General features: G+C 38.3%; 2 protein-coding genes across 3 annotated transcripts; one reads left to right on the top strand and one right to left on the bottom strand.

Annotated features, from left to right (window-relative positions):
• Nucleotides 1-29,921: 29,921 nt before the first annotated feature.
• Nucleotides 29,922-421,739, top strand: USH2A (usherin). Its single transcript, XM_072858355.1, has 71 exons — nucleotides 29,922-30,406; nucleotides 35,709-35,874; nucleotides 64,909-65,044; nucleotides 66,219-66,282; nucleotides 68,666-68,960; nucleotides 69,561-69,745; nucleotides 72,928-73,149; nucleotides 74,466-74,559; nucleotides 83,955-84,150; nucleotides 84,952-85,082; nucleotides 96,750-96,945; nucleotides 100,236-100,877; nucleotides 106,559-106,742; nucleotides 111,912-112,075; nucleotides 116,193-116,351; nucleotides 120,696-121,190; nucleotides 122,893-123,165; nucleotides 124,660-124,817; nucleotides 126,105-126,249; nucleotides 136,495-136,725; nucleotides 169,825-169,955; nucleotides 175,977-176,103; nucleotides 176,508-176,605; nucleotides 178,097-178,277; nucleotides 178,787-178,917; nucleotides 184,787-185,060; nucleotides 188,151-188,354; nucleotides 188,481-188,561; nucleotides 190,841-191,026; nucleotides 202,807-202,920; nucleotides 205,889-206,050; nucleotides 227,131-227,290; nucleotides 227,777-227,948; nucleotides 232,204-232,351; nucleotides 239,847-239,998; nucleotides 244,069-244,231; nucleotides 262,236-262,415; nucleotides 282,441-282,591; nucleotides 282,764-282,906; nucleotides 291,349-291,977; nucleotides 302,072-302,406; nucleotides 305,707-305,829; nucleotides 308,554-308,717; nucleotides 310,859-311,068; nucleotides 312,419-312,621; nucleotides 314,442-314,554; nucleotides 321,321-321,519; nucleotides 329,699-329,867; nucleotides 332,869-333,090; nucleotides 338,394-338,617; nucleotides 341,035-341,245; nucleotides 341,645-341,842; nucleotides 342,441-342,595; nucleotides 344,400-344,598; nucleotides 351,361-351,468; nucleotides 352,008-352,191; nucleotides 352,876-353,033; nucleotides 360,279-360,437; nucleotides 361,075-361,237; nucleotides 367,171-367,525; nucleotides 392,199-392,426; nucleotides 393,277-394,793; nucleotides 395,798-396,119; nucleotides 408,690-408,899; nucleotides 410,723-410,961; nucleotides 411,557-411,774; nucleotides 413,646-413,822; nucleotides 414,814-414,897; nucleotides 416,592-416,836; nucleotides 419,041-419,274; nucleotides 421,650-421,739. Exons 1-71 carry the CDS (start codon nucleotides 29,922-29,924, stop codon nucleotides 421,737-421,739), a joined length of 15,624 nt encoding a protein of 5,207 aa, XP_072714456.1.
• Nucleotides 421,740-422,730: 991 nt separating this feature from the next.
• On the bottom strand, nucleotides 422,731-451,622 carry KCTD3 (potassium channel tetramerization domain containing 3). 2 transcript variants are annotated; one of them, XM_072856939.1, is made up of 18 exons: nucleotides 451,005-451,622; nucleotides 446,757-446,810; nucleotides 445,288-445,333; nucleotides 443,847-443,920; nucleotides 443,305-443,363; nucleotides 443,027-443,107; nucleotides 442,182-442,307; nucleotides 440,788-440,878; nucleotides 438,127-438,317; nucleotides 434,060-434,175; nucleotides 430,036-430,123; nucleotides 429,783-429,899; nucleotides 428,569-428,739; nucleotides 427,232-427,387; nucleotides 426,131-426,227; nucleotides 424,502-424,686; nucleotides 424,261-424,399; nucleotides 422,731-423,904 (listed from the first exon to the last, which is right to left on the bottom strand). In XM_072856939.1, the coding sequence occupies exons 1-18, from the start codon at nucleotides 451,076-451,078 to the stop codon at nucleotides 423,322-423,324; spliced, it is 2,448 nt and encodes an 815-aa protein (XP_072713040.1). In that variant the 5' UTR covers nucleotides 451,079-451,622; the 3' UTR covers nucleotides 422,731-423,321. The 2 variants fall into 2 exon arrangements, with proteins under 2 accessions (XP_072713040.1, XP_072713039.1); XM_072856938.1 differs by having other exon boundaries at nucleotides 442,167-442,307; nucleotides 451,005-451,619.
• Nucleotides 451,623-488,651: the final 37,029 nt, after the last annotated feature.

Raw genomic sequence — 488,651 nt, 5'->3', positions numbered from 1 at the left:
CTGGCAGTCAGTGGCCTCTCAGCCTTGTACCTCGGAAGGGCCGCAGCCCCCTCGCGCGGGGTCAGCCCCTCTTTCCTGTGGACCCTTCTGGAACCGTCACAGAAGTGCTAATGTGTGCTTTTCTTGCTTTTTAGCCTATCTCGATAGTATTTTGTCCTTGTGGTTGCCAACATATTTCTCACCTTCGCTGCTGGCCGTTCTCTGGAGATGCTGGCTGATGGCACAAAGGCTGCTGAACAGAACGATGATGCTCGGGGATGGGAATTGTTTCAGCCAAGCTACCGGGGGCTTTTTGTGCCTTGCACTCTTTCAGTAGCAATGTGCCTTAAACGGGGGGCACCTCTTCCCTGCTACCAGGGCAGGGCCTTCTGTATTTTAACTGTCCTAGGAAATGGGGGGGGGGGGGGGGGGGGAATAGAAGGAGCAGCAGCACAATAGAAAGGGGAACCCTGCATGGACTCTTCCAAAGAGGTCAAAACTGGTTTTTAGCGTTGACGCTGCTGTGCATGCAGGCATACGTACATACACGCGTACAGACGCGTGCACAGAACTACTTTCACTCCCCTCTTTAGTGTTCTGGTTTTGAATTATTGCAAGGGATCTCTTCAAAGGAAAGCGTAATGCTGCACCATAGCTTAAAAGTGAAAAAAGTAGTGTTACAAATTTTCACACACGAAGGGGAAAAAAAAAATGTAAGCAGCGGTACTCCTAGTCTTCCTCAACATGTGACTGGCTCTAATCATTGGTTAAAGTTTTCACATACAATTAAAAAATGGTAATTCATATTTCTGTACCATTTTTCATGAGAGGATCACGAAGCACCATACAAGCACAAATTTCACATCCCAGAAGAGAAAATACAGGGAACCCTGAGATGAAGCCACTTCTAGGGGCCCAGCTCTGCAGAGTTGTTTTCGGTTTTTTCTTTCTGTCTTCTCCCTACACTGTCTCTGCGGTAAAGCCAGGACGGGCGCAGAAATCCATTGGAAACATTTTGGTAGGCAGAAATGTTTCAGTAGATATCTGTGGGGAATTTGGCTCGGAACACAAACCTCTAAACTATGAAAATAGCTACTAAATCTTTAAAGAAAATTAAAAAAGGGCTTGGGTGCTGGCATTCATAGCTCGCCCAACACATCCCGCTACAGCTCGCAACTGCTGCAGCCCCAACCTTGTGGCTGCAGCAACACCGCTTCGCTCAAATACGATCAGCAAACTGGCAGAGTCTTCTCGTCGTGGATTTGGCTTAGCTCAGCAAAACTAGATGTCATCGCCCTTCCCCTCCCTTGCTCCCCCCCCCAGTAAAAGAAGCCATCCCAGTGTAAGAGCGTGGTTTTGCCACCGTAGGTGCTTGTTTGACAGCCCTCTACCCCTGCCACCGCGCCAGCCTGGCCGTGGAGCGCTCCGCTCCTCCCACGCTGTTACGCTGGCACCCGTGCCCGCTCGCAAGCTGGCCGATGCCGTCAGTATTGATGCAAAAGGAAAATGCGCCGCTTGCTGAGCTGGCTACTGAATGGCGTGGGGTTTCTGACGGGCTCCGAGTGTTCTTTGGAGCTTTGCATCCAAGCAATCGTCTAACTCGATGTCGTTTGGGCTTTTTGTTTGGTTGGCGGGTTTTTTTGACCTTGTGAGTTCACAGTGTGAAAAGGTCTGGCAAACACCAATGAAAGTAGTCTGGTGTGGTCCCTCCAGCTGATCCTTTCTTAGAGAAAGAAATGCCATGGAAATCATGCACCACTCAGTGCTATTACACATGCAGGTATGTGTGCTTCCTAATGCACAATGCCAGTGCTGCTGAAATACTCATAGAGGTTAAATATGTAAAAAAAACAAACCCCAAACCACCAAAACCAAACCAAAAGATGGATTCTGAAAGCTACCAGGGAGGGAAATATTGTCCTTAGTAGGACAAGCCCCCATGCTGTGCATCTTTCAGTGTCCTCCTGCAGCATCACCTGGTAATACCCTACTGGAAAAAAACCACCCCTAAGCACAAAAACACCTGAGATTTTTTGTGTACAGGCTTTGGCAGCAGAAAACATCTCTGGTTTTTTGTTTTTTTGGTTTTTTTTGAACATTACCTGTCCTGGCTCCTGCACTAAACTCAAGAACGGGACAGCTTCCATCTGTTTTCTGAATTTTTTTCTACAGCCTTTGTTTATTTTCCTTAACAGCTTTTTTCACTTGCACCTTTCCTTTACTTTGCATTTCATCTCTCTTGTGTAATGTAGGTCTCTGATTTCACATGGCACTTTGCTAATTACTATATCCTTCGTTATCCAGCCTGCCTGCTGTAGCTGCCTCACAAGGAGTGTGTTTTCCCTGTCTGATAAGATGCTGAGTCTCTGTGTATAGGTTGTCTCCAATATATAGATCATAAACTTCCTCCTTGTGGTTGCTATTACAGAAGGTTAAAAAAAGTATAGAAAAGAATATGGGTGCATTTCTTGGCTTTTAACATTTTTATTCACAAGTGTTCAAAAGTGTTTGCGTTGCCACAGCCCGGCCATGCTAATCGTTAGTATTTTGTTAAGATTAAGGGCCGCTCTTTCTTAGTGTTCGGATTCCCAAGCCTAGTTCCTTACAATCTCCGTTAATATAAAAAAGCAAGTGGCGGTAGATTGATTACACGCAGGCTCTTATTATTAAGCAGAACGGAAAAGAAAGGAATTTCAAAATATAATCCTCCGTTCCCAGGAGTATTTGTCTTGTTCTCCATGAAGTTAAAGGTCTGAAATAATGTGCCCATCAGGAGCTCAATGTTGCATGTCCATGCCAGTTGGTCCAAGGGCTTGTTATGATGGTAATGACCTGCTGAAACGTGAGCTTTGATGGCAACAATACAATTGCTACCAGCTCACCCGCTGGGAGAAATATTTTATTATTGTCAAATGCCCTCCGCAGAGATTTGTTTTGCCTGTTCCTGTTTAAATTAAATTCAGAGCAGAACTGCATTATTATTTCTCTAGAGTATATTTGAAATAAACAACTAGTCTCCAAATTTAGGATTCCTGGTTAGTTTAAATTTTCTTATTAGCAGAAAAATTACAATAGGTGACAACATAGCTGCAGGAATATTATTATGGCAGCCGTACAAGAGATTTACACACTGAGAGCATGGCCTAAAAGCACAAGAACTCCCTTCTACTTTACAGATGCCAGCCAAATTAATAATTAACTGCGCCATAAATTCTCCAGCCTTCAAGAATGATGTCAATGCTCTTCTGTGTCACACTAGAGGAACTTTGTCATAAGACTAAGTGGTGTTCTTTATGAAGAGCGTTACTTAGATGCAGAAAGCGGCCCAAGAAAACAGCCCGTGCCGCTCCATATTACAGCAGCTCAGCGAATGAGTGACAGCAGGACTTCAGTCATTTACTGCTGCTTTCTCAAGGCAAAACTATCTCCTTACGCCTGTGAAACAGAGCAAATTTTGTTCCACATTAAATGGGCCAGATTATCTCTTCCACAAGCTAAAGAGACAACACTAAATCCCAGCTCATGTAATTTCCTTCAAAATTGTTCTGCTCGGGCTGGGTGTTCCCAGGAGCGCCACCAGCAGAATTATCCAGCGATTCAGCTGTACTTAAATTGGCAGATGTCGGAGATTTAAGACAGTCCCGAAGCCTTAACACAAATCCTCGACTTCTGTACTGCCTCGTGGCCTCTCCTCGCTCGTCAGCCGATGCCACCGTTGCTGCCCGCTGCCGAGCAGCTGATCCCGTGGACCAACGAGCTGCCGGGCAGTGCCGTGACGGCCTTGTTCAATGCAGCACTGAGAGCCAGGAGGGGGGCAGACGATGCGCTGCGGCTTCCCCTCTCTGTCTTGCTAAACACAGGCTGTAACCCTGCGTTTCTCATTCACGGGGCCTGGTTGTCCGCTTGCAGTTTGCCTTTTTCCCTGTTTCCTTAGTGCTCGCACCAGTGAAAAGCTGCTCCATCTCAAGACTGGGTGATTTTCGTACCCTGCTTTGCTGAAAGATGCTTTGCCCGGGGAGGCACGTGACTAGTGCAGGGCAAGCATCTCGGCGTGGGCAAGGTGATACCTGTAAGCTAAGGGGGCGAGGGCAGGTTATCTGCCCCACATCAAAATGTCAGACATCTCTTGGAGGAGCTACCACACTCCCGAAGAGGGAGGGACATTTGCAGGGGAGGGGAGGACTGCCGGGGACACTTCCCCTCCAGTGATCCCCCTGCGCCTGCACTGCCCAGCCCCTTGCACAGGCTGCCAGCCACTCACACCAGCCGTGGTCTGACCGGCAGAGAGCGGGGGCCGCTGCGGCCAAAGCCCTGAGCCGGCGTGGTTGAGGATGGCTGGCTCTACAGGCTCTCCTCGCAGGCAACACAGGCAAGGTTTGCAAACTGCGGACGTTTGCCTGGCTGGGCGCCGGGGGACCGGCTGCGGTAGCCCCTCAGCACGCTTTTTAGACAGAGAGTTAGAGGGTAAATGGCGAGTGAAAGGGGTTAAAAGGAAAAAATATTTTAAACTCGCAAGTGCTTTACGAATCGCACTCCTAACGCTCTCCAGTTCAATCTACCATGCTCTATCTAATTTCACAGCTTCATTGGGAATGTCCACAAGGTGAGGGACTGGCAGTAAGAGGAAGTCAATAAGGGCACAATTCTCATACCAGGCTGTGAAGGAGTCGCAGAAGTGCCAGTATTACTTGCTAACTTGGGCTTAACTTGGGGTCTATAGGGCTCCTCGATGGTACTGAATGGAAAAACTCCATAACATCCTCAGCAGTTTCCTTCTTCACTGATATCCCGATTTAAATTAAAAAAATAATACCTGGGTCTGAATCCCAGCAAGCATCCCTCTATTCTCACACAGAAGTGCTTCAGCCTTCCCTAGCGCCTGCAAGCTTACTGCCCCACGGACTTGCCGGGTACACAGGTCTCTCTCCTTACCCACAGCTGAACCTTCACCGAATATTTTGTCCTTTCCCATGTAACAAAAACTTCTTAATGAATCAGATGTCTACAGCCCATCGAGGCTGAGCCGTACAGCTTAGTTGCAGATACAGAATAACCTCCTCAAGCAGGGGTTGAATCCCAGATCGTGCCCGTGGTTTCCACCTCAGTTAATTTGCGGCAGGTTATTCCCACTCTGCCATGAAACCTTAGCATAATCGTACAGCAGTTTTCCATGATCACAAACGAAGTGGTAAGAAAGAAAATCCTCCCCCCACCCAGCCTTTTCACCTCTCCTTCCTCCCCTCCAGGCTCCTCCTCTCTGTAGGACCAGCACTGTGTTACCAATGCTGGCCTGAAACACTGGATCTAAGGCGGGGGGCAAGGGGGGGAGGAAATTATAATTTCCTTCCAGAAAGTGTGCTTTCCCCACCCTGCTGGCCAGCACAGCTCTTGGCTCGCAGCTCTGTGCTCAGGGCCCCAGCCCACGCTGTTATTTTAATCTGAAAGACGTACCTCCAGTAGCAGCATAAAGTTTATCGGGGCTGGCCCTGGGGATGCGGAGGAACAGGGGTTACCTGTGTCCCCAAGATCCGTGCGAGTGGTACTTAGTGGACACTACAGACGCTCTGATCTCAGGCTTGAGACCAGGCATTACCATCTAGAGCAGCCTCTCTAGAAATGCAGAAAGCAGTCCTGCTTGTTAATAAAGAAAAAGGCAGGGGTCTGATACAACCTGATTCTCATACTATGGAAAAACCTACAGGCTGCATTACCAAATTCTCCCTCCCCTTCCTGGGAAACCAAAAAAAAAAAAAAAAGAAGAAAAAAAAAAGAACAGTGTAATATAGTCTGACTAGACACGTGTTTTTATCCTTTCCGTCCGGCTGTCACTGCAGTCTCCGTGTGATCTCCGTGCCGTCAGTTTTCCCTGAAAGGGCTCTCTCCCGACAAGGGTGGCACTCTCCCATCTCCCCATGCTGTGCTGCTGTGGTTTAAAGACACTTTTGGTTTTTCCCAGGTGCCTGGCTCAGTGTCAGCCTGCCCCGGGCAGTCATATATTGCTCCAGAAGATTAAGAGCAGCCATATTCTGGAGCATCCTGAGTTGGTTCCTTTTCTCTGCTCAAGGTACCCTAAAGCTGCGGCACGAGCCTTGTACAACGGTGGCTGCTTCTGCGGAGTTTAAATCTGCAGAGTGCAACACGAATAGCTTACAGCAGCGCCAGCAACCTGGCCATGAGTGGTTTCTGATGAGTAGCAATGGGGCGAAGGAATACAAACCCATAATAACAAGTTTCTGTCCTGCTCTAGTTTGGTTATGTGAACTTGGACATCCATTTACTGGCTCTTTTCCAGCTTCCATGTCCCCCTAAGACTGTGGGGAATAATGAATCAGTCCATGTATGTAGGCAAGGACTGATATTGTCTATGTATTCAACTCCTTACAGATGGATAAAATAAACTGTTGTAGGAGGGACTAGGTCACTTCTTGAGGCCAATTCCGCACGTTGTAAGGCAACAACAAAGGATGCAGACAATTACAGCACTGCGCTGGTTTTGCTTTGCATCTCAGATTGGAGTAAAATGAACAAGTTCTTCCATTTCTTTCCATGACTCTTCGTCCTCTCCCATTTATATCTTATCCTCCGACTACAGCAACAAAAAAAATTTGTCTTTGATATATTTGAGATTGTGGTACGTTGATGGATTTCGGGCAAATTGTTAAGATGGGCTTTGATAATGCTGTAAGATGTAAACGTGCCTATACTTGCAATAGATGAGGTTTTACATAGTTCCTACATTGATTCCCTTGCTCCTTTGTCACCTCGACACAGAGACCCCCTCACAAGGTGACCATGACAAAAGTGTACAATGGAGAGGGGGATCCCTTCCCCCTCCTTCCCTTGCTCCTTTACATTGACCAAATGTCTTTCTAAATGACTTGCTGAGCCAGGCTATTCTTATATCTTACATATAAATGGACTCTGTCTTACAACTAGAAGATTCGGGGGGGGGGGGAATTTCAGCTCCCAATGTGAAAAGATTAAGGTCAGTCACTTTACACTACAAAACCTTTTCACAAGAGCAGCATAACAAAAGCATCCGCAAGCCTATCCGCAACATGGCTTACAGCTCCAAGAAAAACAAGAGAGTCTACGACATCCTTTCCTTTTAGGACTGTACCACTTCTTTATAGACTTACAACAGAAAGAGTTAGGGAGAGGAAGGTGATATTAAACACGAAGAAAAGCTAACTTGTCTCCCTGCTTCCATTTACTTCCTGGTATTTTTTTAATGGGGAGAACATCTGGTAGTTGAGCATGCGTGATTCATAGAGAATGTATCACATTTGGATCACATTGGGTCACGCTGCAGTGAATGCAACGGTACATGGTAACCAAATCACTACAACGGGTGGCTCTGGGGCTTTATTCCTCTTTGTTTACTCCATCAGTGTCTAAAAGCAGGTGACAGAAGCTGTGTGACTCACTACCTGTGAAGCACAACACGCTCCTTGGACTGAAGCAGTTTAGAAGTGCCATTCATGAAGTCAAATGATCTTAACAGATGTTCCAGCTTAAAGATAAATTATTTGTATTTGGCACTGTGGCCCAGCCAAATTGCACTTCTTTCAGTAGACTTCATTTTGGCAAAGCAATGAGTATCAGAAAGGACTTACCAAATGCATAAAAAATCTATTTAAAATGTACGGACCGTGCCAACAGCAAGGGGGGTCTGGAGCAGAGGTTGGTTAATATAAACAGATTTACGGTGGCCAGAAGGGGTAGCAAACAGTAGTCATCAAGCATGCCCATGCATTTGGAAGAATCTGAAGATGAGAAGGTCATGCCCATGTTAGAAGAGGGAAGCAAAATCTGCAGAAAGGAAAAGACACCTACAAATGAAAGAAAATGCAGCTGGGGCAGAGAGCGAGCCAAATGTGGACAGCAAGAAAGAATATCTGTAGCAACGGAGTACCCAACAGGGAGGAGGATAAAGACTCCAGCTTGCCTTTTTGTTATGCCCATTTTATAACAGCCTACCCCTCTCACAGTCGATAGAGTTATATTCATTTATTATTATTATTATTTTTAAGTCCGTGCAGAATATGCATTGGGCCCAGAAGGCTAAGGAGGTAACCGGCAGATACTGGGATAAAGAGGCATCTTAACAGAACAATCAGAACCTTGCGCTTTGATTTTGTGGTAGAGGGTGATAGGTCTACCCTACGTTTTGTTTAAGCAGCAGGACAATTCAGGGGGGTGGGGAGAGCCGTAGTGTCCTGGCCCTCTTTCGCCCTTTGCCGCTGCCCTGACCAAAGGGTGGTCTGAGCTGGGCTCTCCTCTGGAGCTGATGGGGCTGTCTGGGTCTTCGCTTACACCTGCGCACAGCACAAGGCTTCCAGGTGCTTTACCCTAATTTGCTCTCAGCTGGCATGAGTTTTAAGTGATGCCCTGGGACAATTAAGCCTGAGGAACAGGAGGTCCTAATCCCTCTGTGTGTAAGGCAGAAAGAGACAAGCCAATCTTTTGCTAGATTGAGTCAGATTTGAGTGCAGATGAGCCAGAAAGACTGGGTACAAGCTCTAGTCTGGGGTGAAAGAGCTTTTTCCCTGTCCTGCCTTGCCAGGTGCTATCCAAGAGGGATGTTGGTGTTAATAGGAGCCACTTCAAATACATCAGGTTGGTGGCTTGTTTTAACTACGATGAAAAGCCTGGGCATCCTGAAGCCTGTGTGGATTATTGCTGTTTGGGCTGAGTGGGTGATGAAGCACTTTATAAGCATGGACAATGAAAGCATCTCTGACCTGAAGGCCTTAGAAACTAGAGTGCAGAAGGTAACACATAATTAAGAAGAAAATGGTGGGTGAGTACAAGTAACAGTGAGAGGATCCTGATCAGGTCACTATGTACCAAGTGCTTAATCAAGTGTGAGGGCTTTCCTATAAGCTGAGAGCGATAAAGTTTCATCCTGGTCAGTATGCAAACTGTTCTGCGCACTTTGGCAGCTGAAGTTGAACGATGTGAAGGCAAGCTGAACGTCTGTGTTCCACCTTCTATATAAGCAGCTATTTTTGGAAGCTAATTACCCCTGTTTAGGGAGTCAGGTTTATATATATTTGTGGGACACTGGATTAGAAAGCAGAAGGCCTCAGCTTGTTGGAAATCAATTTTAATATCCCTATGGCTCTGGGAGCATAAGTGTCAATATACCATATACATGTCTTACAGAGGCTTCTCTTTTACAATTAAGCCACTTGATTTACTGCAAGCATGACACGTGAACTGAAAGAGCTAGGGAGGAGTTTTATTCTCAGGGAAAAAGGAAGAACCAAGGATACCATTCATAAACTACTCCTAAGCATAACTGTTTATTTCTCTTAAGTTATCGTAGGAATTCTTATCAGATTGTAAGTATATGTTTGTGCCTGAAAGATGCTTATTTGGAAGGGAGCATACTTTTGCCAGTTCGGACTTTTCTCCACACTTTACACTTGCAGTGTTATCGCAGTGCAAAGCTTGCTGACTTCTCTTCTGACCCATTAGAACATCAGCCCTCAAACTGGAGGGATGAATCTTTGTACTGGGATGAGGCATGTAGCTTCAGGTGGACACGAAGACCTTAAAAATAAGAAAACAAAAATCTACCTCCATGTCTCTCTCCTGCAAAAAGCTCCCTCCTATTTGCCAAGCATATGAAAGAATAAAATTGCCGTGCTTTATCCAATGGACCAAAATTTGTCTTGACTGAAGTATGTCCTGCACACAAATCAGTAGCATGTAACACCTCTTCTATCTCTCTTAAACCCTGAGTAAGGACAAACTTCTATACCCAGTAACAACCAGAAAACAAACGACTTCATGTTACGTGAAGGAAGAGCACAACACTTGCAGCTCCCTCTAAGGAGAGCCCAAGGTCACCCATGAGGAGAGATGCCTGTGTGAGTGGGGACAGGATGCTCTCCGAGCAGCCTTGGGCTGGGGAGCTGGGGTATCGAGGGTGGATGTGCCCCGTGCCACGAGTCCTTCACGCCCTTTTTGTGGCGGAGAATTCTGGCTACGGAAAGGTGACCTGCTGGGGAATGGACAGAATAATTAATTGCATTTAATAGGTTACGTTGGGCAGAACTGGTGTTGCTAGAGCCTGAATTGTAATTATTCTGTGGAGGGCAGAAGAGGGAAGGCAGTGCAGTGAAGGGGGGAAGAGGAGAAGACAGTGTGTGTCTCCAAGGAGCTGAGGAAGGCCAGGTTATGGAAGGTGTGTGTGTTTATGGGTGGGTGGGGGGGGTCCAGCTATCACAGAAAACAAGCAGCATTTCATCTGAAAACTATCAAATAGGGACCATGGTGAGAATAAAGGCACTGGGATCGGGTGCTCCCACTGCTGTTTCTAGCTGCTGGAACGGCTGCGGCCCAAGCCAGAGGAGGAAGGGAAACCCGTGTGCAGGCAGGCAGGGCAGTCCGGGCTTTGGGCAGCGGCAGGCAGGAATGCTGCCGCTGCTGGGGATCGTTTATGTGGGGACAAAGTTTCACTCTACGTCTTCTAGCCACTGCGTTGGGTGTGCTGTCCTTCGGCCTCCAGCTTTCCCTGGAGACTGCAACACGGGTATTCATTCTGTTTTTAATTTCTTCTAAACTGATCCGCACTAGCTCCTGCTCAGAATACAGGATTTTCTTAACAAGCACATATGCCATTTTAACACTGACTAAATGAGGAAAAATCTTGTGTAAAACATCTTCCAGTTTGGTTTTTTTTTTAGAAATATATTCAACTGAAGTAATATTGAAACAGTCTTAGCAAACAAACCAAACTAGGTAGAACTAATCTGCACAGATTAATTTTGTTCTCTAGCCCCTGTCTATGGGGCAGCAATCTTGCCATGCTTATTGATTATCAGACAAGACTACTAATCCCCTTAAGGTCATTAAGTGTACTTAATTAAAGAGCAGTTAGAAAGCTTCTCTTTACCAAGTTAATAGTGGCTGTTAAAAGTGATTTGTACATTACCAATATGGTAGCCATTACTCTAAAAGTCAATTTGTCATTTATATTTTCCCAAACAAATAGATTCAGTAGGCTGCAAAGAAGGCTAGAAAGCATTCAGCATCTGTTCCTGCAGTTTGTGTTAGGAAGAACTCTGCTTTCCTGAACTGTAAGGCTTAGGCAGCAGCAATTTCCCCCTACTCTCTTCTATAACCCACTGTCCTATTCCATCCTGAATTGGCAGGGGGATGAGGAGAGGACAAAAATCTTGGAAATATTCAGTTATGACAAGTTTCATGAAAGGTAACAGCAAGATGGTGAAGCTCAAATTAAAGTCTTCTCTGACAGAAAGTTTGAAGCTCAGTGTAACTTTCTTTGGCCTTTTGACTGGCAATTGGCATGCAAGAAGTTTCAGAGAAGCTTCTCATTGAAGTCAAGGAAGGAGGTTGAAGGTATGGTCAGGGTGACTTAAAAGATATGGAAGGGGAAACCAGGGATATTGATGATGAGAAAGGAGGGTAGGGGAACGCGATTCTATGGAAATCTGGATTTCATTGTTCTATGAATATCAGAATTAATTTTTTCATTACTCTATGCAAATGCAAATGCATATAAGTTTTAATATGATATATATTTCAAGATTAAATGTATAATGAAATACAGAATGTTTTCTGGTTCTTATTGCGTACATAATTTGTTTTGAGACAGATGTATATAGGTTGAATCTTCAATATAGAAGCTGTTTCACTAGCAGAAACCTATTGCTACAATTAAAGCAAAAATTCTTTAGCAAAATACCATGCGTCTGTCGTGTACTCTGTTCTACAGACAAATATGTAATTTAAGACGAAAAGCAAATGTATCTAGAAAATGGTGAACCTCAACTGAGCTCCTTTTAGGGTGCCGGGTAGGATGAGCGTTGCTCTGGGGATGGGGGTGTCGGGGTGGTGGTCACTTGCAACCGAATAGCTGCTTCTGAGCGTCCCCAGCTGAGCTCTGCCAGCAGGTACCGCTCAGCAGTGCTTGGTGGTGCTCTTCTTTCAGAGAATCACCGGCTGGTGAGGAAAGCGGTCGCTTTCCCTGTTTGACCTGAGTAGGCAGCTTTCCAAGAGTGGAAATTCAAGTTCAGGGGACTGGAGAAAATATCAAGGTAGAGGACTCGCCTGTAGAGTATTTTAGACTTGGGAAACTTGCAAGGATAAAATGTCAGTCACAAAAGTATTCTTTTAACCCATATTAAGGCTCATTTATTTGCCTCCAATATTTTATTTTTCTGCTGTATCTGAGACATGTATGTATATAAATCTTTTACAAAGATAGACCCCATGTTGTAACTTTCTTTTCCCATTAAAAAATGGATTCTATACGTGCCAATGGGATAAAATTCTCATTTTGATCTCTAGATGCAAATATATCCATAAGCCAGGATAAAACATTATCTGTCCTGATCACACAGCCAGTGTCATTCTGGGATAACACCTGCATTTGAGAACTTCTTTATAATATATTATTTTTGCTTTACTAATCAAGCCTGTTTAGAAAGTTAGCAGGCACCTTGACTTACAGTGAAGGTCTGTCTTTGGCAGAAGTACTGATTTAAATCTTTTGCCTGCTCCGGTATGTCATCGGAGCTTTCTGTGATGATGCTGGAAACAAGACTAGGGAACTGATCTTGCTTTAAAAAAAAAAAGACAACCAAAAAACAAACAACCAAATAAAACACCCCCCACCCCCTCACCCCCCAAACATGGCAAAAAAATTCTGCTCTAAGTGAACCGGTTCTCCAATGAAGTTCAAGGTTTGGCTGCACAAAAAGCTAAGAAAACGAAGGGTGGAAACAAAGAGGGAAGAAAACTGGTGGAAAGGAGGAGCTGTGATTTCTTTCATGCTGGTACTATTGCTGAGAAAATGTGTATGGGACTGTTCAGGCAAGGTGGAACAAATTGTGTGAAGTAGTGCAGGGTCCACCTGGGAACAGAAACTTGTTACCTGTGTTTAATACAAGTTAAAAGCACAACTTAGATATATATATATATTTTTTATTCCTAAGGTCAAGCACATTAGAAAACTATGTAACAACTATTATTTGTGTATAACAGAAAAGAAAGAGAATACCGTTTAGTTATGAGGCTTTTTCAGGTTTTATCAAAAGAGAAAGTTAACTTGCATGACTAAGGGACAAACCAGCATCTCTCCTGAAAAATCCTTTGGTTCCCACTAGGGTGCCAAGGAGAGGTTTTTCACAGCAACAGGCTTGGGGCTCAGCTGGAGCACCTGCGCAGTCATCTTAATTTTGAAAATGTATATACTGTTAAATGACAGAGCTCCCTCCCCCCAAATACATTTAATTTGGAAATTTACAAGCAGCTTATCTGCTAACAATCTTTTAATATTCTATTTATTTATTTAATATTGCTGCTTGGGCTGCTCATATAATCAGATAAAGGTCATTAAACCAAATTTATGATTAAATAGGATAAAACTATTTATTCTCTTTACTCAGCCTATTAATGTTATAGCTTATGCTGACTAGATGTCGATATTTCAAATGAAGTTACTACATTTTTCAAATATCATAATTATATGAAAAAGCTATATTATCTCATTGTGAGGATTACTTTCCACTGCCTTATCTGCCATAATGTCTGCACATATTGGCCTTCAGATTTCCTCGTGCTGCTAACTGCAGACATTTCTCTAAGTCTCCCATCTGGTATCTGCATTGACCTCCACATAGGTTTATTTTGTTATTTTATTCCTTAAGTCACTGCTAAGGATTTAAGAGACTGTTTCATGCATTAGTCAGGCTTTGTGTTTTCTGGTTGGCTCGCAAACCAAAGTATCAAGTGTTTTCTCCTTTAATTGCAGCCAAATTGCTTGTGCTATGAGAATGTCACTGTGTAAAGCAACTGCCTTGTGATTCTGGGGTGCATTAACGGAAGAGTATTCTTTCAAAGATATATTCACTAAAATGGAATAGATTTGAGCACCCATCTCAAAGCTATAAACTCTTGCAAGCTTTCTGTTTTGGGAGGAAGGGCCCTTGAGTTGTGTATTTTCTATGCCAAGCTGGAAGAGATCACCCTAAGGCACAGCGCATCTTGCATCTCCTTTTGTTTTAAAAGCTCTGTGGTGTTTGAGGGTTTTCAAAAGCAAAGTTCCCGTAGTTTGAGCAGTTACTCTTTTGCGAACCTTTTTTCTCCTTTTAATTGTCTGTGACCTTGTCTTCAGAGAGGTTTAATTAGAAGCTCATAATGGCCACAGCCAATTTGATGGGTTTTGTGTAAATGCAGAGTGCAAAACCGTAAAGCTGACTTCCTCAGACAGTCCCTAGTGTTGCAGATAGCTGGCCAGTTAACTCCAATTTTTAAGATGCCTGGTGGATCTGAACCCATCCATGTGTGGTAGAGTCCTAGGTCGTCTAGAAGAGAAGTGATGGTGTGACCAGCCTACGTGCAAATGACATCCTCCTAGTGTGGATGCAGAGACTGGTCTCCTTACGACAGACTGGTGACCACACAGCAGCAGAGTAGGTCTGGCTCCAGCAGCAAATTAAAAACACGGCAGAAAAAATAAATTTTACCCAGAAAATATTTTGTGATAGTCTATTTTGAAAGGTTCCCAAGTAGTTATAAAGCAGAAGCATAAGCTAGATTTTAAAAATAATTTATTCACACTTTTTATGCTGAAAATTTTAATAATTTACAGTTCTTCACAAGAATTAGTGTGTTAGTTCACCTCCACGTTGTCTGCTTTCTTGACTCTTTCCCTATAAAAACTGGACAATTTTCTCCTCGTTGCTGACTCCTGTCTTCACTCTCATATTCTTCCAGGTTTTTCTGAGTTTCCTGTTCTCTCAACAGCTGGCCTCAATTTCATCATCCAAAACTTCATTTCTCTAGGCAATCAGGCAAATGAATTGTCTTCATCCATGTTTAAAACAAATTCATTCTAAATTAGTCTGTGCCCCTTCAGCGTTAATTTTCCATGACTATTATAGTCATTGAGCTTTATAGCATGAACACAAGCAAATATTAAGTTTGAAGGCTTAAATGTTTTTCAGTGAATTTTAAATTGTGCGCTACATCTTCAGCTGTGATTTGAGTCAGTAGGAGTCTTCAAAGCCAAGGGATATGGTTTACATGGTGTGGTGACAACAGTAGCATTATGTTGTCTTCATGCTAGTTGAAGAGCTGGCCTGTAACTTGTCAAAAGAAGTTGTTTCAAATTATGAATATTAACAACTTTTAATAAAAATTACTTAATTACTCAACTATGAAACTAAAAATGTTGAACGTATCTAAGTATCACTTCAGCATAGTCCAAAGTCGACATAAATGAGCTGCTTGCTATTTTGATCTGGGATAGTTGACCGAAAACTATTTAATATTTATTACAGTAGTAAATATTTAAATATGAAATGCACTGAAGAATTTTGCAGTTGATTCAGAGAACAGGGAAATCTCATACAGCCATGAGGTTTTAGAACATTTCTTATATCTAGGGAAGATATACCTCTGACATATTAGTATTCATATGAGGAATCAAGATACCAATCTTGGAGAGTCAGTCAGGACCAGAAGCAGTGGTTTGGCTCCTCCTTTGAACTATTCTCCAAAGGAACCTAATTTAGGTGGACTAAATTACCCCTCAGAAAAAGCCTCTCTATCTGCACTCAGTACAAAAGGCATATAAACCTATTCGTCATGTATTTAAAACTCTTATTACCTTATTCTACGTGCAATCGCTTACTTGAGGCTTATTCCACAGTTCTTAACATTCTCCCCTCATGAATTAGGGTACTGGTAAATATTATCAAGTTATTTAACATTTAAAGCAAGGCTCAACTGGAAAAGTAATGCATAAGAGTATTACTTCAGTCCTATGTATGTATTTTTGGAATTTAATACTAGATGATGCAAATACTTCATTCCTTGTCTGCTGGTTCAACTTGATCCAGTTTGATTTGGTGACAATAAAAGTTATTGTGTGGTGCTTGTATGAAGGTAAATTTGACTCAGTCAAGGTATGTCAGGAAGAGAGGCAATGTAAGTATCCAAATAAAGTAATTTCCACTGAGCAGATCTACTCACAGAACTTGCTATTACTTGTTCCCCATGTTGGCTTTCTAAAGAGAGAAGTTAAAGGTCAAGAAAACATGGACCGAGTTACTTCTACAGAAATTGGTCCTCCACATCCAGGCTAAAGTATGTTGGCAACCTGTCCATTAATATTTTATTTCTATATTAGTCAGCAATACAGTCAAATAAGCCCTCTCCACTTGGGGAGGGGGGGCAATTTCTATAATAAAAAGCTAGTGTTCAGTCTGGCAGCTTCAAAAGGAAGGTTTTCAGCATCTTTGAAGCTCCCTATCACTGCTGTCCAGCCGTCATTGTGGACTAACATATCTAACAGGTTCCAGATTATTTCAGTGATGCTCCGTGTTTTATTTAAATTTGCAAAAATGTGTCCTACTTATCAGACTAGTAGTGTTTCGCATATGCTTTTTATAGCCAGGAGTATTTGGCTTCATGGCGTCATGTGAAACAAACACCCTCGAGTCCCTGCTCCTCATGCTATTTCTGCTCTCTTTTTATGTGTTGCTGTTGGTGGTTTAGCTCAGGCTTCCCCAGTGTATCAGTGGACACCCTCGGGAGCTTTACGTGGCAGGGAGAAGAATCCCAGTTCTTGATTATAAGAGACTGACATATTGGTCACGAATGCTGAAGACTAGCAGGCACTTTCTACACAAAAGCCTTTATAGAAAATGCTCAAAATAAAAAGACTGGGAGCTGGGGAATGGAACAGGGGGAACACAAGACACTGTATCTTCTCAGCTCCCTTTTTATTCTATTTGCCCACAAGGAGATTTCATCTCATTCGAGTAGGAAGGGGCACTGGCAATGGGAAATGTCTGTCTGCAGAGGCAAAGGGAAGAGAGGCCAAGCCTGATACTGGAAGATGATGTGTATGACAATGCATGGGTTATGGGGAGCAAACACTTCACCCCAGTTCAGTTTTAGTTATCCTTTCCTTGAACAGATGACTAGGAAAGATAATGAATCGGCTTTATAGAAGCAGGCTCCACTTCAGCATTATAGAGCAGGAATAAATTTCAAATTGCAGATTTCTCTTTTCTTCCTCTTCTTGTTAATTTCTGGACTTATTTGTGATTAATTTTTTTCCTGGGAGTAAAGCCTTGGAAGACTGTCCTTTGTATTTTTATTGCTTTAATTGTCCCACAAATTGAGTATGATCTTTACAAAGGGTAAAGTATCAAAAAAACATCTTGGAAGCAAGGAAGATGAGAACAATTCCTAAAACTCCATTTAAATATCCTAAGAGGAACAATGCCTCCTGTAAGTCAGCACATGGTGGGTGGAAAGAATCTCACATTCTGCAAGCTGGAACTTCTGTCAGCAGCTGACTGCGGTCTTGGTCGCCTGGCCAGTTTGGCTGCCAGGGGCTGGGTCACACTAATTTGTGAATCTGTCAAAAGAGAAATAATACATCTTCCAGATTGCACATGTAATTTTACTTTGACACTGAACATTTCAGTTCAGCAGTTGAAATGAAAAAACACAACAGAGAAGCAAGACTTAAGCTGGGTAGCCTGAGCTGTCTTGTTTTGAGTCACGCTGGAGGTCCTGAGTCAATACCCTGGGCTACCTCCAAACACCTTGAAGGCTCAAGTCAGCTTCAGAGTTTCCCAGATTCCACTTCTGTTGTATGACTGCTCTGAGTTCAACCATATCTTCCTGGATCATGACTTCCAAATTAAAATTTCTATAGAGCTGGTACAGATATTCATCTCAATTTTATGTCCCCCAGCTCTTCTGAGTAAGTTTTCTCACAGATTTCAATCAAGTTATTCATATAAGGCCAAAAGATGGGACACACTTCTGTAATACTGAATTGTGAAGGACAAAACTGTTTCAGTCTCAAATTTCATTTTTTGGATATCCAGGCAAACAATGCCCTATTGTGTAAAATAAACTGAGAAGGATGAATCCTAACTATGAACTTTCTTTTAATATGCTAAAGTATAATGAATTGATAGGATATCTCCTTCAACCTGTGCAGCAGGTTAAGGACACATTTTTATGATGGAAAAATTTGATTTCAAAGTGCACTTGCCATAACTACACATGGGGTGGCCTTAGTCTGTCCCACAGAGAGCAAATACCATTAGAAGTGCAATCTAATGCTCTGCTCGCGATGATAGTGAGGTCCTAGTTTGCTGGGCCTCAGAGAAACTGTAGTAGTTACCACTGCTTTCACCAATATGACTAAATATCAATCTTTTTGTAGTTCCAAAACATTCTTGTCCTTTGCATTCACTAAAATAGAGGAAAAAATAACTTAAAGTTGTTTTATATCTTGTTTTTAGGTAAAACAGACTTGGAAATTGTACATAGAACCCAAAAGGTACAAGAGGATTAAAAGCCAGCAACAAATTTTGATGGCTTTAGAAACTTTTAAAGCATTTTCCTTAAACAGAGATTTTGGTTGCAAGAATAATCATGGAGACTTCTGTCTGTTCTGAAATCACTTATGTTTCTCCTTTTTATTTAAAGAGAAAAATTTCCCAGCAGAATAGAAATGATGTGGTGTAGGTGACCCACTCTCTGCCCACAAATAATGAACTGTCAAAGGTAAAAGAACCACCAACCTGTCATCTTTTCATCTGAACTCTGATGCCATTACTAGCTCTCCCGAAAAGTTAATAAGCCTCAACAGAAGATCAAAGTTCAGTCCTTACAGGATGGCTGGCAAGATCAGAGCTACAGCTGGGGCAGATCTTTGTGAACAAGCTTATAAGCTGAAATGTATCTGAAAATTTTACAGAATATCAAATTCTATTCTTTGAAGAATCTATTATCTCTAATTAACTGAAACTAGGAAGGCATATCACTAGTCATTTGTCATTCATAACAGATTTATTTCTAGGGTGGACTACTGAATTCAGTAGGTTTTCCTTTCTTCTAAATACAGTGCTTTATGCATGAAACTTTCAAACACTTGTTAATTTTTCCAGCTGTAGGAACACTAGATTGCTACGGAGATAACTAGATAAATTTCAAAATTAAAAATAATTTTAAAACTGTAAATAATTTCAATTGTTGAAAACTTCTGGAGTAGACAACAGAAGTGTCAAAAGGCTGGATGTACAGTGAAATGCTTAGACTACAAACCATGAATGCTTAGACTACAACCATATTTATATGACTGAGTTAATTTTTAGTAAGTTTTTAAAAGGTTTAAAGTGAATGTTTCTGGGTTTTTTGGTAGACAACTACTTGAATAATTTGTAAAGATTAATTGAAAAATAATTGCATTCTTCTGGAAATTAGTTTCAACAAAAGGTGTGTGTATTCGAAGGACTTCTGGAATCTATTTTAGTGACTAGGAAGTAAATTGTACCTTTTAAATATGCAAATAAGATGATTTATTAATCGTCATCTTGCCCCTGAAAACTGGACTGTAATATGAGGCCACTTTCTCATTTATACTCATGTTACGCTGATATAATGCTGGTATCTCTAGTGTTACTTGGTAAAATTTATATAATAAATTAACATCAAGTGTGTGGAAGATGATGGTAATTATTTCTCTTTATCCCAAACATCCAAATGCTGAAAGGCATAAATATAGACGTTTGTGTGATTTTTTTTTGTCAAGGTGTCCTTGAATGAGAGGATTTAAACCTCACCACTGTTGCTTGGGCCCAAGCCAAGTCATGTGTCCTCATTGGTCTTGAGGCTTTTCCTGTGAATGCAGCTGTCACTCGCCTTTGCAGTGTATCCTAATGGGATGAGACTTCTCTGTCCAGTCCCTGTCTAAGACTATGGATGTGCAGCTTAGGCTATAGGAACCCCTAGCTATTTAGCACCTCTCATGTGAGCTCGATGGTTTTTCATTGCAAGAAACTCTGCAAGAAAAATCTCTTAATTATGAGATTTATAAAATATGTATTAAGCAAATGAGCTTGATTAAAAATATATACATACATCATATTTAATATAAATTATGTGCAAAGTGCAAGGGGATCATTGCCTGCTATTTAAACCTTCTCTATATGCATAGGCTGCATTGTTTTAGCAATATTGATAAAGCTAAAGCAGTGCATTCCCCAGTCTTCAGCTATATCAGTATAAGCATATTGATGCACATACATTTATTTCTCTTCCCGTAGGGAAACTGGGATATTAGGATTTACCTCTCCTCAGAGATTTCAAAGAGGAGTCAATTGGACTGTGGCTGTACCAAATTGTTTGCATTTTTTGCATACTCCTGATGAAAATTGCCCTGACATTTGTGCATATTCATTAGGATGGTCATGAAAATGCAATGATAATGGCGTAAAGTAGTTCTGCCTCTCACAAAACAAATGGAACACATTTTCCTACGGTTTTGCCTATTTAGTAATGTCCTATTTCTCTTATGCACACACTCTGTCCCTCTTCCTCTGTTTTCTGATGTATCTGTTAAGATCCTGGGCATCATGTGCTGTGCCTTGTCAAGGAGATATGTGTAATTACAGGTGGGCTGAGTACAGCCAAGGAGAATGTATTATGGTGGAGTTCTGCCTTCTTTTCCATCAGCGGTATAACTAATTTAGATATCCCTGTTTGACTTAGCCAGTAGTTTTTGAGTGCCCTGTGGGCACTTAAAATTCTCTGGGCCCTCTTCCCCTCTAAATCTCCTGGAAAGACACTAGGAAACATAATGTCCTAGAAAATTATGCCTCAGTCTACATAACTGGTTCAAAAACTGCCACTAATCCTAGCCTTGGAAGGAGACTTTAAGGATCAAATAAATACACAACTTGGGATATGTTTCCTCGAAGCAGACGGACACCATCTAAAAGCTTTCTGCATTTAGAATGGGTGATCCTGTTCTTGCCGATACCCTTGTACCCAATTTTGGCACTCACTTGACTCCTTGGTGAGTGGATTCAATCTGTTAAATCCTCTGGCCAGAGTGGGACTGCCCATTTGGGCAGCAGTCAGCTGTTAGATTGGTTCTGCTGCACCCTCTAGCAGCACCCTTTCCCTCTGATTGTCCTGACATACTTCCTGTGCTGTGTCCTGATCTCCCACCGGACTTGCTTATCATGCTTTCTAGACTGTGTTTATTATTAAACTAGAATGAGGTTAAATCAACCTTTCTTAGAATCATAGAATAGTTTGGGTTGGAAGGGAGCTTTAAAGGTCATCTAGTCCAACCCCCCTGCAATGAGCAGGGACATCTTTCACTAGATCAGGTTGCTCAGAGCCCCATCCAACCTGACCTTGAATGTTTCCAGGGATGGGGCATCTACCACCTCTCTGGGCAACCTGCTCCAGTGTTTCACCACCCTCATTGTAAAAAATTTCTTCCTTATCTCTAGTCTGAATCTACCCTCTTTTAGTTTAAAACCATTACCCCTTGTCCTATTGCAACAGGCCCTCCTAAAAAGTTTGTCCCCATCTTTCTTATAAGCCCCCTTTAAGTATTGAAAGGCTGCAATGAGATCTCCCTGGAGCCTTCTCTTCTCCAGGCTGAATAACCCCAACTCTCTCAGCCTGTCCTCACAGGAGAGGTGTTCCATCCCTCTGATCATTTTTGTGGCCCTCCTCTGGACCTGCTCCAACAGCTCCATGTCCTTCTTGTGCTGAGGGCTCCAGAGCTGGATGCAGTACTCCAGGTGGGCTCTCACCAGAGTGGAGCAGAGGGGCAGAATCACCTCCCTCGACCTGCTGGCCACACATCTTTTGATGCAGCCCAGGATACAGTTGGCCTTCTGGGCTGCAAGCGCACATTGCCAGGTCGTGTCCAGCTTTTCATCCACCAGTATGCCCAAGTCCTTTGGCAAAGAGCTACTCCACTGGGATTTTTGTGGAGAAAAACAAAGGGGCTGTTTCGTCTACAGTCACTTCTCCTACTGTGTGCTGTTGCCCAGCACTCTGAAAGACTTTCTGGTCTTTCTCCTTTTAGAACATCTTCACCAGTAGAGATGCAAATCCATGATTCCTTGCTGTGAGTATTAGATTGTATTTTCATGTTATTGATCCTATTTCTATTTTAGCTGATCATATAGGAACGATTTATAAAGATGCAGGTCCTACTATCAATTTTCCTTTGCCATGGGATGTTAATTATTGACTGCCCTCTAGCACTTCACAGGACTGGTCTGTTGGAGCATTTAGCCATCATATGAAACTTCCATTTTTTTGGCTTTTAATAGTAGGTCTTTTTGTTAGTAACTGAAACTAGATTTACTGCTAAGTTAGGCACTTTCTTGAACTTCAGAAAAAGGGTTTGTTTTGACATTTGACAGTTAAACTCAGAAATTTTACTGCACTTGGTAATTCTTTGGTATTTTGTTCCTTCCTGCACATCTCATAGTGCTTTGCTAAAGTGACTATCAATCTTCTCGATTTGTTGATAAGGAAACTAAGACACAGACATGCACAGTTACTCATTTCTGAGCTCTGATTAGAATTTGGATTTTCTGACTGTTTTGTTTCCTCTTCAGATAGCTTCCCTTAATCTAGCATCTGAATGTTATTACGAGAAGGATGTCCATTTATTTTATTTAAACTAGCCTATACTTATCCTACAATTCTACAAAAGTACAAAATCCTACAGTGTATGCTAATGCTCCTCAGAATTTACAGTACAGAACAAGGTGCACAAAATGACTTTATGCAAAATGTGTATGCAGTTACAGCAGATATAATACTTGTTGAAGATAACTGGGAATAATGAACATCTCAAAGTTAGGATGATGAATAATGTTAATGTGTTTCACTCACAGGTGGAAGTGTAACGAGCTTAACTCAGTGGCTCTAGGGAGACTCTTTAAATGCAACACACTTTTTAAATGATTCTTGAAGAAAAGTGGTGCCAGGAGCAGAGGAATCGCTACATTAAAGAAAAGCATGTGGCTTCTACAGGCACTGCATGCATTTGAAAGATGGCACATAATGGCACAGGGGAACTTTGGAGCAAAATAGTACTGACAGTAAAATTCTTGCTCTGTATCAGTCTGAAGTAGAGAGAGGACCTGAAGTCAACTGCACTATGCTCCCAAGGCAGCCGTGTCCTTTCAGGGCTGGGGGAGTAAATCAGTCCTGGTTGCTGGAAGTTATTTGAAGAGATAACTGTTACTTGAGAAGGCAACACTGCACTGTGCTGGCACAGGTGAGCTGTAAAGGGGTGGGAAGAAGGGAAGAAAACAGGCCTACGCCCAACGTGGTTTCTTCTTAGTTCCTCGGGAAGAAAGCAGCAGCTCCTCCCCTATGTCTTGCTCTTGCTGCTCATCAAAGATCTCTTTGGTGCAGCAGGAAGTGTTTAATTGCTCCTCCTGGCATGGGGAGACCTTGAATGTGTCCTGTACAGGAAAGAAGGGCGGTGTGACTCTGCTCTGGAGATGATGAAGGTCCTACCTCGCCATTACTGGGTCTACTACCCTAGCAGCCAGGCAAAGCACAGCAATAACAGTTTCATGGCTCTGGAGTTTTTCCTCTAGCTCTCTCCTTTAGGACATATAGAGGACAGAGAGCCCTTGAGAAGAAAAGGGATTTACGACAAACTTTGGAGAACTTCGGACTGAGGCGAGTTCAATGTGGAAACTTTCAGAGGGAAGGGAAGCTGGATAGGAAGAGAGAGAGGAAAACTAAAGGTGGGAGAATTAGTGAGGATTGTGTGCTGTGAAGGAGAGGGATATGTTGAAAAGCAGAAGAAACAACTGGTGGCAAATAAGGATTCTGAGGGCAGAAGATAAAGGTTTGAAGGACCTGATGCTGGTTGAAGAGTTGGTCTGAACAGAAAGTGATAAGATCCTTACAGGAGCAAATAGGAGGAAGATGTTTGGGGAAGGAGCATGTCCTTGGGAATGATGAATATGAGTGATTTTACTGTAGTGATTTGCAAGAAGCAACAGGAGGGTTTGTGAAATAAAAGTGAATTTAGAAGCTGAAGGAGAAGGATATAAAGGTAGGGGTTTTGGCAAAAGAGATGATAAAGATAGGTGAAGTATTTTGAGAACTGTGAAATAGGAATTTTCAGGAAGAAAAAGCAGAAGTTGAACATTTATAGGAGGAAATGATTATGCTCATGTTGTATGGTGCAGTCCTCAATTGAATACCCAGTTTATCTGTCTTCAAAAATTGCCTAATTATATTAAACTTGGACAAATGGTAATGTAACTTTCCAGTTTGTCGACACGTATATGTCAAGTCAAAGTCCACCTCCTCTGCTGTTACCTGAGGACTGTGCTGAAGACACTGACTGTAACTGAACCCAAACAGAGAAGAGGAGGCAGCTGCAGAGCTGGAAGATCCTCCTTTGGGATGGAACGAAAAGTTGGAAGAAGATGTGGAATCATGTTTTGCTGAAAGAAGGCTTGGGGCAAGGAAGGTGAGATCAGCTTGAATGCTCAAGGTTGAGCAGGATGCTTGTTGCTTAATGATGATAAAGCAGAAGAGGATGGAAGGGGGTGCCTGGTAAAGCAGCTATGGATTAAGCAGCCATGAAATAGGGGATTAAAGGAGAAGGCCTAAAGGAAAATGAAGAACAGGGGCAGGGATTTGACTGAGAGTCTGGAGAAGGTGTTGATAATCAGTTGATGAAAACAGAGAATCGATTAATTAGGTACAGAAAATGTATTGAAAGGGCTGAAGGCCAGAGGATGGATTAGAGAATGTTTTGTGGAGAATGGGCCAATAGAGGACAAGAGAAGCTGTGAATTGGACACGTCCTGTGCTGGGAACTGGCAGGAAAGCATATGATGGATTGGGGTGGGGGAGGTGTGGAGGAAATAACAGATGCTGTGGGGAGAGAAAAGGTCAATTATTAGACCCCAAGTGCTTCAGCTGTAGAGGATAGCCCTTCCTGCTTGGACAGGCCATTATTACAGCCTACCATGGTCGTGCGAAAGAAAATATGTGTAAAGAAGTCCTTGCAGAGGTTTTCTTTCACTGGATTTACCATGTGGATATGTACAGCCTAGCTCAGTATTTTCAAGTGAAGGAAACCTGTATAACTTGTTGCCTAAAAGAGTCTTTCATTTCTGCCTTTCTAGTAACAAAGAAAGTTTTTGGTGCTAAAATAAGCGATGTGATGTACTGTACTTCTAAAGCTGTTAAAAGGCTCTTAACAGCTCTATAAAATACTTGCCGCCTCCTCCTGTGCTTTCAGAAAATTTTACTCTAATATTTATTTCACTGGCTTATACAGAATTTCCTCCCCTTTAAAACATAAGTTGTTAATTATTTCTGGGTTGTCAAGATCAACTCCCCTCCAGCTATTAAAATGTACTTGCATTGTAGTTTTATTATTACTTGCAAAAAATTGGAAAAAATAATTTTGCTAGGCAGTTAAATTTGAAATAAATATTGACTCAGCTATGCAAATGGATCTTTTATGTTAATTTCCTGCAAATATTCAAATGGTGTAGTTTTACGAGAAAAAGCACTCATAAAAACAAGTCTTTATGAATATTCACTGAAAGTGAATTTTGAATTGTACACTTGAGCCTCATCTTTGAAAGTCATGCTGCGTGGGTTGGTCTACATAGGTCACTTCACACAATAGCAAAAATAGTAGCGTGCAACTAGTCAACACTGCACAAATACAAGCTAATATTGGTATAAGGTGTTTGCAGAACATGATACAAATGGAAGCTTTCAATACACTGCAAAATTCTTGTTTTTTCAGAACGCTATGAACAGAAGACAAGGCAAAATTGATGAACAAATTAGTTGTCAAGAGTTTGCTCACCACTAATTAAAATATTATTTAAAAGCAATTGTGACAGTGCAGAACACCCATGGTGTTTTGGGGAGAGAAATGGATTACCTGCAATTCTACGTCAATATTTCCAGGGATTATGATTCTAAGGAATTATTTTAAGTTGGTATTGTGCAGTATAAGTATAAAACATGTGCAATTGTATACTGTTTGTGCAGCCTAGTTTTGTATCATTGGAGTTTTGAGTAAGTGTATTGCTGCATTCCCTGTCTCCCTTCACCCTTTTTTTTCTCCTACCAGATTATCATTGTTACAAATTTTAGCACATTAAAGTTTGGAAATGGTGGTGTTAAGTTTGCCCTGTATGCAAACTTAATTAGTCCTTGTGGTTTTACCATCTCCAACAAGATGCTCCACTGACCTCCACTGAGCATGTGCAAATTGGTATTTTTGAGGGCTTATAACTTGATTATAGAAAGATGACTTCTCATATCAAATCCCTGCTTCAGAGCATATAAATTTTAGACATGGTCTTCAAAATTTTCCAGTCAAGGCACAGACTGCTGTATAACAAACGAGGCTTTACGGTTTCTTTTCCTTAAGCAACCTGCCCCAACCTTCTAGAGCAGTCAATGGGTCCTGAGACTCTGCTCACCATGTATTAAGAAAACAGCTGGTATGGAAAGCTTTTTTGGATGATGCTATCTGCCATGGATAAGGTGTGGAATCATTAGGATCAGGCTCCCAGTTGTGTCACAACTTTCTGATGCAGGTCAGATTCTCCGATGGCATCTGTGTTGCTCAGAGCACCCCAGTGGCTATTGAAGGCTTTCTGTTCTGATGAGAGGAACAGTTGTAATTAAAAGCTTGAAGCATTCAAATTAGGTCATTTTCCTTGTGTCGCAATTCTAATTCTGTTAAATGGGCATAATGAATTCTTCATGAGAATTCATTGCATAATACTAGCACACTTTCTTGCCTGGTAGGATTCCCTGTTTTCATATATGTATATTAAAGAGCCTTCAAAACACTCCTGTGAACAGGATCCATAATATTTCCTGCAAAATCACTCTGAAGTTTTTTGTATGTGGTACAGTTTATATTGCATGCCTATTAAAGGCCCTTGGATGCGTTCTCATCTATTTAATCTCCTGTAGGTAGTTTATTCATTTTACTCCTGATGAACACTGGTGTCCTTGACAAAAATGTAGTGATCCTTGACCTGGGTCACTGTGCTGTTGGCCTGCAATGTGGTTTTGCAAGGTTTGTACTACTGTCTTGTGTATTTGGATTAAATATGTAAAGGGAAAAACCGTGATCTCTGCTGAGCTGGTTATCTTTGGGGATTGAGGGTGTAACACGAGTCAGGGCCATTCTCCTAAGCTGAGCACTGACTATGAAAGATGCTATGGGAGGTGGTACTTGGGAGGTGGTGGGGCTGTCAAGTATTTGCAGAATATAACAGCAAGTGCATTTTGTGGTGCACGTGCTCTGAATTTCCTTTCAGATACCTTGTTAGACCTGCAAGGATTCTGGGAGCAGGCCTTGCTGTTTGCTAGAAAGAGGTAGGACAGAGCAAAATGTGATTTTTGTATTTCAGGAATACCAAGAAGTACACACAAGTCACAGTCTGGTATCTTTGGTCACTTGGTAAGCTCCCATTTTTGTCAGGTGCATGTTCCATGACTCATAGCTGTTCCCATCTTGTTTGATGACCTGAGATGGTAGCTAAGGTCTGAGGTTTTATTACTGCAGTGTTTTCTGTCTGTTCTCTTTCCATCGTGTTCTAAAAGACCTGGTTTGCTCTTGATGTGCAAACGCTGTCACTGTTGCATTATTGATGGCACTGTGGTAGCCTATGGTCTAACTGTATTTATCTAGAAATGCTCTATGTGCTGAGGTGTTGCACCACGCCTCAGACCAATGTTTTCCCCCCATCCCTTCTGTGGTAAACAAAGTTCTTTACATTTGAATACTTTTGGTAAGGTAATTCTGACAACAGAACTACAATGTTTAATGACTACCAGAACATGAAAACACTGCAAAGTGACTGATAACACGTTAGCAGGAATTACTGTTTATCTTTTATGACCTTAGGAAAAAGATCTGTAGTAAAGCAGAGATGTTCCAGGAACAGTCGAGGAGCTTCTTTGATGCAGGATGAAGGGCTTGTTAAAATGCATTAAGAGTTATGATAGAGGATGATTTCTTAGCAATTGTGTACGTTGCCAAAGAATTTGGTCACTATGTAGCTAGTAAAAGTCCAGACATGCTAAGGTGATAAGTTACTGGAGGCTATTTCAACAAAATTGTCAGGAAAGATACCAGCCACGTTGCAGCTCATGCAACTTCCATAATAAAGATAAAATTTATAGATACTTTATATATCCTCAGGGGAGGTATTAATTGGTGCTTCTCTGTCCAGAAATACATATAAACAACCTATTGTAGCTCACTGACAACAACTTTGCAGCTTGTGTTTGCTTTGCATAGCTGTACCAAAGAGAGAAATGAGGTTCTCGTCAAAAATGTCTGAAGGTCCTGACAATGTTTCTTCTCTGCTCTTTTTTGTGTGGAAAGCGTACCTATGGCACTCATCTGCTCTGGTTCGTGCTCCTCCGTCGCTCCTCTGACTTCGAACTCCCACCCTAGTTTCAGCGTGTAAAAGAAATTCATTCCCCTTTCTCTAACCAGTGAAAGTCTGACCCTAAAACTTGAGAAAATCGGACCCACCAACAACTAACTCGTTCCTTCCAAAACTTTACAAGGCAGACCTTGACAAACGCGCCCTGCAGAAGGCCTCGCGCCCCCCAAAAAAGGCGGGCTGACCCCGCCGACGTTGACCCACGGAGGGCCGCCCCACAGAACCGCAGCCTGAAGCGCGGGCCCGAGGAGAGCCGCGGCCGGCCTGCCTGCCTGCCGCAGGCCGCCGCTCCTCCTGAGGCGACGGGCGGCTGCCCAGCGCTGCGTTAAACATTTCCTACCGCGCACCGAGCGGCAGCGAAATGGCTTCCCGCGGGCCGCCCTTCTAATCCCGGGGGAGGGGTGGGTGCGTGTGGGATGAAGAAGGAAGGAGCCGTGCGCTCCGGACCGCCGCCTGCTGCTGCTGCCGCTTTAAAGCGCGGCAGGTGCCGGGCGGGCGGGGGCCGGCGGGCCCGCGGCGGGCCCGGGCCGCGGGGGCGGGGAGGAGACCGCGGCGTTGCCGAGCGACCGCGGGCGGCGTTGGCGAGGGAGCCGCCGGGCGCCGCGCCGGTCTCCTCGCTCTGCTCTGCTCTGCTCTGCTCCGCTCTGCTCCGCTCTGCTCCGCTCCCGGGCGGAGAAAATAACGGTAAATCAACTTATTTATCGGCTGCCATCGCGCGGTTCGCCGCCTGCCCCTACCCAGCCTGCCGGGGAGCCCCAGCGCGGGCGTTCGCTATTAGAAAGATCCACACGGGACAGATGGGCAACGTGGTTTTAATCAGCTTTGCCGAGCGCTGAAAGGAGCAGCGTGAGGCAGGCAGCGGGGTAAGGCACGAAGCGGGCTGTCAACTTGAGGGAACCATAGATACATGGCTGGGGGCTTAGGCCACCGTTCCCGCTCGCTGGTGCCCAGGATGCCTCAGGAGCGGAACAGGGGGGTGTCCCTCAGCGTACCCTGAAATAGCGTGGTGGGGACGGTGCCGAGCAGCTCCCAGAGAGCGGTGTAAAGCTGAGGGAAGCGCCGGGGGATTGTAAATGTGAGATTCAACTAGCTTGAAACCCTCAGGAAAGATGTTCGGATGCTGAAGTCGCATGCCCTGGTTTGCTACCTTATTCTGTACTCGTTACCTTAAAACGTAAAGCTGAGCGTCGGCCTCGCGTGATGCGAGAGATCTGGGATAAACTCTGCTCGGCTGTGAGCGTGTGTGGGCTTGAGTCGGCCTAGTCCCATTGCCCTTACTTAGAGAGACGTCTTGGCCGTAGCCGGCGAAGGTACAAGTGGGCCTGCTGGTGGAAATTTGGAAGAAGAATTCAGACCCTTAAAATCCCTAGCAGGGCATTGCCTCTGTTGGTGCAAAAGGGCATGTTCCTTCCACAGACTGTGTCTGTTTTTTATGGTTTGCAGATACCGGCTGTCACCCACGTGCATTTTGCTGGCCAGAAGACATAGGTGTCCCCTGCGACTGAGTCCTTGCATGGGTGTTTCGAAGATGAAATGCTACATGAACTCTTAAAGCATACCACCTGAGGACATTGCTACTGACATGGACATCATTATTTATTTACAGATGCTTTAATCAGGAGGAGCTTTTTTGTAAACATGAATTGCTGGGCTCTTTCCTTGAGGTGTCGTTTCTTGTTTCATGCTATTGAAACATTAATCTTAACTTATTATGACTCCTTTGTGTTGGTCAGCTCTCAGGGACATTTCCCTAGGCTTGAAAATGTGGGAGCTTTCAAGAATGTGTCAATCGTGCCAACTCAAGCCACTTGTGGGCTGCCGGACCGAAGTACTTTCTGTCATAGCTCAGTAGCCGTTGAAAGTATTATGTCCTGCACCCAGAGGTTTTGTGTTCAGGAATGTCCGTACAGGTCGTCGCCTTCTTCCTACAAACTGCTTCTTTCAGAAGGCCTTGGTACCTGTATCACAGAGGACAAAAGGGACTTGCATCCAGGGTCCTTCAGCAATGCTTCCAGTTATATTTTTTATAATCACAAGGATTGCTTCTCTACTCCCCATTCTCCGAGGCTTGCAGCTTCATTTACGTTAACTGTATGGTTGAAACCTGAGCAAGAAGGTGTAATGTAAGTAGTATTGAAGGTGTTTACTTTCCTGGTGCTCTTAAAAAAATTGATCATTGCAGTCACGGTCATTATTAGCAAGTTATTTAAAATTTTAAAAAGGTACAGTGAGAAACTGACATTTTAAAGCCGTATTTAGGTTAGGGTCTTTGCAAATGTTAAGACAAGTAGGTTCAGTTTCAGTGGCGTTGACTCAGATGGTAGTCCAATTGCTTTCAGTGGGAACTATTCATACATAATGTGCGTGTCTATTCTTAAAAAAAATCTAAATTTGTATTTCTAATTCACATTTCTTCTAAAAGCTGCTAGAAAAACATGTTGTCAGGGGTTTGTGCTGTTGCTGCTTTCATGATGGAAAAAAAATAATCTAAAATTTTAGGAATCCCCAACACAAGTTTACTCCTTAAAAACAAACAAGGAAAACCCCCAGATCTTCCAAAATGAATATTTCAGAGCTACAGAACAGTGGTCATAGTTTTTCTGGAAGATCTGGGGAATGTTGACTGAACAAGAGATCATGTTGCTACTTTAACGAAAGATTTCACTATTCAAACTGCTAGTGAAGTTTCACTAGGTGTTCACAAAATAGACATGGCTAAGCATGCTCTGTCTCTTATTTGGCTACGTATCATGTTTTTAGCAAATATTGCTGTTATAAGTGGCCCTGCTGCTTGACTGGGCCTTACTATAATGAAAAACTTGCTTTGTGAAAAATGCATCGAAAATCCTGCAAAAAAATTTCCCTTCATCTATCACAAAATGCAGAGCCTCCTACTCTTTCTTACCCTGGTTGTGCAGACCCTCTTTAAAGTGAAGCACACAAAAAGTGTAGTACATTCCTTCAGCGTATATGTCACAAATGTTTTTGTACTTGTACTCATAACTTACTGTTAGAACGAAAATAATGATCTGCTCTGTTGTCGCATTCTTGATACTTATTTTGCATGCTGCTGTGAAATAGTATGTTGTCTAGGGGTGTGAAAAGCATCAGAAACGATAGAAATGTCTAAAATTGTAATGATATATTTAAAATTATAGTCTGCTTTATGCAGGATAATTACCTTTAAAAAATCAACGTAACTACAGAAATTGTGGTTATGGAGGAGAAATAAACAAGATCTGCAGAGCAAAAGTGACTTTAGTTTAAGCTTCAGTTAAATCAGCTCAGCTGAAGGTATGTGTAAAGGTGTCTCTGGAGCTTTGACCTAGTGTCTTTTATAGACAGCATTTTCTATATAATGTTTGAATCTTGAATGCCAGAGAGTCTATTCCTGGGGTTGTCCAATGCCATGAGTTCATCTCCATGCATATGCGGGCATATCAGAGTCTTGTTCAGCAAAGCACATGCCTAACTTGAAGCAGAAATGTCCTGCTAATTTCCAAGCAAGCTGTTGCAATGATGTGTTGAGTGAGATCCATGAAACTCTTTTGTCAATGGGACAGGCTTTGCTTGCATGGAGCCTAAAACAATGAAAGGTATGTCCTTAGTTTCAAATGATTAAGTGCTGTGCAGAAACCAGACTCTACCAATGTCTGATTATCCACGGACTAGTGTAAAACATTAGCCTCCAATTGCTGCTGTGTTAATAACTACACAATGTACATATTCCTGTTCAGTGGGTTTTATAGATCACTTTAAAATCTAAATGTTTTTATTCAATTTTTGTAATAGATCACTTCATTCTTCTGCCTTGTGAGATTGTTGCTACTTAACATGTAGAAACGACAATGGTAGAGCCCAGTCCTGAAAATTGAAGTTGGATAACAGTTATTCCAGTGGTCAGGATGATATGCCACTGTCCAGACTCTTTTTTCCACTGTTCACAGAAAGAAGCATGTTAATTTTTCTTTCTTCATAAAAGCAATGCAGAACTCCAGTTGTGGTGAAACAGTAATTGCACACTGAAGCCACTGAAGCTCGACTCAGAAGGCATCCTACAACAGAGAAATAGTTTAACAGCAAACTAAGATGTTTTTCCTTTTATTGTATTGGTTTAGTGAATCCTTCAGGTTGGCAGAAGGAGTTTGACTTGCTAGATGTCCTACATTTTGCAGTCCCTCATGGGGAATTGTCCCTGTTAGATGTCATTTGTGAGACCTTTAAAACCCCATTATCACAGCAGAGGGACTTCATGGAACTGGGACTCATTCTAACAAAGTCTTTGTGCTGCCACCAAAACACTAGGAAGATGAGCCAGAACCAGACGCTCATTTTACCAATAGAATAATTGAAAGTTTAACAAGGTATTTTGTTCACTGGTGAAGTGCTCTTACATCAAGTACAGCAGACCCATGGTTTTTGGATATGCCATACTAATGTGTTTCTTCATGCTGAATGTTATATGGTCTGGCTGCTAGAGAGCGCTTAGGAAAGAAGCTAGGAGTGTTGCTGTATAGTATCCCGTTGCATCCTTGTAAAGACTGTGACATTTCTCTGTTAGGCATGTGCCCATGTAAGAGAATAGCAGAATTTTTCTGCTAGAAGTTACTGTGCTGGCTGAAGTGAGAGATACTGATGTGAGGACTCAAAGTCTGAAGGCCCTTTAAAGATTGTGACATTCTGGGGGAGCAAATATATGTGGATAATCAAAGACACCAAGAATTTTCTTCATCAATTTCATATACCAAGTTTTCTTATGTGAATCTGGAAAAGAATACACTTTCATACAAAGAGAGAGGAAAGTCAGGTCATGTTATGGATTTATTTGAAGCCCTAATGTTCTTTTAAGATTTATAGTATAGATATGTGTAGGTATGCTTTTAAGTCACTCCATGTTGGAAATCTTGAAGAAAAGCAAGAGAATAGTGAGAAAACACTGATATTTGTACTCCAGTCTTTAAATTTACTTTCCCTTTAGGCAGTAAGTGCAGTAAGTGAGCAGAGCTCTTGTCTCTGAATTTTATTCTTTCCCCATGCTTCCTCTCTTACTGCATGTACTCATCAGTTAATATAAATGCTTTCAGAAAGCCTGTGCGTGGCCTGTAAGTAAGCCTTAGCACAATATAGGAAATTGTATGTGATGATAACCATTCGCAATGGAATAGGATAAGAATACGGATAGAAGCTTAGTATATATGAGTAATCATTACAGGCAGTTTGTATCAATTTAGTGTGAACTGGGCTAACTGGAAGTTAGATGACCAGAAGACATGGGCGATGGAAGAGAAATGAGCTGGGGCCTTTTACACACAAAAGGATCAGGGGGAATGGCCTGATTGTGAAATGGGCAGTAGATGTATTTTTTAAATTTTATTTATCTAAAGGACTAAAATAATATCCTATTACTTCATATCTATTCAGATGTTTTACATTAGGGGGAGTTGCCTTAAGATACCATATGTCTGATTTTTGAACCTGTGCAGATGTTCCCATTTGCAAGTGCTCCAGTTAATGTGTGGGGATCACCAGTACAGCTGTGTTAGGTTCTCTAGAATATTTTTCTCTTTGAAAGCTGACTAAGCAGATTCGTGTTGTTTGCTTTTCCTCCCTCTAACCCCACCATAGAGAATTATGTAGTCAGGAATTGGCTCTGTGGGACTGGAGGTTACCAGAACTTGGAAACTTCACAAAGAACAGTGGTTTCTCTCTGTAATCATGGTTGGAATGGAAAATCGTGCTCAGAGTCAGAAGTAATGCTTATGCCTATTTCACCTGTGTTAGCACTAGTTTGAGTTTTTTTCTTTTTTCTCCCTCCTCCCCCCCCCCCCATTTTCTGTCTCATGATTTTTTTCTTTTGGTAGTGAGTCACAATTCACATTTGTTCTTTCCAGTTTTCAAAGTGATGTACATCAAGGTCGCTTCCCTTCTTAAAGTCATGACACCTTTGGGGATAAAAACAATGTGGGGATGTTTGTTTTAGATAACTAAAATAAACAAAAAACTGGATTATCCAATTATTGTTTATCCAGGAACTGGGTAAATCCAGTTCCTAAATATTTTGCTACTTAGCTGAGCCTTCCCTCACATTTATTATCTAGCAAAACTAGCATGTTTACAAGCAAACAAAATATTGCAAAGACCAGTCGACAATATATTAAGAAATGTGTTTTTAGTAAGGCTTGGAAAACAGTAGTCTGCAGTTTGCAAGTTGTTTTATTGACAACATTCCAGCAGGCTAAAATGGTAACAGTTAAAATAAATTAATTTTTCTCTTGGATTTAAAGGTGAATTAGTGAATAATGGCAGTATCAAGGAACAGCCATTTTGATACTTTTCTTTTATAAATGCATAGTAAGTGAAGATGCTTATCGGTAGATAAGGTGGTTTTTTTGGTTGTTTTTTTTTTTTTTCTGAAATACGTCTAAGTAAATCCTGGTCTCATACAAATTTTATATGCTTCTCTCTTGTGACTTAGTGCACTAATTTAGTCTGGTGTAACTTAAAATATTTGGCTTTTCATGGGTCAGTAAATTGGGCACTGGATTTCTTAAGCAGCTGAAATGGGAATGCAGAACTTTATAATTTTTGTTATACAGATGATTACCGTAATAAAATACATAGCTGTTTCACAAGCATATACAGCCTATGCTTTCTCAGGACCCTTGACATCATGGTGATTGGATTGGCAAAAATATTTCAGCAGCTAGATATGCAATGTGGGTTGTTGCTATGGATGGTATTCTTTGTACCTTATATATACAGTGTTGCATTTGATATTGATGTGAAATCTTTGTGAGAAAAAAACTAACAAGTGGCTGGATAGCCTTCTTGCCTTGCTCTGGTTTTCTTAGGTTAAAGAAGGGCTGTATCAAAGGGAGAATGTAGGGGAAGCTGGTGTTGTTGCTACCTTACCTGGACAGATTTGGTGGAAAGATGGAAGACTTATTTCCAGAGCATGTCATTCACACTGCTTTTTGCGGTTATATTACATTTGCCTTGTTAGACTAAGAAAAATGTAAGTGCCTCCACAGGATGTACTATGTTGCACAGCTTTGCACGAAAAGTGCAGCAGACACCTGCACAGTGGTGGCCAGCCACTGTGGTTTCTATCATGGAACCCTGAAGAGAGGAGGCAAAATGGACCCCTCTTCCACCCCCAAGTGAACTGGCATTGCATGCACTAAATTAAAAAAGTATATATATATGTGTCACAGATTAAGACAGAAAATATCATTGTTAAAGTTCTTTTACGCTTAGTACATCCTGTGACTTTCACTGTCACTGAGCATCTTCTCAAGAGCTGTACTTTTAACGTTTATTTGAATGCATTCTGGTTAGCATCACTTTACAGGATAGCACCTTGGCAAGAATGTGTATATGTGTGTGCCTCTGACCTTATGTTGTTTTTCTTGGTTATTTCCAAAGGTGTGTGATAGAAAAGGCTATTGATGGGCAGACTGTGTTCAAACTCACAATCTCTGAGAAAGAGACCATGTTTTTTTATCGCACAGTAAATGGTTTGCAGCCACCAATAAAAGTAATGACACTGGGGAGAATTCTTGTGAAGAAATGGATTCATCTTAGTGTGCAGGTGAGTAAAATAAAAACCATTTAATATTTGTTGAAATACAACATTTGTGTGAGAATGGTATAACTGTATAAATATAAAAGGATAAATTGGGGGATGTAAATTATGAGTCCTGGGTCTTGTAGGCAAGGATCTTAATTTGGGAGCTCATTTTGAGGCGATTGCTAATTTCACGCTGGAAAGAAATGCTGTGCCTGCTCTTCTGAACAAACAAGACTGAAAATTCTCACCCTTAAGAACACGAGTATTTGGGGTGAAGAAAAGCTACTTATTTCTAACATTATGAATAAGTCTTGGGTCTCTGAGATTATTTCCTAAAAAAGAGAATGTCATCCTCATCTGTACATGCTAATGTACTTATCTTACAGAGGTGTGTCCCATTTAATTTTAAAAACTTCTTACAATGCACATAAGTAAACATGTATGAGTTTGTACAGGATCAATCAAGCTAGTAAGTTACAGAGCTATTACCTCTTATTTTAAAAATATGATTCAGAATTGTTAAAACACAGTCCTTGTGTTCTAAAAGTCTTCTGTTGACATAACTTTTTAATAAGTGTACAAATATCCACTGAGGATAAAGCAAAATTGAGTTTGTTAAAATTTAAACTGTATGTACAAAAATCAGTAAACAAACACAGAAGAAATTAAAATTCAGTTATTTGCATGTCTTGTAATTCCCAACAGACGCTCTAGTAAATTCTATTTGTAAGCCAAGTTCAACTAATAATTATAAAACACAATTATCAGGTATTGAATTGTTTATCTTCTCCTTCCTTCATTTCCTTTATCCGTTCTATTAAATTTCATTTGGTTTACAGCATAATCAAGAATAGTTTTGCTGCTTTCTTGAAACTTGCTAAAAGGTATTGACTGTGATTTGGATTTTTAGTGCTGATCTTGTCACTTGTAAGAAGTATCTAAGCTGACGTCTTGATTTTTTTGCAGTTTTCTTTTTTTGCAGGATAACAGCATGGTAGTGCGAATAAGATTTTGGCTGTTGGATTAAAAGAGTGACCTTAAGGTAGAACTAATGAACTTTACACTTCAACCACTCCAAGGGTGCTATATTACTGCTGCTGCTGTCAGCCACATTTTGTACTAGCCTCAGAAACTGCTAAAGCCTGGGATAGCAAAGTGAAGAGTGAAAGGGCTGGATTTAAATACAGACACATATCTTAAACTGTATTACAAAGAACCCTCAAGCACTCTGTAGAATTTGGTCCTTTGTTTCTTTGGGGAAAGTTGTTCAATGCATAGCAGGAGTAAAGAAGTGTGGCTTCTAGACCCTTAAAGGGACTGCAGGCTTAATACTTTTTCCAAATTTCTGAGCTCAGGGTAGAACCTTACATTCTGTGATTTGTGATATTGTAGGATTCAGCTTTCCACTAAAGATGGTAGTGGCTGCAGCATGATCCATTTAGCTCTAGGTCTGCCTATGAAACTTGAGGTAAAGTTCTGTGGTTTCGGTTTTTTTGGCTTTGTTTTTGGTTTTTTTTAGCAGCTGTCCAAAAGCATTTTTTTCTATAAATGGAGAAATAAATGGAAAATGAGAATATGAGAGAGACCATACAAAAACATGCAAAAGTAACATTCATGTAGAAGTGTCTGTGTCTTCAGACAGTATTTGATGATGATATATATTTATAAATCATTATGACATATATTTGAATGTAGGTGTTTTCTTAAGCTGATGAAAAGGTCTGCTGAAGATAAAGCACTATGTAGTTTTATAGGCATTAGTAATCTTTACACCTAAAAGTACAAATCACCTGATCTTACCGCAAGTGTGACTTTTGACTTCTCTGACTAGCCAGCCTTCTCCTCAGGCGATGCCCGTGCAGTAGGTATGGGCACTGCAGTGTGGAGAAGAGACAGACCCTTCTGTGGGCTGTAGGGTGAGCTACCTGGGGTAGAGGCAGCACAGGGGGCTGAGTGCAATAATGGCCTACTACTACTTCGAGCTTTTCCAAGTACGTCAGACCGTGTAGACTTCCGTGCTGTCTTGTTGAGGTGAAACTGCCTCTAATACCTGTAAAGGATTAGCAGTCTCAGTTCTGTGTGACTGTTGTAGGCATAGCCTTTATTTTCTAGCAAAGACAGGCTCTAGGACTGAGCTCCATGGCTAGTAAATTAGGAAAGTTTGCAGTCACCCTACAGCTATGCTGGTTTTGAAGTAGGTATGGTGTTATCAGTGTTGTTGCTATATAACCTCCTTCTACAGAAACAAAAAGGATATTGTTGTTCGATGTGAAATGTCATGTATATGGCTGTGATGTTTAGCCACAAGCTATTAGGTTTAACTAAACTAACAGTAGATTCAGCACCTTTTTAGGTACTTTGCAGAATTTGGAACATTGTTTGGCATTCTTTTTATTGGGGATCTAGCTGGAGCTGGGTGACATGTCCTGATGTAAAAAAAAAAAAAAAAAAAATCTCTTCAGACTTGTTTGACAGCTTGCTTGATATGTTTTTTGGACTAAAAGAAAATAAAGTTTGTGAATGTTCTTTTATGAGGCAACTAAGTACAGTTCCTGATAAGACAGTTGAAAACGTGGAATGGATTTTTTCGTGCACGTAACAAAACTTGTATATGTGGAAAAAGTGTATTTAAAAAAAATAAAGGAGGACATAGCAGCATTGCCGTATTTGGAGTTGTAGGACCCCTAAAAACCGCATCTGTGAATTTAAGATGGAGAGGGTTAGGATGTGATGCTGCTATGCTAAACAGAATTTTACATAAAGAAATTATATTCTCTATGCATGAAGCATAGTAGGCACAAGCTATTCAGATTCTTTTTTAAAAAGGTATGTAATTTTACAATTTTTAGGTAGTATAATTCAGATACCAGTGGTAACTGAAGATGTATGTGGTAACAGCTCTTTTGTTTATTATGAAAATGCTTTAACTTTGTGCCAGAGGTGTGGGCATCTAACCTATTGACAGTTGGTTTGGTTTCCCAAAAATTTAAGTTAGAAGCATTAAGTGCTGCAATTAATATCCCTGGCCTTCAATATGCATGACTTTTCTGGTACATGAAGCATATTTGGTCCTTGTTTTCCCAGAGACTACAAAACTTTTTAACAGTGTAGCTTTTCTCTTAAATTCTGTGGTGGTTTAGGTTTGTGTAGGAAACGCAGGTGACAACAGTGGGTCAAAATAGTTACCTTGTAAATTGTATTGGATATAAAGTTGACCAGATATTCTCCACACCATATTGCAAAGTATTGTTCAAAGCCATGCACAGTATTGCATGTTTGTCTGGTAGACAGGGAGGGAAAAAAGTTTTTTGGCGTGATGCCTTGTTGCTCAGTGACTACAGACCAAATTACAGACATGTCTAATTTGGGGTGCGTCTGACTCAGGACAGAAGTGTTTTACTGAATGCTAGCACTTACTAATACAGTTAGCAAATAGAGGTGTCTAATGGGTCCTGCCCCTGAGAAAGAAGCAATACTTGTTAGTTGGCTCACAGGGAATTTATGCATCTTGTTTGTGACAGTGCATGGGCGAAGGACAGGGGCAGACTGGCTGGCACACCCAGTGGCTGCAACCAAAGAATCGGGGATTGAGGCACAAGGCTTTGCATGCCAAGTTGGTGACAGGAATAACAGCTAAGGGAGACTGTGGGATTTGGTTTTGATAAGTGTTCACGGCAGATTGGTGAAGTTTTGTGTTTGTTTTTTAGCAGGTTGGTTGTAGTTTGTGAAGGGTGTGTGTGTGAGTGATGTAGCTGACCATGAGAGAGACTGCTCTGCCAAGGAGCTAGGGTCCAAGTCCGACTCCGAACACAGGTACGCCTAATATGAGACTGATTCAGGCCAAAGGTCTCCAAAGCCAATCAGTCAGTAGGAGCTGGGAGCCTGCAAATAGGGGAGTTGCTGTGGTCAGTAGGAGAAACTGAAATATTTGTGCATAAATGCTAGGCAACAGACACCATGACAGAGGAGTGTGAAGTACTAGTTGCAGATGTAAAACTGAGTTTAGAGAGAGCAGAAATGTGGTAGGATGACAGATATGTTTGGAATTCAGGTATAGGAGCATATGCCTATTCAGGAATTATAAAAATGAAAGCTAAATGGTGGAATAGCACCAAATAGTAATTAAATGATAAGAGGGAAGGAAAGAAGAAAGGACAGCACAGATTGCAAATAATTTATCTGGAATAAAATAATTCTAGGGGAAGAAAAGGCTAGTAAATGAATTCTACTGAGGTAATCTAGGAATTTCAATCCTTATGTTTGGATTTAGATGTGTAATTCGTTAGAGAGTACTTATTCTCTCTAACATCCCTGCAGAGACTTATTCTCTGGTTTATAGGTGGGAAATTAAAGTTCTACTAACAAGAGCAGGGCCCAAACATGTTCTGCATGAAATGTTCTGCATGAAAGGTTTCTTCATCAACTAGTCACTGGAGCAGAAAGTCTGGATACCAGTTCGTTAAGTGATGAGGGCATTATTAGAGATGTGGGTGTAAAAAATAATGTTGTGTATTCCTAACTAGATTCAGATGAAACAGAAGAATAAACAGTTCTTTGGTTCTGTAGGTACACTTTTGGGTTTCAAAGAGAACAAACAAATAGGACTATTTTAATAAATCAAGGTGAACTGCGGAGTCCAGAGATTGAATGGAAAAAAGGCCTGGAAGTTATTAAAAATAAAAATAATAGAATTAAGAGGAATTTCTGCCCTTAACAAAGAAAAAAATTGGATATGTAGTGCCCAGGCTTATCTGAGTGAATAAGCACCTTTGCAATTAGAGATGGCAGAATCTGCAAGCACTGGGGAATGGGGAAGCAAATTCACAGAGAATGCTATGTAGGAATAGAAATAAAACTGTAAAGGTGTCAAGCTGAATTAGACTTTGCAATGACTGTTAAATGGTAAAAAGTTCTTAAGATTTTTTTGTGTAAGAAGGCAAGACCTGTGTACAGTGAAGGTGTGCTTAAGATGAAAGATGATTTGAGTAAGGTCCCCAAACTAAATAAATACTTTGCTTCTGTTTTCAATAAGGATAATAATAACAGTCACAGAGCAAAACCAGGCTGGGTAATGGAAATGAATGTATGGAAACAGAAGTGATCATAAAGAGGTAGAAACATGAATTTGCAAGCTTGTTGTGTACATGCTGATGCAATCAGATGGTCTTTGTCCAAAAATTCTGAAAGAACCGGTACATAAAATCCTTTGACAAAGAGATATTTTATGCAAATCTACGAAGTCAGAGGTGGAGCTATTATGCTTACATTTAGGAAGGAGAGTGTCATGCATTGATGCTGGCCAGCAGCCAAGCACCCCCTCATCCCCGCCAGTGGAACAGGGGAGAGAATAGCAATAGCAAAAGTGAGAAAAGTCATGGGTCGAAATGGAGACAGTTTAACAGCTGAAGCAAAGGGGATGAGAGGGGAACAAATGATGGAAAGGCAATCACTCGCCACCTCCCACAAGCAGACCACTGCCCAGCCAGTCTCTGAGCAGCAGCCACCTTGGAAGTAAAACCCCTGTCTCCCCAAAGTCCGTCTTCTACCCCGGTTTTTATTGCTAAGCATGAGGTTATACAGTACGGAATATTCCTTTGGTCAGTTTGGATCAGCTATCCTGGCTGTGTCCCCTCCTAACTTCTTGGCCCAACCTTAGCTTACTGCTGAGGTGGGATGAGGGGCAGAGTGGGAAAAGAGAAAGGCTTGACACTGTTCTAGCACTCTTCAGCAATAGCCAAAATATAAGTGTGTTATCAATGCTCTTTTAGCCACAAATTCAGAACACAGAAAGATTCAGATTCAGAAGAAAGTTAATTCCATCCCAGACAGAGCCTGTATAAAGAGGAAGGAAAAGGATCTTGGCAATGCAGACCTATATGTCTTGACACAGTGGCATATGAGGATTTAGAAAAGATCTTTGAAGGAATAAATAAAGATGTGGAGCTAAATGAAAAAGGGGGTAAAATGCAGCATGGATTTACTAAAGATAGCTCATCACTGTCTAACCTCTTAGCTTTTTTTGATGAGAAAACTGATTTTCAGGCAAAGTAAGTGTATCAGATTTCCTCTATCTGGAGTTCAGTTTAGCATTGATGTGACAGCCCATGAGAAATTGTAGGGTCAAAGGGAATGCTCATGGGGAGGGTTGGCAATAGATACTGCTCAAAGGGACTTGCTTGTAATCCCCGGGGTGGGGGAGGAGGGAGGCAAAAAAGCAATTGAATTCCTTGAGAATTAGTCTTTGGACCAGCCTTGTGTTATATTTTCATTAATGATCTTGGTAGAAATATTAAGAGTGTACTGATAATACTAGCTGGTAACGTAATGTGGAGAGGCATCATCAGGAAGAGGAACAGTAAGATGTTATACAGGAAGAATGGCACGACCAAAAGGACTGGGGTAACTGGCATGAAATAAAATTTGGTATTACAAAATGCAAAGTAATGAACTTGAAATCCCTCACAAAATCTTTTGCTAAGTAGTTAATCATTAGAAAATCGCTGAAATAGTAGTCCCAGGTAGTGATGATGAGTTACTGGCATGATGTGGCTACAAAAAAGGCATGTGTTGGGGAAATGTATCAGGAGAGGCATTCCCGGTAGTGAGAGAAAAACAGCATTGCTGCTGCTCCAGACTCTGGTGAGATTTCGTGCAAAGTGTTACGTACAATTTCCGTCATTCATATTTAAGGAATATAATTCAGAACAGAGCTACTAAGCCTATGATGACAGTGAAAGGCTCTATGTAGGCCTTATGGAAGACGATTTGGAGAACCTTCTTTTGGGAATTAACTATAGTGAAGAGTAGGAGGTCATACAGTTTTCTGCTCTAAATCTGTTGGAGTGTAAACACCAGGCAGAAAAAGGCACTATTTAAGTTGGAAACGGAGTCCGTTATATTGCAGCAGAGTGTTTCTGAAAAAGCATTCTGATCACAATAGTGGGGATACGAAAATGTTTGGGTCTTTTCTTTTTTGTTTTAATTTAAATTCAGTAACTTTCATAAAAAGAGTAATGTCCCATCCAACAGGAAACGATGGGAATTCATATCAATGAGTTGTTATGTAGGTGGACTGTGGGATTTTTTTTTTTTTTTTTCCCCTTTTCCTGTGATATTGCTGTAACAACTGCTGCCAGCAGGATGTTGGACATGAGTCACTAATAGTCTTGGAATAGACTGTTGAAAAAGCTACTTGATACTAGAAGGCATCAGTCTAAGAGTAACTTTATACTTTTTAATAGTTTATGCAGGCTTCTTAATATGCATATTTTGCTGTCAGACTTATTGGCTATCCATTTCTTTGCTCTTTATACCCAATAAACATTCGAGAAAAGTCATCCTTGAAAAGTTCTGCCGAGGTAAGTTGAAGTGGATTTGCAACAAAAGTGAATTTTGACCATTTTTTTCTGCTCTCCAATTAATATGACTTATTTTTCTCTAATGATGTCTGCCTTTATTTTCCACTGCTTATGATTTGTAAAGGAACTTATCTTTTCGTTTTGCAATTTCATTTTTGTTTGTTTGTTTTTTTTTTTAAGGCCATACATTGTGGATCCTGTTTCCTTGAAACTACTGCCACTATTCTAGTTGATTTCAATTGGTGAGGATCAAGTCCTTCAGGCTTCTGAAAGTTTGAGTCCTCCTATGTATTTGATCTCGATTTAATGATATTTATCACTGTATCTTTTTAGGTATATATTAGCAAAAACTCTGATTGAAGTTACTCAGTGGAGTAAAGGATATATAGCCTTTTACTTAAAAGAATCTGATACGCACTGAAGTGAAACCTCAAGAAAAATGGTGTTTTAAAAAATTAACTTTTAAAGAAATAAAAAATTTGAAAGCATAGCAGTGCATAATTAAGGCCAATTGTGTACCTCATTATCTCTGCATAGTGATACCAATATCAGATTTGTGCCACTTAGTAACAGCAGCTCCATTATGTATTTTCTTTTTCAGATTCACTGTTAAAGGTCCCTCACTTTCCCTTTGATACTTCAGAATTTATTTAACCAATTAAGAAGAGTGGAATTTAAACATGAATTTTCAGATACAGCCAAGGCTGCTGAACCAGGAGATTTTGAGAACATGTCAGATTGATGTATTTGTTTCATATTTAGTGTCTGCAATTATAAAAATAATCTTTTTAGTAGCCTTTATTTTGCCTGATCATATCTGTGTAACTCTGCCATGTTTTGGCAGACTATAGCACATTAAAAGCTTTAGAAAGTAAGTTTAAGATCTAAATGCAGAGAGGTAACCATGACTGAATTACTCTCCTGGGAGGAAAATGCTCTTAGAGTGCCTATTGAAATCAGCATTATCATTTCAATACATGTCAAATATGAGTCATTTCCTAGTTTAGGCAAAATTTCTTTATAAATCTTTAAATCTTCCAGTTCTTTCAAGAAAAGGTTAAAGTACTTATGATTTAATGAGACCGCTTTACATCATAACTGTTTGACTATCAAGAGAAAACTTGTCCTTTCCAATTTGTGAAATCCTTTTATTTTCTGCACAAGTTTTTGAATACTTTAAAATTTATATTAAAAGCAAAGAACCTGAGACTTAAAAGCAGGGAGGAAAACATTTACTCTGTACACTCTCTGTGTATGTATTACTAAATATGAGTTGTTTTAGACTGTATATTTCCTAAGTTTAGTAAGGACATGGAAAGCAAGGAAGCATTTTAATTTAACAAATCACTTTTATCTCCTGTTTGAAGTCATCACTTACTAACTATTAGGAGTAGTTTGTCAGTCCCAAGAAGGGAGGGGAGAGCTTGCATCAATTCTACATATTAGAGCTTCTTGTCTATTAATTGCAATTGTGTGTTGAAAATATTGAGGAGGATGCAGTCTGTCCATATGGTTGGTGCTATGCTCCAAACAGACAGCAGAAATAAAAAAAGTTACAGTCTGTATAATGTATTTGAGTGTCTGTTTAGAGAACTGTTCATAGAAGCAATGAGCATAGCTCTCTTGGTAACTGGTTCATCATTTAATCTACTATGGTTGCAGGCCATTCAGATACTGCTGCTGAACTTGCAGCCTTGGGGTTCTTTGATATTAGTAACTTGCTGTGCTGCACCCAGAAGTCCTACTGTGGTGCTTGCCTCTTCTCCTGGTTATTGGGTAGTAGGATGTTGACTGTTTATGTTGATTTGAAAGCTCTTTGTTATAACTTCAGCTCCTTGGGAAACTGGGATATTTCCTAGATGCCTCTATCTTCTCTTCACTTACACTGTCTCTTAAGCTACTTCCTTTCTTGCCTGAATATGAGTTCAGGCAAGTTCTTGCATATTTGCAGATGTCGATTTACAGTCTAACAGCTGCCTCGGAACACAAGACAAGGAACTTCATCTGGGCCAAGACTTTAATTTCAAATGCCAAATATCAGAATGCCAAAACCACAGGTTTTGTCAATGCTGTTTTGACTACGCTTCTGGAAATTGTGACTGTTATTTTTTCGATTTCAAATGCAAATCCCACTGGAGTCTGCCCAGAGTCTATATTATATACGGTAGGAATGGAATTAAGCCTTTGCATGACCAATGCTGGGAGGAGGTAGTAATGAATGGTTTGCAGAAGCTATGCCTGATTTGTCTGGAGAGTTTCAGATGAGATTTGAAATCCATCAAGTTTCAATTTGTTTTACAAGCAGTTTGTTTCCTTATACAAAAATATGTGGCAGCCAATTAAATTGTATTTTTAATAATGGAAACACTATGTTAAGAATAATTTGCCTTCTTTTCTTCCCCTAGTCTCAAATCTTTAAATGTCCTGCAATACTTAAGGTTGCATTTTTGGCATCTGGTGTGTTTTTGCTTTTCTATTTAGCTTTTATTTTTTAGATAAAAATGAGTAAAGTAGAGGTGAATAATGATCTGTGCTACTCTAGAATTGTGGGGGGTGGGATTTTTTTTTTTTTTTAATTAGAAAATAACTTTCAGTCTTCCTAAGCATACCATAATTTTTTTAGGATAATTAATAGCTGTGAACCAAACTTCTAGTGGCCATTGTAATAGGCAATACATCTATTTCTGTCATGTAGTTACAGTACATAAAGTATCATTTGTAAGCGTATTTTTTGTTGGAAAAAAATTGTTGTTTAATGTTGTGGTGACATATGAATCTAAAAGGTATGTCATACCATACAGAAGTAGCTTGCCTACTTCTTAGAGGAGAATGTTTTGAAAGGTAAAGAAAAAAAGATGTCCTTCAAATGTTCAAATTCAATATTAAGAATAATAGTAAAAATTGCATTGCTGGAGTTAGAAGAACTGAGAGAAAGAGATGTGTGCTGTTTAACAGCATCCTGTGAATTAAACTGTGGTCATTGGAATCAACTATTTTCAGGTTGCTAGAAATGTAGAGTCCTACTGGGAGAAACATAAGCAAAAGAATTGTTTAAACTAGATAGCCCTTGATTCTGAACTAATCTCTTAAATACATCTTTATGTACACCACTTATAAGTGGGTTCCCAGATATGTATCACTTGGCGTAACCTTAGGTGCGCTTCTGCAGCTGTATGACTGCTCTTCTGTTTGTATGTTTGTGTGCCCTTGAGTTGTGTAGGGAGCAAACTTTGAGAGACTGGAAGTAGCTGTGTGTACTTGATATGGCTGTTGGTGTAAAACATTAAGATGACACTCACAGGGTACATCTACATTATCAGTTTTGTGTGCGGGAAGAGTTCTTTTTGATACAGGTTTGCCTTCTGTTTATTTGGAGTCCTGTGTTGCAGAAGAGCACTGCTGATATGCTTGAATTTGATTCCTTTCTGGGGAGACCAAGCTTGAAGTTGTACGGTGTAGTATCACCATTTAGAGCGCACTATTTGCAATGTGGGCCGAAGGTCCCCCAGCAAGTAGTTCTTGGCATGCACAGTGTGTGAGCAGAAAACTGGCAACTGGTTTGAACTTCTTTGCTGGTAAAGATGGATCACGGATGTTGAACCATTGTCCTTCCCTCCTTATTCTGTGCCAGTTGCTAAGTAGATGTTTTCACAAGATACTTGAAACTTTTTTGATAAGAGTCTAAAACCTTCATGAGTACAGCCAAATAGAGCAGCTTCTGCTTTTCCTGGTTATTTAAAAAAGAAGTAATTAGTACATTTGGTTCAGGCTTCTGTAGCTTAGAGACTTAAGTCAGAAGTCTGATCAAGAAATGGAAGATGCAACTTTCAGATTGTCCTTTATGCAACCTCCATTATTTATGTGTGAACTCTCTCATGTACATCTTGCATTATCACCTGTGCATGCAGCAAACCTGTGCATGCAGCAAATGGAAGGTGACATAAATTACATGTGTAGATCCTGTACAATGCAAAATCTATATGTGCTGGTTCCAGTCCACAGGAGGAATCTTCTGGTAAGTCTTCATGTATCATTTTCTCATGGAAGCAAAGAATATTTCCTGGCACTGAACAACTTCTCAGCTTGGCTGGAAAGTAGTAAGTTCTGGGATGCAAGAAGGGGAAGAACTCCTCCTGTCCGTGTATCTCGTTCCAATACCTCAGCTCAATAACGCTGTAATTTTTGCATCATTTAAGAACTACTGTGTTGGTTCGACAGTCTGTCTAGATAATCTGTCTTTGAGTATGAAAGAAGAGTGGATGCACAGAAACAGTGTTCTTTTAGACACATCACTGACCTGTTTTCTGACAACCAGTGTTTTTGAAGCTTCTTAAGCTAGACTGTATTGAATAGCCACTGACTGACCTATTTTTAGTTTAATAGTCTAGTTCTTTTTTATAATTTATATTTTGGTATTGCTAGTATCTTGTGGCACTGAGTTCCTCATATGCAATTATGGCTGTATGAAATTGTTCTTTATTTTAAATCTGCTGTCTGCTAATTTCTTTTTGCCAATTTCTTTTGTCAGTTGCTTTCTATTTATCATTTTCATGCTATCTGATATTTTGGTTATAGAACTTGATTTCATATTATAATTGTTTATAAACTGGATCTCTCCTTATATTGAAGCCATTCTGCAGTTTGGTCACCCTCCTTGATCTTTTCTGAAACTTTTGGGATTATACTATTATAATTTTGGGGATGCAAGCATCAGAACTCCACTTACTATTACAGATACTTTGCACCATAAATTTCTAAACAATGAAGTTTTGTGGTTTTGTTCTTAATTTCTTTCCCAATAAGGAATGTGTTTCCTCTTTGCCATTGAGCATTTTGCTCATTAGTGGATGACTATCTACAGTAACCCCAAGACCACTTTTTCTGAGTAGTGACGTTTCAGAACTTAATGTTATGTTTACATAGTTAAGAATATTTTTCTCATGTCTGTTACTTTGTGGTTAACACATTTAGTCTCCTACTTTATTGCCTGTTCCTTGAGATCCTTTTGTAACTTTAAAGTAAGCTTTGACTTTTACTGTCTGGATGTATTAACTACATCCTTTTTCACCTCACTAACCACTGTTTTCAAGCCTATATAAAATGTTAAATAGCAAAGATTTTTGGAGTACCTACTGATAAACTTCTGCCTGTGTGAAATATGGACATTTAATCTCTACCGAGTTTGAAACCTTTCTGGAAAGCCAGCATATTATATCGGTCAGTTCTTCCTTATCCACATGCATCTTAACTACTTCAAAGACCTCAAAGTTGTATCTTGATTTCCTTCCACAAAAGCCACGTTGCCTTTTCCAGTATACAATATTTAACCATGTGTTTTTCCAACCAATTCACCCTATGTAGACTTGATTTGATGGATTATCAGAACAATTGCTCCAAGACCTGGTCACGCATGATGTCTGTAATTTTAATTTCTGCATTGTTCTTTGATCTGTGCAGGGCTAATTGAAAACTATATTTTCTGTTTCTACTGCTTTTCTGATCTCCCATTGAATCTGAAGGTGCTGTTTTTTTCTTTTTTCTTTTTAAAAATGGGCTGGAATACCAGCTTCTGTAGTATGTTTTAATACAGTTAGCTCATTTACTTTATCAAAATTTGAACTTTCTTTAAGGTATAGCAACACTTTTTCAGTGGTATGATCTATGTAATTCCTGACATTCAGGTTCAAACATCTTAGGCTTTAGATTTCAAAGACAGGCATATTTTGTCACTGTCTACAGTCTACATATACTTAGTAGGATTTTTTTTTTTTTTTATTTTGATACTTTTAAGTTATTTTTTCCCTAAACTTGATTGGTTTCTTTCCTAATTTGATAAAGAAGTAGACTGGCCCTATTCGGGTGTAGGAGAAGCTTACCCTTCTTTGATTCTGTCTATTCCAGAAAAGTGTCTCAATTCCGAATTGACCTAAATCTTTTTTTCCACTCACTGTTTGCTCGGTTGTGTGTAGAATCATGCAACCTTGCTTGTCTGACCCTTTGTGATATTGGCAGCATTTCAAAGAATGGCACTGGCTTTGATCTTCTGCCTCCTGAATTAAAGCCAAAATATTTTCCTCTTGAAGCTCTCCTCTCTCCTTTCCAGTGGTACTTAGGTGTACCATTGCTATTGCCTCTTATTGTAGATGGCCTATATATCTTGTGAGGTTCACCATCGTTGCACCTGTAGGCAAATCAGCATGTGATATTCAGTGGCTGCATAGATTAAAATATCCATATTGCTCCTAATCTGACATTTCAGAACTGCAAGCTTCTCTTTCTTTCCACTGAAATTCTTACCCTGAAGATTTATCCTCAGTACTCGGAGATATGTGCTTTTCTCTTTCTAGCTTGATGACCATGTCCCATGGGACTTTTGTGGTTCTTGGAGTCAGGACTGGTCAACAGAAAAAGTCTCTCATCTCTCTGAGCTTCTCTAGGTGGCCTGCTTGAGTCTTGATAGTAGATATTCTGTCTCTTCAAGTTGTGCCTTATGCATGTACCTCTTGTCTGTAAGCCAGGTAATTATGTATGTAACAGGTCAGTAAACTAGATTACCACTCTTCCGTTGGACTTCTAAGTGCATTGTATTATATTTGAAGGGCCTTTATTCTTTTCCTTAAATTGTCTTTATTGGTATCCACATCTTTGCTGTTGATCAGTAATCTCCATGGCGTTCCCATGCCTTAGCTTGAGGCCTGTCTACTGAAACACAGGAAACCACTATGAACTTTCTGAGCAGCCTCTCCTGGTCCTCTCCTGGCCCATCTCCAACAAAATGTGGTTGAGGGTGCTGCTGCATAAACTTTTTCCTTTAGCTTTTTCCAAAAATGAGCTACCAACAATAAGCTACCAAAACACAGCCCTCCTAAGTCAGGTTTGGTCTATGTTCAGTTAACAGCACAGTTTGCATCTGCTGCAAAGCTTTGCTGGTAAGATGCTTAGTAACTCTGGAGAAAAGCAGTTATTATTAAAAAATGAAAATTGACGCTTACAGTGAATTGTTGTCAAAAAGACTTACAGTACAAAGGAATAGTTGAAGGACCATTTCTAAAGCAGTTTGTGATGGAAGGAAGAAAGCAGGGCACAGAGGAGGAGGGAAAGGCCTGAAGTTGGGAGGAACATGAAAGGAAACAAAGGCAGAATTTTGTGGATCCTTGACCATGAAGAGAAATTAAGCCTTGAAAGAAAAGATGAGACTTTATTTGCAAAAATCCCTCAACAGGATACATGGAACTTTTGTGGCAAGGCGTTCAGAGGGCAAGAATAATTGCTTTCTTCTTATGTAAATCATCACAAAAAGAGACAGAGGGATGGATTTTCAACCTTCTAGTCCCAGCAGAGCTGTTCAGCTGTTGTAGAACCGATGTATTCTTGCACTAAATTTGGGAATGACTTAGAAGTCCCAGTACTGAGCAGTGCAAAGTGGTGCAAAATTCTTCACATATAATAAATTCAAAAGACTAGAATTTAATCTACAGCTGATGGTGTAATACAGGGTTAATAATTGTACATTAGTAACAGCTCCCTTCATTTGTGTGGGTGTCTGCTTATTTTTTGACTAGTGAAGCACAGAGACTTTATTCAGAAGGGACGTTTTTCATTTGACATCTACATCTCATCCCTAATTTACATGATTACAAGTAGTTCAGGAAAATTCAGAATCAGTGGTTGTGCTGTATTTTAAACGGAGGGGGCAGAGAGAAAATGTGCATTGTTATGAGATTATCTAAAATGTACTTTCAGACTTTTTGTTTCAATTAATTTTGGCAAGTCTGTTTTATGTAACTGTTTTAGCTGCTAAAAAGCAGCTTGTTGAATCCTTGTCTCCTTTCATGTTACTATAGTGATCATTGGATCTTGGATCTGATTTGTTCTGTGACTTGGGGAAAATAGAGTCATTATGCAGCAGGAAAGCAATTGTTCTCCATGTATTTTCAGATCTGATGACTAGGATCCTCTTACTATGTTTTATTGTTTGGAACTCATTTGCAGCACAAGAGTCACTCATTAAACCTTTCCATGTAAAAAGAACAGAGATTGATCAATGGTTAAAATAGTAGTCAGAATAAAGCTTATTTGTTAATTACTTTAGTTTTTAACAGAATCTGTATTTGCAATCTTGAGCCCTTGGGTTCTCTCTGCCATTCCCCTGCCCAGATATGTTTATTCTGTCCTGAGGCATCAGTAATAGATTGATAGAGCTCTACTGATACAATAAAGACAATAAAGAATACTTTTCATTGGTCCAGTGCTGGTTGGGGTAGAAAGTGGCAGAGCTGTAGTTAACCATTTTAATATTACTTCATAGTACTGAAATACTGGTGAAGTACTCACCAACAAAAGATTAAATGAAAATTGCCAATGCATAATTGAAATGCATACTCTGTGGCAGAAGGATCACTAATCTCCAATTCAACTGTTTATTTTAAAACAATGTTTACATATTTAAATACTAATTCTTTAAAAATACAAACCATTTCAAAAGCTGTCTCTTTTCGCATCGATCTTTCTTTGTCTTTGGCCTTGTTTATCAGATAAGTGACAGTGTGTGTTATATCACTCAGTTTTTAACACAGTACTAAAATTACCCTTGTCCAAAAAATTAATGACATACATGATTCTTATTTTGGATCCTTCTGCTTGCTGTTAACTTGCATTTTTGCATCTTAAAAGCTTTATTCATGAAATAGCTATTTGTTTGTCTTAAGCCTGTAAACCACCTTATGGATTGGTCTGCATTCTAGTTGCTTTCAGATTTCACTGTTTGGGGTCAAATTTGTATTAATACATAGCTTGTTCTTGAACAGAGAGTTAATTGCTTCAGGAGCACTCCAGGGTTCCATCTTTTTTTTCCCCTTCCCCCCTCCCCACCTTTTTTTTTTTTTTTTTTTTTAAATTTATGTTGTTCTTCAGGGAATTCAAGATGAACTAGTGGATCTATGCACAAAAATAAAGACTTGGATTGAAGGAAAACCATTTCCTGTAGAGAAGGGCTTAACATTGTAGGAGATAGTGAAAAAGAAAAGTAAAGGAGGGCAAAAAGAAAAGCTAAATATCTTTTATACAAATGCTAGGAGCATATGTAATAAGACTGCTGAATTGGAGTGACATGTTTTCAAGGATAAGAAAGATATTATTGGAATAAGAGAGACAACCAGGAAAATGAAGGGGGATTTAAAATGCCAAGATACACAGTTTTAGTGAAGGGAGAGCTAATATAAAGCTGGAAGAGATGTAACAATATTGCTGAGGGATGATACTCAATCTGCAGTAGAAAACACCCCTGCTTCCCTCCCCCCCACCCCCCCCCCCCCTTTTTTTTTCCTTCTTTTTAAACTAAGTTCAGTGGTTTGCATACAGGGTAAGGACAATTTAATGTAGTTGTGATTCTTGGCTGTTGCACTGGACTTGCAGGTGGTCAGAAAAAAAGCCCAAGCAATAAAAATATTTAAGACATAAAACACGTCCCTAAGAAAACCAGAACTTTGATTTGAAGAATGCTGGGCTATTGAGGAGGAGACAGTAGGAAGAGAGATTGTTAGAGATCCGTTAGGATATTGACTGTGTTAAAACTACAAATGAGAGCATGTTTCCACTGTTGCTGTAAGGTTGTTGCATTTATGCTGTATTGAAACAGTGTAGAATATTGTCACTGTTATCATGGAAAGATTGTAAATATAAATCTGTATATGGAGGTAAGAAATAAAATCAAATGATCATAAAATCATGGAATTTGAAATGGTCGTGGGGTGGGGGTATGTGCTAGATGGAGGAAGCAGCCCTAAAGTTATTGATTTTAGCAAAGCTAACTTTGAAGGAAAGCAAAATGCTCCCGGGATTTTTGCCTGCAATCCTGTGATGAATGGGAAATCCACTCCACACAAGTAGAGAGTACATAGTGTATAAAACACGTAGAGAGGCTGCAATTAAAATTCATCCCAGTTAAGTCAAGAAAAGGAAAGGCCGATATGGGCCTGAGGCAAAAGAAGGAAAGGCAAAGAGACAACTTGCCCCTCCCGACCTTATGCTTTTTCCTTCCCCTTCGCTGTTCTTTACCATTTCTTCTACTGTCCCTTTATCCTCTCCAGCCCTTCTGTTTTAAGACAGTTCTGTCGCTGTGGTCCCCTGATGAGGTTTCTTCCTCAAGTCTCTGTTTTTTGTACACTGGATTTCTCAGAGCATGGGCATAACTGTTCATAGTGCTCATAACATGGGCGTGAGTCTCTCTCCCCCTTACCCCCAAAAATACTTACGTTGTGCATCCCCTTAAACATGGTTGCAAGCTGTATGTAGTCAACATATTTCCTCTTCCCCAACTTCCTTTATCTGTTTGTGGCTCTGGGATGATTTCAATTCACTGTATGGGGAGGGAAGGAATGAGGCAGCAGGAGCTGGGGAGGGCAAGCAAGTGGGTACGTAACAACTCATGTAGACAGTGGGGCTATATGAAAATTTTTAGAAAAAGACACTGTGCTGCGCTGGAGCATCTACCACTGAAATGGCAGGAGTTCTCTGAGAGAGAAGGGTCAAACAAGCACATAGATGGTTGCAGGTGGTATTTGTTTCTTTTGTGCAAAGTTAGGACACAAATCGGGTCTTCTTTTGGGACCCAGTATGCCAGATGCTTTACTGTCCAACATCCCACATACACACATTATCAGGCATCTTGTTTCAAGGTGTAAAGAACAGCTGTGAGGAAGAAAGTAAATTTAACATATTTGAGGTCTGAGTCTCAGCAGGTGTCAGATGGCATCGCTGAAGCTGAAGGCAGTTTATAGTAGCTGAAGATCTGGCCCTTAACTAAAGCAAACAGTTTGAACAATTTTTCATCTGGCATTTTATTTTTAAAAGGCGAACAAAGATGATAATGGCAAAAGTGGATTTCAGAGAGAGATTTAATGGGACAGTGATGAAAGATCAAATGGTCTTTTTCTGTCAGTCAATCTGTGTTATTTTTCTTTAAGTCACAGTGATTTGTTAACTGTAGAAATTGGCAACAGGCAGAGAGGATGACCATGTGGTCTTATGGCATCCAGCTGATGACCAGTTTCTGAAGATGGTATGAGGGATCATAAAGTTTAGTTCCATGTGTATTGTGATGATAGTTGCATCTATATTTAAAGCTTTCTGTCACTGAAGCACTCTTGGTGTTGTCAGATGTCTATTGGACTGGATGAGCTGCAACTTCTTGCAATTGAATGTCAATAAGACCAAAGCAATTTTGGTTGATTCATAGCACCAGCTTAAGCATATTCACTTGCACGGATTACATTTGACAGATAGTTACCTTCAGCTGAACTCTGTGGTTAGAAGCCTTGGTATACTCTTGACAGTGAGCTTAGAGCTGATGCCTTATGTTTATTTCATATCCTGTTTTTGCCTTCCTAATACTGCATGTGTATGTCTACATTTAAATAAATTCACAGCTGAAGTACTAGTCAGTCCACTTGTTATCTCTGGATGGAATGTTGTGATGAGTCAATTTCAGTATTTAAATAAAGGTGTTTTTTCACATTTAGGAAGTTTTAATTTCAAAAGCCATCTAATCGAGGATTTTTTTTATCAGGAACTCCTGGAAAAGTGTCTGTCAAAGTCTAACAACAAGAGTAAAAGAAAGAAAAAAGTAGAGGATAAAACCAAGGATGAAAAAGTATTATTCCTTTTAGAATGTTTTCCTGGTATTCTACCAGTTTGCTGGCCTGCAGGAAAATATATTCAACACAGGTGTTCTTACCCTGTTATACTAGTGAAAGCTAAAATCCTCTGGAGTCTGCAACAAGATTGTGCACAGTGTCATCAAATACTGATGTGTGTGTGCATTCCCTATAAGTCTTGTAAAGAAAGGCATCTTTCCAGGTCTTTTCTTGTAATGGTCCTAAAATAGTCTGGGTTAAAATACAGTTTAATTCAGTTAGTTGATCCTGCTTATGGTGAACTTATGTGTATTGAAACTTCACTTGGAGCATACTGAAGACGAATTAAAGTTTTGAATTATTTCAGATTATTTCCCTGTGCAGGCTCCTAGTCAGCTTAAAGCAGCATCCTGATTTTGAAGAAAAATTCAGTGATTTAATGCCAAGTAGCTTGTGCGTATACTGTTTCCACTCACAACTTTAGCTCTTCTTTTTAAAGGCCTAAGGTGATTTTTCTATAGAGCTTAAGGAGGTGCTAAAAGGTGAGATTTTGGAGTTTTTACTTCCTTCTCTCAGTGGAGAATAGGAATGCAGCATCCTTGAATTTTTATATGAATGAACTAATAATAAAATACTTAAGAAATTAAAACATTTATAGTTGCATATTTTGGCTAGACTGGCACGCTCTGGTGAGAGGGCAGAGCTGACTTCATATTTTTGGCTATGGTTAGATAATGAATCTCAGCCTAGAACTACATTGGCAGGGCTGCCTTCTAAAAATGACAGAATGGTTGGAAGTAAAGGAATCTCCCCTAACCATGAATGCTAGCTTAAGCACTTTCTTTTTTAAAAATCATCATAATAAAGTCCCTGACCATGCTCTTACTTAAGTCAGTGGTTGCAATGGCCCCAAGCCCTCTTTGTTTTCTTCCTGTAAAATGCTCTTTGGCCTGAGAACCAAAGAGGTGTGAAAAGCATCACACTGAAATCTACATAGATGCCAGGGTTGCAGCTTGCCTCTATCTTCTTGTGCTCTTTTCCTTCAAGCTTGCAGCCAGATTTGATTCAAAGGCTTGAAATAGAGGAGTGGGTAGTAGGTTTGGGTTTGCTCAGAGATGCAGAACTCTTATAGCTTAAAATCTTCATTTTTTGCCATGTGAGGGTAGTATAGGATTTGAATATGGAAACACAGGAATTTAGAAATGTGAATGAAGTCATTTAATAATAGCAGGTAAAATAAATTTTATTACGTGCGTATCTTTTGCATTTATAAGATAATGGGCAAACAATCTAAAAACAGCACTGAAGATTTTAAATAACTGTAATGGCTATATAAGGTAGTACTCCTTTTCTCCTGTACTTGGTAAGAAAGAGAAATGCATTTGAAATTGAGGCAGGGTTCTAGCTGAAGCAGCACCAAGCTCACTGGCAAACTCATCAGGAAGTTCTTTTACTGGTATAGAAGGTGCCATTCGTCTGTCAAGTGTTATGCAGATAAATTATCTGAGCTGGCTTGTCCTCCTGGATATTATTCTTTAATTTCCATATCCCTACCTCCCCCCATCCCCTTGTCCCTGTTAACATGGTTATTAGCATCTTTTTTTGGTCTGTTTGAGAACAAGATCCCAGACAAATTCCTCCTGACATATTCTTGTTCTCATACGTTTGCTACATAAATTCATTACCTCTTGCCAAGCTTTAGATCTGCCAAGTTCCCTCTGTGTTGTCTCAATTTTCATTCCAAATAAAAAAATTAAAATGTGAAGAGCAAAAGACTAAAAGTGAGCTCTTTTTATCTTAGGGTTGTAAGCTATGTCTCTGAGCGGGGGGGGAAATAAAATTAAAAAAAGAGCACAGGGGATTTTGATGTATGTAAGACATCTGCCCAAACATCCCTAGCAATAATGTCATCACTGCCAAAATGTACTTACACTACAAAAATCTATGATAGTGCTTATTCCTGAATTATCCATTCAGCTAAGGTTTTAAATTTGCGTTAGGCTGCATGTGGTATGTTGTAAGGAGAGATAAGCAATATAAGGCTGTATGAGCCGGCTGTGCACCAGTGCCGGTGAGTAATGTGTGGAGTAGGAGGTGGTTGAGTGTGGTGTGGAATCCTGGTGCATTTGCAGAGGTTAAGCTGTGGAAACTACCGCACCTCTTTATTTTCTAAAGCAGTCATAAGGTGACTGACAGAGAGATTACGTGAAGGCTTGGGAGGAGTAGGGATTTTGGGATAAACCGTTTATTTTGTTCCCTGTTTGTATTAATGTTTGAGAAAAATAGTCCTTGGGGGCATGGAATCTGCTCCCACCTGTATTCACTACATTTTTTGTGTTTTAAAAAAAAATGCTAAATGTAAATGTAGTAGATTAAAAAGGAGAAATAAAAATTAGTAGAATAATGCAAAATAAGAAGGATAAGGCAGAACTGGGGGTAGGAAAGGGGTCTTTGAGAAAGATGTTCAAGATGTGTAAATTCTGCAATTTATTCATTGAAGGAAGGTGTTGAATTGTGGCAGAAAGTCATCTGCTGTTTCTGATGCATCAATTCAGGGGCACGTAGATGCCCAGATTTTTAAAAATACGTAAAATGCAGCATTGTGGTTTTTGGTTGCTAGCTCTGCTTAAAGCACAGCTGAAAGTAAGCTTGGATTCATGCTAATGGTTTAATCCTATTTTTTTCCTCAAAATTCCTTTCGTCCACTTTGCGTTGCTTAAGTCCATATCGCTGACCTTTCCTCTTTACAGAAATTCACTTACGAAATATTAAAGCTGTGTGGAAGCCTTTGTAACTGCAGGTTCAGCGAGATTTGCAATTATGCAAGAAAATACCGAAATACATACCTGTGTGCATCTCATCTCTTTGATATGCAAAAACCCTTTACTGTATCTTTCATTAACTGTTACGCTTCTGTTTCACACCTGCTTTCGCAGAGTAGAGATGCGAACCCACATGTCCCCCAGTGGTAGAATATGCCGTATATCTTTATATGAGCAGGCAAAAAGAGCATATTTAGACAGGTTGAAGGTGAAAAAGATTTTTATGCTCAAGTTTCTGATTAGACCATTATAGCAGCATCACTAATTCCCCTCCTTCCATCTATTGTCTTCCCTCATCTGTTGTCATCAGTGACCACTGTTGATTTGTTGACTCTATTAAAGTATTCAAGGAAGCCACAGGCCTGTCATTTTGGTCATAACCTTAATCTGTTTTCTCACCTTGGGAGAAAATGTGTTAATACACTGTCTGTTTCTATAGAATGAACTCATTGAAAAAGTTTCTGATGCAAGAAATCTGCAATACGTTTAGAAGAAAAAAAAGGTTTTCTGAATCTTGGTTATTTTAACAGCTAGCAAGCTGTGTTTAGGTAGGAACTTTTATAAGAACCATACCAAATTAAGTGGCAGTAAGCAATTGTAACGGTACGTTGTGTAGTAATTTTTGAGCTGGATGAGTCGCAACTTCTCCTGGTTTCTCATAATCGCTGATTCCTCGTTATTTCTGAATGATTAAGCAAATCATTTATGCTAACTTCTGCTTTCATTTACATCTCTGTAAAGCCTGTGTAACTTTATTGATTCTGGAGTTGTTTTAGCTTTTATAGCAAGCAAGGGGAGGGGTCATTTCTGCCAGTTTGCTGATCTGGAAAATAAATGGAACATCTTTTTTTTTTTAATGCCTTACAGGTAAATTGTATAGCTACCTAATTGCTCTTCATAAAGCACTTTAAAATTGTTAATATTGTGTATCACCCTCTTTATAATAATAAAATTATTTCTATCTCTGAGAAACTTCTTGCTGTGCAAATAGAGCTTATTTAAAGCATAAACTAATACGGACTTGTTTGAGTTTTCTTACAGTTTATTTTTTGTTCACTTATTTGGAGGAGAATTTGCTTGTTTTCTCATATTTGAGAAACAGGCTTTATGTTTTAGTTTGTATTTAATTTTTAAATTTAGCTTGCATTTGCAGCTAGCTAAATTTGCATTTTAACTTAAAAATTAGCTTGTCCTTTTTTTTTTTTTTTTTTTTTTTAAATTTAGTTTGCAGATACCTGATATTTGGAAGAATCTTGTTCACTGTCTGGTACATATCATAGATCCCTGAACTGCTTCTTATTCACCTTATTTAAAAACAGTGTTGTCAATTACACGTACTGGAATGTATTCCATTTCCTAGTATTTATCTGAAGATGAATTTTTGGTCCTTGCCCTTGTTTTATATGTGTTGGTCATTCCTGCCCCTGCCATCTGAGACTTTCCTTGATGGTATAAATAGCCTTAAGAGCTGAAGTTACAGCTGAAGTGTTTGCCACCACTGAGTTGGCTGGATAACTAAATAGGCCAGGGTTGGTATAATTTGGCTTGAATGACTGGAAAAGATCTTTTTCTTTCACTTTTGGTGCCAGAGTTCTCTCTATTGTGGAACTCCTCATTTATGGCCTGCAAATCTGGGAAGAAATCCATCTGGTTTCTTCCTCTGTCTTGCCAGACACTGTGATCTAGTTATTAGAACAATAGATGATGAGAAGAAACTTTAAGATTAAATTGTATTTTATGGTTACTAGAAGCTATGATGAATAAGAGTAAAAAGAATGTATATTTAACCAGTAGAAGAGATTAATGTTGTCTTGAAATAACTCCCCTTAATTTATCTGTAATATTTTAATAAATCTTTCCCATGCTATTAAATATTGGGATAGGAAAGATAACCTAAAGGGAAAGAATGTACTTACTAAAAAACAGGTATGTCTTTGAAACATATAATAATTGTAAATTCTAAAACATTTGGGGAAGAGACTACTGCATCTGTTGGTTGTATCTCATTTAGTGCAGTGGAGTTTTGATCTCTGGCTAGTGATCTTGAGCTCTGCTATGATCTGTTTAGGTTTTCTTTATTACTTTTTAATGGAACATAAAGGATTCTTTTCCATGTCTCTCCGTCCGATCTTATTTATTAGAAATAATTTTGCACGAGGTATGTGGATACTATTAATATTAGGACTTATTTTTAATGGAAAAATCTTACTGATGCAAAAAGATCATAGCATCCACTGAAGAATAATTCATTTCATTTATTTTGGCTGAAGTGATGCAATTCAGTTCTACATGGAAGAGACTAAAGTTGTCTCAGTTGCCTTTATGTATATGTAACAGGACATTTTGGCAGGATGATTAATGTCTGTGAAGAAAAGTGTGTGTTGCTTAAATGTGCCACATATCACACATGTATGTTGTGATGTAATATATGTGCGTGTTATTACCTGAAAGCCAAAACTTTGTGGATTGGGGTCTCAGAATTCCCCCAAATTGGTTTTGGCTTGGAAAGTGCCATTGTAGCTCAAAATAGGGCAATCAATACAACTGTGCCTTTTCCTTGATACCCAAAATGTGTTCTGCCTCTGTGCAAATGAAGAGGAATATTAGGCTTTTTTTGAAAAGCATATTGATAATTTTTGTTGAAATATTAAATATTTTTATTATACCTATATAAAAATAAGTTTATTTATACCTATTATTTATTTATTTATTTATTTATTATACCATTATACATTATACCTGTAAATAACACTACAGTTCAAGGTTTAAAAAAAATAAAAGAGAGAAAGAAAATCCATGTTATTCTTGAATCAGTCTATACAGTGGGTGCCTTTGAGGGAAGTACAAGTTTTGTGCATTCAAGGAGCAGCTATAAAAAATCATGCAAAAGAAATCCATGGAAAGGTACTAAATGTATAGAACCATGGCTGGCTGATGAACTCTCTGAGCTGCTGGTGGTTGGAGGCTCAAAGAGTATTCAGGAGCAGCATCATACGTGCTTACCATGCTTCTATATGCTCCCCTGCTTCTGCTTTTTGCTATAGTTAGTCCCTCAGTCCTAGCCAGTACAACTGCTCTGAAGTGCAGTATTTGGTTGTGATGCTGCTTTTTTGCCACATCGGTTACTGCAATATAGTGGAAGTTTCTGTTAGAAGTTAATACATAAAAATACTGGCTTTTGTTTATATGACAGCTCTGCCTGATCCAAACCAAGTGGCAAAATTCATGTTAAATTTTGTTGTTATGTTTTCATGGTTAGGGTCTGAGTAGCACAGATCTTTAGGTGAGAAAATGAGCAGTTGTAATGCCTTTTCTGTCCCTATCTCATTTTATAAGCGGTAGCTTGTCCTTCAGTGTGTCCTCGTTCGTTCTGCACTACAATGACCCATAGGGTAGGGAATTTTTCCTAGGTAGGAAGTGGTTGGATTTGGTATTGCTGGCTCTGATGGGCAATTTGCTTGTGACTGAGGACCATAAGACCTTCATTCGGGATCCACTGAAGGAACTTGCCTGTCAGCTCATTGGCCCAGCACCTCTCATCTTTGAAACTCTTCTGGATCATAACAAGAATGCTATTAGAGGAAAGATTGTGGATATCTTTCACCATCTCAGTCCACCATCAAATGGATTTTCCATTGCTTGGAATTGGTATTGGCAGAGGCTAATGTAGTTGCAGAGTGAATTTATCTTAGTAACTAATCCCTGCCACCTCCCTGTGAGGTGATTTGCTAAGTATTTGACAGATGGGGAAGCACGGGAGGGAGAGATGGCTTCAGAGCTGGGATTAGAGTGCTGATGTCCCAGGCTTCTTGTCCTGTGCTCTGCACAGCCATGAGGCCAGCCTTTCCTACCCATCTCCTGTTACTCTCTTGGAGCAAATTCCCATAGAATGTTATTAACAAAGACAACAGGGGAATAAACCTAGTGTCCTAGTCAGGAGTGAAATTCATCTTTTATTTCTGTGGTATCGTATGCAATGTAATGTTAACGGTCAGGAGACCTTAAATAACCACATCAAACAGCCTATTCGGTGCCAGCCTTCCTTCGTATTTAGCTTAGTCTAAACTGACACCAAACTTTGAGACATTCCTCTCCTCCCACAGTGGAGAGCCGCTGGGATTTTTTTATACCACACATGGTTTTCCTCCTACATTTTCCTCCCATGTCAGATATTCATACCCCCTTTAATAACCAGCAGGGGGATCATTACATTGAGCTACTGCCAAATGCATAATGACTGCTGCCTTTGCCTTACACAGTCACTGCACTACTGATATCCAATTCAGCATTGTAAAGTGCTTAGGGCTACCTTGGGGATGTGCTATATTAAACCCAACTATTCTAAATCCTATTTAATACAAAGAGATTGGTGGGGGGGAGGGGGGAGGGAGATGTAAAATTGTCATTAGTCACCTATTTTCAACAGGTAAAAACACCTGGTCCTTTAGGGCCCAGTTCTGTCACTCAAGTCATAAATAGTCCCACTGATTTTAGTAGGGGTGCATGAAGGCGAGCATTCTGCTTACCACTGGGGGAGGCAGAATCGGGTCCGATAGAAGCTGCAGCTGAGACAGTAAGTTTGCCAGGAGCTGATGGGGGTGAGCACGCCCATTTCTGAATTCCACTTACAAATGTTTTACAGTGAAAACAGGGAAGCGGAAACATGCTTCATATCTGACTAAAAATAAAGGTACTCTTAAACTTGTAAAAGACAACATTTTTATTTGAATGATATGACAGAGCTGCCACAGGAGTGTTACCTGCTATAAAGAAAGCTTAAGAATTATTACCTTTATTAGACCAGTGACACTGAGCTTTAGCCATACATTTCTAACTTCTGTCCCTCTACAGAGACAATTTTCTTTTCTTAAATAAACTGTCATGCTAGTGTTAATATATTGTTGGCTCCCTCATACTCTGAGAATACTGCTGATATAAAACATGTATATGTTAGATTGGTAATAGTATCTTTAGTGTAGCTGACTAGAACAAATGTGTTTCCCTCATGGCTGTGCTAATGTGATAAAGGAAAATTGGCTGTTCATCAGCTTTTGGCTGGGTAAAGACAGTAGAGATGGAACCACATTCTTTTTTTTATGCATTAATACCACTGAGAACTTTTCACTAGTTATATTTCATGTGCGGGCATGTTGTGCAAAGATGTTGTAAAACATGAGATAATGCTACAAATAACAAAGTAGAAAAGCCTGTATCTTTTATGATGATAACAGTCAAACACCAAATGACAGTAACAGGCTGTAAAAAATGTGATGCAGAAAAAAAATGCAGTGTAACCACCGTATACACATATACTTAGGCTCTTGCAAATAGGGCATCAGATGTTATAGAGAGCTTTGAATTAAAATTAAATAAAAAACTATTGTATTTAGGTCATTGATGTGTCAACACAAAAGATAATTTAAAATGGAGAGATGTATTTTGAGTGGTGAAACTCATATGCAATAACTTTTTGAACAAATCTCAAGGCTTAGTAATTATGATAATAGCCTTCAAATTTCCATCAGTGGAAGGGCAATAAATATTCCTGTCTAAATTTGGGAAATATTGACTGAATCTGGAAATGGCAATAAAGCTCAGCATGCATCTGTATGTTTGAAAGCGCAGTTTAAGGAGAAGAATTCATCTGTACAATTTTGTGTGAAGCCTAAAAAAAAAAAAAAAAAAAAATCCAAACAAAAATCTCCATCTCATTTCGTATTTTCTTTCGTAAAATACTGATAGACTCATGTTGCCTGAGGCACTGATGCTGATCATCTGAGCTCAGATTTATAGATAATTGTGTCTGTTTATCTTGGTCTGAAATTTGAAAGACTTTATTGGTGGAATAGCACTGTGAGTGCTTATATTGTGGTTTTCAAACTGATATTTTTTCAGGTTCTGGCTTTCCTCTTTGCAACAAATTATTCTGGCTTGTAAACCTCCTGTTTGTCCTCACATATATATTGTTCTGGAAGCAATTAGTCCAGGTTTATTTTGTTTTGATTAACATGGGTATCAAGACAGGATAAAGCACTCTAGTTTTATTTGGCCTCTGTAGACACGATTCACCAGGCATCCATATCTGCAAAATGGAAATAACGCTCTGTAAATTGGCAACAACAAAACAATGTTTCAAAATCTGAAGGCTACCAAGCTCTTATGTGAAATAAGCCTTATGCAAGCTAAATATTGCTAAAAATCAAGTAATTTCAGTTTTGCAACTAAATCACTTTCTGAAATAAAGGAGATTAAGTTTATTCAGTAAACAATTCAACAGAGTTCAAAAGTTTTGAATAAGTTGAACTTAATTTCTATAATTAACTTCATTAATGGGAAGCTGACTATAGCCACGATGCCTCTAGTTTTCATTTGTATGTGCCTGTAGTTTTTAAATGAGTATTGAATTTCATAAAATGTAAGGCTGAAAGGCACTCCCATGTTATTAAACTTCTAATTTTATGTAACCTAAACATGAGGATTTTTAATGCAAAAAAGTACTTTATAAAAGCTCAGCATCTTGTGACTTTGTGGAGCTGGGAGAATGCCATAAAGTATTTCTATGAACGTTAGCTCAAATTTAAAATGAATTGGCAGGGAAGGGAACACTTGCAGAAAACAGTACCCTGGGGTGCTGGCTGAGTGCATATTCCTAGCCAAGGGTTCCCTTGATGTAAGGGAATTACCCACTGGGTGTAAAGCAGATGTAGCCAGTTCCTATGCTGTTCCCTTCAGCCCTTGTAGAAAGAAACATGCTGGGCTTAGGGAGGCGTTTTGGAGGGGTGTTAGAGGCCTGGCTGAAACGTGCTGCATTTGGTTATCCTGAGTATGGTAGATAGCCCCTTGAGGCCTGCATGAGCTGATGTGTATGAGAAGAGCTCTGACAGCTATAACATGTGCCCATGGCCTGAAGTGGTGAAGTAGCTGTAACCAGCCTTGTACCTTGTGAAACAGACCCTTCTCCTTTTTCTCTCTTTCTCCTCCCCACCAGATCACTGTACCGTAGATTATTCTTTGATTTAACCACTGTAGAAATGTTATACTCTGCATCTGAGTGATGATCTTATTAACTGGATTGTGAACGGATGGATGGAAAAGACATATCTACTTTCAGTGGGCACCAAAAATAAAGACATGCAGCAAGTTGGTTGAAGTTAATGGTTAATCAGTGATAGATGCAACATATAGAGAAATCAGTGATTGCATAACGAAGCATGTGTTTGCCCATTTGCATTGATTCTGTAGGTGCATCACAGCAGAATTAGTTTCTTCTTGAATGGCTGGGAAGATGACAACACACCTTTTGATTCAAGGATTCTTGTGGGAACAGTTGCAGATACTGATGCTGATGGTACACTGCAAATCGGACAAAGTTTCACAGGTAAATCTTGAAGTATTTTAGTGGAATGCACTGGAATATTGAAAATAAGATGTGCACAATGTTAAAAAACGTGCGTGAGTCATTTTAAGTTATCTATATGCTGAGAAGTAATATCTTCCTGCAGGAGAAAATTCCTTTTGTACAATTAGCTTTCTCAAAAGATTGGCTGAAAGATAGACGTTTGGTAGGCGATACTGTAGGTTCATAACTTATTCTGTGTGGTACTGCATACAGGTAGGTTTTCCTGCATTCTCCAAAACGTAGGTCTGTAAATTGACACATTCCATTCATTTACAATCATAGTTTTTCTGAATAAATATATGAAACTATTTCAGAATGGGATTGTGCATGGCTGCTAGACTACACTCCTCTCCAGAGTCAGGAATAGATTTCTGGCTGTTCATGTTCTTCAGTTCTATCAATACTCACGTAAACCACTAGCAGAATGAGAACCCCTCAGCCTCTAGTAATGCCCGATAGTGTTACTCTTCATCTACATCTAGAATTTTATATGTACTACAGCATGACATGATCATTGCAGAACAGCTGGGGGATGTTTTGTTGCTCTCCACAAATTCTTGGCTCTGCAGATGTAGGAACACTGACTATTGCTCTTCAGGAACATGCAGAATTTGAAGCTAACTCCTAAATATAACTATATGTCACTTAAACAACTTTATTGTGCTCTTGGGCAAGAAAGTCATTCTGTGCCCCATTTCTTAAAGCTTGTATTTGGAAATGTGTTTTGCTGTGATTTTGATTCTGAATACTGGATAACTAATAAATGTATAAAAGAAAGGAATATTTTTTAATGCTTTTTATCTTTATTGTATAAATTGATAGGTACAGTTGTACCTACTGTATCTCTTCTCTAATTAGAGGTGGCACATGGACTGGCTCATTACTTCTGTCTAATGAGCCGATCCTTGTGCCACCTCTATAATCAGAAAAGAGATAGGTACAAAATGTTCTTATAAAGTTATTATAAATCATTCTTTTTTATAAAAAAAATTAAGTCACTGCCCTGTATAGTTTTGTCCAGGTCCAAGATGGTTTCATTCAGGAGGGGTAATTGTGCAAGAGAGATCTCTAAGCACTGAATTAAAGGTGCTCTCATGCAGTGCAAAGCTGCCTTCTGCTCAATAGATTACTTACTTACAGCATATTTTCTTAGGTTTAGAGCAATTTATTGGAAGAATGCAAGATTTTCGATTTTACCCAGTGGCACTTACAAACAGGTAAAGAAACTTTATTTTTCTAAAAAAAAAAGGAGTGTGGTGAGAAGAAAGAATAAATAACAATATGCTTATTTCCCAAAGTGTAGTGCTTTTCTGATGTCTCCCTTAGATGATTGCTTATGATGATGTAGTTTACTGAACCTAATTTCAAAGATGACTTTTAATCTAAAAAATCTCGAGCTAAAATAAAAAATTCAACCACTTAATATTTTGCTTTTAAACTGTTGCTTAAATATAGCTAGTATATGTAATGTATGTACTATATATGTAGTGAAACTCAACACTCAATAATAAATGTGTGCTTTCCTTGTTATTGTTGTCCCTGTTAGAACCTTAGTAAGTGTTCTTGCAGAGAGCAGATCCAGTTGCTAGATTTCAATGCTTATAAACTATCTAAGTGTTATCAACTCATCATAATTCTGACATATTAGTGTGTGCTGATAAGCTTAGTCCTGCTGGATGAGACTTGCCAAGCTTTCCCAGATCTCCATGTAAACTGTGGGGAGAGGAAGGGAGCATAGTGGACCAGTCCAGTTCAGACCACTTTAATACTAGTGATCCAAGTGAAGAGGACAGGCACTCCAACTGGTCAGCATGCTGGCTTCGTGGCTGTGAGCTTGGCTCCTGTGCTTAGCAGTTCCGTTCGTCTGGTTTCAGCTTCGCCATGGTATCAGACGTCCACGTTGGGTATTCTTGATGCTCCCCCCACTCCATGCACACACCCCTATCCCGAGGTGCTATTGCCTTAACTGTTCATTGCTTTCTATATTAGATTGTCACCATAAGCTGCCAGTGACTTTGCTAGCTTAACCCACATAGCCCTGGGCAATTGCTTTGACTTCCTCCATCCCTGAGGCCAAATTACGGTTGCCACTGCAATTTCTGTTGCCCTCCAGCCTCCCTTCCTAGCGCATTACAAAGACATGTTACCTTTGTTATCCAGCTCATGCTGGATTAATCTAGTCAATTCAAGCTGACCAGAAGTAGTCAGGTCCTATTTGTCTGTGTGGTGCTTCTGGGTAGGCTACACGCAATGACACTCGTGACTGCAGACCTTAAGGCTACTTAATGATAGTCTTTCAATAAGATGTAGAGCAGTTTCCTAGGAGCACAGCTGTCTGCAGGACATTACGATGAATTGAGCTCCTGTGAATTTAATATTCATTTAATATGAATCTGAATTCCAAGTTATATGAAAATCATGTTGGTTGTATTCTTTTGGAGCAATGCTTGTCAAATCCTTTGAACTACAATTTAAGTCAGTGAAATGAATAAAGTTTAAAAATGGAAAGATAAGGTATTTTACAAGGTGTTGTGTCCTAATGATGTCTTTGTGGATGTAGTTTTATATCCACAAATAACTTGGTCCAAAATGATTATCTGGAATAAACTGCGAGGGAAAGTCTTGCCTGCGTATCAATTAATTTAAGTCTATGGCTATCTAAAAGGTCCTGTAACTTTGAGTTCTGTGGAATCTGTAGTGGCAGCTTGCAAGTATTTATTTGTTTAATAAGTATACAAAAATTATGTTCTTACTGATAGAGTAGGAAAATGGGAAAAGTAAGAGTTTTTTAATTTAAAAATTCAGTATTTTCTAGGCTCACAAAATCCTTCTTTTACACTAGAGATGAGCAGATAAAGGTTTAGGTAACCTGCCCATGTCATTCATATATCTATCTGCTTGCCTATCTACCTACCTATCTATGTATCTATTTCAGTTGCTGATGTCAGAGGGAACTAAAATGACTCAATGGTCTTGACATGGGCTGTAAGAAGCAACTAGAATGATCACAGACTGGGGCAGCTAAAAAAGTGGGCATTTGTATTAAACTTAGTTAAAAGTGAAAATATTTCTATCCAGGTTTTCTAAGATGCAATGTGATATTGCTCAAGCTGCTCTTTTTGGAGGATTTGAGTGCAAATATTCAATTCATCTGTGGTTGCAGGCAATATGCCAATGCTATAGTATGCTTAAGAACAGTGTCCAGATCACTGATTGGAGTCAGACATGATGCGTTAATAGAATGTTAAGAGTTCTTCATCTTGCATCTAGGGCTGGATTCATCCTACCTAGCTTTAGACGCCCCAACAAGGAGCTCATTTCCCTTGACTCCATGTATGTCTGTGGAGCAATGAAGGCAACTCCAGAGTGCTTCTTCACAGAAACCTTCTGAAGGTGCCTGCTACTTACCATTGATTAAGTAGGAATCCTGGGTGGCCTGATTCCTAGCTGATTGCCCTGTTTATGTGAGATGAAACCAGGCCTTTAGGGCTTCTACTATAATCTAAGCTGAATTTTGTTTAATCTATGAGCCTAGAGGCACAAAGTGGCACTTGTCCTTTTTTATCATGTATGTAATTACTTTTTTATATACTGTGACAGAGACATTTTGGAAGTATTCTCTGGAAAATTTCCTCATCTGCATACCCAGTCTGAGTGCCGCTGTCCTGGAAGTCATCCTCGGGTACACCCATTGATACAGAGGTACTGCATCCCTAATGGTGCAGATGATACCACTAACGACAGAGTGCTGAGGTTGGATGCAGAAGCTCATCCTCTGTATTACATCAATGATGATGACATTGGGACCACCTGGATTTCATCTGTGTTTGCTAATACTGCAGGTCTGGATCATGGTGTTTCTATCACAATAGATTTACAAAATGGACAGTATCAGGTAATGAGAAGATTACATTTATATTTATTAAATCAAAACTATGAAAGGATTTTTGTAGACATTTCATTATAGTTTTGAGAAAATTCAAACCTTTATGCTTTAAGACATTATCCTTAGAGGACCAGGAAGAAAACTTCCTTTATCAGCATGAAACAATACAAAAGGCAACAGAATGCATTATGTTTTTTGTCATTCTCTTTTGATGTGCCTTGGCTGTTGTAACAAGCAGTAATATAGAATAGATATACCAGAGTGGATATCCTGTGTGAAGACACCAATATTTAGAAACTGGTTGCTCCCTTTTAACTCCACTTTTGTAAATTTCAACTTCATTTTCAAATGGTCATCAAGAAAAAGTGGAGTTCCAGTGCAACAGTTCAGTTGTTGTGTAATAATGTCTGAGAGAACAAAGAGCTTGTTTAATGAAAAAAGTTATCTTTGTTTTTAATTGGGAATATGTGGACTGAAATATTGGTTCTTTTTCTGTCTGTGAGTGGTAAAGCAGACTATATTGTCACATTGCAATAAAAAAGTTTATATTCTCATTGTTTTACAACTTAGCCATTAATATCAGTTTATAAATTTGTTATCCTCTTGTAGGTATTCTATATTATACTGCAGTTCTTTAGCCCACACCCTGAAGCAATAAGAATTGAAAGGAAAAAAAGAGATGATCTAAACTGGGAAGACTGGCAGTATTTTGCTAAAAATTGCAGCATTTTTGGGATGGATAACAATGGATCTCTGGAAAAACCAGACTCTGTCAACTGTCTCCAGCTTCCTAGGTATGAGTGGGTATTATCTGCATAATACAGATGCTTTGAACAGGTAACATCCCGACACAATTCATTTCTATGTCCAATGAGATAGAATCTTTTAATTTGGTATACTCATTTATTATGAGCTGCTGAGTATATAAAAGATCCCAAATCTGACCTTTCGCTTGAAGATTGCCAAAAGGTCATCTGTCAGTTTTATCAGATTTCAGACATTGAGGATTATGACACAATTGATTCCTCTATTATTTTTGAGCTAGACTTTTGAACTTTTACATGCTTGTGTTTTGGGGGGCTATTGTCAGTAGAATTACAGAGCATTGACATGAAGACTGGAAGAAGGTACTGATATAACACATTGTTTTAAACTATCTAGTGAATGTGAAAGAATTCTTTATGATCTCCTAGAGTGCAACTTGTTCTGAAGCTTAGAAGAGAGGCCAAACTTAAGTACAAAAGCCAATCATTCAGCCTTACTACTAATCATGCAAAACATGTAAGAAATGGGTTGAAAATTGTATCTTGAAGCTTTCTAATCTAAGCAAGAACCAAAATAAAACTGGGGGGGGCAAGAAGGATCATTACCTTTTAGAAACATGTTGCAAGCCTTTTTCCTAGACAGTTAGCATGTGCGAATTAAAAAATATATCATATATACAATATATATAATACAAAATATATACATTTCATCAATACAGAGTATAACATATATAATGTATAGTTACTATATATTATAATTTTACACACACACATGTATGTATGTACGTATATATATATAGTTTTTAATCCATACTGCTACATATATTCAAATGCACCATCTTTTGCCTGATTTCAGATGCCAGTCAGTATTAGGCTTGTTTAGTACTTGGCTGGAAATCAGTCAGAAAATACAGTACCAGGTGCTGTAGGCATTTTGCTTTTTTTGTTGTTTCACTTTTGCTACCTTCCTAAGACTTTTAAAGCGTCAGCATCTTTGTCTATTCTGCAGGAGTTCAGTATTCTGAGGAGAGGAGCATAAGGTCATCTGAGTTACACCAGTTTTCAGCAAAGGACTTTGAGCTTTATTGCTGATCCTTGGAGCAGAGGGTAGAGGAGAAGGGAAATCTCTTAAGCAAGCCAAATATTTTTGGATAAATAACCCAAATGAGGTGTAATGCCCTTTTCAACCCAGAAATGTGTATTTGTATATTTTCTAAAAAGAACTGAGGAGTTAAGTATGAACTGTTTCCATAAATGTTTTGTAAGTAGTAGTGTTTCTCCCCTTCGACTATGACGTAAATGAAGTTAGGAAGTGATACGAATGAATGATTTTGGGTACAGCTGATGTTCAGAAAGCTGTGTTTAAAAGATAAGAAATATACCCTGTAATGGTGAGTATTCTGTGTACTCAAAGAGAAATTACTGTTGGAACAATGCTCCAAATTTGTGTCAGCAGTGTAGCAGAGCTCCCTGCTGAGACTTTTATAGGAGGGGAAGGTGATTTTATTGTAAAACAAAACTGGTTTCTTTCTCTCTCTCTGTCTCTCATACTTACATACTTGTAAGTGTCAAGATGTGTCTAAATTGCCTGTCCAGGATTTAGACACTAGTGTGCTTGTATCCTGGTGGCCCAGCCAGGGCTCCCTGGGTTGACATGGAAGGCAAGTGGCATTGGCTTTGAAATCCTTACCATGGCTTGAGGGTTCTTGGTTTGGTGGCCATGTGCTAGTACTGAATGGATTCTTTTGTGTCCTTTAGGAGATGAAAGTGATTAAAGTTTTTGTTTCTCCATCCTGTACCACCTCTGTAAGTTAGGAACTTCTCACTGTCCTTTATCCCCCCTATCAGAGGCTTGAGTCTTTGCTTAGTCTGAATATTGGCTGACCCTTGTTTTAGGATCTGCTTTGTTTTCCTGGTTTCCTGAGAAGCTGCGTGTACATGTCCTAAGATCTTGATGACCTGCTTATCTAGGTGCCATCAGCACCTAGAAGGTGCTTACAGTCCTTCTGCTGTTCTTTCTGGTGCTTCCATACCAAGATGGTGTCATTCATCTGCCATTCGTACCCATCTTAACATTTCCATTACAGCTCTATGTGTCATGGAAGAAAAATACTTTAACTTTCTTCGGAGGGGAAGAGAGGACAGTATTCCCCAGAGAAAGAGACAGATATATTCCACTGAGATTTTTGTGAAGCACTGACCTGGATAGGGGCACAGTAAATTCAAAGATCCTTCATGAAGACAGAGGAGTATGACTCAGCAGACCTAGTCTAACTATGAATCTCATCTTTCGAAAGCTCAGAGATATTTTGAAATGATGAGAATTAAGTTCTTTGAATGTTGTATGTCAGGTTCTAGGTGATACCATGGGATTTTGGGTGATACCTATTTTTAATGAGCCCATGTAGGTGTGCAAATAAGCAGGCATTCTTGCCTCTTGCGGAGGCAAGTTCTACTCGTAGCTAAACTCTGGATAGTAAATACACCAACATGAGATATGATTCATACCAAATTGCGCAAGCGTGCAGTTTATATATACTTGTTTACGCAGCCTTTTCTTGAATTCTCAGGACTGTCCTTCCCCTTCTTGGGCTTAAATATACAGTTTTACTCTCAATCCTGCTGCATTCCATTAAATTCTCTTGCACTTCACTCACTGGAAGGTGGCGTGTGTTTCTAACTCTGCTCAGTCATCGAATGAGATGATACAGTCCAGTGACTCTGGAATTCAGAATATAATTGGCTCTGCATGTTTTTTATGTGTGTTTAGCAGGTATATAATTAACAATATGGGCATGTTAATTATCATGTTAGTCATCTGAATGATTTCCTTATGTAGTTCAAGCATAGTTCATGTTTCGCAAAGACATTGTGTTAAACTTTTTGAAAACTTAGTGCAGATGACACTGTATCAGTCACACTATTCATATTTTGAAGTTGCCCTTTAGAGGCTTTACTTTTAATTGGAAACTTAGGGTCTGGAGAAGAGCATGGCAGTTTGGGGAAAAACAGACAGATAGAGGACATTTCTTTTCCCCTGCTTGAATTCTGGTGACTGGGAATCCACTGACATAAGCATTTTCCCCAGAAACCACAAAAAACCTATGTACAGTTAAGTGGAGACCCTCTCTGAGGAAAACGATATTAGGAGATAGCATCTGTAAAATATGTGATATTTTGATTTTAATTTGTCTTCCTCTCTATTTAAACAGCTTTACACCGTATTCCCGTGGTAATCTAACTTTTAGTGTTCTTACCCCGGAACCAAATCACCGACCTGGTTACAATGATTTTTACAATACTCCATCTCTCCAAGAATTTGTAAAAGCTACACAAGTGAGGATTCATCTCCACGGCCAGTATCATACTAATGAGTCTTGGGTAAATTTTAGGCATAGATACTATGGAGTTAATGAAGTTACAGTCAGCGGAAGGTAGGTGTTATGGAACTCTTCCCCCAACCATCACTGCCTCCAACTATTACAGCTGTGAAAAGTATATAATGCCTAAAATTTAATGAAGTTGTTCTGCTTTTACATTTATGAATGAGAAGGGAATTTGGTCTGAAGCAGTGCATCAAGTTTGAAATGATTAGTGTACTGTTTTTTTAAAACATTTGCTCACATGTTATTTTAAAATTAATTATACTTATTACACAAATCTGTCAAAAGCAGTCCTTTCCTTGGAATTACCAATGCCTCTAAGCAAAGGCTTATGATTGAAACCATGGGTTGTGCTTTACTTCAGTAGCTCTTCCAAGTTTCATTATAGATTCCCAGACATGGCAATTTTAACAGTCTTAATGCAGAGCTCATTCTTTGTTTTAGCTGTAGTTTTCCTTTTAAAACTGGGCAGCTGTCAGTAAAAGTGTTACATTATCTGTGACTGACAACTTTATTGTATATGGTAAGCGTGCTGTCTTGTGAAAGGACTAATTATGCCCTGTAAATAACATGCAAATTTGGCAATGAAATAGTTTCCAAGAAGCATATGGTGCAGATTTTTGTTAATAAGTATTATTCCTGAAATGATTTTGGTAGTTCTCTTTTTGAGAGAAAGCACCCCATTAGAGGTCACATTTACCTTAAAATTTTCTGCACTACTAATATGTTTTGATTATTGATTTAGGTGTGTTATGATAATGCTTTTACTAAAACAGTTGCAGTCTTGGTGACTATGTAACAGTAAAATAATTTCAGCTGTAGTTTGCAAAGATATGCCATGCCTCCGGAAGAGCAGCCCTTCAGGTAGAGTGGGATGGTTATTGCCTATTAACTAATACTCTATAAAGATTTTATTTTAGTAAGAAAAGGACATTTTAAGTGAGATCAAAATGGGTTAAACTGGAAAATTATGCTTGCTATGGTTAAGATTTCTTGAAAAACTGTAGCCACAGTGTAAGGCTTAATATTGATGAATAATTGCCATTTATTTAATAAAATTTTACATATTAATATTATATACTGAAATATAGTTTTCATTACATAGTATATAAGGTAACAGTAGCTCTACTACATGCTGGTTTTTATTTTCTTGGAAAGCAATTGCTGATACTTAAAAATATGTTGAGTGAAGTAGTCTTTTGTAGGTTAATGCACTTAAGAAAATTCTCTTTGGTGGTGTTTATTTGTTCTTAATAAAGAACCAGGCTATGTTATACAAAAAATTGTCTTTGTGACCATGTTATATATTGTTGGACAGATGTGTTTCCATGTTTTAATTTTTTCTTCACAACCTATTGTTCTTTCAGGTGTAATTGTCATGGCCATGCTGATAGTTGCGATGTAGCTATGGAACCATATAGGTGCCTGTGCGTCAAGGAAAGCTATACAGAAGGAAATAATGTTAGTATCTCCTTTGTCTATGTACGTCCCCTATGAACAGCCTCAAAATTGGGATTTTAGTCCTGGGAAAGAGTATGTGTATGTGTGTTAGTGTTGTCCTAGCTTTTATAGGGAAACTTTCTTTAGCAAGGTTTGTATTAAATAAGGACACAAAAAACTTCTCCCCCCACCCCTGCTGCCAAAAGCCATTCCACCACAGACCATTAGGAGTGCTGTGTTCAGGGATTTGATTTCTTGTTAGAGGATTATGCCACTTTCAAACACTAGATGCAAACTTGAATTTAGACTGTCAGCATCTGATGAAGATTATGGCTCTACCTGCTGTAGCAACTAGCAAATGATCTGTAGAGTAAAAAGGTAATGAAGACCCAATGTTCACAGCAGGTATGCTTCAGGGATTTTTTGTTTGTTTGTTTTTTGTTCCCCACTCTCTCTACAGTAGTTTTAGTCTGGTCCTATGGACTGCAGACCCACTCAGTAGATGGAGCGCAGTAGGCACAGTCCTGGAGTTCAGCTTCCAATTTAATTTCATTTGAAAGGGAACAGTTCAAATGGTCCAAGACAGTTCCATGATGCAAACCAAAGCACAGTAAATGCAGAAAACTGCATGCCTAATCCAAGGTAAAACACTAACATAGATTTACCTTCTGATACTTGGAACATCTATAGATACTTGGGACATCTGTAGATTGCAGTCTCTGACTTCAGCTAAGAATGAGAACTTTTAATGCAGTTGTTTTACAAAATATGTCTAACACAGGAAGAGTTAAAACATTTTGGACTTAATTTTAAATGTCTCTTGCATAGTTGCGCACAGTTAAGAAAATACTGAGACGTGCTTGTACATGTTTATTTGGAAGTTATTTTCTTGGGGGTCTTATTCATTATTTTGATCTAACCAGTGATTTGGGTAGGGGCTTTTTAAAATATTAAAAATTGAGCTTTGAACTTATTTATTTATTTAAGGACAGCCTGGAAATGTCAATTTCTCATACTTTTTACAGTCATAGATGACATTTAGTTATCCTTAATCTGTAGTAGCAACATGACTGTTCTAATAAAAGAACAAACTTAATATTCCTTTTTACTGCTCTGTGTTTTCAGATAGTCGATATTAAGGCTAAGTTTCTTGGAATTAATTAAAAGGCCATATTAAAAAAATCTAGATACAATCTAGAAAATACATTCTTACCATTGCTTTGCTCTGCTCTTAATAACAGCATTTCTCAATAAAGAGAGATTTTTTGAAGTGTAGTGTGTAGTTGAAACTTACCAAGTTGCAAAATTACAATTTTCCTACTAGTTTTATAATTTTCGGCCATGGGAGAACCAAAATAGGGATGTTTGGTATAAGTCATTGTCTTCTAGAGAAATATGTAGAGGAGAGCTTAGAATAATGGAAAAGATTCTGTCCCTAAATTCATTATTTATCTCAAAAACACCCCAAAAAACCCAAGAAAGAAAAAGAAAAGAAGTAGTTGAAGTTAAGAAAGAATAAGTTACATCAAAGCAATGAATCCCACAATCCCACTGAATGTTAGATTTCCATCATAAGTACGTGTTGTATTCCTTGCTACATTTATGCCTTTTGGAAATAGGCTTTCTAAAAATTAAGAAGGGGTTACGGAATAGCAATAGCAGTAGCAAAGGGGAGACTAATCTCACATCAAAAAGACCCCAAGCAGTCTGGTTGCTAGAACAGAGCAAGAAGTGTTAACCTGAGTACATTTGATATTGTGCTTACGATCATGTGAAAGATCTTTGTAAAGTTTCATAGGGGATCTAAGTTTTCTAGTTTTTTAAACAGAAGTGTAGGATCTACAGTCTAAATGGGATTTGAACAGAAATTTGAAGTTTTTAGACGGGTCAAATTAGAAAAAAAATTCAAACTGACAATGTCCCTTTAATTAGAACACACATTGTGAAATGTTACTTTGTAGGGATTAATTATAAATATTTAATAAGATCTGGAAGTTCACCAAGCACTCTTGCAAGACTTATGCTACCTTGTGAAAACAAACCAAATACATTTTAATGATGTATCTGCCTTATCAGATATTTTCTGTCAATGCTAATGGGTTGTTCCAGTGAGTGTCACATTTTTGATTTGGCATATATGCATTGTAACTATAATTGAAATGCTTGAATTAACTATATTCATTCAGAGTAGAATAAGGATGTTGTTTAATTATTTTCCTCATTCTTTAATGACCATGTCACTATCTACTAAATATGAAATGAAATAGAAGTCATAATAAAATCAAATTAATATTTGCAAATATATCACTAACTACTCTGAATTTTATCAAGGATTTACATGAAATCCAAACAGCTTAAAGGTTTTGATTTATTTGTAAGGCAAACATGTAAAAGCAAAACAAAAATCCATCCTGATTTTTGACTGTCATTGGCATTGATAAAACCCTGTCTTATGAACTTACACCTATGTTTCTCAGGCTTCCACCCCAGTGAATTAGGCGTTTTTATTATTATTCTTTTGGATTCAGTTAAGCATTTGCTGAAGGAACTTTCCAAATATGAACTTTTTTTGGGGGAAGGAGGCAAATTTTTTTGAGAGGAAATTGCACTGTCAGCAGTCTTTTTTTAACTTCTGTCTTGTGCTTAGCAGTAAGTCACCAGAATTGAGGGTGTATAAGAACGTTTCTGGTTTTCGGGGTTTTTTTAGTATCATGGAGCAGAAATCAGAGATCCCTTGACAAGCTCTTAACATATGGCAGAGTATGTCCTTGTCACATTTACACTTAATAAAACTAAAATTACCATCTTGAATTTATCTGGCGTATACATCTGGATAGCTGTTGCGCAGCAAAGCAATACCAGAAACTAAAAATTTGCATAATTCATTACAAATAGAAATCTCAGTTTAGTTATTTGCATCACCAGGTTATGAAATTTGACATACCAAATTCCATTTCTTTTTTTTTTTTTCTGAGTTCTGTTTTGATGAAGAAATATGTTGCTATGAAATTTGAGATGATGGGAAGAAGGGAATGCTTAAGAAGGACTTGCAGATGTTGAGGGGCCAGATTAAGAAAGAAGAGGAAATAAATCCTCACAGAGTTTGTCTCTTATCTTATGAAAAAGATGTTCAGCGTCATTTACAAATTGTTCTGTAAATGCCTTGTGTCCTGCTTTGGGAAATAGCTCTGCCTTTTACAAATGGAAACTGAGGCACCAAGAGTAGAGTCCAGATTTTGGGAACATTTATATGCAAAGACTAACCTATAGACATGAGTAATAGTATGTTCAAAAACTTTGCATGATGTCACATGAAAAACTGGAAACAGCCCATGAAAAAAGAAGACAGTCATACAAGGTCAGCCTTACCTTACAACCTCAGAGCCTCCTTTAAATCGGTCATACAGAACTTAATAGAGAAAGGTAATGGCAAAATATACGGGAATAATTGTAGAAATAATAATAGAAAATAGAATTTAAAATAAATAAAGCAACTCTGATAAATGCTTGAGAGAGTACAAATGGAAGTGAGAGAGTGACTGGATACAGTAAAGGCTTCAGGTCTTCAGAGTTTTCTGTGCAAATAGTTAATGGTCTTAAACATCTGCTGTCTGAAAACTGGATATGGCATTGTTGATTTACCAAGAATTGGATAAATAAGGCTTTTTATGTTGTTACAGAAGAATCTATCTAAATCTTAGTTAAAGGTCAATCTCTATCATCATGTTATATGTTGGAATTAATGATACATAGTACCTGAGGAGCTGTAAATATTAACTGTCATAAGTGGTCACTCACTTAGTAACAAAGACTTCTAGCTTGCAGAAGCAAGCAAGCTAGCAAAAAATGCACTTTTTGGTAAGTTCTGTGCCATAATTTGTGTATCCAGAGGATAGGCCTGGGAGGAAGCTGGTTATATCAGAATAAAAAGGAAGGAAATCAAGCAGGCAGATGGTTGACTGGAGTTTTAGGAAACAGCAAGCAGAAAGGCACCTAGTTCAGTAGTCTTACCTGCCTGAAAATTTTAGACAACTTTTGACATGTCTGTGGAAATTACAGGTTTGTCCATGAATCCATCCCTGGAAAACTGGTGTAATTTCAGAGTTCAAAGACCCAGGCTTCTAAAACAATTTGTGTACAAGCATTGCTGAAATACTGAAAGAACTTAGTGCTGTCTGAGATACCTCGTGATTTGTTGCACAGGTGATGCCATGCCGAAGGAATTGTGAAGTGGTCATTATCCCTCATACATTTTGATCTGACGTTTGTGAGGTTTACTTAAGAGGTAGGCAGATGGCAAATGGCAACTAGCATTATGGGTGTCATTTTTACCTATCAGAAATTAAGAAGGCTGTTCCAGTCTGATATTTATTTCATTTAATGTGAAAGAAAACTGAGACACAACTGGGCTAGTGCTTCACTGTTGTTGGAAGTAGCTGTTGTAAATCATAGTGCTGCATATATTTATTGAATTTCTATGATTTTTCACATATTCCATATAAGTGCCCAAGTGATTAGCCCATCTGTTTTTTTTTTCCTTTTACCCCACTAAAACTATTATTAAAAAAAAATTAAAAATCCCATGCAATAGCTTCCTCAAAAGAGTGAAATTAACCCTAGAATACCTAACAATTGTGGCTACAGCACTCTCTAATGTTACAGGAGAATGGAATTCACAGACTTATTCCAAAGAGACAAGGTAGAAAGAGGGAAAAATAAACACAAGATCTCTTACAATTTAATATCCTGAGCAAGTCAGAGCTTTGGTAAAACAGAACACATGCCGAACTCATCAGGTGCAAAATATACCTTCTCCCTCTCTTATTTTACAGAAGTCCTACAGAGTTGGAGTCTAAATGAGAGTTAGATGGAGTGGATGCCTGATTTGAAAATAGCTTTGAAATTTAATCCTGGAGAATTTAAGTGTGAATTAATTTACTGAGCAGCCTGATTGTCAGAATTAGTGTGGTTGCATATGCTTTGATTTTGTAGGACTTAGTGTGCCTTCAAGTAACTTCACTAAAAAAAAGCATAAATGAAAGAGGAGTTGAGCAGAAATATATCTTATGCTGCCTGACAACATCTGTGCCAGTGTTTGAGATCTCAGTTGTGTCCTGTTATTGGAATCTGGCATTCAGAATGGTAGATCTTATGTTCTTTGCTAGTCAGGTTCTTTGTCAGTCACTTTGCCATTGCAAAGCAGCAGTAGTATCTTTTCTTAGAATGCTATTTGGCATGCGGTATTTGTAAACCATCTGTTACGTCTGTGCTTAGTTTCTAAAATTATGTTGCATCCTTTTAAGGTATGCGGAGTGTTACAATGGAACCCCATAAGACACTCTTCATTTCTGTTCTGTCGTCCTTAGTCACTTGGAGTCCCTTAGAGTGTTCTAGCTTTTTTTTTCTTTTTCCTAATAAAACCTGGGGTTTGAGTTTAAAAGCTCTTTGGTCTTTAGGGAGTTCACAAGAGACAGATATGGTTCAAAGCTCTGCTAACATGTGGTCTTGATAGATAGTCAAATGCTGTAGTGAGGGTACTGAGGAAAAGCCACGGTGAAATTAAAACGACTGTCTTCAGAGCAAGGCTAAGCTATACTGGAATAGATATTGCCTAGAAGCCATATTTATTTGTCTAATGAAGCTAAGTGGAGTGAAAGCATACTGTCCATTTGGGTACAGACTGGGATCTTGTAGGAAGGAAAAGATAGTATGTGATTAATTATCCTGTTATAGTCAACACTTACAGGGCAGCATAAATAAACATGGTTGGGTGATACACATAATGGAGTATTTCAAAATGCCTGAGAAGGTGGCATTCTAATCTCGATATCACTTCAGCAGATTTTTAAATCTGTGTACTGTTAATGACATATGTATATTATAGAAGCATATGTATAATATAAGTATTATAGGTGTGTATGTACACTGGTTATTGCAACTGAACTTTGACTGACGGGTGTGGGATGGGAACTCCTACACAGGTTAGGAAAAGAAAGAAAAGAATAAATTCTACATAACATTAAAAAAAAAAGTATGCCACCTAGAGGCAAGCAGCAGGATATTTTAAAAGTGTTGGAGTAGAAGGTTCTAGTTGATCATGACTTATTGCAAGTCTACCGTTGCCTTCTGAAGTGTTTCTTTTAATATTTGTTGACTGTTCCTTCAGAGGCACTGTCCTCAGCATTCTTAGTGATTAATAAGGAACTTGGTACATAAAGGCTTAGGCTGAAGTCACTGGTGATCTTTCCATAAGTGTGCTGGATTCAGGAATTTTGAGAAGGTGAGTGTTTAATAATAATTTTAGTAAAAAAATTCCTGAACTCATTATTGGAAATAAGTTTTTAATCATAATTTTAGACTAATGAAGTGGGCCAAGATGAGCTACGTATTTTGACCATCTGGCTCCATGTAATGTTTTCTCAGAAAACTGTTTTCACAGAAGGTGAGCGGTTCAGGTACTATATATCAAGAGGACATGTTTGTTATTGTCCATAGGGAAAGCCATATATTTAACATGTTTTCTGAAGGGCCTAGATGTAACTGAGAATAAGGACATCTGCATGTTTGTGAGTTTTACAGTTATGAGAAAGGCTTGTTTTGTCAAGAATTAACATTCTTTGTAAATCTACTGCTAGACCTTGTTCAGATTTGTCAAAGGCATTTTGGGAATTTACCTATTCATTTTACACATGGTAGCCAAGAATCAAAACCTGAATCTCTCAATACCTTTGAAAATCTCAACAACTATGCTTTGGACAAATGCAGACTTTACTTTTGGTGAATGAAGACCTGAAGATTGCCATATGTGCATCATCATGCTACCGAATATGAAAGTTAAACACAGCAGGTCTGGAAGTTAAATGCAATTCTTAACCTAATAAAGGTGTGACAAACTCAGCAGGATGAGGTGGGGGTCCTCCAGTGCACATCTTTAATGCACACAGGTGTGACAACTGCTAGAACAGCAATTGTTTCACAGTCATTGCCAACTTTTGAATGACTACTTTTTTGCCAAGGCTTTTCAAAAGTTATGTCAAAGTTTTGAAAGTCACAGAACAAGAGACATGGTAGTTCAAAGAGGCTCCATGCTATGTAATCAAATGCCATCTTTTTCTCTCTTATGCCTTAGTGCTTGTGTGTCATTTAACGATAGGTGCAAGCACAGGTGTGCATAAGTGACTGATCTGAGATTAAATCTGAAATGAAATGACGAATGCTCTCAGCCGCTATGTGGCTGGTCATGCACAAATGGAAGTTCAGGGCTGGCAGATTGGTAGCTATTCCTGTACTGCTTTCCTTTCAAGGAGGACGTATTTCCGTAGACGTGCTGCGTGGAGGAAGCTGCATCAGCGGGATGGTTTGGCTGGGAGCTCGGGTCTCTCTTGCGCTTCTCAAGTTGTGCAATGCCTGAATGAACACTCTTGTCTCATGTTGCTGGTGCTGTGTAATGCTGATTTTCCTCAACATAGGGACAAAGGGACTGACTAGAGATAGGAAAGATGGATGTGAATGAGGGAAGGACTTGAATAAGTTTAAGCTGTGTAACTTGTGTAACAGTTATGGTCAAGGCGTTCCCCTCGGTGTACTTAAACTGGGCTGATCACGATTAGGCAGTAATTCGTCTGATAAACAAAGATCAGAGTTCAAGGTCTCAAGTGAAGCCCTGCTGATTTCCATCCTGAAACCTCCTTTTTCTCTCACTGTGGTGATGATGTGGTTTTTTTGTTGTTTTAACAAAACAACATTTTAACAGATGGCAACAAGGTGCAGTGGCTATTGTTATCTTACCTCTTACTGTTAATTTTATTAAAACTAAATTTCAGCAGATAAATTCTTGTGCTTTCGTTTTCTCTCCCAAGTTGCTTTTGTTATGATTTGTGACTGCTCTGCAATTCTTGGTCTATCTTAATGTTATGTTTTCTAATTCAGTTTCTCATTTTACCCACAGTTGATGCTTTCCCAGCATCAGCTGTCAGTGAAACAGTTTAGAAACTTCAGTATAGTTTCCTAATGATCAGTATATAGGTGATGTAGGCACACTGGGGCTAAATAATTATAATAGTGCTTGGAATAGTAGACAAGAAGAAAGATGAGCACACTTCTGGAGCTTAAGAAGAAAGAAGTTGCCCAAATACAGAAGCAACTTATTTTGAAGCATTTAAATTCCTTCGGAAAGATGGAAATTATAATTGTGATATATTTTGTTTCTGAGATCCAGCAAGGCACCAGTATTTTGGGAATGGACTTTCAGTAATCCCAGTTAAATTAAAAAAAATTCTTCTAAACAAACATCTTCCCAGTGCCAACGTGTACCATTCTTTGAGCCAATTTCGTAAAAACGGCTTGGATTGTTCACCATAAAGAGAATGTAATTGTCCAAAATGCTATCCGTTCATTAACTTCAAGAAATCCAATTTGGTTTTAGTTCTTGATGAACCAGTAGGCACAATAAATTTTCTCCTTGAAGTTTTGTAGAGTCTATTATGAACTGAAGATTATTCCAACTTCACATTCTTCACAAAGCTCTACTTAGAAAGTAATATTGTGAGTTCATCCAAATAAAAAATGAGCTTCTGAGGTGCTCCTGAACTACTTAAAAATATTTTTACTGGTTTGGATTTAAGCTAATTAAGAACTTGAATATCATTAGTCTTTGTATGTAATAAATTTAAAAAGAATTGAAGAAAACAAGATAGTTTGTTTAGGTGTTTACAATATACCTAGTATACTAGTATTGCATTGGTGTCATATTTAAAATATAACTTGACAGAGATGAACATGTGTCAAGATTTGTGTTTTGTTTTTTTTTTTTTAATTTCTTTCTTGAAAATTTCATGAGATAAATGCACATTAAGAAGTGCTGATATTTCAGATACTCTGTACAACATCACATAGTTGGCCATAGGAGGGCTTTTTTTTCACTCGTAAGGTCAAACAGTAGCTGTACAAACTACAGTTTCTACAATACTACAAACTACAATAACAGACATTGTTTAAAATGCATCCAAATGGATGCGTTAGGTGAACGTGCCTTCTGTGCCTCAAACACAGTAGGCACCATTTTGCATCTTTAGAGGTTTAACTAAATCTGAATCTCAGGACGTTAGCCTGTGTTGAGTATCTGAATACTTAAAATTTTATTCTTCTGCCCACTTTCCTTGATTTTAATCTGTTGTTAAAGTAACTTAAAAAGATTAAAAAAAAAAAAAAGATGGTTTTGGTTTTTTTGATATGCTTTCTCACTTCTTGTCTAAAACCAATATTACTTCTTGTCTAAAACCAATATTTTTAATATTTAGGTGGGGGAAAACACACAGAACGAAACATGAATATAGAGAGTATAATAGTGTTCTTGTAAGGTAAAGAAATAGTATATTTTCTCTCTCCCTTTTTTTTTCTTTTTTTTTTTATTTCAGTGTGATCGCTGTTTCCCATTGTACAACGACAAGCCTTTTCGTCCAGGTGACCAAGTTCATGCCTATAATTGCAAACCTTGTCAATGTTACAGCCATGCAGTAAGCTGCCACTATGACTTAGCAATGGACCCTTTTCCTCAGGAACACTACAGAGGCAGCGGTGGAGTGTGTGATAACTGTCAACACAACACAGCCGGTAAATCACACAAAAGAGAATGGACTGTTTGTTTTACAGTCACTTTTTGGCTAAGTCTTGTGTCAGCTGAAATTAGTAATGCTCAATGGCTGACATTCCGACAAACTCTCATGTATATGTATTTTTAAACTATTCAGATAGTGCTGTAATTACAATTGTGTCAATACTTAAGCTACAGGAAAATACTGCTGAAGTTTGATCCAATTTTGTATCAAATCTTCCGTGCAAAACATGTTCTAATAAGTAATTAGAACATATAGTTTCAAAGCTGTTTCCATTACATGTGCTAGAGCATTTAAATTCAGAATATCATCTTTCTAATTGAACCAGTTTAACAGATAACATACTAAAAATGTTGTCAAATTTTGCTCTCATGTAAGTTTCTTGCTTATTGAGTGAAGGTTTCTATTCTGTGTAAGTAGTATATTTGAATACTTTTTTTTTAACATTCTCTTCTATTTTAGTTTTCTTGGCTTTGTCTAGTAAAGGGAAAAAAGAAAAGTTTCAGGTTCAATGATAATTTTTCCAAAAAATGTATAGGCATTTGCATGGCACAGCTCTTATATAAGTGTGGTATTATATAACAGATGGAAGTTTAATGGAGTAAAACATAGTTTGTAACAGGTTCATTGTTTCATATGCTCTGGATCACTAAATTGGCAGGTAGAGATGAAAGGTGCATTAAAATGGACGTCCTGAAAATTATAGAATTCTCTCAAAGGAATAGAGTCTTTAATTTTGAATTATACAGCTAATTTTAATGAATTGGAAGCCATAATGCATAACCTTTCTTTCATGCAGGAAGGAACTGTGAGCTGTGCAAGGATTTCCATTACAGACAAGCAGGTGCAGATCTTTCAGCCATCGATGTTTGCAAACCCTGTGACTGTTATGCAACAGGCACCAAAAATAAGAGCCTCCTGTGTGATAATGTAAGTAGCCTCCATACAGAAAAATGACAAAACATTTTAATCAGCTGGGTAGACAGTAGTGAGATTTTACAAAGTGTATTTAGATGGTAACTACTTCATAAAAAATGCTTAAGTTCAGCCTTTTCAAAATCATAATTGACTTACATCAGAGACTGGAAGCTGAGAAAACACAGAAAGCAATTTGAGACGTACTGTTCAAGAGTTCTTCTAGATCAGCAACAGACATAAAAGATGCTGTATGAATTTTCAGAAGTGAATAGTAGTATGGAATACTAACAGGTACCTGTGCCCTCACTGATGTTAAAACATCCAGGTTTGGAGTGTTTTTGAAGGTCTTGATACTATCTTAAAATTACTAACAGATTTTGAAAATTCAGGCAATAAGCTGAGCCTGAAACTGAACTAAAATTAAGCTAGTTTTCCTTGTAATAAGACAAGGATGATCTCCCTTTTAATTCATAAAGTCCATTTAAAAAACAAACAAACAAATAAATCCACAAGGTGATGTTAAAAGAGAACACCATGCTTTTTAAGCCTATGGACCTCATTGACATGCAAGACGTAGTCCGACAATAAATCTATCTAACTTTCAAAACATGCATGTTGAAAAAAAGCAGGAAAAGTGACTGAAGACTTGAACATATATTAAAGATATATTGTGGTTCATGTTCTATTCACATATTTCCTGTCCCTTGCCAAAATCCAAATTTTGTTAGGAATAGGGAAGAAATAGCTTCTTTGTCTGAATGTATTTTAAAAACATTTTAAAGGTAGAACTTGTTCTACAGGGAATTGAGATAGAACTTCTTCAGCTTGTTGCCACATTTCCCATCTCTTCTTTTTTCTGAACTTTTTTCATAATGCAATCTCTAGCATTTTTCAGATGATGTCTCTTATTATTGCATTTTATTTAACAGTAAGCTCTTTTGGATCCTGTTGTATTTTCATCCTTGGTTCTATAGTGGTACAAATACATGCCCAGTTTGACTCAGTGTACCTTCACAGGACTCGTGCATCAGTGCATATGCTGAGCGATATGCAAATATAGCACAATGTGTTTTTTAAAATAATCTCCTGTAGTACAAATAAAAATTAATTAATAATTTTCTCTCTTCTGAAGATGATACTTTTTTCCAGCATCACAGAAATGAAAAAAACTTGAAAAACACAGATATCGTGTTAGGACTATTTTTTAAGGTATAGGAAAAATGAAAGCAAATACTGATTTGCATGTCCATGGTTTGTGGTGAAATGTTAACCTAAACCAACTTTAGCTGTGATTAATAATCAGAGGAAGAGTAGTTTACAGATTCACTGCTTTATAGTGAAATATACAAGAATGTTGGTGAAGCCTGACTATGAAAGTATGAACGGGGAGATAAAATGGGAAAAATGGGGGAGACTGTATTGCTCAATAAAGCATCAGTTGACTGCTGCAGTAGAAGCAGAGCAGGGAGAGATGATTAAGAGGCATTAAAGAATAGATTAATAAGGCTGGGGACTAAAGGCTGAAATGAATTACATGAAATAGGAAGGCATCATTGAAGGAAGTGTTTCCAAATTTGACCTGTGGAAGATGGAATTGTAAGGAATAAGGACTCTACTCATGAAAATTAATTGTCACGTCACAACGATACTTTTCAAGGAAATATGCCAAAAATGGGGCAGTATACACTTCTACTGCATAACTTACCATTTTCTGCAGTTCATCAAGATTTTTTTCTTTCCGCAAAGTGCCAGTTGTGTCACTAAGTTCCAGGAGGTACAGAGTTCCAAAATTAATCCATTGAATCACAAATCAATCTATTGAATCACACAGAAAGAATATTTACTCATCAAATGAAGTATTATTAATGTAGATAGTTTACAGGATGGGTAGAAGAGCTTACTGTAACATGGTTACTCCCATCTCAGTTCTTTGGACTGATCATGAAAACTTTATGCCTGTTCTGTTCACCTATTTCACTCTGCCCTTGGTGAGAAACGCGTGTAGGTGTGTAGCGTTTCTGCCTTGCATAGGTTTGCAGTTCTCATACATCTGTAGATCATGCCCACTTACAGATCAGTGTGTAACTTCATTTGTATTTTAAAGTGCAAACTAACCTATTAAAAACTTCAAAATTATAACTTTATGGCTTATAGTAATGAATGAGATTTTAGAAGAGTGGTGTAGCAGCACATCCATGAGCAGTTCATTAAACCTTTTTTGCAGAGAGAGGTCTTGCCTTGAGACTGGTGGGTACAAGAAAGAGAATTGCTACAGCCTAATAAAATTTGTCCACTTCTGTGCTGGTTATTGACATCTAATCAGTGTAGAAAAGATAGGCGTTGATAGCATCCTCTTTGTGAACGTTTGTCACAAAATATTTCAAACAATCAGGAAGTCCAGATGAATTATTTCAGGTGCCTGAGTTTTATGAGAGTGAAAGAAGAATTGGCTGCCTTCTTCCCTTCTCCCTAACCATTCACACATGAGGAAATTCTGCCAGAATATTGCTGATGTGATCATTCTTGCTCTGTATGGAGAGCTGGAGATTAATTTCTTCTGGCCCTTATACTACAATCCTTGACTCATTTTCCTGTGCTGCTTTTTACCCAGACTGCTCTACAAATGCTTACATATTCAATCAGGCACAGCACTTTGTAGTCCTTTCATGATTCTGTTATAATATGCCATATATAATGGTGTGAAAAAAAGCACGCTTTTCCAGGGCATTTGTTTCTAGACAAAGCTGAAAGTGCTGCTATTGCTTTTACCTGGACTTTGGAAGTACCATTCTGGTCTCAGTGAAGTTAGGCATCTTTCTTTACTCAGCTTTTGCTGATTTTTAAAAATTTACTCTTAACATGCAAATAAATATGTATAATATACTTACTGGTGCAAAGAAGCTGTACTTTACTGCAGAGGATATTGTTCAGAGTTGCAAAGACTTAATTGCCTTCTGTCAAGGTGGCAGCTATATTGTCTTGTGTTGCAAGAAAACTCTTTCTAAGGCATGAAGGTAAACAAAATGTTAGTTGCTGTTTTCTCTGAGGAGTCAAATGAAAACAGATTCCAGTGCTACCAAGTAAGCTTTTGAACAGGCTTCAGATTTCACCTTTCTGTACACTACCTAAATATTGCTCTTTTGAATGTCTTAATTTTTTCCCTCAGAATTTTGAATGTTTGATTTCATTTTTTTATACATAATGGAAAAGCTAGCTAATAGCTGTGTATGTATATGTATTTTAAACTAAAGCAGAATCTCTGTTTCTGATAATTTTACTTCTGTGTTGATAAATTCTTTGATCTAAAATTAGAATGAGCATTCCTCTCTTCTCATTTTTCCACCTATACAGTTTTCAACCTATTTATTGTGATTGACAATAAATAAATAACTGGAATGTATGTTACAAGGGAAAGAACATAGGTAAAGCAGTTAATTAAGGGCATTTCAGTCAACAGATATATCAAATAGAATAAGGAATATAAAGGATGTAAATGTGTCAATGAAAAGCTCATGTGCATAGCAGAGTCCATAAAAAATCAAGTTATAAAACACTGTGTGTATTCTGAATCCTGGATTTCCCTTCATGGAAGGCCTTTAATCTTATTGCTAAAATGAAGGAAAATGAGCTTTTTATGTTAAATAATTCCATGGCTTCGTTTCTGATGGGTTTTGTACCATGGAAATGCTGGTTTTCTGTGATAGCTGTCAAGTTATTTTGGGGGTTTGGTCCACTCCCACCCTTTGGAATGTCATGGGCAGAGGGTAGGCGCCTCATTTTACATTTTGAGCAGAAGTAGTAGAAAGCTACTGACTTTTGAAAGTCATCATATGTGATGACAAGAAGAGATAGCAGGGGAGTGAAAAGGAATTTCATTATTGCTGCTTATTCAATTTTCAATTCCCAAAGCTGACATACCGAGAATACTCTCAGGTATTTGGTGGTCAGACCATTAACCTATGCATGTGAGCCAGCACACCTTACAGTTCTCATTTCCTAAACGGAAGAAAAGGAAAAGAAAAGAAAAGTCCTCAACCCCCTTGCTCCCCCCTCCCACTTCCTCACATTGCAGTCAACTAGATGCTGGGGTCCTTGCCAGGTTTGCATCAAGTAAGAAGGTAGTGAGAAGTATATGATTAGCATTTATATCAAAAAGGCAGACCATGAAGATTGGTACCAATCAATTGCAAAGCCAGCAATGGCAGGATGAACAGAAAGGATTGCATGCAGGAACTAAATATACCTGTGGGTCTTAAAATGTAAGTTTTAGGGCATTGCCAGCTGGTCAAGGGAAGGTGCTTCTGTCCTGGTAGAGAGTAAGTAATAGAAATCAATAATGACTCAGCCAGTCACAAAAGGTTTTTTTTGTCATGCGTTTTGGGCCTCAAAACTGGAAGTTAACTTTGGTAAAAGAAACTTAGAAAGTGTCAGCTTTGGTTTTTCATTTAATAACATCAATCCACTTCTCATATTCATTCTCCAGAATTGGAGAGACTTTCTAGCAGTATGTTTCTTCTATTACAGAGACCAAACGATAGCTATTTGAAATTATAGGGATATCCAAGGGAAAAAGATGGTTTTAACTTTCAGAAAGGCTTAGGCCAGCTGTTTTTTTTTCCAGCGAATTCCATTTTATACTTTATGAATACATATGGTCAACAAGATTTTAAGTAGTCAGAAGATATATTTCTGAGACCATGATATGTACGTGTTGAATCTCTACTAGATGAGCTCTATGGCTAAATAGTTTGCTGTACACTAAGTAATAATTAAGACAATTCTTTGGAATATGTCACCCTTTGTCCTAGGAGCTTAAATCTCTTCTTAAGTCCTTATATCAGTTTAGTAACTGGACATTGGGAGGGTTCCTGAACAGGCTCCTCTTTGAATTTGTAATTCTAGGTGTGATGAGTTAGATTAAAGTGTCCCCCACTTAAAGAGGGGTATCACTACAGTCTAAAGCAGTGTGAACTGCTTGGTATATCTAAAATTCAGAAATCTTGAGTAGTCTGCTTCCTGATTAAGGACAATGCTGCTGTAGCTGTGATTTGTGCAGGAGGAAATTGCTTGCATACTTTTATAACTGTTTACATTCAAGGATATGGGACTAATGTGTATTTCATACGTAAATTATAAATGACACAAGGGATATATGCCAACTCAGCATCAGTGATTTTCTGTATCAAATAACAATTGTAATTATGAGGTCCCAAGATACACCACCACTTGGTAGTAATGCTTGGCTAGACTCATTTTCGTCGTGAACAATCTAGAGAGATATTTTCCGTAAGTGATTTAGTACCAAGTTGGTCATGTTAATAGACAGGCTGTTTCTGTCTGCTTACTGTTTGGGTCAGAACCAGGCCTCTTAGGCATAAGCAACAGGAGAACAGATTGCTTTCTGCTCTTCTATAACCAGCATAATTAAAGTCTATTTCTTTAAATGACAGATAGCATTTGGATCGGGGGGAGGAGGGGAAGGTTCAGTAATATCTCCAGTGCACAACTGGTGAAATCCTGGTTAACAAAATCTTTAAATATTAATTGCTACCAGTATTCTCAATGATACCATTGTTTCCAGAGTAAGCTAGATTTACAGAAATAATAATAGTAATAACAACAACCACCACTTTGCTTCATAATTCACTTAGATTTTTATGTAGTTATAGAAATGGTTTCTTCTACCCATTTTGATGTAGATTTCCATATTATAACCTGTGGTACACCTATTTCTGCAGCATTATGAACATTTGTCAGCTTGTACAACTTCTTTGTAACAGTATCTATTGCCAAGCATTTCACAGTGCTTCTGGTTTATTTTGGTGCTTCTCGGTCTGCACAGGGAAATGAAAGATATTCTTTATTTCCCATTTTTAAAGCCAATTTTTCCCCAAATTAAGCCAAATTATTAGTTTCTTTCTTAAATTCAAAAGTAACCAATTTTCATATGAATGTGAGAGTGCATATGTACCTTAATTTTGCTTTTCCCTTTTAACTAAAATTCTAGTTCTTTAACGCTATTTTTTAATTGCTTTTTACTGTATTTTTTCTAATTTGTGTGTTGTACCCTTCAACTATTTGAGCTGAAGCCTTACCTTTCCTTCTCATGTCTTAAATACGAGATTCCTTTTTAGTACATCACAGAATGACATTTACCTTTTCTGGAGCAGTATCATATTGTCATATTTAATCTGTGGAAGCCCAGTATCACTTCCAGGTTATTTTCCGCATTACTGTTTCTTCACAGTTTTTCTTTATTTCACGTTTGATGTCTCCTTGCTATGTGTTGTGTTTTGAACTTCTGCATTTACTTCACCTTTACTGATTGTAGAATATTTGTGCAAAGAGTAAAAGTGGTGTTGAAAATCAACCTGCTGAGGGTGATCCCAGCACAGCAGTGCCCACCCCGACCAGGGCAGAGTCCCACAGCATTGAAACATGGCCAAGTGCTCATAACAGGGTCCGTTGACAACCCCAGGCAAGGCAAAGTGATAAATCAGGTCCAGGATCCATCCAGGGAGTCCAGTCTGGAGCCAGCAGGAGATGAGGCCGAAGACATGGCTGTAGCCTAAGTCCAAGGGATCCCTCCAGGAGGCAGGGGACAGGCACAACTGCAGCATAGCCCAAGCAAGGTGCGGAAGCCCAGACTGGAGCTTATCTGGAGCTCCTGGGCTGCGGGCAGAGGGTGTGAGTGGAGGCCCCAGGTGAGGCTGCTCAGGGCCATTAAGGCTGGTTGGTGCCCTCAGGGTCATGATGGTGCTGGCTGTGCATTCTGAGCTGGGGTGATCTGTGAGGCTTGTAAGCATATTCTCTCTTCTGTCTTCAGAGTCTGCTACTGAAAATGTGGAAGAGCTTAGCATCCAGGGCTGGCACTTATAGAACCCTACAAACCTCCTCAGTTTTACAAGTACTTTTAACTACTTTTTTCCCCCTTCCATCTACTGTTTTTATCTGGAACGTATTTCTCAACTTTTTGTGTAAAATTCTGCACAGCTACTTGAAGTGTATGCAGTATATGAAGGATAAAAACTGTGTAATATAGGGTGCATTACAGTGGCTATTTCCCTTATCCGATATTCATGTCTCTTATAATGCCATGCTTACTACAGAAGGCAGGGTTAAAGTGGAGTTCTATAATTGAATTTGTTATTCTGTGTTTTGGAGGCTAAACTTCAATAGATATCTTTCATCTTGATATCCTATATTGACAGAAAATGGCTGAAGAAGCAGAATGGAAGGGTTTCTAGTCACTTATAGCTAAGACAAAACCAAAATAGTCATTTGAATACAATCAGAGGCTCCTTTTTGTCTTGTCTATAGAACGTCTTTTTTCTGCTTGACTTTTTTTCACAAGACTTTGAAATCAGTGTTATGGAAGAATGTCTGTGGATTATTTACAGATCCTCTAATCTGGTACATAGAAACCCATTTTCAGATCTATTAAGAAGCAATCTGATAAGCCTCCCTCTCTAACAAAACCTTCAGTTTCCTATACCTTCCTCTAACTGCCATGAAAGACTTTCACTCTTTTTAGAACCAGGAAACCAGTTGCCACTTGTATTGAGTACAGATGGAAAACTTTTCTACTTGACAGCAAGGTAGGAGGAAATTTCTATAGGGAGATCGCCAAATGGTTTCATTGGCTGGTTCCTGGAGAAAATATGAATCGTATTCTTCAGTTGGCCAGATATTTCTCCCTCATTCTGAAGAGTTATATTTATTCTTCTGGCATAACTTTTTACCCTATTAAAAGAAAGTTTGGGGACATACATCTTCTGCAACTGAATGGGATGGAAATTACTGCTTCTTGGAATAGCTTGACACTTAAAATTATGCTGAAGATGTTGGTGCTCTTTGCTTCTTTTAGCACTCAGTAATCTACACATTTCACTTGTTGCATCAGGAAATGGTTACCATCTGCTCACAATTAGACTTGGGTTTCCATGTATTTATGATAAGAACAGCCATACTGCATGAAATGAGACTTTGATCTAGCATAGTATCCTCTCTGATAGTTACCAGAAGCTGGTGTTAACAAGCATGATCTTTCTGTGATATACTTTTCTAGATTCCAGTTATTTATGGTTTTGGGACTACCTGAGCCAAACTCAGGGACTTCATCTGAGTTGTCATGTTTGGGGTCCACATATAGAATTAATCTAACTCATTTTTTAATGCACTTCAAAAAAAGGTATTTTTCTATACACTTGAAGTGTATAGGAAAAGTACTTTTTCATTCTTTTAAGTTTGCTTTCTGATAATTTCCTGGGTGTTCTCTCCTTCTTCTATTGTGAGAAATAATGAATATTCATTCTGTAAGCCGTTCATGATTTTATAGACTTTATTCTCTTCATCTTAGTCATCTCTTTCCAAACTGAAAAGTCTTTTTTTTAGTCTCTTTTCATTCGTATCTTTGCTTATTCTACTCACTTGGCGACCTCTTTTATTTTAGAGAGGGTAACCAGATTCACAAATTGTGCAAAATGTTGATACACAATGGATTTTTATGACAGAAAGACATTTTCTGTATAGTTTTCAGTTCTTTTCCTAATAATTCCAGTATTCCTATTGCCTTTTTGACTGCCTCAGAGCTTTCAAATGATTTTTAGGGGGAATGGAGCAGCTTTAACAGCTCCTTTCTTGAGTGATAATAGCTAATTTTGGACTCATCACTGTCTACCTGTAGTCAGCATTGGTTTTCCCCAGGCGTTAAGTTTTGTACTTCTTGAAGTAGAAATTAATTTGACTTTCTGATCATCCATTTGGTTCAGTGTATGTGATATTTCCAGATGTTGCTGACTTAAAGAAATGCAGTAGAATTGTGAAGCATTATTTTTCTTTGCAAAAAATGTACCAGTCTTTTCCAATATATCAAGCTCATGTTTTCGTTTCTATTAATTCACTCTGTACAGAAGAAGGCACTAGTCTGTAGATCTCAGAAGTTTCCTTACAGGCTTTTAAGGAGATTGATGTAACTTTTATAATTTTATTCCTCTTTTACTGAGGTTGATTTAAGCAATTAATAACTCAGTAATTTTATATTTCAGTTCATCTAGAACTCGACTCATGTGTAATCACTTTTCAACAGATGAGATTTTGCTAAAAATCTTTTCCTTCTGACATTTTGGTTTGAAACCAGCCTTGAAAATCATTCCTAATATAGAATGGTAACACCTCTTTCACAGTGAACAGCTGTGATACTTTCTTTGCAATCTCTGTTGTGGTTCTATCTTTCCTGAATGCTACACAGAATTATAGAAGCATTAGTTGGTCATCTGCTCCATCTCAAAGCAGGATTGTTGTCAGTGCTAGGTCCAGTCAGTCATTATTTTGTCTGGATGAGTCTTGATACCTCGGGGGATGGAGATTCCATGTGCCCTCTGGGCAACCTGTTACTGATGGTGCAATGCCTCTTACTGAAAAGTTCTGATGTCCAATCTGAATCTGCTAATCATACCACTTAATTATTTATTGCCCTCACTGATTCTCTGGTAGTCTTCCTTTGTTTCTGACATTCAAAAAATTTTTTTTTTCCTTCATGCCTTAAGCATGTTGCTCGTTAAAAGCTGATTTTTTTATTGCCTTATGCTGGTTTTAAAATTCGGTGGTGGTTATCCTCTCTTATTTAACTTCCTTATTTTGATCCGATTTCCACTTTTTGAAGACAACTTTTTGCATGTAATGCTTTCCTTCCTGTGGTAGCTTTTGCAGTAACTTTAAAGTCTTTTTTGGGTATGAGTTATATGTTTGTTGAGTGCTAATGAGGTATCTTTATATAATACTTGCTATAGTGTAATTTGAGTATGCTATGATCACTAACACAAAATGTTCTTTTAGAGTTATGTATTATAGTAGGTATTTTTCTTCATTTAGGATTAAACTCAGAGTTGTTTTTCACATGTGAGTTCTCTGATGAATGGCTGTGATGCATGACTGGGTCTCTCATAATAAACTAAATATCGAGATCAAATCCAGTCTAAAAGGGAATAACTTGAAAATCCTTGTTGCTGTTTTTCTGCCATTGTGGTATCTTAACTCTTACCTTTTTGTACCTTGTGTTGTCTTGCCTTTTGTTTATAAAATATTGTTTTCTTGCCTTTTTAATATCTTCATCTTCCTGAAAAATGTAGCTGATACATCAGTAATAGATCTCTATCATGAAAGCATATTGAAGAGGTTTTATTGGACTACAGAATCCTTTTATGAGGAAGGGGTAGGAATACATGCTTCTCTCACTTTCATTCAGTGTTTTCTGCGCTGAGAATTTACTATTGGATGTTGAAATACTCTATTTTATCTTGTATTAATAAAGCTTAGAGCTTCATTGTAGATTGGAGAGTGTGATAATAACATTTATTTTAAGTGGAACTTCCAAGTAGCTTTGTCTCTAATGCCACAGGACTCTCCTGTTGTTTCAGCTTTGCCTGGCTCATAGGTTTAAGATGAAAAAGACAACTATTAAGAGACATTTTTGTTCTGGTAGTTAATTAAAAGCAAAGTACATTGAACTACAGCTGTTGATGTTGTAGATGAATAACTAGTTTTGAATCGCTGTACTTTTTCATACGTGTAAATATTTGCACTGAAAAAAATACACTGACCCAAAGAAAATTACTTATAACACTGTTTGCTGCCATCTCTGCATTCCCTAGAACACTTGAGTTAGAAAAGTTAGTTTTTGTTCCTTGATTATGAATCCTAAACCCTTTGCCAATTCACATCTGCATCTCTGTGTTGTTTTGACTCCCTGTTCTCATCTATGTTGTGTATTGACTGGTGTCTTCCATTCATTTCCCCGTCCCTATGCCATTGACCTTTCCCTGTGGTCAGTTTTCCCACCATATTGGAAAGTGATGAATATAGAGATATTTTTTTTTTTTTTTTTCTGGTTTTCAGAGGTTTGAAATTGAGATAGCTTTCCAGGAGCCCTTTAATCTTGCACAAGATGTGAGGCAAATACTCTCAGATCATGGCCCAGGCATAAAAAAAGATGCCTCAGCTCCTTCCAAATAGCAGTGCTACCCATTTAGAGAGTAGGAGAGGGCCTTTATATCCCACCACTGAAGTGGAATGCTTGGATGCCAGCTGAACCAACAAAAGAGGGAGAGGGTTTCAGATACTGAGCTATTGGGTCACATCCTTCTGTAAAGGAAGAGAAAATTTATCTTGGATGAGTAATCACAAAGGAAATCTTTCAACTTTGCTTTGTTCTTATTTAACTAACATTTTCACTAAAATAAATAAGCATATGGATGGAATAAAAAAATGCAAAGCTTGACCTTTGAAAATGATAGCGTTTTGCAGTAACTGTGATTCAAAAAAAGTACTTGTTTGTTTTAATAGAAGTCACCGTTTATACAATGCAATTTTGTAATTATTCTTTGCAGTTTTCTCTGTCCAGATGCTAAATATTGCCACATTGTTTACTCAATTCTTTTCTCCTTCTGTTTTGAAAGAACAGGACTTTTAAACACTATTTAAAAATGTAATAGTTACACTCTGTTTAATATTTCTCTTTTTTTCTCTCTCTCAACAAATTAAAAAAGTATGTGTTCACAGGCTTATTTTTTTCTGTTCCATTTAAAGTTTTCTCCTCCTGGACTCATACTCCCATTCTTGTTAATGTATCATCTAAAAATAGATATGTTCATCATTCTATAATATTTTGTATCTTTCTAGATTGGAGGCCAGTGTAATTGTAAGAGACATGTGTCTGGCAGACAATGCAATCAGTGCCAGGAAGGATTCTACAATCTACAACAGTCAAACTCTGATGGCTGCAGTCCCTGCAACTGTAATACCTCTGGGACAGTCAATGGAGATATTACCTGTCACCAAAATTCAGGCCAGTGCAAGTGCAAAGCAAATGTTATTGGTAAGTGTAATGCAAGAGTTTGGAGCCATTTTTCTTGTTATCTCTGGAAATGAAACACACTTGATTTCTAAATGAAAAGTGTGGTAAACTTCTTTGCTGAAGGCAGATTATAAAAATGAATGAAATTAACTGTTGAAAAATTATTAATTTAATAATTCTATCAAACTACAGCTTGAAGCTTAGTTTAATCAACCCTTTAGAAGTTTCTTTACGGCATAGCTACATTAGCTTACATAGCTTCATACTAATAAGTCACAGAAATAATGTAATTTGCTTACTGCATAGATGTTTCTTTTAGGAAATTAACACTTTTTCAAAATGTTTTATACTTAATGAGTTCTAAGCAAATCGTTTCCATGCTAGTTTCCTTAATAGACCAAAATAAATGGATTTTTTTCTCAAAATATTCTGTGCTACAGGGTCCTTTGTGATAAATCTATCCATTTTTTTCTATTATATTTCTTTGAACTGTTCCTATGAAATGCAAAATAAGTCAACATAATTCCACAGATCATGTACATAGCTAGGGTTAGTTATCAAGGGCCACATAATTTTAATTTTGTAATTCAATGCCAAGCTGATTATAATAAACTGCTACCTTCTGTGTTATTTATCATTTTTTTAACAAGACGTGCTTTTTTGTTTGTTACTCCCACAGGTATTTTTCAGAAATTAGATTTGATTATAGCAATTTATTACTTCCAGCATATTTGAGGGGAGCCACAGCCACATAAGGACAAAATTTATCAAGTGCCCAAAATACACAGTATATATAATACACTTTGAAATGTTGATGTATGGGAATATTATGCAAGGAGAATTTCCTGATAAAGTGAGCCTTGCATGGTAACTGTACATGTCTCAGACTATACATATGTCTCAAAAAAAAAAGAAAAAAAAAAAAGAGAGGTCCTTTTCTGGTTTGTTATTAACACAATTAGTAATCTATTTTTTCTTTAGCTAACCATGGTTGTGGGTTGTATTAACAATATCCGAGTATATGTTAATTTATAAGTCTCACTGACTTGTGAATATTGACTTATTTGTAATATTGTGAGTCTTTGCTTCTTCTTTCTTCTAATTTCCAAAAGCAAATACAAAATAACACAAATAATGAAAATAACTCTAAACAGACATAAGCCTGAACAGTTTCTGTCCTCTTTCCTATCGAATGCCAAGTACCTATGTTTTCCATGTGATAAAAAGGGTGCTAAGAGTAAAAAATAACCTCTGTGCATCTTAAACTCACTCTCTACATTCGATAAAAAGGACTTCAGAGCATTCTTAATTATATATTCTTTGCCTACATTTCATGTTTGCATCTGTGAAAACCTTTCTTAACTCACTGGGAGTTTGGTATACAAGAAACGCACAGTTGGCTTCTCACGTATTTGATTGTCTGCATATTTTTTAAAGTATTTTCTCCCCTTGATGAAAACAATAATTCTTATTTTTATTTCCACTGAAATAGTAATACAAAAAATGTGTAAATCTCTGATTTCTGTAAATTTATCTGTAACTATGGTGGGGGGCTGTGGTTATGCAAGTGTTTGTTTGCAGGCTAAAGACCTGATTCTTTCCAGACTGGATTATCTTTTTTGTTTTCCAAACCAATTGTAAATAAGCTTCTGTATATTGGAACGTGTGCAGCAAACTTTAACAAAGAGCTTTCCTCTTTGGATTTCGAAATTGGTTTTTAGAGCAATCTGTCTATTGCCATTTTATCTATTTAAGCAAACACAGTAACAGAAAAATGCAACTATGGACTGCGGTGTTATGAAACATGAACTGTTAGAGTTAACACAACTGTTAAATCTTACTAATGATTCTATCACCAGTAAAATACATTAGCACCAATAATTTTATTAAAGTAGGTCATTCATCTAGAATAAAAAGGTAGAAGAATGTGAATTAAATGCCAAGCGTGCTAACTCCCCTGTACTTGTTAACATTGAATGTGATGCCCTGTAGGCCTTCCTCAGTATCGTTAGGAATAGATTACCTGTCAGGAATATGTATGGCATATTCAAATAAGCACTGCGCATATTTTTAAAACTGATATGATATGAATCCATGTAGACCAATTTTAATAGTTCAAAATGAGTCATAATTCTTGTTAACAATACAGTTATTTTTAAAATTTGCAGCAATAGTGGTCCTTTTTTATTTTCCTTATTGAAATTAAATGATATGCCTTAGGTGAGTCATTCATCACTGTTAAAGGAACTTGCCTTCTGTTGGAGTTTTTGAGTTTTTATCCATATGTATAATGCATTTCCTACCATTTTTAGTTTTATTTTTCTACATGTAAGTTGCTAGATGTATTTTTGTATGGTTTTGTATTTTTTAAATTATGACAGTATTTTGCTAGAACGTTGTATTTATATTTTTCTGTATGCAACAATTAAGTGATGGCTTCATAGTGAAGGATTTTCCCGTTGCAAGGGAAAATACATAACTGTGAATTTGCATTTTTCATATAATAATCTAGTTTGCTTTCTTGTAATGTACATTTTATAAACTAAAATACAAATGCCATCCCTTGGGGCAGGGATAAAGCAAGCGATGACTTTGAAAACAAAGCTAATAAAACTACAGGATGAAGTATGAACAAAACAGTTTAGATTTTATTGTACTGCAGGAGTTAACTAAATCATACATTTAGATAAAAATATTTCATTTTGGATTATGGAAAACATTTTCTGCTTTCCGTAAGGGCTAACAATAAACACTAACATAAATGTAATCAATGTTAAAACTAGCGTAGTGAAGTGAAGTACAGTGTTAAGTAAATCATTCATCGTAATTAGTCTAACTTGTGTTGTCCTAGAGTATATTTAATGTTTTTAGTATAATATATACATCTGTTATCAGAACAGATTGAGAGCCCAGTGCAATTCCCTGTATATTGCATTTCTACAATATAGGGTGAGGAGTTCACGTAAGCAATGATTGTGCAACAGGTGCTGTTCTGGGGGACAGAATTAATTCTGGGTTGTCTTAGAAATGTTACGAAGAATCTCTTGCAGAAATATCTTAAATTGTATTGAGAAGCCAGCAGAAATGCATCGCTTCTGAAACAAATTGGAAAAGTAAACAGATTTTTGGGATGCCACTGTTATTCAATTGATTTGTGCAGCCCTGTCATTCCTGTTAATTACGCTGGTGAAGAATATTAGTCCTTTCCTTTATCTCCCCCCCCCCCCCCAGTCTAGTATACTTACCCTTTTTAAAAATTGAAACTAATAGCTTTTCAGCTTTTTTAAAGTTAATATCTTTTCTCTTTCCAGGTCTTAGGTGTGATAGTTGCAATTTTGGATTTAAAGCTCTCAGATATTCTAATGAAGATGGATGTGAGCCTTGTTGGTGCAACAGCCACGGCTCAGTGAACCAATTCTGCAACCCTCTCTCCGGGCAGTGCAATTGTAAAGAACGAGTGAAAGGGCTTCACTGTGACACCTGCATGGACAACTTTTATGGGCTGGATGTAACTGGTTGTAAGGCTTGTGAATGTAATGTTGCAGGGTCGTTTTCTGGAACTGTGTGCAATGCAAAGACAGGGCAATGTGCATGTAAACCGAATATTGGAGGAAGACAATGCGATGAATGCCTAGATGGCTACCACAAAGTACAGGAAAATCATTCCTTTGTTTGTCTGCCATGTAACTGTGACAAGGCAGGTACAGTAAATGGCTCTCTGCTTTGTGACAAATCAACAGGACAGTGTCCTTGCAAAGCTGGTGTAACTGGCCTTCAATGCAGTCAGTGCATGCTTCATACGTACAACCTCAGCAAGAGCAGCCTCCTCGGCTGCCAGCATTGTGACTGTGACGCTCTGGGCACGTTGGCAGGAACAGTTTGTGACCACATTTCTGGACAGTGTGTCTGCTTGCCTCAGCGTCAGGGGAGAAGGTGTAATGAGTGTAAACCAGGTAAGAAAATTGGAAGACAATCTATTTGATGTAGTAAGTTTTGCTTTGTTGGGTAGCATCATAGTTCCTGCAGTTTTTAATATGTGTTTGGACAGCTTCATGGCTGACATCTCTGACTTATGTTATTCATTATTTTTCCATTTTTTCCTAACTGTGGGAGTCAGAAGGAAGTATTCATGTCCTGATCACCATCAAATATTTATTCTATTGCGAGAGATTGTATAATTTGTGTTATTACTGCAGTTTCAACATGTCCAAAATAAGGTTAGGCCTAGTTCTTCTAGATATTGAGAAGATATACAAATGGTCACAGCCCATTCACTGAATAAGAGGTAAACTAGCATAGTTTGATGAACAGCAGCTATCCTTGTAGTTAAAAACGTGGATTTGGAAGGCAGAGTGCAAGCTCTTCAGGAAGGGCACTTCATGCATAAAGCTGAGCATGGCAGGAGGTACAGAGATGGTTGCTTAAACTCTGAGGCTGGCAAACATGCCACTTAAAAAGCATTCACCTGCCTTGCTGTGTTGAGGATGTGCTGGCTTTCACAAGAACTGCTTGCAGGCCCTACAAGTAGGTGATACTGCAGTTGCTACGTATCAGTTCAAGATTTTGTACCGTATTACTGTAAGCAGACTTTAAATGTTCATTATAAGTGGGAAGCTCTGTAGTTATATTTTAATGTTTTTGTTTTACAAAGCAGGTGGGTAAAGTGAAACTACAGATAATGTTAACCTACCTTTAGTAATAATATTAAACAGATAGGTTTAGTTCAAGTTAAATACATATGCAATTTATTAAAGTAGCAGGTCACATTAAAAGGTACATTATAGCTCCATTGGTTTTAATATGCCATTCAACAATTTGAACAGAGGTTAAAAAAACTGCTTAACCTCCATTAAGTATTTTTAAAAATACTTTCATTCATTTAAATTATTTTAGGTACATATACTAATAAATAAGGCAGTGTTCTGTTTTTCTTAGTTCCTCCTCCAGTGCTATTTGACCTGCTAACCCTCTACAGCAGCCACTTAATCAGAGATCGGCAGAGGAGTGATGTCAAGGCTTCCCGAGTCAGTGACCACCCTTGTCCTTGAAAAAGAAAGGCCAGGGTTTATGCAGAACTAAATGGTTTAAAAAGGTTTAATTGATAGTATGAACAGACTGGTTTGTAGAAAAGCTTACATGGCACTCAAAGGAATAATTCCACAATAGTTCCTGTTTAAAAAAAAATAAAAAAATATTGCTGTAAGAATTATTTTTAAAATTTTCTCTGTAATAAGTATAAGCACGTATGTGCTGAACACTGAGCTCTCTTCTGCAGGTGAAAATGTAAGTCCTTATCATTGTAACAGCATTGTATTGCTCTTAGTGTAGCACAGTGTACTATGGTATTTTCACTGACATTTTAGTGTTGATCCCAGTGTGAGCTCATTTAGACACATAATATAGCTAACTTTTATATAAATATTCTTTGTTAGTATGTTCCAAAGGAGAATCTTCTATAAAACACGGATGAGCATAACCTGCTAGTGATACTGGTATTAAGTTGTAGAAGCATGGAAGTTTTTAATTGGTTTCAAGTACTCTAAACATGTCCTATGGCTTTGCCTTGGGACAAAGATAAGAAAATGTATTCCAAGTGTATATGTAGCCAACACAGCCTAATGAGAGGCACACAGTTAATTCGTTAAAACTGGCAGCCCTAAAAACATACTGAGGACTTCTTAGGCTGTTGGGACATTTAAACTCTGTGGTCCGAGTTTCCTTAGTGGAATACTGGTCATATGTCTTTTTTTTCTTTTTATTCTGTGCAATTATAAGTCTGTTATAGTCAGTGGTATTTAAAATAATGTCCCCTTGTAGCACGGTTTCTGTATGCTTTGATAAAATTTTAGAGGATTCCAAAAGTTACCAAAATCTTAATGCAGGAGGAGTTGCTAATGGAGAACAACTCAAACTGGATGTGACTTTATTATTTTATCATTAGATTTTTTTTTTTTTTAAACAACTCTTTCTGGAGCATTCATTCAGCCATGTGTTTCATCTATTAGGCTGTATCCATGACCTGCTGTCCTCTAGTTTGTTCTCATACAAGTAACACTTCTGGTAGATTTCTGTACATTTGATTTTTTTAAAAAATAGTGGTGTATGCAAAGAGAGAAACACTTGATTTTAAAATGAAACCAAATGAAAGAGCAGTTTTACCTTTTATATAAACTTGCTTTTGAGATGTCCTAGGTTGCAGTGGTAGAAAATGGACCTTTCCAGCCCCCAAATAGTTGTGAACGGTTTGTCCCTGCCTCATTCCGGGACTGTGGTGCCACACCAACTGGGATTTGTGCTATACAAATCCTGTTCAACACAGGTCTTCGATCCTGTTATGAAGAGCATTTTGTAAGTTCTTTACTCAGTGACCACAGTTTTTGATGGAGCAGTACGTAGTATGGAAAAGATGTGAGCCAGAATGTAGGATGTGTGGCTGGGCACCAATACTGAATTTTTGTGTACTTACTACCTCTCTTCATGGCCAGAAAAATGTGAAGTATGTTGTGGCAACGTTGTCAGTGTTGTTAATTGTGCATTTTGAAGCACAGACTGTGGTTGAGAAATGAGCATTACGGCCATAGTTGGTAAGCATGTACCAAGTGCTAAGGAATTGTTCAGGTGTTCCTTTTCCATGAGATATACAGTGGGAGAAATAATAAGAGTATGATTTAAAAAGGAAGCTGAATACTTTGCTATGACTTTCATTCTTCCTTTTGAAGAGTATGTTTGATTGACAAATGTGATCAGTTATGGATGAATTGGAAAAAAATCTGAAAAAGAATAAGCATAATACTAGTTATATACTTAGATCTTGTAGAGATTTGCAGTCGCTGTCTTAAAATTGGAAATTGGCTCTATTATACAACAGTGGATCCTTCATAAAGCAAGTTTTATGAGCCCTTCTAACCTTGCTGTAAATTAAGCTTGCATTAAGTTGTTTCTTACTCTTTCCTGCCAAATTCTAGGTGGTGGAAGTAAATAATAATAATGGTTATGACAAACGGTATGAATTTTTAATCCAGTGTCTCTTCTTGTTTTGTCTACATTTAATCACATTAATTAATTTACTTATGAATTAGGTGAGAGAAGGACTTTCTCCCATCTTCCCATCTCTCACTTTTACTTTTAAAAAATGTTTACTTTTGCTTACTACTTTTGAAAAGAAATATTGTGGTAGTATCCAGAAACTTAGTTAAACTTTTAGAGCATTTCTAAAAGATTATTATCAAAAAATATCATACCAAATCCGTCACTGCTCTACAGTGGTATAGGTGATATGACATTAGGAGAGCCTGGGTGTTTAACATTAATGTATAGATTCTTTGTAATTATGAATTTCTCTGACAAAAACAATATATTCTATAGTGATCAATCGTGCTCAGCAGAAGTTAATTTCTTTACTAGAGATGTGCTTATTTACTCACTATAGCCTTTTCTTAGACATTAGCTTCATGCAAAATTTCTGGTGGACGAGGATGTGTTGTAGCCTGAGTGCTTATCATTTACTGCAACTATAAACTGGGTCCTGAAGAAGTGCTTTGACCTTCTGCAGGAGTCCAGGCTTAAACTTGTTTCCTATCTTCCTGTTACGTTCTTTGAGTGGAGTCGTTCATTGTGCTCAAGAGTGACATTGCTGGGAAATGGTCTCCTCTATTTATGCACAGGATGGGCACTGTACTGCGCAGACAACTGCAGTATGAGATAATACATGCTGCCTCACTAATAACTTCAAGCTATTCAGTCTCTGTGGTGGCTCAGTTCGGAGCCTCTCTGGAATAAAGTGCCAACAGCAGGGTTTTTTATGATGCGAATGTATGTTAAGTGGAGACTGATATCACTTCACTGTCCACTTGAGATTTATCTCACTGAGGACCAGAGGCTAAACTTGAACAAAGATTTGAGCAGTAAAATTCTAATGTTTTCAATTTGTTTAGTTCCTCTGCTATTTGGATATGAGCTCACAGCGCAACACTGCTGTGGAGGCAGAGAATACCACCCTGGGGGTGTATATATAAAGCTATCTCTTGTAAGACAAAATAAATAATAAGGCCTTGGGTGATATGACATGTTACAATACAATTTTGGGCTCTTTATTATAAAGCAGGACATCAGAAAGTTGTTGGACAGCAAAAAAGATTCAGTAACTGAGAACATGACTAAGAAGAAACTGATTGAACTGGAGAGAGAGGGAAAGTGTCTGAGGAGTCTGTGCAAATACTGCCTATCTGAGTAAAGGTTGAAATTCTTCTATTGAAGTTGTGCAATAATACCTAATAGTAACCAGCTGACAGAGACAGAAACTCCTATCAATGGCCCTGTCTTAGGATTGATGTTCAAAGATAGGTACTTGCAGTTGACAAGTGCCAGTTAATACTGTGTTACCATCATCGTTTGCAGAACTCATACACGTCGCTACATTTTTAATCAACTGTACCACTCCAAAAAAAAAAAAAAAAAAAAAAAGCAGTGCAATTTGTGTGAAAAACCAAGTAAAATGTCTGTTAATAATCAGGTAAAAATAGAAAATAATTTTGGAAAATTATGTAATTATATGTCTTACTGGTATTCTGTTACTTGAATTGTCTTCTGATCAGACATATAGAAAAGAAATTAGTAAGAATAGAAGAAGTCCATAGTTAGCAAAATAGATTATGCAAGTGGTACAGCATCATTAAAAAAATGTACTTAAAAGCTCTTTTGTTGAAATTTCAGGTGAGGCTATGAATAATGGGTAGGTTCTTCAGTGACCAGATTAGAAGTGTATAAACTCTGTCGAACTGTATTTATCAGTAATGTGTTAGAGACTTGCATAGATAAAGATTGCTTATGAGGGCAATAGAATGAAAGATAGTGTAGTAGAAGCATACCAAATATACTGTGGGGAAGGTGAGATTAATGCTCCAGTTCATAATTGGAAATAATACAGGAACAGAAGGATGGGATTCAGAATGAAAGCTTTTTTATAGCAGATAAGTAAATTTTTTTTCATCAGTTTATTAGTTTCTGTAAAAGTATTTGTGTAGGATACAAGCTATATATTGAGGAGGAGCAAAATATAAATTTTACATAGAGCTGGAAATGCTCATCAAATGTAGGTTTTTCTAAGAAACATCCTCATGTTTCAAGGGTTAAGCCAACCACTGGTTGAGAAAGATTAAGAGACTTTCTTAAGAAAATACATGCATTTCTTATGTTTTGCAACTGGCTGTTGTCAGAGATGAGATCCCAGACTAGAATGGATAAATGTCTGATCTTTTATGTTATTTTTTATGTTTCTACTGCTTGTGGTGCATTCATTAGTACCTCTCACGTCCTTAGGTCTTTATTTTCCCCATGGACATGTTAATGTACTCCCCCTATTTTGCATTTGCTCTGTCCAAAATAAAGTCTGAAGAGAGAGAATAAAAAATCAGCGTTGGCAACTGGAGGATGAACAATAGCTTTACAAAGTGCCAACGAGAAGATTTAGAAGCTCAGCTCTGCAGGAGGACTGTATTGCTTTATTGGAGTTGATGTGTGTGTTACCTAAGCTTTAGTTCTGTTGTTTCATCCCCGATTATACACTAGTTAATAACAATCTTACTGTGTTCACTTTTTGTATATTGTCTATTCTCAAAATCCCTTTCTTTTCCAGGTTTTTATTCTTCTCCATCCAGTGTCACTGGCTGTCTGCCATGCCTGTGCCACTTAGCTGGTTCAGTGAATCAGACCTGTGATAAACTAACTGGCCAATGTATTTGCCAGGATGCCTCTGTAACAGGACAGACATGTGAACGTTGCAAAGAACTTTATTTTGGATTTGATTCTGTCACAGGGAGGTGAGTGTTTCTTTTTTACACGTCACTTATAACCTCCTTGTTACGTTTTTCTCATAGTAGCTCATTCAAAGGTTTAGTGACAATGAAAAGATGTGCTCTAGTTACATTAATCCTTCTTTGAATTCATGTGTGCACTCTGATTTATGTGTGGTACGTTATACAACCCCCTGTGCTCCCAGGAGCTAAGGAAATAGAAGTTTTGCCAGACTTAAGTGGAAACAAAATGAAAACTGTATAAAGCTAATGCTATCTAATGTTATGGCTTATTTGGTAACTGTTTCTCTACATTTCCTCTGCATCTTCAGTAAGATGTGTTGGTTTCTGAGATGTTAATCATCGACTATTAAGATACAGGTAATGTGCCATTCTTATAACCAGTGAATGCTTTTGAAGATTTCAGGAAGACATTTTAATGGGGAAAAAAAGAGTAAAAAATTAGATATCCCTGTCTTTCCAAATTTGTTTTAGCAGCAGCAGTTGAAATACTCACAGCACCTTTCCTCTTGAAAATCTGTTTTTCTGAAGCAGTGTATTCCTTTTCAGCATTTAGTTATGTGCCACAGGGTAAATTGTTTATCTAATGTAGCCTGGGGCCTCTAGGTACACTGAAAGTATATGGATATATTCCCTGGAATGTAAGGGGAAAACGTATCTATAGGTAGTGTATTGTTATTCCAACTATTGCTCTATCTTTCTTTTCCAGGATCATCTTTCTTGCTTAATCCCCGCAACCTCAATTTCCTTTTGAATATTGTCCAGAACGATTGCACAGGTCTAATGCTATCATATTTTCATGCAGACTGATGGTGTTAAATTGTTTTGTTATATTTAGTATTTTTGCCTTTAAAAAAAAACGCAGGCAGAAGCAAAATCTGTACAACATTCCCCTCCCCGTGTTCCTTTCCCCCAGCTGGTGTGGGGTAGACATGCTTTTAGGCAGTGATTATCAGTGTCGCCTTGCATATACTTGACATTATCCTGCAGATTTTTCACTTTAATTTTTATGTTACTGTCACTCATTAGGAGATTTTTAAAATTATTTTTTACTGTTGCGGGTCACAGAGGCATCTGCTAATGGCCATAAAGTAATCTGTAGGAATAAGGACTTCCTATTTTCACTTCCTGTCATTTCTAATGGTAAGGAATAAAATCTGTGTAATATTAAAGTTCCTTTTTAAATATATTTTCCTTACTATTAATGATATTTTTTTTTTTGTTACTTGGAATAGATTTTTTCCTCCCCTCAGTTTTAGCAGATGATGTAGAGGTTTGTCTGTGTTATGCAACAGCTCTTCTGAACTAGATATTGGCCTCCAATTACTTGCATTTTCAGCTTTCTTCTGAAATTCAAAGTGTGACAATATCTAGAATTATCTAGATCCAGATCTTGTAAAGGTGGAAAGTTTTTACAGTTCTGGAATTTGAATCAGAGTTGGCTTTAATGCCTTAATACTACTTAATCCTCATGACAGTATTGAAGACTGCTCCAGTAGTACATTAACATGATTAACTTGTGTTGCGTATGCTTGGCTTCCTTTTGGTTAGCATATACTCGGGCAACGTACCTCTGTTCCTCAGGCAGAAATGTTTATCCACTGAAGATGACAATCCAGGTCTTTATTTGTTAATCCATATTATATTATATTATTTATATTATAATCCATATCTTTACCCGTTAATATCTTCTTAAAAAGAGTAATGTGCTTTTTCTTTCTTTGTAAAGTTGCAAAGTCGTTTAAACCATCCTTGGTCCAAGTGTCTTTTAAGGACTCTGTGGTCACCGAATGAAAAGGTTATGAACTATCTGTAGTGGCAAAGACTTATCTGTCTTGGCACAATAGCAGAAAAGAAGCAAAAATTGTGACACACAGAGACTGTGAGGCTTTGAATTCTCCCAGTCTCGGAGGAATGTATATGTGAGCTGATTTACTTCCTGATGTTTTTGAGATAAAACAGGAACTCCATATTTTTTAATGCATTTCAGCTTATGAAGCAGGAAAATTTCCTCGGCAATTAAAGAATTAGAGATACTGGATGTTTGCAGTGGTCTGAACAGATCTGTAATGGTTGTGGGCATTGGTACATGTTTGAAATGCTTTACCTCTGTATTGTTTACTATAATGAACTGGTCAATGAACATCACAAATTGTTTATCTATATATATATATCTTGACAGATTACTGTTTATGAAATCCATTTAGCAAGTGAGGTTTTCCCATAAGGATGAAAAATGAAGATTTTAAACAGATTGCTGGAGAGGCTCTAACTGCACCTAGAGAGTCAATGTAATAAAGGTTTCTCTATATTAATATTACAAAAACCATTTATCCTCACAAAATCAATATTGCAATTCATCTTGGCCTGACATTTCTCTTTCCATGTTTTAAAAGTCTGTTTTCCTTGATTATATATAGTTCTGCTTTAATAAAACTCAAATATATTTGACTCCGAGTATCTTGAAGAAGTAGCATTAAACAAGAACGCTGAAAATATTTTACATGATTAAAAGTTTCAAAGAATTAGTTATTTTTTAAAAAATCCTTAATTGACTGAATCCTTAATCTTGACTGAAAAGCATGAACTATGCATAACAACAAAGCCAGTTCTAGTGTTCTGCAGTTTAAGAAAATGTTGCATGTGATTACACAAATATAACGTGTAATCCTGGGGAATGGAATATGATAACTTGTATGCTGTTATTTGCAGGATCTGGAGCCTAATTCAGTATAGGTGGAGGTAGGGAGACTACAGTTTTCCTAGAAGAAAATGCAACTATTTCAAGCAGAAAGAAGCAGCCCCACCCTGCCAGGCACTGAAAACTGTTACTGTGACTGTACGTGTATGTGAGTTTCATTGTCTCATGTGTGAATGATAATGAAAACTGGAATACTCAGGGGGCCCTTATTCATAAGAGGTGCAGTAATACACAGGAGCAGTAAGAGAAGCTTGCCTTTTACTGTTTACCTATTGAGACAGTTTTGTTAACACCCCCCTCCCCCTCCCAAACTATATGTACTAAATGTCATCATGTAATGAAATTATGAAATAATAAAGTACTGTCTTACTGAGCAAATAATTCTGTCTTCATTTTTTTTTCTCTAACTAAACCATTTTTTTTCAGTCACGATATTTAAATAGTCTAAACAAAACCTCTATTTGAAGGGGGATTTGGATGCACTGTCTACAGATGAAAAGACTTAATACAGTTTGAAAAAATTGCCCTTTTCTCTTGACTATAAAAGAGAGCAAACTACAGTATAGTGGTTTCCAAGAGAGAATGTATTTTATTTATTCCCAAAAGGATATTAGTCCATAAAACAAATTTGCAGCTTATTTTGCAGCTTTAGCTTTTATCAGCCTTTTTAAGGGTGTTGAATGATTACCCAGGAGATCACACAGCACGAGCTGCTGTGGAGTAAAGAAACTCTAATACAGAGAGCTCTGTGATGGGCAGAAAACGTATGTGAAGAGTTTTCCTAAACTTGTTTAAAAATCTGTCACATTTAATGTCTATTTCACTGATTATTGACCTGAATTTTAGTGTCCTACTGTGAAAACAGTTTCCACCCTCCCCTCCTCTCTCCCTTGCCTTAAAAATCCGATGCCTAAAACATAACTGAACTCACTTTTATTTCTGCCTTCATATGGATAGAAAGAGATAGACCAAGGTGATGGTGATGACTGAAAAAGTGGTGAAGTAACTTGTGTAAAGGCACCACCACCTATTTCCTCGGGTCTGGTGAAACTGGCCAAGGAAAGCTCAGCCAAATATAAATCAACAACTCTTGTCTAGTTGTAGGGTTAGCAGAGCAAAGGGGACATGGCATGACTGTGTCTCCCTTGAACTTCTCCAAGGTCTTTTTGCTGCTTCATCATCTTGGGACTTGGCATCTGGAGCAATTTAAGATTCCCTCTAGGCTGATGTTGGTTATGCCTGAGAATGGGACTTTTCCAGCTCAGAGCAAGGGAAGTGATGTGTAGATTTCCCAGTATGTTTTAGCTGCACTGTACAGTCCCACATTTCTCCATGTTTTTTCAAAACTCTTTTAGTCTGCAGCAATTAAAATATAGTGTAATTAGAATCTAAGGTACAAAGTTTTATCTGCCATTGTTGACTTTCTGTTATGACTAATAATGTCAGTCTGTATTGCAATGGGTAGCGTAACAGTATTTGCAGTAAGGAAAAAATTGCTTTGCTTAACTTCTGAGATGTCCCGAGTCTTTGAATATTTGCATAATCTGACATTGGTATCCCTGCTATAAATGAATGCCAGTGGGGAAATAGTATATCCAGTGAAAAACAATCGTGAGATCGCGAGAGTTTTCACATGCAAAAGCAAAAGCATAAATTAATCCTGAAAGTACTCTACTGATGCCAGAGAGATTTACAGAATTGAAATGTGGCATTTGTGTGATACCAATGCTTTTAATTTTTTTGTTCTTTTTAATTAACAAATAATTTAATTTACACATTTAATTAAATATTCTTTTTGGTTATTTTCAATTTTGTCCATCAGGCTGCAAAGAAAATGTGCTTTCTGTTATAATATTCATATTTCTGCTAGTTTGTTTCCTTTCACTGTTGTAATCTGAGGGGTTTTTCTCCCAATTTTTGTCTACATTCATTCTCCTTTATTCGCAGCGTGTTATTTTTTTCAACTTCAAGTTGCCTTTGTGAACAAGAAATTATTAATTGATTTCTTTTTCAACAAAAGCCTAGTTTCCTCTAAGTTGGAAGGTTGCATATTTTGAGCAAAAACCTATGAAACCGGTTACACGTGTATCACTGCACTCTACAGCTCTGCAAGAAAGGTTGTGTGAGTAAACGTTGCAGGACTGAGTGCATAATGTGGTTATTACCAAACATTATTATCCTTTTTGTGTAGGAATCAATATATATAAAAGCTCTTTAATTCTAAGCAGGTTTTATCTAAATTAGAATATTATTCTGGCATTGAAATGTTAATGTTTATTTTTATCATGGGCACCTTTTTTGTAAGTTACTTTTTTAAATCAGGCTAATAGATTTTTCTGCGGTGTCTCAGGCTACTGAACTGTTTTATGATTTTTTAATTATGTTACCCAAGAATCTTTTAAACAAAACCCTACTGTGCTTAACTGGAGTGTTAATGTGTTTTGATCACTTCCTTGATTTGTTTTTGTTTATAGATGTCAGCACTGTAATTGTCATCCTGCAGGAGCCATTAATGGGACTTGTCATCTTGTTACTGGACAGTGTGTTTGTAAACAATTTGTAACTGGCTTGAAATGTGACAACTGTGTTCCTGATGCTAGTAATTTGGATGTCCACAACCTATTTGGCTGCAGTAAAAGTAAGTGGATGTTAGGTCTTAAAAGCATGTCTTTTAGATTAATGTGGTTTTTTATTGATTTAGTGAGTATTAAATTAGGTCAGCAGTACTAAAACTGGGTTTTACTCCCCCCCCCTTTCTGGTCCCAGAAGTTTGGGTGATTTTCACTGTGAGTATCTTAGGAGGGTTTTCCAGAGAGATGTACAGAATGCTTCGTGTCATACACACAGCTTATGCTTGCAGTCTAACCCAGGGGAGAAGTCATGGCCCATAGTTCCCTTGCGCTTCCCGTCATGTTCTTTGTAGTGACCAATGCAGAGTTCACCTTTTAGTCACGTGAATACAACAGTATTGTACAACTTACAGCTTAGCCCCCTTTACTGCCATTGACAGGAGGCAGGAGACCTGCCTTCAGAAGGTCTGAAGAACAGCAGGTCTGTTGAAGACCTCCTCCTGGTGATTAACTCAAAATCTGCTCCTCAGTGCAATGTAGCTTTGCCTTTCTCCTCCTGGGGCTTTTTTTCAGTCAGCTCGGGGAAATATGTGATGTGGTGTAACGGAGCATCATAAATCGGCATGTGTGAGGTGGGGCTAATGCTATGTTGATGGTCAGATCATGAATTGTAATGAAACACATTGCAGTGGAACATCTGCGCTTCTGCCCTTGCAATAAGTCTGAATATGAAGCACAATTTCAGCCTTTGTTTGTGTGATAAGTAGTCAAAATTAAATGTTCAGATTTGCTCACCAGTGCACAGTCTCTAAGCTGGCAGGGAATTTAAAGAAGAAGAGGAAAAATATTATATGTAATAAGAAAATTAAATTTCTAAGTTGCCTTCAGTTCAACATTCAGAAACGGGCTTTGAGGACATCATACCATGCAACGCCAAACTCTGTGGGTAGGACCTCAGCTAATTCTGAAGAAGTTGTGTTACATTTTTTGTGACACGCCTTGCTGCCATACACAGTTAACAGCCCAGTCTTGGAAGTCATGTAACCAGTTACTGAGGTACTCTGCAGATGCTAATTGGTCATTTCTGTCAGCAGGCCTAATTAATAATGGCCAGACTGGTCCTACGGTGAGAGTTAGCTCAGGTAGCCATGTGTAATGCAACAACAGGCTTAGACATTCCCAGGTGATCTCTGGAGTATGTTTCTGGATCCTCCTTCAACAAAGTATTTCTTTGTATTTTTTGCATAAATTTTTATATGACATTCATCATTGTGATATGCCCACACTGTAGATTTGGAAGCAGAGATGTACATGCACAAAGAGTTCGTTTACAAGGACAGACAGCTCTGACTTTGATTCCAGTCTATATTTCATTGTAAATCAGTTTAAATTTCAAATAATATGCATTGCAGAATGCACAGAGCTATAAATGGGATAGAACGAAGAGACTGATTTGTTTCCAAAGAGAATTCTTTTTCTCCAAGTTTGGAAGTGCTTAGATACAGTTTTGTTTTGTTTTTTCCCCATACTCTTCTGTAGAAGGCATAGTATCTATTCATTGTGCAGATAGTTGATTGGCTTGTTGTTTCTTTAAAAAATGTAAGATGTTTCAACTGAATGTATAATAATAATAATACATGGCACTTTTATGATGCTGTTCATCTTCAAAGTGCTTTACAAACATAAACCAACCTACTTATTTATGTTGGGATATACATTGGATAAAGGTCAATGGCAATTCAACTATAAAATTGATTAATAATAAGATGACATAGATAAATAATATCATAGATTTTAGTTAGAAAAAATACATCAGGCAGTATTCTAAATGACAAGCGGTGTCCTCTTCTGGACATAAATGATATAGCAATTGCAGTCTTTTGGTTATTCATACCAAAATATTTTAACTTGTTGCACAGATATGGAGCTTTGCCTAGCTTGATAGTTGTGGTTATTTTCGTTGCAGAACAGTATTTTGTTGACACATACCATTACTGGTTATAAGTCTTTGTCAAGGGAAGCAAACGTAAGTTGCTGTCACTGTCCAACTAACATTCTTTAAGGAAAAGACCTATTTTTCAATTTTTCTGCCCAACAATATCTCAGATGCTCCATAAAAAATCTGAAATACAGTACTTTGCTTACACATGTAAAATGCAAAACAGCAAACACGTGGGAGCAATACACAATAGTATGAGACTGAGAATGGAGAATGAAGGTTACACTGGTAAATTTCTATGATTGCTCAGGTCTTGTAAGCATGTATTACATGGAGAGAAACTTTCAAAATGCCAAAGGGATTTAGGAGCCCTTATTTCCTTTGATTCTCCAACTGTAGTCCTGTAGACACTTTAGCATATATTCACTTCCGAACTCAGCTGAACTCAAAACCTCTAGATTGGCAGCAAAACAACCTATGCTTTCTAATGGGAGATGATGATTATGGGTTCTGTTCAATGAAATCTAGAAATATTTTCTGCTTTTTCTTGGCTGGGAGACTGCAGTAGGAGCAGGGCTTTTCATTATCTTACTCTAAATAAAGAGCTTCAACTCACGTTTTAGATTTCTATTAAAAACCCGTATGTAAGGTGACCCACTGACATTGGCGTAAGTCTCTACATCTATCACTTTTGCGGCTTGAGGTCCTCATGTCGCTTTCTGTCTGCAACTTCACTCTTTGCTTCTTGTGTCCTGTTACCTTGGCTGAACAGATTTTGATAATTAACTTTTGGTGAATTGTGTATATTGAGCAAATATCCATGTAACGGAGATGATGATAGTTTCTAAACAGAAGGAGAAAAAAATAATGAAAAGCCACGTGTTTCTAATGTTGATATTTTCCTATAATGCTTAATATAAGGGAGAAAAGCTTATTGGGTGGTTCTGGATCCAGCTCCTGGGTGCTTACTCCATATGCTGGTTTCTGTACTGCCCTCAGCTATTCTCATTCCTGGAGCAAAATGTTTTCGTCTAGATCCATGCTCTCCTGGGTTTTCCCTGCCTCGGTAAAGAGGGTAGGGAATGGCACAGTCTGCCTTTAAGTCAAGCTATAGCAAGTACTAGCTGCCAAAACAGACCAGTCTTGTTCTGTGCTAATGCACGGTATACTGGGGGTCAGGCAGTAGTGCTTTCCTTAGTATAACAGGCTGGCTGGAGATCTCATAGCAGGATATGGACTCATGCTCTGACTTGAATAGTAACATAAATATAGAATCATAGAATCATTTAGGTTGGAAAAGACCTTTAAGATTGTCGAGTCCAACCATAAAACTGTATGTTTATGTGCACATGTGTGTATATATGTATATGTGCTTATCTATGCATATAAAGTTCAATTTCTGAGTAATAGCCATTATCTTAGAAAGGACCATGATCATACAGTTGGATTACAAAAGAGACATAGGAGGGACTTTGACTGCTCTTTCTGAAAATGTGAGACTTTTGGCTTGTGAACTTCAGGTTTGTTTTTCTCTTTACTGATACTAGTGCAATTAAGTAGCACATTTTCCAGAGTTAATGGAGGTGATAGCAGAGTAGTATTTTGGTAAATAAGAATCTCAAGCTGGTTTCTTAAAATGTTAGACACCTCGCTCTCATTGATTTAAATTTCATTGGAAACAAATGGAAGTGAATTGCCTAAATAACCTTCAAAATTTGCCCCTTCATTTTTTTTGTCATTTAATTACGTAGGCTTATTGTAACACTTCAGTAAAATTTGTAGTTAGTTGGACTTTCCATTTCTATTCTAATAGAGGAAGTTATGCCTGGCCTATGCTAAAATGGAATGAATCCTCTGGAAAAAATAATTTGTAATTGAACTATAGACTTCAATAATGTGACCAGATAAACATTTTCCCATTTTATAGAGGTCTTGAAATACATTTAAAAAAAAAAAAGTGTTTGGAAAACTGTGGTGTACTTGCTTTAATTTGGGGAGGAAGGGGGGATTAAGTTTATTTGTCATTTGTGTAAATGTATAAATTTGGTTCATGTACTTGGATAAAAAGCTTTATTGGAGAGCATTTGGATGGATCAGTTTAGTCCATTAATGTCTTGCCTGAGTGACTGTATGTTTACTTGATGGTTTTTCTTTGAAGAAAACTTAACAGTTTCTTTGCATTTTTAAACTTGTGTGATTATTGATTACCTTCATTTTTACATCCTCTGTTTTTGTGTACGTTTTAGCTCCATTCCAGCAACCTCCTCCTACAGGAGAAGTTCTCGGTTCGTCTGTTATCAGTCTTTCGTGGAGTTCCCCTGACTCTCCAAATTCTAACAGGCTTACTTACCAGCTGTATAGGGATGAGGCTGAAGTTTATACAGCCGAAGACTACTACCCTTATAGTAAGCGTTTATATGAAGATGACATCAAAGTTTTTTGTGCTTATGTGTGTGTGTACATATCTATATATATGTGCATTTTTTCTGAATTATTTCTCATTTCTGTCATTATCATTTGCTGTGATTTTGCATATATTATTCTGTTTTCCTTTAGTGAGTTACTGTTCTGTGTTATTAATTTTGTTTGAAAGAAATGAATACTCCAGTCTAAAATCTGGCAAAATGAGTCACCAAAAATGGCTGATAATTTTTTAGTTTTTAATCTGAAAAACTTTAATTGACTCACCAAAAGCATTGCCTGCAAATATACACAGGCTCCAAAATCTAAAAGAGACAAAGTCCCAGAGAAAGAATTAGGGTGAATGGAAGAGACCATAATGTGCTCAGACTTGCTTTTTTCATCCTCCCGGTTTTAAACTGTTAACAGATTAGGAAAGCTTTTTGTGGTCTCTAACTTTTAGCACCTTCTGTTAAGCTATCAGTGTAGCTCCTGATTCGCCTTTAGCAGCACCACCTCTCTCATGTTGAGGCTTGCAAAGGGATCCTCAGAAGGCAGTCCTCAAGGATTCGACACTCTGTCCTAGCTGGAAAGGCCATTTTGGGCTACTACTGATCCTCTTATCAAAGAAAAGGAGATGGATTTGGGTACTGTTTTTATGTATATATGGCATGCAAGTGTTTTTTTAAGACGGGTGTGGTTTAATGCCACTAAGGTTTGATTTCTGTTCTAGCAGCTTCTTTAGTTTGCTGCATTTTCATACCAATGCAGCATTAATATTTTGCAGAAGTTGAATCTTTCTAATTATTGGCATGTACCCTGGAGAAAAAAAAAGACTATTATTCAGTGGAAGCACAGAGCCTTTGGAATGCACCTAACATTTTTATGTTCTGGTGCATGCTGCTGTGTTACAGTTGATTGATTACTCTGTGGCTTATGCTGTGAATTTGGACACTTTGCAGTACATACCATGAGGAAAGGTATGCGACCCCATGTAAGCACGGGATTAAGTGATTGAGAGGAGAGAAAGAAACATTACAAAAAAGTGTAGAGAGCTAATAGAAAATATTCCAATTCCTTAATTTAGTTTAAAAGCCTAACTTTAGTAAAAATATGAATTAATGTCAAAAGAAAAGCTATTATACTTTGTTGTCATAAATTTATGCTCTGTAATGCACTTGAAACTGAGTGCATTGTTGAGGATGTTATTTCATGACTGTACCTACATAGTTCGTAGAGTGAAAAATTCTGAATGTATTTAGCTGTATAATGAGACATTAGCATGTTTCTATTTAACAAAACATTATTTTGTAAAAACAGATTTGGTTTCAAAAGACATTTTTGACATTTTCTGCAATCCCCCTAATTAATGATGTGAAATCATCTGCTGGTGTTTGAATATCAAGAATATGTTGTTAATGCTGTCAGAACTTTTGATAATGTTACTTTTTTCTCAGTATAGTGTGGAAATTGTAATGCTTATGAAATGCCCCAGAGTGCAACTGGATGAATATTGTCTTATGACTAAATGAGAGTTTTATAGAAACATTGAACTTCCCAAGGAAAATTAAGAATAATCTTCTAAATCGGCCTGGTGATCTGGCTGATAGTATTGCAGAATGCCCAATTAAAACAACGTTTTTCTAACTGCTCTGGGAAACTGGAGGCTCAGGAGATACCGATCCTTGTCTTGAGGATAAAATGAAATACTTGCTTTAAAATGTGAAAAAAACCCCAAAATTACTTACAATTCTAACTCCAAATCACTTTGGTTCTAATTATTTATAAATGTAGCTAAATACATGGTGGAGTTGTTCACCTGAGGAATGTAGAATCTTCTACCTTTTGGCTTTATCCAATTTGATCTAGCCTATATTCCTATTGAAATAAAGTTACCATCTGGTGATCAAGGTTTCATCAACACTGAATTAACTTTCTCATAATGTTGAGATGGTGCTGGTTACTTTTCCTGGCAGACAATATCAGCATTCTGGGTGATCTGCCTCTTTCAATCCCTGTACTTGAAAAGGGGAAAGTAATGTGCTTGCTGTCAACATTAGACCTGCAGCCCTGGAGTCTGGGTTGGCCCTAGAGTCCAGGTCCATTCCAGAGGCTGGGTTTTGTGGGTTGATTGGTTGTGGAGCTAGGGAGGTGTTGGTGCAGTTGTTTCTAGAGCAGGTATGAATTCTAGAGTTGGCGTTTTGGTAGGGAGGCGGTTCTAGCTCATGTTCTAGCTGGCTTGTTGGTTCTGGAGCAGGTTCTAGCTTTCTTGTTGGGTCTAGGTCACATTCTAGCTCACTTGCGTCTAGATCAGGTTCCAGTTTGGTTGTGTGTTTTAGATCAGGTTCCACTTCACTTGCTGGTTCTGGAGCAGGATCATAGTTTTGCTGGCTTGTTGGTTCAGGACCATGGTCTAACGCCAGCTCGCTCGTTGGTTCAGGACTGCTGGTTGGTTCAGGGCTGCTTCTTCATTCTGGAGCAGGTTCTAGCATGCTTGTTGAATGTGGAGCAGGTGTTACCTTGCTTGATGGTTCCAGATTGATTTCAAGGTCAGCATATGGTTCTAGAGCAGGGTTGGGTTCTGAGTGTGGGAGGTTCAGGGGGTACTCCTGTTTTGTCATCTCATGAGGATTTGTGGTACTTGCTGCTGATGATAGCAGTCTGGCTGGGTTTTTTTCTTTCTCTTTTTTTTTTTTTTTTCTTGCATGCTTTTTTTCTTCTTTGTGGCTCTTTTGAATTGAAGGCCAATAGGGTGGGGATCCTATAATCTCATAAAGTGCAGCTCTCCCAAGTTTCTAGCACGCTGCCTTGCGCTGCCTCTGGCCATTCTTTGGAGACAAAATTGGAAACTGGACACATGGCAAGCACCTACTTGGCAGTGTCCTTCACAGCAACTGGTTGCCATGCTCCTGCTCTGAGGATTCTTGCCAGCCTGTCCAAGAGTCTTGTCTAACACTTGTTGAATTGGCTTTGGTACCCCACTCTTGCACCCAGAAACACTTCAGCCAGGGAAGGTGTGTCCGTGCAGCTCAGAACGGGCTCAACAATTCTAGAGTACACTCAAGTACTTGCACCCGCAGTTGCGAATTGCATGCTAACCCAAAAGTTGAAAAAGAAACAGCTGAATCTTGCTGGCAAGACTGAAATCTGCTGCATCACTTGCCTGCTCACTATTAATGCACAAGGATGTCGCAATAACCATTGCGGCTGCTGGCAGGGCTGTTCTGCAACCTTGCCTGAAGTACCAGGGTTTGAAAGGCATGAAGATGAGATTACCTGGTCTCCTTAGTGCTGGACTCCAGTGATAAGTTTGTGATTGCTATAGGTAGTTGAAGCGCTGTAAGCAGTTACTGGGCTGACACCGCTGCTTTTGTACTACAATGTCAAGGGTCGAATATCTAGCAATACTCATAATTTTGTGGTTCTCTTCTTTAAGTTGTACTCAGGGCTGGCTTGCCAGTGCAGACATACAGAAAGGACTTAGAAATAGCTGCGTCCTCTCCATTTGCTTTGAAAAAGTTTAAGAGTATCCATGCTCTGGCATGTAATATATTACTCAATGTTCACTATTTCTTAAGGCAAAACAATGTATGGTGGTATGGTTGTACGTAAATTCATATTGTGCTGTGATGACTAAGATGTGTAACTGCTTCTGGGATATACCCAGGAGCTATTAATGGTCATGGCTGCTAAAAGGCTGCTAAAAAGCTGCTAAAAAGCTATCTAGAGAAATGGAAAGTAGGGGGTGAGGAAGGTAAATATAGGCTTTGGATATACCTTTTAAATAATTATTTGCACTTCTGTTTCACTTTTCATCCAAGAACAAATGCTTTACAAATGAACTATTAAGCACTATTTTAGAAGTGAGGAAGTGAAAGCACAGAAAGGTGAAATATTTGGTCTTATGCTATGAAATGAATCACAAACAAAGGTGTGAAAATTTACAGAATGGTTTGGGTTTTTTTCTAAATCAGATACACTAATATCGATGCTGATTTACATTTGAAATAATTATTTCCAAGCAAAGGAGGAATAAGAAGATAATTTTATTACTCTTGTTCATGATTAAAGCAGGAACTAGGAGAAATTCGGTGGAAAAATGATTTCTCTAGCGATGCCAATGTGCAGTGGAAGATAATAAAGGGAAAAGGGGAGAGGTTTTTTTCCCTGTTAGAAAAAAAAAAAAAGTTGAGAAGTTACAGTGTTCATAATGATCTCAAGAGGAGGATGCAAATGGGCATAAAAATCTTGTGTCTTGGATTAGGGCTGGAAAGACTTTAAGTATGCAAATTAAGATTACTTTTAATGTGTTAGACTGATACAATTTTATTCTCACCTGTTTGTTTTAGGTGTTCAGACCTTCACTGATACCATGTTATCTCCATATACCTTTTATTCCTATTACATCCAAGCCAGCAATGTTCATGGTTTTACAAGAAGTGCCTCAGTGACATACAGAACAAAATCTGGGACGCCTACAGGAAGCTTGCATTTAAATCCCATCTTTCCTGTTAGTCACCACTCCGTTCTACTTTACTGGACAAGCCTCTCCAATGACTCTGGGCCCATAGAGAAATACGTTTTGACATGTACTAGCTTGGTTGATCTTCAGCCTTGTGGTCAGTATGAAGGCTTAAAAACTTCAGCAATTATTTGGAATCTCATTCCATTTACAAAGTATGTTTTTTCTGTGCAAGCTTGTACTAGTGGAGGTTGCTTAAAGAGCCAGCCAGTAACAGTAATTACTGCACAAGCTCCTCCAGAAGGGCTACACCCACCGATGATAGAAACCATCAGCTCTACAGAACTGGCTGTGGAATGGTCACCACCTGAGAAACCAAATGGTAGGACATTGTATTTACTTTTGTAAGTCAAAGATTTTGCAAAGAAAAGGCAGCATTTTCTCAAATCTGGTTAGATTATCCTTATCCATGTGACACAAACTGAAAATGAAATAAGGCATTGTCTTAATTTGCCTGTCTGCCACTAAACATATCCTCAGAGTCTGTGTTTTATTCTTTTGGAGTCCAGAACTCCAACTGAATGAATGTGTTTGGCCCAGGATTTAGCCTTTAGTGGCATCTGCAGCAGCAAAAATTACATTTATAATTAAACATTTACAGTAAAATTAATTTTTTCCTAATTTGCCAGATCGCCTAGTTCAGACAGATGTGGTGATATTGCCTTACAAAGAATAAATAAGCAGATAACTGTTATGGAAAAAAAATCTAAGAATTAACAGAGAAGTCTGTTTTTAAAACCATCCGTCATGTGTAGTAACTAATTCTATTACCAGTATAACTTTGTTAGGGATTAGGTGATTGCCAAGAGTTGCTGGTCTAACTTCCGTAATAATATTTTAGGTTTTTGAAACTGAGAACGCAGCTGTTGTAAGATACTTTTGTGATGCCACAGATTTTACTGGTAAACACTTTATCTTTTAATATATGTGCAATGGAGCTTTGTGAACTTGCACTTACATGCACAAATATTTGTGCATGCAAAAACAAGCGTTTTGATCTGTTCACAAAATGGGCATATGCATATGGAGAGCTCAGCTTTCTCTTCGAACATCTTATTTGCTAGCTATTACCAGATTAGACAGGAAGAGTGCCAGCACAAGAATGCCTGTATGTATTTAGAGGGGCAGTTCATGGTACTTGCTGTCAGTGCTTGTCCCTCAACCTGCAGCATATATTCTTCATAGTTTACTTCGTAGCCATTACAAGCATGTAATTGCCAGCACAGGCAGATTTAAGCGATGCTCTTATATTTCTTTTGATGTCTGGTCAGATTTCCTGGTCTTTCCAAGACAAAGAGAGAAGCTTTTTCTCCCAAGCCACCTCTCCAGTTCTGTGCATGAGTACAGCCCCAAATATACACATTATAGGGTAATTAACTATCTCCTGGCTTTGCTATGTCCCTCATCTTTTCCATTTGGGAAATCTCCAGTCAGCTTTCTTACACTCTGTTCCTACAGTTAAACTGCTTCCACGATGCAACCTAGATCATGTATCACTTCATACCACATTACTGAAGTGGGGTTTTTTTTCCAAAGTGGTGAGACCTTTCTGCGTATGTAATAGGTTTACATTGACGGAAAATTGACAGACACATATCTGCTATCCAGTAGTATGTTCTAGAAGGTTAGCATTAAGCTGTCCCTCAAAAATTCCCTACCCATTGTATAAATAAATAAATAAAATATCCCTTTGAAAATCAGAGGCCTGAAGTAATTTCCGGTAACATTTGATCACAACTTTAGGATATCATCTTCCAGTGAGGACAGAAGAACTCATACTGTAATCCAGCTGTTTGTTCTCAAATCCCAAAATTGCATGGAGGGGAAAATAAACAGTGTAATGCAAGAAATGCCAAAGTGAGCATTTGGATGAAAATAGCAGAAATGAGGAAAACTTATGCTGTATTTTCTATGATGTTGATTGATTGATTGTTAGCTCATTAAATATATTGGTCTTAGTATTGTAGTAGAACCCTAGAAATCGTCTAAATGCACTAATTTTTTTGGCTCACTTTTTTCTCTAGGCATAATTATAAGATATGAACTTTACATGAGAAAAAAATTAAAACCGGCTGGGAACTTTCTTCCTCCCGAAATTCGTATTTTCCAAAGCAGTGGATGGCTCAGTCCTCAACCAGTTATGCAGTCTCCTAATGAAAATGCCCTGGCTCCACCGCAGACCAGTACCACAGTCACTGATCTGGAGCCATTCACAGAGTATGAATTTTATGTGCTAGCAGTAAACATGGCGGGTAGCATATCTTCAGACTGGATGTCAGGACGAACAGGAGAGGCTGGTAAGTATTAGTTTGAATTTTTTTGATACAAATGAAAGGAAAAATTAAATTAGAATGCATTCTTTTTTTAAAAATGTGTCTAGAGATGAATCAAACAGGGACAAATTCTCATTTTTTAACTAATTAAAGACAGATCAGATTATTTCAGGACTTAGCATGTTAAGCAAAAACATTTTCTTCACCATAAAATCATATTGTTGAAGAAAACAATGACTGTCAATTAAACCAACATTTCAAAACTACAAGACTGCAAAATCTACTAAGTAGTGTTTGAATTCTCCACTATTTTCCCAGTTGTTATTTAAATATTCTTTAAAGGGAGAAAACATGAAAAAAGATTGGCTTTATCACAAATGTATTAACAGTTGGTGTGAGTCAGGAATGTTGTCCAAGAAGGTACATATATTCAGAAAGGAGGTTCAAACGAGTTTTCCTGAACTGAGGCTTTGATTGTTTAGAAAGCAATTGTTTTGAAGAACTTGAGAGGGTTACCTTTTCAGGAGCATAGTGCTTGAAACTTTTCATATGCTTTTATGGAGGCCAAATGTCGTAATATGGACCATTTTTGCCAGAAGTTTAACCAATTCACAACGGCTCTTATTATGACCCTTCTGTTCTGATTTTCAAAAGGGCTTGCCACTTGACATATTATTTGAAATAACAGCTATTTATTTCAATGCTTTCATTAGAAATCTAAGTTTTTAAGGCTGATAGAGCCTATGTTTTGCTATTAAACATCTCCATTACATCACTGATGCTTTTGTTTACTGTTAGCTTGAAAATCATGTCCTCAGTCGTTTGCTCCTGCAAAACAGCAGGTTAAACTAATTCCCCTTTCAAAATGAGTCTTTGTGGTTATCTGTTCTTAAATAGTATATGTTATAAAAGTGTTAAATTATATTTGGGAAGAGGTCCATTAGAGTGGTTGTTTGTACATAGCAGAAGTGCTATGAGTTGGTATCCTATTATTACAGAGTAATCAGGTGGGGATTTAACTGCAGTGCAAACAATCCTTTTACAGATTTACTATGGAAGACAGGGGAACTGTTTTGTAAGAAGTGAGAGACATGTTAATTTCAAACTGGCTTAGCAAACAAAATTGCTTTTAAGATGCTGAAGTATTGAACACTTTTTGCTTTTATCAGTTTTTTCCCAGGTTGCATGAAGTTGTTCTTCAAGACTTTTTCATTTGTATGTACTTTCCTACCTGCTACAGGGGTTAGGACTTTAGTGCTGATTAGTATTTCTTTGAAGACATAGGCAGAGTTTTATTCTGCATTCACGGCCAGAGTAGAAAACAGGAGAATGATGGGTGAGGTACTTTTTATGTGCTATCAAAACAGTCTGAAAATTCCAGTTAGACTTGAAAATAAGGTTAAAAAAGAAAAAGAAAAGCCTGTCTGAAATGGTGTTTTACAAATACAGTGAGAAAGCTCGCATTACACACATTGCTCACTTATTTTATGAATGTTATTGTATTAATTTGATTTTTAGCCCCAGTGTTCATGCCACCTCCATCAGTATTCCCTCTTTCACCATATTCCCTCAATGTGTCATGGGAAAAACCTGACGATAATTTAGCAAGAGGAGAAGTGATGGGATACAGCATCAGTTTGATAACGGAACAAAGGTTCTTGCCACCATTTTCCCAGGTATTATTGTTAGTTACATTAAGTTTTTCCTAACTGGTAATAATAAAATTGATGAAGTCTGGTGTCCTCCTTGACATTGTGATGAATTGTTTCCCTGATTTGCTGTATATCCTCTGATCTAACTTTTTCACCTATCAGTTTGAATGTTCTGTAACGTTATACACTACTTTCAGGTTTTAAGTTGTATTCCTGAGCTAACTTGTGTCCAGTAGTGGGTGAGATTCAAAATCAGGAGGGATGAGATTGAGCAACAACATTTAAATTGCCTTGATCTTTGCATGTTCTGATTCTGTATTATTGCTATATTTCCTGACATGTTTAAAGCCATGTTGTTTTGTAGGAATCTGTATTTTCATTAAGAAAGTACCTGTCTGGCTTCCGGGGTAATGGACAAATCTTTGAAGTGGGGAAACCTAAAATAGCAGAAAACCAACTTTATAAAGTCTAAATATGTGATTTTAAAATACCATTGTAATTTTTGAGTGACTAGGTTTGGCAAACAAATACCATGGCAGTAGTAGTAGGCTAAAAGCTTAGGAATGAGCAGAGAAACATGATGGGTAATCAGAATGTGGGAGTAGATCTGGTGCTCTGAACATTGTATTTCTTGTTTCAGAGCTGATTTTGTCTTTCAGTGGTACCACAGATGGGCCTCACTTTATTTGTCTGTGGAGTGGGGATACTATTGCTCCTGGGGCTGTTGTAACAATACATAAATGTAAATTGCTTCTTGTCACAGGCTTGCAAGATTTTTCATCTAAATAAACATCTGATAAAGAAGTTATCTAAAATACAACAGTTTATTCAGTTCCACTCTCTCTCATAGCTTAAAGTAATGTTAAAGTAAAGCAGAGTCAAATATCTGTAGGTATTAGTTATTTCCCTCCCTCCTAATGCCTGCTGATCATGCCACTCATTCAATGGTGGTCAGATTTCACCACTTAATAGTGTCATCTTCGTCATCTGGATTGTAGCGGCACTGTTTGTAGTGATAACTGCACCACCACACGGTTTTATGAGGCAATAACTTTGTTTTCTCATTTATCCACTCAGGAACTGGCTTATTACCTCATAAAACAGTATGATGGGAAGTATTATCACCTAAATCCTAGCTTGTTCAGATTCTCCAAAATAATCCTCTCCCTCAGTTGGTCTTTGCAGGCTTTTCCACATCTAAATGAAGGAATCTGCAAATTCAGAGACAAGTTTCTTATTAGTGAACATGTCATCAATTAATAGGAATGAAAATATTATTAACTAACTGTCATCTTCTGATCTGCTTTGCAGGTTTTGCATATAGCTGAGGCTCATGAGCTATCCTATGTAGCGACGGGATTAAAACCTTACAGGACGTACAACTTTACTGTTACTCTCTGCAATCAAATTGGTTGTGTAACCAGTGAGCCAGGCAAGGGGCAAACCTTGGCAGCTGGTAAGGAAACAATCTGTATCAAAGTGCAAAGCTGACACACAGTTTACTAATGAACACTGTTAAGATGATCGTAGTTTGATGCACAGTGACAGGGGTAGGTGTTGTATTAATACAAAGTGACTTGCTTAATTATTATTTGTTTATCTTGACAGATTAAAACCAAAATGTTTTCAGTGAAGGTTTAAGGCACACTATTATGGCAATAGGATTTGTGTACTGCGCTCTCAATTGCAATTTATGGATATGTATATTTTTGTTCCTGTTTATTGAAATGGTAACTGTACATAAATGTAGCTGAACCCGTTCATTCATTTACGATGCTAAGAAGTTGTTAATTTGTTGGGGTTTTTTAGTGTGTGTGTCATGTTTGCATGACAGGGCATGTAAAATGCACATGCTGTGCCAATGCCTCGCTTAACCCATGAAGGAGGAGTTGCATGGTTTTTGTATTAAACTCTAACATATGTACATAGTGTATTGGTGTGTCTAAATTGGAAGCAACATCCATGCTTTGGGTCTGCTCTTTTGAAAATGTTTGTTTATTTAGCTCCTGAGATTTATGAGATTTTGCTTTGTAGATATGTATACTCACGCTTTCCTACAGAAGCAATGCTTAAAAAACTGCATATATGTGCCTGTGCACCTTAATACATTTTCAGTCTTTGAGTTAATTTCAACCACATATGTCAGGGACTTCAAAGGTACCAGCTTTGTACAAATTTAGGAGAAAGTAAGCATCAGTACAGAACAGAGATGGAGAAAGCCTGTATTTACTTTGAAGAAAAGACTGGCATGAACTCACTTCTTAGACATCAGAGGATCAAGAGGGTTTTGAGAGAGAAATTGTTAGGAAAATCAGCTTCACAAGTCTCTTTATTCATGGAACGAGGTAGTCAGTACAGCTCTTTTACACTATAAACATAAGCTCAAAATCCATGCTATGTCACACAGTGGTGGTCACCTGCAGAGAGCTGACTACTTAACGTTGTGGTTTCCTTTCATACAGGAATTTAAAACACATTAATTACTTTCACAATATTAACATTTTCAGTTAAACAATTAGTGGTGTTGTCATATGGATGTTGTGATGATCATCTTTGAAATTACCTCTCTTATGTAATTTGGTCTCCCATAGGAAAAAACTTGAAAATTTCTGCTGTGCAGAATGTTTTTCTATGCTCCCTGGGCCATATTTGAGTTGCCTGAATTCCATCAAAGCTCCTCTGTGTAATCACCAAAAAGATATAGGAGCTTCCAGACAGGGAATAAGGAGTTGCCCAGAGCCAATCAATGAATAGATATAGGAGCTTCCGGATGGGGAATAAGGAGTTGCCCAGAGCCAGTAAATAGGAAGCTTTATATACATGAAGTGAAGTGGAATTTAAGCTGTTGGGATATTACCTCTGCTTTGTCCTCTGTTCTTCATCTATTTATTTAATTGCCTTTCCATTTGTTCTCAAGTGGAAGATAGATGATTTGTTCCTTGATTCACCATATCGTCTTTGTGTTTCAGTGGAGAAAGATTGTTCTGTCAGTCTTCTCTCTTGCTGAATTGCTGATTTCAAAATTTATTTTGTTTCCTTATACTGCCACCTCTTAAAGTTTCAACTGGCCATCTACAAAGCCTTCTAATTGTATGAGTATTACTTTATCCCATACCACACAACCATGCAAGCAGTAGTGTTCCAGTCTGTGCTGATAACCATGGAAACAAATATGGCCTAAATGGCATACCTTATTACTACAAATGATCCAACTTTGTATTTATACATTTATTAAAAGATTCAGAAACAATAGCTTAGTTATGCTTGACAGCTTGTTTATGTCTATTTCCTCCCTGGTTGTGTTAATACTTACAGACCTATCACATTAGAGAAGACAGGAGAATACAAAATAAAATAACAGACATGTCCCCGTTTATTAGCTGTTTTGCAGTGTAGCCTTTTCCTGCTTACTGTTGTAAACCTTGAAAGCAATGTCCTGTATTGGGTTCCTTTTATGTTTTTAAAGCATGTTAATGCAAGGTCTTAAATTTTGACAAACTAAAGAGTAAAACACTTAAATGTTGCATGCAATTTTATCTTCCACCATTCGCATTTTCATTTCTGGAGAAAATTGTTTAATAATCTCCAACCTGCGTTTTTTTGTGCATGTTCCATTTTGTGAAGTTCTGTAAAACTGTGTTTCCAAAGAAAATTTAAAAGAAATACTACTTACGTGATGACTTTTAGATCAAAGCAAGTTCAAACTTGGAACAAAGTTAGAAGAACCCAGTCCCCGTCATTTGTAAAAATAGATGATCAAGACTTAGTCCATTAATATCCTTTTGTGTCATTGAACGGTGCAAAATGAAATTAAAATTGCCTTTCTAGGACTCTTGAGGAGCTCTGTTTCATGAAGGAGTGTCTCCCTGGCACAGAGACAGCCTCCCTGGCTGCATGCTAGTCCCCCTCCATGACCTGGCGAAGGGAGCTTTTTGGAGGAAGTCTCAACTGAAATGTGCTCCAGCACAATGGTCCCCTTGCATCGTAACACAATCCAGGAGCTTTGAATTGTGTTCCAAGTTGGGCTAGAGGTTATACTAAATTAGACTAATTCTTCTCCTCTGATCCTGAGGAGGATAATGGAAAACCATCTCTACTCCTTCCGTGTGTGGAGTATACTGATTTATTACGTGGAGCATTTAAATCAATGGGTACCTTCATGACTGTGATTTTGGCGTGTCCAACTGATATATATTAGCAAAAGGCTTGCTTTTGGAATTGCCAATGCCTTCTAAAATTTGCCACTAGAAGTCTCAAGTAATTTTTAAGCTTTGCTCATATCCATTAGGTTAATTTGAAGACTAGCTACAAAAAAGGATACTCTTCAAAATCTATCATTCTTTTTCTCTGGCAACATGTTTTTTTTTTTTTACATGGCTTAACACAGCAAATAAAAACAAGGGCAGAAACAAGGGCGTGAAATCATTAGAAACAAAAATGCTGAGGAGGAAAAGTAAGAGGTTTTCAGAGAGGATTTAAAAGACAAAGAAAAGAAACTTCTGCAGTCAGGGGCAGAATTTAGGAGTAAGACCTAAGGGAGCAGAAACAGTCTGCTGATGTTTCAATAAGTCTTTTGGAGTATAACTTAAAATTGGTTAAAATAATCCAGAAGCAAACATAACAAGTAGATCCCTTCTAACCTGGTTCAGTATAGGCATCCGTACTGAGGATATCTCATAAGTAGCTTTGCAGGAGGAGAGTGAAAGAAAACTAAAATCAGCCATATGTCCTCGCGCCTGTCAGACTGGCAAAAAATCTCCTCCTCACCAATATGTGCACCCACAATATTGGTAAATGGTAATAAAAAAAGACAAATGAGCCAGAAGAATGTGAGAGGAGAGAGTGAGGAAGCAAACAAAATAGAATTAATAAGAACTTAGTTATTTTATAAAAAAGCTGAGTGGAAGCTGTCAAAAATGCATATGAAACCAGGACGAAGAATAGGTGTGATAAATAAAAGAACTTGCACAGGTGAGCCTGATGCATGACCAGCTCTGAGAATGGTAAGAAGTGTTGGAAGATCAATGTTGCATGGTAATGCAGTATTGGGATGGAAGATCAAAGCAAGCATGTCAAGGTAATGGCAGAAGAGAATTAACCCATGTCTGTTACTCAACAAGAAGGTGACTGGACAGAAATAGAACCTCAATTTGGTATGTTCGGATACAAATACACAGATAGTTGGCTTTTAAAGACTCAAATAATTACAAAGTGTTTCATGCTTTCTCGATCAGTGTTTTAAACGTCAGACTAAGGATGGGCATTCCACAATCCACGTGGTATTTTAAATACTCTTTATGCACTGCAATATTGTGCACATGCTATTGAAAGCCTTGCCTGATAGATGAGGAAAGTTAATTTTTAATACTTTGAAACTTTGAAATCCAGTTTGAGCTTCTTTTTTATCTTTGCTACCCCAAGATCATCAAGTGGAACTGCATGTATCTAACTGAAAGCAATACTGGACAGTAATCACACATTTTTCATTTCAACACCTAGAGCCACATTTTACTTTATTCCTTTCTCCAGGTTCTGCTGAGTTAAAATTCCTGTTTATTTTTGAGAATGGCATTCAGCCTGTTATTGTTACCAGTTCTTAGGCTCTTTTTTTTTATTTTCAGAAGTGCTTTTTGCTGTGTGGTTTTATCTGGTGTAGGATTCTGAGCTGGTACCTTGGAATCTATAGAACTGTACTAGCTGGTACCAGTGAAAAACTTGGTCCCTTAAAAGTCATTTTTTGACAATGTGTTTGCATAAAATTATTAATTACTTGCGTTACTCTTTGCAGCATCTACCAAGACAAAACATGCATGTTTTCCAAATTTTTCAGTCAGGCAGAGAAGCATCTTTTTTTTCTCCAGCAATTTCTGATATTTCAACAGGATGGAATTAGCCATGTGAGTGCTTGGACTAGTACATTTGCTTATTCTACACCCCTCCAACCAGAGAGTCAAAGGGTGCCTTAAACAATCTATACAGCTATGTTTCATTAACTACTGTGTGACTGAGCTTATTTCTTGTCACTAAGTTTGTCTTTCTTTTGCCCTTCTTTTTTTTTAAACTTAATTTAAGAAGCATTTTTTAAGAGGCACCAAAGTATGACTTTGTGATTGCTGACATTTACCCCCAGCACATTGTATTCCTGATCCTTTGCTTTTGATGGCAATTACAGGGTTCAGAAGCTAATTTGTAGAAGATATTCTTCTAGCACCAGCTGCATCTGGCTTCTTGGCAGACTTTTCAAGCACTTGTATTGGTGGCGTTGGAGTTGCTTCTGGGTTTGCTGGGGTAATGATGCTGATGGGCTTTCTGGGCTGTCTTACACTCCTTGATGTCGTTTTCTTTTTGGTTACCCTTTTAATCTGAGTAATTTGTCCATTTTTTCCATTCATGAATAAGGTCCGGTGCAAGCCCTTTTCAAAAGCCTCCACCCATTTGTCATGGCAATACAGCATTTGTTTATGCCTGTCATAGACTGCTTTTCTACAAAATGCTATGCCTCAATTTTAAAGTCACAAATACCCATTAAACAGGTAATAAGTAACGTATATTTTCCTTTGTTACAGAAGAGAAATATGAGGGCCATTCGCTGCTGGTCTGAAAACACAGATTGTTTTGCATGCATGTACATAAGTCTCTTCATTGTGAATAGGACCCAAAGTGATTAAACAAGCACTCTTAATATGTTAATTTATAATTTTAATTACAACAATCTTGTATATATAGTCATTAGTGAATACTAATATAAATATTTTTCTACCTTTTTATTCATAATGCATAAACCAATCATCCAGTTACTTCTCGGCAGTTGCCTGTTTCCGTTTCATAATACAATCTTTGTTCTTAGTTATGAATGCATTTTGTTCATTCCTGTCTTGAATAATCCCTCATTAAGCTAGTCACTTTCTGCTCCATGCTAAAAAGGAAAAATTATCATGCAAATGTGGCATGCCATATTAAAAAGCACATTACCAAACACTTTTGTTGCTGTCCTTCAATTAGTTTCCCTTCTTTGAATTTAATTTCATTTGTTGTTAAACTACTGACTTGATGTATGGACTCATGAATTTGAGGCTGCTGCCAAGAATGTAGCAGGAAAAAAAATCAAAGCCTCTTCAGAAAGCTGCAGAGGCAAAGCTGAAATGAATTTGCTTCACCTTTGACAAGAACACTTGAGCAGCATTGGAATCCTCTGATGATTCAGCTTGGCTAATTATCCAATTATTTATTTCAAGAATAAAGACACTGTTTTACAATTAGAAAAGTGTAAAGTAATCTGAGAAATTTCGTAATGACAGATGACTTAAGTAACTTCTGAGATAAATAGTATCTACTCAAACTTGTCCTGCCAAGTGTTCAAGCTGTAGTTAAACTGCTCTTTGAGTTTCAGGAAATTACTAGGGACTCAAAAGTTATTTGTTTCTTCTCCCCTACGAACCACATATTACACTTCAGAAAATAGGTCAATTTGTTCTTGTCCCTCTGTGTCAAATTTGCAAGGTTTTTAAGCTGTGTTTAAGTTGCATTCCTCTTGATTAAAAGCTTTTGGTTCAAGGCAATACTTTTTAATTGCCTAATGATATAAGTCCATTCTTAGGAAAGAACCGTGCATTTAGGAGTTCATTTGCAATATAACTGAAAAATTCATTGCATGGCAGTAAAACAATTTACTGTTAATTACAAGGAGAAGAATTTGCTGTACCATGCTCACAGATTGCCATGAATCATGCAGCACTCCTAGAGATTTATAACAGATGTGTAAGTGGGATGAATTAGCAGGGTTTAATAACAGAGACACAAATCATGCAGACTTCAAGGAGCTTTAATTGATATACTAGAATGTGACGGGCATGAATCACTCAGCCATTCAACAGCACTGTAACATATGGTCAGCTCAATATGCTGCATCTTAAATCGGTTGGTGAGTCGTTGGTTGTCCCATATGGTGGAAGCAATATATTTTTCATGATTTTTTAAAAATACTGTGTATTACATCTATTTTTAAAGAAATATGATTGTAACATACCCGTGTTATTAAATTTTCTTTTGATGTCCATTATGGCTGGTTTTTATTCTTTTTGGGGGAAGAGTCCAAAATGGACTCTAAAGAATCTTCTAAAAAAACCAAAATACTGTCAGAAGATATAAGTATTATTTCTTGATTCATTTACTGTTGCAATGACTGATGCTATTGTGAAGTGCAGAGAAAGAAAGGATCATACCAGAAATGCTATGTCAATGTCAGGGTCCTCTGGACTAATAACTTGTGGCAAAAATGAAATGGATGACCAATAGCGAGGGAGGTAATTTTACCTGCAAGGTAATCTTCAAGATGAAAAAAAAAAACCCCGTAGATTTTCTTTAAGGTTTTGTCCTCAAATTTGCTGAACATTTCTGTTTTAATTTCTATGGATGCATTTTGAATTCAACTGAACAATAATAAAAAACTGTATACTTTTTGTTGCTGTTACCTTCCCAAACTATTCAGAGTGGCTAATTGAAGGCTTCTGTGGAAGGGTACACAAATATCTACCTACAGTATGCTGAGCAGTAGTTATTCAAACGTATGTAAGCCTGTTAAATTTAGCCACAGTGTAAATATGTTATTCCTGGGACAAGAATCTGGCAGAGTATGGAAAAGCTTTAACAGTTGTATTAGTAAACCTGACAGACTTGAGAAAGGAGTATTGTATCCTTAGAACCGTGGCTGCCAGAATTTAATGTCAACAATTAAAATTTATTTTGATCCTTACCTAGTGTTTATTACTGTTTGTATACACAACAGACCTTACTAATACAGAGATGCACTATTAGATGGAATTACCATCTGTTCAGAGCAAAATGCTGGCATCTGTCTTTGAGTCTAAAACTAAAATGATATTATTTCAAACAAAACAAAATTAACTGCTCTTTACTTACCAACTTCATTTTTGTGTACATGTGTGTGCATAGACACATGGGAAAGGCTTATTTGTAATGACCTGTGTAGCAACATCTATATTTAGATATATGACTTCAACAGAAGCTGTATGGACCATCTGTCTTTATTGGTCTTTTTTGTGCCCTCTGCTACACAATGGCATGCAGCAATCATGGGCTTTTAAATACTGTTTTAGCTTTATAATATATTAAATATGTATTATATAGCAAGACATTAAAACTACATAATTAAAATACACAAAATGTGACTTTGGATCCACTAAAATGTAGTACGCTCATTATTTTGACAGATGTGTCTTAACAGAACGTGACTAAAAAAAATTAAATAGGTAAAATTATAGTCGATTCATCTTTCAGAAAGTAGCTACAGGTACCACAGTGACACCTTTAGGAAAATATATTCTGTATCTTTTAGTCTTGAATATTTTTAGTTTCAGCACTTAGTACCCTGCTGGGCTAGTGCTACAGATTTATTTTCAGTCCTGTCTGTTCCTGTGCAGAGTTTGGTTTTCTGTTTTGGGTTTGTTTGTTTGTTTTAACTTATGTAACCTATTACGTACAGTCTTCTACTGTCTTGATGCACAAGAATTCTCAAGCATCAATGAGACTGTAGTTTAAATACTGATGTTATAGCATGGATGTTACTTTCTGAAAGGGTAGGCTTCTGTTCCATATATCACAAAATAATAAATTGTGTCATGCCAGTGTTTAATGCGTGTACACAGTGCATTAACTGTAACTGTAGTACATTTATTTGTGCTAGAGGAGACTTGAAAATGATTAAAAAATCAATACTTCCCTGTCAGAGAAGCAAGTGTTACGATGCATTTAAGTAGTTAATTGCATAAGCCCCATAAAAGCTTCAGGTTTGGGTATCAGAGATGCCATAATTATGGTCCAAGTAACTGCCGTTTATTAATACTAGACTTTAAAGGAAGATATGGTTATTGTCATGAGGGTTAGTTAGCTGTATGTGTTTTAGAAATAATGAATTTTAGCATTTCTCTTTTACCATCAGTAAGCTGAACTGGAGGGCTCAACCTCTTATGTTCGCATTTAAAATGCTGACGTACACTAGTTCCCTCCAAAGGTGAAGTTTTGATTGTTAAGCCGTGTTTTCTATTTAAACTTGTGCATTAATACCACAATTCATTAGTGCTGTGCCCTACTTATGCAGGAAAGCTTATGACCTCATGCTGCATTACTTCAATTTTGACATTGTAAATTTCTACCATAGCGTGAGATACTAATTAGATTGTGAAGTCATAAATGATGCCTAAGCAGGAATTTACAGCACATAGTGTCGTTGGCAGTTTCCCAGTTCCCCCACTCCCTGCTTTCTCCAAGAAGAGTATTTATCAAGTTAGAGGGGGGGGCAAAGAGAAAGAAAGAAGGAAAGAAAGAAGGAAAGAAAGAAGGAGCAACATGCTACAGGCAAATAGAAAAATGAAAAATATGTTAATGATCTTGGAAATGCACGAATGTTTAAAAGGATGTTATTAATTCATTCTAAATGAAGCAATCTCTCCTTCTTTAAAGAACTCACACTATGTACAATGCTGTGCTGTGAAGTAATATGTCAGATTTCGAAGGCCCATATTTTAATTCAGGTTTTATTGTTCTTGAAACGCGTTTATTGCTCTTTACTATGTCATTATGGGAACAAGTAATTTTTACAAGTTGTCATTGTATTTCACTTCCTTGGTACAAATGAAGTTTCTGTTGTTAAATCCTTTTCTTTATCAGGGAAAGAAAGGGAAGGAAAAAAAGGCAAGATAAGATGGATATAGATTCTATAGGTGGTATAGTGTTCTTGTACTTCTCCAGATGACATTGTTTATTGTTTCAGTGATGGTCCATTTCTTTCCCACCTGTATGGCCATCATGCCATTATCCAAACAGGTCATGCTGCCCTCCAGTGGCTTACTGTACAGTATTTTAAAAAAAAAAATAAAAAATTTGTTCATAACTCAGCTATAGAGTGACCAACGCTATCAGAATGTTTAAAAGAATATCAGACTATGGGTTTTAATGGTAGGAGGATCATTGTAATAACATAAAACTGTCTTATGCTGATACCTTTGTGGAAACAATCTTGTATGGAGTCTTACTGTGCACCAGTGTTGGTGGAGAAAAGTTAGAGAGGATCATTTTCTTGAAATGAATACTTATCTCAACATATTCTAATGTCTTGTGTGTGCACCATGAGGAAAACAATCTGATGGGCCTTCAGTATTGTGGATGGATAGCTGTTCCGCTCCTGTTGATGAGGCTAAGTTCACTGATGAAAGACTGGTGTTGTCACATTCCATACTGCTGAGATGTAACAAGAGTTAATTAACTGGTCAGATTCTCCTTTGGTCTTTCACTCAAATCCAATGCTGAAAGTCATACAGATACATGCTTACAATGAGTATGGCATGAGAGGCTAATCAAGGAAGGAGTACAAATATACTTTTTATGAAGACGTTGATTCAGATTCTTAAAGATTATGAAAAAAAAATATATTTTGGATATAATACCAGAGACATTTATCCAAAGCCTGAATAAACAAAAAAGGTATTTTTTGTGGAATTGAAAGTAATTCCTATAAAGATTAAGAATTTTTTTTTTTAATTAAGCTTCTATGGATATCTGTGTTTATTCTTAAGATGATCAGAAACTGAAGCAGGATGTTTTGCAAAAATTGTTATGTGCAATAAATAAGTTCCCAGGTATTATGGACAATGATGCCTAGATATTTTTTTTTTTTTATGCACAGCTCCAAGAAAACTCAGTGCCCCTCATATTGAAGGAATAAACAGCACAACGGTAAAGATAAATTGGAATGAACCTGAAGAACTTAATGGGCCTTCTCCCATCTACCAGGTGGAAAGGATGGATTCATCTTTAGCTACACTGAGTACAGAAGTAATGAAAGGGATCCGTTTCCCAGGAAATGGATATTACAGATTCGCTAGTTCCACTCTCCCCGTCAATACTTACTTTACAGGTAAATGAGTTTAAATGACTTACGAAATGTACCAATTGCACTCTGCATTTGTTTTACCATTTATTATCATCTCTATATAATTTTCATGGTAAAATCTGTAGTTTTTAATTTACGAGCATAATGTGATTGTTAGCGTTGTATGGGCTATTTCGATTCTCACATAAAAAGCCTATAGAAAACGTTATTGGACATGTAGGGTTTGTATTCCCTTGCCTTTGGACGTAGAGATGTACATGATGGTGAATGTTGCTGCATATTTGACTCATTTCCTACTGGTAAATATAACATGGATTTTATTTATTCTTCTGGGATAAAAACTTTTCAACGAATTTGCTGGGAATACTAAGGCATATTTTCTTTGGTATCTTTTTGAGGATTCCCAAGGTTGCATGAGCACTCAAAAAGCTCTTTCTTCCGTGTTCAGAACATTTGTGTTGTGGTCCTGTTTGTTTTGTCAAGGAAAGAAAAAAGGCTGCCAATCTGACAGAAGTCTGCTGTTTCTGGGCCGCTGGGTATTATCTCCTCTTTTTTGATTAGTCATTTATTTTGGAACTAGGCATTTTTCAGATCGAAGCAGACCAATTATCCTATGTTCTGTGATTCTCATCATTTGCTGATGTCTTCACTTCTTGGATAAAGCAAAGATATAGACAGTGTGTTTTTTGGGAAAATACCTAGATGAACCTGGTTGTGTGTTTGAGATGTTGTAGTAGCCTGTAAGTGAAATACTACATTGGTGTGCGTAGAATCATAGAATGGTTTGGGTTGGAAGGGATCTTTTAAAGGTCATCTAGTCCAACCTCCCTGCAATGAGCAGGGACATCTTCAACTAGACCAGGTTGCTCAGAGCCCTGTCCAGTCTGACTTTGAATGTTTTCAAGGATGGGGCATCTACCACCTCTCTGGGCAACCTGTTCCAGCGTTTCACCACCCTCAGTGTAAAAAATTTCTTCCTTATCTCTAGTCTGAATCTACCCTCTTTTAGTTTAAAACCATTACCCCTTGTCCTATTGCAACAGGCCCTCCTAAAAAGTTTGTCTCCATCTTATAAGCCCCCTTTAAGTATTGAAAGGCTGCAATGAGGTCTCCCTGGAGCCTTCTCTTCTCCAGGCTGAATAACCCCAACTCTCTCAGCCTTTCCTCATAGGAGAGGTGTTCCATCCTGCTGATCATTTTTGTGGCCCTCCTCTGGACACGCTGCAACAGCTCCATGTCTTTCCTGTGCTCAGGGCTCCAGAGCTGAACACAGTACTCCAGGTGGGGTCTCACCAGAGTGAAGTAGTATTAGTTTTCAAAAGTACAAGAAGAAATGGTGGAGCTGAAGGTTTAAAAAAAAAATTTGAAAAGGTGTATGAAGGGGTGTGTGTGTGTGTGTGTCTATATGTATGTATATATATATATGTATATATATATAAAGTCATGAGACTGATAGCAGCAAGGGGAAATCCAAAAGGAATCTAGGTAACAGTGAGAGCAAACGTTAGATGGCATGCCGATAGCATGAAGGCCACATCATAGTGTGGTACAACTTAACCTGGTACTGAGCCTTGTTTGTTAAGACAGGTAAAGGCTGCAAAAAACACGCAGCATTGTTGACACCCAGAAGAATGCCAAAAATTTGAAGAGGACTGGGTAGCTGACATCCCTTGTCTTCTGGGTCACCAGAGGTAATTCTGGCAAGAATATGTGAGCACAGATATCTTGGTACTTGCAAGTATGTGTGTGTGCAAATTCAGTTTTTGTTTAAAACAAAAATCACCTTCTTATGTCCCTAAGATCATCCAGTGAATCTAATTAAAAAAAAAAAAAGTTGAAGATCACTTCCTTTTTTTTTTTCCTTGCTAGGTGCTTACTTGACTGATAGTCAAATAATAATAAGTGATAATGTGTTAGTTAAATACTGACACCATGTTGACTTGCAAAACCTGGCTCTGTGCAGGAATCTGTAGGAACAGCTGTTGGACTCCTTTCCTCATCCAAATTGCTCAATGCTTTTCCTGATATCAGAGTTTGCACCCTTTACTGTCTATTTAGTAAAAAAATCTTTGGTGTATTTTTCTGTTGTCGGTTGTGATGATCTAAGCACCAAAGGAATTGTGAGCTGCAGTTTTTCTCACTGGAGCTTCAGTCAGCCCCATCACTGCAGTTTAGTTAAACAGTTTAATCAGACAGGTAAAGAATTATGAGTATCACTGAATTTCCTTCTTCTCATCAGAAGTCGCTGAGAGTGTTGGGGAAGAGGGTGTTGCATTACTGGGATTGTTAATGTGCCTGTCTGTCTGTAACCAGGCAAGCCCAGCCCTAATCTACCCAAGCGCCGATTCAGTCTGGGGTTCAGTTATGCTCCACAAGCTGAGACTGAAGCCTTGCATAAGATTTATTGAGATGGCTGAGGTGATTTGAGAGAGTTTGGACAGACAGGTTCAGAGAAGATGTTAAAATAAAGCTCTCTTCATACTGGCACCTGATGGCTGATAATGCTGTGTGGATAAATATAATTTATTATTGCTTTGGATTGTGTTCTTTCTTTTCAACCAGCTATTAGTCTGAGTATCTGGAGATGACCTAGAACCAAAATATGTTACACAATTTGTCCAGACATCTGCTGGTAATGACTGACAATCAGGTTAAATCAGCCTGTTTTGGTATGTAAAAATGTGTAATTCAGGTACTTGGCAACTCAATATAAGTCTTTGAGAAATATAAATCTGGGTTTTTCCAAGTAGATTATGAGCCCTTCTTCCAAACCATGATGGAGGGAAAATTATAGCAAATCCAGGAGAGCTTAGAAAGAAAGACACTTAAGGGAATGAAAAATATTTTTTAATTGTACTCTGCACTTGTTTTGTTGTTGAGACCCTCTCTTATTACCCATCTCTGAAGACAAGCAGTTGGCAATTGTGCATTATAGATGGAATGGCTTTAGTGTGCATGCAGCTGTGTACATTTTTGACACAAAAGTGTGCCAGCTTGTATGTCAGTCAGCAGACAGATACTTCTTAGTGCGTCTGGGATCTCCCACTGCTAATCCAGAAAAAGATAGATCAGTTTATTCATTGCTAATAAATGCAGTTGTCCTCACTACCTCCCCAGCTGGTCTTACACTCTGAGGTGCAAGTAATAGGGGCAGATGTATTATCTGGGAAATTTTCCAAATTCATCTTTAAAAAAAAAAAAAAAGTTAGGCAATAAACACTGGCTACACTAAGCAGCGTCCTTCTGTCTGTAACAAAGCCTCCAGCTGCACAGGAAGATGTGCTCTGAGTACACATTAGATGAGAGGAAGTCAGGTAAAGAAAAGGATTGTTTCTGCCAGAACTGCCCACATGCAACTTCTCAGCTCTTCAAACTGTGAAGAAGTGCTTTAGGCATCTGTAATATCATTTCCCAAAAGATGCAGACTTGATTTTTAGTACTTATTCGTATCCCTTGAAGTTCTTAGATACAACAGCATTCATTATATCTACCAAAACACCACCAAAGGAACTTCTAGTGTTCTTGTTTTAGCTAAGGAACTCATCCATCTCGCATCACTCTGAAGATTGGCGTGTTCAGGTGTTTATCTTCATATCTTCCCCATGAGACAGCAAAGTGCTATCATTCTGATTTAATAGATGGGGAGCTGAAGTTCAGATTCTACTTAATGCAGGAGTTTATACTTAAGAGGCCCTCTAGAAATGGCTAGAAGGTTTTACAAATCAGTTATTTCATGTGGTTTGCTTTATCAGTACAGCTTGTGTGATGCGGCTGTTGGTCTGGAGTCAGAATGCTGCAGTAACACCGTTGTGTTTGTCTTTCTGGTTCTCTAGTAGTCAAGAGAGGTACTGTCTATTTTATACAGGGTGTATGAAATGACTCTTTAATGACTGAGTCTAATAGCTAGGTCCAAAAAAAGCCAAAGGATGAAGGTAATGAGCATGATGTCATGTTAACCTGGCTTTCACTGCTAGCAAATGGGTGCGAATAGTTTGCTCTGCAGGGAAGTTAGGGTCTTCATGTACTTTCTAGCAGAGGCATACCAAGGCTTACAAGTAAGTTCCTTCGAGGTCATTGAATAAAATCCATGGAAAATAGCATGCTGAACTGCTGAAGTGTGTGTGTGTGTGTGAATATCAACAACAAGCCAATAGGTACATTTATGAAAAGAGCTTTTCCTCAATTTCTTTTTGCTCCTTGGTTGAGGGTTAGGACTTGAGGTGCCTGAATAGATGAAATAAAAACTGATGTATGAATTTTCTTCTGTGTAAACGAGCCCTGCCTGGTATCAAGTTTGATTCTAATTTGAGGCCACTACCTTCTGTTCAGGATTCATAACTTATAAATATCTCCTGAGGGTTAGGCAGCTTTAACTTTTTGTTTTACAGAGAGTACGGGATCACATTTTTCTTTGAAAACATGACTCCCTGAGAAAGCACATGTGCACCCTGTTGAGTATATTGGTGGATACTATGCCTTCAGATAGAAACAGTGCCACTGTTTAAACTTTGTAGAAAGTCCTGTCAAAAAGCTGTGCAAGTATACTGGATTAAACTCCTAAGGACAGATAAAGGGAAATTTAGTTTTCAGGTTTTATTGGGCAAATAGATGCCAAACTACTGAGTTCTTTCAAAAAGGAACTTCTGGGCCCAAAGAGCAACTGGCTGAAAAGTGAACCCTGAATGTCTCTGGGATACAATGACATCTGAGCTAGGCGTTTCAGGACTGCAATTTAGTTCGCTAAAGTATAGTCATGGATTACACAAATCACTTTTTGAATCTTTCCTCTGATTGATCCATTGCCAGACAGAATGTCTGGCAGAGCAGATGGGATAGGGCCTATTATAGTTAGAAAGGATAGAAGTTGCAATCAGTTGGACACATGAATGAACGAGAAAGCTCCTTGACTCCATGCTATGGAGATATAGTTGGGCTCCATGAAAAGAAACTCAGTGTATCTGTAGGGGTATGTAAGAACTGTTCACTGTGTAAAGAGTGACTCAATTGCTACAAAAGAAAGAAATCACAGAGTAGCAAGGTGGTTGTGCGGAAGGTTACATTCCTCCTGACCTCTCAAAATAAGACTACTTTTCAAATATAACATTGCACATAAATTGACAATTCGGTGGCATTGTAGTGGGTTTTGTAAATAATATACACATTCTTTCTATGAAATGGAGGAAAACAAATCCTCCAAGCATGCTTTATACATTGCTTAAAATACAATTTGAGCTTGATGTCAGGAGTTATAATTACACATCCACGTGAGAAGGGAGGTCTTTACTTTTTTAGTGATAAAATAATTCATTTTTTCAGGTGGATGAAGATTCTTTGTGATATTTTAAAAGCAGTTGAACTAGCTATTACTATTTTATTGTGATTCCTCTTGGATGCTACTTGTTTAAAAAGAAAATTATTAATGTAATATTGATCAAAATGCAGTCCACTCTGAAGAAACTTTTGTATTTGGCCTTGCTTTGAATCCAAGTTTTCTGAAATGGCATTCTACACTTAAAAAGAAGTGGGTCTTGCCTGGAATATGTACTCTTTGCCAACCTCTACCTGATGCGAATTCAGCTCTGTAATAATTAGGAAATAACTGTATGAGGTAAGATGTTCATATATTCAGCATTACAAGTAGAGCTTTTTTACAATGACATTTTTAGTGTCGTGAAGTGGTCTTAAAAACGTGTATTTTTTTAAAAAAATATGTGCTAGTGTTTTTACTGCCAAATTCTGACTCAGATACACACACATTTCTCAGAGTGGAGAATCTTTCCAGTAATGATGTTTCTTAATGAGTTTGCCATGGAACACTGCACAAGCGTCGTTTACATTTGTTCTGAGCAGAAGTGCTGAGAATGGCTGTGGTCATTCAACATTTGATCTCCCCATAGCTCTTCATCACAGTGAGCTCTCTTTGCAGTAATGTAAAACAAATTCCACTCCATATAATCTCGAGCAAACATTTCATAGTTAGCAGAAGACACAAATATTTTCATTAGCGTATGGAGCCAAATAAACAGGCCTTTTCCAGCATCCCAAAAGAAATTTATGGATGCATTATGACTGAATACCAAGAAAATGAACACAATTGGAGGTCTAAAAACCATGTAAGAGGAAAGGCTGAAGAAAATGACGTAGTTTAGAAAAATGAAGACTAAAAGGAGACATGGTAATGGTGTTAAAGTATATAAAAATGTGTAGTTTAAAAGAAGAGAATGAACTTTCCTCCATGTCTGGTGTGAGTAAAGCAACAATGCACTCATAATAAGGTTAAAATATAGCAAGGTAGATTGTCTTCTCACAAGAAATTTTTTCTAAAAGATTCAGGCTAATTGAGCAAAGGAATACGTTGTTGTGAGAAAAAAATGAAAGCTCTGACACTGCAGATTTTAAAGAATAGTTGGATGAGCATTTGTCAGGAATAACCTAGGTAGAATTGATTCTGCCTTGGAGTAAGTGGACTGATTCTGTGACCTCTAAGAATGTTTTCCAAACGTATACCCTATTATAAACTCAGATTAACCCGATGAAACTGCGAAAGATGTTCATTTCACCAAATACCTTTCAGAAGGAAACAGCTGCCTTTTTTCCTTTTTTTTTTTTTTTTTGTTTGTTTGGTTTTTTTTTTTAGGATCTTTGCAGAGAGTTCTGATTGACAATTTTCTGTAGAGAGGGAATTTTGCATGAGTTGGACAGTCAGTTTTGCTTCTATTTTATTTTTTCTCCTCTAGATATTTTCCAGCATTTCTTTTTATGACTACTGATAAGGTTTGAGATGGTTAGAAATTAATTTTAATTACTAAATCAGAATAATAGAATAATTTAGGTTGGAAGGCAAGTCATCTAGTCCAACCTCCTGCTCATAGTGAGTCCAGCTAGACCTGTATAGGCCTTTGTCTAGTTGAGTTTTATCTCCAAGTATATTTCCAAGTACTGTTCTGGTTTTCAATGTGAACAGCCTTTTGGTAATCTTTTCCCCCTTACACCTATACAGAATTTTCTGTATTTGAACTTGCATCCATTGCCTCTTTGTTCTGTCACTATACAGCTCTGAGAAAGCGTGGCTCCGTCTCCTTTATATCCTTCTGTGTGGTAATTGAAGAAGGCAAGATCATCTCCTCCATCCCTCCATTCTTAAGACTGAACAAACCCTGTTCTGTCGGCCTCTTCTCGTATGTCACGTACTTTGGCCCTCTGACTATCTTGGTGCCCCTCCCCTGGATTCATTCCAGTGTGCCAGTATCTTTTTTTTATGCCAGAGTACCCAAAACTGCATTGCAGGACTTGGTTTGCCTTTGAATTTCACAAGGTTCCTGTCAGCCCATTTCTCCAGCCTGTCAAGATTCCTCTGAGTTGCAGTGTGTCCACTGCAGACCTCAATCTTTTCTTATTGCCTGCAAACTTTTTGGTAGTACACTCCATCCCATTGCCTGGAATTCATTTTAATGAATAAAACTGTTAAACAGAATTGGTCCCAGTACCAGTTCCTTGTAAATGCTGCCCATCGGGCTTTGTGCCACGCGTCACAAGCCTTTGAGTCCTGCTGTTCAGCCAGTTTTTTACCCACTTTTATAGTCCACCTGTGGTCCATCTATTTCTCCAGCCTGATGGCAAAGATCCTATGGGAAACCATGCTGAAGCCCTTGCTAAAGCCAAGGTACACTACACCCGTCTCTTTCCCCTTTGGCTGCTGAGCCAGTCCTGTCATCATAGAAGGCAATCAGGTTGGTTGGGCACAATTTGCCCGTAATAAGTCCATGTTGGCTGTTCCAAATCATCTTGTCCTTGTCTGTCTGAATATGGCCTCCTGCATAGTGTCCCTGGGGACAAAGGTTAGGCTGGCCAGCCTGTAGTTTCCCTAATCTATAGACACAACTATACAGCAAATGCTTTTAAATTTGTTTGCTTCAGCCCTACCCTAAAAAGATGAAGAGAACTGGAACAGAAGGAGAGAAATCTGATCTTTTGCTTAGTTTGGCTTTATGTACTTTTTCCTTTTGCTGGCATTTTTTTCCTTACATAGCTTTTTAAGAACCATCCCTTTTTATTTCATTACATTGAACTGAAGAAGGTAAACAAGATTTTCTGAGGGAAAAACTATTACAAAAGAAATTCTTACACCAAGCTTTCTAATACTGAGAGAGGAAGGAAGAGAGAGCATTTGTTAAGCTGACTTGGAGAACACACTTGATATCTCAGGGAACTTTTGATAGTGCCACTCATTTTTCAGACTTTTTTATTAAATCATACACTAGAGAGCTCTTGGAGAGCTCTTATTTTATTGTGTCCTTTCTGCCTAGGCTGTTGCCACAGGACTTCTCCTTAGAAATTCTTATAATTTTTATGCCAACTTCTTACATTTTCTCCTCTTGTCTTCACAAAAGAACAATTTGAACCCACGTCTTCATCTGTGAAAGAAAGATAAAGATCTTCTATATCACCGTCAAATGGCTGGCTTCAGTAAGAAGGGGAACCATCCCTTTTTCTGCCTGAGAACTGTTTGCACAGACATTTTAGTTAGAATTTTGTCCTAGTACTTAAAATGAATTCACGGTTTCATCTTGAAAAACACATTCCTTTCTTCCCTCCTTCCGAATCCCAAGAAGCCTAAAGATAGGGAGCGAGAGAGGAGCTGCGCCTAGAGAGAAAGGAGTGATCCAGCACAACAAAGTGAACTGTGCTGCTTTATGAACAAAACAACTTAAAACATTTTCGAACATGCACAACAGGGACTTAGGCAGCAAATAAGCCAAGCTGATGCTGACCTTGCCAGTGTTACAGGGGTAATATTTTCACTAAGATGAGCTGGTTTTGTTAGGCACAGACATACTTTCTATCAGTATCAAGTATCTGCTTTTTTCCATCTTTGTAGAAAAGATTTATCGTAGCCACTACAGGCGAGGAAAAAAAAAAAAGATTCTCCCCTTCAGTATTATTTCTCATATTTACTTCTTGCACTTTAAAAGATCAACTATGCAGCACAAGTGTTGGCATGCAATTGCAATTTTTTTTTTTTGCATCTTCTTGGCTTTAGTGCCAAACTACATTTTTGCCAGTGTTCTGTGACATTCTGTACTGCATGGTGAAAACCAATTTTTTCTGCTTCTGCATGGAAACTTTCAGAGGATGTAGTAGTCGCACTGTGGAAGTTGTAAAAGCAGTAGCTTTCCTATTGTTATATCAAGCTGCCAGTGGAAAAGCCCTTTCCCAGACTAGATGGTAGGTAGTTTCAGCTGTCTGCTTGTGCAAAACCAGTTACAGAATTGGGTCTTTTGATTATCAGAAATATACCACATGACCTGTACTCTGTAAAACAGCGGTTCCTTCCCCTTTTGTCACAACTCTAGTTGTGCTTCTGTTAATTTTGTGCAAACATGGTTCACTGTTTTGAAATGTAGGGACATTATCTCTGTAGGTGACAAACCTAAGAATTAGCAGAACAAAAGGTTTTTATCAATTATTTCAAAGCACATGTGTTTAGTCAAGGGTAATAAAAGTAGTTACTCTTCTACCAAGTTTGTATTTTTTATAAGCTAATCTGAGAGTGAAACCACTTATGTACCAAGCTATTTTATACAAGATTAATTTCCACCAGTAAAACATACCTATATATTTGGTGTTTCTTTTTCTTGCTTGTCTCCAAACAAAATGCTGATAGGATTTGATGTAGGAACTCTGTATAGGAGTCTGCACAAAGAATGCTCATTGAATTTAATGAGAGTGACTGTGGAAAAAAATATTTTTTGTTTTAGTGTCTGGTCTGGCCTTTGTTCAGTAAGAATGGAGTTCTCATGTATTAGTTCAGCTCACTGAAGAAGCCAAAGGTAGGATTATATTCTGTGTTTACAAGGGTGAAGAAGGGGAAGAGAGAGTTCAGGGAGACTTTCTGTTCTTTGTGCCTCTTCTGTGTGCAGAAAGGACAGTGGTACCCTCATATATATCTCTGAAAATAAAGTTACGGAAGTGCTGTGTTTTGCTTCAGGCAGGACATCATCTGGGATTCCTTTTGTGCTTGTGCGCCGCTAAAAAAAGGTGTGAGATGGAGGGAGTTGTTGGGAGGGAGATTAAGGGAATAAAAGTTGCTGAAAATAACAAACATAAAAAAACCCCTAGAAGGTAGAAACTGCACAAATGCATGAAGTTTAATAAAAAAAGAAAATAACAAGTGGTGGGGGAAGGTGCCAAGCATCTCTTGGAAGTTTTGCATGTGAGAGATCCATGTACTGTGTGTTAAAGGGAGGCTCATTTCATTTAACTATGACTATATACTTAAAGAAAGGACTGCAATGGTACAGGTCAAAGAAAGAACTTGAAGCAGGTTTGAGCATAGAAAATGGTAGTTCAATGGATGTTCATCTTTTAGAGTGAATGTATGAATGCTTCTGGAAATTCTCAGACTCAAACACCTGATGGCACAGAGAGAGGTGAAAGACAACTGACTATTTCCAATGCTTTTCATTTGCTAGTGCAATTGTGGGTCTTCCACTTCAGTACTTTGTAAAAGTTTTGTAGGATTCTTATGTGCTGGTATAATTGAACTTGTAACCCAAAGTAGTTTTAAAGAGAGGGATTTGATGAGAAGTAATAGCCAAAAAGGAACATTCCTGTAGCTTTGACTTTAATAAATGTCAAATTTCTGATGTCTTTTATTTCTAAACTCTTATATTTTTAGTTTGTGCTAGAGCCAGAAGGCAGTAACAATGACTCTTGGTCAAGATTTTCTTCTAGACTGATCATGCGAAATCCTCTTGTGTTTTTAGCAGCGCAGTTGTATTGCATCTGCTTGGAAAGTTGGCTAGTCCAAGGCAGGATGGCAGGAATTCTAGTATTTTTGATGCTGCTTCTCTCTTCAAAGTTCTTCCTTAATTCCAAATGATACATAAATCTTGTCCAATTTTTTCCTCACCCTTTAAAGTGCTATTACACTGAAGAAAAGCCTGTTTCTTAACCCTCTTAAGAAAGGTTCATATGGACAAAAGGACCCTAGTGTACAAGAGGATACTCGGACTGAGGTGAAGGGATGCGGCATGACAAGCTTTTGTATGTATTAGATTATTTATTTATTTATTTTGAGAAGCAGGTTGTGGACAGGCACAAGAAGAATGTTATCTGTTCCTCCTGTTCTTGGATTCTATGAAGAGTTTTCAGCAAGGATGAAGCAAAGAGAGGTGTAGTTCTGTATTGGCTGGTGAGATACTTCATGTGAAATTAATGCTTTCTGGCTCATGTTTGGCCCTTATTTAGATTATTTCTATAAAGGGTTATTTAGTCTGATGACTTGAGGGAGACATTGCATTTGACTAATACTGAGCCTTTAAATTATGCCTGCTTTTACCATACAAATCCCTTCCAATATCGTATTTTTAAATAGTGAAGATGTAACTACTGAATTATGTATTGGCTGCAAGTGTGTTAAGAGTCATGCATTGATTATGATTGCATTGTGAATCTGATCAGGAAATTTTCATAATCATAATATAAGGAAGCTTTTCACCTTCTAATTGATTTTCAGGGCGATTAAATTAAGACCTTGTCTAAGTACAGCTGTCCTTATCAATTACTGGCAGAATAGAGAAATTAAAGGATTAAAAATTTACGTGTGTTAAGATTCAGTATTTAAGGTCTAAAATCAATCAGATCATAGACTGAATAATTCCATTATGACAAAACTATCATTCAGGATTAGACTGTGGTAATTTGGAGAAAAAAAGGCTGTCTGCACTAGTACATATGGGAAAAATTAAGGTTGCAAAATTAAGCACCTAGAACTTAGGAAATGGAGTTAAAATAAGCAGCATGAACTTAATCCAACCTTGTTATTTTTATGTGTTGTGATGGCATGTAATCAATTGCTTAAAAACTAGCTTTTAGAATCCATAGGTTCTGTGTATGGTATGGACCAGCTGTTGGCCTTTTAAAAATTCTTACTGTTCTGTATATGGCTTGATGTCTGTCTTACTGTATGTGTCTAATTCTTAAGTAAATGCAGATTTTAATTTTTTTTTTCCTGTGCTATTTGCACTGGAGTATCTGAGTACTTTGTAATCATTGATACTCACTTTTACAACACACATATTATTAGTTTTGTTTTATGAATGGGGACTTTGGGTAAAGAAAAAAGAGGACTGAATGCTAATTTTGAGTGCTCAGTTTTACATAGGTAGGACCTGAGTTTTCAGAGTAGTTCATGTGTTTAAAGTAGTTTCCACTGACCTCTGTTCAATTAGGAACACTTAACACTTCCACAGATCTCTGTGGGGTGTTTAAATGCAAGCACTCAAGAAAATGAAGAGTGCATAACAAGTGAATAACTCTGAAAAGTTTGACTTAAGTGATTTGCCTCGCATTGCATAAGAACTTTGTAGCAGAGGTAGGGACAGATTTCTCCAGAGTGACATTGAACTGCGCTAGCTATGAAACTGTCCGTTCACTTTTCATACTCCCCTTCCTCTTTCATTAAACATCCACAGAGCACTACATCAAATAAGACAAGCTTCTGTGCACAAAATCCTTATTTGCTACATGAATTCTGTTTTAGTTGCTGAACATCATAAAATCCTTGAGGCAGATATCTTATGGGAAATGTGTGTTTGTATAATTGTAGACTGTATCATTATTCATCCTCTATTTGTGTACGCTTTAATTTTTTGCAGACAATTTTGGTTTTGCATTTCCTAAATTTTGAGAGTTTACTTTTACAGACCTAATGTGGTCTATATAGTTATTGTGAATAATAATTAAAAAAAAATCTCAATGTCATAGGAGAATCCCAGACGTATCCATCATGTGGAACATTGCTGACTAATACAGATGTCAATGGGTAAAAATCTTTAATATTCATGAAATCTCTTTCTGATCTGAACTATTAGAGACACTGACTGCTGCACTAGATGATCATCTGTATGTGAAGGATAGAATGCGTGCTTTTCCACTGTATTCCATGTTTACTAGCAACATATATTTTCAGCTGGATTTGTAAGGAGAGTTTTTACTAGTGGTTATAGATTCTCCTGTTTTTCTATTTAATTTCCTTTTTTTTTTCCATTTCTGTTGCTTTTTCATCCTTTTCCTGCTTTGACACTATCCATGATTTGTTTCTTGCTCCCTTCCCCCTCTCTGTTTGTTTTTTTGTTGTTGTTTTGTTTTTTTGTTTTTTTTTCCTCCCGGTTTGCCCATTATAATGTCCTTGATCATCTTCCTTGCATGTTCTTCAAAGCGTCATCTTTTTCTTCATACTGCCAGGCACCAAGTGGTAGAAAATTAAGAGGCCAAGAGAAAGGCTCTTCGCCTTCCTTTCTAGTGTCTAGCCCACCATCAGAATTTGGTGGCCAATTTCATGAAAGAGCCTTCTCAGCCCCTACATTTCTAAGATGCAAAGTCTCAATGCAAATGTAATTTTGCTTTGAGAATTTTGCTACCATCTTCTAGCTAACCATCCTGCAAAGAGCTATTTCCTGACATTGGTAAATTTAGACTTCCATGTTTTTAACCTCAGGATAACCGTACTACAACAAATTCGTATCTCTGATCCACAGAAAAAAGGAACCAAAACACTTTTGTGTAAAAGTGTGTAAAAGAGTGATTTAAATTACTTCTTCAAAGTAATAATGAAAAAGTATTTGGCGTGAAGCAAATATGGTTATAAAAGATTTTCTTTTCTTAAGAGAGAATATTTTAGAAAAGTTCTATGCAACAATGGTGTCAAGGACCTGGGAGGTAAATTTAGCAGTAAGTGCTGCTGCCATCCCAATTTGCAGACCTTGGGGAGGAAGTACCTTCTGTATGTGAGTGTTAGTGATTTGTTTAATCTATACACTGACTTAAAAAGCACATTGAAGTTGCAGCATTTTAATTTGACTAAATCTTTGTTGGTTGTTTTATGTACAGAGTTTCCAAAAATTGTAGTAAGCTTTGTCACTGGATAGGATCCTCAGGAAACAACACAACGCTTTTGACACTAGAATGACATGCTTTCTCACAAGTTACTTGCTAGTGTTTTTCTTCAGTAAGTGCATATTTTAAAAAAATTGAACTAAAGAGTATAACATATATTTGATTAAATACTGGTTATATGTAGTTTGTTATTTTGACTTGTGAAGTGTAATCCCCTTCTTTGTTTTTTGGGCTATACAATGCTGCCTTTTTCAACTACAAAAAAAAATACTTCTAAACTAAATTATTTTTCAAGATACATCCCCAGAATGAGATGGGATTACACATTTATTTTCTAGTGTTCCTATCTTTTCCTCAAGCTGTTCATACTTTCCATGAAATGCATTGGACTTGATGATCCCTAAAGCAAACATAGATGGACAAAATTGTGACCTTAAATAACAGTGTGGTATAGCAACTGAGAATTCAGAAAGCAACTGTTAGCCTAACTATTAGAATGAAAATGCAAACCTGCCAAGTAATGTTGTTCTGGTATACGGACCATTTAATATGGTGACAGAAATGTCATATACTAAATTACTGGAGGATTCATTGAGCTCGATGGTGAATTGTTGCATGGCTCTTTTTTTTTTTTTTTAATTTAAAGGCATTCTAGAGAATGATATACTGTGGTGTAGAAAAATCTCAAAAAGTAACTATACTCTCTCTCTGTATATACCCAAAATGAGATTTGATCGAAAGTAGTTAGATCTGTGCTTACTGACTTAAGATCTATAATACCTTAAGATTAATTGGGAGCATAAATGGAGAAGCTGACAACCTGGAACCTTGACTTCTTAAAATTGCTGACCCAATTACTGCTAAGCCCTTTGCTGACATGTTAATATGTCTCTTTAAACTGGTAAATCACCACCATTTCGGTGTATGCTAGAGTTGGTCCATCGGATGAAGGAAGATATAAGTGTAATTTAAATAATTATTGACCTATTATGACCTTTTCATTTCACTTGTACTGCTCCTCTCAAGGTAAGCAATTATATTTTTATAGTGTTGGATGGTAATCAATGTACAGGAGCTATCTTTATTGATTTAAGTAAGGCCTTTGATCTGGTAATCACCAACTATTGCTATCTAGGCTGGCCTTAACTATATTGGATATTACTACAGTTATTTGGTTTAAAATATGCAGAATTTAGAATTTTATTAAGATGTTGCAAGCAAAGTAAAAGAATTTTTGGAAATCCATAAGATTCCACTTCATAATCTTTGTTAGAAATTGCAAACAGGTTATTTTATACAATACAATACATGACATTTTTTAACTTATAATTATTTTTAGGTCAGCAACTTTTTTTTTTATATCAAGCAGATGATCCTTTGGGGTCAGTTTTACTTAGTGGGGAAAGCCTGGCTTTTCTTTCTTTACTTTTTTTTTTTTAATTTGCTACCCATAAGGGAGGAAGGTTTAGTTCATTGGTTGTTTTTTTAAGTCTGTTTTATACTGTGAAATTAGGGTTGCAAACTTCTGCTCTTCTATTTGGGGGTTGAAACTGATCTGAAATTCTTATTCTTCTATTGTTTTTTAACCAACGTGCACTTTTTGCACATGCATTTTGTGCAATTTTTTTAACCAATATTCCTATCAATGTATTAGGTAAGAATAGTAATTGAAATATTGGACCGTTGTCATAGTTTGTAAGTGGTACTTGAATATCTTCCAAAGTATAGTCATACTCACAGCTAATTAGTTCTCATCTTTTTCCTTACTCCTCATGCACCTACTTCTTTTTTACCTCTTCCCTAACGTTATTAGCTGGACATGTTTTTCTCTCCCCCCTCTCCTCCCCCTGCGCCCTTGTTTTAATGTATGACTTTGGAAATCCTGAGTAGATGTGGGTTTAAATTGTCTTTAGAAAGCTGTGAAATCTGTGATCATTTTGATCTGCTCCTCTAATGAGTTCCAGAGCCTCGATCCTTCTTGCAAAGGGAGTTCAGTCTTGCTCTGGTGAGCCTTGAAACTAACAGCAGTTGTTCAGAGGTCACCAACGTAATGAAAAGGGCACTCTTGAGATATCTTGAACCACTTCCATGGATGGCCATGAAGATTAATACTGGGACCTTACATTTGACCTAATATTCTATGGAGAGTCCATGTAGCGAGCAGAGCAAGTGGGATGATGTGCTCGTGGCAGAGAGTGTAAATAAAGCGACTGCATTCTGGATTTTTTTTTTTTTTTAAATTTCTTCCTTTTTTTTTTTAATGTGAGTTAAAATATTGCATCTCGTTCTTGCTTTAAGGTCATGAAGGTGTGAGTAGTTATGACCAGGTGCATGCCTGAGAAGCAGTGACATAAGCCCTTGACAGAAGCACCTCTCCTTGCTAGCCAGAGGTGGAAGAATGCTGCTGTCTCTGCCAGCCTGTGCTGAAATGACTGGAACTTGGCACTTTGAACTGTGTTCATGAACAAGTTGATAATACAGTAGAACTGCTGATTAAGCACAGCAATGTTCTTTCCAGTCTCCACATTTTGTGATTTCATTACCTGTAAGAACTGTAAAACGGTTATTTTGAAATAGTTTGTCTATTGATAAGGCATTTTATCCTTTCATATTTGCTCTGTCTTGTATTTACAACCCACTCTTTGTAATTTCAGAATTCTTCTGTCAGTGTTCTATATTTTTATCTTGTTTCATATTGCTAATAGGTTTAATTGTGCAAGCACAAAGTACTGCCCTTAGCTTAATCCCAGCCTTGCTGTTCAGTCACGCACACTATTTTTTTTTCAGTCTGTTGGGCAAAGGCTAAATGAGATGGTACGTAAAGGCTGGGACTGATCAGTAGGCTTGAAAGTTTTACCTTAAGCCTTACCATTATTCCATTTTAGGACTGCAGGAGTTCAGAGTGGAGTGACAGATATACGCATGGGTGAATCTTTTTATCTCTAGATGCCTATAGCAGGAGTGTATTCCAATATAGCATTTGATTTTAAAATAATGTAAATAGAATCCCTGTCTGCTCCCATGGCTAAGAAATAAATAAATAAAAAATGTCTCAACACTGGCACAGGTAATCTTATATTGGGTAAAATTATATATTTTTCTCCTCTTTGGGGGGGAAAAAAAGTTAAATTCTTTGAAACTATGGTAAGCCTTGAAGTCATAAAGGACATTTACTTGTCTTTTTGCTGCTACTAAGGTTTTTTTTTCCCCTCTCTGTCTGGGGAACCTGCCAGACAGGGGTCTCTTTCCCAATCAGGAGAATTTTTTGTCCTGCTCAACGTCGCTCTATACTATTCCACCTTCTTTGGGAGTACTCTGCTTAAGCTAAAAGACAATATATAAAAGCTTTAAATATTTTCCTTATAGCAGTAACTTCACACTGGTGTTTCATACGGCTGTAAATCTTGCATCTGATTATTTCTTAAATTTTTTTGTATTAAATAACTATATCAGCAAAATATTAATTAATTTCACCCAATTATGCTATAAATATATACCGATATAAAACAACATGTTCTCCTGAACAACCTTAAACCCGACCCCTTGCCCCCCCATTGTACCATGTGGTGTTTGATAGATTGCAGGAGGGGGCTGAGATAAAAGCCGTGACATCTTCTGATTTTGGTACAGTGCTGGGTATATGATGGGTATTTAATATTGATGATAAGAAAAACATGTTGCCACATTTCAAATTAAAACTATTGAACCAGGTCATATCCTGGATATATATGCTCTTAGGAGTATACTTGCTGATCTGAATTTCTGTCTTCCCACAAAAGTTCATCCAACTCTCATAGAGTACCAGTTTATTAACCATTCCCTAGTACACATTGTAGCTGGCAGGTTCTAGAGTCTTTGTCATTGTGCCCCAAGGCTAAGGCACTCTGCCTGAAGATATTAGATCAGCCATTTTTATCTGTGTTTATAAAACTGGCATTTTTATTTTCTCAAGTCTTCCAGGTAGCCAGAGTGAGCTCTGTAATTCTTTTTTCTTTGTCTTTTTTTTTTTTTTTCCAGACACTCATGGGATATTAATCATATGAAGTTATTTTAGACGTTTATATTACGTTGCAAATATTTTTAAACTGATCATACACAGTGTGCAGGGAAAAGGGGAAGCACAAGCAAAAAAAATATCTCTTGGTCCATTGGGTAAATTTTCAGTACAATATACAAGCATTTAGCCATACAAGTCCCATTAATGTTAATGGTCCCAAGCTTTCTTTTATTCATCACAGTACTGATTGCACTTGGTCAGCTCTTTATCAGTTTGAAATATTGACAGTAGGAGGAGGCGTTCCCTTAGCCAGGCCTGACTGTTGCAGTGCTCTATTAACTTAGTCATCCTGCAATTGCTCCTATAAATGGATTTATTTCAGCAGATCCAAAATACATCAACCGGATCATCTTACCCTGCTGCTAGCCCCTTTGCATTGGCTCCAATTTGCAAGAGCATTGATTTTAAACATTAATCATTACTTATAAAGCACTCTATAGTTTTGCACTATCTTATTTATTAAACTAACTTGTTACCTGAGCTGCTGCTAAAGTCCTATCTTTATCTTGTTAAGAAGTGATTATTTGCTCTCTGTGGTTCTGATTACTATTTAGATTATAAAACAAGGCTATTCCCTGAAAATATTTTGGCTGCAATAATTCAAGATTTCTAAAATTTCTGCTGTACAGCTCCACTTTTCCTTTAGTGGTCTACAAGTCTACTTCAAAATTCTTTCAGTGCTTTCTGCAAATGGTATTGTCCTTACTATAGTTATTGCAGAAAAGATTTTTCTTTTTTGGTCATATTCTTATGGAGTACTTTGTTTTATTTGTTGGAAAAACAGGCTTTACTTTGTTTTAATTGTGGGAAAAACAGGCTTTTGGGGATCGTGCCTTCTGCTTTCTGAATATTTTTTAAGATGTCTTTCTCTGCTGTCCTATAAAATCCATGCAACGTTGTAGCATAAAATATTTCCTTATACTAAGCAAGGTGGGGGGGAACTACAGAAATATATTGCTGTTCTATTCTTTAATTCAGAGAGTCATTGTTACTTATACTGATGGCACTCCTCGGTGCGGTATAGAATTATATTCTTGGGGAGTTCAGAAAGGAACACACTATCTACTTCAGGGAGGGAAAAAAAAAAAGAAGAAAAAAAGAGGAAATAATCCAAATTTGACCTAATACTTTGTATCTAAGCCTGTCTGTTTAAAATTCTTTGTTCTGACCATGCTTACATGGACATAAATTGGGATTAGTGTTGTTATTCTAGGGTAGTTAGAGTTATAACAACTGATGCTTAGAATGGAGTGTGTCTTCATATTTTCTCCTTAGTAAAGAAAAAAATTGGTAAAATAGCAGATAGTGTCACATTTTTATATAGACCGTTTTTTCAGGCTTGATAATTCATAGTGCTCTTTTATTCTGGTTTACTTCCAAAGTTTCTTGATTTACTAAAAATGAAACTTTGCCAGCAGAGGTGCCACCACTAACAGAATGAATTCACTTTCTTCTGTAGTAAATAGTGGGAATTTTGGTGTAGTGGAGTTTTAGCCCTTGGGGGATTTTATTTTATGCATTTTCAAGTCGTTCAGTGACTTGCTGCAGAGGCAGGGAGGGAGGAGGGGGAATCTATTTACACAAATTACAGTCTTTGTTCCCATCAACCTTCATAATTGGATGAACAAAACGAAGGCTAGACTGGCAGGTACAACTATCCCAGGTAATATCTTTTGAGTCAGAAACAAATTATTAAGTGAGTTGTGGAACTAGAGCAAAACCTTGTTGGGAAGATTCAAGGAGGGGGTGAGGGATAAGTGTTTTTGAGAATGTCTACCCTTGGGAAGACTTACTGCATTGTAGAAGGAAAAGAGAGAGTTTTATCTTGGGATGAAAGTCATCCCTACCATGAAAGTTTGGGCACTATTCAGAGTGAGCTCCTTCACAAACAATTTGCACATTTAATTATTAGGTTTTGGAGGTTTCGTTCAGTATTTCTAAAAGATGAAATGTATTATAAAGACACTGCCTCTGCACTCTAGCTTTCAAATTCAGGTGTTTCTCCCATTTATTTTCCTCCTTTAGGATTCTTTAATCTTTCTTCTGTCTTTTATATTTTTCACTCCCAAATTGTTCCAATACAGTGATCGAAATATGCCAGTTTGAGCTACTTATTCCAAACCCATGTTAGATTGTCACATTAGCATCACTAATTTTCAAAAAATTAGGATATTCCTGTGTCAACTTGGTTATGCTACTGAGCTGCATGCGCTAAGGGGGGAAAACAAGCTGAATGGGAATCCTGGGTGAAGCAAAGACTGCATAATTGGTTTTATGCCAGACCTTCTGCCTTTCACATAGGCAGGAAAGGGCCAGGGAAATGTCAGAGGTGGAAATCAGGGCAACGCAGTACTCCTGCGGAATTGCAAAGTGCCCGCCAACTGCAGCCAGCCGGAGAAATGGCCAGTGCTCAAGGTTGCTTTAAGACAGAAATGCCCGGTTCTCCTGGCTTTATAAGCCACTGGCTGAAATCTTCCTACACTTCAGAGCCTCAGCATGCCTACTGCATGTTATGGGAGGAAATATGTTAATAGTTCACAAGCAGTCCCTCCCCAGAGCCCTTACTATGCGACAGGGCTGAGCTGGGTATGAGATTTCAGAGTACTCTGGAGTCAGCCTTGATAGTCCAATACTTCCTTTCTACAGCAGTTTGGGATCCGGATTAACGGGCAGTCCCTGCGCCTGGAAGCCCTGCTGTCAGCAGCTTGATGCAGCGGCAGCATTCCTGCACCGACATAGCTGAGAGCCAAATCCTGTTCAAGAGCTGTTGGCCAGCTTTCCTCTAAGGCTATGCCATTTTATGCTAGACATGCCTTGCTGCTACAATTACACAGTTCACCCTTTTAGTAGCAAAACACAGTTTAGATTGAATATTTTGTAGAGGCTTTTTCATTTAGTGTTTTTAAGGGCATCTATAAATAAGGTTTGTGCATTGTTAAGGATCAGGTGAGTAATTTTTTCCTCTTTCCCTTACCCTGCCCTAGCATTGCAAGCAAAACTTTAAAATAATCAGTGGGAGTTAAATAAGCTGGCTGTCATTTGAATCCTCAGGCAACACAGGAGACAGGGAAAAAAAGGTGACTTGGAGCCATTATTACAGCACATGGGCAAGGATTGTTGCTTTTTTTTTTGGTTTTGTTTTGAATATGGGTGTCTTTTTGTGAGGCACTACAAGTGGTAAAGGTACAAAAATGGTCACACTGGAAACAAAAGAATATAGAGTCTCATACTTCTTAGTAATGTTGTAAGTCCAATCACTCATTTTTTGATTGAATCTATTACAATATTGTAATCAATCATGATCTCCTGTGTTGCAGAAAGTCTCATACTTTGAGAGAAAGGGAGAGGAAGAAAGAAAAAATTATCAGTGAATTTTGCAGAAGAATTTTCCTTATTACCATCATTCAGAATTAGTCATGTATTCTGTAATCACTCATGTTTTAAGCAATAATGATAAAATCAACACAAAGGCAGGCTACAGCAAAGTGGTCTTTCATGCAAGAATCCCATAAGGAATTAAAATTCTGAAAAGATGACATAGGATCAATCAATAACTGCCTGAAAATATCACAATATATGGAGGCTAAATGACATCATGCTATGTGAAAGAAATTGTTAAGGAAAGTATTTTCAGTATTGTCCTTATCTCTTTTTATTTAGATTCATAAAATTGGTTGAATTTTAAATCTTTACATGTATCTCGTATTAGGAACAAAAAGTTGACAGCATCTGCCCTAAAGAATTTACAGTCCAAGTGTAAGACAGGATCAACTACACATACATAGAAGGCACCAAAGGGAAATTTTATGCAAGTTATTGTTTTAATCCTTGTGCCTTGGCAGTTTAATTTATTCCTTGTTTAGTGTTGCAATTTAACTTACATTGGGCAAACAGAATTATGATAGTATTTAGTAAATGTTACGTGCTATATCAATTTCCTGTCTTTATGGTTTTCTGTATTCCTCACTTTCTCATTTGCCTCAAGTTGAACCTTTGTGTAAATTGTGCCCTTTATTTAAGCCCTTACAGCTTGAGTTACATGGCTATTCATACCATTGAAATGTCTCTATTCATGCTTATTTCTGGATCGCCTTTTCTACTGATTGTACCAACGGATGTAATTCAGAATTGAGAGATATACTTAGTTTCCGCCAAGTATTGCTTAGAGTCATTAGAAAATCATGAACGCCTTACCATACATGGAAACACACTGAAACACCAACAGGTATCACTGCTGGTGCTGCTTTGTGTGTCAGTTGTCTTATTACTTTTTCATTTGCATCCTGACACATAGTGAAAAATCTCAGCTCAAATCCTCAGCTGAGGAGCAGCTAGGCCACCTGGGTAGGAGAAGACGTTACCTCTGTGTTCCTCTACTGCCAACATTATTATGTACCATCCCGGTTGCCCAGGTAGGTGACTGCACACAGGATTTAGCATAATATCTGGCCATATCTGTCCCCTGTGAGTTGTATTTATCACATTAGTTGTATTAATGGATGTAGTACTGGAGTTTTTCCGTGTCCACCACATACCACTGTATTGCTTTCCTAAAAAGCAGAGGAGGGGGAGGGTTCGAGTTGTATTTATCACTCTGAAAGTTTTTCATAGTGTGTGATTATTCGGCTCATAGATAAATGCTATTTCATTACCATGCTAGTTTTGGTTTATGCTTCTGTATGTGCTTAACTCTTACAGGGAGTGCAGGGGTTTGATTCTTGGGAATAAGCCAGACTACAAATTGATGATAAAACCTCCACAGCTGGCTTACTGCACTGGGTCATGTTTTCTGTGGCACATTCTTTACAGAAGCTGGCCAGAGCAGAGAAGGTTGGTGAATTTGGTGAATGTAGCCTTAACGTGTGATAAATAGCATGAAATCCCGTTTGATTATTGGGCCATATACTTAGGGGGACGCATCATGAAAGGAAAAGGAAATAACAGCAGCTGATGCTGACCAACTGCTACAGGTGGTTCTCCCCTCCCTCCCCAGCTCTGTTTTCAAAAGCAGTCCAGGGACTGTGACTGCTGTATGCATGATAAATTCTTCCTTCTGTGTATTTGGAAATACTAGTGAGAGTAAAGAGGGGTCATACACATGCTAAAGTAATTTCTAAGAGAAAATCGCAAGATTTCTTAGCTTCCTATGCAGACTTGCCTCTGTTTTCTGCATATTGTAGACTGGGCGTAGTAGTTTACTTTTACAGTAACAGACCCAGCATGTTAGCTTTATCCTGTTGACTTTCATGCCTCTAATCACATGGTCATTTAAAGGCAGCAGGGCCAAGGCCGTCTTTCAGGATTACAGCTAAGCCTACATGTCCAGTGCAAGAGAGGTTGAACTCTTCTATTTCCATTCTGTCCTGATCTGTAAGGGTGATGCTTTCACTGAAACTGAACTTGAGGTGTTGAAGCCAGTGTTTCGGTAGCTGTGGATCATATTCTAAGTAAAATATTCTGTGTAAGTGCTACAAAGTGTTTGGATATGTTTTCAGTGAACATTTCATGCCAAACCCCATAAAGCACTTAATTTACAGAGTGTGCAGTTCCTAGGTACAGAGGCACATGGATAAGAGAACAAAGTGTAATGGAATATTATTAACTCTTTCAAAGCAGGACCTGCTGCACTTTCAAGGCACAGTTCCGTTAGGTGGCAAATATCTTAGAAGGCAATGAGTGAACCTTTACAACCACCTAAACTGGTGGAGGTTGAGGAAATTATTGTTCACTGTCAGCAGGTATGTCATGCTATATCTAGCACGCTCTCCTGTAAACGTGAGAAAAGTGAGTTTGCTATCTATATATAAAACTTGCACCTGATCATTCCATTGAAATCCTCTTGTGAGCTTAGTTCTTGCAAACAAAACCAGTTTTAGGCTTCGTCTGGAAAAGGCCATTATGTCAATCATAGTCAGGGGAAATAATGTCACAAATATTACTAGATGGAAACATTATATATTGCATTATATATTGCATATTATATGTTGCAGTTTATTGGTCTGCCTTAAAACTCGGCATTAACTTGGGTATGTTGTTAGCTTTTTTGCAGTTCTACCATGAGTGGCTTTTGTTGCTGAGTTTGTAACTTGAAACTATGCTTTTTGCTGAGTGTTTGCTCTGTGGTGTTATATTTCCTTCTAAAAGGTTTTGTCTTCCTCCTTGTTACATTTCCATTTTTGTCCAGTAGTATTCCTCAAGATGCTCATTAGCTTATTGTAGTTATGCTTCTGGTCCGTATGTACGTTGCCTAATCAAGAATCTTCTTCACTTGCTGCAGGATTTCCACCTTAGTGTGCTTCCAGCTTCTGTGATGCTGTGTGATGGGATTGTGCCTTGGCTAGCGCACTGTTGACTAAATTTGCTGTGTTTCAGATCATTACACTGACTTTCATTTTGATGTATTTGCATTTTACTCAGTTCTAGTCATACTCTTCTCCCTTGATCAGTTAAATTACTCTGTGTGCAGTGTTACATTTGTACTACTGCTGGAAATACTAACTAACGGCTCATAATTGAAGTGCTATTTACAGCTACTGACCTCCAGCTCATTTCTGATTTCTCTGTGATGTTGACCTTTTATAGATTGCACTGTTGTAAATCTTTGAAGTGATTCTTCTTGTCATCATATTTCTATTAATTATGATTTGCATTGCATTAACACCTAGAAGCCTCTCCCACCTTACCCTTGTTGCATAAGATGACCTTTTTTATGCGCTAATTCACATACGGGTAACAGAAAACAGTTCTTTCTCTAAAGAATTTATCCTGAAATGAAGATGAATGCTTGCCTCTATTTCCATACTTTAAATATCATAGTGTGAATTCATGAAATTGCTCAGAAAGGATTCTTATTCCTAGAAACTATTTTCTTCCTTTTCTAACAAAATCAGAGCCTGTTGAACTTCTTTCCAGCCTATGTGAAAATAAATAAATAAAAATAAAGATTACCGGTATTATTTGACAGAGGCACATTTGAGTAAAATTTTCTCAAATTTTTTTCAAGTTGAACAATAACAGCAAAGAAAACATTAGCTGAATATTGGGCTGATGCTTCCTCTTTGTTCATATTTCACTTCAATATTAAGAGCGCACAGAAACAAACTTGCAGCTGATCCTTACCCCAAGCAGGACTTGGCTCCTAGAGTTTCATGATTACAGTTATTATTTCTACTCTGGTAGCTGTGCTCTGAAAAAATAATGCTGGTTGGATGTATGCTTGTTCTATACTGTCCCAATGTACACAAGCGGAAGACAATTATGAATTGTGTTCCTAGGCTTGCTTAATAAATGAATTTGAGTCGGGACGCTAGTTTCTTTAATGACTGTATTGCTTAAAACCTCTGTGTAAACAACCGGATGTTGTCTCTAATGGCAGCGGAATGCTAACAGATAATGGTATCATCTGCACCTCCATATCAGGTTTCACCCTGATCTCTCATATATGTTTTTCTGTGGTCTTCGTTTATTTATTTAGATAAATCTAGGTAGTCAGACTGTCCAGTTCCTTTTGGGTCTTGCTAAACTCTCAGATACTTCTTGTGCCAATATTGTGCAGATTGTTGTAATGATCTTTTTCTTTTCACTGGGAAGTTGTACAGTGCCTGTGATAAGGTACATCTTTGCTTTGAACTTCTTCCCTTTTACTGTCCTTGATTGCCGTCTTGTTTGTGTGTTGAGCATGTGTTGGAAAGCTTCTCTGCTCCCTATCTGCCTTTCCTAGACAATCTCATATGCTTGTATTATGTCTTCTTCCTTGTGCACTATGTGCAGCAATCCAGTCTTTTTCACTTTATCTTCATATGAGAGTATTTTCATGCCATGATCAATCTTTAAAAAACTACTTTGTATAAATATAAAATCTTTAATGTATAAAGTATGGTTTATTTATTTTTTCCATGGTATAAAGAACTGATTGGACAGGTCTGGAATGGCCCTGTTAATACTAAACTCCAGCTATTGACACGCAGAGTAGTATTGATATGGACTGAGAATCTGCTCTTTAGGGAAGTCTTGTGATGTTCTGCATAATATGCAGTATTTGGAAAAGGTTAGACTAATACCCTTTTTTGGTTATATTAGTGTTTCTCAAATGTCAGTAAATGCCTAGTGTCTAGGCAATTTTTCTGAATACATGTGGGCATTTTGCTGATTTTATATATATTTCAGGCTATGGAGAACAAAACATTGATGAATTTTCCAGACATTACAGAACCTTACACGAGTGATACTGGCCACCATTCTTCAGGAAGGAATATGGAGGCAGGGGATTTAAATGATGGCTCTGGGGTGACATACCTCAGTCATTGGCTGAATACAGACTCAAGGTCTCCTAATTTTGAATCTCTTGATTTAACCACTAGGTATTACACTATTCCTGAAAAAGCATCCCTGTGTAAGTGAGGGGATAAAGTGCTACTAATACATCAAATCTTATCAAATGACTTTAAACTTATCTTAGCTTTCTTTTCACCAAGGTTTGCTGTAAATCTTTCTTACTAGGGAGTAGCAGGACTTGTGTCCTTGCTAAAAGGAGAAGATTGATTTACTATATTCATATGGTACCAGCAGTTTCCTATGAGTATGCAATAATGAATTGGAATATCCTATAGCTTTTACCCCTGTGCAACACTTTGGGAGACCTTAAAGGCTGGAATATGTTACAGAAGTCCATTTGATAGAAACTTATAAATGTATGTCTTCTGCATAGAATAACAGCATAACAAATCTTTTAGTATGTGCAATATTCTTATTCTTCAAACCCTCTAATTGATTGTTCATTGGGCTCAGTCAGCCAAAAGTGGAGAGAAACTTTGTACAGACATCATTAGTTTTTCTCCATTTAAAGATTAATCATGAAGAGCTCTGGCTCTTTAATTCTGTAATTTGTATATTTAATGGGCTGCTGCAGAATCTATGACAGTAATTAGCATAGCCTGAAAACTCATTAATACGCAACAACATGATTAATGCAGCATTAATGCAAACATGACTGAAGTTATTTGGGTTATGTAGTAAGAAGATTAAAGCTAAAATGTCCTGTTTGTTTTACCAGTAGTGGGTATAATGGGGTAGCAAGCAAAATAAGAAAAAACAGGTATCAAATTAGTCATTTTAGTGTAAAAGAAATACTCAGTTCTCATCAAGAGGATTTGGGATTTTGCCTGATAGTTGATTTCTACGAGAAGTGTTACATATTTCCCCCTTTCATTCATTCATTGTATTATGTATTTATGTTTGTTCAACTTTTTAGTTTGACTTAGCTTTTTGGCAGTTTGAGGTATTAAAAGTATATAAAAATAGTCTTCAAATCGTGTCATTCAAAAAACTTAGACTTCTTCCAAAATATGGGGGGTTTGTACAGACTAATTTTAAAAACAATGGATTTTCAGCTTCTCTTGGTTTTACTATTGTTGCAAAAGAAAAGGAGCTGCTGACCTGCAATTGGACAGTCCAGTTACAGCTTGGAAAAAGTTTGGGAAAAATTTTCTTCCTGTTTGTGTGTACATATATATGTGTGTGTGTGTGCGTATGTATATGTACATATGTATATGACTTTTAAGTATATATTTTAAGTTTCTACTAAAAAACCAAAGCAACTTAAAACTGGACAGCATTACTTGATTGATGTAATTACTAACTCAGTTTAAAGTTTGTGATGATGAACTTCAAAAACATTTTCAAACACATTAAAAGTAACAGTAAAATATGGAGCCTGATCCTGTACCAAAGACAACAAAGGATGTTGGACAGATTTGGGAAGAACACTTTCCAGCTTCTTCTCTCAACAAAATCCAGAAAGCTATAGGCCATCACACAGTGTGAAGAACTCCTTGTATTCAGCAGAGGATCTTCATGAGTATGTCCGGGAAAGTGTCCACTGAGCTCCTTCTTTTCCTCTAATTCCATTGTCCATTATGTGAAACTGCTTTAAATACTGATCTATTTTTGTTTCTTATTAAAAATACATTTTAAAATGTGTTTAGCTATTGTAATGGCATGTAGCATGCAGAATCGCTCTCACAGAGAGAATAACACCTAAATATTAATTAAATGGAAGTGTATAGTACCTGAGAGTTTTACTCCCCATCTATCCCCTTCCCAGTTAAAAACAAATTTTCTTTTATAATTTCTGTGGGAAAATGTACTTTGATTAGGCAAAAGCATTTGTACACAGTCTTAATGTTAAGTAAATGCTTAACATTTGTCATCCTGAAGGGACTGCTGAGAGCCTCATGCTGTAGTCAAAATTTTATATACAATTTCTATTCATTTTAGCTGGCATTATGGGCAAATACGGGCTTTAGTAAACATAAGGAGATCGCTTTCTTTGCCAACAATTTTCAGTTCATTTGATTGGAATGTACAATTATGTAATTATTTACACCATTTCATATAAAGATAGAAGTAGAATGAAAATACAAATGGTGTTTGTACAATTGTACAATCCTGGGAGAAATTGCACTGAAAACGGTTGTGCTTCACAGATTATGCAAAATTCATTTCTAATAATGCTTTGTGATTTTGCAGCTATTAGGCTGGTTTAGGTTTTTTATTTTTTCCAACCGTAATGTACACTGTTTTCCTTTTATGATTTCCTAAGTCCACAAAGAAAATGTTCATAATATGCGAGGGTATATAATTATAATTCTTACTTTTTAATCTTATGCATATGGTTTGGTATTTGATGTATTTATGAAAATTAAACTAACACTATTCTTGCTGACTGCATCCAGGTTGGAAATACATTGATATGGCTGTTCTTGTCACTTTTGGACATATTTGTTCATGTGGTTGTATATAGGTCTTGGTGAAGGGGCATGGGACTTTTGAGACCTGTAGCAACTTCTATGTATTTAATGAGTCTAATAACTTATATTTGCTGGCTACGTTGAGCTGGACTCTGAACATCCAGTTGTAGAGAAAGGTACTTTACAGGTGTTTTAGCTGAGTGCATGGGACAAAGAGATTAGTCTTAAGCAGGTCACTTTGCTGAAATCTCTCAGCTGTTATTGTAAAAGATGTCTTCAATTACCTTGCCCTTCTGTCTACATTCTCCCCTCAACTCTTCTCCCCCAAAATTTTAAAAAGTCAAAAGACATTTTTTGAGTGCTTTGAATGTTGTATTTTGAAATGCTGCCTTTCTTTTTTTTTCTTTTTTTTTTTTCTTAAACTACATTCAATTCAGTTAAATTGGAAAGGTGTTTCACAGGAAGTAAGACCTCTCTAGTTTGGGTGAATAAAGTTTCTTGGTCAAAACCCCCTATTTTTAACTTCTTATTTTGCAAGAAAAAATGTTTAATGTTAGTCAAGTTAATCTTATTGCTGTAATAATTATAAAGTGTTTGTATATGTTATGCTAATCTAGGAGCTGCTCTAATTAATTCATTTTTTCCCCATGACTACCAGCTCTCTAAACTCAAAATAATCCCGTGTGCTCTGTAAACTTGCTTTAAGCAAAAACACAGTCAGCCTGTAAAGAGCACATTCTTGCCCATTAAATACTTTTGTATGTTGAATTGTGGCAGAAGAATCTGAATCCAGATGTGAATCTGAGTTAGAATCTGAAATGTTGCTGAAATTCTCAGACTTGCAAACCTCACATGAGGGAGGTAAAGAGGGGATATAAGAATTATTTCATATGCATTGTCTGTATTAGACAAAAAGCTGGGTTCTGACTCATCTGACATTTCTGTAGTAGTATATCTTTTTTGTTTTAATATCAGCCTGTTACTAAAAGGAACTCTCAAAATGGTGTGCACTCGCAGGGTAGCATGCTGATATTGCTGCTCAGTTTAATGCCTTTAAAATGCCTGCATTGGTCACTCACATCCTCATTCCTCTACTAACCTGGATGTGCCATCTATGAAACTACGATAAAAAACTAATCACAATCCGCTACTGGATAAGTTGAAGCTATGTAGATCCTTACAGAAGAGTAGAGTCTGCCCTAACACACTTTGGGATACTTTAAAACATTAATAATAATGTTGGTAATTTATTCTACTTGTCCTTTTATTACTGTCTGTTCTTCCTTTTGTCTTTTATGTTCACTGTATACAACGCTTGTATTATGTTTTGTACAATGTCATTATAATTAAAGAAATTCAATTAAAAAAATTGAAGAAATTCCTTTATTTATAATTAAAGGAATTCTGACAGCTTCTCCAATTGCAGCTATTATTTGAAATGGAATTAAAGGGTTTATTTGAATGACATACATTAATGTTTAATTCGTAGTAGAATTTCCTGTTGTTTTTTACCCCAGAAATGATAGCAGCTCCTTGTGGACCAATCATTTTTGTCACATAAGCAGGCCTGTTAGGTGAATTCTTCAGTTGCAGTTCAAGATTCAGTTGATTAAAAGTACATTCATACTATGCCCCACAGATGGTCGTATTTTCCATCCAAGATTTAGTAGCCTCAGCAGCATGGCTGAGGTGCAGTTTCTGTATATGACGAATTACAGAGGTAATTGTAATGTCACTATTTTATTTATGTTTCTATTTATCTGTTATATTTAACATTGAAGTTAAGGTTTTAGACATGCATACTGAAATAATAGACACACACCCCTTCCCCCTCCCAAAAAAAAAAAAAAAGGAAAGTTTTTCTGGTGATCCAGTGTGGTTTTCATGTTCTGTGAAACTTTTCAGATTTTCAAAGGAAAGCTTTCTGTGTTCAGGTTAAGTAAGATCCATTTTCAGTGCTCAGTGTCAATAAGGCAGAAAAATGACATACACCTAGCAGTTACAAGTCTGAATGGGATTTCTGGCTATGTTTTGGTTTGACCATGAGGTCCAACCTGGACTTGAGGAATCTTTTCAGATTTTTTTTTTTTAATTAGTATGCTCCTGTGAAAAATATTAATTTCACAAGTTTTTATCTTCCAGTGAAAATATTATCTATGCAGCAGAAGTTTGCTTAATATTTGATTTCTCCATTGCACTCACTTCTAGAAATACAAAAAGATACTAATATTGAGGTATGAAAGTACTTATTTAGAACTAGCTTATACGGACTTCCTTATCTTATGAGAAACTCCAAAGATACCTGAACTTAAAGGGGCAGAGTCCTTTTCTGAACTATGTAATAGGTGACAAAATTAATTTAGAATTTGCTGTATGGGCTATGACTGAAAACAAAGGTTCCTGACTCATCAATACTTTATATGAAGCTATGGCAGCTCTACAGGCAGGAGTTAAGGTTTGTAAGCCTCTTCAATATCCAAAGAAGAAAGCAAGCTCCTGCATAACATTTGAAAACTTTTAGAATTACTGCAATATTACCGTTATGAGGCATTTAATTTATATTTTCTAACACAACATTGTAAAATAGTAGTGTTTTGCAGAAGCTCAATTATTTTGTTTGTGGTTGTCCTTCTGAATTAGGTGTGAGGAGGGATCCTCTGATCTTCAGAAATGTCTTTTGGCAGCTTGATAAAAATACTGGCAGCTTGTTAAATTAACTGTGCTCGCCAGTGCTGGGATTAGAGGCCATCATTCTCATCCTCTCCAGCAGATACTGCAGCTGGAAATACCTGGAACCTCAAAGTACAGCAGTAGTGGTTATTTCTGAGCTAGGCAAAGTTATGCTTTTCCTTAAGTATATGGACACTATTTATAGAGTTTTTTACTTCCTGGGGCCTTACTTGTGTACAACTGCTTTTTGCAAGTATTTTAATAACGTGACTGATTTTCATTGCCTAGAAAATATGTTTCATATCTGTGAGTGCATCATGTGATTTGCATGAAAACATGTATGTGATTAGGAAATGGGGTCAAAGGATATTTCTTATGGGTATAGGCATTTAACAAGCATGACCTAGTATCCATATGCATCAGAATTATAATTCTTTAATTTTTTAAAATATGGATGCTGTCTACAAGAAAAAGTTTTGTCACTTACTGTTTTCTGCTTGACATCAGATAGTGACAATGCATGTGAAAAGATTGAATAGTTTGATGGAGCTGTGTGAAACCCAATAAATTAACCTGTTCTGTAGAAAGCATTTTACACAGAAATGTCACGGAAGTGTATAGTATAGGTAGATGTTGCTATTGCTGCCTTTTCATTTTCCTTTGCAAAAAATTTAGTACAATAAAGGCATGGCTCCACCATAGACTCAGCCTGCAATATCTGGATTTGCACATTAGAAAAGTTGGGCCAAATTTGGCATATGGTTTTGCGATTTTCTTATTTGTTTCTGTAAGATGATGTTCCAGGAGATAGCTTAAAAGAAAGGTGTTATAGTCATAAAAGATTGGTGGTTATCCAAAACTTGTTTATTCATAATTATACTTCTCAAAACTGGATACATAATTTATGAAATGTTTCATTAATGTATCCTTAGATCGTTACTGAGTAAGTTTATACCATGGACAACAATATTCCAATATTTACAAGCTCATTAGTTAGCTTGTTTTGATATTTTATTTGTGGTAAAAAGTAATGTAGAAACCCGTTTTTTTCTTGTATTGTTATTTGAATGACATTTCAAGTGCTGAGACAATATTTTATCAGAAGCCAAATGGAGGACTATTGATAATGATCTGGAAAGTTCTTAATTAAGCTTAGTTCATCAATTATTCCTTGTGATATGTCCAATTTTTGTTAAAACTTGTTCTTTTTCAGGTGTTCTTTGTGCACTTAGATATATGTTTTATAAAAGAATATATATAAATATACATGTAAATACATGTGTGTGTGTGTGTATCTATATCTATATATCTTTTGGAACCAACCCCCCACTATTCTTCATAGAAATCCTTCCATGCAGGAACCTCCTTCCTACTTTACGAATAGAAATGTTAAAGGACAAGTGAAAATCCACATGTAAAACATCAACTACTACAATAGTATGCTAATATTTGAATTACATTTTTTTAAGAAAGAAGTTACTGAACAGCGTAAGTCACAATAGCATATCTTTTTTTACAGATGAGTAAGGGCTTTGAAATCACAGACATTTCTCTCAAAGCCTGATTCAATCTGGTTTAGTAAAATTTCTCCTGCAGTGACTCACAGGGGTTTTAGGTGAACAAAACTTCCATGATTTTGGTTTGCCATTTTACCGCTGCTTTTAAAACAACTTTTTGTTTGTAATTACACTGTTAGAATGTATAAGAATCATTTTTGGCATTAACCATCTGCTTGCTTTTTCTACCCAGGTATTAAAGTGAAATTTAGAACCCAGGAACCTGATGGTTTGATTTTTTTCTCTGCATCAGCTGGGAATCAAGAGGAATACATTGCACTTCAACTGAGGAGTGGGCGCCCTTACTTTCTTTTTGATCCACAGGTACAACAAAAGACAGGATCCTATAAAAATAGCTTATATTATTTCTTTCAGTACTTCTTTACATGCTTATCCTTTTTTTTTTCATTATTTGATTGATACAAGTTAACTGGCTCTTCAGAACCCTTAGGTAACTGGACACTTTGGGGAGAGAAACACTGAAAAGCTAAACTTTTGCTCATTTTTTGTTATGTTTGCTACAATTCATGACTTTATTTTTGCATTTTTATGGGTTGGGGTTTTTTGTCAGTACCACCAAACACCACTACAGCTTAAAGTACCAAGATTTCAAAGGTGGGCAGAACTAGTTTTTGAATTAGCAAATAAGGGTATATATTTTCAGTCAATTATTTTTAAGCCTTCCATCTTGAGACTTTGTCTTTTCCTACTGAAATCAGCATGTTGCCATTAATGCGATGAAAATAGTCTCTCACTTCTAGTAATAACGACCATAGCAAAGACATAAATAATGAAGGAAATATTATCAAATAAATTCCACAAGATTAAAAATAAGGTCACATTCCTTGCATTCCTGTTGGGTATTTTCTTTTTTCTCTGCGCCCCAAAATTGGATCTCCTCATGGAATAAAGAAGCATTGCAGACTCCCTTATATTTCATAATTGTACAAGAAACTGTAAGTAATTACTGGATTTTCTAATGATACTGGCAGAATGTGGTATCGTATGTATCCATATACGTGCATCCTTTCCATGAGGTTACCGCTGCCTCCATGTTGCTGGAAGGCCTGGTCGCTGTATCAGCCTATCTTCCATCATGCTTCAGTGTCTAATTATGTGATTGGCATTGTGTCTACTGCAGAAATGCTTAATGGTATGAAATGGTGGGGATTCAGAGATTTGACGATCCACTGTTAACCTTTGCTCCCTGAGCTCTGCCGTGGTCCAGGCACTGGTGCTCCATGAACATGCAAAGGCGTTGTGCAGCAGTGAAGCTCCTCCTCAGCTCTGGAGAATCTGTAGAGGAGGCATGGTGCTACACAGAGGCTAGCATGTATGCGATCCCCGTGCTAGAGACTGTTAAATCTGCTTCTGTCCCCAAGATATAAATTTCTATTATTTTCACTGCATTTACACACAGGCTTTATCTTCTTTTCCTTGCTGCAAACTGAGTCAGTGTGTACTTCGATTTTTGGGACCATGCTTAACATTGTTGTTAATGTTGCCCTCATCCACATTTTAATAGGTACTAGTTCTTTTTTATCTCTTTTACACTTACGCCTTCACTTAACTGAAAAGGAATTTTTATTTCCTTTGCAAGATCTTTCTAGGTGTAATAGTTTGATTTTTTATTTTTTTGGTTGTTTGTTTTAATGGGAGTGGATATCTTTCAACTAGTATTTTAGTGCTTCAAATAATATTCCCAGCCGTCCTTGCAGATTTGCACTTTCTGAAGTAGCTTTATGTCAGCTAGGTTGGACTCATTCCCTAGAAGGTGTTGTATTTGTTTGGATTCACGGTATTTGGGCGACGGGGAGGAAGGGGGACAGGTGGGAGAGTGACTGGTTTGGGGCTTTTCTTTTCTTTTCCTTCTTTTTATCCCTTTCTCCCCTGTCTCTTAACTGTAAAAAAAATCCAGGTCTTGTCCATATTCAGTCCCTAGAGCTTCTCAGTTCAGCAATATTTTCAATAGTTACTATCTTGAATTTTGACAAATTACTTTTTTATGAATATATCTTTGTTTCTCTTTGTGTTTCATTTGAATCAGCTTGAGACAACTCTGTTTCATGCTGGTTTTTATGACCATCAATTCCATATTGTTCCCTCCTCTTACAAAGTCCAAAATAGCCTATATTGCTGGTTCAGTGACTGTTTGTAGAAAAAAAAAAAAAAAAATTCATTCCAAGCATTCAGGAATAGTGTAGGTCTAAACATTTGATTTACTATAGATATATCTTGAAAGCTAATGTCTTCTAATTTCTCATTAATAACGTGGAAGAGATTCCTGTGCCTTCTCAGATGCAGAAGTAGGGTACTGTGGCCTACATCAATATAATTCTTTTAGTATTTTTTTCTAAAACTTTTACCTGTGCAAATTCAGTTATAAAAATTTTTCAGTCTCCTGTATCCTTAATATGCTGTGCTACCTTACTATCTTTGTTTCTATGTTTTCTACACAGTTTGTTTCTTTTTCTTTTTGCCGTTATTTACTATTCCTATCCTATAGCATCAGGTGTCATGTTCTTTAGCACCAATTCTTAATCCTTCATTTGTGCATCACAGTTTGCATTAGTGTGCAAATGCTTTAATTACTTCTTATTGACATAATGTGGATTCTTAACCAGGTTATATGTATCGTTTTCTCTAATTATGGTTGCGGCATATATGATAAGCATTTATGGCCCTGCCTCTGTGCTCTTCTCTTAAAAACCACAACAATTATTTTGATGACAATTGTGTCTCTGATGCTTTTTATCTAGAGCAGTGTGGTGTAATATTCTGTGCTCCCTTCCAGCTGTGTCCTGTCGCAGGTTCATTATCTTTACCCTTAGTGCCTTTCAGGATTCTGGTACGTATCTTTGCTGATGATCAGCAGCGCGTTTTCTCTTTGTTGTATCTGCTCTGGGGATAGTCCTGCCAAGTCTTCTTAGTGGGGAGTCTTCAGCAGCCTAACTTCTTCCTTCTCTTAGTGTTAATTTCAAATCCTTTTCTTCCTGTCCATTCATACTTCTCTCAACTTTATGTACACCACCATTCGTCTAGCTGTTGTCTGACGATCTCTTTTGTCTCCCTTTTGTGTTGTCTAGCTGCTCGTTTTTCCTTCCTTAGTGTTTTACTGTTATTCTTTGCAGGTTTCTACTCATGGTCCAGGAAGCATGAGGTTTTTTTACTAACAGATGTCTTCCTCAGTCTTGTCTGCATAATCAAATTGTTCCATAGACCTTCCTCCAAACTCAGTGTGTCTGCAAACCTTCAGCTGTCCGTGGAGTTCCTTCTCATCATAATGCCTTTAAATCCACCCCTGAACTACACAATCAACTCTAGCTAAATTTATAGTTATCTTTCAGTGGCTACAGGTCATTTGTTCTATCTTTCTCCCAGGGAAGCACTGAATATTTTATACAAAGTGAAATCACTAACAGTGGAAATTTAAGGCCAATCTGGAGCACCATTTTCCTTAGTGATTAGGACAGTCTTCTGAGGATAGAGTATCAGGATTCTTCTCACAATATGGAGGGAATTGAATCCAGCTTTTGCATTTTAGAAAAGGATCCATTTACTAAACTTTACAGAAAAAAGGAGGAACACTCGATCCTTTTCTTGTTGCCTGTGGTTTGTGCTGAGGCCGAAGTAGTAGGCACAGTCTGAGGGTGAGTTGTTACTCCCAAAAGAAGGAAGATGGAGAATACCTAGCTATGAATCCTGACTATACCTTGCTGCTCGGCATTGGCAAAAGTTCAGTACTTGTTCACCTTCTCAGTCGTAGGAGTTTGGGCACTGAAAGAATTTGACTGGGAGAAGTGTAGTTACATTCAGACTTTGGCACCTAGACAGTATCTTTGAGGATCTGTATCTGTGATGTTTCTACATATTTTCATGAGTGTAATCCTCTGCATGAAGAGCCACAGAGATTCATATTTATTTAGTTATTACCGAGAGCTACTAAAAATTAAGACTTATTGTATGGCTCAGCAAACTAATCCAGATTTGGTTCCCTGTGTGTGATTTCCAAAATGCATAACAAGCCATTTCACAACAGGATATTTGAATATGATCACAGAGTCACTCAAGTAGTTCTGGATAAAATGTTGTACAGAGGCCTCCAATGCAGTGCATGCTGAACCCTGAACATCATATTTTTTTCTTCTTTTTTTTCCCCCCTGAAAGTAAGCACAGGTTAGCACATATGGTTGTGTGGTCCCAGATTGAATTGGTTACAAATAAATGTGGTTTCTGATGTATAAAACTGTTAATGCTCTAGACTGTTGCCAAACATAATATGAAGAACCACTTATTCAGGCACCTGATCTTTAGAATGCAGCATCGTTTGTAACAATTTTAACGCTAACTAAGTACACTTTGATGAGACAGCATTTAATAAAATGCTCATTAATTTCATCATTAGCAAGGGTATGCTAAGAAGTAAGCCAGTTTCTTATGTCACGCCCAATTAGCATCCCATGCTAGTAATCCCATTAGTATTGTTGAATTCACTAATGGAAAAACTAATGGGCATGCTACCAGGGCACATTAATTGGGCATGACACCAGTTCTGGTTTTAATTATTAAACTACGATAATGAAATGTGTGTTTGTAAAATATTAAAATGTTGAAATAGGAGAGGAGACAATAAAAAATAGTATATGAAAAAGTGCGCATTAGTATTTAAGGATGTATAGCTTTGTACTGTTATCATGGGACAGGACTGCTGTACCAGCTGCCTCAGTACCAAGATGTTGGCGGAGTGGGGTAGGAAACACCCTGTAAATATTAATGGAATTTTTTTTTTCCGTAATCGTGTACATATGTACACATCCTATATATTTTCATACATAGGATACACAGTGACAGTCCTCAATTCAAAATGTACTGTAAAATATATACTGTGTTTATAAATCTATATGCTGACAAGCAATTTCTAATAGATGCACATCACTAAAGGCAGAATACTAAATTTTAACAAGACCTTTTTAGTATTACTCACAATAGGTGGTTGTTTTTATCAACAGGTTTTCTTCGTATGCATAACTCTAAGGTCCTTGAACCAGAAAGAGCACGAGACGATCTGGGAAAAAAAAAATTTGGAACTGTCTGGTTTGCTACTGCAAAGTAACAAGCTAGGCCCCAAATTATAAGGAACCTCTTATTTTTCTTTTACATATTTTTTGGAAATTGTTTTTTTGAAACCTGTCTTAAGTCATGAATTAACTGCAGAGGTTGTGATTCTTTAATATTATGTACTGCCTATGCAAAGAAATGTTTTTCCATTCAGTAGTTGCCTGCTACATAGGACAATTCTATTTTGTGAATTCAACAGAATAACTTTGAGTTCCCACATGGTTCAAGTATGGTATAAGGTCCTGAGGCAATATTATGGGAATTACTGGGAAGTTAGAAGACTATTTGGATATAAATCTCAGGAAGATTCTTGAAACACATTAATTTTATTTTTATTGCACCATTATATGAATTTATGGGGTATTTTGTTTGGTTGTTTACAGTCTTGAGGTTTCGTTTGGCAACAGCATCTGTTATACTCCTCTTACTCAGCAATTCAGAAAGGAGTTCTCTGCATTTTGTCGTGGATGTCTCTAAATTCACCCCCTCATATCATTATATTTTTTATTTTAATAAAAGCAGGTAAAAATTCTAGTTAAATTTTAAAACATTTTTATAAGCATCCCTTGCATGATAAAAACATCCTCAATAACTACCTTCTATTTTTTTTTTTATTTCCTGAATGTCTTGGTATGACCTTTTCCTTCATAAATGTATTATACCCTCTCACCTAAAAATTCAAGTCCTTTTGATACTGAGTTAACAGTGACGGAACACGCGTCTTCATACTGTCCTACAGATACATCTCTTTTTTGGGTCCCTTCCTGTAGACAGGCGCTGCAGTCAACAGTCCTGATACGTGGTTGCTTTCTGTGGATAGCACATTGAATCATGGCCATCAAACCACCATTGCTTTACAACCACAGCAATCCATGAAGTAGTTAAATAGAGACTTCGTTAAAAAAAATTAAAAAAATAAAAAATCCGAGTGACATGACCCTCAGTAATTTGTGCCTCATCCTCGTCTTTATCAGGGGAACTACACAGGGTTTTCTATTTTTAATAGAAACTGAACTGGATCCTTGATCCCTCATTTATTATTTGAGAAGGTTAATTTAGTGGGGAAATCAGTTCTAAACATCATTCAGTATTCCGAAAGAAGTTAAACAGAGGACTTTTGTCTTTATTTTTAGATGTTATAAACCACAGAATGGTATAAAGAGTAAGGTATAATTCTAAATCTTACCTTCATAATATTCTAAATCAGATTCTTCTGTTAATAAAAAGGGATCTGCGGTAGCAGTCACTCCAACTAATGATGGTGGAAAAGAGTACAATGATAACAGTTGGCACCAAATAATTGCTACAAGAATTCAAGCACTGGGGAACATCACAGTGGATGGGCAGTACACAGGTAATCAATCCAGTTCCATTTTTCTGTATTATTTTGGTATTACTCAGGGTGTTGCTCACTTGCTTACTTTTCCAGTGCCTGTATTCATCCATACAGCAAAAGATTCACTCAATTTTCTGACAACATCACTACTGTTTTGTCCGTGCATCTGAGGTATCTGTGCACTGTGAATCTTTGGTAATTTAATACTAAGTGTGAGGAGTTTGTCTTTTTGTGCTTCTGACTCTATGACTGTGTTAATATTCTTTTGTAAAATAGAGTTGTAAATATTTCCACGTTTTGTATGGGCAAGTATTAGGATATTGTGTTGCATTAGCTTCTTTTCTCAAATGTCAATATTCTGTTATTGAGTTGAAAATCTGTTCAAAGCGTTGAACACAAGAATAATGACGTATTTTGTTCAGGTTCTTCCTTAGCAACTAGTGGCAGCACCATTATTGGAGAGAATGTGGGAGTTTTTGTTGGAGGACTTCCACAGGGTTATACTATTGTAAGAAAGGATGTAGGTGAGTATGACTGTGGTCTGTATAATATGATAAATCCTATACAGTGGCACTGAGTTAACTGCCTTTGCAGTACTGTAGGCTCTATCGACATTGTGTCAGAAACATGAGGACAGTACTTAATTTGCATAATTATTCACATATTTGTTTTAATCAGAAATAAGTCTGTACAGTTTCTCGAATTTTATCTTCCGGTATAGATTGAAATATCTATATAGTTGATTTCGTTAGCGGTAAAGCAGTGTATGAGGTCTGTGTTCATTTTAATGAATTTTATACACAGAACTGGTATGCATGTGAAACTTATGGGTACGTTTTACATTTTAGATTCCCAAATTCTTTTCCAAAGTACACATACAAATTGTTTTTATTAGCTTAAGCACAGGGTTATACATCCCACCTGGATGCAGGGTTATGACATGCTGGCCTTTTTTGGTGTGAGTTTGGATCCTTCAGGGATTGTTGCATTGAACTCAGTTGTGTATGAATATATCTGTATTCTGCAGCTATATTTATGTGGAGCTGGATTGTAGCTGGCTTCCAGAAGAATCAATAAACATATATCTTCATATATAAACTTGGTATATATACCAAGTGTATATTCCTCCAGCAGATAACAGAGAGGTGACTGCGTACAAAACCAGTATACAATCAGCTGTTCTCAGTGGGTTTGTATCCAGGCTTTTGTTGTTTTCATATTAACCTGAAAGCCAAATTGTTTGTATTAAGTTTATATTCCCACCACTGACAAGGACGTGAAATCTAGGTGATGACTTGATGTGAGGTACACTAGAGTATAACAACTTCCTCTATCCTTTTTTGTGTCACTTTACTAAAACCAGAAATAAGTGCATGTGTTCTTCTAAAACTTTGGTTCATGAAGTAATCCAGGATGCCTCCACCATACACCTCAGCTAGATAATCAAAATGAGATTGACTATAAGTACCATTCAAGAGAATACCATCTGTAAAACCTGCTTTATATTGTTGTCCCCAGTAAAGAAAAAGAGATAGCAGCCATGAATCACTTTTTTTTAAATCCAAACAAGAAAAGAAAAATTTCCTGATGAAGCTTCTAAAAGTGTATTCATCTGCCTTAGCTTTTGCAACACTGTTTCTTCCTATTCAGCAGGTGCATGCCTTTCTTCACATTTATAGTTTAGTTTAAGCAGATAAACCTGAAAACTTTCCTTGGAATCTTCGTGGGGTAGATTTACGCTGTTGATTTGAAAGTACCTGTCTGCAAAATCTCAAAAAGTTTAATATTTTCCAGCTATATAGCAGTAGCTGCTCTCTTTAGTCACTAGACCCATTCAGAAATCTGGATTTAGCTTGGAGACCAGCTTTATGAAGTGATTGATGGCTGGTTATCAATGCACGCATGGACATATATGGTAGGGTGAGCGTGTATAAAACATATAAATTAATCCCTGTGTTTAGTTGCAGGTGATTGGCTTAAAAAATTATTTTCCTTTTTTGCAGGGATGAAGATGATTGTCCAGAAAGGATTTGTGGGGTGTCTCAGTGACATATTTTTGAAAAAAGTGCATACTCCCTATGAAAACTGGGAATCTTTGAACTGGCAGGATGCTGAAGAGCAAAACAATGTCTATCATAATTGGGAAGGATGCCCTGTTGTCCTCTCAGAAGGAGCACATTTTCTTGGAAAAGGTAGTTTGCTGTACTATTGCACTAGCCAAGTATGTTCTTGATATATAAAAGGTGATCATATAAAAAATATTGCAGTGATCTGCTTTTCAAAGCAGTTTTAGTTATATAGGATTATTTTTGGATGGTTTAAAATTTACTTTCTGGGTTTACAGAAGACTACCGCATGAAAGACGAATTGCATCCACAGACAGGTGCTGCTGCTGTAACTGTATACAGATTTGATATGCATGTAAAAGGTGAAGTTTCACTGTTGAAGAGACACAGGTGCCTATAATGTACCAAGAAAATGCCAGGTAGCAAAATTTAGGACATTGCACCAGTTTGGTTTGTTGCAGTACATTATGAATAACTACCCTTTATGAAGCTGAGCGATGAAGTTGTAAACCTTAATCTTGAAACCTCTGAGTTCTTCATGTCAAAGTAGAAAGTAGCACCTAGATTTTTGGTTTCTTGAACCTATTTATTTATGTATTTAATTTAACTTATGCATGTATACACTTTCTTTCAAGGGTTCCTGGAACTGCATTCAGGTGTTTTCAGTGGTGGACTGGAATTTGAGATCTCATTCAAATTTAGAACAGATCAACTGAATGGATTGCTTTTTTTTGTTTACAATAAAGATGGCCCAGATTATCTTGCAGTAAGTTCAGAAATAGCTATAACTATATTCAGATATGACCTGTGAGTTTTGTCTACTAAGATATGTCCAGCATTTAAATAAATTTCAAACCTTAAGTTATTTTTGTGTGATACTTACTTTGAAATGCTGTGCACAGCAAAGTGTAAGGGGAGCAAAAAGACTCCAACAAATGCTCAGAATGTTACCTGTGTTATTTATATCATAAATAAGAAAGATATCAATATATGAAAAGCAGAATTATTCTCTTTCCTGGATTAGAAGTGATTAGAAAGAGAACAAAAGACATGTATTAAAAACTTTTGGTTCATTCCTTGGGAAGTATAAAGTTATCCGGTTTCCCAGTTCTCATGCTAGAACAAAATCAATTAAATTGTAAATCAAAAAGTTCATGATGGAAATTGCCCGGTATCCTAGTAAAGCTTTCTCTTTAAGGTATATGTATTTTTTATAATCAATGCAAGATTGTCGTATAGGCAGAAATTAGTGGTCCCAGCTTAGTCCCATCTCATCCCTATCACTGTTTTCCCAACACTGTAGAGGATGCTGCACAAATCCTGTGTTAAGCAAATTTGTGAGATAATGCCTATGAACTTTCTTTTCGGTGTCTGTTAAATAAGACTGTTTTATGCTCAGAAGTACCCATGCTTCCACCTTTTCCAGGATTTTCTTTAAGGTTGAAAGTATTTGTTGCAGTCTTCCAAATTTTTTTATTAGTTACATGGCTCTGGATTTTCATATTTTTCTTCCACCAGGGATTTTGAATGTAATTAGCCTGTGGTCACCATTGCTTAGTGGGTCAACTATAGTTACTACTTGCACCAACTAGTAGGTATTACATTGAAAGTAATACATCTTTTTAGTTGGTCCAAGAAGCAATCATTTACATTTAGAGATTTTTGAGGGTATTGTTACTCTTTATGACCTAATCTGCCCTTTCTGCATTTTTAATGATTTTTATTTATTTATTTATTTATTATAATGCAGCTGTTTTGCTAATGGCTATCATGTCACAGCCTGTTTTATTGCGTGGCATTATATCTAATCTGCCTTTTCTTTTAAACTTCTGACCTAAAACATATAAATATATTTTTCCCCCTTTCAGGTCAGCTATAACTTACTCTATATTTACTTTTTATATTACTGAGTTTTCCAGCAGACAATTTTTTATTACCTCAAGTAATGAGCTAATAGCGTAAGATGCTATACATACACTGCTGTCCCACCCTAAAAAGACTTGTATGTGTGTAATTCACAGTACAGGGGCACTATTTATGTGAACAGTATTCACAGGGAAAATGTGATCCTTGTTTCCTTTCTGTTGCTTTGTGAAAGACTAATAAATATGAGAAAACAGCTGCTGACTATAAAGGAAAAAGGGGACTTACTAAATTGAAAGTGCAGTCAAAAGCACGAAGTAGTTAGACAAAACACTTCCCTTCTCTACTCATACTTCCAGATTTTTGGCAGTTTTATATTTATATTATTTTTAGCATTGAAAACTGTGATAAGATAATTTTCTTAGCGTTTGTCCTAAGTCAGGTAAAATTTTTTTTATCTCACTTTACTCCTCACCTCAACATCTCCATAGCCTTAAGATGAGGAATTTTAGAGAGGATGACTATGTGCATGCTTTTCCAACCCTTGCAGCTTTGTGTTCTACACATACATAATGATGACAGAAGGTTTTTCTGTACACTTGAGCTCACAAAAAAAAGGTTAATAGAAAGTGAAAATGAGGTGTGTAGCATGTTGCGCATGAGCTACGATGTCTTTGTTAGGAGCTTTGGTCAGGAGACACTTGCACTGCAAAACAGATTAGAAGCTATACCACTTATCCTGAGTGCCAATGTAAGACGGTATTCCCTGACCCTTCCCTTTGCATAGGTCACAGCTCTCTTATTAGCTTTATAGTTTTGGAATGACTAAACTAGACACATGGCTGGCCTGCTACCAAACAGCCAAAGACTCTGTCTTGTCTTCTGCCCAAGACAAAATTATGTCCTAGAAAGCTGCTCTTTGTAAAGGTCACTTCTTCCATGACTTCCATGCCCTGAGAATTAACTCAAGCTAGAGAGGTCAAGCTGATTCTCTTTGGATCCAGGCACAATAATTATGAGCAAACTGTGACCAGATAAACTAGTATGAATCACTAGCTCTCACTCTGGCATGTGTTTCCTCATGAGTTTGTGATTGAAAGAAGCTACTATGACTGCTGAGAGAGTTTGCATTACTGATTTTGATGCTGACCACTTCAACAGCAGCGAAAGCCTAAGCACTGCCAATCTTATGTGTGACAGTGGCACCAGCTCCCAAGATATTGTAGCTGATGAAGCTGATGTTGAATTCAGAGCTGATTTGCTTCTGCAAAGCTTCAAAGTAAGAAAGAAGTCCTGCAGGAACTTTTTCAAAAGAATTGTGCTTAAGTAGCTGCATGAAGTAGAATAACCAGTGTCCAAGATGAAAGTGTTACCTGTGATAGAGCTAAGGAGGGATAAGTGTTTTGGGGACTCAAAGTCAAAATCTTTTCATTAGCAAAGAAGTGACTGGTACTCATGTGGGACTTGTGAAGGTGATATTCCTATCGGTCACCAGTGATTTCTCTCTGTCTGCTGTGAGGAAGAGACTCCTGTTCCCTTCCCATTAAAGAACGACTGATTCTGAGGAGGCTGTTGAGGGGTCTGTGTTTGGGCCTCCACCCTCTGGCTAGCCAGTCTGACGGGACTGGTACCAGTACAGAACATCTCTTTAACCTTACTGATTTTGAACTGTAAAGACTGGTTCAACATCAACATCAGTACCACATACTTTTTCTTTCAAAGGGCTCACAAACTGACTGTCCTTTGCCAAGCTCTTTCAAATCTGTTGCTTGTCTCTGCTGATACCCCTGAATCTCAGGATGACTTCCCAGTTCAAAGGAGATGCAGCCGTAATCAGTCTTGTAGCTCAACATTGGTTGAGACCGTTTTGGATGGCAGGTTTAACAATGCAGCCTCCAATGCACCCCCTATCCTATCGGTTTTGTTTCTCAGAGCTATGGCTGGATATTCCTTTCATCTTCAAAATCATATGTTTATAAGCAAATTGGGTGAAGTAGGACTGGTCCCTGCAGAGAAGGAAAATACAGAAGCACAAAATAATTTAGGCTGAAGGGACCTTTTGAAGTAATTTATTCCAAATCTCCACTAAAAGCAGGGCCAATTTAGTTAGGTAAGGTTGCTCCAGGCATTTTATGTTTGAGTATTGTCCATCTCTCTACGGATGGACAGTCCACAGCTTCTCAAATTCTACAGCCTGTTCCAATCTTTGACCATCCCTCATTATAGAAAAAAAAAAATATCCTGTTATCTAACTGTGATTTCTCTTGTTACAATTTGTCTTTCGCCTCTCATGCTTTCACTGTGCACCTCTGAGAAGAGTCTGGGTCTGTCTTCTCTGTCCTCCCATAAGGTAGTTGCACAGTTAAGTTCTCTTTCTGCTTGCTCTTAAGACTGAACAAACCCTGTTCTCTCAGCTTCAACTCGTACGTTAGGTACTCCAACCCCTGACCAACTTGGTGCCCCTCCACTGGATTCACTCCAGTGTGCCAATATCTTTCGTATACTGGAGTGTCCACAACTGGATACAGTAGTCCAGATGTAGTCTTATACGTGATGAATAAAGGGGAAGAATCATCTCCTTGGACCCACTGCCTACCTTATTTCTAATACAGTCCAGTGCATGTTGGCCTTATCATTTCAAGGGTACATTGCTGACCAGTGTTCAATTTGTAATCCGTCTTGACCCTCAGCCCTGTTCTTCAAAGCTGCTTTCTATGTCTAGAATACGAGTGGCAGCCCCCTTTGCTAACAACTGCAAACTTGCTGAGAGTATACCCCATCCTATTGCCCAGGTCATTAATAAAGTTTTTAATCCAAATCAGTCCCTGTACCAATCTCATAGAGGTGCCACAACCTACCAGTGGGCCTGTAGAAGCTCTTCTTGCCCCTCATGTCCTCTTCCAGATTCAGGCTAAGCTTTGGCTTTCCTGATTCCAACCTTACATGCTCAGATATATCAAAATAAGAATGTGTGCACAGATAACAGTATTAATAAAATTTTGCAGTGGTGCTTAATATTCGTACCCCAAATTCTGGAAAGCAAGTATGCTTTCAGTCATTAAACTGAGAACCTGCTCAGGTTTAGAGCTGTGATATAATGCTCATGTTCTGTTGAGAGATGGCAACTAATACGTTTGGTAGAAGAATAAGATGATCTTCATGCATTTTTGGTTTAAAGTAATAATATATTTTCCAAGGACAGGTTAACAATCAAGCATTTTTTGAAAGTGGTCCCAGAATTTTATCCAAAGCAAACAATTTATCTGTTGTTTTTCTGAACCTATGCTCAGTGCCAGAGAGAATGTTAGATGTACGCAGGACTTTGCTTTTTTTTATCCTCACCATGCAGAACAGTTCAAAGTGAACAGTGGTCCTCTATCTTTAGCTGCACTTGGGCATGCTAAATGTCAGTCCAGGTCATCACAAAAAGCACAAGCATCATTCTCTGCCTGCTTTAAGACTATGCCAAGACTATGCCAACTGGAAGAGGGATGTGCTGAGTAGTGACCCTATGTCAAACACCATGTCCTCTGTCCAGCTTCCAGGTCTGGCAGACTTGCTGGCATACTACTCTAGTCATGCAGCTGAAATGCTTTCTTCACACCAGCACAGTGTGCACCGTATTAATTCTCATCAGTGAAGAAAAACAGTGATTTGTCTAGTGGACTGCTTTTTCAAGCTATACTCATCAGCATTGATGCCATGATCTGTCCTTCACTTGTATTTTAGAGTCCTTACCTACAAAGGGCTATGAACTCATGGAAATAGGAAAAGTTGTGGTCCCAAAGAAACAAATAAACGAAATCCCTGTGTCTCATCAGCAAGCAGTCAGTGTGCACTCTGGGACAGGACCTGTACTGCCCATAACAACTCAAGTACTGAATTCTTTCTTCACTTGGGGTATCTGTTAAGGAAATACAATCCAATTACAAATACTGCAATAGTAATATTATCAGTAACCTAAATATGTCAGTTTGTCAATACTGGTGATAAGCATTTATATTAAATCTGTAGTTTTTATTTCACTTAATAAGATTTTGGCATGGAAACCATAATGCCTTTTTGTGAACATATCCATATTTTTCAACCACCAGTTCATCACCTAAGTGTTTTGTGCTCTATACCTGCCAATTTACAGTCTCAGCCCACTTGTGTTCCATTCAGTTAGGATAAAGAGTCTTGCAGGAAAGCATCTGGAAACTTCCGGAGTGAAAATTTAGGTAAAATGTATTTCTATTAGAGAATTGGCACATTAATCTCAAAAAGCACATACAAAAACAATTATTTTCTTACAAGATTTAGAAGAATAAAGATGAAACACAGAATCAATGTATGCTGGAAAAATTTGAAATTGAGTTCACCAGCCAATTAAAAAGACCTTAATCAGGTCTGACATTTCATTTCCTTATTATCTTGTTACATTCTTCTAAAAAATGAATTGACAGGTAAAATACTGTTTTCTCATTCTCAAAAAAAGCAAACCAGTCCTGGTTCATTGTCTTTTCCTTTTACTTGGTTACATTAGTGCCAAAGTCAGTTGTCAAAAAATCAGAGTATATTCTCCTGCATTCTGAATTAACTGATACACTGTATTTAGCATGTTTTGTGTAAACAATTTTATTGTAATTTCTGCTATCCTGAAGATAAAAATGTCTTGTTCATTGATCTTGTTAATTGACTCCCTTGATTATTTTTTTAAAATAGCTGCACCTGTTGTTGCTGTGTATGTGATGTTTCTTTCAAAATCTTTTTTTCTGTTTTAAAATATATAGATTGAACTGAAAAGTGGAATATTAAACATCTTTTTAAAAACTAGCATTGTCTTTACACAAGTGGATCTCTGGTTAGGACTGTCTTATTGCGATGGAAAGTGGAACAAAGTCACGGTGAACAAGGAGGGCTCTGTAGTTTCAGCAACTATGAATGAACTGAGAGAGCAGAAGCTCGAACCTCGTGTTCAGCAGCTGAAAGTAAACTCACCTGTCTACATAGGAGGAATCCCACCTCGGATTCAGAATTTTTATAGAGAACTGGGGTTAGAACAAGGTAAGATGACACCAAGAAGAACATACGTTTTTCAAAAACTGGTGTCATGAACAAGGTGGACATTCTGCTGCTGGTAGTGTAAATTTGTGGATATCTAACACCAATTTTTCCTCCCATCCATTGTTACTTTAACTACCAGTTATCCCTACCCATCTAGCTTTACTTAGTCCTGATCCTTTTGGAACGCTATAAAAATTCTTCTAACCCAGTGATATCTGAAGCAGTCTACCTCATAGGAGAGGAACTGGAGAGTAGCAAGTGGTAATCTGAGATGTCCAACCAGAAGATCTTAAATCTTCATCAGAGAAAGCCAGTTCAGATCAACTTGTTTCACTTGATCAACTTGTGTCACTCACAGATCTGGAATACAAAATCAAGTGGAAGATAGTAAACATAGCTTAAATCACTGTAATGAGGCTGGATGCTGCCACATGGAAGAATTGTTGAGAGTTTATTAGTCCTTTTTTAGGCAATACTGATTCTGGTCTAAAATATTATGTGAGTATAAGCCCCTGAATTTGGATTTTGGCTACGTTACCATGATATTTTCCATGTTATCAGGAGGAGGATAGACAGTCATGTTTGTAGCCATCACTGTGACCCTTCTGTTCTGGAACAGGTCAAATTTCTAGGGAAAAGAGAGAAGCATTAATTACAGCCTGATACTAATGGCCTCCACAAAAGGTTCTACTGTATGAAATGTAGTCAAAAAGTGTCTAAACTAGCTCTGTTTACAGTTTGGCTGTGTTTTTTCGTTACTTATGAAGCTATTAATCAGTCATGGTGTATTTTTCAGATACTGTGGGCAAATAAGTAGCAGTCAATAAGTGATTAGTGGGGAATCGAGTAAGTGGCTTTGAATGCATGAGCTCACATTGAGTGCGTGCTTTCAAGTAAGCTCTGCAGAGCTCCATTGAAGCCTTGTGATTTCACAGCTATAGAATAGTTTGGATCAAATCCATTCACTGGCATTCACAGTTAGCTCAAAAATATTGTTTTAAGTATTCTTCCAGCTGTAGGTATCACATATATTATAATCTTCCTCCAGGTTCTGTGTGCATAATATTTATGGCCCAAAAGAGCTAGCCAGTCGTACCCTGTCAGTGTTGCCTCGTAGCAGATGGTATAGCCTCGTGAGTGGATGCATTTGCAACTCCTGCAGCAAAGAGATCTGTGAACAAAGAATCTAGGGCAAAATAACGTCTTAAGTGCATACCGAGGCACATCAATAAACATTACTTTTTTTCACTGAGCCTCCTTATCACACCACAAAATAAGATGGTGGCTTTGAATTTATATCCAGAGCATCTGAAGATAAAAACATTTTTGTGTGTTCCTAAATGTAGATTTAGATGAGCAAGATTAGGCATTACAGCTTTGAAATATACTTTTGTTTAGGACTATAATGAAGTAATGGTATTATAATAGAATATGGAGACCTTCCCAGTTTAATAAACGTTTACAAAAGGTTTTCTCAATTAATGGCTGCTTGGTAGTTAATTTTGAATAAAGGAATATTGTTTTGCTCACAGCAAATAAGGGATAAATATCCTTCTCCTCCCACCCCACCTCTATGTCAGTTACAACTTTATTTTAAGAAATTTCAGCTAGAGCCTGTGGGCCTTTGTATGACCCATCACATGCCCTCCTGAGAGGTCAAGGTGGGAGGGGATCTGGCAGGAATGTTTGTGAGAATTTGTACTGTCATCATGTATTCTGCAGTTACCTGAGAGTAAACAAGATTACTTGGCTGACGTCGGTCAGAAATCTTCAAATAGTGATAAATGCAGCTAAAAAGATACTAAAAGTAATGTATTAAAATAGGTTGTACAGTGTGCATCTCATTGCAAATTACACAACTGCTCATTTTGTCTAATGATTAAGATGCCCATGCAGACTGGGACTAATTCTTTCCTCTGCCACGGGCTGCCTAAGCAACTGAGAGTATTGCTGTAGAGTAGGAGTTGAGCTTAAATTAGGATGTATTCATTTTAAGGAGCAGTTTGTCTAAATTCCTAGCATTGTGGGGAGATAAGGTGTTTTAGAGGATGATTCAAAATGGGTGTCCACCTTCAGTGCCCCTTTCTTTTTGTATGAACTATGTATGGATATTAGATTCTCAGATCAGGTGGCTAAGTACAAATACTACTCTGACCTGCTGTCTTGCAGTAATAAAGGCAATAAAAGTACATAAGATATAAATACAATGTTTTTACAAAGCTAAAAAAAAGCACTGATCTGCAAGATGCTGATTTTTAATTTACAAAGTTAATTCTTCAGTGAACTGAAGGCTTCAGTTTGGTTACAGTTTACTTTGGTTTTACGTTAAACACCAATCACTATACTTCACTCAGATCTGAGAACTATTTTGTGTGAATTTATTAATTTCTTTGTGAATTAAGTCCTAGAAGTATACAGAAATTTGAACAACTGCATCCTGAAATTTTGTAGTGGTGTTTTTACTACAAGTAAATAATTTAACATATTTGTAATGTTGATAGGAATATTACACACACACAGAGAAATATATATACATATATAGAGAAATAAATATAAAATGAGGTTACTTAATATTTTTCTTATAAATTAACAGTTCAGGGTTATGTTTCTAGACTATGTTTGTAAACAGCGTAACAGTTATATCCCCATTAGGATAAACCGATATACCTCTGTGATCTCCTGAAGTTAATTATATATTTAACCTATATTTTCTTCTCAGTTTGAGGAAGAGTGTATATTAACAAAATATTAGCAAGCAGCAGAAATCTGATTTTCAAATTCAGAATCACTTTTATGGTAATAATTTTAAAGAGAGAAGTGACAGAAGAGAAAACAGAAAGCTCTTTCCTCATGGGATGGAATTGATAACAATTAAAGTATAGTTTAGTAAGGCAGGAACTCAACACTAGGAATACCAGGAATTTTTACCAGCTTAGTATCTTGAAAGGGGGGACTGAATGTCATGTTGGAAGTTACCATATTCACATTACAGTCTTTAATGCTGAAAATATAGAATTGAAAGGAACAAAACTGATTCTTAATTCATGACTGAAGCTCTTTATGTGATACTACTCCCTTACTGTTTGCTAGGTTTCGGTGGTTGCATGAAGGATGTTAAATTTACACGAGGTGCTGTCGTTAACTTGGCATCTGTGTCCAGCAGTGCTGTCAGAGTCAATCTGGATGGATGCCTATCAACTGACAGTGCTGTTAACTGCAGGGGAAATGACTCCATCCTAGTATACCGAGGAAACGAGCAAAGTGTTTACGAGAGTGGTCTACAACCATTTACAGGTAACACATTGGTTCCTTAAATGAAATACATCATTTTTATTTCGTTCTGTATTAATGTATTACCATGTTCAGTGTTTCTTTTTTTCTTTTTTTTTTCTTCTCTATCCTTCTCTATGTTCTTTGAAGAATACCTTTATAGGGTGGTTGCCTCAAATGAAGGAGGATCAGTATCTAGTGTATGGAGCCGTGTTCGTACAAGAGAATCAGGTAAATATAATTTTAAGGCTTACTTATTCCCATTTTTCATTAGCTATCTAATGTCAGGTTGGAGAAAATCCCACCACAGCAATTTTGATTAGGGTAAGTTACATGGTGTTTCTGAAGGAGCAAAACTGCTTAATGCTTTGAATAGGTACCAAATTACTATCTTCAGCTATAAAGTGTTCAAGCAAGTATTTTCCATGCATAATTCAAGGTCTCTTCCAAATATATACTAGATTATGTAATTATGTGAGAACAAAGAACATGAAAGGATTGAACTGCATTAACTGAGTAAGAACAGCCATGCATCTAGGTATGTTCATACACGCACATGTAACTTCACGTTGCAGGAGTCTGCTGGAGTAAGTAAATCTGTATTTTCCTGTGCATAACTTAATGATACAAAATCGAGTGTAGAGAAAGTAGATACTGGGATAGCAGGCACAAGCTGTGGAAGATAAGAGGCCTTGTAGTTGTTAGGGAGAAGAGGGTCTTGTGAAAGTTTTTTGCACATGGGTATGCTGCTCAGTGCTGCTGAATAATGATTCTTTTAACAAGTAGCCCATAGATTGTGTGTGAGAATGTGGCAATATTTACTAGAAAAGCAGCATGTGGCTTGTGGAGAAGGTTTTAAAGTAGAAACATAATACCTGCTGATCCTTAAAGATCAAATTTTTCATATATTTTATGAAGAAAATTTAAAGGACCTTTCCTTTTCTGGAAAGTGGTTTTGCAACCTTTATTGAGCTAGCAAGTTTTTGAAGATTTACAGTTCTGCATGATTTATTTAACCAATTTTCCCTCTTCTGTAAATTGAAGCCTAATTGCATTCATCAATGCAGAGAATTCTTTTGATGCAAGATATTCAATGTATGATCTTAAAAAATGATACGAAACCTGCGTAAATATTGGACTTGCAAAGGCATTCCTATACAACTTACTGTCATTATTTTGTGTACCACCCAGAAGAGAGAAAATACATGTATATTTTCATATCAACTGTCTGACAACTGTAAGCTTTACCATAAATTTATGTTTGCAAGCTGACCACAGCATTGAGCAGCTACATGTTCCCCAGGGTTGGAGAATAATTGCGCTATTTAATTATTTTTGAGTTGGTTTTGTTATGTCCCTTATGAGAAGACCATCTGCTATACAGTACCTTCCCTTGCCCTGTGATACACTTCAGAACTAATACAATCAATATATTACTGTAGTAACTGAAGCTTTCCTAGAGTATCACATTCTTACTTTACACAAGAATCACAATTTCCAGGTATTTTTATACTTTCCCTTCTGGTAACCTTCTTATAAAAAACAAGGCTGCATTCATATTTAATGAAACTAAACAATACAATTACAAAAAAAGAAGAGGTTATTTGATGGTGAGAAAAGCAAATGATCATCAACAGGGCTAGGGAGTCCACATGCATTTACAGCAAACTCGTCATCCATCATCCTGCCATAGTGTTCCGTGGGCCTTTCTTCTGCATCCCTTGTGCAGTCATCTGTGGTGAAGTTGTTACTGGCCAGACCTTTACTTGGTATAGTAATATCTAATAAATAGTTAAAGGTTATGGGAAACGGGATGATATTTTTATTATTATTAGCAACTATATGCATGTATGAGCTTGGCTTTCCAGTTCTTTTAAACGTCTTCATTTTCTTTTTTTTCGTTTTTTCTTTTCATAATATGGAATGATCAGAAGCAAAGGGTTTTGCAAAAAGGCCTTACAAATCTCTACTTTGCCCTGAGACAGTTGCATGGCATTGTGGAAGTACGAAAATAAATGGAAGAGCGTAAACTTTTTGAAGTACTTTTGTAAATGAGAATGCACATTTTTAGAAATGTTTCATAGTCGAGGCATTCTGTGGCTTAGATATCCAACAGATAAATATCAAAACCTTCTCTCTTGCAATACTGTCTTGCTTCATTCAGTTGTATGAGCATAATGCCTGAAGTTGTTAGCTACATACAATCCACCTCCTTTCTTTATGAGTGATGCTTAAATATGTTTGATACATTAAATGTTTTTGGAAAATTGCAACAAGACAAGAAGGAATGTTATGTAGATGGAGTTTTGATGGTTTTGAAATATAGCTTAAACTGAATAGCTCAAGATGTGCAGTCATATTAAATCAATGCTGAAAAGTTACAACTCTAATAAATTGTATTTATGCTAATGGTTGAGTCTGATTTACTGCAGCCATTAAAAGTGAAGAATAGGGGCAATAGTCTCCTTAGAACTGCCATTTTCTCTATTTTCTATTTTATCCTTCTACAGTTCCGCAAAATGTGCCAACTCCCTCAAGAGTTCACAGTATAAATGGTTACAGCATTGAGGTCACCTGGGACAAACCTGCTGGGGTCATAGGTGTAATTGAGAAGTACATTTTGAAAGCATATGAAGAGGATGGTCCCAATGTACCCATCACTAGTGCTGAGCTTGCTGACACTAGTATGCTCACAGGTAAATGTTGTTAAGTACCATTTTTTAGGCACATCTAATAATGGGATGCTTATACCTCCTTTTGTTGAGCTATAAAGTATTAGTTGTCTATTTTTGTGTCTACACAGCATATATAATGTTTGGAAGGGTAGTATTTGGTGTCAGCATCCACATACATAGCAATGCACTAACTTCAAACAACAACAGAAATTAAGATACAACTCAAATACTAACAAGCAGGTTTATTTAAGGTATTCCTTCCCAACCTATTGATGCTTTGGGGGAGAATGCACTTTGTTTGTTTGTTTGTTTTTGCTTAGTATATGTGATTTTTTTCCTCCCTTGTTGTTACATTCAGTTCACCTAAATGAACTCTACATGTGGGTCCCATAAGATACTATTTGACCTGATGTATGAAAGCACTTGATATGGTTGCCTAATGTTGATCATATAAACCTAGATGATTTCAGTGGGAACTAGAATACATCTATGTTAATTGGATGCTTTGCTTGATACCACTGGGATGTGGAGGTGGGTTATTATGGAATGAAGGAATTTGGGGCCTTGCGTGTATGGGGTTTGGTCACTGTTGAGCTGTGGGTTGTGAACAGGAGCTACAGGAACCATTGCCCTTGCGATGTTTTCTGGTGTCTAGGTCTTTTTACCCATAGGAGGCAGATGGTTTTAGGAAGAAACACTGGACTCTCCGCTACATAAAGAACATTTTGGGACCTCTCTTCCTGTCAGGATAGTGTGGGTCTGGCTTTCTGCTCTCTATTAACAGGAAGCCTTTGCTGGCTGCTACAAAGTTGCCTGGGAAGGGAGCACGTAACCCAAAACAGTCTGAATTATGTTAGAACTAAATGGGGCAATAGTTACTTTCATTGTAACAAACTGTGGCCAATAGATTTGTTTATACACTCTCTAAAATTAATTACACATTCATAACAATTTAAAAAGTGCTAATGACATAATGCTCAAAGCTGATGCTTTGGTTTGGCTCAGCTTTGGGCAATATAACAGTCTTAGGAAGTGCCTTAACCCTCAGGCAGTATATATACTGCTTTCCTGAAGCTCAGGTAATAAGTGCTTAGTGTTTTTACATAAGTATATATGTTTTGTGTAGTTTCTCTGCCATAACGTATGCATACATTTTCAAGAGCAAACATGCACGTATTTTATTTTCTTCAGTTTGAAATCTCTTGACTATTTGTGAGTAATGTGCTTACAATACGAAAACTGCATGGGCTTCCTATTCTTACTGTGATTTCTTTGATGAAGTTGTTGATTAGAATACTCTTGCTGTAAAGCAATACAAACTATATTAGCAGAAATTAAATACTGTATTAGAAGCCTATGGATTAGATAGCTTATTCACAGCTGATGGTCAGAACCAAAATTTTGTTTAAATTTGTTTGCATGGTGCCATGATTACGTGTTAGGGTTATGAAAAAGTCTACACCAGGTTGGATAGGTAAGAGGTTATCTGCATGCAGCTTTCAGGAGGCAGAAGAATAAGACATTCCTTTATATTAAATTGAGATGTTAAATGGATCCTGGTTCTTTAGTCGATTATAGCAGATAGCTGTCAAATACTGCAAAATAAAATGACCCTAAGAACTTAAGAATGGCTGTATTCAACCACTGACCTCTCTGACAATGTCAGATTGTAGATGCTTAGGAAGAAAATGTAAGAAATGTGCTAAGCATAGAGTGAGTCTTCCTGTTAATACAAATTCAGCTCATAGTTTGTGGAATTCCTGAGCTGAAAGTTGCATCTGGACCATCATGCTTAATGGTCTGTGGTAGAATTGTCTTTCTTTTTGTAATACCGTTATGCTTTTGGCTTCTGTACCTTGCTATGGCAGTAAGTTTTCCAATTCAGTTTTGTGTGTGTGGGAGGAGTGCTTCCTTTTGTTATTTATAACTGCTGCCCAATAGTTTAGTTATGTATTTTCCAATTCTGGCATTATATGAAATATGTAATTCATGTCCTCATGGTGAGGTCAGAGCTGAGACAAGTGAAATATTAAATCACTGATCTTGAAATGATTTTATCTTCAGCCCGTTGATTTCAGTGAAGCCTACGCAGATGGACTAGTCTGTGGACATTGAGAAATGGTTACCCACGAATGTGAGACTCCCAAGAAAAGGTGTGGCTTTCCTGGCTGAATCATCTTTCCTGGTTAATCAAAAGTTGACATAAACACAGAACCCCACCAGAAGACGCTGTCTTTTCTTACTTTTCCTTTGGGTTTGCTGAGAAGGGAAATTTTACTTATTTTCTCCCTAATTTCAGGGAATTTTCTTTAAAAATTCATTTGTTGAATTCCATGAGAAGATGCTACAGTAACTCCAACAGCCAGGCTTGCTAATGCAACAGGAGAGAGGAAAGCACCACAGCTCTCAGTGGGATTGCTGAAGAAGCAACTCTGGTATTTTTCCACTCCCTCCTTCAAATTTTCATTCACTGTTAAGCCTAGGCACCAATTAATCCTCTGCTTGCAAATACATCTGAGGGCACTAACAACCCCCTTTACCTTATTTTTTTCCTTGCACCTTTTTATACCCATCCGTTGTGTTTTGTTTTATACTTAGACTGTAAATTCTTTTGAACAATCACCATGATCTGTTCTGTGCAGTAGGGTCCTGAATCATAACTGGAGCACAGTAACAAAAAATTATTAATAGCATTACCCATTTCCTAGAAGGCTGTCCTGTATGTGTCAAATTCAGAAGAACCTGGTGTACCCTTGTCAAGAAGAAGAAAAGCTGAGCTAAATGTTAAAGGTAAAGTAAAGTAGGTCTTTAAATGAACATAATCCCACAGTCTCAAATGCCTATTTCTGACTCCTCAGAAACCAAAATCCTTCACAATCTGACCCTTGTAATCTTCAAAATGTCAAAGTGTTTTTTCACCTTCATCCAAGAAAGGAATATTCAGCAGATTGAAATCCTTAAAATGAGGTACTGACTGTTGAACCAGGAGTTTATTGGATAAGGTAGTATATTTCAACATGGTGTTCAGGATCTCTATTCTAGGATGAGAGTATAAAGTTAGAGTGTAAATTCTGGGGGTTCAAGGAATGCTGTGCTAGCCCATCTTGCCTTCAAAAAGCATGTAATAATATCGATACACTTTGGATACAGCCAGTCACACTCAGCAGAGTAGTAAAGGAAGTACAAGGTCATCACATCAAATAATTTCTTTCCTAAAGGCTGGGTTGCTTTACTCTGCATTCCAGTGCATTCCACATGCTGTTACTATGCTGCCATCAAAATTTGGAATACAAATTAGAATCAGTATGTAAAAGAAAGAAGCTTTAGAACACACTGTTTCGGTGTGGTTTGTGAGCAGCTTTTGCTTCTACTTTCCTTTGAAATCCAGAATATCACAGAATGACAGGATCGTTGGGGTTGGAAGGGACCTCTTGAGATCATCTAGTCCATCCCCCCAGCTCCAGCAAGGTCAGCTGGAGCAGGTTTCCCAGGACTATGTCCAGTTGAGTTTTGAATATGTCCAAAGATGGAGATATTCCTCTATGGGAAGCCTGCTCCAGTGTTTGACCACCCTCAGGGTAAAAAAGTGGTTTGTTGTGTTCAGGTGGAATTTCATGTATTTCAGTTTGTGCCCAGTGACTCTTGTCCTGTCACTGGGCACTACTGAGAAGAGTCGGGCTCCTTCTTCTTTGTTCCCTCCCATGAGGTATTTATACACATTGATAGATCACCCGGAGCCTTCTCTTTTCTGGGCTGATCAGTCCCAGCTCTCTCAGCCTCTCCTCATAAGAGAGATGCTCCAGTCCCTTTATCATCTTAGTGGCCCTTTTCTATCATCCACAAACTTGCTGAGGGTGCACACTTGCCCCATCGTCAAGGTCATTAATGAAGATGTTGAACAGTATTGGCCCCAGTATCAACCCCTGGGGTACGCCACTGTTGTCTTGCCTCTAACCAGATTTTGTGCCACTGATCACAATCCTCTGATGCTTCTGTTGTCAAGCACATAGGAGAAAAACATTTTGTAATTCAGATCGCTCTCATTGTAGAATTCAGGAGATCCACAAGCCTCTAAATTTTACCAGCTCCCAATTATGGGCAGTGAAGAAGGCTGGCAAAAGCTGCAAATAATATTTAAATAAAATATCCTGCAAAAGAATTCACAAACGTTTGGTGTTCCTATTACAGACTATTACAGAGATTTTGTATGTTTTTTGCAGTTCATCCTGCCTATGTCGTTGCAACAGCCGAGTGCTGAAGTTGTGGCTGCACACGTGATAACGAGAAAATTGTTGTCGACGGCTTCCCCTCTGAATGCCCTAAATGTTCCCTCCTTCCCTTGACATGTGTTTATAATTACTTTTCACCTTTTAGTCTTTTATGCTCGGCAGATGAATATCTCAGGAAAAGTTAATTTAATGATTTAATATGGTTAATCGAAGTGGCTCGGCTGCGCCTCAGCTTTGAAAGTGCTCTAGCTAGGGAGTCTCTCAGAAGAGGAGACGGGGCCTCCTGCCAGTGACTGATAGGCCCGGGCTCGCCGGCGGGGCCGCAGGGCCGGGGGAAGCTCGCTGCCTGACTGGCAAACGCCCGTGCTCGGAGAAACGCCGCCGGCTGAGAGGTTCTCCCTCGCAGGGAGAGCTCTGCCAGGCCCGAGCAGGTGCTGCCAAAGCAGCCTGCGGTGCTGCGACCGGCCTCTACGCCCTGACCACCGCCTCCGGCGGGGCTTGGGAGTCTCAGGGCCTGCGGGGGGCAGCCCCAGGGCCAGGCCCCACAGTGCCGCTCGCGGCCCAGCAAGGCCTGGGCAACAGCTGGGGGCAGCAGGGCCGGCTGCTCCCCACAGGCTGGGAGCCAAGGGTGGCTACGTCACCGGCTGGGGAGGGCCTGTGCCAACAGGGTGAGCCTAAAATGAGAGATTGCTGCCTAGTGGCTCTTAGCAAATGTTGTTTTCTTTGGGGTACTTCGATCTACGTGGGGCCCGTAAGCAATTTACCCCAGCCAGGTAGTTTGCCACATGAAACTATTAATGAATTACTTGGATATTACTTTCATGCACTTGAAATTACTTGCAAGCTCTTGGTTTGTGCAAATATTTTGCACTAAAAACACTCCTATGCTGCAGTTAATGAGATTTTTGTAAATTTACAGAAAAGAATTGCAAACCAACTAATGTAAGTATATATGGGGCCAGAGTACTAGGAGGACTCCCAAATCCATACTCCAAGTTGGGAAAAAATTTCTAATGTTCTAAAACATTTCATGAAGATACAAAGGGTCACAACGTACTAACCAGGTTTGCTATTTTTAGCTTATGTTTACTTCAACTAAAATCTGACAGAATGTTGAAAGTAATAAAAGCTGAAACTTTGTACTGAAAATATGGTTTTCAAGAGCTGCTTCATCAGGTGCTTGAACCACGCTTAAATACAAGGGCTGTTGTCATTTTCAGGTAAATTCTTTCTCTTTATTGTTATTTTGTAGAAGTAACCTTTGGTCGGAAGCACAGATAGATGACAGAAAACATCTAAATACTTCCCATAGCCAGAATAACGACGGTATGCGCTTTACAGTGCCATGCCATGGTGTGCGAGATCTGGAAGGCTCTATGCACCCTTCTGACACAAAGGGGTATCGTGTACCGAGACCCTTGAGGGCTGCAATGCTCGTTGTTGGCCTGTTTTGTCCCTGTTTTAAGGACATTTGGTCTCTCCGTCTCTCTCACCCACATGTACGTACATCTCTCTCGGTGGGAGGAGCTGAAGGAGTATACCAGAAGCTGCAGCTGAGCCCCTGCTCAGATCCCTGTTTGACTGCAGCAGCTAATGCAACATAGGGTAGCCAATACATCTGTCTATGCCCATTAGGTTTCTGTGAGTTGTCAGGTGGTGCTTGAGCTCCTAATGACTCTAAATCAGAGTGGCAGAATGTACGTTCGTATCTCCTTTCATTTAGCTGGCTTTGGCAGACTAACAGCATATTTTTCAATATATGCATTTTAAAACATAAATGGTATTAATATTCTGCAATATTAAGGTTCTAACTTGATTGAGTTTAGACCTAAATGAATCTTATTTACAGTCCAATACAGTTGTATAAATTTATTCATATGAAATGTAAATTGTCTGATTACATAAACTTGAACATTTTATCAAAATTACATCAACTCTTAGCTACATCCCAATACTTTTATTAATAAAAAGAAATCAACTTCTTAATGTTTGTGAGGATGGAAAGGATTATTAATAAGTTTTTTATTAATATGTGTTTTTTATAGACATACTCAAAAAAAGTTTGCAAAAAAGTTAACAGTCTTTCTTTCTCTGCAAACTTAAAATTAATCATCCTGCAGAAAATGCACAGTGACAAAGTTATCTGGAAGGATCAAGAGTAACATAGTGATAGATATTACAGAACCAATACTCTCTGTGGTTAATTAACTCTTGGTGCAAAATTGGACTGTTGGGCTAAGGTTTTGTGCAAATTAAGGCAGCCAGAGAGTTGTCCTGTGTTATGGAGAGTGTAACAGGCTTCCCTGAACCACTGCAACCTGAATTGCACCTTCAAGGCCAGTGGACCTTGTGTATGGTTGGTTATGAAATTTTTCTGTTGGGGAAAAAAAGGGTCTTCCAAGCCACAGAAATCCAGTAACTAAAGTAAACCTCTTTTTGTTCTTATAAGCCAAAGAGTTGGAACAGGTGCCTTCTTGTTCAATAAGTCTTCAAAATTTTATGACTCATACTACACTTATGGCAGAAGATACTTCAAAAATGCAGATGTATGCGACAGATTGATGTGCACAGGCTTTCAGTCCAGAAATGCATATGTAGAAGATGCATGTACTTAAACAGTTTTTGCTACAATCTGTTGAAAACACAAAGTCAGTTGAGGACTTCGTTTTCTGGTCAGCAGACTGTGATTAAGTGTACTGTGGCAATGATGCATCTCGACACACAAGTGACTTTGTTAGACAGATGCTGTATGACCTCAGGCATTCAAGTTGGCTAAATAGTCTTTAGGTTTGGGGAGGGGAGATTTGGTAATTTTTTTTTAAGAGCTTAAACAAGATTTAAGGTAGATCTATAAGGTCAAGTGTTGTTTCAATTGCAATATGTGTATTTCAAAATAGGTTCTTATGAAATAGAGTGTTAGGGAGGAAACAATGAAAAAATTTGGCAAGGAAAAGTCCCTTTGGCAAAAAATACACTCAGCTTGTGAAACAAATGGAATTTGTGTGGGTAAGCTCTGTGGTTGACTTTGGGAATCTTAATGTTCAGTAGCAGAGCTGAGTTTTCAGGCTGCATATGAAAGTAGTGCCTGCTTATGATTAAAATTAGCTAAATTTACCTGTAAAAATAAAAAAAAAGAACTAGCCTTGCAAAATTGTCCTCTTCCACCATCTTAGGTGAGTGCTTTTTTTTTGTGAAAATGAGGAAAAGAACTTTAGTATTTGTGTTACATCTGTAAGATCAAGTAGCTTTTTTGTGTGAGTTGTGTGTGTGGGCAAGTGGGTTTAGTTTTGTTTTTATGGGAAGGCTCCTTCAATAAAGGTATTTTAAAGAACTCACCTCGATTTCTATTTGTTTGACCAATTCATTATGCAGAGTAAAAGCTCTATAAGTTACCATAAGCAAGTATGTCTCTTCATCTCTGAAGACCTGGTGGTGTTTTGAAGCAACTTTCTGAAAAAGCAGGATGACAGGTTGGAACAGTGAAGCAGCTGCTTTCGTAAAAGTCATTTAACTGGCTGAGGAAATAGTTAAAATACTATAATTGCCTTTTAATCTATTTTTCAGTGTTTGTGAACAGAATATTAGCCCTCATACCTTAGTGCTAAATCAATTTTTTTCCTTGATGACAAGTACTACTTTTCCACTCAAAATCTGCCAGAATACTGTGGAATCTGGCTAAACTACCTAAATAAATGAGACCTCCCTTTTAGATGTACTGAACAAAAGAAAAGTCTGTTTTATGGAGAAGTGAAAGGAAGAAGCTGGATATTTAATATTCCTATATACTGTATGCTTTAGAATGATGAATGGAGTGGATATAAAGGTGCGACTAACTCTGACTAGTCCACGCATCCATTTTACCATAAATTCATTGTTGACCCTTTTCTACCGTCCATGTCAATGTTTTTATCCCTTATCTGCAAGAATGAACCTAGCGTTTTCTCTCTAACACAACTCTAAACCTCAACTTTAAATATTGCAAATAATTAAAGATCATTTAAATAAAAGTATAGAAAATTAAATACTAGTTTTGCATATAAAGTGGGCTTAATGTTCTAGGTGTGATTCCAGATCACTCTTTTAGACTGTTAACTTTACATTCATATTTAACAAATGACATTATTCAGTTTCATGGGGTCACTGTGTCAAAATGTCTGTGTTAGAACTTTAATTTATTTCCAAAGGTTCTTTGAGTGGGCAGATAGGAGTGGTGTGTTAGAATGATTTACCATCTCCGATTCCCCATGTGGGTTTTAAGGCTTGGAACATAGTCTACGATGTAAATTTTAAGTCTATATGGATTCGGCTGCTCTGTAGTGGCAGGCTGAATGAATGGGACTCATATCCCAAATGTGGGAGGCTGACCCTCTTCTTAAATATTGATGATGCCTCTAATTCTATCTCCTGATCAAAGTGACAATTTATCTACCTTTCTCTTGTTAACATTAATAGAATATATGCAGGTGTGGTTGCGGCCAAATTTTGCTTTGTTAGCATCCCGTCTTGGAAAGCCTGATGGACTCTTATCAGATCAGCAATTGTTGGGTATAGACAAGAGATGCCAGCCTGAGGGTGTAATAACTGAGGAGTTAGGGAAAGTTTTTTCAAGCTGTCAACCAACTTCATTGGATGATAGGCTATTTTTTATTGCAAAATTTATTTTGCTGTGCTATAAATTAATTCACGTGTATCAGTGATGATCTTTGCTATGGGACTGCTGACTTTGTACTCTAAGATAGTCAGGCACTGCGTGTAAATTTCACTGACTGACTAGAAGTGCAGAGGAAATGAGTGGGTAATGAGAGCAGAGCAGCCAGTTCTTTAATTGAATTAAAAGCCGGGTGACACCAATGCAGACACCTGTCCAATTACAGACAGGCCAAGGTGTTTACCATTGCTGTACAAGCGATTTGAAGATGACAGAAATCTTTCCGCCCACAGATTAACATAATGAAGGAGAACAGATTACAGTGGATGCTGGCCAAACAGATAGGTTGGCAGCTGAGAAAAAAGTAGTTTGCTGAAGTATGTAAATAAAATCTGTGCGCTTTCTATTGCCTACCTACGCAGCACATCTGTTTCTTTGTTGAAAGAAAATAGTGCAAGAGTACATGTGAAGGAAAAACATTAATTAGGAAATGAGCAAATTCTTTTTTAAGTCGCTGCCTTTTTAACATAAACCTCCTGTTGCAAATGGGTTTATTTGGTTTTTTGGCTTTTTTTTTTTTTTTTTTTCAAATTCACACTGCCCTTCACAAACCTACCTATGCAATGTACACTCTGTTGCGCTGCAGGTGCTTTATATAAAACCTTTCTACTTTGTCAAAAGTAAACCAAACAGCCCAATCCAAACCTTCTACAGCTACAGGCATCTTTCTGGCTATGTGCTACTGCAGCTCTCAGCGCCTGAAGCCATTGGTGACCCCACAGAATGTCTTCCATCAGGAAATGCAAGGAGCATTAATTCACTGCTTCATAAGGAAAGAATGCTACAAGTGCTAAATGTACAAATAAAACTAAATTGCTTCCTAAAGCACAGCAGAGTGAATAGAGAGATGTCATATACACTATACCATGCTCCTCTTGACCGAGAACTTGCAAATGTCACAGCTAGAGGATGTGGTTTCTGCATGTGTTTATTTGCTGAAGGTAATTCCAATAGTACCTTTTATACTTTCCCCTGTTTAACCCTCTATGATATGGAAATAAGTGCTTTGTACTAAGTCTTATGCGAAAAAGATTTTTGACTAATGAAATTTCTGTGCAGAAGAATTTACTGTAGGTTCCAATATTCCTGCTTTACAGGGATAGTAGTGCTTTAAAACATCATTATTTCCTATTTTCTGCTTTTTGAATGCTCTTGAAAATATTTGCCTTCCATCACAGGAAGATCACAGGCACATTTGCTTGGGTGGTGGCTGACACAACGTTCTTTTTCTTTCCTGTCACATTTACATTAGACAGTAAGATGTCAGTACAGCTTTCCACTGTTAACCGGGGATTTGCAAAATCAAAACTATAACCGGGGAGAGCAGATTCTGATCAACCGGTTTTAGTTTAACACTACTCTGAAGTAAATGTGGTTACTTCTGAATATCTCTTTGTGTGTACGAGTACAACTGGACCTCAGAGAATTCAAATAGAACGATCATTGCAATGCCAACCTTTGAATTAATTACAAGAAAAGACACAAACTTTACCAATTCAGTGAAAGCTAATCTCATATTTTCCATGCGAACACACCTATCAGTAAACACAATATAAACATTCACAGACTTCGATTGTCCCACTCAGAAAATAATGTATTTATGCTGTAACTGTTAACTTCCAGCATCAAATTCTCCAGGCCCTTTTTGTGAATATAAAGGGCTTATGTGGGGAAAAAAGACATTTTTTAATGAAACCCAAAGTTATGTTGCATTCTATGTAGTAACTCAATGAAGAGTAATAATGACTAATTTCTTCTATGTGTTTGCTGAGGGAGTTTGCAGTCTTATTGTACTATGGCACATTTGGCCAAGAATTATGGTTCTCTGAGGTACTGTTGTTTTTGAAGCTGCTTTGCAAAATCCCAGTGTCGGACAGTTCCGAAATAACATAGTTTGCTATAAATTTTATTTTTTTTAAATGAAACACTCCATTGATTTTACTAAAAGCTGTGAGAGTCAAGGTGAGAATGTGGTTTGAAATAAAACTTGACATGAATTGGCCTTCTTTTAATTACTACTGCATTTTCATTCCATATTACTTTATTGTCAGACCTACTTTGAAATGGGAACTGCTGATGTTTCTGAAAATGACTGTAAACCACATTTTTTTCCACGTAGTCCTTCTGTATATTGCAGTTCAAAATATTGTGTAACTTCCTGAAGTGGTAAGGAGTGATTTGTTGCATTCACTATGATAAGGAGCTGATTGATATGTGGGAATCTAGTAACTTCTCTTCACTAACATAAACAGGACCTGAAAAAGCATAAGATTACAGATCTTTTTTTCTTGTAAACCCTTGGGTACTGTGTCACATTAATTATGTTACTGTAGTAGTATAGCAAATATATGATCTATATGCTGCCACTGAAGTAATGGAACACAAGTGGGATGTTTCATACAAAAAAGAGATTTCAGTTTATGGATGAATAAGGGCAACATTGAAGAGGGAGCATTAAAAAAATTTTGTTGTGGGAGACAGTGAAAATTCCTTGGAAAAACAAAATGAATGACTGAAAAAACTTTGTGAGGCAGGGGCTAAGAAAAAAAACTCCTTTATTGTCATTGTTATATTAAAATACACACCTCAATCTTGAAGTAGTATCTGTTACAGTGAGCATAACTAAATAAACTTAGCTGCGTCATTAGTATTAAGACTGGAATAAAATACTGCTTACTCTTAATTTATTTTGAAAAATTTAACTCATGGCATAATAGGAATGAAACCTTGAAGTCATTTTTCTTTTCCTCCTGTAACAGTGGAAGCCTGTAACAGAAAACTTTAATTTTTTACTTCTGTCTGTGTATATATGTAATCAGTCTGTATGCTGTACATGCATGCCACCTTGTTTTTTTCTGTTGCAGGCATATTGACAGGCTTGCATCCCTTCACAAACTATGCTGTAACCCTAACTGCTTGCACTTTGGCTGGCTGTACTGAGAGCTTGCATGCATTGAACATCTCCACTCCACAAGAAGGTAAAGTAATTTCAAAGGTCTTGACTTCCACATTTCAGTCATGAATAATAAAACAGGAGAAGAGCTAAATGCTGCAAAGCCATTTGCTGGAAAACCCCAACCTAATTTGATGACAAAGTGCATTGCCAGACCATAATTGCTCCATTTTTTGGGGGGGTGCGAAAATGAATCAAACTCCATACCCTTTAATGACATGCATCTTTAATAGCTGTAATGCAGATTAATGGGCTTTTTAATTGCTGTTACATTGTTCATGCAAGAGCCTTGTCATTAATATGAAGCATCTGAAAGATTAATGAAAGCTTCCTCATTTTACTATGGCTCAGAAGTAAATCCTGAGACAGTCTGACTAAAAAGAATTGATTGTATGGCATAGTATGAAATTGAGAATCAAACGGTTGATTTCCATGGTTTCTTTTAACTGCTAAACACCAGAAATAGGCAACAATTATTTCAGTGTGAAGAAACCTCCGAATGCCGATTATTTATTAACCACTGTTCAGATTTTCCTTTTTTTTTCTAAACACTTTTACATGTTGTTGTGCTCAAACCTAAAGGTTGTGAGTGTAAATTAATGTTTTCTATGCTTACATTAAGAACTAGAGCAGGAAGAAAGAGAAAATACATTACAGTTCTGACTTTAGAGACTAGACTGATAAGTAATTGTCCTGGTTTCGGCTGGGATAAAGTTAATTTTCTTCCTAGTAGCTGGTATAGGGCTGGGTTTTGGATTTAGTATGTGAATAGTGTTGATAACACACTGATGTTTTAGTTGTTGCTAAGTAGTGCTTACACTAGGCAAGGACTTTTCAGCTTCCCATGCTCTGCCAGGTGCACAAGAAGCTGGGAGGGGGCACAGCCAAGATAGTTGATCCAAACTGGCCAACGGGCTATTCCATACCATATGATGTCGTGCTCAGTATAGAAACTGGGGGGGAGTTGGCCAGGGGGCAGCAATCGGTGCTTGGGGATGCGCTGGGCATCAGTCTGCAGGTGGTGAGCGGTTGCATCACTTGGTTTTCTTCCTGGGTTTTGTTCTTCTCTCGCTCTTTCTTGTTGTTTTCCTTTTCATTACAGTTTATTTAATTATAATTATAATTATATTTTTTCCAATTATTAAACTGTTCTTATCTCAGCTCACAAGTTTTCTTACTTTTGCTCTTCCAATTCTCTCCCCCATCCCACCGGTGGGGAGGGTGAGCAAGAGACCGTGTGGTGCTTAGTTGCCGACTGAAGCTAATCCATGACAGTCATGCACATCAATTACTGGAGCAAATGCTCCCAAAATATCTGTGACATATCTAAGTCCATTCTCAATTAAACATAAAGTCCACATCTCCTGGTTCTATAATCCTAAAGCCATGTTAATCCAGTTAAAATCATCAGTTACTCCAATTTTACACCAGTAGAATAATGAAGACTTTGACATGTATTTATAGGACAGTCGTTAATCTTCCATGATGTGGAGTATTTTTCAAAATTCCCTCCCTCCCACAGTTCTTTGTTTCATCTTCTATGTAAACTAGGTAGTAATACAGTACCAATAAAACAAATAAAATTTTAGCATGACGTTATGTGAATTACAACCATAACGGTTAAAAGAATGCTGGAGTGTTGAACTGCTGCCAAAGCAGGTGGTCATGCAAGGTGATGTCCTGATGAGGAGAGTCCTGAAGATTGCAGTCTAACATTGCTAGAACAGTGTTTTGATGTGAACATGTTAGCAACTGCCAGCAGCACCAATCAAATAAAAAAACAATTATCGCCTCTTGGAAGTTCTAAATAAACTGACGGAGTTTGTCTGGTGGTGGTATCCGTGAAAAGGTGTAGCCTCTGACAGCCAAATAGTTAATGGACCCTGTGATGTAAACATGAAATACAGTATAATATATTTATTTCTGTGTAATATAGTAATTAAAAAATAAGTTGTTTATGTCTTGTTTTCTCAGCTTAGTGAACAAAGCAGGAATTCTTACATGTCTTTGAGAAAAATATCCACTGTTTTCAGACGTGCTGTTGTATTGGGAAGGTTTAGGCAAGAATAGATTATTTTTTTTTTTTTTTTCCCAGAGATCAAATAAAGCCATGGGGAACATGTGTTTTATCCCTCAGAAGAATTGAACAAAAAGTCAATGTGTGGAGTTTCTATTTTTGGACGCTCTTGTTGCATGCTCTTAGTAACAATAAATTGATGATACAGAAGACAGACACCATATCACACCCTCCAGCTATCCCTGTTTCCCTATTGAAACATTCATTACTTTATATTGTTTTCACATTGCCAGCCACTGCTAGTTATTGTTTTAAATTGCTAGCACAGAGCTTGTAAATTACAAAATATTCCTCCCAGACTAAGGCCTGAGTTCTGCTCCCCTTGTGATATTCAGTGGGATTGCTTGTGCTTCTAGCATATAACTCATTGGAACGGTGAGAGAACTTGGCTTTTAAATTATTATCCATTGCCAACTTCCAGTATATTATATACATAAAATCTACGCTAAACAAACATTACTAAGTGTATTGAATTATGAAAATTCTGAAATAAGGGGTAGTGCCTAAGAATACAGCCTCTGCATTTGTGATTAGAAAGAATGATCACTTTGTTGTTAGGAATAAAAAGTATGAAGGAAGAGAAAATCATTTGTATTAAAAAAAGGACTGTACTAAAATCATGTACCACTCCCCTTGCTCAGACTTATCAAGCTGGAAAGATAAAGTTATATGAACATAATGATTCTCCTAAAAAGCAAAGAGTATATCCTTGTCTTTCAAGTTTCTGTTTGGCTAGGAAACCTCACATGTAATAGCAGAGTTCTCAAAATGCTGGTATATTGCAAGCATAAAATCTCTTCTGAAATTTCAACTTTACCAAAAATCATTCTGGTAGTAGCTCCTCACTGAAATTATTTATTATTTGTGGAAATATTATAATATAATATAATATAATATAATACATTTTTTTCACCAGCCCCTGAAGATGTGCAGTCACCCACAGCAATATCCTTTCCCACATTCCTGCTAATGAGTTGGAGTCCACCCAAAACACCAAATGGTATTATTACACAATATACTTTACATATGAACGGAGTACCAATTTACTTTGGAAATGGAACTAAATATGTTGTAAAAGGTGAGTTCTCTGCTAGGTAGCATGTCAGATGGATATCTCATAGTTGCTATGAATAATGATATGACTGACCTCTTCTTATTTCAGAGGAAAAGAAAAATAATTTTAAAATGGTCTGGATGCACTTTAAATCCTGATGGGTTCCGTTTTTTAAAGAATCCTTCATAGAACTCTCTGTTGGGACTCTCAGAAATTAATGTTGCCATGGTGTAGCTAAATCTTGTGCTGTGTTGTCCTCTTTTAAAGGACCTGAGTCATCTTTTTAATGGTTTTATAACTTTTTGATCTCGTACCATCTAGCTCTCAAAACAAGTAAACTGTAAGCTGTTGAAGACAAGATATTATGTACAAGTTTAATAGTTTTTCCTACTGTCTTCCTTAAATATTCTTAATTAGAGAGACACTGTGTTGCTTTCCTGAATAGTCCATGTTTAATTCATTTGTTAAAAGCATAAACTAATAATCCATTTTCTTCTTATAACAGTTATGCAATGTGTCAATAACCAAGTTACACCAGTACTCTTAAACTACTACACAGAAGCTAAATGACTGTTATTTGGCAGTACAGTGAAGCATGGTAATCTGACTTCCTATTTTAATGTAATTGGCGTAGTTTAATGAAGTATCCAAGTTATTCGTTCAGACATTATTCAAACAACAAAAAACAAAATAAAAAACCCCAAAATATTGAGTTAGAAGTATCATAGCACAGCATAAGCACTATTCTGGATGCATCAGAATTTGTATATGGTAGTAGGTACAAGTAAAAATAAAGCATTTCATATAGGACAACTCGGGCAAAAAGGGTACCAAGACCCTACTTTCTTTTTAATGTAAGGCCTTAAAATTCAAAGCCATTTCTGCCTCTTGAGTTAGTATAAAACATATTTAAAAATTCATATAGTTCAAATTTCTTTGCCTTGCACAGGCCATAAGCTACTGGTGTGGTGGGTCAGTTTTGACACTGAAAAATGAATCCAGTTAGAGAACCTCCTGAAGGCTGTTGATGATCGCTATAATAAATAGTGCAGACTTTAAGTCAAACTTTTTCATTCTGTATTCAAAGGTAATGGATTTTTCGTAACCATAGTAACCTTAGTGTATTTCTGGATAAATACATGAGGTATATACATTCTGGTTTTATTTTTGAATATAAACTACCACATTATGTATTACTAATAATATGAAAAATAGGATATAGGTTAGCATAATGACAGCTCAAACTAGTGTGCATTTTTCTTCTGCAAAAAAATAAATATTTATCAAAAGTATAGGTTCAATTAATTTCTCTCCCATCCCCCCAGTTTTCTGGTATTCTTGTAGTGCCATTTATCTTTTTTGCAAGATCTCCATTAATCTCTTATTGCCATACCATAACACTATTCTTAAGAATTTTGAAGTGCAAATAGTTGTGCTTCCAATCTTATTAAAACCCTTACTGAAAGTTCATCACAGGTAGTTTTACTGATGTGTTAATCTGCAACCTGCTTATAAATTGACAAGCAATGTAAAATGTTTGAGGAAATGTTCACCATAATATATTTTGTTTGGTTGGTTTTAGTTTCATGTCTGATTGTATTCTGAGTCATAGCCAAAATGAACTATTGATAGAAACTGTGGTCAAGTAACTTTTGTAATTGTTCTTTGAAAATATAGAAAAAGATAAATTAAAAAGGGTCAGGACTTGATTCCTCATGTTCTACCTCTAAATCTTGAATGATACATCAGAACACATTCAGCTAAACTAGTCTAAGGAAAAGTCATCTGGTTCATAATCTTCCTAGAGGAGCTCTTGTTGCTTTTATTTAGAAATTATTTATTCATATTTTTCTAGAAATTTTGATATTTTTGGTCCCATTGAGCATTTCATAACTTTGATTTCAATTAAATTTTAGGCAGACATAAGATATAAAGAGAACAGAGAATTTTGCTTATTCAAAAGAGAAGGCTAGTGAATCATTGTGTTCACTGTGTGATCTATGTGTTCACAAAACACATAGATTGTGTTTTGCAGTATGCAGTACAGCACAAGAGCCACTCTTGCCTACCATTCTGAACACAGGGCATGGAGTTCAGTCTGTTTACTTTGGATCCATTTTATTTAGCTGCCAGTTTCTCACTCTGCCTGAGGGGGAAGAGGCTATGTGAGCCAGCAGGCTGGGATTTGGGTCACTAGAAATCCCAGTCATTCTGAATCAGTTTTATTCAAGATCTTGCTTAGATCTGCATATATCTTCAATTTGACCTGTTTTTACTTCCTTTCAGAGCCCAAGTTTTTCTTCTTCATAGGCTAGAGGTAAAAGAGATACAACATAATCTTTTTCTCTTTTTTCTTTTTTTTTTTTTTTTGCAAAGGTTATGGTTTTACAGTGAAAAGTTGCAGCTTTTGACTTTCCAGTGTTATACATGTGTCTCTCCTACGTTTTTGGCTTTTCCAGTATTATTATCCTTTTCCTTTCAGCATTTATGCTAGTGATGTTGGTGACTTACTGCCTCAACATAATATGTTATTGACCCTAAACAGAGAGACAAAGTTCATTGTCTCTGACATCTGTTTCCTATTCATTCACCAAAATGATTTTCCTAATTTAATAACTATGCGACTGAGTTCCTGACCAATAGTCTATACCAGAAAGTCATAGATTCTCTCTGTGTTTTTTGAAGTGCTGTATCTATTGAAATGGTTTTTTTAAAACCTTTCTTTTTAGGACAACATCATTCTGTCTAAAAATTGAGACTTCACTGACTTTCACTTCAGACCATGGAAAGTGCAATCAGTTTAGGCCCATACTAATTAATCCATAACTTGAGGAGAGATATGTTTTCTCAACATCATAATTGCAAATATATTGTTAACTTAGTTTCTGATCTTGACAGTTGTTGAGGGCTTGAAATACTCATTGATTTTCATGGAAATTCAAGTGTTTGTTTCCTCTAGGGGTTGAGCTGTAATTAAAAAGGAAACCCTTTAAAAGCACATATGGCAAATGTACACTTTACCACATTGAAAAGGGAGACCCATTAGGCATCCATCATCCATTAGTGCCTTTAAATATTTTCCCCATATTGACAAATTCAGTTTCTGTGTTGTGAGTAATGAAGCACTGAAATGAAGCCAGCCCCTGTACCGCACCCCCTTTGTTAACTGTCAGTCTGTGATTTTTCTGCTTCCCTCCTTTATGCATTTGCCTTATGTGGTACTACTTCCCCATGCAATCTGGGTGCTATTTCACATCCTGAATTCAGTGAAAAACTAATGTCTCCAATGGGTAGGGACAAGCCAAGAAGAAATAGTCAGTCCAGGATCCTGGGTGGAATTTAGGCTGTGTGAATACATACCCCTGTATTCATGCTTTCAGTTCCTCTGTGTGAGAGCGCAGAAGCTCCTGTAACCAAGACCAACAGCTGCAGCTTAGGAAAGCAGTTGCAACAGGGTTCTGCTCTCCAAGCCTGCATACCTTCCTGTTCTGTAGAGATGACTAGCAGCTGTGAGGAGATGGAGAAGCTCGTACAGTTATCTTCAAAACTCTTAACATATACACACTGATCTTACAAAGGCTTTTGATTTTAGGAAAATTTGAGTTGATTTTTCCTGTGGAGAGGAAAATGTGCTTCTCTCACCCATCCAAACACTCACAGGCAAAATTGAAGCTTCTGCTTTGAAACGTGGAGATTTCTTAATGTAATTCTTTTTTCGTATTTTTAAATTTAGGCAAGGTATTCATTCTTGTTTTCTCTTTTCTTTAAATTAGTCTCAAAAATTTCCCACCTGCCTTAGATGAAAGAGAAAACAGCGTGGGTTTTATACTTAAAAGTATTAGACTGCAGTGGCCTGAGCTGGTAGTGCCAATACCACCAGCAGAAAGGTAGTCTAATAAATGCAGAAAGGTATAGTGTAAGCAGAAACAGTAATGACCAGATGTGACCCAAGTGCCAAGTTTTGTTTTGGTGGAAAACTTATTGTTATGAAGAAACTTTAGAAAAAAGATTAGAGCAAAATATTCCTCTATTCTTAAATGCTGAGCATTTGATGGACTAAGAAAAGGGATTCGTTACCTAACATGTTCACAAAGGAAAATGACTTTGTAGATATCTTTAGAAAACAAAAAATGTATAAATATATGTTTGCACTGAGCTTAGCGTTGAGGATGTACATCTGCATTTTCTGCAGCACTAGATACTTGACAAAGTTAACAAATTGTGTTCATATCATTTTCCTAGAAGAATCTAATGGTTCTCATCATGAATCTTTAAAAGGAAGATATTCTTATTAAGACTCAGCTGTATGAAACATTTTTCTCTGCCAACCTGAAAGAAGTGTTTCCAGTTTTTCAGGAAGGAGATCCTGTCAACTATGTTACAAGGGCAGATCCTCAACTGAGTTAAACGAGTGTAGAGTTATCCTAAATTACATGCCCAAGAGTTTAAAAAACCGTGACAGACTGCTTTGTACCAGGTTTCTGGGCAAAATATTAAGGAGAGCCTTGGAAAAGGTGAGAGAGAGCTGCCTTCACAATTTTGTCTAAGAGCATGAACTAAGCTTTGACTTCTTCAAATTGTTATTTGACCTGAGTGTGGAAAGGCAGCTGATCCTACAAACCCAGGATAGAATGGGAGCCTTGTTTTTCTGTGAGGAAGAGGCAGATGTTTGACATCTGTTCAATCAGGGCTTAGCATATCTGAACTTAAAAAATGGGAGAACCCCAAATTAGTACCTGTATTTTTTTGTGTTGCTCTAAACCAGTAGTAATTACAGTACACACTATGCACAGCCATGCACAATTATTACATTTTAGTGAAAAATTGGCAAAGTTTTTGTCTTTTTTATCCCTATGACTACTACTGCTTGTTTTAAATGATAGACCATGATAATAAAAGCAAAATCCATCATAATATCAGTATAATACTAATTGCCAAGTGAAACAATTTGAACAAGAAAATCCACAGAATTGTACATCGAGGATAATTGCAATAAGATGTATCACAGCAAGAATCTGAATCACTGAGAAGAAAATTCTTATTATGTTAGGTTGAAGATGTAGTTCTCATGGTTACTTTTCATACAGTTTTTAGCTATAGCCATGTTTAAAACCACCAATTTCCAACCCTAAGGATTTGCGTTCCTTCATTTTAGGTCCTGCTCAAAGATGACAGGCAGCTTTTGCCTTAAAGGACAAACAACAGAAAAATTCTGTAGTCCTCTGGTATGAGTTTATTTCCCATCTTCCAGGTTGTAGTGAAATACATATAAATACCAAATGAACCCAGTGTGTTCTTTCACTAGAGTGTTTTGGAAAGAGCAGTTTGCTATCCAATACAATGTTAGTGCTAGATTTATGTATATTCTAACTCTGAATGTCACAATTCCTCAATTTTTTGTGAAGCAGAGACTTACTTAACACCATTGTGAGCAGTGAAAAGTTAGTCTTCACCTCTTCACAGTTAGAATTGGTTGTCTGAAATGTCTTGCATGTGACCCAATGAGATATGCCCCAGTGTCTCTTTCTTATTTTAGCGTCTTGCAATACCATGCTACAGTTCCAGGCCCACCCTTTACATTTGGTTTAGCAAGATACCCAGCTGAAAAGGCATACAGGAAATAACATGGTTTCCAGGATGGTGTGTAAAGAATGCCTGCTGCTTCAGGCTTTATTCTGGCCTGAGCATGCATTTAAGTAAACATATATTGGTGCACCTAGCACTAGAGGGCAGAGTACACTAATCTTACAGGAGAAGCTGCCTTCCTCTAGAAGTTATAGGCATATAAGAAAGCACATTTGATACACCTGAATTGGCAACACTGACATTGCCAGTGACCGGTACTATCGTAATTAATTCCGCAGACCCAGAATGCAGATTCAGCAGGCACAAAACCAAAGGGCAAATGGGCTGTCTGAGTCTGGCATTCCTGTATTTCAGCTTCAGACAGAAGGATCTGGTACACGCATTGGACTTAATAATACAGATCTGGGGAATTTAGAAGGGAGGGGGGTGGGTAAGGGTAAAAGCATTATGTTTATTTGTAGCAGCTCTGTTGTATCATTTTCTATTGCAGTGCATTAGTGCAGTGTTAAATAAAATCTGCTTATTTAAAATCCTTTTAAATAGTGTTTAAATATTTCCTGCTGATACAATCTGCTAAAGTAGTTATCCTTGCTGCAGATTTCAGTTAACCTTGTCGCAGATATTAAGCCTGAAGCTACACAGACTTTTAGGGACCTTGATTATAGAGCAAAACCTAATGGTGTCATTATAAAACCACAGCTGGACAAGCTTCTGGAGTCCTTGTCCTTTGATCAGATTTGGGTAACACAGCAAGCCAGGAGAGAACTCATGCTAACCCTGCTGGAATTGCTGGGCTCTCAGGTTGCTTGAGTACCACTTTCTAAAAATTAAAATGCAACACAAATTATAAAATGAGAGTGATTGGTACCTCCCAATCTTCTGTGTGTACCAGCGTAAACTGGAGCAAATAGCTTCTCCAGAGCTAATAGCTGTAGAACAGGGAGAGTCCTTTTTTTCTCCTTTCCCTTCTGGCAGCATAGGAAATATTTTGGCTCTGGACTCTGTTTTTTAAACAAAGAGAAGAAAAACATTGATTTCCAGGCTTGTCTAAATTCCATGACAAGAATTGAAACCACTAAAATATGTAAAACTCCCAGGTTATTTTGTCCTGTGATCTTACTTCAAAATTAGTTTTCAGAATTAGACATATATAGGCTTCTAGTTCTTTATTTTCTCCTTCACAGATATCTAGATTGGTCAGCAGACTTAAAGATGCTGAGATCTCTTCAAAACACAGTGTGTACTGAGGAGGACAGATTTAAATCAAATGTTCATTGAGTTCAATTTGTAAAATTTAAATACAGCCTTTTTTGTTGTTTTTTTGTTGTTTTTGTTTTTTTTTTTCAAGCAGCAGAACTTACTGTACACATGTTATCATCTTGGAGGTGTTCTGAACTGTCATGTGAATTTGCAGGTCTTCTCCAAGACATCCCCACTGCAGTTAAATAGCAGCAAATTCTTATTTAGCCACTTTCTGAGATCAGTTTGTTGTAATGTTGCCTGTGTGAACCTCTCTTGGGCAAACTGGCCCAATCTTGTGCATCTTGTCTACGTTCCTCTGGGATTTCTGAAAAGTGTAATCTGTTTCTCTGCATTTTGTCTTTCACCAGTGAGAACTTCATATAGGGGCCTATCAAGTGATATAGTTTCTCTTTGTAAGCAGTTGTCATGTGGTGACCACTGTTTGCCATTAAACATTGAGAGGTCTCCTTAGATTTATAAGAACTAGAATATGCTTTCTTGGCCATGCTGTGCTCATAGCCTGAAGTACCTTTTTGTGGGATCTTATTTTCAGCAGTATGTCTGGTGATTGTGGTTTGCCTGAAGCTAGTAAGGCAAAGTGGTGGGTTCTGTTCTGGTTTTAGTTTTGCTGATAAAACAGATGCATGAGCTTATAGTTTAAGTCAAGATTTCATCAATCACACTTTTGTTAAGTGCTTTAGAAAACATCAGAAACTGTGCAAGGTTTTATGTTCAACTTATAAATCATATGTTTATAGATAAAGAAAAGCATCTCCACTTTCCTGAGTGATATTTTTTGCCAGGATCATTTTGAAATGCTTGGTAAATGATTTATGCTTAGTTTCAGGTAATGCTGGACTCATGTAAATAAAGATATGACACCTCTTGCACAGATGGACTAAGGCCAAACCTGCTGCTTCTGTTTGAATCTCTTGATATCCATTCATAAGGATATACCTCACTTAGCTCTAACTTAATGGGCTTGGAAAGAGTGGGGCAGCCTTCTTGATATTGCAAGCTGCATAATGAAGCTTCTCTCTGAGATTTTCCTTGTGCCCTGGAAAACACTCATATTCCTCCTTACTCATTTAGGACCATTTGGTCCCTGAACTGCCAAACACTTGATGTATATTTAATTTAAGATAGATATTTTCTTCCATGCTGATATTACAAATTGTGTTGGTTTATCAGCTGTGACAATTATTCTGACTGAGCAGTACACGCGTTCCCGTTTGACTTGCACTAGACACAGACCCTTCTCTCTATACCCAATATGTCCCAACCTTACTTTAACACTAGTGGAATATTAATAAATGGTGACAATGTACAGGCAGGTAACACCACAGTAATACTTCTGGAGGGTTCCCAACCAGGGGTTCCCTTTTTCCTTGGTTTTACTAAATGCATGGCCACAAGGGTGTTGAGTCATTAACCATTACTTAAATATTTTCAGCGTTTTATGTATTGAAAAAACAGAAAGCTATAATGAGACAAATTTATGAAAAGGGGATTCTTTGATGTTTGCATATGTTTCAGACTTGTTATTTCATTAAATCTGAGCAACTTCCTTACAACTTGCATTTCGGAAATGCTTCACCAATTAATGTCTTTTTCTGTTACTGTAAGTCCAGACCTTCCTGAGTATTTTTCATCTTTCACAAGTCTTGTCTTGTGTGTGAACAATACAAGCCTGAGTGTTACAAGGCCATAAAATAGTTGGATATAAGTTTGATTTTAAAAATATTTGATGGTTTGTATGACTGGAGGAGGAATCCTGTGTTTTCAAAATGTTTCCCTATCCTCCTAAGTTATGTGAAAACATATGCAAGGCATAAATCATGTCACAAAAAGCATGAAAGGCATTCTAGGATACTTCCTTTCCTGTTGAATCACTGCCAGAAATCTAACCTAGGTTTCTACACTGATTGCCTAAATTGTTTACATAAAGCTTAATAGCCTTTTAGTCAGTACTGAACTCCATCATGCTTTCTACTAGTCTTCCATGAAATATTGTATTTTTATGACTATCTATTTCTGATTGAAGCATTTTACATAAATTGTAGTTGGACTTTGAAAGCTGCTGGGAGTTTTCTCTTTTTTCTTTCTTTCTTTTCCATGGTTTTTATTGTATAAATAGAGTGATGCATTAAAATGATGTGTTACTGGGAAATTAACTAGTGCACGGGAAAAAATATTTAAGTGAACATAAAACTAAACATGTGAGAAGAACATCAGATTAGTGTGCTTTAAGTAAGGCTTACACTCATGGTCTTAAGAAAAATGGAAAGGTGGATGGTAAACATCGTTATTGTTTCTGCAATGGCTGCTTTGGATATACCATGTTCCTTTATTACAGAGACACATTTAAGTCACATTTACAGTATGCATATCTTGATTTCTTTTTCTGCATGTCTGGGTATGTTTATGGCTACATGTAAATAAGCATCTGGATTTCTAATTTAAGAATGGTGCTGTTCAATCATTTTGGTGAGGAGTGGTGCTGCACAAGGTCTGCACATGTAAGAGAATAAGTGATCAGGTGGGAAAGAGTGAATTTTTACACTGGTGATAATATGCTGCCTGTGTTCTGTATCTGGAAATATATAATTAGCAATTTCTAATTCTAATTTGTGATTTAATCAATTCAGTCACTAAGTTTCTATGTTCTTTCTGTGAGCGTACATGGTTTCCATCAACATAGGTACATAAATATACAAAATTTTATACAAATATCTTGGGGGAGACTTATAACATTTTTATTTTAAAATTTTTCTAGTTGGTATAAATTAGAGTTGGAATCAGTGCTGAATAGATAGTAGGGGCAGCTAAAACAGCTCTGCCAACAGTTGAAAGCTTTCTTGTTAGGACAGTGGGTGAATAGCTTTGCATCCCCTCTGTTAGTCAATGGAAAAGGTTATTCAGAGGTGACTAGAGAATCTGGCTTATTAAAAGGTTCTGGGTCCTCATTGCTTACCTTTCCAGGATCATTGGCTATACCAGGTGAGTTCATACAAAGGATGCATAAGTGGTGAAAATTTCCACAGTTTATTCTAGGAGAAATGTAGAAACTGAAGGAAATTATCAATAGTGGAAAGTAACCCACGTTGGCACAGTATGTCAGTAACTTCCTTTTGAAAGTTGAATTTTGTATTGACTTCAACTTTGGAGCTATTTATGATTACTTCATTTTAATATTGTCAGTCATTTGTTTTCTGATCAAGGAACAATAATTTAGTCCAATTGACAAGAACATTCACATGTTCTCATGAGCTGGCGCGCCAGCCTTTTCATCAGCTCAAGGATAAGAATGCTCTCCTACATATCCAAATAATTGTGGTGCCTTTTGCTATTCTTAAAAGTTAGGGTAACAGTATTATTTTCATTTCAACTAATGCGTTTTGAATTTTTGAGATATGGCTTTTGGGATTGAATACCATTGTTGCAATGTCACATAAATTTTAAGCTGTTAAATTGTACTGGGATTAAAATACATGCATAATGGAAGTCTTTCTCCTAAGTTTACAGGCAGAGATAAAGTACATAGAAAGCTAGTCAAGGAAAACTCAAAATAAAGTGAGGTGCACCAAAGAAATCAAAAGATTAAATAAATAAATGTTATCAGAAAAAGAGAGGTACAAATCTTAGCTTAACTATGAAAAGAAGTTGCATGACAGGGATCGAGGCAGAATAAACAAATGGTAGTTAGAACTAGAACATAATTTAAAATGTTTGCACACAGGACAAAGGAAAATCCAGGGAACTAAACAGACTAAGTTCAAAACAGTTGAGAGAAATTATAAGACGACTTCTTCCACCAAAGAGCCTGTCCTTAGTGATGCCTCTTTGGGAGGTACATTAATCAACGCTGTAGTGCTCCAGCCAGAGAACCAAAAAATATTAAAGCAACTAGACTAAAATCATTCCTTGTTCCTACGCCTTATCACCAGGTAACAGAGTGCTTCTTAGAGGTAGAACTGCTGTGGGGGAAAGCCACAGGCCCTGCAAAATCTGCGGCCGTCATGTGCTATCACATAAATTGCAGTTGCAACAGGTACTAGTTTACAGGCTTCAGCAGAGAAGCTGAGGACATGAATGGGCATAGAGATTAGCCTAATCCTCCAGGAGATCCAACTAGAGGAGCAGATCCAACTAGAGGAGCAGTATTCACGTTAACTATGAAGCGTAAGGAAGTTTCAGTTGCAAGTTCTGAGTTCTCTTCATAAGTTGGGTAGAAGGGTTCCGTTTACTCTGGCACCTTCTGAAAGCACTGCCATTTAACATCTGCCTCTTACAGTTGTGTCCCTGAGTATCACAAGAAAATTCAGAAAGATGACACCAATACTGTAACATAAAGCAGATACATTCCCAACAATGACTACTAACATATAGTGTCTGTTGCTTTTCTGCAAGAAAGAAAAAGTAGTGATTATAAAATATAAACAGTCTAGCTGGGAAAAAAAAAAAAAGAATTGTGGAGCAGCGGGACTGAAAAATATACTATGTTCTACATACACGAGATTGGAGGGGGGAGAGGGTTGGGGTGAAGTACGAAAGCCTCTTAAGGGTTTGCTACTTGTGAATTATGCATCTCACTCTCACTAGTAGGCGTAAATGCATAATTCTAATCTGTTCTTATTACTTATTTATAACATGCAGTAGAATGTAAATTCTATGCCTCCTTTGTAGAAGCTTAACATGACAGTTAAGGTATGCAGATATTTCAGGGAGCCTACATAGACAACTTTCTTGGCATAGCACACTGTTGCCAATTAAAGGGCATAAACTTCAAACAATAAATTTTAAACTAGCTCTTCTCCCTCCCCATTTACAGGAGGAATATAGACAGGATGGAAGAAATAAGGGAGAGGATCAACAGATAATAAGAGGAGCATTCATCTTGAAATAAACTACTCTGCATTATTATTATTTATGATAGTTACTGTTATTAATAAAGTACATGTGGGATAGAGAAAAAGCCTGCAACAACCACTGAATTTATGAGACTGGGGACAGATGCATGCTCTTTCTTTTATATCGCTGGCACTGATCGATTTGTATTTTTCCCCGATGATGGTTTATGCCATTATAACTGTTTGGTGGCTCCTTACTATTGAGTTATGGTTGCAAAGCACTTCACAAACGAGAACAAGCCTCTGAACGTTATATCCTAATCTGCACATCCTATAGATACGCCATAATACAGAGCAGCTGACTGCACCACCTGTGATCTGTGTACCCACAAACATGATTTATTCTGGTAATCCCAGTTTAATGCACCACATCAGATTGTGGCAGTTATGTTATCTGATGACATTACTGACACTGCATGACATAACTGGGTAGTGCAACATGTCAAGTTGAAAAAAACTTTGGGCTTTTCAGGGTTTTGGGGTTTGGTTTTTTTTTTTGGTGTGTGTGTTTTCAAAATAAATATAAAGCAAGTAAACTTTTTAAAAAAAAAAAAAAAAAGGAAAAAGACATCCCAATAATTTTCCCCAACCACATGTTGACTATATTAATGACTCAACAGCTGGGGCTGATTGTTCCAGTAAGGACAGAGGAGAGCAGGTAGAAGTACGGTGTATTTTACTATGCTGCTAATTCTGTGCCCAGCTGAAAACTAGCTCAGCTTTTGTAGTCTTGCAACAGATTTAACTTGCTATAAATTGTCTTGTTTAGGAACGGTGCTCAGAAGCTGAGTCCTCCCACTATCCTTGTTCCAGCACTACAGTAATGTTTTAGCAAAACCCTGTATTCTCTGACTATAATTCAGATATACAGAGCTGTTCTGGTCCTAGGAAGGTGATAGTATCTCTTCTACAGAAACTCTTAAATCACATGATGCCTTGCCTGGATGGTGAGAGTTGTTCTCTAATCATCTTGCACGTCTGGTTCTATACAAAATGATGGAACAAGTTACCCATAATGGATGTAAAATGCATATATAGCTAAATAAAGCTCATAACCTATAAACCACTAATCTGTAACCTCTAGTTGATAGCGGTTCAAACAGCCATTGTCATATTTTTCTTGTTTAGATTCCAATTCCTAATCTGAGTGTGCTGTCCAAGTTTCTGCTTGCTTGATGAAATTTTTTTTGTTGAATATTTTGTTGATTAAAACAATTGTTTTGGGGTTAAAATGGTATTTTGTGATTTAGTATGCATATTTAATTTTACTAAGTAAAAATCTACTAGTAAAATTGTTTACTTTTTGTCAAAGAAAATATTTCTTTTAGAAATTAATTTCTTTCCTCCCATCCCTCTTTCTCTTTGCTTAGGCAGGAAAACAAAAAATAAAATAAAATATAGTGTTGAAGAGTTCTAAGTAGTCTCAGATACAGAGAGAGAAGTATAGAAATCTTGCAGGATTCTATTCTACAGATTTGAAATTACAGTCATGCTTGTAAAAATAATTTTAAATGCATGATGTTGATATTTAATGTCTCTCCCCCATCATTTGATTTATAAAGATAAACCTGAATCTTCTTGTCAGCAGTAGATGTTCCATGATTTTGGGTGGGGTGAGTTTCTCTGAAAATTCCACTTTCTAAGTTTATTGGATGTCCTTTTTTCCCCTGTATTATTGAAAGGGAGTTCCTGGGAACACAGGGTCCTAATTGCTTTTCTATGTAGCACTTACTGTCTTATATACCTGTATGGTGTGTCGTCATCTTTGTTGCCTTTTCTCAGGTTTTTTCAGCTTCTCTTCCTAAGAGAGTGTTTGTAAGCCTGTGCTTTCTCATTGCTATTTTCCAGACAGACTTTATTTCTGCACTCTGCAATATATGCTATTCCAGATGGGACTGCATTATTGATTTATATAAAATGGATGGTAATAGTTGCTGTATTACTTACCATATATTCTTCTATAACCTAACATCTTACTGGCTTCTCTCACCACAGCTGCACATTCATACGTGTTCTTCAGTGGGTTGTAAAAGTGGCAGTCAGGCACTTCTCTTGACCTGACACAATTAAGTCAGCACCAAATGTAAGGTGGATCTGAATTTTGTTTCTCCCACTGCAGCAAGATCAGAATTACTTGGGAATTACAGGATGTACTTCTGTTAGTGAGCCAAGGGCTTCTTGGTCATACTAATGTGAATCCAGAGTAGTTCCAGTTTTATAGCAGCAGGTATCTGAGATTCAAATTTGCAATGTAGTTGCCTAGTGCAAATATATTTTCCAGTTGTGAACATAAAGCTGAAGTAACACAGAGGCAAAATGTTCAAAACACTTTTTTTTCCTTTTTCACTTTTTTGGGCTCGACATTGACTGAGAGATCATGGTTCTTATGATGTATACTAACAACTCCCCTCCATTTAAGCTGATGGCAATACAGTGACTGGATTGGAAGTATTCATGAATGGAAATTTTCATTCAAATCTTAAAATAGGGCTGCATCATGCCATATGATGTGCAAAGAAATGACAAAGATAGTGATAACTAGAAAACTAAGATGGTGATATTGATATGACCACAATTGCTTCTCTTCATGTGCCTGGTAAAAATTAATGTGCTCTGTCCTCTTTCTGCTTTCTCCCCCTCTGACCTTCAAACTCACCTTATTTGTCCAGCTGTTATAATTGAAGTAAACTAGGGCGACAATGCATGGTTTTAATTCTAGTAAACAAAGACATAACTTGGAAGTTCATTAGGTTCGTTTGATGCTGAATACTCACGCTGACTGGCTATGTGTTGTTTTGGCAGCAAGAAAAGCCTTTAAAAAAACACCCAAAATGCCTTTATGTTTTTCTGATAGTGACTAATGATAATGGGCCAGGGAACACTTTAGGGATGTTAGGGGAAGAAGGGTTCCAAGGAGCTTCACACACGCACTGTGATTCTTCTGTGGGCAGTGACATGAGGTGTCTTTAGAGTCACACAAGGAATCAGGTAGATTAATTGGTGGTAAAGTATTAAGAGAAGTTTAAATGTCCTTCTCTGATGTTTTCCTTCAACTTTTTCTAAACAATGTGGCATGTGGCACTCCACATGATTTGAGTTTTCTTCAGCTGAGCAGCTTTAGGATTTCAAGCTAGTGTGTCCTAACTGGAAGGCAAGAACAGCCTGGAAAATGTACCCGTAGTGTCTATCTGAGGGACATGGCTTTGAAATACAAGACTGGAATCCTTGTATTCCAACTTTTGCAATGGGAAAGGAATAATATATATGTTTAATTTAAAAGATCTGTTGCTTGCTAGGGGAAGGTTAAAACTTATAGTTTTACCAAAAAAAAAGGAAAAATGAAGCACAATAATCAGGAATGGATGCTAATGTGGCCTTATGAATTGGCCAGGATGAAACATAACATTTGAAGGATGAGTTTGTGCTGAAAGAAGTTCAAAAGTTTGGGCTGATAAATGGCAGAAAGGTTTTCTGTGCACCAGTTAAGGGTTGTAAGAGCAAAACCAAGAGACACTGTTACTAAATGTGAAAACAAATAGAATTTATAATCTTTGCTGTTAAAACATAATTATATTTAAAAGCATTAAAGTACTTCGGAGCTACTGCTTTTCCAAAAGTGGAACTTTTGTAGTTCTACCACATGCATGTAATAACTTCATTAATTGTTTGAAATCATTGCAAAACGAAATTATTAAAGATCCTTTTGTTTCACACCTGTGCCAAAGGGTTTTTCGCCTTGAAGTCGAAAAGCCTTTCGACTTTTTTACACAGTCCAACACATCACTGTCATGTTTTTCGTGCTTCCATAGGATACATGGTTTTGTGCTATGCTCTTTAATTCCTCAGGTGGGGCCTGGAAGTTGTACCTTTCCTGAACTCTTCTGAAGCATATAAATCTCAAATGGAATGAGGATTTACTCCTTTATGAGTAATTTGGAAAACCAGAGATATTTACTGCTGAGCAAATAGCTTCTAAAACACATCAGCATTTGCTGGCCAGCTAGAAGCAAAGTTGTTTCGTCCATATGCCATTGTGTCAAAGTCTTTGCTGGTTAGAGAGCAGAACAACACCTTATGGTGCTTCCTGAAAATAATTATTTGTGACCCTGAGTTTATTTGTCTCTCTTTATTTCTTGCCCTTGTTTTTAGTGGCTTCACAAAATTATTTTGATTCTCACTCTAGAACATTCTTAATCATTAATTAATATCCAGCAGAATTTGCTGCTATCTTGGAAGATAGCTGTTTTCTTCAATTAATGGGAGTGTTCCACATGTGAAAGGCCATTCATTGCTGGTTTATGCAATTAGGTACATGAGCATACTGTTTTCTTGGGCTTGATTGAGTTGCCTGAAGTAGGCAAGTGGTGTCATTTGTGACAACCTGGTTTTTCTGAAATATTTTCAAGGGAGTGATGAGTATGGCATGGGGTTCACAGGAGATTGGTGAAAAAGATGCAGCATTAGTATAATACCTTCCCAGAGAAGCTTGTACATTAGTGATGGTTCTTTGAGAGTCAATCTAATTAAGTGATTGGTGCTTTATAAATACAGAAAGCAGGATATACTGTACTAAAAGTTATATATGAGTTGTTGCTTGCTTTCAGAAAATGGTGGAACAGAAAGAACTGCTAATGATGTCTGATGGAGCAAGCCTGATAATATGATCTTGGCACTTACTTTATGAATTTGATTTTTTTTTTTTTTTTTTTTTTTTTTTTGGTAGTGCATAAAAATCGGATGGGGACATTGTTGTATTTGGTGATGCAGATTTATGGTCCCAAAGAGTTTACCTTCTAATTAAATATTAAGTTACTGTGAGTTAATTTAACAAACTATGAGAAAGAAGAAGAGAGAACAGAATAAGGATTTGAGTAATGAGCTGAAGCAGTCGTACAGTCTACCTACATAAACAACATGGTGATTGGAATTCTTTGGAAGTTTTTCATCTTCATAGTCTCTCAGCAGGTTTTCTTTGTTGTGCTGCTAACAATCCCTTGCTACAGTGCTGCCGTATTATTTTCCTTTGAATATAGCAATGGGATAGCTATTGTCTCAATTATTTTCCTGAGAGAAACTATGTGGGGTTCCTTACGCAAGTCACGTTTCAACTGAGCGCTCACCAAGACAGGACGTTGCCATTTCTGGTCCTTACAATGCCTGAAACCTGCCTGAAACCAGGGAGAGTGGAAATGGGGTGGAAGAGGGGAGGAAAGAAGGGTATGTGACTCTCTTGCTATAAACCTGAATACAGAATGCTGCCTGTTACAGATAAATTAAAACATTGTAGACATTACTACTGTGTTATTTTTGAACTGTGATGTACTCTGACATCTTGACGGTAAAGCTCATGTTTTGAGTCAAGTTCTTAAATCTCTAATTTAAGTTTTTTGGTTTTTTTTTTACTCTACTAACTATGTTTTTCTTTTCTATTTTAGTAACATCTCTCAAATTCCATGCTAAAAGTAGCACTGTAGTGTTGCATATTATCTTTCAATGACTACCCATTAAATTTGATCAAAGCAAAGTGAGTGTTGTTATTGACCATGCAAACAGGGTCATTCTTTATTCTTTCTGTCTCATGCATTGATTGTGCTATCAGGACTTACGCTGGTGGTTATGAGAAACTGGATATACACCAACCACTCTAGTTAGATTTACCATGATATTTAAGATAGTTGCCTTAGTTAGTGTGGGAAGTTCCACATATACCACATATATAATAAATGTAGTGGTATGCAAATGTCGATTTTAATGATAGCCACTATAGCTAGCAATTGTCTTGCTGACTTATGAGTTAGAAAAGAATTTAGTTTGTTTGTATTGCCTCTGAGGTCAAAAAGATGAAAAGGCAGGCTGATCCCTTCTCTCCCTGCCCTTCCCCTCCTTCCCCCCCTGCCTTTTTCTTTGGGGAAAGTAAGTAAGGGTTTTAAAACAGGTATGTGGGGTTTTATTTTAGCTTTCTTCTTTTGTTCTGTTTTTGACATGAAAAAAGCAGAATTATTTTTCTGGCTGCCTGCTACCTTAATAGGGTGATTTGAGGGAATCCTGTACCCCCAAGAAAGTCTGTTTTTTCTTTGCCCTTTGGTGCTCTTTGCCCTTCTGAGTCCAGAAACTAGTACAAGACCAAATCCGGAATTTAGGTTTTTCTCGGTAAACCTCTATACTTTTTCAGTTTAGCTTTGTTTTGGTAAGAAATAAGTGATTTAAGAGAGTAATTATTGGAAAATTGCAATAAGAAGCATTTGATATTATTTTAAAGGGGACTGGAATTGTGGAACACATAGGAATGTAACCTGATCAAGCAGATGTGTAAGAAAACAAGTTCAGTTTTTGCTGTGAATTAAAAAGAAAATAATTGTCTGCTTATAGGGTTCATTTTGTAAATTGAGATCAATGAAATTCTTCCAGCAACAGCATGAAATCAATTGTAAAATAACATATAATTCAGGCCCTATATTGTAAATAATATTTGTTTGACATTAATCACTGAGTTTTCCATGCACTGGGCTGCATTTTCTTGTAATGCATTTCTGGATAATGCTTGTGGATCCATTTCTAATGTGTTTGAGAGCGATCTGTTTTTCGTGCCCACAGTTGCCTACATTTGATCTTATGCAAATCACGCAATCAAGCAAATGGAAAACAAGGCATTGTTGCTAGAGGACCTTGACAAACAGTGGCTTTGTAGTTTTCAAAACCTCCTCCCTCCTCATTCAGATTCATGTTTGTATCTGTAGTTGTTTGAAGCCATTGATCCATTATGAATCACTTTGAACTTTAAATAGGAAAATATCTGCCAAATCAGATTGTGACAAATAATTGCATCAATTATGATGTAATATGATTTTTATTGTTCAGCTCATCGGTTTCTGGTTCTAACCTTTTAGAAATACTACCTACACTATATTTGCAGGCTCATCCAAACCTTGATGAAGTCTGTGGAGAGATTTTCATTGACTGCAGAGCTCATGCTTGGACTGCTATTCCTAAGTCTCTAATTTCTATATTTTCTTCTCCTGCTCCCACTGATGTAATTTTTCTTTTTAGCCTTTATCCCACCAAAATCTTTCAGATTCCATTGCAACTTTCTATTTGGCATTTATTAGTCAAAATACTTTGGCATTATTAAATCAAGATGAGGAATAAAGATTTCCTTTGATTCTGGTGACATGTTGCTTTTTTCCATATTTTATCTTCCTACTCTTTTTTTTTTAACCTCTCCTCTCCTTCCCTCCCCTCTCAGTATGCTTATCAGTTGATCCTAAAGGATGTTGCTGCTCATATGTCCTGTGTTTCCATTCCTTGGTGTACCTGTTCTTTTAAACTTTGCATGTTTCCCTGTCTTGTCTTTTTGCTTTTTCCATTCCAGGCACTGAGACTCACATAGTAACTTACAGTCGCTTGTTTTTTTCAGGGAGGGAAATAAAACATTTTTCCATCTTCCATTCTCTTTATCCTTGACAAAGTTCCTCCCTCTTCAAATTTAACTAGGTATTTCCAGAAACTCTTATGCATGCAAGTAGTCTCATCAGCTACAGTGTGCATCAAATCGGGGTTTCAGTACAAGCTACCTTTTTAAAAAAAGCAGTTCCTTGATGAGGAATTTTCCTTAAAGGAGAGAAAAATACCCCTCCACCCCACCTCCCAAACCCCATCCCAAATCTGTGTACAAGGAAAACAGTGATCTGCCATAAACAAATGGAAAAGGAGAAATCCACTTTTTCTTTTTCTCTTCTCCCTTCCCTTGTGTTATATTCACTCTGCTAAGTGAAGCCCCACAATACAGTTTCAACTTAGAGAGAAGAATGTGTATTCAATGTTTACAAGGATATGAATTAAATAGGTGCCCTGCATTGCTTTCCGCTCTTCATTTTAGGATTGCTAAAAATAAAATCCTTCTGGTCGCTTGTTTGCCCACCCAGAACATGGAGTATCTGATACTTGTCTCACAGACTTCCATCTCCATCTGTACTTTTTGTGGCTTCTCTGATGGCAGCTGCAAGGAGCAAGGGATCCAGGAAGGTGTACACTAATGAGGGCAATACAGTTGGTGCAGTATGTGGAGTTTACTTTGCTTGCAGAGCCAGCTTGAGCACCTGCTCTGGAGTGTGCTTTCCCTCTCTCACCCACATAAGCACTGCTTAACCCTGGTAGAATCAGCCCCATTATGTTGATTAAACATGTCGCTGTGTTACAGGCATTCACTTGATGATTTTTTTTTAGTGACAGCATTTTTTTTTTAACTCACACTTTGCCATGTGCTCCATAGAACAATACCACTGAGTGATACTGTGTTTTCAATAAAAATGCACGAGTTCATTCTCTCCTCACACAGAGTGGACTAAATCAGAAGGAATTCTATTGCAGCAGGGACTGGAGACATTATATGAGGGGAAAACTAATGAGAAAGAAGTTGGGTCTACAACATTTCTGCTTTAGTGATGTCTTTGTCATCCAGTTGCAATTATTTAATTTGTGCTCACAAATATTTTTGTACTATCAAACTATCAAAATCATAGTTTGATACTATTTGGCTCTGAAAACACTAGCATTTGTTATGTCTTGCAAAAACCCAGAACTTTTCTGGCATACTAAAAATGTGTATCTGTAACATATGCATTTTACTTGTATACCTTATACTGTTGCCAAAACCTCAATTGTAAATTCCTTCTTAAAGGATTTTCTCATTAAAATCTGTGACTTGTATTTTAATAAAAAAATGAAAAAGATTAGAAAATTATGTCTCCATTACTTTCCTACTATAATTTTTCTGACAAACATTCCTTTATTAGTGTCGGGAAGAATATATGAAGCTAAAGATCTTTTAGAATATTTATTCAGCAAAGATGCTACATTTTATTCACTATTTTCTGCAGTAATTGAAACTCAAGATAGCTTCATAATAAATAACCATTTAGCAGTTGTTTTGCTATAGCATTAGACAGGTTGTCTTTACTGAAATATATTTTACAAATGTTTGGCGTTCATGCAGCTGAAGACAAACAGCAAAGAGAGAACAGACCAGTATGAGTGGTGGCAACAATGAGCTTCCTTTGTGTTCATGCTTATAGTGAAATCTGCATTGAGTGAATCGTTGCATGTATCGATGCTTGATGTTCATGTATCATACAGCACATTTTTAAAAAAATATAATCTGTCTGTGTTAATGAACCTGTACTTGGTTTTCCATTAAATTGATTTGATTTAATCATCTTAAAGGTGTTCATTTGCCACTGTAGCAAATTGATATAGTATGTAGCACCTAAGATGCTAAGTCTTTGTTTTGTTTGGGTGGTATACGTTCTAGTGTAAATGTACTGTACAGTGGGGTCCTCTCAACCAAACCATATTCCTTTTTTGCCCTAGATTTAGCAGTTTTTACGCCACACCAGTTTCTGCTCACTGCATGCACGCTTGCTGGCTGTACAAACAGTTCCCAGGTCACCTTGTTTACAGCACAGCTGCCACCATCTCACGTAGATGCCCCAGTCCTGACGGTTTTGGATTCTAGAACGATATATGTACAGTAAGTAAGGATTTCTTCTTTCCTGACAACACAATAGTGCATCAGTTTATTCAAGAATTCCAGTGAGTTCAATCAGGGGAAGGGTTTGTGACATAAAATTAAATTTATTATGATTAAATGCATAGAAGTGATTAGTTTAGTGGTTCTGTGAACCTTCTGATTATCACTTGCCAACTTAATTTCCATTTTGTCTTTACGCAATCAGTATAACCTACATATGGGCATAGCCTCTGCAAACTTCAGTGCAAGAAATGTTCTGGTGATATGCCCATTTTGTAGCCCCTGCTTTGTGTGTTACTGTAATCATTTATCTATTGAATACAAATACTGCATTAGAGGTGTGCCTTAGATTTATTTTTATGGTTGCAAAACTATGTTTTCAAATTCTTAAAATAAATCTCACAAAGTCCCCTAAGCAGCGCCTTACATTTTTCATTATGGTCTGAATCTTTGCTGGTTTTAATCATATTTTGCTTTTATTTGCAGATGGAAAGAACCAGTAGAAGTAAATGGAATCCTAGATTGCTATATAATTTATATTGCCAACAATGAGCAGAATTTTACAAACTGGAATGTAATCTATAACAGCACAGAACTTTTTCTGGATGCTACTATTCAGCAGCTTTTCCCGGGTACTGAATACCTCATAAAACTAGCTGTAAGTTTTAAAGATGTGTAGTAGAGGTGTAAAATGGTGAAAATGATTCTGATTTTGTTAACATCTTAAATACTTAATGGTTCCTGAGTCCACTTTGTTTAACCTCCTCTTTTGGCAACTAAGGTGGGTGAGCCATCCTGATCAACACTAGGTGTTGTGTTTCAAAACAGGCCCTCAGTTTAAATGTACATAATTTAAATACAGATATTCTTCACGGATAAGTTGGATGATAACTAATAGAGAATTAACCAGAAATATATGAAAGACTTATAAGTATGTCTCCTGCCCCCAACTTAGGAGAAAATATTGAATGTATTTGAAAATGTTAGCCTTTCATATTTTGTACCATGATAATTTGCTCTTTCTTCATAAAATCTGTATGGAGGAAACAGCAGAGAGGAAAAGAGTTCAGTGTAAAGTAGCAGTTTGTTTACTGAAAACATTTTAAAAGACCTTGGTGTTTTCATTGCATTTCTTTATCATTGGTTTTATTTTGTGATGAAATAAAACAGCTCCAGCTCACTAACCTGAAAATATGTGCATAAAAGCATGGGATTGTCCCTTGTTTTAAGCACGCTGTTCATTTTATAACAATACCTATATAAGGATATTTGCTTTGATAAATGCCATAGGAAAATATTCTGCTCTTGATTATGAATAAATTTACATTTATGTAGACTGGGTATGCATGCATTTTTTCTTAACATGCTCTTGAATGTTCTAAATATTATACCACAAAAAATAAACTACCTTCAGGTAATGATAAGGATTTGACTTGAACTTGAAAAAGCAAGGATATTCAGTCTAATTAAAGCTTAGATTCATGTTGAAATTAATTCATTTGTGCCTAGACATCTCAGCACAGTAAATTGTATAGCATATAAAATAGCACCATGTCCAAAACTAAGGCAGTACTTCAACAAGCATTTTATGCCTTTATAAGCAAGTGGGACTACCAAAAGAATTTGTGCTGTCCTTCACTGTGCCACAGCTCTTCTCTGCTCCTGCCCAGCTCCTGTGCACGGGGGGCACAAGGAGAGAGGATCAGGGGAGAATTAACAGCTAGGATCTGGAGAGCAACTGGGACTGCTGCTTTTGGTGGCTCTGCCTTGGGGTGTGGTTAAACCAAAGAGGTGTCGTGTGGACTTTGTTTTTACTTCATTAATGTGTACAGCTTTTCTAGAAGTTACTGAATACATTTTTAGGAACCTTTGATCTTTTGATCTTTTTTTTTTTTTTTTTTTTTTTTAGTATTTGCATTGTATCAGTGGTAACTAGAAAGTAAGAAAAGGTCATTTCTTCTGGTGATGAAGATAACCAGATTTACCTGGATAAAATGCAGTGGTGATAGGCAGGTTAGAAGATCTAAATGTCCTTGCAGCTTTGAAAATGGCAAGTCTAAAAGTGCATGAAATGCCCAATATCTTTGAGGTGATAGCTTTCTTAAAACATTTGAACCCATTGTATTTAGAACTTCTCAGACTAGTTTGAGAAGAATGTAATATTAGAGATTTACAACTTATGAAGCTTAAACACAGCCAAATGTTATACTTGATGAAAAAAAACCCCAAAGCCCCCACAAAACCAAATCAAACACACACACCTGGAAAGCAATTGAAATATTTAGTGTTTCACACATAATTTAATCTGAATTTCAGTAAAACTTTTAAAGTAAAAACAACAATAGCATACCTTCAACACTTAATTAAATGCTTCCCGTTTTTTTGGTTGGAATGAAATATTTCCATCAGCTAGAACCTTTTTCCTTTCCTTATTTCACAGGTAATATTAATTTTGTTTTGTATCCATGCAAAAACTGGTTTTGGTTTACGTGGGAAATTGGAAGTTGAGTTATCAAAAGTTGCAGCTTTGAACACAGGAGTGAGGATCCTCATCAGCAGAACTTTCAGCACCTCACAGGCTGCTTCCTTTAACTTTTGTATGACAAGGTTAATATAAGTACATGAAATAAAGTTAACAAAATACTTATCTTTGTATGCTGTTACCAATTTTCACAATTGATTACTGCCGTTTAATATGTAGCAATTGTATTCATAAATGAGTGCAAGAGCTTTTATAAGCAAATCTAATGCTTCTTTCCAAAAGTCAGCTGAGAAGTCTTAAGGTCGTGTCTTTATGGATTAGAGCAAAGGAACTTGCTTTTGCTCTGTTTGTGCTCTAAGCTGGATGGGTGTGAGCCTGGCCAATCTGAAAGCAAATGAAAAGCTGAAAGGCTGCATTTAGTAGCTGGGCTGGCACACCCATTTATATGACTTGAGTGCTTTTGTGATTTAACTGTTAAGCTAATATCTCCTCACGGCTGTGTTGTGTGGGTAAGCTAGCTCAGGTGCTAGCTGGAGGATCACTGTGTGGTGTCTTGTTCCGTGGTTTGTATCTGTCCCTTTGCTCTCTAGACACTTTGGTATTTTTGCAAATTTCACCTCAAATCTGTTTCTCAGTGAAGTTCAGAATGGCACAATGGGGCTCGATCTGGGTGTAGGATTTCATGGCTTTGAGCATCACTGGATGTGATTGCCAGCATCCCAAGCAACGTCCAGTCCATTTGGATGCACTAGTCTAAAATCCCACTATTCAAAATACAGATGAGCTTTCTTCTACTGCTTTTCATTAGAAGAATCAGCAACTTAATACGCCAGCAAGTTTCAGAGGTACAAAAATTGAGCTTCATGAAATTCAAGAAATAAATGAATGGGAAGGCTGCTGTTACCGAGCCCTTGAACGAAAAAGCCCTCCAATGCTGAGGAAGACTCCGTGGAACTTGTTTAGCGAGACAGTAAGGAATGTACGAGGAAGAGGTCTTCCAGAGCTGGTCTTTTTGGCTTCTTCGGATGTTCCCAACATTTTCGGATGTTCCCAAAACTGAGATTGCATTCTTTTATCTTTATTTGATAGCCCAGTCTGAACGCAGGGAGTCATTGTGTAGTTTTGTTGGGAGTGTAATATCCAGTGAAATCAAAACAATCTTGGTGTATAAAATAGCCTCATTTACAAACAGTTCTTATTTTTACCCATGGGGCTGGTATACATTTTTGGAGCGGGGTAGGAAATATGTTGACTGCCCTCTGATTTGAAACACACTGGGAAATGGGAAATTGAAGCTAATCCTTTCAAATAAAATATAGTAGATTGAGAGAAACATTTTGTTCCTGGAGATCTGGACAACAAGGTTATTTTTCCTTTGTGTGTTGATGATTCAGAGCAGGGTACTTGTCCACTTCAGCACATGGGCAACTCCTTAAAACAGAGGTGATCCCATAAGTTTTAATTAAGAGTATGTCTGAATCTGAATCTTTGTTGAATTCAGGTTTTGATTTATTTCATTGCTAACCAATAAAATTAAAAATAAACAATACACTAAACCAAAAATCTTTAAATCCAGTACAGAGTTTACATATTCTTGTATATTTTTTAAACTTCTCTAAGAACTCCTGTCTCTTGTCATTGATCTTAGTGCAAGTAATTGGAAAACCAGCACACATAAGGACCATAGCTGTGTAGTCTTATGTTTGTGCATATAAAACTTTAAAAGCCTGTTACATGAGGCGATATGCACATATTCTTGCACATTGTATTGTTTCATAATTAAGCAAAATGTAAAAATCGTGTAATCAGTCTTTTCTGGTAACTGAAATACAAATGATTTGAGTTTGTTATCCATAAACATGTAATAATAACTGTTACATATTAATTTATAATAGAGTGGTTTTTCACTATTTTAACTGCATCTGCACACCACTCTGTGTGCTGTCATGAAGTGCAGGACTGTCTGAATGGCATTTTTTTCTCAGTCACTATTCATCGAGATAATTTTTTAAGTGCATTGCAAGTTGGTCAGTATGTTCTGTGTCTGGAACTTGTGAGAGCTTTTCAGTCAATTCCAGAAGAGTTTTGCACTGTAAATGACATATATTGTACTGTAATTTTCTTTAACTGTGGCTGCAAAAGCAGTGGAAATCTAATTGTGATTATGACTCACAGTCAAATGCAAAATGCTGCAAGTCAAACACTAGTATAATGTTTTAGCTGTATTATACCTAAAAGCCAAGTATCATGAGTAAGACATTGTGTTATTTAAGAAGAGGTAAACAAGTCTATGCTAAGAAAAGTATCTTCTATGAAAAGCACAGACTTACTAGGTTTAGATATGTAAAAATTATAAAACTTTACAAAAAATCATTGCTAAAATTATTGCTATTACATTGAAATATGTTTCTTTGTTTTGATTGATTTTAAGGCTTGCACTGGAGGTGGATGTTCAATAAGCGAAGCTAGCACAGCTATAACAGATGAGAGTACACCAGAAGGTGTTCCTGCTCCAAAAGCCCAGTCATATTCATCTGACTCCTTTAACATCTCATGGACTAAGCCTGAGTATCCGAATGGTAAGTGAACTCTTTTAGCCTCAAGTTAAAAAGATGATTAGTAAAGGTAAATTAATATTCTAAATGGCAGCTTATATGTGGTGCTTAATTTTTAATGATCATTTTAGCACATAAAATACCTGAGATAGTATCATTGTCTGCAGCTAGGAGATTGTGGTTTTCAGGCTATCGTACGGTTTCAGTGGCTCAAAAGTGCTCCCTTTTGATAGTTCTTGTGTACTGCATCTCATTGTTTAATGTTTTCCAGGACAACTGAGCTAAGGAATAGGCATTCTTGGAGAGTATCAGTCTAGGGTGTTCATTTCACCCGCCAATGAAACATTAATTTATTTTACGTTAATTGATATGTAATAATCATTAGATTTGTGTTCTATGTAGTCATCATGAAGCTGTACATTTCCATGGCTGTGGAAGTTAAATAATATACTTTTGTTTAGAAATGTTTTCCATTGTGAAATATCCATGTCTAAAACTTTTGGACAAATTTTACATTTCTAATGGTATTTGCACAGTATAATATGGCCTTGGAATTCACCTTTATTTTATTATCATGCATGTAACAGTTTAAATCACAGCAGAGGAAGCTTTGCAGAAATCACTGAGTTTAAAGCAACAGAAACCTTTTTCTTCATTGGCTTATCATATTGATATATATCAATTATTTCTCACAGTTGTTTCACATGAATTTCATTTTTGCCCTGCAAGTTTTTCCACGCTTTCAATTGTGGTAGAGCACATCCTACTTGTACAGTTTCACTACAAGGCACTTCAAATGATTCCCCCAAAATTGGTGATTGTAACGCTACGTATATATAATATTCTGTAAGGTCTTACATTACTTTTGGAAAGAAATAAGAATATGTCATCTGCTGTTAAATAATGTATTTGATAATTTATGGTTCTTTGTATGGGAGTCATATTGGAAGATTTTGCCTCCTAGCCCCTTAGAAACCCTCTAACCCTGTTTCTAAAATCCCATCAGCGTATGTGGCAAAGGCTTAGAGGAAGGCAAGGAGGAAGGAAAAAGGGGGGAGGTAAGGGATGGGGGGTGGGGAAGGAAGGCAGGAAGGCCATGTAAGTGGCTTAGTGGCTAAATTCTGAATAATTTTCAATGAAATGGGCATTTTTTACATGTAATAGTTCATGTCAGGACCTGATCCTGTTATCCTTGCATTGTGGGAAAAAATCCAAATAGTTTAGAGAGTGGTTTAACTAATCAAATAAATATAAATATATATATATAGACATATATTTATATATGCATATCAACAGCACAGGATAAAGACCTATAGCTTGATAAAGAAATTTACGCAAGCCTCCTTTAAAACAACTAAAAGTTGGGAATACATGACCAAATTTGCATGTTGTATCTTGTTGTTAATACAGCATTTATTATGTACAGCTTGGGTCTCCTTTTAAATACAATAAATAGGTTGTTAGGAAACAACTGAGGGTGTTAGTGCACCCTCAGTAAGTTTGCAAACGACACCAAGTTGGGAGGGAGTGTTGATCTGCTTGCGGGGAGGAAGGCTCTACAGAGGGACCTGGACAGGCTGGATCGATGGGCCGAGGCCAATTGTGTGAGGTTCAACAAGGCTAAGTGCCAGGTCCTGCACTTGGGTCACAGCAACCCCATGCAACGCTACAGGCTTGGGGAAGAGTGGCTGGAAAGCTGCCCGGCAGAAAAGGACCTGGGGGTGTTGGTTGATAGCCAGCTGAATATGAGCCGGCAGTGTGCCCAGGTGACCAAGAAAGCCAATGGCATCCTGGCTTGTGTCAGAAATAGTGTGGCCAGCAGGACTAGGGAAGTGATCATCCACCTGTACTTGGTACTGGTGAGGCTGCACCTTGAATACTGTGTTCAGTTTTAGGCCCCTCACTACAAGGAAGACATTGAGGTGCTGGAGCGTGTCCAGAGAAGGGCAACAAAGCTGGTGAAGGGTCTAGAGCACAAGTCTGATGAGGAGCGGCTGAGGGAACTGGGGTTGTTTAGCCTGGAGAAAAGGAGGCTCAGGGGAGACCTTCTTGCTCTCTACAACTACCTGAAAGGAGGTTGTAGAGAGGTGGGGGTCGGTCTCTTCTCCCAAGTAACAAGCGATAGGAGAGGAAATGGCCTCAAGTTGCACCAGGGAAGGTTTAGATTGGATATTAGGAAAAATTTCTTTACTGAAAGGGTTTTCAAGCATTGGAACAGGCTGCCCAGGGAAGTGGTTGTCACCATCCCTGGAGGTATTTAAAAGACGTTTGGATGTGGTGCTTATGGACATGGTTTAGTGGTGGACCTGGCAGTGTTAGGTTTACAGTTGGCCTTGATGATCTTAAAGGTCCTTTCCAACCTAAATGACTCTATGAAGTAAAATAAATAGCTTCTTAGGAAAGCTCTGAATCTGAACTGGATGAGCAACAGATGTAATAAGAATCAGGGGAGCTTTATAAAAGAAATTATATTCTTCTGTCCCTTGTCCCTTCTTCCATGGAAACTGGAGGTTTCAACAGCCTCGATAACAACACTGTTCACCTCTACATTGGAGTTTTGAACAATGCATTTAGGTAACTACCAAATTTGCCATGTAGCCTACTCCTCTGTAATCCTAAATGCACCCTGTGTAGGCCAACGGGTGTGTTTCTCCCCTTTAAAAATACCCTCTGGTATTTTCACATCTTCTCACTATTTGAAGCCTATAGAGTATTTTTCCCTTGGTACTGTTGTCATTTTTTGATGATACTATATTTTTTTGCATACCATGCATGTTGCTGTTAGAGGGTTTTTCTTAGGGTCAGAACTGATGGAAGGGATTCAGCGAAGTCAGCTGCCGCTGTCCTGCCTTGCAGGGAAAGGCTGCTGCTTTTCATCTGCGAGCTCTTGCTGAGCGGTTAGGAGTGGAAGAATTGCTATCTCATGAGCATTTGGCAGCCAGAAAGGCATTAGGGGAGAAGGAACTTTGTTTTTTCACCATAGCATGCTCACACTTGCACAGTGGTCAAGAAGGGATATGCAGATTTTCTCTCATTTCTCTTCTTTCTTCTCCCTCACTTTTTTGGGAGTTTCAAAAAGGTCATATAACTAATAGCACATTTTCCCATTCTCCTATTTCTTTCTTTCCAATTTCCTATTTCCATCCCTTTCCTTATTTCATAAGAAGAATTAAAAAAAAAAAAAAAAAGCTCTAAAACTTTTCACTGAGCAACTGCTTAATCAGGAAATCTTGTATTGTTCAGTGACTTTGTTTTGTTCATTCTTAGGATATCTTTTGGGCTGCCTACTGGCCACATCATTTATAATTGCTCTCTGTGTCAGTATTTTAAAACCGTATAGGAGGCTGAAAAATATCATAGTCGAGAAGACTGAAATAAGAGAAAGACCAGCAGAAGGAACTTTCCTTTAAATTTTCTCACTTCAGCATTTTACTGGTGTATTCTCATAGACAGAAGTTCTAACGTAGCTCTTTTTTTGCAAAAAGATAGAAACTGTTTCCCACTTTTGACTTAATTGGTTCAAACTTGGTGAGTTTCAGTCTACTAGGAGTAAGAAGTGCTTTTTGAAATTACTGAACTTGGCCTTGTTTCAGATGGAAACCTCAGAATTGCAAAGATTTGCATATCATAAATTGTCATCTCCTTAGCAGATCTCTGGGGCCATTCCTTTATCTCCCTCTTTCTTTCTTCTGATACTATATGACAGAAGTTACTGTTTATTTCCATGGGCTGAGGAAGCTTATTAGCTGTTGCTGATGTTGAATGGGTGTGTAGGCTGACTGGGGTTTGGACAGCATAGACTTTACTATGCTCTCTTGATGTATATGGAGTCCAGCTGCTTGCCACCAATTAGAAAAAGTTAAGGGGGATTAATATGCTACCCTTGAGGCCAAAGGTGGCAAATAGGATTAAAGGCTACTTGGCTTCTTCATAAAGATGGCACAATGCGGGGGAGTCAAGCTTTGAGATAAGGGACCATCTAGACGTCAAACGCTAATGTTATCCCAACATGGATATTGAATTTGTGGGCTCCGTTTTTGGTTGAATTTAAGGCCAATTTACATTATTTTGTGAAAAATTTTCATTTCATAGGAAATGGGAAACGATACACCTAATTCTTTGTTGAAAGTTGCTTCTGAAATGTAATTTATGTACCAGGTGTAGAAAAAAGACATTTGGAAGATGATATGCTGAATGTATTTGTAATATGCACATTTTCTTTTGTCTTATTTTCAAACCAACAATAAAATGGTTGATTGGACATGGCTCAGAGGTATGCCACTTTACAGCAGAACCCTCCTCTATTTCTATCACATACATATCACACATGTAGATAGTGTAATGTAAGCAATATTGACTATTTAGTTGATGGCAAGATATGGAGAGGCTTGTGAAATGACATGTGGCATCAGATATTCTGTTTTGAGCCTTCACTATTCGAGTGGCCTCAATAAAGAATTATATATTCTTCAGAACATATCCATTATAGTCTTGCCATATAGTTTGAGGTCTGCTCTTTTAAAATCCATTCACATAAAAGAGTGACCTTATCTCTTTTCACCATTGAAAATTTTCCTTAGATGGTCACTTCTCAGAAACTTCACTTTACTTGTGTAAAGGTCATAGATAAAATCAAGTCTTGATCTGGACTGTATCTTCCAAGGCTATATGGAATCTGTGCAGGAAATATTAAGTATGGTAAAAACTGATTTATAAAATTATTCAGTGAACTAATCCAGTACTTGTTCCTGCAAATCCTTGTGCTTGTGAGAGATGACTTGTGTTTGTATTCATTGAAACTGATGTAGGTAAAAGTACGTTTGCTTAAGATTTGACCTCTAGATGGTACCTTAAGAGTAAAGTGCTTGTAGCACTTTAGATTCAAAACCTCCTTTCGTATTTAATGTCTGGAATACCATTGACAGATTATATGGCCTTACACAGGGAGGAAAGAGGAGGAAGAAAAAGGGAAGAGTGTGTAGCTTTCTTCAGTTTAAGCTTAATTTGCATAGTTGGATGTCTTGTCAAAAGTGAAACATAATTGTACTATAGTCAATGGAGATTTTGTCTTCAGTGAAACCGAGATTTAATCTAGCTACCTAGACTTAATTATGAAGAAACTGCATTTTTTCATGGTGACCATGTGTTGCTCATGAAGCCTTGTAAATCACAAAAATGTACTATACTCTTCAATATTTCATGGATGGTAAACTTCAGGAGTATCTAGCAAGTCTTGAGAAGTACGTAAACTTTGGGCCGACTTTGAACTTTTTCTCAGAATGCTTTGGAAACATATACTGGTGAAATAGAGAGGCTAAGTTATTTAACCCTGGCCAAAAAGAATTATTGCCTAATTTAGAAAAACGGCTTCACATCTCAAAGTCAGACTACTAGCCCTTTTGTTCTGAAATGTACTTTTTTTCTTTCTTTTCATTCTCCATCAGAGTCTCATAAGGCAAAGGCAGAAGTAAAATCAAGAGATAATGGATCCGCTTATTAGCGATCATCATTTTCTGACAGTACTGGGAGGACAAACAAAAGCTCACAGTGCTGACCAGCAAGCTGCCCCTCAGAGCGTAGATGCTGCATAGTGCTGTGGTTTTAGGAATACTTTAAAATAATGGTCCAGTTAATTAATACTGAGTTACAGTGGGAATCCCGTAGAGGTACATATGACACCCACATTAATATCAAATGATGTCATTATGTTTCATGTTGTTACCATAAATATCAAAGGAATTAATAATGATTTGTCCATTACTTTAAAGGGTTAGGGCTACTGATATAGGTACTTAAAGTACTTCAGTGTTGGTTTTTTCCCTGTAAAACCACATCCTTAATGCCAATGTTCACATTTTTTCTCTGAGATAAAGATTTTTATATATATATATATATAATTTGTTTATTTAATGTAAGGCAAATATCAACCATTAATGCCCTTGCTTTACAAGCAACTAGACGTGGAACCCCAAGGGATTTTTGCTTTAGGAAGCCTGTCAAATGTGTAGGATTGATGGGGTGAGATTTACCAGGACTTCCTCCCACAGACATCTCTGCTGTCTGACCTGAGTTTAGTCCCTGCTTTTCTAGAAAAGAAAAGAATTGAGGAGTCTGTGAATCACTTCACCGTACTCAGCTGTGCATTGCTTTAGCATATACATCTTTTGAAGTATAACTCTTCAAAGCTCAGCTGAAACAGTTGTGTATACACTTTTATTTACTAAGCATTTCTCCATTCAGTAGAGGGGAAAACCTTTTCTCAATTTCAAACAGAATCTTCCTCAATGTAGTTTCAAACAATTCAGTTTTAAGGGAAGGAGAGAGGAACTGAGCTATATTTTTACAATATGAAGATGTTTTCTATAATGGGAACATTAGAAGGCATCCTCTGAACTGAACTCACTTCTAATGAATCCTATAGCTTTGCATTTATCAGCCTTAAGATTTCACACTGAAATAGCTTTTAAAAAACGAGAATATTCAGAAGTGAGAAAGGTGGAGGAATAGCCCTGAGAAAAAGGATTCCTTTGCAAGCTCAACTTCCAAAGTCTATGCAAATCTGTAAAATTCAGTCTTTAGTTCATTAAATTAAAAACACTGTGTATGTATAGTCTGTACAGGATTCATGCTATCCTATCATGCACCTTTGGAAGAACAGAGATTTAGATTTCCTTATAAATGAGATAAGCAATCACCTGCAATTTTAGAGTTAGTATTAGCCAATTATACCAGAAGGAACATTCTCTCCTCTATCTAAAAGTGTCGCTAATGTTCGTTTTGAGTTTGCAAATATGTTTTCTTTCTTTACATTGAATAGGCAAGGAATAGTTTACTTCAGGACTTTTTCTACAGCATACTGAGAAGGAAATAGCAATCCATACTATTTTGTGGTTTTGTTTTGAAAAGTTGGTAAAACTGTTTTCCAAAAAAAACCCAAACCCAAATTAATGAAGTATCTAGTTTGTTGGCAAAATGCAGAAAATCTGAGATAATTATCAACAAGAATGAGTATCAATAAGGTGTTTTGTGTGACAAAATTGTTACCAACTTATTGGAGTTATAGCACTGGCCTGAGTTGTCCTTCAACTCTTTCAATTATATTGTAGATGACTATTTTTTTTCTAAGACTAAAGCTGTTAAGATGTGAGATGGTTTTGTGTGCCTTTCCAGTTCTTGTTTCGATAGCCGTATGCAGAGTAGGCTGTGAAAGAGAATTGCCTCAGTTTCCCTGATTCCAAGGTGATGTTAGCTGCTATTCAGAAACAAGTTTGTTAAGAGGTAATCTTTGGAACAGTGTAATTGTTTTCAGAAGATGCAAACCACTTGCGAGGTTTTCAACAGTTAAAGATGGGAGAGTGTGTTTCTTCTAAGTGTTGCATACGCAGTCCTGCTAAACACTTACCTGCTTAACTGTAAACTGTTCGAAATACTACTACTACCACCCTAATGTCTGTAGCGTTACTTTTCTTCTAACCTCTGTAGCTTTTTAGATATTGAGTGCTATCACATTGTTTTATAGGTGTTATTACTAGCTATGGATTGTATATGGACAGTGTTCTGATGCAAAATTCATCACAGCTAAGTTGTTATGCTTATGGACTTGCTCCTTGGAGTCTGCATTCCTTCAGAGTCCAGGCATGTACTGCAAAAGGTTGTGCTTTGGGTCCATTGGTGAGTACCTTAATTTGCATTCTGGGAGTGTAATAAATGTCAGATGGCAGTGAATATCAGGGTAAATGGTGATGATTCACTCTGGTCAGTACTAACCCATCTGGCAAAATGTGACATTTAAAAAAAAATCCTGTTTAAGAGCTGCTAAAGATTTGATAGGTCATTGTTAGGCACTGTTCCAAAGTAGAACGTACGTACAGTGAAGAAAGGCAACATTTGAGGCTGAAACACACATTATTGAAATTAAATAGAGTTAATATGTTTGAAAGGTGCAGATGTGCTTTAGCCAGATTTATAAGGACGTATATAAAGAAAGAGTTACTGTTCCAGTAATGAGCAAATTTCTAGCTGCCTGACTGAAAGGACTGAAGTTAATTTGAGAATTGCAGAAGCCAGAAGTGGCAACAGGAGCATGGAAAATATGGTGATTCATAAATATCTTTCGAATGCAAGTATGTGATCAAAATATTATACTGGACATAATTTAACAGTCTTGTACAACACCCCATTTTTTCAGGATTTGAGAATACAGGAATATTACATTTGACATCGGAAAAACAAGCCTTCTGAGGCTTTTTTATTTTGCTAAAGGTTTTTAGACATATAGCTGAACTGATAAATCCAGTATGATTTCATAGTACTGTAGCTGATAGTACTGTAACTGGAATACTATCCAGTACTGTAGTACTGTACCAGTATACTATTCAGTACCAGGATAGTACCAGGAATACTATCCAGTAACACCTGTACTGTAGTTCCAGTTACCATAGTACTGTAACTGGAATACTATCTACTATGCTTAGTTTTGTTTTCAAGCATAACTGAGAAAGAAACCTGTGTTAATTCTGAGATTTAATTTTTTGTTTAATTCAGCTTTATGTGTGCACTTTTAATTTTGCTAACATGAAAAGGAAGAAAAAAGAACGAAAGGAAGATTTGTGAGTTTTTGATGTTGTTGTTTTTATTTTTCCATTATAATTTATAATATCACTATATTGTGCTCTGGAAAGACCGTCCAGGTTTTATTTTTATGATATAATTCATTAGTCACATTTCCAATATTCCTTGCAAGATTGCTTTCTTTCAAATGCTGGTAACATCGTCTATCTGTAGAAGAAGACTAGACTTTATAACCATTAAACATTTTATAGCTTGCTCTACTTTGAAGGATATTTACTCTTAAAAGCTTGAATGGCTTTTTGCCAGTTTTTCTTGTACGTTTTTTACAGCCCCACATATACCCCAAAAGCAAACCTTGTTTTAAGGTATTTGATGTGCAATAACCTAATCCATTGTGTTAGTAGCGATGTTTAAGACAAGTTGTTACCAGACTTTGCATACAGGTGAAATATGTATGTTTTCAGTACTTCTATCAAGTACTCCTATCAAGTAGGCATAAAAAGGACAGAACAGAATGGCAGTAGTTAGTGTTTTAAAAAATATTTTTAGTAGCCTTTTTTCACATCTCCACTGAACTGCAGACTCATAACTTGACTTTTGAAATGTTTCAAAGTAGAGGTCGCTGTAGCTAATACTCATATGCATCCCATGATCAGTAAGCAAACTGTTTTCCAAAGCCAGTGATCCATCTCTAATCACAGGAATTGAAGTACAACATCTTTATTTAGGCTTACCTAAGTACCGCCAGGAAGTTAACACCACTACATCTTCATTTGATTTTTTGAAAGATTTTTATATCAATTACAGAATAAATCCAACACTTAAAAAAAGAAAAGAAAAGAAAAACTATATGTTTTGCCTCTACTCTAAATAGTATGGGAAACATCTCCCAGCAGTAAACTGATACGCTTCCAGCTATTTTCGTTGCTGATCTTGTGCTTAATGTGCCCTAATCGATGAATGAATGCTATGTGACTATCCTAAATACGGGATTTCTCCAGCTTATGTTTCTGAAAGTGGCTCTGAAGATCTTAATCAGTTATGAGAGCATTAGTAGTTACTGTGTTTCAATAACTTTTTTATGGGTTAGATAGTTTTTGTTTAACTTTTTTTTTTCAGTGACTATGATTTATTTTCAAGTGTGATGCAAATTGGTAACATGTAAATTAAGAAATGCTAAATTTAATCTCTTTCTAGTAAAGCCAAGGTATTGCTTTTGTGTCTGTTCTAATTGGTTTTTCTTGCTTAAAAAGGAATGAAAATATGTATTATCAAGAAATAGTGTAACCTCTAATAGATTCTTTAAAGGAATTCAGGAGATCTGAAATTCTGTTGGTTTTGAAATGTGTTAGCTCCTGTAAGTATCTTGTAAATAAATGGAAATGGTCAACACTGAATATTCGTCATGTCAACCCACTGCTATTAAACTTAAATTTCAGGTTTTTAGCTTATGCGTATCCCAGTACTGTTTTTTTTAACTTAGATGGATGACAATGTTTTCCTAATAATATTATTATTCCTATCCTATGATTTAGTGTTACTTATAGCAGAGTATTTTTTTATAAAGTTACTAATAAACACATCTGAAAATATCACAGAATTGTGTATAAAGTAATGTTTAGAAAAAGAAATATGAAACAGGTTTTCTGTGCCATATGTTTCTATACAGAATGCACATTTTTTATACAAAATATTTTCACAATACACTGCAGAGGTGTAGCTGTAGAGGATACTACATGTACTGATTCTAAACAGTGTTTCAATATTTTTTATACTGCAAAGAATAGCAGGTCATAAATAAAAGGCTAGAGACACAATACAGCTGTTACAGCTGTTTAGGATGTGGTACAGATTGCTACAAATTCATACTGTTTTAAGAATATTTTAATCCTCTTCAGTAGAAAAAATAGTTGGTATTAATTTCTCCATGTTTCTGATGTGGTGAGATCGGCGTACCTGCATTTAGCAGCAGAACTTTACAGGAAATTATTTTAGTTTAGAAAGCACAGTTTAGTCACATTCTTCCATAAGGATGTTTTTGACTGAAATATCCAAATAATCAATGTGGCACTTTGTGATCCAATGTGGACCATTTTGTGATCCAATAAATCCGTGAAGCATTTGTTTATCTTTAAGCATGTACTTTATCCTGTTGACTTTACTGCAACTGCTCATCTATTTTAAATATAATAGAGTGTATGAATATAGAAGCACATGTAGAGATATTGATGCACATCAAAGATATAGCCTGGCACTTGTAGACAATAAGCTTTCCAAATTTTACGTGCTAAAAAGTAAAACACCCATGTTTCAAGGACAGAGAAAGTATGTTTGGTTATTTTGATGACAGAGCAGGTGTGGCAGATTAAAAATAGCATTTATTAGCACTCCCATGAACTTGCAACTGAGAGGCACTTAGAAAGGTGTGAAACCATCTTATACCTTAGAAAACACCAAATAAATAATGTATGAGAAACAAACTTGTTGCCATAAATAACGTAATAACAAATTATTTTGTTCTGTAGCGCTGAATGTTTACTACAAGTTGTGAAATTGAAATACTAAATTTCTATAATATTGAACGAGTATTTATTTATTTATTTTAAAAAATCTTTCATATTCATTACATTTTCCATCTCTTTTATCATATTTTGTTTTCTCTTAAAGATCTACTTTTTATTGCAACTTAAATTTGTTAGTTGAAATTAGAAGTTAATTCAGGGAGCAACCAATATTTTGCAAAGGACGTTTTTTCCCTATCAAATATCTACAGTAATTTACTACAGCATTTAAACACATGTTCCTTACACTTGTCTTTTAAAATGCAGAAACTAAAAAATCTGCAGTCTTCTATTGCTGCTTCCTCCCCTAATGCTAAGCTGAGATCGTTCATCCATATGAGGTGCAAAGGTATTTTCAAGAAATGAATCTTTCATTCTTTTCCAGTATTTATTTCCTGTTCCTTACAGGGGTCTCTGTATAAAGTATGTTAGTTGCTGGACAGCTTCAAACAAATGTACATGAAAGGAAAGTAAAATGCTTAAAAATTAGGACACCTGCAGTGTTAGTTACATTTTTTTCTAAAGAAATACTTTTCTTAAAATGTTGCATTTCTCTTTCGTCTCTGTAAACTATGGCAACAAACCTTGATGTCATGGTTGAACTTGCAGGTAGAAGCTCGGACCATGGAAGCTTCCCCCGAGGGAACAGTTGATATATTTGCTACTGTTGATGGGTCCAAAGAAGTTCAATTAAAATGGCTTGCCCCAAATAAACCTAATGGAAAATTGACCTACACAGTCCTTGTCACTGGTCTCTTCTATGCTGATCAAGGTATTTTTTTTTCCTTTATTTTAAGTCTAATGATAGCATTTATATTCCATTTCAATTTTTTAAAAAAAATTCCTTCAGTACTAATTTTTTCTGCTTTTTTTTGCCACTCCATTGATTATTTTAGAATTATCAATTTTATTCTTTAAGAACTGCTGCTTTGATTTATGGTGCTTTACATTTGTACAAACACATAAATTGGCAAATAAAGATAAGTCCTCTGCACTCATTTAGTCTCTAGATATACACATGGAGTCTTATCTCACAACCTTCACTCAGATAAGGAAGCTATACTCACAAAATTTCAGTTGGTTTGCTTATATAAGTGGGAGCCATTCATGAGAGCTGTTCATAATATGGTTGATTGTGGGTGTATTTGAAATTTATATAAGCTGCGGTAAAGAAGTAAGGCTTACAAACAGCCAGCTACCTAAAAACATGTGCAATGAAATCAGGCACTTATTCCTAAAAAGAAGAAAGGAAAAGAAAACAGCTGCTTTATTTCTATATAACAAACAGACTCGCCATACGATACAAAAGTCTGAAAAGTAACAATTGTCTGTTAAACCTTATCGAATCATGGGTTGCTGTTTTGTTTCCACTGGTTTATGTTGTGGGGTTTGGTTTATTTTTCCTTATGTCTTTTAAGCCTAAACATAGCAATGTCGTCTTGGGCGAAAATGTTGCTAAATCAGAGCGGTGGAGTTAGACAGTGATGTTACCCTTGCGTAAAAGACTATATGAGGCACTAAAGAATGTAAATGGACATTTTTTCCAAATGTATTACACAAAGTGCATATTTTTGAGTTGAAAGTAAAACGCTGTGTCCTCTAATTATTATAAAAATGTAAAATACTTGGGCAGTGAATAAAAATGAATGTTCACAAAATGCGTGTGAGCATTTAATATGTCAATTTCAGCTATTAAGCATGCTCTAAGGTATAATAAATAATAAAATATTGTACACAAATAATGTTTATGAATTATACCTAACAATGTTGTCATTAATTTTTACTGCACTTTAAATAGCCTGATTGACATCCGGCAACTATAAAAATATTTTCTTGTGAGTATAATACAAAATTGTGGTTGAAAATGTTTGGATGACATTTAATCCTTGTATGTACTGTACGCAAATTTAATCAGTATTATAAATGCAGTAACAGATAGAGAATTGAATCACTGATGGCTTCATAACTTGCCTTTTTTTCTGCTCAGAATGAGAACGATTTGTTGTTTCCAGTATCGGTGCTAAAGAGAACATAGACGCTGTAATTGCTGTCCTCTATGAAGTAGTATATAAATGAACTTGTTTGTATGCTGTTTGGAGAAACACATTCATTGAAGAGTGTAATGTGTGGTAGGCAGTCTCAGCTGACCCCTCACAAAGGCTGTTGTGTCCCTTTTTTATGCAATGAAGGCTTTGATGTATTCTGCTGTGAAGCACTTGTAAGATTATGAGGAGAAGGAGTGATGATCAATTTGAAAAAAAGGAGCAACATTTTGGCTGGACCTGTGACAGCACAGCCATTTCCACCAAGGCAGCAGGGTGAATAATGCAAAAGCCATATTCCCCTTGTGTTTAATCTTGCATTGTTTTTGCAGAGAAAATTTCTGCTTGCTTTCTAAGTCTTGTCATCCTCGGTTGTCATCCCGTCTCTCAAACCATCAAAACGGTATTAAATGTTGCAAAGCTGTGCAGCTAGAGAACTTTCAAAAGTCAGAACCCATTTGCAGAGCAGCCCTTGTAGAAAATGTATTCTGTTCTCGGCAGAATTTTCCTTCAGTTCTTTCCACTGAGAAGTTTACTGATTTCTCCCAGTGGAATCTGCTGGAATTTATCGGTTCATGGTTGGCAGTCACAGATTAAGGTAAATGTCGATCCGTAATGACCCTCTACATGTTAGTATTGCAGTAAAGCTGGGCTTTTATGTCAAAGATATCGGAGAGGGAGCTATTACACATGACAGGGGTGATCAAGGGACTCCAGACCAAGGCAAGCATTATTAAATATTGACTAGTTCTGTGATTTATGTAGAGCTGGAGGAAAAAAGTGACTTTTTAACCATTATATATTCTTCAGCAACGAAAACCAGCCATTTATCTCCTGCTGGTAATAAAGAACAGAGTGCCTGCATATTTTAGTGGAGGGAAAACCTGGCCTTATAAATGAGATGGACTCTTTCATGATAACATTTCAGTTTGCTAATTGCCAAAAGCAAAACAGGCAAATTGGAAGCAATTATAAGAGTTGACTTAAAGTAGCTGCTATGTTAGTTCAACTCAGGAGAGCCGGGTGGTGGTGAAAGAATCATTGGGGAATGGAACCCAGAAAATTTCATTACATTTGTTCACTGTTGCTGAAACTTCGCTTTGCAATGCTAAATAAATAAAGAGTGTTTCCCACCAGAAGTCAGAGCTGTAGCAATTGACATTTATGCTGGCTGTTTTGGGGGTATGCAGGAAGGAAATTAAGCATTAATTCATCAAACTTATATAAAACATCATCTGTTCACTAGATTTACACAAAGCTTATTGAATTATCTGATGGCTAATTGGTATTTTCTTGACATAATGAACAACTGTATTTCATCCTTTGCTGCAACGTCTGCTAAAAAGGCAGGGATAAAATGTAAAAATTGGAGGTAGAATTCAGCTAGAAGGGCTGCATATAAACATCAAAATAGTTGCACCCATCGCTTGAAGTGGTGACCTGCTCAGCAGGATGTTAAGCTGTCAGTTTGGGAAGCTTGGGAAACAGATTTTAGATCTCAGATCTGTAAGGTCACATAAGTGGATAGGTTTTGAAGATTGTTGCCTAACAAGAGTTTGTTGCAGTGACCACACCGATATTTCTGTAATTTCTGTGTATACAGCTCTCAACTGAAAAATCTTTATTTAAATTCATTATTATAAATGAAACCTCAAGCTTCTGGTAGGAATATGAGTCTTCAATAGATTAACTTATCATTTCCCAAACAGTGCAGTCACCTTCTCTTATTAAGAAGAAGTTTAACTATGTTCTGTTGCAAAGCACTTCAAAGATTACTAGATGTCAAAATAATGGCTGTATATGAAGGAAGGGGAGATGGGGGAGATGTTGCTTGACTGTCTGGCTGGCCGAGTAATTCCAGTCATGACCTGTTTTTATTTGAAAGTAGGGATACTCAATTACATAATGCCAAGAACCACTTAAAAAAAACCCTGTCAGACATAGCGTATTATGAAAAAAATCACAGATTTTCGCAATGCTTCTATAAAAACTTAGTATTTATTTACTTTACTTAGATATCTGTTTCTAAATGAAGTAGAATTAGAGAGACTTGAAGCTAAAGAAACCTGAATAAATATTTAAGCATGTCAGGGCATATTGCAGAGGTATCTATAATTTCATAATGTGGGGGTTATTGTGTTTGATCAAAGAATTGGATTCATTATATCACTATCTTTTTCAACTGTAACTTAACTCCATGGGACCTGAAAGGTCTACATTCGAACCTAACGTATCTTCATGATTTGTTTGGTTTTTTTTAAGTAAGAGATGTTACACCTCTGAGGGATAGACTAGTGAAATACACACTTTTTGAAGCACAGAAATCCTTCTGCATAAGTATAGCCCCTGGACAGGGCAAAGGATACCACTATAAGAGCGAGCGATTTTTTTTTCTAATGCATGTTGTATTTCTATATTTTTATACCACCATCCCTAATGTATATTGTGAAACCCTGCTTGATGTGTTGTTATCTTATCAGTGCCCTACTATAGCATATGGTATGTAGAGATAGCAGGTTGATGACATGGAAAGTGTTTAAATAACACGTAACTTAACACTGTCTCTGTCATGAACTTGTTATTCCAACGCTTTAGAGACACCAGCTGATCTAATGCTGAATATTCTGTAGATGTCCCCAGGCTTAGCTCCTTTTTCGTCCTGTTCCAAATCTTTCAAGTTTCACATATGTATGTCTCTGTCTGACTGTCTTAATATTTTATGTACACTGTTTTTCCACCAAATGGAATTTGCATTTGTTTAAGATATCATATAACTTTCCATCCAGCTGTTTTTACAAATATGCATACCTCATAGGAATTAAAGTGAACAGCCTGAGAGCTTATTGGTTATTTCCTTGTTAGAATAAGTTGTATTTAATTCTTGACTGTTTTCTAATGGGGCCAGGTCATCTTAAATAGTTTGCAAAAGATTTAAAGTTGCTGTGGGTTTTTTTGGGGGTGGGGAATATTTATCCTCTTACTGTAAAAAACCCAATGCATCAGTAAAGACTATATTGTAATACATAAAAGCAAGAGAGAATGTTCTAATTGAACAAACTTCTCCAAATTCCTGACTTTTGAATCCGTTATAAATGTTTCTTAATGCATCTCCTGGTTTTCATTGCTGTTTAGTTCTGATACTGCCGATGATACTTATTTTTGGATTTTTAGATACTAGCATGGCAAGGTCTTAGTAAATAGTGTGTGCCTAGTCAACATTTATCAATAGCCAAATTGGAAGAGAAGGAAATACTATCATAAACTGCTTGAAAAGGTCACTGTGGAATTGCAAGTGTGAATGTAGATCAGCAGGAGATAGTTTGGATTTTCTGCCAATAGAGGAGGATACTGATAATGGATTTTTCCATAGTTTGACCATGCTTTAACAATGTGTGCAAGAGAAATATCTGTATCAATTAGCCTTCATTTTCTAATTCAACTGTTTATTTTTCTGATAATCTTTCTCTTTTAGAAGTACTTGTTAAAATACAGGAAGGAGCTTTGTTGGGTCTGTTTTACCATTCTGATCTATACAGGTGTGTTTTCCAGAAAAGTATTTGTTCCCAGCAAACTGCATATGGGGATCAAATATGATTTTATAAATTGAGAGCTCTGTCCCAATTCTGTAATGCTCAGGCAACATGTTTTCCTGCAAAGACAAGTTGCTTTGCCTCAAGTCATTTAAGTCCCGGTGCCTCCTTGGAAGAAGCCTTAAAGAGGAATTTGTTTTGCAATTGGTTAGTCCAAGGCATGAAATACTAATATTACTGGATCACAAACAGCTTTTCTCTCTTTAAGAGGAGTTAAAGTTCTTGTTATTATCTGATACACTTCCAATTGTCAGAGGACTCGAGGGGGGAAGAAAGGTGACAGAGTCAGGCTTATTTCCCTCAATTAGTTTCCTCATTCAGCCCTATTTACCCTCAGGGTGGTTTAGATTAAGTACAGGGTCATTTTTAATTGCATCTGGAGATCTGAAATTAAGTTCTAGTACAGGAAGAATCAGGTATTACCTCTTTTCCAGAGGAGAGAGTTGGAGGAAATTCTTATCTTCCTACCTGTGTCAGATGACTGCATTAGCACAAAATGAATCCAAATCTGTAGTCCCCTGGATGTTGTGATGCATTTGAATGCAAGTTTGACATAAAGAGAATCCTTAATTAACTATATGTCCTTAGGGAGTTTCACAACACAAAGTTACAGGGTTATACTCAGAACTCTTTGTTGCTTGTGAATGTAGAAATCAATGTACGTTATTTTCAGTTTGTGGGTTTGTTTGTTTGGTTGGTTTTTGTGTTTTTTTTACTTTTTGTAACTTCTCTTGTTGACATATCATCCAACGTTCTTACTTTTCAGCAATGTAGTTCATCTGATATTTTTGTGAAGGGAAAATTATTTGGAGATACTGTACCAGAAAGCTTCCTTGCAGCCTACTCATTCCCTTGGCAAACGAGAATTCTGGCAGCAGAATACAGCATTTTCTGATAAAAAGAAGAAAAAAAGCTACATCTATGAACAAATTGACTTTTGCATAGAATTTTGTTCATCTGATCTTTTTAGTTTAATATTTACTATATATGTAAATAAATAGAAGGGAACACAGACCATCTATTAATTTGGCTTCTGTTAGAAGGTTCCTCTTATCATCTTGATTGGGCACAGTGCTTTCAGTACACTCTCCAATCAGCATTCAAATAGGGAATGCTAAGAATCAAGCTAGTGCAGGAAAGCAATGTCTGCTGGGGGAAGACATGCCACCTGCAGATGCTGACAGAAGGGGGGAGAGGAATGCTGAAGCCCCTTAAACTTCCTAGCCTGTCTTGTGTTGAAGGCTTGAGAATGGAGAATGAAAATTCTATGGGACGTTATCTTTAAAGATGCAGAAGAAGGTAAGTGTTTTACATTTAGATCTGACAATTTAAAAAGAACACAACAGTTTTTGAGAATTAAGCATGTTTCAGAAATGAGTAAAACATTTCCGAGAGACTTGTTAGGCCAATTTTCATAGTGATTTTCTTCTAGACATGGTTGTTTGCATAATTACCTCAAAATATAAATATCTAAGTATAGATTTGCATTCACAGTTGCTGCGACTGAACATGCGATACCTGACAACAGATACAAATTTGGATGTGCTTTAATATTTGCAAGAAAAATTCTTTTACAAAAATGGCAGTATAGTCATTCCATATATGTAATCAAAGCATATGATTTATTTTCAAGACAAGCTATTTCTTGAAAAACTTGATATTTTTTTTTCCTGTTGTTTAGTAGTTATTAAGCCTTTCCTCTCATGTAGCTGAACATTCAAGAAGCTGTTTTTTTTGAGGAAATCTGAATATTTTTTCCATAGTAGGTAAATATCAGGACTGTGTTCTTCCCGCATTTAATAACTTACCAAAGATGTTTATAATATCATGTGTTCCTGTGCCAGGGACAGACCATTACCTATTAAGGACAGGAAAAGTCATTCCAACTTTACTGCATTAATTTAGGATTGCACAGTAACCCTATACATTCTGCAACCTGAATTCCCTAGTAGTAATCCTTGGTTGTTTTTTAGGCACACTGAAGGCACGATAGGCACACTAAATTTGACATTACTAATGTCAATAAATAGTAATACTAATTACTAAGAAAAATAATCCTTTCTTCAAGAAGCTGGCTCAAGAAGAGTAGAGATCCTTGACCTTAAAAGAAGGGTAAAGTTTTCAAAAGGAATGTGAATCTGAGAAATTGTGGTGATATTAATGATATTGGTAATTTACCAGTTACCTTTGTAATACATTTAAAGAAATATTTAATGTTTCAGTTTGTTGTACTGCTATGATGTTGCACAGTGCCTACGGTACCTTAGTGCCTTAATGTTACTAATGCTAAGGACCGTGAAGCCACTGCGGCAGTGTTTTCCAGAGCCTCTCTGGAAGTATTTTCTGTTATAGTTCTCATGTTGTTATTCTTGGGTTATTTTTCTCATGGCCTTGCACCTGCAAACCCCAATAGTGTTGTTACAGAGGGTCTTCATGGGAGCAGCTATGATGCTGTGAGAATTGTCTCCCCCCACCAGATCTTTACCTCCCCAAACCTAGTACACAACAAAGTCGATAATAATAATAATTCAAATGCTTGATAAGTATTATCCATTAATCTATGTACACAGATGTTTAGTGACCAATCAGTGTACAACACTTGCACCATGTTAACATACTCCACGCAGCACAAATAGGATCATAAATGGGAACAACCAACAGGGAGTGTGAGCAGTTCCCAAAGGAAAGTAGACAGTGGCAGAGGGGCAGCATAGCAAAAATCATCATCCCCACCGTGAGCAACAGCATTGACATATTCATCATTGCCACCTGCTGCACCAGAGACACACCCTCCCCACTCCCAAGGTAGGATGCTTTTGTGGGAGCCCTTAGCTGCTTTTCCAAGTCAGCCATTCAGGATATTTTTCATATTTCATCCTCTTCCTCCCTCGTTTCCTCTGTCTATCTCCTTAGTTTTAGCTACAGACCTCACTAATAAAACTCACTAGTCCTAAAGATGTTTGAGGGGGAAGAAAAGGGGATGCATGATCCATTTTCAAATAGTCATGTTTAATCTGTTCACTAGAGCAGGACTTAGGGGTATTTTGGCACTGAGTAATGTGCCATTTAAAGTTTGATTTGCATGGCTAGAAAACTCATAGTTTTGCATGCACTTTGGAATGATTATTGGGTAATGTTTAGTCAAGCTTCAGTACATTTTGAACAGCTTCACAATACACCACCTACTAGCATGATTTCCTTCAGCACTGGATATGCTTTTCTTTTCTATTCCTTGGTACAGGTGTCTCAGAGGAAAGCAAAGTGAAAGCAGTCTCTCTCTAATTCCGACATTGGACTGTTTCTTTGATGAAGACTCTAGCATCAGACTGCAGATAATGTTTTAATTGATCTTCTGCATCTCTCTATTCACATAGTTATGTTTTTGTTACATGTATACTGGTCTGTTTCTATATTGTACAGTGTAATTTTTTGGCTTTCATGTTATAAAGCAGACACATAAGGCTGAACCCCATTTCTGTGAGGAACTTATTATCAGTTCTTACAGGCTGAAATGCCTAGTGACTGCCAATAGCAGGATAGTCTCTGAGACCATCCCTGCTCCCTTGGAATAGTCTAGGGAATAATAGCAATCTTCTGGAGATGACACTGGTAAACACTATTGAGTAAAAGGGAATTTGCCAATCAGTTCTCCTGTGAAAACAGTCTTTTGGTTAATGAATGTCTTCTAGAGTTTTTAATCCACATGAAGGCTGAGGAAGCTACATTGACAGTGCTTAGGTATTTATGGTAAATCCTAAATGCAAAAATACAATTTATGACATTGGACACAAAATGATTGGTGTCAACAATGTAAATACATGACCCAAACAAACCCTATATAATCTTATTAGAGCTTTCGCAGATGCAGAAAGTGCAATTGGATACTTTTATGTGTTGGTTTCAAACAAATATGCTTCTCTTTAGAGACTAATGTAAAACCTATCTATTTTCTCAGGTAGAGAAAGTGTGATGAAAATTGGGGTTTGACAAGATTTGATGAAGTTTTTATCTGAACTGTATAAGGGCAATCAAATTAGATTTTGACTGTGTAACTTCGTAGTGTTATGCCAGAAAGATCAAGATACTATGATAGGTCATCCTTTTACGTGCAGTTGATATGGCTGTTTATGTTCCTCTACACGTTTTTGCCCTAAATAGGCTAGAGGGAGCTACACTATAAGTAAGTACAACAAACACTCACCTGAGTGATTCTGTGGTTCTTTCAGTCTACAAGTGCATCATTTATGATGCCTCATGTAAGGTGACTGGAAAAGCTAGAAGAATGTCTTATGTCAAATAAAAATCCTAGATCAAGTTTAGAGCTTCATTCCTTCCAAAGTATTACAACTAAGTGTAATGGCATTTGACAGTATTGACATTTTTTATATGACTTCTTTCAGCTAACTCAGCATTCTGAAAAAATAAATAGTGTTCTCCCTTTGTGATTGAAAGGGTTAAATAGTACCAATTCATTACCACTCACAAAAGGATTTATTTTGTTCTCATAAATCAGTTTTATTCCACATTTTTATTATTCCCTTGGGTCAGCTGCTCCAATTGAAATCAATACAAGTGCAAGTGACACAATCAATCTAGATATTTGATTATGGATTTGAGACTCCCAGTTCTGCTCTGTGTGTTTAGCTAGTCTCCTTCTGATAGTGTCCCTGGAGAATGGAAAATTCTTATTGGCATCCATGAATTATGGGCATAGATTCAGAAACCAGATACTGTGATAATCTCCATTTATGTACTGCTGCAGCTAGAGAAACAATGTTCTAACCATGGAAAAACAAACTTGAAGATTTTAAGGCTGTTTCTGAATTTTTTTTAGCGTCTAAAATCTCTCCTGAAATAAACTTTATAAAGTCTTATCATTTGTTTATAAAACTCCTCAAACAAAATGGATTAAATCAATAATTATATGCTCTATCATCAGCTTAATATCACAAGTACAGCAAACGCTTTTGCTGTTTGGTGCCTTCTGGTCATTTATAGACAACGTGATGTTATGCCGCTTGGGGTACTAAACTGTGCTGGGATGCTTTCTCCTGTTCATGTTGGGGTAAGAGCACCTGGACACTGGAAGCCTGGGTGAAATGCACATAAGTTGGTTCTACTCATAGAATGCTTTCCACAGTTGGGTGGCCTCACTGTATTTTCTGATTTCTTTAGGCCATGGACTGAGTTTTTACAGTGTGTCCCTACAACACTTAGTGCAGTGTGTGTGGGAGTTCAGGACTCCCCTTGGTGCTTTTGCAGCAAAGTGAGTTACAGTGCAGATGAATATACTTACAGCAGAGATTTAACACTATACTGAATACGCTGTTTTAACTGGAAGGTCTAAATGAGACAGACTCAGTTGCAAGACTCCTTGGACATTTCTATGTTTATGAAAGAGTAGTGAGAAAACCTAAAACAATAATTCAAATGAAAATGTTTCTCCCTGACAGTTTCATCTACAAATACAGAGTTTTTAAGTTGAAAGCCTCGTGGCACTGAACTGGAAGCTCAAAAGGGTAGATGAGACCACACACGAAATGTTCTTCTCTGCCTGCCATCATGACAGAGCCTAATCTCAGCTGTAGTCATTAACTGTCTGTGCTAACTTTCTTGTATGAGCTCCCCCATCAAGCTGTGGGCTTTATTCATATTTCAGTCCATAGAGTTAATGAGCATATAAATGCACATTCCTTTGTGTTTGTAACACTAATGATCAGTTATTTCTACTGACATGAACATGCTTTCATCGTAATGATTACCCCTGCTTTGCCTTAGGGTTCTTGAAGTATTGTGCAAATTTTCATAGAATCATAGAACAGCTGAGGTTGGAGAGCACCTCTAGAGATCATCTAGTCCAACCCCCCTTCTCCAAGCAGGGTCAGTTGGAGCACATTGCCCAGGACAGTATTCAGTTGGGTTTTGAACATCACCAAGGATAGAGACTCCACAACCTCTCTAGGTAACTTGTTCCAGTGTTTGACCAACCTCAAAGTAAAAAAGTTTTTTTCTTAGACTGAAACAGAATTTCTTGTACTTCTGTATGTGCCCATGCTCTCTTGTTCTGTTGCTATATATTGCTGAGAAGTGTCTGGCTTCTTTACACCCTCACATTAGATATTTATACACATTGATCAGATCCTTCCCCCGCCAGGCCTTCTGTTCTTGAGGCTGAACAACCTCAGTTCTTTCCAACTCTCTTTCTGTGACAGATGCTTCAAGTCCTTAATCATCTTTACGTGGACTCCACTCCAGTAAGTCTATGTCTGCCTTGTACTAGGGAGCCCAGAACGGGATGAGCACTCCAGATGTGTCTCAACAGGGGTGAATAGAGATGAGGGATCCCTTCCCTTGGCCTGCCGGCAATGCTCCTCCTAATGCAGCGTAGGAAGCTATTGGACTTCTTTGTCGCACGGACTCATTGCTGCCTCGTGTTCAACTTGTTGTCCACCAGGACCTCCGTGTTTTTTTCAAAGCAGAAAAGCTGTTTTCCAGCGTCAGCCTCCAGCCTGTACTGGGGGCCAGCTCAGGGTGATGGACAAAACATTCAGCATCTGCATTCTGTAAGGCTCAAGACAGTCTAAGATAGCTGTACCAAATTTAAGTCTATGAAAAGTCACAGAAGGTGCTTTTGCCTGTTTTATAGTGAGGGAAACTGAGCTGCCAAAGAAACAACTTGAGTAATGCAGTCAGAAACTACATCTGGGTCTTTGAGCTTTCAGATTTCTGCTGTATGTGGCCATAAGAACTTTCATCTTGTTCTTTAAATGTTTTCTATTTTTCAGTCTTAAAAATAAAAGCTTCTTTAATTAGCAGGGAAAAAGGAAAAAACTAAAGTTTTTTGATGCAGATAATGTGAACTGTTCATTATTTATAGGAAAATTAATGTTTTGGATTCATAGTTTTGCCAGTTTGCCGCAGTGCTTTTAAACTACCCATCTTGTCTCATCCAGCAAGTCCCCCTAGCCCATGAGAATGAAGGTTTCCTGTGATAAGAGGGACTTTAAGTTTTGGACTCAGTTTGGTGGACTGAGAACATGATAAGTCCTTAGGAATAATACATCTGTCAACTCAGGAGCAGAGGAACAAATAGTGGTTCAGGAGATTGAGGCGCAAACACAGCACCCCCCCCCTCCCCGCCCAACACTTTGTTGAAAAGAGGGGTATGGCGTCAAAGCACAGGAACCACTTCATAAGATCAGAATAACAATCAGGATGACAATTGGAAAACAGTTCATTATTACAGGTCTTAGGAAAAGAGAGTCACCAATAATGACGGGGAAACATTTTTAGCTGTTTTTTATTGGGATAATCAAAATAATGGAAAGTCACATTTTTTATTCTGAATACTGAGCTAGAAATAGTGGGAAGGCCAAGAGGGAGACAAGAAAAATCTTAGCTGGGAGGAAAGAGTAGCTTGTGTGGAAGTTAATGAGGCTGAAGAATAGGCAAAACTAATGGACAAAAGAATGAGCTTACCGAAGAGGAAGCGTGCATATTGACAGAATTTCCCCCAAAAGACTTGGTGCCAGAGAGACAGGAACCAGGACAGGGACAGAAAATGGTGCTCAGTGAGGATGAGACCAAGGAAGGATGAGGAAAGGGGGTGAACAAGTGAGTTTTTGTTCCATTTTGGTTTTGATCTTCTGACATTAATTTTTTCTGTGGCCCAAGATAACGTGCTGAACCTCTGTATGCTCATACACATATAAAGCAGACATAAAAATAACTGTAAGTTGTTGTGCTAGTTAACTAAGTAATCTTTGTGTAATTCTTTAGATCCTCATATGAACTATTCCTTGACCTGCATTTTTTTCTGCGTTTATTGTTTGAGTAGTCTTCTGCTTCTGTTTGAGTAGTCTTCTGCTTCTATCTGTTTGAATATTGTGGAGCAACATGCTCTCTTAAGTAAAAGAGGCTATCAAGGCCTGTGTGTGTACACAGTGGAAACAGTATAGATTGGTAATAAAATTTCAAAGCATGACACAAAGCCTTAAACTCACCCAAAAAATACCTTTTGCCATGTATTACCACACAATATGTAGTGTACTTTTGTGACTGAAGCCTCACGTTATCTTGAAATAGTGATATTGAAAGAAAATAATAGCTCATTAAATATTTGTGACAATAAGACTTAAGTGTTTCAGGTTTAAGTACCTTTTAGGTGGAAACCTCTCTGCATTTCACAAACCAGGGTCCTGTAATATCATTTGAGTTCAAACAAATCTGGGGGTAAGATGAGCAGTCAGCCAATTTCTAGGACATGGCAAATAGGAATCGGTGGAATTCTGTTTTACAAAGGTGTCTCAATTGTTGAAGTTCTGTAAGAAGACAAACAGAGAAGTATAAGGAAGGTGATTTTTTACCAATACCTTCTGTATAATGATGGCTAGCTGTTGATGATTAGGGAAAGAAAAGCTATTTTTCACTAGCATGGCCACCTTGCTTCCTGAAGTTAGCAGCATAGTTGTGTCAATGTGTTTGTGATACTGACACATTAGACTGGTTATGTTTAATAGTCAGCGATGCAATGATAGTAATAAAAGTATTTGGTAATTTGGAAAAGATTGCCCATACATATGAAACATGAGTTTTTACTGGTTTAATACACAAAAAGGAAACATCTCAATTTATTACCTTTCCCTTAAAAACATTAATTTTGATCCAGATGGAGGAGTACATTTAAATGTGGCAATTTCTGGAAAAAACCCAGTTTTTAAATGTGAGATGAATGCATTTAGTTTGTATTATTTCTTTTTTCCATTGCAGTCTTTGTCATGAGAATGGTTTCATGTTGTACCATTTCCTGTGCTCCTTACAACCTTTGTCACATGAATAAGATATCAGAACGCTAATGACTAATATACAGTATTCTGTGTCTGCTGATACTATACTGTACTACCATGACCTTTGCAATATTATGTATTCTGATTGGCTGTCCATTTCACCTCTTCCCCACAAGTTAATAAGGCTGTAAAAAGGAGAGAACTTGAAATGGCCAGCCAGTCAAATTACAGAATATTGAAAAGGTCAGAGCAGTACAGCACACAGAAAAAAATTACGGAATATATGAGGCATTAAAATTCTTGTGACAATGATTATAACAAGAATGGAAAAGGATACCCATTTATGTTATTTCAATCTAGTGAACCCCATAGGATGATGGACCCAGGATAGCAGTAATTTACGCACCAGCGACCCACAGCAGCTTTATTCACCTATTTACAGTAGTACTCGGTAACAGGAATGCGCGTCTGCTTGGCAGCCCCCTTCAGAGTGTCCACACAAAACCATAGTCAACCTTCAAACACAAATACTCACCAGGTAGAGGGTTATGTGAAACTTCCCACTTTTAAAAAATGATTTTCAATGGAATATGTATTTATGTATCTTTTTAATGTAGGCATGTTTTATCACTTGACTTTGTTTCAAGTACACATAGGTTTTAAGTATGTGTATGGATATTCTGTAGCCCTAATTTCTTCATTTGGATGTTTTCCTGAAAAAAATGAGATACTTTGATCTGGTATAAACTAGGAATAAACTGGGAACAGCACAGCTTTTTCTCAAATACCAGACTTAGCCAAAGAAGTCCCTCAGAAATATTGGGGGAAATATGGAGAGCCTTACGAACAGGAAGGCTAGTAAAAGAACAAAACCATCACAATGCAAAAATATGGAAAGATTAAGGAGCATGGGGAAGCCTTTCAAGTCTACAAAGGGTTTAGGGTTTTTTGAGAGTCTATAGGTCATGGTGGCTCTGAGCCCCCTTCCATCTGAATTCATCTTTTGGTAAGGGTGCTTGAGTGTCTAAGTATTGAAGGACGTGGTGAGCCAGTTCTAGGAGTTTGTTTTTTGCTTCCTTACTTAGGTTGTTCGTGTTAGGTATGTCTTGAGGGGATCTTTCTTGTTGGAGCGCTGGTGACTCTTCATGGTAGAAGTTACGAGGCAGAAATGCGCAGTAACAAGGAGGTATTCTGGTAGAAACCACGTGTCTGAAGTAAAACAATGTCTCTTAGGACTTTACCAGTGTCTGAGGCAGCTGCTCTTTAGTATTGCGGCAGACTTGCTGGTAGGCTACGGTAGGACCTGTGAGCAGGATGGAGAGAAAAACACACATGAAAAATGGAAAAAGAGAGGCCTCATCCATTTAAACTCACAAATAGCGTCCACACTGAAGCAGTCTAGGCAGGAATGGCACAGAGCGATATGACAGGGTTATCTCTGTATCGCCTTCTGTCAGGCTGAACCTATGTCTCTGCATTTTCCAGCCCACTGAAAGCAAAGTTTAAGCAGTGAGAAGTGGCAAAGCTGCATATTGCAAGTTATCCCCAGCAAGACCTGCATTTTAAAAATGTTCTTCTAATATTTTACTTGCCAGTAGCAGTAAGTTGCTTGGCTGGCAACCGGGATAAAACACCTTTTGTCTGTGTAAAATTCAGCTTAGGAAACTTGCAAGTGCACCTCAGCCTTTTGTTAGAAGCAATGAAAGATTTTGAATTGCTATGTTGTCTGACTCATTGTAAATTTGCAAGTTCATTTTTGAGCTGAATAAAATGGTTATGTAATTACATACTTCTCCTAATTATTGAGTAATTATATACTTCTTATAATTGCCGAGTAATCACTCTGCTATAACTAGAATTTAATGTTACAACTAATTGTATAATTACTGTATATTAATGTTGTTATCCAGGCAACTTGGAATAGAGTGTTATCCTTTTAATTCCTTTTCTGTTACTCGAAACTGTATTTGTAAAAATATAGTATAGTTAGCCATTGGAAGAAAGATTAATAGTGGAATAAAAATATCAGCAGGGGAAGTACATACTTTCATTCTGGGCTCAGGTGGATGAGAATAAAAATATTAGCATGTTAAACTCTGCTGTAGATAGAAAAAGTTGAATTTTCTCATAAATTGGGCACGTATATTGCTATTAGGGAGCCTACTTTTATGCTTGAGGTTTGAATATATCCTATGTGCCTTGATCTGTCAACACTGGATTTTTAAACTTTCCTACACGTTGTAGGTGAAACATTTTAAAAAAGCATCTCTTTTCACAGCCAGAAGAGTCCTTAAGTGTTTCACGTCAGTGGGACCTTAAGAATGTATGTCAGTTGACCGCTTCTAATGGCTTTATTGTTGTTAATAAAACAATAGGTGCGTACAAGAGTCTCATGTTGTTGGGTGGGTGTCGCAAATAGTAAGTCGCAGCCTGCCTCGTGCTGCACAGAAAAACTGTGATAGATAATGGGAGAAACGTGCTTTGTTGGATTGTATCTACTCCCAGATCACACACAGGGACAGCTTCACAAAGATGCTGAAGGAGGGTTTGACATACAATTTAAGAGCTGAGATCAAGTAATGCAGATGCGTTTTTCTAGTGCTGGCTGAGTAGCCTGAGTACCTAAGAGTAATCTCAGACAAAATAACTTTGCTTCTGCAGAATTGGTGTGTCTGTACGTGGAATGTGTAAAATGTGGTGGTTCTTGCATGATAAGAAGCTTTGCCTCCATTGCTCAGGCTAATGTAGAATTCAGAATCCAAAATAAATCCATCAGGCTTCATGAAATTATTCTACATTCACACAACTGTATTCTCTTTGGGCAGTCTGGTGCTATGGCATGGTGTAATCCAGGTAGAATTTGAGCAATGAGGAACTAGACTACAAGGCAGATTTATAAAAAGAGTTTTATAAAACTCTCCCCCTCCCCAAAAACTCAGAAAGTAAGTTTGCCATATGTTACCAGCAGAATAACTGTAAACACCCTTTGTGCAGCTCTGTGAACATCAAAATAATGGAATGGCTTGGACTTGTACCATAAGTGAATCACAGATTGTTTATAGGAATCCCAAAATGAGAGCAAAGTCCAGATCACCCATTCATGGTAAAATGTAATGAGAGCATGACTGAAATGTACTGCATATGCACATGTTAGTGCACTTCATAGAAATATGGAATATTTGAAAAAACTGTTTCAGGTTTTATAACATTTCAGTTTTAACAGTTCATTTGAAACTTGTATAAAAATGAGTAAACCCAGGGAGTTTCACTTTAAAAAATTAATTAAAAGAGAGTTTCTAGGGTTTTTTCAAAGCTATCTTATTTAGATTTTGTAGAGGACTCGGATGTGAATATTCAATCTTCTGCCTGTGACAATGCCTTAATTAATTTAAGATATTTTTAATAGTTATATTCTGTTGAACCTCATTCTCATACCTGTGGTCTCAGACTTGTGTGATTCTGCTGTTGTGTGTAATTCAGAATTTCCATCGACTTCCATGTGAGAGCTCTCCATGGAATGGTGGATAATAGTAATCATATTAATCATTTATATAGCACTTTATATGTTCAAAATATTGGATAATCTTTAAATGAGCTCAGCTTTGCTCTCAGATACGTGAGTGAAATCTTCATTGAGTCAAAAAAAATTGTTACTTGACATACAATTTTTTTATTTTCCAGTCTTACTCATCAGGTATTTTGAAAAGGTTTATTTTGTTATTTTTGTAAGGTAGAATATTGTCTTATCTTAAGTTTGAGATCTTAAAAGGGTTGTAAAGGACACGTAGGTTGCTGTGGTGTCCTCTGATGATTTCAACTGATAAACCGAATACTTCAAATCCTTGTATTATCTTTGAGAGGACTGCAGGCCATTCTGGAAAGCATGTGTTTCTTACTGCATATGACTAATTCTTATGTACGCAATGGAGTTAGCTTATGAACTCCTAAGGTAAGTGTTTTTCTAGGGAATTCAAGAAGTTTTACCAGTTTTTCATAGGCATAAGAATTAACCTTAATGTTTTGAATTTGCAGTTATCACACAACTGTTCTAGAACATGAGTAATTTCTGAAAACTGGCTTCTGTTTGCAGTATTTGGCAGTCAGCTTTGCAACTGCATGGTTGGTTGATTTAGTTTTCAAGTTTTACAAGTACCACAAACTGTTGGCAAAAGGAGGATAAAATGGTGAATGATATTTTTTCTTCCAAATAGGTTATTTTTTGGTGTTATTGGTATCAATGGCAACTTTTCATTTGAGTAGAAACGAGACTTGCTTCATAAAGACAGGGAATTGTAGCAGATGCAAGGCCTAACATTTGTTTTCCTCCCCCCCACCCCCTTTTTTTTTTTTCATAACAGCTAATGCTAATTATTCTATTGTAAATGGTACTCGGATGTTATGCAGCAGCAACGAATCCAATGTATGGGTACCCATTAAAGGACTGATTCCATTTTCTAACTACACAGTACAAGTGAATGCTTCCAACAGCCAGGGCAGCTTGATAAGTGATGCTATAACAATAGTCATGCCTCCAGGAGGTAAGTATGAAAAAGTGCTTTTTCTGTGCATGTAACAATTACACAAATACTCGGTTGAACAAAACGTTATTTATTATTGCAACTGAGGACTGGAAGTTCAGAAGAATATGTTTGCATTAGTAGTTCTTACTAACAGAATTGTTCTTTTCAGCTTCTAATTTGTCACATTGCTCAATTTAAGAACTAGAGAATGAAAATGGGTAGTTGTATAGATAACATATTATGTAGGTGAGAAGTGCATTATATACTTCAATTTTTTTCTGTGAATGGTGGTGTATTCTATCATGGATGGCTAAACTAATCTAAGAATATAAAGTCACCTGCATTTTGTAATCTGTTTTAGAATAAAAGTTAAGTGCTGACAAAGAGCACTTACTGGATAGACTTAGATAATTTGTTTAATAATAGTAATATAAACCATTGGTAATATATTGAGCCAGAATCCACAAACTGGTGTAGCTGTAAGAAAGTCAATTGCCATGTGCTGATTTACAGTGAATGAGGCTCTAAGACACTTTGGATGTTATCTTCATAAAAATTCGAAATAAGAGAATTGAGCAAATACTCTCTAAACGCTGTGGATGTATTTTTAATTTTTTTTTTAAATGAAGGCTGAAATTTACAGCTGATGTATATGTGTTCCTTTTGCATTCTCTTTTCACGGACATCCTAGTGAATTAGCTTTTGTTGAATAAATGCCAGTGGAAACAATGAATTTAGGGCAATTTTGAATTCTAAAGTGAGAGCCCAAAAAAACTTGATCTTGAGAGATGTGTAGGTGTAGCTGATGAGCAGGAATAGTGTAGAATGACACACATATCATTTGAAAGTTTAAAAAAAAAGAAAAAAAGAAACAAACAAAAAATCCCATAAACCTTACAGCTCAAAAATACAATTACACTTGGAACAGTTTGCTTGCAAACAGATGGATTGGTTTTGGGGCCAAACCGACAGAAAGACTTCTGAAAAATGAATAAATAAAATGCAGAGTTTGTACGACAGATTACTGAGCAAGAAGGAAAAGGTGAATTCCCAGCACATTTCATACTTTTCCAATCTGATTGCCAAATTATACCTAATATTAACAAATATATGTTGTCATATTATAAATAAAACTGCATCTGAGTTTTACTTCTCACTTAAGATTGAGCAGCAAGACATTGACATTTCTAATCCCAGTGTCACACTTCAATTTTGCATGTAGAAATAACAAAATCTGGTAGTGAAAATTTTACCAAATAAGAAGGTAAAGGATCTTTAAAGATAGGCAAGGATGTGCACAGGTTTATGACAGCCATTAAGATACACTTTCTTTCATCATTAGATTGTTGTTGATTACAATTAGAAAACTTATAGCTTTGAAATTATCTTTTTTATGACCTTGTGGTAGTTTAAAAGCAATACCTCATTGATTAAATAGGTTTTAGTTCATGCTTCCTTTTAGTTAATGATCTGAAAACATATTATCCTGATTTACACATAAAATCATGCTGAAAAGCATGTGGCATTCACTAGGATATGTGTGTTTAAGTAGAATTAAATTAGCAGTGAGAGTTATTAAAGAAATCTTCCATACTATTGTCCAGTGGAGTGTGATCTGTAGTGAAATGAATAATAAATGAAGCAGTGCATATGAGAGAAGTACTCTCACACACACTATATTCTCACTATATGTGTACACACACACAGACACACACACATGTATATCTAGGACAATGTATGTTTACTTTACTATGATGTTTATTATAATGACTCTTTGAATGCCATACAATTCCATTGCATGCTACATTATGAGTATAATGGTAATTTTACACTGGGCTGTATTCAGTGCCTTCACTTACTTTCTAAATCATTAAATGAAATCTAGATGCTACTAAAATCGGAAGGAATTTTATTTTTTACTTGTGGCCAAGATTTCACTTTGACAGAAGTTTTGCTTGATCAAAGAGTGAAAGAGGTCTCATTATATACAAAATCACAGCCTTTTAATGAGCATTAAAATGTAGCATTCTCTTTTCAAGGATAACAAAAAAAGCGGTTTCAGAAATTTGCATTGTGGGGAGTACTTCATGGAGCTTGATGGAAGATTGTATAAGAGGGAGAGTGACAGAGGACAAAGGAGAATTCCATTTTGAAGTTACTGCAGATCACTGTTTTTCAATTATGGTACAAATTTTCCTCCAGCATACACTTCTTTTGTTTCATTTTTTATTTAAAATGTATTGCACATAATATAAAGCTCACCAAATCTTTAGTGTTACCTGATTGAACATGTCTTAATCAAGCTGATTTGCCATGCTTAAAGTCAACGCTTAAAAAAAAAATATCTTAGAAATAAGGAATATATTTTATCTGAGCTCTTGACTAAAATTGCAGTGCAGGTTCAATAGTTCTTGGAAAGATTAAAAAAATAAAAACGGAATCCAAATGTTAATCCATAAATATGAAACTTTCTTTTGACCCTTACCCTGTAGTGGTCTGGAGTTACTAATGGGGTTAGGATTTCAACTCTTAATGGGACTTGGTGCATTAGTGTTTTGTATGCATGGAATTCAGCATTCAGTTTAATAAGTGGTTGACATTGGTGATGTCCCTTAATTTGCTTAAATCTAATTGGCTCTTTTATCAGTCAAACCTGTATGGATTGGCAATTGATCAGAAAGGGTCAGCCATGACTGTGCATGTACTTAAATGCTGGAACCACCAGTTAAAGTCACTGTTGCATAATAAGAAGCTGAAACCATGAGAACAAATGATCTTCAGAGTCGGAAGGCAAAAGAAAGCAGAGAAGTTTTTCAGGATGTTCAAGTTCAGAACAAAGGCATTATGGAGTATATAAATTTTAAATACACTGCTTTTTGCCTCAAGACTTAAAGCTTTTTTTTCCAGATGAACTGAAATCTTGTCTGAAACTGTCTTTGTTACATCAAAGAACTGCACAGAAAGCTAAAAGAGGTGGAAGAAGCATAAAAGGGCATAGTTTAAAATGATTAGTGACAAATTTCATACCGCAGAGGTAGAAGTAAATTTTTTTTAGTTTTATATTTTTTCCAAAAAGAATAAATTTGTTCTATTTATCTTGTCCTAAACTGCTTTGGTAGAAGTTGTAAAAAATAATATACTAGCCAGTGCTTCACATTAATTTGAGGATGCCAGCCAGTAAAAGATTTGGAGCACAAATTGTTTTAGAATTAATTTAATTAGGTAAATGATTTGAAATGATACAGCGGATGTAAAACTGCAAAAATCTGGGAGCAAATTTTCTGTACGGAGTCCTCGGTTATATATTTTTATTCTTAATGAGTGCTATTTCTGATGTAGTGGCACATAGAGGACCCCATTAATTTAGGATTGCTTTGTAATAAAATAAGAGGTGGGAAGCTAACAGAAAATAAGGTTGCAATCACTACTGGTAATAGCTTATACTCTAGTTAAATCCATTTGTTCCCTGCCTTCGACCACAAAAGCTCTAATATGAATGAGGAGTCCTGTATGCAGAAAGGAAGAAGATAGATTATGTTGAAAAAATAGGTACAAAGAAAGATAGCAGAGAGACGCAGGCTGCTGATCAGATGGGAAGCAGGAAGGTGGAGGCTCAATCATCACCTCCAAAGCACAGAAAAGGACTGGATTCCCAAGTAATGACAAGAAGTATGAAGCTTGTTGTGGATGGTAATTCTGTATCACATTGCAGAGTCGTCTCTGTGTGGTTACTTGTGTTGGGGAGTACAAACCATTAACGTGGTGCTGATTTATCTATAGAAAAGAGCCTCAAAGAATTGATATATATTCCCTATGTGAAACATAAAAGGGAAGATACTCTGAAAAAAAATATTTGCCTAAGCAGTGAAGTGTCCCTCTAATCTCTGCCATAATTTATGAAGTATGTTGTTTGTTAATATTCTGTGTCTGTGATTTGCACAACTTAGGAATGTCTAGCTGTGAAAGAGATCAGATTTTGCCTTGGAGTCTTAAGCACCTGCCCTTTGCTGGTCCCTTGTTTGTGTATGGGAATCTGCATGCCTCTGCCTACAAGCTTGGGCTGGTTCTCAGCAGCAAAAAGTGAGCCTACCTACTTGTAGCTGTTGATGTTTGTTTAACATCTACAGAGGACGGTGTCCTGCAACCAGAGGATTTCAGCCACTGTTAGTTTAGGTAGCAACACCTCTGAGACTGGATATTGAACCACATCATAGGATCATTGATCTAATTATGCAAACAAATAAGAACCACATCATACAACTTATAGGCACATCTGAAAGCATTTGCTCATGCAAGTTGATCACTGAAGCCAACAGGCCTCCTTAGATGAATTAATATTCAGTAAACAAAGCAAACTGATGCTGTTAGGCCAGAATTATTTAGGAAGAAAAATCAACCCTGAATATGCTAGAATTTTCCCTGGGAGACAGGTTTGTTTCTCCATGATGCTCAGTATCACATTAAGAGTCACACCATAAAACTTGTTTTGAGATCATTTCCTTTACTTCAAATTTCAGGTATTTCTGAGACATTAGTTGTTTTTCTCATTTTTCTTCTTTTTTCTATTCTTTCTTTCTTTCCTTTTTTTTCCCTCCCCTCCCCCCCGCCCGACTTAGCCTAAAATCCAACAGGATCCTTTTGTTCTGTATCTTCTGTTTCTTTTTCATTTTTCTTCTCTTACATTCTCTTATGTCACTTCTTGTAAAGGTATAACAGTAAAGACAGAATTTAAAAATGGAAAAAAATAAATGAAAGGTAGTTTAGGAAAAAATAAGCTTCTGGCATGATTCTGTTTTATTCATTGTGAAAAAATTATATTTAAATATGTGTATTTAAATATATAAATATGAAAAAAATATATATTGTGAAAAAAATCCAAATTCTCAAACATTTGCATGATGTCTCTGTAAATTCTGAATAATATAATCTCCAATTTTGATGAAGATCAGGAAATGTTTTAAACAAAATTGTTGCAAACAAGTCAATGGGAGTGGGGGCTGCTAACAGAAAGTTCTTAATGAAAAATTGTGACCATATCTTTTCTAGGGGTAGTTTAAGGAGAGAGCAGGATAGAGTAGGGAGGGGGAAAGAGGTCTCCTACGTCTCTCATCAATGACCTAGCTAATTAAAGAGTGTCAGTGGCAAGCTGTGTAAATTGCCCGTTCCAGTTCCTTTTGTCCAGAAAGATGATTTCATGGGGATATAAGGGTAGGATTGCAATAGCGCTTGTGTGGAAAACTGGGAGTTGTTCTAATGAAACAATAATTCTTCTCTAACCTCTGCAGTATTGAACTGATTGTCATTTTCATTAGTTCTACTTTCTTCTTTTATTCCCCTCTCCCAGTCTGTTCAGCACATCTTTCAGTGAGCTCATACTGTGTCTATTCTTGGTTTTGGGTGGGTGTTTTGGATGGAAAGAGAAGAGAGAAGTAAGTCTCATTCCTGAAAGGTTGTGTCTTCAGAATCCGGCAATGGGAGGCACAGAGGTGCCCACTTTACTGCTCACTTTTCTAAATTGTAGCCAGCTGGGGCTCAGCCTAACTCCACACATCATAAAGGACCGCCTCAAGGTGGCTTTAAATTGAACCTTAGTGTAAGTCCCTACTCATAAAAGTGGAGATTGCCAGAAGGCAATGACAATCTAGCTGTCTCGTTTTTCTTCTGATTGTCTCCTTCCCTTTGCCCCTGGACCCTGTCCTTTTGGGGCTAGGCAGATCTCCCACAGTTACAGCGATGCTGTTTCAATGTTCCAGACAGAGGACACCTGTGTTTGCCAGCTCTTAGGTTGCTTTCTGTCTTCCAGAGCTGCATGAAACAGTTAAGGCAAGAAGATCAAAACTGCAATTGTAGCTGCCTAGAAGAACGTGGATGTTTTTGCTTGCTTGGGGAGTGCTGGATGAGACATGGAGAACAGTGCAACAGCTTGAAATAGCCAATTGATCGTCTATAAGCAGGCAATTAACCTCATTGTAGAGGTCTCACTCCAGGTCTTTCCAAAACCTTAGCCTTAGCATGAGGTCCCAGCATTACTTAAGATCTCTTGGAAAGAATCTGCAGTAGAGCAGATTTCATGCTGGAAAACTACAGCTTGATCGTACTTCTGAAAAACAGAAGAATATATAAAAGTGGGAAAAAACGGCTGCTGTGGAATTTAGCAGCAGATCATTATTTAAAATGATTACCTACCATCACATAAACCTATTTCAGACCAATTTCAATTGTACATTAAAAAAGGACACAATTTAGATGAAGTATGCAATTTTTATATAATCTGAAGCCTATTCATGGTTGGTTGTTTTTTTTTTCGTTCTGTGTAAATCTGAACTAGACTGTCCACTACTCTAATTAAAGTCAACATTCTTTATGTGATAAATTAGGTTCTTCTGTTGAAGGAATTCTACAATAAAATGACATTGAAATTCCTAGTGGAAACATGCAGAAGACATTTGAAAAATCACACCATGAATTTTGTCATTTGAACCATTTTCCAGATATATGCAAGTATTAGAAATTGGATCAATTTTTATGTTACTTTGCTACTATGATTTGCACTGCTTTTCTAAAAAGCTCACTTTATTATGTTTATTTTTGACAACTCCTGCTCCTATGGTTTCCAGAATAAAATAGCATTTTCTTTAACTGTCAGCAAAGGCAAATGCGTCTGTGGGTTGTTTTGGGGGTGGTTTGGTTTTTTTGTTTTTTTTTTTTCCCATTTCATTCTGTATTTTCTGCACTTGAAGCATCTAGATTATGGAAGTTAGCCTGCTGATCATAAAGCACTTGAGTAAAGCGGCAAGGTTTTTTTGAGGTACTTTGCACAGTTGAGGAAGCTTTGAAGTTCCTCTGTTTGCAATGAACTCTGTAAGCCTCCAGCAAAGTTCTGTCACCCTGTTACATATTTGTCAGGTTTTCATATTTAAAAAAAAAAAAAAAAGGCTTAAGGGGGGAAAAATTAAGGGTCTCTTAAGAACTTTCTGAGGGTGAAATGTAGAGGGAATCAAATCACTATTCTTTTCCTCTCTTTAGCTGGAAACAAAACCAGATATTATCTTTCTTAAACATCATGGCCATAAAAGTGCTTTTGCTTTTTTTGCTGGTTCCCTTTATGGTTAAAAATAACTCCTATTAACTCCTATTTAGGAGTTTTCTGTGTAGCTTGGAAATAAATCTGAAATTGAACTTTAAAAAATCTTAAGCTTTCTATCTGAATTCTTAAAACATTTTGCAGAATTAAAATATTTTTCCTCCATACAGTTAATTATTTGTTGTCATGGTGTTTTAAGTTGACTTTTCCCTACTTTTTCCTAGTATAGTGCTCCTCATTAGGTCACATCTATGCAGTTATCTTTGGGCTAGTTGACTGACTACCTAAGGAGAAATAAGCTTCTCTATAAAGACAGAAAGGAAGAGAAAAGGGAGGTTGAGTGAGAATCGGTCATTAGAGTCACTGTTTCTCCTCTGGTGTCCCTATAATGCAGTTTTGTTGTATGCTACCCTCTTTCTTACAACAAAGGTTGTAAGAGGGAATCAAATCACTATTCTGTTATAAAACTCTATAGCCCTTAGTGATTCCTGACATTTGACAGTTTTTCCTCACTGTGCTTTTCTTCCTGAACATTTTTTTTTGTGTCTGCACGCATGTGCAGATGCACACACACAAATATGTGTATGATATATTAGTATATGCATGTTCATGTATACATGCTGGATTTTTGTCTTTTTTTCTTTGGATCTGTATGCAGGTCTTAGTTATTCTTCTGACAAAGAAATACTATGCTCTTAGATTAATTCCAGATTAGTAAAATAAGAGAGAAAGGGAATTCATGTATTTCATGTTACAGTGGGATACGTCCAGTATTGAATTATATTAATTCTTACCATTTGTATACGGACATGTTTACTTTTATGAATTTTACAAATATTTACTAGTTCAGCTTTCCAGTAGGCTTCTGAAGTGACTGAGGATTGTTATTCCCATTTTACAGATAGATAGAAAGACCGGCATTTGTTAGCAAGGGAAGGTAAAAGAGATTTTTATATTCATCCTCATGCTGAGAAGTATAATATACATGTCAGAAAGTTTGTCAGCCTCTCTTCTTGTCCCTCAGCTTAGACTGAGGGATTGCCTCTCTATGAAGGGTGTCACCGTAGTTGAATGCGGCCACTGTGCACATAGAAAAGACATGAATTCAGGTTGACTGATTTTAGATTTTAGATTATCTAAACAGCTCTAAATAGAACATGTAGAAAAAAAAGAAGTTGAATGAGTGAAGAGATGGCATTATATAAAGAAAGAATACTTCTCTCATCTCTATTTTTCCTTCCACTGAAGTTGTGAGTGCTCTTACATACTAAGAAGCCTATTTGAGAGGGTTATTCGTAAGAAATTGATAGTGCTGTCCAAAAAATTCAACAAGATGTTTCTGATGGTCGTAATCTGAATTAAGCAGCTGTAAATTTTCTGTGATGAAGATTTAGCCTTTTCAGTCTATGTTTTAAAAACGAACAAAGGAGAGGAAGTTTTCCCTGCCTCTTTACTTTTTGTCAAAAGATTGAAGAAAATCTGCATTGTAGAGAGTAAGTATTGCCAAGGTATTTCCTTTACCTCAACATATGGTGAATTGTATGTGCAGATTGGAGTAAATGCTGTGACATGTCTTGTGGCATATAAGGCAAAACACAGTCAGCCTGGCTTGGGTTTGACTAAAACGTGATGGTGTTACTAAAACTTTTAATCAATTAGGCTACTCAATTTTGAACAAGAAGACAGTAGCCAAGGTCTTTTCAGTAAAAATACTTCGGAACAGATCATTCATTGTTGTATATTGACACACTTCCACCTATTCCAGTGGATTTATGTGTTCTTCAGCATTATCTGAGGAAACGAAGCCAAGAGTTAATTCGTATAAATGGTTTATTTGTTAAAAGTATCTAGAACAGGACATTAACTGATGAGTAGCTACTTAATAATGCTGTATGAACATTGCTATGTGGATGGGTCGGGTATAAAAGGTTGTAATCCTTTTACCCTATCCAACAGATAAGTCAACTGTATATTTTGCACGGATTATTTCCATGTGTGAATAGGCTTGTCTGAATTGCTTTTTATTCACCTTAAATATTAAATATTTTGCTTCAGCGAATAACACCTGGATCATATTTCTGTCAATTGAAACAGTTAGGGATTTTTGCCACAGTTAGGTGGAACGGAGGTGTCACCTTTCATATTCTGTCATAGCTTATCTCTGTTAGAGCACTGGCTGAAAAAAGAAGATCTAGATTATTAATCCTAAACTGACTAACATTCCCATCTCCTTCTTGCTGGGCAGCATACTAATCTCTAGGTTCATAAGCAAGGAAGGCAGAATACTGCCCATCTGTCCTGTTGAAACTCTACTACTATGGGGGAAAAAAAAAAAAAAAAAAAAGAGAAGTTTTATTTACTGTGGGAGAAGACAGAGCAGGTACTATTGTAACCCAGGGCTAAAGACACTTCTCTGGTCAGGGTGAGGCAGCGTATGTGTCAGCAGCAAAGAGGGCAAGAGGAGCAGGTCCTGAGTTCTGTCCGTTTGTGGATCTGGACATACGTTGTTCATCAGTGCTGATACTCAGCATGAGCATCAGAATGTGATCCTATTGCTATTTTCTAATACAGCTTAATTTATTGATACTGCAGCTGTTGAACTAGACTGTAACATGAAGTGACAGCCATAGCATTGCAGTTGGCAATTTTGAGAAGTGATAAGAATTCTTGTTTACTCTGTAAATGTGATAGTTCAGATTTGTCGGCCTTGGCTTCATGTGTTACATAAGAGAATAATATACACTGCTTTGTTGTTATTTTCCTAATTATAATAGTTTTATTTCCAGAACTAAATTTTTTATTCTGCTCTTTGCCATTGTGCAGATTACCCCCCTGAGAGTTTCACGTGTTGATCAATGGCAGGATTTGGTTATATAGGAAAAAACACTCCATACTGTTAATGATGACAGATACAATTAAATTAATTCTCTGCCATCTCCTTTGATGTACACAGATTTTCTCCATTAATATTGATGAATTTTAGAGTCACAAGCACATGTTGGGAGGGGAGCAAGCCCCTGAATGTTGTATTTTGCTCTTTGTGGAGCTGACTATATCACTTTATGTCTAAATGTAAGGAAAGCTGCTGACAGTTTTGATATATTAAATTATAACTGAGAACTAATTCAAGGATCAAAGATGCTCTTTGGGAGAGCTCACTTTACTGGTAGGAAAAATCATTACCTTTTTTCCCAGTCTCATATATTTGTACTGTATGTCTTGGAAATATCATTCCCTACAGTTTCTGAATCTTGATGTTTAATTTAACACAAAGGTCTTTGAGCAGCACAATGGGAGGGGGGCTTCTGCTAGTAAAACCTCGTAGAAGGAAATTGAAATGTACATGTTTTTTCTCATTTATCAAAGAAGTGCAAAAATCTAAACTGACATTTTATATCAAATGAATTATGAACTGTGTACTTTGTACCTAAGGGAACAACAACTAAATTAGACTTTTGTTAAAAAGAGAGAGAGAGGAAAAAATAGGCTTTTAATAAAATATACAGTCATTTTTGGTATTTTGTCTGAACCTGACATAGGCTGTACTTTGCAGAAGAAAACTAGAGAGTATAGGCTACTTCAAAGGCTATATGCTTTGAATGCCTTAGAGTGACTTGAGAAGCAGGTTAAGATAACACACAAACCAGAGTTTCTACTTAATAAGTATTGTTGCTTTGATATTTTTGTTTTCCTTGTCCAACTCAGGTGAACAGGAAAAGATAATATGCTTTTTAATAGCTTGAAGATTGGAGCAAAGCAGTAAATGATTTTTTTTTTTTAAACTTCCATTTGTGAGAGTATGGTTGGTACTGAAAAAGACTGCCAAGGAGCAAAATTTTGGAAGACACTTGATTGAACTGTAAGAGTTAAATTTTCAAAGAATTATATGCTCAGTATTTTAAGGGCATGACTTCCACTGTCTTTAGGTGAAAGCACTTCTTGCAAGCAAAAAGGAGACTCTCAGTCTGTAAAGTTAGAGTTCGTAATGTTTATGAGATTTTGTACATTCCCAATTTCTGAATTTCCTTCATGACTTTCAGTGGGAATATATTTATTTCAGTGCATTGACATAGAAGACACTTTGATATTGTTGTGATAAGCACCTACACCTTAGAGAAAATGGAAAATGAGAAGATAAAATTCCATGGTTTCTTTGACAACATATTCCCTAGTGCACTCCTATGGTGCTTTTTGATATATGAACAAAATATCCAAGAACTAGTTGCTTTTCTCATATGTCATATACATATATTTCATAAAGATATATTTCAGAAGATTGGGTAAGTTAGAATATACAAAAGCTTTCGGAAACTCTGCAAGATCCTTGCAGAAAACAATGGTGTATGAACAGCGATTGTGGGAATATCATACCATGAACACATCACAAAATCTGAAACACAATGAGACCAGCTATGTTTGTAGCTTTAGTATTGTTTTATATCAGTACCATCAGGATACTAGAACCAAAACCAAAGCTGTAATGAGATGTATTAATGACGGAATATCATCCTCAGCTGAGATATCCAAATGTCCTCACGCCCAAGGAGGCAGTGCCTTGGTCTTTGCAACCTTGAAATTCCCAGTAATGATAAAGTCATCTGATCCCTTAATATGCGAGTCTGCTGTGAAGAATGGTTTATTTATTGGTATAAACAATTGGTCATTGTTTTTCCTCATTTATAACTAAGATTTTACTTTTATTATTCAACAATACTGACTTTCTTTTTCTAAATGTTCTATTTTTAAATCATAGTACTATATAGTATTCATTTCAAATCAACATGTAAATGCCACTGGAAATGTGGCAGTGTGAATGCACATTTTTCTGTTACAGAAAGGGAAGGAGAAGACGTGGCAGCTTGAAGGGGTCCAGTGGTTTGGCAGAGCCATGATAGAGAGATGGTCTCCTCCAGGCATGCTGGAGAGTCAGACTTTCTGCTCGTGCTGTCTGTGGAGGAGATGAGAGGGATGGGGACGACAACTGTAGGTGGGAAGAATCACTTTCTTCTTTCTCAACACCTACCTCCCATTTTCCCTATAAAAAGACATTGACAATGAGACAAGGGGTTTTTGTGATTACCACATATGGCATAAAGAAGTTAATTAGCAGCAGCGAACCAAATCCAGCTCTGTGTTGCCTGGATTACTAGGAGCAGAAACTTTGAGGAAACCTCTTTTCCTCCTCTTTCTGCAAATAAGCAAAAAATTTGAGGGGGGAAATATCTGTTATGGCTTCTATTGTTTCGTGGCCAAAAGGTATTCCAGTGGCCTGGATCTCACAGATACCTGTAGGACATTCAAGATATAATAAGACTGCACCACCCACTGTGTGTAGCGGCTCCCTAACACCAGCTACTCTGTCATCTTGTCAGATCTGTTTTCTATTTATGGACACTCTCAAGCTTGGATTCCACCAGAACTGGTGGTATTCCACACCATCCTCTATGCACTGCAGAGAAATTTATGGATTAAAAATAACTACAGGTAATCTTATTGCAGATCTAATTTATTTGCAAACCCGCATTGTTCTCCAGTGTGTACATTTAGGCCGTATATAAACTGATGCTTCTGTCAAAATGCACATCGATAGGTAACACTTTAGTTTTCTGCCAGCAGGGTAGACTGTTCTATGAGTAACAGGCCACTGGCACATTAATACTCCAGGACTGCACATAATGCTAGCATTTGAATCAGGAGACTTCTTATTTAACAAGAACAATCACATCTTTTCTAATATCTCACTTTCTTTAGCATTCAGTTAGGTTGCTATATTTTCTTAGTTTCTTTTGCCACATTGAGTGGAGATATAGCAACAATCATTTGCAGAAACCATATCCACTTGTTCAAGTAGAATGCTGCTTTCTGGTTTTGAATATCCTATGTTATCCTTTTGCTTTCAGTCAGAGAATAAAACAATATTAAGAATTAATTTTCAACAATTTATGCTTCACGCTGAGGCATACACTTCTTGTAACATCACCACCTCTGTGCCTTTTCCTTTTTCTTTGTTCCTTCTTCACCTATGATGTTAGAGTCCCCTTCATTGAATTATTAGGCTGAAAAAGAGTTCATCGGGATATAATCTCGTGCATCTTCTTTCCTCAAAACCATAAGTTGTCTCATTTCTTGTAAAACATTTCTTTAGTCTGATGGAGATTTGAAATCTTTCTTGCAGCAGTTTAATCCCATTACTGTATGTCCTGTTTCCCAGGACACAGAGATTCTCCTTGTCTTTGCAAAACTTCTATGAAGTTGAAGATTCCTATACGTCTATCCCTTTGCTCTTCTATTATTCTTTAAGCTACATAGGTTTAAACTTTCTTCCCTGACCTTTTCCCAACCATCAATGATATAATTTGCTTTTTTTGTTGCATTTGGGAATCTCCTATTTCCAGAGCTATCTAAGAACTGTTTAGTTTCAAACATGAAGTAAAAAGCTTAAAAGCCAGCCTGCAGTTCTTTGAAATTGTACCATCAACATTAAGAATGAAACTTCAATTTAGCCAAGTATCTCCTTGCCAGCAGTCTACGAGACTCTCACCAGAGATGTTGCCATCAATGTGGAAGCTAGCATACGTATCTCTGGTCATAGCTCTCTGCCTGCAGATATCAATTGTAAGGGAAGCTACAAGATTTTGAAGATGATGTCAAATTTTTTCACCTTCTTCCTTTCCAAAAAAAAAAAAAAAAAGTCCTGAAGTTCTTCTCTAAAGCTGCTTCATGCAGGAAGCTGAAGCTTATTGCATGAAGATAGACAGGATCTTGTTCCCTCTGCTCTTGCCACAACTGTTCCCCTAAGTAAAAAGAGGCAGATCTGATTGATAGTTTCTCAAAGCTACTTCACAGAGACATTTCATTTTTCAGTAACCAGTCACAATTAATGCACAGGAGCTGTTTGTTAAATTGTGGTTTCTGCCTGATTTTGTAATACCAATCCTTATGTTTTTTCCTCATAGTATTTTTTTTAAAATTAATTTTGTGATATGACAGTTATTGGCTAGGCATCCTTTTAAACACTCTGATGAATAATTAGTTTTACTGGGCAGTTATAAATTCCATCCAATGTCTTTATTACAGGTATTAAAATCATTAATCATTCAGCTAATTGCTTATTGGCATTCTTTTGTAGCTTTTAGAGTTTAGCAAAGTTCTTGCTGAGTAACATGGATAAACTTCTATCTAGCGTGAGGCAGGTTACTTCTTATATAAAGGTAAAGGTGACAAATCTATACAACATTTTTATAGTGTTGACCTCAGTAAAATATAACACTTAGGAAAGGGGCATCTCTTACACGTATTTTTACTTGAGACCCATATCTGGATTGCAGATGTCGAGGTTGTACATGAAGAAAAGCTCATTAAGAGGAGGGGGAGGTCTGATTTTGTTTTTTGCTAGAGCAGTATTAATGAGGAATAAGTAAGCCTGCTCTGGGATTTCAAAAGACAATTGTTTTAAACTTCAGGTCTGCAGGTCATGGGGTAAAGCCTGAGTTGATTTTCAGGGCCCTACTAAAATTGTACTCTGCAGCTTGGAATACCAAATAGTGCAAGTGGAGGAAAATTTGCAGTTAGAGCTTACACACTCAATCCAGATACAGATAAGTTTAAGATTTTTCAAACTTCTTATTTTCATTTTTCTGAGTGATCTTGGGCCTTACAAGTACGAGTAACATTGAAGATTAATGCTAAAAGTGAAAAGATTTACAAAGCCACTCCTTTTCAAATGAAATTGCTATTATAGCAGAGATCAGATGTATAAAACAGGATAGATCATGAAGAGAGAACAAGATATTTCTGTACCCTGTTTATGTTTTACTTCTGAAAAGAAAATTTCACAAACATGAGGTATGAACAGGTTTGGATTTACTGGGAAGTTTACGGAGGCTTTAAGCTACTCCTTTATGCCTCTTTACTTGCTTTTTCCCATAGCGCAGCTTCCCTTCTTCCCAAGCCCCATGTGCCAGAGAGGGGCAAGCAAGAAGGCCACCATGGGCCTTTCACATTGTGTGTTCCAAAGTGCATGGATGTGTGTTGAGTAAGGGGTGCGTTTTCCTGGGTATATGTATTATTAGATGGAGATATATCTGTAACTGAAAACATATATCAGTGAAATTATGAAATTAAAAAGAAAATCCAAGAATATGCATTCTTTAGGCATTGAGTAGGTGGAAAACAACATGGTTGAACATATATATTAAACGAAAAATCAAGAACAACTGTGTGCATTTGCTATACACTGAGTAGGAAAGATAACTGGGAAAAGAGGGTTAAAAACCAAACTGGAGTAAATTTCAATGAACCTGTGAAGATAAGAAACAAAAAAAGCAATCTTCTGCTTTACCAATAGATAAAGGTTTATAACTAGCATGCCCTTCTAGTGATGACATATGGCCCAGCTTCATGGCCTGTCTTTCGGTTAAATGAAACAAAAACACATGGCCATGTTGAGAATTATGGAGAGTGCAATGACTGGAATTATCTGGACTGAGCAAACAAGTAGATAACAGGCATACCTGGGAAAATCAGGAGAAACAAATGTCAATGTGCAGAACATATTGCCATAAAAAGTGCCGTAATGAGATGATCTCAGTATGGGCACCTAAAATAGAAAATGAATCAGGAGTATCTAAACAACCACTGCAATGAGATAAAGAAATGGGGTTTGTGAATTGAACCTGGAAAAGAGTGAGAGTAGGCATGACTGAGCGAGACATTCATCTAAAGGCAGTCTGACTGAAACTTTTCCTTGCTGTTATGGCACAAACTGTGGAGAGCCTATTTTCCTTCTCTGTAGTTAAATACCTGCAGTTATCATTTGCCTACATGTGTATGAAAAATATTTCTGTAAGATGCAAATGCATCATCTGTGCTAAATATTTTACACACGCAGATGTGGCAAATTGTAGAGCTATATTTACATAGCTCCAAACTCTTCTAGCTGCCTATCTGCAGGTATTATGCATACAGCAGGGCCAGTATATCTGATCGCTGTTAAAAGTGGTGTCACTTCACTTCAAAGTTGGTGTGAGTTTACACCAATTTGATAGATATCAAATCGAGCTCTACTGGCTTTTCTTCCTCTTACTAAAGATTAATAGTGCAGACATTTTTGTAAATAATAACTTATTGTCCTAATGATAGTTCACTTTTAATAATCCTCCTTAAAGTCGTCTACTTTCAGAAAATTTAAATTTCAAATATACCCTTATGGTAAATATAATGAATACCTCTCAGACAAATAGGCTTTCAACATAGAGTAAACATTTAAGCACAATCATTTAACGCAATGCTTGCTGTTCTAAAATAAACAAATACTTACAAAGCTGACTACTACCGCATGTGTTGTTTAGGATAAGGAAACTGAGGCAAGAAGTTGAAACACTTTTCAAAGGCTGCTTAGCACATTAGAGCAGGGATCAGATCTTTCTTGACTCATCTGCACGTACCTGAGTATCTGGAATACAATATATCATTGTCAGCTTGAAACAGTCTTCAGTTTTTATTATTTTGCGGGGCTGTTTATTAATTCTTTGATTAAAATTGACATCTGATTAAATATTTTATTCTGCCTTTGTAGTCTCTTCATATACAAAGCGTGACTTTCTGCCCTGCTAAGTGAGGATTTACTGGGCTAGATGTTGATTCAGTAGGTTGCAAGTGGAGTGGTTGCCCCCTGAGGGTCATATTAAAGCTTGAGGGGAGCTTTTTGAGCAACATTGCATCTTACAGACGATATATCAAGCTGATAGATACATGGCTCTTCTGTTGAGAAATTCACAGCAGAATTACTGCTAGTTGCCAGTTATTACTTGAGTAGTGAGGAGTCTCTCGGGAATATGGATCGGATAAAAAGGGTTAAGCTGAGGGAAATGTTACACCGAAGACCTTGGTGATGAGGAGTGTTTGAAATAGTCAAAGGATGTTTTGTGCGCAATTTAGAATTACCATTTTTGGGGGGAAGTGCTCTGTAGTTTTAATGATCAAAGCATGATTAGTTTAATAGAGCACCTTTCTGATTATGACTCAGCAGAGACTTGACAATTTCTTTGTTGTACCCTCCTGCCCCCCTGCCCCATGCCTTTGGAAGCACATAGCTGAGGACATTCTCTGCGAGCTAGAGGAAGTCTTTCAGATTAAATAAATTTGCTGTATATTCTAACATATTGGTTTGAAAGTAGTCAGCTAGGCTTGTTCTACAGGTCAGTCGACTTTCACAGAAGAGATTTGTCCAAATTTTTGACTCTTCCCTATGCTGTGCTTTTGTTGGTAGAAGAGATTTGAACATTTAGCTGAGATTACCTACGCCATTAAAATAACATCTGCACTGTGAATTGTTATTGACATTTAGACAGCTACATCTTTGTTTTTTGATGAACATTCCTGTATCACTATAATAACCACCGCTATACATACATAAAGCTTAATCGGAGCTTTTACTTTGTAGATCTCAGAGAGCTTTACAAAGAAGGATAAGTATTATTATCTCCATTTAGCAGATTGAGAAATGAAAGACAAAGGTGAAGTGATGTGTCCTGACAGAACTGGAAATAAATTTAACGCTTTTGCATCCTCAGTGAGTTGCTCACACTGTCTCCTCAATAACAATGTGAACTTTGGCTTCCTGGCCAAATTACAGCTCAGCTAATTAGATTCATTTTTAGATGTAGCTTTTTTTGCTGTGTAGAATTTTTGTGTGCACTTAAACAACTAGCACATTTTAAGCTACAGACAGTTCAGTTCTAAATGAGGTAGTACCCTGCTTTGAAGGGATACTGAGTCTTTCTCTTAGTGTCAGCTTGTGAAAACGCTTTAAAACCCTCTAATAAAAGTTTTTACATTATTTGTGCCATCTTTCTCATGCTGGCTGAGTTTGCCTGCTAACAACTTCAGGAATCACTTTATAAAGGGATGCCAAAATAATTTGTGATTATCTGCGAGTACTGTACTTTACATCCATAAGATTTAAACCCCCTTATTGCACAACTTAACTCCAACTTTAGTTACATTGCTGCTAAACAGAATAATGTTAAGTGAGGTAAATATATGTTCTCCATTTTACTCTGAGTGAAATTTAATTCACATACAGAGGCATTTGGTGTGCAGATGTTTGTTTTTGATGGCTCAGCTGGAGGGATGTTGGGGGCTGTTCAAGTTCAATCAGCCATCTTCTTCCCTCCGAGTTGAGGTGCTCACAAGCTCTTGATTGGCCTTGAAGGTGTTGGCAAGGGCTTTGCAGACCATGAATTACCTTAGTCTCAGACATCTCCTGGATTTGGAAACAGGAAGATTTCAAGTTTACTTGGGATTTACTGGAGCCTTATTGCCTAGGTCTAGATAACAGCAGCAGGAGGGAGCATCCAAAGGCAGCCAGGCTGGCTCAAGCCCAAAAATTTTATGTTGGTTTTTTCACGGTAACAGAGAGGAGGGGGAGGGAGTGAGGGAAGCTGGAGATCCTGTTCCACTTCATTTTGTCCTGAAACAAATAGGAGGGTTGCAGGGCTAGGGGCCAATTCTCAGAAGTAAGATACCTGGTAATAACTCAGGTACCCCTGCAGCCAGCTTTTAGTAAATTTTCTTAGGAGACCTGGCAGACCTTGAACTTAAGGGAAAGAGAACAAGTCTCGATTGGAACAAGCCGTGTCTTGTGCCTTTCTACATAACACAATTTGGAGCTGCAGCTGAAGAATTTTGAAGTTCCCCAGTCATAAGTATGTCTAATCAGAGTAAAACAGCCAGGTGCTAGTTCATGTATCTCTGTATATATATGTCAATATAAATAAAAACTATTGTATATGACTGATGACTTTTTTCCTGAGCCAATGCCATCCTTTCATCTGTTTCAGGGAGAGAATGATTCAGATAGTGTATCACAAAGTCTGTTACTTTCCTCTTAGTAACCACCCCATATACAGCTGGTAAATGAAAATCATAAAACCTACTGTAAAATACTGTTCGCTCATCTTACAACTTACAACTTATGCCCCAAGACTTACAACTACACCTTGAGTTACAGATCTATGAGACTGTTTTTTCCAATAGAGAGAAGGAAGAAAACAACAGCAACAAAAAAATTTCTGTTGGAAAGACCAAAGAAAGAAGCAAATGGTAACTACTGGACCATGAAAAGCAAAACTATTATACAAGAGTTTAAATGACAAAGGCAGTAACTTTCCAGTGTTTTAACTCTCTGGAAAAGAGCTACAGAGCTACGACTACAGACATGCATTATATATAAAAGTTCCAGATGTGTTTATATACAGAAAGTTTCTTCAACAGATTGTTTTCTTCTTAAAGAAAAAAACAAAGCCATAAACTCACGGGTGCAAACTGGCATAGTTCTTTTTACTGCATGCAGTGAGATTTGAAGCAGTTAAAGGTCATTGATGGTATCATTACTGACAGATTTTGATCTGCAGTTGCTGGACTTCATAAAAATTAATTTCCTTAACTAAACAGTGGGCTGAGACTGAGACTTCAGTGAATCTATTTTGATTTCTACCTAAGGACCTTTTTTTTCTTAAAATTTCTGCTGTTTTCTTTTAAAATTATTATTAATTTATAAGGGTGAGAAGGTATCTGAATAACAAAAAGTCTGATCAATTTTACTCTTGCTGGGTAACATTTCTGTGAGCATTTCTTTAACTTCTCAGGGTGGCAGAGCTAGGCACAAGGAGAAGTAGATAATATTTGAACAGGTGGTAGAGAATATGTTGCTTCTGAATTACTTCTGGTGTTTGGAGATTTGCTTTTAGCAAAGTGATACTCATGTAACTGTATTGGAAAGAAGAAAATAAAGAAATAGCATTGTTCAGTAGTGAAAATGTTAAACTAAATGGACCATGTTAACATTGCTGTTGATCCTGAGGAACAGTTTTTCCAGTATATGGAGCATTTTGTTTCCACCCGGCATATGTTCTCCATGGTTTTCTCTGCTCTAATTCATCCATGTTTTTCGACAGCTCCAGATGGCGTGATGCCTCCAAGGCTTTCATCTGCCACTCCAACCAGTCTTCAGGTTGTCTGGTCTACACCAGTTCGCAACAACGCCCCAGGCGCACCCAGCTACCGACTCCAGATGCGGCGAAGGCATTCTGCTGGTGACATTTTAGAGTACGCAGACCATAGCAAGGCCACCATCAACTGATGAGCAAGAAAAGTCCCGTTATCTTGAATATGGCTCACCTTCAGGGTGGCTGATTTTGTTACAAGACTTGTCATGTTTTAGTCTTTCTTTAGGTGCTGGGATGTTTAATGATGTAACTCATGCTGCTTTTCTTTGCAGTTTGCTTTCCAGCCCTACTGCTTCCTTACAACACAGGGTCGGAGATCTTCAGCCATACACTGAGTATGAGATGAGAGTGGTTGCCTCCAATGGTTATGGCAATGCTTATAGCAACTGGACTTCAATGACTACGGCAGAGGACAGTAAGCAGTCCAATCTTATTTAACTCCCTTTAGCAGAAAATATAAATAACAGTTCAGCTGCCATTGCACATAATTTATTTTGGTTATTTAGCTTTCTCAGTTAAATAGCAATAATGTATTTCCTTCCTGAATATTGACTTGCAATAATAACTCCTAAGGGATCAAGTATCTGCTGTCTTACATTTTCATAAAACATGAATATTTAAATATATGTTTTGTGAAGTAATATCTTATTTCTTTATATAATATCTCTCCATGCATATGTGTTCATATATGGTTAGTTTAAGATACACTGGTAAGTACAGCTTTGTAAGTGGTATTCCTTTATATTCAGGGACTTGATTCTGATTTCAGTCTTATCAGAGAAAATAAGTTGAAGTTAATAGTATATGACAGTTGTCTTATCTATGTGTTGAGAATACCTAAGCTGTACCACAGCTGAACAGAACTTTTCATTCCCAGTGATCTTTGTTAATTTGAAGTGGTGATCTACTGGTCTGAAATTGAGTTTGTCATTGCCAATCCCATCACTTTCCTCATTAATAGTCCTATGTTCTGCAGACTCACTCCACATAATTTGTTCGGCACTCCCTTGATTTAACAAACAGGTATCAGCATATAGGTACAGCCATTTAGTTGGCAGGGTAGGATTTTGCACCTGATACAATATGTAAGCAGAAACATATGAAAAAACTTGAGCTTGTTGTACATAAGACATATACAAAATACATAATTTCCAGCTTTTTTTAAGAAACTGAGCTATTAGTTTTCTCTTACAATGTAGCAGAATATCTAATAGCACACTTTTTGGAAAAATCTGTTGTTTTCAAATATATTCCTTGCTTTTTTTCTTTTTTTTTAATCAGTAATGGATGACCCCATTGTACCAAATTTTAGAGAAATTAAGTATTTTCTAAAGAGATTTTTCCTGTTATGTCTGTCTTGCTTAATAAGAAAGTCAGTCATTCTGAGCAGGAAAAGGCAGGGAGGGTGGGGGCTGTTTCATTACTGGTTTCATTACTATGTTGCTTTCTCTGCCTTCACACCAAAGTGCCTTGTGGTCTTACTCTATTTCACACTGATATAGGATCTGCATTTCAGACTGTAAATTTAACCTGATGCTCATATGCAATTGTTGTAGCAAATATTCAGTGCTGGTGACTCAACTTCATTTTAGTTCCTTCTCTAAATGGACAGCTGTCTATCTTGAGAAAACACCCAGAAGAAAACATGTGTTCCCATAATTGTAAAACATTTTTCTTTGAAGCTGAGCAAATAATTCACAACAGAAATTTATCCGATAAATCCATTTAAGCTCCGAAGGTATAAATGCTTCTATGAACACGTTACCAATAAGTAATTACCTAATAAAAGTAAGTTCTGAACTTGGTCTTTACATACCGGAGATGTGTTATCTACCTGTGAAAATCTTCGTTGAGATTAAATTCCTTTATTGTAATTGTTTGTTATTAGTATAATATTATTTAATATTATTAAAGTTGTCTACATTCATGGTCTAAATGCAACCAGTCTCCTATGACTATTTTATTCAAATTGCAATGGTTATTTAGCTCTGGTCAGATAGTTCACATAGTGTTGTTTCTTTTTAGACAGGAGGAGCACAGAAGTGTATTTAAAAGGCATCACTTGTTAGTATATGTAAACATTATTTTTTGTGCAAAGTGGTAGGTGTAGAATTTTCAAATTCTCTTTTTGAGAGTTAGGGATAGGGCAGAAGGCCTACACAGGACATGCATTCCTGTATAGTCTTCTTGAACATGTATGTAGAAGTTACCTGCTGCATAGAATTTAGATGCTCTTTGTGCACTAGCATGAAATGCTACCCTCTGCAAAACCTGGCTGCAAAAATGCCTTAAGTTAATATTGAAAGTAGATGTTGCCAAAGAAAACTTAAGAACAAGAAAAGAGAAATATAATGCCTCTGCCAGTGTTTATGCAATTAAAATATTTTGAGATTAACAAACAAGTCGCCTCCTCAGCTATGGTGCTGCATCTTGTTCCTTAGCTTAAAATAAACTTCTGTAGTTCAGTTATAAAATCCATGTCTCCAAGGGGAAATTATTTTCCTTAAAATGTCCTTTTCCATTTGCATTGGTACTGCTAAAGAATACATGCTGATGTGTCCCCAGTATCCAACAACCCTTGTAATTTACAAAAAACCCCCAACTTGCAGTGGCGACAAAGGACTCTGCTTTTGGTGTCATTGTGGAGGGCTTGTCCGTGAAAGGGTATTCAACTCAATTGCTTAAGACTGAATGATTGTCATTGGGTATAAGTGGTATTTCTGTCAAGGTTTCAATATGTTTCTTATAAAACTGCCTATACTGACAGCTTGTTCCAGAAGTACACTTAATTCCTGGGCCTGCTACCCAATAGACTTTGACTTTTTAAAGTATAATTTGACAGTAGAAATTTCCCATATCTCTTGCTCTATTGAAATATATGTGTGTACACATGTTCTTATTGAATTTAATGCAGTCAATGTATGTCTTTTTTGTTTCACCAAAGCATAAAATATCTGTAGGAATAAAATATATGCATGTGTGTGCATTTATATGCACATACACCTGATAGCAATAGATGTAAATCAACATATCCACTTTTAAAGTCAATGGAGCTCTACTAATACAAGCTGATGATTTCACAATATATCTGCATATTTTATTTTATTTATGATAAATATTTAGTAAACTAGGAGGATATTAGGAATGATTAAGGAAAAATTAGCAAATGCTGCCATAAAAATGTGTTGTATCTGATAATAAAATGTCTTAATATACAGATTAGTAGGTTTGGGGTATTTTTTAATGCAAGAAAAAATGCTGTAAATAATTTTCAAATACTTCCATTTACATGAGTGTGGCACTAGTAACTGATTCCATGCATTTTTTAAAGTCTAACCTGCCCATGCCAGATAACAACAATGTACATATCCTATGAATTTTTTAAAACCTGCTAAGCATGTGTTAATAGAAGATGTTTGTTCCAGTGATCTTGGTCAGTATAGCACCAGACTATTTACTGCCAGAGAAATAGAAACAGTTGATGAATTTTCTGGATTAGATCTTACTTTCAGTAACTCAAATGTGAATTTAAGATAACTCTCTTGCAATCAATGTAATCACCACTGAACTGAGAGGTCAGTATGTACCATTGAACTGAGAGCAGAATTTCATGCATTGCATTCAGAAATAAAACACAATTGTCTAGATATAAAAAAGAAGGTATCAGTTAAGTTTTCCCTTTTGTGATGGCAAGTCTTTGAGCTATCTGAGAAGGAAGCTGTAAAGGAGTTGGTTATAGTTACCTAAAGCTGGCCCAATGGCAGCTGCTGCATTCTTATGGCATAGCTTTATGATTCGCAAAATTATCTTGGCTGGTAGCAATCCACACGGTGTAATCTTTGATCAGAGGGATAGTTCCCAAATGAGAAAGGTGCTTTTTCTAGTGCTTGAGAAAATCCATCTTGATTTTGAAAAGTTTTAAGCTAGCAAAATTGCTACTTTAGAGGAAAGCTGCCTGTTCCTTTCTTTTCTTTTGAATGTCCCAGAAACCGTCTGCAATCCAGTGAGTTGCGTACAGCAGGACATCTCAGTCACCAGCGTGTTCTCTACATTTCAGTCCTGTGGGTCAGTGTATGATTCCAGTATGGAGAGCTCTTACTGAAGCCCTTTTATAAGTGCCTGGCTTGCACTAGTTGAGAGAGAAGGTTTTGCAAGTTGCCTATCAGGCAGTCCAATTTTTTATTTTTTAGTTCTTGCATAAGTGACTGCAAGTCCATCTCTTTTATGTATAAAGAAGTTATAGGCCAGTCCAATGTTTATTCACAATAAATAATGTCAAAAGTACACAGCAGTCACTTGAGAACATTATGTATGGAAGTTGCTAGGAAAAAAAAAGCAATTAAAAAAAAAAGAGAGCTCCTGCAATGTATCAGCCGAGCTATTTCTTGACAAAACAGGGAAGTGTTTTGTCAAGAACACTATATGTGTTCACACAGTATGTGTCAAGAACTCTATATGTCCTATCATATAGAGTGCTGTTGTGTGCTCCTCTGGCATGCTTACCACAAAGCTTTGGTTTCAGGATGAGGAGGCCCATTCTCTTAAAGCTTCCTTATGTAGACAATAGAGAGAGGCAATGCAGAACAAGAGGGTAGATGATGCAGTTCTCGGCTTTTGGAAGCGCTTGCTTTCTCTGCTGATTATATTCATTGTCTGAGAAGACAAGTCTCCTACTTTAGGTGTGTAAGTTAGGTCCATATAATTTACGCATATAAACTAATCCATAGTTAGTTGACGTGAATGTGGTCACATGCTCAAGAAAGATAAATGGAAACTGAAGCAAGACAAGACAAAACCTGGTGAGATGATAAAGGGAAGAGAAAGTCATGTGAAAGACAGGGTGAATAGCAAAAGGACAGAAGAACAAATTAAGCTGAAGTAGTATCGTGGCAGATATGATACAATGATCGTGTGATAAATAGTACAAACTGCCCATGCATCCCTATAGATTAGGAATTGGAAGAAGTTTCTTAACTGGTAGGCTGAGGTTCTGGAACCAATATGCATTTGGAGCAGTAGAGGGCAAAACGTCTGAATACTTTGAAGACGGCTCTTAATACGTATTTGAAGGGGTTCATATGGACTGCATGTCATTGCATGAACAGCTTAACGACTTTTGAGTTCTGTGATCTGATATGATAAAAGATTCCTGTGGTCCCTTTTGCCCAGAGCTACACAATTTGGATTTTCTGCTGGATACAGTCGGTAGTATATGAAAGACACCACATTTTGTTAATATGTTAATATGTATTCATTGTCCATGTTCCTGAAAAGAGTAAATGATTCAAGAATAAAAGGCACAGAATTTCTATTCTGCTTAGTGAGAGGGTTTCCCAGCAAATCAGGTATTTCTCATTAGCTTTAAAGGGCAGTAGTCCAGGTACACGTCTCAGTGTATTAATGAAAGTATAGATTGCCCCAAAATACATCCATGAGAGTATAGCTCCTCGCTCCCCTAGTCTGTACAATAAGTAAACAAACATGTGGTTCTAGTCAGGGAATTAAAAAAGATGAATGACAATTTTGTGCCTTCATTTTAAGTCAAGTCTGAACTTTTGAAGCAGATGAGCAAAATAGCCTGCCATAAAAGATAATTTCATTTGCCAAAATGAAACTACCTTCTAGTATTAATACTGTAATGAAATGGTCTGAAATATGAACTACGAATCTTAAGGCAAAAGATGCCCACTGTTCCCATGTTCAGTAGTTACTTCTATAAACAATTAAATCCGTGTAAAAAGCTTTATGATTTTATTTTCATCATTGTCAGGCTGAGCTGTGTAGCTGTCATACTTTGCAGTCTTCCCTCCAGTGACAACCACATTGACAACATGTTATACTCCACATTGATTTTACAGTTAAGGAGCTGATTGTGATATATAGGGATTTTAAGAATTCAGCTGAGAGGCTGACTTTTGCCTTTTATCATTCCATTAAAATTTTATAACCATCTTTTTCATGTCATTTCATCCATGAATTCTTACTTTAGAAAGTGATAGCTACTGCTGTGAGCATAACTTTTCTCATGTTCAGAGCTTTTTATTGTATTAGCAAACTATCCCAATTATAGTTAATACTCATGTTTTACATAATTGTGGTGACCCTTTCAACCAAGCAGTATCGTGCTAGTTGATTTGTATATAGAATTAGATGATTCTGCTTGCCATTTAAAAAGAAGCTACACCGAATGAGTGTTGGGGACCAGGATTTAATGCTTTCCCATCCAGTGGGGCCAATTAAGCATCTCTCAAACGTCTTATTTGAACTCAGAGAGTCTTAAAAGTCTCTCTTTTTAAAGGGCAGTAGGGAATGTGCGGGTAGGTATGCTAGCTACCAAAATACGCTTTTTTGGGGGAGGGACTAGGGGGACCCAAAGTTTAAGTTTGACAGCTCCTCCCATACATTACAGATTGTCCTTAAGGAATACGTCTAAACTCTGGGGGGGTTGAAGCACAGGTTCAACTAATTACCGTGTTTCACCTGTAATGCCAGCAACTTATTCAGTAGGAATAAAAAGCCTTATCCATTCCCTCACAACAAACTGCTTGATTGTCGTGGGGGGATTTTTGTTTTGGGGTTGTTTTTTTTTTCCTCCTGCAGAAGCTCACAGTGTGATAGCTTATTTATGAGGTATAATTAGGTAAAATGTGAGTTTGTAGCTCAGTGGTAAATATTATATCTTTCAACTCCCCTCCCCCATTAAACTAGAATTTGCAGCAACTTATTTTCAAGGTCTTCAATTCCAAAGCAAATTTTCCTCTTTCCCCTGCACCCCAGCAAAATTTTCGGTTTATAGAATATACATCTAATTCAGGTTTACACCTCCACCTTTCCATCTTTCAGTGAAGTCTAAATAATGGATCAAATTTTGTTCCAGCTTATGACCTAATTGATCTTGCCCAGGAGTACATGCAAATAGAATTGAACTGCTCTTTACAGCGGATCGTCTTTTATACTTGTAAATTCAGAGATCTAAATTAATCCTAGAGTGCACAAGCTTTAAATATAGAACTCCATTCTTATTATCACTGTGAGTAGAATAGGATATGTGATATGGATGAGTTTTATGGAGTTGCTTTGTGATGCATCATATAATGAAAGAAAAAACACTGTTACTTTTTCCAATTTAAAAGAAAAAAAAAAAAAAAAAAAAAGCAAAAGCTTGCTTTCCCAGTTTTACATCACTGTTTCCACAGACATCAGTGGAATAATCCTGATTTACCTTTCTCTCTATGTCAGAGGAGAATCGGGACTTCTGACTGCTTCAGCTGTTATTCTAAAATATAGAAGGAGCCACTCATTGTGCTGGATTGTTTTCTAGGGTTCCTTTTTTTCCCCCTCTCTCTCTCTCTTTCCACTTAAAAATTGTCAGGAATTATTTCACTTTTAGTGAAGTAAATTATTCTTCCTATAGAGATACTGTCCCTTGTGGTTTGGACAGCATACTGCTTCGCTAGGAATTAAATGATGGTGGTGTTGACTACCATGGTATTCAGCATATGCTATGTTGTGTGTCCTGGAGTCTTAGCACACCCACAATCACTAATGAATTTTAAATTTTCAACCCTTAGCATTTGAAACTTAGCCCCCCCCCCCCCCCAAATCCCCAAACCTAAAGCTATTTTAAACAATTACTAAATCCAAGTATATCTTTTTTTAAGATTTCAATAAAATGTAATGTTCACAGAAAAATCTCATAAATGTCAAAATTTCTATGGGCAGAATAGGGGGCGAATATAGTATTTTCTTGATCTGCTGTAGCAATTTATAGATTTCAGGACGTGGTTTATAAGAATGCTAAATGTTCTGGAATTACAGCTGTTACTGATCAGTGATTGAGCCAGATTTGTGTTATTGCACCATGTTCTTGCTTGTACCTAGAGAGCAGTAAAGCCTCAATATAATAAAAAGCACCTGCATTTTAAATGAAATTTCAATTGAAAAACTTAACAGCCCTTCAAATTGCAGAATTTAACGCAGCCCAGTAAAGCTTAAATAACACTTTGCCTCCACAGGCTGAGGGTTTTGCATTCAAGGTGACTTGATTGTGTCGCATGGTGAAATTATTTACAATTAAGGAATTTCTCTGGAGGGCTGCAGAGTATTTGCTGTTCCACAACACCTATGCAGGCATATGGTCGGTCTTTTTCAGTATTCATGGAAGCTCCTGAACCTTTATGATAATTGAATCAGTTAGAGTGCTGAGTGGAGCAAGCATAAAACCTGTTAACCTAAAGGTCAGATCTGTGCATTGTTTATTTATCAGTAGGTGAAAGAGCTAAATCGGCAGCTTCTGTCACAGTCGCAGTAAAAAATCACCTATAATATTAACAGGGAGTAGATAAATTGCAAAAAATGGATTAGAATTATAAACAGAATGAAGTAAAATATTGAATATATAATGAGAGATGCAGTAGGGGCTTACTGAGCTGTAAAATATGCAGCTTTGTTATGCCTGTGCCATTGGTTGCAATTAGTAGCTAGCACTCTAGAAAAATATCAACGAAAGCTAGAACTGCAGTTCTATATTGATACTTAGCCGTACACTTTCTCCACATGCTAACACCATTGATAGGATGCTTTTGAGACACAGGAGGAAAAAAGATGCAGAGAAGGAGGGAGGAAGGTTGAGAGGAGGGAAAGTACGCTGACAGAGCAGCTTGCCTTTGATAAGAGAGACGTATTCATCCCTTGAATAGCTGGGCCTACAGTTTCTGAAGAAATAGGCTGTTTGGTAGATTTGAACGTCTTTTGTCATTTTGAGACTCATTTGATGAGTACTGATTGCTAATGCCGACTTTTACAAATCACAGACTATTAGTAATTTTCCTTTCCTTTTTTTTTTTTCCTGTTACAGAACCTGGGCCTTTAGATCCACCACTTCTATTGAATGTTACAGCAAGGGCAGCAAGCATCACCTGGCAGCACCCTTTAAAGGAAAATGGCATTATCACTCATTATAATATTTACCAAAATGGCCAACTGCATGCTACAGTGCTGGGAACTAGATCTAACTGCACTGTACAAGACTTGCATCCTTACACAGTCTATGTGTTTCAGGTAGAAGGATGCACTTCTAAAGGATGCTCTCTTTCACCCGAGACCCCAGCAATACGGACTCTTCCAGATGCGCCTGAGGGTATTCCTGCTCCAGAGCTCTACTCTGACACTCCAACTTCTGTGGTCATATCCTGGCAACCACCTGCTCACCCGAATGGTTTGGTGGAAAACCTTACGATAGAAAGGAGGGTGAAAGGAACGGAGCAAGTATCAACTGTGGTGACTCTCCCTCTCAGTCAGTCCATGAGCTACATTGACCAGAGTACTGCTCTGAGCCCTTGGCAGAAATTTGAATACAGAATGCTGATGAGCACTCTTCATGGAGGCACGAACAGCAGTGCGTGGTCAGAAGTTACCACTAGACCATCAAGACCTGCTGGCGTTCAGCCACCTGATGCAGAAGTGTTGGGACCGCATTCAGTTAAGGTAGGAATAATTCTCATTGCCTCATGGCTTTAGCATGTTTTCTGTGTAGCAACTGTGTATTTAAGAGAGACATCTACTGGCTGAGCCAACAGATTTCGTTGCTGCAGGGGTAGCTGAATAATTAGTGTCTGTTCTTTGGCTCAAAAGCATTAGATTCCTTTCCATCTTTTTCCTTTACACCACCCTCTGGCATTATACTCCAGTTTGTTTTCTTCCTTATAGACCGGACGTGTTTTGAACATTAAACTTGAATTCTTACTTTTAACTCCCTAATCAGATCAGAAAATGACCTACTACCTTCTCCAAAATTTCAAGACTTCATTAAAATGCTAAGAAGTAAAAAGATGGTTTACGTACTTAAATCTTGTATATAGTTATCAGATTTCTTTTTTAAATAGCTAATGAAGAAAAAAATAGCATTATGGTTCTCCTGATTTACGAAAGAAGAGTCTTACAGGACTACCTAGGAAGTTTTCAATTATTCACATCGTTCTGTTGGGAATGAACTCTAGAGGACAGGATAACTACCATTGTTTTGGCTTGCATACAAACTTCATTCAAGGGAAATTAGTGTAACCAAACAAGAGGGATTTTTGTAGCTTAGAAGCCTCTTTTGTGTAAATACACACATGCTTCCATGGATTCAGTCTTGTACTAATGCCAAAAGTATTGGTACAGTAGCTTGCTCACCAGAGCACAAAACAAAGGACATTTGCATAAGATTGAAGTTCATCTGTTAGATTTATTATTTTTGGTATACATTGTATTTTCAAAAGGTAAACAGAGTGGTGTTACCAATGCAGTCTAAATAGTCTGAGGGTATGAATTTAAGCAGTAAGCCAATGCTGATTTTTTTGCTTTGTTCACACATAATTTTAAGCTATGAAAAAAGCTATTCACCATTAGACCAAAAAATCTTGAGCTTTTAAAATTATGTTTTAATGTCTAAGGAATTGCATGTTACCCCCACGTTAATAGCAAATGAGTTCAGTATGAGTACAATGGTTACCGTAAGAATTAATAATGATCGACCACTAGTAATTGTGATGAATTGCCAGACTGCTTATTGCAGATTTGGGCGATCTACTTCCAGGACTCTGCCCTCTGTGCTTCTGTAGATATATCTTAATATCCACCACAATTTATAGTAAAGCATTTTCCATGGATTTACCAGAAGCAGCAATGCTGAGTAAACAGTAGCCCTAGTTCAATGGCATGCTTACACGCGTGTCCACATTTTATTGCATGAGCTTTTACACATTGGCTTCAACTCTGAGCACAAAGAAGAAGTCACTGCAACCTTTAATGCTTCAGTTAATGTGATAAGGGCATAATAATTTTATATCTTACCCATATTTTTTCTTTCTCCAAGTGCAGTCAACACCCAATCCTAATTTTAAAAGCCTGTGAGTTATCAGAGGTCTTGTCATTCTTTACTGGATGTCTTTTCTTGAGATCAGAGGTGTGTGCTCAGTTGTAATTTTATTGTCTTTTGCTCAGCTCCAAGATTAAGTAATCGACCAATACTGAAAGTCAGTTTGATCATTTATTTCTTCTGAAACCTGAAATCAGGCAGTGCAGTCTTCACTCTGTATTAATTTAATTTCAATATAACAATGCTTTTTAAATTTCTTTTCCTTTCTTGACAAAGAGTTCAACTGCTTTTTTTTCCTGCTTCTTCCCCAGTCAATCATTAACATTCAAAGCTCTTTAAAGCCCTTTAATGTCTACATTGTATGACCTTCTGTATGAGTGGTGGTCATATTTTGTGTCACTGCTGCTCTTGTAGTCTCAGGCTTGTTTTTCCCACCTAGAGACACATACTTGTTTGGTCTTTTAAGACTAATTTCTGTCAAAGATGCTGAAGCCTGGATGTGTTTATTTCCATGACTCAGTTTTACTGTTTGTTTTTCTTGATTTTAAATATTTAGCTTAAAATGTTCAATATAATAAAATGTGGCAGCATTTAATTGAGAAAAGTGACTTACGTATATGCCTTTCCAAATATACTCTTTTCTGAGTATCTGTTCTTCAGCAAAAATTCTCTCTCTCAGTGTACAGAGTATTGGTATCCTTTGCTGATACGGACATAAATTCTTCTGATTTATCTAGTATTTTATTTTCCTTAGTGGTGTTTAATTTGATAGTCATCATAATTGGGGGAGAGTTGGGAATACTTGGCACAGTTCCCATGCAGAGGGTATTCCATGGCTGAGACATTACTTTGTGTCTGATTTCTAAGATTCTAAGACATCTTAAAAGTCTTAAAATTTCTTACTTGTCCAGGACAGCAAGCGATTTAAATTTTTAGCTTTTATGGTTATTATTTATGATATCTGCAAAAAATTGAAATAAAGTTATAGGTGCAGAAGAGCTCATTGCACTTCATAACTGAAGAGATTATGGACAAGGCTTGCTGCACCCAGTGGTTTTCTCGCCTTCTGCTTGTTTGGAGGTGGGAGCACCAGAGGAAGCAACTGGGATCTCATCTTACTTGTGAGTCTTCTTACAGGTCTGTCAAATGGATTAGCTCACTAGTGGTGGTGGCGTTTCCTTCTCTTCAATTTTATGGCAAGTTCACATCAGAGTAGTAAGACTCTGAGACCCCCCAGTGGGCTGTGCTGTGGTGCTGAGGCTGTCTTGTGGCCTGTGTGACTGTTCTGTACTAGCAGACTACAAGAAGAACAAGTTAGCACCGGTTTTAAAAACATTTGTTTTTTGCCCTGCTCTTTCAAACTAGGGTGTAGATCTGAATAGCTGCTCTGCAAACCCCGTGTGTCCCTTCATCCCAGAAGTATGCTAGTTGCACAGGCAGAACGACTGTGAATTATCGTGCAAGGATTGCCTCTTCGTGGTTGAAAAGTTCTCCTGTGTGGAAATAGGATGGATCTGGTTTGGGATTGCTTTACATTTGTGCCTTTAAACCCTGATGAGAGTCCCAGAAAGGGATACTTTCCCTCCTGAGCACCACGCCTGCAGTGCATATATCACCTGTGTAGTGTTCAAATCAAATTTGTGGAATCTGCTTGTGCTATACAATGCTCTCATCTCACTCAGCGTCTACGATGGTAACTCTTAAGCAGAGAATGGAAAACAAGCCATCTCTTTGGGAGGCAGATTTTAATTACCTCTTGCCCTAGAGAGAGCTGTCCTCCCAGGTTAGAGCGGAAAGTATTGGAAGGGCACTGTGGGAAAGATTAGCAAGAGGCTCCTTTACCAAGCCACGGTTGCAAATCAATAGAGGCTTTCAGCTGTCAGTGCAACCAATCCCTAAACCATGAGCGCAAATATTTACTTCTACTGAAAACAGAGAGAATTTACAAAAAAAGAGAAACATATTTCCATTCCTTTATTTAGTCATAGAATCAATATAAATGATTTGAGGATGTGGAGAATTCAAAGTGCTCCAGGATAGTACTCACTTGAGCATACAGCTTATTTTCATAGACCAAAGCTTTCACTCTGCAAGGAGGAAAATATCAGCACAGCAGGTCACTCTTGGCATAAACACTTCTGATGTGTATGTGCTCCTTTAACATTTAATTTTAATCAGAATGGACCGATATCTCTCCATAACATTTAGCTTGCTTTCTTTGTGCAACAGAAATTGTAAAGCTGTCGATAATTTTTAAGTACCCATTTCTGTGACACCTGCATGATATTTTTTAATATTTGCTGAATTGATAATGTTCATGGTAGCGGAGTATACTGCGCAATAAACTGCTTTTGTGGCTGATTAAATGCCAAAGTGAAGTGGAGGTATTCAGCAACTGCAAAAGTCGTTTATTTAGTATATGCCAATGCCATGAACATTATTCCTGTTACACAAGATTTGCTATACCCTAATGTACAGAAGTATAAAAGAAATTGTTTCCTTTTCTTGTGAGGGTTGCAATTGCTGTGCTGCTTCAATCTCACACTTCACACTGGTATGACATTCGGGAATGTAGCTAGGTTGAGTGGCTTGAGAAAGAGGCTGGTTTACACAGTGAATAATTATTTAAAGGAGCTCTTTGTGTGGCAAAAGCATTATGTGGCTGGGTATGCTGAACTAAATTAACTGTAGTATGCAAATTCTCCAACTTTGGTCATTTAACTTTCAATTGGAAGACTTCCCTTTCACTGCTGTGGTTGTTCCTTGAGGGCTTTGGCCTGGGGAAGACAGATGTAGTCTTGATTATTGGCTTAACTGGAGGCTTGCTGATGCATGTTTGCCTGTGTTGCTCTCCCTTGCTGGCCAGAGCCACCAACTGGACCATTGATAAGACAAGAAGCTGCAGCCATTTCCTGTCATTCTTTGCATAACTTCTTTCTCAAGATAGAAGTTGGCATGAGCTGCACTTAACCTTGATGTTTCTCTCAAGGGGAAAGGAAATTTTTTTCTTTTTGGTGCTTAGATAGATTGTAAGAGAATGGTTTCATCCTGGTTGGATGAAGTAAGTACCTTATTGACATATATTTCTTGTGCCATGCTATTCCTTCATGATAACGTCAATTACAGAAACTTCCTGCAATTTGATTAGATGCAAAATGAGAAAAATTAAAATTATGATGATCTCATTGACTTCTCTCTTAATATATGTTGTATGTGTTGCCTGCTAATAATGAAGGGCCATGGTGATTCTGTAGCACCAAACTGTCATTCTTCTTTCTAATTTCTTTTTTTGCATGTTGATTTAATACCATGTCATTCATTCTCTATGGATTATTTCTTTTTCGTAAGTATTTCCTCATGACTTCTCTACTGAGGAAGGGTTGTAGGCTTTTTAATTCCATTCTCATTCATGTTTGTTGTTACCCCCAGAGATGGCAATCACTTAATTTACAGTTCACTTGCCATTATTTTCTTTGTATAGAAGAAGCTGCAGCAGAGAAAGCTGGTATTCCACCCTACAGATTGAACAGTGTCATCAGTTTGCTGTCCACAGGATCTTCAAGGGTTGCAGTCTGCACTCTTTCTTTGCAGAAGATTATAATTTACTGCTACAGAGATAAACTTTTCTAGTAGCTATTTCTCAAATTTGACTACTAAATAGGATATGCAAGTGAGCAAACACAAATAAACAAGGCTCTATTTTTATAGTTGTCTTCTGTTCTTCATTAGCTCAGAAGCTGGACTGTGGACTGCTAAATGCCTGTTGTTCTGCAAATAGGCTGGGACTAAAATACAGAGGAGAAAGATTTCAGCTGTTGTGAATGGATACGACTGACAGACACATTTAAAGCAATATACACTGTAGTTACAGTTTGAGTATCATCCAGGAAAAGGAAGGTGTTTCCTTTATCCATTTTCCACTTCCTATGGAATTACAGTTATAGGCACATGTGCTGGAGTTGGTTTTTTGTCTCACATGTTAATGTTTGCTGCCCTGTGAAGTTGCTTCTGATTACAGAACGATGGAAGCAATGGTAATAACTCCATGGTCACTGAAGTTGGTGACTAACAGAGAGGTGATCCTTCAGTGTTTTACCTCTGCAGATCACTGTGTGGTAGAGAATGAGGCTGTGAAGACCCTTCCTCTCTTCCAGATTAAAACCCCCTGTCGCTATTTCATTCTCAAAATGCTTCAGACTGCAGTTGCCTAAGAACATAATTTTGAGAATACGAACAACCCTGACACCTAGGCCTTGTACACTAAAGGGAGATGCAGTAAGCCTACATAGCAGCTTCGCGCTGGGGAGAAAAAAAGAGTTTGGACTTTATTCACCACACTTCCAGTTTTATGCAGGTATGCCTGGTGCATTGGGGAAATTGTTTAGGAGCAATCAATCCTTGTGTGAAGATTGCCTTGTAATGCTGCTAAGGTCAGTGAGACCTTGGTTTATTCGCCACATAAGTGCTGCTTGAGCGACTTAGGATACTCCAACACCCATAGGAACAACCTTAACTTGCACACTAGAGGTTTTCCACATTTTAGGACTGTGATTTCTTGCACAGCTTGCTCATTTGGTACAGATCATACAGTGGGGTGAACTAATCAGGGTTTCATCAGCATTATCCCCCTGCCTTTGATATAGCTTAAACACTTTACTGTAGTAGGTGTTTAGGATCATAAATTAATGTTCTTTCTGTTTTTCCACTACTCAAGCTAAGTGCTTCTAGAAGTTTTTGTAGTAGCAATCTGTTACTGCAAACTTGATCGTGCCGTTCTGTGGTAGTGCTTGCTGAAGTTGGATGTAATTCATGGGCAAAGTGTATGAGAATAATTATCAGTGACCTCTGTCAGGATTTGTTTTTCTGGTGTGATACTGGCTCTTGATTGAATCCCACTATAATTTCTGTTAAGGCAGATAAGAACTCGTAAGGAAATTCATCTCCCACCTACTTTTGCACGGGCTGGGGGGCTGGCAGAGGACTATAGTCCAGTGGTTGGAATGCAGAATTAGGGTAGCAGGTCTTTGTTTTCAGTTTTGCTTCTTTCTGATATGTGACTTCGTCTGGGATTTAGTCCTTTCATCTGTAAAACTGGAATAATAATACTTGCAATTTGAGACTTACAACGTGCTTTGAGGCCAGCAGTTAAAAGCTCTCAGTAGTGTATTTATTACATTCTGTTTGTAGATGTTACAAGCAGTAGCTAGGAGAAATGAGAATAAAATGAAGCCAAACACACTGATTTAAAAGCTAACTCTTGAAGCCAGGCCTGAACCAGTAAAATAGTTACCCATGTGCCAATGCCTCTCTTCACATAGCTCAGAATTAAATTGCAGGGTTCCAACTGCTGTCAAAAAAAAAGAAAAAAAGATTTCCAAGGTTATAACTGTTTAATGGGGGGAAAATGGCTAATTTCTGTCTCTTTAAATTTTGTGGTGGAGAAAATAAGGTGCTTTGATCTTTAAATGACAGCTTCCAGAGTCATTACATTGAATCAGTTAATCTCTCCCAGTAGTTACCTTATTCTCTGTTCCTCATGGGCATCCTCTTTCATGGTCTCAGTGCTGAGCTTCAAATCAATGAACAAACCGTTACTGCTTCCAACACAGCCTGTCTAGTGAGCTTTCCTGCTTTCATGCATTGCCAAGCTCTTACCTCAAACCTTGACACATCGAAGTGGAGAAGAGGTCCAGTAGTGCCACATGTGTGTTAACCAGGCTGGCTTCATCATCTTCATTTACACTGTATGGGTCAGGCAGTCCCTTGCCTCTTGACAAGAGAAGTTTCCCAGAAACTGCATGTCCTGTCATTCCCAGGTGACATATGTAATTCAAAGCAGGTCAAGTGACACAGCAGTGACTGTGAGTATCCTTGGTCATCCCTTTATCTAGCTTAAAAGAATACTAACCAAAGCAATAACTGATCTACATATCTTTGTATGAGATATCCATGCCCAGACAAAAACAAGTTGCATTCTGTGTCATGCTGCTGACTGAATATTCTTTTTGTTCAGCCTGGTTTTCATTTCTCTCAGAAAAAAAAAAAAAAATTTGAGGAATTTCCCAGTGTAAGACGCATGAAGCTTCTATGTTATGTACAGTATGAGGTATTTTATCTGCTAGTGCAAATGCTGCAAAGTAACACCTGGGAGATTTTTAAAGTTTTACCAGCTAGTGCACATGCTGTATAAAACTCAGGAGCTGAGGTTCTGGAGCAGCATCTGTTCTCCTGCCCATGTTATTAATGTTCCTTTATGTGAAGGGGTTACAGTGTATGGTGAATCTTGTGCAAGTTCTATTAGAGCAATTTTGTGGGTTTAGACATAAAAGTTAGGCATCTAAAATGTAATGTTAAAAAACAACTCCTCCTCTCTTCCAGGAAATAAAACAAGATTTGATACAAGGTGAACATTTTTAGACAATTTTCTCTTCTGAGAGAGTAATACCAGGAATTTTCCAAAGCATTGGACATATAGTTCTTTTATTAGAAGCCACCTTGCATTAAGCAACAAGTGAGAGGGCTTTTTTCACTGATAATGACAGATTTACTGTATTCATATTCCTAAAATAGACCTCAAATATATTGTCTTTAGTCACACTTCACTGAGGAAGAATTTCAGGATAGGTGCTACACCTCAAAAAAGAATAACATAATTATGGTTGCAGAAATGTGTGTTTTGCTGTAGTGTGTCAGATCTTAAAGTCTTCTGTGCTTCTTCCAGCAACTTCAAAGGTACGTCCCTGAAAATAAAAGTGAACCACGCACATTCCCCTCTTTCTGTGACGTATACAGTGCATCCAGTGGGTGCAGTATGGCAGCAACAAAAAGCAATGGGATTGGAAATTTCACCTGAAGTTTACTGACCTGAATGCTTTCTCCTGCACTTGAAAACAACATTTTCTGTTGTCTGTGCTAATCATCCATTCTTCTCTGTTTCCTAAGCTTATGGCTAGACCACATGAACTACTTCAAAATGAGAGTTTTGCTCAATGTCTGTCAGAATGGTGCAGAATCGATTCCTACCTTCTGTGAAATTTTGCATTGTTTCATCAATAGCATTTTCTTTATTTGTTTGATCGTGATTTGGGGCCAGAAGTAACAGAAATCTGGATACAGCATTTGATAATTAGCCAGAGCTAAGCCTTTCCTATGTGGGCACCAATAATCTTGTTTGTGCTGTCTTTACTCAAGATCACCCTGTTTCTAATTCTCTGTTTAATAGTATTCCAGATTCTGTTATCAAAATCCTTCAGCTTTCTCCAGTACTTTGCTGCCAGGTCTCTTACAAGTCTGACGGCCTAAGTGGTCCTTCTGTACCTAAGATATAACATTTCCTAATCCCCAAGGGTCCTTTAAAAATCATTTTATAAATCAAGCTTCTCTGTTTCCATGGCCGTGTGTAATTGTGCATGTACCTTTTTAAAGATACTTACTTTGGAGGCTGGAGAGAATTAAGGAAAAAGTTCAACTTAAACTAAAGTATCTCGGTATTGCTATTTAACGCTTCAATATTATCACTGTTCATTTTATTCTGTACATACCTTCATCTAGGTTTTCTCAGTTCTGTGTTCTTTGCAATGTTGGATTCAGTCCTTAATTATCCCATGCCTGGGAGGAAAAGAGACAGCAATTGTTATAGATGAGTGGGTCAATGGCAAGGAGAACAGTCCCAGGGATGAACAAAGCAAAGCTGGTGTATTTCCTACACTGGGACTTCGAGGTGTATTCCTACACTGGGCGGAAGGATTGATAGATGCTATTACACTACCTTTATGAAACTTTGAGATTCTTAATACAGTTACATGTCCTCATTGTGTCCGTCTAAAGTCCCCTCTGTCATGATACTGTGGCAAAAAGCCTTAAAAAAGAATTGAGAACATCCTTGCACTTTATGGTGCAATGATTTGAGTGTGATTCCTCACTAGAGCTGGTAAGAATAATTATATAGAATAATATACTTTAAAAAAAGAAAAACTTGAAAAAAACACCCAACCTCTAACGTCAGTTTAGTAAGAGTAAAACCACAGTAAGTGTAGCAGTATGTATATATATAACATGAATTCTGTATGTAATTTCCAGTTTTTTTGTGATAGTTTTCTCAGCATGATTTTATAATTCTAAAAATGGAAAATTGTGCCTGTTTTTTGTCTGATACTTACCATTGTAATTTATTACTGAAAAATAAAAGGGAAAACCTGCATATTTCATCATACAGAGAGTGCCAACTAATCTTGTTTCTCATAGGAGTTAAGGCAGTTACACATTTCTGAAAATTGTGCAAACACAAAATAAGGTTTCTTTTTACTCTCCCATTAATAGATGAGCACACCAGGCAATACACCATAAGAAAATAAATGACAGTTAGTGATACTTATGATAATTATTGTACTTTTGCTATTGCATCTGAACATGTCACAGAATTTTGAGTGAAGTGGAGCATTCACATTTTACTGGTGAAGCTAAATAGTAGATTTTTCAATAGCTACAACTGTTACTGCAACCCTCACTAAAATTAAAGGAGGTTAGATTTCTAACTGATGCACCTTTAAAAATCAAATTACAGTTACCTGGTAAAGGTTATACACAGTCTGTCTTGATGAAGAAAGAAAAGTACATCTTGAGATCACATTGGTGTCCATTTGTAGCATGTTGTGTCTGTATTTCTGCATTCTGACTGAAAGACTTCTGTTATTTTGACATTTTTTTTCTCCTCTTTCAGGTCTCATGGAAACCTCCTCTGATACAGAATGGTGAAATCCTTAACTATGAGATTCGCATGCCTGATCCACGAATTGTCATTACTGGGAATACTTCATCAACGTTAAGTCATTTGGTGACTAATCTTATACCCTATACAAACTACTCGGTCACTGTAATAGCCTGTTCTGGAGGTGATGGCTTTCTAGGAGGCTGCACAGAGAGTTTGCCTACCAGTGTGACTACACCTTCAACAGTTCCTCAGAGTGTTAGTCCATTATCTGTGACTCCAATCAGCGAGTCCTTTATTGCCATTTCTTGGCAACCCCCGCTAAGGCCGAATGGTCCTCATCTGAGGTAAGCTTTTAGTTGCAACTGAGATGGCAGTTTTCTTCTCCTTACCTAAACCTGATTCAGAAAATTCTGGGCGATGCAAACTTTATGATGCGATATCTTCATTTCTGACCTTTTGAAGTTCCTCTTTAGGGTTCAGGAGTCCATGAGTGGGTTCAGGACTCATGGAAAGTGGGTATGTTTAGAAGCAGATAGCAGGATGAGCTTTGAACTGTTTTGAACTTAGGAGGAGTCAGGACTATTTAAAGCAAGCGTGATGTCTGTACTGTGGCATTTATTTTGCAGAACATGTGCAGGAAGGCTCTGGGTCTTTCAGATCAGTGCTGGCTGAAGAGCCAGAAGGAGCAAGCACAGGATATTTGCAAAGTCATAACTGGTTTGGGCTGCAGCATCAGCCATGTTTTGGCGGTCAGTTCAGGCAACATGTTTTCCACCAACAAAATGACAAGAAAAGTATGAGATCTCTGTGAACATAAATATTTAACACATCCAATTTTCTCAATACTCTGTGGGGGTTATTCTACATAAAGAGAAAGTGACCACGGTAGTGTGATGACACGAAATAAGCTTCAAAACTTACCTGATTAATAAATTGGAAATGAGAGAGTGTGTGAGAAAAATGGAAGTTAAAATGCTAAAAGTTTGGTGGCAGAGCCAAAAATGGGAAATGCAAGGAAGTGCCGGGTATAGCTGGCTGGAGGCTATTTCACCACAGGAACTAGAGAAAGGTGTCTCTTCTGAGATTTGTCTAGAGTGGTGGGATGGGGGATCTTGACTTGAATCTGTTGGTTACTGAGTGTGTGTGTGTACACATTAAAAAAAATGTGTTTGAGTGCGTAAAAAATATGTATTTGAGTGCATGAAGATTTATAAAAATAAATATCTTTATACATACACAATCAAAAAAAGTCAAACAAATCTTTCATTCTAGTGCTTTAACATATTGGGAAACATTGTGCATGGAATTCTATCTCTGTACTCCATATGTTCTGGTTAGTAGCTCTCTTCTAGGTGCACTGATGGGTTCAATAATTATCATGTAATGCCGTTTCAGTTGCGTATGTTATTACAGCACAGTAGCTTGACTCTTTCTTCAGGCTTAATTAGAGCACACTACAACGGAATGAAATGATGATTGCTCTACAGTAAAATTTGAAGTTTTTGAAAAGCAGTCTCTGTTATTCTGGGGTTAACAACATGACCATTTTACCATAGATTATTGAAGTAATTCAGCACAGCCTACATCTGCAGCCTTCATTTCCTTCGTGGTGTGCCATGCTGCCCTCAACAAGAGCAACCACTGAAGCAGCTGCTCTGTACAGCATGATGGAGCAAGAAGTCTGCAGCAAGCAGATTAGCAGCAGCAGCTGCCAGTGGGGGTGATTTACACATGATCACCATTCATGAAATACATTGGACAGAATATGCCAGGACTGTTCCTAATAAAACTGTAATGATGTGTCTTTGGGTTCTGTTGACACTGATGAACCACTCATGTGAGAGTTGTTCTTGGGGTATAAAGTCATCTGAATGTTTTGATAGAGTTGGAGTTTAATTAGCTTTTACTATTTAATTTCTGAGGTTATACTCCCAACTTCTGCAGTAATTTGGTTGGCATCACTAAGGTCAGTGGCACAACGCTTGCTTGTACCTGTTGAGGATCATTCCCCAAACTCAAGGGCAAAAGTTGTTGGAAGTCACACATGTACGTCCTAGCTGCCATGGAGCATAGGAAATCTCAGCTCTCTTGTAAGAGAGCTTCTCAGTTGATTTCTGGTTTAAAAGCAATGCAAAATCACTGTATGAGGTACCTATTAAATACCCTCTTAATTCAGGGTCTCAAATCTGGAATGCTATTGTCCAACATTTCCTCATCAGACTGGAGATGATCTTAACCTAAAAAAGATAAGTGTCAAATCACACATGAAGTCAGTGGTCAGAAAGATCATTGCAACAGGGTGGTGACACACACCATGGCATTCTGCAGAATGCTTAAACACAGAAAGAAACATTTCCACAAATAAGAGCTAAAGTGAGAGTCTTTAAGATCTGCCCGAGTATCCACATACTTTTGGCTGGAATTTAACAGTAGCACCTTTGCAAAATGGGTGGCAGGGAAAGGATGATACACAGCAGCTCAGCACTTTAGAGAATCAAGTTGTGTGTTTAAGTGAATACATATGTATATGACCCTACTTTCTGGGCACCACTGGAAACACTATTGCAACTATAGTTTGATTAAACCTGCAGCCCACCATTGAAAGCAATTCTAGAGTGGTTCTATAACTGGTAGGAAGTGTACAAACGTCTGGTGCCTTAAAAAAGAACCATCAAAGTGAAACAAAAGTCCAATTAAAAAACTCCTGTGAAATGTAATAAAGAATAATAATCCTAAAGATTTTGAACCATGCTAGATAATTTTGGTTCATTTAGAGTATAGTTTTCTATGTAATCCATAGAATGATTAGGAAATGCAAAATATGTTATGCCCTTTAGTTTGTGTAGACATGAAGTGACTTAATCTTTGATAAATTCCATAAAGGTTTTGTGTAAAAGATGATGAAGAGTGAGTGATGCAGAATGGGTGGAAGGCATGTTGTCCGAATCAGGCAGTCTCATGGCTGACCTGATGAAAGATGGCCTTTAGCTGACCTGCTGTTTGGAACAGAGACAGGAATACAGCTGCAGATACCAATTAAAACCAGGATGAAATAGTTTGGTCTTTCAAGCTCACATCATGAACGTCTACCCAAATGCAAAGGTGCCTTGCTAAGGTCTACAGATGGAACGGTTAACATTCTACACCTGTTTGTCACCTGTATTTTACACTGTGGTTATTTGCAAACACATGTTAAACACAAATGCACACTTAAGATGCTACTACCAGTAAAATAGTAATAGCAGTGCTATATGTTTCAGCACATTTGCAAGAGAGACACATTGTCATTTCATATTCTGTAGCAGTCTGTGCATATCAGATGGCATCAGTCAAGTCTGTATGAGACACTGTTACTGTGCTATTTGGGCTTGATCTTCATAGCATTTCCACAAGTTCAAAATCTGTAAATCATTAAATAAACTCATTATTTCAAATGGAAGTGCTTCATTTGCCATTTTCAAAGTAGTTTTTTAAAGTAATTGAATGTTTTAAATCATGAAACATTAAAAAGAATGTTTATCTCAGAAAGTTTACAGCTGTAAAAACAAAATAATGTGTGGCTTTAAAAAAGAAAACCCTGATTTTTTTTTGTGTAATAACATTAGTTGAGATAATCCTGGTGTTCTGCTTGTCTTTTGTGTTAGATATGAGCTCCTGAGACGTAAAATCCAGCAACCACTTGCATCAAATCCCCCTGAAGATTTAAATCTGTGGCACAATATTTACTCAGGAACTCAGTGGTTTTATGAAGATAAGGGTCTTAGCAGGTGAGATTACAAAAACTATAAAAACAAATGCTGGCATTTTGTATAGTGTATGTTTAATAGTTCAAAGTATTTCTTGTGTCTTTATGTAGTGAACATATTAATTATGTAATGAAATATTTTTTGTCATCATCTTTGGTATTAATCATTCTAATATGCAGGCATTTATTATTAGCCTGTCATTCTTGACTCATATATTGTTTTGCTCTGAAAAACAAATGAAAATAAAGATCTTGGGAAATTTTAGCATTGATATGCTCATGCAATCAAAACATTTAGATTTATGTGTACATATGCTCTAGATTTGTGTGTTGGCAAAGTCATAGCACAGGCAGAATGAGTGTTTGAGAAGTCCTAGCTGGGAAACATCTGAAACTTGGTTTCAGCATTGTTTTTCTTACCTGGTTTGAAAACGCAAATTAACAATTGCTTTAATATCTCCAAAGTCAGGAACAGTATTTATCACACTCTCAGGAGATCTAATTTAAGGGCAGCTTTGTGTTAGCTTCATTATAGTTAAATGCAGAGTGTTGGGAGTTGGGAAACAGAGGGTGGGTTCTGTTTCTCAGTATGTTACAGACCTACTGTGTGGTATAGAGCAAGGCATTTGCTCTTGATCAGCCCTAGTTTCTGCACCTCGAAGTCAAGGCTACCACTCTTAAGACAAGCAAGCACACACATTAAGAACCTGTAACACAAGATTCAACATGGATTCTGCCTTGTTTTTTTGTAGGTAAAGTCTTGGGGAAACATTCATGGATGGTTTCAGGATGTGTGTGTTCTCTGTGCTTGCGTGCTGGAGTGCTTTATGAGGACTGCATGTCAGTCATTGTCCCTCAAATATCTGTACGTTGCTTCCACTTACTTCTATCAAAGCTGTGTGAGCATTCCTCCTGAGCATGATGTGAACCAGCAGAATGTGACCTCTGCTCCAGGCTGTTGTACAGACCAAACCAAGCCAAGGGCTACTGCCTCTGCCTTGTCACTGCCTACTTGCTGAAAGTCACTGCTCATTTCTATCCATTGCAATAATGGATCATGAAGCTATTCTTTTACCCAATCCTGCCCAAGTGTCCATTTCTTTCTTAAACCATGTTTGAAATTCTACATAGAGTTTCCTTTAGTTTTAGTTTAGCTCATTTCAGCAGCACTGATGTGTGCAGCAGTTATGTTAGCAGTTCAGAGGGGACAATAAATTCTGACGGGGTCTCAGTGACAAGTCATTAGGCACAATGACCTTTTGGGTTGAAGGAGCTATAGACAGAAAAGTGTGCCTAACCCTCGCATACACCTGAACACTTCTTTCGGGGAGGCTTCTGCAACCTGCAGCTATGTTTTTGCAGTCAACAACTCAGGATGAGTGTGTGGCTGGAGAGAAGATGCTGCAGAAAGATTCAAGCCTTGTTTTTCACAGAAAGAAAATCCATATATCAGCATCTATTTTCATTTGTGTCATGTTTTAAGCATGTCTCAGAATTAGTGATTTTTTATTATATTCCTGCCAGAATTCTATTTTCATAATGATTTTTTTTGCGGATGGCTTTTTTATTTCTAGTAGGCTAAGCCAAACTTCTTTTACTTTCATTGTTGGAAATATGGATCAAAAAATGAATCTCAAATTCTCATCATTAAATTGCAAGAATAGATTCCATTCATCTTTGATTGCACCTGTGCTACAATGTCCAAGGAACTACTACACATTTGCAAGCAACAGAAAGCACAGAGAGGGAAATAAGATGTGTTATGTATATTGTCACCGTTCCTCTACAATGCCTATCACTACAGTTGGAACTAGTGAGCTCCCATTAGTTTGCTTTCTTCTTAGTGGGACTGTTAAAACTTAGCTTTTTTGAAAATCAGACTGGATGGCTGCATAATATAGGGTGCTATAGTAAAGCAGTAAAAAAAAAAGTAAATATACTATGTGAGCGACTTTTTGTTTTGTAGAGAAATCTCTAAATATTAGGCATTTACTGTATGTTCCTTTGTTGTGTTTGTAGACAGCGATCCCAAAGTGCTTCAGCTTCAGTGAAAATTTGAATGAGATGATCCTGTGTTTCTGTGATTGTGTAGTTTTGTGGGGGGCTTTTTATGATGGAATTAATTTTGAGATTATGCAATTCCACTTAAAATACATTAGTATGCCATTTGATATAGAGAAGAAATTATGGAGTGAGTCACTTGGTTTACTAAATATACATGAGGTATTTAATAAAAATGTGCAAGTTGAATATAGAGAGTTCTGAAGAAAATTACTTTATTAAACGAGTTTGCATTCCTAGGCACTTTTTTTGATGTTTCTGTAGTGGGAGAGTCCTGGCTGTGTGGTGAATCACTTTTACAAATGAGACTCTGCAAGTTAAAATCAATGGGTTTCCCAAAAGAGGAAAAAAGCCTCATTTGATTAAATTCTGATCCAAATTTTGGCAGGTTGCCACTGCTGTAATTACATATTGAATTGAGCTATAATCTCTCAACACCTCAGAAGCTACAACGATGAAGAAGTGAAATAATGTGTTTTATTTTTGTTACCATGTTAATGGTGCTGAATTATTTCCAAAAAATAGACACCTCTTACAGAGTCTTCATTGGTTCAAACCATGCAGCTGCACTTGTTGGAGAGGGAGGGGAGAAAAAGCAAAACTTTGGCACGGGCAGAGGGTTCACAGCAAATATTTTCTACGTCTGCATTTTTCGTTCCATTTAATTATTTTTAAAATGTCTTAGGTACACAACATACGAGTACAAGCTCATAGTGCACAACGAGGTAGGATATACATCAAGTGAAGAAGTGATAGCTACTACATTAGCGGGATTACCAGAGAAAGGAAGTATCCTCACTGCACGTGCTGTTAATCATACTGCTGTAGAAGTGGAATGGTCAAAACCAAGTAAGTGTGCTTAGTATTTATTCCAGTAACTAGATGTTAACCTGCCATCACTTATGTTGGTCTGCCATGCTCTCATAGGAAACACAGTCCTTGTCTTGATTTATAATATACCTAAGTGTCCTTGGAAGGAGAGGAAAGAAATAAGAAAAAAAAAGTGCACATTTTGCTATTTCTCAGTCATGTTTGTGTTTATTATATGCTGTTTCTGCAGAATGAGAATAATGAAAGTGAAGAAATAGTTAATGCAAACTCATGAGAAATCTACAAAGTAGTAGTCCACAGAATCCTGTTGTCTTTGTGGTACATTTCATCTCTTTGTATGAAAATTTACATATACGTTCCTTCAGGATGCGAGGATCCCCTTTCTCTCTCGTTTTGCTCTGCTCCTTAAAGTGAATTTAGCCAATTTCTCTAGTTGCTTTGCTAATACAGCAGTGGGGAATTTCTTCATGACTTACATGCAAATGATTTTATAAGGACTGGGTGCTGAATTGCAACAAATGTAGTCTCTTGATTTTATAATTGCATGCCTGAAGTAAGCATGCTTATAAAAACTGACAAATGTAATAGATCTGAAGCAGCTCACTGAAGTTTCATTACCTTAGTAATCTAAACCCCTGACCTTCTAGATGTAGGTAATGCAATCTGGTTTTATTTTCTTTCATACCTTAGAAATTTTCTTCATGTATGTTTGTGAATGCAAAGGTTAAACACCAAGACAGGGCTATTCGTTATTTGAAAACCTTATCATGTTTTATTACTTCTTATGTTGCAATAAGCATATTAACTATTTTCTATACCCATGTTTCATTTTTTCATAATACTAGTTTTAAAATTATTTTCTTGTTTTCTTTGGGAACTTGGGAGTCCTTAATCGAAGTTGCCTTGCTAGTTTTCTTTTTCTGGAAAACCTACTGAAGGTTTCTGAATTCTGAGGATTCAGGACTTGTATCTGTACCACTTAAAATAAAAATAACATCTCACTCTTGACTAAGAATTTCTGTGACAAAACTGTGTACTATTAAATCTGAAAATATGGTTTTGGCTTTTATCAATGCTATTTCCCAGTCAGCTGAGTCCTGTTCAGTGGTACAGTGTGTTATCTAAAGCAATATGTATCAGTGCTTAAAGTTTTTGTCATAATTATTCTTTTCATCTTGGTGCCTACTGGAAATGCAGTTGCATTTGATCAGATCTGAACTTAAACTGTTTGACAAAGGACAGGTAAGATAACAGACTCTATCTGAGTTACTAAAATGGAGAAGCAAGGCTTGCCTGGCATCCTTTTTTATCCACTAGCTCAGACCAGTGAATGTCCTTCCCTCTATAGCCAGAAAATGGCACTGGTTTTTTTCTTCCTTTCACTGGGGAAACTAGTGCTGGGCAAAACACATTTTCAGAAGAAATGTGAGGAGCTGGTTTTTTCCCCTGTAAATATAATGCTTCTGAGTGTATTACAGCTTTACATGTATTGATGCTATCAATATGCATGTATACATGATGCTATCATGTTTGTTCTAAACTAATAACACGTAGATTTTCACTATGGCCAAAAGGTCATCTGTGTAAAGTTGAATGTAACTGTAATTTAAGACATAGACACTTGCCCCTTATTCATGGCTAGAGGACTAACACAGGAATTCAGTACTTTTGGGGTGGGGTAGGGATGTGGTTTTTGAAGGAAAGGAGCAAAAAGGAAAAAAAAATCTTAGAGGTTTCCATCTTAAACTAGTGCCGTAGAGCAATCCGATTTGCTCTCTTCCTTCTATCTGGGCAAAAGCCATCCTTTTGCAGTGGCAAGCTGCAAGGTCTGCGCACCACTGCTAGCAGTGGGTTTCACCTATTAATTTGTTTACTTCAGAGATTCCATTGTCATCATGGGGATGTCTAGAGAAAGAAAGCTTTCTCCAGTATTAGATAGGATGATGAACTGTTAATGATTTTGACAAGTTTGGAAGAGCAGTCTGCATCTCTACTTATAAGGGTGAAACTGAAGGCACTTGATGGAATCTTTGCTTTTTTTAAGTACGGGGGTCTGCATAAAATTTGTTTTTCTCTTCACAATAAATGTTGTTGATAAAAAACTTGCTGACTGAATATTTCCCCGTTGATCTCCCAATGTTTTTCCTTTCTTTTCTTAGCACTGCAAGATTTGCAAGGAGATGTTGCATATTACACCCTCTTCTTGAATGCTACTGATGATAGAAGATCTCTGAGGATCCAGGCTGATGTAAACTCTATAGTCATAGGTGATTTGCAGCCCAACACAGAGTATCAGATATTTTTTCAAGTTTTTAACGGAGCCCACAGCATCAACAGTGAAGTTGTGCATGTGACTACCTCAGATGGAGGTTGGTTAGCAGTGAATGCGGCGTGGCTTAAAATCTGAGAATGAAATTGATTGATTTTTGTTAGGGTTGAGATCAGTCATCCTTCCATTATAAAATTTCCGGTATAAAAGGAAAAAGGGCTAAAACGCTAAAATGCTTAAGTGCTGGTTGTCATCATGTGGTAGATCAATAAACGGTCCCACTGAGACAGAAGCAAAAGCTCTAATAGCAGATATTAACCCAGTTTGTTCTCATCTTCTCCTGCATACTCCTATCTGTGTGCACGAAGTTTGGAACTGAGTTCATATCAATAAATGGTGGAATTTAGAAACAATTAATGGGTTTTTTAAAAGATTTGCTCTGTGAAGCGATATGCTTTTGACATGACAGTCATACACAGGGCCTTTCCCGAGTCACCAGAAACTCTAGGTGTAAGTTCAGCCTCAAAGAAAAGTCTTTATGAGTCATTTCTATGCCAGTGGGCAAGTGCAGGGGGAGGGGCCGGGGGGGGAGGAATAAAATAAAAAAATAATTGTGAATCTGAAATGTGTTTAGAATGGTCTTTCTAATCTTTTTGCTTTATAAAGTCTCATTATAAACATTATAATATCATTACCTCAGAAGCAAGTGTTCCAGGTCATTAGCAAAGCACTTTAAGTGAGGATTCCATTTCCTTTCTGATGCCAAAGGTCAGCACCTTTTGTTTATAAAATAGAATCGATCGCAAGGACAATTTTTCAACTGGTAAAGATGGGTTCTTATGATAAAAATAGGTCTTTGCATGGTTATTTCTGACATGCTTAGATAATTATGTAATTTAACGCTAAGAAGGTGTTGTGTTTTTTTTCTTAAAATAAGTGTTAGACTTCATCATTACCTATAGTAATCAACATTCAAAACCATTTACATAATGGCAATATTGCATATTGCTTCATAGTGCTTCAGCTACGAGGCTGCTAACGTCACGTTCCACCAGACAAAGTATTTTGGTCTCAGGTTTTGCTTTAAAAGCAAAATGCTCTGTCTTCCTCTTTTTTTGGAAGGATTAGGATTGGGGAGACATAAAAATAATGTTTGTATGTTGGCAGTGCAGATGGGTGAATAATTTATCATCGTATCTCACTGGCCACATACTACTGATGATTGACACTATGCTGCTGGTATAAAGCATTTTACCATTAGCTCTCATGGTTTCTAACTGAGAGTATAATAAGCCAATTTACAGAAGACTACAGACTGTGATAACTTCATCAGAGGAAAGCAGATAAGCAGTGAACCCTTTGCTAAACCTAAATACTAATCTGCATTTGGTTAAACAAGTGCTTTTGCAGAGACAGCTGGAGTTTATTCAGTTTCTTCCTTTATTTCTAGAGCCTGAGGGCATGTTCCCTCCAGAGGTTGTCATCATCAACAGTACAGCTGTACGTGTCATCTGGACATCGCCTTCAAACCCAAATGGTGTTGTCACAGAGTACTCTATCTATGTAAATAATAAGCAGTACAAGACTGGAATGAACGAGCCAGGGTCCTTTCTTTTAGCAGATTTGTCTCCATTCACTGTATATGATATACAGGTTAGAATATCTTTTCTGGGGTGTGTAATATACTTTAATTTTACATAAAATATGTGTATTTCCAAGCGGAATATTGTTTCATGAATTTCTTTACATACATGGACATATATTTGCACTGCTGTTTGTGTGTATATACATACAAGGCATAAAATTATTTTCAGCATATTTTGGGTCTGTGTACACTTTTCATAATACAAATTTCCATTATCTTTTTTCAAACCATCAAAACTCCATTTACTTTCCCCTAAATGCTCTGTGCTACAACATTAGGAAAGCCTCAACATATATTACAAAGAGGCAAAGATTCTACTCCTACTCATTAAAAGAAAATTGCAATTGTTTTAGAAACATCAGGCATGCATAATATATCAGCACAGAGAAATAATGATATTGCATTTGTCATCCTTTTATAATTTTTTTTCTCCTTATCCTTCTGAGGAGGAAGCAGAGCTGATCTCTGAAAACACAGTAGTACTTTTTATGCTGTTAATAAGTACAATATTTTTTCTTTGCCTCTCCCTTTCTCTATCTGGATCTTTGCCTCTCTATTCATATATCTAGTGAAAGGCAAAATACTGTGTACAGAATAAAAGGAAAAGAATAAATAATTACTTTCTCTCCTTAAGTTGTATTGATATATTCAAGAAATGCAGTTTAACACTTAATTGTAACTATACCTGTCTACTTTGTTCAGGTTTGGTTTGCATTATATATGCGAAGGACTTAGTAGTATCATGTATACTTTGTTCTGAAAATTTGCATCCAGTTACTACATGCCATAAATAAACATCACAGACAGGCATACTGTAACAGATTTCCATGTTGCAGCCCCTCTGAAACAGCAAACCTCCATCCATGAATACACATATGACTTTCTGAATGCCGCTTGGAAACACATTTGTCTTTTCTCAATAACAATGCAAATTCAGTGTACTGCCTCACTTATAGACCCTCTATATTAATTTACCATGGCCACCTTCTGTTGCTTGAGATGTTAATTATTCTTCTCTTCTGCTTTCCTAGTCTTTATACTGGCCTTATATTTACAGCAGTGTGATAGGTAAAACCAAAATAAGCTGGGTTTAATTTTTTTTTTCTTTTGATTCTTTTTCTTCTTATTCTGGAAACAATATTGTCTTGGATGCATGTGCATCTCACTGGTAATCTTACTGCATTATCTTTCATTTTTTTTGCTCTTTTATTTTGAGTAACTTCTCTGTTGACAATACAGGAACAATGTTACCATCTTTCACTAGCTAGTTCACTTTGCCTCTGCTTAGTTTAATCCCAAGAATTGAAGGAATATTTTTTTATTTCTGTGGCATTTTTCATAACAAAGTGTATGATTCCTATTTGCTTTTCTCATTTGTAATTTTCCAGAATAGACATGAAGGAAGAGAAAATATTAAGGAAAAGTTATCCTTGTTTTTATGTCAGAATACATGGTAGGTGTAGAAAACTTACTCAAGGCCCCAAATCAAAGTACTTTTTTTTTTAGTGTTGTGTACCAGATTCTACATATCTATACAGTAAAACAAATTCACTGCAACTCTGTTGGTGATGATAATTTAACAGAAACAGCAATTAGTGCCAGAGGGCTGCACGTACCCTTTTTTTGAAAATAATGTGGGAAAATGTGATACAGCGCAGAATAGCTCTGGTAGATATACTTATCTCAAAGCTGTGGTATTTTCCTGGCTGTGTGGAATCTGTTAAATAGAAAAGAATAAAATCTTGGGTGAAGAGAGAAGTCTGAACAAGTAGCAGAGCTGAATAATTTCTGCAGCTGAGTATGTGAAACTCATGTTGTTCTTCATCAGATTGAAGCCTGCACCGTGTATGCCTGTGCGAGAAGCAATGGGACCCAGATTACAACTGTGGAAGATGAGCCAAAGCAGCTGTCAGCACCCATTATTCACATAATTGGCTCAAGGTACTATGCTATAGGTGGCTTTCATATATCAAAGCGATTTGTGGCTGGAATGGGGACCAGAATGTAAGGTTGTCTTCTCTCAATTGAATCAGGTGCATAAAAGAATTCAATATACACTTTGAAAACATTTTTCATGGTTGTTATTTTTGGTCTTGGAGTTTTTGGCCAAAAGAGCAATTGAAGAAATCTCACTCTTGGTTGATTGTACATACCCATTTGGGTATCACTGTGCTGTGATAATAAATAAAGTGTAAGTGGAAGTAGTTAAGAGAAGAAATGTAGAGGAATGAAAATTATCACATTTTGCTGTCAGTTAAGAAGAGGAAGATTAATGCTCAGGGAGCAATGCGATGCTGATAATGGAAACTTAGAATAATTGTGGGTAAAAAAAAAGTCACCTATCACAACAGTAAGAATTAGTAAGCTATCTTAAAAGGCATGCATATCTATGTCTCCTTGAACCACTGTTTGCAATCTGCCTATACACTACATCCACAGGCATGGGCAAACTTCTTAATTGTAAAGGCAGCATCAGATTTGCAGTCCTTAGTAGCATACGCAGTGATTCTTTGGGGGTTAATATCTTCCAAAGACAGACTAAAACTAAGCTCGCTAACACTGTTTTCAGAATTACACCAACAATAAAACAGTTAGCCTCCTGTGTGTATGTTACTGTTCATGCGATTTTGTTACAGTTCTGGTGGGAGTATGCATGCTCATTAGCACTGTTTCTTTTACAAAAAAGAAAAAAACCCTCTTTTTTTTAAATAACAAAAAACTAACATCTGAGCCTTCAGAAATGGCCAACAGAATGGATTTGCTTCTCCAGTCTCTTAAGGACTTTGGTTTGCTGTTTCTCATTTCTACATTTTGCTTGAATTCAGCATTTGTCTCTGTATAAGGGTGAAATTAAGCTTGCGATTTTTCTGTCACACATACAGATATAGTCAAAGCTTGTTTGATGATAAGAACTCAATTCAGGATCTCATCTTTTGCCCTTGGCTTTAACTTATGTATGCCTTTGTCTGTATTGTCTGTACTGCAAACACTTATGCATGTTTCTGCTATTATATATAGACTAAATATGTCATAACACATGAATGCAAAAGGATCAAAAATGCCTTCCTACTTTATAATCTGCTCAGCCAGAAACAGACTCTGTTTCTACACTGCCTTTTCCTACATGTCATATTATCATCAGCTGTTCTTATATCCCAAAAGAATACTAACTACTGATCGATTGCCCGGACATGTCTGGCCGTGGCCTACACGTGCCCCGGGTAGTTCATTTATTTGCCACGGTGGATTTGCTAGAGTGGAATTTAATCAATAGCTAATTCATTAATTCTGGTCCTCGAGTATGTAGGGATTGTGCCGTATAAAAATGACTGGCTGGCTTCAGCTTTGATTGAAATATGACAAACACTACAGCTGACAGCTTCAGCAGGTGCTGGGCTGAATATGAATTTTGTTTCTTTATCCTCCATAAAAGAAAGAGGTTGGGCAAAAAAACCAGTTTGTGTAGACAAGAGGACATTTTAATATATATCTGTCACCAGACAGAGCAAAAAGGCATTTCTAGAGTATAGGCTCATGGGATACCGAGGATATAATACAGACTGTGCAGTTTATTGTCTTTAATTGGAATCATGGCATTTTTCCCTCTTCTGAATCAGTTTGGGGGGCTGTATTATTGATGAGAATGCTGTAGGATAATGTCTTTGTAGCATTCACAAATAATTGTTTTAAAATTTGCCTCAAGGTGCTGCATGACATAAATTATAATTTCACCCACCAACTTCTTAGAAGTCTTTCTGATAGCAGCACCATCCACACTGTTCTAATGAAGGTTATTCCACTGGAGCCATTATAAATACCTTACTTTTCCACCCTTTACAGTTAATAACTCAGCTTCAGGCTGAAACTTGGCACAAAAGGTCGCAGTCCTGGAATGATTATTTTATAATGCCAAACTTCAAATAGAAAACAGTATGGGACCCAGTCCTGAAGTCCTAAGTCAGGTTCTGGTTTGTTATGTTTCTTGTCTGGGTTTTGCTTTTTTTGGAGGGGGGTGGCATTGGCCATCTTTAGGTAGAAACAAATCCTATTGAAATCAAGTATACTTTTTTTTTTTTTAGTTAGGACCTGAGGGTTTGTCTCTATAGAGAAGTATTGTGTTTTATTGCACAGATTAGAAAGTTCTCTGAGTACTGTGTGCATGTGGATGCTGACTTAAAGTTTGTGTAGTGGATTAAATTCCGATGGTGTGTTGGAAAATAGCTCATTTCCCCTTAAAATACTTTTCTTCTTTCTCTTGTTCCTTGTAATACAGCATGCTTAGTTTTTCCCTAATAACAATACTTAGGAGCAGCTTTGTTCGTTTCAGAAAACTGAGGCACAATGCAGATGAACCCTGCCAGAAATTCTGTTCAGTGCTTAATTAAAAGGTTGATGGCTCTGAAAACACCATGTGGCATAAACTAGGGAAAATCCTTCAGAGCTTCATAAAGGAAGAGAGGGCCCTTTTTGCACCTTGTGGGAACCAGAAACCATGGTCAGGGCATAATAGAAAGCTAAAAGAAGATAAAGCCATGGGAGGAAGACTAGGGGAATTATTTGGTTTGATGTTCAGTATCATGGAGCCTGGGAAGATTTCTGTATCAGATGCTGTTCGTGGGTGAATGAGCTGGAGGAACTATCTCAAACTAATATGTTAGTGAGAAAGAGTTTAGAACAATTGGATAAAACACACAGTAATAAATTGTTGGGATGATGGTATTTGCTCAGGAGCTCTAAAGGAGCTCAAATATGAAAGTGTCAAAACTACTGTGCTGTGTAAAATATCCTTTAAATTGGTCTTGGTACTGGAGGAATGGAAGATGAGACAATGTAGTACAGATTTCTCCAAGGGGATCTGGGGAACTAAAGACCAGTAAGTCTGATTTTCCATACTGGGAAAATGGGTGGAAAGTACAAACAAAGAAAGGGATTCATAACTATGTTAATAAACATGAAAAGCTGGGGAAGATTGCTGTGGAGTCATGTCCAACCTGTGTGTCCAGGCAACATACAGAGTCAAGCTTCTCAAGTATGCTTAGTTTTATAGCGCTTTACCTGAAGTGTCCAAGGAGTTCCCATGGAGGAACCCTGATCGCTCTCCCTTCTGTAGTAGTGGGAAAAACAAGGCACAAAAAGATTTCACGAAGTTTGTAGCAACAACAGAAGCATAATGCTATTTATCAGACTTTCTGTACTGTGTCATACTGTCTCTCTAATTATGTTAGCACTGCAGTCCACGATACAGCAGGTGGTTAACTCCTGCGCAATAAAGCTGAAGCAGTTGCTCGGTATGTGTGATCTTCTGATGAGGAAAGTATTTCATCCACTGGTCATTAATAACAGCAGTGTTCCCAATCTTAAGAATGTTGGGTGAATCTTGTGATTTTTCTGTGACTTTTTTTTAGTTCCAGCTCCTGAAAGTAAAGTCATTGAATCTTAGATTTGATGTGATTTTTTAAATTTAAGCCTTGTATTTGATGAGACTAATACAACATTTGCTCTCAGGATTCAAAAGTGAGGCCTTATTATATTCTTAATCTTGATGGTTAAACCTTTACTACTGAGTTGAGAAAAAAAAATCTGAAGGAGTTCTTTTCATGGCTCGTGGATACTCGAAGCTGGTGACACTTGCAGCAGGTAAAAAGCAGAATTTCTTTTCCAAAGTCTGGTTTACCAAAATGTGTCTGATGTTATATCAAACCTGAAATACTGATATTTGTCATGGATAGAAAAAAAAAATATTTCTACCTGGAAATGTCAAAATGAATTGTCTTCATGTGCTTGAGCCAAAGGATTTTAATTTGCTCTGTTGCACCAAAAGCAAATACACCTTTGTGGATCGGTTTGAAATTGTTCTTTATCTCCTGGAAGTGCGGCAGTGCCTCATGGACCTTGCAGTCTGAAGCAGTTCTTTTCTGTGAACCCGGTTAGGCTGTCTTTTCTCTGGGAGATGAGCCCTACTTCAGTATTTTCGCCACATTGACAGCAGTTACAGAAGGGACTCGTCCAGCATTTGAACTATCATAAATGGCACATGCTTGAAGTTTTCTCTGGGCAGACAAGGACTATGTGCCATATGCCAGATGTTGTGCATCTATCTGTGCCCAGAATTTGCAAGTCTGCTTCTGTAGTTTGGGCTGTGAGCACTTACCAGCATAGACACAACTCCGGTTTACCTGAGAGGGAGTAACTGGGGATGAAGAGAAGGAGAGGGTGGGCAGGCTCCGTCCCCATGTTTCTGCGGCTGTATCAAATGCACCGTACATGATACAGCTCAAGGCATGCTAAAGTGAAGGTTCTCAGCTCAGCCTGGGGCATTTGTTCAGATGGGGGGTGTCAAAAAACCTGCAGTTCTGTGAAAATCCTGCTGATTTTTTTAAACTGAGCTATGCGTTGTTCTTGCTGTGATGCTTTCAAAACCACCGCCATTCGCCATGGATGGCAAACGTCAGAAGGTGTAGACATAACTGAAACATTCATAAAATTGTGAAGGAGTCTGCTTATCTGTGAGTCATTATTGGAAAGTCATACTGTTTTACCCTTTTGGTGGCACTGGTCAGTGAACTCCCATGCCACATAATTTTCTTGTGCAGCTTCAGCTTTACACAATAGTAGGCTATGTCCACCCCGAATGTGTATCTATAAATTGAACAAAGTGATTAATAAAGTGAATAATAAAGTGATTGCTTGTTAAAAGAAAGAAATACATGCTGAGCTCTGCAGAAAAGGCAAAATGTTCAAATCATTGCATCAATTCTTAGGCCTAATTTGAAATTATTTGAGAGAGACATATGACTTGCGGAGCTGCAAAGACTGGCACAATACTTTGAAAATATACCCTTGAGGGTCTGAATGAAACTTGCCAAAAGCAAATAATTCAAAAATATGACTGCAAATGCTTTCTTTGCTCCTGTGATCTACACTGTGCAAAGACCAGGAGAGAGTTACAATGGCATTTATAAAGATTGAAGTACTACTTTTCTTTTCCTTTTCTTTTTATCTTTTTTTCTGAAGTTTATACAATATATTTTCCTGCTTTTATGTTTTTCAGTTAGGTCCTGTAGCATTATTTAAATGTAGACATGCGTGTATCTGCGCGAGTGTGTGTTCATGTGCATGTAGTAGAATATGTAGTGAATATAAAATAGCCATGTACGGATTATGGAATTAAATCTATCATTCAGATGAAGACCTTGGAATGATAATGGTGACTCTACAAGTCACCTATGAAGTTATTCCTTCATAGGTGACATTAATTCCTGTTCTGCAAAGGCTTATTGCTGTATGTATTCCTCTGTTTATACCTCAGGGAAGTGCAATAATAATTCAGTTATTTTTATTCTGTTAAGATGTCAAAGTTTATCTCAGCAGCTGCTGTTTCACTGTAACATTTTCACTTTAAATTAATGCTAATTTATGATGTCACTGGCATTCTGACAGTGGCTGTGTAATTGGGACATGGAGATTAAAAAGAGGTACTTGGAGCCTAAGTATATACTATGCAATATTGTCAGTCCTCCCATTGATCTACATGTAGCATTGGGATCTCCTTCTCTCTACCCAAAGAGAGTCATAGTGAAAGAAATCTGTGTCTTATGCAACAGTCCAGAGTGATTATGCAAGAAATGAAGTTTTCATTTGAAATACCAATGTAATATGTGTACATTACAAAAGATAGAGCAAATTTCTGTTTCAAATGTGCCTTTTGACTTTTTTTTTTTAAATTGTAATACTAAGTGAGATTTTGGAGCCAATATCTGCACAGTTTTAGTAGTGACAGGCATGCTACGGTTTAACATGATTTTTCCCTTAAGATACTTTCTTCCTTAAGCTGATGATGGTCTGATATCAAACCTGAAATCAAACCTGAAATCAACAACAGGATTTTGTTTTACAGATAATCTTTTGCGAGCTGCTGCAGTCACGCTTTTGCACTCAAAGTCGGAAGTCTTGAGTCTTGTGATGAACACTTGCATGTTTTACTTCTAATTTTATGTCAATGAAAATATTTAAGCATGGAAGAGAACTAATGCTTACTAATGCTGTGATGAGTTCTTTCCTATAATTCTGTGGTGAAGAATACATTTCAAAGCAACATACATTTTTTGTATATCATTTCTGAAAGCAGAGAAAAAGCAAGATGAATACAAATCTGCTTTAAATGGTGACTGAGCACAATGTGAGTAAGCTGCACTGGTGACAGCTCAGAGGGCAGGGGGTGGTCTTTTGCCCTCCAACTGCCCATCCTCTACCAGGTTCCTATCTGAGAACAGAACGGTCATGCCAGCCCTGACAATAGTTCATGTACACCTTTGCTATAGCACCAGGAAGGCATACTGAATCCTTTCTCCTACCACTGAAATGAAACGAGTAAAATGCTAGAAAGTTTATTACCCATAAGTTTCCAGAAGTATGAATGAGGTGGTGTTTAAATAGCAACCTTTAAGGATTTTGATTGCATGTGCGATTTATTTTCCCAGAGTATCAGCACGTATTGACACTTTTTTCACACTTTTACACCTTTTGGTCATTAAAGCAGCTGTGAAATTCACCATCCAGAGGAACATTTTGGACACTTCAAAATATTTCACTCCATGTGAACTAGTATAAAATGGAACTACTATATGCTAATGCTTTAATGTAAGTATCCATAGAAGCATAAATACTTTCAATAATGTAACATATGTTAATTTTCTGCTTGTTGTAGATCTCTTCAAATCAACTGGGCATCACCAGGACAGCCAAATGGCATTATCCTGGGATATGAACTCTTACGTACAGTGTGGCAGAGGTGTACCCCATCAAAGACTCCAAGGAGCAGCAGAAGTAATAGAATGTGCATCTCATTAGAATGTAAAAACCAAGAAAATATCTGTGGAGAAGTGTGTTATCATCCAGAGTTGAAGGTACATGTATATTCTTAAGTTAGTGATGTAATGAAAAATTATACTTTTAGGAATAAGTTTGTAAACCAAACCTCTTTAGTTATCAGAGGAAGGGAACTGGAGGGTTCTGCTTCTTTTGATATTTTAAAATCAAGGCTCTGATACGTGTCTTGATACTTTTAAAAATCAAATATGGATGTTTGAGCTCAGTACAGGGATAGCTGTGCAAAAATCTCCAGCAGTGTAAGTGAGTCAGCTGATGACAAGTGATTCTGTTGTCTTAAGGCTGTGATTGTTGACTTTATTTCTCCTTTCAGAAGAAATGAATTGGTTAGCATTTATGAATGTGTCTAGCATTAACACTTAGCTTTGGAGCAATAGCACAGTTCTGGAGTGAATCCCCAGATTGTTTTCATTTACTACATGCTGGTTCAGGGTAGAAGTAGTTTTAATACATGCAAATTAAATCCCTTGCACAGGGAGCTAAGCCAGAACCTGTGTTTCAAAAACCCTTCAAATATGCTCCAGCTCTGGATGGGGACTTTAGGCTCCCAACCAGTCTGTGGACCACCCTCACTTCACAAGCATGCATCTGAAGGTTCTTCCCGTCAGAAAGCTTTGCTCCACGTGCATAGTGCAGACATTCATCCCAAGGAATCAGGCTGTATCTGATCCAAAGTAAATCTCACAAGCCACGTGTAACGGAAGTGCAAGTAATCTCAGTACCAACTTCTTGAATCCACTGATCCAATCCCATTGTGCCAGCTTACATGGTGGGTATATATGTATATAGATCTCTCTGTATTTTTGAATCCCACTTGGAAGAATCAGTTTTTCTCAGCTGCGTGCCATAATCACACACTGTAAACCACTAGAGGAGATTTTTTGTCAGCTCAAGTATTCAGGTATCTGTGGAGCACATGATGGTAGTTCATATTACTCCTTTGGCATAAAGTGATCGCATTGGACCACTTAAAGTCCGTAGGAAATTTTCTAGGTGTATGCAGAGTTTCAAAAATACTAGTAAAACTATAAAGCTTCTCTCTGTGTGAGGAAACATTCCTCAAACCCTGCATGACAAATAGTGGTTATTAACATGACTTGCCCCCCCCGCCCCCCCGAATTCTTCCTTGGCTAAATGCTTAATAACCAGATTCCCCAGTACAGAAAATCTATTTAGATTCAGCTACAAGAGGGTGGCTGTTACATGACAATGAGGAGCAGCTCTGAATCAGATCCATTGTGATTTGTCAGATGTATTTTTAAATTATGGCTATTTTCAGGTTAATCTTCATATGAGTTCCTGTTTAGGAGTAGGATCAATAGTGTAGCAGGAGTCTGTAATGGTTTTTATTGACAAATGAGGTAGAAAACTCTTAATTTGAAAGTAAGATTTAATGTGATGGAATAGTGTCCCTATTTGTCAAAGGCATCATCACATGTTCCGCGACTAAAGCAAACAATATGTATTCACAAGATTCCATGTCAGACAAGACAGTAATTAAGGAAGTGAGCTATTTGAGGGGTTCAAATCAAAATATAAATTATTCCAGCCAACACAGCTTTAGCTTTTGAGTTCCCTTAAAAGTAATACTATACTAAACATATGTATTTCTGAAATCTTGCAAATGAGTTATGGGCAGTCCTTTGTTCTAAAAGGTAAATTTACTTATTTTAGGTTTTTGACATGGTAGAATTTTTAATAGATCTTGGCATATGTATGAGTTAAATTTGTATTATATTAATTGTAGGAGTTTTCTTTTCCGTTTTTATTTTTTCAGCCTTCATGTGTTTATGGTAACTTTGAGCCTGGAGAGTGTCCATTTATTTTTATAGCTTCCTGACTTTCTAATTTTTTCTAATTAATTTTGCATTATTTTGTTATAATGGTTTCTCTGTATTCTCAGAGACTGTGATTAGGAGTGGGTACTATTTGGTTAAGTAACGGATATATAATAAACGACTGGAAGGTCCACAGGAAACTGAAGCACTCATACATAAAATGACGTGGAAGTAATTTTTGTGGGTGAATTGATTAAAATTGCCTTCCTAATGTTTTCCCTGGTTTGTTATGTGTATCCGCGCTAGCCATCCAAAATGTCTGTAAGAGGTATCTACAGAGCTCTTGGCACATCCATGTTCCTCTTAAACTAGAGGCCGCGACAGGGACAGCATAAGACCTTATGTGGCAGCCTTCTCTCACACTTTTATATAATTCACTGTCAGTCTATGCCAGCTGTAATGCTGAAGCATTTATGCTAGTGTATGTGGTCCTTAGATTCGACAGTCTACTGGACAGAAGTAAAGAAAAGCAACACTGACCAGCGTACACTTGTTCTGAAAAGAAAGCCTCTTATCACAGCGCCAGCTGCTAATTGCCATACATTAATTGTACAGCCAAATGCAAAGAGATGCCACTGAGAGTTAATGCTGAGCAGCTTAAGTAATGTTCAGATCCAGAATAATAAACAAGCTCTTTGTTCGTTTGATGACAGGCTGGTCAGCAAAAGCAGGCAGATTGTATATACGTATGACAAACAGGTTGGGGAGTTCTCACTTTTGCGCTGGTCATTTATTGCACCTTGTATACAAGACACTCTTGTATACCAGGACCAGTTCCAGGACCAGAACTGGTCCAGTTCCACTCTTCCAATTTCCTTGAATTCAGGAATGTAAAGTGAGAGGAAAAGTAGGCCTTCTATACAAAAATAATGTGGACATCTGTCTTGGGCTATTTATTAATATTTCCTTATGGATTTATGGGTGACATTTGGCATTATCACCTTGCTATTGTAAGACACTGCAGAAAAAGAGGGATTTGTTGTTTCTTATCTATGTAAGAGATATAATCCCCTCCATCCATAGAAACCAAAGTGTTTCAGTAGTAGGTATCCAAGGGTGTTTCCACTGCAAAGCAGAGCGGGATGCAGAGGCTCTTCAGCTAACATTGGCTGAGCTGGGTCCAGCTAAGTAGCACAGTTACAATAGAAAGGCAGCACAGTTATAATAGAAAGGCAGTGCTAAACAGCCCGGGTGCAGGGTTGCACTGGTGTATGTGTGCTGCGTTTGGGATTGAGGTTAGTGTCTCCACATAGCACTGTGCTGTGTAAATAAACCAACTTGCTCAGAGCTGTCTTGGGAATCTCTAAAAGAGCAAATGACCTTTTCACTACAAAGGACATGTGTACATGCACATTCATGGGCTCATGTAGGCCTGATATTAAACCTAATGAAGGCCAGAAAAGATTCCTGCGATCCTAAATAATCTTTGCATCAGATCCCTGCTTCTTGTTTCTAGTTGTTATCTGTTTTTTTGCTTCAATGTTAGAAATCTTTGTTATTTTAACTAAAGCTAATACACTGCTGTGCCTGGTATCCTTACCCTGGTGTTTGTGATCAGACTTGGATGGATTTATAATTCGTGAGTGCAGAAAGAATTTAGAAAGGCTTTTTGTGTGTAGTTTTGCAGAAAAGCTGAGAATACACTCTCATGATGAATTTCATCAGCTGCCAGGAGGGTCCCTATGTCCTGTGTACCTTTTACAGTAACAGAGCTGTGCTGCTCGGGTGTTTTCAAGCTGTCAAAACTGACAGTATTTTCCTAGCTGTTTTCAGTGAGGTGTGATCCATAACTCTATCCATATTTGAAATCTCAAAAGAGATATCAGCTTACAGAGCACATATCACGAGATCTGCAGAGACATACTTCAATTAACAAGGGAATGTGCCCTAGCTTCACCCATCAGGGAGCACAATCTCAGCACTGATGGGGAAGGCACTCCTGTATTATCTATGTAGCTGCCAAACTGTCCTTCTGTTGTTACTGGCATCCTGAGGTGAACACTGAAAATAATGAGACAGGTACAGTAAAAAAGTAATTAAAATAGTGGCATAAAGGCTAATAATTTCTGTACACAATGGATCATGAGTATGAACATCAACGGTTAAAAGGGTCCTGACTGAAGGTGTTAAGACAGCTTCAGCACTTTTTATTTTCAGTAGCAACAAGCTGTATAAATCTGCAGTTAATGAACTAATCAAATATAACTCTGACATTACTAGGAAGTACAGGCTTACCCCTTTACTCATTGTAATTAACATGTGCCATTTGTCAAAAACACCAGGAGGACTCTTCTCTTTAAGGACAGGAGGAGCAAAACAGTGGCTTGATAGCTAGCCTCAAAAGCACGATTTTCAGGAGTGAAAACTAACACATCTCGACACTGGTGAAGGATATTCCATCAGTACTTATGTAAAATTTACTATTAATGCTAGCAATACTGTGCAAATTCTTTTCAAGTTCTTTCAGGCTTAGAGAACCTTTAGAAAGATAACACTTCATGTATAGTGTGTGTCGTAACACACCTGAAAGACAGGAAATGAAACTCGTTTTAGTAAGATAATATATAGTGATTTGTAACAGAATAACAATAATTTCTGCTCATGGATTTTAGATCTAAGGCTGTACCAATTACCAAAAGAGAACAGCAGTTTGAAAAAAGAAATGGGTGAGTATACTTAGCAAAAAAGGGTGTCTATATAGATTCAGAGATAATTTAAGTAAAAAAGAATGAGCCTTGCTAATTTAAAATATTCCCTCTCACATGAGAACATGATGGGTCAATCATTACTCTGGTGTTTGCTCCACAGGCAGAAATTTTTAATGAACTCCTGTAGCTAATAGGAATTCCTTAGAGTGTTTTGTGAATTGCTATTTCACAAAGTGGCTCTGGCAGCAAGCGCTTGACAAGAAGGATAAACATGGCTGCCTAGCACATCTGTTTATTTGAGTAAATCAGTCCTAGCTCAACTGGCATGTGTCCATAAGGCCAGATAATATCCTTCAGCAAAGTCTTCAGCAAGCAGAGGCATCAGGGATGACACAATTTTAATTAAAAGAGAGTTGCATAGATAAGTTTGGAGTATTTTTAAAAATTGTTAAAATATTGTGTAATCCTGCCTGCCAGATTTGATATCCAGTTACTCTGTGCTAGTGTCGTGGCTGACTGGGCCTTTCTCAGGTATCGTAATAAGCCTTTCTTTGTGCCCAGCCCTTCCCAGTCCCTCTGCTCCTGGGTCACAGTCCCTCTGTGGGCTTGGATGGGAGGATAGCTACAGGACTGATTTGTGAGTAACTCAGTCTACCAATATTTTTAAGGGCTCCCATGACAGCTAAGGATGAACGTCTTGTGTCGTCTCCATGGATAGTAAAGATCTTCTGGCTAGCAAGCAGATCTCAAGCATCCAACCCTCTGTGCGAGGGTGAGATCTCCGACCTGCCTAAAATGTCGGTGTCGCTGTATCTAATCGCTGCGAGGCTTCTACTTTCATGTACATAGTAACACCATCCAGTTGGGACTGTCACTTTTAGATCTAAGAGGATGAGATAATAATAACCTTTTGCCACTATAACTTTCAATCCATCTGCTTTTCTTCTTTGTCTATGACATAATTTTAGCGTTACTTGAATGCATTTTATTTTATGGATTGATAATGCAGAATCCTTGGGCTGAATATCAATGCAAATAGAAACTAACTATCTTTAGAGGACTGCCAAAAAAGTGTTATTTAACAATTTACAGCTGACTGCAGAGGATGTTATGGAGCTACATAATAATGGCACCAACTATATCAATCGGTAATGCCAGATGAGAGTCTGAATGTGTTTTAGAGCTGACTAGACCCCTTTTTGGAAGCTGTCTATAGGGTATTGAGAAATACTGAGGATCTTAAATAATTTTTAACAGGGAAAAGTAGCTGTTGAAACTATTGTAACATACCTGCGTGTTCAGCTGGGGATTTTTTGAGGGAATCCAGGAGGAAAAGAAGAGACACCAGTAATAATGCAATCTTACAAATAATCTTCCAACCAGAATGCTTTAGAGTTAGTACTAAAACGGCCCTCCCAGTGCCTGTGAAACACACAGAGCAGCTGTCTCTGCTGAGGATTCACAAGAGAAGGGACGTTTCTTAAAACTGGAAGCATCGCTTGGAGAGTAAAATGGCTGCTCAAGCATTTGAGCCTGGATAATACCAAAGATGTGCAAGTTTCTTTATCCAAAAGATGGAAAGACTGTGTTCAGGTGAAATTTGGGTGGTATGCGTCACTGAAAAGAAGGAAACGGTACAGGGATGACAAATGAAATCCATGAAAAGAACAGGAGAAATTAGGCTAGGCAGATCACAGGGGAAGACACGGTCCCAAGGGGCACACAAATCAGGACCAAGAATGTCCTGTCAGGACATTCTGTCCAAATCAGGACCGAGGAACACGTATTTGGCCTCCTTTCATGCAGGTAGATACAGCATTTACTGGCTCTGGTGTCTCAAGCGCAGGATGCAGTAAAAAGGACAGGACAGAGGCTGTTTTTTACAAGTGTCAAGAATTGTTGCTACATGTGATCTCTTCTGAGGACAGTGGCATGATAGTACTTGATTTGATATTTTTAAAGAGCGCTTTTAAATTACTTGGAAATACAGAGAGGCCAGGTAATCTTCTAGGTTGCTTTGGAGCCAATTGTAAAAGAAGAAAAACTCAGCCTGGCGTGCGTGCCAGTAGTAAAAAAATATCCAAAAGATAGGAAGCAGAGAAGAGGTGTAAAGCAGAGTTTTATTTGACATCTTAACTAATGATCTGGAAGAAAGAACAGTAGGTTAATTAAATTCATAGATTGGATTATATTACCAGTGACAAGGTGGACAGCAAAATAATATAATAGGACCTAGAGAGACTCAAAACTCCGGAACAGAAAATGACAAAATTCAGCTATGTTGGTAGTCTAAAACAGATGCTGAATGAGAAAGAGTGCTGGAAAAGCAGAAAGCTGTGCAACAATTCAATGCATATAAGGTTATAAAACCTCAAAACATAATGAGGAAGCAAGAACACCTTCTGCCCTACCTCGTCTTAATTTTGGGTTACATATTGTTTATGTATTGTAAATTGTAACTTCAGAACCTAACCTAATACTCCCAAGGGTGACTGAGTAAAGGCCATTCAAAAGTGAACAAAACAAAGCATCATCTTTCTGAAGTCAGAAAGAATTTGTTTATAACTTAAGAAAAGTAATAATGTTTTCTTCTGTAAGTATATATTTGTGTTAACGTTATAAATGTAATACAAAATAGATGTCCTGAGCCTAGCAATATACATTTTTTTAAAGTTTTTTTGTCAGCTAGTAATTAAAGTACCTAGGTAAACAAAAGGTCCTTCCAGAGGAACGCTTTCTTTCTTTGCTGCTAAGATAACCTGATTTAGAATGTGGTTAAAGTCAGAAATGCTCCATGTCAAAAGAAAACAAAGGAGCAACTCTGCTCTAACATCTGTGCTGTACTGGCAACTGCATTTTCTGTCTAGCTGTAAGAGGCATCCTTCTGGCTAATACAAGTTGCACTGGCTGTAGGTTCTGAGTTTACAATTTTTACGACGATTCTACTGACTGTTCTATATGATTTGCTGTGTATACAGTGTGCCACTCCATCGACACAGGAGTAAGTGTACAAATAATTATTTGATTGTTCAAGCGTATAATTTTCTCGGCAGCACCTAGAAAGAAGTCCACAGTTAAAAGGCCTTTTCAAAATTCATTTCCATGTAAATTTTATTTGGAAAAAAAAAATCCTTATATAAATACCATTCTCTTGAGATCACATTGTCTGAAGAACCGTGGTCATAAATAAGTGATCATGTGCTATAGGAAGAAAATTCCACTTATTTTTATGTGAAAGAAAACCCAAGAGCTCATATTGGGAAATACTGTTTTTTAGTTGTAAGGGTTTCAGATGACATGCTTCATCATAAATGAATAAATAAATAAATAAGAATTGGGGAGAAAAGAAAAGGATAAGGTGATGGTAGATTATATCAACATATTGCAATCTACTCCACATTGAGAGACTCAAACAGCCTGCAAGGCATATGAAGATGATTCATATTAATGGACTATTTTATTAAGGTGCAGTATGGTTGAAGGCCACAAAATAGCAGCATTCTGTCAGATACACAGTAGTTTATTGAAGTCTGATAATGCTGGAGGGCACAGGATTTTAGCCAAGTTACATTTTATTTGACTGCAGTCATATTAGTGTCCGCACTAGGATGTGTTGGACAGGTTTTCATATATGTTGTTTTGCCAGAGAACAAGTTACGTTCTGTTTAACAGATATTGCCTCACCGATTTTTTTTTTTAACTACTTCTAGGTGTGTTGTAATGGGATTCTGCACGACAATAAACCTGGCTTCCAATGCTGCGAGGACAAGTACATTCCATTTATTCTTAATTCACCAGGGGTTTGCTGTGGTGGTCAGATACATGCTGTGCAACCGAAACTTCAGTGCTGTGGTGGTTATTACACTAGGGTATTAGTAGGTAAGAGACAACTCCTTTCCAGTGTTCGAAAGAAACAAACCAACAAAGTTGATACATCTGGTAAACCAAGGAGAATGAAAACATAGCAATAAATGTGGGATTTATCAAGATTTCTAGATGTCTTTGAGACTCGTGTTCAGTGGGATAAGCAAAGAAAATTGCACCGGCTTTGTCTTCTAACCACAGTACACTCTGTTTATACAAGAAAGGCTTAATTGATGAAACCTGATGATTGGGTCATTTCCCAGAGAACTAATTTATGCCAAACTATACTTAATTGCAGTAAATGCTGCATAATGGGGAGGGCAGTTCTGCTTAATAGGAACACCATCAGGCAATTTAGTGGTGCGGTTTAGTTCTCTGCTTGACTTGACCCCATGTGATTTTCCCTAGCCCTTTCTTTTGTGGAACAATTGTTAGCATTTGGGGTTGATAGTATGGATTACACCACTTCTACTTGTTTCTGCATTGTCTGCTCTTTGTTTCTACCCATGTTACGGATCAAAGTACATATCCCCCATGTATTATCTTTGATGGAAATTTATCCTTTTCTAAGGCTGATCGTACCCTTATTCTCAGAACTGTTTGGGAAGTTTGCCAAAACTGTGCCTCTGTGCTACTGTCCCGAGTTTGGTTTTCCAGTTTGTTGGTGCATTTTTGACAGGGACAGGGGAGGAAGAGGGGGAGGAGAGCCCTTTCAGGGGGCAGCGTTCAGAGCATATATCTCTTCGTAGGCAATTGTCAGGTCAGGAGCTAAAATGCTTCCATTACTCATGAGCTGGCACACGTTCCCTAGGCTCAGAAATGCTTGAATTTTTGCCAACACATTCAGCACATCCCAAGTTCTGATCCTTTGAAAAGTCATTCATATATCACAATATTAGAATGCCTTCCATGATGTCATCAGAAAAATGCTATCACATGGAAGAACCAGAGAAGAGTATTTTGCTGGCCTCATTAATCTCAAGGTACTGAAATGGAGAGATTAAACTGTGACCTCTGGCCCCATCCAGTGGTCTATGTTAACTAGCTTAATGTTGTTTACATCAAGAAAGAAAAGCACAGTGAAACAAAATGTCTTATGTCTGAAAGTAGTTCTTGTTCAGTCAGCAGTCCACAAGCATGAAACACTGAATGTTTGAACATGATTTTAAACAGTTTTTTTCCTAAGTATACTTGCTGCATTCTCTTTTTGCATACTCTAAAGGGCAGCAACATGAACAATATTGGTCACTTTTTTCTTTTTTATTTTTATAAATATGCTAATAACCTCAAGCTAAATGTTAATGTGGGTCATTCTTTGATAAGGATAACAATTAACTGGTAAGACTGCATGGTAGTTTTCAGAGAGAGAACATTTTCAAGCCTAGCTTGGAATGGATCCCATTTTGAGAGGTTAATGAGAAGGTTACTGATCCTTTGTGTCTTATGTCTAATAGTTCTTTAAAAAAAAGAGTTTTATTTCCAATAGATGTAAGCTACATTCTGTGTTTTAATACTTTCTCTGTGTAGCTGCTAAATTAGATTCCAAGGAATGCAGGAAAATATGATGAAGTATCTAAACAGATTATATCTATTATAGTCTAAAAATTTGTTCTCATCTTTTTTTGTTTATTATTGCCTTTATTTGATAAAGTTATTTATACAGGAAACTCTCTAAGCATACATATTTCCCAGATGTTGTTTGGCCAGCTTGATAGCTCTAGATGTACTGAAGCACACTGGGCTGAAGGCATGAAGATTACAAATTAGGAAGGCAGGAATCGCAGTTTCTGAAACAGTAGTGCACAAAGAAGTGCAAACATCCATGCCAGAACTAAGATGGAAGGAGAGATTCTTCAAGCAGAGCAGAACAATAATGCTCCTACCACCCAGGCACCTCTTTGGCAAAGAATGTCGGGGGGAAGGAAATCCGTGTTCTCCCTCATTTGCTACAATCTCATACATGTTTATTTTGGACAAAAGCGGCATTGGGTTTAGGGCGCTCTATCTGTAACTCCCAACCTTTCAGAAGAAAAGGACTTGAGATATTACTTTCAAGGAGAAAAATGAGCTTTAAAAATCAAACCACATTTCTTTTATTAACAATAAGCAAGCCAAATACTTTAATCACCTCTATTACCCATCTTCAATAACAGAACGAAACACCTCCTCCTTCCAAATGATATTTGAGCCACAGAAAACATTGCAACAGAAAGATAATGCAAAAATGTAACTTTTAGAACACTGGATCAGATCAAGTGCAGGCACTAGTGAATGAAAATTATTGCCATTTACCATCATTTTTGTGTCCTTTATAGCAGGATCTACTCCGTTCATAGCACGCAGTTTATCCCAGCCCAGCCCACCATTAGAGTGTCAGTCTCATTGGCAGTGTTATCCTAAGGCCTTTTCCTGCAAAAGCTGATGCTTTTGCTTAAGCAGCAGCCAAGCCCACTGATTATGATGGTGGTATTTAGCTTTTAAAGTGAGTTTAATCCTTAAGTTATTTGGAAGAGGAAGTCCTGAGAGACACTGAAAAAACTCTTTAAGCAATGTGAATTAGTTCTTCAAAACAAGTTTGGAATGATTTTGGAGGAGACAAGGAAATTTTTTGCTGAGAATAAGTAGGCTGACTGTTCTGTTAAATGTAGCAAGAACGAACTCTCTTTACTATGTAGCTGCCTCTACTTAAAGGTTTTCAGCTGTATAATTATCATATTTACAGAAATTATTTTTGTTGCTCTTCTCAGTTTGTCTTTGTCATGCTTGCATTTTGACATCTTACAGAGTCTTGGCCCTGAATTCATGAATGCATGTTTCTTTAATTATTATTACAAATGAATGTAATACTTTTATAGCATTCTAAACTACCGAGTGAGTCCATGCTTTCACGTGAAATGTTTCGTACATGAAGCTACTAGTGTGTGAACCCAGACTTGTTGCTATCAGATGAAAGCCTCCCAGGGATTTCAAGAGCTATAAATGCATAAAATCTTTAATTGTATTCTTAAATTGACAGGAGAAGTATGTTGCCCTAACAAAGAGCAAAACAGAGTTTCAGTTGGAATTGGTGACTCTTGCTGCCAGGGAGTGCCTTACTCCACATCGGGCAATCAAATCTGCTGTGGTGGATCCCTCCACGACAGTTTCAATCAGCAGTGCTGTGGTGGAGAAGTCATAAGCACGGACTTGGTCTGTTGTGGTGATGAAGAAGAAGGAACTGCACATAGACCTCTCACAGGTAAGCAATAAGTTTTCAAGAAAAAAGGGTCTTCATCTTTCTAAATCTCTTGTGACACTAACAATTCAGCAGTGACACACTGAGATTTAAGGTGAGTATGCCAATTTGTTAAAAAGATGCTGCACTTTACTCACCTATTCTGATAGATTGCAAAATGGTGAGCTTTCAATAACCCTTCTTTGCCTTTGTCCAAAAGCTGCGGGGGCTGGAGACACCAGAAAATTCAAAAGGAGCACGTGATCTTTCACTATGCCAGCCAGGAAATAGGACCAGTCCCCTCTCAATGAGTAGAGCAGAGGTTAGACTTGGCCACCTTGTGCTGCCATGCATCCCAGTGCAGGGATTTTCCATTTGCTCTGGAGATGTGGGGTTAGTAATCTAGAAATTGAAGATTATGATGGTATCTATCTGCTTGGTGGTCTATGTCCACGTCCCTCACTTGTGCATCTACATGGGGGTAAACCTGCTGCAGTTTAAAATTAACAAAACTTAATCCCTAGAACTAGTCACTTGTTCATCTGGTGTCTCCCGTTAATCTCTTGCACACCACAGGAAATTACTCCATCACTCAGAGGTACAATCTGAACCCTACTTCCTTGTAAAGCACCCCATGACTAGCCGGTGACAGAGATTGGAGGTATTATTAGAAACCCTATTCAGGTATTTTCATGTGTCTTTTCTTTCCAGTTATTAGACAAATTATATACCGTCAGCCTTAGGCTTTCTCAGCCTGACAAAAAGACTTCAGAAACAACTGCCGTCTCAAAGGGGAGCCCGATTTCAAAACACAGAAATAATGAAGGTTTAGTACCCATTTCTGCTTGGTGTACAAAGATGAGTGATGCAGTGCTTTCACCACACACGTGGCAGTTTGACCCTCTAGTTGTACAACTAAGGATCTTAATATATAACTAAGAATCCAGATCTGAAGGCTGAACTCCTCCTTGCCCGAAAAATGAGCTCTATCTTCAGCTTCTTTTTTGTATTCACTGGATCCCTCAGCTGCTGTGGTATTAGAAGTACCCTAGTTCTGTGCTGACTGTCAGGGAGGGCTAATCAGAAGAGCCAGAAAGAGAACGCTTTCTGTGGTTTCTATACTATCCTTCCCTTCCAGTGGTGACTCATGGAGTGTATGCTGTGAACAGCACTGCTTGCGTGATTTTTAGCTCCCCCTCACCGTGATCCCTAATTGTGCCTGATCTACAGTGTCTATGCAGGGCTCACAATATCAGCTCTGAACAAGGCCCTCTTGCGTGGCCGCACATTGTGTGGCTGCCACAAGACGGGGCTGGCTCATAAAACATCTCTTTATGTACTTTATTACTTAAACTCTTTTATTTGCCTGCAGGAGCCCTTTAACAAAATCACATTGAATTGACTTTCTCACACCAAATCAAATCTCCCCGGTCCCAGTTCAGTTGTCTTTGTCAATATGTATTTTATAAATGGAGTGAATTAACAGATGCTGTTGGAACAGAACTGCTGGGGTAGCGTTTATGTTTTTACTGCTCTCTCTGGGCAGATGAGTTGTGTAGGAGTGTAATACAGGTATCTTGGGATGAAAGTTATGTTCTTCATTTCAGTATATATGTATTCTTAACAGTTTTTTTTCCTTAAATATATATATTTAAAAAACCTTTATACCTCTCTTTTTAAAATGTGTTTAGCCTATAGCGCTCCATCATTTACACCATTTTTCTTGAGAATGGGTCAGGATGACATTTTTTTGGCTATTAAAAAAGAAAACAGTGGCTTTTTCATCATTCACAGGTTTTCTGTGAGGGCTTTATGCTGTGAGCCAGCATACAGCTGAACACAAATATAGGTTTGAAAGATGAATTAGCGCCATAGTTGAAAAGAGATGGTATTCTTTTGCATTAAGCATAGAATAGATTGTGGTTTCTTCTCATACCGTATACATCATGCTCAATAGGTTTTTGCTTAATTTCTTAGAGTAATTCAGCCTTGCTAAATACATCATGAAAATGCACAAGCCAGGCACAAAAATCTACCTGCTCCCTATCCCTATTATTATAATGATTCTAATGGAAAAAATACTCTCCCATAAAAACATAATTCACTTATCATTGGCAAATGGATAAGTAGAATTTTGCAAGAATATGGTAATTGGAAAGCTGATCTCATTGTCTAGAAGGGGAAGAGGTAACAGGGGTGGCTTTATGCAAAAGCTGAAATGCTTCTGAAGCTCTGTTTTGTAGCTGGCAATGAATGCCATGGTTAAAAATATAATGACAATTTAAAGCTTTTGTTTGGGAGTTTTATTTCCTTGAAAAAAATCATACAAGCAAAACATGATCAATAAAAGTGCAAGCCTTTTGCACAGCCTTATTGTTTCATGACCAGTTTGAAAGCAGCAGAATCTGCTTTCAGCAGAATCTGCTTTCTGCAGAATCTAGATCCAGGTTTGCACTGAATGTTGGTTTAAGGGCTTGAATGGTAGAACTTTTTCATTTGCCATTGTATGCCTTTTTCAGAGAGTCTGTCCTGCAAAAAGAGATGTTTTTTTCCATCTCACATTCCTCCCCTTTTTTTTTTTAATTACTATTTTCTTAGGTTTTATTCTTTGCCCCTTGTTGGCCTTATTTAGTGGGGGGACCATAGGGACATCTACTGGCAAAGGCTGGCAGTGATGCCATTGTATACACACATCCTGAGCCCCACTGCTGCAATGTGATTATCCAAAGTTGGCTATTTCTGGCTATAAAGGAAAATGTCAGCTAAAACCACTCTTGGATTTTCTCTTTTAAAAAAACCCCAAACAACCAAAGAAAACAACCTAGTAAAATGCCACTATACTGACATCCCAGACTCATGAAAGATGATGCTTTGTACTGTTGTGGTTCCTGATGTGTAATAGTTGCAATACCCACATGTAAGCCAAGGATTTTTGGAGTAGTTTGCAATGTACACTGGCTCTGTATTTTGTTGATCCTCTGTTCTGGCTCCAAAGGCTAAGCCTTTTAATACTCATTTTTCCCTTTTGAAAGCATTGGTTTTGCAGATTTACTAAATTAGTAATTCACCACTCAGCTATGTTTGTAAATTTTTTCAGTTGCTGGGGATGAACATGAAATAATTGTTGACAGAAATCACTGTTAGCAGGAAGTGTCTTTTCCAGCCCAGGGGTTTTCTTTTTGCTGTAATGCATTACGTGCCTATGAAACATAAATGTATAAAGCATGACACACACGTTCCAACTGGTTTGCAAACAAATGCTCTGTATGTTGGTATTTTGCTGAATTCAGCAAGGGTTTACAGGAATTTCTGGATCCTTAAGAAGCAACTGCATAAAGTGATTTTTAGAAGGCAAATCAATCCATCAATATTACATGGTCCTATTTTGTTTTTCTTGGAGCATATTTAAAATTGTACATTGGAGGTGTCAAGGTTCAGGAGTCAAGTGCTACATGTGATAAATTAAGCAAAGGTCAGAGGCTATGCAATGCAGTTTCAGAAGCTTGTCTACCTCTGCCTTTGCAGCTCATTCATGCTGAAGTGATGCACTCTGGGAATTACTACCAAACTCTGCTCTGCAACATCTGCTCTCCCTAAGTGAGTTAGTGCACGTCAGACATCTTTATGTCAGAATATTGCAGTGATGGATGCAGTCTTCAGAAAATGCTGCATAAAAATCTGGTGTGCCGTTCTGGCCATTAAGTGAAATTACTATTTAAATTAATGGCGCTGTCACAGTTTATCTGTGCAAAGAATGAACGCTGATTAGGGTATTAAGTAATTAGCAATTTATCACACTGGAACAAGGTTGATAATAATTAAAGAAGTAATGGTTTACCAAAGAAACTAGAAAGGGAGTCACTTCTTGTTATGTGAGTGAAATCTTGGCTGAAAAATTTAATTCAGTTAAACAAAGATGAGGTTCGCCATGAAAGAATACAGCCTTGTTTGTTTCAATAGAAAAACAGTTCATTATCAAAATTTTAGTTTGCCTGTCAAAAGTCCCCGGGGGCTGTCTGAGTTGCTTATGAGTATTGAATTGAGTCATTTTCTGCATTAATTCTCTACTTAAAATTGGTAGAATCCGAGGACAATTTGGAAAAAGGGTGTGAACAGGGGGAAATATTTACCTCTTGGAGAGCTGGTGATCACAGTTTGATTTCTGTGAATGGAACCAGCCCGGAAAATAGGTAAAGTATGCAAGTAGCATCACCATTTTGAGTCATTCCAGTGATTGGAATGAAATGCTCTGAATGCTTTAGCAGGATCATACCCTTAAAGAGTAATTTTCATTATGTATGACTTCCTAAGAGAGATTTGCTGCAATCAATGGCAGTGAGGAAAGTGGCCGCTTTTCCATGTGTTTTAAATGTCTACATATTACAGAAATTATGTCAAATACAAATTACTTTGTAGATGTAACAGTATGTCACAGCCCTGGGATTTTTTGTGACATCTTTTTGGTTGAATTAGTAATAACATTTATTTCATTGCCAATTATAGTGGTGTTTGTGGCACTTGGTTCAGAGCTAAAATTTACCCCTTTCTTTAAATGGTGTGGGGTTCAATGCTGGTATTTCACAGTTGCAGAATCATTCATATGAATATTTGGAAAATTACAGTGGTCAAGATGAGCTTTTAATTTTAAAATAAAATTATTAAAAATAGAAGAAAGACTGTGGAATTAATTTTGGCAGCTTATCAATTCCACTACAGAAATGCAAATCATATTTAGATATTAACTTCTTAAAGAGTAATTCTCTGTATCAGATGACTGAAGCTTCACTGTGGGTGTTTGGCAAGTCACCCATTCAGTTCTACGTACCTAGTATGAACCCCCACTTTAAAACATAAAAGGCAATGTGAAACATTCCGGAATGCTAGGAAGCACTGTTGGAAGACTGCCCGTGTAAGAGGGGATGAATGAGACCTGACTGGAAAGTACATGGAGAAGCTTTCTCAGGTTCTACATTCTACAGGAAATTTTCATCACCAGTCTGTCTTCGACCTGCTGCGCACAGTACTTTGGTATGCTATTTCATAGCAGAGGTTCTTACAAAACTTCAGCAATGGTGTAAGTTGATTGTAGGGGATCCCTGTTTATTCCTCTCATTCTTGATTGTTTTCAGCAGGTCTAGAAGTCAGGACGCTTACTTCAGTCACCTCACGTTCGAATTTGGTCTCACTTTAGCTAAATCTGCGTAATTCCAGCTGCTGATGGTTTTATGCCAAGCTATATTGCATTCTGAGCTTTCTCCTTTCTTTATCTTTTTATTTATTTATTTACATTTCATATTCAGATATACTTTTTTGTTTGTTCGTTTCAGGGATGTTCTGTTGTGGGCAGGAATACGTGAATATGTCAGATACCATATGCTGCTCAGGTTCCAGTGGTGAGTTCCTAGCACATGTTAGGAAGAATGACCAAGTGCCAGTAAAATGCTGTGAGACTGAACTTATTCCAAAGAGCGAAGAATGCTGTAATGGAGTTGGATATAATCCTTTGAAATATGTTTGCTCTGACAAGATTTCAGCTGGAATGATGATGAAGGTAATTGATAGAAAATCTCTCGGTAGCTCTGATTTGACGATGGAAAGAGAAATATGCTGTTCATAACTATTTTTCTAAAATAGGAATATAAAAACTCTTGTGTGCATTATTCATTTTCACATTACATCCATATTAATACCGAATGAGTTCACCATGATTGATGTTATTGCAATGAATTCTAAAGGAATTAATAATGATTAGCTGCCTCTGTGAAGTGTTGCCCAGCCCTTCAGATTAGTACAGTGGCTAAAAGCTGGCATACTAACAAGACTGGCACGTATAGCCAGCTTCCGTTCTGTGACCACAGCTCCTGATGATGTTCCTTAAGTGGAAATTGAAATTGAAGTGGCCAGTTCTGAAATATAAAAATGGTATTACATTTCAATTTGGGCAGGCAGTATGCCATAGATTCCCCAACCTCCTAAAAAAAAAATAAATAAAAATAAAGTAATTGATATTTTCTTGATGGACTTAATCCTGATCTTATTGGATTGCCACACTGGCAATTTTGGCAATTTTGCAATAAGTTTCAGCAGTACTAGAATAGGTCCCTGTATAACTTCTAGCAACAAAGAGGGTGTTGTATTTTTCGTGTCTTTCTCACCTAATGAATTATACAGTTTATTTTCACTCTGTTTTAATGTAAGGGTAAACTAAGCACCATAAAGGCTAATTCCATCTTTTCTAAGAGTGGCCAGTGACTATAGGTATCAGCATGAGACAATTTGGCCAAACTTTCAAAGCTGCAAAGTCTTGCAACTCCAGTTGAATTCAATAGAAATCTTCAAGAATTAGAATCTTGGTGTTATATGGAAGCTGTAAAAATATTGTCAATTGTTATTACAATTTTTGTTTAAGAAAATGAACATTTCAAAGGATGGAAACCCTGTTTATATACGTGTATATTCTTTTCTATAAATATATATTTATATTTATATTTAGGGATAGAGGAAGAAAGTGGGTGAGAGAGAAAGAAAGAGTGTTGAATATTGTGAATTCTACAATATGGAAATCAGGTAGATATTGTGGAATTTATCACTAAAGTAAAAAGAAAAACAGACCCCATCCTGCCGCATACAGGTGTTCCTGTATCCTTTTCATTCATCTAAGTTAATACACAAATATTTCTTCCATCTTCTCCTTTTCATGTCAAGATTTTCATGTCATTTCATTTCCAGACTGAATAATTTTCTCCTAGAGAAAATCCAAGTGTTGTGATGAGTCAGCTACAGTTCGTCAATGCATTGTATTAGTAGTTCATGCAAGGCAAAAAACGGCTGAGAATAGGTTAATGAATTCTGGTAGATAACATGCTACATCCTTGCCTTAGGTATAATGTATAAACAAAGGAAGCGCTTTGTATTTCACTTACCCGCAGTAGAAAACAGATAGCAGTGCTAGCTTTCTGATATGTATAGATTTACTACCATTAAAATGACTGATATTCTGAGGCATATTCTGGACCTACTTTATGTGTGAATCCAATCCATCTATATCCTACATCTTATATTGATATCTATCACAATGTAATTTTTGTGAAAGTGCCAAGTTTGTGAAATTAAATTAGCTGGAGTTCATAATCAGCTAACAAACTAATTTTAATAGGTGAATTAAGGAAGCATTAGATATAATCCATTTGTTTTTCCTTCTCAAGTTTGTAGCCTAATGGGCAGAAATACTTGTAGCAAATACTGCAGTACATTTCTTCCTGCAACAACCTGTATTTTATGAGAATTATTGCTCTCTAGCTTATGGTTTGGCAAAAATATTAATTCATGAATTTTAATGGAAACATGTGGATGTTCAGTGTATATTTCTATTTCTGTGAATTGTTCTTTATGGGTTAAATCTTATATCTGCATCAATGTTTGCAGAGGTCCTCTTATTGCAGCAAAACTGCTGTTTAGGAGCGATGTGGTAGAGGACACGATTTATATTGCCCATGGATAGAGTTCTCAGTCTTGACAGCTGCCAAGGAACTGCAGCGAGCCGCCTTGTGTACTTGGCAAGCTGTGTGAGGGGCTGGGAATTTGCTAGTGATTTGCCACAGGATATTGGCCTTTGCAGGAGCAGAATGTCCAAATTCTCAGATAAAATCCTGTTCTCATTTGATTATAGACTCTTCTACTTTCAACAAACCCAGCCATTTGGGCTTTCAGTGGTTAACATCTGTGATGTTTTCATGCAAGGATCCTACAAAAAAATGTTTCTTTTAGTAAGGATTATAAAAGCATTAATGACCAAAGACAGTAGACGGGCCAAAGGCTGAAAGGGTCTCCCATATGCTAGAAATATCAACGTACTCAATGTGGTTGCTTGATTTGTATGTTGCATAAAGACAGAGAAATACTAATGGAAGCATTTGTAAAGAAAGGAAGATGCGGTAAACATATTAAAATTGTATGTGTATTCCTTAGGTAAAAGAAGAATGCAAGGCTAATATCCTTTGCCCTTTATCTATGGAGGCAACAGCACATTGTGGAAAGTGTGACTTTGATCCTAGAGAGAATATCTGTGCGTGGATAAAAGGTTCACAGAGTGCTACAGAAAAGGAGATAAAGGAAGGTGTGTGTCCAGCTGAAGAGGAGACTGTCTACACAGGAAGTCCAAACCAGTATTCATTTACAGGTAAGGAAAAGCGGCATATCAGATTGGTGATTTGCTAGTGTTTTTAATTTACTCTGGAGAAAAAGATGTCCTGAATGTTATCAAGCATTCTAATTAAATGTGAAGCAATTGTAGTGAAGTAGCATTCTTTAAGAATTAATCCGTGAATCAGGACAGTATCTTCAGGGAAATGAAATGAGTAGCAAGAAGTTCAGTGAATACATAAGGTCTAAACTTGCTTTCACAAAAGTTGATAGAAGTATTGCTATATCAGAAAATGGCCCTGACTAAAGGAACAACTTCCATATCTATCGGTCTTTAAACACAGAAGTAGTCCCTTAGGCACAGAAAAAAATAAACAAAAGTTATTTTGTGTTTTGATAAGACTGAGATGATCCATATGTAACTTTCTTTTGCTAGACCTGAACCTCGAGCCTTTTATCACATATGAGTACAGAGTGGCTGCTTGGAATAGCTATGGAAGAGGCTTCAGTGAAAGCAGCAGAGCTGTCACTAAGCAAGATGTGCCACAGGGTGTAAGTCCACCAAAATGGGCCAAAGTGGATAATCGGGAAGACATGATACTTCTAAACTGGGAGGAACCACTTCAACCAAATGGTATTGATATATGTTAAAAAAAAGAGTATGTTCTACCATTCAGCTGACAGTGTTCCAAAATCACAAAATATTTCTTATTTAATCACTAGCACTGAAATATACGTATTCCTAAACTCTGCAAGAAGCATTTGCTCTAGGTTGAGGTCATTTTCATTGCAAATAAGGGTAGAGTGTAACTTCACAGCAGACAATTTGGTATGTCTTTAGGAAGTGCCCAGAAGCCTCTTTTGAGAACAGTTGTAATAATAATGGGCAAATATGATCAGAAAATCACAATCATGTTACAAAATATTTGGGGATTTGGGGGGGCAGTGGGTGAGACTCATGTTTCTTTCAGAAAATCTTGCTTATGATTTTCAAACAGGGAGAAAACTTGGAATAGCTCTCAATAAAAATTGAGAAATGCCGAGATGTTGATGTAAAGGTTGAGGAGAGTAGCTGGTAATCGACATTAGCCGTTTAAACAGGATGATTGTCTGTTACAGTGGTCGCCTAGAGATTTCATTTAATACTTTCTGTGTGCAGAGTAGGTTATTATAGCATACCATCACACAGGATTCCTCAGCTAACAAAAGAGAAAACTTTCTTTCTGCAATAGGTCTTCTTATTCACTATATCATTCTCCGAAATGGAATTGAGCGTTTTAGAGGAACAGAAATGAGCTTCACAGACACAAGTGGTGTCCAGCCATACCAAGAATATTCATACCAGCTGCGAGCCTGCACTGTTGCTGGTTGCACAGACAGCAGCAAGGTTAGTAAACTGGTCTTTATGGACCTGGTGCCAGAATTTTATCAGCCAGTGTGGTAACATATAAATGCTTTTGGAAAGGCATAATTTGAAGACATGATGATTATTGAGTAAGCAAGTGAAAAACATCAATGATCTTATTTGAATTCAACTACTGACAGGTGATTATTTAAAACCTAAGGTTGAAACAAGCAAGTGGAAGAAGAAAGCAGTATCTCAGTCTTGGCAAAGCTGAAATTGCACCGTAGGAACTGATGTTTGTTAAACAGAAAGCTGCACATGATAGAATAGAGTAAGGATTATTAAAACGCACTTTCTCTAAGCCTTGAAATTAAATCTTTGCTTCTCACTAGGAGGTCTATAGCCTCTTCTTCCTTGGTATTTCTTAGTTTATCTGCTTCACCTCTAGTCTATCAATTTGTTCAACAACCTTCTTACTTAGAGCCTCCTTCCACTATATTACCCTTCAGTGGCTTTCCATGTCTGCACCTGCTGCAGGCTTTACACTCCCTTTGTGTACAACCTGCCTCTCCTTCAGTTTTAAGCAAACAGAATCTCTTCCCTCCCTCTGTCACTGCTTCATTTTCTCTTGTATCACTTTGAATCATGGATGCCTTTCCCCAGCATTACTATTTAACCAGCTCTATTTTCTATTCTGCAAAGTACCAGCCTTATTCATCATTTGGAAAAACTATTTCTTAAGTGACCTCTTTTTCACAATAATATCCTTGCCTGTATGAAAATGAATTTCTAGGACTGCAAGTGTAAGGTCTGTAGGGCAGGGATGGGGAATAATGACTGTGCTTTGTAATTATAACATCTATGGGATTGCAAAGTGGATTTTTTTCTTTAGGTGTTTAAATGTATTTCTTATTGGTCCAAATCTCAGCCAAATGTATAAGAAAAGAAACACTGATGCAGAGGGATGGAGATAGGCGCGTAGTCCTCTACCTGCCTACAGAGCTGTGGTCTGGAAGCTATGTAGGCACAGTTGCTGCAGCCATCGGCCTGAGCTAATAAATCCTTCTTATTTCACTTGTTTGTAATTAAGGAGTTTACTGTTGCAAACACTGAAGTCTGCAAGTAGGGACCGATTCCACCAAATGCACTAAGCCAATATAATATAGAGGGCACATTTTATATTTACAGCATAATATAAATACTTTATGGTGGTAATAAGAGAAAAAGAAAAGTGATTCTCAAAGAGAAAAAGGTCTGACTCACTTATTAAACCAGTGGCAATTTGGAAATGCCTCTTTAGGAGATGGTAGGGATATGTCAATAGAAAATTAGCTTTTTCCTTTTTCTTCTTTTTTTGTAGAAAGAGCTTAACAAGTGCAAAGTTATTCTATCTTTCAAATTCTTCGTTTTCCTTACAAAAATATGGAGTCGCAAATAACTACAATAGAGTTCAGATTGCATGGGATATTTGGAGGCTTAGCCCCATGTTTACTAGTGCTTAAAATATACGAAATCAGGCAGTTAAAATGCAGAGACACTGACAAACCATATGGAAGAGAGTTATCAAGAGTTTTCAAGCAATACAGTTTTTGTTGTTTCACCCTGTGCTATACACTGCAGCTAAAACGTGGTGAACCTGTTGTGATAAATTGTAGACATAGACTTATGTAATGTATTCAAGGTCAGATTTCATTGTGAAAAAGGAGGAAAAAGTAACTAGTTCTCCAGGCCCTTGGTAATGATATGCCAGGCCAAACAACATTTTAAAACAAAAGTGACATTCTCATTGATCATGGTATCTAGTGTACTATTACATTAAATTGCTGTTTAATTCATATGTCTTCAGGTAGTTGCAGTCACTGTCCAAGGAGTCCCAGAGAGTGTTCAGCCACCAGACGTCAGTGCTTTGAACTCAACAGCATTACATTTAAGCTGGATTGCACCCAAGAAACCAAATGGTATCATCAGAGAGTACCAGATCAGTCAAGTAGGGAAAGGACTTATATACGTTGACGCTGCAAGCAGAATGCAGCACACAGTATCAGGTAAGGAGGCAGAGTTCTCTGACAGGCTAATGTCCTGTCCTTAAGGTATAAGACAGTATTAACATATTAAAAATGCTACTTGTCAGTAACTTTTAAATCTCTAGTACTGTGCAGTTTAGAATGCTTTATCATGTCTTTACATATCTTAAATTTATATTTTTCAATCCCTTTCATTTCTGTCTGCTGTTTGTTAAAATATTAATAGATTTAATTCCAAAATTTTAAGATAAATCTATCCAGCTCAATTCAAGATGCATGCTTGTGGTGTGCTCCAGGTCTCAGATATTCTGTGTAGGCTTGCCATCCCTTCACACAGATTCAACTCTCTCTTTTACTGTCATTAATGTGCAGTAATGCAGTTGAAGTCACTAGTGGAATGTGTAGCAGTGTTGGAGCAAGAAGGATCCAGTATTTTATGCCTGAGATAATAAAAAAGGAAAGGAAGACAGAAAGGGAAAGATCCTGGATTCTGTTCATAATCTTATATATTGCTTATAGCCATTTTCTAAATACTTGGTGAAATTTCACTAGCGCATGTGTATGTGAAAGAAGCTTTAGTCAAGAGATTTTGGGGGAAGATTTGACTCAGCCCTTGAATGTATTATTTTCACATATTCAATTTTTAGTTCTATTTGAATGGTACACGGAAGCAAAATTATTCTTAGAAATGTTTCTGTTGAACACAAAACAGGAACATTAACATTCTGGGATAACTTTTATTGCTCTTTGACCTCAGGTTGCTCCTCAAATTCTTGTATCTATGATTGTTAGGAGTTCATAAATACCTTATTTTTTTCCTTTTTTTTTTCCACCCGAGTAGGAAACTTAGAGATTCATATATTATACATGCCATATGACAGCCACCCAAAGAGTAGAAATCGACTTAGGGCATATAAAACCTATACAGTATATATGGCATTCTCAACCACCCCTCAAAGTGTGAGTCCTGAGTCAGAGTGGATCCCTTACTGCTTTAAAAGAGTTCGTCCTTGCTGTAGTCACTCACAGGGAGTAAAGGATTGCTGTTCCTCTTTGACAATATCATGCTCATGTGTGAAATTCATCAACTGTATATTATGCCTGTCTCCATATTCAGTGCTTCTGGACATGAGATATTAACTAGAATATGCCAGTTGGTGGTACGTGTTTTAGAACTGCTGTTGTAAGTTTATACTGTAAAGAACACCTACCAACAAGGAATGATTTATCAAACCCATTTGAAAAATACTTCTCGTGCTCCCACTTCTTTCCCAAAAGGCAGTTATACCTCCAGAGTAACTGAGTTTTTAATGCAAATACTGCATTTTTTCTCACTGTTTTTCTTACCAGTTGGAAGGGAGAGGAAATGAACTTACCTTCTGAGAAACAAGGATGTTTTTTCTTTTGTGTGCCTGTTCTGTTAAGCCACTGGCCAATGCTGCCATGTTAAGCCAGGAGTGAAATAAGTGATCGTTCCTCCTGACAGTCATAATCAAATCTTGTGCTGTTTTCTTCAGGAGCTTCCTTGGGTAATAATGTGGAATTCATGGCAGTGATTTAGCAATGTGGATAATTATTGCTCTCTAAATTAAAAGAATAAGATAAAACAATCAAATTTATTTCATACATAATCTCAACAGTTGAACTGTTGTCTTATTCCCTGTGGATGTATGTTTTGATTTTCTCATCTTCCTATTTTTCTTTTTTTCTTTTCCAAAACTGTCTGCTTTTCCCTGAGCAACAGTTGAACATTAATGAAGCTGTAGCATTAGTACTTCTTGAGACTCTGAATCTAGGGTCCTGCAAATAACAGACGAGAAGGCTAGCACCTTGCCACTGCACCATTGTCTTGCTGCTTATTTTTAATTACATCAAAGCTTTGGAAACATGATCCCACAAATGCTTTGTGGGAATAGCGGTGAATGTGCTCATCATGTGAAATCCATAAATTGCTTATAATCCTCTCAAGATGTTAAAAAAAGCATTAAGTAATTGAAGACAGGAAGTCCTCAGTTAATTATTTAGAGGTGTTATCAATGCTTTAAGCAAACTGAAGCATTTTCTGCTATCTCACTGAGTTGAATGCCACTGGGACCTAGGGGCAGCAGCCATCATCTTCTCATATTCTCTAATGCAAACAGCACATGGCAGCTTGTCAATAAAAGACCTTTTTATATCATTTATTACTGAACACTTCCAGTACCCTGTACAGAACAATTTGGATGACAGTTATGGCATTGTTTCACTTTGTGTTACTACTACTTTACAAATGGGCCTGCTAATGCTTTGCAGTGGGGGCCAGGCAGAGGGTAAGACTGAAGAAAATAATTAGGGGAATTGTAAAAGAAAGCTAACAGTGCCCTCTTCAGCAGCAGCAGGTGAGTTTATAGCAAAGATTCTTGTCAACTCCCCCTTTTTAGTACAGTAACGATAATATCCTGAGTAAGAGGCTTTATCGAGAATTTGTAGCATCAATCAGCTTCGGGTAAAAGCCAAGCAAGATCATCGACGTTTGTTTTAGTAAAAGAAACAATATTAAGAAATACTTTATGACCGGTTTGAAATTCTTTCATCTGAACATATTCTCCATTTCAGGGTAGTGAAAACTGAAGAGATACAGAAGTGTTGTCACTGGTCAACTCTATTTCCATGCAGCACTGAATCATTAGTAATATTTATCTAAAAGAAACTCTTGGGGGTGGAGGGGTTGCGTGAGGCTGTGGTCAGCAATCTGACATCCTCTTGAGTAAAATTCCCACGGCGGGGCCAGGAGTGTTAGCCTAGGAGCTAATTACTGATCTTGCTGGAGCCATACCCACAAATGGAGACAAACAGTATCAGAAGGAATTGATTTGGCTAATAGAGGAATGCATTCTTAAAAAAACCCACTGTTTCACAGCCTTTTGGCAAATGACAAATGCTGCAATAACAAAATAGACTGCTAAGTTAAAAAAAAAAAGAATAAAAAAACCCCCACAACAATAGACCAAAAAAGAAATGGAGGCGAGAAGTATCCTCTAGTGAACAATCAAGCAGAGAAATTGGAAAAGCAAAATGCCGTTTATGTTTCAAGATTATCTTACTTGTTATTTTTATTATTAATCACATACATAGATTTGCACACAGAGCTTTCCAAAGCATACATAAGACAAGGCGTTTAATGCAAAGCTTTAATAATCTAGATAAAAATCTGCTGTGACTGCTCCATGTGTGACTAGAGGTTTCAGGTATCAGAATTTCACCAATAAATTTAGTGAAACCATGTGCTCTTTCTTTAATGCCCATTTTTCTCTTTAAAGTGTAGTTGTAAATGAGTATTGCTTTATTATGCATGTTTCCTTTAAAAGTGAACATGACTCCCTTTAGGGGAATTCAAGTAATTTGTTGCCACAGTAATCTTTTCTATCCTGAAATGTTAAATACTTGGCTTTCCTCCATGCCTTTGCCTCTCTCTAGTCTGCAACTGTCATTTTCTCCCTTCTTACTTTTATACGCAGCGTTCAGATGATTTTTCTTCTCCAGTTCATGATTAGGTTACAGCCAGGGCTGTCCCTCTGAGTCATCTCTTTATTTTCTCTCCTTCACGTCTTGTTCAATTTGTAAGCAGCCTGCATGTCTTCCATTCAGTGTTTTAGCTTTCTACGCAATTGTTGCTTATTCTTTCTCTCTATTTGTTCATAATATATTTTAATTAAAATATCTCCTTAATGGCTATAAGCAAGGATTTGTTTATAAACAAAGACCTTGCCCAGACTTTTTTTCTTGTCACAGAATTGCATTGTTCTTGAAGTAACTACAATTAGGCACACGAGCTACATTAAAAGTCCGTTATTAAGGTCACAAAGCCAAGCATTTAAAAATTGACCTGTATAATACTTATGAATTGACCTGTGTAATCCTAATTCAGCCGCTTTCACACAAGCAGTCTGCATTACACAGTAGCGTAGTCACTTGTGCGTAGGGTTACTGCCTCATTCAGCCCACAGGCTGTGTCTCTTCCGGCGAGGAATAAACACAAATAAATAAAAAAAGACTCCTGTATGTAGGACTTCTGCCTCAGCTTTTGCTGTGTTTGGTAGGTTTATTCCTTCTGGGAATCTCGGCGTAGATGGGCCTAATTCTGCGTCTGCTCAGAGCTAAATTTCCTTTCTGCTCGGCAGAAGTCAGGGAGGCGTGAGCCCAAAGTTTGTGTGAGGGTGGAGCACAGCGAGGGAGGCAACAGGGACGGTGCCAACCCAGAGGGATAAAAGGTGGATCGCTGAGGGGCTGGCGGCATTGGCCGCCAAAAGGAAGAAAGGAGAAGGGGCAGTGTCCTGGGAGGATGCCAAGCGGCAGCACCCCGGGCGGCCTTGCTGCTGCAGCGCGCTCCTGCATCAGCTCCCTGTCGGGCTGCTGCCAGCCTCCCCTGGGGCCTTCCCCCAGCCCTGCCCATGGGCCCAGGGCCCCATTTCAGCCCAGCCTGCTGCCCTCAACCCCTGCTCACAGCTCTGCCGGCCTCCCCCCCTGCCCTGCCCTGCCCAGCCATGGGCCCTGCCAAGGCGGGGCCACCCACGGGCCCATGGCCCAGCCCAGCCCCATCGCCAGGGAAGTGGGGTGGTGGGACAGGCCCTGGCAGGTCTCATAAATCCTGGGGGATGCCGGATTAGAAAGCTACAGCGAATGAATTGTGGGATGGGCGGGAGGAGAGACGGTCTCTGGATCGAGGCAGTTGGCTTCTGTCCTGGCTCTGCAGGGCATTCATTTCCATTCAGGCTGTGGTACTGAGGAAGACACATCTCAAGCTTTCACAGCTTGTCACAACTATGTCATCTTTATTTTCCGGACACCCTGCCTTAGACCTGGGGCCTGAATTGCTAATTCCTGAGCTCTCGGTGCTGCAGCTGAAGGCACCAGGGGTTGTGCTCGGATATATAAAGTTTAGGATAACAGCAGGTACTCTGACAGCCAGGTCGCAGGCATCCCAAATGGCCGCCTGGCAGGTCCAGGGAGGTTTTCGTTTCTCAGTCTCTTTGTGTCTGCATCTTGTTTCTGAGCAAGGTAAATCCTTTTTTAAAAAAAAAATAATTCTTCTGGTACTGCATTAAGCCATTTGCAATGCTCAGCTGGTTGGTGTTAGTAAAGCAACTGTACACTCTAGGGGTGGACACTACAAAAAAAGTCTCAAATTGCACACAGTTAGGCAGGCCAGAGAGCACATGCTGGAGGGAATTTTAGACAGGACTGTGCCACAGAGCCTGTATACAAAGGGGGTCAATTCGTATTGTACAATGTCCTAACGCTGGGATTTCCTAGTTTATGAGTGTTCAGTTCTGCAATCTTAATATTTTCGCGGGTTTTGTGTATAAATTGCTTCTTGTTGTTGTAGTGTTTGTCCCCTTTGCATTCAGGAACAGGAACTTTTTTTAATGTATTATGAGGTGTTAACAAGAGGGTCCTTGAAAACATGGGAGAGATAGTTTTTCAGTGTCTGTGCCTGGTAATATAATTTTTAAGATCAACTGTGAGAAATACTCAAAAGAGTAGTTTAGCAAAGACCCTGTAACCTGGGCTGGAGTATGCGCTGTGAGGCAGTCTGATCAGCAGTTAAACCTGAGCTCTGAGGTGTTCAAGACAGGCTCACAGAGGTCTGCATCTTTAATAATTTAACTGTAAGAAGCCTTTAATGGGTGTGCAGAAATGGCTATTTCAAAAGCTTAGTATCTTAGCCAAATTTGGGGTACAATTTTATGAGGAGTCCTAAAGTCAAATTCTTAAGCTGCAGGCAACTTGCTGTCAAATCTGGAGTCATTGACACACAGCACAAGGATGTTTGAAAATTTCCAAGGAAAGGTCAAAGCAATACATTTTAGTCTTCACACCTTTTAGCCTCATTCAAGGATGTCCAGCATAGAAGGTTTGAGCTGAAAAAATAGTTTTTAAAAAAATTACAAGTAACTAAAATTAATATCTTGTATTGGGGAGGGCTTGGTTGTCAGTCCTGCTTCTAACTGCTTTGTAGAATTGATAGTAAAATCTTTTAACAAATAGGAAAAAAATAAGGAAAAAAATTGAACAAATAGAAGTTGGGAAGGGAGCAAGAACAGAGTATCTTTGGTCTTGTTTGCAATATAGTAGAAGGTTTTATGTTCAAGTAAGAGAGTATTTTATTATTTTTTCTTATTGTTGCAAATATATTTGTAATAAATTTTCAAAACATTACAGGCTCTTCAGCTTTTCAAGTCCAAAAGTCTAAGCAATTACACTTTCAGGTGCTTATCTGTTGGAAACCTTTGAACTTCTAGGGCCATTAGTGATGGAGATTATGTCTGTGCCAAGAATGCTTAGGTGCCTTCCAGTTAATTTTTAACCATTTTGTACAGGCAGAAGCATAGGTTAAAAAACCCAACGAAACACACCTTAGAGACTGGGTAAATTTTCAGGTGGTAATCTGGGCTGAGATCTGGACAGTTGTTACTACGCTGCAAGTGCCATCTAAGTTAATTGACTTGAAGCTAATTCAGATATGTCTATATGAGGGGCATCCATAGATCCATTGCAGCATAGACACACATCCAATCTGAATTGTTTTGTCAGGTCTTTTAAACTAGTAGAGCATATATATCTAAATTAGCAAGAATTCACCATTTCAATATTATTCAGATGTAAAATTAGAATGGTTCATATTTTATGTTTGCCAAAAATACTGAAAGTTAACTTTAAGTCCAGTAACTTTCTATGTAGTGATACAATTCTTGGGATGCCTGATGTCAACATCTCAGTCTAACCTCTGTTTGCTCTTTCTAGGTCTGCAGCCATACACTAATTACAGCTTCACGCTTAGTGCATGCACATCTGCTGGGTGTGCTTCTAGCCAACCACTTTCAGGTCAAACTTTACAAGCTGCTCCTCATGGTAAGGGAAAAAGGCATTCTTACAGAACTGTAAAGAGGTGGTCATATGGGCTTGTATTTTCTGATGGTTTAACAAGGTGCAAAACTCCACTATCATCCATCAAGATATCACGTATAAATTTACACAAGAGAATCTATCTCTCTTAGCATATTTGTATCTTAACACACTCTTTATACTGACTGACTGGCACTGCATTTCTACTTTCTTTTTGTGACAATTTCCCCAAGTTCATCTTTAAGTTAGCGAGGTTAGAATTAGCAGATATGTATTTTTTAAAGCACAAATAAATATGCGGAGACAACTGGGCATAAAAAGGCTGCAGCCTTTGGCCTTGTTCTCCATTAATCTGTACCTTGTCTACTTGGTTGCATTTGATATAGGATAAATACAGAAAGTGTGTTCAATTCTGTCATTCTCTCTGGCAATGTTTTATGCTTTCATTACATTGCTGAAAGCAACAGCACAAACTGTGGGAAAGGAAAAAAAACCCTTTATGTTTCTGTCATAAAATTAAAATAGTGTCATTGCGATGTTAATAGGGGTATGGCCAAAACCTCATCATATCATAGTCAGCTCAACAGAGGTGGAAATCTACTGGAGTGAACCAGAGAAACCCAATGGACTCATTACTCAGTATCGATTATTTCGAGATGGAGAACAGATTTTCCTGGGTGGCAGTCCAGACCTGAATTTCACAGATGTTAACGTGCAGCCTAACAGTAGGTAAGTCATGTTAAAGAGCCCTGATAATACGTGAAAGGTGTTCAAAGTATATGTACGTGTGTTTGTGAAATGTACAAAATATGTTACTCTTTTAACAAAAGAAAAATCTCTTACAATATTAATTCCTGAAAAATTGGGAGAGCACTTTTAGGAGGCTTAATCAAAGGACTTCTCTTTTTTCTTTTTCTGATAATAGGTCATTCTGATTCAAAGTCGGGGGGGCTTTTTTTTTTCCTTGGGTGGTTCTTGGTGGCTCATTGGTTGTTTTTTCCCTCATGGAATATATTTAGAAAAATTTAAGTCTTTATATGGCAGACAGCACTGCACGTGGTTTATAATGTTTCTGTGCCTATTGAACATACTGACTCAAAAGCAGCAGCTGCTGATATTTTTATAGAGGCCATTCTGAAATTGGTTTTTGACACTTTTTGAGTCAATACTTCTCTCTCTTACTAATGTGAATTAGCTAATGTGAATTTTAGTATTAAAATTATTATTATGTTCATTAAAGAGCTACTTTTCTCACATTAAGAAAACTTAAAGGTGAAAATCTTCACTAATGCAGTATTTGTAACTCTTTGTATAGTCTATTCACTTTAAATTGGTGAAAATGGAAATGTTCTATTACTGATATGGCTAAAGCTTCTAACAGTAGTGTCTACTGATCTTTTTGTGTTTGCGCAGATATGTTTACCAGCTGGAAGCCAGCACTTGGGGTGGCAGCAACACTAGTGATAAATACATTATACAAACACCAGTAGGAACACCAGAGAAAATTCACATCCCATATAACGTCACAGTAATTGATGCATATTCTATATTTCTAGCTTGGGACATGCCAGGTAAAAATGTATTTCTATGTAGTACTTTGTAGCAAAATGGAAGGATGGAAAAATTAGTATATTCAGGCAGGCAGCTGAATCATCCTGATATTTTTATTCTTCTTATTTGGTTTTAGTGTTTGTGTGATTTAAATAGCCAGTATCTAAAGCTGCTGTTTCCTAGAGACATATTATTTTAATAATATTGACCTATATACTTGACATGGGTATTGTGAGGATTAGCTGATCAAAAATCCGTATGTTAATTTGATCTTGTAAACTATTATTGAGTGCACGTATTAAGGAAAAAAAAAAACAATTACACTCAAAATAAGTCTTCCCTTCTGTTCAGACTAACCTGAGTTATTGACAGGGAAACCTGCCAACCTTTTGGGTTGATGATGTCTTGACAGCTATCCTGGCAATTAAAATGTCCAGTTGTCCTGCAGGTATGCAATGTTGAGCTCCTTTAACAAAAGGTGTAAGGGTGTGACACAGAGATCCTGTGCTAGCTTTGACCTGATTGAGTAAATTTTATTCACCAGAGCACCACAGTGTTATGTGGACTGGTTACCCTACAGGAAGGTGGGTCAGCAAAAGCCCAGAAATATTTTTCCTCTTGTTACCCTTCTCCTGAACATCACCAGGTTGTCTTGGCCTGCTACAGAGGTAGGCTAAGAAGGAATAATTGAATAATAGTATCTTTTTATATGAGAGACTGTGCTCTGTTTCATTAATATAGATCATAGCTTAAGTGATTGGTGTACTTTACTGATGTTATAAAAATGATATGCTGTAGTTATTGTGGGACAATGAGAGCATTGTAAATGAACAATTTTCTGTCTAGTATAGTTCATCTCCAGCAAGGTGTTTTCCAGTTTCTAGATACTGTTTTTTTTCAGTTAAAATGAGGTCAATTTTTTTAGAAACTTCAGATGTTTGCATATTGCAATAACAACAATATATGTTTTATCAATGAATTCGGGGAATTTTTTGATGTCTCCTCTTCCTAATTATTTAAGATGCTCTTTCCTTGCATAGCAGTCACAGTAGAGTCAATTGGCATTAAAAATAAAGTCACCTGCAAAAAGTATTTTGCCTTCAAGGCTGGGATCGCAAGTATTGTGGCAGTGCTTAGCAGCATTCACCCTACCCATTTAAGCAATGATTAATAAATCTATAATACCCTGCGCTGTCAATCTTTTAGTTTTCAGAAGCACAAAATCCATTATAGAAATGCTATAATATATGAAAAAGATTAAAATCTTAAATTAAACTTTTCCCCCTACTGCCTGAAAGGATTTAGAACCCAGCAGAAGGCAGGTGAATTCAAATGGCATATAATCTACAGTTAGTCTTATTGGCAAATGACTCATGCTGTATTATAGTTTTGATAATAAATATAATTTAAGGTACAAAATATTCAGCAACATTATATATAGATTTAAAACATAAGAATATACTGGAATAGCATAGGCTTGTGAAGAGTGGGGCGTTTCCCGGAAAAGCTTGTCCTTGTTGTTCTAGACCTTTTCTTTTTCAGCTACTTGAATTCCTGTTACTTGCAGGAGGTTACAAACCTGCAAGGAGAATCAGGCTCTGTGTAGTACATTTGGTTATGTTGCAATTAAGATTGTGCATACAAAGGTTCATGTATTCCTGAAACCACACGATCAGAGGGGTGAGGAGGAAGCTGGACGTTATGGCTGTGTACAGGATGCAGGGTTGAAGTATTCACACGGCTGTACGAATCATTCTTCTGGGAGCACATGTCCTTCTTCCCAGGTACTGGGACACACCTTGAACACTTATCTCACTTTCGTGGATATTTGGTGACTCAGTCCCTTCCTCTCTGCCTTCTCGTTGTGGGGCCAATTATTTAAGTCTTTAAGTATCAATAAGGGATTGGTTTTCATACAGTTCCCCTGTTGGGTAGACAGGAAAGCAAAACTTTCTGTTCCTTTTATTATAGCACCTCAGGGCCACTAGTTGATCTTACAGGAATGGGGAGTACTAACAGCAGAGAAATGTTACTAAATGCTACTAATGCTACTAAAAGAAACCCTGTGTGCAGAGGCATAGGTATATGCAGAAGCTAGGAAATTAATTCTGGACCCTTCATAATCCTGCTTCATGCTCATTCTGAGACCTTTGTGTTCCTAGTGTTTTTTTCCCAAGAGGAAGACTGCGGGGGATGCAGGTGGAGGTTTATTTTGGAGGTTGTGATCTTCTGGAATGGCATACATCCCATTAACAGGTCCTGTGCATGCAGATATCTGGGGCCACATACATCCTCGGCTTGGTAGGATTAGCCTGAAGAGTCTACAACTTTTTATCCTTATTTATGTCATTGTGCATGGAGTAACTTCTTGTTTTTCTGATCTATTTTTTTCTGTGTATGAATCCTTGTTTCACAATAGGCTATATTGAGATAAGATAGGTTTCCCTTATAAACCCAGAATGCAGCATTTGTTATAAGGATTGTCAGGCTTGGCAGTCAGTCTTGGACAAGACAGTTATTTTAGTTGGCATAGTCTCTGTGAAAAAAAGCACTTTTTATGAACCAAGTTTTGATAAGAGGATAGCTGGTCATAGCGTCTTCCTGTCTGTGGATATCAGGGATGCTTTGGCTTTCTATCTTCTTATCTGCTGTAATAAATTTGGATCAAATAATCACCCTCAGGATTAATTATGGGCATCATATTACACAGACCTTCCTTTTGGATGGCTTTAATTATAATGTTTCAACATCTGTAATGTATCTAAATCACATGACTTTATAGATATGTAGCATTTCAAAACTCCTGACTTAGCTAAATAGTAAGGTGGCCGAGTAGCGGTTAAAGTGATGGATTCAGAAAAAATATTTGACACACCTCACTCACTATGGAAAATAGGACTTTATTTTCTGAAATAGGTATCCCATTATCTTGTGTTGCATTGCCTCAGTGCACAGACCTCAAAGGTACGGTACATTTCACTGATACGCTACAGAAGGATATGTTACAATTATTATGGAACAACTATTAGTGCCATGGATAGAAGCAGAAAAGCTGAATGAAAAAAAAACCCACCACATAATTCTCCCAAGGCGTATCCATAAATGTTATTGATAGGTAGGCAGGTAACCATCCTGCATTTCAACCCATTGACAACCCCACTGGTCCTCACTGGGGGCCTGATTCTTCTAGATATGTTCAGTTGCTGCTGGTAATACTGTGAAAATTGAACATGCTCAAAAGAGGATCCTGTCCTCTGCTCCTAGGTTACTTGCTTTATATGTTAATGATCATTTGGAATAAAATGTCTCCTGTCATCATGTTGTAACACTCTACTTCATCCGTCTCTGGGTTTGCTTATTACTTAGAATGAAAGTTGTGCAACATGCCTGGATTCCTACTTTATTCTTCTTGGGATCAAATGTGGTATTTGAATGACATTTATTTGTCTCTTAGCTTCCCCAGCTAACCTGGTTTCTCCTTTATTGGTGACCTAACAACGTGTTCGGACTTTTGCTAAGCCAATGGTACATTTTCTCATTTTTGTTTTCTCATGTAAATTATTGTTTGCTCCATATCACTGTAGGACAAGCTTTTCAAGCTCTATGTCCAAAGTTCTGCATCTTGAAAGCAGTCAGCATCTCCAGCTGTTACTGTCTTCAGAGTCTTGTTGGGAATACTTGGTACAACCAGAATGAGATATCTGTATATTTGAAGCTTAATGTAAATACTTAATCTCAGGAAGCCAAATAGATTATTTTATTTTGTGAAGTTAAATATTAGAATACAACTTTACTCTTACTTGTTTTTAAATAAAAGAGCTGACATTCTTCTTTTACTATTTGTTTACTATAAGTGAAACAGTTCAACTATTTTGCTTTAATTGTGATTGGGTTTCACATCATATTCAGCAATTTTTCAGCAATTGACTTCAAACAGATTTTTGGTGACTAGTCTGTTAAACAGACTGTGGCTTTTTCCCCCCAATTCTAAGCATCTTGTGCTGCAAATTCTATTTTTGAACTACCCTAGTTTTGAAGTACACAGAGCTGTCAAACCTAATTTGCAGAGTTTTGCACAGAATTGTCCATTAAATATTATCCAAATATGCCCACAAAAAACCAAGGTTTAGTTTGATTGACTTGTCCCATTGCGAAATGTGCACCTGCTGTGAAATGAAGTCGCAGAGAAAAAAAGTGGAATAATTTAACTTTTTTATTTGTAAAGATAATCAGGGTATTTCTGATTACATCTTAACTTCATAAATGTTAAATAACCTATCAGCATCTAGTTGTTGTAAATTATGAAAAAGAGCATTGCTGCGAATATTAACCAACTAAATCCTTGTTCTTTAGTGAACATGAAAATGTGTTATGGCAGGTTGTCATTGTGTTCATGGTAACTTTGACACCAAATAACAAAACTGCCATTTGCACTTAGGGTAAATTGGTTCACTTGCGCTTTTACGGTTCCTTTTATTCTGACATAAATTTATGAACTCTGGAACTAACCAAGTCGTGTGGTTTCCCAGCTGACTTTAACAAATATGCCCATTTCGTTTCCTTCAGTCATCAGAGCACACAAGGTAGTCGTTTCAGACCGGCTGCAGATGCTGAAGGCTATTCTGGAAGAAAGGGGTTTTTTACAAGTTTCTGTGTTGTATGAGTATATATTTTTTATTTTTCAGATTATAAAGTGATCCTTTGATCTTAGCATTCAATGAATTTCATCAAATTGTAGAAGGATTTCCATTGGCTATTGGAATTTTTCAGGATGTTTACTTGGTTTTATTTACAATTTCATGTTCACTTCTTGAGAATATTTTTTCTCCTGAGCATATTTATTATTGGTATCATTCCTAATATATTGCACCATTTAGCAGAATTTTAAGATTTTGGGGTCTGTTTGTTTGGGGTTTTTTAGCATTTCTGCTGAGATATGGACTGAGTGTTGGACATGGATAGGTCAATTATTTTGAAATAAGTGTCCTTTGCTGCATATTGATGGCTGGATTCAGCTGTTCTTGTTTGTATTTAATCTTCCTTGGGAAATCAAGCATTCTGAATAGTTCCAATTTCAAAGGTTTCTGGTGAATTTTGCCTAGAATAAATGCACTGATCAGATGCACAAAAGTGAATTATGTGTCACATTCATAAGATGGTGAGTTTTTTCTGGCTGAAATATCTGGTCTGTTGTCAGGACTGGAGAAGAAGGGGACCTTAACTGCGAGATTAAAAAAAGGTTTCTATTTGATGTGCTATCTACCATTTCAAGCTCTTACTTTTGGATCTTCTGTTGTGTTGTTTACAGGCACTCCAATTAAAAAAAAAAAAAAAAAGAAAGAAAAAAAAGGTAGTTTAGCTGTAATAATGTATCTTTAATTACTGGTATAATTAGACAATGCACACTCAAGTGCACTCTTCCAGAGCATTTCATCTTCCATATGTCACAGACAAAAAATAATTTTCTTTGTTGCAGAAGCCGTCTACTTCAAGATCACCTCTCAGAGGTTTACTCTGTAACATCCTGCACAACTTTAAAAGTTTTATTTCTATTATTCCATTCTTAATGATTAGATCTTGGTGTTTTCCTTGAAACTTTTACACCGAAAAGGTGTAAATAGTTTATAGTGGGATTTTTGCACTTTCTGTCTCCTTCTCCCTTCACCTCTTCCAATGACTAATATCAGCATCTTTTTTCTTCCTGAGCAGTTGAATAAGATTGAAGTCATGCCTCCACTTCAGGGCTATTTTTTCAGCTTTTTAGTGTAATGGCATTTCCTTTGTCTAGCATCTAGTGAGGCAGCAGCACCTTATTTCTTTGGGATTTTTAAGTCCTCTTTTTCTTCTGAGAATTGTAAAAACTTAGTATTTCAAAGATTTTTCTGATCTTCCAAAGTATATCAGTTGTTTATAGTACCACTAAGAAACTTGAAATCTCTCTGATTTCTTGTAAACTTTTATTTTTTTTTAAGTTAATGTGCATATTCACATACATACTTAGCTAAAAAAATCCATCTAAAAGATGCACAACAGTGGAAAAAAATGCTCTTCATAGCTTCAGGGTAATAGTATCAATGTAGATATTTTATCAGAAAAGGCCCAAAACCACAATTAGAAAGAATGGAGTTGTTTTCCAAAGTTACGAATGGAAAGATTCTCAAGATCTGGACAAGTCTCAGAACTGCTCATAGGCATCTGGTTCTTGGTGCAATCTCAAAGACATCTCTGTGACATCTAAAGTAGGTGTGGTGTTGAAAGAGAAATGCGCTCTTACTAATCAGATACATCTTGACTCATTTCAGAAAGATACCTTGTGTGCTTTGTACTTTGTTCTTTCTTAAAGACTGTGCCTTGTGTGACAGCAGGATGAAGGAAACACACTTAACACACACTCTTCTTTGGTTATTCTCTTGGTTTTATGACATTGCTGCTGTCTGCGTAGAACAGTCTATAGTGGACAAAAATCAAAAGCCTACAGCCCATTTCCTAATTACAAAACCAAACCAAACCAAACCAAACCCGTTGAGAAGTCATGTGGGAGGAAACAAGAGAAGATGCAGGAACCTCTGCCGATCGTTCTGAGGGGATGGCATATGGCTTAGCTTGTTCTCATGGAGAAACTGATTTTTTCAGCTTCTCAACAGAACTGGAAAATTAGGAACTGACAGCGTGGGAAGAGGAATAGATGAGGAAAATATTTGAATTTAAAAATCATAGTAAAATTTGAGGGTTTTTTCTTCAGCAAAAACTAAACAGTTTGTTTTTATATCAGTTGAAATTATATGTTTCTTGGTTCAAGCTAGTGTATTGTACTTTACTGGTAAAGCAGGCTAAGAACCTACACAGCTACTGCTGCAAAGGGATAATTTGCTGAATGGTGGCAATTTACTTTTTTGATCATATGACTCTATATTCAAACAGCAGTGCTTAGTAGATTTTGCCCCTCCAAAATAAAGAAATAAAAGCTGCCTGATTCCTGGTCATAAGGTCACTCTTCCCAGAAGTAGCAATTGCAACACAGGCATTGACTGAATTGAATTTTGATTTGTAACTAAGAACTGTAATGTCTGTCTTCCAGTTGTGACCTGCAGATGGGTCTGTTTCAGTTTATATTTTAATGGTTGTAGTTTCCCAAAGAGGCAGTAGATAAAACCTCCAGAGGGGGTTTACATTTAAAATTGCATATGATGAATGCCTCTTTGAAGTTGTCCTGCACTGTTGTTAGTATTTCAGATAATCACTGGTTCTTCTCTGTTTCACAACAGGGATATTCATTGTCAATGTACCTTTGGAATACAACATCTTACTAAATGCAAGCAGTCCCACTCTACTGGTGAAGCCAGTAGGACGCGCACATTTTGCTTTTGTCGATGGCCTAGATCCCTACACCCTGTATGAGATAAGAATACAAGCATGCCAGAATGGTAAGATGATTTTAAAAGACTCACTTCTGTGACTGGAAGGGAATGGAGATTTTCCAGATACATTCAACTCAGCAAAACAGATAAAATCTTATTTCTACATTGGAGTCAAATGTTTACCTAGTAAAAAGAAAGCCTAGCACTGAATGAAGCATTAAATATTTCTCCATGTTATATCATGAATATTTTAAATGGAGATTTTAAAAATGTATTTTAGGTAATATGTGCCATTTTATTAAAAGCTTTTCACAAATAGCTTAACAATTTTTGAAAATGTGCATACAGAATGAAATCAGTTCTGTGACTGTTCACCAACAAGAAGTGGTAATCATAAAGACAGGAGAGCAGAGCCCAAATATTACAAAATTCCTTTACTTTAATGGAAATTTTCAAAATCCAATTGAAAGAAGTCTTTCTAAAATGACACTTTGGAAACAATTCTCTCCTCACCTGCACTTGTGAAAATCAGGAGGTATTCATCAGTGGAGTTGTGGTAATTTAAATGAGTATTTAATAATGAAATTAGGTGTAATGAGGCACCATTTCATTAGGAGCTTCTTTACTTGACATTCATTTGCTTTTACTGTATTTTTTGTTGAGGAAGAAGCTCTCATCACTAACCAAACTTCTGGGTTTGTAGGTGGGTGTGGAGTGGGTGGTGAAACATATTCAAGAACTGCTGAAGCACCTCCTAGAGAATTGCGCCCACCTATCGTTAAAGCAATGGGATCTGCACTCATACAAGTGAAATGGGCACCACCTAAGAAACCAAATGGCATCATTACTAACTACTTTATTCACAGGTAAATGCTTTTATCACCTCAGATTCTTAGTCTTATTGAACTGTTAATTTCTTCATTCGTTAATATGCTAGGAGGTGAAAAAAGAGTGTAGAAGTATATGGTAAAATAAATATAACCTTTCAAATACTAAGGTAAGATGCTGATGGATGGACCAGTTGAGGATAAAAGCTGAGAGATGAATCGTCTTCCTGATCAACAAATGACAACAAGCAGGTGAAAATATATTTTTAAAAATTCAAAGGCACAGACAAAAATTGTAAGACAGATACTCTCACTGTGTTTACCCAGACCACTAGGTACATTCTTCAATCCTCTCTGATAGACAATTGAGAATTTTTGAATGGAAACAGGAGTAATTCACAATTCTCAGAGTAATTCTGAGATTTTAAAAAGCAAAATAAGGTATCTAGGTTCCTAACACAGATCAATTTTCCAAGATAAATTCTGTTCTTGTTTGTAAGTAATCTGAGGTGTGATTACAGTGCATCTATTTATGTTCCTTGCTGTTTGTATTCAGCTTCCCTGTCTAGGTGGTTGACTGACACATCCTCACTCCCTATGAGGAGCTTCATAAGCTCTGCGTGAGGATTTTTCTATATACATAGCTGTGCTTAGGGAAGTATCAAAGTAGCAGAGCACTGACGTCTGCTGTGCCCATTGACCCTTTTTTAAAAGCTCGCTGAAGGGACCTTCTTAAATAGCTTCAGAAAGTCAGAGAATATAAAACTCAAGCCATATATCGGAGAGGAATTTAAACTCTGAAGTTCCTGGTTTTCCCAACTCCATGGGGTTTTCCCAACTTGCATGGCAAACACATGCTGGGCTGAACCTAGCTTCCCACAAAGAGTTTGGGACATTTTATTACATTAGAGCTGTGACTGAGAAGACAGGAAATCGAATTACCTTTTGGAATCAGTAGTGATAATTAATACAAATTCACTTTTGCCTTAAACACATTAGTAGTCTCTAAAAATTCCTGCTCTCTTGAAATATCCTTTTGTTTGTTTTTTTTAATTGTCTGATCAAAACCCCAAGTCCCTCCCCTGTATAAAGAGGAATAAAGTGTATGTTACAGCCCAAGACATGTCTTCACTCTGTTGGTTTTGTAAATAAAGCTGATGATTACCACTGCTATTCCGTGGCAGCCATAGAAAGGGAAAACAGGAAATATAATGCAGAAAGCCTGCTTCAGTGAAAAATACTGTAAATTGAATTTGACAGCATTTGATGGCATTTGATTATTCTAGTCACAGCCAAACAATGATATAAAGAGTAATATGAAACAGAATGTGTTACTGCCTAGCAGACTCAAAAGCAATAAACCTTCCTCCAATGTGACACAATCACTTCACAATCATAATTGTAGCCTGTTTGATACCTCTGAGTACAGCAGAAGGGCACTGACTGACATAGATACATTTTGTTTTTTATTTAAAGTGAAATGAAAATGGCGCACTGGGGCTCAAGATACAATCGTTATATTCACCTACATAGGCATGAATCACTTGGCAGTTATTTCAGCTGAAGTGTAAATGTGCTTAGACAACAACAATATCAAATCTTTCTCAGATAGCTGCAAAAAAATCAGAAATGGGATGTAAGCACATAGTTCTTTTTCATTTTGTAGCCATACATAGCCTTACATTGTTATAGCAGCAAGACTGCAGTATTTCTATGGGAGGTTATGGCATGTAATTTCTTCTTCATCATGTGCTTCTTCCTTACTGCATCACCACCAAAATAAATTCATTTAACTCAAACCCTGGAATGCTTGGGGAGCTAGTGTGTGTGCAGATCTTTGCATTAAAATGGCAGGACTCGTGCTTTCCTCTAGAATCATAAAAGCACTCGCAAGTTTGCAGCCATTTTGTCAGAAACCAAAAAATTAAAATGTTGGTTTATGACAAAAGAGATGGTGACATTTTATTTTTGATTCATATAGCAGTTTTAAACACAGATCTGAAGCTTTTAAACTTTTCTAGCAAGGACCACAACTTAGAAGAGATTGTGAATGAGAAAAGATCTGGTTCATGAGACAATCACCCAATCTACTTCTCTTCCCATTCATCATTACATAACACCCCTGTGACAACCACAGAAATTGCTAGTCTGGAAAAATAATATTATGGAAATAGGTGATGTATTTCTTGCTGTATTTTAATAAGATATAGGTCACATCAGCTAATGGAACTGCTCTCTGTTGACCACCAGCATGCACTGTGTAGGATGCACATGAGATGACTCTTAAAGAAATATTGCCTGTAAAATTATAAGTATTTTGGTTCATGTATTGCTTAAGGGAGTGTCTGAATTTCTGTCAAAGTGTCTATGTCACGTTCAGTAAGATTATATTATTTAGTGTGTGTATATATATATATATATGTGTGTGTGTGTGATTGTAATGTAGCACTCATTAGCTGAGCAATCCTGATGGTGAAAATGTAGCATAAAAATCATCAGGCAATTTAAGACAGAGGACATGTCTCAGTGGCTGTTGACTGTTGTGACTTGCAGCGTAGAGGCTTCTAGACTGACTCGTTTTGATTAATTCATTGCTTACCCTTATACCCTTAACCATGAGCTGCACCAAAGACAGCTTCCAAGGCACCTATATTAGTAGATGGTTTAATATAAGAATCCTTATGGATGGATATGTCCTTGAGTACAAGAACTCCTGAAGGGTTTTATTTATACCTGTAATTGATATAATAACTAATCTAAACTAGCATATTACATGCAATAATCTCAAATGCCTTTTGTTCACTTTTTGACATCAAAACTTGTAAAAAAAAAAAAGAAAATAAAAATATTCAAACTACATTAGTATAGATTTGTTGAACCCAAATGGTAAGTGAGGCTGCTTTGTTTAATTGGATGTGAAACGGTAGAGGGGGAGCATTGCTGATGTTGTGTTATTCCCCTACATCTGACAGTGTGATTCCCCAATTGTTTGAATTTTACCCCAGGACTTCTCAGTGTTTCTAGAAATAACTCACTACCACTCTGGTAAGGAAAACAGCAGGCACTGCTAGAACATGTACTTTTGTTGCATGGTGAAAGGTAAACATGTGAAGAATAATTCTGGCTTGACCTGCAAGACCTCAGGGATTCATTGAGTCTCTTTCCACATAAGAAAGCTGAGGGGTGAGTGTTGCAGTTAGTGTTGCTGCAGTCCTCTGCATACAGCTCTATAGTTATCTGTCACAAAGAAGATTATATTCTCCTCTTTATGTCATCTGGCTCAGATTGGCAGTGGGGCAGGGAGAATTTGCCTTTATAAAAATAACTGTATCTGAGCATCTTTAAAATTAATGTAAGCAGCAAATCAGACTATGCAGATTAAGAGACAGCTTCCAGCTCTTGGAAATGTTATTCTCCTTTGCAGCTCATTGTACATAAGAAACACTTCCAGTTAAATGAGCAGTTGAATCTTAAATCTTAAGACGATTGAAATGATTACAGACTGTTCAACCACTTCTGTTCAAAGTTTATTCATACATGAAGATATTCTGGTTTTTAGCACTACAGATGGAACCATTTACCTAACCATAAGTTTCATTCATTAAATATTCAGCAGTAATAAGATCTAAATACTTAACCAGACTACATTGTACAGCTTTGCTTGTGGATGAGCTTACAGTGGTGGCATATTTAATCTTTCAGTGTGAAAAAACTGTTTATCAGAGTTTCAAAAATTTATAAAACATAAATTTGTGTATACATTTAAGTGCCATACTGCTTGGCCAGACAGGACATATTAAATGTGACTTTAATGCACTAAAATATACTCTCCTTTTAGTTATCTACAGAGATTTTTCTAGGCATGTTTTTGAGTACACAGGGAAAAAACTATATTTTTAGGAGCAGGAGAAAGACATAGTAGCGATTCACCTTTCAGAATTATGTGACTTGCATTAAGTCACTGAATGGCATCTAAGGGAGAATTCTGCATAAGGCTTAATTTGCCATTACAATAGAGCATGGGGAAGTGTATTAAAAATAGCTGACGTAATTTTGGCGTCAGTGGGAAATTTTGTAGCCTGACTCTTCCAGACATTTTGTTGCAAGAGAGAGAATTGCTAGGGAATCTTTCCTCCCTGTTCTACCTGCCATGCTTCACCCAGTCCTGCCAACCAATTCTCAGTATCAACACATCTTATAATTTGCCTATTTCACTACACTAGAGACAGTGTACCTCAAAACTCTTCTTTTTTTAAAATCATGCTTTAACCCTTTTAAACTAAAGAGCGTCCATATAGCCTGCTTTTCTCAGACTTTAGCAAAAATTCTTTAGCTCCATATAAGAAAGTAATATATTCATGCATGCCTTATATATGCATATACACAAAGGATGAATAAACAGCTGTGTACACACACGTATTCATTATATTCTTCATACTTGCATGTAAAAATACCTGGGTATATATTATTACAAGCAGCTAAGATTATCAGTTTTAAAAAATTGCTGTATTTTGTATTTTTAAAGTAATTGCTGGGGTTGATCTAACAAAATAAAATCAGACAGAATTCTGTGAAATACAGACTTTCTCTTGCCAAAGAAATGTTCTTCAGCTTCTCCCTATGTGTATAGTGATGATGACACCCAGTAGTCAGACAAACCAATTTTACTTCTGCAAATTTGCCCTACTTGCAATAAAAGTGGCAGATAATGTAATTTGTTTTTTGTTGTTGGCATGGAGGGTGAAAGTGCTTTTATGTTTTACAAAGGCCAAGGTTCCTGTGAAGAGTAGGGGAAATACTTAAATTCCTGTGCAGTACAGCACAACCGTCATTGAGATTTATCACAGTGTTTAAATGTAACCAACTTAATTTCACACAAACATTTTTATGCCAAGTGAAAGAATTGATTTGATAACTGTTTTGAAGATGAGTGCTTGCCTTATTACAACTGTTGTAAATTATGTACTAGAAGGGACGACATTAGAAAGGGGATGAGGATCATCTGTTATCTCCTCTGATACTCAGAATATCACCAGGTCCAACGCAAGCAGGTCTGTAGTAGGAATGCTATATATACATGTATATATATGTGTGTGTGTGTACATACAGATATATATATACATATGTACAAAAGTAAAAACCCATTGTGCCAAAAGCCTATACAGTGAATTTTCTTCATATATCTTAAGTTTGCATTTTTAAACAAAAACAGTATTGGAAAAAATATGTAGTTTATTACAGAAAGCACTACTTCTGATATTTTAATGAGTTTTTGTGGTGGAGCTGGAGATTCTGCTAAGTTTATGCACAAGGGATTACTTATTCCATTCACAAGAACAAATAGGATATTTATTGTGAGCAAACCAGAATTTAAAAGTACACGGCTTTGGTTTTGAGGGCATGATAGAATATTTATCCCTTGTTCACTAGGTAACATTTTCTCAAGTACATTGTTCATAAGTTTTCCGTAAATGAGGGATCCTGAGGTGAGTACCTCCATAAATAGTTTGATTTTCAGAAATGTTGAAAACTTGCACCCATATTGCAATTCAAGTCATTACTTAGCAACTACATATGGATTTAAAATGTCACATTCTAAATTCTGAAAGTCTCATATCTGATGTGTTCTATCCTAAAAGGACAATATGCTGTTGTATTGCTACTCTGCTACTACGGACTGTGACAGCACACTTGTTTGACATGTTTTATAGTATTCTTCTAGATAAAGGAGAATAATTAAATGATTGCCTCAAAAATCTCTTTTTCACTACTCAGCACCAAACAGAAGTTCAGGGAAATGCTTTTAAGATGCAAAGGTAGATAGGCAGTTCCTTGTGCGTGTGTGATGTATAGAAATAAGTTCTGTACTTTTCTGCGGTACAGGTTGAACTTAAGAACTTCAGGATCTACTACCATGGGACTGTTAAAAGTTATTTTCAATTTTAAACACATTGCCTTTGATTTAATTGCAGACGCCCTGTGGGCAGTCAAGAAGAGCTGCTTTTGTTCATCGGGGCTGAAGGAGCTTTGGAATTTATTGATGCGTCTGACGCTCTACAGCCTTTTACTCTCTACGAATATCGTGTCAGAGCTCAAAATGCTGTGGGGTCAGTGGACAGCCTGTGGGCTTCAACCAAAACTCTGGAGGCTTCCCCATGGGGCATGGGAGCCCCTTGGGCACAAGCAACAGGTGCATACTCGGTGCAGTTGAACTGGACCCAGCCTGTCTCTCCCAATGGTGTTATATCTCTGTATCGAGTAGTCTATCAAGAAAAATGCAGCGATCCAACATTTAGCATCCCAGCTGTTACAGCACTGACCGTAATGGTAAGAACTGGACCACAAAACCAGTTTTAAGTTGTTTTTACTCTGCTTTGATCTCTGTGGTATTTTAAAATCTCATTTAACACTGATTGAAAAAGTGGGGTTTCCAATTGCCAGTAGTTTTGTTGGTTTAAATTTTGTGTTTGGCCCAATGCAGACTGAACATTTCACATTAATATCTTATTCCTGATAGAGGCAAGTAGATTACTTGAAAGTGTGGATGGGTCATGTCTGGAGGAATAAAGCACATGCATCTAACTTTGTCAGTCTCGCTCTGAAAATACTGTCCTGAGCTTTTTGTCTGACTGTCGAAATAGTTTCACAGGATCTGCACAAAGAACAACAAAATCAGTCCTCCTTGTATATAATTCCAGTTTTGTAATTCGGTTGGAATCACAAAGTGAATGAATTCATTAGTAATTACATAGTTCATCTATGCAATGCATTTGCATGTTCCCCTCATAATTCATCAGTAATAAAAGCAGATCTACTTTTCCTTTCATTATATGTACTTATATTAGAATGTTACTTCGCACTGCTAACATGTCTTTCCCTTCAAGGGACTTTCCAAACATGATGTCTGTAAATATTACATTTCAATTCAGTATGTGGAGGGTTAGACTCAGGAAAGGGCAGGTTGTTTTGTGAACTGACTAACAATGTTGTGTAAATCAGTGACAGAAGTGGTTATGGTTTGTGCAGTTACCACTGCTCCTCCCACCTATATATTACATTCTAGTCTTTCTATAGAAAGACAGCTTATAGATAGTTGAACTGAACTGCTGTATATTAGGATAGCTGCTGTACTTGGCTGTCTCTTGAAAATAAGTTTTAGAAAATGTTTAAGGAGGTTGTAATAAAGTTGGGTTTCCTCAGCAGTGCCACCTCAATTTCATAAACCTAGAATTTTCCCTAAATGATATTCATAGGCCATGTTTGTATTGAATAACACCAGAAATCCCCTAAATTCTTAATTACCCCAATTATAAAGTATCTGTTTGACATTCAAGTAGGATCCTAAAGAGCTTTCTCTGCAATACCCAGTAGTAACCTTTAAGTAACTCACTTAGACAAATCTCGACATGACAAGGTGGGAGAAGTTTCCAGCTCAGTAATCTTACATTCTCTCATGATCATATGGTTCCAAAGCAGTTTTGTGTCTAGCTTCCCGGAATCCTAAATGGATTAAGTTTGTAATACATCTTTTTCTGAAAAAGAAAACAGGTCCTGACTGAATGATAGGAATATATACTTTTGGCTTCTGAAATAGTTGCATTCACATTGTATATATGATTAGATTTGTTAGTATGTTAGATTTTAAAAAGTAGATTGGGATTTTAAAGTTATTGAACTTCAGTAGGATTTTGGTACTTAGCTCCCTTAACTTGTTTTAAAAAAAATAATCACAATTATAATTGTGATGGGACACCTAAGATTGCAAAGCCAGTGAAATGACAGGGCTTCTCCTTATACTCTGCTTCAGCAGCGTGCAATGTGTTGCTGAGCATCAGAATTGACCTCGCCGGTCATGCATTGCAATGTCTTCTAAGCATGCCAACAACAACAGAAAATGTCCAAGATGGTTGTATTGTGGGTAATAAAACCTACCAAAATGGCCTTTTAAATAATGTTGCCACAGTGTGTTTCTTTAACAGCATCAGTTAAAAGCCTTTTAAATTAACAAGCTATTATTTACTGAATTAGTATTTTCCTGGCTCCAAAATCCTTGATTTTCCCCAAACACTATCCTGAATCAAAATGACATTCTGGCAGCATATGTATAGCTGTTCTCCTAGTGTTGCAGCAAAGCTGACTTGCATGTTTTTTCTCCTGTCCTTTGTTGTGAACATTTATTGATTATTATTTTTGCTACCCTTTATTATTTTTAAATACTATACCACCCTTTGGGGAGAAATCTTTCTGCACAGCTCTTCCATCAGTTGCACTCACTTTAAGCTCTTGCAACTACATTAACTCAATAGAGTTGTTGCTGATTTATACTAAGGATCTGAGATCTGAATCCTACCTCTTCTGAATATAGCAGAACAGCTAAAGCTTTGAATCAAAGTTATTGACATAAAGTGCATGGAGTCCTGTTATCAAAGATATCGTCAGGAGGTCAGGTCAATTATCCCAGCAGGCAAAAACCTGGACACCAACTTTCAAAGTTATAACCCGTTAAAAATAGAATTTTATCGTGAAATTGCTGATACACCCTTAACCGTAGCTTTGTGAATGAGACACTTTAATTAAAATGTAATTTTATTGAAGGAACTAGCATTTCAATGATTAAACTTCTGCCCCTTTAAAATATAGCTTTCAGGGGTACTAGGCTAAATCATTTAATCTCCTAAAGCATCTCTATTGGAGCTCCCTCGTGGGATACGCCATTAGTCATTCTCTCACACAAGCTTCCATGTTACAAGCAAGACTTAAAGTATTAAGCAAGCAATGAGTTCGGTCCTTTATTTAATCTGTTATACTCCATTCTTATCCCATTAGATTATTCCAGAAAAAAAGCAGTGCTAGAATCACAGTAGCTGGTACCACCCTTGCTCTTGTCGGTTGTACCCTGGTTGCCTGCCACAGGACATAAATCTTGACCAAAACCTAAAGTAGAAATACAATCCCTGTGACACTGCAGGATACAAATTAAGCTCTTGCTAATATCCCTGCAGACTGTTTTAATTTGACAGCTTCGTTTCCATCCATTTCCAGAGCCAAATGAGAAGCATCTTCTGGGTTTTCAAACCATTTGACAGACTTATCCACTTTACCTTCCCAAAATGCAGCTATTCACTCCCCAGTTAAGGTGCATTAATCTGTATTTGAATTAATGTGGCAAAGGTATGGCTGTCTGATACCTTAAGGTTATTGCTGACCCCTTGAAATTTTACACTGCCTATGGAAATAAAAATGAGAACTTGGTTCTGAGAGCAAAAGCTGCTGCCACTCAAAGAAAAGGAGGATTTCCCTGCACCGTTAGAAGCAAGTGAATTACATGTGAGCCATTTTGATGCTTCACAGTTAAAGAGCAGCATCACCCACTCCCCTAGCTTGTTTGGCCAGGAGTGTAGCGACAGATGCTAGGTGACAGCAAGTTAAACTGACATTCTGGTTTATTTGCAGAACAAAGTCAAGTCAAGACTGGTTACAGCAGTACAAGTGCCTCCCGCAATGTCTTCCCAGTTCATTTTAACCCTCTAAAGCAAGAATGATATTTAGTGTCTTATTGACACCATTAACACGAGACAGATGTGTTTATAGAGGAATGGATTGACAGTAAGTTCTCATTTACAGAAATCTGCATAAAGTGACTAGATTGTCAAAGCAAGCTACTCACTCTTGTGAACTTAGGGCTTAAGCTTGTGAACATCGGACCCAGAGCTGATTTCATTATAAAGCCAGTACCTGCCAAATGGCATCAAAGCATCACAGCTCTTTAACCGTTGTATTCCAAATGTTGCTGTGAGGTAAAACTGTGGGTAAGTTTGGACTTTTCCTTGGTATGTGTTTTGTGGGTGTGTAATGCTGTTTCTCCCATGACAATTATATCAGCTATTTGGTTGTCTATCATGAGCAGGAGAATTTAAAGCCAAGAAGATGAGTAAAAAAATGTAAGAATATGCAGCTGTTAGAATGTGCTTGGAGGAGGAAAATCACCCAGAGAGGAGGGTTATAAAGAAAAAGTCTGCCTGCTATGGGCAGTGATGCCCATTATTGTTATGTAGAATCAAGGCCTTGGTGTGTCAAATCCGCCTCAGCAGGGTGTAACAAAGTATAATGTGCTTGTTACAGGATGCAAGAGAGAGGTGTAAGCATTATAGGCCTTATTCCTGGGAAACCCTGCACCTGTGCCTACCTAGAAGCACAGGTCTACTCACAATGTGTTTTGCAGTACGAGGCGCTCAGGCCAAATTTCTCCTACAAGGCTTTTTTGGCATAGCTGTGTCAGCTCGAGGTGTAAAAAATTAGCACGTCTCTTAGCTGATATCACTGCACCAGCAAAGCCTTTGGTTTGGATGCAGCTACGCTAACAGTTGAGAACATATGTTGGCTTACCTTACATTATTTGAGGAGATGGTATATAACTACACTGGCCGAGCTCCTCTTGGCAGATGCTTCATCTGTGTAAAGGGAAATCTGTAGACATATTGCAGAATAGCAATAATAATAGCGACTTTGGTAGGAGGATGAGGCTTTGGCTTGCATGACTATGTTGTTATAACCAGACAGTAATTTGTATATCGAATATATACCCAATGTAAAAATAATGAATAAAGTCTACTTGCTGAAAAACTCCATATAAAATATATCAGAAATAATCTTAAGTGGCCAGTACTGCCATACACACACACCTCCTATGCAGGATTTTACAGGTGTCTGGAATCTTGCATCCACAGTTAGTTCCTTTCTATTCATCAAATTCAGAAATACTTAATACATCCGTCTGTGATCCTTCATTTCTTTTCCTCATATAGACCAGTGAACATTAGGTGGCATTAGAGATGAGATACCACGTAGTTATTAACTTCCTTGTATATAACATTATTCAGTAATGCGGTATGCAGGACTGTACATGACAACTTCCTTATAGAAGAAGGAATGAAGATCATAGCCACAAGAATAAGAAAAAATATACCAAAGAGAGGGACCAGTGAAACTTTTTTATACATGCCTCTTTCAGATGCCTGGGAAAAGGACTGCACGCTAAGAAAACAAGATGCGAGTAAATGGAGGAATCCCTGCACATGCCATAAACTCAGAAGATGTGCTACTTAGCAAAGAAGGAAAGCTGGAAACGGCAGTGGAGGGCAGAAGTTAATTAGGGTACTGCGCTGCTGTTAGTGAGTGGAAAGTAGCCACAACCAGAAACAAGATGGCTGCTCAGCAGTGCCCTAATACAGCCAAAAGATTATATCCTTAGCTCTGCAAGGGCTTATGGGTTAGGGGGAAATCATACACAGATGACTAATTTTTTTATGGTTCACAGCCGATCAAAGTGAAATTCAGCAGCTGTTCAGGACAAGTGACCACTCTAACGGCTGTAATATAACCTGCTAAATAGAGAGGGAATTGCATGAGAGCAAGAGGTTAGCTGTGATTATCGGCAGGTGAGTGCTTTATTGAAGTTGAAAGACCATTAACATTGATGGAGTAATTATTTCAACTTGAAAGTAATTACCTTGATGGGTGATAACTTCTCCAGTGTTCCCAGATTTGATTGGACCAAACAATTGTGAACTCTTGAAGCTTAGAAAAATATTACAACAATACTGCAATGTTTAAATTACTGAAACCACTGTTAGAGTATTTTAATTATGCCTAACAGTGAAAAGATTTTAACTTACAACAACTGGTGACCTCTCATGTATAGAGACATTTGCTTTCTAATTCCAATGAAATGACCCACACCTACTACGTGTGTGCTGTATGTGATGGGTTTGCAAATGAATCATTTGATTTAAATGCAGTTTTTAAGATTCAAAGCCTCGTTAGCACAGTTTCAGGAAGGGCTTGTACTGGAATTGCTGTAATTGTTTTATTTGCCAGGAAAGCCCAATAATATAAAATGCTTCCTGTGTTTTAATCTCTAGACCTGTTAAGCTTACACAAGATGAATACAGGACAAGTGCTCCTTCACATTGAAGGCTGCTAAAAAAAAAAGAAAGTGTGTGAGGCAATCTGTGTCTCACAGATTCTGTTGTTTCCATGCTGCTGCAGAATATGCTGGATTTGGCACTACAGCTCTGTGTAAATAAGCATTTGGATTGGCACTACGATGCCCCTCCAGAAACTGATTAAGTGCTTCAGTAAGCCCCACCTATCAAGACAGACATGTAGAATTGCCTAATTAGAGCAGAAAGGATGAAATGGGTTGTTGCACAACTTTGATGATTTTGAAGTAGTGTGGTAATAGAACTGGATGAGAACGGTGAGAGAGCGAGAGAGAGGCTTCAGTTCTTCTATTTATACCATCCTTGCTGTAACCAAGGCCACTTCAGTGTCTCCTGGATGCTTTCGGCAGCCACAGAAAGATAGCTTTAGACCCTGCTGGAACTCTGCCAAGAATGAAAGCATCCTTGTGAGTTAGGATGCGGGGTAGCAGAGAGAGGTTTATCTGGTGTCTGTGAGGTCTTAATATGTTGTCAGGCAACTGGTGATTTGAATTAGTGAAGGTTACAGCAAGGGAGTTTATTTCATTACATTTTTTCTTGAATATTTTCTCCCTAATTCAGTGTGCAACATGAAGTCAACATAACTTTGCCCTTCGATAAATTTGTGGACCACAAGTAAAAAAACTGATAGGGTTATGTCTGACCATGCCTAATCACCTACTCTAGATTGACTAGACCAGAGTGCCTGGATCAATAGGTAATTTTTTCTACAAATAAATTAGTTACCTATTTGGACATATCTGGTGTATTTTATCCTTGGGTTTCTCCTTGTGCAAGATCCAGTTTTCACTGATTTCATAGGTCCTTTTTGATGAGTGAAACACATGTAGAATTAGGTCTTTTGAGGGATGTTCACAATGTCTAACTTCAGGCATCTAACCTAGTTAGGAGCATGAATGTCCTCTGTAGACCATGAAACCCCTAGAACACCTAAGAGATGGACATTTACTGTCGTTGGGCTGCAACTGTTCACACAAGACTGCTTTCCTCTAGTACACTTGTGTGCCACTACTGTGGCATGTGTCTGTCAAAAGAAGGGGGTTGATTTTAAGCTGATTAATCAGCTGGTCTTTCCTAACCCACACAATGGGATTATGCAGGTTGACAGATTTAAAAGACAGTACCCTCTGACAGAAAGATGGTGGTGGGCAGCAGCCTGGAAGTGGTAACCTTTTCAGCTTGTGCACCTGCAGTCATAAGAGAATAGGTGACCACATGACAAAGCCTAAAGGCAGATGTCTAAAATGAGATAGTATAAATGCTCCACATGCTGTTTCTCTATATATGTTTTTCTATATGCTTTATATTTATGCTTTTCTCTATGATGTTTTTCTGTACGTCTTGCATTTCAGTTATGAGAATAAGATTAAGTTAATCAGGCAGTGTAGAAAAACACCATTGACAGGGTGTTTTCTAATTTGTAAAAACAAAATAAACAAAGAAATCCTCACAAACCTTCACCTTATTAAGTATAATTTGATAGGAAGATATAATAGAAGGGACATTCTTCCCTTTGTGCCATGTTGTGTGTGACTGCATTAAATCCGCTTTAAAAACAAGGTTTTGGTAAACTACAGATGCTTTTTCTTATATAAGTAGGAATAAAAATGGAGGAGGAGGAGGCAGCAATTTGTTGGGTAATATGTACAGCTGTTTTTCAAATTAGATATCTGTTTAAAAATGCTTAATTGGATTTGACTAGATTTTGATTCACATTTAACCAACATTCTTAAGTGGATATATCAGGCAACTCCAAGATAACTCTCTTTGTTGGTAAAGTCATAGGGCAGCTTCCTAAAATCCCCAGGGTCATGCCCAACAGCCACAGATACAGGATTTCTTCAGCTGATAATTAGAGCGCCATTCCCCCCCTGCCCATCCCAACCCCCTGCCCCACTCCCCTCCACAGATAAGGTCTTGTATTCAAATTGGCTGAGAAATGTTATGTCATATGCCTATATTTCATAGGGAATTTTAACAAGCAGTGTGTAATTTTAATAAACAGGGCCTCTTTTTAAAAAAAAGCAAGAGCAAGCCATATGACTCATGGGAATTGGTAATATAATATAGAGCTTTGTACCGCTGGGGACTCCATTTGAATCTAATCCAGGTCTACAGTCACCAAAGTCATTCTCATCAAACAGCCGTTGGGTGTCCTACGCAAGATAAGTTTAGTATTCTCAGCTGACCTTTCTCTTTACTGCTCCCTTTTGAATCCATTCCCATCACTCAGCTTCACAGCCTCATTCAAGCTCGTCTCCCCTATGCTTGTTGCAGTTTCCCATTTTCTGCCTGCCAAGTGACCTCTCTTTCTCCTCCTTTCAGACTTTACAAAAAGCACTGGAATGCATGTATAATCTTGCCACACTCTTTTTTTAGGGGGCGAGACCCTAATTCCTGCACAGTGCTAAAACATGAGTTTATCAACAGAAAGCTCTTTGGGAGTGGGAATGGGTGTCTGTCTGTTAATTTACAGGACTATATAAATATTATTTTTGAGACTATAATAGCAATTATGGTGAATAGGGGCCAGATGGCCTCTGTATCTAGAAAGCAGGATGGCAGTGTATTTTTAATGGACTTAAATGTTACTCTTTGACAGGAAGCTAATATAAAATCTGTGTTATAGGTGCCTGTCAGGTGAGTATGGTTCTGAGTTTTGTTTTTTGGTAAAGTAATTACTAATGTCATGCCTGGACACTTTTGCCCACTAAAGCCTTGTGCTGTGGTGGGGTCTTTGTTGTTGCTTTTTTTTTTTTTTTTAAAGGATGGTTATTGATCTCTTGCTGAGCTGAGATTTCAGTTTTATGCCAGATAGTTTGATTAATGGGTTGGTTTCTGTAAGTGGACTGAATGGGGATAGGAAGCACAAGCCGCTCATGCCGCCAACCCTAACTCCGTCAAGACGCATAGCTCATTATGAAACAGTTATCAAGTATACATGAAAAATTAATTGGGCTCAGTTTGATTCTGAAAAGGATCAGCTTTCTACTTGGCGGTCCCCCCAATCTTTCCAGATGTTGCACGCTAGCCCCTCGAGAAGCAGCGAAGGGAGATGTATTAATACATTGTATTGATTAGATCAAGACCCCTGACAGTTATTTGTAGAGATACCATCTGGCTGCTGTTCGAATTCCTTCACCAAAAACAGGACGTGACATGTTATTAATCTCAACTCTCTAAGTATAGACAGTTGCCTTTTCTGCTAAACCGCATTTTACCATTCCGTAGGAGATGGAGGCAGACCTGAAGGGTGCTGAAATTAAGGTTATTACACAAATTGAGCCATATGGTCCAAATATTTCAGCAAGAAAATTGCCAGGCAATAAAAATTGCTCCTGCCTTCCTAATGGTGTAAATTACAGTTTAACCATGGCTCTAATGATGTCCTTCTGCCGCGCTTAACTACTGTTACATGAAGGACATTGTTTTAAAAATATAAAAAACAAGTAAATGCCAGCAGCGTGTTTTACAATCTGTTAGTGTGTCATTAAGAACACTGTCAGAATTACATAAACATAATGGCAGGCAACCTAGCATACAAAAGAACGAGTATGGAAATAGAAAGTGTCTTGAAAACTCCTTTAGCTCTGTAATGTCAAGAGCCCTTTCCCTTCTGGAGCTTTTCCAGTATGGGAAAACGTGGCTGCTTATTTATTCCAGTTCTCACACAGGCTCTGATGGAGATTTAAAAACAGAAAAAAACCCTGAATATTCCAATGCATTTTGAACAGGTGACAATGGAGGGGTATAAATTTACTATTACATTATACTGTAACTGTATATAAAGTTAACTGAGTATGAAAAAGGAATCCAAAATGTGACTCTTTTCAAACTGAAGCATTGTTTTTATACTTTTGGATCGTAATGGGACTTTCTGTTGTGTTTCAGACTGTTTGGAGAATTGCAGAATATTAAAATGCTTTCAAAGCTCAAAAGCTCTGTGAATTTTACTAACAGAGTTAGCAATCCTAAAAATTTGCTTATTAAAAATAGCTGTAACTTATTTGTTATTAAAAACAAAATAAAAGTAGCTATCCAGTCAGCAGATGCATTACTGACTAATTCTGGTGATTCATCATACAATGTGGAAATTAAATTGTAAATAAATAAAGTGAGCAATTAGCCAATGAGATTTCATTTCAAAAACACTCATCCAACTATTCAGTTTGTAAAGAAAAAACTCTGAGATGGCCATACAAAGAGAAAAAATCACATAAGTTTATAATAAATGCTATTTGGAATATTTGAGTTTGACCACTTGAACTTTAAACCACGTGCAGATTTTAATAGTTCGTGTATGCCAGACCTTTCGGTAAAATAACCTAGCACAGCCATGTTACCAGCTTGGGATCTGGCTGACTGGGTGCACATCAGTGGCTCAGGGAAGGTGCACTCGGAGCAGTCTGTACCAGTTTTGTAGAAGTGTCTGCTGGAAACCAAGGGGTCCTGCACCCCACCGCTGCCATCCCTCCCTCCCTTGGACCACTCTGCGTCTGCTGAGCAGGTGGAGCTGCTGCTTCCCCTGCCCATGCACCTTTCAAGACAGAAACTTCCACACCCTTGCAAGGGCACCCAGTTCCTGCTGGATCTTCATGCTGGTTGAAATGCATTTTGGCAATGTTGAAAACACAACTGAGCGATGTCCAACAGACAAATGGGAGATTGCAAGTTAGCTGACTGGGTTGGCTGGTTGGTGAATGAGCCGACAGGCAGCTCTTGCATTTGTCTTCAAACCTAGCACAGTTTCTGAATTGTGTAAAGATCTCATTTCTGTGGGGAACAGGGAAAAGATGACAGGGGACTTTTACTCTTGACAAATTTAAATTGAGCCCAAACCAGACAGTTAATCAGATTCAATAAAGTTCAAAACAGTCTTTGTATCTGTCCTTCCTGTTTCCCAGTACCAGTACGATCACAAGTGAAAGCACCGAAACATAAGTAATTCATGTTTGATTGGTTGGTTTGTTTCCAAAGAAACCAAAGGCAGAAAGTAGTAGACTCTTGTGAGGATGGTAGTCTGAAAAATTCCTATGTACAATGGTTGGGGGTAGTTTACAGACATGTAATCTGTATTAGGAGGAAACAAAGTCCAATTTATGAGTTTATCCCGTCACAAACTCTAAGTATTTCCCTCAGCACCTTGAACTTTTTATCCGACCGAAGTTAGAGAAATGCATGGCAAATGGGATCTGGAACATTTAAGTGTATTGTGCTCTACTCGCATGCACCCATAATGGATGGATTTTACTGTTTAACTGTAAAAACTGTATTGTATTTTTAAGTCTGTTTCTTTAGCATTCATCAAGTAAAATCTCTTCAGTCTTTAAAGAAAGAGAGAGGTTGGTGCAGATGTCCCTCCACCAGCATCTGACAGGCTGGAAGATTTGGAAAGGATACGCTCATTGAACTGCTTTATAAGTGCCAAGAAAAACTATGAGCATGGAGAGAAGGTTTCTACCCATGAAGTGGAGAGCTTTCTGGAAGAACCCCTGCCAATGTTGCAACCAGATTCAGAGAATTTTTTCTCACCTTATTAGCAGGTGCCATGTTACAGCCGTTAGGGCATCGGACATCATCTGTTATACCTCTGGCAACTGCAAGCTGTTTTACTCCCTCCACCAAAACTGTGGAAACTGTTTCTTCCTCCCTTCCTTTCCCTTCACAAGCCTTCCTTTCTAAGACCACATTTAGAGACTATGATAGTGATATAAGGAGCAGAATTAATTCCAATCCTGAGGGTCTAGTAGAAAATAACTTCTGTCTTTTTCAGATTTTTGTTAGGAACTTGTTTCTACTTCCAGATATTCCGTGGGTCCTGCAGTCCTTACAACAGGCAGGACTCTGCTTCAGTCAGGTAATGTCCTTTAAAGGTCTTATATTACTGGAGGCTGTGTAGTTACGCAGTCAAAGGCTTAGGAGACAAACAAACACATGTCCACTTAAGGCAACCCATGACTGGTGCAAGAGCAGCAGCTGGACCTGCAGCACAGTAGCCTCCCCTAAGCTCTTTGACTTTGCAGCTGTAGGATGTCTTTTTTAAACTAATCCATGGCTGCTCCACCTTCCTTCTTTATGTAGCACGTGTCTTCCGGAGGCTTCTGTGCCCACACCACCCTAACATAGAGACGATGTTGCTGCTGGGGTATGGTCCATCTGAATGAGACACCTGGAGTGTGTGCTGTCTGTGTGCCAGAATGACTCCAAGGAGTCGTATATTCACAACGGGAAGTTGGACAGAGGTCCCAGTATCTATTTAACCTACGGGGGCATATCACAAATCATCACTCGTTTTGCTTCTGAGTTTTGCTCCAAGTATTTTTCTAAGTCCGTTTGCTGCAGGTTTGAATGCACTGATTCTTTTTTCCCATCCAGAGCAGAGTTCCTAGCCTGAGCCAAATCCTCCATGCAGTGTGGAGATGCTACTCTAGTGGCTGCAAAAAAGGGTCCAAGTTTACCGTTGTTCTACAAAATCAGAATTGCAAATTCAGATTTCATATAGCAAGAGAGTGAGGGAAGTGGACTCCTTGCCGCGATAAATTTTCTGTATTTTTGCTATAAAGAAAACTTTACTCTGCACAAACAAAATGAATGAAACTTTGCAGAGCTCTTATATTTCAACAGGCTTTAAAAAAGAATTAATGAGAAGTCTGGAAGACATCTTTTCCCAGATGAAGTGAAGTATTATTCTTGTCATTACAGCATCATAAAATTATTTTTTATTGTTTTCTCTTCAGGGGTTCAAGACAGATGATAATTTAGATTTTCTCTAATGCTAGTCTATGCTAGAAATGCTAGACCCATGATGTACCAATAGATCATGAGATTTATGCTATAGTTGTAGCTTAAGACAGTGACATATTTAAGTGCTGTGCTTAATGTTACTGGAAAGTCTTGGCCTAAAAAGACTGAATAGAGACCCTGAGAGCAAATGAGAAGAAAAACATCACCTTTTCCGCCAGGTAACACAATAGTTCGAGCTCCAGTTGCTTTGATGTCAAATACAGTGCCCCTTTTGAGGACAAATAGAGCTGGTAACACGTGGCTTTTAAAATAGGACATTTCTGAGACAAAAATTTGCAACAGCTCTTTAGCATAATGCATTTTTTCATCTTTCTGGTCCTGCATAGAAGCATCACAATACTTTCAGTTGCTTTGTTAACAAACCCCTGTAATGATACTTGGTTTGAGGGTGTTAATGGAAATTTTAAACCATGCTGTTTTGAGTAACATCATCTCAGACTGAAGATCATTGCCAACATGTTGACCTATGGATGGAAATCAGGAGTCAGGGTTGTTTGCTTCAATATTATGGATTAAGTAAACCCAATCCCTGTTCTAGTTGAATGCCATCTACATACACCATTTAGTTTTGTTCTCCTAGTCATGAAGACCCTGATCCAGGATCCTTGAAAAGGCAAAAGGAGGCTTCCATTGATTTTGAAGTGCTTTGAAACAGCTGCAGTTTAACTTCTGAAGCTATCAATAGTTTTCTGTTTCACCTTAAGAAAAAAGAAAGAGTTCACCTGTATGGTCTGTTACTGTCTGCTGATTGAAAATGTTGTCACTGGCTACTTGGCTCTTTGAGTCTTAAGTGAATTTAAGCAAAAGCCACAGCTCTGGATTCTAAAAACTTACTTTAGACGGCCAATGTAGGCTGGTCTGTCTAATCTGTCTTGAGAGAGAGTGAGCCTCCTCTGAAGGGCTATTCAAAAGAGAAGTTAAACATAAATATCTGGCTTTCCCTTTGGAGGAACCTCCCTTCCTCTGCACGGAGTACAGAGAGTAACTGAGGACACTAGCTACACAAGTTTTGTGTCTGAATGTAGGAGCTCTATTTCCCATAGTGCCTATCTTCATCTTTGAGCACTTGAATACACTTACAAGTCTGGCCCAAAATGACTATATTGTAGTAATTTATTTTTGGATTGCTCATTTATAACATGCATACATGCAGCTAATCAATAGATGAGACGGTGAAAGTAGTGGATTTACAAGTTAATATGCTGGAGTCAATAATGTGCTGTAAAGATATTTTCGATTCTGAAACCAGCACGATTTGTTTTGTACTAAGCTTAACTATGTACCTGTTGACTTGGTGATCTACTTTAATTCCCCAAGTAACTTAAATATCCAAGGAAAATACAGAATCTGAACTAGTTATGCTTCAGTTTTCAAATAATATTTCAGTATTTACATCTTTCATCTCTTCCCTAACTACTGCATCTTGCTAGTGCAAATCACAAGCAGCTCAGAGTTTCTTCTCTTTTGGCAGGAGCTTTACGCTGAGAAGCCCAAGCCACACTAGAAAGGACTAATGAATGTGTAACCATATGAAAAGACATATTAAAATTTCCATTATATTTATGCACTAACATTTAAAAGTTATGCTAGCTAGCTGCTTTTCCTGTTCAGACTGTAGCAGGTTTGTCTGTCTACTTTTCTGTGTATGTATATGAATTTAGTGTTGGTCTGACAGCATAAAAAATGGGAATGGGCAGTCTGCAGACACTGCTTCATATGCTGTGTCAAGGTGAGTTTCTTCCCAACTTTGTGCCTTAAGAGGCTTAAGCTAGAGGGGACTGTAGCCATGTGATCCTAGGAGGATCTGGAAGTTCACCTATCCACTGGCATCACTTGGTTTCAAGCCATTAAACCGGCAAGCAGCTTCTCTCCCAGTTACTCCATCAAAATCTATAACCACTCTTTCTTCCTGTCTTCTTTTGAACTCTTTTCTTGGTGTGTAGTTGATTCTGAGCCTTCATATGGCAAGACATAGCTGCTAAAGACACAACAATATATAACTTAATCTTTATTGGACCTCATTATTTTCGTCAACAGTGCAGTCCGTAATAGCTGCAATGGGAAAACAAGATTTTCTGTTCTTCTTACCATCATGTGACACAGGGGCTTCTCAGGCTACTTGTTGAGGCTTTCCATTAGCTTATATGGCCAGCAGGGGCAGGGATCCCCTGTAGCTATCCCCTACTCCAAACGTGGGGGAACATCCCGCAAGTTCTGGCAGGAAGGTGTCAGATCTCTGCTGAACCTGTCAGTATTTTGATGGGAAGCTGTGCTTTGCTGAGAAATACATCCCCGAAGTGTACACCTAAATATATGTCTAACCAATATTCCCTGCTAATGTTCAGCAGATAGGCTGAACTTTCCTCCAGCTACAGAAGAGAGAGAGGACATCCCTACCTGCATAAGCAGCGTGCTTCTGGCCTTCTGCTAAGAGTGACTGCTCTGTACAAAAAGGTGTGGAGCAAACTCTTTTTCCAGGCATAGATTGGCATAATTGGACTGCACCTTTCCCAAACTGCTACCTGCACGCTTCCATTTACTTTCAGCCCGTCTCTATTTGGAGAGCAGGTATTTTCACGTAGGAAGTGTAAAGCATTAAGGGAAGGAATGAAAAACCTGGTGAAGGAAAGCCTTTCAAGAGATAGGGGTTTGTGTACTTTTTGGCCCATCATTTTTTAAAATACCCAGTTCATTTTAAAGGTGACATTTTAAGTGCAGCCACATATTCAGACTAAACTTTGGCCTTTATAATGTAGCTCCAAGGAAATTGTTTATGCTTACCTTTTAATATCTCTCAGAAGTGCTTACACACATAGCAGGCAAAGTTTGAATGAAAAGCTAGGGCTGTTCAGTACAGGGCAGAGAAAAAAGAATAAAACAGTAGGAAGTAAAAACCTTTTAGTCTCCTTTAAAATGTTGCTTTTATTTTCCATTGTGTTGGCAGAAAGCAGGGATTTAAAGCTGTGAATTGCCTTGAGGCTGTGTTATCTTCCTCTACTTAGCAGCAGTTGGAACTGCTCTTTTTGCATGTTTTGGGTGAGGGAGACAAGGACTCAGAATGATTGAGAAAAGGCAAAAAGTAAGCTTGCATTTAACAATAATATGACACATCTATTGTACGTGTGTAAACTGGGATCTAAACCAGTAATGATAGTTTCCTGAAGTGCACACAGTAACACAGGGGGATATGCTGAGACTTAATTAATTAATGTTTGTAACATGATGTGAGATCCTACGATGAAAAGTCATATATAACTGCAAAGTCTTAATTTTATGGAGTACAACTGACATTCAGTGGCATTTTCAAGGGAACTGATGTGGGAGTTCACCTGCAATCTATGTTAAGATTCAGATTGTCCTTGTACAAGTCCCCTTAAAGATTTTCTTCAAACTTTTTTTTCTCTTTACATTTCCTTTTCCCCATTATGGCTGTTGAGCTGTGCAAAGGCAACCATTGAAAACAATTGCTTTTGTAGGGGAAAAATAAGGGGTTTCCCCTGTCTGTTTTCCATACACCAAAAACATAGCCAAACTGCCTTTTTCAAATTTTACAGAAAATAGAAATCTTCAGATACTGTGCCCAGGTCATTTTAAGATCAGATGGGAGACGTTTTACAGTGTTCAGAGCCACTTTTCTTCACAATATCTTATATGATGTAATTTGAAAGGAGATTAAGAAGGCTGCTCATGGCACAGATATATGTAGTCACAAATGTCATAGAGGAGCAATGTGAATGCTTGAAAAACAAAACTTCAAATGAAACCAAAAGCCAAAACATTTGATAAAGACAAGGGCATGTTCTTTCTGCAACAAAGCAAAACTGATTGCCACAAGATCCCTTCAGTTGAGAAGTTCAGGTACGTAAATTATCCATTTTTATGGATAACAAAAACATCCATGGTTTCATTACATTGGTTTAAAATTACTGAAGCCCTTCTGCAAAACACCTGCCGCTCTGGACCTTGCTAGAAAAAAAAAGGATTTGAGACTAAGAAGACACGGACTGCACTGATGGCACTCCAGATTTTGTTTGTTCTGACAAAAGCATCTAACTTCCTTCTGGCCATCGGCCAATATATCAAATAGAAAATACGGTTTATGGCATTAGGAAAAATATAACATTAACCCCCTAACGTTCCATATTAAGAGATGTACCCCCTACCATTTGCAGGTTTGAGCCCTTAGGCTCTAGCTGCTGTTTTACAGCAGCAGTGGTTTTTCTTTCTTGTGCCATGCCTACAGACAACATAGAACAAATCCACGAGAGGAACACCGCTCCTAAATGTTAACGAATAGTGGATGGAAAGTTGCTGCTCAGCAGGAGCACTATGTGTAGTACTTATTTTAAACATATTCCTGGAGTTCAGCTGTATGAGTGTGCTAGTCGTAACTGTAGAGATACAAACCCCAGCCAGCATTTGTGTGCTTGCCTTTCCTAGCTTTTTAGCTTCCCTGAAGACACATTTCTATCCCAGATTATAAAGCTCCACTTGAAGGATCATTCATTCCCATTCCCCTTGTGACCAAGGCAGACTCAACAAATTGCAAGTTCTGCAATGCCTTGATGAGTTTATGCAGATTCCAGATTACGCAGTGTGTGAATTTGGAACATCACAAAAACCTCCCAGCTCAATCCTATAGGGTTTGACATTGCTTTGATATGATGCTGGACTTCATATACCATGAAGTCTTTGCTGATGTATCTGCTCTGTCCTCTCTCACTCCCATCAGGTCTCCACAAAGCATGCCCCACGCAGCTAAAGACCAGAACATACAATATATGTGCATTTTACTGAGGGTGACACATAAGTGTTTTTCAATGGGGTTTAAGTATTTTATCTCCTGCTTTATTGTCTCTCAAGTAAATAGTATTAAAATTTTTGCTTCAGATTCTGCCTGCCTTATTTTGAAGAGAAACTTAGTCTAGTTCTTCATATCCAGAATGATTATTGAAAGGAAAAAGTATCATTCGGGTTAAGTAAGGATGTCAGATTTGAACTGACCAAAACCAAAGTTTGGGGAAAACAGTCCTGTCGGGTATCTAGTTTATAAAGAGAGCTTCTTCTCTCCTTCTCCATCACTTTCTTATAATGAGGAATAATAAATATGGTTTAAAATGGAAAAATGTGGGGGGAAAAAAAAGAAAGAAGGTGCAAAACTATGATTTATTATACAGTAGGTCTTGTGAGTGTTGTTAGAGATAAAATATTAATGTTAGGAAAACATTGTCCTCTAGATGGTGTCTATAGTGGAATGTCATGTCATTGATATTTTGGTTTATTTGATTTATTTAGTCATGCAGAAAAATCTCTTTTTGGATTTCAATATTTCTTAGTACAAATTAGACAAATACAGATGCAAATACATTTTTGAGAAGGTGGCACTCAGCGATGTTTGATGAATTTTAAATAAATAATTACGTAAGAAAAGAAAAGAGAGGAGAGGAGAGGAGAGGAGAGGAGAGGAGAGGAGAGGAGAGGAGAGGAGAGGAGAGGAGAGGAGAGGAGAGGAGAGGAGAGGAGAGGAGAGGAGAGGAGAGGAGAGGAGAGGCTCTTACTGAAATAGCATGGAGAAGACTACTGAGGTCTTGACTTTGCCCAAAGAGGGGTTTTTTTAAGGTTTTACCAGCAAAAGTGCGACATTGTTGGTGGTTTAAAGGTGGCCAACACAGTGACTGAATGACGCTTGCTAAATGTGCTTGATTTCATTTTAATGTGCAATGCATCCTAGTTTTCTTTGTAGTGCTTTGCTTTCGAGTCAAAGCTGGGGATTCAGATGCCTGGTGAGACTGCAGCAGGTCCCCAGGTGTGCTGGGAAAGAAAACTGCCTACTGTGAAAATAGGCACCAACTCCACTAGACAGATTCAGCTGCATGCAATTCACAGTTCCTTACATGCTCTGCCAGAAAGGAGGGAAATGAATTGCAATGTAATATTTCTATATCAGGTATTAATTGTTGTTGTTTGCAGAACATTTTAAACTTAGATTACTGCTGTTTCTAAAGGTTTCTCCCTGGTATAGTCCACAAACCCATGTAGGACTATTCACACAGGAAATTATTCAGTTATGTGCTGAGTGAAACAGGGTGTGCAAATTAGGTTTTTTATTTAAAAAAGCTGCTAGCATGGTACTGTTAGGAAAGGACAAGAACACGGGGTCACAGAGGATAGACGACTAGTGGTGTCTTATATTGATGGCAAAACTACCATTTGTTTTAAAAAGAAATTACGAGAACATTCTTAAAGTTGAAAAAAAAAAGGCATGAAGTTTGCTAGGAATCTCAAGGAAAGAATATTTTATGATCATGTAATCAAAGCTTATGCTTTAATAAAGAAGCCATTTTATGTGCTTTACTTTGTAACTTTAATCTACTGTAATATATTATTTAAATACATTTTCCTAAATTTATTTATAAAAAAGCAAGCTCAACTATAATGAATTCCTGAATGTCATTTCCTAGCCACTGTAGAAGAAAAGACGGCATCGATCCACCTCAGGGCTGGGAAAGGAAAATGCCTTTTCATCTCAACCAGAGACAATTTGGAAGAATATTCCCTGGGCAAAAATGTTCCAAAATTATTTTAGATTTAATAAGGAAATGTCTGGTTTTACAAACTTAAAAATGTTATTTAAATGTTTATTTAGTTTTCTTTCATAATACTTGGGGTTTCTCTATACCATAAAAATTATCACTAATGTGATACATGTTACTGCTATTGAAGGCCTGTTGGGTAATATCAAATAACATAATAATGACTTAAAATGAAAAAAATGTGTTGAAGGGCAATTTTAAAATTCTAAAATGAAAAGCAAAGTTCTTAAAATGTAAAATTTTAAGAATGAAATTACAAAAAAAAAAAAAGAAAAAATCCAAAATATCTTTTACACAAATTGGGAGGAAAATAAATAGTGCAACATCAATTTCTGGTAAAAATGGAAATTCTGGTGACCTCTAGGCAAGATAATTTCTTATAAAATGAATAACACTTTGTTTTCTGTTTGCCTAACCTTTGAGATTTTTCAGTACTACCATGGGAATAATTTATATTCCAGTCCATACCGCTACAAGAAGGGACTCATAGATTACTTGTGTATCTGTAAGTTATATCCTTGTGAGTTTGAGCATAAGGCTTTAGGGATAGAGTAGATTTTTTAAATGAAAAAGACACAGTGTGCATGATATAAGCCTGAGAAGCAAGGCAGCCCAAAGGACAAGTTAGGGATTGCATATGAATATGAACTCAGTGTAATTTTTAGAGTGAAGGGAGGGGCTAAGAAGTAGGCTGGGAAATAAGAGTGAACCTCAGAGTCGAGGTGGAAGCGCTCCCAGTGCTTTCCAGAAAATGGCAAAGAATCTGGATTAGATGGGGAAATGGGTAAGAGGATGATGACAAAGGTGAGGTTAAGCTGAGTATCTTAGTAAAACCCCAAGCATTCCCCATCACTTCTGGCACTTGTGGAGGAATCTGTTTGACTTCCTTGATGGAGAATTTGAAAATTGGCATTGGAGGATGGTCGAATTAACATTCTGACTGCCAGGAGACCATAGCTTTCTCCTCCCTTGTCTAGGGAGAGTTCAGCGTCTCTGCCTCTGTAGACAAGGGAACGTCATACTGAATTATGTTCCCATCATTTATGTCTGGGTGTTATGAAAGAACAGGTTTGGATCCCTGTGCCACCACTACCATTAGCAATGTGGTAGTGTGATGCCACTGAGTTTAGTGAGAGACTTACAGAAAGAATGAGCTAGCTTTTTAATCAGATGTTGAAGATACCTGCCAAATAGGGATTACTGTACAAAGAGAAGATAGGGAGAGAGAAGAAACCAGAGCCTAGTCTTAACATGACTGGTGATGACGCGCTGCGTTTTGATAATTACCCCTGAAGAAGGGACAGATACTCAAGCTGCCTGTTGGGCAGCTCTTCAGTGGTTCAGAGATCTTCTGATGTATCTGTCCCGTTTTGAACTCATGCCCTGAGACCTGGGCAACCGGGTAAGGTGGTCTGCCTTGAAAAAAGAGGAAAAGCCCAGAGTGACACCACTGGAAAGTGCTGCTTCATCAGATCGATAGATTCAAAGATGACTAGGTTGTGTAGTTGTATGCAGTTTAAACATTTGCGCAGGGAGTCCACCCACGCAGAGTATTATTGACAGCTACAGATCAATGCTAATTTTTGATCATTTTCAACCTACAAAGACCTCTTGACCCCATTGCCACCTTAGGGGCGCTTCAAGTAGTCAAAAGCAATCACAGTAGGCAGTGTAAAATCATCAGACTCTTGAAGGCTGTGCAGCCTTGCCCGTGCCCGGGAGGAGGACCGAGGTAGCCAGGAAGGCAGGCACCTTGCATTACGGATGCCGCTGCCTTTGAACGGCATGAAAGACTATGCTAATTTGTTTCCAGACTTTAAGTGACTTCTGTGCTCATGAATTAAAAAATAAACAAACAAAAAAGGCAATCTGAAGCAAATCTTGACGGATACATTATTCATGATTCATGTTCTCTCGTTTCATGTTTTGAAAAATGTGTTAAAACAAGGTTTTATTTTAAATAACTTTTATCCTAATTTACACTTAGAAGAGTGGAATTAGCCGGGGAGTGCATTTGTTGCTGTTAACAGCTTGTGAAGCATTTTACACAGCAAAACCAAAGGTGCAGTCCCGCCTGGAGCAGCGGTGGTGCTGCCAGTGCTGCGCAAGGGAAGGGGACGGGGCTGCCAAAAGCAAGGGCCGTGGCAAAGGCTGGGCTCTGGGCTGCAGGACGGGGATCAGATCGCGGTGGCTCCTCACAGCTTGCTGCAGGTATCCGTTCCTGTAGCGTTTACATTAAAAGTACGGGCCCGATAGGAGGAATGTGAGTGCACGCACTTAAATGTTTGCTGGATTATTCTTAATTTAATGACTGAACGAGTGAGAACGCTTCGCAGTAGGAGACAGAGAAAGGAGGGCATGGGATTGTAGTCCATCGGATTTCATGGTCAGTCAGTCTACGAACATCTTAATGTTCGCATTAAAATTTTATTTTGTTGGTTTGCTTTTAATGGTAAATGAAATCTGGCCTGTTAGCAGTATGTAAACATGGGATATATGAGTTTCTGGCTTTGCAGACAAAGACTGGGAGAATATTCCACACAATGATTTTGCTCCTGCGCCTGTTTAAGGCTGTGTCGTTGTCCACTGAAGCCAAAGGTTACACTGCTATCCTTTGCAAGGTGTATTTTGCTATTTATATTTGACCATTCCAGCAGGACAGTATTTCTAGGCTGAAAATGTCATGGGAGGACATAAAGTAATTCTTAAAATGAATCACTGAGGCTGCCATCCATCCTCTTTTCAAGCATCAGCCTTTGAGCCGAGCAAATTCACAAATGGCAACGGCAGCGGTGCAGGGGGAGAAAACGCCGCTCCATATTCTGGGAGTATGTCCCCTGAGCTTACTTCAAAACCAAACAAAACACGAATACATGTAAACCATTTGCTCTTCAAGAAGTATCTGTAGGAGCCAGGGATAAAAGTCATCCCTGGAAGGAACGGTTTAGCAGTCTCCAGAGAACATGATGAACTGCAGGCAAGGAAATCCCTCCATCCTTGTTTCATTTCAAAGTGTGGTGAGGATTTTAAATAATTAAATCTTGGGGTTTAGTGGGAAAATGGTAGAGGGTGATGAAAAGTGTTCCAGTTTTCTGTTTAAAAAAAGAAACCAAGTGTTTTGTAGCATTGCTGTCACAAAAGCCCACCCCGATGATGCACCTGATTAGAAAGCAGAGCCATTGCTTTTCTATGGTTTGTAATAATGTGTTTGTACCTTGGGAGAGCCTCTGTGTAGCGGTTCAGGGGCAGTAATTTAATGTTGTGTGCTCCCTTCCTCCCATCCCCACCCCCGAACCACGGAATGTAAATTTTAGTCTTTTAAAAGTTCTGTTTTGAAAACCTAATAGATAACTGTCCTCATAAAAACTATTAATACAGACCACATCCAACTGTAAAGCTAATTTTAATCATGTTTTGTGCCAACATAATTTCTGATGCCAGATTTTTATGCTAAGCATGAACTTCAGTTTGAGCTCTGTTCTTTAACCTGCAGTTCATAATTTTGCATTCGGCTGTATGGGGTTTTGGCTATGGCAGTTTGAACGCTTCCACTTTCAAGGATCTACGCCATAAATGTTTATTAAAAGAATCTATAATGAAATCAGTTTTGTTATTTTTTTAATGGCTGCCTTGAGTATGTTGGATGACTGAACGCACGTTGTTAATCATTAAGTACTCATGTTACAAAAAGTGTTTGATAGTATTGCCATCTAGGGGCTGAACTAAATTCTCCATACTGAAATAAACTGTAATTGAACAGGTGCTGCTATTGACAATATACATATGTTTTTGCTTTATAGCCCACATGCTTTCCATGTTTCTTATGACAAAAGATATCTCTAAATGTCCCACAGCAGCCAGAGCTTTTTTATATATAATCTGTTTGAGGTGATTGCTATTTGCATTTGAGCTTATGCTTTTTTGGCAGTGATGACTGGGAATTCCTAACAAAGAATTATACTTTTTTGCATTATTAATCTTGCTAGTGTTTGCCCTGTTTAACAGAAAAAGGAATCATTTATCAGAAAAGTATGTTTATAATCTGTACTTGTGGCATCTTCAGATTTAATATTCATAATGGTCATTCAAATGCTATGCTATATTTATCTAAAAGACTAACTCATTGTTGTGAGGAAATAACTATTTAAATATTTATGATCTAACTTTTAATATTTAAAAAAAGAAATTAATATTTCTTTAAAATTTGTTTCCGAGTCTGATAGCTTAGCAAATGTTTAAATATTAAACAATTGGAAATGTTAGCATTTAACAACTTAATATGACTCACTGAAACAGGGAAATTGACTTCAGCTCTTTCTGCCACACGAAGGAAACTGAATTCCCGCACTCCTTTTCTTGAGACCTATATAATTAATGCAAAAGCACAACTAAAACTGAGATTAAATATATCGGTGATCAGCTGAACTCCTTTCTTCCTTGCTCCTCCGATGAGACAAGTCCGAACAGTCTCCTACTGAAACGTGTTACTCCCGTTCTTTGTTAGCCACGGTATCTTTTGTGGCCGTTCAAAATAATGCTACGGCTGTATCACCTTCCTGCCTGGATCTGAATTTGTGCTGAGGCTCCCTTTGCCTCATATCTGAGCGGCTTCAGGTCTGTGTCAGATGCTGTTTGGGGTAAGCTGGATAAAGCCGTGAGCTGCGGTGCCAGTGGCCCCTTCTGGCCGTGGCTGATGTCCCTGGGTCTGCATCCACCCGCATGCCCCCGTGCTGGGCTGTGGACTGGTGTGGCGGCAGGTCAGCCCCAGCCCTTCCAGCCCTGGCAGAGCCCGCTGGGATTCACGACCAGCCGTGCTCCTCCTGGCCTCTCTCCGCCGGTGCGAGGCGAGGGTCTGGAGCCAGGGAGGGTCTGGCCCGCTTGCCCATGTCCCCATCAGCAGTATGGCTGCTGCCTCCAACCTGGAGAAACTGGGAGGGTTCTTGTAAGGCAGCGGGTTGCCCCACAATCGTCTTACCTTGTGAATTTATCTCAAGCGACATCTTTACAAAGCAGGAACATAGAAACCAGTTTATTCCCTCCCTCTCTCTCTCTTCCCCCCACCTCCCTTGCTTTTAACGGGTTTGTTTTCAGTAAGGAAATGAACCTGTGCTCTTGGAAACACTGTTGTCTATCCAGATTACAATGCTCTAAGTAGCTAGAACAGGACGGCATGCCTCTCAAATGTCACGTCTACACACAGGATGTGTAAGGATTCTGTAGAGGCAGGCATCACTCATATACCACAGGTTTTTACATGTGCTTGAATCCTTCAGAGTACCAGGCACTCATCCTCAGTGAGCAAAGCTCAGACATATGCTGAACGAAAGTAAGTTGTTTGCTAGACGAGATTTGGACTGTGCAGGACTCCCCAGGAGTCGGCTCCAAAGGCTCTACCTTAATGATAGATATTGATTAAAAGCCTAAGAGTTTCTTTTTGAGGTTCAGCTATGGAAACCCACCAAAAAATCCTGGTAACCAGATGGGGTATTCCGCAAAGCGGTCAGAAGCGACCCAGAGCTGAGACCTCATTTTCCAAGTGACATAAACCACAGATGCTGATTACTTTTTTAACTAACTCAAACATCTGTATTCTTGCTTCAGGGGACAAAGCATCAGGCTCATTTATTTGGATTGAAACCTTTCACAACATATCATATTCATGTCGTAGCTGTAAACAATGCCGGGCAGGTTTCAAGCCCCTGGACATCTGTGCGCACGTTGGAAGCTTCACCCAGTGGCCTGAGCAACTTCACTGTGGAAAAGAAAGAAAATGGCAGGGCTCTGCTGCTAAAATGGTCAGAGCCCTCCCAGCCCAATGGCGTGATTAAGGTAATCTTCATCTTGACACTTCACTTGATCAAAAAAGAGAAGGGAAATGCTGAATATCAAATTAAAACATTTTTGCTGAAAAGGACTCAATCAAATGCATTATACTTTAAAATAAGACAGAAGTCCTACGTAAGCACAAGGCACTCTGTGAGCACTCTCTGCTTGTGGTTATATTAAAATGAGTATTACCATTCCTGTGCTACCCCATGACTGTAAATCTTCATTTACAGTGAACCAAATTGTTCATTTAATGTATAGAAAGCTATACATGAAAGCTCATCATCTTACTTGGCGTACATTAGCCATCGCCAAAATGTGTTTCCAGAAAACCTGGGTTTGACAGAATGTTGCTCTGAAATTTGTGACTTCTTTTAGCTCAATGGTTTCAACTGAGCGTAAACCTTTACCTGCAAGGTTTGCAACTCGGGTTTATTTGGAGTTTTTTTCTTAAGTGATTTTCTCTAGAGATAGTCTGTGAGAAGCTTTGTGCTAGCCCATGAGAGCCTCGCAGTGAAACTTGATAACAAACAAAGAGAATGAAAACTGTCACAAAGTGATTTATTACTGCATTCAAAATGAAAAAATCATGAAAATTGAATCAAAACATGCCTTTTACATCAAAACATTCCTTTTGTATCAATGATCTGTCTGTGTGCTGATTGTTACTAGTAAGGAAGTAAGTTTCTGAATCGTTGGTTAATAGTCCTTACCCTATTGCAAAGATTAAGGTCTCTCATCTACGGGTTATTGACAAAAATTGTTGATTTTTTTGTTTTCCTTTTATCCTGGCTACTGTCCTGTCTTCCCTCCCTGCTTTTTTTTTTTCTTTCTTTCTTTCTTTATTCATCAGACCTACAATATTTTCAGCGATGACAACCTGGAGTACAGTGGTTTATCTCGCCAGTTCCTCTTCAGGCGCCTTGAGCCGTACACTCTCTACACCCTCGTACTGGAGGCTTGCAATGCGGCAGGCTGCACTCGTTCTCCACCCCAGCCGGTCCGAACAGATGAAGCCCCCCCAGTGTCTCAGATGGCACCTGTAATCCAGGCAGTGAACGCTACCAACGTTGAACTGAGCTGGTTGCAGCCAATTACTCCAAATGGAGAAATAATTCGCTATGAAGTTATTCACAGATGCACAAAAGAAAATGCTGCAGGGTACAGAGCAACAACAGAAGACGAGAAAATTGTTTTCACAGAATATAACACTGAAAGTAATACGTTCATATATAATGATAAAGGCTTACAGCCATGGACAAGGTACGAGTATAAAATACGCACCTGGAACGCAGCAGGCTATGCTGACAGCTCCTGGACAGTGGCAAAGACTAGTCAAACTGCCCCAAAAGGTCTCGCTGCCCCCAGGTTATCCCTACTGTCAGTTAACCCCCGTAAAGTGCTCATCTCGTGGGCCTCCCCGGCACAGCCCAATGGTATTCTTCAGTCCTACAGACTGCTAAAAAATGATGTTCTCTATCCTTTCAGCTTCGATGCTGCTACTTTCAACTACACGGATGAAGACTTACTGCCCTATTCGATGTACAGTTATGCGATAGTTGCCTGTACGATGGGAGGCTGCTCTACCAGTGAACCAGCTGCGATACAGACGCTGGAAGCAGCTCCTGCCTTAGTGGATCCACCATCTCTGCAGGCTGTTAGTGCCACTCAAATTAACGCATCTTGGGCACCTCCCCAAATACAAAATGGAGATATCACCAAGTACATATTGAAATTAAACAACGAAGAGTATTATCCCGGCAAAAGTTTGCAAATGTTTGTTTCTAATCTACAGCCTTACACGCAGTATGATTTTGCATTGGTTGCCTGTACTGCGGGGGGCTGCACATCTAGCATATCCCAGTCAGTGATAACCATGGAGGCTCCACCATTAAATATGGAAGCTCCCAGGCTGCTTGTCATGGGTTCGGAGTCAATTGAAATCACATGGAAACTTCCAGCTAACCCCAATGGTAAAATCACAAGCTACGAGCTGAGGAGGGATGGTGTACTTGTTTACTCAGGTCTGGAAACTCGGTATCTTGATTTCACCTTAATGCCAGGCATGGAGTACAGCTACACTGTCACCGCAAATAACAGTCAAGGGAGTGTGACCAGCCCGTCAGCTCAGATAAAAACCAACCCCTCTGCTCCGTCTGGGATGCTGCCTCCGAGGTTGCAGGCATGGTCCTCAAAGGAGATTTTGGTGGCCTGGGATCCTCCTATCAAAGTAAATGGTGACATTAGAAATTACACAATCTCGATCCACAAGCCTGCTGAAGCAGGAAAGAAAACTGTTGACTTTGATGCATCTCATGTTTCCTTTCTGAGACGGTCATACATAGTGGCAGAGCTGCAACCCTACAGTAGGTAAGTCTGGAAGACCTCGTTTGTTGAAGAAATGCTGCAAGGTGGTTCAGTGGGCTGCCAGACAGCTCGACCATCTTGTTTAAACAGATAGTCAGACCCATGGGGTTTTGTTTCCTAAAAAGCACATGATAAAACCAGTATATTTTTTAATTTATAGTAACACCAGCTATATATCATCTTGATGAAGTGCATAGGGTTGACTTAGGTTGTAATTAATACAAGGGGTAATTGAGCACTCTGCTATAGACTCCAACACCTGCAATCTTGTACTTGTGTATCTTTTGCAAGATGTCTGCATTCAAGAATAAATAGGGCTTCAGCTGACAAAGTTTGGGATGGGGAGACCAAAGACCTGTTAGCTAGCTCATTCACAGTGTAGCTGAGCTAAGATTAATGGAGTCACACCAGGAACATGCTTGCACCCTTGAGTTGAAAACAAGTGACTTGCGTTTAAGTGAAAGCTAAAACTTAAGAGAAGGTACTGGACTCCACTACAGAAGGAGCACACTTGATCCTGAAGTACTATCTATCTCCCCCACTCATTCTTGATTATTTACGTGACCTTTCCTTAGATATTTTTGTAGGCATAATTTGTGTGTTACATGGTTGATAAGTCTTTCTACTATTTACATATAACTAATCTAAATCCAAAGAGAGACGAGTAACAGAGTGAAGCTCTATAGCTCTCAAATGATATCCAAATCATCTCCTACAATGAATCATTTTGACTGCATCATCAAAATCAAAACTATTTTGATCACTTGACTCCTGCAAATGTTAACTCTGCTCTGAAAAAAAAAGTAACAAATGAAAGCCCAGAAGACAGCGTTCTTCCTTTTTGCTACACAAGGCATAGCATATAATCTGTGTGTTGATACAAATTGTTTTCTCATTAAAAATGCCAAAGACCAAGAGAAATTAAGAAATCCCCCAGATCTCATGCACAGTCTATATTTGTATTTGCAGTGTGTTAATCACTTCGTTCCCGATTTGTGTTCCCAAAGGTATGAAGTACAGCTCCAAGCTTGCACAGAGCTGGGTTGTGCCTCCAGTGAGTGGGCATCGGTGCAGACGCTGGAGGCACCCCCGGCAGTGCAGCCTGCCCCTCTCATAGAAATACAGACAACAGCCAGGGGCTTCCAGTTGACTTCTTCCATCCTGTGGACTGGCCCACAGCAGCCGAATGGGAAGATTTTATACTATGAACTTTACAGAAGGCGAACGACTCAAGCCCACATAAATTTAGACCTCGCACTTGTTTACAATGGTTCTTCAACCTCCTTCAAAGATGACAAGTTGCTGCCTTACACAGAATATGAATATCAGGTGGGAATTGAAGCCATTTAGCAGCACTGATTATGATTTCAGTACACTTTGAGAACCTTACTTTACACTTACAATGAACATACAAATCTCATTTCTAATGTTAATAGTATTGTGATACCTGAATGATTATTGTTAATGTATTTTAAATAGTTGAGAAGCTGAAAATAATTTTGCACAAGCAATACATTCATTCAGCATTCATTTTTCTTCAGCTTAATCGTAAGTGCCTGTGTTTCTTGTATGTTAAATGTTTGTGTATTCTCCAGAGCTTTTGCAAGGCTCTGATGTTCTGTGAGTAGTGTGAAATTCTAGTTCTTAAAAGGCAGCTTCATTTCATTAGTTTTTCTTTCTTTTTCCATCCTCCCCCAATCTATTATGAATTAATTTTTACTTTATGATCTTAAAGGAGTTTACATCAAGAGGGACTGGGGTTGTTTTCTCTTTTAATTAGATGTTACGATCACAAGCAGTTTTCGTGGGTGGCTCAAAAGTGAATTTGCTCTTGATGGTTGATGTTACTTCTCATGCACATAGGTATTTTTACTATTGTTTTTCTTTTGAGGCTAAGATAAAGCAAGCCATTTTTTCACCTTTAATAATTTTCTATGTCACAGTTACAAGTTTTAGTTTGTTATCATACAGTACTAGTGATAATGTAGGGCTTTACTTGATTTCAGCCTATGAACTAAGAACTTTGCTATTGATAACTATCTGAAATCTTTCCCAAGTTTTTATACGAGTTAGTGGAGTTTAGACCCTCACCAAAAAAACAGCCTTGAATTTGTTGTTTCTAAAAGTAAGTGCATGTAGTATCGTAGCAGGATGAGGTTGATTTTTGAATATGATGTTGTCTATGAATAGGCATGCTTATTTGCCACCAAACAGGATACCAGTAAGCCTCACTAGTGATTCTGTACGCAATATTTGTACACGTGATATATCTTGAAGATGAGTTTGGCAATGCTCAAAAGTCTTTACGACCTCTTTCCTAAAAAAAATAAATAATAAAAAAAAATAATTGTTCAAGCATGGATTTGTTTTGATATATATGAAACACAGTGCATTCCACCTCTTGAGCTCCTGCAAGGTGGTGGCAATCTTTCTTTTACAGGCTCATTTGCTTTATAGGATCACAAGGTAACTCAGGTTGGAAGGGCTCTCAGGAGGCCATCCAGTCCAACTTCTTGCTCAAAGCAGGGCCAGTTAAGAAGTCAGATGAGGTTGCGCAGGGCTTTATCCAGTTGCATGTCGAAAACCTCCAGGGAGGGAGATTGTATAACCTCTCAGGGCAGTCTGCTCCACTGCTTGACTGTCCTCACTGTGAAAAAATTTTTGTTACGTTCAGTCTGAACCTCTTTTGCCTGAACTTACACCTGTTTTCTTTTGTCCCCTCCCACCATGTACCATTGTGAGGAACCTGGACCCACCTTCTTGTTAGCCTGTGGGTAGGTGCTGGGGGACTGCAATCAAGCACCTCCAAAGCCATCTCTTCGCCAGGCTGAACAAGCCCCAGTCCCACAGCTTCTGCTTATAGGCCAAGTTCTCCAACCCCCTGATTACCTTGGTGGCCCTCTGCTGAACTCGCTCCAATTTATCAATGTTTTTCTTGTATTTGGGGGCCAAAATGGAACAAATGCTAAGTAAAGGCATGTAATCACTTCCTTTAATTGTCTGGCTATGCTCCTGTTAAACAGCTCAAGATGCTGTTGGCCCTCTTTGCTGCCAGATTACACTGCTGGCTCATGTTCAGCTTTCTATCTACTAAGACCTCTAGGTCCTTTCCAGCAGAGGTGCTCCCTAGCTGGTCAGTCCCTACCCTATAATGCTGCAAGGAGTTATTCCTTCCCAGGAGCAAGACTTTGCATTTGTCTTGCTGAAATTCATAAAGTTGCTGATGACCCATTCCTCTAGGCCCTTCTGAATGGCAGACCTGCCCTTCCACATATCAGCTGGTCCCCCTCCAGTTTGGTGTCATCTGCAAATTCGATGAAAGTGCACTGTACAGAGCAGGTTCTTTGGTAGCTCTGCTCCACTGCTACTGTTGTGTTCTTTTTGGTAGCCAGAAACCATGAAGAATTAAATCTAAAAAGTTGCTTTATCACATTAGTGATATGTACGTGTGTCGTAGACTTACTGAGTCATGTAGGTTGGAAGGGACATCCAGAAGGCATCTAGACTAACTCCCTGCTTGAAGCAGGCCCAGATAGAGCAAGCTGCTCAGGGCTGTGTCTGGTTGAGTTTTGGATCAAGTTCTCCATCCTTGCATCTCCAAGGATGGAGATTGTACAGCCTGTGTGGGCACCCTGTTCCAATTTCTGACTACATATCTCTTATTTTGCATCTAATTCCCTTGTTTCAACTTGTGTCCCTTGCCTCTTGCTCCATTACTGTCAGAGTCCCAGGGCCTGGAGGGAGGAATGCAGTGGCTTTCTTCATAAATCAGTTCCAGCAGCTCTAATTTGGGTAAGAAAAGGATTCTGAAGGGACTATTATAAAACTATGGAAAAGACAGCCTAGGATGCTACTAGAAAAGTGTAGTCACTACAGGATTCACAAAGCCTTTCTTCTCTGCTTGACAATCACAAACCTCTTTTTTTCCATTAGATGTTTCTGGATTGGCAGCACGTCTGTGAGGTAACAGCCAGTGTGAAAAGTGTATCTGTTAGCTTTGTGCCGAAGGAAATGATGAGCCTCTGTGAGCTGACTGCTTCTTATTGCTGATTGCAGGTCCATGTTACTTGAATTCCTTCAGTTACTTAATGACGTCTTCTTGAGCCTAGCAGTACAGGACATGCTACAATACTACTTTCCAAAGCAAAAATAATTACTCAAAGCTTGAAAATTCATTGCACTTTAAATATACGAGGGTATATTTTCCAGTTGTCACTTCCCTTGTGATGAGAGCTGTTAAACCTTTCCTGGAAACAGCACGCTTTAGGGTGAACTGTTTGTGTTTTACGTCCTACTATGTACAAATATTAAGGTTTCCATTTCTTTCTCCCAGCTTTCCTTTAATGCCTGTGTAGGGCCCATCTGTTGGCCACAACAATGTGAAGTCTGCTCTCCATTTACAATAGTTTTCTTATAGCAGAACTATTGTTAGATCAGATCTCCTTGCTACTTTGGACAGGATCTGTGAAGAATGTGAATTCAAGTGCAGACGGGGCTGAGTAGATAGCAAGCATTGTAGCAGACCCACGCCCTACTTATTAGTTAGGAATCTTTCTTAGATAAAGAAAAACTTCCCATGTTGGAAGTTGTAGACATTGGCCATGGGATATTCTCAGTTGCACCAACTTTCAATTATCTATCTCAGTCAGAAGCTGTTTTTTGGGAAGTTGATACCACAGAGCCTTTCTTGAGCCAAAGTTTTTAATGATCTATCAGTGACAGATAACAAGGAAAGCCTCTTGACCAAATTCCTGTGGTTTACCATGCTGTATTCAAGACTTTGCTTTTTCTTTCAGTTCTACTCCATTCCCAGGCTGAGCTGTTGACTGGGACCCTAGATCATTTTTGGTTTTTTTCGCTGGTGGCCATTTATTTCACCATGAGAGGTTTTTGTATGCACGTGTTTGTCTTCTGCTTATGTCACTTGCAGCAGTCCTCTGGGATCTATTCTGAGCCCCTCCATTGTTGACAATTTATATCTTGCCTGTGAGACAAGTTATTCATAAGTATAGGGCTTGGCTTTTGCTATTATGCTGATGAAACCCAGATTTATATTTCACTTAAACTGGATATTGATTCTGCTGTCTCTGCATTTGAGGCTTGTTTGCTGGACATAAAACTTTAAATGCAACTGAATTTCCTCCAGCAGAATGCAGATAAAATCAAAGTGCTGTGATGGGACTCTCTCCAGCATTTTTGGAGGTATTGAGATTTAGTTCAATGAACCCTGACAGCTTCTCTGGATCTGAAGTCAGGATTTTGGAGTTTGGGTTTGTTGTTTTGTTTTGTTTTGTTTTTTGCTGGAAACTTCAGCTGAATATTTAGGGCTTGTAAGACTAGATGCAAAAGTTGCACTTTCAGAAATGATGAAGTGACTTTAGAAGCTTGTGCTGGTTGAAGGGACTATGCCCCCTAAATGCTATTGTTCAAGAAAGCACTTTTTTTCTTTAAGGGCCAGACCTGCATAAGCATATTAGCACCTGCTAGGTTTCAGTGGGTTTTTAAGAGGCATTAAGGTGCCTACTGTCCTGTACTCAGAAATAATTATTACTTACATCTTTGAAATTCCCTCTATCGGTCTATTCGTACATTCAGATATTTGCATTTTCTAGAGCATCTGGCCTTTTAGGTATTTGTTGGAATGCTGCCTGAGATCCTCAGCCGGATTGAACAGATGCAATTGCATGATCTCCTGAAAAAAAAACCCCTAACTTAAACAAACTTTATCACTCATGAGGCCTAATGAGTTTGCAAGTGTAATGTTTTGATTCCTGGAATATTTCTGAAACAGAGTGTGTAGGCCCTTCTCAGAAATTATTGAGGATGGTGTGCAATGTTACCATATAGCAGCCTATAGAGTCAGACCTGTTTTTCTCAGCTAAGGGAAGGCCTTTTTGAACAGAGACTTGTGGCATTCAGTGCTATTCTGCAAAGCAGGGCTGTCAGAGTATGGTGTGATTTCCATGCAAGTGCAATGTCCCTCCTCTGCAGTTGCGCTTAATTGTGCACTTAAGACTGATTTTTTAGGTTAATGGCTTAATGTCTTCCTGGTTTAGGACACATCCTTATTTCCATTTGGCAGGCACGGGACATGTAAAAGACAGAAAAGTAGGACTGTCCCTTTTCAGAAAGTTTTATGGCTCCCTGCAGAGGTTTGTTCTCCAGGAGGACTATCCGGTGCACCAAGACAGGGTCTGCAGCGCTGAAGCTGTCTGCCTCCGACTGCTGCAGGAGGCACAGCATCCCTCTTGCTTGTGAACCGTGCTTCTCATACTCCTGTTACTGCAGCCAAGTGAAGGGTCTAGGAAATACCCCGAGATATACCAGGGGAAAATATGTTTTGGGTCCTCCATCTTGGACTCTCAAAGAGAAAACAAATAATATTCTGACTTTGGAGACATAAAGAGAAAAAAATGCATGCAAAGCCATGAAGATTAAGGAAGGACCAATACATGGAGTGCAGAATATGTCGGCCCTCTTGGTCACTTTTCAGAGACGAAAAGAATGACACTTGGTTTACCAGCCTGTCTATCAAGTCGTTAGCTGAGCTCCAGTTGGTGCTGCTTAGTTACTGACAAACAGCTCAGTGACTTCTGCAGCTTAAAATGGGGTGAAACTGGTTTTCTGACTGACCAGTGATGGATAGTCACCCATTTGTAATATCCCTTGTATCTGACTCCTTTTCATCATTTAATTAACCATTTCTTCCCCTCTCCCCGACAGAAAGATGCACTACAAAGTAGTGACATAAAATAAAACATAGTTCTTTCTTGCATTCCCTGCTTGTTATCCCCTCTTCATTTTGTTTGGAAGAGTGTTTTTTCCTACAAGGTTTGTTGTGCTCCCTGCTTCCACATAAAGAGAGTTTCTCATATTACACCTGCATTAGGCTACCGAGCTTGACCTCAGCTTCTGAAAAGTAAAGCAGACGTAACTATATTGTTTCACTGATGTAATGACAATACCTACTCTAAATAACCTTCTGCAGAATGAGAGGCTTCCTTTCCCCTGGCAGAGGGTACACAGTAGGGAGAAGGCCATTTGAAACCACACAATTTCTTTCATTAAGCCCCACTTCAGGCACTATGTTTCTGTTGCCAACACCATCCTAAATTCAAGTGCGTAAACAGTGCATTGATGCAACAAACCTTGATTTTTGTTCATTAAACTGAATACGGATATTGGACTGGATTTGTTGGCTTCCAGAACCACCAGTGAGACTGTTACAGCACCACTCTTGCAAGACCCTTCTCAGTAAATTGTGATTCTGACATATTCAAAACCACGGCAAGCTACCTTTTAAAAAGACATTAGTGTGAGTACCAGGGGAAAATATACTCCAGGGCTGTAGATGACTTGATATGATTTCCTTGATTGTATCTTTTTATTTATGAGGCATAATTTATGACTGCTGAAAAGCAAACTAAAATGAGTGATGACTAACTACAGCCAAAGTAATAAATCAGAAGCGGAGAAAGAAGTGGTGATTTTGATCGAATCTATTGAATTAGCTGTTGCCCTTAGCCATTACAGGTATTGGAAAGACCTTTTAATATCTGCTTATCTCTCTCATGGGAACTTGGTAACTATCTCATTATATACCCATAGGAAACAAATTATTTAATTTTCTACCTTTTAGAGTTAAACCTGTTTACATCTCTCATTAATTACTGGTGTTATACTATGTTATGTGAAATGAGCTTCCTTTAGAATTTGGTAATTTTGTTTAAGTCCCAAAGCGTTCGCCTGTTGTCTTTCCCTTTCCCTTCCCCAGAATGGGTTTAGTACTTTTATTATTAGCATTTGAACAATGGCGATGAATAGCGATGTTAAGAGGCTCAAATTACCACAGTGCTAGAAGCCTGAACCTAAATCTATCCCATTATATGTTTATGGCCTCCCTAAGGATGCTAACTGAACGTTGAAGAGGAAAAATTATGGATCTGAAGATGGGCAATCAGAAAGCACACATTTGTTTACTACCTTTTTGTACCCCTGGTCATGAGTGGATGCGATACTTTCTTTCCCTTGCCTTTGCTCTGTCCCCTGTAGACTGCAACCACTTTTGAAACTTTCTACTTTGCTAATACCTGCCTGACACTGCAGTGCCCAGATGTGAATATATTATCCTAATGCTGAATGCTGGATGTCAGTAGACAAGCTTTGTGCTCTGAGCAGTGCTGACGCTGCATAAGTAACTCCAAATTACCTAGGCTGCACACCGGTCAGTTCTGATGAGAAGAAAGACTTGTGAAGGGTGCTGCAGCTGATGGTGAGAGGGAGCTGCTCTGGTTTTCTCTAATTTTAATCAGCCAAGATTATGGTCTCTTCCATTTTCTTGCAGACTGCTGTTCAAACACAACTAAAAATTGGGTGCTGTGTTTCTGAACTTCCTGATGTCATATCTTATATACCCCTAAAATGTCTTGCTCTCTTGGAAGAGAATTACACTGTGAAAACTCTGCATTTATGTAAGTGTAGGGTTAGAAACTGAACAAATATGAGTCAAGGAATCCAAAGCAAAGTCTCAAAGTAGTGCTGTGTCTTTGTGACCTCCACGAAACAACTCTAGAAAGAGAAGAGTGTTGTACGAATTCCTCTCTGCTACTGTTTGTCTCTCCTGGCATGCACCAAGTAGTGCCAGCATTGAATTTGTTTTGGAAAGACCAGCAGTCACAGGTATGTGCAGCCCGTGGATGCCCTAAGGGCAGAGACCCAAGTCGTACCTGACTCTTACGCTCAGGAGTAAAGAGTTATGTGCACCTGTGAAAGGGGTGGCTTGGTCTGACCTTGTGGCTCCCCAGAACCTACTGCACTACCTAACTGCCCTACAGCTCTAAACAGTGCTCGGAGCTGAAGGTAGGTAGTGATTTACTAATGAGACTTTTTTAAGGCAAGAGGCTGTTTTCTGAGTGTCTGTAGGAGCTCAGTGCAAGCTGCTGCCACGTACAGAGCTGAGACCTTGTCCCTCACAGAGGCACCTGTGAGGGACTGCAGATTAAGCGCAGTGCGGAGCAGTATGATGCACAGTGCCTGCAGGACATGGTGGGAGCCAGGAGCCGCTGCTGGTCGGTAGTCAGCTGTTTGGCTCCCTTTCCTTTCTGCTGATTTCCTGCAAGCAGGAATGGTGAGAAGCATCTGGCCTCTGTGCAAAGCAGAGGATCCCAGCTCTCCCTGACCTGGGAAGTCAGCCGGAGCTGAAGACTGCTGCCTTCAGACAGGCAAGCTACCGCCAGCCGCTTCACCCTCCTGCCTGCTGCTGCCTTGCCGCTCTTCAGCAGAAGTGAAGGAGATCTCTCCAGTAAGGGAGAGTTTCTCATTCTCCATAGGCTGTCAGCTGCCCGAGGCTCCCCTTTGCAGGAGCAGAGAGGATTCCCACCTGGGGACTTCTGGGTTGGTCCCCGTGTTTGCAGCCGTAATACCTGTCACATTGTTTGATCCAGGTCTGAGATGTGAGTGTTGTGAGCCGGCAGGCGTTAGCGCACGCCCAATGTCCTTTGCCAAACCGCTGCTCAGTCAGCCATGGTTGCGCTGCTTCACGTAATCAGTCGTGTGATCAAGGGATTGCTTTTTTTTTGTTTTGGGGAACTTTTGGCCTCGCACTGTGTTTTCTGCCTTAATCCTGGACTATCTTTGTCCTTTGAGGGTGGTTAATTTGAGTGCTTTGTTCTGGCAGCTTCTTCACCTTCCCTTTTTCATCATGGTGAGGCCACAGTGCTTGCCTGGTTTATCATTGCTTTTCTTCTAGTGCCTTTCTTGTGCGGCAGCGTTGGAGGAGCTCTGGAAGCATACATCCAGCTGTTTCCCTTAGTTCCCATTAGTACGTCCTGTATGCAGTAAATACCTTCACATATCTCAATTTGATGAAAGAAAGCTTCTTTTTAGTTTAAAACATAGCTTCCTCAGTAAGGACCAGGGGTTTCCAGAGTGTCGCAGCAGATGAACCTGTGTGGCTCAGGGATGGAGTAAGTCATCTAATGGGCTTCTTCCACTGTCAGCATCTACAATACCATGATTTTTTTACATCTACGCCTGAGGGCTGTTGTGATTTTGTTGCCCTTTAGGGGAGGAGTCGTTACTCAGCTTTACTAAGCTTGACCAGGCTGGTGTCACTGCGGTAAGGCTGCGGCCGCCTTCTCAGCACTTCCCTTCCTGCTCCTTGTCGGTTTTGCCCCTTCTTGCTGTGCTGATGAACCCTGAGGTTGTCCTGTGATCATTGTGAGCGGCGGCTGATCACTGGTTTCTTCCAGGAGCAGAGATCTGTGAAGGGTCATTTATGATGGAAAAAACCAACCGGACTTACCTGTAACTGGAATTCTTCAGTCCTCCGAATATACGGCCTCCGGAGAGGTTTCTCCCCTCTCTCCCTGGCTCCACTTCAAAGTGCAGTCTGGGCCAGGGGCCAGCAGATTGATAAAGCATTTTAAATAGTAACCCGTGTAGCTGATTTCGGAGCCCTCTCCTGGCTTTTTTGGGCCAGTGCAGCCATTAACAGCCACGCATCTTTTGGCAGGGTGCTGAGCCATGCACCATGACGTCAGACTTAATGCTTTTGGAGGCAGTATATTCAGAAAGTCAAGTTATAAGAAACTTTTGTTGGCTTTCTGCTCTCTGTGTTTTGCCATTCGATACATCCCTGAGATGTGATTGCTTCTTGTTTGCCCTACATTCCTGTGTGCTTTTTTATAATCTTCTTACATTATAAGCACCAGGTAATACTGCTGCCTATTAAGCTCTTTACATTTCTATATGAATGCAGTTAAATATTTTTTTGTGTGTTGATTATATTGCAATTTAGAAGGAATTTTTGTGAGCCCAAAATGCTTTTTACAAAAGTCCAAACCATGAAATTTCAGTTTAACCAGGCTAGCCAGGCAACAGCTTTCATCCGTGACTGTTTTGTTGTGACTTTATGAGAAGCCATAACCAAACCTCCAATTTTAACAGGCGCTCCTCATTGTGGCTTCTGTTGCCATGCTGTCCCATTTCTTCATGCAGAGAAGTGGCTAAACATCAGCATTTCCATCTGCAGTCAGTTCTGGGCACTTACTGCTCCGAGGCTTCAAACGCCGACCAGGATTTACTTGGACGGCGATTCTCAAAGGGAAATATTTTTATACCCATCCATCCTTTTACAGATGGTTGAGCAGAAGCAGAGGGAGTTAGGGGAATCCAGCTTAGGTCAGTGTAAATCCAGAATTTAGATCCTCAGAAGTCCTCTTTAGCTGTCACAGCTGTCTCAGAAGCTGGCGTTAGAGAGTTTCACAGACACCTAGGGGTTTTCTGCTGGAAACATGTCTTGGCAGGGCTGAGTAGCTGCTGTCTGTCTAGAAGGCACGCTCAGAGCATGCCTGTCTGTCAGGCCCACACACATGCGGCCATGACCTCGGCCTTTCTTCAAGAGGGACAGGCCTGTGGGGCCTGGGAGATGGACCGCAACCTCAGCTCCCCACCACCTCCCGGGGCAGGGGCTGGGCTGGGGAACCATGGCTGCTCCCGCTTGCTCGTGCTCTGCCCAGCCAACCTTGATTTCATTGTGTTCATGCAAAGTGAAACAGCCCCAAAGGGAGCACTGGGAGCACCCCAAGTACAAAGATGGGTCATCCTCTTGGGCATTCCCACTCTGGGGGCCGGCAGCCTCGACTGCCTCCATTGGAGCATGTGATTGAACCTAAATCACCTGCCTCCTGGAGGAGTCCTTTAACCACTTGGCTGCAGTATGAAAGGGGATGAGCATCCCCTTTTCCCTTGTCCTAAGACAGTGTTTTGAAAGAAAAAGCCCTTGTTTGTCTGAAATAAGGCTTGTTTTCTGAAAGACAAGGTATAGGCACCTATGATAGGAGAGGGATCGATGGAGGAAGGTGTCTCCATGTAACCCTTAGCAAGGTGCCTGCTTCCCAAGTGAGTCGTATGCTTCTCTCCTCCAAAATTCCTAGGGGGTCCCATTCTGAGGCTGAATTCCTGTGCTACACAGGAAGCCTCTGTTCCTAACTCATCACCTTCAGCTTTGCTGTGGGCAGCTTGCTCGGCAGGTCAGGTCCGACACTGTTACGCTCCGTGCTCATTAAGGCCACAGCCTGGATGTAACTGGAGCATTTGAGCTCAGGTCAGTGCTGAGTCGATGCCAGTGGCACACTCAGAACTGCTCTTTCCATATGTGGCTTATTCTTTCCACAAAGAAATATGTCCCTTGAAATGAACGACTGTGGGCAAATCTTTGTAGCAGCTGGAACTGAACTGAGATAGAGGCTTTGACCTACTGCAGTAAAGTGAACAGAGTTTGACTTTCTGAAAAGTTCACAACAGAGATATATTACTGATTTCGCTGAAAATGAAAGTGCTTTGGCTGAGCTTTTTATCGTAGGGTGTCATCTGTACTTACGTAGTGTTTCACTGGATAGTGCTATATGTTACTGACAGAAGCAGGCAGGAACTTTGCGTTTGTAATTGGCAGAACCACAGTCTTCAAAGACAGCGTGGTGGGTTTTGGCCTTTTTCCTTCCCCAGGCTCCCTGTGAAGTGTCCTGTGGTCTTGGAACTTAATATTGCAAGCTGGAAGGACTCCAGGGTCGGTTTTGAAGACCTCTTATTTCTAAACCTCCTTTTTTTTTAAGGCATAGACCCACCATCCACTTCCCCAGGACCTCTGCCCAGAGTAGATCACGTAAGAACGTGTTTTACTGTAGTTAGAACCGCTCGATGTGAAAGCTTACTAAGGAAGACTTATACTAAAAATCGCTCAGACAGTCCTCTTGTATTGCCATTTAGATCTATCATTCTGATTGATCACTATGTGGTTGGCTAATATTGAGCCTAATTTAACCCTATACACTCACGCATCCATCTATTCTGTCTATTGTACCTGACATTCTACAAATTACTTACTCATGCAAATGATGACCTAAGGCAACCTTTTATGATATTCGTGTTTAATTATACAAATGGTTTTTGATAAATAAGATTATACATCCTTCCATATGTTTATTCACTCCTTGATGAAAGCAAAATTTAATTTTCATGCAGATTTGTTGGAGAGTGTGTTTAATAAGCGCTGAGTTTTATGTAGTCTGCAGATCACTCTGGTTTTGGGAAGCTGACAAAATCAGTAGGCATAGTTCATAGAGACATGTGGTTTTTAATCAGGCCTAATTCAAGCTGCTAATTTTTGAAATCTTGGAACTGAAGCCATTGCCTTTGTGCTCATGCAATAAAGCAAATGTTGTTGTGAAAATAAATTAGAGATGCTGACTTAACTATACATTTCAATGGGCTTTATTTATATTATGGCTTACTGAAAATGTTGCCAAATGACTAATACATTACTAATTTAAGAGAGGGATGTTCCTGTAAAACTTTCTGGTTTTAAAGAGTAACTAGAGTTTGGCTTGTGTGATTCAGTCAAGGTGAACGTAACTTAAGTGTCACACAGTGCCAGGCTGAATTCGTCGGGGCTGCTTGCATACATGCATAGAGTATAGAAGGGAGAAATTGGCAGGACTAGGTATCAGTATTTTTGTTCAGATGTCTTTCTTTGAAAACATTATTACTGTTGACCACAGCTTCTCAAGGAGTCCTCTTTGCATGGTGTGACACAGACAGTGGTGGGAATTCAGAGTTTGGGGATCAGGTATGAAGAAGGCACATGAACACACACTGCCTGAGACATAAAATCTGCTTCTTTTCCCTAAATGTAGCAGTGGGAAATATTCCACTCTTCTGTTAGAAAGTCACTGGGTCAACACAGGTGCTGGGCAGCAGTCAAGGGACATTTTGCATGGGTGTCGTTGCGCTGCGTTTCTCTCAGTGTCAGTATGGCTGCAGTAGCATCCCTGGCTAACCGTGGATGTTTTGTAGGCTTGAATCCTTCGCTAACAGTTGCTCTGTTTCTGTGTGCCGAAGGTGTGGTCGGTAAACTCAGCAGGCCGGACGCCAAGCGGCTGGTCCCGCTGCCGGACGGGCCCTGCCCCTCCTGAGGGCCTGGGAGCTCCCCTCTTCGACACGGTGACGTCCACAGTGGCTGTGGTGAACATCAGCCCCCCTCTTAAGCCAAACGGGGTGGTCAGTATCTACAGGCTGTTTTCTAATAACACCAGAGGGACTGATGTGGTGGTGAGTATTGTCAACTCTGTTTCGGTACTTCCATTTGAGCTTGTATTTTCTAGCTCTAACAATTTTGTTCTTACAAGCTGCTACTGTTGGTTGCAGACTGTCTTCCTCTCCCCCACCCCAGTTGTTAACTGCTCTGCAATGCTCTCTTCTGGCTAAAGCACCACCAGCGCCTTCACTCATCTAAATGTGCCTCTTACGGAACTAACCTCATCATTAAACACTTCTGACGTGGTGCTGTGCTGTGACAATGTGAGGGGAATGACAAGTATTGTTCAGGGCGGCTAACCATCCAAACGAAACACTTCCAGATAGCTCCCGCCAGTCCAAATGGTGCAGGTGGAAACTGCAGCCATTAGGAAATGACCGTGTGCTTTGGATGGATTTGAAGTTCAGAAAAAAGTGCTGTACATGAGCTTCTCTTAAAATCTTTCTTGTTGGTAAGAAGTATTTCACGGTAGAACACTGAAGAATAGTGCAAGTAGCCAAGCAACTTCTTCTGTGTTTGGTGTCTCAGTGTAGACACCATTAGGTGTCCAGAAATGACCGGTCTCAGCTTAGGAAACCTGCAGGGCTTCGTTAGAGTTATAAAATAGGGAGATGTGGGGAAAGGTTAGGGCTGTGGAAGGTGCCTGGAACAGTTACCACCAAATCAGTGCAAAATACTTGAATACTTTCTGTCTGTAACACTATCTGTTTGTTTTTTACAAGTAGGTAAATATTTGTACAGGATTTTTTCCCTTGTCCCATCTTGCTCAGCTTGGAAGTGCTAGGGACACCTTCCCAGGTCATCAATCCAGTCCGTGAGCTTAAGCTGCCTACCGATTGCACGTTACACTTTTATTCCTTCCAGTGCAATTGGCTGCGTCTGTGTCTGATTCAGCCAGTCCATCTCGTTGGTACCTGCATGGCCCTCCATTTCCACCCCCTCACACCTGCCATGCTGCTGGCTCGTCTCTGGCTCTGGCATCAAGAAGTACCAAGTGCTTTCCTTCGCTTGCTTGACTCTTTCCTTCCTATTTTTTGCTGCCCTCTGCTAAATTACATGCTGCCAAATGGGAGCAGATGTTGCCCCTCATTGGTGTTTTCTACATATTTTTATTTCTTTGGCTTAAGAAGCTATACCCACAAATGACTACAGCAACGAGGTGAAGTGGCTGTTCCTGCAAGCAGTTTCAGAACGAGGGCACTGTTTCCTTTGCCAGAACTGCCAGGTCTCCCTTGCTGAGAGTAGGAGAGTTTCCTAACAGGCTCACCCAGCACCATGGCCGTTTGAATGCAGAGCAGCATCATGGTGCCCCTCGACTTAGAGGTACCTACCAGAGAGCATTCTCCTGTCTGTGAGTAAACTGACCCACCAGACACATTCGTATCACTCTGCCCAATGCTGTCTCCTGTACCCACGCTGAGGAAGCTTGTGAGGTACGCATCAGTATTTTCTAGCACACTTATCCTGGAGCTATTTTCCACATTAATTTATTTTTGCTTCAGTACCATTTATCCCAGAGTTTCTCCTTAAAGGTTTTCTGTTTCTCTGTTCCTGAGAATGACATTTGCAAGTTGACATAGAGTGGTCACAGCTCAACTCAAGGTGTCTGTGAGGCCACTGATGGCATGGTCTTTTCCTTTGAACAGTGCCCTTTAACTTCGTAATGGGAGAAAAATGAATGCAGAGTTCCCAGTACACAACAGCTGCATTAATGTCAGACTTAAAGGACATGCAGAACCTTGTGCCCGTCTTCTTCTGGAGTTAATTCACCTCCATAACTCTTATTTAGCACTTGTGATGCTTGAAGCTGTGACAAGTTCCCTCTTAATTTTTATAGCTGTCAGAAGGGACTGCCACCCAGCAGACAATACATGGGCTGAAACCTTTTACCACATACTCCATTGGCGTGGAGGCCTGCACCTGTTTCAACTGTTGCAGCAAAGGACCCATGGCCCAAATCATGACGCAGCCGGCTCCACCGTCAGAGCAGCCCCCCCCGCAGATCCGCACTGTGACCTCCAGGAACGCCTCTTTCCAGTGGAGCGCCCCTCAGTCACCCAACGGCATTGTCACCAGGTAGGAGCTGCCACCCAGCCGAAACTGCCCATCTTGGCTAGGGGTAGTGGCAGAACAATTTTCCTGGACGTGAGCTGGAATTGCAGGGCTGAGATCACTGGATGGTTGCGACAGCCACGCTCCTCCTTCCCAGTGTTTGTGGTGATATCCCATGTGGCCTTAATGCCATCTGGGAGGTGTTTACACGTAAGAACTGCTTTTCTCCTGAGCAGGATATTGGGGGGGGTGAAGGCGGAGAGGACGAGTTGTTGTGAGTGGAGGTAATTGCCTGACAGCTGTGGTTGCACAGCCAAAAAGTTGTGGGATCAACTGGCAGCGAAGAGACAGCTGCACCTTGTAGTTACTAAGGCAAATCCTGATTTGCAGAAGTGAACAGCAAGGTAACAGGCATCAAGAGTTTCATTGTGAGTGTGACTGACAACCACGATTGCTCATAGGCATCTTACAGATGGAGCCAAAATCTCCAAGAGAAAAACTGGGATCGGGTCCATTCTCTTCTCTGGGAGCCAGACATACAGCAAGTAGGATGAAACGTATGGTTGGCTGTTATGCTGTTAAGGCTCTTGATTAATCAAAATCTCAACTTTCTTCTCAGCTATGAGCTCCATGTGTATATGGCTTGTCCCCTGAACCTACAGCCAGCAGTGAAGGCTTGCAGTCCTGGCCCAACTGAGGTGAAGTATACAGGAAAAGGCCAGAGTGCCAACGTGTCCAACCTCGAACCTTACACAACTTACAACCTGCGAGTCGTGTCTTACAACTCTGTTGGCAGCAGTGCCTCAGAATGGATTCGTTTCACTACAGAAAAGGAGCGTGAGTATGAGAAACGGCTCACCGATCAGCAATGCCTAATTCTGATGCACAGGGCTGCATAGCACCAAATGACTTATCCACCTCTGAGAACGATGCTGTCCCCAGAAACCTGCTCTTCTGGTCACTGTGCCTCTGCTGCCCATTCATTGAAATTCTGCTCTAGGGCTTGACTGCTCATTCCTTCAAAAATATTTCTTTGCTCATCATCTGATATCACATCCTCTGTCTTGGGAGCCTGGAAACCTTTTATTTTACTGAGAATGGGCAGCAAAGCTGCAGAACATAAAATGTTCAAGCATTACCAGAAGGGTGATGTGTAGTAATAAATACATTGCCATAAATTCCTGGGAAAAGTGGAGATCGTGAAAGAGACCTGGTGATTCTTTTCAGGAACAATCTTACTGTCCTAATTCATGCCACACTTCTGCCAGGGCTCATGAGAGTTTTCCTTGGATGTCATCTGAATGATTGGATCCTTGTTGACAATGAAGTAAGAATTCGTTGCTACCTATCTAACCACCACCGGCAGTACTTTAAGGCCACGTCATGGTCTGCATAGAAATTTAACATGCAGGACCTGTGCCTACAGTCAGAATAGATTTTGCCATCAAAACTGAATTTGTAGTAGTCTAACATCAGCTTTTATTAAAAAGATCTATAGTGTTGTAGCTAGAGTCATTGCATAACAGATGAGATGGGCATTTCACCTCAGCCTGCCAGGTCAGGGTAAAGAGGATGTTCACTTTTTATCATATAGTCTCGTGTCAGGATTTCAGAATCACCTTTCTAAAAATCCCTTTTGCATCATGTGGTAGTTCTGCCTAGTAATTACTAAAAATGTATCTGCTACACCCTTAGCTGAAAATTTCAGGTGGAACAGCCCCAGATTTTCTTTAATGTCATCACTGAAAAAAAAGAAAATGGTCCTTATCTCTCAAGCTGTGATTTATTAAATTGCAAATGAAAAAGCTGGAACATGATAATGAACTTTTAAATGGAGAAAATCCATAATGAACTGGTGAGACATACAGAACGCAAGGGTTTGAAAGCTATTTTTAACCCCCCTCCCATTGGGTCTGCAGCCTTCTTCTTTCCGTCTTGCTTTTCTTGCCTTGCTGGCCTCTTCACACCAGGTCTCCTGAGTCACTCTGAGTGTCTCCTTCCTCTTGCCTGGAAGGCTTGCTTTAGTGACAGTGGGCAATTAGCAACAAAGTGCAGCTGGACAAGCAGCTTGCTTATAACAAGCCAGCATATACTGGGCACATGGCTTAATGGCAAAGCCACAAGAAAGGACCACCTCAAACTTAAACAAAGTCTTTTGTCAGCAAGCTGTTGAGCCCAACTGGTGAAGTCTTCCTCCCTGAAGTGAGTTCTGGGTTTCTTTTCTCCGCCTGCCATCTGCTCTTGCTTTTCTGAAACCCTAGGTTTTCGTGCATGTGCATGTGTTAAAAGATGATCTTGGGCAATTTCTTGGGGCTTGCAAAAGAGTCCTCTCCTTAGCAGTTTGGGTCCCACAGCCCAGCATGCTGCAGCTGAACTTGCACAACCTCCTCTGTCTCCCTGTCCCCGACCTTAAGCTGGAATTTAATTTATATAGTTTTAGTGTCTGTACCACATACACAAAGGCAAAGGAAGGGAGTTCTAGGTCAAGATATGACATATTTCTGCTTTCTCAATGTAGAGACTGGCATGCTACAGCAGCTTTCTCTTTTCTCCTTGTATCTTCCCTACTCATACACACGTATATGAGAGAGAGAGAGGGAGAGCATGTGACAGAGAGCTTGTATCATGCAGACTCTCTTTCTCTGTGCTGTGTAACTAACTCAGTCATGCCTGTTGGCTAGAAATGAGCTTTTTTCCTTCTTTTGCAGCACCTCGGTACACAGCTCCATTCTCTGTTGTCAGCAATTTATCTACCATCCACATAGACTGGAGTCGCACTTTTGTACTGAACGGTCGCCTGAAGGAATACGCGTTAACCGAGAGCGGGCAACGCATCTACAGTGGCTTTGACACTGAGCTGTATTTACCAAGGACGTCTGACAAAAGTGAGTTTCAATTTCCAATAGCTTTCTCTCTGTGAAAGATTCTTGAGCTAAATTAATATTATTGTGTGCTGAATTTAAGGACAACTCTCCGTAGCCATCCGAAGCTAAGAGCACAGGAGCGCACTACAGACACACTGAAGTGCATCTAAGAAGATGCTTGAAACAAAAATCCTTGGAGCTAAGCTTCCTCTTAAACATTGTACCTGACTGGGTGAGACTGCTCTGGCTCATTGCGAGGGTCGAGCTTTCCCAATCCTGGAGCTGCGTTGCAATTCCACCCTTCAGGGCTACGCCCTGGGAAATGCATGGAAATCTTCAGCTTCAGAAAAGACTGGAGCCTGAATTTTCATTTGAATCAAATTAAGTCAGTAGCTCTTGGAATCAGCCACGTTTCAAAATGCAGTTTCTCTTTTCAGAAATTTGCAATCTTAAAAATACAAGGAAAATCTGTCGGGGGGGGGGGGGCAGGGGGAGAAAAAGAAAAAAAAAAAACAAGAAAAAATATTTTCTGTTTTTAAGCGTTGGGGTTTTTTTGTATGTCAAAGGATTTTGTAATTTGTTTTTTACCTTCCTGATTACTGCAATGATGCTAATACATTTCTTTTTTTTTACTCAAACACTCTTAACATGTTTGTATCAGCCATGAATGGAGTATGAGGCATTTAGGGCAAAATGATGAATAAATTGAGAGTTTTCAGTTTCATTGGAAGAGGGAGGATTGGGTGGTGAAAGAGCAACATAATTTGTAGCAACATCATAGTGGTGACTACCTATGATCTGCCATGGTTCATAGTTTAGAAGTTCGATAACCATCTATAAGGGATTATGAGGCTCTCATCTGGGATTCAGGCGGGTTATGATGCATTGCGTGCTATGCCTGCCTTCGCTTTTCTCAGACCTGGCTGTTTCTGGTGGTGGATCATGGTGAAAAAGCAGCACCTACAGAATTTGGTTTCTCCTGCTGACAGTATTTTCCAACCTTTTTGCTCAGCCTTTTTGTTTCAAGTGACCTGTATCACCGATGAAGGGAGCGCCATGACACCGGTCATCAAGTACAGCGCTGGAGATGGAGTTGGTAAATATGTGAAGAAATTACCTAGCACCTATTAATTTTATGTGTTTGTGGTAGAAATCCGATATGTCGTGCATGCCAACCGGGATGGTTTCTCATTGCAGGATCAGGGGATCCCTTAGCGTCTTTAGGGTATGAGGGATGTAGGTAATGTGCCTTTTTTGCCATGGGTGGATTTCTGTTCCTTTACACCAGCGTCAGATCCTCTCTCCAGACGAGTAATATTTTTTTCTTTGATTTTTACATAAATATATTGTTTCAAAATGTAGTGCTTTTTTCTCCTGAATAGAATCTGCTTTCTTCCAGATTTTAGCTCCAAATTAAGATTATCTTGAATTCTTATCCTGTCCTCTCACATTCCTCCTCAGTTTGACAATGAAAATATACATCCTCTCCTCCCTGCATCCCACCCCCCCCAGCAAGGGGCACAAAGGCACCCACCTGCCCCTTTCATATGACCAATCTGCCAGTCCCAGTTTGCAGTTTCACCTGGGATGTGTTCCTCTAACAAGTTTATGAGAATGTCATACGGGTGCTGTCAGGACATGGTTTATAACATCTGCTGTTTCCCTTCTGTCCACAAGGCCTTTGCCTGTTGCGTGGAAGCGAAGGAGTTTGGTGTGGTGGCATCCCAGTCACTTGTTTTCCATTGAGTAGTAGATGCCTACCAGTAAAAAGTTTCAGTTTTTTTAACTCCTTAGTTTTCTGGGAAGCAAAGCTAAGCTCAAACTATTTCTAACTGATGTATTGTTTTTAATTCATTTATTTATTGTTTGAGTTGAATCTTGTTCAGCTTCTTAAAAAAGATGGGCCTTGTCTTTGCAATGACTCTTTACACTGCATTTCCCTTACATCCCGTTTCACGTTCTCACTCCATCCACCTGCAGAATATCAGGCAAGGCTGCCGGAAAGGCATTACAAAGGGTTCCCAGTTGCTCTACATCCATCACCTTCCACAGTCTGCTCCTTTTTTCTTTTGATTGCTGCTTGTACCTAGAGAGTACTGCAAACTTGATCAGCACCACAGGCAACTTGCAGCGGAGGTTTGCAAGCGAAGGTGATGGAAATTCCTTAGCAAAGGGTCTGGATTCGCATGCAGGATTTCAAATAGCCAGGAAATCCTGTCACTGAGATTTCTTATGCTTGTGTTGTGTATGAGCAAAGCCAACCGAGTGGCTGTTTTTTCTAACAGGCAGAGAAGGAGGAATAAAATGTTTCATGATGTTTGCTTTTGTATTAATTTATCACTCATTTCGGTTCAGTCTTCCTCCCTCTCTCTTTTTAACTGCACAGGCCTGCCACTACACAGTGCTGGAGAGAATGTCCTCTGTCTGTACTGCTCTGAAATTACCGTAGTCATTTCCACTCTTCAAGGTTACTTGGAGAACCCTTTTTTTTTTTCACATTCCACCTCCACCGCCTCCTTTCTCAAGAGCTGCTGATGCATTGGTGATTTCCAGCCTGAGCAGCAATGCCAGAACTTTAAGCAGGGTCTCTTGAGGGTAGTAAGCTTTTTATTATAGCCCGCTAGCATATTGAACCATTATGCCACCTTGAACATAAGTGCAAATAAGCACATGACGACAAAATTACTTAAATTTCTGCCTAATTTATTAGCGAGGAAAGGGATAGCATATTGTTAAACGCTTTCTGAAATAACATTCCCTTTCTCCCCTAATCCCTCTTGATTTTTACAGGTCTGATCTTGACAACACCTGGAGAGAAGGACAAAGCAGAGTCCAAACGTGCAAAATTCTACAATGAGTTGTGGTTTGCAGTGTTGATAGTAGTTCTAGGTTTGATCCTCTTGGCTATTCTTCTCTCCTTAATTCTTCAAAGGAAAGTCCACAAGCAACCCTATGCACGAGACAGACCTCCTTTAGTTCCACTCCAGAAAAGAACATCACCAATGAGTGTGTACTCATCAGGTGAAACCCATCCGGTACGTTTGGTAAAATGCAATGTTCTGTATCCATGTGTGTCATACACACAGAGTTTTTCTTCCTCCTTCCACCATTTTTTGCACTCTTGGTTACCAAATGAAGGCTGTTCAGTGTGGGAAAAGAGCTGTCTGGTGTACTTATGAAGGCACCAAGAGCCAGGCTACAGGCGCTTAGTCCAAAAAAGATGCCTATGGCACCCGGTCAGCAGGCCCTGAAATGCTTCTGATGCCTTACGAAAACTTTGGATCTGTAGTCACAGAAAATGCAAAGCCACTGATGGCACCTGATGTTAGCTGACGTCTCCAATAAAGCTAAAAGGCCTTGGCATGCTGTGAGAAGGTAGGTGATAAAATGTGCTTTTCAGAGGAACCTTTCGTGTGGTCCCAGGTATCTGTTGTGAATGGCTAACCAGGATCACTCTGACAGTCTTTGTCAGCTGTCCATGAAAAGTTCCTACAAAAAGCAGAACTTGGGGAGAGACGCTATTTCTTTCTGGTATCCACCCACCACCCAGTTGGACTGCTCTAGGATGAGCTGCATGCCAGGAAGGTTTGGGGGAGAGCGAGTGCAACCAGGGAAAAGCTAGGGACCTTCACAAAATGTGTGTGTGCATCTCTGCACATAGAGCCACAGCAGGACCACTGGAGGAGCAGGAGAAGGACTGCTGGGGAGTGATAAAGGGGAAGGCTTTGTATCATTTTTATCATGACAAGTTATAATTGTGTAAAAAACTGGATAAAGAACATGTTCCACCGTGTAGCAGAGCAGTAGTGCTATCCTACCCCGTGAGGAAAAAAGCAAGACAAAAGGGATATGGTAATTGTTATGAGACTGAGAATGGGAGCAGCAGTGCCCTCCAGTTCCGTGCTTCTTCCCAGGCGCAGGCTATGAGATGATTCTGGTTGTCACTTCTCAGCTTCTTTTTCCTGTGAGCGCCATCAAGCAGGATAGTGACTCCTGCATCCTTCACGCATTCTGTTCCTTCTTGTCTCGGTGCCAGGAAGCTGCATCTGTGCCTCAACGAAGGAGCTCTTGGAAACAATGGGATTTCCAGTGTGCCCCTTCTCCTGGCAAAGGCTAAGAGCATAAGAAACTTCTTTTTTTGGTCTCATGGTTTTGATTCCTTTTCTTCTACAGTCTGTCATGTTGTGTTGTTCCTCTTGACTTTAAAATGCCTTTGCTGTTGGCGTGCCTGCACAATCCCTTTCCGTGTTCCTGCCCCTTCTTTTCTTTTTTTTTTTCTTTTTCTTTTTCCAGAAGCTCATGCACTTAATAGAAAGGAAGATTCTACAGCGCATCAGTTGAAGGACTTAATCTGAGAAGTTAGGATAGAGCTACTATGAAGTGGCAAAATCGCTTGTGTTTTACAATTGTTAGTAGGTCACGTGGCAAGCAATGCTGGCTGCCCACACGGTACTTGATGACCAGTTAAAAGTTAAATAGCGCCTCGTCTTTGCCAGTTCCCTACTCCCCCACATCCTGCTACATTGCTCCCCTTCACAGAGCTGCAGCTAATTCACACCCTCCGTAAGGAACAGACTGCACCTGCATTGCACCTTGCTCTGCCCTAATGCTTTTCCTCCCTCTCTGATCTCAGTTTGAGACCATTGCTGACACGTCTGATTCATCAAGCAGTGTCACTCTCAAAAGTTACACAATGCACTTTGAGGTAGAGTTGTTAGCTTGCAGAGTTACAAGATGTGTGATGTGCCAGATGACCCAAAGAGCATGCATGAAGGCATCTTACATTGCATGTTTCTCCTGGTGGGCGAATGTCTTTTCCCTGGTCATGATAACTGAAAAAAGGAAGTCTGCTAACATCCCCTTGCTGTGCCAGTCTGGGCTATCATTCTGGTAGCAAAAAATAAAAATATTTGGACCTCTGCCTGTTGGCTACTCTAAAGAAAAAAAAATTAAGGGGGGGGGGGAACCACAACAGGGAAAGTCCTGTTTTACAGAAAAAAAACCACAACAGGGAAAGTCCTGTTTTACAGGGTTGTTTTTTTTTCCTTTTTAATGATATGATTGTCTACAGTGCAGAAAGGTCCATTTTTTTTTTTCTTTTCTTTTGTTTATAACTGTGCATGATTTTTGAAGCATGGGTTTCTCTGTTCTCTTCCACTCCTGCTTTGGTTTTGTTCAGATAAAGTGTTTGAGACCATGTCCTTTATTTTTGGTTTATTAGTTTGTGTCTTCTTCACAGGGGCTGGCAGATACAAAAATTCCAGGAGCTGGTTCTCCCACAAGCAACCGCAGTGTCCATATCGCATCTGGGGCAAGAAGACCAAGTCAGAGCCAGCTAAGTCACACATATTCCCAAGCCTCTCTTCATCGTAGTGTCAGCCAGCTGCTTGACCTCTATGACAGAAAGTCTCTTGTTGAAGAATCACCTTGGGATGCCATTATTCGCAGTCATCGCACTACTGGTCGTGGCTTGGTAAGGACTCCTGTTCCTCTGTAAAGCTGTTGTGCGTCAGCTGCTAGTGATTTGTCTGTTCTGTTAGAATCATGAAAAGGTCTAAATATCAAAAGCTGCTGGAGATACAGCCAAAAAACCTAGAAGGACATGGTCAGAGCTTAGATCCTCAAAATCCTTCCTGCCTACTGCTCTATTCTGGAGCCACAGATGATCACACACTGCTCTTACAGGATGTGAAGAGTCCACATGCATCTGTCCATGCTTTCCATTGAACCAGTAACTCGATGGTCTACCAGGGATATGCACCTTGAAGAATTCCCTTCTATTTGGTCAACTCATAGGCTTTTCTCTCTATGCATTTCAGCAAATGTATGTATGTGAGGAGGGGTGTCTTGGCATCCTTCACATATTCAGTGCCAGAAGCAGGAGCTTGTGTTCTAGTGCCTCCTGTTCTGTGACCTTGGACTCAATTGCTGACAAGACCTGCTCTCTGTCCTCTGCTCAGTCACAATGCAGAGATCATGTGAATGCTCAGATCTTCTGGCATTCGTGACAATAACTTCAAACTCTGCTCACACGGGACTAGAAGGAGGTTGGAGGGGCAGGCAGAGTATCTGTCTTTTAATATAGGAGAGGACAGGATTGGCCAGTATCACCAACATGGACCTGAACACACAGATACAAGAAGTTACGATTCTCAAGTCAAGGACAGTAGCAACTTCCCTTCCTCTTTGTCACCACAAAATAGGCTTCTTAATCTCCACCCCCCTGGCTTCCACCCTTCCCTGAGAAAATGTGTGGGAAGGGGTTCAGGGGCCAGCGAGACATGAGCGTTTGCTCCCAGAAAAAGCTGACTAATACGGTTCCTAAAAAGGGGACAGATGGGGGTGAAGGGCATGTGAAGTAGCAACAAAGTTAGATGGAGTGTGCAGTTATCGTTGAGTGGATCTTGTCCAAAATGCAAAGTGAACTGGAGAAGGATGGTCTGGCACGTAAATCCAGGCAGCTTCCTTGGGCTTTCACCTTCAGACCAAACTAGAACGGCTGGAACATATAGGCATGCCACAGTACAGGGGTGTTGCTACCATGGCTGCCATACCTGCTTAGACCATAACAGCAGGACCAAGGAAGCTGGTAAGGCTTAAGTAAGAAGACAGTGATACTTAGCTGTAGGCAAAACCCCTATAGGTACAGGTTAACCTTCCAGTCTGCACCGATCTGCAGCTCGTGGACTTCCCGAGTCAGCAGTATTGTGACTCAGCCTTGAGTCTTTTTCTCAGAGCTATCGCGTCCTCGTGATTTAATTCCTTGGGGACTAACAGCCGACCCAGGGTGTACCTCTGTATGATCTCATTAGCCAAAAGAACAGCTTCCCAATGCCGAGAAGAAGCTCTTACCTATCTGCTTATCTTGTGCTAACACCGTGATTTGGTTTAGCTTGCAAAGCCCCCATATACATGCTGGATGTTGGTATGTTAGAACTGCTTTACAGAATAGTCCAATGAGTTTCAGAAGTTGTAGGAGCAAGAACAAAAAATTCCTCTCACTTTTGGTGGCAAACGACCCTGACAGCATGAGCTCAGCTGCTTTTTAAAAATCAGCGGCTATGTATACAAAGCTGGGCTCTTCTGTCCACCCTCTGTCCCTTGCTTTACATTTCCCTGAACCTCTCTGCTCCTGAGTTGCTCAGCTACTGTCTTGCAAACAACCTTCCTGCAATGCTTTTCACTCAGTTCTTCCCTTTATTACACTCAGTAGCTTAGGACTGTCAGCATGTTTTGTTCATCCCTTTGCCCATCTTGCAAATTAATAAACTGAATGGTTGAAGTGGTCCAGGACATGTATCTGCAGTAACACTGCTGGTGATCTCTTTATGCTATGGAAATAGACAGTTTATTTCTCTCCTGCTTTCAACTCTTTCTCTGGCTCAATGCATGAGCATGAGTGCAGCTAGAAGCAGCTCAGACCCTCCTTTAGAAGCCTGAAGAACAAAATCTTACCTAAATCACAGGTGATGTGATTGTTATACAAAAAAAAAGTGTAAACATGTATTCTTTTTCTTTTCATCTCTCCAAGTTCCCCATCACACTGTAACAAACATTATTTTGTTTACCATTTGTCAGATATATATAGTAATTGATGGGGTTTTTTTTTAACTTATTGCTGCTTACTATGAAAATCTAGTTGGTTTGGATTCAGGTGCTTGAATGCTTTAGGTTCTTACCTCATGCTGGGAGGAATGGCAAAATATGTAGAGAGATAGAAATGCACTTATTTATCTGACTATTTCAGAACTGTTTTTTAGGGAGTGGGAGGAAAGAGAAATGAAGGAATCACCTTTTGTCTGGTACAGCTTTGGCTTACATGCTTTTTTTTCCCCCCCCTCCTAACAGTATGTAGATGAAGAAGATCTTGTCAATGTCATCAAAGGCTTCAGCACAGTCACCAAGGAACACACCACATTCACTGACACCCACCTCTGAAGAACACAACCACCTTCTCTAGAAAATGGAAAGTGGGTAACTTGCCAAAAGCAGCCTGCATGGCCTTTGGGGGAAGGGATAGGGCTGCTCCTTCCCCACCCCATGCCCACTACTTAAAACTGTCTGTTAAACTTAAAACTGTCTTAAAACTCTCTGGGGGGAGTAAGTTGGCCTTTCTTTCACCATCTCTTTAACTGTATAGTAAAAACTGTGTGTTAGCACTGTCCCCTCAGAAAGGTAAGAGAACAGTTTGAAAATCCCCAAGTCATACATTAGTAGAAGACTGTGAAGGTAGAGGCTCTCATCTTTGTTTCTCATCCAACTTTCACAGTTGAGGAGGTTGTGGGGGCAGGAGGGAGGCAGTGTGTTTGGTAAGGAAAAGTCTTTCACCTGTCAAAAAAACAGCATGTGGCTAAAAGGGGCCTTCGTGGCAGCATAGCCGTGTCTCTTCCTGGCCTGACAAAGCTCCACCACAAAATTGTGTTCACACGCAGGTGAATAAACAGCAAATGAAGGAATTCTTATGGAGTTGCTTTAACCTTTGCGTCCTCTCCATCCCTCTTCCCCACCCTCTCAGCTCAAGTCTTAAAAAAAAAAAAAAGCAGCCATTAATTAATGCTTAACTCCAAGCACGCTTTTTCAGAGGTAGAAAACCTCCTAACCCACTCCCTATTAAATACGTGCTGTCACAGCCTTCCCTTTTGCTTATGTATTACTAATCTACAGGCAATAAAATTTGTTCACCACCCACAGTAAACTAGGAGCAAACAGCAAGCAGCCAGTGCAACACAGGTAGGAAATATCATGTCAAGGCACTTGTAATTGAGAATTATTATACCATGACAGTAAACCTACTCCCATATTGATCTCTGTCCTTTTTCCAGAGGAAGTGACAAGGAAGCCCTCAAGAGACTGCCAGTTCTGTGTATTCTGCCAAGCATATTTTTATGCATGCTCTCTCAGTCGCAATCAGCAACACTCATCATCTGATACCACACATTTTCAGAAAGCACAAGCAACACTCCTCTGGCAATTTATTTGGACTAAGAGGCAAAATAATATGCTATTTTGAATAGCTTCCTCCTTAACCTGCACAAAACATTTCGGATTTCAGACAGCAACATACAGAGCAAGGATCCCATTTATAAAACAAGACTACAGAGGCAGCCCTGTGAATTAGGCAAAATCCATCCAAGACAGCAGCAGCTCTGCAGAGCAATGTGTGGCTGCGTCTAAAAGGCATCTTCCACTGAGCAACCAAGTATTTCTTTAGCAGCCTCCCTTCCCCCAAAACAAAAATAATCACAACATATCACATGCCTGACCACATTTACGCAAGAATGCACAACAATATTTTGGACCAAGTACCGTACTACATTTTGGAGCATTACATAAAGCCACACATTGATGTGGATGACTCTTCAAAGGTTTGGCAGCAGCCAAGTACTTTCTCATAACCTTACAATTTTCATTCTGGGTATCAGAACACAGTCCCATTCAAGAAACAACCCACAACATGTAATGTTATCCCTGCTACCAGCCAGAGTGCATGTGCACCTCATCTTTGTCACCAGTCATGTTTTCACAAGCCATAGTCCTGGCAGGATGAGTCATTCTTCCGGTGACGTGGTGAAGCAGCTGTCTTTGTAGGCGATGGAGAAGCCGCACCAGGTAGTTCAGGCCCACCTTCAGCAAGGACTGGTGCAGAGGCCAGGAGAGGCACTTTCTTCCTTCCCAGGAAGCCAGCTCCTTCAAACCCCATTTTCTTTTTGCTTTCCGCTTTGGCTTCACTCTCCTCTTCTGGTCCTCTTCGTTTGAGATCCAGAGAACCCTCTGGCAGACGGTGAACCTCTGTACTGCAACACCCACCTGCATCTGTCACGCCTGTGCCTCGCACTTCAAGTGCTGTTGTCAGGACTGCCTTCCTCTCAGCTGCACTGCCCTCAGCTGTTGCCTTCCTGGCCTCTGTCTGGCTTGAATTCCCATTTGCAGCAGCTGCCTTTTCTGTTGGGCTTTTGCTGGATAAGTTAAAAGCCTGGAAGTCCCGGTAACTGTGAAAGCTCTCCGTCCGCCTTGCTCTTGCCAATAGGGGGCTTTCTCTGTATGGCCGCACAGAACCATATGTGGCCGTTTCATGGATTGTTTCATGGTGCTGCAATTGGAGGCTTCAAAAAAAGAAAAACAACCAAGGACGAGAAGAGCAGATGTTAGACTGAGAATAGCAGCCAGTCCTTCTGCACACCCTGCCCCCACCCACCACTACAGCTCCCACTAAAATAGCAATATACTCATCACAACCCCCACTCAAGGGCTTCCAGATCACTGACTTCAGATTCTCATAGGATACTTTAATCTGCACACATATAAACCAACAGAAATCGAGGAGAGTGTGTGTGTAGTTCAAGACACTTAGGGCATGGATTCAGGGGCTCAGCTACAGCACTCAGGTCACCAAACCCCTCTTTGCCCTGAAGAGTAAAACCTTTGATGTCTGCAGCTGGTGCCATCCTGGGTGACTCACCTGGAATTAGATTCCCGAAGCCGGTTTGGCTGAACAACTGAGGTGGCAGGACTGATGTTGGGTGTGGCACAGCGAGATGTACTCAAGTCACACTGGTCAAGCAACTTGAGCAGCTCTTCCTCTGTGGGGCCACCAACATCTGAAAGAGACAGCTTGTAGTGCCCAAGTCCATTTACCATAGTCATGCACATGTGAGGGCAGAAAAAGAACCACACCACAGTCCTGGCATAACACAACTTACCTTTGTCTTCACTCTTGTTAACCATGTCCATAGCTGTGGTCAGGTCCCACATCTGGATGCTGCCATTTGAATGCCCAGTGAAGAGGTAGCGGCGTGGCCGGGAGCCCATTCTGCTGGATCCTTCACATTCTCGCACAGTAAATGACGAGATGGTAGTGCAGTCAACTGCCTGGATCTCACAGATCCTACAGGAAACGAAACCCCAAGTTACCAAAACAATTGCACCTGGCAGAGTTTAGCCAGTAAAGTCAGTACTGTGTTGATTTTCTGAGAAGGCACCAAACTTGCCATCAGAAAAAGACCTTTATTCCAGATGAAATTCCTTCCCCTGCATGACCAGCATGCTGCTCAGCTGCAGACAGTACCTTCCTCCCCAACCCCTCTGCAGTCTTATTACTTGTTTATTTTTATTGGGGAACCCCCATATGTTCGATGTCCATTTTTAGTTTGCAACAATTAGAAACCTAAAGCTCTCACAAGAATGACAGTGACTAGCCCCTTCATATGCTAAACACCCTAGGAAACTAACCTGCAGAAACAGCACATTTAACCACATGAAAGATATGCAAAAAAAATCCAAGGATGATAAATCCAAGGTTATCTATACAGATAACTTTTGTCTTACGACAACTGCAATATCACTTGACATGGCAGACCTCCATTGCTTTTCTCCCTTTATTTTAGAAGCTTATGTGGGGAGTGAGAGGAAAAAGACTCCCAAAACTAAGCTGCTAAGCCAGACTCCACACCAGAACCTCACATTTTCTGGGTAATTTATTTTACTGGCCCCTTGTATTGAGCTTTTTACCCAAGAAGTGCCAAAATAAGTCATGTAATAAAGCTCTCCACTACATACAAATCTAGCCTGAAGTAGGGGGGCAGGGGGAATGAAAAAAAAAAAGCACATCAGTAATCCGCAGGGCTTCTGTCCTCAATTCAGATGCCAATAGTGTTAAGGCACCAACGTTTTCACCCAGACTCAAAGTTATTAGGCAAGAGATGCAAGAATAATAAGAAGCATAGAACTGAGATGCACCATCTTTTCTGATCTCTTGCCATCTTCCTAGCCTAACAGGAAGAAAAGCAGCAGTAAAACCTTTTTTTACTACACTGACAGCAACACAGTAGAGTATTATGAAGTCAAGCCTAAGTAAATAATTGTATAGCTGACCTAGAAGACAGTGTCTCAGTTTTAAAAGTTCTAATATCTTCAAAGACAAGTGCAAAGGAAGAGAGAAACTGCTTCCCTGTCTACCTTTGTGAGCAGCATAATTTGTGCCACCAGCAACTTCGGCATTAGTTTTGAAATTTAATGTTAGCGTGGTACCATGGCTGAGAGTTACAGATTCTGCAGAGGCACACAAATGTTTGTTTTGTGACCTCAGCAGGTGAGCCATCATGAAGTGAGTCTCTGATACCACATTTTTCAAAATGCCATTTGGTTTCTAGGTTATAGTAGATCATCAAGTACAGTTCTGTCACTAACACACAAATCAGAGATCAGCCAGAGCTGTCAAGCACATTAGAAGCTTGCTAAGTGCAACTGCATGCATCCCCAAGGGATGGGAGACCCCACCACCTGAACAGTCCTGCTCCTTTCCCACTTAAAACCCTAAACATTGGAGGTACCTTTTCCCAGTTGAGGACAGCCTTACAAACAGCTTATTAGTGATGGGAACAACTTTTTGGATAAACACCTGTTGATCATCACGCTCACCAAAGGGTCCTGGAGAAAAAAAAAAGATCACTTTTTTGTTTGTTTGTTTCAATTCCCTCACCCTCTTCCCCACACAGTCCTGAAGACCCAAACTCATGTTAGTATGACCACTGCAATTTTAAAGCATCAGGACCAGGGAACCAAAGATGACTAATAGCTAGAAAAAGCCATCCAATAGTTAGAAGCCTCTACAGATACTAATCTTTTTTGTTCTTTTGTTTTAAAGGACACCCATTCTTGAGTTTCCTGCATGTTCCTGGAGGAATTACTATGTCAGTACAAACCCTACATTAGGCCCCTATAATAACAATAAGTACTTTCTTATTTGGCAGCTTCTAGACGTCTAAAGGCTTAATCAGATTTCTTGACATAGGACTGACCCCACCCTGTGTTCACAGGGCATCCTCTTCATCAAAGGTTCATTTGCAAGACTCAGACCACAAAGGAATCTAGACTACCTGTCTACCCATATTTACTGACATGCATTCCTTCAGTATCTTCCTATAGCAATGTGCTAGCACCATTTGCCTCTGCAGCTTCAAGGCTTCAGTAAACTTTGCCACAACTTCATATTCATTTAAGAGTTTTTCACATGTGCATCATTTAACCCCGACTGAACAGTGAACTGGAATTTGCAGTAGACCCAAACCTTGCTATGCTCACCTGCTTTAATACAGTCTCCTGTGCTTTCTGCCATTCTCTAGTTAAACCAAAAGTGAAATGCCACATCAGTTTGTTCAAGGAAGAGGTGTAGTATCTGTGTTCAAAGGTTTTTCCTACCTTTTTCTCACCTTCAGAGTAAGTCCTTTAAGTGTACTTACTCTATACAGCCTAAATAGTGAGTATTGCCAGGTAAATCTTACAGACCCCTGCCATCTTTTCAAGGGGAGAGCAGTATATAAGAGCTTACACCCATCAGCTGACTTGCATGTTATAGGGTTGAAGACCTGTTAAACCTTTATGAGACCAGTGAATGTACAGGCTCAGCACAGCGCATTCGAGAGACATCCTACCAATGTCATTTCCAGAACAGTAACTGCCATGACTCTCTGCTTCCTCCAGGGATAAGATTTTGAATGATGCAAGAGGTGTTGAGCCTGGCTGAGTTGAAATCATGCCCCGGAACCGAGTCACAGTCCAAGTCCGTACATGGTTGTTATCAGCACAAACTAGAAAGGAAAAGATGTACAATAACATTTACAAGGGATGACAAAACTTTTGAAATAAATTTCTCTAATGATTTCTATATGATAGTTTTTCAAGACTGAGCGATCAAGCAGAATTTAGCCCGTCAGGTCACATAGCATCTCCAGACAATTATCTAACAATCTACAAATTGTTGCTGATGTCCTGTTTTCTGTTAGTTTTGTCTCTTCCCTCAGAAATTCAAGAAACAGAGGCAGGTGGAACACAACATTAAGGTCTGACTGAGTCAGCACCAGTAGCCTACAGCACACTTCAATCCTCTGTGTGCAAATGCTAGGACAAGACATGTCATGAGAGCAACCTGGCAGCAGAACCCTCGTCACATGATAGTGCTCTTCTGTTTCATTCATCAGTTACTCAGTTTTCTACACACAGATGTGCCCTTTCCTGGCACTGAGGGTTTAGCACCAAGTTGCAGGGGAACAGATGACCTCTGGGCTGTTTGTTCACAGTATAATTGGATACTAGCTTTCCTGTTCCTTTTTTAAAAAAGCTAAGAGAGCAGCAGAAAGTAAATCTGTTCTCTGCCATGCCCTGGTTGCTGGATTCTGGGTGAAATAGATTCTTACAGACGGAGGAGTGATTGCGTCTTCCCCGAAAGCAAGACACTTTCCTGAGCATAAGACAGGACAAACAGGATAGCACAACAAACACTAGGAGACTGCTGAGAAAAGAAGAAACAGAGATGCCCTCTGAAGCCATGAGAAGGCTTTTTCTAGGGCCCAAGAGGAGATGATGCACATTTTACTGCGACCCAGAAAGCTCCTGAAAGGCTGTTAAAAGAAGACAAGTCCTAAAGGACCTGCCCACAACAATAAGGCTTGACAGGGATACATTTGTTTACAAACCCTTTTATCTCCACAAATGGCAACCTTGGAATAAGACACAAACAAAAGATTTAGGTGTTCCAGTATCTGGTCAAATAAAACCTAAGCGTTTTAACTGCTAAAGGCTTTGAAGAATGCTTACTTTAAGAAAGAGGATCCAAGCCAACCTAGCCCCTCCCCTGCCCCCAAATCTGTCCAACTGATTTCTATCACATTTGGGAACAATGCAAGTTATAAAGCAATGCATACAAATTCTTCATTGCTCAGGAGGAGGGGAGAACTGCCAATATAAATTTGTGCACAGAAAAGAAGATTACCTGACACAAGGTGTTTCTCCGAGAGCATGATCTTTGTAACAGGACTTCGATGAACCGTGAAGGTCTGAAAGAGCTGAGGCCCAGACCCAACTGTTTCAGGGTGCTGTACAATCACTCTCACTGCTCCAGAACTGGTGCCATATGCAATCTCAATCCAATTGCCACTTACACCTAAAGCAAGCAAGAACACAGCTGTTCCCCCCAGGAATGAAAGCTTGCCCTATTGAGGCCAGGGAACGAGGCAGTAGAAAACAGTATTTCCAGGCTTCCACAGTAAGATACATATTTATTTTAAACACTGTTTACTCATTATTTTCCCATGAACAGAGAGGACATTTTGCCACTAAAAATCCCCAATGTTTATTCAATTCCATACTGCACTCTTCAACACTGTCTTAACAACAGCCTTCTCTCCCATTCTCTCCTCCCTCCTGGAAGTGAAAGAAGAGATGGATAAAGTCATATGATTGGATATTTTGGCAGTCCTCACAGTGATATGGTCGATACATGCCACATACTGTTTATTTTTTTGCCTTAGCGGGAGGCAAATGGGAAAGCAAGGCAAGAGTAGGGAGGACTATAGTTAAAAAGGTCACTGTGGTATCAATATAGTTATGTGAGTAACCACTTTCCTGCAGTTTGGGTTTTTTGGGGGGTTTTGCTTTGTTTTGTCTTTTTGTTTTGTATTTTAATTTAAAAGATAGCTGCACTGTGATTACAAAAGGGTGTATAGACACAATAGCTAAGCATCACTCAGCTGAATATGGAAATGGTTTTTAGTATATTGATTATAAGGTTAGACGCAACAGCAAGGTTGTGTCATTCCCCCCCAGTGCACCACAAACTATTTCAGTGAATACAATTCATAATCTAAGCACATAGCTTGTGTAAAAGGCTTAAAACCAGCAAAGGTACATTATGCACAAGCATTAATATATGATGCATTATGTTATTACATTAATGTATAATGCATGATGTACACACATACATGTATGTACATGTACCTATTTATACATATGTACAGATGTAAGGGGAAACAGTTACACGTAGTGTTCATCATTCATTTGAAGATGATTAAATGAAGAAAAATTCATTGTTTATATCAAGGGCTACCTTGTCTGCTTTAGCCCTGCTATGCAGTAATAGAAAAAGTCCATTTAGAAGAAAGAAGAAACCCACATCTGTAACAGAAGAGACAGTGATAGAATACTGACTTGTTTTAGGTGTGAGGTAGACACTGAGTGCTGTTATAGCATCATTGGAGGGATCATGGTACAATTCTGTCACTAGAAGATCATTGTCTTTCATTCGCAATGGGAACTTCTGCATGTCTGTGGGGAAGAGACATTTGTTTACTACTCTGAACAGACAGAGTTGTTCTGATGCAACTTAGACCAGCTAAAGAGTTTAAGAACAAGGTTGCTCAGTACCCCCTCCTTTTTATTCTGCCCTGCCCCTATTTCTTACCTATATAGTAGATAGAGCCGTTGTTACAGCCCAGCAGCAGAAAAGACCCAGCAGTATCATAGCTTGTAATAGGAACAACATCCTGAACCTAGTGAAAACAGAAAGGAAAAAATAAAAATAAACAAATCAAGAAGTTAGGTTGCTACTTTCTCAGTTTTCAGACATTTTCGGTACATTTTGTTGAAGAACACCTGAATTTGGTACTGTTGTGCACGTACAATGGCATTCTTAAAGTACTGCTGGTAGATCACATTCCTCTACCAAACTGGATCTTAAGTCATGGAGTTCAGCAGAAGCATGCAGAAGAGTTAGCAGAACTGCTCTGGAAGATCCTTCTCCATGTGAAGGCACAAAACAGAGCGTTGCAGCTAAACCACATCTTCAAAAGGGGATTTTTTCCCAATATGCAAAACAAGTGTACTTCACAGTTTCTGTCCTATCCCTTTTTCCCTTTCTGACAACTCCTTAAGAGGTTGCTGGGCAAAGGAACTAAATGTTGCCTCTCTAAGCCTTCCTTTACCCCCAGTTCTTGTGTCCCTCTGCCAGCCCCTATGGAGATCTCAGCCTCTAGCAGTTATATAATGACGGGAAAAAATTCTTGTCCCATTACAATTTCCCACTTCCAATACACATCCACACCAAGTAAACTGGAAGGCAGTCCTGTCAAATTTTACTTACTGGGCTACAACTTAAGGTGAGGGATTAAGAATGCCCTCTCTTTGCCTTCCATGATCAAAAGCAGTGCTTATCCCCTCAGGTGGGACAGAGATCTCAAGCAAATAAAAAGTTTAGCTTATCCTAGGTATGATCCCCCACCTCAAGCAATTCTTTTTTGCTTCAGCCCTGAGGAAGAAAAAGCCAAAAGCCATTTTATCCAGAGAACTCAAACATGCATAAAGTCACAGCATTTTTCCTGTACTCCATATGTTTCAGTCAGTCCACTTAATGGACACTGAATACTAATTCATGGAAATTTCAGCTTAAGTTGTCATTTCTCTCTGACCAGAAGCATCCTTCCGATTGCTTCACAGACTTGCAAAATCATTTGCAAAATACCTACAATGAATCTGTTGGATAAAAGCAAAACAAACCAACCAAAGAAACTTCCCCGTTCCCCAAAGTGCTAGCACTCTAAACCAGTACCCATTCCTAACCTAAGGATAGTCTGTAAGTTCCTAAAACATATTCTAAGCCTATCACAGCCTCACAGAGAAGGCTACAACGTGAATATAGCTTCTGCATATTTTCCTGAGGGGGGGCTGGGGGGAAGGGGAAAGAGGCACTTTCCCCTCTTTTCTCTGTTTAAAGAACTATGCCTCTCTCACTTACGTTCACCCATAATTCAGCACAGATCCAATGCTAAAAATAAATTGTTCTTGGAAAGCACTTGGATTTTCCCCGTATAACTGATGATTGAATGACCTGGAGAAGGATCCTTTCCATTTACTGAAAAGAATTGCTATTCTTGATCTCAATGCTTTCACATAGTACTTTTTCAGATACAGCTGTTTAAGTACCCTACCCTCCCCACAGTCAAATTCATACTACACTGAATTAAATAAGGCATCTAACAATCTGGGCCATAGAACTTGGTTTCAAAAGATTTTTTTTTTCCAGACTACTTTATAGTAGTAGTACAAGAGCAGAAAGGCAAGAAACTAAACAGAGTCTCAGCATCCAAGACTCTGTGGATCAAGGTGCGGTGTGCTCTCTGGTTCTGTGGATCAAAGGTATATACAGAAGTTCTCCCATCTGCGAAAGGTTAACAAAACTAATGAAGGTAGAGGCAACCCATCAACAGATATACCACTTTACTCATCACCTTGCAGAAGACATAACAACTGCAAGGAGATGTCTGAGCAAGAGGATCCACAATGCTGCTGACAGCAGAGATTGACTGACTGGGTCAGAGAGATTATACAAAAGGAGGAGCGTCTTTTCTTCTGCAGCAGAGATAGGAACACCAGAGGTGATTCAGCAGTTGCACCTGCCAAGATGTGAACCTTCATTAGGAAACAGAGCAACACTATACAACAGTCACTGGTAAAACATGGCCAGTGAGAATCCTAACTTCGCAGACTAAGTTTTTCTGACATACTCTGTTGCTTTGTTACCTCTTATTCTATAACACTACATATTCTGCTTTCTTTAAGCTCTCCTATGCTAATAATTTCATTACTGATGTATCTAGCACCCACAATCTCCTCTCCTTGTTGCATGCAACTGAAACATTGCCAGAGGAGTAAGTACTAGGGAAACCACCTCAGATAGTCTGCTCAAATCTCTAAGATGGGAAGAAGATACACGAACTAATTAGAGGCAGAGGTCAGAGTTATATCTTCAGGGTGTAATAACATCGAACACAAAAATCACAGTGTAAGGAAGGATAGCTTTGCACAAAGCCTCCTTGAAGTAGAACCCAGAAAGGCATCAGGAAAGGAAACACAGTTCTTGGTCTGAAATGGGGCATTGGCACATTCTGTTCCTCAAAACCTCTCTCACTGCAGCAAGTATGATTACATCCTAAGTCCAGAGCTATGGGCAACTCATGGAAAGCAGTTACGCAATTACCATGTATTCTCATGAGGAATTTGAAGATCAGAGGTACAATGCTGCCACTTAAGTCTTTATGGGGTTCTAAAGGGAGATGAAGATCCAAAGGAAGATTTTTTTTTCTTTTTTCCTCCTTACTAATAAAAGAGCCTAAGGTACAGAAAGCACCTTGAAACTGGTTGGACTTGGGGTTTTTTGTTTGTTTTGGGTTTTGTTTTTTGTTTGTGGTTTTGGTTTTGTGGGGTTGGTTTTGGGGGTTTTTTTGTTTGCTTGTTTGGGTTTTTTTAAGGGAGCTATTCTCATCCTCTAGGAAAAAAAATAAAATTAGAAAGCCAAGAAACTTGGGTTTAGGACATCCTGGCATATAAGCCCCTCTTAAAGGTTTTCTACTCTTCAATAAGAAACGCTTTCACCAAAAGAATAGTCAGTCAAACTGAGGAACTATTAACGTGATCCGAAAGATTTCTGTAGCTCCCGCTGGAAACAAAGATGATTAATGGGACATCAGTTTTTATTCCTTTAGAAAATATTGTCAAACGCCAGCTTGTCACATAGCATTAAGTTGTCTCTTAACAGAAGATTTTGCAAGGCATCAATAGAGCTTTAAATAATGTTTTGTTTAATTCAACACCATACCAACATGTCTGTCTGTGCTGCAGAAGCAGTGCTATCCCATGCTTATTATCTGTGTTATTTGTTAGCAGTACTGTCACTTAAGGGTTGACTCAGAACTTAGTCAGCAAACAGTGCAGCAGCCTCAGGTCAGTTCTGCCTCTTGAGATTTGCAAGGCAATTTGGGGATTTTTATTGCATCCAGGTTTTGTGCTACAAAGATGTACATCTGGCTGTGTTACAAGCTTTGTTATTCACATGAATGCTCAACTGTTTTCTCAGATTCATACAGACTCCAAGGATCTCTCTATTTAATATGCATTCTGACAACAGGAATAAAGTCAGTGCAGCCAGAAGCATCCACATGCAAGACAGACATCTTTAAAGCACCGTGCATATTTCTCCTGAAGAAGAGTCTCCCATTGTAAAACAACTTTTGAGATCCCCAGATATGAGACTGCCATGTTAATTTTTCTTCTTCTTTCAGACAGTGCAGAAATTGCCATCATACATTCCCCACAATTTTTTTATTTCCTATGATCCTAGTGAATCTTTACAAAGTTAGTAATCCACAACGAAGTTTAAATATACACACACTTGACATTTATTACTCCAAATCACACCACATCCTTTTATTTGAAAGCCTAAAAAGCATGCTTGGTAGTACCACCAAACAATTCAACATTCTGCTCACAGGCACACTACTCAGATACTAAGTTGGCAAACTTCGTAACACAAGTCAGGGCTTAAAACCCTGTGACAAGCATTTCACACATGATTTTAGGTTATTTTATTCTCTTTTTACTAGAAAGACATACCAGCTTATTAAAAGTGATGCAGAAAATTGAATTGAACACACCTGCCAATGCTGAGTCACAGCATTCCACACTCCCACTTTCCCTGTATGGCTTGTAGCCACCAACTGGTTGCCAATGAAGAAGAGAGCATCTACAGGGACTCCAAGACTGAACACTCCTACAAAAAATGAAGAGTCTATGAAGCTCATCTAAAATAAAGAGAAAAAAACAGTAACAATGGAATCTCTCCACTATTATCATGTGTCACATTTATTACAGTAGCTGGCAAAGAACAGCCAAAATTGGGTTTGCACTGTGCTAGGTGAGGTACCATTCAAGCAGCAAACTGGGTTCCATTAAATTAAATAGCAGCATGATGTCATCTCTGCTGAAACAATCATTACTGGGGAAGGAGAAACGAGGCAAGAGAAAGAAAAGCCCATGTGAAATATGCATTCCTTATTTTTCTACAGTCATCAAGTTCTCAAATGGCTTTATACATCCTAAGGCATTAAAAAATGAATAAATAAAAAACCTATTACAGCAAGCAGGATTTTTTTTGTTGTTTTGTGTTGGGGTTTTTTTGTTGTTGTTTGTGTTGTTTTTTTTTTTTTATCTGTGACTATTAGGGGTTATTTAAGAAGCAGTAGTTTCATGGTTTTTGCTAGACAGACAAATTTATGCCATACTAGTTTGCAACTACCTTTTAAAGTATTACAAGTTCTCATAATTTCCTTTTTTTTTTTTTTAAAGTCCAATCAAATAGACCTAGTCTGAAAACATATTTTAGAAACTAAATACAGCTAGAAGGCTTCATCCTCATTCTTGGGAAAAGACTGAAAAACCCTAATGTGACACTACTTGAATACATTCAAATTTATCTTTTAGCAGAGATACTTGAACCCGGAAAAATAAGCAGCCTGCAAAAGCCTATTTCTTTCTTTCTTTCTCTTTTCATCTCCAGATCTTTAAGTTTGGTTACAGTCCATGAGTAGAGAGTACAGGCTATTAAAAATTGAAACTATATAGGGAACTAATTTCATCAATCATCACATACTACTCAAAATCTGGAAGATAAGACTTACCAGCAAATGCTGGCCTTCCAAATATAGCAAACGTGGCATCAAGAACATTTCACTTAATAAAAATCAATACACTGCAGAACATGACAGGCATTGATGACTCTGGTTATAGCAGACCTTAACATCTGAGCTTTTCCACAAAATCTGTCCTCTCTTTAGAGCTTCTTAGTGTCACCATAGATCCAATATGAATACTTTTAATTGAACCGCAGACTTGGAAAGCATACTTTTGTACTATTTATGGTACCATGTATTTAAAAGTTACAGCAAACTAAAAAGGTCTGAGATCATTTCCAGGTTTGCCAGCTATGAAGTCCAGCAAACTGGCCCTGTAAGTAACTCAGTTTGTAAGTAATTCCAGGCTAAGTTTTACTGCCTGGTAATTACAAAAGTCATTACTACTGGGGATACATTACCCTACCAACTGTCAAGCTGCACTCACAAGTTTCCTATTCCATACTGCTCACTCTACATATTTGTATTATTCCTCACTAACATACTTTAACTGCAGCAGACAGATGTCTTCAAAACAAGAGTACCCAATAGCTGGAAAATTTCCCCAACATTGTCCTGGACAAATTCAAATGAACAGAGTGCCATTCCCAACCAAGAAGCAGCCTTCTGTTACACTCCAAGAAGGAACCTCAGGAAGCTCAATATATACTTATGTTTTAATTACAATGCTAAACTGTTTTCCAGGGCACAGTACAATCATTCGATGCAGATAAGATTCAGCAGTACAGGGCACGTGAAAAAGGCAGTAATAAAAAAATCCACAGAAACAACTAGAATTGATTACTCCAGAGAAGGATGAGGTTCAAGGAAATCAAGGAAGACAGCTTGAATGGTCTGGAGGAATTTGAATTGTCAGTCCTGCTTAGGCTCAACAATGTTGAGACCCATCCACAGGGGAGACAATGCTATACATAATGACAGGCTCTTGTCTTAGGGGTCCCTCTCAGTAAAATACTGCTTACAGCAGCAATCCAGCAGCAGTGTCTTATGTAAGTAATATTGAAAGGAAAGAGAGCGCCCTGGGAGAGCTCTATCACAAAGATGCCAGCCCACACAATTTTCTGAGGACGGTGTCGCCAGGCTCCAACGACTGTTTGGAAGAAGTAGTTTCTTTCAGAAGATGATAGCAATGTACTGTATCTCTAACACAAAGCAGGACTGCAAGCATTTGCCACTACAAAGAAACAAGATAGCTATATTCAAGTTATTACTATTTAACACAAGCATATTTCAGTTTTTTTAACCAAGCAGCATGACCTATTATCCAAAAGAGGAACAGTGTGTTTTGTTCAACATTAGTCGGACTAACGATTCAATCCTGTAGGCACTTTCTCTCTGCTCCCCCTGGCCCCAAGTGTCATTTCCTTTGTTTCACAAAGTCACTTCAATGCAGTACAGCCTGTTTAGCAAAAATGCTTCCTTCAGTTTTGTTGCCACGTTCAGTCGTAGTCTGAGTTATCAGAACCTTATGATACTGGCATATTTTAGAGTTTTTATTTCAGGTAAAAATCCACTTATGGTTTTTGCCTCTCTTTGTACTTAATTTCCAAAAATCCGAGATGTTGCTTCATGTACCTTATTGCAAATCCCAAGGTAACACAAGCAACTAAGTCAAACCAGAAAATGCAGAAAGAATGTAATAGCATAGTGCTTAAAGCAATGTCTGTTACAGGAGTACAGCTGTCACGCTAACTCTTCCCTGCCTTTAAGATTTGGTCAAGGGGAGTATAACAGAAGAAAAGGCTTCTCAAATACAGTATTTACTCCCTGTTTAATAGAGATATTTCACAATCGACTGTTAGACATACCTGTCAGATTTTTTTTTTTTTTTTAAATACAATGGAACCTCCTTTTCTGTTTTGCTGACCATGATTACATACAAGAACTCTATCAGTCACAAGTAAGAGAGCAGTATATGGCTGCATTATCTCAAGCAAGACCTTTGCCTTTCCCCATCTTCAAATCTGACTTCATGCTTCCACTCATTCAAGCATGAAAAAAAGCAGCAGCTGTTAACGTATCTAGAAATTGCCTGAGCATCTTTCAAGTAGCTCTTCCTTTAAAGGCACATGGATCAAAACTTGAATTTGGTCATTTTGACTTTAATTAATAACCACGTTAATTCTCATGACTTCAACTATGGAGATACATCTAATAACAAATTAACTCAGCATTAAGTTTCAGAGAAAAGTGTCCACATAAGGAGATTGCTGTCATACTTTGTTAGCAGTATCCACTGCCAGAGGAAACAGACATTACTGGCATAATAGAGGCAATTCAAACACCAGGGATTAGGCTAGACGAAGTTCCTAATAATGTTCCCTTCACTGCCTCCCAAACTTGCCCTCTATTTGAACAACAGTGAGTCAGACAAGCCATCAGATCAGTACCAAGGAATATTTACTTCTGAAAACATCTTGCTGTTTCTAAACCCTCCCTAATTGTGTGTCCTTCAGTGCCAAGGTGTACAAGCAGTAATTCCTGTATGCTTAGGGAAGTAGAGTGTGTTTTTTCCCTACCTAGATGCCCAAGCTATAAAAAGAAGAAGTGTTCTACATTTGACAGAGAACTGAAACCTTTTCATCATCTCCATGTAAAAATACGGCTTTAATAAAGACAAAGGAAAGAAAAGAGCAGACTCTCTCAGTATCTGTAGCTTTCCATCTCAGAAACTTAGTTCCTTTGCACTATGGCCTAGATGCAAATGCGAGTCCAGGGAAAAGTTTAACTCTAATTTGCATCTTCACACAAAAACTCAAGCTGAACTGAACAGTAAGTATTAGTTAGTATCTGTCCAGTAAACAGACTACTTTATTATTCATCTTGTTGTTTTTGAGACTGGATTCCTCTAGCATGACAGAGAAGTAAGTTAATATGCTCCAATATGTTGCTTACTATAGCTTGTTTTGTCACTTTGTGAAACTGATTTTACCGAACGTTGCTGATCATACATACCTCAAAATAAGGTCACAGACTTCTTTCTGGTTAAACACACACACAAACAAGAAAAAAACCCAAGCAATTATAGTTACCAATTTCACTGCCACTACCACCATCCTGAATGCTCCACAAGATTATGCTACTCTCCGAGGCAACTGCAACCATCTTATCCTTGTCTCCATGAGGTCCTCCAACCACCTTAGCGTTAAGAGCCACTCGCTCAATTGTCCAGTCCAGATAGGGACTCGTGAACACCTGCTGCCACCCAGATGATTCTTTAATTCTGGAAGGGCAAAGGAGGGAACAGGGAGCAGAGGTTAGAGATTCAGAAACAGAAATGTCAGCCTAAGCCTGAACCAATGCGAATGATCCATCCAAAAGCCTAGGCTAGCCAAATGCTAGAGAATAAGGTACAACATAAGACTTCAGAAGAAATCTCTACTAATTTCCAGAGGCAAGGTGTCTTACATATCATGTAAGACACCCAATCATGCTCTAGCATAAAGGTGTGCTATCTAGTCACATTTTCTGTTTATGGTATACTGTAAGCAGACTATACTGAAGTGAAGACAAGCTTTATTTTTAGAGAATCATTTGCCTGTGCAATTGTACAGACTTACATGAGGCCAGAAAAGCACAATTTATCTCATTTAATTGTAGGCAATAATTTAGATACTTTGCAACTGAGCTACCGCACAATAAATCTAAGCAGTTAAATTACATAAATGCTAACATGGAAAGCAGAAACATATCTATAGTATTTTTTGCCATTGTTGCCATTCTTTCACTTCAGCATTGCATCCTGCCTGGAGATGAGGCATCACGGATCACTGTGCTCTACCCATACAGCATGCAGAAGAAATTGTAGTGAAGTGACTTAAGAACAGGACTGCAATATCCATAAGCCTTTAAATGCAACCAAGACATTCTCACAAGCTTTATTATCAAGTTTTGAAGACTTCTGCCATACTTCAAAGGGAAAAAAACCATACTATCTTTAGGATGCACTGTGCTTTGCTGTAGCTTTTTACTAAAATAATTATCTTAAGTATTTAATAATATCTGTTACAAGCAGCATTAAAAAAAAAAAAATCACAAAACTAAACATCCGAATATATTTCACTTCTTACTGCATGGGATTCACTGTCCAGTCGACTACAAATTACCACTTACTTAGAGAAGTGATTCTGGCTAAAATTCAGATGTTGCCCTTACATTAAAATAATCCTGACAATCTTAAAAATCACATTACTTGACTGCAGCATAGTAGTATAAGCAAGCTATATTAAAATTTGTGGGAAGAGGGAAGTAGTTTTAAGTATATGCTGTCTCCTCAAACACTAGATATTCGAAAAAGTCTCGGCAAATTCACTTATCAAGCAATAAAAAGCAGACAGGTACTAAGATGCAGCAGCGAGGGGAAAAAACCTGTTAGCAAAGCTGTATAAGAGCAGAATGGAGGAAGGAAAATGCCACCATTGTATTCCTAGGGTTCCTGCAAGTTCCAGAAGAAAAAAATATTCAAATCAAGACAAGACTGCTACCCTGAGTCACTATGAAGAAAAGCAGCATTTTAAATTGGCATTTTGACCTGTGCCCTCTTTCAGCAACCATTCAAGTCTGACATGCTTCATCAAAAGCATCACTAATGACTTAAGTTCAATGGTAACAAGTCTCATTAAGTAGATTACCAAGCAGGAAAGAGGCAGAATCTTTCACTTAAGTGAGCTAGCATCCAAGGAAAACAGAGATAAAATCCTAAGGAGGGGACAATTAGCACAAAGACAATCACAAATCATTGCCTCTTTCTCCAGTTAGACCATATTAAGCATAATTGAAAACAAGAACATTAAGTAGAACAAGAGAAGTCACACTTAGTACAAATTAAAGCAAAACAAATTGCAGTGGCAAATACAAGAGACAAGTTAGATGTGATTCAAGTTACAAAGTTCAAGCAAGTAAATTAGTATGTGAAAAAGTGAAAAGAAAAAACAGTGAAAAAGGCAGCGAACTATGGCTTCAGCTTGGCAGTAAAGAAAGAAGCTATTCACATTACACTCTTTATTCTCCCTTCTGTTTCTGAGCCACACTACAACAGCAGTATTTGTTTTTGGCAACAGCTCTTGTTAAAACATTACTTTTCATTGAAAAGACAGCCACCAATTAAATCAAGACTACCAGATGTGAACTAAAACCAGCTTCTGTAATATGAAGGTGTTACTTATCTTCACCTGATCTTAAAAAATAGCCAGTTTGTTTACAAGACATTTAAAGACATTTTTCAGCCATCCAGGTGAAGTAGGAAGTGCTTAATGGTTCTGCTAAGCCAAAAAACCTGAAGTTTAAGACAAGGTACATCACTTATGTCGCAAAAATCCATTAACTGTTTCAAGTTCTTTGATAGTCTAACTTCACAGACTGTCTTCAAACCCATATAGTAGGAAGAACTTTTTAAATGAATCTTTCCTTTAAAAGCCTGCTTTAAAACAGGCTTTTGAAGCAATTAAATTGGAGTTCATTACTTTCTTACATTACACAACAGCATCAAGAATTGACATCAAAGCAGCAAAATTTGAATTCCTATCAAGCACTTTATTTGCACGAGCAAAAGTGGCAATTCATATTTATAGGAGCAGACTGAATGCATGGGATCTACTGTCATTTCAGAGTAAAGCAAACTTTTTGCTTTGCTCATAACAAATTATCGGGTTTTTTTTAGATTCCTGTAACCTGACAAGCAACTATATTCATACCTGTAGCAAACAGCAAAATGGGCATAGGCAGCTACTATCCAATTGTGGTGGCCAGCTACTATTAGGACTTTCCGTGGGTCCACAGGAAATCCTAAAAACAACAAAGCTAAAGTCAGTCAAGTGATGGGTATTAGAAGATGAGCAGAGACACCTAGAACAGGATAGGGCGCTCTGCTACGATATGCAATGGAAACATTGATAATAATGTTTCTTGAGAAACTTCTTCAGCTAGATTCTAGTTAGCAATATTACTCCTCACAATCCTTACAACTGTTACAGTTCTTACATGGAAGGAAGACATTTCATCTCAGTCACTACAATGCAAAGTGTTCATAAGGAGAAAGACGCAAGTACATGCCTCAGCTTTAAAGCCTCCCAAATTGGTAAAAAATTGAGGATTGTTATCAAACAAGAAACAATGCTTGCTTTTGTAAAAGTTCTTTCCAAACAGCTGGTGCAACCCTGTATTATTGTTCCAGACTGTTAAACTGAAATTTCCAGTATCTCAGGATACCTATAGCTCCTCCATTTATTATCCAGTGGGAGCATGCCTGTTTCTGATCTATAAGTAAATCAGGTTTGGCAGAAGTGTTGGACGGCACTAGAAATCAGTGGTTATGGTACTTCCCCAAGTTAGCTCTCAGCCTTGATATGCTGAAGAACTAATGGCTAAAGACTGCATCTTCTATCTCATTTTCCCCAACTGCCCTCTTCCAAACCTGCAGCAACTTACAAAGAAGAAACAGCAATTCATATCCAAGGCTTATTTTTATACTACCTGGATATAGAGTCACCTTTTAACATACTCTAGATTTTCCTAATACTGCTACAATTTCCACGATTATAGCAGAAATATGACACTTCTAACAGCATCATTTTGCTAGCAAAGTCAAAAGCTGGAAAATGACAGCATGTGAGCCTATCTTATTTATAGTTTTTATATATTTTATACGGAAAGTACTCTATATAGTCAAACAACTGAAGACTACCTTTAGTCTAAAAACTCGACTCTTGCAGGGCAAGAGAGGCACCAGGAGCAAGAAAGAGGGGCAAGAGCAGGAAGGAGGTCCTGAACAAAGACCGAAGAGACACTGGTCTGTCTGGGTTTTATCATGGCTTTAGTACAGTGTAAGGCATTTGTCTAAGGGGCCATACTAAGACTGCATGAAGAACTTTGCTTTCTCTCAGCCTCATGTCTTGATTGTGCAGCATTGAGCCTTAAATACTGTATAGGGAGTAGTGTTTAGTAAGTGTTCAGCAATTTAAGGTCAGGCAAATGTAGAATAGGAGACTGAAACCAGAAATAGTCACTCAGTTTTTATTTCCCAGTGACAATCATCTTTGCAATTTGTTTTGGTTTTAAAACTGACATTCCTCACCTAGCCTGACTGTACCTTCCCCTGTCCCAGCAAGTGTAGGTTGGACACCACCTCCATGAATCTCATTCTCAGAGCAGTTTTGACCAGTTCTAACATCAGCCGGTGGTCCAGCAGTATTATTTATTTTACGGTTGGGAATGCCTATAAAAGAAAAAGAGATGTTTTGTCCCACTCCATAAACTTTAGCAATATAACAGACATTCATTCACTTTCAAAATACAGGATTAATACTTGTAATTTTGATCTAAAGTCTAATTCATCTGCTATAAGAATTAGGCAATAACGTACCACTGAAACAGAAAATGCTTTGGCTCTCTACGTTAACATTCACAATTTAAGGAACTATCTTCAGAAAACTTGTCAACAATTGGCTAGATATCCCCTAGACTTCAGCTTAACACATGAACTGTGTTCATCTCTACAGAGAAGTAAAAATCTAACAAGTACTCATACTGTTAAGGAAAGCTCATTTGTGGTGATTTGTCCTCTAGACATGGGGCACCTAAAGTAACTGTACCTTCAGGAAGAAGAAAGCAGTTTATGCTGATAACATTTAACTGAAACATACTTGAAGAACCTCTACTCTAGTCTACAACCAAACACAGCCTCCTCAGTATTAACATGCCACACACCCCCCCCCCCCCCAGTACTCTAAATATGCCATTTCATACAGCATACAGATATAAAGGCCTTGTTGTTGAATCAAAACGATGTTTGATTCAACCATTCATCTTAATCTTTCCATAAGAAAGCCTTCTCTGGACAGTTTGACAGCCAGAGCAACTACCTCGGCCAATTGCCCCCACAAACTAAAGCAGTAAGTGACTGCAAGCAACATCAGACCATGAATACAAAAATACCTGGAGGAGGCAGGTAGCCATGAAAAAGGACACTGCCACAAGATGAGCGTTCCAGTTCTTCACATAGTAGTAATCTTCTCACTAAGGAGGAAAAACAGATATGACCATAGTTTACACTTCCCAGGAAACATTACATTATTTTAAATAACTTTCTGTAGCAGTAAGCTTGAAAACCTTCAGGGTCACAACTGCCCAGGACTTGTACGTGGGTCATTACTATAGTAATAAATGTGAGATGACCTCATATTTAAAAAAAAAAAAAATAAAAATTAAGTTACCTAAAGGAGTGATTCCATAGAATTCAGCTTCATGCCTGAGAACATTAATACTCACTCCCCTATAGAAAGAAAACACAAAACAAATAAAAAACCAAAGCAACAAAAACCACAAGAACAGAGCGAGTCAATACCTTGAATATAAATACTTGCATATAACTAGATATTACACAATGTGAACCTCAAGCTACCTGTTTACAGAATTACCACCAAATGCATTCAACATGCTGATGTTTGAGATTTCAAAGTGATCTTAATATTAATTATCTTTCATTAAAATAAGGATACAGAAACAATAAAGAAATATATTGCCAGAAGTGGTTTAAATTACAAGAATCAACAAACAAAATATAATGCTACCATTTCTGCCTCTACCACACCATACATATACTAATACTATAGACATGGCCCCAAACCTACCAGGGAGCCGAGTCATATACTAGGCACCCAACTAGCTGAATAAAACTGAACAGTCTTCATTTGAAAAAGTTTTCTAATGCATCTGATCAAATTACTTTTCACTTGAAATAATTAGAACTTCTTACCGTAAGTCTAACTCCTTTGTGCGAAGAAAATTTAAAATGGGTGCAAATGCTGCTGGATCTCGATCAATAAATATCTGCAAAGAAAAATTGCTGTACTTTTAGCATTATTATGGAACAACCGTCAATTAAAATGCTTTTTTACGGTGAGCATGGGAAAGAGGAGTTGAAGATGAGGCAGTCAGTAGCCAAACATAACCCAAAGTTTTTGGACCACCCCTTTGCTCTCATTATTCTTCCACTATCCACTAATTCAACATTCCTAAAAGACATATATACAAACACTGCTGCAAATAGATGGCACTTAATAAACATGTCCTTTAAGTTCTAGAGTCTCCACAAAGGTCAATGGGTATTCTCACTTTCTATCATGTGTTCAGAATGCAGTAAATGTAATAAGATCAAGATAAGTTTAGACTTTTTTTTAATGAATTCAATTATCATTACAACTACCCCTACGCTTTTAGCAAAGTACTTGTGTGCCTTACTATCACTCAACAGCATTGCTGTAACTATAGTTTCCCATTTAAGAACATCATACACACAAACTGAAATGGCCATTTTGCTATATATATTTGCCAACAAAAGCTACATTTCCATGTCAGGACTACTCAACTACATATGCAATACTATTTAATGAAAATTACCCCTACCTCTGCAATACAGCAATTTGCAGTTCTTTCTGTTTAAAAAAAGTACAGTTTCTGTCTCTGCATTGTCTGTTCACAATGCAGAATGAGCACAAAAATATGCACATGGTTCCAGTCTCATTTGTCTTGGAATCAAGATAAGAACCAAGAAATCCAGAGATGTCACCAGTTTTCATGAAAGTTTGGAGACCAGACCAGTGCCATGACATTCAAGTAGTTACACCTGTGATTCTCTCCTAAAATCTTTAGAACTTCATTAGACATAACTAAATTAAACACTCCCGGTCATTCTCCTGCTCAATAGCATGAACAGTATTGCAACTAGGCTTTGAGATTATAAGAAAGAGGATAGTGTATTTTGTATAGAATCAAACAAAAGAAAAGGAAAATACACGGTGACATTTTGAAATTACTTCAAAGTCCCATATTTTCCTCCTATTGAAATAAGTGACAAAACATGAACAAAAGGTCCAATTGAACATTACTCCTCATGGACTCTAAAGCAGAGATGGTGCTGTCAGCATTTTAAATGTAGGCTTCTGCAACACTACTATTAGGGGTTACGTAATACAATAGTGACAGAGAAAATACTGGCAAAAGCCAAAACAAGTTTTTAAAAGCCCAGGAATGTGAGTGTTTTTAATTCATTTGGCCATTTGTTTTCCATGCTTTTAAGCATAGCTGACTCAGGCAGTGTAACTCCCATTAGCACCCACAGCAAATATTCTTTAGGAGAGAACCTAACTGAAAGCGTAACGTTAAATTAATGATTTATCAGTAGGTTTATTACTCACAGCACCAGTTTCATCCTTCAGCGTTGAAATTCTTCCACTCAGCAAACTGAAACACAGGAAATCTTTGTTAGATGTCCCCCAGAAATGTACTAACACAAATACAAAACAGTCTCAGTCAGTTTGCTCTATTCGTGCATTGTAGATTGCATTTTGGTAAAACTGTATAGCTGAGCAAAGAAAACTGCCTAGGTAATGCAGAATGCTGGTGAGGGTGAAGTCTGTCTCCTGAACAAAGGAGCAGTGCATGCATACCTAAGGAAAGGCTAAGAGCTGCATCATAAGGACCTTCAGATTCCCAAACAAAACAGACACAAGGCCTAGCCTGAAAGGATGGAAAAGTTTTCCTAGGCACCCAGAGGGCGGCATAGCTTGTTACAATCCAGTAAATCAGTAAAAGCTGCTGAAGTAAAAAGGAAGAGTAAACAACCCATTCTACATGGACTTACTGGGCAAGAAAGGGGTGGATGAGTTTTTACACCATTTTACTTCAAAGTTTCTCTCCCATCAGATCAAAGTACTTTTGCTCCAGATCAGTAGAAAACACACCACCAAAACCTTGTTTTACAGATACGAAGCAAACTAACTAATGTCAACAGTTTTATTTCAAGATTCTATCAGAGTCTGGATGACAATTACCTCTGAGATTTGCCAGTACTGGATGACTTTCAGAACAACCTCCTTAGATTAGTGTTGAGAGACTGGGGAATAGCAAGGGAATTCCTCCTTGTGCCTTTCCTTCCATGCCTCAAAGAAGGTGACATTTCCCTGGCGCTCCATTTATCTGAACATTCAGTAAAACAGGAGCAGGTAATGCTGCCTGTCTATGTCAGCTGCCAGGGTTTTATTGGGAAAGAAGTCTGAAGTACAAAAATTAAAGGTAAGGAAGCAAAACTGCCAGCCTTTAGGTTTTCTTTTATGTGTTTGGGATTAACTGGGGTGGTAGAGGTACAGCAGCTACGGCACAAAATTACTAGCATACAAACAGTAAGCAGCACAACCTACAGAAGTAGTAAAAGTTAGCTGAAGGATGTTCAATAATCCAACAGCTCCTGTACCACAAGTTAAAACCCTCAAAACTTTGCTGTACCTTGAGTTTAGTCAATAATTCAAAAAACATTAAAGGCAGTGCTACCTTGTATGGTCAATAAGATCACAAGTGGCAATATAGTAATAAAGTCAGTGGCATCTCTCCCTTTCCTGTGGACTTGGAGCATTATTTCCAGAACACTCCATCTAAAAAGTGACAACTCTTCAGCACACATAGGCTGCCATAACATCACTCAAGACAGAAGATGCCTTTTGAATAACAGCTTATTTCAAATTAATCTGTCCCATTGCTTGAGATGGGGAAAAAGCATTAACAGAATAAATACGCTATTTACAGCATAAATTCAGAACTGAGAACACTTTTTTTTTTTTAAATGACTGTTAATTTGTCTTTGTTTAATGTGATGATATATTACAAATACCTGGAAAAAAAGGAGTCTGGAATCCACATCAGTGTTTGTCTTGAAGTGCTGAACCTAGGAAACCAAAGTTACACGTTTAGAATCAGCTGTAAAATTGGAAGGAAGTCTGCTTTATCAAAATGCTTTCACTTGTCCTACAAAGTTGATATCAAACAGGTTTGGGAAGTTTGAGATCATTTAAATGTCTGCACAAAGTCAAAGAGGCTGCAGATTCTTTGCACAGATTGTCCTTAAGCATGAAGCAGGACCATCCAGAGACCTCCAAAGCGTCATTCTTTATATGTTTGTAACATACTGTCCCAAACATCCTACATTTTCTGGTTCTCATACTTTGTCAACATTAATGCTTGCAAAAAACCCCAACCTCCCCCACCACCACACACACAGCAGCCACTAAAATGTAAGTTTATCAACAGTGTGCTACCTTTGTCATTAACTGCATGTTACTCTTACTTAGGACTCAAAGGGTGCTACATTGTGGACTGCAAAAGACTACAATGAGCTTCAAGTTAATAATTTACAGTAACTTCAATTATTTGCCATTTTGCTATTTGGGCCCTCTTAGGGGGGCCCAATAACAGTTAAAAGAAAGAATGAATTTACTCTGAATCATATTATGAAATAATACAAATTATAGTATTATTTATGATGCCAGACAGTATTTTACATATATAACTATGAACTCTTTTATACTTCTTCTGGTTTTGATTTAACATGAAGGAAGACAACTGGACTAGCAGCTTGGACAATGAGTTCATGCTTAGCATCAGCTCTCTGAGTGTACTTATCCTCTTACTAGTACCATGACTAAGAAACCTTTGGTGACCTCTTCATTAATGGAATCAAAAAAGGAAATGTAAAAGTAAAATTCCATGACAACTTGCCATATAGTACAGGAATACATTACAAAATATTTTTGGAATAAAAGTACTTAATCATAATTTATCTAGTTTTCACTGCTTGTATTTTCTGGTTTTGGAGGGGGAGGGGGGGAGGGGGGGAAGAGACGTAAACAAAAACCATTACTTTATACCCCTAAGAGGCAGAAACACAAAGGCTATATGGAACTACCATCCTGCATAAAACGTGGATTGTGCAGCTGCTCAACTGCAAGCATAACAATGACAAATCTGTTCTTAACAGAAAATCTACAGTATCAGTGTTCCAAGCACAAACATGCACAAAGTCTTTCCTAAAAAAAAAAAATTAAAAAAAATTAAAGAGAATCAAAGCAGTTTGCTATTTAAATGGAAAGTGACTTCTAAGTATATTTGCGGTTTTGCACAGCTTTTATCATCAGTAATACAGATCGCTACCCTTCTCTACTTTAAGTGTAAGGGATGATTCATTTAATCATATTACAGTATGTGCATAATAGAAAACAATGAGTTACATGAATTTTATCCAAGATTAATCCAGACACTGCTTGTAACTATGGGGACGCAGCATCACCAGTTAGCCCTTTTAAAGGTCTTCACAAGCCAAAGACTTTTATTGTCTGATACTTTAAATAGTTACACCTTTCAGTTATTTTTGTGTTTTTAGAAAAAAAGAAAAGAAAAACACCAGAGGAATTATGGTTTCCCAGGAAGTCGTGTATAGGCAGAAAGGTATGGAAAAAGTACTAGAACCACAGCTAGCTGGCATTTTCTACAACACTGAATGATAAATGCTAAATTAATTCTGAAGCAATAGAGAAGTCTGATGAGACCATGAAGACATTCAGGATCTTTGAACAGATGTTTGAGGACTCAATGGCACTATCTTCTCAATACACTACAGCACAATTTCTGACCTGAAGGCACATTTGCATTTAGGCATGAGTGACACTCAGCTATTCAGCGGCATCAAGATTGAAGTTTTGCTGGTGTTTTGACCAGCTGGGTTCCACTCCAGCATTTCCTAAGTCAGTTAAAAAGCTTAATAGCAGAACACTTGGGACTAGAAGATGTTCCAGAAGAACAAGCCACACAATAAGGAGGACAGGAAAAAGAGCCATCAACTGATTTCACATTTGTCTCCTTGCAATTTTATCAGTGCGTTTAGATAGCACAAGAATTTTCTGTCTGTGATTTAGCACTATGGTACCAGTTTAGTAAGCAATACCTCATACTAACATATACTTTATAACTTCTAATACATATACATTAATCTATGTAAACAACAAGACAGAATCCTCTTTGCCAGGATGCAGAAAGAAGCTTAGCTAGCAAAGTTTACATGTATAAGTGCATCTGCAGCTCCATGCAGCTAACATGCAGCAGTCAGATAGACATCGTATGAGGAAAATTAGGCAAACACAGTGCAATAATTTCTGTGAACGTTAACTTGCAAGAGGCTTGTGCTCCCACCAAAGGAATCCAAAGCTGAGACCAGGAACTGTTGGAACAACTGCACAGAACCGAGAAGCTCTGGCAGTCCCAGGGAGCAGTGGGAACCTTGTGTCAGAACATGGAAACCTGGGGTCTCAGTACTAGATGCTCCAAAGTATAACTGCTGTCAGAGACAGAGGAGAGCACTAATTTCTTCTCTTCTCATTCAACTCTACAAACAAAACTAAGAGTTTCAGGTTTCTAGTAAGGGTAACAGGAACTAATGAAGATGAGGAAATGTGTATAGTATCCCACACTCCCCCATTTGCCGTCCAGATCATCCACTCCACTGTCAGCTTTGAGTCACCTGCCTTTGCAAGCTGAGAAACCTGGCTCAGATATATTTTTCAAAGGATATGGGCACTACAAGAGAAGTTGAAGTTGCAAAAGACCAAAACCTCTTACATAGAGGTACCATTGCACGTTGTCTCCCTATTAAAAGGGAAATGTCCATGCACACATTTCCTACTCCTTACACCCAAATGATATCTGTTGACTAGAATCTAGACCTTCAACTAGAAATGAAATACAACTGTTAGTTTGCCTTACTCTTCATACTTCTCTGTGTAGGCAAGCCCTCTGAGGATGTGTATTTCTTCCCTGATTCATGCCCTGTACGTAATACTCTGTTTTCTGCAGAGGCACTTAATAAGTAAGATCTATTTAAAATTATGAGATTGAAGCATCTTTGTGATTCCACTTGTACTAAAAACCTAAAAGATGAACTGGCCTATAATTTCAGAGACAGAGTTCACTGAAGAACCTTATTCAGTGTAACACGAAATCTGGTCCAAGGCAACATCAACGTTATCCTGAAAGCATCATTATAGGTGAGTTTTGCCTATGCAAGTTACAAGCAGCTTCTCTGGGCTGAACCAGGTCCTTAATGTCTTATTATAACTAAGGAATCCTGCATCGATTTTTACGGCGCCCTCCTTTAAGAAAGGCTACAACATACAATTTAGTTATAAGAACAAGTTCATCCTCTGGGTAATGCAAGAAAATTCTTAAAATAGTAGTAGTAGCTCCTACTACTTATAGCTGGTTTCACATTGTGCGCAGCCTCAGGAAGACACATTACTTCATTTTCCACTAGCTACGGTAATCTGAATGATTTCACGCCTGAGCATTTTGACAGGAACATCTGCACTATTTATCACACAGATTCTGACCACAGCTGTCCCACAATTCTCTATCTCAGCCTGCCAAAACGTCTACATATGCCATCTTCCACACTTCCAGCGTACATTCAAATACAATACAATTCTTTATTCTGGTTGATAGCAGCAGTATCATATCAACCTTTTTAATACTTTAGTCTCTGAGGCTGCTAGATAGACTGATCACTAGAAGTCTACGGACCTGAAGGCAAAGCAAAGCTCTCCGTCCTCTACTCCTGAAGAAGCAGTATACCCAGAGAGTCCGTAAGACGCATTACTGGAGTACGTCTCTAGAAACCCCAGACACTGCAGGCTGACACCACGCAGGACTGCCAGCACTTCCCGTATCTCCCTCCAGGTACCCCGGCTCAGCTCCCCTGCACCATGCTGGGTGAAGCTCTATTCAGGCCCTCCCGGAGGCTGCACCACGTCCAGACCACGGAGCACCGGCAGACAGGTCCCAGGCGAGTCGGCACCGCCGCCCGCCCGGGACGGAGCGGCAGCCGGCCCAGGCTACCACCGGGCACGGCCGGGCAGCGCCTCCCTTCGGGTAGACCCCCGGCAAGGGCCGGCCCCCCTCGGCGATCCCCCTCGCTCCGATGCCCTCCGGTATGCGCTGGCCACCACCCGCCACCCCGCGGGACCGCAGCGGCCCGCCGGCAGGGCCCGGGGCCTGTCCCCCACCGCCCCGCGGCAGCCCCCGCACCCTCGCTCACCTGGTTCCGCCCACGTTGAGCTGGATGATCTCCCCGCTCCCGGCGCCAGCGAAGCCTCCGCCGTTCCCCGCCATCTTCCCCGCCGCCTGCTCCAGCTGGCGCCCGCCGCCGCCTCCCGCCGCCGCCGGAACCTCGGGGTCGAGGGAAGCAGCGGCGGGGCAAGGCGGCGGCGGCGGCGGGGAAGGAGGAGGCGGGGGATCGGCCAGCGGGCCCGCCCAGCCCTCTGCGGCCGCCGGCGGCCAGGGCAGGGTCAGCGTCCGGCCAGGCTGCGGCCCCGCGGGCTCCCCGCCGCTCAGGCCCGGCCAGGCCGCGCCGCCTCCCCGGTCCGAGCGGAAAATGCCATGGCAACGCGACAGCACCTGGAGGAGGGGGGCCGGCGCGGGCCAAAACGCCTCGAACCGTTCGCGGAACGGGGCCGGCTACGAAGAGGCGGGGACCCCCCGCGGCGGCGGCCGGGGCGGGGGGGAGGAGGTCAACGCCTCCCGGGGGAAGGGACGGGCCCGGAAGGGGCCGGGTGCGCTCGGCTGCTCCCGAGGTGGGGGCCCTCCTGCGAGCCGGCGGGGCGGAGCCGGGCCGGGCCGGGCCGGGCAGGTGAGCGGGGCGGGGCGGCCGCGGCGGGCCCTGCTGCCGCCGCCGCTGGCCTGGCCCGGCCTGGCCCGCCCCGGCCCGTGCAGCGAGGCCGCCGTCGGGAGCCCGCCCGTCCCGGGTGCGGCGTCACGCCTGGAGGAGAAGGAGCCAAGAAGGCGGAATTCTTGTCTTTTGTGCTTTTAAAGGAAGGGGGGAGCCGCCTGTGCCGCCATCAGGCGCCAGCGACCCCGGCGTAAAATAAAGCCACCGCTAGCGAGGCCCCTCGGGCCTTGTGTGTCCCTCCGCCCGCAGGGACCCCGGGCTGCGGAGCTCAGGCCTCCGGTAAATGGCAACGCCCTGCAAGAGAGACATAGAAACAGAAAATTCCTTGAAAACTCGACGGGAAGGCAGCGGTGGCACCGTGGAGTTTAAAGCCTGGGTTGCAGCCCAGCCTCGTTAATCCAATTCTGCACTGATGAAAGGGAAAAAATAGTAGACACAACAAATCTGAGCCCACGGTGCAACTTGAGGAAGAAATCTATCACAACAAGTGAAGGGAAATTGAGGAGGAAATAAATACCAGTGCAGTTAGCAGAGGAAGTAATAAAATTGTGGTTTAAACTTGTGAGGGTAGGCTTTATGATTAATTCCTACACTCAGAGGAATAAGCAAACACGGTATTTTAATTTATTGTAAGTGAAATTTGCCTAGAGATTGAAAACCCGCTGTGAGGATCAACGCCCTATTTAAACATAATAGTTTTCTGCAAGGACACATGGATAGAGATGAAGCATGTTCAAAAACTCTATGTTGCAAATGCTGTCAGAGTTATATGACAAGTCTAGGAATAAACTGCTTGGAGTAACCTGGCCACTTCCTCACTTGCATACCTTGGAAATTCAAGTTTTATTCCTCTAGTCATATTGTAGAGCCCAATTGACCAAAGCTATGAAGATACCTTTGCCAGGCAGTGAAGTATTTTGGAGAAGTGACTTTGCTATCACAAGGCCCTATCGCTATCGCGGCGAAACACACAGCCACATTAGGCTTCTTGGGCTAATTGGCTAACCAGCACAGCATATTAAGCTTGGGCAGGGAGCCTACGAATACTTCTGTAATGTGTTCCGAATATGTTAGTACAGACGCTTCCACGGTGTGTTTTGTCCTAGAGCCTAAGGGGAAGGGAAAATTGAAAAGCAGCCAAATGTGTCAGCAAGCCCTAGACCTCCATGCTCTCTGTATGGTTTGTAGTCTGGCTGTAGTTTGGGTTTCTTCTTGGGTTTAAGAAGAGCCTGCTTTCAGATTTCTGCTGAGTTGTCTTCTCCTTCCCCAGAGCATATAACAGGAAATAAAAAATGTTCAGGTGTGCTATGAGGCAGAGAAGGAAATTGAACTTCCTCTCCTATGTCCTGAGGGAGTCCTCTATTAAAGTATTGGATAAGAGAGGGGGAAGGGATATTTTTCTTGTTTTTGGAAGGAAGGCTGACACTCGCTACCTCAACCCATCAGCTTTTAAAAGAAAAACTTAAGTCAGAGAGGGTTTGAGGCTGTGGATCATGCTTGGAAACCAAACCCTTCAACCTACCGCTGTGGACTCTGTGTAGAAGACTTGCACCTATCCCCAGTGTTTCCTATGGGCCATTTTGAGCGGCTGCTCATTCAGGCAGCTGACTAAAACATCACTTTTCTGCATGCCTAATTCAATCATGTTTTATAAGAAATCTAATAGCTTAGGTAGTCAAGGACTATAAATTGCACTGCGACTGGCCACGTGTCTTAAAGAAATGGCACTGTAAGCATTGTGCGTATAAATGCTTCCATGGCCCAACTTGCTTAGATCACTTTTGAAAAATAATGTCTTGGGCTCCTAAATCACGTTTGCCTCACAGTGCCTAAATACCATTAAGATTTGCCTCTTCTTAAACAAAACATAAACACCATTGGCATTTGTCATTCGATTCATGAAATTCAATGCAGGAAGAAGCAATGCGAGAAAATCAGCTGTGCATTGATGCATTCTCTGACAGCTGCAGTCCTCAAACACTTCCACTAGATGCCTCCGTTGTTTTTAAAGTTAGCTTCCAAAATGTAATTCCTGTTTAGCCTAACCATTTAAAGCATATTCTCAAGGCCATTTCTCTTCATGTTGCAATTAAAATACATGATTTGCAATCACTCCCCAAAAAATCCCAAGTTCATTTCAAAGCACACATCACATCAGCCTTGTACAATATTAATATCCAAAGCAACTTTATGTTGCTAGTTGCTATGATCTTTTGATTAATTCATCCAAAAAAACCTGTCAACAAAGGGTCACATGTGGCACTATGCAAAAAATAGACATCAGAATAAAATATACGTGCTTCTCAGTGATGATTGTACAGTTTAGGAAATAGGGAGGCCCATGCAATGAATTATTTGCTATGTGATGGTGCACATTTTAATTTGTAATTTGATCTCTTTAGTTGCAATACTTCAAGCTAAGAGTACAAGGAACGGTTTCTTACCCACTTTTATCCACTTGGGTATGAGTACAGTTTTCTTGTGGAGCATCCTGTTTTCTCACCAAGACACTAGTTATTCCATTCAAAAGAAGGCAAATTCTGCTGTATAAATTGTATTTGGGGACACCTCCCAATGGCACGGTTGCCCATCAGCTACTTAAAACAGAAGTCTAGGGAGGAATTGCTACTCTTTGGCATGTTTGCCAGGTACCTGTTTTGCTAAGTTATTGCCTGAGAAACAATTTGGCTCCCCAGGGAGCCAAAATAAGTTAGGTAATAAATTCCTTCTCTGCCTGCTCAGCAGATCCATAGTGCGGGAGATTTTGCACCACCCTGGACAAGCTCCTTTCCGACCACTTACACCAACGCTAAATGTGGTGCAGCAGTCTGTGCAACAGGACAGAGTGGCTGGACACCAATTCCTGAGATATATTTTTAGCTGTTTATATGAAGCCTAAGTCAGACTTCATTCTTTTTATTTTTCATAGCATCTAGTTTGGAAAACCAATTAAATGTTTTGGAAGTGAATAAGCATTTAATTTTGGTGATGATATAATGTGTTACATTATTATTGTCTAGGACTATTTTAAAATAAAAGTCACTTTGCATATTTGAGGGAGGGGGAGCCCCTCAGCAATTTAAAGTCCCCATCTGTTTTTTTAACTATTTACTGACAAAATGTGAGAACTTTCCGACAGGGATCTTGTCTCTATATCTTTCTGTAAACTATCATCTTGATTGCTGGCGTTATACGATAATAATGCCAAATTAAAAATTTTCTACCGTCCGCTCTAAAGGGAGGAGCCTTGGAGTCTCACCAATATAGTCACTCTGGGAAATGGTACTATGAGTCACTAGGAACAATAGTTGGTGCATGCTCAGTTTTTCCCCAGCTTTGCTTACAATTACTTAGCTTGAAGGGTGTAAAGTTTGAAGGTACTCAGTTAATAGCTGGAGTCCAATAACGAGTACTAGAATAACTTTATATATGCCACAGGGGAGAGAGGAAGCTCATGGGACTAGGTGGAGTATGCATTTCTTCATTCCTGAACATATGGTTGTTGCTTGCAAATTGGGAAACAACCTTTCTTTTCAGCTCCAGATGCAGTGCTGCACAGTGGGTGGCTACCAAGGATGTTCCCTTTGCCCAGAGCAGCTCCACCCCACAGCCAAATAAAAGGGATGTTGGCAGAAATGTCTGTAAAGGCTTTTTTTTTCCTCTCTTGAAATAGAGTGAAAGGAAGGAGACGATCAATCCAGGATCAGGTCAGAAGCAGCTTCCTAGAAGGGGAAGAAAGATTCTGCAACGTCCTGTAAAGTCCTACGTATCCAAGTCTGCTGAATCCCTGGAAAATTCTTATAACCTTCATTTTCGGAAAATAAGTCTTGAAATCTTTGTGTTCAACAAGTCTGGGGGAGATTATTATTATGCTTCAGCATAGTATTTGTTCTCAGTTACCAAGTGTGGGATGTCCACTAATCCTGCTACAGAGCACTGCTGAGTTCTGCTCCCCAAAGGGCTGCCAGGACCACATGCCACTCAACAGCTTTTCTTTCAGAATTTCTGCAGTTGATTTTTTTCCTTGCTAAACTGAAAAAAAAAAAAAAATTCTAAATCTACCATATTTTTGAAAAGCTCCTCCCCTTCCCAGTACTCTAGACAAATTTAATAGGAAAATAAGTGTTAAATTACTCACAACCTAATAATTTTCAGTATATCCTGGCAGGGCTGGGTGAGACAAGAGACAGCTCAAGTCCAGTAAATTTGTGTGGTATTTTACTAGTACATGCTGTGTCCACAGCGTGGGGCTGTTTGCCAGTACATGTCTATTGTGAAAGCCTAGGCTTTTTCCCATTCAGGACAGGGGAAGAATGCCACTGCTGCAGACTCCAGTTTGATTTGAAAATCCCTTGAGTTTGCATGCAATGTATGCATTTGTGTTAATCATTTAAGTCATTCAGCTAAAGTTGTCTAAATTTCTGTATTGAGTCAGATTCTGTTTATGAACTGGATGTAGCTAGTAATCGAATATCTTCCCTAAGACTGCAATCTATCCTAGACAAACAGGGTTAGATTGTCATAAGTTAGCACAGCTTCATTTATGTTGGACTGCTGTGTAAGCAGGCACCACTGTATGGCAGGCTGATGGTCCAATAAATACCTGTATATACTGTCAGGTATGAAATAATAAAGGCACAGGTTGTAACATAGACATTTACCTGAAACATTAATTCATTTGTGTCTTTTGTTCATTTGTCAAGAACTGTTCATCAGTCTGGGTTTGTTTGTAAAAATCACAGAGAGAATTGAAGATCTTGCATATTAGAAAAGACATTCTTAAAGATGAACAAGACACAAATTCTGAAAGTATCTGTGAAAAATTTTTTATATGATCAGTTATTTTGTTCTCTTTTTGCTCCTTCTGACATTTTTCAGCCCATCAATGTTGATTATGCTCAAGCATTTTAATGCTTGTTTTGTGGTTCCTTGTTTCAGTTACAATAATTGAAGGGTTAGAGACAGAAACTTTATATTCTCTATGCGAAGTCAATACTGGAAACCCAAAAAGTTTTTTGAATTCTGTGAGCTGAAAGGACAACTGTTATTTGGCCTGACCTTCAGTATAGTACCAGCAAAATAACCCCATGTAATACCTTCTGCCTCAGTTTGACTCCTACCGTATATTTGTAATACCAGATCTGGATGTCTTTCTGAAAGGCTGAAGGACAGCCAGTGACAAAGCATCAAATCCACTGCATACAAAGGTGACCTGTCTAGCATTTAGTTACCCATTCATGGGTAAACATTCATGCTGTCTCTGCCACGCAGTCTTGTCTACATGAATTTTGCAGCTATCAGTTTGCCTTCTAATGAAGAGATGTTGAACTGCCTTCTTAAAAAACATATTTGTGGACTGATCTACTCAACTGCTCTTCAAAAACTTAAATCTCATGCCATACAACAGCATGAGGGGACATGCTTTTTCAAAATATTTTCTTACTGGTTGGTTTTCAGTACTGGCTTTGGCTACAGGAATGGAGATACCTGATAATCCACATATCCATATGACTCCAATACACATCTCTCAGATGAGCCTTGAAAACCGCAGTAAGGGTGAGAGTGGATCAAAGCTCCTTTCAGCTCATTTATTCTAAAGACTTAAGCAAATGTACTTTATACACACAGGAGATTACAGTTTTCTAAACTGGACAGTTAGCTAAACTGTGGCAATGAGAGGAAATACAACAAAAATTTCATATTTGAAGTCCTACTTACTTTTGTTTTAAGATAACATAGAGTACTTGTCTGTATAACCAGCCAGGAGCAACCCACGCTCCTAGGAGTCCTTCCAGCTTTATCCACCGTATAATCATCAAATTGATGAGTACTTAAACCCACATATCTAGAATGCTGACCTGTGAGCAAGGTGCTGTGAACTTACCTTGCTTCATTTGCTGCAAAGAGTTTAAAACTCTGCTGCATCCATTTTTATTCACTGATGTTTTGAAATTACCTATATTTATGTGACCATCTTGGTGAAGCTTTTGAAGGTTCAAAATATACATGTAAACACAGGTACCGACCTATTCTTCTTCACTGGTAATTATTTTAAACAGTAACACCTATTATGTTAGCTCCTTACCTGAGTGACTGATTGCCAACACTTAGCAAAACATGATGTGTGTGTATGTATCTGTGTTTGTATATATATAATTGTTGCTTGGTTCTAGATGGGTAGGGAAAGGCTCAATTTAGCAAATATTTTCTTTACAATACTTAGTAATAGCTAAGCAAGTGCCTGAAACTTTTGGCCATGGAGAGGAAGACTGTGTTCTGGTATATTCTGTCCAAAAGTTGTTGGAGGAGGATCACTTGTACTACTTACACATCTTTTCATATGAACTTTTGAATTATGTTGGCTGCCACTTGCATATTCTGCTTTTCCTTTAGTAAGTGATCATATTTAACTTTATTTCCTTTTTTGAGGGCATGTTCAGTAGTGAGGTCTTTGATTTACATCACTCTAGTAGAATAAACCTCTTCAAAAAGGCAGGTTAAGCCATGTTTATGGCTGTTTTACCATAAGCAGCTTGAGTAAGTACTAGAGCAGTGCAATGCAGCCAGAGCATACTAGTGAGCTAGCATAAGCAGACAGCGAGGTGGGTTGAAAACTGGCTGAACAGCCGAGCCCAGAGACTGGGCTCGAAGTCTAGTTGGAAGCTGGTAAACTAGTGGTGTCCCCCAGGGGTCAGTACTGGGTCCAATCCTGTTTAACATCTTCATTAATGATCTGGATGATGAGGCAGAGTGTACCCTCAGCAAGCTTGTAGATGACATGAAACTGGGAGGGGTGACTGATACATTAGAGGGTCGTGCGGCCATCCAGAGGGACCTTCAACAGGCTGGAGAAATGGGCTGACAGGAACCTCATGAAGTTCCACAATGAGAATTGCAAAGTCCTGCACCTTGGGGAAGAGCAACCCCAGGCCCCACTATATGCTGGGGGCCACCCGGCTGGAAAGCAGCTTGGCAGAAAAGGCCCTGCGGGTCCTGGTGGACACCGAGTTGAACATGAGCCAACAACATGCCCTGGCCACAGAGAAGGCTAACTGTATCCTGGGCTGCATTAGGAGGAGCGTTGCCCGTAGCTCAAGGGGTTGATCCTTCTCCTCTACTCAGCACTGGTGAGGCCAGTCCTGGAGTACTGTGTCCAGTTCTGGGCTCCTCAGTACAAGAGAGACATGGAGCTACCGGAGAGTCCAGCAAAGGACCACAAAGATGATTAAGCATGGAGTGGTGCATCTCTCTTACAAGGAAAATCTGAGAGAGCTGGGACTGTTTAGCCTAGTGCAGAGAAGGCTCAGGGGGAATCTTATCAATGTATATAAACACCTGAAGGGAGGGTGCAAAGAAGAGGGAGACAGACTCTTCATTGTGCCCAGTGATAGGACCAGAGGCCACAGGCGCAAACTGAAACACAGGAGGTTCCCTCTGAACATCAGGAATCACTTCTTTACTGTGAGGGTGACAGAGCACTGGCACAGGTTGCCCTGAGAGGCTGTGGAGTCTCCATCCTTGGAGATATTCAAAAGCCATTTGGACGTGGCCCTGGACAACCAGCCCCTAGGTGGCCCTGCTTGGACGAGCTGACCTCCAGAGGTCCCCTCCGACCTCAACCATTCCGTGATTCTGTGAACATGGCCATGTATTTCAAGAATAGCTTTTGCTTTTCAAACCACAGAGAAACATGGTTTCACAGCTTCCTTTGGTGGCTGGTGGTTTTCCTTCTCATCCTTTCCAACAATGCACCTTCCTTACCCACATTTTAGATTCTCTGAATCTAGCAAACCCTTCAATACAAGTAACTAGTCAATGTGGCTTTTTCCATAGCAGCCAACGCACCTACAGTATCTGTAATTTCATGTTACCAGATTCTGTTCCTTACAGGATGCTGTTCTCCAGTTGCTTATCATATCGCCAGTCTTCAGGCATTTAGGCTGAAATTTCCCAGGTTGTGTTTCTTCCTTAGGCTCTTCTTGGAAACTGAAAACACTGAACACTGTTCTGGATATCTAAAAACAGAAAGGAAATATGCAATTTTAGAGAGGTTAAAAATTCTTAGTTTTACTTGAAATTTGTAAGCAGGACTTCAACTTTGGCAAGACGACAGATCATCTCCTTTTGGGGGAATATGGGCTTTGTCAGCAGTCTTATGAATAGTCAGTCACTGAAATTTGACCGAGCTATTAGTATCTGAAAGCCTCAATCTCAGCTGTTCAAAAGCAACCTAAACTTTTGAAGCACAGTCTGAGAAGCACCTCTTAGAATGATTTTCAAATGTATAAATGCCTTTGGCATGTTATTATTGGACCAATATTTTTTTCTTATTTCAAAATTTTAAATAAATCTCCACCTATGAAGCAGCTATCCTTTCCTTGTTCCTGAAATAAAGTATAATTAAGAGTCTTCCAGGGAGGCAACTGGGAAGCTGTGGTTAGGCCAGTACATGCAGGGAGACAGAGCCTTGCCCCAGCTGCTCTTCAACACAGCTGCTTCTTCCAAACTGGCCTGGGTGGTCCGTAAGCAGCAGAAGGACCCAGAGCCAGAGAGGGGAAGAGCCAGACTTTTGCAGGTCACCTGGAAGACTCCTGGCAATTTCACCTTTCCCTTATTTGTTCTCTCTGTTGTCATCTTCACTGATGATTTCCAATGGTGGGGTTTTGTTTCTTGTGTGATGTGATTGTCTCTCAAGTCTTAGAGTTGCGTAGCAGAAACTTCTGTTATTTTGGCGTAGTTCACTAGCAGTGTATCAAACAACAAGAAAATTTTAAAATGCTAGATCCGATTCTAACAGTATGTAAAGTAAAAGGCAACACTGCATTATTTTCACACCTTGCCAGAACCCTTTCTTCTTACCACAGAAGCAATTAATATTGCATCATCTTTCTTTTCATATTACAGTCACAGTGCTTGATTCGGGAAAGGAAAGGTAATTGTCAGTTTTCTGTACTAAAGTCACACATGCACATGAAATCTTATTCATGAAAAAATACTCTAATTTTGAATAAAACTTCTGAAATCTCTTGAGAGGCCAGAAATGAATAACAATGAAACCATTTATCACTTATTGAAATGGACTAATTACAATGAAGGTTGCCAATATTTTTTTTTCTTCCATATTTCTGGAAAAAAGAAATCCCATTCTAGAAGTGCTGCAAAGATGAAAAAAACCCCTTCTGCATATTGGTATATTTCAACTTTGCACAGCAGAACTAAGACTTCAGGTTAAAAATGTATTAAAACATTATCTTAGCTAATATTACTAGAGGGACAAAAAATACTAACTGTGGAGGATTTTTCATTTTACAGAAGTCTCCAGCCATGGCCCAAACAGAGACCATTACTGTCATTTCACATTTATATCAATTAGTGTTCTGTCCTTACCTTGTATACTGCTTTTCGTCTTGTCATCAAATATTGAAATAGAAATGTGAAAGATTTCCTTGGGGGTATAGATTGGGGAGGGAGGGGGAGTAATTTACAGGAGATGTTTGAGGTAATGGGATGTGAGAGAACAGTGGAAGTCACATTTTGGAGACAGCATAGCACATAATATCGAAAGGTCCTTGATTTAATTCTGTATTTCAAAAAAAATATTGAGTGAGGAGACCTTTCAGACTTTGGTGACAGTAATAAGAACACAAAAAAAAAATAGCAGGTAGAAGAAAAGATAGGTGTTCTCATTTGCAGTCAGTGAACCAAGTAAACAGAAGAAAATGCATCTGAAGTATAATGATTAAGGACAGAAAAAAGAATTTTCATTTTTTACTCAATGCATTGTGCTCTTAAACAGGATTAAACGTGTATGTGCATAATCAAAATACCCATAGTTACACTACATCTTTATTAGAAGGAAAATGTCACCTTGTGGCATTAAGAAACGCATCGTTTTGTTGTTTAATAATTTTCTGCTGCAGGATTTCTGAATTGTTCTATGATGGTTTTAATGTTGGACACTGGAGGAGGAAGTAATTGAACTGGTTTAAAAGGGTTGACTTTCAAAGGATGGGTACCTTGCTATTTCTGAAGTTGTCTTGAAAATATCTCCATCTGAAAATCCAAATATTGTGGCACGCAAATTAAGTAGTCATTTTCAAAAATCATGACTGTAAAGTCCAACATCCTTTAGCAGTCCCTTGAGTCAGAGTTAATCAAATTCTAGCTATGAATTTTTTGCACCCATGTTGGCAGAGAAACGCTATATAATTACAGATTACATAGCTGATTGATGGTGACTTCATGAGTCACACAAAAGGATAATGAGCCATTTCTTTAATAAAAAGTATTTAATAAGTGGTGTTTCTACTTATTCCTTTCTCATTTTAAATGGATACTTCAGCTTTAGAACTCTGATTTCCTACATTTCCAGAAAAATACTTCATATATTAGGCCATACATACTAATTTTTGAATCATTGGCTTTTCTGATTTTCCTTAATTGTTAGTTTAATAACGCAAGATGTGAAAGGCAGTCAACAGCATGTCAGATAAAATTCCAGTAGAAGCTTACTGGGAGTAGAATACCAGCAGTGCAGTTTCACTTGAGGCTTCTTCATAGAACTGTGTTGCCTTAATGCAATTTAGTAGTCTGTTCCCATTTAAATGGAATTCTCACCTGGTATAGAAAAGACTTAATTTTAAAATGCTATAATGTAATAATATATAAATAAATAAAATATAAACTATAGCTTTGCCTAGTATTATCTGAATTTGTTTTTCTTTATCTCTTTCTTTCAGAATTCATAGGAATATGAGATAGAAGTACTCATGTTTGCAAACAGCTGGGGATTATGTTTCTGGTTTGTAAATCTACAAATTGATTAAGTAAAGTGTTTGTTAATATATTATAGTATTTCTCTAGTCTCAGAAACTTTATATTCTATTAAAAAAAAAGTTTTTTTACATTTCTCCAGTCTTGCACCTCTGTGTTTCTCCATTTCCCCCTTGTTACCGAATTTATCAGAACTCTCAACCTTGTACCCATTCAGTACTGGTACCGTTTCTCAGAAGGCATTTGGCAACTATCTCCAGACCATTTAATTTACTTGCGCTTGCCACACACAAATGTTCAAGTTATTGTTTCCAGTGGCCACCAGGTTGTGGTTCGAGAGAAAGAATCCAGTTTCCAACTACTGAAATAACCCTTTCTTTTCTATTCAGGATCACAGAGTTGAACTGAAAGCCTAACTGAAGTGAAGTGATACTCTTTAATCTTATCTGGACTTAATGCCACAATTATACTAGGTTTGCTTACAGCACAGCACAGATGCTTTAATAATTTTCAGGCCTTCAAAAGACCACAGCATCTTCTAGTAGCACATCCTGCTGATGACACTGGTCATTGCCAGGTGCTTCTTTATATCCAGGTAACTGCCATAGTGACCAGAACTATAAAACTAAAAAGTGTCTTCCTAACCTCTGCCACTTACTGGATGTCTTATGCCTGGAAGAGCAACTACACTTTATCCTGTGTAAACTAAATACGCCTGTTTTTATTCTTCATACATAATTCCTGTGGGTCTTCCTCTTATTTGAATTACATAATTTAGTGACTTCAGAGGTGTTTTTTTCCTTTTTCAATCACATCCAAAGGAAATGAATACCAATGAGATTACAGCTATATTAAGGGAGAACAGCACCAGAAAAATTCATAGGCACTAGTATAATTTTCCTATTATTCACTTCTATTACAGGAACAAGAAATACAGCAATAAGAACCTCCATATGATAAAGCACGGCTACTATGCAATACATACAGTTTTACTTATATTGCTTTAATTGTACCTCTAAATGTAATGGAGAAGAACCAAGAGGGTGGGTATGGAGGGGCTTTAATTGTACCTCTAAACATAATGGAGAAGAACCAAGAGGGTGGGTACGGAGGGAGGAGGTTGTAGCCTCCTGCGTCACGCCGTGCAGCTCACGCGAGATGGCAGCGACTGCAGCCCTCCTCGCTTGCCCGCACTCTGCTGCGCCCAGGCCTGTGCTCACATCTGGCAGCGGTGCTGCATGCTCAGGCAGAGCATTTCGTGTGCTGCCAACGCCTGATAATCAGCGTGCTGTGTCACGGCATTGTATGGTAACAGTTGTATGAAACGCTCTTTGCCTTATGGTTTTTCTGTCTGTGCAGAATTGAGGACATGTAATTCTTCACCCTGTGCATGATAAGCGCATAAAGATTATCACTGACACATTCAGGTCATTGACTTTTCTTCATAATATATGCAATATAAATTTTATTATATCATTTGTGTCATAATAAAAGTCTGAACTTGACGCCCACTTAAAACACATTATTTTAATTTCATTAACAATATTCTGTGATGATGAATCAACTTACAGAAAACTCATAGCTATTTCTTATTGTGCTCAAGTCTCATAAGAAACTTAAAGTTGGGAATTGTTTAAGAAAAACCACAACAGATTAAAACCTTTAAAGAATTAGCAATACGAGAAAATAAAGAAATACTAATATTTTTCATTATTGAATACAATGCTAAAGGAAAAGTAAAAAATGCCTAGCAATATTGAAATGCTGTATACTGAAGTTACTTGCACGTGAATCTTGTGAATTTATAGCTGTAGTTTTTGATACCGTGAACAATATACTTGCTGTTTAAGAGCATACTCTGTTAGAAATAAAAAGGATATATACATAAAAGCAAAAATGGTGATCACCTTATACCAGCCAAAAGATAAACCCATTTTTAATGGACAGACTGTAGCATGAAAATAGGCAGCGTTTATGATCCATCTGAATGGATATGGGGAGAGTGATTCAACTGAAAGCCAGATGCCATGATGGTGTTTGTTTGGTTGTTTTAAGTCCCTAGAAAAAAGCAAATCTAATGGACGAAAAAAGCTGTGCAAACTTTGAATGCATTTTTTGGAAGTCTGGAAAAAAAAGAATTTAAGTCAAGAGGGTGATAAAAGAGGATGTGGGGGGTTGAGTGTACTTTTCTTTGTTATATTGAAAGTAGCCAAAGGCTGAATGACAGCTTTGCTTAAATTCTGTCCTGATTTTGGGGGGCTTTGGGTATTGGGCTATAACATTAACTGCATCCTTTTTAATGTATTTCACTCTAAATAACAAATTATTAATGTTATTTTTTCCTTCTTTTAAAAAAGGAGAAAATGTCCTCATTAAGGCATTGTATAAGACTGTAAACAAAATTATTGCTTGTTGCATTTCCTAACTGCATGCATTCTAGCTAAATTGTATTTTAAAGCTACTTTTCAGACATTTATCCTGTTTACTGTCTTACAGAATAAAACTAACACATCATAAAGCTATTTTCCAAAGTTTAAAAAGGGTTATTTTGCTACTGTTTATTTGGCTTGTCATATCATTTTCCCTTAAAAAATAAAAGATTTAAAACTGCTTGAGAACTGGTCCTTAAATATCCTGAGACATGGAAAGGCATTCTCTGTAGGGGTATCTGAGGAAGAAAGGATAGCTTCTCATTCTTTCTAGTCTATGTATGGATAAACATTACCAAACTTCTAACATTGCTCCTTATCTAAGTATTCATCAGGTGCTTTTAATGATGCACGTAAACATATTGCAGGTAGCAAGCAATATTGTGGAGTTATGTATTAAAATAGAAAAAACACCCTAAAACCCAAACACTGATAACGATACAGTAAGTGTAGAATTCAAGGAGTTTCCTGATTATTAGGTAGATCTTGGTCTGTAACCTTAAATACTCTTTTGAGGTATGTGTAATCCTAAAGAGATCATACTTGCTTGTCTCTCTGGTGCCCTACAATCAAGACCCTTCAAACGCAAATCCACAGAGATGCAGATTTACAGCTGACCTAGAGCACCTTTGTTTTACAGACAAACATTTCTTCAAAGTCAAACAGAAGGCGAGACCCTTTCCTGATCATAACGTATAGTAAATTAAAAAGAGTTTTAAAATAAATTATACTGTACCATGCTTGATCTGGAGTTTAGGGCAAACCCTAAAACCAGACAACTCTCATTGACTCAACTTACATTTCCTCCCTCTCTTCCTTTTGTAGTGAAAATTAGCTATGATTCTGTATAAAATATTAGCAACATCTCAAAGAAGCCTCCCCTTTTTAGTTCTTGTAGCAGCCAACGTGTAGCAAAATGCTCCTCCCTGAGGAGATGTAGAGACACAAGTCTCTTCTTTCAGTTTATTCACCACTGAAGAAAAATTATTTACTTTAACTTCAGATTGTTGCCAGAGATTTTATTCTTATATTAGGAATAATCAGTACTTTGGGCCGTCAGTGCCAAATTGAAGAAGGACCAAGCAGTTTAAGATATTCCCTGAAAAAAAACAGGAAAGAAACTCTGCATTCCATCCCACTGAGTGTCTTAGAACATCAATAACATGGGAATATCCAAAGATATATCTCCCCAGAAAGTGTTCTGTAAGAGCAAAAATATAAAACATTATTTTTCTTTAAAAAAAAATATTTTTTTTAAAGTTAACTTGTAGGATTGTGCTCTCCAGGACCAGATTAAGCTATCTATTTACAGGGAAAACTTTCCTTAGTATTATCTATCCAGTACTGACTGTGGTTTACCCTTCAAAGGTCCAAAGAACACCGCAATGAACCAGGCAAGGGGTTGATCACAATATTTGCTTTTTGGCTGTTAGAGCAGCTCTTCAAGCTCAACACAAAGCAAAACGTGATATAAAAAGTACTGCACAAAAATGCAGTAGTATTTCAACATAGTTCAACAGACAATCATATTTAAAGCACTGTATAAATATAGCCTGTTGTTTTACAAGCGTTAGTCACCATCCCCTACCTTTGCCTCAAGTAAACTAAAACGTTAAGCCTTTGAATTTCATGCAACTTAAGATAAAATATCTCAAGCCTTTAGCTCTGAGCCACCTGAATATTACCATTCTTGAAAGTGATGCTGAACACATACCACTGAGAGTGCCCTCCTTGCATATAAAACGTTGGAGTAGCAGGCTCTGCTACTTCTCCAACAATTAATTCTGTTTTCAGATATGTCCTGGTTTTTAAATGAGTTAAAAGCGTGGCTCTTTCCTTCTGTTCTTTGCTTTTAGAATTATTACTGTCTGTGCTCCATAATGTTGATCCTAAGCAGGATGAAGAACAAGAATGCAGAAAACATTAATAAAGCCATAATCAAGCTTTATGAAAACATATATTTGGCATTGAATGGGATAACTTCCAAAGAAATAGAGGGACATATTCTAAAATACTGTGAAGGAAATTGTACCCTATAATGATTTTACATATCAAAGTTCTACTTGGATTTACTAACCAAACATCCAGAGGCAGAATTTCATTGATTCTGGGTGGTCACAGCTCCACCAGCATTTATATCAACAGCCTCAAGAAAAGGCACTGAAGCAAAAGTATTTTTGAGTTAGACTGTTTCTGTATCGAAGCACGATAGATTTTGTTCCTCCATATAGACACCTACTCTGAGTTCTTTTATAGTCAAAAAGATTAATTTAAAGCCTCTTTTATGAAACAGAAAATTCAGTAGAAAACTTCTGTACTTGCCAAATGTTAGGGTGCTCCATGAAAATCCGCCTGAACAAAAATATCCTTCATTTTTTTGTAACCAAACCACAGAAAGTAGCTAATTTTAAACTCAGTAATAGTTTTGGGTTGGTTTTTTTTTTCAGACAAGCACACAAACTTCTGGAGAAAAAAATGACAAAAGCAAAACACTGGTGATTCTGGGAACTATTTTATGGAGAAATACTTTCAAGTCATATCCACTGATCATGGGCATTATAAAAGATTATAAGAAAGATGGCTTACACATATACCTCTTGAAACACAACACTCTACAATAGCTGTGACACCAGGCTCCATAAGCAGACTGTTACTGACATGAAGGGGAGGGGTACCAGCTATTGAATCACTAAAACCACTTCTGTAATGTTGTGTGGTTCTTAGAGGTCTTCTAGCCACATGATGAAGTCTGATATCGCTTCGGTTATAAAAAATGATTTGATTATGGGCTAGCAAAAGCTTATTAGAGTCCCAGCTGTAGCATACCTTGCTTTTAATTCTGGACTGTCCAAGGTATGCTGTATGTGTAAAGGGTAAAGATCACGGAGAAAGCTATAATGTAGGAAAAGAGAGAGCAGAAATGCAGTAGAAAGTGGAAGTGCTGTACAAGATCTTTTTGTCTAGGAGAGGCATGTAAAAACCCACCAGAAGTCTTTTACCTGTTTCCAGAGTTTGACAAATTCTGTTTTACAGTTTTTCCTGCACTGAATCACAGTTCCCTTGTTTGTTAGCGTGAGATGCTGCTAAAAAGACAAAATAAGTTTAGCTTCTGTGATATTGTTCTCAACATTATGCAGGCATTTGTACCAAGTTAGGTAATTATGATTTAGTTACAGAAACTTACAACTTACAGAAACTTACTTAGACTATCTGTTCACCTCTACAGTATTTTAATAAAATTTGCCTATGGCAAAGAAATAAATCAGGGTAATGATACCTCATTACTCACACAAAGTACTGAAACAGTAACGTATTGGCTTTGGCTGAATAATTTCAATAGTGATCTTGTGGTCACGGGCAACTGGAGCCTCAGGTCTCTTAAACTTTTTGTGTCCTTGGCTTATGGAAATAATTTCAACAAACTTTTGCTTAGTATTCTCCTGGGTAAGAAGAAATAGGAAGCACCATGTGTTCTAATCAAATACAGGCAATTCATATGCTACCTTCCAACATGTTTGAATAACCCTTTAAACAAAGCACCCCCCTTTTGAAAACATTAATCACACATCTACAAACATCTAACTACAGTGAATGTAATTTGACAATGAATTATAAAATGCAGAATCGAATGTCAAATCCACCACAGCTGAAATTAGTGATACCTCTGTAAGATGAATCCTGTTACTGCAGAGATACCTGTACTCAAAGCCCTCTGGCCCAGCCCTGGTATCTGTACATGCAACCAGACAAGTAAGATCAGAAAAAAACCCCACCCACCCTAAAACTTAATTGCTTTTTAAAATAAAAATACATACTTATTTCTAACATAGGCATTATAGTATTTTCTTTACTTTTTAATATTCCTTACTTTCATAAGGAGCTTAGTGTAGTATTAAAATACACTTATATTCTTAATTAAAATAGGGCAACAAAACAGCCCATGTAGAGCAGACCCCACAATATAGTACAGCTGCACAGCTCGTGGGGCTGTAGAAGTAAGGAATTCTAGTAACTGAGATTATACGTGTCAGTGCTGCAGCGTGAACTAAGCTGAAAGTTAAGGACAAAGATGTTAACAGAAAGAGTAAGGAAGCCCAGCATGGTATAGAAGATGATTAGACAACAATCATTCTCTTATCCAAAGGGATTCACAACTGTGATCAATAAGATATTGATGTATTATCAATTTTAATAATTATTAAATTTCCGAGCCATGTGACATATGTACAAGCATATTTTTAAAAAATTCTGTGAGATAATGTTATAAGCAAGCAATATGGTTTCCTCACTCTCTTGTACAACACAGGCTTGAAAACAGCAAGGTGACACTGACATTTGAATGCACTGTACATTACCTTTTACTGAGTTGGATTTATTAAAATGTGAACTATACAAAAGACTGGAAAACCCCAATAATTAATAAAAAGCAGACCAATTCCTATAAGAAGAGTCCTTTATAATCTACTCCCCTTCTCACTTCAGAGCTGTTGTTGCTTCAGAGCTGTTGTCAGAAAAGAGCTGAGTGGAAATGCTGCCTTGCAGCATAACGTTGATGTCTGTAAATCCAAGCCTTAGGGTACCAAATCAATTTTTCTTAATTGACAAAGTTCCTTCCCCAGAAATGCCCTCTGCCCATGTCCCAGTTCAGAATATTCTATTACACAACCTAAGGAAGCATTTTGTTAAACACTGGGCGACCAAAATTTGAATTCATTTCAGTTTCTAAATTTGGAATCATAACTGAGGTAGAGTTCTCTGTAATAATACGTGTTGATAAGCATGACAAAGCCTCAATATGAAAAAGAAGGGCTTGCTTTTTTTTTGTTAAACTGTGGAAACATGCTTGCATCCACTGTGGCTTTAACATTTAATGGGAAGTTGACCAACAGCTCAGACTTTTTTGATACATAGTGCAGTTTTCCCTTGATTGGATTTTCACTATCATGGGCGTCTGTCACATAAAACATTAGTTAGGCATCAGTATATATAGATATTAATGATTCATCTGTTGGAGAAACAAGAATGTAGCAATGCATGGTTTTATTGAGCGTATCATACTAGATTACAAATCTGAAAAGGATTGTAAGGAAGTCATCCAGGCTAGACCTTGTTCCATGGCAGGATCAGGTGTTGTTATTAGTACAGATACTACCCTACCTGCATACTCTGCATTGAATGATTGCTTTGATGTAAATATATCATTTTCGATAGCTGATATATCAATAGTTAGAAAACACGCCATTGCAGGTGTCATGTAAACTGTGAGGTAAATAGTGTATGTGGGGGGGAAGCTAATGCCATGAGCTACATGATGCCTCTTGCTGACAAACAGTTGTCTCTTCAATGCAAAAAGACTCATCCGAGTGTAATTCCCCTATAGCCATATTGTTCAGCAGGTCAGCTATATTTACTTTCACAATCAATCTTGTCAAGACGTCCTGGATTCTCTAATCGGTGGTGGAAGATTATGAAAAATACTTTTATACCTAAACTATATGGACAAGGTCTTGAACACCCTTACTTGGGTGAATAGCTCTTATTTCTGTGGGAGACCATTCAAATCCATTCCTCTGTTAATTGCTTAAATTGATTTAGTGTATAGTTTATAGAGAAAGTGCTGGTTTGCTTTAAGCTATTTCCTAGTTTTACAATACCAGAGCAGAATTGCAAAATTAGAAGACAATGGCAAAACCTGCTGGTTGTACAGTCCCGACCGTAGCTCCCGGAGAAAGTCAAGGAACGTTTTGACAAAGCACCAAAGCTGTCTGAGGAAAATAAAGCAAAACGGTAAAGCACAATAGAGTATTAAGAATAAATTAATATAAACACCTCACCCTGCGGTCTTATATTGTCAGCAAACTACGGATCAGAGTAGTGCATACTAAGACATGTCAGCTGTGTTTTATTGTTTTGTTTTCCATCCCTTCATGTTATTTAAAACATATATCATGATGGCATTCTAATGCAACTGTATATTATAAAAATAACTTCTTAAAACAGTCTAGCTTCTACCATCTCTTGCTGAAGAGACCTTACTGTGGAAAGAGAAAAGAAACTTATACTGAAAAATACTAAATATACTTCTTTCTCCAGGGAGAAGCAGGAGGAGGGGGGGACCGGGCTGGGAGCCGAGGGTGACCCCGGCAGGGCAGCGTCCTCACCCACCCCAGCAGAGTCCTGCAGGGGCTCAGCTGAACAGGCAAAGGCACGTGCTGGAAACAGGTCCATTGACAGCCCCAGGGAGGGCCAGGGATGAATCAAGTCCAGGGACCATCCAGGGACCCAGACCCTGGGACTCTCCGCCAGCCAGAGGCAGCAGGAGGCAGGGCTAAATATAAGCACAACAATCACCTTAACCGAGAAGCAGACCAACAACCCAGGGCTGGGCTTAAATGGAGGTCCTGGACCCATGAGGAGAGGGTGGGTGGAGGGTCCCTGCTTATTAGTGCCCTTGGGCATCAGTCTGAGCATCACCTAAAGAAGCACTCATGAGTGGAGAGGGCCTGCAGGTTTAGCCCCTTGCTCAGCAAAATGGCTTTTATTAAAATACTGCTCTAGATTAAATGGGGTTCTGTTCCTAGCTGCGTGGGGCAAATTCACTTGGGAGATCCTAGATTGGACAACCCATTGTGTGTGGCAAGTGGGATCTCTGAAAACAGCCATTGTGAAAGTGGGAGTACCAGTCCTGTGGCGGAGGTCTGGGAGATGAGTTGTTCCAGGAATGGAAAGAGCTCGAGTCTAAGTGCTGGGATGGAGAAGGTATAATAACAATATTGGTTGAAAACCATTTGTAGAGAAGTCTGATGCCTATTTTGTTCAAAAACTGCACCCTAAGTGACCTGTATTAGGCAGCACGGGCATTTGCACAATACAAAATCGGCTTCCAGCTAGTTCTTGTGCAAATCTCTTAGAGGTACGTTCTTTCCTTGATTATGTTGAATTTGGAGCTATTAATCTTGATTTACATTAATATAAAGACAGATAAGATTTAGATCCTTAAATTTAATTTTCAGTTGTCTTAAAATTACTTATTTATGATGAATACCTGTTTCAACCTAAGTAGGCCCAGTGACACTGTGTTGTACAAATGCGTGTAAGTAAATATGCAGAGGACAGTGAGTTTGTTTGGCACCGTAATAACTACGCAGAACAGGACTTAAACTTTTTATCAGATCCAGTGACCCTCCAACTCCTGTGAACGTGGTGACCATAACATTAACAGAGAACCAGTCTCTAACGCCTATGTTCTGTTCTGTGAAGTTGACAAATACTACATATTTACCTTTTTCCAACTGCCGTCATTTTCCTACTAAACACGATCAAAAAAAAAATTCTCATGAACATGAATATATTTTTTGTCCACTACTGATTTGTGGGCAGACATCATGGGTATTTGACTGATACATATATATATATACACAGCAATGTAAATGCATACTCGCTACACTGTAAAAGCACAGAGATGCTGTTTTTCTTATGTAAAGGTTTCTGGTTTGTTTATGACCTGGAAATGCTTCGGCCTTGTCATTTTTGTAAGGTGAAATATAAATTGTACCTCTTGTGCTGTCGTTTCACATCTCAGGCTTTTCCCTTACATTATCACTTTTGTTGTAGTTCTTCACCTGCATTTTTGAAGATATTATGAGCAGTATGGTGGGAGGACTGTTATATAAATGGTTCAGATGACATTGTACTAACTACATGTCACATTTTTTCTAAGTTAGCTTTTGGGTAGAAGATTCTCAAAGAAATGCTCGTCCATTAAACCATCGGGTTTATCCTACTGTAAAAAAGAAAAGAGTTTTTCACAAATTAAGAAAAACTTCATCTTTATACTGAAAGACGTATCAGTCTTGATGGCTGGTATGTAGGATTTACTGAATATGGTTGGATCTAATTTCTACTGAATGGTCTTCTGAATTATCAAAGAAAACTATTGGTATTCTTGGTTCTTACCTGTGGCATCAATCCAAAACAATAATTAAAAGCCAAATACAGAACTAGCACATGGATGGAATTACCATTTTTTTTAGACATGGTCTATTCAAAACAGACTTGCTGCCACAGCACAGCTATGACAAGAAGTTGTGAATTTCTCTTGTCTGTGCTTTTCTAAGTCTTCTATAAACATGTAAAAGACTTCAGGCCAGTTCCTCCAGCATGCCTGTCTACTTTCCTTCTTTCGAATCAATGAGAATGAGGTGCTCAAATACCTCTTAATTAAAGTACTATCATTGAGAAAACAAATTTGAAAGCAAATAGAAATTAAAGCAAATTATAAGAAATGAGAATGACACTTCAAACATGACTATTTAAATAAAAGTCTAGATTCTACTTAGATACAACATCACATAAAGCTAAATATATTTTTAAACACTTCTGTCAGTGAATTCCGGTAGGAAAGAATACAATTACAAAATGAAACATTAGATGCTACAATAATAAATACATTACCCTGTGTTATTGAATACCAAGCCAAGTCTTGATTATCCTACACAGATTGCTGGGATGCCCTTTGGTTCATTCTGGATTGAGTTTATGGGCAAGATTTGGGCCATTCAATTTGCTGAGACCTATGGGTACTTTTTGGTTATGGAATCAGGGGTTACAATCTGCTGCAGCTTTGTGATTACAGTGTAAATGAGTTATTCATAGATGACCAGCTCCTTCCTTCTTGATGCTAATGAGGAAACACCTATCGATTCCAACATAAACAGGAAATTAAGAGCCAAAGCAATGACTCTGTTTTGTTAGCAAACATTTTGCTTTCCAATTACACAGGTAAATGAAGGATTACCTCTTAAAGGGATACACATGGCATAAAAGCACCAACAATATTTCTATAAAAGCTCTAAGGAAAAAAATACTAGATGTAGTTTAAAATACCAGAGATTTTATTTTTACATTAAAAACAACTAACACCTAAATGAGTTTGCTGGTTCAAATCTCCTTATCAAATATACACACATATTTTGGAGCCAGGTTCATCAACAAGCCACATTATAAGAACTTTCATTCAAATGGGACTGCAGAGTAAAGCTCAAACATTTGTTCACCTTGAGCAAAGTAAGGATAGCACTATAACATAATAAAGAGAATAAATTAATATTTGATCCAACTTTGACACATGTAACAATTAGTTTCCAGCAAGATGAAACCACTGTTGCAATAAGGCAGCTGCAGAACACAAAAGGAGAAGGAGAAAGAACAGACACAAGTGTCTGTTTGCAGTAGAAAACCAAAGCGCAGTGTCCATTCTGACAAAGTGCCTCAACTATAGGCTGCTTCAGCAGGTGCTGAAGGCATGGGAATGCTTTTGGTGATTTCAACACATTCAGAAAGAGCTCTTATTTTCTTATACTCATCTGCCATCCAACAAGGCAGCATTTATCACAAGAAGATACTCTGAAACATCTGTCAATGGTTGTCAATTATTGGCTATTTTTGACAATTCCTCTCCCATTGCTGGGAGCTTTTTCTGTCTGAGCTTTTTCCTGTTGAAGTAGCCATTTGTCCTGGTTTCAGCTGAGATAGAGTTAATTTTCTTTATAGTGGCTGGTATGGGGCTATGTTTTGGATTTGTGCTGAAAACAGTGTTGATAATACAGAGATGTTTTAGTGGTTGCTGCACTGGTCAAGGACTTTTCAGCTTCCCGTGCTCTGCCAGGTGCAGGAGAAGCTGGGAGGGGGCACAGCCAGGATAGTTGATCCAAACTGACCAAAGGGCTGTTCCATACCACCTGACGTCATGCTCAGTATATAAAGCTGGGGAAGAAGAAGGAAGGGGGGGACATCTGGAGTGATGGCGTTTGTCTTCCCAAGTAACCATTACGCGTGATGGAGCCCTGCTTTCCTGGAGATGGCTGAACACCTGCCTGCCCATGGGAAGGAGTGAAGGAATTCCTTGCTTTGCTTTGCTTGCGTGCGCGGCTTTTGCTTTACCTATTAAACTGTCCTTATCTCAACTCTCGAGTTTTCTTACTTTTGCTCTTCCGATTCTCTCCCCATCCCACCGGGGGGGAGTGAGCGAGCGGCTGCGTGGTGCTTAGTTCCCGGCTGGGGCTAAACCACGACACCATTCCACCAAAAGATCTCAAGGAACATGGTGTAAATGGTGAATTCATAGCCCGAAACATGAGAACATACTCTCCAAAAATCATAATTAATCAAATGAGAGCAACATGTTTAGGTTTTATAGTGTCTCTCATTAGATTTATATCCAACTAAATTCAGACTTTTAACACAATAAGAAGGAGAAACAGTTCGTTCTGAATTTACCAGAAGCTTTTCAGTGTGAGTGAAGATTCATAACAAAAAAATAACATTATGCGAGATATTTGGGGGATCTAGTGGGAGTTTTTCATATATATGAGATGTTTTTCTTTTTCAGTATCGTAACAAATGCATGCCCCAGACTCTCAGAATGAAATGACCTGAGCTCCAGCAGAATAAATAAAACTTGTTTAGAAAAAAATGTGGAACTGAATAGCAGAAATTTCTCCTTCCCTGACAGCTTTTCCCCTTTTAGCACTCCAGTCTAGAATATCATTTTTAGAAGCAATGAAATTAAACTTGACAGAAGCTTAGACTGTGAAAAGTTATAAATAATTTGAACCAACCTAGGAGTTTGCATGCACATAATTTTTATCACACTTTCATCCTCAAAAATAAAATTAGACTAGCTGCTCTGTATTAAAGCAGTTCATCAGTTGAGGAAGCTGCCTTCAAGTAATATGGAGGCCATTCAGGAGTACCCATCTGGCTTCTGTACCATCAAGACAGGATGCCTTTTTGCTGCCTGATCTTCTGAGTGACAGTCCGTGTCCTCCTTGCTTCTCAGGATATCTGTTTGATGATATTTTAGATCCCGACTGCCCCACCCTCCCCTCCCTATCTCCCAGTGATTCTTAGGGCTGTTGTGTACAGTGGCGTGAGAATTTTCTTTCCAAATGCTCTAATTCCTTCTCTCCCACAGCTCTAGCAAAGGGGCTTCTGCCACAACAGACATTTCTTTCACTGCCACTTTGAAATTAGCAAATCTGAGGAGGGGAAACACCAAACCTGGGGCCAAAGCAAGGGTTTCCACCCAGCCAGGCCAGAAGCTGCCATAGGCAGCGCAGCAAAGGGCAGCTCTGCACACAAAGAACGCGTCTGTGGTGGCTGGTGAGGAACAGGGAGCCAGTGCACAGCTTTACGCCTCTTCCCCAGCACTCATCCTGCCTCGGGGAGACACGTGCTAGATGGAGGGGTGGGGAAGGGCAGGAAGGAATAGATTTCTGGTGTGGCTTTGGGGTGCTCTGCTTACCAAGGATTATCTGAACACTTCATGAATTTCTCCTCTTAGTACTGCACTGTAGCAAGGGGAAGAGTCTACGCTTCTGAGTTCAAAGCTCACATCTTACCCTCTAAGCTGCTATCCATTGCACACTTACCAAGGGCCAGACATCACATAACGTGGTTTCATGCCTATCGTGATAGATGCTACCACTGTCTTTGGAATAGCAAGACAGAGCATACCTAGTGCCCTGGGAAGGATAGTAAGCCCTTCCTTGTAAGCCCTTCCAGCCTGCTACCTTGTGGTGCTTGTGAACTGCTCATCGTGACATGGCTTCCAATCCTAAATTTTGATTCTAAAAAGCCTCCAGGGAACAGTTCCTCATCAGCTCCTTAGTCCTTGCCTCTCCTGAAGAGCGTCCTTCCCAAGCTGACTCCACCAGATAGCAGCACAAGCCTGGGAATCTGCTGACCTCCTTTGCTTTGGCCTATGTTCCTTTTAAACCTATCTGCTATGTCTACACAGATATACCTTTCAGTAATTGAAGACAGAGTCTGTGTCGGCTTGGGACTAAGCGATTCAAATCTGCATCCAAGCCCTATAGCTGATTGTGGGTTAAGCTGTCTAAATAGCAGCTGATAGTACACGCTATCTGTGTGCAAAAAGTGCTCCCACTTTTCTCTCCACAGTATGTGCTGTCAGGCCTCTTTAACTGTCCTGTGAAAATGAAAGAGATTAAACATATGCCAGCTATTTTTATAAGACGCATCCTTAGAAAAGAATGAAGGATTGCTGGTATTACTGCAGAGCATATATTCAACCCGTGTGGGTTTGTTATTTACAAGTATTTTCACTTCCACCTGCTCTTGGGCTCCAGGAACGAGTTAGAGGGGGAGCTGAGAGGGAATATACCCAAGAGGACATGCTGTTTGCAAGCCCTCATTGTCTCTGAAAAATGGATCAACAAGGCAAATACCTTGCCTGCTAAGTTTCTCCCAGGCAGTGAATTACAATGAATGAAAAATAGAATTCATCCTGCCTGTGCCTCCTCTTTCCTCCACCTCCTTTTCTAGACACTCAAGAAATGCATTATGCGTACCGAAGCTAATTTTGGTCTTGAGTTCTAGCCCAGTAGTTTCAGAAAGCTAAAACAAGAATTTATGTTTGGACACAATGTGTAAGCATATCAGAGACTTTTGTGTGAAAACACAGTTTAAGGACTCGTCCTTGAACCGCTCACTGAGGGTGGACTGAAAGCCTGTTCTATTGATCCTAGCGTGTGGGGACTACACTATGGAAATAATACAGACTCAGACAATTGCATCTTTTGTCCCATAGGGAAAATCAGCTATGCCAGCCACTTCACACCCTTCCTGTGCCTCCGGTGTCCAAGTCCACGTTCTGCATGTGGTAAAGCAGAAGCTCTGAAGATTTCAGCGGCAGAGCTTGCCCACCCACTCTGCGTCTCCAGTGGAGAAGGGAGAGGAACGGTAATGGGGAGTGCTTGTGTTGTAACGCCAACCGCACGTTCCACCCCGTAAGAGGAAGAGCAGACTAGTCGATGGCTAAGCCCTTATTTTATGCGTTAGACATCAAGTATATCACAAGAAATGCAGACAGGTGAGCTGATGGTTTTGATTGTCTTACAGTGGACCCAATTCACAATAAAATACTTTTCTTTTGGCAAGATTTAGAGAAAGAAATCCACATTCGGACCTACAAAATGTGTCAATAGCACCCATTTTGCAAGATTCATTTCTGTAGTTTTCATTAATGGACTTGGCTTCAGACAGGACAGAAAAAGAAGGAATTAAGGAACATTACTGAGGTATGTGTTTCTCCATGTACCAGTTTATACAAATTGAGAAGTGACAGATCCTTCAAAAACTTGCAGTTTTAATTTACCACAGCTTTCCTTTTTTTTTTGCCCCCACAATCTGAAATCAAAGGAGTAGAACTAGATTAGCACTACTTAAGTCTTTACATTTTGTTGGAAATATTTTTTAGATGTTCTGGTAAGATTTAGATGCTGAATACCACAGAACATCATGCACCTAAGTAACAAAAATCAAAGGGCCTTTGGCTACATTTTACTGTGTGCTTCATTATTTAATATTCCAATTCCAGAAAGAAATATACTGTTTTGCAATATTCATCATTTTTTCCTCCTCTAGAGTCCTCTACCTCAATAAACAAGAATTGCAAAGTATGTTTTCAACTGCTGGAGTATTTTTTATACCATTTAAAAAAAAAAAAAACCAAAAAACAAAACCAAAAAAACCCACAACAAACCACACCCCCCCCAAAAAAAAACCCACCAAAACCCCCCACCAAACAGAAAAACAACCAACCCTATATAATATAAAATTTGTACATTTCCCCTCTGATTTAAATAATTATTATTTTAAACACTCTACTGATACGGATATAATACAGGCCCACAATGGTGCATATGAACAAGCTCTATGGGGAGAATTCTGGCACCCCACACCACCCTTAGGTAGCCCCTCTGCTGCCCCAGACTACCTGAAGCTCTCAGCTTTGTCTTTCTCCTAACTGTAAACCTAACCCTAACAAAACCCCTTGGCTTTGGCTAAGTCTTAGCTCAAGACACTCAGCCGTGGCCTACATGAACAGCTCTTGGGGGAGAAATGTTTCTGCCATCTAAACCATCCTTTGGCAGTCCCTTTGCAGCCTAACTCCAACTGCAGGTCTAGGCTATCTCTCCATCCCAGCCACAACACTAACCCTAGCTCTAGGCCTTGACGGGGGCTTACCCCAAGTCCATAGTTAGGGCACAAAGAAGTCCTCAGTGAGGAAATCTTGCAGCTTTCTCTGTCTTTCAGCAGCCCCTGGCAGCTGTGTGCCACCTGGAGTTCTAGGCTTAGTCAATCTCCTAGAGAGCCTTACCTCAAGACCCATAGCAATGACAAACACAAAACAAGTCTCAGGGGAGACTTCATACAACAGCCTACGCTATCCTTTGACAGCTTCTTTGCAGCCCTACACCGCTGGAGCTCTTGGCTTTGTTTTTATCCCATTATTTACTCGAAACTGAACTCTAGGCTTTGGCCAAGCCTTAGCCAAAGACCAACATCATGGTCTGCATGAACAAGCTCTCTGAGGAGCGCGATTTTTGCAGTCTACACCATCCTCTGGCTCCCCTTTGTATTCCAACACCACTCGGAGCTGTAGGCTTGCTCTCTCTCCCATCCTTAACCCTGACCATGGGCCTTGGCAGAGTGTTGGCCCGAGATACTCGGCCATGGACCATGGGAACAAGCTCTAACGGGAGGAGTGGTGTTCACAGAAGCCGTGGTGTTTGTCTCCATGAACAATATGTTTGATTTAATATTACAGTTGACAGTGCTATAGATAAGTTATAACTGCATATTTTTAACATCTAGAAAATTACCCTGGAAGAATATTTTAGGGTTTCTTTGGGGTGGTCTTAAATTACAGGAGCTGCTTTGCCTTGGGGATGCTAATACTTCATACTTATATTAAAACATTAATAAGGTGAAATAGTATTTCAGTGCTAAAATTATATTAAATTTAGTACTTGGTGGAAAATGTTAATTATTCTCCTTTTATGTGCTGTTACTTTATAGCATATTAATGTACCAGAAATACATCCAGAGCCTACACCTGAAATTTAAGTTTGTACAAATACAGAAATACATTAAAGAATTTACATTATGAAAAAGATGTAGAAAAGAATCCCCATTATCCTTATTTTACTGACGGGGAAAGTAAGCGAGAATACCAAATTTTAGAGCTAAAAAAGGATGTAGGTGTCTAAACAGGGCCTGAAGCGGATTTTAGATAAAGTTGGAGTTAGTGTCCTACAATACCGAGTCCACCTGGATATCTAACCTAGAAGCATTCTGATACTATTGTTGCAGCTACTTGTGGCGTTAAAATATCCTTAACACCTAAAAATTCTGCTTTCAGATACACACAGAAAAGTAATACTTTTAAGAGTCCTGTGGCACTGGATGATCATTGCATTCCTTATATCAAGTCACAAAAAGTAGAAATTTTCTGCATAAATCCCTGCATTAGGCATTAACAAGATCGGGCTTGACAGAAAATATGGTCGCACTACTTTTTTTTTCTTTTTTTGGAAAGGCAATAAGATCAGTGGAAAGGGAGTTGAGTTTTTAGATCCTACTTGAAGGCCTGTTTATGTACTTTATCCTGTGGATAATAATATAGAATTGAAGTGATTGCATCTTCCACACATTGTAGTGCTATACTTTTTTCAAATCTGGTTCCAAGGCTAAATGTTATTACTGAAGTTACTCTTTCAAAGCTGGTTTAAATACACAAATCTGAGGTTGAGCTGCCAACATTTGATCGCTTTCAGAAATAAAGTTTTTTTGCAGAAGCTATTGCATGTTTTATTGTAATTATTGTCAGCAGAAAATGCCACAGATGTCTCTGTGTTATGAGTTTCTCTGAAAAAGAATTGTTGAAGGAGCAAAGTTCGGGGTAAAGCTGTACAGAGATTCAGAAGTCTTTTAGCAAAGTTAGAGACTTGAGGCTATACAAATATATTCCCGAGAAAGGTTTCTTCTTTCTAAATATGTGTAGGAGACAGAAGACAAGTTCTTTGTTGCAGACGTCAAGGAAAACAAGGAGATGACGGTCTTCTGCTGTTCTCTTTTTCCACCATCAAGATACCTTTGTTAAAAAAAAGTATTGCTCCCTCAGCTCTGCTTCTTTTTTCTCTTTTTTCTTCTTTTTCTTTAAATGTAAAGGCTGAGATATCTAATAAAATATATATATATTTCTCCAGATTAAATTATCAGTGCCCTGCCACTGTCCCCTTGTTTGCTGATGCTCTTGTTGATGCCCTTGTGCTTAGCATGAGAGCCATCCAAACCCCACCTATCTGCTTGGATCTCAGTTCTGCTTTTAAGTTTTCGGGAAGTCTTGGTTATTATTAAACTAGGTAGAAAAAGCAGAAAACAGGGTCTGGCAGCCCAATATGTTTGATTTTTAAAATAATGCCCATAGCTTGAAACAAAATAAGTCTTTGTTTGTTTGAAGGAAATATTTTGATACAGAAGCTGTTAAAATGCACATTTCTGCATACAACTAGACTCTCACCATCCCGAGTCATTCAGTTACAATCAAAGTTTTCCCATTAGGTGAGGAACATGTTTCACTTAAGCAGCTCTAAAATTTCCTGAAGCCATAGTCCCCACAAGGAATGTGCCCCGTTCGCCAACATTGGGAAACTGTCTTTAGGACAAAAACCTTCCTGCTGGTGAGCACACAGACAGTCTTTCCAGTCAGGGAGAAATAAAAACAGAAGCTACTAAACTTTGTAAGGATCGCTACGCTCAGCCTGAATTACTGATAAAATGTAAAACCATTATGCAGGTCAGAACTGCGACCGGGTGTTTCCCCTTAGTTTTATACCTTTTTCTGGGGAAGGGAGGTTGGGGTGACAAGACCAGCAAGTGGGGCAGAAGCAGAAGAGAAGGGTTAAAAGAGAAGGGTTAAAAGAGAAGGGTTAACATATGCATGTGCATATCTAAAAAGGAGAAGGCGGCAATATTAGGAAAATTCATTAAGAAGTCAGGAATGAATAGGAGAAGGACTGGCCTTTTCCAAATGAACATGCGGTATTTTAAGGGACTAAAGATACGCTTTGCTTGGGCGTTTTCTTTTGATTAGTTTAAGTGGTTGCTGAACATCCTGACTTTTTAAAAATAATATTTTTATAGCCTACTTTTTTTAATGTACCATGCAGGGACTTAAATACTGAGCTCAGAGATGCCGGTTCAAGCTGAGGGTGAGGGAACAGTAAGTCAGGTGGGAATTTGAAGTACTACAAATCCTCAACATTTTCCATAGGTTTAGTGCATAGCTTCACTCAAGGACATGTTCAAAGCCTTGCAGATATTGGCAATAGAGGCCAAGTCTCCAGACACGTTTCGGCACCTAACCCTACAGGAATATAATGAGAATGTTGGTGCCTATTACATCACTTTATATATTGAGTTCTAAGTCACTCAGAAATGTTTTTAACATGGGAAGACATTCTATGTATATTAAGCACCAGACTTACAAAATTTCTCAGGAACCTTAATGGAAAAAAATAGGATATACAGTGAATATGACTTTCTGGCCATGTACATATTTTTTTTCCCCCCTGTAAGTTATAGAAAAATATTCTTTGCTATGCTGTTTGTAAAATGTGAGAGCTAACATGCCAGAAGCTAAAGAAATTCAGCAAAACAATTTTGGGGTGGGGAAATTTCAGAGGAAACCACAACTTTGCATTGAAAAAAAGAACCCTTTTGCTCCTTTTCTTCACCCACCAAAAAAATTCTACTGAAAATTTTCAACAATGAATTATTTGTTCAACAACAGTTTTATCAGAAAATATATGCCTTATCAAAGTTTTTTCTTCCTTTCTCCACCAGAGTCAAATGATACTATTCAATTTTCAGTGTATAAATTCTCAAAGAAAATCATGTATCATGCTTACTCTTTTTTAGACAAAAAGTGTCAGTTTCATTTGGAAAATTTGCTTGTGCTGCTTTTAGAATGATGCAGGAGAAGGGAGATTTTCTGTGTGTGGATGACAAAGGAGAACAGAGACTAGCTATAGATGCAAAAATTTAGAGCTGAGTAAATCAACCAGAATTTGGATTGTTTTATAAACTGGTAATATATGCTTTCTCTTGGCATAGATAATCATTAATTGTTATTATTCACGCAAGTTCAAAAGTCTGCAATAGAGCTGGTATACAATGCCAGCTGTGGGGTTTTTTTCCCCTGTTTGTCTCTGCCAGACAATACATCACATCTGTTAAGCCAATTTTGATCATGATATTATCAAAAACATACAAAAATGCTTTGAAAAATGCTTTGAAATATATGATTTTAGAACTAAAAATGGCACAGGAAATTGAAGGATTCTTATGTGAAACAGGAAAATTGCATCAGGGCTTCTTCATAAAATATATGTTTGAGACATTATTCAGAGCTTCCGAGAAAGAAGATTAAGAAAGCAAACCAAACTAACTGGCCTTTTCTGATACAATTGGATACACCATGTATTTGAGAGATACTAACTCTGATACACTAATACTGTATAAAGCCAATTTCTATTCCCATTTCTGCCACCACCCCCCAAAAAAAACCAACTGCCAAGCTTCTAGCTCTGCCTGTTCATCCTCTCTGCCCAGCTGCTGGTAATGGAACTAACCCTCATGTCAGCATCGGGGCCAGGATTTTACATCGACAATTCTATTGCATCTCTTTAAGTCAGTTTACTGTTGGTTTCCTATTATTCTATATATCATGTGAGAGATGCATATCAGGATACCACTGCTATTTTTCTGGCTTCCTTCATTCTACTGGTGCTATGGTATCCACATTTTTGCCTAAGCATCATGAAAAGTCAGGATTAAATTGCATATTATAAAGAAAAAAATGATAGAAAAAGTTGTAAATAAACTTTAAAGCACTCAAAAAATGATGCTGCTTAATATTACCCATGAGAAGGCCAGCTTCTCTGCCAGGAAGGATGCCTAATCTTAAGCCCATTCTCAGAACTCCTCTTTATCTAAGGGGCTGCTGTCGTACCCTTGCATAGTAAAACCAACATTCCTACATGACCACAAAGTATACTATCAATTCCTAAAAAAATAAACAAGCAATTTACAAAAATATTAACCCAAGAATTGCAGCATTTCCAGATCAGAAGAGTTTTAGAGTTTCTGGATGAACCTCAGAAACAAAATTCTGTGTTTCTACATCACTGCACTTCTTCATTCAATCTGCTTTAGCAGGGGCATTTACGAAGCAGTAGCCTACTATTAGGGTAATGTGGTCCAGAGGATGGTCCCAGTCTTGTGAGTGTCTAAGTCCCCTAAACCACCATCTCCCTCTGCAGGAGCTACACCCATCCCACAGGACCAAATTAATATTTATGGATAAGCAACAAGACATTTAAAGGGTCTGGACACAGTGAAAACTACTTAATCAGTTAAGATTTAAATCTAAGCAGTTACACAGTTACCAAGACTCTGAAACTGTCAGAAAACTGCAAATTAGTTTTTTTAAAAAAATTTTTAAAAATCAATCATCATGTAGTGGACCTGACAGAAGCTATTTATGTTATTTTTTTCTGATTATAGCAGATGTATAAACCATTCTGGTCATTACAAAGAAGTTCATCTTATTCTATTAAATGTTAAGTGGATTGTTAAAATTTATGTCAAAATATGCTGTAGCATTCTATCTTTGAAACACAAGCCAAATTTACTCTGATTTAAGCTAATGCACATGCCTGAAAATCCATTGACTGCAAATAAGTGTAGAACTTGGCTGAGGACATTCCCACAGTATTGATTACAGTTTTCATTGGTTTATTTTTTCCATTTATTTTAATTGTTACTATTTGCCTATTGTTGCTGCACATGTTGACTTAAAAGTCCCAGAGATTAAAATTATTTGGTTATTGCAGACTTCCTTCTGCCTGTTATCCTAGCAGCGTGTGTTAACTTTTACTGATTAGTGAGACACTAATCTTGGTCTACTAAAATGGCACAGTGAGCTTGGATTCTCCTATCTGTAATTTCCCAAGTGCTGCAGACCGCCTGTCATTTTTACTTAGCTTGTGATCTATTTCATTATATCTTACCAGAGATTCATGTAACACTCCAATTCATGTTAGTAGCCTACTGACAATTAGAAAAATTAAAAAAAAAAAACAAAAACCAAACCAAAACAATACAATACCTGACACCAAGGGCTAAATCTGCAAAGGAACCTGGGCCACCAGTTGACCTTGATTATTATGACCACCCTCACCTTGGTCTTCCTCCCACCCAACTTCTCATGGCTTATTTGAGCTCAGGCCCTTGAGCTATGTTGTAGATGCAACCATACCTGGCCTTGTCCTTTGCTGTCCTGAGTTGCTGACTGGTTTTCCTGGATGAACCTCAGCCCTATGTTGTAGTCATGTCTCCAGCCCCTATGTTGTAGTCATGTCTCCAGCCCCTATGTTGTAGTCATGTCTCCAGCCCCATCTCCTGCTGCCCCTGACTGGCATCCCTGGGTGGACATTGGATTTATTTCATTACCTCACCATGACTGGGACTGTCCATAGAACCTAAGAGTAACCCAGCTGTGTCCCCTGATATTTTGGGACTATGTCCTGGTTGCTGGGGTGCCAGGACACAGCCAGCCCTGCCTGTGTCAGCCTTGGCTCCCAGCTCGTCCTCTCTCTCGGAGTAACCCTGCTCTTGCTGAGATTGGATGTCTTTCCACCTAGAAAAATCTTGAGCTTCGAGCTAGGAACTGAGCACTTAAGGAGAGCATTTATGGAAAGCAGCATGCTCAGTTAGAAGCTGTCCCATGCAGACCATAGGGAATGATTGGGAAAAGAGACACAAAACACAGGTAGGTCTTCCTGTAGTTCAGAAAAAGCTCTCTTAGAGCTTATGCCATAGGAAGAGGCATACTGGAACAGATCAGAGATTCATCCAAGCCCATCATTTTGTCTCTCTTGACGAGTAATAGATGTTCAGAAAAGCATACAAGAAGCGGCACGTACCACAAGATTCTTCCTTGTATACGCTTCTGGAGGTATATAGATGTAGGGACCTCTGAGGCAAGGTGACATCAAGTTGCTGCATTTAATAGCCCCCAGTGGACATACCTCCTGTGATCTTTTGAGTCCATTTAGATGTTAAACCTCTACAATATCCCATGGTAATGAGTTCCACTATTAAGTTATCTGTTGTGTGAAAAAGTGCATCCTTCCATCACGAGCCAGCTGCTTGGATGCTTTCTACTTCTTGCACCAGTGGATCAGAAACCAAATCTCAAGCAAAAACACAAGAAAACCTGAGACAAATCAGATTGAGAGGAAAGAGGAGCAACAAGCATGGGTGACAATTCCCAAGCTGTAAAGTAGACAAACAGCATTACATGTGTCCTCCTGCGCTTTTATGATTGATATAACCAGGCGACACGTTCCAGAAAACATGCTGCATGCAGCTCAAGAGCCTAAATAAGCCAAAGCTCTGAGGAAGAGTGGGCCAAAGCGACTTGTTTTTTTCTTTCCAGCAGAATCCAAGTGACAGAGTTCAAATCTGGATGTGCTTTATTTGTGCGCGAGGTAAACACACAAGCCAGTAAGGGTTCCTGGGTGAAGCCAGCATAAATGCAAAGCATGCCTTCCCACGGAGCACGCTTTTTTGTGAGAGCAGTAAAACAACAAACAGAGCTGGAAGAAATAACAAGAAATAAAATACTTTGTGTTCTAATCTATCGTGAATGTTTATCTAGTAAATAAATGGTTCAAGTGCCTGAACCATCCAGATTGATTTAATTTTTTTTTTTTTTTAAATCTTCTGTGCAGACCATGTTCCAGGGAAAGCAGGTTTTATTATAATACATGACATGTCGCTTCCCTGGCTGCACAGCAGAGCTTTCAAACAGGGCTTTGAAGGCCTTGTTTTACTGGGAGGAATAGCCCCCTTTCCTTGCCCGGGCAGCAGAGCTTGCATCGTAAAACAAACAGAAGCTCCTGTCCTTCACGCAAGGCTTTATTATTTATTTCTTTGGGTGTCTAGTCACTAACGATACTGGAAAATGTCCACTCTGTCGAAAGAAATTCCCTGTTCAGCCATTTCCCTTCAGTTCACAATCAACATGTGATGGACTCTTATATCTTTAAGCAGTAGCTGATGGCATTTCAGCAATTACTGGCTGTCAGTCCATACTCGCCTATTGGCACTTGCTTACAGTTTCACTTTGAAGCGAGACAGATGGGTTACAATGACTATCAAACAGAAATTAAACATTCGGAACTATTTTAGTAACCAGATTGTTCAGTGAAGTCAGTAGTCATCCCAAGGGTGCAAACAATATTCTTTTTTAATCTAAAACATACCATTTTTCCCTCTCGGCTGAAGAATAGTCTCACTAGTACTAAATGTCATTTAGCACGTGAGTAATGGAAGTAGTCAGCACATATTCCAGGTTTAACTATTTTCCTTTTAGTTTAACCATGTGCCTTTAAATATTACCTAGTTAACCAGAAGACTTGAAGAGAACAGACTGTTGTCAAAAAATGCTTTACTAAATTCAATTTAGTATAAATGATTATAAAAGTATTTGAAGACATACTTCTTCCCACTTACACCAAAATTTTTTTGTAAAATGATTAAATCAAAATTACATTTGCCTCTATTTTCAGTACTCTTAGAAACTTAGCTATTTTCCCTTACGAAAGGGAAAATACAGCCTTCATAATAACCCTGTGAATTGCTTACCAAGAATGCTAATGTTTTGTATGTTCTGCATTTTTATAGGCCAAATTCCTGCTTTAGCTTTGTGTTACTGTAACATTCAGTACAGTCAGGTCTGCCATGGATCTGTTAAATTATTTCAAGTCTGCAAGGAGTAAGAATGTCTTCTGATCAGTTCTGCTGATATTTAACCTTAAAGGCTATGTTTCTCAGAAACCACCAGTATCACACCCCACACACACCCCCCGTACATGCTGCTGCTTTTAATGGCATAACAAAGCAACTGAAGATAAAACAACAGACAAAATCTGCAGTTTTTATGCCTGACTTCTCTTCCTCAACTCTGATTTCACCCACACGTCTACCATCAGCATTATTTTTTCCTGTAATGAGGCCAAACAGTACTCAGTTTTTTCCAACTGACTTGCAAAAAAAGCATATTATTGATTTACTATATATTATTACTTATTTAAATTTTTGTATAGCTAAAAAAAAAAAATCCATGAAAATTTGTGGCTTCTGGTTATACCAGTTTTGCAAAATTCTACTTGCCATTTTCTTCAGGGTCCAGTAATATTCTCTGATAAGAAAACAAAAACCTCTTAATGTATTTACGGTAATCTCCAGATCCAAGGGTAGGCCAGATTGATTTTAATTTATTCATTTCTCTACAAGATTAAAAGACAACGTATTACCTTGAAATGCTAAAAGTCGTGCACTAAAATAGAGACCAAAAATATCATAACTCAAATAATCTGAAGATCAGAGTCATGAGCCGTCTGAACTTCCTGACTGAAACCATGGGATTCCTCTGTAGCCTGATTTAGTGCAATCCTAAATCTAGCCTTCCCCTGATCCAGTCCTACCTTAATGGTTTTATTAATGCTGAGAGTTGACTTATAGGCAAAATTAAGCAACTCTATTGGAAATAATTCTCCTTCTGGCCTTATAATCCTTCTGATAATAAGCCTTCAATTTCATCAGCCTCTGGAAGACAAAGTGCTGTTTTATAACCCTAACCCAGGTATGACTGCAGAGGCATCAGGAAACATCACTCTTCTTTCGCTTCAGGCACGCACCTCCATGCAGGCATTCGTTTCCAGTGCTTCAGACCCCCACGCTAATTTAGTCTTGATCAGTCCTAAAACCATTTCCCGGAAGGCCCAAGGTATCAGAACAACTTGCTAACCCTGGCAGAAATCTGCACCCAGAGAGCACTACAGAGTCCTGAATTTTAATGCTGACATCTAACTGC

The sequence above is a fragment of the Ciconia boyciana genome, chromosome 3 (assembly GCF_034638445.1).
Source record: "Ciconia boyciana chromosome 3, ASM3463844v1, whole genome shotgun sequence".
In the NCBI taxonomy this organism is placed as follows: Eukaryota; Metazoa; Chordata; class Aves; order Ciconiiformes; family Ciconiidae; genus Ciconia; species Ciconia boyciana.
Note: the sequence above shows the minus strand (reverse complement) of the source record. Positions and strands in the feature narration are given on the sequence as shown.

Coding starts and splice junctions, on each gene's coding strand:
- USH2A (XM_072858355.1), top strand. CDS start 29,922: ATGAATTGCTGGGCTCTTTCCTTGAGGTGTCGTTTCTTGTTTCATGCT. Junction 85,083..96,749: donor AGAGCCTCCTGTGTGATAAT/GTAAGTAGCCTC, acceptor GTATCTTTCTAG/ATTGGAGGCCAGTGTAATTG. Junction 341,246..341,644: donor AAACCAGTATTCATTTACAG/GTAAGGAAAAGC, acceptor TTCTTTTGCTAG/ACCTGAACCTCGAGCCTTTT.
- KCTD3 (XM_072856938.1), bottom strand. CDS start 451,078: ATGGCGGGGAACGGCGGAGGCTTCGCTGGCGCCGGGAGCGGGGAGATC. Junction 443,364..443,846: donor ACAAAGGAGTTAGACTTACG/GTAAGAAGTTCT, acceptor TTCTTTCTATAG/GGGAGTGAGTATTAATGTTC. Junction 443,108..443,304: donor CTATGGAATCACTCCTTTAG/GTAACTTAATTT, acceptor TTTCCTCCTTAG/TGAGAAGATTACTACTATGT.